Here is a 576,716-nt window from a genome sequence, read left to right on the forward strand (position 1 = left end):
GGGTAAGGGTTGATGTTCCTCCATGATTCCTGATTAATTTTATTATCAAAAAAGAAATAAAAAAATGGGTAAACTAGGCAAAAGGTTTACCAAGCAACTGTGAATTACAGAATACCTCCTGGTGAACCAAGAAGTATGAGCAGGCAATCTCCCTGAATGTTGTGTTTGGTGTATCACAGTGTACAAGGAGGCTAACTCGGTTACTTAAGGATGGATAGCAACCTAGTGTTGTCCTCCCATATATACCTGAAGATACGTGGAGGCCCAATCCGTATAAGCATTGTCTAATGCAAAAACGCACAGTGAGAGCATTCCCATATACTTTATGTATTGTAACACTACCATATATACCCGAAGGTACATGAACAAGCTACGATATACTCACGTACGTGGAATGGGGTATCACACTCAGGATGTATTGCAGACAAGTTAACGATAGCTGCTTTGTTTTATGACGTCAGAACACGTCTCTAGCTTAGAACCACTAAATGTTCTCGATAATGACAATGCTCCATTAGGTAAATTGATGTTAATTTTAAGTTGATATTGCTTAGGAATTTGCCTTTCAAGTTCACAGCGTGATGTATTTTCCTAGGAATGCAACTATCATGATAAGCATTCTTTCCATTCAATTTAACGATGAAAATCATAGCTACTTAGGTGTAGAGCAATTAGATTATTTCAATCAAAGAGCAAAGAGCACAATCTAATGAAATTTCCCTACACTATTCCTATGAGCACACACAAAATTTTTCAATGCAACATGCATGCATTTCTTTTCGATTTCCTTAATGTGAATATGAACAAAAGGAAATATGCACATACAATCAATCAATCTTTCATAAGAACGAAGACTTTTACGACAGTTCTAATTCGAAGGAAGAGAAGACTTTACGACACTTTATTTTGAATGAAGATTAATCAACGATATTCTAACTTTGACTATAGACTAATAATGACAAATAAAACATTAGGAAAAATTAATCAATCAAATCAAAGTTGGGTTAGACAAGGAGATAGAAACTTGTTCTCTGAGACAAAACATTCATTGATCAATCAACAAACAAACAAACAGATAAATTTGGAAAAAACACTTTCCAAAGGTGGGAAACTGACCCTAGGAGGATCAGCGCAACCCTGAATGGGAGATAGTGCGCTTCAGAGCACTGCCCCTAAGCCAAGGGTGCTCTGAATCGTATTGTGTCCCTCACAAGCCTGCACTGGTGGCAGTGAGCCATTTCAAGAGGCAATTTGACACAGTTTTGACCAATTTTTCAATGCAACGAGATGAATTACAATCTATGAACACAAATAAGGTCTGCAAGAATGTCCTAGGAGGTGGATAATCTACTAGGAAAGAGGATCTTCCCCAGCGGATTCGCCAATTTGTTTTGGAGAATTTGGTATCTACGGATAAATACTAATTCCCTAGAAATAGTTGTATCTAGAACAACAGTTTAAAGTGTTTTAGACTTTTCCTATAAGCAATAGATAAGATGAGAAGATGAGAAGACCTACTTTTAGTTATGCTTTCCTCTTGTCTCCCTTGAATCGATCATGTCGCTCCTTCCCGTACTTAATACACTTGAGAAGTACCTGTAAACACAACAGAAAACAAAGAATCAATCAAAGCACGTGATCTATTGAATATAATTGAAAGGAATCAAATACAATTCACACATATAAGCATTATGAAACAATAAAAACATATGGGAGAAATGTTCACACACTTTATTAAGTAGAAGAAGGAATTACAACCATTGGTGTCTGATTCAAAGCCATTCATCCAACTTGGATCCCATCCACTTCACATCAAAAGCATGAAAAACTTGTAGCATTAAAATACTTGCTTCAAAGCCAAATCTCATAGCAACATTATCTCCTTATAATTCAACATAATCCAGCCCCTGATCACTTAGATGAGTGGTCAATTTATGGGAAGATGAAGGAGGTTTTGTCATAAATGGTGGCATTGAATGGCCTTCCATACTTAGAATTAGTTCCATGGAGGAAGGGATGAGAGGATAGGATGCACCTTAACTCATTCCTCATCCATTTTCAGCTCATAGGAGTTGATAAGTGAGGACACCTTCTAGATGACTCCAAAAGATAAGAATATTCCCCAAACCCTATGTGAATTTCGCTCAATATTGCCCAACACAGGTGAAAGAAAGCCTAAGTGCTCTGCAAAGCACCCTGGTAATGGACTCAACTGCTCTGCAGCGCACCTTTACAAGGGCTTACCTGCGTTGGTCCCTCTAGAGGCTATTTCTGGATGTATTCATGTCATGAAACTGTCCAGGAAGGAGCCATTCAAAGGGGTGACTTGTTTAGGGCATGAAGCAACTAGAGATAGGGTTTGATGAGCCCTAAAACACTGATCTAGATGATGGGATTTGATGTGCCCAAATGGATCTGTAACAGCTACCCCCTAAAGCATGAATTTGTAAAAATGCCAATGCCGAATGAAATGCTTTACGATGTGATGAGGAGGTATCGAAGTGGAAAATGACCTGCATCAATTACAATACATATATCATGATATTTTATTTTACATGAATTTTTGAGGGAAGGCATACCCATGCTCAGCTTATAAACTTTCATTACATGTACATAAACAGTCGTCTACATATATAGACCCATGATCGCAATGACCATCAATGTAAAGCCATTATACATATGATTTATTACTCTTGAAATCGCAGCCCGAATGGATGAAACTAGATCCGAGGTCTTCTATCTCATTCAATCGTTTGCTCAAGTACAAGTCTAACCATGTGAATATGTGATCTGAAGTTGAACATGGGAAGACACCATCTGATTACCAGCCAATGATGTAAGTTGTTAACAGATGCGAGAGAAATCACCGATAATGATAATGATCCTCAAGGTACCACAGTACATTCTGCATGGTGTGAATGGATGATTTGATGTTGAACACCATACAAATTCTTTCAATCGAAGGCCATTGATGTCAACCTAGCTGGAAGAGACAAACCTACCATTGATGCATGCAAGCCTCAAGGTACTGGAAGGGTGTTTCGAAGTCAACTTCTTGGATAATGTGCTGATGTCGATTAGAAGTGACTCGTCGCAAGAGGGCCTTGATGTATCCCACATCAACGACACAAAATGAGTGTAGTGATTTTAGAGATGGAATTTGACTAACGACACAAGGTTCAAGAATGGCGGTCATGAAAATGAAGTTTTATGGTATTGCAAAGGATGAATTTTAACTGAATGACTTCTCTTGAACATATCGGCGACACTTAAATGAATTGGTAGCATTGACCCAAAACAAAGTGATGGATGGTATGATAGACCAATGGTATGATAACCATCAAGCTAATAACCCAACCCAGATAGTCACAATGATGGAGTGAAAGTGTCATGTTCAAGAGCAACCTGCTACCATAAAGTGGTTTTCCCCTTTTTCCCATTTTCCCCAGTCATTTCTGACCAGTACCTATTTATTTTTATCAAGCTTGAGGAGGATAACATATGCTTGTTGTATAATTTCACCATTCGGGCAAATCCATCGTTATTTTATGTTTTAACGAGTCTAGAGAAGGTGAAACTTGGTCTTGTCTAGATGGACAAGTTTGTCGCTATTTGATGTTTTAATGAGTTTAACGACAAAGATAACTTGGTCCTTTTCATGTTCAGAGAGAGTTTTAAAAGGTACAAAAAGAAAACTCCACAAGTTATTTTCTGTAAATTATTCTCTCAAGCCCGAAAAATCGTAAAATAATACAAGAGAGATAGCTGGAAAGGACAAGCGCTCGGCAATATTTTCACGTTTAGAGAGTCTGAAAAGAGCTTAAAGAGGACACCAAGGGGGTTCTTTTTTTATTTTTAACAGAGCTCGAAAAAGAGATAAAAGTGTGCTCTGTGGTCAAAGGTGAAATTTACAATCGAGCACGTCGAATTCTGTAAGTCAGTTGAAAAACCTGCTCAAAACACTACCAAATGGATTAAAAATACCTGTTTCATAGGCAAAAATAAGCAAATACTAATGTTTACTCAATTAATGAACATGAAATAAACATAAAACAAGTTTTTACCATGACATTTTTACCATTTGGAACTTACCATTCAGTTTTGTGCTCTGAGCTAGTTTTTACCGCAATTTTCATTAATTGATTGCGAGAGATTTTGTGGACCATTTCTCGAGTCGTCCAGACAAGGTAGGAGCTAAACCTCTCTACTTTCTTTTCAAGTCATTCTTTTGTCATTTCATGCAAGTTTTAGGGTTTTTTAGGGCCCCTGGGGTTTCATTTTTTCGCTCTGGGATCAACGCAAGCTTTCACATCGAAAACTGCGCTGAAGAGCACCCAAATAGAAGCCTACATGCTCTGCAGTGCACTGTCTCTGTGCTTGGTTGCGCTAGGCGAGTTTCCCAAGTTTGATTTCGCTATTTGCTCCAAACTTTCTCCTGTTTTTTTGAATGGAAAGGATCCTAATTAAGCTTATTATTATGTTTCAGGCTTTCATCAGATCAGAATGTCGATTACATGGCGAGAAAGAGAGCACGAAGAATAAGACATGGTTGCGCTAAACAATCCGGGTATAGTTGAGGCCCTCAAAAACTGTGGGTTACTGGAATACTTCAAGTTGTCCAGAATGAGGCAACAAATAGAACTACTAGAGTTCCTTGTTCATGCATGGGATATGACAGATCAGACTTTTCACATTAGGGACAAGATGGTCCCTATTACCATTGATGATATTTACTTTCTTACCGGACTGTCAAAAAAAGGTGCCCCCATCTCACTTTTTGGATTTGCCCATGGACGTGAATCGGTGAGAGATTACATGAGATAGTTTTGTCGGTCGGGTACACAGCCTAGCAAGGATGGGAAATAAACATAAGGGGTGTAGGTGATTTTCCTTTGAGAATGATCCTCTTCACAATCATAAAATTGGTTGGCAATGTGACACTACATCTGGCGAATAGATCTTATATGCAATATGCACTGGAGTGTCTAGAGCCAAAAGTTTTCAATTGGTGCGAGGTTGTGCTTTCCTCACTAAAAGAACAACTGACCAAGGTAAAAAGTCGTAAGATGAAGAATTTCTACTATGGTTTGATCTTAATCGCTTTTACCTTAAAGAGAATCCCATTGATGCAACCACAACATGTATCACTGGGTATAGCGGGTCCTAGAGATCCACGTATGTAGAGGTGGGTCGAATTGATGGCTCGACATGCGGGTCAGTCAACAATCATTTTTTCCACTGCATTTTTCAGTTGGCTTGAGCGACAACACCTTGTCATTGAGGAGCATCCATACTCAGGGATGGATTTCCGTGGAGATCCAGATTTGATTCTACCAGTTGGAGCACAATGGGGTGCTATGGGTAAGTTGTTTGACCAAAGTGTTTTTTGATTTTTCAAGTTTCTACATGTTTTTTGTGTTTTTAATGTTTCCAAGACTAAACTAAAATCATTCTTATGCATGCAGATGTGGGTATTGTTCGACCTGTGGGACACCAATAGGTTGCAGGTGGGCCAGCACGGAGAAACATTGGGAGAGCAGTTCTCCAGGACTTAGATTTGGCCGAGACCTTAGCAGAGTTGCAGGATCACATAGAGGGATTAACCCTTGGTATTCCAGATGTCCGGATCGAGGAGTTACCTATGAGGTTGCAGCGCCACACTATTGGTGTTCCTAGCTGCTGGGTGAGGCTTTTGTGCATGATAGCACAGGTTGTGACCTGTTACCATGAGCACCACTAGATATACTTATGATATTTTGCATGCATTTTGCGTTTTTTGGGTCAGATGACTAAGCGTGTCTTGGCACAAATTTTGTAAAAACTTTTAAAACACCTATCTATTTTACTTTCATAGTTTTCTAAGGTTATATGCAATCCTATTCAACTAATGATTTGAATTGAAAATATTACTTTTACATGTGTCGCAAATGTCTATTTAACACATAATTCGCTAGAGAATCAGTTAATGTGTTAAGATTTCTGGAAATATGTTGATATTGAATGTGTTCAAAATGTCTTTCCAAAATACGAACTCTAAGGAACATACAAAAAATTGTTGGATTTCGGACAGTATAAATGTTTGTTATTTGTATTACAATGAGTTGTGAGTCCAGCCTAACGATGATTCAACAAATGCCAAGTGAATGGAATCAAAGAGAAGTTCAATCAACGCACTATACTCAATGATGTTGTTAGTCGATCAACCGATACAAATCCCTTGAAAACTCACTAACTCGCCACTTGGAGCGAAAATAGCCCAAGACAAGTTCTGCGTACTACGACTAGCACCATCAGCGTAACAAACAAAAGGTTCTGAAGACTCCGACATCTTGCAGAAAATGCAAAGTGGATTACTAACCAGATAAAATCTCTAAAAGATACACACACACACACATGCAATGAAAGCATATATACAGTGAGTTTTACTACACTTAATCAAGCATAGTAACATTTGAGGTACAGCCCGTTTCGGGGTTGCGACAAAGGAATCCCATCAAAATCTACTAACTCATAGGCACCTTTTTCCAAAACACACTTAACAATATAAGGACCCATCCACATTGGTTCGAATTTCCCTGCTCCAAGTTTATCAGCTTCCTGATGGTAAAGCAAGACCAGGTCTCCTTCTAAGAAGATACGAGGCTTGACTTTTCTATCATATTGCGCCTTAATATGTTTCTTCTGTGCTTAGTTATCCAATGCGGCATCACGACGGGTTTCATCCATATGGATTAATTCAAAGAAACGCGCTTCTTCATTAGAAGTGTCGCATAACAGGTCAATCGTGAGTTTGAGCGATGAAATTTCGCATTGTATCAGTAAGATTGCTTCCAAACCATACACCAACTGAAAGGTTGTGAATCCAGTTGCATTTCTCACCGAGGTTCAATATGACCACAAGGTAGAGTAGAGGATTAAGTGCCAGTTTTGCTTATGAACCCCTATCATTCTCTGCAACATCCACTTCAGGACTTTTTTGATAGCCTCAACTTGTCCATTCGCTTGCAGGTAATAAGGGATAGAACTATCATGTGACACTCCTAACTTAGCAGTCAACTCAGCCATCATGTGATTGCGAAAATGCAACCCATGATATGTAACTATGGATTATGGTACACCAAACCGAGCAACCACATGGTTAAAAAAGAAAAGAGCAGTCGTTTCACCATTGTTGTTCAATGTTGGCATCACCTCGGCCCATTTGGTAAAATAGTCAACGGTGACTATAATATACCCATGCCCCCCGGCCGAGGTGGGGTTACATGTCATAATTTCAATGCCCCATTTGGCGAATGGGCCAACAGCAACAACTGGATGCAATGGTGCAGGTTGTAATATGGTTTTTCAGTCATATATCTGGCATGCGTGACAGCTTCTGACAGTAATAATACAATCTTTGAATATAGTTGGCCAGAAGTAACCAACACAAAGAATTCTCTGTGTGGTTGCATATCCAGATAAGTGTCCACCACAGGCACCTGAATGGAAATCATTCAATGCTTTCTCAGCTTCCTCATGCGTGAGGCACCTTTGTAAAATTGTATCGATACCACAACGGTAAAGAGTGTCGCCAATGATCAGATAATCTTTGGCTTGGTATCGAATACGTCGTTGTTGTGAGCGAGAGGTATCAGGCCGGAAAGTTTGGGTCTGGAGATAGATCAGTATATCTCCATACCATGCATCAAATGATGATATCAGAAATAGAGACTCATCCAAAATCGATGGTTCAAATGGTAAATCAATGGAGGTCGAGGGAAGGTTGCAAAGTAACTCTTCGAAAACTAGATATTTCTTTGATTTGGACTGGATGAATTCCAAATCAAATTCCTACAAAATAACTATCCATTTTGAGTATTTGCCCCCTAGCAATTGACGTGAAAAAATGTATGTCATAGGGTTGCAATCCAAAATGGCAGTTGTTTTTCGTAGCAGGATGTAATGGTGAAATCTTTGAACAGCTTGCACAGTTGCCAAAGCTAGTTTTTCGACATAAGAGTACTTACTTTTTGTATCGTTGAGATTACGGCTCAAATAATGAATTGGATGTTCAATCTCAGTTTTTTCCTAGACTAAAACCATGCCAATGGTTGTATCTACAGTGGCGAGATACAGGTAATAGTCATTTTGATCATTTGGAGAATACATTAATGAAGCTCTAATTAGGTTATCTTTAAGAGCATCAAAGGAAGCTTGCGCAACCTGATCCCAATGGAAGGGTATCTCCTTTTTCAAAAGACGTGTAAAACCTTTAGCCATCTCAGCGTAATTAGGAATGAACCTCCTCAGAAAGTTTGCTTTCCCTTGGAGTCTCTATAACTGTAAAATATTTGAAGGTGGAGGAAAATCAAGAATTGCCTAAACCTTTAATGGATCGAGTCGAATCCCCTCTCTAGACACTACAAATCTAAGAAATTGACTAGAACTAACACAAAACACAATTTGTGTGGATTGAGTCGTATCTTGTAGTATCGGTACTGTAAAATACCGCTCTCAAATGTTGCGAGTGATCAGTTCGCTTTCGTGAATGAGTAGGTAAATCATCAAGGTAACGTTGAACAATTTTCTTGATGTCATGGAAGGCATGGTTCATTGACCTCTGAAATGTGGCTCCTGCATTCTTCAAACTAAATGGGAGTTTCCTATAGGTGAATGTGCTCCATGTACAAATAAAAGTTGTTTTTGATTGGTCCTATGGGTGGATATTGATTTGATTGTAGCCAGAAAAACCATCCATGAATGAGAATATTTCGCATCTGGCACATTTGTCAATAATTTGGTTGATAAAAGGAGTAGGATAATTGTCCTTTGGACATGCCTGATTTACATCCCTATAATCGACGCACACTCGAATTGTCCCTTGTTTCTTCATGACATGAACAAGGTTGGAAACCCGGTCAGTAAGAGGTACAGGGCAAATGAAACCAGCCCGCAATAGTTTTTAACTTCTGCCTTAATTGCAGCGGCTTTCTTTGGACGAACAGGTCGAAGTCGTTGTCGAACTGGCTTGACATCAGGGTACATTTTAATTTCGTGTTCAACAATACTAGAGTCAATGCCTGGCATCTCCTCGTAAGACCATGCAAATATATCTCTAAATTCACGAAAGAGAGTACGGTAACTATCAAGTTCTGATGGAGAACAAGATTTGCTGACATGAATGTTCTCTACAACATTAGGCTTGGTCGAAATATTAATAGAAATCGTTTCTTCAATATTTGACAGGTTTTGCTCAGATTCTACTGTGTCTATGAAAAAAAGGAAATCAAAAATTGAAGGGTGGTTTAGTTCATTTGAATAATCTTCAATGTCATCTGGAAGATGGGAACGATGATGATAATCTTCCCAAGGTTCTTCTCCTATCATCATTGATTGGACGATTCCTTCATCCGTAGAATGTATACGTGAGAAACGATCCGAAGAAGTACCATATTCTAACTAACATTCTACCCATACAATTGGTGAATGCAGATTTGGGTTTTCCGTAGAAGCCCGAAAAATCGATTGTTATGCTAGTTCAATGGGGCTTAGCGGCATTACCTCAATATTACTATCAACTTCAAACTTGTTGGTAATCCTCCTTAAATCAGATGAGGTAGAGGAAATAATGTTGCGAGTCTCTACTCTTGCCACTTTCGCCAAATCAAATGGTGATGGTAGTATAAAAGTACCCATTAGGGAAGGATCTTTAAAGAGACCTACTCCAACACTTTTAAGAGACAGTGGGTGTCTGTGTACCAACGGAATGCTTCCCGTAGCCTGTGAACTATTGGCAAAGAAGGTAATTTGATCGATGGTTGTGATTCCACCCTTATGATGGAATGCAATAGTACAAAAGTACATGGAAACCACAGTAGCCATAGCATATACCCATGGCCTTCCCAGTAAAATGTTGTAATCGAGGGGTCCGTCAACTACCTCAACTTCAACAGTAACTGTTTTTCCCCCTAGTTCGATTTGTAGGTTACTCAAAATCCCACAAGGAGTATATGTTCTTCCGTCAAAATCTTTTAATGTGGTTGGTGATCATGACAACAACGGTGAACCAAGTGTTTTCCAGCAGCTCATTGACATAATGCAAGTAGATGCCCCCTCATCAATAATAGTTTGGTGAACATTCTTATTGAGATATTTTACTTGAATTAGGAAAGCTAATTGTGCTGGTAACTGTGGTGTATATCCTGCATGGTTAAAAACCACAAGATTGGAATCCGTAGGGTCTATTCCACCAATTGCTGACAGTAAAGCCTACTTCTGGGAGGGATAGTTTTGTAACACCTCGAGTGTCGACATAGCAGAAGGTGATTGAGCAAGATCTTCCACTATGTTATAGTTTTTATTTGCTCTAGCCCAAGGGTTAAATGTCGATTTGTGTACAACTCGCTTTGGTGGTTTTATTGTCAATTCTAGTACAATATGTGGAATATTTTCAGATGAAGTCAAAGTCAAAGGATTGGGTTGATCAGTGGCCTGATTATTCGACGATGACGGTGGATTTCCATAATCTTTGTTTCTCGTTGACACCAAAACTTCGTTTTGTGGCTTTGTGATGGATAACATGAGTACTTGGGATGTGGAAGCATGGTCTGTCGCAACCAAATGTGTCTCCAGGTTTGGAAATGGATCAGTCAACATTGCAGATGTGTTAGAAGTCTTTAAAAGTTTAGAGACCTCTGAGCGGTGTGGACAATCTCTTGTAAAATGCTCGTCATTATAGATTAGACATAGATAACGAGGTTTCCTTATCAAAGTAGAGGAATCAGATGATTTCTCTTGAGGGGAATTATCTTGTTTCTTCTTGTTTTTCCCCTTTTTCTTACCTCCTGGTTACTTTTGATTTTTTCCTTTGTCATATGACACGGCATTAACTTTGGAAGCAAGAGTGTTTTCCGATGAATTGGTAGTTTGATTGGTAAGGCCAAGAGTTTGACCAGATGGTCTTCTTGTCGTTTGCGTGCTTGAAGAACCAATCACACCATCGTCGCCATGAGAGTCCTTACTCGATTTTGGAGGAGGAGGAACAGTGAAATCTGGTCGGGGTGCATTAGTAATTTTTCCATAGAGCGTGTGGGATTGTGTGTAAATCAAATCCAAGTATTGGGCACGAGCAATTACTTGCTCTTCTGTGAAAAATCCACCTTTTGCCACATCCTCAGTGATTGATGGCAGCAAGGATTTTATGAACCACTCAGCTAAAAGTTGATCAGGAACATATGTCTTAACCATTCAACGACGACACCGCCACTCATGAATATGATCTGATATATGGATAGCAATAATCTGTTTAAAGTTGGTTAGGAGTTCCATTCAAGTCTCGTATATGATAGGTAACTGGAAATGGGTCAAAAATGTGGTGCCTAAAGTTGTAAAGTTGTTGAAAGAAGCTCTTGGTAACTCAATGTACCATTTAGCAGCTGAACCAGTAAGTGTTCTTTGGAAAAGACAAAGTCTAACCGAATCATCATTTAAGGAGTTTGATGAACACCACAAATGAAAGGTCATGACATGATTTGATGGGTCTTCTCCGGGATTTCCATTGAATTTCGGAATGTCAAAAGGTAACTTATGTGGAATCACCGACCACCAAGGTGCATATAAGATTGGATCATTAGTGAGCCGATTTAAATCTGGTAATTCTAAAGTTGCTACAAATGGCAACTGTCGATTCAGGTCAAGTTGAGCATAATCAAGATATGATGGAATTGCCTGAGAAATAGGTCTTTGCATACCAACATAGGGCATCTGCATTTGGTAACCTTGATAAGGTTGTTGTTGAACAAATCCGGCATAAGGTGGTTGTTGATAACCAGGTCAAATTTGTGGTTGTCCATAACCTGCAAAGCCTTATTAACCAGGACCTTGGTAAGCTTGATATTGTCCAAACCCAGGTTGAGCCTATTGGGCAAGGCCAAATTGGGGTTGGAATTGCTAGAATTAAGGTTGTTGAAATTGTGGCTTCCACGATTGTTGAATCAACTATTGTTGTTGTTGGTACAACTGTTGTTGATTTAACGATTATTGTTGCCCAACAATGAAAGGTTAGACAGGTTGTGACTAAACTATACCAGTGTAAGCTTGGGTCAGTCAGATAAGGGTATACTAACCTGAGGTTGTTGTTGAACCCCGGAAATAAGTGGTTGTTGTACAACAACCTGAGAAACTTGAACTTCTTGACCCGAAACTTATGGTTACGAGATAGAAGGACCAGTTTGTACCAGTTGAGATACGACAGTTTTAACTTGTGAATGTGGTACAGTAGTAACAACAGGTGTAGTAGAAATAGCTGACACAGTTTGTATTGGTTGTGTTGGATACACAAGCCTTGGTTGAAAAGGAATTGTTGGTTGCCACTGACAAACTCAAATTCCAAGTTTACTTGAATACTGCGGGATATTACCATATAATGGTCCTTCAGAATAGGAAGGATAAGGTGAATAAGCATATTGCTCTCCATATGGTGTAAATCCAGTATTTAATGGATACATAGGTCTTTGTTGACCAAACTGCCCAGTGCGATATTGGTATGCAGGATCAAACTGTTGAGTTCCCGTTAAATAAGAACCAGGTACAATTCCGGTTGAGGACATGGGTGATGACCATGGTGTAGAAGCAACCCCTAAGTGGGTTCCAGATAAAGATTAGTAACCAACTGGGATGGATGATTCACCATATAGGTGTGACTCAGGTGTGGTAGAAAACATCGAAGAAGTTGCAACAGAAGATTCTACCGCAGCTGCATCAGATGATACAATCTAGGATGTTGACGGTTGTTCAGCCATAGTTAACTGACCCAAAAGTTGTCCTAAAGAATCGACGGGTACTTGAAAATAAGCATGATCAAACGAAGTGGTAAAATGAGGAGTATGAGGGTAAAGATAAAGCCCAGCTCCAAAGTGGAATGGGGTTCCAGGTGTAGAATCTTCTTCCAATTCTTCCTCTATAGCAATTAAACTCGGTGGAAGAACTTCACCATCTGGTCCGTAAAAGATTTCTGGTGTTGATAAAGTTGAAGTTTCAGTAGTTACTGATGTTTGAGGGGTAATTGGTTGATCGTCTTTCAGTAAAGTAAAAACTTCTGAATGTTCAAATTTGAAGTCCAAATGTTTAGGTAAATGAACAAGAGTTTCAAAAAGAGGTTCCTAAACAACTTCAGGTTCAGATGTAACTTCTGTTTGAACTATGATAGGTTCTGGATTAACTTCTGGTTGAATTGATTCAAGTTTAGAAGTAATTTCTTGTTGAGAAACTTCAAGTTTAGGGTCAACTTGTTGTTGAACAATTTCGATTACTGTTTCACTAGGATCAGTGCTTATGTCCTCAGGTAATTGTGACTTCTCCTTCAGAAATGGATGTACCAGAAATGGTTGGAGTAACTGGAGTCTCACTACTTATCGGAATAGATGATTCAGGTAATTCAAATGAAGAACTAGGAGTTCTTGATGTACTTCACTCAGTTAGGCGAGACCGCTTTGACCGAATAGGTGTAGCTTCAAATAGCAAAAGTGGTTTGCTCACTGCTCTCTACGAATGACAGGGTAAGGGTTGATGTTCCTCCATGATTGTTGATTAATTTAATTATCAAAAAAGAAATAAACAAAAAGGGGTAAACTAGGCAAAAGGTTTACCAAGCAATTGTGAACTGCAGAATACCTCCTGGCGAACCAAGAAACACGAGCAGGCAATCTCCCTGAATGTTGTGTTCAGAGTATCACAATGTACAAGTCAGCTGACTCGATTACTTAAGGATGGATAGCAACCTAGTGTTGTCCTCCCATATATACCTGAATATACGTGGAGGCCCAATCCGTATAAGCATTGTCTAATGCAAAAACGCACAGTGAGAGCATTCCCATATACTTTATGTACTGTAATACCGCCCTATATACCCGAAGGTATGTGGACGAGCTACTATATACTCACGTACGTGGAATGAGGTATCACACTCAGGATGTATTGCAGACAAGTTAGCGACAACTGCTTTGTTTTGCGATGCCGGAACACATCTCTAGCCTAGAACCACTAAATGTTCTCGTTAATGATAATGCTCCATTAGGTAAATTGATATTAATTTTAAGTTTATCTTGCTTAGGAATTTTCCTTTCAAGTTCACCACGTGATGTATTCTGAATTCCTAGGAATGCAACTCTCATGATAAGCATTCTTTCCATTCAATTTAACGATGAAAATCCTAGCTACTTAGGGATAGAGAAATCAGATTTCTTTCGATCAAAGAGCAAAGAGCACAATCTAATGCAATTTCCCTACACTATTCCTATGATCACACACAAACATTTTCAATGCAACATGCATGTATTTCTTTTCGATTTCCTTAATGTGAATATGAACAAAAGGAAATATGCACATACAATCAATCAATCTTTCATAAGAACGAAGACTTTTACGACAATTCTAATTCGAAGGAAGAGAAGACTTTATAACACTTTCTTTCGAATGAATATTAATCAACTATATTCTAACTTTGACTATAGACTGATAATGACAAAGAAAACATTTAGAAACATTAATCAATCAAATCAAAGTTGGGCTAGACAAGGAGATAGAAACTTGTTCTCTGAGACATAACATTCATTGATCAATCAACAAACAAACAAATAGAGAAAAATTGGCAAAAACACTTTCCAAAGGTGGGAAACTGACCCTAGGAGGATTAGTGCAGCCCTCTGCAGTGCACTATGTCCCTCACAAGCCTGCGTTGGTGACAGTGAGCCATTTCAAGAGGCAATTTGACACAGTTTTGACCAATTTTTCAATGCAAAGAGCTGAATTACAATCTATGAACACAAATAAGGTCTGCAAGAATGTCCTAAGAGGTGGATAAGATACTAGGAAAGAGGATCTTCCCAAGTGTAGTCCCAATTTTTTTTGGAGAATTTGGTATCTACAGATAAATACTAATTACCTAGATAAGTAGTTGTATCTAGAACAACAGTTTAAAGTGTTTTAGACTTTTCCTATAAGCAATAGATAAGATGAGAAGATGAGAAGACCTACTTGTAGTTCTGCTTTCCTCTCGTCTCCCTTGTATCGATCCTATCGCTCCTTCCCGTACTTAATACGCTTGAGAAGTACTTGTAAACACAACAGAAAACAAAGAATCGATCAAAGCACACGATCTATTGAATATAAGTGAAAGGAATCATATACAATTCACACATATAAGCATTATGAAACAATACAAACATATGACAGAAAGGTTCAAACACTTTATTAAGTAGATGAAGGAATTACAACCATTGGTGTCTGATTCAAAGTCATTCCTCCAGCTTGGATCCCATCCACATCACATCAAAATCATGACAAACTTGTAGCATTACAATACTTGCTTCAAAGCCAAATCTCATAGCAACATTATCTCCTTACAATTCAACATAATCCAGCCCCTGATCACTTAGATGAGTGGTCAATTTATAGGAAGATGAAGGAGGTTTTGTCATAAATGGTGGCATTGAATGGCCTTCCATACTTAAAATTAGTTCCATGGAGGAAGGGATGAGAGGATAGGATGCACCTTAACTCATTCCTCATCCATTTTCAAGCTCATAGGAGTTGATAAGTGAGGGAACCTTCTAGATGACTCCAAAAGATAAGAATATTCCCCAAGCCCTATGTGAATTTCGCTCAATCTCGCCTAGTGCAGGTGAAAGCAAGCCTAATTGCTCTGTAGAGCACCTTGGCAGCGGACTCAACTGTTCTACAACGCACCTTTACAAGGGCTTACCTGCACTAGTCCCTCTAGAGGCTATTTTTGGATGTCTTCAAGTCATGAAACTGTCTGGGAAGGAGGCATTCAAAGGGGTGATTTGTTTAGGGCATGAAGCAACTAGAGTTAGGGTTTGATGAGCCCTAAAACACTGATCTGGATGATGGGATTTGATGTGCCCAAATGGATCTTTAACAGGTTGATTCAAGTTATACTATTCAAAAATCCAAAATTATTCAATATTATTCAATAGTCTCACACACAATAAACACAAGTAAAACACTAAAAATAGTGATTGAGTTGGGTGTTATGCCCTAAACTATCATAACTTGTTTTAGAGACAATACATCAATCCACACAAGCACATCATTAAGCATGGCAATTGAGTTGAGTCTTTTCTTAATGGAAACTGATAAATTATATTAGCATAAAAAGGGAAAATACAAAGAAAGTATAGATCAATTTGAATAGGGCCTAGAGGGCCATATGTTTCTTTCCATCCCTAACTGTAGCTTTTTATTTTCCCTTTTCTTCCCCCAATTACTAGCCCTATTGATCTTAGAGTTCAATATGTAAAGATTTTATAAAATAATACTCCAATTTTACAAAATTTAATAGCCACTGAAAAATTTTCAAACAGAAAGAAATTTAACCTACATTGGAACTAGCCGTCTCCTCCTCATCATCTAGAATTACTAGGGGATTATTCAGGTCAAGTCCAGTTGATGGGTGGCGGACTAAAATGGTTGAATATGGTGATGGTACTAATGTAATATATATTTGATTTTCCTTGAGTTTAATTTCTTCCATCATTCTCCATATAAAATCGATTTCATCATTGCCTTTGGATCAATTTCATGTGCTCTAACATGATCTGCATGGTTGAAGAGAGCGCCATGGTCTATCTGCACATTGAGGGTCATATATATTTCTTAGAGCTTCCATATCTCTTCATTTATGGCCTCCTTTCTTGTTGAACGTCCTCTTTTGAGATCATTTCTCACCATTATCCTGATAGCTTCAGGTCTACTCTAACTCCATAGTGTTGGTTTCCAACATGCTTACTTAAGGCCTTATGAAACCACCTAAATTTTAATTATGCCCCATCTTTCTCTACCATATAGTGACCAATAAAAGTGGAAAGGGGTCCTTGCATATTTATCCTTTCTCCACCAAACTAGGATTAAATGCCCCATCAATTAAAGTGAGTTTGAAGGAAGTGTTTTAGTGTTTGCATGGGTGAGGGACCTCATTCCTAGTCTTCCCATGATTTCCAATTTTAGCATTTTGATGTTGCACCATGTTTGATCCCTTGCTTCCCACGAATAATTTAATACCATTGCAAATCCCATCTCATAGGTATACATCCCCAACTTATTTGTACAACTTAAAGCAGATAGCAAGCACTTATTAAGGATGAGGCTACATGGATTCCTCCTCCACGTGACATGATCATCTTGTCACTTGTTGTTATGTCTCATCACTAAATAAACTCAACCAATCTACTTGTTAGGTCTTTCCTCATTGCTTCCTTATTATCATAGGTCAAAGCAGGTGGGTTGAGGTTCCAATTATTATCATGGAACCAGGCCGAAGGACATGGAAATGTCCACCCATAAGGTTTTTTTGCTACTCCTTGTTGCTTGGTTTGTGTGAGTATTTACTTTGGTGTTTAATATCTTAGGACATGGGATGCTTTGTCGTTTTTGAACGAGGTTAACCATAAAATGATCCTTTTATGGATTAGAAGAATTATAAGATCTGTTGGAATTGAATTCAGGTTCAAATGGCGGATGAGTCTCCTATTATAATTATTTTTTTGGTTGAGAGATTTAAATCTAAGTTTAATCCTGCCACAAGGCATACCACTAAACTTGATTTTTAGGTTGTTTTCGTATATTCCGTGTGAATTATTCTTCTATTATTCCTTCAGAGCTATATATTGCACCCCACCCCTCACATCTACCACCCATAGGATTAGATTTTGATGCTCTATCAAGGAAGATTACATAAAAAATTGTTCCTTCAACATCCCTTAAACTCTCTTTTTGAGAGGGCTAATTGTCATTGATTGTTCTTCAGAGTTTGTTTGGCTTCTTATCGTTCAACGTTGAATTGGTCTACCCATCTAATTTCTAAGGGATCGATCTCTTGGAACTTTTAGATACTAACCCCTTTTCTCCTTGGGTACTCTAGCAATAATTGTTTTTATTGTTCTACTACTATCTCAGGCCTTGTGGTGATTTCTTGAAACATTGATCTATTTCAAGTTAGCTAAATCTTCAAACAGATATATTTTGAGAGGGATAGATAGATTGTTTCTCTAGTTTTTGCTCATTTTCCATGTAAAAAGAATGATTTCCTTTTATTTACAAGCCCCCTTTAATATTGAATGAAATCCTCTAAAACTTCATTGAATATGATAACTATAATTGTAGATGCTCCTCCTATAAATAGGGTATTGTATACGAATTAAGCATGATTAATATTCTTAAATCCCTTTGTTATGAGAAGGCCCGAGAGATTGCCGAATATTATTTCTTTCTCCAATATTTTAGTGAGGGGTTATGACATTAGAATATATAGAAATATGGAAATAGGACAACCCTACCTAATACCCCTCGAGGCCTAGTAGAATCCAACTCACTTCCATTGACCAAAGGGGATATCCAAGGATAGCTTATACACATTTATATCCAACCTATTACCTTTGGGATGAAACCAAATATGGACATGACAGCTAACAGATTTTTGTGTCTAACTCTATCAAAAGTGTTAGCCATATCTAGTTTGATTACCATTACTTTTTCCCTTTTAGCTCTACTTAAATGTATAGTTTCCTACACTAGAATAATATTATCCAAAATTTGCCTCTTTTGGACAGATCCCCCTTGGTTTTTTGGGATAAATTTAGGTAGCAGAGATTGTATCCAATTTGCAATTATTTTAAATACAAGATTGTAAAATACATTGCACAAAGATATGGGTCAAAATCTGAATTTGTTAAAGGAGGATGGATTTGATTCTTTGGGAATCAGATCCAGAAATGAGGAGTTTATGTCTCCCCCAATTTTAGGCAATTTGTGAATATAGGAAATCATTATAATCAAGTTCACCTTAATCATATTCCAACATACCTTATAGAAATGAGTGGAGAAGTCATCTGGTCATGGGACCTTGTCCTCCCATATTTCATGAGGTTTAATAGGGAGCGGTATTCTTTCATTATCTTCTTGGTTGACTAACTTTGGGGATTTTTACAACATCTTCTCTTGTACCTCTTCTTCTTCTCCTAATTACTCTATGTATAAAGTTGCAAAGTCCCTAATGGCTTCTTCTCTAATTTTCTCATAAGTTGAGACTTCCCTTCCTTCCTGTGTGGATATAGTGACTTAACAGTGTTCCTCTACCATCCTTAGTTGGCTTGTTTATGGAAAAGCCTCATATTTCTATCTCTTACTTTAGGCCACTAACTCTTATATTTAAGCCTTTATATTTCTTCCTCTTAGTTTAATTTTCTTTGCGAGTTTTCAAAAATATTTTTTTCTTCCAGAAGGGATTCAAGAGAATGCCTAGAGTTCCATATTCCCTTGAAATTGTTCTAAATTTTGCTTTAGTGATGTTATCAGCTTGGCCTTCTCTTCCACTTTCTTTTTGGCCCATTTTTTAAAATCCTTATTAAGTTAGATCTTATACTTTTGTGATCCATATTGCAAATGAGAATGTCTTTCGGATTAATCACATCCTTACTAACTTTTTTTATCCTTTGTTCCCATGTATACAATAGAAATCCTTCAACCTATTGGTTTTATTCTTTTGAAACTATATAAAAGGATTTTGGATCTTGGTCCTAGATGGGATTATACCTTAACGATATTGTATTGTAATTCTCAATGTATTTGATGGATAAAGAAATTGGGCGATGATCTAAGCCTCCCCATGGAAATATTTGTGAGAGAGGGGAAACAACATTGTCTCAGAGATTTGTGTAGAAGAAAATGATCTAGCCTAGCCATAATATGCCTTGATCTGATATTCTTGTTGCTCCGAGTGTCTTTTCCTTTTTTGGCTTTGGGTCATAAAGATCGAGGGAGGAAATTAAGCCCTCCATTTTTTCACCCTGGAGCCTCCTTTCTTTTCCCAAGGGTGTTTTTGTGTTAAAGTACCTAACAAATATACTATTTGCTTTCCACTCTATTTTTTTAGATTCAAGAGTGAGTTTCAACATTCTAGATTATCCGGATAAGAGTTGGGCATGTGGATATTTATGAACTTGTATACTTTGTCAAATATAATATGAACCAATTTGATAGCTAACCAGTGGCTTGTATATTTTTGTTGGATGAACTAAAAATGGTTTAAGGACCAAATTATGCATATTCCTCTTAATGTTCTCCTTGAATTGATTGTTCTTTATCAACTTGTCTTCCATGCTTTCTTGCTTTTTTGGAGGATTACCTCTTCCTCCATTTTTGTCTATCAAAGTAGAATTATTTAGGATTTTATATATTGATTAAGTTTCTTACTATTTTCAACTTTTACTCACTCTCCAAATCTCTACAATTCCAAGAAATAACTTTCATTGTTTAATATTAGAGTTTGAGGCTCCCCTTATCTAAGGATTTTGAACTCCTTGGTTTCTGCTACTTTTTGTGTTCCTATTAAATATTCCTTCTATGGTATGTTTGGTACCCATTCCTTTATCTTTATCTTCTTGTGCTTCTCTTGTTTCTCTATTGGTTTTTCTTCCTAGATTCTTCATCGATCTGCTAGCTGTTGAATCTTTGATTACTTCTTATTCTTAAAATTCTTATGTTGATTCATTTTTTCAAAAGATTGATCCTGAAAAAGGAGGAAAAAGGAAGGATATCCATGAACAGCAGTCTTGATGTTTTTGAATCTGGATGGACTTATGGGTTGGGAAGGAACGAGTGAAACTTCTACTGAGTAAAGAGGGACAACTTCCAAAAGAGGCATTTTGTCCTTTTCTTCATTGGAAATAGAGGGTATTTCAATTTATTCCATATCATTCACTTGGGAGAGGGAATTATATCTATTTTTTGTGTGTGGTTGAGGGAATGGTATATTGGGTTCTTTGGATGGATGATTTTTCTTGGAGGAAAGGGAGTTATATGGAGGGGCAATGTTCGAGGGTTATAACTAAGCAAACAACATGAATTTTAAGGGGGGGGAGAGAACACATTTAATAAACTCATGAAAAACAATGTCCACATCAAACGAGATAGTACACATTTTTTTATGAAGGAGTCATACTTGATCAAACCCACCATAAAATATGCTTTTGATGGAAACTTGTCTAAACTAAGGGGGTGAATCAGTTTAGAACATTCATGGACATAAATTTATTTTCTTTTAAATTGATTAACTGAACTTTTAAATGAACAGCTTAACACATTATGAGCAACAAATTTAATATGTGAACAACAAGTAATAAGTAAACCATAAAATCACATCATCACATAACAACAACACATATGGACACCAAATATAAGTGGAAACCCATAAAGGGAGAAAACCATGAATTTTTTATTGTTGTGATGCAAAGGCAAGCTCATTCTCCCTTATTACATCTGATTTTTCCTGTAATCTCCAACCTACAGGAGGCTACTACCTCAATTTTTCTGCAAGCTACAACATCCAAGGAAGCTCCAACTCCCATAAGTTTTCTACATGCTACAACCCACAGGAGGCTCCTACCTCAACATGATCCAACCTATTACTTATCAAGATACAACTTCAAATGAGACTACAATCCCCTGATACAAAAAAGAAACAACGATGTGTTGGTTACCTGGTCTTTAAATCTGCATACCTCCATTTTTGTTCTTACTTATTCTTCTCCTCAAATCTACTTCACATCTGCTCTATATGTGTCAAGTAATAAACAACTCAAATCATCTCACATGGTCTTTATCTCTCTAAACATGTAGCCTTGCAACCTCACACGTTTTTATAAGCAATCTTTGGTGATTGTTGGTATTCCAAACTTGAATATGAAGTGAACGGTTTTGTCTCTTTACATTCCATCAATTCATTTCACACCTTTTCAAATTTTGAATATTAAAAAAAAATATGCTCCACCCAATATTATGATTTCCAACCACTTGTAATGATTAAATACACCAACATAATGCCAGCACCATGTAATATTATATGAATAACATAAGACCATATAACTGAGCATTCATTCCTCATGATCAACAATAACATTTTCCATTAATGCATCACAACTTCTTCATGTCACTTCTTCAAGTAAGTCAACTAAACCATCATATGCACATGATATATTTATGCACCATAACCAACTCAATATCATAGCAATATATGCAAGCACGTGCCTCTGACCCAAACAACATATTCAACAACCCTTTATCAACAATATAGTCTTGTTTCTTGAAATAACATATCCTCGTGGAGATCCTTCAAACGAGGTATTATGATAGCCAAACGAAGACTGTATGCAAAAGTTATGACCCCAGGAAGTTAGTTGTCCAACTTACCCCAATGCGGCTCAAATCCGTTAGCGCTTCATCTCCTAGGGCTAGGATTTCACACTTCCTCTTGATGACAAAAAGGCTCTGAGCCTCATTGTAACACAATTCATAAGGCATGAAGTCATCACATCTCTTCTCAAAGATAATCTACCATTGCTCGAGCTAGTTTATTTCCATCTGCATGTAAACAACTTGAGTATTTGTTATTAATGAATTGAAGTTTAGTTTTCACTATAGCTTTGTGTTTTTTTTTTAAATATATTTCATTTCATTCCTACACAAATCTAGATCGGTGGTATCAGAGAGGTCTGCTCTTTCTCTATTTTTTTTGCATGTCATAACCGAGGTTGGGTTATAAGTATTTAGGACTTGAATTGGTTGAACCCCTGCAAGGCCGGCCTCACTCAACCCAACAGCCTTCCATGCTGAAAGAAAAGAAAGACGAGGGAGCAGGAGATCCTTTCAAAATATTGCTTGAAGAATCCCTTGAGAGAAAAAGGAATAAATGGATAATTTTTAATTTTTTTTGGTAGCATCAAATTTGATCTAGCCATGAAAATTGGTGGAGAGGCTAAGGCACATAAGATCTCTAAAACCCATAAATAGTTTTGGAAAATTCCATCTTGTTGGAGAGATATTAAAATAATTAATATTTGTAATGGAGTTCCTAAGTCTAAACTTAGGAAAATTAAAGTATTAATGGGTATTAATATAAAATTGGGTGAGGAAAATCAGTCTTAAAAAAAATTATTTTTTGATCTAGCTTCGGCTCTCGCTCTGCAACCTGTGAGATCCGCATTCCACGGGATTTGAAGACTACACGTGCGCCCGCTCTCTGCGAATTCTGATCCCTGCGGGTGGGTCCGCCGAGGACTTTTCTTCTAGCTACGGTCGATGAGGGTTTGATCTGTTGGCCCTCCATGGAGGAGCCGACTCCCCCCCAGGGGTCTTCCTCCCCCCCTCCGCCTTCCACCGCTGAGGCCTTCAGATCCTTGCTGGCCTCTCTGCCCAAGAAGAAATTTGTGGAAGCTGCCAAGTTCGTGAAAAAGCTAGAAGATATCCCCAAGATCGCCCTTCCTCCTGAAGGTCCGATTCAAGTAGCATTATCTCTGGCGGATCGTGCTTTGGTTGGTTAGTTTATAGGTCTCTGGCCTTCCCCGAAATCAACAGAAAACTGGGTCGCTAGGAACTGGGCTTCGCTGATAAAGAACAAGGTAACCTCTTACTTCCTCGGAAGAGGATACTTCTTATTTGAATTTTCTGAAAAAGAGGACAAGGATCTCATCTCAGGAATGGCCCCTACTTCATGGGCCCTCAAGGGCTGTATTTAAATAAATGGATGCCAGACTTCGATCTGGCGGTGGATGTGCCTTCAGCGGTCCTGGTGTGGGTAAGGCTCCCCAATCTCCCTGTTCACTGCTGGAATTGGGACTCTTTGAACATATAGGAAATACTCTTGGGAAATTCATAGACAAGGCCAACAGCAAAGATCAGTACGACTGCGCCAGAATTTGTGTGGAGGTAGATTTGGAGGTCGGACTACCAGAAACAATCAAAATAATGGTAGGTCTTTGGACGCATGTTTAGAAATTGGACTATGAACAGTTGTCGTTCAAATGCCAGAAGTGTCACGTCTACAGACACTTCGCTAGAGACTGCCCGTCCAAAGGGGTAGAGGAAAAAGGGAAGGAAGAAGGATGGAATCAGGCAAAAATACCCAAAACTTCACTCAGGAAGAATGCAAATGCTAATGCTAGAGCCCCCCAAGCGGGACCTGCTCAGAAACCACCCATGGAAAGCCAAGGGAACAAATTTGAGATCCTTGGATCTGAAATTATGAATACGCAGCAGACAGAAATTCCGAAGGAGATCTCTCCATCTAAATCTAAAAGCTTACCAGTGAGTTCCAAAGGGAAGATGTCAGAAGAAGAAGAGGAAACCCAAGAGTCCAAGGAATTGGAGGAAGAAGGGGAAATAGGTGAATCACAGTCTACCCCCAAAAGATCTACAAGAGGGCGAATGTCAACAAAGGAAAAAAGAGACCAAGAAACATACAAAGACAAGCTTCAGGGCAACCAGCCAACGCTAGAGAAACTCCTAGCAAAAACCCCGAAAATGAAGAGGATCCAACCCAGAGCTCCAAAGGAGCTCATCACAGCAAAAGTAAATGATGAAGATAGTCTCCTGGAATTGTAGGGGAATGGGCTCCAAATCAAAGGAAGAAGCAATGAATAGTTTAATAAGACTGGAAGCCCCGGACATTCTTCTCATCCAGGAGACTAAATTGGAGGATTCAGCGTTCCTCCAAGCAAGCAAAAAAATTTGTAATAAAGACGGAGCGCAAGCAATCTCTGCCGATGGAGCATCGGGAGGAATTGGGTCGCTCTGGAATCCAAATAAGTTCTCTTTAATCTCTGAGTCCCTGAACACTCATTGGATTTTGTTAAAATTGCAGCACTTAGAATCTAAGGAAATTATTTGTGTGGTCAATGTATATGCTCCTAACAATGGAGGTGAGAAAAAAATATGTTGGGACTCCATCAAAAACTTGGCAGATCGAGAAAATCTGGAGAACATAATCATAGCCAGAGACCTCAACCTCACCCTCCTCTCATCAGAAAAAAGAGGAGGCAGTATTGTCAGGGATCCGGCAAGAGAATCAGTGGAAGACCTCATGCAAGATTGGGATCTGATAGAAATTAAGCTGACTATTGGAAAGTACACGTGGTCAAACAAGAGAGTTGGCCTGGGTCACATAGCAGTAAGACTTGACAGATTTTTGGTGCAAAACTCCTTCCTACTTCTTGGACTAGAAGCTAGATCGTGCATTCTGTTAGCGCTTGAGATTTCACCTCAGGCTGAGAAAGGTAAACCTCAAGGCTACATCAAACCATTTAGCCTCGTAGCTAGCCCTACGGGGCAGGAGAAGGCTCTCTTCGGTCAATCTCGGTAGATCTTCAAATGGATGAGATGACCAATAAGGTAACACTGATATTAGGCTAGTAAACTGATTATAAAGGTTGATTTGGGTTTTTTTGGGGTTTTTGGTGGCAAATTGAGGAGCTGCAATTTAGGGTGCGGGGATTTGACACAGTTTCTGCAGGGGGGTCTTTGGGGCGAGGTAGGAAACAGTATTGATGCCTTAACTTGAGATGGATGATCAGGAATGAAAGATGAGGAGCTAAAGAGAGCAAACAATGACTTTGAATTCCCTTTAGACAGTAGAAAACATGGAAATTAAACAAATTTAAAAGCAGAGCATGGCTAGCATGAATTCCTACTTTAACACTTCATTTGTTTAATGTGCAGCAGTAAAGAAAGGAAATGAATCACATAACAAAGCTTACAAGAACATTGAGAAACACACCATCAACACATGAGTCCACAAGAATCCCAAAGATGACTGCAAAACCCTGGTCTTCCTTAGCCAAAAATTGCAGAGATACAGTGAAATAATACAATGATAGCTTCTCCCTCAAGAGTCCAACCATGAAAATGAGCAAGAAAGTACATAATATAGATGATCTAACCTCTTTCCTGCCTCCATGGGTCGAGCTCACTATCCTAGGAGCTGTTTGAACCACTTCTAAACTAAGCACTAGAAAATAGGCAGTCAAAACAACTTGCCTCTATAAACTTGGAAACCAGTTCATACATTCAATTTTTACCCTTTACATAAATGAATCTTCTAGAAGTGTTAAACAAGAGTAAAATTATCTAAAAAGTGTCACAATTACATCCAAGAGGACCATCATTAACCTCAGAAAGTCAAACCAAGTCAAATTGTGCTTTTCCGAGCTGTTACAGTGAAATCTGGCAAAGTTTCCTCAACGGGTCGAGCACATTTCCTCAACAGGTCGCGCACATTGGGAGCTCTGTTTGGAGGCCTTCCCGGTGTCAGAATTGGGTGCAGGATAGCTCGTTGGAAAGATATCTGAGTCTAATTTCCAACCCAACTGGAATTTTTGAATTTGGAGGTCATTTGCCCAGTCAAAAGTCAATTCTCCCAAGACTGCTTCGAGGGTGAGACCCGTTGAGAAGCCAAAACCTGTAAATTTCCAAAAAATACCAAAATTACCCAAAATTCTCAAAAAAATTTGGGATTTGTGCTGTAGCTGATGCTAGTGAGTGCCATGATCTTTGAGGGATGCCTCAGCCAAGATACGGATTGGATTGGTCTTCTTCCTCCGCCTAAGAGCCTCGGACAACCTCCTTTGGAACACTTTCATCTTGGCTTTACATACATGCATTCTTGCCCAATAATGATTCTTCATGTTTCTCAATAGCTTTTTCTCTTGGTTGGCCTTAGCCAACAGCTTCTCCAAGTGTGCATTCTCCTGAATGAGCAGTGACTCTCGATCAGCAGGCAATAGGTCACCGGGCCTCCTTCTTTTCAAGATTCGGTCTCCTCGAATCCTCCATAGCTCATCAAGGACTTTCTCATATCTCCCCAACATTTGGAATCCCTGTAGCCTGTGCAATCACCTCGGGTGTCAAAGTGAAATCCACCCCGGCAAGGTTGACATGTCCTTCATGCAAGTGCAAGACAAAGAGGCGGGCCAACTCTCGGTGGTGTTGAATCCGAGAGATCCTCTCACAAAACTCATAACAGGACATGTACTGAAAGCAAGAAACTGCCAAAGGACAAGCTTGTAGACCTGCCAAAGAAGTAGGCTCCTCTCTCCTGTGATGGCCACCTTTTCCACCTCTATGTGGCCTCCTCTGTACCTGAACCTCTGAAGATGATGAATGGTCATCACTCTGCTCATATGTTTCAGTGTCTGACATGTTTGAGGAGCCATTTAAAATTTCATCCACTTGCACAATTCAACTTTTGCACACGAGAGCCATCAATCATGACAAACCACCAACTGAAGTGTAGAAGGCCTACCTCAAACAAATTTGATGATTTGGAGGAAGATTGAGCAAGTTTGTGGTCACTTGGCAGCTCACTGGCAAGTTTTTATGGAGAAATCCTCAATGGGTCGCGCCCCTCCCAACGGGTCGCGCACGTTGATTTTTTACACTGCAAGAGGGCTCTCAACGGGTCGCGCACCACCCAACGGGTCGCGCTTTTGCAGGAGGCTTTTGGAGGCCTTCCCGGCGTCAGAATTAGGCGCAGGATGGCTCGTTGGAAAGGTATTTGAGTCTAATTTCCAACCCAAGTATAATTTTTCAATTTGGAGTTGATTTGACCTGTCAAAAAGTAAATCTCCCAAGACTGTTCAAAAAGTGTCAAATGAGGTTGCCTGAAAGAAGAGTGTTGTTGCAGTCAACTTTTGAATGCCTTCCTCAACCCCAAATTGAGCTCATGATAGCTCATTGGAAAGATATTTGTGTCTAGATATCATTTTACCCATCAAGAAAATCATTTGGCCAACCCAGCTAGGAGAAAACTTGATTTTCCCAAGGTCACTTCAGAGGTGTCTTTGATTCTCCTGAGGCAACGGAATTCTTGACATTTCTCTCAAACCATGACACCTGTGCAAAACGTGAAGGAGGTTTTTCTTCTTTGGCATGTTAGGGACAAAAACCTCTCTCAGTTTTCCAAAATTCATCTTCTATTGCTCTGGAACATCATTTGAGTGCGACTTGTCCCGATGTGTGAAACAAGGAATTTTGTCGAAATGGAGCGAAATGAAGGGGATAGGGGGCTTCTAAATTCTTGGGGAAATTTTTGGGAGTAGGGAGGGATGTTAGGGAGCAGAGGAAAGTGGAATATCAGAGATTGAGTGAGGGGAAGGGGTCCAAAAGGGCAAAACACAGGCCCAACCTAGAAAATTGCCAGGTTGTAGCTAGAAACTAGGGTTTGTGCAAAAATGAGGAATTTGGCGGATATAAGGGATGGGAAGTGTTTAATAAGGTACTTTAAGGATAGGGGAAGGTGTATGAACATCAGGAAACAAGTTTTGCCGATGATTTGACCGTCCAAGAGAAATTACCTCCAAAACCCTAGGAGAGGGAAATGACATTACCTAGGCACAACTGAAGCATGAATAAGTTGTAAAAAGACTTATTAGACACTGAGATGATAATGAAAACCCTCTGAATGATGATAGGCTCAGCTGAATGATGACATGGAATGACATTTGGGCAAAGCCTAGACCTAATGCCTAGTGACCAAATTTTGCTTGAAGACTCACTGAAATGACAAAATTTGACCTTGACACTCTGAGACCACTTTGTAAGAGCACATTTGATCACTGGAGGAAGGCTGGAAAGACTGACACTAACATTGGCTCCAATGGGGATGGTAGCTCCTTGGAGGTGCCAAGAACCTTAGACCTTTGGGAGAGCAGACCAGTGCCTTCATCCATTGGGCAATGGAGTCAAAAACTCAAGTTGAATTGCATGAATGAAAAATGATGACTTGATAACACAAATTGACTCTCACTCAACTAAAAACTGACTCAACAATTAAACACAACCGACAAACTGAAAATGATGCTCAAAGTGGAGCTTATTCATCAAAACCTACTCTAACAGTTTCATTCATCACCTGATCAAGTGAAATGAAACAACCAATGTAACCAGGTAAGTATCTCATCTGCTGTTTGAAATCTCCGCAAGTTCTCACTTATGACTAACAAGAGAGAACTACTGAAAGGCAACTCCCATAACAACTTAGAAACAGATCCGTTGAATGAAATGAATTCTTTATCCACCTCCAAAAACACTGCATAAGGATCTTGAAATTCAAGCACACTGGAACTTAGCTCATCCAATGGATTACTTCTCGTTTCCTCATATGAATGCAAATTGTGATCTGAGCCTTGTGACGAGACCTCTGCTGAAAATGACAAAGAAACTGACTGCCGGATCAAATTCATATCAGCACATGTTTCAAGCTCACATGTGGTCAATGGAGAAAGACTTTGATTGCAAACCTCATCCAAAACATCAGCAATTGGATCATGAAAAACTTGAAAAGATTGCTGCAATCCCATTTCTATTGGTTCCATTGTGATTACATGATTGCCTACATGCTGCTCATCTTGTTCTTGAGAGATTTTACGAGAATTCTGCCTTATAAACTGAAATGCTTCGAAACAAAAGGGTATAGAATCTTCCTGCATCATAAAATCAGGTATTTCGGCTGCCACACCTTCATCTATAACCTACCCTTCAATTTCATTTGGTGGCTGCAAATCTGATGCTACAGGCTGCTCAAGAATTTTGTTATATGTCTCATCCTCAACATTAAATGATTTACTATGCAATCTACCCTTCAAAAACTGAATTGATTCAAAACAAAATGGAACAGAGTCACCTTGAATCATTAAATCATGTGTGTCCACTTCCAAGTCTTCAGCTGCAACTTGACAATCAATGGCTTTCGAGGGTTGCAAATCTGAATATGAGCAGTCTTGAACAAAATTTTCTTTGCTCTCAAGATGGTCCAAATCAAGACTTGTTGACATTTGATTTCTGATTGCATGGTAGTTATCTCTGATGAAATGAAATGAATCAAAGCAAAAAGGCAAAGATCCTTCACTTACTTCAAAATTTGCTGCACTTTCCTCGTCAATGTCATAGCTGATATGCATCATTTGATCATTGTACTCGAGCTGCTGTAAGTGAACCTCTTCCTCCCAAAAACTAGCTGCTGGTTCGTCTGCAAGATTAGCTTCTTTTTGAAGAACATAATCATCATCATACTGATCAAACCGAGGTAAATCATCATCAAACATACACATCATATCAATAGCTCTCTCTTCTGCACAATGATCTATAAAACAATCACTATGACAACTAGGATCAGAAACAAAATATTTTGGATCAGCAACTTGTTCTTCTTCAATCAGCGCGCCATGGGCTTGAACATCATAAGCATTCCTTGTGTTGATATTGTCCATCAGCTTTTCCACTGCACTTACCAAAATATCAAGCTTTACCTCTAGAGATGTCAATTTTTCCGGATCTATGATTTTCAACTCTTCTTCCTTCATCCTTGCATGTCGGATCAGAAGATGCGCCTCTACATTTACTGCACTGTTTTGCATCTCATGAAGTGTTGCAATATCTTTTTCTCTCAGCTGAAACTCCATCTCCGGATCAAAGGCACCCGGATAGTGCAAGAGAGCAGATCTAGGAGAAGGCCTTATATCAACTGGCATCGAATAATAAACTTGGTTAAATCTGGCTGAAAACTGTTGTACTATCTCCCCTGGCATTCTTTTCAGCTGGTTATATTCTTCTACAATCAAGAAAAGGTTCTGCCCGATCATCCACCTATCGAGAAAAACTTTGACGAACTACTGGAAATCTGAGATGCTTGCATCAGGCAGGGCTTTAAACCAACTCTTAACTTCAGCTTGCAAAGAAAGAGCAAAAAGCCTTATACTAACATCTTCTTCATCAACTTCAAAAAGATCTAGAAAATTCTCAAAATTCTGCACATGTTGCTCGGCATTGACATTCTTATATTCACCATCGAAACTCGGCAAGTATAGATCATAGTTTTTGGGGAAAGCATGGAGAACAGAAGGTAAAACAAGAGGTTTATACCGATCTGGAATTTTACAAGGTGTAGGGGTATGTACAGCAGGTATAGGTTCATCACAAAATTCGGAAAAAGGATCGTGATCAAGCTCAAAGGCATGCAAATCTTTGGTTTTCACAATCTTCAAAGGGAAAGAATCAGCTGCAGGCCGAGGATCTTTTCTCAAGCATAGTATACTTTGCAAAGCCTTCTTGACATTCTTGGGAAAAGAGAAGAAATAATTTATGACAAAGAACAAAATGTCTTGGATGAAATTCCAACTTGAATACCTGATCTGTGCATGTTGTCCTTTCATGTTTCTGCTGGTCGGGATCATCCTCCAGTGGAGTCTTTGGATCTGATCTTCAAAACTGATTTAGAGTCGCCAAGTGAATGATTTCAGCCTTTCAAGTGTCTGATCGTTGTCCACCATCAACAATCAGATCTGAACTTGATACATGTACTGGGGTAAAATGCAACTGAAGTGATGTATTCACAAGCTCACGGAGATTAACTAAAGCAGCGTTTATCTACTAACGCTGATGTAAAACAAGACCGTTTTCGAAGGCTACCTGGCGTAACTTCAGGCTCCGTCTAAGACTTATGAAACAAACACATCAATCAACAGACAAGTTTGTTCTCCCCAGTATGGTCGCCAGTATGTTAGCGCTTGAGATTTCACCTCAGGCTGAGAAAGGTAAACCTCAAGGCTACATCAAACCATTTAGCCTCGTAGCTAGCCCTACGGGGCAGGAGAAGGCTCTCTCCGATCAATCTCGGTAGATCTTCAAATGGATGAGATGACCAATAAGGTAACACTGATATTAGGCTAGTAAACTGATTATAAAGGTTGATTTGGGGTTTTTTGGGGTTTTTGGTGGCAAATTGAGGAGCTGCAATTTAGGGTGCAGGGATTTGACACAGTTTCTGCAGGGGGGTCTTTGGGGCGAGGTAGGAAACAGTATTGATGCCTTAACTTGAGATGGATGATCAGGAATGAAAGATGAGGAGCTAAAGAGAGCAAACAATGACTTTGAATTCCCTTTAGATAGTAGAAAACATGGAAATTAAACAAATTTAAAAGCAGAGCATGGCTAGCATGAATTCCTACTTTAACACTTCATTTGTTTAATGTGCAACAGTAAAGAAAGGAAATGAATCACATAACAAAGCTTACAAGAACATTGAGAAACACACCATCAACACATGAGTCCACAAGAATCCCAAAGATGACTGCAAAACCCTGGTCTTCCTTAGCCAAAAATTGCAGAGATACAGTGAAATAATACAATGATAGCTTCTCCCTCAAGAGTCCAACCATGAAAATGAGCAAGAAAGTACATAATATAGATGATCTAACCTCTTTCCCTACCTCCATGGGTCGAGCTCACTATCCTAGGAGCTGTTTGAACCACTTCTAAACTAAGCACTAGAAAATAGGCAGTCAAAACAACTTGCCTCTATAAACTTGGAAACCAGTTCATACATTCAATTTTTACCCTTTACATAAATGAATCTTCTAGAAGTGTTAAACAAGAGTAAAAGTATCTAAAAAGTGTCACAATTACATCCAAGAGGACCATCATTAACCTCAGAAAGTCAAACCAAGTCAAACTGTGCTTTTCCGAGCTGTTACAGTGAAATCTGGCAAAGTTTCCTCAACGGGTCGCGCACATTTCCTCAACGGGTCGCGCACATTGGGAGCTCTGTTTGGAGGCCTTCCCGGTGTCAGAATTGGGTGCAGGATAGCTCGTTGGAAAGGTCTCTGAGTCTACTTTCCAACCCAACTGGAATTTTTGAATTTGGAGGTCATTTGCCTAGTAAAAATTCAATTCTCCCAAGACTGCTTCGAGGGTGAGACCCGTTGAGAAGCCAAAACCTGTAAATTTCCAAAAAATACCAAAATTACCCAAAATTCTCAAAAAAATTTGGGATTTGTGCTGTAGCTGGTGCTAGTGAGTGCCATGATCTTTGAGGGATGCCTCAGCCAAGATACGGAGTGGATTGGTCTTCTTCCTCCGCCTAAGAGCCTCGGACAACCTCCTTTGGAACACTTTCATCTTGGCTTTACATACATGCATTCTTGCCCAATAGTGATTCTTCATGTTTCTCAATAGCTTTTTCTCTTGGTTGGCCTTAGCTAACAGCTTCTCCAAGTGTGCATTCTCCTGAATGAGCAGTGACTCTCGATCAGCAGGCAATAGGTCACCGGGCCTCCTTCTTTTCAAGATTCGGTCTCCTCGAATCCTCCATAGCTCATCAAGGACTTTCTCATATCTCCCCAACATTTGGAATCCCTGTAGCCTGTGCAATCACCTCGGGTGTCAAAGTGAAATCCACCCCGGCAAGGTTGACATGTCCTTCATGCAAGTGCAAGACAAAGAGGCGGGCCAACTCTCGGTGGTGTTGAATCCGAGAGATCCTCTCACAAAACTCATAACAGGACATGTACTGAAAGCAAGAAACTGCCAAAGGACAAGCTTGTAGACCTGCCAAAGAAGTAGGCTCCTCTCTCCTGTGATGGCCACCTTTTCCACCTCTATGTGGCCTCCTCTGTACCTGAACCTCTGAAGATGATGAATGGTCATCACTCTGCTCATATGTTTCAGTGTCTGACATGTTTGAGGAGCCATTTAAAATTTCATCCACTTGCACAATTCAACTTTTGCACACGAGAGCCATCAATCATGACAAACCACCAACTGAAGTGTAGAAGGCCTACCTCAAACAAATTTGATGATTTGGAGGAAGATTGAGCAAGTTTGTGGTCACTTGGCAGCTCACTGGCAAGTTTTTGTGGATAAATCCTCAACGGGTCGCGCCCCTCCCAACGGGTCGCGCACGTTGATTTTTTACACTGCAGGAGGGCTCTCAACGAGTCGCGCACCACCCAACGGGTCGCGCTTTTGCAGGAGGCTTTTGGAGGCCTTCCCGGCGTCGGAATCAGGCACAGGATAGCTCGTTGGAAAGGTATTTGAGTATAATTTCCAACCCAAGTAGAATTTTTCAATTTGGAGTTGATTTGACCTGTCGAAAATCAAATCTCCCAAGACTGGTCAAAAAGTGTCAAATGAGGCTGCCTGAAAGAAGAGTGTTGTTGCAGTCAACTTTTGAATGCCTTCCTCAACCCCAAATTGAGCTCATGATAGCTCATTGGAAAGATATTTGTGTCTAGTTATCATTTTACCCATCAATAAAATCATTTGGCCAACCAAGCTAGGAGAAAACTTGATTTTCCCATGGTCACTTCAGAGGTGTCTTTGATTCTCCTGAGGCAACGGAATTCTTGACATTTCTCTCAAACCATGACACCTGTGCAAAACGTGAAGGAGGTTTTTCTTCTTTGGCATGTTATGGACAAAAACCTCTCTCATTTTTCCAAAATTCATCTTCTATTGCTCTGGAACATCATTTGAGTGAAACTTTTCCCGATGTGTGAAACAAGGAATTTTGTCGAAATGGAGCGAAATGAAGGGGATAGGGGGCTTCTAAATTCTTGGGGAAATTTTTGGGAGTAGGGAGGGATGTTAGGGAGCAGATGAAAGTGGAATCTCAGAGATTGAGTGAGGGGAAGGGGTCCAAAAGGGCAAAACACAGGCCCAACCTAGAAAATTGCCAGGTTGTAGCTAGAAACTAGGGTTTGTGCAAAAATGAGGAATTTGGCGGATCTAAGGGATGGGAAGTGTTTAATAAGGTACTTTAAGGATAGGGGAAGGTGTATGAACATTAGGAAACAATTTTTGCCGATGATTTGACCGTCCAAGAGAAATTACCTCCAAAACCCTAGGAGAGGGAAATGACATTACCTAGGCACAACTGAAGCATGAATAAGTTGTAAAAAGACTTATTAGACACTGAGATGATAATGAAAACCCTCTGAATGATGATAGGCTCAGCTGAATGATGACATGGACTGACATTTGGGCAAAGCCTAGACCTAATGCCTAGTGACCAAATTTTGCTTGAAGACTCACTGAAATGACAAAATTGACCTTGACACTCTGAGACCACTTTGTAAGAGCACATTTGATCACTGGAGGAAGGCTGGAAAGACTGACACTAACACATTCTTCACAGCAGCATATCAAATCACAAGCCTATTAGCATAGAACTGCTGACTCCCAAGGATTTGGGGCCTATTCCATTCAGATTCAGCTCTCTCTGGATCAAAGAGACAGACTTCATGGATAAGGTCAATGACTACTAGAAAGACCCAGTCAAGGGATCCGCCTTCTTTGTTTGGGAGGAAAAACTCAGAAGAGTTAAAGTCATGCTAAAAAATTGGGCTAAGACCCTGCCCAACCCTACTGCGGAAAGGAAAAAAATTCAAATCGGTCTAGAAAGCCAGCATCTCCATCTTGAAACGGCTGAAATCACTAAAGAAGAGTTGGAAAAGGAGGCCAAGCTCCAGCAAAGTTTCCATAAGGCCTGCCTAGTAGAAGAGGAATATTGGAGGCTCAAGTCCAGAAGTCTTTGGCTCAAATCTGGCGACAGAAACTCCTCTTTCTTTCATAAACAAGCTCAAGCTAGGAAAGGACGTAATTCCATCACCGAAATAAAAGAAGAAAACTACGTTCTGAAGGACTTTGCAAGCATAAAAAAGGCAGCTTCAGAACATTTTGAGAAGTTGTACTGGGAAGACCTAGGAGCTGAGCAAAACGACAGCCTATTGGACGTTGTCCCTAGCCTCATCACCTCCAAGATGAACTAGGCTCTTGAAAGCAAAATCACGCAAAAGGAAGTCAAGGAGGCCCTTTTCACAATGGATCCCGACCAAGCTTTGGGACCAGATGGTTTCACACCTAGATTTCTACAAACCTGTTGGCAGATAGTTGAGAATGAGTTCCTCAAAATGATCCAGAAATCCCAGGACTGTCAAAAGATTGGAGGCTGCACAAATTCAACCTTTCTCGCCCTCATTCCCAAGGAGAAAGGAGCAAATTCTTTCAGCAGATTTCACCCAATTTCCTTATGCAATATTGGGTACAAAGTGATAACCAAAGTGATAGCTAATAGGTTGAAAAGAATTCTCCCAAAAATCATTCCGGATAATCAAGGTGGATTCATTCAGGGCAGGCAGCTGGTGGACAATTTCTTGTTGGTTCAAGAGGCGATCCATTCTAGCCTACACCGAAAGGAAAAAGGTATGGTTATTAAATTAGATCTAGCAAATGCCTTTGATCGTGTTAGACATAGGTTTTTGTTTGATGTGTTGCATAAACTGGAGTTCGGGCAAAACTTCATAAAGTGGATCAGAGCATGCATTTCGGAGCCTTGGATTGCCCTTGTGGTGAATGGTAGGGCCGTTGATTTCTTTAAAGCCTCTAGAGGGCTGAGGAGGGGGTGTCCCCTTTCACCCCTCCTATTCGTCCTCCAGGCTTCTGTCCTCAGCTTTTATCTAGATAAAAAGCAGCAAGATCAAGACATTGCTGGCCTGTGCATTGCAAGAGGGGTAAAATGCATCAACCACGCCCTCTTTGTTGATGATACATTACTGTTGGGGGCTGCTTCTCCGCATTCAGCTATTAAATTCAAAGAAGTTCTGGATGACTACTGTAAGGTCTCAAGAAGCATATTAAACAAGGGCAAATGCCATATATATTGTTGGAATATTCCTGCTTCAACTGCAAACTCCATAGCCAGATGCCTCGGATTTGCAGCCTCCATTACTTGGTCCTCATTTAAATATCTTGGTCTGCCAATCTTCCACAAGAGGGCCTTGAGCAAAGACTGGTCCCCTCAGCTAGACAAATTCAAAGCAAAAATGCAAGCCTGGGGATCCTCTTGGCTCAACATTGCCGGCAAATCAGTGCTCATTAAGGTAGTTCTCAGTAGTCTTCCGATATTCAAATTCTCTGTCCTCCTGGCACCTGTGGGAATCATCAAAAAGATGGAGGAATTAATCAGGCAGTTCTTCTGGAAAGGAGGCAAGCAAAATGATAAGAGAATTTCCCTAGTCAATTGGGAAATAGTCACCAAACCAATTTTTGAGGGAGGATTGAACTTCAAAGATCTCAGAGCTCAAAATCTAGCCATGGGAGCCAAATTGATTTGGAAAATCATTGCTCCTAATCCAGTTTGGGTACAGATAGAATTGTGGAAGAAATACTTCAAAGGAACGAGACTCAGATGCCTGGATCAGCCCAAAAATCTACTCAAAACTCCTTTCAGCATGTTCATCAACAGAATTGGCTCGCTGATAAGAAATTACTCTTACTGGATTCCAGGAAATGGTAAACGAATTCAGCTGTGGAATGACAGAATCTTGGATCGACCTCCGCTGGCAGAATCGAGAGACATTACTGAGCTAAAGCGTTGGATGTCTGAAGCAAACATCAACACCTTGTGGGACCTCTCGATTTGGAAGGATGATGCTTGGGCGGGTTGGAAACAGCTCCCTGTTCCTCCCGCCTTGCAGTCAGAGATGGCAACACTCAGCAAATACTTGCACGGGCTGGCTCCTATACATGCGCACAGGCAAGACGTGAGAGGTTGGGGAAAAAATCGGGCAGGCTACACAGTTTCTCAGGGATACACTAAATGTCTTGAACGACCCCACGTGCCTCCCAATCCTGCCCCCTGGGTAGGCATATGGAAATTCCCTTCAATTCCTAAAGTAGACCACTTCTGTTGGCTTCTCTGCCATCAAAAAATTCTCACTGATGACAGGCTTCAGAAAAGGGGCATCTATGGGCCTTCTAGATGCATGCTTTGCAAAGAAAACTCAGAATCCGCCTTCCACCTCATGATCGAGTGCAAGTTCGCAACCTCTATATGGCAGGAGCTTCCTGTTTCCTAGAAATATAAGTTCATCTTCCCTACCTCAGTTTCAGATCTGTTTGCGAGTTGGATGGCCAGATATCCAAGAACACTTCCAAAAAATAAGACAATCAAGACAGCGTGGAGTGCACTGCCTAAATTCATCAGTTGGCAAGTTTGGTTGGAAAGGAACAAGAGGATATTTCGGAACAAGGAACAGGACTATAGAATAGTTGCCAACTCAGTGAAAAGCCAGCTAGTCGAGTGGCTGGAAGACAAAGGATATGATTCAAATCTAAGTCAGCAGGACAGAGACTTGGGATCTGTCCTCAATTTCAACTTTCAAAAATCGAGAAGTTCTCCTCCAACCCTCAAAGAATGGAAAATTAGGAAAAAAGAAGAAGACTTTCATTCTTGGCTGTCCAATCAACCACTTCCCTCTCTCTTATTTGATGGGGTAGCAAAAGGGAATCCAGGAAAGGCTGGAGCTGGAGAGCACATCATTAATCCAGACGACACTTCTTCGCACAGTTTTGCTTGGGGATTAGGCCATTCCTCAAGCATACAAGCTGAGGTGTTGGCCCTCTTCCAAGGTATCAAACACCTCAAAGAGCTGGGAATTGAGGAGGCAAATGTCTTTGGAGACTCCCAGGTTATCATAAAAGCAGTGGCGACCAATTCCAATCCAGCGGATCTGCAACTAGCAAGGTTAATTACAAGGATCAAAAGCATGACAAAGTCCCTAAATCTGAATTACTTTCATGTTTTGAGAACAAATAATAAAGCAGCAGACATTGAGGCAAACAAGGCAGTCCACTTAGATGCCGGTACTATTCTCAAAGATAAGGAAATTCTTTGGGAACCAATCCCTTAAAGAGTCATGTTTTATTGCATTCTTCTGCACCAGTTCGTTTGTATCTTTCAGCTCGGAAAATTAGCAGCAGAAGTGCACTTTAACAATTGTAAAAAGAGGAATCTGATAAGAGTAGGCACTATTTTCCTCTTGTTGGAAAGGCATGTTGAAATGTGCTCCTCCTTTTGTAACCAAATGTGTGGCTTTTAGCCAATCAGTTAATGAAATCCCATAACCGCTCTTGTAAAATATATATATATATATATATATATATATATAATTGGGTGAGAAGGTTCTAAATGACGAGGATCATGACAAATATAATCTTAGCCATTTATTAGGGACTTAATCTCGGTCGTCGAAGACTCAATAGGAAAAGTATAAGAGGAGGCTTGAGGGTCAGTTGGAGATACACCAACACATACTCAGTATCTTAAGGAAAATCGATTCTCAAAGAGAAGGAGATCGATTTTAGAGGGAGAGTTGCAGAGTGGAGACATAGGGGGCATTAGTAGCAATCGGGGAGCTTAGAAGAAGTGACGTTGGGACTTTGAGAGACAGTGCAGAGGGAGATGCAGATCAGAGAGACGCGGGGATGACGCAAAGAGGGACCAGAGCCACGCAGAATGATGCAGGGCTGACGTAGTAGAGAAAGGAAGCTCTCTAGGGTGTTAGAAAGTCTCGGAGAAAAGTCTAAGGTGTTTTCTCCCAGTGTCTATGTAAATTTCTTTGTAAAAGTGATTCTTGTTGAAGATTAATAAAACCCTCCTCTGTTGCGTCAGTTTTCCCGCATTGGGTTTTTTCGGGGACAATTGTCCAAAAATAATTGTGTTGATGTGATTGATTCTTGTGCAAATATTTGTTTAAGTATAATGGTGTGATATCTACAGTACAATTTATTTTAATATTTTCTGAAGGGATTTCATAAATAACTTATTGGGGATAATAAGTAGGTGAAATAAATTAGCTGCTACAGTAATAGAATTTATGTTTAGAAATTTTCACATGGTATCAGAGCAAAGATTCGACGACAGGAAGGAAAATCAATTATGGGTTAAGAGCATGATGTAGAATCATCCACTCAAGGAGACTCGTGCAGATTTTCAATAGAATGCACAAGAGACAGAAATTATGATTATTCTATGTTGGCTTCCAGATTGGAAGAAGAAGTTGCCTGCGTAGCAAGCTCTACCTCCTCAAAGGTTTGGTATATAGATAGTAGAGCTTCCTGACATATGACAAGAATCCGAGAATGTTTTTCAGATTATCAAGAAGAAATAATGAATTTTCAGATCACCATGGGGAATAAGGAAAAATGTACTCCAGTAGGGAAAGGTACTATAGTTTTTCAAACAGAAACAGGAGAGCGATTCCGAGCTACCAATGTGCTGCATGTGCCAGGACTAGGGATGAACTTACTTTCCATATCTCAACTTCAAAACAAGGGCTATGACGTTTTCTTCATTAAGGATAAAGTATATGTCAAACATCCGAGTTGGAAAAACAAGGTCCAGATCATAATTAGAAGTAACAAGTTGTACAGGTTACAGCTAGAATCACCAACACTAATAGGTTGTAATGGAGACAATTATTTGAATGAATTATGGAACAGAAGGATGGGAAATTTGCACCATGGGGCTCTGAGAATTCTCAGAAAAAATGTAACAGGAGTTCTGGATCTTAGTACTGCACGAGATGATGTATGCAGTGGGTGTGCTCTGGGCAAGTATGCCAAAGCAGTGTTTCCAAGAAGTAACAATAGGGCCAAGAGTGTACTGGGATTGATACACTCAGACATCTGTGGACCGATGTCCACAAAATCTCTTAGTGGTGCCAAATACTTCGTCACCTTCATCGATGACCATTCCGGGAAGACTTGGATCTACTTTCTGAAAACCAAAGATGAGGTTTTCGTTCGATTCAAAGAGTTCAAGGCTCTAGTAGAGAATCTGACAGGAAAGAAGATAAAAGTGTTGCGCTCAGACAATGGTGGAGAGTATGTTGACAAGGACTTCACTGATTTTTGCGCTAGGGAGGGCATCAGAAGAGAGTGGACAGCTTCCTACAATCTTGAGCATAATGGAGTAGCAGAAAGGAAGAACGGGACTATTGTGGAAGCAGCTAGGGCAATGATGTATGATCAGGATATGCCAAATTTCCTGTGGGAAGAAGCATGCAACATGAAAGTCTATGTCCATAATAGAACTCCTCATAGGACATTGGGCAAGATTACTCCAAAGAAGGTCTTCACCGGGAAGACACTTGACGTTAGTCATTTCAGGATATTTGGGAGTTTAGCATATTGTCGTATACCCAAGGAGAAGAGGAAGAAGTTAGATCAAACTGTGGAGAAAGGATATCTTGTGGGATATAGCAAGAATGCTAAGGCATATAGAGCCTATCTTCTGGGGAGTAGGAAGGTAGTAGTTCGGCGAGATGTAAAGTTCATGGAGGATAGAGCTTTCAGAAAATCTCGAGAAATTCCTTCCGAGGAGCAGTCAAAAGATGAGTCATTGGTCAAAGAACTTCAACCAACGGAAGCTAGTACCATAAATTCTCTTTCACAATAGGAGGAATCACAGGAAGAGGAAGAGCTTACAGATGTGCCTACTACCATAGGAAGAATGAGTCGGGAACTCCGACAAATTCTACGAGATGCAGAATAATTCATTGGTGCACCCAGGAATAGTAAAAGGGAGCAAAGACAGCCAGACAGATACCAGGCCTTAATAGCTCAGGTTGGGGAACCCTCAAGTTTTCAAGAGGTCGTTCAGCATCAGGTATGGGTGGATGTGATGGTGGAGGAATACAACTCTATCATGGTGAATGATGTCTGGGATGTGGTGCCTGGGCCTTAGGACAGATCAGTGGTAGGTTCGAGATGGATCTACAAGATCAAATATGTTGCAAACGGCAGCATGGAGATATACAAAGCTAGGTTTGTGGCAAAGGGGTATGCTCAGAAAGAAGGAATAGACTAAGAAGAGACCTTCGCCCCAGTAGCCAGGTATACATCTATTAGAACTGTGATATCTCTTGCAGCATAGATGGGGTGGGAAATTCATCAAATGGATGTCAAGACGGCATTCTTGAATGGGGTAATAGAAGAGGAAGGGTACATTGAACAACCAGAAGGCTTTGAGACACATGAGAAGAAATCTCATGTATGTAAATTAAAGAAAGCCTTGTATGGGCTCAAATAGGCACCTAGAGCATGGTATGGTTGAATTGATGGCTACTTGCAGAAGATGGGGTTCGTCAAGAGTGATGCAGATCCCAATATTTACTATGTGGTTGTAGAGAATGAGCCTCTAGTCCTAGTATTATATGTGGATGATCTCTTCCTGACATGATCATCCAGGCTCATCAAGGACTGCAAGAAGAATCTAGCCACATAATTTGACATGAAGGATTTGGGACAAATGCATTATTTCCTGGGGTTGGAAGTTTGGTAGTAGAAGGGTGAGATATTCCTTAGACAAGGGAGATATGCTATAGAAATCCTGAAGAGATTCAGGATGCAGGACTGTAGACCTATGGCTACTCCAATGATCACCAACTGGAAGAAAATTGATGCATCAGAAGATAAAGATGTTGATCCCACCTTATACAGGCAACTCATAAGATCCCTAATGTATCTGGTCAATACCAGGACAGACATATGTTACGCTTTCAACACCCTCATTTAGTTCATGGTGGAGCCTAAGAGGGCACATTGGGCAACAGCCAAACATGTTCTCAGGTATATGCAAGGAACAGTCGAGCATGGACTATTGTACATCAGAGGCAATGACATCAGGCTAAGTGAGTTCACTGACACAAATTGGGTTGGAAGTTCAATAGATCGGAAAAGTACCACTGGGTATTATTTCAACATTGGATCGGGGATGACTTCCTAGTGTAGTAGGAAACAGAAATCCGTAGCTCTGAGCTTAGCTGAAGCAAAATATATGGCTGCTAGCACAACTTCGTGCGAAGCCATATGGCTTAGAAAATTGCTTGTGAACCTATTCAGTAGAAGGATGGATGTGACCAGGATCATGTGTGATAATCAGAGTTGCATCAAGCTCTCTGAGAATCCAGTATTTCATGATCAGTCAAAGCACATTGATATCAAGTGTCACTTTTTCAGAGACTGTGTGCAACGAGGAGCGGTACAGTTGAGCTACACTCCTACAGGAGAACAGGTGGTAGACATCCTCACCAAGACCCTAGGAAGAAAAAAGTTCATTTATTTCAAGGAGAAGATGGGGATGGTAAAGAATCCATTTCAGTAGCAAAAATGGATAAGTGTCAGGAGTTGCAGTGCAGCAGTTAGCAATGTTATGGGCAGCATGGGCAACATATGGAGAGGGAGTTGCAATACATATGTAGAAGTGGCAGTGGCAGTGTCATGGGCAACAATATAGAAAGCAACAGTGTAGATGGTGTGAGGCATTAGGCCAAGCATTAGCACAGGTACTAGTGTGGAAGGATCGGTGTGCTGTTTCAACGGTGGAGCATTACTAGAGCACATTCCTCGTTAAGAGGGAGTGTTCATTTGTGGTAGCATTGGATGTTCTCTAGCCATGAAAATTCGTGGAGAGGTTAAGACACATAAGATCTCCAAAACCCATAAATTGTTTTTGGAAATTCCATCTTGTTAGAGAGATAGTAAAATAATTAATATTTTTAATGGAGTTTCTAAGTCTAAACTTAGGAAAATTAAAATTTTAATGGGTATTAATATAAAACTGGGTGAGAAGGTTCTAAATAATGAGGATCAAGCCAAATCTAATATTAGCCATTGATTAGGGACTTAATCTCAACTGTTGAAGACTCAACAGGAAAAGTATAAGAGGAGGCTTGAGGGTCAGTTGGAGATACACCAGCAAATACTTGGTATCTCAAGGAAAATCGATTCTCAAAGAGAAGGAGGTTAATTTCAGAGGGAGAGTTGCAGAGTGGAAGAAGAGGAGGGATTAGCAACAAATAGTGAGCTCAAAAGAAGTAACGTGGGGACTCTAAGAGACACCGCAAAGGGAGACACAGATCAGAGAGACGCAGGGATGACACGGAGAGGGACCAGAGTTGCACAGAGCCACGTAGAATGACACAGGGCTGATGCAGTAGCGAAAGGAATCTCTCCAGGGTGTCAGAAAGTATTGGAGAAAAGTCTCAGTTGTTTTCACCCGCTGTATATGTAAATTTCTTTGTAAAAGCGATTGTTGCTAAAGATTAATAAAACCCTCCTTTGTTGCACTGGCTTTCTCGCATTGGTTTTTTCCGAGGATAATTGTCCAAAAATAATTGTGTTGGTGTGATTGATTCTTGTGCATATATTTGTTTCTGTATAATGGTGTGATATCTGCAATAGAATTTATTTTAATATTTACTGAAGGGATTTCATAAATAACTTATTGGGGATAATAAGTAGGTGAAATAAATCAGTTGTTGTAGTAATAGAATTTTTGTTTAGAAATTTTCACACTTTTCCCACATCCTTCAGCGAGTATTAGCGAGCGAAGCATATTCATCTGGCAGCCACCTTAGAGGTGCCACTCCATTTAAGGTACAAGTAAAATTTGACATTCATGTATTTGAAGGCCAGATAGATTCATATGCCATAGATAAATGGTTAAATCTGCTAGAAGGGTATCTTTTGATTCATGATTTTTCCAATAGGGAAAGATTATGTTTTCACTCCTCAAAGTCACCCCCCATGTCAAGGACTGGTGGGAAACCTACTGTGAGTAGAGGGACGAGAATGAACCCTCACTATTTTCATTCGCACCCACTTGGAATTCTTTCTAATATGTCGTCAAGGAACAATATTACCCTATTGGGAGGTACGAAGATAAGTACATAAAATTGACTACACTGCAGTAGGGAAGGGACCAAAACGTGTAAGAGGACAAAAATATTTTTCATACCCTTCGCACGAAGTTGGGTATCAAGGATTCTAAGTTAAATTTGGTACTCAAGTATCGTGGTTGTCTACACAAATACATCTAAGACGAGATGGAGTCATTGGACATCTCCTCGCTTGGTATCGCATACTGATATGTTGTCAAGATCAAGGAGAAATTTAAACATAAGAAGCAAGACTTTGTATCTCTGAGTCTGAAGCAAGGAAAAGGCACCCCCAAACCACACAACAAAGGGAAAATCCAAGGTGTGGTGACCCAGGACAACCCATCGAAGCCACAATAAAATAATAACACCACAAAGACGAAGGACATAGGGAAGTGGTGTGAGTTCCACAAGAGCCCCACTCAAAACACGAGTGAGAGTCACGCCAAGCAGTCACTATTGGCCAAGTTGAAGGCTTCAGAGTCAGATGTAGGGTCAGACTCCGTGTCAAAACCCAATGAAGGGAAAGACAAAGAGAAGTAGATTATTGATGCAAACCCTAGTGCCATTGTTGCCACCACCAAGCTCCAGAAGATTGAGTTCGAGGATCCATAGGAAGGAGAGCGTCTCTTCCACTCATAGATGTGGGTGAACGGGTCTCTGTTGCAATTCATTGTCGAAAGTGGGAGCCAAAATTACCTCATCTCAGTAGAGGTATTCAAGTGGTTGGGCCTACTGATCACACCAAATAGCAGCCATACACCATTAGGCAGCTCCACCAAGGACGAGATATCTAAGTCAAACAGTAGTGTTGCCTTCCCTACAGCATCAAGCCCTTCACGGATGAGGTACTGTGTGACGTTGCTCCTCTTGAATTTTGTGATGTATTATTAGGCCAACCATACTTGTGGAAGTGTCATGGTGTGTATGAGTCCAGAGCTCACACTGTTATTATTACTTTTGGAAATAAGTTATACCACCATCTCTTTTATCTCTACTAAGAATTACAGTAAGATCATCTCTGGGACTAGGAAAAAAAATTTCTTTCTAATCTACTCTCAAAGTAAGGGGAAGATTGTGACCACATCCATGGCCCCCGGGAAGGGTTCCCCCACATAGAAGAAGTAGGTTGATAAGGTCATGGAAGACTATAGGGACATTTTCTCCTCACCCACAAGGCTACCTTTGCACTGTCATGTTAAGCATTTGATCGATATAATTCCCAAACCACCTCTACTTAATAGGACGATATATTGTCGCTATATTTAGGCAAATGAATAAATAAAGCAACAAATCCATGAGTTGTTGCAAAAATGTCACATTTGACCAAGTTCCTCACCTTGTGGGATACCGATTGTACTTGTATACCTAGAGGCTCTGTATTGATTATCGGGCATTAAACAAAATCATTGTCAGCAATAGATATCCAATCCCACAAATTGATGACCTTCTTGACCAAATCAAGGGAGACAAGTATTTCAACAAGATTGATCTAAAGTTTGGATATCACCAGGTTCCAATAGAACATACAGATGTGTGGAAGACCGCCTTCAAATCCAAGGAGGGCCTTTTTGAGTGGTTGGTCGTGCCTTTTAGGTTGAAAAATGCCCATGCAAATTTTATGAGGTTGATGGATGACATCTTGTGGCCCTTCACTAACTCGTTTTTGGTTGTATATCTGGACGACACCCTCATCTTCAGCAAGAGTTCGAAAGAGCACCTGTAACACATTTGGCAGGTCCTTCAAACCCTGTGGTGGCACAAACTATGTGCAACCTTGGAGAAATTCACCTTTAACATGAACCAAGCACATTATTTGGGTTACATAATTAATGATCAAGGCATGCATGTGGATCTAGCTAAGATCCAAGTCATTTGGGATTGGCTAGCCCCAACCACTCTAACAAAGCTTCTCAACTTTTTGGGTCTTGCCAATTTTTATTAGAGGTTCATGTTGGGATTCTATCATATCACTTGGCCTTTGAGTTAGGTTACCAAGAGCAGAGAAAAAACAAAGTTTTCCTGGTCCGAGACCCAACGGCATTTGTTGAACTAAAGCAGTGCCTCTACTCCACACCTATACTCACATTGCCAAACTTGCAAAAACCATTTAAAATTGAGACAAACGTCTCGGACTATGATGTTGATGCAGTTCTCACCCAACAAGGGCATTCAGTGGCCTATCACAGTAAGACACTTTCAGATACAATTTGAAAATAAACCACCTATGATAAAGAGATGTATTCTATTATGCAAGCTTTCCAACAATGGAAACATTATATTATACAGAAGGAGAAGGTCATCCACACAAATCACCAACCTCTTTAGTTTACACAGACATAAGGGCAGTTGCAGAACGATCGACATCAGAAGTGGTCTACATATTTGCAACAATTCCACTTGAACCTTGAATACAAGAAGGGAAAAACTAATGATGTTGCAAATTTCCTTAGTCGGCCCACAATTGCAGCATTGACTATTGTTCGCAACTCTTGTGGCCAAGAGACCTCTAGATGGCTCCATTTGTACAAAAATGATTCAGAGTTAGCAATCGCATACCAGATGCTAGTGGATGGAAAACAGGTTCCAAATTTCCACCTCTAGGATGCTTTATTATGCTACCTAGGCCACCTTTGTGTTCTTTCAAACGAGGGTGCCAAGTTGATTTGGGAGGCGCACTACAGTCATGTCGCAGGACACTTTGGTGTGGAGAAAATTGTTGTCATACTACAAAAGTATTTTTATTGGCCAAAACTTTGATAGGATGTTGGAAAATATATCATATCATGTACTTCCTATGCATCACCAAGCCAACTAGGCCTATACACTCCTCTACCTACTCCCAACCAGCCCTTGGAACCCATCTCCAAGGACTATCTGTTGAGCCTACTTTCTCCCAAGCATGGTAATGATTGTATATTTGTGGTCGTGGACAAATTTTCTAAGATGGCTATATTATAGACCTGCAAGAAGAGTATCATAGCAGATGACATTGCCAAACTCTTCTTTGAATGAGTGTGGGTACATTTTGGGATCTCAAAGACCATTATATTAGATCGGGATAACAAGTTTCTAAACAAATTTTGGTCAAGCATCTAGACATTATTGGACACCCAACTCAACAAGTTAATTGCATTCCACCCCCAAACTGATGGTCATGCAGAGGTCGTCAACAGGATGATAGTGCACATGCTACACATGTACAACTCCAAGAATCCACGAACCAAGGATGAGAGCCTTCCCTATGTGTAGCACAATTATAACAGAGCTCTCCATAGCTCGATTGATTGTAGTCTCTTTCAAGTGAGCCTGGGATTTCAACCATTGTATCTCATTGATGTTGTCATGCCTCATGCGACTAACAGATAGAATTTGCACATGTATAGTCTAAGGATGATAAAAAAATAGGTTTATTGAACGCATCCAACACATTCACCAAGAGGTTCATGACATCCTGGTGAAATCCAATTCCAAGTACAAGCAACGACATGATCAGCATCGAATGTCACATAAGTTTCAAGTGGGCAAAAAATTTTGGTTTCATTTACAGAAAAACACCTTGTCAGAGCCCATCGGAATCTCTGACCACTCTGATATAGGCTTTATACCATCGCCAAGGATATGGAAGACAATGCTTTTGAGCTCAACATTCCCCCATTCATTGGTTTGCACCCAGTATTCAATGTGGACCATCTTCGACCATACTTTCAACCATTATTGGACACATCAAACATTGTCAAACAAATAACACCAATAGAGTTCAACCCAGTCTAGTTGGAACAAGCCACAACTGATCGAAACATGGACACACAAATAAATGGAACTCGCCAACAAAGGATCCAACTGTATTGGGTGGTCAAAGTTGGCAAACTCCTGGACTAGGGCAAATGGCTCACCAGGGACCAAGTTTAGTAGAAGTTTCCCCATCTCATGGAGGCACTCAACGCAATGGGGACCATTGCTTCCTAAGGGAGGAGCACTGATCCAAGTGGATATTGGTAGCTTCCTAAGGGAGGAGCACTGATCCAAGTGGATATTGGTGGCCACCTGCCTATTCCACTTGGGCCCCAACATTGTTTCCTTTCAATTTCCTTAATTTTAGAACATCTTCCTATTTTTGACAATTTTTCGGGTCTTAAACTTCTGGAGCCATTTTGAGGTCCTAAAAGACGTTTTCCTTATGGAGATCTTCAAAACGATGTATTATGATATCCAAACAAAGATATTATGCCAAAGTAACGACCCCTAGGAAGTTGACAGTGCAACTTACCCCAATGGGGCCCAACCATTGGTGCCTCATCTCCTAGGGTTAGGGTTTCACACTTCTTCTTGATGATAATAAGGCCTTTGAGCCTCATTATAACACAATTCAGAAGCCATGTAGTTGTCACATCTCTTCTCAAAGAAAAGCTACTACCGCCCGAGCTAGTTTACTTCCACTATGCATGTAAGCAATTTGAGTATTTGTTATTAATGAGTTGAAGTTGTTGTATCCATAGTGTTTTTGTTTAAGTTTGTGTTTCATTTCATTCCTACATCAATATAGATCAATAACTCAACTTTATTGAAGAATGAGTATTCTTCGGTGGGAAAGATTCTGACTAGAAATTAGGAAACAAAACCCTAATATATATAGTTCCACTCCGACGATCAACGCCGTAGTTTATAAAAGCATCTCAAAAATATAACATTAATGGCGTCAATGCATTAATGTATACAATGGCAAACGTAAGGCTTCATGAACCACAACGTTGCTCCATTAAGGTTGCTTCATTGTGAACGCTGCTCCATAATGAACTCTGCTCAACGCTCTCCAATGCATTAAGAACGCTGGATAGACACCATTAAGGACTTGGTATTAAGAACGCTGCATATATACCATAATGTTTGATATTATAGTACGTTAGATATACCATCAAGAACGTTGCATATACCATATGAACATAATGCATAATTAACGCTGCATGTTTAAGAATATGTAATGTTTAGTATATAGTAACGCTCTCCATAATGCATTGTGTGAACGGGAAAGAACGCATTATAATGCTCTCCATAATATATGAACACTCACCATAATTTATGAATATGTTTGGTATATGTGTATTCGCTCTCCATGTCTTGAACAACGTTCTCCAACAATCTGTAAAGCATTTAATGCTTGCGTTTGTAGAGCATTGAACGCTTGCATTTGTAAAGCATTTGTTTAGGTGTTGATTGAAATTTGTTGGGCTACGCCATGTATTTGTAAGAATGGATGGAAAATAGATGCGTTATCGACGCCATAAAGGAATCAAGCTTTCATTTATTAATTATACACATGCCACCAAATTATTTGTAATGCCAATGTAATAATGTTGTAATGTTGCCATCCATGTTGTGCACGTCAATGCACCCAATGTCTGGAGTGTCATATCATGTGAACATGTGACTGACTTAAAAAAAAAATACCACCCATTCAGAATGGCATCTAGTTGGGCAATAACGCACTGGCTGTGTAACTATTTTGTAATTCCCTGAGTTCAAAAGTGCGACTATCTCAGGTTTGTGTAACGTATGCTGGCACACATTCCTAATTGCAAAAACAATGAAAGAATAATAGAAATATACCCTACTATTGTAACACATATATGAATACAAATTTGAAATGCCAGGTATGTTTCTCATCATATTGCCATGAATGCCAAAGAAACCATATTTGTGCCTATGTTCTCTCTACTATACCTTGTAATATACTTCGACAGGTAAAACTTCCATAAAACTAAGGTTGATATTGATTTTGGCTCAGATCCGTTACTCCACAACTATGTTACAAAAATCTATACTCATCAACTTTGATCAACTTGGAGGACTGGAACTATGTAAAACAAGTTACTTGCTGGAGAAATGCACAGATTTGGGCTTGGCGGAAGGGTTGAACAAATGGACAAGTCCAATTAAAATTCGTCTTTGTTATTATCATGGGTTGAACTCGAGATTGAGATGGTTTCTGCTGAGAATAATGGTGTTGAAACACTAATATCAAAATAGTGGACCTCGTCTGCATAAAAAGGATACTCGTGATGAACATAGGTACCATATGAATAAGCCTCTACTAGACTTTCCTCATAGTCTGACTTAGGGATGGTGTAAGTATTAATTTATGGAATGATTTAGATAGATAGAGGTAGTATGCAGAATGCAGAAGAATGGATGCATACATACAGTGTTCGCAAATTCAACAATCATCACTATTCATGTGTTCGCTTCTTGATAACCAAGGCATGATCACTTAATGGATTTTGATCCAAAAGTATGGGTTTTGGGAGGAAAAATGTTTTTTTCGCAACCTCCAACGCCATTTTCATTGCACCCTTTAATATCATAAATTGTGCCACCTATATTGAAATGTCGTGGTTTTTTTTTTTTTTTTTTTTTTTTTTTTTCGGGTTCATCTTTTTCAATAATAAAGGTGAAGATGCTAGTATTGGAAGATTCTTACTTCTCTAAATGCCTAGGTTGTCATATAATAGAGCACTTTCAACAATTAAAAGCATAAACAATCTTCGTTTTGTTAATTATCACAATCATTTTCCCTTTTTGGGTGCTAGTGTGCGCACTGATTCTTCAACCATAGATTCCTGCCATTGGCTAGTCTTAAATATTAGATTTACTTGTTAATTTGAGAGTCCTTCATTTGGATGTGCATCTTTAGACCTTGTGAATTTAAATATAGAGCACATTTGAATGAAGATCTTGTAACCTTAATTCTTCAGAAAGCTTCTCGACCATTCAAATATGTACTTATCATGTTATTTGGGTGAACTTTGTAAGCTATTGTAATGTTGCAAATGAGATGTATTCTACCAATCTTAGAATAAATACTTTAACTTTCCTCATGAATACATTTTGTAGGTGGTACTTGTTGTGCTTTGGATTTGGATGTCTCTAATCCACTTTTTCAAGACATTCTAAGGGTTGATCTTTCCCTAAGATGTTGATTCTCTAATATGGTCCATATGATTTTTCATTGTTTTTATGAGCAACTCCCCCTGAGGCCATGATGACTTTATTTTGTCATTGAAGTCACAAGATCCTCATTTTTCTTTCTCTTTCACACTTTTATGGGATGCCTTCTTTTGTCTGCATTTATTTTTGACTCATTGTTTGGTCTGCTTAAGTGTCCTCATCTTCTATCTATACTTCTTTAGGGTACATGGGAGCTTGAAGTCTTTGGTCATGTGGTAAAGGTTTCCACACAAATAACATTTTATATGGCCAAGAAATGGAGCAAATGGTGTATGCCTTATTGAGTTATTTATAATATTATTTGCATACATTTTTCATGCAACTGCTTTATGTCCAAATCCATTGCACAAATAACAGTAACCATAAAAATGATTTGTGTACTTTGTTTGCTTTTGGGGACCTTCTTGTTTGTTGCATATTTTGTTGAATAGCCTTGATTTGGCTGCTCTTACATTCTATTGCTATATGTCCAAGTTAATTACAATGGAAGCATGAGACATATTTCCTCCACTAAAATCTTGTAGACTTTGCAACCTCATCTCTATGAGCAAACTGCATCCTTGCAACGTAGACTTTCTCTTTTTCATTCTCCTACTTCTAGTCCTGCTTCTCATTTTTAGAGTTGTTTTTGAATTACTACTCTTTTCTTCTGAGTCCTTCATGGATGCAATCTCCTCTTCTAACCTTCTATATAATGTTTTCTTTTTCTTCTAGCTAGGACAACCTCAACCTCTAATATTTCACACTATACATCTTTCTCCTTCATCTAACTATTCATCATCTCTTCTATTCTCGTTGCCTCTTCAAATTGTGTATTCAGATTAACAATTTACTAATGCCTTAGCCCATAAAAACATCTCAACAATATAACGTTAATGTCGACAATACATAAATTCTACCAATACATAAATTCTACCAATGCATTAATGTATACAATGGCAAAAGTAAGGCTCCATGAACCTCAATGTTGCTTCATTAAGGATGCTTCATTTTTAATGCTCTCCATGAATGAACACTACTCAACACTGCCCAACCTCAACTCTCTCCAAGCTCAACGCTCTCCACCAGATTAAGAACGTTGGATATACACCATTGAGGACGTTGGTATTAACAACACTGCATATATACCATAATGTTTGATAATATAGGACGCTGGATATACCATTAATAACGTTTCATATACCGTAAGAACGTAATTCATAATTAACGTTGCATATTTAAGAACTTAATGTAATGTTTTTGTATATATTAACGCTCTCCATAATGCATTGTATGAACTATAAAGAACGCATTGTAACGTTGTCCATATATGAACACCCTCCATAATATATGAACTTAATGCTCTCCATAATACATGAATTTGAACGCTCGTCATAATATATTGTAATGCTCTCCATAATATATGGATATGTTTGGTGTATATGTTTCATTTGTAATGCATTTGTTTAGTTGTTGATTAAAATCTGTTGGGCTACGCCATAAATGAATAAGTCTTTGCACCTGTAAAGCATGGATGGAAAACAAATGCTTTGTCGAATCCAGAAAGGAATGAAGCTTGCGCATATTAATTATACAAATGCAACCAGATTATTTGTAATGGAAATATAATAATGCTTCCATCCACGTTGTCCATACCAACGTACCCAATGTCTTGAGTGTCATATTATGTGAACATGTGAATGATTTAAAAAAAATACCACCTATTGAATGTAACAGCCTTCTCTCACATTTAATTATTTTAATAAGCTCTCTAGAGTAAATATGAGCTAAGTGTTATTATGACGTGACCCAACCTCCTAGTTCCAATTAAGGAAGTGGGGCCTATAAAATGACCACATACTAACATCTTACAACGACTACATGTCACTGAGAGGTTGAAAAACCACCCTAGGTGACCAAACCCTGAGATGGAACCATTTTCTCTGCATTGGGCCCACAACCGCAGCCACATCAAGGCATGCATGCGGTTATGAGGCTATAACCGCACTGATAAGCCTAGCTTCCAGCGGTTATGACCTAAAATCTTTAGTTTTGTGCATGCTGTCCAAGGATCTATGCCACCTTTTCAAGCCAACCTCCATATCACTGCCCATAATTGCCTCAGACTTTCCAAAATCATAATTAACATGACAACAAAGCTAAACATTCAATATTGAATCAGAAAGTTGACCTAGACTACCTAGAACACACTAAACATTTCGACAAACACATGGAAAACATGTAAGCTACAAGTGATGAATGCATATATGATCATATTAGTCTGATATTCGTCTAAGAATCACCAAGAAGGCTCTATGCCCTCTCCACATAGTTGCAACAACACTTATTAGTCCTTATATTCATCAACCAGTCAATAACTAAACAATTCATGACAAGAGCCACATATGGTAAACATCATCTAACCATCATATAACCAGAAAATAACTAACATAGAAACCATGGAAACTTAGCCATAATATCATTAATACAGTCACTACAAATATACATGAATCACAATAGAAGAATAACTCTTATTAACATATGAAAATACCAACCAAGTCAGACACTTCCACATACCACCCGACTATAAATTTGGTTGAACCAAATATCTCTTTCAGTCAATCACCCATGCGCCATATTCCAAGCATGAATGTGGGATTTCATTGAATAACCAAAACAAAACCAAACCAGCGGTTACAAGGGCCAAACCACCTCAACCCTCAACCATAGTGATTCCACTTCTATGGTCAAACATCACTAACATCAACAATATCGGTCTCCACCCAAGTTGTCGAGGGCTCCAGGAACTAGTAATTCAACCCACAGCCTTCTAGGGCTCTAGAGCATTTTTCCAACCCGACTCCAGGGACTAGTAACTCAACCCACCAAAGGATCCATAGAGTTTGCCCCAACCTAGGCTCCAAGACTAGTAACTCAACCCAAGTTGTTCCATGGCTTCCAGAGCATTTGTTCCAACCCATGGCCACATGGAACATGAGCACCAATCATAAAAGAACAAGTAGAAAAATGCACAACACCATGGCTATCCAAGAAATGGAAAGTCAAGGCTAAAACCATTGTCAATCTAGGAAAATCTCCATGCCAATGTCAACACATAATCATAGAATAACATGCATATACCATGCATTCAGAAAACAGCAAGGAAATCACACATGCAACCTCTTACTTGAAAAACAATCTAACTATAATTATTGATCCAATTGTTCCCTTGCACTTTCATGTTTTCCTTTTTCTTGTTTCTCCATATCCAAGTGAATACTAGGGTGCTCCAAGAACGCTCCAAGATTTCTCTGAGTGATCAAGAGTATGAGAGCTCCAAAACTAAACTAACAAAAGATTGTGAACTAATCCTCAGAAGCATGTTTATTATTGAGGCCTGTATTTTCTTCATTTCCCTCTATTTTTCCTATAATTTCCCTCTCATGCAAATTTGTGTCACTTCACCTTCAAGTTTTATCCTATTTTCCTTTATTTTCATAAATAAATGCCAATTAATTCCTTACCAATGCCTTTGCCAATTTCCATATCCATAAATTAATCAGAAGTGATACCCATCACTATGTTTTGCCCAACATTCAGCGTGGAATACGTGTCCCATGACTGGGTATTATTTTTATTTACATGGAAAATCAACTAGGGGTTGTTACATTAAGAATATTGTTAGGCATCTAGCTGGGAAATATCGCATTGGCTATGTAATTGTTCTTAATTCACTGAGTTCAAAGGTCTGACTATCTCAAGTTTGTGTAATTTATGTGGACACACTTATTCCTAAGTTCAAAAATAACGAAAGAATAATAATAATAATAATAATATACCTGACTATTGTAACACATATCTGAATATAAATCTGAAATGTCAAGTATGTTTCTCATAATATTGCCATGAATGCCAGAGAAACCATAAATGTGCCATGACTGCCAGAGAAACCTGCTTCCTTGATTGTGCCAATGTTCTCTCTACAAGACCTTGTAACATACTTCGACAGGTAACGCTTCCATACAGCTAAGGTTGATCTTGAATTTTGGCTCATATTCGTTACTCCACAGCTAAGCTACACAAATATATACTCATCAACTTTGATCAACATGGAGAACTAGAACTTTGTAAAACAAGTTATTTGCTAGAGAAATGCACAGATTTGGGCTTGGTGGAAGGATCGAATAAATGGAAAAGTCCAACTTGAATTCATATTTGTTATTATCATGGTTTGAACTTGAGATTGAGATGGTGCCTACTACTAATAAAGGTGTTGAAATAGCAATATCAAAATAGTGGACCTCGTCTGCATAAAAATGATACGCGTGATGAACAAAGGTAGCATAAGAATAAGCATCTACGAGACTTTCTTCATAGTCTAAGGATTGTGCAAGTATGAATTTATGGAATGATTTATATAGATAGAGGCAGTATGTTGAACACAGAAGAATGGATGCATATATACAATGTTTTAAAATTCAACAATCAACACAATTCATGTGTAGACTTCATGATAGTCAAGGAATGATCACATGATGGATTTCAATGCAAAAGTGTGGGTTTTGGGAGTTGACCAGAAAAACTTTTTTTTTCAACCAAGGGCATAAAATATAACTCGAAGATCAATCATGTCATGAAGTCAAATTTCAGTTCACCAATTCTCCTCCTTTTTCATCTTTATATGACTCAAAATCCATCTCCCTGCTCTTATCCTTATCTTTAGCTTGACTATTAGATTCATTGCGACCTCCAACACCATCTTTATTGCACCCTCTAATCTCATAAATTGGGCCACCTATTTCTTGTGAAAAGTTATGGTCTTTTTTGTTGTAGTTGTATTTATCACGTTCAACTTTTTTCCATAATAAAGGTGAAAAGATGCTAGTATTCGAAGATTCTTATTTCTCCAAATGCATAGGTTGTCATATAATGGAGCACTTTCAACAATTAAAGCATAAATAATCTTCCTTTTGTTAATCATCACAAACATTTACAAATACCCACTAATTTCACAATCATTTTCCCTTTTTGGGTGCTAGTGTGCATATTGATTCTTCAACAATAGATTCAATGTACTAAGTATTAGATTTACTTGTTCATTTGGCAATCCCTCATTTGGATGTGCATCTTTAGACATTGTGAATTTAAACATTGAGCACATTTGAATAAATATCTTGTGACCTTAATTCTTCACAAAGCTTCTCAACCATTCAAATTTGTACTTATTATGTTACTTGGGTGAACTCTATAATGTGTTGTAATGTTGCATATGAGATGTATTCTGCCAATATTAGAATAGATACTTTAATTTTTATTATGAATACATTTTGTAGGTGGTACTTGTTGTTCTTTGGATTAGGATGTCTTTAATCCACTTTTCCAAGACATTATAGGGGTTGATCTCCCCCTAGATGTTGGTCCTCTAATATTTTCATTGATACGATTTCTCATTGTTTTTATGAGAAGCTCCCCCTGAGGCCATGATGACTTTATTTTGTCATTGAAGTCACAGGCTCCCCAATTTTCTTTCTCTTCCACACTTTTGTGGGATGCCTTCTTTTGTCTGCATTTCTTTTTGACTCATTATTTTCTCTGCCTGCTATGTCCTTCATCTTTTGTCTAGACTTCCTTAGGGTACATGGCAGTCTTTGGCTACGTGGCCAAGGTTGCTACACAAATAGCATTTTAAATGGCGAAGAAATGGAGCAACCCTGTATGGATTCTTGAGTCATTTATACTATTCTTTACATACATTTTGCATTCAACTGCTTTATGTCTAAATCCATTGCACAAATAACAGTGACCATAAAAATTATGTATGTACATGGTAGATGATTTTCTTCTATGTTTGTTTGCTTGAGGGGACCTTCTCGTTTGTTGCATCTTTTGGTGAATAGTATTCATTTGGTTGCTATTAAATTCTACTGCTATATTTCCAAGTTCATTACAATGGAAGCATGAGACATATTTCCTCCTCTGAAATCTTGTAGACTTTGCAACCTCATCTCTTTGAGAAGATTGTGTCCTTACAGCGCAGACTTTATCTATTTCATTCTTCTGCTTGTGGTCCTACTGCTTGTTTTTATTTGTTTCCTTACTAATCATGTTGCGTGTACCTTCTTCTACAGGTCTTTTCAGGACTACTTTTGAGTTACTACTCTTTTCTTCTTAGTCCTTCATGGATACAATCTCCTCTTCTAGCCTTTTATATAGTGTTTTCTTTTCTTTTAGCTCACTTCTAGCTGAGACAATCTCAGCCTCTAATCTTTCACATTATACCTCTTTCTCCTTCAACTGACTATTCATCATCTCTTCTATTATCCTTGCCTCTTTAATTTGTGTATTCAAATTAACAATTTCCTCCTTGTACTCATGTTCTCTCTCATCACATATCTGCACAAGTTTCTTCATGTCTTTGTTTTCATTGTTCAGTTTATCTATTTCTACCAATGCTAAGTCAAGCCTAGGTTGATGTTCATTCGTCTTTTCTTCGTGAGAGTGATGTACATTCACACATGTAGAGGTTTCATTTAGCTAAACAGTTTCCTTTCGACGGGGTTTTTTCTTCTTCCTCTTCCTCTTTTACTTTTCTACAATGTTGTTACTAGTCTCTCCTTCATGCATGAGTTGTAATCTATCCCAGATTTATTTTTACAGAATTTTATTACTCTATCAAGATCCTTATTATGAATATTTTTATACATTGCACATTTTTCCTTAGAATTCCACAATTGTTCTTCAATATGGGGGAATAATCTTTACTGTAACCATCACATACAAGCTTCCATGCACCAGGTCCATAAGTTACCAATTCTAATTTTACCTTATCTATCCATTCATGAAAGTTTTCAGTGTTAAGCACAGGTGCATTTTGACAATCCATATACAACCATATCTACCTTCCAGTTGTTAGACTGTCACAAAAGGAACCTACTCTGGTACTAATTGATGGAAACTTGTCTAGACTAAGAGGGGGGGTGAATCAGTTTAGAACATTCATGGACGTAAATTTCTTTTCTTTTAAATTGATTAACCGAACTTTTAAATGAAAATCTTACCACATTATGAGCAACAGATCTAATATGTAAACAACAAGTAATAAGTAAGCCATAACATCACATCATCACATAGCATCAACACATATGGACACCAGATATAAGTGGAAACCCATAAAGGGAGAAAACAACAACTTTGTTATTGTTGTGATGTAAAGGCAAGCTCCTACTCCCTTCTTACATCTGATTTTATGTAGCCTCCAACCTACGAGAGGCTACTACCTCAATTTTTATGCAAGCTACAAAATGCAAGGAAGCTCCAACTCCCATAAATTTTTTGCATGCTACAACCCACATGAGGCTCCTACCTTAACAGGATCCAACCTGTTATTTATCAAGCTACAACTTGAAAGGAGACTACAATCCCCTAATACAAACAAGAAACAACAATGTGTTGGTTACTTCGTCTATAAATTGGCAAACCTCCATCTTTGATCCTGCTTTTTATTCTCCTCAAATTTGCTTCACTCCTGCTTTATATGTGCCAGGTAATAAACAACTCGAATCAGCTCACATACTCTATGTCTTTAACCATGTAGCCTTGCAACCTCAGACATTTTTATAAGCAAGATTTGGTGATTGTTTGTATTCCAAACTTGAATATGAAGTGAACCATTTTGACCCTTTGCATTCCATCAATTCGTTTCACATATTTTCAGATTTTGAATATTAAAAACGAAAATAAATGCTCCACCCAATACTATTTCCAACCATCTATAATGATTAAATACACCAACACAATGCCAACATCATGTAACAATATAGGAATAACATATGACCATATAACTGAGCATTCATTTCTCATTATCAATAACAATGTTTTCCATTAATGCATCATAATTTCTTCATGTCACTTCTTCAAGTAAGTTAACTAAACCATCATATGCACGCGATATATTTATGCACCATAACCAGCTCAATACCATAGAAATATATGCAAGCACATACCTCTAACCCAAGCAACATATTCATCAACCATTTATCAACAACATAGTCTTGTTACTTGAAATAACATATACTCACCAATCAGCAATGTAAACTTAGCATCACAATACCTTTTTTAAACAAGCATATTATTGTTACAAACATATTGCCATTGTTTTAGCATTACATCTTTGCCTTACATCACAACAATCTCTGCAACATTCTATCATGCACGTATTTTCCTTTGTCATAGCCTTACATGTCATGTCCTTTCCTGGCATCATGTCCTTGCCTTGTATTTACCTTGTGTAGTGCCCGCTCTAGTTGACTGACAATGATATGACACAAACATTTATTTAGCCATAAGGCCCACACATTATTCTTTGAGGACCTCAGGTTGAGGATCCGGGCACATGACACTATTATTTGTGATTGAGATATTCATGGTTGTGATGTTTATGAATGCTTTCCATTGATAGTATGATAGCATGAATGGTTATGTATCTTATCTATCGGTATTCTGATGATTGCAACATTTAATAGTTAAGTTTGCTCTCTAATTGAATTTATGATGATGAGGGTAGTAAAGAATATGTATGCTCTCTACTAGAAGCATGATGAAGATAAATTTGATGGATAGGTATATTTCTATTGATGTTACGATGTTGATAGCTTAATGAATATGTATGTTTCCATTGATGTTTAATGATGATAGCCTTGATGTATGTGTCCCCTATGTTTACCTACTTTCTTTAGTTCATGCTTACAAAGGACAATGATGTGAATGACTAGGAATTGTTAATGATGCTACTATGACAATGACTAACATTGAGAAACCTTGTTACTAATGATTAGTGAGTATGGAAAGAAACCATCAGAGGCACTTGCATATGACAAGTTGATGACACCTGGTTTGATGAAAATTCATATTATTTTATCTTTGAAAGTCTAAATCGATCTTGAAATCTACCATATATGTTTAACTATATTCTGATGATATGTTAATGGTTGTAGGCACAGATTAGTTTCTTGACCAAATGACTCACATATGGGTGATGGGGTTGTACAGGTGGATGGAACTACATGGGAGGGGTGGGACAGAGTCCCTGATCTCACCCACTATCACCCCCGTCGTGACTTGGGCTGGAAGGGTTGAAACACCTTCGCCTTGAAGATCACGATACCATGAGGGTAGGTCCCAAAGTTGGGTCGCTCATGAGGATTTTACCGAGGGGCGTGCATCAAGGCGAATTCCTTGATCCCCGACACCATTAGTCTCACTATAGCAGGCAACATAAGAGATGATAGTGGTCTATGACGTTGCACCTATACTTTCCCCTCATAGTCACTGAATGCTTGAAGGGAAAGTGGTGTGGCACCCTTGGAACTTTAGGGGAATTTCTTGAAGGGCACGACCAACTTGGCACCCTTGGCATCACAAATAAACTATTAGGTGTGGCACCCTTGGAACTTCAAGGGAAGTTCTTGAAGGGCACAACCAAACTTGGCACCCTTGGAACTTCAAGGGAAGTTCTTGAAGGGTAAATGATGTTAGAAACCAAGGTAATTAAATCAAAAATAAAACTTGGATTAAGAGTATCATAGGAAGAAATAAAATAGAGTACCTTTAAAAAAAAAAAAAAAACTCTACCCTTCCCATGTTGGAAAATACTAGGTAGATTATGTGGTTTATTTAGGTAGAAGGGGAAAGAGGGACATAATTGTAAGGACAAAAATTAATCCTAAACTAATTAAACCTAATTAAGAAAAGATGAAGGTGAATTAAAATAAGAATAATAATAATAATTTAGAGAAATGTAGAGAACCTCCATGTGGCAACAACCAACATAAGAATATCCATCTAAGAGATAACCTAAGTTAAATTAGGGAGTAGATAGGGGAGAAAATATTGACTCATTAATTGACTTCAAGTAATGAACACAAATTAAGGAATAAAAGGGGGGATAAAGAGACAACTAGGAGAAGAAATAGGAATCTTGTTGAGGTGAGGAAAATATTAGTTTTAAATAAAAAGTTAAGTAAACAATTTTGGGTGACCCTTGATGAGAGAGTGATACATGGGTAGATGAATAATCAAGCTATTGAATTAAAAAATAATAATAATAACAAAAAAAAAATAAAATAAAAATAAATAAAAAATTATGCATGACATGCCAAGTGTCACCTATGAGGACTCCTATAAAGAAGGGGCAAGCCATGGGAGAGGGGACTTTTGAGAACCCTATTGTTGGATGGATGAGATGATGTCAGAGCAGTGATTACGAAGCTATAGTGAGTTTGGTGAGGTAGAGGATTTTAGAGAGGGGACTCTTGAGCCAAGGTGTGCTCTCCTCTACCAGCTAGTGCTTTCCTCCATTGTACAACCCCATTGCAGCTCGGGGGTCCGAGGGGAAGAAGAGTACCCAAGGAGTAGGCTGGGAGGTTAACCGGTGGGTCTTCGCATTCGGATCAAGTACGTCATCATTCACTCGCGGAGGTGACCGGCAACAAGGGAATACCAGTAACAACAGAGCAAGCGGAGTCTCGCCTTCTGGTGAACGATACACATGTATTTCATTACTATTTGATCTTAGTTAAAAGTATGTAAATGTTATGATATGTTCCCTGAATTGAGTGTCAGGAATGTGTTAGACAGTGTTGAATAAATTTGAAATTTCAATGCGTTTCTCTTCTGGTTGTATTTGCTGTGATTTATTTTTATAAAAAATAAAATAAATAAAATAAAAATAAATAAATAAAATAATAATAATAAACAAATAATAATAATAATAATAATAAATAAATAAAATTATATATCTCTATTTAGTATGGAAGTGGACCTTACACCTTGCATCACAACAATATTTTTTTGTTGCTCCTTTTCCTTTGTTGCTCCTTTGTCATTGTAGTAGAAGCCATCAAATTTACAACATATCACGCACAATGCATTAATTCTAAAAGTCATACCTTGTTTTTCACAAATTGCTTTTAGTTGCATCTCCTCTCATACATATGGTTGCCACAAGAAGCATCTCTTCTGTCAATCATCATAATCATACAAGCATCATAACAATGCCTCTCTTTGTGACCTATCTTACTGCTCTTTTTCCATCAATGACAATAATGCCATCAATCTGCCCAGTTGGTATTGATGGAAATCATTGTGATCATACTTCTCATCACTCCTGCTTACCTACCTCTTTGACATCAATGGAAAGGGGATTTGTGGATAATGAAAATCAGTGAGAACACTCTAGTGTTTCATGGCAGCAAATTTATGTTCAACCTCTACAATATTGTTTCTTATGAGACATAGCTTTGCTTTTTTATTTCATATGTTCAAAACTTGATGGAACCAAAATTAGCTTGGCACCAGTTTCCCTTTGTAATTTGTTTCATAAATGCATCTCCATAAGAAAAACATACTTCTCATGCTCACCCAAAAGGAAATATAAACATACTTCCCATGCTCACCCAAAAGGAAATATAATATTATAATGATCATGTTAGATCTAAGACTTTTGTGATCCATATTGTAGATAAATGTCTTTCGGATTAATCACATTATTAGGATTTGGTCAACATTTCGAACCAACTAATGTGGTTCATCCTCTGGACAAGGTGAAAAAATAAATCAATCTTCAAGAATAAATAGCATAGATGCATCATTGCCCAGAGTTAGTTGTTGAAAAACTAGTCGTTAGTGATTATTTAAAAAGGTAAATAAAATATTCTTAATGAGCACTCATTATCTTTACTAATCATAATTCATATCCATAAGTAAAACATACTTCCCATGCTCGCCAATATATATATATATATATATATATATATATATATATATATATATATATATATATATATATTTATTTATTTATTTGGCGAGCATATATATATATATATATATATATATTAAAATGAGCACTTATTATCTCTCTTAATCACCTTCACTCACGGGGTTTCCTTGCATGTTTGATAATGTGTATACCTTGTATTAATTACCATTCCACAACCCTGAACTACAACTAAGAATTAATCTATCTCAGTTGATGGATTTTGATGCAAAAGTGTGGGTTTTGGGAGTTGACAAGAAAACTATTTTTTTTTCAACCAAGGGCATAAAATGTAACTCGAAGATCAATCATATCATGAAGTCAAATTCCAATTCTCTTTCTCCTCTTCATTTTCATCTCTATATGACTAATAATCCTTCTCCCTGCTCTTATCCACATCTTTAGCTCGACTACAAGATTCATCACAATCTCCAACACCATCTTTTTTGTGCCCTCTAATCTCAAAAATTGGTCCACATATTTCTTATGAAAAGTCATGTATTTTTTATTTTTTGTAGTGTATCTTGTTTAGATTTTTCCATAATAAAGGTGAAGATGCTAGTATTGGAAGATTCTTACTTCTCCCAATGCATAGGTTGTCATATAATGGAGCACTTTCAACGATTAAAGCAGAAACAATATTCTTTTTGTTAATCATCACAATCATTTCAAATACACCACTAATTTCACAATCATTTTCCCTTTTTGGGCATTAGTGTGCATACTAATTTTTCAACAATAGATTCAATGCCAATGCCATTGTCCAGTCCTAAAATACCAAGTATTATATTTACTTGTGTTGATAAATGTAACTAGTTTCGGTCTTCATAATTATTGTAGTCGTTTCAATATGTATCCCATGTAACAAACAAGAAAGGAAGAAACAAAAATGATTATTATAAAAGCACGAGTTCCATGCTCATTATTGATGGTCTTCTAGGTAATATCATGTTCTTCATTCTTCTAGGGTTTGTTAAGTTTTAGGATTTATTGTCATGAGTCAATGAAGTCAACATCATGTTTATAATACCCTTCCAGGCAATTTGTAATTGTAAAAAGAATTATTTTTGAGTCTAGAAAGTCCTAGAATCTCCAAATGTACAAGTCGGCCCTAGGATCCTCAAGTCAGCATAAAGGAGGGAATTAGACCCCTTGAGAAGGATATAAAGGGAAGCATCTCAACCTTATTTGGAATCACTCACTCATAAATCTTATCTATCAAGGACAGGGTATGATTTGTAGCTAGGAAGCTGGGAAAAGGAGAGAGAAGCTTTGGAAGAAGCTAAGAGGTTGAAATATCTTGTCTTTGGGCTTTATCTCTGTTACACGTGTGAAAATATGGAGTTGTTGGGTTGTAGTAGAAGACTGAAATTGTAAGTTCAAGTTGTTGGAGGAAAAAGTACAAAATCTATAGCTGGAAGAGGGAAAACCTTTGTTTATACCTCGTTAACCTTGGGATAGTTATCTTGCTCTAAGTAGGTCTCAGAAGGAGGTTGTATTATGGTTTCCAAGAAGCTGAAAAGATGAAGTAGTTGGGCCAAAGTTGTGTGTCAAATAGTAGTAGTTGGGAATTCAAGGTTGTTGTAGCTGGCAGGACGAAGTTGCAAGGAAGAAACAATTTTGTACAAAATCAAGGAAGGACTTGAGGAAAAGGGTTGACCTGGTACTGGGAGAAGGACTTGATCTAGAGATTGGGTCAATGTATCTCATTTGAAGAAAATTCTAAGAAGAGAAGAGTTTTTTGGTTTTCCCCTTGGAGGGGTTTTTCCCTAACTAAGAGCTTATATATGTGTCCTCTTTTGTTGTTATTGATTCTTGATATTGTTTGATGAAAATATCTAAGTAAAGAACATAAAGAAGATAACTAAGTATCACGGTTGAAGAAAATAAGTTATAGTTGTTTCCACTTTAAATTTTCTAACATGCTTCCAGAGCTAAGGTGAGCAAGGAAGGCAGCTGGAAGGACACTAGAAAGAATTGTTGATCAAGGGATAGGAAAATCACAAGGCCTAAAAGAAGAAGATTGTCTCTTGAAAGGATTTCGTCAAAGTCTTGTTGGTAGAAGACCCTTCTATTATAGTGTTTCTACATTGAAGAAGATCAAGAACTACATCAATCTCGCAAGAAGCATGTTGATCTCGCACAAGGAAATCTACTTTGAAGGCATCAATCTTGGAATATATTCGTGGAGGAATCCTAGGGAACATCTTTCAAGGGCATCAACAAGAAATATTTGAAAGGTATTGAATACATTAAGAAGGTTGGAAATATTATTCAAGTAAGTACTATAATATCTCATAATGGTTAAATCTTCAAGTAATGTAAGTTTTATCTGTAAGGAGAGAACCAAGCTCATTGGGGAAGTAAACTATCTAGCATGGAAGAAGAGGATTGTTTTGATACTCACAGAGAAAGATGTAAAGGGATATGTTACTGGAGAAATTATCGAACCTAGTGTTGACGATGTTGGATCCACCAACATTCAGGTGATCTCCCCGGTGTGAAGTACCAATTAGGCCTCACACAGTTTGGTGTAGGAGTCTCATCTAGTATAAAGGCCCGGTTGTCGAATTCTTAAATATTTTCCTTGGCTCTAACTGTCAGTAAGAGAGAGGGATGTAATGGTGTCTTCGAAAAGAAAGAAGGTGAGTGTTCAGTTGCAAATGTGTCAAGGTTCTTATACTGCGGAGAGGGGAGGAAAAGTGAGCCTCTAAGTTAGAGGTAATAGTACCACCCAAGGATAGACACACGTGAACTAGAAGGATCTGTCTAACATACATTGGAATAGTCCACATAGGATGCTACGATCATTACAATCAATAAATGAAGAAAGATATGTCTAATATCCTACAGAATAGTCCACAAGGATGGGATAGCAATAACAACCATTACAACACATTCTTAGTAAGATAAGTACTAAAATAATCAAAATAGTTCAACTATCTTATCACATGTGAAAGCAAGCATGAATTACAAACATCCGCAAAATAGTCTTACAAACTTTCATAATCCATGCATGAAGAACATGTTGGCCTTGAAGGATTTTGTTATTAAGTAAAAGTTCCAAGACACATGTTTACAATGTACATCACTAGCTCTAGTAGTGGAGCATTGGAGCCACTCCTTGCTCCTGAAAGAACTAGTTTATCTCTCTAATGCCTTGCAGGAGGAGCCAAGGTGAAATGTATTTTGTTCATACAATGAGGGAATATATATAACCATGGGTGACTCTTTGACTACCCTCATGATTTTTTGACTTCCTACGAATTTTCAACTTACATGACTCTTTACATTCAATGTGTGTCCTTTGGACTTCCACTTTACAATACATTTTGCATACACTATGACCACTCATTACATGACATTACATGACACTGCTGACATGGACTGCTTGATGACATGGAAATGTCAATTCACTTTTGTTGCTAAGTGTTGGATGTCTTCTTGAAGATGATTTCTCTTCACCTTTGCATGTCTTGGTGATTTGGAATCGTCAATGATCTCTAGTCTTGGATAATGCTCGCAAACTAGTGTCCCTTCGCTTTTTCTTGATCGATCAACTTGTAAGTTTATTTACAAGAGAATTTTTAAACATGCTTCCCTCCTTCTTACCAATCTCCATCATCTTTCCATGACATGATAGGGTACATGTTCCTACAATTCACTCATGATGAGATGACATCAATCCAGAAACCCCCTAGTCTAAGATGATGCATTCTGATCAACCAACTAAACCCAGAACAAGTGACAGGTTGGGAAGAGGGATTCAGTGACTGCATAGTGTGTAGTTCCAATAGCTGGAAAATATTGAGCTTTAAGACTGCGCGATGTGCAGCTCAGGCAGGTCTAACGGACAAAACTGCAAAGTTTCCGAAGGCAGTGGGAGAGGCTAAGGGAATGGACATTGGGAGAGCTAACTACGCAATTTCAGGAGTCAAGGGAGGTTGGACTCCTGCGCAATTCAAGGGATCAAGAGATGAGCTTGAGGATTGAGGATGTGAAGTGCGCAGTTTAAGTCGGGTCGGGGACATGATTACACAACTCCAGAGGTCAAGGTCGTGACTTGGAAACAGAAATTGCGCAGTGCAGCAGTCCTGGTGTTGTAGTGAAAACACACAACACCCCCATTTTATTCTATCATAATACACATGGGGACCCTTTTGGCATTGCATGTAGACTTTGAGTGTGATTGCTTCATTTCAATTCTAATTTGATTTTTATTTACACTTGTTTTTTCTTATAGTTTGCCTAAGTTTGATTAAGTTTGTTTGTTAATAAACTTTGTAAATAAGTTTTGTTTTTAACATCTTAATTAATTAGAATGATGAATAAATATCCCCTGAGACCAACATGTGTGCATAGGCTTTAAGCCTTAATCATTAAACAATGTGGTATATTGATTAAATATATATCAGAGCTTTTAGACATTAAAACTTTGATATCAAAAGAATCTTTTTGGAAATCTCTGATACCCAAAGTTCGATCCATCATATTAATGTGGCTCTTTTCAATAAACGTATATTATAAAGTGGCTAGGCCATAAAACATATGATAATCAATTGTCGGAGTAAAGGACCCACATTCCATGTCATTGTCTCTGCTCCCGCATATCGGAGGTAATGCATATCAGGGATTTCCTTTTGAGACACATTTAAAAAACTCTGATAACATCATTCGTCAATATTCCGATATGTCAATACACCTTGCCTCTCTGACTTCTGATAATCATATCCCTCTGATCTTCGATATTCTGATGGTCATGATCGTCGATACTCCGATATCCTCATATCTCTGATCTCTAATATTCCCAATCCTCCGACTCTCCGATAAACCCCTCCTATCCATATCAGAACTTCCTATCAGTTGTCACTCTTTTCAACCCTTGATATCAAATCTTCGATACAAGACCTCTGATATAATGGACCTGATAAAACTATTAAAGGGAGTTGAATGTGATATCGGATCCACTCCATATCGGAGCCACCCAATATCGCAACTATTTCGTTTTGTCTCATTTTAAAAGTTTTGATGAGCTTACCTCCGATACCACTCATCTCTTGCCACGTATAAGTAAAATCCACTTAATTAATTTAAAAAGGTCTCTTGGCATAAGTATAGTTTAACAAAATTTTTCTAGTTTAATCTATGTTTTTTCTATCTTAATTTTAAAAAGCCAACTATTTACCATTGATTTTGTTTTCTGTTTGACTTCTGATACAGGGTTGATTACGAAAACATATCAATCACCAATGCAATTCCTCCTGGTGGCAAAAATGAATTCTTAATTGGTAAATAGGTTGTTGAATCAGTTGAATAATGATTACATTTCCCGTGAATACTTCCTATCCATTCGAAACAAGCGGGATCATTCTTATCTACGCAAACCAAATTGGGAAATTTGTTCTATTGTGTTCATCTATGTTTGGCCAGAGTTCTAATTAAATTCATCTTTGTTGTAATTAACTATGTTGTTGAGAGATTTGGCGAAATTGTTATTATTTCTAAATCTTGTATAAATACTCGCCAGGAGATCCATGAGAGAGAGGTCGTGATCCACCACAGGGGATCTCTGCTATGATTTAATTTGTGCCTATGCACTATTGTTTAGCACAAAGAGAGTTATTGTGGAGATTGAAAGAGGGTTTCTAGCTCTGTTATAATTGCTTTGCACTATTGCGGGTAATTTTACTATGGGTTTAAGATGCTTGAGGACTGCACATTTGTAATGTAATTTTGGCACCGTTTAATGAATTTTCATTCTTGTGTACTATTACCAGAATGTTAAATTTTTATATTTTTGTCAAAGTTTTATAATTTCTTTTGATTTCCATTCTAATTAGTATGTTTCTTTGGTCTCTAACACTATTGTTGAGTCAATTTTGATATGTTGTTGAAGTCTTGTAGGAGCTATCTCCAAGAGCCAGAATGAGATCGAAATCATACTTAATTCATTGAATTGTATTTGTGGTGAATGATAACAATTTATTATTTATTTACTAGTGTGTTTTTCTTTTATGTTAATTAATTGAAATGAACTATTTCTTTTGATTAATACAAATTTTATAATGAATTATGTTTAATATGAATTTAGGCTTGTAGGTGGACTTACCTTAATAACTATTTATTAAATTAGATTCATTTACATAGTTTTTTTAACCTTTTATAAGTTTACAAACTATTTTGGAATTCATAATCAAATATTAATTCTGGATTCATTCATAAACCAGTCCTTCCCCTTGTTTTATTTAATTTGCTCTCAGATTGGGAGAGGGTTATCCCATTCTAGTTCAATATAGGTTTTCATGTTTCATATTAGTTTTGCATTACATCTTAGTTTGCATCAAGTCCTCTCTTAAAGAGGAAAATAAATCATTTAATTTCATTTTGATCAGCCTTTTTAAATCAATCAAACCTTTATGTCGATTTACTTCTTTAACTTACATCTTTAAAGATCAATATAAAGTAAATGTAACATAGTATGATGTGGATAGATTAACTCTTAGTTTAGGTTAGATTAGTTTTAGGTTAGTCTTAGATGATAGTGTAACTAGACCCATAACCAATTAGAACCACCATCTTCAATGGAAAAGGAGCTGCTTTAAGTTCCCGACCAGGTGGTCTCCCCTAATGTTGACGAAGGACATTTTTGCCGATCAACACCTGGGAGGCAAGACCTACGCATTGCGTGGTGCCAAGCAGCAAGGTCACAGATATAGGTTTGAGACTGCACAGTACGTAGCTTAGAAGAGGCTCGATGAAGCTAGGTTGCTCGATCGGGAAGTTTTTCTGAAAATGGTTAAGTGTTGGATCGGTGAGATCGGTGATGGACTTTGATTATGATCACACACTTAGAATACTTTGATGACACGACAACATAGATCATCTGAACACATGAACAAATCATTTCCCTTCATGCGACAGCTTTACGACAAGTGCGACACTTAAGATAGACTTTGGGACGATCGTGACGAAACTTGTGTGACAATGCTCATAATTGTGTGAATGAGTGCGACAGGTGTTTACATAGTTAGGAAAACTCATATACACAAATACAGACCCTTAAAACCATCATAATAGGCTTGTACACATTGCGCGACAACCAAACATGCCAAAAGACAACAGTTTACTCAACATGCAAAAGGGAACAAAACACTTCAAGAAAGCTCATGAAATAAGCTTCAATCTTTGTGACAACAATGTACAAGACCAAGGAAGGCTCTGAAATTGAGTGTAAGCCAAAATTTTCGAGGGTATTGTAGAAGCTACAACACCTGGGAAAGACAAGACACAAGAACTAGCAAGGTACAATAAAGGTGAAGTAAGAGGTCAAATTATCATAGTAGAATCAATCAAGGATTCTGTTGTTCCTTTTGTAGAAAATTTGAAGACTTCTAAGGCCATGTATGAAAGCTAGTAAATTTTTACTCTGTAAGTACAACAGGTCAAAATATGTCTTTGCAGGAAAAGCTATGTAAAATGAAGAAATCAAAGGATGAGGATATGACATCCTTCCTCATGAGAATATCTCAACTAAGAGACCATTTTCAAGGACTCGGGGAACCAATCATTGATTCTGAGGTGACCATATGTGTTCTAAATGCATTTCCACTAGAATGGAGAAACTTTGCAATAAGTATCTACTCCAAGAAAGATTCAACTCCATTCAATGGGTTGTGGGAACAATGCATACTAGAAGAATCAAGGATCAAGGTCAAGGATGACATTAGATCCGATAATCAAACTCAAGAATTCCTAGCCTAAGTTAAGAATATGAAGAAGGGGAAGTTTTGCAAGTCCAAGAAGAAAGATATGTCCAAGGTGCAATGCTTAAAGTGTCAAGAATCTATACATTATAAGAGGGATTGTCCAAATCAACAGAACAAAAAGAGAAAGGATAAGAATGAAGCTCATGTAGCCAAAGCAGTGTGAGAACTCGAGAAGAAGGCGAAGAAGGAATAAGTGAAGGATCTCTACTGTCAAAGAAGGTTCGCTAACTTCTAGGTTCTTTATGATTTTTATTTTTATTATGTTTTGCATAAGAATCATAGGATAGAAGCATATAACTATATCATGTTTATATGATTATGTTTCTTAATAAAGATCATCTAGGATATAGACCATTTTGCATAGTGTCCATCCAAATATTATTTAACTTTATGTTAGAGGTTGTCATGGATCATAATGATCCGAGAAGGACCATCATTTTGAAAGGCCCTTAGGAAAAGCACCATGACAAAGTAAGAAGACATTCTATGTAATGTGGAATGAATACTGGTAAAATAAATAGTATGTATTTTATGTAATGTGGAAACATGCTAGTAAAAAGGGATGACGGATTGCAACGGGTCAGGATATATAATTTTTGTGAAATATATGGATAGCTAGATGATTAGATGAAAGCATGGGAATGCATGTTGTAATATAATAGAATTTGACTTAACATATAATGTATAAAAGAAATTAGGACTCTAGAATATGTATATGATAAGTTTAACATCTGGAGTAATCTCTAAAAAGAAAAAGTTGTAACTTGGTAATCAAGTTTGATCCTTGGGCACTCTGATGAAAGATGGAAAGTTCAAGTGGAGATGGAGATGTTGATGATACGAGAAGGTCACCATGGAAAGGTAATTCTATTTCATTTTCGTTTGATTATCTGGTTAACATATTATTTTGGTACCATGTAGAATGGTGTGGGAATACATGATGACGGTTGAGGCAAAGTCAATTGTATGGATGAAAAGTATTGAGGGAAGCTCAATATTTGGCACCTAGAAATTATGAAATCAAGGTGTGTTCATCTTGGAAGGTAGCAGTGTGAGAAGATAATCTGAAGGTCAAGGAAGATCACTTTCATGAGGAAGCCACAATCAGATAGAAGTTTGGTAAGGCTCAATACAATGCCTTCATGTCAAAGATGGAAAGTGATGAGTAAGAAAAGTTGACATGTATCCTGTCACAAGAATGAAGAGTGGAGATGGTTCCATGATACCTAAAAAAGAAGCAGGTTCGATGCAAGAGATGAAATGGAAAGAGGGAGTCATATAACTATGTAGAATTGATACTTGATACTCTTATGAAGATAAGCTATAAGGCTTGTGATGCTCGCTTCCATTATTGGAAAGATGTCAAAAACCTCCTCTGGTTTTGAGAGGAAGTAAAAAGGAATATTTGTGAATTAGGAGAAAGGTTATATTCTCAATATTAAAGGAGAATAGGGATACCCTCTCGGTTTGAGAGGGGGTATTAGTTGTTATCACGTGTGCATTCTTCTCTTCAGGTGATGAAGAGAGAATGACGGAGGATTCAATGAGAATTTTTTGTTTCCTTTAAGGATAAACCATCCAAGAAAGGAAAGGGGATCAATGCTCCTTAAGGACTTGAATCCAATAGAGGTAGTAGTCTCGTGGACTAACACCCTTTGAGGATAGGACATGAATCCAAGAGAAGAGTGGTCGAAGAGGATCGATGTTCTTCGAGGACTCAGGTATGGAGATCCAAGATAAGAATAGTCATAAAAGGACATACCTTGTGGACATCCAGATGGGGTGTGTACCTTAGAGAGGTAGTGTGGTATCACACATAAAGCCTCCCAACGCAATTCTCTTGAATCAAATAAGAGCTTGTCCAGTTAGGCCTCGGGGACAGTGTTGGTCATAATGATGATGCTTACAGTATGGCTTATCAATCTAACTCTTCTTAATAACTCCTCAGTTTGAGATATGGTGTTGTACTGGTTGTACAATTATGAATACCACCCTAGTTAATAGGGAGTATTAAGAAATGTAACTAGTTTTGGTCTTCGTAATTGTTGTACTCATTTCAATGTTTATCCCATGTAACAAACAAGAAAAGAAGAAATAAAAATAGTTATTATCAAAGCATGGGTTTCATACTCATTATTGATGGTATTCTAGGTAAAAGCATGCTCTTCATGTTTCTATGGTTTTTTAGGTCTTAGGATTTATTGTCACAAGAAAAAGGAGTCAACATCATGTTTATAAGATCTTTCCAAGCAATTTGTAATTGCGAAAAGAATTATTTTTTAGTCTAGAAAGTCCTAAAATCTCCAAAAGTACAAGTCAACCCTAGGATCCTCAAGTCAACATAAAGGAGGGAATTTTACCCCTTGAGAAGGCTATAAAAGGAAGTAGCTCGACCTCATTTGGCATCACCCACTCACAAGTTCAATCTATCAAGGAAAGAGTTTGATTTGTGGTTGGGAAGCTGGGAAAAGGAGAGTGAAGTTCTGGAAGAAGTTGGGAGGTTGAAATATCTTGTCTTTGGGCTCTATCTCTCTCACAAGTGCTAAATTCTGGAGTTTTTGGGTTGCAGTAGAAGGTCGAAATTGCAGGTTCGAGTTGTTGGAGGACAAAGTGCATAATTTGTAGCTGGAAGAACAAAAACCCTTGTATAGACCTTATTGACCTTGGGAGAGCTATCTTTCTCTAAGTAGGTCTCAGAAGGAGGTTTTATTAGGGTTTCTAAGAAGCTACAAAGAGGAAGTAGTTGGGTTGAAGCTGCAGGTCAAGTAGTCGTAGCTGGGAAGTTAAAGTTGTTGTAGATGGAAGGACGAAGTTGCAAGGAAGAAACAGTTCGGTAAAAAATTAAGGAAGGACTTGAGGAAAATGGTTGACTTCTTACTGGAGAAGGAATTGATTTTGGGATTGGGTCAATTCATTTGAAGCAAAATTCAAATAATAGAAGAGTTTCCAGGTTTTCCCCTTGGAGGGATTTTGCCCTAGCTGATAGCCTATATCCTCTTTTGTTGTTATTGTTTCTTGATATTGTTTGATGAAAATATCTAACTAAAGAACATAAATAATATAACTAAGTTTTGCAAGCAAGTATCAAGGTTGAAGAAAATAAGTTATAATTGTTGCCACTTTACATTTTCTAACAACTTGTTCATCTGACATTCCCCTAGTTGGATGTGCATATTTAGACATTGTGAATTTAAATATTGAGCACATTTGAATGAAGATTTATGACCTTAATTCTTCACAAAGCTTCTCAACCATTCAAATATGTACTTATTATGTTACTTGGGTGAACTCTGTAAGATGTTGTAATATTGCTAATGAGATGTATTTTTCCAATCTTGGAATAGATACTTTAACTTTCTTGATGAATACATTTTGTAGGCGGTACTTATTGTTCTTTGGATTTAGATGTTTTTAATCCACTTTTCATGACATTCTAGGGGTTTCTCTCCCCTTAATATGTCGTTCCTCTAATATTTTCATTGATATGACTTTTCATTGTTTTTAGGAGAAGCTCCCCCTGATGCCATGATGAATTTATTTAGTCATTAAAGTCACAGGCTCCTTTTTCTTTCTCTTTCAAACTCTTTTGGGTTGCCTTCTTTTGTCTGCATTTCTTTTTGACTCGTCGTTTGGTCTGCTTGTAGTGTCCTTCATCTTGCATTTATAATTCTTTAGGGTACATGGGAGCTTGTAGTCTTTAGCCATGTGGCCAATGTTGCCACACAAATATCATTTAATATGGCCAAGAAATGGAACAAATGGTGTATGCCTTCTTGAGTCATTTCTACTATTCTTTACATACATTTTGCATTCAATTGCTTTATGTCCAAATCCGTTGCACAACTAACAGTAACCATAAAAATTATTTGTGTACTTGGCAGATGATTGTCTTCTCTTTTTTTTGCTTGAGGGGACCTTCTTGTTTATTGCATTTGTTGTTGTGTTATCACTTGTCATACCATCTTATAGTTGTGTCAAATGGCCCTATTTTTCATCCCTAGTACATGGAAGGATGGGTACAATATTTGTGTTCCAAAGGGAAAACAAAAAGGGAGAGCCTAAATCCTAAAGCCATAAAAGAGGGCTGAAATTTCGGACGTTGAAATCACGGGGAAGGCTGAAATATCAGAGGTTGAAATCAAAAGGAGGCTGAAATTGAAAAGGTGTCTAAATATAGGGAGATGATATCAAAATCACCAACAAGCAGCGTATCAGGATTCCAGGATATCGGAGGAAGGAACAAGGAGATCTCGACGATTTATTTTAAAACGGGCCCGAAAAGGCATATCAGAGCCTTAGCATTTCAGAACATGACATAGGAAGGGGAAGACATCAGAGTAGAATTGTATCGGAATATCGGAGTTTCGTAACTCTTTAAAATTTGAGATTATTTAAAAATCCCTGTGGTTGCTATGAAAAGGAAATACAAAGGAAATTGTTGAAAACCCAATGACCCAAGGGCCCCTTTCTCTCTCCTTTGAAGAAGACACATGGCAGCTCGTGATTGGCCTCGAGAAGCAAACATGGTTGATGACATCGGTCTAATGTAGCCATAAAGTGGACATGTGGCATTCAATTTTGGTATTTTTGAGGGCCTAATGGGGTAAATCTAGGTGACACGTGTCACCAGTACAAAGGCACCTGGGGATGATGACGTTAGTGTGACATCATTATGAAGGTTTTATTTTAATAGGATGGAGTTTTTGTAACTCTTGTCAAATTGTTTTATCAAAATTTTTGATCCGATGAATGGGGCCCTGACGTTAAGTGGCATTTGGTCATGAGGAATTAGAGGACCAAGGGCAAAGAAAGGGCGGAGCACCCAGGTGCTATGTAGAATATCGGAGGTCAGAGTTTTCAGAACCCCTTTGAAATGGAATTTTGAAAAGGTCTCGATGAGAATGGGTTCCTATGCCGACTGGCACATGGTCGTGAGAGATCCAAAGAACCTAGAGCGGAGAGAATATTTAGCACCTAAGTGCTATGAACCATATCAGGATGTGAATATCAAATCTCTTGTACAATTTATTTAAAAAAAAAAAAATAGTTCCAATGAGATGGGTTTTCGATTTGTTATTGGTGTTCGGTTTTGAGGACCCAAAGAACCAGGGGCGCAAACCAAGGTCGAGCACCCAAGTGCTATGGATCTCATTGGGAGAGGGAGACATCATAACTTTTTTTAATTTCAAATTCGAAGAACTTCCAATGAAAAGAGCTTTAATGTGTTGATGGTTCATGGTTGTGGAAAACTTAATGGAACCAAGGGAGGAAGAGAAAATACAAAGGGAGATAGGCCCCCAACAAGAGCCCGAAGGCTTTAGCACCCAAGTGCTGAGCCTACGGTCACAACACTCGGTCCTATAGGGGAGAAACAGTAAGGGGGCTAAGCAAAAAGGAGCTAGGGGCATTGGAACTTTTTGATTTCGTAACATCTATCTTAAATAGAGTTACGATGGACAAAGGCTCCAATACTACAGCCCCTAAGCGCTATACAAGTGGTCACAGGCGGTGGTTCTATGGTGTATGAGAAATAAGGAGCTCAGCACGGAGGGGGCTAAAGGCATTGGAACTTTCTATTTTTGTAACGTCATTTTAAATAAAGTTACGATGCACTTTCGCTCCGAAATTGCATTATGGAAATGTTAAGAGATGTATTGGGCTCTGATATTGTACCACATAGGTAATAAAGGGGTGGATGGGAAGGAAGCTATGCCATGGGGCACCTTCAATGCCACCACACCTAATCACAGCCAGCTCCAAGAGGAGAAATTAAATAGTTAGAGAAAGAAAGTGACATGCGAATTCGCTAGTAACCGGGGAGGGATATTGTTTCTCGATCAAATACAATCAGAGGAATTGGAATTAGAGATATTTTTATGTCCATCATAACACCTCACACTTCTCATGTTTTGTTATATTATAAATTTTTTGCATTTTCAAGGAGAGAATCAAATTTGTTTTGTAAGCAATAGGACATTCGCACGCTCAGACAGCTGGTAGTTCAGACAACTAGAGCATTAGGGTATTTTTTGTAGATGTTTTTCAATCTCTCCCTCCCTATATTAGGGAAGAGAAAACTCATTAGAAAGGTTTTGAAAGTATGTTCTCAGGGGCCCAAATTCTGTCTTTTTGGCAATTTTGAGTTCTGTTTTCATAGAGAGGTTCCAAATTTTGGTTCATTTACTTGTTCCTGAGGTGGTAAATGTTATACCAATTTCAATAGTGTTGAACCTGTGATATGGACTCCATTTTTTAAGATTAATGAAGAAGATATGGTGCTTTCAAACACAATAATATGTAGTATGTGTTCTTCCTTTGTATGTCATTTCATATGTGTTTCTCTTCATCGGAAATTGTGTAAGTTGTAGCTGTTGGATCCACTCATAGATCATGCATTTACTTATGTTATACTGTAGCAGATAGTACATGTGAGATTGCAGATTTACTATGTTATATTGTAGCAGAAATTACCTATGAAATATGAGTTGGAAACCTTAAAATGTGCTCCATAACTTCTACACTTCATTTATTTACCCTTTCATGATTCTGCTGGGATTTACTGCTTAGGATTTTGGGTCTGTCCAACCCTCTGTGCTTAATCCCTTCCTTATTTTTCTCCTTCCCATCTTTACTGCAACGACCAATTGAGCTACATTTACTGTGTGTAGGCCACCAGACTTGGAAATTATTCTTGGGATGATCTATATTGTTTATGTGTATGTTTGAATCTACCTTTGTGAAAGGTAATTGAATGAGATTTAAAATACTTTTTCATTTATCTCTTGAGAATCAATGAGTCATCATCAAGAGAGACTAAGATGTCCTAGCCATGGACCTCTACTCAACCCAGGGGTTCTCTCTAGGGGCTACAACATCTTCTAGAGTCATTGTTGGGGATGAATCAGAACATTTTCCCTGGGTACGACACTTGTACACCCCTTAGTTAGGTGAGTAAGAGGGGGTGCGGGTTGAAGATCTCTCACCTTGGTGAATTTAATGTTTAAATCTTATTTTGATCATCCTGGCTTTCAAAAGGCCCCATACTCACTCTGACACTTCTCAACAGAGAAATTCCACTGTATTTGACCTTGAAAAAATCATATCTAGAAGGGTTTGGAAAGAAATAACTCCTATCACTCCAGATATTGTGATCTCTTTTCCTGAAGTGTCCACTTCTAGCTCTCAAAAAGTTGTGATAAACTACTATGAGTCCTCTTCAAAAGTCTTGGATTATTTTGAATAATGTTTCTCTCTGTTTAGCTCATTTTCCTCAAGAGTCAAAACTATAGAGGCTTTTGTCAGTTCACCACCTTTCACATCCCAAATCCACCCAGAACCTGAAGAATATAAAAATATCCTCATAAGTAGTCTAACTCAGAGCATCACTAACTTCCCTTCTCAACTCCAGTTAACTACAATTCATACAGCTCCTCAGCAAGGTCCTATAGTAAATCTTCTACCACCTCCATTGCAAAATATGGTTGTCCCAAGTTTTCTACTCAATAGATATGCTCCACTCAACTTTCCACAACCTCTAAATGGGATGCCACAATATTACCTTAAACTCCTACCAAGGTTCACTGGAGAAGATGATATTTCAGCCCAAAAACATATAGAAAATTTTTGTGCATTCACTGAGAATTTGAATGTTGAACATTTAGATGTTGTCCTCAGACTCTTTGTTCAGGCTTTGGATGGAGAGGCCAAGAAATGGTTTAAGATCCTACCTAATGCTTCTATTAATACTTGGGAGGGGATGTAGAATTCTTTTATGCAAAAGTGGGGGGAGAAAAGATACCATTGGTATATCCTAACAAAGTTTAATGGAATGAAAAAAAAACATTACGAAGATGTCTCAGAATTCACAAGGAGATTTCATAAATTGTATAATAGCCTTCCTGTTGAAATTAAACACCCACAGGTTGCTGCTAAACTAGTTTTTGCTGGAGCCTTTGAACCAAAGTTTGGGTTTACCATCAAAGAAAGAAAGTCTCTTACTCTAGACCAAATCCAAACAGATCCCTTGGAAGATGAAGCAAATTTCACCTCTACTGGAAAATGGAAAGGGAAAGTGGAATATGGTGACAGGAGGAGAGGAAAGGAAGAAGCCAACTCTTTGATCCATGTAAAGGAAACTCGGGAACAACATTTAGAAGAGATGAACAAGTTGATAAGGAATTTTTCTAACAAATTGGTAAATCTGGAGTTGGAGAAGAAAAATCCCCCCTCGACAAAGTCAACCAACTGCTAACAGAAATTTTAATCCTCAATACAGAAGGGCACCTTTGTAGATCTTGCAAAGGGAGTGGAAGGATCAACGGGATCATATTTAGCCTCCTATGTACCTATAAGATGATCCTAAAGAGAATATTGAAGAAACCATAGAAGTTCAAGAAAATCAATTCTCTTCTCTCTCAAAGGGAGAAAATGAAATAGAAGCCAATGAAGGAGAAGGGGATGATTTAGAGGCCCCACTAGATGATGATGAGATAGAAAATTATTGTAAGTAGCTTTTTGTTACTTCATGCAAGCCCAGTTGCATAGGAAATATGATCTCAGGTCATCCAGGAAAGGTCCAGGGGGCAAGATCAGAATGAAGAAACTCTTCATCCAAGTTCCCCTAAGCCAGCAGATAAAGGGAAGAAACCACTCAACCTTGTCCCACCAACCAAGAAAGAATCCTCCCATCCCATTCCAAATGAGTCTAGAGCCTCCAAAATAGAGAAATTTCCCCCATCGATGAAGCCAATCTGCAATGAGGATAAAGCACCTATTGAATCTACTAAAATTTATAAGAATCCCTCTGCCTTTAGTCTCCAAAAAGAGTTAGATAAATTCAAGATAGTTGTCCCTTTGACTGAATTATTGAAACAACCCTAGTATAAAGCTCAAGTGTCTCAATTTATGAGTTCACCCACCACTACCCCCCTGCAAGATAGCCTTAACTTTCAAGAAGAGAAGCTTATGGTTGTGTTTGGACCCGATGTGGAGGAGAAAGACCCTTCCACTGCTCCATTCTATGTCACCTTGGTAATTCATGATCTGCTACTACATAATTGTATGCTTGACTTAGGGGCATCTCATAACTTAATGCTACTATCTATGATGGAATAGTTGGGACTGCAAATAACGAAACCATACAAAGACCTCTACTCCTTTGATTCCAAAAGAGTAAATTTCTTGGGAATGATCAAGGATATGGTGGTCAATTTCGGTCAAATCCCAACCAAAAGTGTGGTAATGGATATTGTAGTGGATGATATCCCTGCAAGATTTGGTATGCTTCTGTATAGGTCATGGGGAATGAAACTTGGGGGTTCCATCAGACTGGATTTAACCTATGCTACCATTCCTATGTTTGGTGGAGAAGAGCTCCAACTCTACGGGGAATCTATATTCGTGAAGACAGTTACAAGGGTAGATTGTTCGAACAATGCTCCTGTGTATGGTAAGGAGAAGGATTTTTCTTGTCTATTGTTGGAATAAGATGATAAAATCATGAGAGACACCCAGGTGGAATGTACAACTTAGCTGAGTAAACAATTATTAGGGCATGACAATGTATGGAAATTATATTTCAATGATTCTTATTCTAGAGAAGGAAATGGGGCGGGTGTGTTGTTGATGTCTCCAGAAGGTAGCTTGATGCCTCTCTCTTTCAAGCTGGAGTTTGAGGCCACAAACAATGTTTTCAAATATGAAGCTTTTTTGTTGCGTCTACAAGCTGCTAAAAACCTTAACCTTGGGTGCTTAACTATATTTGGGGATTCGGAGCTGGTCGTGAAGCAAGTAAAAGACCAATGTCAAACCAAGCATCCAAGGCTAAAGGCTTACCAAAATGAGGTGTGGAATTTGATTACGAAAATTTTCTTAACCTTCAATATTCAATTTTTACCCAAAAAAGAAATCGAATGGCTAACTCTTTGGAAATTACTGCTAGTAATTTTAATCCTCCTCAAAACCCCTTGCTCAAATATGAATTTGAAGTCAGGTACAATCCTTAAATACATGACAATATGAAGTACTCGCAGGTGTTTGAGGATGAGGAGAAAATCAAATGCTTTATGAAGGTTACTAGGGAGTTCTCAAACTCAATGGTTGATCAGGAGGATGAGGAGATAACAGATGAATAACAGGCTAAGTTTATGGAGGAGTCTATCACTAGTCATAAAATCTTGCAGCTAAAGGGAAATACCATCCCCAGAGGGTTGGTTCCATTGGAAGGGTTCTTAAACTTAAATGATGCAGCTACTAAGCCAATTGAATAACAACTTGAGGAATATGTGGAAGATTGTAATATTGGCACAAAAGACGGCCCTAGAATGACCAAGCTGGCTAAAGGAGTTCTTGAAGAATACAAACAGAGATATATGGACCTTTTTAAGCAATGTATGGATGTGTTTGCTTGGTCATATGATGACTTAAAAACTTTTGACACCGGTGTCATACAGTACAAAATTCCCTTAAAAAATGGAGTAAAGCCATATAAACAGAAGCTCGAGGGAATTAACCCTTTGTTACTTCCATCAATTGAAAAGGAGGTGAATAAATTGTTATAGGCTAAGATAATTGTGCCTTTAAGGTACTCTGATTGGGTAGCAAATTTGGTTCCTTTTAGGAAGAAGAATGGGGAAATAAGGTTGTACCTAGATTTCAGAAATTTGAATAAGGCCTCGCTGAAAGACAACTATCCTTTGCCTAAAATGGATTATATTATGTATAAAGTGGTATGGTTGGCCCATATTTCCATGATGGACGGTTTCTATGGATACAACCAAGTCGTTGTACACCCTAAGGATAAGAAGAAAACAACTTTTACTACACCATGGGGATCCTTTATGTATGCCAGAATGCCTTTTGACCTCATAAACGTTGGAGCTACTTTCCAAATAGCGATGGATATAGAATTTGTTGGAGAATGAGATAAATATGTAGTGATTTATCTGGATGACATAATTGTTTTTTTTTATTCAGACAAAGAGAACCTCAAGCATTTGTAGTTCACATTTGAAAAGTGCTAAGGTATGGTCTGTCCTTAAACCAAAAAAAATCTGAGTTTGCTTTAAGTGAAGGGAAGTTAATGGGACACATGTTAGCAAAGGAAGGAGTGAAGATTGATCCCAAAAGGGTGCAAGCTATTAACAATATTCCCTTACTAAGAAATAGGAAGGACATTCATTTTTTCTTGGGAAAGCTCAACTTTTTAAGAAGATTCATACCAAACTATGTTGAAATTGTCAAAGAGATCACAAAGATGTTGAAGAAGAATAGGGAAGTAAAGTGGACTATAGAAGCCAGGGAATCATCCTCCATAATTAAAAAATATTTTAGAGAACCTTGAGCCTTAGCTAGCCCATATTATCAAATGCCATTCCTCATTTTCTCTTTTGCCTCTCCTAACATCTTGGCAGTTGTTCTACTCGAGAAAAATAATGAAGGACGGGAACAACCAATTGCGTTCTTCAACCAAGTGTTGCAAGATGCATATATGAAGTATAATATATTAGAGAAACAAGCTTACATCTTGGTCAAAGCCCTAATGACCTTTTGAATTAATTTCCTACAATCCATTATAATAGCTTATGTTCCTATTGTCGTTTTGAAAGACATTCTCATGCAGGAGACAGTGAAGGTTAGAGGGGAAAGTGGATTGCCAAAATCCAAGAATACGATATGGAGATCAAACCCACGAAGTTGATCAAGGGGAAAGGATTGGCTAAAATTTTGTGTGAGGCTAACTACTAGGCTCTGGGTATAAATTTGTTGACATATAAGGAAGTAAAAGTGGAAGATCAAAGGAACAAAACAATATTGGGACCTCAATACAGAAAATCCAAATAAAGTACCTTGTCTCACAATGGTATAAGTATCTAGTCCATTATTTACTTTTTCTTAAATTTCCATTGAATTTTGACAAATTTAAATAGAGGTCATTAAGGCTACAAGCCCATAATTTTGTCATTTCAAACGACCATTTGTACTGGAAAGACCCGGTGGGGATTTTTCTTTTATGCCTGGTATAAGAAGTGATTCATAAGGTAATCAATCAATTTCATAACTGTCTATGGGGGAAATTACATATAGACAGCCACATCCAATAATATCCTTAAAACAAGTTTCTATTGGCCAAAGTTTCTTGGTGAGGTTCATGCTTCTGTCAGGTCTTGTAGAAAATGGCAGATTTTTGTTGAGGAGTAGAAGTTAGCACCCCTCCCCCTGATTCTTGTTTTTGTAGAGGATCCCTTCAGGTAGTGAGGGCTATACTTCATAGGAGAAATACATCCATCATCGAGCGGACAACACAAGTTTATTCTTACAACCATTGATTATTTCACAAAATGGGTGGAGACCATCCTAGCTAGAAATGCAATCGATGCAGTGATTAAGTTCATGGAGGAGAATATCCTTGCCAGATTCAGTTTCTACCAAAAGTATAACGTCATCATGGGTCACTCCACTACATACTATCCATAGGGAAATGGATTGGTTGAGTCTTTAGACAAAACTCTTGTGACAATTTTGAAGAGGACCATATCATAAAATAAAATAAAAAATTGGACTCACAGCTGAAGTTTGATTTATGGGCCAACAGAGTTACTACCAAGAGTTCAACTAGGAGGTCTCCTTTTGAATTGGTATATGGTAAGGCTGCAATTTTCCCTATCCAACTAGTCATCCCAGTGGATAAAATTCTACAAGATCTTGAGGAAGAGCAAAACTCTCTAACTAGGAGAATCAATCAGCTAGTAAAACATCGAGAATCTAGGGGGGGGGGTAACTCAGAATTTGATTAAATATCAGGAAAAGATGAAGGCACTTTTTAACAAAAAGGCAAGAGACAAATCCTTATAGCCAAGATATTTGGTACTCAAATAGGATGTTAGGAGAGAGGACAAAGGAAAACTTAGGAAGTTTGATCCCTTGTGCTTTGGACCTTTCAAGATATCTAAAGCAAAGGGAAACAACACTTTCCTACTGAAAAATTTGGATGGTGAGGTGCTTGAACTGCCTGTGAATGGGCAGTTTCTCAAGCTTTATTTCCAACATTAAAGAGGTCCATTTTCACCCACTGTATATACCGGTGAGCCATTGTACATACCAATAATGATTTAAGTTCTTAATGTTTCTAATTTTTCTTTTTATGTACTTGAATAAAATGACTCCATGCCCAATGGATAGAAGGCACTAATTTGTAGGTTCTCAATGTATTGTTTGCAATACATTATCCCCAGTTGGAGCCGATGTTGTAACCTGTCATACCATATCAAAGTTGTGTCAAATGGCCCTATTTCCCATGCCTAGTAAAGGGAAGGATGGGTGCAATCGTGGTGTTCCAAAGGGAAAACAAAAAATGAGAGCCTAAGTCCCAAAGCCATAAAAGAGGGTCGAAATTTCGAAGGTTCAAATCACAAGGAAGGCCAAAATATCGAAAGTTGAAACTGAAAGGAGGTCAAAATATCGGGAGTCGATATCAAAAGGACCAAAAAGTAGTGTATCAGTATTTCGGGACATCGAAGGAAGGAACAAAGAGATCTCGGCGGTTTATTTTAAAAGCGGGCCTGAAATGCATATCGAAGCCTTAGCATTTCGGAACCCGATATAGGAAGGAGAATACCTCAGAGCATAATGGTCTTGGAATATTGGAGTTTTGTAACTCTTTAAAAATTGAGATTCTTTAAATAACCCCGAGGTTGCCGAGAAAAGGAAATACAAAGGAAATCATTAAAAACCCAAGGACTCGAGGGCCCCTTTCTCTCTCCTCCAAAGAAGACACATGGTATCTAGTGATTGGCCCCGAGAAGCAGACATGGTTGATGACATCAATCTGACGTAGCCATACAATGGACAAGTGGCCTTCAGTTTTTTCATTTTTTAGGGCCTAATGGGGTAAATCTGGGTGACACATGTCACCACTACGGAGGCGCCATGTGGAGATGATGACGTCAACGTGAGATCATTTAGGAGGTCGGTTTTTTAGAGATGGACTTTTCGTAGCTCCTGTCAAATTATTTTTATCAAAAGTTTTGATCTGATGAAGGGGGCTCTGATGTTAAGTGGCATTTGGTCATGAGGACTCAGAGGACCAAGGGCATAGAAAGGGTGGAGCACCTAAGTGATATGTATAATATCAGAGGTCAAAGTTTTCATAACCCCTTTGAAATTGAATTTTGAAAAGGTCTCAATGAGAAGGGATTTTGCTGCAGACTAGCACATGGTCGTGAGAGATCCAAAGAACCCAGAGTGGAGAGAAGATTTAGCGCCTAGTTGTTATGAACCATATTGGGATGTGAATATCTAAACTCCTGTGCAATTCTTAAAAAAAACAAAAAAAAATCGATGAGAGGGGCTTCTGATGTGTTATTGGCATTTGGTATCGAGGGTCGAAAGAACCAAGGGCGCAGACCAAGGCCGAGCACCCAAGTGATATGGAGCTCATCGGGAGAGGGAGACATTGTAACTTTGTTTTAATTTCATATTCGAAGAACTTCCAATGAAAAGATATGTGATGTGTTGATGGCTCATGGTTGTGGGAGACTTAAAGGAACCAAGGGCAGAAGAAAAAATACAAATGGAGATAGGCCCTCAACAGGAGCCCAAAGGATTTAGCACCCAAGGGATGAGCCTATGGTCACAACATGTGGTCCTATAAGGGAGAAACAATAAGGGGGCTAAGCAAAAAGGAGCTAGGGGCATTATAACTTTTTTCATTTCGTAACGTTTATTTTAAATAAAGTTATGATGGACAAAGGCTCTGATACTGTAACCCCTGAGCGTTATACCAATTGTCACATGCTATGGTTCTATGGTATATGAGAAATAAGGAGCTAAGCAAAGAGGGGGCTAAAGGCATCAGAACTTGGTGTTTTCGTAACATCATTTAAATAAAGTTACAATGCGCTTCGACTCCAAAATTGCACGATGGAAATGTTAAGAGATGTATTGGGCTCTGATAGTGTACCACGGAGGTAATAAAGGGGTGGATGGGTTGGAAACTACGTCACGAGGCATCTTTAATGTCACCATTATTAATCAAGGCTAGCTCCAAGAGGAGAAATTAAATCGTTAGAGAAAGAAAGCGACAGATAATCTAACAGTAACCGTGGAGGGATACCATGGCCCAATCAAAGGCAATCAAAGGAATTGGCATTGGAGATATTTTGATGTGTCCATCATGGCACCTCACATTTCTCATGTTTTGTTATTTTGTAAATTTTTTGCGTTTTCAAGTAGAGAATCAGATATGGTTTATAATCATTAGGACATTCACACACTCAGATAGTTAAAGCATTAGGGGATTTTTTGTAATTGTTGTTCGAGCTCTCCTTCCCTATATAAGGGAAGAGAAAACTCATTAGAAAGGTTCTGAAATTCTGTTCTTAGGGGCCCGAATTCTATCTTTTCAGCAATTCCGAGTTCTATTTTCAGAGAGAGGTTCCAAGTTTTGGTTCAATTACTTGTTCCTGAGGTGGTAAATGTTATAGCAATTTCAACAGTGTTGAGCATGTGATATGGAATCCATTTTTGAAGATTAATGAAGAAAATCTGGTGATTCCAAGCATAGTAATGTGTAGTATGTGTTCTTCCTATGTATGTCATTTCATATGTGTTTCTCTTCATCAGAAATTGTGTAAGTTGTAGTTGTTGGATTCATTCATAGATCATGAATTTACTTATGTTATACTGTAGCAAACAGTACCTGTGATATTACACATTTACTATGTTATATTGTAGCAGAAAGTACCTATGAAATATGAGTTGGAAACCTTAAAATGCGCTCCATAATTTCTCCACTTCATTTCTTTATCCTTTAATGATTCTACTTACATTTACTGCTTAGGATTTTGGGTTTGTCCAACCCTTTATGCTGAATCCCTTCCTTATTTTTCTCCTTCCCATATTTACTGCAACGACCAATTGAGTTGCATTTACTGTGTGTAGGCCACCAGACTTGGACATTTATTCTTGGGATGATCCATATTGTTTATGTGTATATTTGAATCTACCTTTATGAAAGCTAATTGAAAAATATTTAAAATCATTTTTCATTTATCTCTTCAGCAACAATGAGCCATCTTTAATAGAGACTAAGATGTCCTAGGCACTGACCTCTCCTCAACCCAGGGGTTGTATCTAGGAGCTACAACATGCTAAATAGTCTCGATTTGGTTGCTCTTACATTCTACTACTATATGTCTGGGTTCATTACAATGGAAGCATGAGACATATTTTCTCCTTTGAAATCTTCCAGACTTTGTAACCTCATCTCTATGAGCAGACTTCGTTGCAACGTAGACTTTCTTTGTTTCATTCTTCTACTTCTGGTTCTGTTGCTCATTTTTAATTGTTTCATTATTAATCATGATGTCTGTACTATCTTCTACAAGTATTTTCAGGGCTGCGTTTGAGTTACTACTCTTTTCATATAAGTCCTTCATGGATATAATCTCCTCTTCTAGCCTTCTATACTTTGTTTTCTTTTCTTCTAGATCACTTCTAGCTTAGACAATCTCAACCTCTAATCTTTCACACTTTACCTGTTTCTCCTTTAGCCGACTATTCATCATCTCTTCTATTCTCCTTGCCTCTTCAAACTGTGTGTTCAAATTAATGATTTCTTCCTTGTACTTGTGTTCTATCTCATCTCATATTTGCACAAGTTTCTTCAGGTCTTTGTTTTCATTGTTCAGTCTATCTATTTTTTCCAATGCTGGGTCAATCCTAACTTGATGTTCATCTATCTTTTCTTCATGAGAGTCAAGTACATTCACACATGCAGAGGTTTCATTTAACTAAACAGATTCCTTTTGACATGGTTTTTTTTTCTTCCTCTTTTTCTTTTTTTTTGTATGTGCGGTTGCTACTAGTCACTTCTTCATGCATGAGCTGCAATATATCCTAGATTTATTTTGTAGAATCTAAATATATTACTATATCAAGATCCTTATTATGAAGATTGTTACACATTGCACATTTTTCCATAGCATTCCATTGTTGTTCTTCAATAGAGGGGGAACCATTTTTACTCTATCCATCACATACAATCTTCCATACACCAAGTCCATGAGCTATCAGTTTTGATTTTACCTTATATATCCATTCATGAAGGTTTTCATTACTAAGCACAGGTACATTTTGATAATCCATATACAACCAAATCTACCTTCCAACTATTAAACTGTCACAAAAGGAACTTGCTCTGAAACCAATTTATGGAAACTTGTCTAAACTAAGAGGGCGGGGGGGTGGGGGGAGGAATCAATTTAGAACATTCATGAGCATAAATTTCTTTTCTTTTAAACTAATTAACTGAATTTTTAAATGAAAAACTTAACACATTATGAGAAATAGCTCTAATATGTGAACAACAAGTAATAAGTAATCCATAACATCACATAATAGCAACACGAATGGACACCAGATATAAGTTGAAACCCGAGAAAATCATGACTTTGTTATTTTTGTGATGTAAAGGAAAACTCGTACTCTATTATTACATCTAAATTTCTATAGACTCCAACCTACAGGAGGCTACTACCTCAATTTTTTTGCAAGCTACAACATGCAAGGAAGCTCCAACTCCCATGAGTTTTCTGTAGGCTACAACCCACAAGAAGCTCCTATCTCAATAGGATCCAACCTATTATTAATCAAGCTACAACTAGAAAGGAGACTATAATCCCCTAATACAAATGAGAAACAATAATGTGTTGGTTACCTGGTCTATAAATATGCACATCTCCAATATTTGTTCTTGTTTCTTCTTCTCCTCGAATCTACTTCACTTCTTCTCTATTTGTACCAGATAATAAACAACTTAAATAAACTCACATACTCTCCAACTCTCTAACCATGTAGCCTTTCAACCTCACACTTGTTATAAGAAAGATTTGGTGACTGTTGGTATTCCAAAATTGAATATGGAGTGAATGGTTTTGCCTCTTTGCATTCCATCAATTCGTTTCACACCTTTTCATATTTTGAATATTAAAAGCAAAAATAAATGCTCCACCCAATATTATTTTCAGCCACCTGTAATGATTAAATACACCAACATAGTTCCAATATTGTAACATTATAGGAATAACATAAGACCATATAATTGAGAATTCATTCGTCGTGATCAACAACAACATTTTCCAATAATGCATCACAACTTCTTCATGTCACTTCTTCAAGTAAGTCAACTAAACCATCATATGCACACGATATCTTTCTGGACCATAACTAAATCGATACCATAGCAATATATGAAAGCACGTACCTTTGACCCAAGCAACATATTCAACAATATATACTCACCAATCAACAATTTAAACTTAGCATCTCAATACCTTTGTCAAACAAGCATATTACTGTTACCAACATATTTCCATTTTTTTAGCATTATGTCTTTGCCTTTACACCTTTGCCTTAAACATTTTCCTTGCATCACAACAATCTCTGCAACATTATGTCCTGCACATATTATCCTTTTCCATAGCCTTCCATCATATCTTTGCCTTTCCTTGTATCATGTCTTTGCCTTGCCTTTTCCTTACATCACAACATTCTTTTGTTGCTACTCCTTTGCCTTTATTGCTCTTTTGTTGCTCCTTTGCCATTGTAGTACAAGCCATCAACTCTGCAACATATCACAGACAAGCCATTAACTCTAACAGTCATACCTTGTTGTTCACAAACTATTCTCAGTTGCATCTCCTCTCATAAATATGGTGGAAACATGTTGCATCTCCTCTGTCAAGCATCGTAACATTGCCTCTCCTGGTGACCTATCTTGCTGCTATTTTTCCATCAATGACAATAATGCCATCAGATCCCAAAGAAACCAATTGGTCAATCTTGGCCTAAATAAGGAGCTTACTTATGATGGGTTGCATTAGAGGAACTAACGTTAGCCAAATTATTCGAGGTTTGAAGCATGTTCAAGGTGATAATAGTGAAAAACATAATAACAATCGCAGTGCATGGCAAAAAAAAAAAAAAATTCCTTAATTATTTGGTTGAATGGATGACCCATATAATATGTAGCAAATGTGACTATTTATATCATCATATTTCCCATGTATTGGACTTTATTAGTTGGATGTGTATGAAATTTTGAGTAAGGACTAACACACTCTTGTAGCATATACTATATTTTACTTCTTTAATGACAAAGATGAGAAATGTTGAGTGAATTGCATACTACTATGATACTAAAAATAACACACAAGAACAAATATGTTTGGAGATGGACATTGTGTTTAAACAGTAAGATTGAATGTGAGAAATGAACTAGAAAATGCTACAATAAAAATGCCATTTATGGTGGCTTGCATATCATCTGAATTTTGTTCATTCCAAGTAAGTTTATAGGTGAAAAGAGCTTCCAAGGGTGGGATTTTAGAGGGTGATAACACAAATAGCACAACCTAAAACAAGGTTGAACTAGTTTGATACTAAAATATGAATGTTGTAATTGCTGGAGACATCTTAGTGAGTAAGAAACAAGGATTGGACTTTGGGATATTTAGAGACAAGGCATATGGAGAATGTCTATCTTTATAGAAACCCCACCTTACATAATGCACCAAAGCACCCTAAGTCCTATTAAATGTACCTTCCCAAATCGTTTCATCCGTTGATCTATAAATACAATTAGGCTTCCAAAATCTATCAAGGTAATATGCATAAGAAAATATGGCTCTAAGATGGATGTTAGATTTTAAAATTTGTAAAAGTCCATCCATATCCTATAACCCATGTTTGCATTGTCAATTTTTTTACATTGAATGTGAGATAATAAATTATGCAATGAATAAGTCTTACAACATGATTTGACATACTTCACTATATTTGAATATAATTATTGTATTATATGGGGTTGGTGAGTGATGAGTAAGCTCTTGAAGATTTTGAATAGATGCAATTGACCAAAAAAGTAGCTAATGAGTTCACCTTTAGCTATGCATTTACTACTCATGATCATTTGGATGAGGTAAAACTCGTTCACCACCACATTGCTAAAATGAGTTTGAATCTAACTTATTTTTGGTAAGTTCCCTTATTTACACATACAACAAATGTTGTAACATTGACAATTCTTATTAGATGTTTGTGAGTCACTGTAATTATGATTGATTCCAATCTACTTCACCTCCCCATTTTTCATTTGATAATTAGATTTGTTTTGGAGTCTAAAAGATGATGGATGTCATACTAAGTGCAACAATAAACCATGTCATTTAAAGCTAGAATAATAACTTAAAAGAAAAAAATATTAGTTGGTAGAGTAGACAAGATCTATTACTGTTCCATGACATTACATGTCATGAAAATGAAAAAACTTGGGTTTTATCATATAATTAATATTTGATGGGTTCAATTTTGTGGTGATCTATCATTTGTTCATTGATTATGGCTTGTTAAGTCTAATAATAAGTTATAATGATGTTGTTTTCCTTCATTTTTGTCTACAAACCTAAATTTGGTGGGTTTGTTTCTATAATGTTGAGTTTGTACTAGTTCAAATGAAAAGACTTGTAATATCTCAATTTTGACCCTTTGGATGTTTTGGATTGAATTGTAAATAATTGCTTATAATAATATGAGTTATTCCATGTGATTTTGGATAAACTTAACCCATGCACAAATGATGTATATATCGTGTATTCATTCTTAGTGTAAATCTTGAGACTAGGTCCCAACTAGTTAATAAATAGGCATGTATTTTAAAAAATTATGCTTTCCATAGCCCATGAGGTATAATTTTACCTTCATCTTTTCATGATGTGTTTTTATGAAACCTCAACCACCAATCATTGAACAAAGCAAGTGGTTGGTGGGGAAGTCCACCATACATGGCTACGAGGGCATCATGGTTGAGTAGAGGTCATGAGGAATGTAAGAGACTCCATCCCCACAAGAATTTGAACCATCTCTTTTCCCATGCACTCTTTTTTTAATAAAATTTTAATTTACTATTCATAGGGGTTGATATCCATTCCTTGCATTCCCATAAGAGGCACGACCATTCGCATTTGAACTATTCTCCATACCTATGCACCTATAAAGTTCTAGAGCTACAATCTTAGTTCAAGGTCTATGATTCAAACATGTAAGTGACCAAATAGAGTTGTGGAAAAGAAGATTACAAACTTGTGAACAAATTTTCAAGGTTGTAGAGAACATATACTTGGGTCGATAAAAAACCATCCCCATTCCCTTAGATATTACTTCTCATTGAGTGATCAAGAGCTAATACATAGCTCCAGTGGGTTTTTTTTGGAGCAGAAAACATATTGGACTCCCTTTACACAAACTAAAGAAGAGTAGAGGGCAGATGATTCTTGATGGACTATTGAGTGTAGAAGGAAAATATATTCCTTATGTTGTGGTGGGTAGTGAAAGTGAGTGCCACGGTTGGTTGGATATAAGGTTTCTTAGAGTTCTATGGAAATTCTTTTCATTAAGCCTAAGAGAAAATAGGTTGGGTGAGTGACTTTTGGGTCTTGGAATAATTTATTTCTCCCTTATGGCCTCATAATCTTTCTTGGGGATGGCATCCATAGTGATTGCTTAAGGTTGGGTAGAAAAATATGCACAAGCAACTAGTTTCTTGTTGTAGTGGCTACAACCACCCTCCAAAATTTTGCCTATGCTTCATTTTGGAGCCTCCCTCCTGAAATCACATCATCCCATCTTACATTGACCTAGGTACTTGTGCTTTGTTTGAGATTTATCTTCTACTTAAGACTTGTTTTTTCTAACTTGCCTTTATGTCTAACCCACAAGTCGATCTCTTGAATTGGTTTCAACCCGGTTCCAGGTTTTCTTTAATGAATTGCACAATCCTTAAGGGTAACCAGCCTTACTCTCGGGAATTGCACAGTCCAAGTCAGCAGGGAGCCTTCAGCAATAGAATTGTGCACAGCTAGATGCCATCCAACCTTCAGTTGGAAACTGCACAGAGCATGAGAGGTAGCTAGGACCACTCAACCCAAAATTGCGCAGAAGATCTTCCCTCAGCAGCTCCCCGATGCATGAGCCAGTGAGTTGCCTAGTTCTCTCCGAAACTAAGCAATCTCTCCGAGAAATGCATGGCAACTTTCCCCGAAAAATAAAAAATCAAAAAGCAAAAACACATCCCTAGACAGTTGGAGGTGGCACTTGAGTTATTTTTGGAAATTGCCGCCAAGTGTTGCTTTTTCCTAGATTTTTGGCCTTCGCATCATAAATGCTAAATCAACCAAATCTGTTTAATGGACGTCCCCAGAGCTCATATGCACATTCTATCTTGGAGCTCTATCATTCTCGAGGAGATATATGAACCTTCGGCACAATTGTCACAGCTTTTCTCAGTAATTCTTGCTTTTCTAGTATGTTGTTGCTTTTTGTGTCGCTTTTGTTTGCATGGCTTGTGACAGTGTTTTTTTACCCATTTTATTGAATGACCACTGGCATTTATATTTTTTTTAGCTTGTAGAAGTGTTTTTAAAAGTTTTTCATTACCTTTCCCAAGTGTCGCATGCATTAGCCAGTTTTTGCGCTAACGGTCATCATTGCGGGGACTCTCTGCATATGCTTTATTGTTATTAAATTTGATAGATTCCTACACTCGTTTTGTTTGCATGCATCATCATTCACTCAGGTCTGCACCCACCATCACTTCCACCTTCAGATATGCTCGTTTTCATGATCCCATTGGACAAATCTGGGCTTCCTTGGCCCAGATCTTGCTCCTCCCTAGCATGCACTACACATTTCCGGATCTCAAGGCTCTACCTTGGGCCGGATCTTGCTCCTCCCTGGCATGCACTACACATTTCTGGATCTCAAGGCTCTACCTTGGCTCCAGGAATTGCGGAGAGGTTGCCAAGGCCTGTCTCCAACTGCACACTGCACATTTCCTGGAGCCAATGCCAACCCTTGACCACTGGGATTACGCAATGCGTAGTCTCAGCTGGCCTAAGACTATCTGAACTATGCATTGTGTAGTTCCAGTCAGCAGCAACTCTCCACTAGCAGCTGGGACTGTGCAATCCGCAGAACCAATCGGCAGTCAGTCACCTCTAAGAACCAGAATTGCGCAATTCTTCCCAGCAATTGCCCAGTTTGTTGTTTGGTCCGTTTTTGAAGTGCTTTTGGTTTCAAGCTAATATTGGCAAGCCATGAGTGTCCTCTCTATCTCTAGGTACAACAATTGTTGAGCAACTCTCTAACAGTTACAGGTAACATGGATTCCACGAGAGTTGCATCAAAGGATACTGTCGAGAGTAGCACTGGGGAAGTAGTTGAGCAGGTGTGAGTTTGAGAAGGGAATGAAGTTAACATGGCATAAAATCAAGGATATCTTTGCAGGGGACTTCAAGGAAGATCTAGAAGATCAACAGGTGTATGTCAATATCCATTGGTCATGCTTATATAAGGTTTCATGCAGGTACCCCGCCTTCCCTTGTGCGGACATCATCCACCGGATTGTCTCACACACAGACCCTGAGACCATGACATTGAGAAGTGCCAGTGGGACACGACTTTCTATCTTCAAGACGGAGAATTATCATCAGATGTATCACTTACCTCAAACAGTGAACCGCATGGATTCATTTTTCTATGCCACCCATAGCTTTGTAAACACCAAAGATATTATAAAGCATTAGGTGAAAGAGCCATCAAAGTTCAAATCAACACGCAATCATGTCTACAAGACGAAGTCACTCAGAAAGGCCTATCAGTTCTTAATTATCTTTGCATGTCGATTATACGATCAAGAGAGCACAAAGACCTTTCCGGAGAATTGGGTGGTTGTGTTGGACCAGTTGGTGAATGACAGAAGGTCATTCAACTGGTCAGATATGTTGGCTCATCAGTTGAAAGTCCATGTGACTAACTCCTGAAATCCGCCCAAGGATGAGCAAGAGAGATTCTACATGTTTGTGTATTTACTTGACGCAATATGTGCCCAACATCAGTTTCTTGGCATGGGTTGGACATGGAATCCACGAGAGAATGTCGTTAATATTTAATGTAAGTTTCTTTATGAATGCAGCTACAGAGGAGTTATGGCAAGGCTAGCTGACCATTTCAATACCTTAGTGTACAAGTTTGTCTTTGAGCAGGATTCACCTTGCATGTCCCATGAAGTGATGTAGGCAATACTTAACAATGCATATTGGTATGCCTCACCCAATGGCACCTTCATCATGATGTTTGACGGAGAGAAGCCTCTGCATTTTCTACCAAGGTATGACACAAACAAGTTGTTCATGAAAGAGGTCGCATATCACATCTCCATGGGGTTATCAGCAAGGCTACACAGGAGGAAGAAGGCACCATGGCCCACTCTTCCTTTGCAAATTGGATTGTACGAGATTAATAGCTTGAAATATGTAGATGTTGAAGCTAAGGAGATAGCGAAGTTTGAATTCGACACCAAAGATTACAATCTGTATGATCCCCCGAGATTTGCAAGAACCACTTTCTGAAGGTGTATTATCCATGGATCCATGGGGCATGTCATCGGGTAAAGGAGCACCCTTGGAGGTATTGTCACAACTACTCCAAGCCCAATGAACCAATCAGTATAGCCACAACATGGAAAGTTGCTTTGCATGCAGTAGCACCACAAGAAGTAACAACAACAATAGCAATAAGCAGCGAACTGGTGCAAGACAAGGGTAAGAGGAAGATTTATGAGAACCCAGAGGCTGAGAAAATCTACAAGTTCAAAGAAGATATTGTTATTGAGAAAGCATCTTTGGCAGCAGAGGCAAAGATGTAGCAACGCATAAACAGAGCAGAGCAAAGGAAGTGAGAAAAGCAAAGGTTGGAGGAAGCATAAAGGAATTTGCGAGAAATGGAGAAGGTGTTGAAAGAACAACATGATCTAAGAAGAAGAGAGAGGGAAGAGAAGCATAAACAAGAACAAGAAGAATGGAAAGGCATGATGACAAAGAAAATTGCACCCATACAGGCTGAGGAGTCAGAAAAACTAGTAGATCAAGAAGAGGGTGAGCAGATGCAGGACGGGAGCTTTCTCAACAGATTGAGCAAATGGTCGAAGCAAGGGACATGGAGTTGGGATAGGAGCCACAGGACCGAGATACCGACCTCATGCTGAGAGCATCTGAGGATGCCCCTCAGTCTCCACCACCTCCAGTATCAGAACTAGTCCTGAATGAGCAAGGAGAGGTTGTTCTCCTTGATGATGATCCAGTGATGGATGTGTACAATCTATCATTTGATGAGTTGCAACAGAAGATTGTACAAGTGTGGAGAAAGAATTTCATGGATGATCATGTGTCACCTGCATTTATGAATGAAAGAGTGATAGTGAAAAATGTCAGAAAGCATACAATCGCCATGGTCAATGCCACTATGGCTTCTGCAGGAGCCACAACTCAAATGTCAAGTTCTAGTTAGTAGAGAATGAATAGATGACAAAGAACTTGCAAGCAGTCAAGAAGAAGGTAGAACAATCCACAGGATCCGCAATGGCAGAGATGAGGAAAGTGATGCTTGCTGAAGTATCAACTCTTGAGGCCACCATACGTAAAATCTATGACGGATTTGTCACCATGCATAAGGTGGTTGTCCATCTATTTGGTTTCCAATGGTGAAGCAGTAAGATTTTCCAAACTCTCAGGGACATATACGCTGTTATTGCACATGTGAAATAATGGACAATGAAATACAAAGGAGCCCTGCTTCACTTGCTGAAGATATTGAAGTTGTATGCAAAGCTAGAAAAAGAAAAGTTCTGGATGCAAATCCAAAACTATTGGTAGCTCACCCCATTTGTTAGTAGCATACAAGCTTCATATGCATGGTTGTATAAGAGTTTGGATGTCATTGTGAAAATTCATAAGATCCCATCAACCGATTCCCTCACGGTAGCTAAGGAGAAGAACCATGTCCGACTAGAGATAGACATGTACATGGAGTAGCTAAGGCGAGAGGCCACCATCGGTTACTTGGGGCTAAGCGCAGAAAACATGCAGAATTACATTGGTGGTCTTGCCATAGTCAAGACCATGTTGCGCATGCTTCAGGATGAGTTGTACAAGGGTTCCAAGACCATATACCCAAAAGATATGGAGGCAAGAGTCCGCTATCAGAAAGAAACTATCAAGCAGTATGGGGACACCATAGCATAATACCAAGCTTGGTATCAATACGTCACCAAGAGTCATCAAGTGGATGTTGCCGAGTTGTTCTTTCCCCAAACTTTTAAGTCATAGTGTTTTGTCTTGTTATGATATCTCTAACCTATTTTGTCTCACATGGGTACATGCAGAAAATGTATATTATTTGTAAATATGTTGTAAGTTAAATTCCAAGTGTCACTAGTGGAATGTGAACAGTCGCTATGTAATGTAATGAGTTATTTGTAAAGAAGTTGAAGAGTCATGAGCGTAATTAAAGAGTCAAAGGGGAAATACAAGGGTCACCCCACCCTTTGTTATAAATAGAACCTCATAACTCTTAAACAGGTCTTTTGGGAGCCAAGCTTTTGCCTAGGCTTAGGCTTAGAGAAGGCTTGGGAGTATTGTGACGAGCCTTGGCTTCTCCACAACGTAGAGCGAGTATATTTCTTTGGAGGAGCAGGTGTTCTTGACTGTAATGTTCCACTATTGGGGCTAGTGGTTGTCAATGGTGTATTTATGGATGAAAATTTCACTTATAATAATAATAATTGAGCCAACATGTTTTCATGCATATGTTGTTATTGTATTTGGACTATTCTGGTTGGTCTAGCAATGTATGTTGTTTAACTTACGCATTTTCTTTTAAACTAGTTTGTATGAAATTGTATGAATCTTGTTGAATGTGCGTTGTTGGATTAACCTGTCACTTTGATTGGTGGACTATTCCGCATTGCAGCTTGTGATGTCATTATGCTCATGTGTTCCTTTTAGGTTGCATACTATTACAGGCTTCTAAGGGACACACTTTCTTTTCCCATCTGTGTGTTAGAACCCTTATGCATCTCACTTGACTCGTTTCAAGGTCACACACTTGCTTTCAACCAAAGTCATCATACTTATCTCTGCGTGTTGCCATGGTCAAGGTACTACATGACCACCCACTACTGGGACTCCTACTCCAAACAGTTTGAGGTCTAGTTGGGACTTCTTACGGAGATATCCCCTTGAATGTTGGCGGGTACAACAATGTCAACATTTCCTTAAGTCGTTATGTCAAAAGACAAGTGTTCCATCTCTATTATAAATTCCTAGTATAATTATGTTAATCTTACATGTTTCTTATAGATGAATTTCAGAATGGAATCACGTGATGTTTGCATGCTTGGGTTTGATTCATGAATTAGAGGTATGAATTTGTATTCAAAATACCTTAGAGATATTTGAAATTAAAGTTTGAACTTGAATGGTAACAATTGTGTTTTGTTGTATGTATCCTTGCATGTTGGCATGGCCAAATGACAAACGCCAACATGATGTTGAGTAAAATATTTCAAAGCTTGAAAGTTTTTCTATTTATAAGTTTGAGCCTTCTTTTGTTTAAGTCCAAAGTGTTCTTCCAATAAGGACTAAAACCCTAAAACTCTTATTGTCGAGTTTGAAGCATTGTATGTATTGTGCCTCCTAGACATAACCTCTAGGTTCAAAAGAAGGTCAGTGCCCAGCACATCTTAGTATCTCTGGTTCAATAAAATTAATATGAGGAAAATAATGTTTTATTCATTCACAATATTTTATTCCAAAGACTTAATGTCCAGTCATGGTGGCCTACACATAGAGAGTGAAATTTCTTTAATTGTTGCAGTATTGGTGAAATAAAGAATGCAAGAGAGAAATTCAGTGCAGAGGGCTAGTGATAGAATCATGTAAACTAAATTCCAATAGAATTATGAAAAGACAAATGAAATGAGATTAGAAACCATGGAGCGCATTTTAAGTCCTTCAATCTCACATATTACAGGTTCCATTTGTTATAGCATAACACAGGTAAAACTGACATACAAGACTGAGTTCCAACAGCTATAATTACATGATTTCTAAAAGGAAAGAAAGACATATGAAAATGATAAACAAAGACGAAATCACATACTCCACATAACATTGCTTGGAATCATCAAAACATCTTCATTAATTTTCAGGAACAACATGCATCTCATAAGCTCCAAAAATTGCAAAACTTGTAGGAAATAAAACCCCTGGAATGGAAAATCAAACCCTTACAACTGAGTCTCTCTTCCCTTTTAGAGTCTAAACAAAAATAGTTACAAAAATATCTTGAAGTGTTACAGTTGTCTAGGATACTTAGTTGTGCGAGTGTGCCAATGGCCTAGTTGTCCTAATTATTACATTACAGACATGATTCCTTCTTGAAAATAAAATATTTACAAAATTGCAAAATGATTGTGGTATGTCATGATTTCCAAATCATAAAAATCTTCAATGTTGGCTCACTTGATCTCTCAAAGTGGACCTATGCTCCACCATTCAGACTCGTGGTGGGTTAACCAATTGATCAAACCTTTTCCATAGGATTGGATCTGGTGTGGGAGTGTGAATAAGGGAATTGTTTTCCATCCTTAAACTCATGAGTTCAGTGTAATTTGGCCTGGACACGAACAAGGTCTTCACAAGCCAAAACAATTGGAAGTATCTCTGTAGATAATTCACTATGGTTCTACCCTTGAGAGTGGCAGTCTTTTCATGGGAGGAGTCCACATTGTTCTTGGCTTAAACTAGTAATTGTTCATACTACTTCCATGGCAACATATGTCCTTGGAAATCCAAATATCTAGGCAATCCTGCTCTAGTTCTTTAGTCAAATTTAATGTTGAATGTTGCAACCAATTTTTCCATCTCATTCATGCATTCTTCATCCCTATCCTTTACTTCCTTCATATGGATCAGTTTTGCAATTTCCATGATCACACCTGTCACGTCAATGATGTCTATTGCCCTCAACTCATCAGCTGAATTTTCATTAAGGAGCTTGATAAATTTTCAGTCATGTTGGCATTCTTAGCATCCTCCATCTTGGATGAGAAGATATAGAATTCAGTGGTCTTTACTGCAGCTTTCTACTCTGCAACTAATTTCCCATATCTTCTTTATTTCAAAGATTATATCATCGCAGATTAGTTTCCTAGCTTCAATGAGGGACATGTTCCCCTTCAACCTGTTCTTCAATCCTTTGATCTCATCTTGCGCCACCTGATACTTGTTTTTAATTTGATCCACAATTTCCTAGCTAGAATTGAGTTATTTCTCCTTATTTTCCAGCATGTACTTGGTGTTGTCTAAGTCACTAAGGATCTTCTTAAGCTCACTGTCTGACAGTTGCAGATCTATGACAGCCTTGGTTAGCTGCTCAATAAGGTTTTTTGGGTTGTCTGGCACAACCAAAGTGCGGATGTTGGAATCAATATTTTGTTGTACGTTTGATACCTTCATATTGAGTGTTACCGCCTCTTTGTTTGTTTCAATCAATTCCTTGGCTAAGATTTCCTTCTCATTTTCAACCTGAGCCAATTATTTGATTTGTACATGTTCAAAAATAGGCATTTTATATTGTTGTTCCAGTGATTGTATTTCTAACTTTGAGCCTTTGATGATATCATCTATGGCATACTTATCACTTAGATCCACCACCAGCTTAATAATTAGCTCCTTGTAGCCTTCATTTTAGAGATGGAGGGCTTTTGAGTTGGCTTTCTCTTGCTTTATCTTGGTAGCTACCTTCTCCAACATCTTCTCGGCCTTACTGATGGTCAAGGCTCCTTTTCTTAGCTCATTGTAAATCATCTCCCTTGCCTGCCTATGTAAATTGATTTTATCATGCAAGGGGACACTAGTCATGTCCAAACACAAGTCCACTATTCTAAATTGTGGCCCAGAGGGAAGGGATTGAACTGAAGTGTGATACAAGGAAAAATTCATCTTATTTCTTTTCAAGTCCATGGAAACCAGGAGTCTAGTCTGATATGGAATTGAATGGGAGGCCATATGTGACAAAATAATGTCCCCAGAATTGTTGTTCCTTTCCTCTTTAGTCGCCCTTCCTCCCATTTAGGGCTTTTTGTTGATGTGTTTCCAATTGAACCTAGGATTTCTACCTCAGTTGAATTGGAGGTGGCAGCTTCTTGGGGATCCTCTAATTGCACGTGGAAGTCTGATTGGTCTAGGTTCTCCTCGGTCAATTTTATCTCAATCTCCTCCTCTATTTTCTCTTGGAACTTTTATTTCTTGGTCGAGGATGCATCCTCCATCAAGGTGTCTCCTGCCTCATTAATATTCCTCTTATGATATTTTTCCATGGTGTTTGGTGTCTCAACTTACATCTTTGTATTGATGGGGCATGAATCAAGATTAGCCTTCCATTCTAATTATGGTTTATATTCATGTTCATATGCAGAGGCATTAATCTCTTTCATTCTATTAGAAATAACACCATGAGGATCATAATTCCACACCTCTACTATTTCAAAGTTCAACTCCTTTAACATAATTTCAACATGTTGAAAAGCTTGTATGGAGTTGTTGAAGGCTGGAAAATCTTTGCCCCAACATTGGGGAATACCACCCGATCGAGAACTTAAGACAACTCTATTTCTGTTGGAATTGGTGGCTCTCATTAGGTATAAAGAGACCAGTTTCCCGTTAAAGAAATATAAATGAATAATGGAAATGAAAGGAGAATAATGGAGTGATTTAAAACTAAAGATGATATCAATAAATAAACTTATTCTATGTATCTCTCGAGATGATATCTCTTTACATTTGATTCATAAAAAGATTTCACAAAGCATGCAGCAATATCATTAAACACTTTATGAAAAGAAAACGGATAAGATAAACTAAATTAATTAAATAGTTAATTAATTTAGTTGGTTAAAACTAATCACATATAAGATCTCATTATTTCATAGACAATCACAAATAATACAATCCTACACATCAATAGTGACAATGTCTCATTGTCTGCAAAGCATCCATATAATGAAACAACTTATAAGAAATTCACTATCTATCTCAATTAAACATAGCAGCAATATAAAGATAATAGTACCTCGTACATCAAGACTCTACTCATCAAAAATATAGCTTCCGGTTCAGCTTCTTCAATTAGATAACTTTGGAATAAACAGTAGTGCAAGTTTAAAGCTATCTATCAAAAATTCAAAACCCCTTTCTAAATACATGAGATGGGTTTAAATAGTCTATTAAGATTACAAAAATAGAAAAAATAAAAATAAAAATCTTCAGAAAAGATCCAACAAACTAAGCTAGGATAAAGCAAAGATAAGATAACATTCTATTGTAACAAGAAACTCATGAATGTGCTTCAAGCCGATTCTTCATTCGTTCTCTGAGTCCACATATGTCCATCATTGGCTTCAGTTGGGGGGGATGAATTGGTTGCATGTGCATCTGCCCCGTAAATACTGCATCACTGAGTGTTGGGAGGAGTTGAATTGTTGCATTAGAAAGACACCTCAACACAAGCCATTGACTATGTGGCTTTACTAAGAAATGCCAATAACTTTCGAGGTTTACTTTTGATAAACTTTGGATGTCTTCAACCTTCTTCTTTGATGTTTCCTGCCATGATTGCTTCAAATCTTTGACATATGGCAGGGTGTCCTTTAGGCATTCATATATTAGATTGGCCTGCAATAAAGTATCGGTGATATATTCAGTGAAATTAGAAGCAAGATTTATGGCCCTGTGATCTAAAATGGAGCACATTAGTAATGTTTTGAAAATTCCCCATTCAGAGTAAAACCCAAGATGCTTATCATTTTCTTATCAAGTGCTTAAGGATTTACCATTTTTGCTTAATTAACTGATTCCCATGAGAGTTTCTTATGTAAATGTTATAAATAATTTAACATAAAACATATGTTGAACAACAGCAAAATAACATCAAAATACAACACACAACACAAAGATTTGATGAGGAGTTCACCCCTCCTGGGCTACGTCTCCTTGGTCCAGCTTCCAATGCTTGGGTTGCTCTATTATGCTTAAAATTACAACAAAATTGTGTTTACAATGCTCAAATGCCTTTGAAACCTGTCTCAATGAGTTCAGAATACTCCAAAATGGCTATCTAGCCTCTTTTTGCATCCCATTTGGATAAGAACTGAAGAAGTTATGACTTCTCCTAGTTCTCCCACTATTTTTTCCACAAATTGTTCCAAAACCAACATAATCCCACAAATTCACTCCAAAATCTGCTAACTGAGTGAGAATTTGGTCATGCCATGGACCATACCTTGTTGGCAGTATCACAAATCACAATCGGTGAGTTTTGGTGAGCTAAAGGTCTTGTTAACATGGAGGAATGTTGCAATAGTGATATCGCGGACCCGACGGGAGTATAAACTATGGCTCATAACATCTTGCATCCAGGAATTTATCGCTCATTGCAATCGGCAATTGGCGCAGGAACATAATCAGCGGTATTGGCGGACTCGACGGCATATAAACTGCAACACATAAACGTATCACGTCTGGGTAGTCTATCGCAATCGGAACTTTATTGCTCATCGCAGTCGGTGTTAATCAGTGGTAACATAAATATTGGCGGGGTTTTGGTGTGATATGCGATTGTGATTATCACAAATCGCAACCCAACCTTCCAGGGCTAATTTCCGTAATACCTTTCTGCCTGCGACTACGATTTGCGAAATGCAGGGGCCAATGGTAGCCTGCAACTTGGCGCTTCCTCATTCGCTGAAGACCTTGTCACTTCATCCCAATCCTACCATGTAGACAAGTCAAACTTGAATCTTTGACTTGCTCTAACTTCTGCATATGAGCTTGGATTTGAGTGTCATTCACACCGTTGGATTCAGAATGGTGAGCTCTTCGATCGAAAGCTAAGTTTAATAAGGTTATGACACTTTTATTTTTGAGCATAAACTTGAGCACCTGATCACTCCTCCCCACCGGAAGCCTACTGGACCCCAAAATATTATATTCAGTTATTGAACAAATGAGGGTATTGTTCCCTCACCTTCCCTTCTTCAATCCATTTGGCCTTTGAAGGATTTGTACCTTTGAGACCCACTCGAAGATAATCAAAATTTCCCCTCTTTGATGACCTCATTCTTTTGTCAAGTATGGTGCCTTGCTGAAGCCCATCAAGAAATTTTGGAGAAAAATATTCATTTGATGGAATCTGTACTCTTTCTCCTTGATCTTCAATTAAAGAAGGCCCATAAAATCTCAAATTTTCAACATTAACAAAGGAATAAATTTACGTTTGTGAAGGCAAATCAAGCTTGAAAGCATTATTCCCAATCTTTTCCATAGTTTCAAATGGACCATAATGGATTGGTTTCAGATTTTTACCTTCACCTTGAAGCCTTTCCTTGCTAATGTATAGCCAAACTTCATCACCTACTTGAAACTGATGATCCACACTATGCTTATCATGCATTGTCTTATACTTGATTTGACTCTTTTCTAGTTCTTCTTGAACTATTTGGTGAATCAACTGAATTTTCTCAATGAATTTCTTTGCTCTGTCTATGTCACTATGTCCATCTATAGCTACATCTTTCTCAAAGATGAAATCCAAAGGTGATTTAGGCAAATAACCAAGACATGCCTCAAAAGGCGAAGTTAGAGTAGAAGAGTGTTTTGCTCAATTGTAAGCATGTTGAATATAATGCAACTGTTCATCCCACAACTTAGGATGTTTGCTGCAATATCCTCTTAGCAAATGAATAATTGTCTTGTTAACCACTTCAGTTTGACCATCTATTTGCGGATGGAAGGTTGTACTTTTCTTCAACTTGGTGTCCATCAAGTTCCATAAACTTGACCAAAAATTCCCAACAAATCGGGAATCACGATCACTTACAATAGAATTAGGTAATCCAAAATGAACCCATACATTTTGAAAGAAAAGTTGAGTAGTTTGTTCAGCGGTAATTTGTTTTTTACAAGGCATTAACATGCACATCTTGTTGAACCTATCCACAACTAAGTACAAATAATCATGACCTTTTCTTGATAAAGGAATACCTCCTACAAAATCCATAGAAACACTCTCCCATGGACGTGAAGGCACTAGAAGTGGTGTGCACAATCCTATTTTCTTATCACTAGGCTTACTGACTGCACACAATGAACAACCTCTGATAAAACATGACACACTTTCAAGCATATGAGGCCAGTAAAAATAACTTCAAAGATTTTCCATTGTTTTACTTACACCAAAATGTCCAACAATAAAATAAGTGTGAGCTTCCCTTGTCACATTTACTCTTTCTCCCTGTGGAACACAAAGTTTTCCCAAACGATACAACAAATTATCATGTACATGGTAGTCTAGTTCCTCAACTTGGTGGCCTTGACTCAAGTTTGAATCTACCTCTTGAAAGTCAGCATCATGTGCGTATTGTTCAACATAACTTTTAGGCAAAACAAAATTATTCTTGAGTAAATTGGCTACATTAACAACCAATCTAGAAAGCATATCAGCAACTATGTTATAAATACCTTTCTTGTACCTGATTACCAAGTGGAATTGTTGTAAGAATCCCATCCAACGAAAGTTCCTTGATTTCCGCAATTTTGTTTGATATTGCAAAGGTTGATGATCAGTGTGAATAATGGTTTCTTTTCCCATTAAATAATGCTTCCATTTCTTCACACTTTGCACCAATACATAAAGCTCTTTATCATATGTAGGATAGTTAATAACAACACCATTAAAAATCTCAGAATGAAATGAAATGGGATTACCATGCTGTAAAAGAACTGCACCCATGGCGTAGTCACTTACATCTGTTTGCATTTCAAATGGTTGTTTCAAATCCGGTAATGCTAAAACTAGGGCTGAAATTATCTTTTGTTTAAAAGCATCGAATGATTTTTGTTGCCCCCCCCCCCCCACTGGAAGACAACCTTCACACTGGTCAAAGCGGTAGTGGAGCTGCTATGGAAGAGAAATTGGATATGAACTTCCTCCATTATTGCGCTGCTCCCAGGAAACTCCTTACTTTTGTGACTGATTTGGGTATTGTCCAATTCAGAATGACCGAAACTTTAGAGGGGTCAATCCTCAGCTCACCTCCTCCAACTATGTGACCCAAATACATTAAGGAAGTTTCCCCGAATTCACATTTAGACATCTTCAGAAATAATTGTTCTTTTTTCAAGACATCCAACACTTTCCTCACATGCTTGACATGCTCTTCTCGTGATTTGTTGAATATCAAAATATCATCTAAATAGACAATTACAAACTCATCAAGAAAGGATCTTAAAACATCATTCATAACTCTCAGGAATGTAGCTAGAGAGTTGCAAAGACCGAAAGGCATAACCAGCCACTCAAACAATCCCTGTTTGGTTTTAAAAGCAGTCTTCCAAATATCCTCCTCAGCTATTCTAATTTTATGATATCCACTTCTCAACTCTAATTTAGTGAAAAAAAAAATGCATTCTTCAACTGATCTAGCAAATCATATATTATGGGCAGTGGGTGTCGATTCTTTATGGTAATTTTGTTCAAAGCTCAATAATATACACACATGCGCCAGGTTCCATCTTTCTTGGGTACCAAAACAATTTGTGAACCACATGGCAAAGTAGAGGGACAAATTACACCTTTATCTAACAATTCCTAGACTTGTTTCTTAATTTCTAAACTTTCCAGAATTGACGTTCGATACATACCGATGTTTGGGAGTGGACAGTTTTGTTGAAGCTGAATTTCATGCTGAATTCCCCTTTTTGGTGGCAATCCCTTTGGTTCTTGAAACATGTCTCCATATTCATTGACCACATCAACCAATTCATCTTTAAGCTCCACGTCATAGCTTGCAAAGGATTCATGCTCCGTGTCATTCTTCTACTTGATCATAAGGAGCACGAGATTCTTGCTGGAATTGAACAGTGGCTTCATTTGCCCTGCGCCTGCCAAACACAGATTAAGCTTCCTACAACGGGCTATCAGAATATACTCCACTCTGTCTTTGAACAAATGATATTTTTTCTCAAAGCTATGGAAAACGACTTTCCTGTCATACAGATATGGGCTTCCCAACACAATTCTAGAAATATCCAGTGGCACTATGTCTAATTCGACTTCATCAACAAAATTGGCAGTATTAGCAAACCTGAAAACGCATTTCTATTTGACATGAAGATTTGCATCCTTGGTTATCTAACCCAATGGATAGGTTTATGATAAGGCACGGTTTCCAGATTCAATTTCTTAACCAAATCTGTAGAAACTAAATTTTCCTGGGATCCACTGTCAAACAGTGTATCAATCTTGGTGTGTTTGGAAATAACTCGGATGTGGAACAACTCAATTCTGTTTTCCTCATTCAAAACGTTGTTGGAGTTATTTGTTGTGCTGGTGCTTGCCACGGCCTCCTCTTTGCTTATTTTTGCCATGACTTTTCCTTTAGTGACTGTGGCTGCAAGCTTTGTTTCATCACCTGAGTCAGAACCCAAGTCTTGTTGAACAGTAGCATTAGCATTGGTCTTATGTTTCCTTTTATTGTTAATTTCTTTGGTCATAATTCAAGATGAAGCTTCCAACAATGCACTTTCATCATGGCCCTCTTTGGAACAATTCTTGCACACGGGTTTCTCCCCTTATTTCTTAACAAAAGCATTTTTCTTCTACTTTCCTTTAAATTTCTTCCCTTTTTCACTACTCTCGAATGGCTTCTTCTTACCTTCTTCTTGTACATTTTTTCCTCTTGCGTCGAGATGTGTAGCTTGAACACAGACCTCATCAAGATTCATGGGATTAAACATAAGAATGTTATGTCAAAGATAGCTATGCAAAACCTCCTATATACTTCAGCAAAGTATCTTGTCAATGCAAGTCTACTCCTAGCATAAGAGCTCTTCTCCTAAACTCTTGAGTATACTCTTGCACATTTTGACCTTTTAACTGTCTGAAATTTTGCCAATTCATGATAGCTTTTTTCATATGGGCTAAAAGGCAGAATTGTCTTTTTATAGCAGTAATGAAATCAGACCAAGTAATACAGATCTTACCATCTTTTTTGATCTTGTCTTGAGTCCTTGCTTCCCACCAAATGAGTGTTTCACCCTCCATTCTCAATGAAGCCAACTAAATTTTTATATCATCCTCTTGAAGGTTTTGAATCCTACAATACACCTCCAATTGACAAATCCAATTATCCATCTTTTCTGCATTAACTTCTCCATTGTACATGGGCAACTCAAATTTAACATCAAGTTTTAGAAAAGGTGATTTACCAGTTCCTTTTGAAGAATGATAATGAGTATGAGTGAGGGTTGTATTAGTGGAAGATTTTGAAGATGCTTGTGAAGTAGAAGATGAAGAAGATGGTGGAAAGGGTGGAGGCTTGTTTCCATTCCCATTACCTCCTTCCGAAGAACCTTCTCCTTTAGGAGGTTTGGAACTTTCTCCTTGCAATCTGCTATTCCTTTCTTCATAGAGGACCTTCACCGTCTCTTTCATATCAAAGAAAGCCTTTCTTAAGGTTTTCTCATCTTTTGTCATGATAGGTTCTCCTTCATGAGACATGGTCTCTGAAAACTCAACTACAACTTGAGGCTGAACTGGTGTAAAAGACTTTGGCAACCTTTCTCTTCTTCCACTTGACCCAACTTCAGGGCTTCCAACCAACTTTCCTTCTCCTCTTTTGAGTTTTAACCTTGTTAGCATGACACAAAACTAGCAAACAATTAAGTCCTTGTTTTGCACAATAAAATCGAGTAAGCAAAGATCAGTGCTTTGATACCAACTTGATCTGAAATGGACCATATTAGTAATGCTATGCTAATTCCCCATTCAGAGTAAAACCCAATATGCTTATCATTTTCTTATCAAGTGCTTAAGAATTTACCATTTTTGCTTAATTAACTGATTCCCATGAGAGTTTCTTATGTAAATGTTATAAATAATTTAACATAAAACATATGTTGAACAACAGCAAAATAACAACAAAGAACATTAAAATACAATACACAACACAAAGATTTGATGAGGAGTTCACCCCTCCTAGGCTATGTCTCCTTGGTCCAGTGTCCAATGCTTGAGCCTCTCTATTATGCTCAAAATTACAACAAAAGTGTGTTTACAATGCTCAAATGCCTATGAAACCTGTCTCAATGAATTCAAAATACTCAAAAATGGCTATCTAGCCTCTTTTTGCATTCCATTTGGATAATAACTGAAGAATTTATGATTTCTCCTAGTTCTCCCACTATTTTTTCCACAAATTAATCCAAAACCAACATAATCCCACAAATTCGCTCCAAAATCCGCTAATTGAGCAAGAATTTGGCCGCGCCACGAGCCATAACCTGCCGGTCGTATCACAAATCGCAATCAGCGAGGTTTAGCGGGTTGAAAGTCTTGTTAACACGGTGGAATGTTGAGATAGTGATATCATGGACCCAACGGGAGTATAAATGGTGGCTCATAACATCTCACGTATGGGAACTTATCGCTCATCGCAATCGGCAATCGGCGCAGGAACATAATCAACGATATATGCAAACCCAATGGAATATAAACTGAAACACATAAACGTATCATGTCTGGGTAGTCTATCGCAAATGGAACTTTATCGCTCATTGCAATCATCATTAATCGGTGGTAACATAAATATCAATGGGGTTTTGGCGCTATATGCGATTGCGATTATCACAAATCGCAACCCAACTTGTCGGGGCCGATTTTCGTAATACCTTTTTGCCTGCGACTGTGATTTGTGAAATGTAAGGACCAATGGCAGTTTGCCACTTGGCACTTCTTCATTCGTTGAAGACCTTGCCACTTCATCCCAATCCTGCCATGTAGACAAGTTAAACTTGAATCTTTGACTTGCTCTAACTTTTGCATACGAGCTCGGATTTGAGTGGCATTTGCACCGTTGGATTCAGAATGACAAGCTCTTCGATATGAAGTTGAGTTTAACAAGATTCTGGCACTTCGATTTTTTAGCATAAACTTGAGCACTTGATCACCCTAATGATGACTAATTTTGCTTGATTCATTTTAATGTCCCAATCACCAAAAATGATATCCTTTTGAGATCCTGCAATTCGAGGAAGATCCACTGATCTTCCTTCAGCACTATCTTGCCAATTTATACGGTCAGAGATTTTCTCATCAATTTCTTAATAGAAATTCCTTAGATCAAACAATTGGTTAACCAAAGAATCACTCGTCTTACACAAATCATGAATTAAAGTTAACTTATGACAAAAGATAACCTATTGCTTAGCCAGGAGTGTATCGAATTCTCCTACTTCTTTTCGAACTTCATTTATTTATGGATTTAATTTCAACTGATTAATCTTTTGTTGTAGTTGTTGTAGTTGTTGTACCTGTGCATCTTTACCTTTGATTTCAAATTCAAATTGTAGTTTCAAGTCATTGAAACTTTTCTATAATTCGGAAACGTTTGCTTGCCATTGTTGCTCAATCACTTGCCTTTCATTATGGAGACTTTGTTTTAATTGAATAATCCTCTAGTCTTCGGAGAACCCACAGTAATAATGATATTCTGTCAACGTTTCAAATCCCAACAGGAATCCATCATCAAGACAATTTCTGAATGCTAATAGTAGAAGAGCTAAATGAGACGTTAAATAGTTATGAGATGATTTGATTTAATGATGAGATGAAGGTCGGCTTTTTAATAATTATTATTATTATTTTTTAACAAAGTTAGTTGTTGTATTAATAGCTGAAAAAAAGAGGCGAGTCAGGACTCCTGAGATACATTGAGTGTTGAGGGCAGCCTGGATCAATTGAGTTACAAAACAGATATCTCTCCTTGATCCTACTCCTACTTGTTCTATCTTTAAGGACTGCTAAACTACTGTAAACTCTTACATATTGGAGCAGCAAAAATTGACATTTGCAAAACATTTCTAATCTATGTTTATATGACTAATGTGCCTTGTAGTAGATTCCTACGTCTTTTCATCCCTTTCTACTTGCTTGGCGCTTGAGGAGCTTGCGGCTGCGTTGTTGCGTTTGTCCATCATGCATTTCAGGATCGTTATGGACTCTTCCGCATGGCTGCACCTGTTTGACAAATGATTGAACTGTTCATGAAGTGAAGAGACCCTGTGCAAGAAGAGATCAATTTCTGCTCGGTATTTGTCATTAATGATGCAGTTTTGATCACTGATTCTAGCCTCCAAAGTCCTCTGCTGGTTGTCTAAAATATGCTGCTGGGCTCTGATTTCTTCCATCTTAGCTTGCAGGTCCGCACAGTGCAAGCAATCCTCATTGCGAGCCATAGCTGATGCGGTGGATGGGGAGATTAGAGGGCAGATGGGAACGAAGAGAGGCTGCCAGAAGATTCGATTAACAACTCGGGAAGCAAAAATCTTCTAGGAAACAGAGGCGAAAGAGGAGAGTCGGATTACGACACAGCACAACAAAGACTTCCTGAGGACCTGGTAGTTCCACTTGTAGTCGGAGGTGGGGATGAGAGGGTCGCAGAGGGGAGCAATCAGGAGATAGATCCACCTGGAGACAGAGGCGGGGGAGAAAGAATCGCAGAGAGGAGCAGTCGGATAGAACCACCAGGAAACAGAGGCGGGGATGAGTGAATCACAGAGAGGAGTAATCTGGGGATAAAGCGCTGGAGTAAGGAGGTGGGAGTGAAGATATAGGGGGAGGCGGGAGAGGAGGGAGCCAGTCACAAGAAAAGTGAGGAAATCCTAAGAGAGGCACGGGAAGGTCAGAGAACTGTCCTGGATAGCCCGAGAAACTGGACTAAAAAGATAGAAACCGGCAGAGCTATTGAGATTGATAAGAGTTTTAAGAAGATCGAATCTATGCCATATCCCTATGCGGATTGCGATCTTGCTGAAGGCCTGGTAGGGCTGATTCCAATCGTTTCTGTCAGTGCTATCCGATTTGGTGCAGAATAGCTTGTTTCGAATCATGGCAGGGGCTGATGGATCTCCTCAGAGTTGCAACGCAGGCTACCTACTGGCCTTTCACACGCTCTGTTGGCATATCCGTCGGCCTGCTTGTTGAGATTACGAAGGATATGGTGGTACTGTAAATCGTCCATTGTCTGATGCAATAGTTGATTGCACCTGATCACTTGCTGGAGGAGGGTATTGGGCGATTCCTTCTGGTGAACCATGAGGTGGATGACAACAGAGGAATCCCCAAAGATCTTTGCTGATTTTATCCCCAGTTTGCTTAACTGAGTTAGTCCCTGAAACAGAGCTAACGCTTCAGCTCTGTTATTCGAGACCTTCCCTAGACCCCATTCGTAATGAAGGATGCGCTCCCCATTAGCGTTGATGATCAGTCCCCCTGCTCCGGCTGTACCTGGGTTCGATTTAGATGCCCCATCGAAAAAAAGACAGAAGCAGTTGCAATTTTGTATCCAGTTGGCGAACTCCTCCTCTTTTAATCTGACTTTCCAGGAGTTGGTTTCCAGCCTGCGTTGTTCATTCGCCATGCTACCTTTCTGTGCATTGTAATTTTTTTCCAAAATGTAACTTATAAAATCTCGCTCTTCCACACTATACGTTGTTGCATCTACCCTGCTTGTAGTTTTGATTGAAATAGTTTCCAGGGCGAGATTTTTGGCCTTGTTACAGATGATTCTTGTAGCTGAGCTCTTGTCTTGGAATATCTTCCGATTTCTTGCCAGCCAGATTCGCCATAGCAAGGTATAAGGGAGAGTGTTCCATACTCTCTTCACCAGGTTGCTTCTTTTTTCTTTCCAGGGGCAGCTTTTTCTCCAGATGTGAATTGCTTCAGCTATGGAATGCTGAGGATTCCAGGGTAAGTTACCAGTGAAAGACAGTCTTTTCCAACAATCAACTGCAAAGGGGCATTCTACAAAGAGATGGTGCATCGTTTCTTCAGCGTTGTAGCAGTTGGGACATCTAGATGGGCCGTTGATGCCTCTCTTTTTCAAGTTCTTTGCTGTTAAAATTTTTCCTTTCAGCAGAAGCCATATGAAAATTTTTATTTTTGGGAGCGCCTCAGACCTCCAAACTATTTTCCAATGGTTCCATAAAGTCATGGGAAAGGTGTTGTTGCAGAGATATTGGTGGCCTGCTTTGACTGTGTAATTTGTTCCAGTTGAGTCCCAACGAAACCCATCCCTCTCATTCTTTTTGATGGGAGCTTTACTGTGAAGGAGAGTCTGTAGATAGCATAGGCTAGGCTTTAATTCACTGGGTATTTCCGGAAAAGACCACCCTATCCAGATGTGGGAATGGGGATCCCAGCTGGAGATTTGATCCAGATGGTGTATACCCCTGTTGTTGAAGAAATTAATGATGGGTATGGCTTCTTCATGCATGTTTATAGGTTGTTGACCCAAGATTTTATCAGTTCCAATGTTGATGCTAGCTCCCCCCCAAGGAACTTTAGAAATATTTTGAATCATCAGAGGATGGCTTTTTGCATAGTCGCCAGATTTTAGAGGAGTCTTTGTTGGGAATATTGGAGTCAAGGAGTTGCTGCCTGGGGAAGTTTAGGTATTTGGTCTCCAGCACCCTTTTCCACCACGATGAGGGACTTGTTATGAACCTCCAAACAATTTTCCCACCAAAGGCAAGATTTAAGAACTTAAGCGACCTTATACCGAGACCTCCTCTATCTTGGGTTTGGATGACATGTTTCCAGCTGACTAAGTTAAACTTGATTTTGTCGTTCTTCTCTCCTTGCCAAAGGAAATGGCGTAGAACAACTTCCATTTTGCGGTGGAATGTAGCAGGAGCTTGGTGAAGAGAGAAACGATAAAGGGGGAGAGAGGTGATATCTGACTTGAGAAGAATAAGACGGCCTGTTGGGTTGAGCCACAGTGATCCCCATTGCAGCACCTTCCTCTTCACCTTGTCAATGATTCCATCCCAGGTTCCAGCCTTCAAAGGGCCTAGGCTCACAGGCATGCCCAGGTAAGAGAAATGGGTCCACTCCAGATTGCATGAGACACCAAATATATTTGCGATACTGTGAATAACCTGATTTGAAGTGTTCCATCCATATATACAGCTTTTAAGCTGATTGAACAAGCCTCCAGAGTACCCCATAAATTGGTCAAGGAGTTCCTTGAACCTCCTTGCTCTTGTGGTGGAATCTCCTCCAATTAACAAAGTATCATCAGCAAACTATGAATGATTCATGTTCTTGGCTCCATTCTCGAATTTGATTCCAGTTATGAGGCCCACTCTCCTGTTGTGGTCTAGAACTTGACTGAAGGATTCCGCCATGAGGATAAAGAGATAGGGGGAGAGGGGGCAGCCCTGTCTAAGACCCCGGGAAGATTGAAATGCTTCACCTGGTCTGCCATTGATCAGGGGGGAATTCCAGGGCCCAGAGATGCAAGCAGCTATAAGGTTAATGAAGGGCAACTCGAATCCCATCTTTTTAAGGACAACTATAAGGAAGGAGTGCCTAACTCTGTCAAAGGCATTGGCCAGGTCGAGCTTGAGGATGAACCATTTTTCCTTCCTGGTGAGGCTCAAATGTATGGCTTCTTGAACAAGAAGAATGGAGTCAGTGATTTGTCTATTAGGCAAGAAACCTCCTTGATTTTCAGATATCAAAGAGGGGAGGAGTGGTTTAAGGTGAGAGGCTAGAATTTTGGACAATTTTATAGGAAGAGTTGCAAAGGGAGATGGGTCGAAATCTGGAAAAGGAGGTAGGTCGGTTTTCTTTGGGGATGAGGGCAAGAAAGGTGGCATTGGTGAACCCACCTATTTTACCCTTTCTTTGCATCCATCGAATCATCTTGATCAGGTCCTTTTTTATAAGACCCCAGAACACCCTATAGAAGCAAATGGGGAATCCATAAGGCCCAGGCGCCTTATCAGGTTGCAGATTCCAAATCTCTCTTCTGATTTCCTCTTCTTCAATTTCCTTGTTTATACTGTCGTTCATCTCCTTAGTGATTCCTTTAGGCAAGTGTTGGAGAAAATCGGAGTAGTCCTCTTCACCTTTGGTTTCAGTTAAGAGGTCTTTATAATGCTCGGAGGCGGCCTTTCTAATGGTCTCTTGAGAGCTATGCAGATTTCCTTCATTATCCAAGATTGAGCTTACATTGTTCCTGAGCTTTCGAGCAGTGGCCTGTTTGTGAAAATAGGCTGTGTTTTTGTCTCCTCCTTGGAGCCATAGTTGTCTGGATTTTAAACGCCATTTGGTTTCTTCCTCCCCGTTTATGTGGCTTAGCTGTGTATAGAGTGTGCATTCTTGCTCCTTGTTTTGCTGAGATAAGCCTTGTTCTTTGATCCTTAATTGGACACTCTCTAAATCACTCTTGATTTTCTTTTTAGCCTCCTCTCGCTCCTGGCAATTCTCTTTGGCCCATTCCTTTATCAACTGTTTGGTTCTTTTTAATTTGGTTTCCCAGATGAAGCCTGGTGAACCTTCTACATGCTGGCTCCAAGCCTTCTGGACAATTTCTCTGACTATTGGAATCTAATTCCAAAGAGGGCTGTATTTAAATGGGATAGGTCCGAGGGAGCAATGGGTTTCCAGAGTGAGGGAAATAGGGTAGTGATCGGAAGCTGAGGTATTAAGGACATTGGCGTATCCAACAGAAAAGGAAGAGAGGTACGAGATATTGACTAGGAACCTGTCATCCATTATGTTGTCGATGTCGATCCTACGGTTACTCCAAGTGTACCTGCGATTTTTGGGGACAACATCAACTAATTCATGATCCTGAGTGATAGCCTCCAGTCGACCTCTGAAGGGATCTGGGGTGAAACTTCCTCCCCTTTTTCATTGGCATGCAAGACCAAGTTGAAGTCGCCTGCTACTATGATGTTTGAGTTTGGCTCCCCATCGATACTTGTCTTCAGGTCATCCCAGCAGATTTCCTTTTCTCTATAATGGTTGGGGACATAAACATTGTAAATAATTACTGTGTGGCTGCCTGTTCTGTTGTCCAAAGCGGTTCTGATCCAATTCTGGTGGAGATTTGTTGAAGTGCAATTCCATTTACTATTGTTCCAGATGGTGGCAATTCCTCCGGAGGCTCCTCTTGAGTCACTGATGCATCCTATATATTGTTTCTGCTGATCTATTATTCTTCTCATTTCATGCCGGTCTTGTTTTGTCTCCTGTATTAACATCATATCTGGCTTTTCATTGTGAATGAGGTCTCTCAGGGCAGCAACTTTGGAGGGGTGCCCTAAACCCCTACTATTCCAAGATGTGATTTTCATCATTAGGTATTGGGCATGCGGAGAGGTGCTCGCCTCTCTTGGTCTTTGTAGCTTGTCTCTTTCTCTTGATGCCCTAGAATGAAGGATTCTATGGGATTTTGTGTTCCCATGGCTATGTCTTTCTAGGCATTCTCATCCCTGTGTTGCTTAGCTGATTTCCTGCCAGGTTCTAGTTTTTTGTAAATGTCACTGGTTGTTCCATGTTCTTTCGAAGAGCTTCTAGTTATTCTTAATAGAGAGGGCTCAAGAGGGGCTTGTTATGAGATGATCTGGGAAGGGTGGGGATCAGAAGGCTCAGAGCGGGGATCTTCTGGGGGAGACTCAAGGGTAGAGAGGACAAGAAAGGGATTGGAAGAGGGTGGGAGGGGTGGATCAGGCAAAAGGGGGACAGATGGAGAGGGGAGGAAGAAGAAGGGCACAGAACAGAGGGTCCGGGGGTATTAGTCTCCAGGGGAGGCTTGGGTGGAGGAGCAGACTTCTTCTTTTTAACTGTTTCCCACTGACCTTTTTGCTCGTCACTCTCTGCATTAACAAGTTTAGTACATCTATTAGCAAAGTGTCCGTATTCGTGACATACCTTACATTTAAATGGTATCTGCTCGTAGTCCAGTTGCTGGACATGACTCCATTCGTCCACTTTCAGCTTTATTGCTTCAGGCAGTCCTTTGCCTAGATCCACTTCGACACAGATCCTTGCACAAGCTTGCATGTTGTCCTTCAGCTCGCTGTGATCGATATATTTGCCTACAGCGTTCCCTATGGCCCGAACTGACTCATCTCCCCACCGATTGAGAGGGAGGTGAGGGAGACGGACCCAAACCGGAACAGCACTAGGAACATCCAACTCACGGTCAAAATCTGGGGTCCATTTGTTGAGGTAGAGGCCCCTGGAGTCCATGAAGTACGGCCCGTTCCTGAATATTAAATCCTTATCCTCTTTGGATTCAAAATGGAATGTATAGTACCCTTTTCCACAAAACCTAATTGATATTTTCCCTTGGATTTTGTCTGACCAGTTTCGTTCAACCCATCTTTGAACTGTTCTTGGAGAGGGCCAAAGGCCTGTAAATTGTCCTATGAGACCTTTTTCGGCAAGAGATAATGCTGCCATGCAAGGTAGGGTTGGAGGCAGTTGAACTTCTTGAAAAACATCTAATTTCTTAACAAATTTCGAAAGTGCAGGTCTAGGGCGCTGAGGAGGGAGGGATTTCACTAGATCTGAAAAAGCTTTTTGTGGATCGATTTCCTCCCAAGGTGATTCCAGGAGGGCCATGGCGGGGGGCCAAGGCCCTGGTCGCCACGATGCCGGATGGGGGATGCTATCTCAGAGGGTGCGCGCAAGCTGTGGCGAGGGCGCACGCAGCGATTTTTCAGATGACTCTCGTCCAATCCTTAATAATTATCATTATTATGCACACTTTTAAAGTTTTTTATTGTAATTTTAAGTTTTTTTATTGTAATTTTTAATCATTTTTGAAGAGGTTCATAATAATTTAGAAATTAATTAATTAATTGGAAAATATTATAATAATAATTAAAAACTATTTCCATCTTTTTGGTGATGGACGGATTGCTAATGTGTCTAGGCTATATGCTATGTTCAGACTCATCTGGACTACATTCCTCTTATCATGTATGAAGGATTTATTATACACCTCATTATAATACAATACAGCTTTTGTTTCGGAAAAAAAGAGGATCAATTAGTTGATTAATAGATCTTCATAATTAAATATTAATTCTTAATATAAATATAAATAATTCTTAATATAAATAATTAATAGTAATAATTGATAATAGTAATCATTATTATAAATTTTTATTACTAACTAATTCTTATTATAAGTATTTAATTAGTTAGTTTAATTGATTGATTAATAGATCTTATAATTATTAAGTACTAGTTATTATTATAAATAATTAATAATAATTGTTACTAATAATAATGGTTATTATTATTATTATAAATAATTATTATAATCACTATAATTAAATATTAATTATTATAATGAATATCTAAGAGTACTAATATTGTTATAATTAATTTAGACTAATATTGTTTGATATTATTAGAAAAAATTAATGTTCTTACTAAAAGAAATTAATTAAAAAGAAATTATAATGATTAAATTTTTATTTTTATTTTTATTAATTCATAGTTAGTTAAATGATTTATTAATAGATCTTAATTATATTGGTTACTACTATTAATAATTAATAATAATTCTTCATAATAATAACAATAATACTTATTATTATTATAATAAAAATACTTCTTATTATTATTATTATAAATATTATAATTAAATACTAATTATTATTATCCATACTTAATAATAATGATAATTATTATTAAGAGTAATAATAATAATACAAATTTTTATGTTTATTTGTAAAATAAGATTAGAAGGATAGGAGAGGAAGATAGCTACCTACTATGTGTTATACTTGGGATGTATTGGTGGTCTTAATTTCTCTGATTAAGGGAAGCCAACTTCCACCGATCTCAATACCATTGTCCCTGTTGAGGTTCTGTGGATGGTTTATAATCTCAAGAGCATCCCTAGTCTTCCGCCTATGATGTTGTTCTTCCCTTGCGACAATTGAGGCGTTTTCCAAACAAACATGGTGCTTAGTTTTTGAGGAATGCTCTGTTAGGGCCGAAGTACGAGACCTTACATTCTTAATAGCAACTCCATGTTCTTTCAGTCTTGTCTACAAGGAACGACCTGTTTCACCAATGTAACTTTTTCCACATGAACCATTTATTTTATAAAATCCCTTGAGTTGATGTCTATCAATATTATCTTTGACAAACCTCATTCCTTGTTTAATGTTCCAGGTGCTGAGAATTGTGTGATTACGTCTTTCTTTCTCAGGATTTTAGCAATCTTATCTGTCACCCCTTGAATATAAGGTAGAAATACCCTACCACACTGAGGTTGGTCTTGAGCCTTAGGCTCCTGAGATAACACCCTTCTTTCAACCCTCTCTATAGCTCTTTTAATTTCTTTTTCTTTATAGCCTATACCCTTAAATACCGAAACTAAATGCTTCTTCTCTTCGTCCAGATGCTCAGAGTCAGAAATTCGAAGGGCTCTAATAGCCAGAGTGTTAAGAACACCAAACTTCTGGGATGGGTGATGGTGGGATTCAACGTGGAGGTAGCTTTCTGTGTGAGTTGACTTCCTGAATACCTTATGCCCTAAAGAGCCATCCTCCTTTCTGATGATAAGTACGTCTAAAAATGGGATGCTCATGTTTTCCTCCAGCTCCATAGTAAATTTTATTTCGGGAGAGATAGAGTTAAGGTGAATAAAAAACTTGTCAAGCTCTGTTTTACCATGAGTCCATTTTATATTGGTATCATCGACGAATCGCTTCCACCAAGCTGGCCTCAAAGGGTATGATTCAAGGGCTTTCTTTTCAAAGTATTCCATGTATAAGTTGGCCACAATTGGCGAGAGGGGTGATCCCATTGCCACCCCAGATGTCTGCTCATAATATCCTCCTTGGAAGGTGAAAATAGTTGATCACGAACAAATCTCAGCCAGTTTTGTAATTTCTAGATTAGTAACATTTTTTATTACCTGAATAGCTTCATCAAGGGGAATCTTGGTGAATAAGGATACTATGGCAAAACTTACCAAGATGTCTTCCTAATCCACCCTCTAATTTTTTATAAGATTCGCAAAATCATGGGAGTAGGACCAGGATGTCATCCTGGTCCACCCTCTGTAACACACCGTAGGTAGCTATCTTCCTCTCCTATCCTTCTAATCTTATTTTACAAATAAACATAAAAAAATTTATTATTATTATTACTCTTAATAAAAATTATTATTATTATTAAGTATGGATAATAATAATTAGTATTTAATTATAATATTTATAATAATAATAAGCATTATTATTATTATTATTGTTATTATTATTGTTACTTATTATTATGAAGAATTATTATTAATTATTTATAATAGTAAATAGTATAATTAAGATCTATTAAGCCGGTACTGATGCGGGAGCGGCTTGGCGGGACTAAGCGGGAGCAAACGGCGACGGTTCAGAGGATAGCAGAGACAGTTTCTGATGGAGGGTGGCAAAGGAGGGAGCTCGGCTCCCTCCTACAAGGACGCGGTATCCAACAAAGGCAAAACAATGGAATGTAACAACAAAGGCGTGGCTGGGGAAAAAAACAGCGATAATGCTAAGGGGACAGAGAGAACTAAGACCAAGACAAATAGCAGCATAAAGGATAAGGAGGAAGAAGACAAATATCTTGGGTCACGAGAACACAGGCAAAAGGGACCTTGCAAGCCTAAAGCTGCAATCACGCCAAGAGTAATATTAAATGACCCTGCTCTGCAAGCGCACAGAGAACACATGGGGAACTATGCCATTATTTGTAAATTCATGGGACTATGGCCCACTGAAAAAGCCTTGCAAATGTGGATCAAGTATCACTGGAAGCCCAAAGGAAGCATTGACCTACATCTTGGGTCAAAAGGATTCTTCATAGTGGTGTTCACAAACATAGAAGACAAAGACAGAATATTCGAAGGAGGACCCTACTTTTATGCAGCGGCTGGTCTCTATATGAGGCCTTGGAGGATGAACTTCGTCCCAGAGCAGGAGACCTTCACCTCGGTTCCAGTATGGGTAAGGCTATATTCCCTACCTCTTGATTATTGGCAAACGGAATCATTAGCAGCTATTGGTAATAAACTAGGACGTTTTGTCAAAGTTTCTGAAGCCACAAGAAGAAGGAAATATACTTCCTTTGCAAGAATATGTGTGGAGATGGATCTATCAGAAGCTCTTCCGGATGAAGTTATTCTAGAAGTTCATGATGAGGAATGGGTGCAAATCGTGGACTACGAGCATATCCCATTCAGATGTCGTAGATGCCATGAACATGGACATCTGCTCAGGGACTGCCCTCTCGGTAAAGTAGACAACAAAGAACACCTCAATACTTTGAAGGATACAGAGAGCTTTCAGAAAGTGGTAAGCAGAAGTAAAGGGGGGAAAAGGGGAATGAAGCAACAGCAGAACGAAAGGCAGAGGGTCAGCCAGAATAGGTTTCAAGTGCTGGATGAGAATGAGGATAACACGAAGGATGAACAAGCCCAGGAGAAAGATCCTAACGAAAAAGAAACGGAAGAAAATAGGAAACAATCTCAAGACATGGTATACCATAATGAGACTGTTATGAGTGAGACAGAAATGGAGATGGACCAGGAAATGACCCAAAGCGAACTAGATCTGGAAGATCATGAACTACAGGAAATCTTAGACAAGGAAAACCTGGATCTGGAAGGATTCTTGAGGCAGGGATCCAAGGAAGGAATAGAATCAATACCTCTAGAAGAATGCTCTAGAATACAACAGTTATTTTTATGGAAAACCCAGGAAAGAGGATTAGATAAAGGTAAAATTATTCACAAGTAGGAACACAAAGGGGTGAAAACTATGAAATCAACTCCAAGATTAGCAACTAGAAATCTAGGTAAAAAACGGGGCAGGAAAAAGCAAAATGAGCTCCTGATGGAGTGTGGAAAGCTAATGATAGATTCGGGTAAGATGAAAGACCTAACCAGTTACTCTTTCACAAATCTTTAATTATGAAGCTCATATCTTGGAATATTAGAGGTCTAGGCAGTAAAAGAAAACAAAGAATGTTAAGTCACAGAATGAAACAAGCATCACCAGATATCATCTTTATTCAAGAAACAAAATGTTCCATTCAAAAGTTAAAGCAAATCCATAGCAAATGGATGAACAGTTTTGAGTTTCTTGAAGTGAAAGCAGAAAACACAGCGGGAGGTATCCTCACTCTATGGAACCCCCAAAAAGTTAGTATTCTGGATGCGGAGGCATCAAGAAATTATCTATCTGTAATCATTCAACCAGTGGGAGTTGTGGACACTTTCCTCGCCACAAATGTCTATGGGCCGCAAAGAATAGATGAAAAACTAAGACTATTAAACTCCTTAGCACAACTCAAGAGTAGACATGTAGGAATACCTTGGGTCTTGGGAGGAGATTTTAATATGATCAAATCACTTTTGGAAAAAAAAGGAGGCACCAGACTACTAAATAAGGACTCAGATCTATTCCAAACCTTTACTGATGACATGAATCTGGTGGACTCGGCAATGCAGAATGGCCTATATACTTGGAACAATAAAAGAGGAGGTGAGGCTCAGGTCGCCTCCAAGTTAGACAGATTTCTGATCTCCGAGGAGCTTATGCTAGCAAATAGAGAAATAACAGCTAAGGTTCTCCCCTTTGGAGGTTCTGATCATTGGCCGATTCAATTAGAACTCGAGGGGTTTGATTCTCCCAAGAACAGACCCTTCAGGTTTGAGAATATCTGGCTCTCCCACCCAGATTTCACTAACAACGTTGAACAATGGTGGGCAGAAGATCTTCAAATCCAAGGCATGAATATGTTCATCCTACACAAAAGACTTCAACATATTAAATTCAGACTCAAAGAATGGAACAAGGAGGTTTTTGGCAACATTTTTGTGGAGAAAAAGGCAGTGGAAGCCAAACTACAGGAACTCAATCAAGCATTGATCACAATGGGTTTTGATAAGGACAAAAGTCAACTAGCTGACAAACACCATCAAGAATGGGAGAATTTATGCAAACAAGAAGAAATCTTTTGGAGACAAAAGTCTAGAATTCAATGGCTTAAGGAAGGGGATCGTAATACAAATTTTTTTCATAGATCCACCATAGCCAATAGGGCTCACAACAGAATCTCTGTGATTTTGAATGACAAAGGGCAGCTACAGACCTCTCACAAGAACATCGAAGAAGTGTTGGTTCAACATTTCAAAAGTATCACTAAGGAGAATAATCCAGACAGGGAGCAATACATCAGAGAAATTACAAATAACATCCCTAAGCTGGTGACTAGAGAGGACAATTTCAACTTGAACAAACCAGTCACTGAAGAGGAAGTTAGTGAGATTATCAAGGACATGCAAAATGGCAAAGCTCCAAGTCCAGATGGTTTCAATGTGGATTTTTTTAAGGCCTGCTAGAACATTGTCAAGCAAGACATCCTGAATGTTGTGGAGGATTCCAGAAGAAATAGGACTATTCTGAAAGCCCTCAACACCTCCTTCATCTCTTTGATCCCCAAACAGGATTTAGCCCTGATTGCTGATAAGTTTATGTTATGAAACCAGCTCAAGAAAAGATAGAAAAGATAGATCAACGCCTTAGAATTCAGCCTCTTCGAGGGGGCAACCTCCTTTACATTACTTAAATGAACAATTATTGGATGATACAAATGAAAAGACCTCATTTCTATATAGCATTCTAAGGGGTCATAACATATTCAGAGCCGACATAACAATAATAATGTAAGGGCACAATGTTTTAAATTCTCAAGGTCTTTGGACTTTTTGCCTGCACTGCTCTGCACGATTCGAGCTAGGTCTGAAACTGGTTGCTCGTTGCAGCGTTCTGGGCTGCCAGAGAGGTGCTCAGGCCCGGGCCTGAAGACGCTTGTTTGTTGCGCTGGTGGTGAGCGGTGCTTTGTGCTTCTACTCTGGCCCATATCGACTGTTGGTAACTCTTCTGCTCAGTCCAGGGGTGGGCTTTCCGCCCCCTCTTCTCTGCCTCCTCGTGCGGTGAGTTTTGATGGCTGCTCCAGTGTAACTTAGGCTTCTCTGCTTGGCTTGACCCGAGTGTGATCTTATCATGGATGCAGAAGGGGTGTCTGATCCCCCTCCTCTGCCTCCGGAGGTCCTGGCCTTCAAGTCGTTAGTGGCTTCCGGCCCAAAGCGTCCTCCTTCTGCGACTATGCAGAGGTTTGTAAAAAAGATGGACTTTATCCCATCAGTGGCTCTGCCCGAAGAAGATACTTGCAAAGTTGCCCTGAATCTGGCTGAAAGAGGCCTCATAGGCCAGTTCACAGGCCTTTAGCCTTCGCCAAAATCGGTAGAGGAGTGGACTCAAAGAAACTGGAAGCCTCTCATTAAAGAGGGTGTCAAAAGCTACTTCGTGGGTAAGGGATTCTTTGTTTTTGTATTCGAAAACCCTGACGACAAAGGATTAATTTTCAGAAATGGACCTTACTTCATGGGCCCCCAGGGCCTTTACCTAAACAAATGGTCGCCTGACTTTGACCCCACCCAGGAGATTCCTTCGGTTGTCCCGGTATGGGTCAGGCTTCCCCATTTTCCCCTCCACTGTTGGAATCACAAAACCCTACAGATCATAGGGAATGCCTTGGGAAAATACATAGATCAAGCTGCAAGGAAGGACCAGTATTCTTGCGCACGCATCTGCGTCGAAGTGGACCTGGAAGAAGGGCTACCGGAAGCCATCAAACTTACAGTAGTTGGGTGGACGTATGTACAAGAGCTGGACTACGAGCAGCTGTTGTTTAAATGCAGACACGTTCATGGTCATGGTCATTTTGCAAAGCACTTCAAGAAGAAGGCGGAGGAACAAGTGGACAAACAAAACGGGGATCAATGGATCCTAGTGCAGAAAAATGCAAATACAAAAAAAGGTACAGGAAAAGGCAATAAGAATGGAGAAAATAGCAGATCCAAAATAAACCAAGAGGTGGAAGTAAGTCCAAATGGGACAGAAAGTGAACAACAGATCCATCAAGTTAACCCAACAAAGGAGAATGAGGAGCAGGAAAATACTCCTCCTTCGCACAAAGAGGGAGCGGAAGCAACCCAGAGCGATTCCAACCAAGGCAGCCCCACCAACCTATCATATGCTGATATAGCAAGGAAAAAACCAATGGAGAGCTCAGATTCTTCAGAGGATGAAACCTACGAGCGTCCATCAAAAAAAGCAAGAAGGAAATCCTGAAAGGAAAAGAGGGAGGAGGAGGCAGAAAGACTCAAAACACAAGGAAGTCAGCCCACAATAGAAATGTCTATCGGGCGAAACACCAGGCCAAGGCCTTCCAAGGGAGGTCTCACCCATCAAAATAATAAATAATGAAGCTAGTCTCTTGGAACTGTAGAGGACTGGGGAATCCCTCCAAAATCGAGGTTGTTAAAGACCTTTTGAAAGTTGAACCCTCAGATATTCTCATGCTCCAAGAGACAAAAATAGAAGGGCAGGCCCTTCTAGAGGTCAGTAGATCAAAGTGGAATAAAAAAGCAGGCAAAGCAGTCAGTGCAAAGGGTACCTCCGGGGGCTTGGCAACCCTTTGGTCTGAAGATCTTTTCCATCTAAATAACTTCCAAGAAACCCAGCACTGGATCTTCACGGAATTGAAACACAAAGCAAGTAAGTTAACTATCTCTCTATTCAATCTTTATGTACCAGTTTCTTATACTGAAAAAAGAGAATGTTGGAACAGCCTCTCTGCCTTTTTAGATCTATCTTCCCCCATCAATATCATTATAGCAGGTGATCTAAATATCATAATGAAAGCAAAAGAGAAGACGGGGGGAATTGTCAGCAGGGATCCCATGCTGCACATGGTTGAGGAGCTCTCCCAAAGCTGGGATCTGTTGGATTTTAACCCAGTTCGGGGTATATATACCTGGTCCAATAACCGGATTGGTCCGGAACACATCTCTGCACGACTTGACCGCTTTCTGGTGCAAAGCTCCATAATGATGAATAAAACAATCATCATCACAAAAAATTTACCTAAACTTACATCTGACCATAAGCCAATTCAGCTCCTCCTGGAAGAAGAAGAAGATCTTGGACCCATCCCTTTTCGTTTCAGTCCCCTTTGGATTGAGAGAGAGGGTTTCTTAGACACGGTGAAAGAAGTTTGGTCCAAACCCATCAATGGATCAACTAGTTATGTTTGGGAGCAAAAGTTAAAAGCTACAAAACAAGCCTTGAAAGACTGGATCAAGAAACCAACCCATACTCCTCCTGAACAAAGAAAAGAGGCAGTTCATTCATTGCAAACCCTGCAAATCGACATCGAAAGTAAAGATATCACAGCAGAATTGTTGGAAACAGAAACACAAGTACAACGATCAGTATATCAGTCATTCTGAAAGGAGGAAGAATATTGGAGAATTAAATCTAGAAGTCTGTGGTTAAAGGCGGGGGATCGGAATACATCTTTCTTCCACAGGCAATATAGAGCAAGACTGTCAAGGAATTATATAGCAGAAATTAAAACAGCAGACGGTCAAGTCTGCAAAGGATACAATCAAGTCAAGGCAGCTGCTGAAGCTCACTTCCAGAACCTCTACAGTGCAGATGCTCAAAGTAATGATGAGGAAACTATTGCATTTCTTTCAAACATACCCAATCTCATCAGCCCTGAAGAAAATGCAATCCTCTGCAGACCCATAATAGAGAAGGAAATCATAAATGTTATATGGGCCATGGAGGCGGACAAGGCACCGGGGCCCGATGGATTCACAATACATTTCTTTGAAACATGTTGGCATATTATCAAGGCAGATCTGCAGAAAATGATAAGAGGATTTATGACAAAAGCCAAGATAGGTGGAGGAACCAACTCCACTTACCTAGCTTTAATCCCCAAAGACACCAATCCTTAAACTTTTTCCAGATTCAGACCTATTTCGCTGTGTAATGCGTCTTATAAAATTCTGGCCAAACTGTTAGCAAACATAATTAAGCCACTTTTAAAAAGGGTGATCTCCAACTCCCAAAGTGGTTTTGTGGAAGGTAGACATATTCTGGATAATGTAATCCAGGTCCAGGAGACAATCCACTCCAGCAGACAGCGGAAAGAGAAAGGAATGGTGATAAAATTAGACATGGCAAATGCGTTTGATAGAGTCAACCGCAATTTCCTTAGCAAAGTACTTCTCACATTTGGCTTCTCGCCCTTTTTTTTTCATCTCATCAAAGACTGCATTGACAATCCATGGATCGCTCCCCTTGTCAACGTCCGTCCAACAAATTTCTTCCAAGCCAAGAGAGGCATAAGGCAGGGATGCCCTCTCCCCCTATCTGTACATTATTATGGCAGACTCATTAAGCCGAAAGCTCAACGCAAAAAAAGTTGCAGGTATCTTACCGGGCCTCAAAACTTCAATAGGAGTTGAGCCTTCGAATCATGCACTTTTTGCAGATGATTCTCTCCTCCTAGGTGGAGCCTCCACTAGAATTGCTCGAGCATTTGACACTGTCCTCAGAAACTACTGCAGAGTCTCTGGAGCAGCAGTTAATGATAGCAAGAGTGAAGTTTTTAGTTGGAATATTGATCAGCAAGAACTTGCAGGCATAACTTCTATTCTTGGGTTCAAAGGACAAACAGTCTGGGATAGATTCAATTACCTTGGCCTGCCCATTATATCTGGAATCAATAAAAGAGCTTTATGGAGCGAAATAATCTCAAAAATGAAAACCAAGATTGCAGCTTGGGGGGGTTACTGGTTGACTAAGGGTGGCAAAGTTATCTTGATCAAATCGGTGTTGTCAGCGCTCCCAATCTTTCAGGCTGCTTTTCTTTTGGCTCCTCGAAATGTTATGGAGCAGATCTCCAAACTACTCAGAGATTTTTTGTGGCAAGGAGGGAAAGGCAATGAAAACAGAATACATCTAGTGAATTGGGATGTTGTAAAGAGAACGAAGGAGGAGGGGGGACTACAGATAAGAGATCCCCAGCTCGTTAACTTGGCCTTGGGAGGAAAAATCCTGTGGAAATTGATCCACGATCCCACTCACCCTGTCAGCATTACATTGCGGTCAAAGTATGGAGTCAGCAAAGATCTCAGCAACATAATACACATGCCCACAGCCAATAGCACGCAACTCTGGAGTTCGTGTTGTAAAAGCAGTAAACATTTCATAAAACAACTGTATCGAATCCCTGGAAGCGGCAAACACATCAATCTGTGGACGGACAGTATCATGAGGAATGCTCCCTTAGCAGATCATGCAGATATATCAGATCTAAGATCCTGGTTGGAACGAGCTGGAGTCAAAAGTCTCTATGAACTGTCGAAATGGAACCAGCGTGGGGAATGGGAGGGCTGGGATCTCCATGGAGTCCCGAACAGATTGAATTATCAACAATCTTTGTTGGAAGATCGATTAGAGGACGTTGCCCCTGTACATAGAGCCTCAAAAGATTGTTGGGGATGGGGTCAATCTGGCGTTTACTCCACAGATGCTGGCTATAGCGCTCTGCAGGGTTAAAGAAATAGTAATCATCCTCCGACTTTCTGGAAAAACGTTTGGGACTCATTTGCACACCAAAAGTAAATTTCTTTTGCTGGACCTTGGTTCATAACAAAATTCTCACGGGAGATAATCTGGAGAAACGAAATATAACAGGACCTCATAGGTGTGCTATGTGCAATAACAATTCAGAAACAGTCCAGCATCTATTTATGGATTGCAGTGTAGCAAAAGAAGTTTGGGGGCTCATATTAATGGACTTGCAGACTCCTGCCCCATCCTTTAACACTGTAGCAGATCTTTTTGCCTCTTGGAGGCATCATTACCCCCATCATATTCCCCAAAAATCATTCTGGAGCAGAATTTGGGCAGCGATACCCAAATACGTTTGCTGGCAGATTTGGTTGGCACGTAACCAGCAGATATTTAAAGAGGTGAGGTACACTCCGCTGCAAATAGCTACAAAATCTAAGGCCTTTCTGATGGAATCAGCCCAGCAGCAGTATATAAAAGAAGACTCTTTGCTTTTGCCAGAAGAAAAGATGTGGTTAGGCTCTCTAGTGCCTTATCCGAGCAGAAACTATCCTAAACCACAAAGTGACAAACAGGAATGGCGCTTAAGAGATAAAGAGGATTACTTTCAAAACTGGTGGAGGTCTCAAAAAATACCCACAGTCTTCTTTGATGGGGCATCTAAAGGGAATCCAGGGACAGCTGGAGCTGGGGGAGTCATCTACTCTCCGGACGGTTACTCTAAAGACATCTTCTATTGGGGATTAGGCCAGAAGTCCAACAATCAAGCAGAGCTTCTAGGGCTTCTCAAAGCCTGCCAAATTGCAAGAGACAAAGGTGTGAAAAAGCTGCAAGTCTTCGGAGATTCAGAGCTAATAATAAAAAATTTAAACATGGGGGATCGATTCAATAATCCTAGCCTCAACAAAACGTTGGAAAGATTGAAAAGAGTCCTCCAATACTTCGACAGCTGCAAATTTTATCATATACTCAGAAATTTAAACAGTGAAGCGGATCAAATGGCTAACAAAGGCAGTGATATCATGAAAGGGCTTATTTTTGTTAACAAAAATAGTTTTGTTCAAATGCCATGAATTTTGTAATAGAGGAAAAGAGGCAGAGTTTAGAAATCTGCATTGTATTTGGGGACAGTTCGAAAAAGTCCCATTTGCTTCGAGATAAATAAAAATCATATAAACGTTTCAGTTAAAAAAAAAATAATAATAATAATGTAAGGGCACAATAATAACAATAGTGGGCTTCTATGGGGCACAATAGTAACAATATGGGCACTACATGGGTACATCAATATAATAAGTGGGTTGTACTAATAACAATAAGGGGTTACACTAGTAATATAGGGGCCTAACATGCCCCTCTCCTTCAAAAAGCGTTGTCCTCAATGCTTGTGTAGTTCTTGATGCTTTTGTATAAAATTCTTGTCCTCCCATGTGGAATATTCAGCGGGTAAGTTCTTCCACTTGATGAGATACTCTGAAATTGATCGATTTCGTAGCAATCGGGTTCTTGTTTCTGTGACTGCTCCAGGTTCCAATATGATTTTTCCTTCCTCTTCAATTTCTGGAAATATTGTTTGAATTGGGATCTTTTGCGACTTTTGAATAAGTGGCCATACTTCTTCATCCTTCTTCCATTCATCCCTTGCTTCATTTATTCAATCTGGTTGGATAATAGAAATGGCGCACAACAATGCTTCCACATCCTCATTCTTTCTTGAGAGTGCATCTGCCACCACATTTTGCTTCCCTTTTTTGTAGATGATTTGAAATTCATAACCCAACATCTTTGTGACCCACTTTTGTTGCTCTTCAGAGGATAATCTTTGTTCTAAAAAGTATTTAAGGCTATCATGATCCGTTTTTACCTTGAAGTGTCTTCCCATTAGGTAGGGTCGCCATTTCTTAAGTGCATGGAGTATTGCCAACATTTCCTTCTCATAAATAGCTTTGTGTAAAAACTTTCCCTTGATTGGACGACTTTCAAAAGCAATGGGTCTTTCATCTTGCATTAAAATAGCACCAATTCCATTTCCTGAAGCATCACATTCCATAATAAAGGTTTTTGTGAAGTCCGGTGTAGCTAAGACAGGTGCTTGGCACATTGCCTCTTTAAGATGTTCGAAGGCCTTTGTTGCTTCTGCAGTCCATGAAATGCATCTTTCTTCAATAATGTTGTTAGAGGTGCTGTTATTCTCCCATAATTCTTAACAAACTTGCGATAATACCCGGTCAACCCGAGAAATCCTCGTAGATGCTTTATGGATGTGGGATTCTCCATTCCTTAATGGCTTTAATTTTGCTAGGGTCTACCTTAACTCCTTCATGAGATACAATATGACCCAGATATTCCACCTCTTGTACTCCCAAGAAACATTTGGATCTTTTTGCATATAATTGTTTTTCCTCCAATAGTTGTTGCACCCTGTCAACATGTTCAACATGATCCTTCCAAGACTTGCTGTAGATTAGTATATCATCAAAGAATACTAGCACAAATTTTCTAAGGAATGTTTTGAAAATTGAATTCATCAAACCTTGAAATGTTGAGGGTGCATTGGTAAGGCCAAAAGGCATGACCAAAAATTCATAATGGCCCTCATGAGTTCTAAATGTTGTTTTCGGAATGTCTTCAGTCTTCATTCTAATTTGATGATATCCTGAACGAAGATCCAACTTGGTGAAGTAAATTGATCCATGCAATTCATCCAGTAATTCATCAATGACAGGAATGGGAAACTTATCTTTAATAGTGAGCTTGTTGAGCTCCCTATAATCCGGACACATGCGCCATGATCCATCCTTCTTGTGCACCAATACTACTGGAGCAAAGAAAGAACTTTGACTCGGTTGAATTATACCAGCTTCTAGCATTTCTGCAACCATACGTTCAATTTCACTCTTTTGGGCATAGGGATATCTGTACGGCCTGATGTTTGGAGGAACACTTCCTGGAATCAGATGAATAGCATGATCATGATCACGAATAGGTGGGAGACCTTTGGGAGTCTCAAATACCTTGGAATGATTGTCCAAGACTATTTGGAGATCTGGAGAAATAGATGATTCCTATGTGGAAACATCTAGCGAACATAATTGTGCAATTACACTTTTTCGTTCCTTTTTTAGAAGCTTTGTCATACCATTAGAGCTGATTATCTTTCCTGGTTTCCCTGCAATACCCCTTAATTCAACTTCCTTTCCTTCCACATAAAATTTCATGAAAAGTTCTTGAAAATTAAAAGCTATTGTACCCAAGGATTGTAGCCATTGGACTCCTAATACAACATCAACACCTCCCATTGGAATGGAAAGCATTGGGCTAATCAATACATATTCTCCCATGGATAGCTTGATATTATGGCACTTTCCAGAGCAATTTATTGTTCCTCCATTTGCAACCATCACTTGACACTCTGGTGCTGGATATAAGAAGCAATTCAATTCTTTTGCTACCTTACAATGAATAAAATTGTGGGTACTTCCTAAATCAATCAACACTATTACCTTTTTCTTCTTGATTTGTCCTTCTATCTTGATGGTTTGAGGAGTGGTAATTCCCGCCAATGCATTACAAGATATGGTCAGATTTATTTTTTCTTCATCTAGGCTTTGTTCCTGGAGTATATCCTCTTCTTTTGACCTTTCTTGCTCCTTTTCTTCTTCCTCTTCACAATCTATGTAGAATAATTTCTTCTCAGCACACTTATGACCTTTAGTGTATTTGCTATCACAACTGTAACAAAGCCCTTTTGCTCTTTTTTCTTCCAATTGTTTGGTGTCAACCTTATAGGTTGTGGAAGACTAGCGGCAACAACACTTCCATCTTTATAGTTGCGAGTGTTATGCTTCCTGGTTGCCATAATTTTGCTTTCCATTTTTCTTGCTAACCTGAATGCCTTCTCTAATGAATCAGGTTCCCAAAGGCGAACATCATCTTGGATATTATCCTTTAAAGACCGTATGAACACATCAATCCTATGCTCCTCTGGAATATCTTTTACCCTTATGTTCAATTTTTTGGAACTCCTCAATGTGCTCCATTATTGAACCCTTTTGTTTGAGACTTATCAATTGGCTAAAAAAAATGTTGCTTTTTGTATCCTCATAATGTGCTATCAATTCTTCCGTAAAAATTGCCCAAGTGATAAATTGTTTACAAGAGCAAAGCCATTGATACCATACAAACTGATTTGGTTCCAAATATAAAGTTGCAAAACGTACCTTTTGTGTGTTTTGCACATTATTGAGATCGAAAAATTGCTCCATCTGTAATATCCATGTTGCGGGATCCTTGCCATCAAACTTCCTCATATCAATTTTTGGAATATGGTGGGTCTTTGATCCAACATTAGAGTCTATGGAATCATGATTAACATTTCTTTTGTTCTCATCATGAGTCTCCTTTACTACCCTTTCACCATTAGTGACCCTTTCTTGTAGCAACTTATTCATATTTATCTTTAATTCTTCCATGTCTGTCTTCAAATCTATCTTCAAATTGTCCATTTTAGCTTCCACATCATTCATCTTAGCTTCTACACCTTTCTTTAAACAATCCATCTTAGCTTCTACGCCTTTCTTTAAACCATCCATCTTAGATTCTGTTCCTTTTTGTGCAAGTGACACTTGTTGCACTTGGTCTCGTAATTTTGATATATCATGTTGCATTTCTTCCTCTTCTTCATGAGTCATGCTAAAGCTTTCAGGTCGCCTACTAGGTGTTTCCATTTTCTTTCCTCGAGGCATCAATTACCGATAATAATGCTTTACTATGCCCTTTTAATTCCTTCAAAATAATTTTTCAAACCAAGCTTAAGCAAACATTCAAAAAAATATACACACCTTTTTTTCACTTTGTAGGAGCTCAATATTGCCTCTTATGTATCTTTGTAATATCGAATCATCCAGTTCTAAAATTGAGACCTACGGTAGCCCTCTGTGTCCTCTTTCCAATGCCACCAGTCTGACCCCAATTGGATTCTCTAATGAAGAGTTATGCCAAATCTCCCACAGTGACCTGATTATAGACTAATTCAGTAGAGCGAACTTGTACAACGTGCCACGTGTCCCTGTTTTGACCTTTGCCTCTGAAAAATATATACAAGAAACTACAGTCCGTCCTCTTTCTGTACCTTCTTACGAAATTTCAATCTGATGCTCAGAGAGAAAGTTATGACGATTTTCCCCAGGTCACCTGTTTTGCATGTAATTCAAGATTCTGCAAAAGGACCAACTTCCTCAGATCATATCTCTGAAAATATAGTGCGAAAAGCTCTGAAATTCGGACCTGAGATTTCGCGCGATGTCTTCTCAAATGGGTTTGTTTTTTAGCTTCTGAAATGTCGCAGAAAAAAAAGTTATAGCGAAAATTCCACGATGACCTGTTTGGAGCAGCGAAACCCTAGAATCCAAAGCTCTGATACCAAATGTTATGAAACCAGCTCAAGAAAAGATAGAAAAGATAGATCAACGCCTTAGAATTCAGCCTCTTCGAGGGGGCAACCTCCTTTACATTACTTAAATGAACAATTCTTGGATGATACAAATGAAAATACCTCCTTTCTATATATAGTAGTCTAAGGGGTCATAACATATTCAGAGCCGACATAACAATAATAATGTAAGGGCACAATAATAACAATAATGGGCTTCTATGGGGCACAATAGTAACAATATGGGCACTACATGGGTACATCAATATAATAAGTGGGTTGTACTAATAACAATAAGGGGTTACACTAGTAATATAGGGGCCTAACAGTTTAGACCCATTTCCTTATGCAATGTGGTTTACAAGATTATATCCAAGATTTTGGCTAGCAGGCTCAGACCTCTTCTTCCTTCTTTAATCTCAGGTGAAAAATCTAGTTATGTGGAAGGAAGACAAATTCTTAATAATATCATTCTTGCACATGAGACAGTCCACACACTAACCAGTAAAAAACAGGTCGGTATGATCATGCAACTAGATATTGCCAAAGCTTATGACAAAGTCAACTGGAGCTACATCAAGAGGATCCTTGCTGCGTTTGGGTCATGGCTCTCGTAACATCTTCCAGCTTTTCTATTTTGGTGAATGGATCTCCCTCAGCTATCTTCACTCCTTCTAGAGGTCTCAGGCAGGGCGACCCACTCTCTCCCTTTCTTTTTATCCTCATGATGGAAGGATTGGGCAGAGCCATTAAGCAGGCTAAATTCTTGGGAAAAATTAAGGGACTTCAATTAACAGAAAATGGACAGACAATGACTCATCAACAATTTGTGGATGACACAATGCTACATGGAATTCCCACTGTCAAAGAAGCTTCAGAGTATAAACAAATCCTGAACATTTTTGCCTTGGCCACAGGTATGGAAGTAAATCTCTCCAAATCAATTTTTTTTCCTTGAATACTAACATTGAAATTCAGAGAAATATCTCAAGAATTACGGGCTTCCAAAGGGATTCCATCCCTTCAAAGTATTTCGGAATTCCCCTTATAGACAAGTCCCTGCACAAGAGCATTTGGGAACCGGTACTCAATAAGATGCAGGAAAAAGTTAAAAAATGGACCATCAGATCATTGAACCTGGCGGGCAGACTAATTCTGACAAAGGTTGTTCTACAGTCAATCCCGGTGTTCTTGTTATCAGCTCTCCCAGCCCCCAAATGGGTCTTACAACAATTCAGAAATATCCAGAGAGACTTCCTCTGGGGCAAGGAAGAAACAAGAAAGAAATGGGCACTTGTTTCTTGGGATAAAATCTGCAAACCTAAAAGTCATGGGGGACTAGGTTTAGACGATCAGGAAATCTTAAGTAATGTGCTAGGAGCCAAACTCTGGTGGAGATGGGTTAAAGAACCAGAAGCTCAATGGGCTAAAACCTGGAAAGAAAAATATGCAAGCTCTTGGCAAACTAATGATCTTATTAGAATGTCGGGAAACATAAAGGGCTCCTACATCTGGAATAAAGCCTGGGAAAACAGATGCCTAGTACAAGACCACAGTTTCTGGGAAATCAGAGCAGGGGATCTTGCTCTCTTTTGGGAGGACAAATGGCAACAAGAACCAATGCTGCTAAAAGAAGACTATAAAGAACTCAAGAAGGAAACAAATTCCCAGGGACTAATCAGAGTTAAAGATTTCTGGAGTCATACTTACAGCTCCGAGAAATTGGAGAAGAATAGACTGTAATGACGAAAGTCCCAAAAAAAAAAAAGCCGAGGAAATTATGAACATACTAAAACAAAGGAAAATCTTGGTTACAGAGGGGCAAGATCAATTAAGATGGGGCCTCAACAAAGAAGGCTCCTTTAATCTTAAGGAAGCTAAGAAGATTCTCATGAACCTGGATTCCAGAACTGCAATGAATTCTTGGCAACAACTCTGGAGCCAGCAAGGGTGGATGAAGATCAAGCTATTCATGTGGCTAGTTCACCATAAGAAAATCTTAACTTGGGACAACATTAGGAAAAAAGGTATTATTGGGCCCTCTAGATGTTAGCTATGTGAAGCTCAAGAGGAAACAATGGAGCACATTCTTAACAGTTGCACCTTTACCACCTGGTTGTGGGACTCTTTTGCAACCATTTTTCAACAGACAGATCAAGATAAAGAAAGCATCACAAACACCCTGTTCAAGTGGAGAAGGAACTTTTCGGAAAATGAGTTTCTCAATCTGGCCTGGGCCTTTACACCTAGCTTCATCATCTGGAATGTTTGGAAAGAAAGGAATAAAAGGATTTTCAGGGATGAAAAATCCAATCCTCTTCAACTGTTGGATCTGATCTTGAAGCAGATTAGAGAGACAGTGGGCACAACTGTTCGCAATCTTCCCAAAAACACGCCCATGATAAATGAGATGAGAACCCTCAGACAACTGGGAATGCAAGAAACCATTATCAATGGACTCAGAAGAAAAGAAGGAAATTTGGGAAAGGAAAAGGATTTTTGGCAGCCTCCGCTGAAAGGCTACTTGAAATGCAATATAGATGGGGCTTCGAAAGGCAACCCTGGAATAGCTGGTTATGGAGGGGTGTTAAGAGATGAGGATGGAATTATAAGCTTCATTTTCCACTGCCACTTAGGTAAAGCCACAAATAACATGGCTGAATTAATGGCCTTGGAACAATGCCTGGAACTACTGAAACAAACTCATAGCTCAAATGTCATCATAGAGGCAGACTCAGAAATCTCTATAAAAGTTGTTAGAAGAATCAGTTGTGGAGCAGCGCCGGAGAAGGTCTCAAAACATTGGAGACTAATTCAAGTGTACCAGAGAATACAGAAACATCTCCAAAGTCTAAGAACTGTTAGTTTCAGACATGTCAGTCGTGAAGCCAACAAACTAGCGGATACTCTTGCCAATCAAGGAGTGTTTAATACTGTAAACAGGTTTGAGATGAACTGGAAGGAAATGTCTCTAGGAAGAGTAAAAGCTCTTTGTGAGGAACAAGCAACAGAAGATAGAGAACTTTTCAAACATTGGGCCCGAAGGAAAGAAACTGTATGATGATGTCTAATCAAGTTCGATCACAGTTCTCTGGGAGGCTAGGGGAAGACGGACAGGTGCTAAGTTGTCTGGTTTCTACCTGGTGGAATGAGGCCAAGCCCCTTCCTCTTCAAATTGCTAATCAGGATCTACCCACGATCTTTGGGGGTCTCCGTTGCCGGTTCTGTAATGGGAGTGTCCGAGTTATGGCGGCTCTTGTTTCCCGGTGAAGTAGTTTCCCCTTCATTCCTGATCTGAAAATGGAATGTACTTGTTTAAGGGTGCAAGGTATCCATTTCCCATAATTTCAAATGTGAGCTATACACTCCAAGTGACCTCTGAAAATGTGAAAACTTCTTATTTCTTATACAGAGATAGACTGTAGGGGCATTCACCGAACATGTCACCTCTAAAGAGAGGATGAGTTCCAGAGGATACCTAGCCCTCTACAAGCTCTGCCTAAAGAAATAACAAAGTAAACACTTAGAAGTGATCGACATACACATACTTGAAGTTTGATGTCTTGCAGAATAAAAAAAAATAACTTTCTGCAGCTGAATAGGTGATTATGTGTGTATGCAAGTTATGTATATTTGTTGTTTAACACTTTATATCATTTTTTTTAATCATATCATCTTCAGCAAATAAAGACATCAAATGATGAAGCAGTTCACCCCTCCTGGGCTACATCTGCTGGACCAAGCCTTTCAAACTAGGCTTGTCCTCTTGTATTAAAAATGCTACAAAGGCTAATACAAGAATATGAGTGTCTCAAAAGAAAGATCTGACTGTAAATATAGAATCAGAAGATAGGAATTAGCTAAACATGCTCTTTCCCAAGCACTAAACAGTGAAATTGTACCTTATACAGTACTTTCCCCAATTGGCCCTTATGGACCTTTAAACTTGCATGGAGAATTTCGAGGTGAATATGACCTCAATTGGTTTTGTAACCTCTGCCATTAAACTCAGAAGGTCTAAAATAGTAGACATAGGCTTTTGAATCACCAAAAATGGATGAACATAGCCCCCAAACAGCTCAAGCACTGAAATGGCCCTAGTGGCCCTGAAAGGTTTCCTGAAGCTAAATAGTGAGAAGAATGCCTCAAAAGGAAAAAAGCGCTGTAGAAATGGATTCAGAATGCTAAAAATCTTCAGGAATGACCTTCGTTCCACATTCATTGGCTGCACAATTCCCAATGCAGCTCCCAAACTGATTTGGCCCTAGTGGCTCCTGCAACTTCCACGAAGAAAAAACACCTATAAACGACCTCAGATGATTGTGAAACCTATGCTAATGGCTTCAGAAGGTCGAAGAGACCCAAAATCAAAAAAAAAAATCGTCCAAAAAGGACTTTCCTAGCCAAAGTTATGGTTCATTGAAGATTTCCTCCAGTTTGGCCTAGAATCACTCCAGCTAACTATAGTGGAAGTTCAGTTAGCTCCGCCAATTATGGCGGGACCACCCAAATTTGGCGGTCCGCCAAGAATCCCGCCAACAAATCCTGACTTGACCGATGGATTTAACTGTTTGGTGTTAAAGCGCATGTGAACGCATTTATAACACTGGCAGTCTTTCTCGGATTGCGCGCCCAAAATTGTGGTTGACGGGCAGTCTAACCGTTGTTTAACCCGGACTTTGGGGACATGTGACCACCACGTATTATAACCGTTGAACGTTATTAGCGCCGGCGGTTTAGTGGATAGGCCTGTGGTCTTGTGCTGTGGTCTCATGAGTGGGGGTTGGCCCCCTTTGGAACCCGCTCCAACTACATTTAAACTTCATATCAAATATCTCTCGCCCATCGTTCAAGATCCACCGTTGTCGCCTAACAGTAAAGCGTTTGGTTTGGTGCCTAACAGGTTGCAGGTTCAATCCACCAAAATGCCAAACAAATTTTTGAAACACGCCATGCTGCTGACGTCACCTTGGGCTACGTGGTGGTCTCCGGGCCTGCCACGTGGCATCCTGCCATTCGCCACCCAAAACAGAATATTCTATGGAATTTTTTTTTGAAATAATTCAAAATTTCAATGTTATTGGGCAAATTTTCTTTTTAGCATAACTTTCTCATACGGCGACCGTTTTTCGAACCGTTCGTGGTGCCGGAATCAGGAGGACGAGCTCTGTCCAGCCGTTTAGGTTTGAACCAGTTCTGAGCACTTTCATTTTCGAGCATTTTACGCCACTTGGTCCTGAGCTCCTGATCAATTCCTCTTACCAATCGGAAAACCAAGAGAAGGTGCTTTACGGGTGATCGCGTTGATTTTGGATGGTAAGTGGTTTAGTTTTTTTGGCAGCGATCCCATTAGACTTCCACCACGTGGCCAACGCGGGGTTTTGAAACCACCCTCCATCGCGAGATAAGTTTCGCACATTTTAGGTGGTGCGATATTTCGGGGTGTCGTCCGATCTCTTGGGGATGTGTCTACCGTCAGATCTGTTGGTGCTTTTTTGGTGGGGCCACGGGTCTTGGCGGGCTTTTCGCTTGAGTGGCGGGGGTGTTTGTAAGCCTTAGATTTGGCTTTTGTTTTGTTTGAATCATCCTAAAGTATGTTGTGCACGATCTTGTTGTCTGATGTAGCGGGGTAAAGCTTTACTTTGGCATCATGCCCTTGGTTACCCTGTCGCCTCCGGGAGTTCAGGGTTTTGTATATTCTGTAAATTTTTTCTCGATATAATGAAATAGAAGGAACTACTCTTGCTTAAGCAAAAAAAATAATTAAGATCTATTAATTAATCGTTTAACTAACTATGAAAAATAAAATAAAATAAATCATTATAATTTCTTTTTAATTAATTAGTTAATTAATTTCTTTACTAAGAACATTAATTTTTTCTAATAATATCAAACAATATTAGTACTCTTAGATATTAATTATAATATTTAATATTTAATTATATTGATTATAATAATTATTTATATTAATAATAATAATCATTATTATTAGTAACAATTATTATTAATTATTTATAATAATAACTAGTACTTAATAATTATAAGATCTATTAATCAATTAATTAAACTAACTAATTAAGTACTTATAATAAGCATAAGTATTTAGTAATAAATATTTATAATAATGATTACTATTATTAATTATTTACATTAAGAATTATATATATATATATATTAAGAATTAGTATTTAATTATAAAGATCTATTAATCAACTAATTGATTCTCTTAGTAGTTAATAATAAATAGTTTTTAATTATTATTATAACATTTTCCAATTAATTAATTAATTTCTAAATTATTATTACCTCTTCAAAAATTATTAAAAATTACAATAAAAAACTTTAAAAGTGTGCATAATAATAATTATTATTAAAAAGTCGACTTCCATCTCATCCTTAAATCAAATCATCTCATAACTATTTAACCTCTCATTTAGCTCTTCTACTATCAGCATTCAGAAATTGTCCTGATGATGGATCCTTGTTGGGATTTGAAACGTTGAGAGAATATGGTTATTACTGTGGGTTCTCCAAAAACTAACTCAAAAGAAATGAACCACAGATGTCTAAAATCCAGAATCCTCTAGTCCTTTCCCTTCATAAGTAGTTGAGTTTCTGTTGCTTTATCAATAGTAGCACTAGCATAAGCTCCTGCAAACTATGAGAGTTTGTTTAATTCTTCGTCAAGGGGTATTTGGGCTCCTTTCTAGGGAACTTGAAAAGGAGTCTCGTTTGAAACTAATGCCTGTGTCTGTTACATATTTCTCTTCTTTCTTGACCTGCTCATAACTGCTTTGTGTTTTGGACTATAAAACACATCTAAAGGAGGGATTTCTTCAATTTTTAGAACTATCTCCAACATAGGAAATGTTGCGATGATTTCCAAATCTTCAGCAACAGTAGTTTTATCAGGAGCCTCAGTAGTGAACGAGGATGTCCCTTTATTTTGTGGAATCTGCACTGTTTATTTGTTGACTGTAGTGTTTACATTCAGAGTTTCTTCAATTGGTAGGACGCAATTAAATTCCTCCCAAACTTCATCCAATTTACTTTCTTCTTGAACTTTCTTTGTTTTTTCAACAACCAAAGTAGCTATCTTGGAGACTTGAGAAATAATTGGATCCTTTGATGAGGAGGCTGATGTACTTGAAACTTCAGGATTCTGTCAAGAATGTCTTAACAAAACTTCTAGCAAATGGGTTATTCTCCGACTACGATATTGATTGAACTCAATCAATTCTTGAAGTGTTAATTGATATGTTGTTAACTTTTCAACCATGGAATAGTCTGGAACTAGCTCAAATAAATCATCAAATTTATCAAGCTCGCTGCGAAATGCCTGATTATTGCTTGTGTTGTGACATCTTTTGCGACCTCGTGTGGATCGTATTCTCTGTTTGGGGTGGTTGGAAAACTTAAAGCTTTAATTTGGTCAATTTCAACAAGAGCATGTCTGAAATTTTCCAATGCATATATACCACAAGAAATAGGAAAAGAAGTCCAGGTAGTTTTCTTGGCATCTTTGAGTACTCTATTCAAACCATTCCCAACTGTTTGGTATGTAATTTCTCTGGCCAATAATTTATGAAGGACAAAAAGAGGCAAAGCATGAGGATGGGCAAGACTTCCAAACACTCGAATATAGGTAAATGACTCTTCCTCGAATCACCTTCCTAATGGCATTAAGTCATTGTTAGCTTCTGTAGAGATTCTAGTAGCTTTCCTGCCAAGGACCTCTTGGTGAATGGGGAGGATAATTTCATGTTTTTTTTTATAAAAATGAGAATGATACTTGGATTCCCACAAGATATCAAGGTAAACATGGATGGGGGTAGGGTATTGAATTTTCCATTACCATCCTATAGATGTAAAATCATAAGAAAAATAAATAACGTCCATGACATAGGCACTCATAAAGAAAGGTGGAGGAGTTTTAGTGTTAACATTGTGCTTTTGTCTGTCACTGCGAATTTGAGTAGTTAAATTATTAAAGAAATATTTGCCCAATCCATAATATAACCATCAGAAGCAGCCTTTATTAACGGTACCCATTCTTCTGAAAAATTTTGTGTATTAGGTAACCATATAAACATCACATCATAGGAGCGACATGAGAGAAAGGGCCAATAATAGAAGCTAATGAATACATACCCCTTTCCTCACGCTTGTGCTTTCTCGGGTCACTTCTCCATTCTTTGATATGATCTGTTGGGTTCTAATTCTCATGCATAAACTTCTGAACAAATTGAGTATCATACTTTTTCTGTGGTAGCGGCAAATGGTACATTTTCCTCAAATCCTCGGCCTTGAATGATCCTATGATTGTCTTCTTCAGAGTTATAAAAACTTTGTCTGTAATATCTAGATGGTCGATGACCCATCTCACCATATCAGTGTAGGGCAAGATTTTGGGACAGACAACAATTCTATGCAAAAATGAATTGGCCACATCATTCCATATAGCGCTAGCATTCGGAGTGGGAGCATCTGCAATAGCACTTTTCTTCTCAATCACCCTTGTGTTTTCATCCTCAAACAATTTGTATATGAGCTCCCAAGAGGATTACCCTGCATCTGGCGTGCATGTAGTATCTGTAAACAAAGGTGACATCTCGGCAACTTCTTTAGGAGGCGAAATTCTCTGTGACTGAATTACAGACTTCTTCTTTGCCTTGATAATCCTTGACATTTTCTTTAACTGTTGTTTATCGAAATTCACCTATTAAAAAACAAACAAGGATGAGTGGCAAGAACTCGTGAATGCAAATAGCTTTTTCAATTGAATGCGAGTTTTAATGATGAAATCCTTCTACATTACATCAAAATGATGACAAATCGTTAAAACCTTGAAACTATAAATCACACAGGGTGGCCATTTAATTTTTGAACGTTTGTTCATGTTGCTTTAACACCTGCCACTGTATCGACAATTCGCTTTTTGGCAAAACTTAATCAGTGTTTCGATATCGGGTGATATGAATAGAATCATGTGACATGTGAACTCCAATATCGCAATTCGTTCAATTGTTCGCAAATCAAGATGTGAGATGTTCGATATCGGAGTGCTAGGACTTGATCGAACGCGATATCGGCGATCGGCACTTAACAAAATGTGATATCGATGATGTGACTTGACAGAATGCAATATCGCTATCGACAAATCGCTTATGGTACTTACTTTGAAATCGTTGATGTCGATAAGTTGATTAGCGCTTCACGTGCGATTTTAGTGGGGCCAGTTTTTATAATATTTATGTTTATTTGTGTAAAAGGCCTTTTAAAACTTTGATAATGCTTTTCAAAGGTTTTATAATGGAAACATAGTTATCGGGGTTTTTTAGATTTGCATATTATTTCCTAAGAAACTATGGAAAGACTCTTAAGCCTAAACAAAATTTACATTTCACTATATATGCCTTTGAAAGAATTTTTGTTTTATTTATTAAAAGGTAAAAATATGAAACTTGTCCTATTTTATTAAAACAAAAAAGGATTCTTTCCTAAAAATTTAAAGGGTCTCAATTATTTATTCTTCTAAGTCTAAGGATAATGGGGGGTTGTTGAGTACTACAACAATTGGTGACACATTGGACAAAACAATTAATCTTTGTAATAATAAATAAGACATTGATCTTATTAAGAAATCTTAGAAAGTTTTAAAACGATTGAGATTTAGATTGATAAAAATAACTTTGAATTGAAACAACTTATTTTATTGTAAATATTCTCATAGCTTGTTATAGATAAAAATAGTTATTGTGTAAATCAGTCACTAATAGGTTTAAAAATTAAAGTAAAAACTATTTGAAGCTTAGCGTATAGAATAAACTTATTTGTCGTTGTTAGAGCCACTGCTGCCAGCAAGCGTTCATAGCCTCAACATGGTTACCATTTAACCAAAAATGAATGAGTATCCCATCCACTTCATAATAGCATTCTTAGAGGTAATGAATTTTTTTTCTTTTTTGAATTTTTTTTCTTTTATTTGTTCTACTCAAAAGCCATTATCCTGGTTTGGTGGCCAAATGATCATAATGCCGCTCACAAGTTGTAATAAAATTAAACAAGTCGGCTCACGATGAGGCCTCTTGTCTTACAGCCTTGTAACCATAAGTCATCATCTTGGTTTGGTTTGAAATAGTGATAATGTCAATGTTATTAGTTTCCTATGATCATGGTAAGTAGGCTCATGATGAGACTTCTTATCTTTTAAGATTTTTATATTTTTGAATTACACTATAAAAAATTTAAAATTAATGGATGGGGAGGTTCCATTTACTCCTTAAGGGTTTTGGATGACCATTTAACTAAAAGATGCTAAAGCTTCATACTAATTTCCACTTTGTAAAAATAGCTTTTCAAAACTGATTTACAAACAAACAGATTTTTTAAGAGTTCCAAGCTAAAAAATTTACAATAAAATGGTTATCACATTTCAAAGTTTTTAAATAGATACAATACCATATTTCAATTTATAATTTCGATTTCTGAATTCTATCTTGAGTAAGTTAACACCTTAATAATGGAGAGAAACTTCCAATGTAGACTTCAAAAGTGTACTACTTAACGTTATTTAAAACTAAAAACGTTATTTTGCCTATAAGATTATTTACATATTTTACAAAAGAACATTCGTTCTTTTTAAGAAAATTATTTTTCGAGAATAAGTTCATTAATAGGAAGAATATCCTTCCTCTCTTGTAAATCTTGCAAGATAAAAGTTGATGGACCTATCTTCTCAATAATCTAAAAGGGACTGAGCCAGAGTTTTTGAAATTTAGTATGTTTTCCTTTATCCTCATGCACTTTATCCCATTTCAAAACCAGGTCTCCAATTTCAAAAAATTGATCTTTGATTGAATTTCTATCAAATGAAGCTTTGACCAACTATTGATGGTGGGCATGGACCTGTTTTGCTTTATTCCTTTCTTCTCCCAATTTAAGGATTTGAGACATTTGCAATTGTAGAGCGAAAGAAGGCTTTTCTTCAATAAATTGTATTAGGGCTAATGAGGGAAGTGTTAAATTAAGAGGCAGGATAGCTTCTTTCCCATATACCAGATGAAAAGGGGAAGTACCTATTGAGGTCTTCTCAGTTATTCTATCAACCCATAAATCAAATACTAAAGCCTTGTGCCAATTCTTTTGATTTTGGTCAATGATTCGTTTAATAATTCTGATAAGGTTCTTAATAGTAGATTTTGCTAAACCATTACCTTGAGGGTAGTAATTTGCATAATACTTAACTTTAAATCCTCTTTTCAAAGCGAATTCAGTCATTGCATTTCTAGGAAAATAAGAAGAATTGTGAAAAAGAAGAGCATAAGGGACACCAAACGTGGTAATGAAAAATTGATCAATGAATTCAGTAATGCCCTCGAAATTGGCTAGCTTCAGAGGTATTGCCTCTACCCATTTTGTAAAGTAATATGTTGCAGTCAAAATGTATTTATGTTTTTTGGAAGAATGAGGAACAATCTCACCTATTATGTCCAGTGTCCATTGTTCGAAAAGTTGTTCGATATTGACTGGCCGCAAAGGCATAGATGGTTTCTTCTGTCTTCTTGAAGCAGTTTGATAAATTTTTCATCTTCTCACATACATGTGAGTGTCTTTGAACAGGGTTGGCCAGTAACATCTAGCATGTAGGATTTTGTGAGCAGTTGTATCTCCACTATAGTGCCCACCAGTTGGCTCATCATGAAGTTCCTATAAAACCTTTTCTGCTTCAACTTTTTCCGAACATCTTAATAAAACATAATCATATTTATTTCTAAACAAAACATCATTGATGAGTTGACATTGATTAGATTTCAATCTTAATGCCTTTTTTCTTTTATAATCAAGCTCGAATGGACCATAACCACCTTTTAAATAAAAGATTATGTTAGCATATTGAGATTCGGTATCAATGGGAAGTACCTATGTGATTTGATCAATATTACATGTACCTTCATCAACTGATGGATCATTCATTCTTGTGATCAATCTGCAAAAACCTTGACCTCTAAAAATTTTAGTAGGTTTGATTTCTAGGTCATATTCTTGCATGGAACTAATGCAACTAGCCCTTTTTCCTCATAATTCCTTTTGAATAAATAACTGCCTAACTGCTGAGAAAGGAACAATAACTTTAGTATGAGTTTTTAACAGAAAAGGTCTGAAGTATTTGATTGCTTTGTAGACTGTGAAGGCTTGTTTTTCTACTTCAAAATAATTTAATTCATCTCCCTGAAAATTTGAGCTGAAGAAATAAATGGGGGCTTCGATTTTATGTTCATTAGGTTGCGTTAAGACTATTGCATATGATAGGTCGGAGGCAAAAGTGTATAAAATGAACTGATCAGAAAAATTAGGAGTTCATAGCGAAGGAGCATCAATAACATCTTGTTTGATTGCTTTGAATGGTTCTCTTTCTTTTTCTCCCCATATAAAAAGGGGCTTTTTCTTGATGATAGTTTGTAATGGTAGGACGATTTAAGAAAACTCAGGAACGAATCTCTTGACAAAATTAATTTGGCCAAGAAAAAATTGCATTGATTTTTTGGTATGTGGTAAAGGAATTTATGAGATTATCTTAATTCTTTCTAGATTAATACAAATTTTATATTTGGATACAATAAAACCAAAGAATTTACTTTCACTAAGAAAAAAAAATGTTTTCTTGGGATTTAGAGAAATTCCATACCTTTTGCATCTTTCAAAGATTTATTTTAAGTCATGCAAATGATTACTTCTCTTCTTGGAATATATGGTAATATCATCTAGATATACCACAACAGTTTTATTGATTAAACCCCTGAAAGTGATGTCCATTGCTCTCTGGAATGTAGCTCCTATGTTCATCAATTCGAAAGGCATTTTTTGATATGCGTATGTTCCCCATTTTGTTCTGAACATGGTCTTTAATCTATCCTCTGGATGAACAAGGATTTGATTGTAACCTGAGAATCCATCTAGAAAAGACATTAGTTCAGAACCAGCAACTGATTGTAGGACTTGCTCCATTGGTGGGAGGGGAAAATTATCTTTTTGACATGCCTTATTTAAATTCCTAAAATCAATACAAATGTGAATATCACCATTCTTTTTCCTAACTGGTACAAGATTAGAAACCCATTTGGAATGTCTTACTAGAAAGATAATTTTGGCCTTTAGTAGCTTATTCAACTCACTTTTGATCTGAGTTTCCAAATTTGGATGAATCTTTCTAAGTTTTTGTTGAATGGGTTTGACATCAGGTATCATTGGGATAATGTGTTGGATGATAGAAGTATCATAAGTTTTAAGATCTTGATAATTCCAAGCAAAGATGTTTTTATATTTTTTTAACAGATGAATAAATGCATTTCTTTCTTCTAATGAGAGCCCAAGACCTAAGTTAATATTTTGAGGTTTGATATCAGATCCTAGGTTAATCAATTCAAATCTCAAAGTTGAACTTTGAAGTTTGCAGTTGCTGACCTTTTTAAATCTGTCTTTTAAATCATAAAGATCCTCAAGTTTAACTACAGGCTTTGGCAAAGCATTTTGTTCATTTGATTTATTCAATTGTCTATCATGTTCATCTTCATCAATTACTTGGTCAAAATAAGATTCTTCGGATGTTAAAAATATCAAGGATATCTTCATAATCATTAAACACTCGCCAATTGGTGATATTATCAGGAATGGAAGGGTGAAAAATAAACTCTATAGAAAATCTATCTGGACTAAAATATTCAGGTGGGATCAATATAGATGCAACATTGGCCAAAAGATCATCACTCGCATTCTGTAGCCTAGGTATTAGAGAAATATTAAAGCAATGAAATGTGAAGTAATATTTTGAATTAAGGACTGATAATGTCTAAGATTATTAGAAACACAATGAATACTATTTCTAACTTGTTTTATAACAGTTTCTGAATCAACAAAGACTTGCAAGTATTCAACATCAAGACTTATAGCTTTATGCAATCCTTGTACTAATGCTTCATATTTTACTTTATTATTAGTACATTCAAACTCTAATCTACATACCAGCATAGTTTTTTCACCACTAGGGTTTATCAATATACATCCAGCCCCTGCATCATCGTTAGATTTAGAACCATCAAAATAAACTGTCCAACATAAAGAATCATGCTTAATTACAAGTGTGTCTACAACATTAATACATTTAGTAAAATATGTTTGTGAATAATTTTCAACTTCAGATGAAACATAATTTGCTAAGAAAGGAGATCTCTGAGTTGCAAAACTTCCAAAGAACGATTGAGAAGAATAATTCCCAAGGATGTTGTTTGTGAAAACTATAGGCTCATTTTCTTCATCCAGATCAGTGTCCGAATATTTCATATGCTTTTCTCTATCCACCTAAATCTGATTTGGTTTCCCATTGTAAGGAAGCCATATATGTGACCAATCTGTGGCGAAATAACCATGCAATTTCTCAGACCAATCTCTGCTTAAAATAAGACCATAAAATTCAGGAATATCAGCAATCAAGATATCAAAAATCTGACATACCTTTGAATTTGAGGATAATCTTATTAAAATAGAGTTTAATTCTCCCAACGCCTTAACCTTTGTTATATCTAATTGAAAATTTTGGAGAACAGACTTCTTAGGTGTTATCTTCAGCTTAAGACAAACTGAATATGGCATAATATTTGACGATGCACCTGAGTCTACCAAACAATTGTGAATATTTTTATTAAAAATCTCAAAGGTTAAAAGAAAAGGAGTGTGGGAATCTGACCTGTATCCAATTAGAATTGCATCAAAAGCATCAATTTTATCTAGGGAATCACTTGGAGGGTTTCCTTTTCCAAGTGATGATTTTGCAATTGCCAAAGGAGATGTGAAAACATCATTTAATTATTTAAGCAATCAATTTTGTTGTTGCTTAAGCTTGCTCACCTCATACATGGAAATGTTAGCCTTGACTTTCTTCATATCTTCCACAATATTATACTCTATATCCTTATTAGAAACAACAAGAGTTTTATATGAAGAAGGGGAATTTCAAGAAGATGGAATGGATTCAAAAGATTTAGGAGGATATTTCTGTATTGTGCCTTATCTTTATTAATAGGATTAGTTGATATTTGTTTTTTATTCGAAGATGATGCATCAATCGATCTTTTACTCCTAGTTTCTATTGGTAGGGCTTCTCCTTCTTCTTCGTTTTATGATGTAATAAGAATAAAATCCCATAATCCATGTGCTTCAACCAGCTCTTCCTCTTCTGATTCTTCCACAGATAGGGTTGATTCTTCGTCTTCATCTTAATCACATTCAGCATTGGATATAATATTGGTTGGCTAAGATGATGAAGGTTGAGATTTCTTGAAAAGTCTAAAAGATTTTTTTGAAGATTCTGATACTTGTTTCTTGATTTCGACCATCTCATTTGACATCGTCTTAACGAATTTATGCAATCCTTCTAAATCAAAAGGGTCTTTAGAAGCTTTTTTTTTGCTTCCTCTTTAAAAGTTACTTTCTTTGACTTCCTTTCTTCAAGAATAGTTTTCTTCTCTAAGGCTAGAATTCTCTTTCAATAGGCAAAGCTTCTTTCATGTTTTTTGCTAAAGTATTGTTATTAATTCTGCCTACAAATACTGCAATATTAGAGGGAATCTCAAACATATACCATTATATTTGTACATCTTCACCAGGTTGTGAAGTGTCAATAATCTTATTAAGCAAATTATTGAACCTAGAATTAAAATCCTTGATTCTTTCATTTTAATTTGTTTTGAGATTGGAAAGATCGTTAATTAACATTGTTGTTATACGATCATCACCAAACTTTGTCAAAAAATTCTCCTGAAATGTATCCCAATTATTAATTGAGTCTGTTGGTAAAGAAAAGTACCAGGATCGAGTTGACCCTGCGAAATTATAGGGAAAAAGTCTACATACACAATCTTCTTCTGAGACCCCATTTAGGTTAATGTCCAGCATATAATTATCTAAATGTTCTTCAGTTAGGATCCCTTCATCAAGATTGAAAATGGATAACCATATTTCTGGATGTTTACGTAAAGGATGAATGGGTGCAGGCATGTTGATTGCACCTGGATTGGTCCATAGTCTGTTAGCCATTCTCGGAATTTGGGTACAAGAAGTTGTAATAATAGAAGAGACTGACTGAAAGAAGTAGCCCATGTGCTAGTGCTAGAACTGGTTGATTAAAGATGAGGGATATAAGTCGAAGGATTAGTCGAATGAGAGGAAGTTGATGATGAGGGACAAAATAGAGGTGTTTGTGGTGGAGAAGAAGATAAAATCTCAGTAGTAGATGATTCTGATTCATATTTTTTAGTCTTTCTTCAGTGAGAAGGTAAGGGAAACTCAAATAGAGTAACCCAAATTTTCAAAATTGAGACTGAGTCAAAATACGAGAATTTTGGAAAGATGAAGATACACTACTTTCAGATAACTCAGATTCTTGTGGCCTTTCTTCTGAAATAGAATTCCTTCTAATTTTTGAATTAAGGTATGAACTTTAGGTAACTCCTAAGAAGGAGGTTGATCAAATGACTTAGGGTGTGTGCTAGGAGATCTTATAGTTGTTTTTACAACTTCTGGTCTAGGAGTAGGAGATTTCGAATGAGATCTAGAAGTTGGGGGATATTTTGAGGGAGAATGACTCTTTTGATGAATTTTTAATTTGGGATTAAACCTTGTTGCCATTCATAGTCGGGGCCCTCCTTCTAGCACTAAAAATGTTGAAGGCTAGAAAATCTATGCCTCAACATCGGGGAATACCACCAGCTTGGGAACTTAAGACAACTTTGTTTCTGTTGGAATTGGTGGCTCCGACTGGGTATAAAGGGACCAGTTTCCCATTAAAGAAATATAAATGAATAGTGGAAATGAAATGAGAATAATGGAGTGATTTAAAAATAAAGATGATATTAATAAATAAACTTATTCTGTGTATCTCCTGGGATAATATCTCTTTCCATGTGATTCATAAAAAAGATTTCACAAAGCATGCAACAATATAGATCATTAAACACTTTATGAAAAGAAAACAGATAAGATAAACTAAATTAATTAGATTGTTAATTAATTTAGTTAGTTAAAACTAATCACATATAAGATCTCATTACTTCATTTACAATCACTACACATCAATAGTGACAATTTCTCATTGTTTGGAAAGCATCCGTATAATGAAACAACTTATAAGAAATTCACTATCTATCTCAATGAAACATAGCAACAATATAAAGATAGTAGTACTTGATACATCAAGACTCTACTCATGAAAAAGATAGCTTCCGGTTCATCTTCTTCAATTAGATATCTTTGGAATAAACAGTAGTTCAAGTTCAAAGTTGTCTATCAAAAATTAAGAACCCCTTTCTAAATACGTGAGATGGCTTTAAATAGTCAATTAATATTGTAAAAATAAAAATAAAGTCTTCAGAAAAGCTCCAACAAACTAATCTAGGATAAAGCAAAGATAAGATAGCATTTTGTTGTAACAAGAAACTCATGAATGTGCTTTAGGTTGATTCTTCATTTGTCCTCTGAGTCCACATATGTCTGTCATTGGATTCGGTTGGGGGGATCAATCGGTTACATGCACATCTGCCCCATAAATACTACATCACTGAGCGCTGGGAGGAGTTGAGTTGTTGCATTCGAAAGACACCTCAGCAGACTATGAGGCTTTACTAAGAAATGGCAATAACTTTTGAGGTTTACTTTTGATAAAAGTTGGATGTCTTCAACCTTCTTCTTTTTTATTGTCGTGATTGCTTCAGAGCTTTGACATCTAGTAGGGTGTCCTTTGGGAATTCCTGTATTAGATTGGCCTGCAATAAAGTAGCGATGATATATTCAGTGAAATTAGAAGCAAGATTTATGGCCCTAATGATGGCCATTTCTGCTTGCTTCATTTTAATGTCCCGGTCACCGAAAATGATATCCTTTTGAGATTCTTCAATTAGAGGAAGATTAGTTGATCTTCATTCAGCACTGTCATTCCAATTTACATGCTCAGAGGTTTTTCTCATCAATTTCTTCATAGAATGTCCTCAAATCGGACAAATGGTTAACCAAAGAATCACTGGTCTTACACAAATCATGAATTAAAGTTAATTTATGACAAAAGATAACCAGTTGCTTAGCTAGGAGTGTATCCAGTTCTCCTACTTCTTTTCAAACTTCATTTATTTATGGATTTACTTCCAACCAATTAATCTTTTGTTGTAGTTGTTGTATTTGTGCATCTTTATCTTTGATTTCAAATTCAAATTGTAGTTTCAAGCCATTGAAACTTTTTCTGCAATTTGGCAAGGTTTTCTTGCCATTGTTGCTCAATCACTTGCCTTTCATTCTAGAGACTTTGTTCTAATTGAATAATTCTCTGGTCCTTTCCCTTCATAGCAGTTGAATTTATGTTGCTTTATCAATAGTAGCACTAACATAAGCTCCTACAGACTGTGAGAGTCTATTTAATTCTTCCTCAGGGGGTATTTGGGCTCCTTTCCAGAGAACTTGAAAAGGAGTCTTGTTTGAAACTAATGCATGTGCATGTTCCAACTTTCTCTTCTTTCTTGACCTGCTCATAACTGCTTTGTGTTTTGGACTGTAAAACACATTTAAAGGAGGGATTTCTTCATTTTTTAGAACTATCTCCGACGTAGGAAATGCTGGGATGATTTCCAAACCTTTAGCAACAATAGTTTTATCAAGAACCTCAGCAGTGAACGATTTTTTCCCTTCAGTTTGTGGAATCTGCATTGTTTCTTTGTTGACTGTAGTGTTTACATCATGAGTCTCTTCAGTTGATAGGACGTGATTAAATTCCTCCCAAACTTCATCCAATTTATTTTCTTCTTGAACTTTCTTTGTTTGCTCAACAGTTGCAGTAGCTATCTTAGAGACTTGAGAAATAATTGGATCCTTTGATGAGGAGGCTGATGGATTTGAAACTTCAGGATTTTGTCCAGAATGTCTTAACAAAACTTCTGTCAAATGGGCTATTCTCTGACTACGATATTGATTGAACTCAATCAATTCTTGAGGTGTTAGTCGATCTACTGCTAACTTTTCAACCATGGAATAATCTGGAACAATCTCAAATAAATCATCAAATTTATCAGGCTCACTTGCGAATTGTGTGATTCTTGCTTATGTCGTGACATCTTTTACGACCCCATGTGGATCGTATTGTCTATTTGGGATGGTTGGAAAAATTAAAGCTTTAATTTGGTCAATTTCAACAAGAGCATGTATGGAATTTTCCAATGCATATATACCACAAGAAATAGGAAAAGAAGGCAAGGTAGTTTTCTTGGAATCTTTGAGAACTTTAGTCAAACCATTCCCAACAATTTGGTATGCAATTTCTCTAGCCAATAATTTATCAGGGATAAAAAGAAGCAAAACACGAGGATGGGGAAGACTACCAAACACTCAAATATAAGTAAATGACTCTTCCCGAACCACCTTCCTAATGGCATTAAGTCATTATTAGCTTTTGTAGAGACCCTGGGCGCTTTCCTGCCAAAGACCTCTTGGTGAATGGGGAGGATAATTTCATGAATTTTTTTATAAAAATGAAAATGATACTTGGATTCCCACAAGATATCAAGGTAAACATGGATGGGGGTCGGGTATTGAATTGTCCACTTCCATCTTATAGATGGAAAATCATAAGAAAAATAAATAGCATCCATGAAATAGGCACTCATAAAGAAAGAAAGAGGAGTTATATTGTTAACATTCCACTTTTGTCTGTAACTACGAATTTGAGTAGTTAAATTATTAGACAAAATATTTGCCATGTCCATGATATAACCATCAGAAGCAGCCTCTATTAACAGTACCCATTCTTCTGATAACTTTTGTGTATTAGGGTAACCATATAAATGGCACATCATAGCAACGGCATGAGAGAAAAGGCCAACAATAGAAGCTAATGAATACATACCCTTGTCCTCATGCTTGTGCTTGCTCGAGTCGCTTCTCCATTCTTTGATATGCTCTGTTGGGTTTTGATTCACATTCATAATCTTATGAACAATTTGAGTATCTGTTATGAAACCAGCTCAAGAAAAGATAGATCAACGCCTTAGAATTCAGCCTCTTCGAGGGGGCAACCTCCTTTACATTACATAAATGAACAATTCTTGGATGATACAAATGATAATACCTCCTTTCTATATATAGGAGTCTAAGGGGGCATAACATAATCAGAGCCGACATAACAATAATAATGTAAGGGCACAATAATAACAATAGTGGGCTTCTATGGGGCACAAGAGTAACAATATGGGCACTACATGGGTACATAAATATAATAAGGGGGTTGTACTAATAACAATAAGGGGTTACACTAGTAGTATAGGGGCCTAACATGTCCCTCTCCTTCAAAAAGCGTTGTCCTCAACGCTTGAGTAGTTCTTGATGCTTCTGTATAAAATTCTTGTCCTCCCATGTGGAATCTTCAGTAGGTAAGTTCTTCCACTTGATGAGATACTCTGAAATTGATCGATTTCGTAGCTGTCGGGTTCTTGTTTCTGTGACTACTCCAGGTTCCAATATGATTTTTCCTTCCTCTTCAATTTCTGGCAATATTGTTTGCATTGGAATCTTTTTCAACTTTTGAATAAGTGGCCATACTTCTTTGTCCTTCTTCCATTCATCCCTTGCTTCGTTTATCCAATCTGGTTGGATAATAGAAATAGCACAAAACAATGCTTCCACATCCTCATCCTTGAAGAGTCTTCCCATTCGGTAAGGTCGCCATTTGTTAAGTGCATGTAGTATTGCCCACATTTCCTTCTCATAAATAGTTTTATTTATATGTAGCAGCAAAAATACCCAATCACCTACATAAAAACATTTTTCACTATGTTGTTGATCTACCTGTTGTTTCATTTGATTTTGCACCAAAGTGGCGTTATCCTTTAAAAGTTGGAGAACTTGTTGTTGATGCTCGATGTGATCTTTCACTGCTTGAACCTTTTTCTTCTTGATATGTCCTTCTATCTTTAGAGTTTGAGGAGTGGTAATTTCTTCCAATCCTTTACAAGATATGGTCGGATTCATTTCTTGATGCTCGATGTGATCTTTCACTTCTTGAACATTTTTCTTCTTGATATGTCCTTCTAGCTTGATAGTTTGAGGAGTGGTAATTCCGACTAATGAATTACAAGATATGGTTGGATTCATTTCTTATTTCTTGATGTGATCTTTCACTTCTTTCATCTTTTTCTTCTTGATATGTCCTTCTATCTTGAGAGTTTGAGGAGTGGTCTTTCTTGCTAATAGTTTGCAAGATATGGTCTGATTCTTTTCTTCTTTATCTGGGGTTGAGTCCTGGCATATATCCTCTTCTTTTGATGTTTCTTGATCCTTTTCTTCCTCCTCTTCATACTCTATGTAAAATAATTTCTTCTCGGCACATTTATGACCTTTAGTGCATTTGCTATCACAATTGTAACAAAGCCCTTTTTCTCTTTTTTCTTCCAATTGTTGTGGTGTAACCCTTGTAGGTTCTGGAAGGCTTGGAGAAACAACACTTCCATCTTTATAGTTGTGAGGGGTAGACTTCCTTGTTGCCATAATTTTACTTTCCAATATGTCACAAAGCCCTTTTACTCTTTCCAATTGTTGTGGTGTTGCTCTAAAGAAGGTGTTGCTCTTTGTATCCTCATAATGTGCTATCATTTCCTCCGTAAGAATTGACCACGTAACAAGTTGTTTACGAGAACAAAGCCCTTTATACCATAAAAGTTGATCCGGTTCTAAATATGAAGATGCAATACATACCTTTTGTAACAGTGGTACACCATGTAGATCAAAATATTGCTCCATCTGAAGTATCCAATTTACTGGATCCTTGCCATCAAACTTCCTCATCTTGCTTTTTCTTGATTTTAGGATCTCGATCTTGTAACAAATATAACTCTATAATTTCAGATATTTAAGTTCTGAAATTGCTACCTGTAGTAGCCCTCTGTGTCCTCTTTCCAATGCCACCAGTCTGATCCAAATTGGATTCTCCAAGAAAGAGTTATGCACAATCTCCCAAGATGACCTGATTATAGACCTTTCCAGAAGAGCGAACTTGTATGAAGTGCCACGTATCAATTTTTTGACCTTCAGTTCTGAAAATGACATACAAGAAACTACAGTCCATCCTCTTTCTATACCTTCTTATGAAATTTCAATCTGATGCTCAGAAAGAAAGTTATGACGATTTTCCCCAGGTCACCTGTTTTGAATGTAATTCAGGAGTCTGCAAAAAGACCAACTTCCTCAGATCATATATCCACAAATATCGCGCGAAAAGCTCTGAAATTCGGACCCAAGGTTCAGCGCGATTTCTTCTCAAATGGGTTTTTTTTGCGACTTCTAAAATGTCACAGAAAAAAAAGTTATAGCGAAAATGCCACGATGACCTGTTTGGAGCAGCGAAACCCTAGAATCCAAAGCTCTAATACCAAATGTTATGAAACCAGCTCAAGAAAAGATAGAAAAGATAGATCAACGCCTTAGAATTCAACCTCTTCGAGGGGGCAACCTCCTTTACATTACATAAATGAACAATTCTTGGATGATACAAATGATAATACCTCCTTTCTATATATAGGAGTCTAAGGGGGCATAACATAATCAGAGCCGACATAACAATAATAATGTAAGGGCACAATAATAACAATAGTGGGCTTATATGGGGCACAAGAGTAACAATATGGGCACTACATGGGTACATCAATATAATAAGGGGGTTGTACTAATAACAATAAGGGGTTACACTAGTAGTATAGGGGCCTAACAGTATCATACTTTTTCTGTGGTAGCGACAAATGGTACATTTTCCTTACATCCTCAGCCTTGAATGATCCTATGATTATCTTCTTCGAAGTTATAAAAACTTTGTCTATAATATCCAAATGGTCAATGACCCATCTCACCATATCTGTGTAGGGCAATATTTTGGGACAGACAACATTTCTATGCAAAATTGAATTGGCCACATCATTTCATATAGCACCAGCATCCATAGCGGGAGCATCTACAGTAGCACTTTGCTTCCCAATCACCCTTGGGTTTTCATCCTCAAACAATTTGTATATGACCTCCAAAGAGGATGACCCTACGTCTCACGTGCATGTAGTATCCGTAAACAAAGGTGATATCTCGACAACTTCTTTAGGAGGCGAAATTATCTGTGGCTGAAATACAGACTTCTTCTTTGCCTTGATAATCCTTGACATTTCCTTTAACTATTATTTATCAGAATTCACGTATTAAAAAGCAAGCAAGGATGAGCGGAAAGAATTCGTGAATGCAAATAGTCTTTTCAATTGAATGCGAGTTTTAATGAAGAAATCCTTCTACATTACATCAAAATTATGACAAATCGTTTAAAACCTTGAAACTATAAATCACACAGGGTGGCCATTTAATTTTTGAAGTTTTTTCACGTGGCTTTGACACCTGTCATTGTATCGACAATTTTCTTTTCGGACAAACTCTATCAATGTTTCGATATCGGGTGATATGAATAGAACCATGCGACATGCGAACTCTAATATCACAATTTGTTCAATTGTTCACAAATCGGGATGCAAGATGTCTGATATCGGAGTGTCGAGACTTGACGAAACGCAATATCGGCTATCGACACTTAACATAATGCAATATCACTGATGTTACTTGGTAGAATGTGATATCGCTATTGAGAAATCGCTTATGGTACATACTTTGAAATCACCGATGCCGATAAGTCGATTAGCGCTTGACGTGCGGTCTTAGTGGGGCCAATTTTTTATAATATTTCCATTTATTTGTGTAAAAGGCCTTTTAAAACTTTGATAATGTTTTTCAAAGGTTTTATAATGGAAACATCGTTATCGAGGGTTTTTAGACTTGCATATTATTTCTTAAGAAACTATGGAAAGGCTCTTAAGCCTAAAGAAAAATTACATTTCGCTATATATGCCTTTGAAATAATTTTTTGCTTTATATATTAAAAGGTAAAAATATGAAACTTGTCCTATTTTATTAAAACAAGAAAGCATTATTTCCTAAAAATTTAAAGGGTCCCCATTATTTATTCTTCTAAGTCTAAGGATAATGGGGGGTTGTTGAGTACTACAACAACATTTCACAACAAAGGGACCTACAGTCATGGGAAACTTAAACATATAACCCTTTTTGGTAGGGAAAAAATGGATCTGGTCTGTATTTAGGCTCTACCTGATGAACTCCAAGGTAAAAATTCTCATGAGCATAAATACAGGAAGCTGGTAAGGAGGCAATTTGGATGCATATATCCTAATTTTGGTTTGGTATTCAAACAAGTGCCAGTCGCCCATCTTAGCATCCTTGCTGAGTTGAAGAATTTGTCTTTGTTGGGGCAATACTTTAGGAGGGGGAACTTTGTTGATAATCTTATAAGCAATGGCCATGAAAGTAGAGATAAATTGTGAAAACCCCTCAATGTTGGGCTTCTTCTTAAGAGAGTGGTCCCAGTGAACCACAAATTTCCTTTGTTCACGGGAGTCTACAATGCTAAGGCCTGGGTACTCAAATTATTCCACATGAGTGTGGAGGAACAAGTAAACAAATATGTAGTAATACCTGAAGTAGGAGGCAAGGTAATATTGATTGCACTAGAATTTGATGGCTTCAGTCAGAAAAGAGGGAATGTCAAGTATGACATCTGGTTTCATCATCTTTCGTAAGGTCCCTAAGGTTGCTTTGGAGACATTTGTTGTCTCATCCTCACCAAACATCAATAAGATAACAAACAAAATGGGATGAGCAGGCTCTGAAAACAAGGAAACGGGAAGGGTTTTTGAGTTGGCAGGAAATTATTGATTTGGGGCTAGAATTAGTTGGGAAAAGACTTGTTTCTCTCCAACTAAGAGCCCAATATAATCATAGATGAGTGTGGTCTCTATAAACTTCTCAAAATTTGTGTATTTCGGGTAAATGAAGGCATTGTGTATCAATTCTGGGGTGGTCTCTAGAATTTTCTCCCGAGTGGAGGAAATACAATCTTTAACATAGGTGGCCATAAGCCAGGATATGATTTATGGGAAATAGTATATCATTGGGGTAACTAGGTGGTACAATCCCGATTCAACAACTAGAAAGGGATCTCCCTTGTCCACGTAGTGGCTATATAAGTCAAAACGAAGGTATGATAGGTTCAGAGGGCAAAAGGAATCATCAATTTCCTCCTTTGTGTCCATGAAGGGTTATGTGTGGCCCGAGGGTTTTGGTTGTTGTCTTTTTAGGATTTTTGTAGTCCTTTAATTTAAGCATGGTGATAATTTGTGCAAGGACAAGGAGTCTGTGGATTACCTGGTAAGTGGAGGGAATTGGATGTTGAGGGCGCAAAGAGGCCCTTATGCTGGTTGACAGTTGGGCGGATGTAACTGCGAGCAGGAGTAGTGGCAAGACAAAAAATAATTTGAAATAAACAAATTTGAATTGCAACGGTTGATTCGCTAGGGCTTATAGGCAGGAAAAGGAAGAGGTGACATGGAGGACATGTGGCGGAGTGGGATTGGGTGAAAATCAAAGGAAGGTGGGTGTTGCATTTGATGATTTTGCACTTGTCTGCCATGCTTTCCTGGCAGTGGTTTGGATTGCTAACATAGTTCCCACGTTGGCCTGATAGGTGGCGGGCCCATTTATATTACTCCGTCAGGGTGCTTGGGCGGGCTTGGAGATAAGGCTCAACCCCCCGGTATTCCATCGGAGTCATTGATCTATGATGAGTGCTTTGTTGAATGTGACATTATGGAGGCAAGCGTTCGCTTAACAACGCACTTGTTACCCCGACGAAGCTCTTTCCCGAGTGAGGCCGCTTTGAGATGGACGGGGATCTGCCCAATAGCTAACCATTTTTTAACCATTTAACTTTTAAACCAGATGGAGGCTCACATTCCATCGCCTGTTGTTCTTTTTCTTATTTTTCTTTCTCCTTCATTTTTTATCGAGAGCCCCAAATACACAACCCTAATTTGGACCAAAATCTTCATGAACCAAAAAGATTTGCAACACAACAATTTTAGGAAAAAAAGAGGGGGTACAACATTGCCTCCTACTAGGGACAGTGCCTTGCTAGCAAGGCACTGGGAACCTGCATATTAGTGCCTTCAACTTGGGCATGGAGTCAAAACTATTTATGTACATATACTCAAAACTGAAAATAAAACAAAACACATTGGTATTTATAATGGTTCACCGATATTTACACTGTAGGTGGGCAAATGTCTTTAATGTTGAAATTAGTTCTTGAGTTACTTCCCATTTACAGGTAGCTCAAACACTTCACCATCTAGATTTTCCAGCAAGAATGTGTTTTTACCTTTCACTTCAACAATTTTGAAGGGTCCTAGCCACGAATGATCAAATTTTCCATGTTTGTCTTTGTCTTCTCTTCTAACATCCCATATAAGCACAATGTCACCTGGCTGGAAGATCATGTCCTTGGCCTTTTTGTCAAACAGAGACTTCATCTTGTCCTGGTACTTGATAAGATTCTGAGTCACCTACTCTCTGCTCTCCTATAATTCAACCAACTGGTTTATCCTCATGGTCAATGGATTAGGCTTCTCTTCTGCATCATGGATGAATTTTGCCATAGGAATGGCCAATTGGGTAGGAAAAAGCGGTGCAACTCCATACACCAACTCAAATGGAGACTTGCTAGTTGACCGCTTAGTGGTTACTCTATTAGCTCACAGTGCAAACCTAAATTGAGAATCCCAACTCCTTTGATTTTGTGTTATAATCTTCTTAAGAATTATGACTAGAATCTTGTTGATAATTCTACCAATCCATTTCTCTGTGGTAACAAGTAGGGGAATGCCTTGAGGTGATATTATAGTCCTAACAAAAGCTAATAAATTTGGCAGACTTAAACACTTGATCATTTTCAGTAATTATTTTTCTCGGACAACTAAATATGGCTAAAATGTTTTCCTCCATGAACTTGATGACAATTGTATCAAGTGCATTCATGGTAGGGACAACCTCTACCCACTTAGTGAAGTAGTTTGTTGTTGTAAGAATCCACTTATGTTGTCCACTGGATGTTGGGTGAATTTCTCCAATAAAATCTAGTCCCCATTGTCTAAATGGCTCTTCCACAAATACAGGAACTAAAGGTAAGGGTTCCAATTTCTGTTTTTCAGCAAAGATTTGGCACTCTTTGCAAGCTTTCACTCAATCATGCACATCACCAAATAGCTTGGGCCAATAGAAGCCAACCTTCAAAAAATTACGAGTTGTTGTTTTCCAGTTGTAGTTCCCTCCACAAATACAGCCATGGAACTCCTCTATTACCTTGGACACTTCCTCTTCAACCAAACAAAGTAGTAGGACTCCAACAGGGTCTTTCTAGTACAGCTAGCCATTAGAAATGACAAACTTATGTGCTTGCAACCTCAGTGATTTGTACCTAGTCCTGCCAATCTTAGTTGGGCATTTCAAAAACAACAAATAATGGACAATAGACTTGTACCAATCACGAATCAAATATTTCATTGTAATTTTTTATACTTCTCTCCTTTCACCCTCTTGCTTGTCAATCGCTTTTGGTTCTGAATTTTCAGCTAGCAGGTTTATACCTAATGCTTGGAAATTTGCATCTGACAAAATCTTAGCCAATCCCTAAATTTTTATCAATTTTGTGGGCTTCATGTCCATGTCATATTCTTGGATTTTGGCTATCCACTTTCCTATCTTACCTTCATTGTCTCCTTGTGTGAGAATGTCCTTAAAAGTTGTTGTAGGGACATAGACAATTAGTCTAGACTGCAAAATATAAGTCTGAAAAGTCTTTAAGGCTTTGAACAAAGCATAGGCCTGTTTTTTCAAGATGTCATATTTCAATTTTGCATCCCTCGGTACTTGGCTGAAAAATGTCAACAATTGTTCTTTCTCTTCATTTTTTTGCAGCAAGACGACTACAACAATTATAGGGGATGCAAAAGAAAAGATAAGAAATGGCTTTTGATAATTGGGGATAACCAAGACTAGACCCTCTCCAAAGGCCCTTTTAATTGTGGCAAATAATTCTCTTGCCTCTGGACTCCTTTTGACTTCTTTGTCCTATTTCATCATGTTTGTAATCTCCCTCACAATCTCAGCATAATTGGGCACAAACCTCCTCAAGAAGTTTATCCTCCCTAAGAAGACTTGTATCTCCTTTTTTTTTCTTCGTAAATGGATGGTATTGATTGCTTCTACCCTTTTGGGATCAATTTTCACTCCTTCTTTTGAGACTATAAGCCCCAACAGTTTGCCTTCTCTAAGGGCAAATTGAGACCTCTTTGGATTCAATGACAACCCAAATTTCCTGCCTTTTCAAATGTTTGCTTTAAATGTTGCATGTGTTCCTCATAAGACTTTGAGAAGACTATTATGTCACCCAGGTAAATGACTACAAACTTATCTTTCTCCCCAACAAAATCTATATCCATTTCCCTTTGAAAAGTGGCACTAACATTCATGAGGACAAAAGACATTCTGGCATACATGAATGTTCCCCAAGGTGTGGTGAAGAATGTCCTTTTTCTGATCCTCGGGGTCCAAATCAATTTGGTTGTATCCAAAGAACCCATTGATCATGGAAAATATTGATGACCCCACTACCTTCTGCAAAATATAATCCATCTTGGGAAATGGGTAATTTTATTTTAGAGAAACCCTATTTAAGTTTCTAAAATCCACACACAATCTGATCTCTCCATTTTTCTTCCTGACGGGGCCGTATTAGCAACCCAATCTGAATATCTCAAAGGTACAATGATCTTGGCTAAATCATCTTCCTCACTTATTTCTCTATCAGGGGAAGAAGAAGGGGATTGATTTGCCTGAGTTTTTGTTTGTAAGGTTTGATTCCTAGATTCAGAGGAATTTTATGTTGAAGAATACTAGCATCATAGACTTTCAGATCATTACAAGACCAATCAAAAACATCAACATACTATGTGAACAAGAATATATACCCCAGTTTGTATTCTTTTGGCATCCTTTGACTAGCTTAACCAATTTAGGTTGTTGCTTTGTGCCAATTTTTTAATTTTTTGTATCTTCCTCATACTCCTTCTTGGTTGGTTTAACTGCCACATCATTAGTATCAAACAATTTTTCCAACAGAACCAGTCCCTTTGGAATGATGTTTCCCTTTAATTGCAATTTTTTTTCCCATCTATAAATTCTTCCCAAGGCACTTGTTTTTCATATCCTTCAATTTCATCAACATATTCATCTTCCTGGTCAATCACAAAATTGGAAAATTCTCCTACCACCTCCATACACCTTTTAATCTGATCTTCGCCCTCAAACACCTGCCAATATTTTACATTATCTGGTATTGAAGGTCTGTACTTAACCTCAACTTCATATCTGAGCAGGGGATTTTGTGGTGGCTTGAAGGTGTTGGTTGTTGTTGCTAAGGAATCGACCATTATGTTTTGCTCTCTAGGTAGAAATTGAATTTTAAATGACAAGAATAAATTCTCAATCAGATCCCATACTTAATTTCTGTAAGATTTCAACCTTGGGTGCTTGGTTTGGCATTGCTTCCTAATTTGTTTATAATCAGTTCGAAATCTCCAAAAATTGTTAAACATTCAATTTTCAGATTTTTGGCAGCTTGTAGGCCCAACACCAATGCTTCATATTCAACAATGTTATTTGTAGTGTCAAATTCCAACTTATATGAGAGGGGGATGAGGTTACCTTCAGGGAATATCAACAACACTCCTGCTCCATTTCCTTCCCTAGAGTAGGCTCCATCAGAATATAACTTCCAAACACAACCAACTTTCATTTGCTTATTCACTTGTGAGGGAATATTGACTTAGGTATCCTCCATAAATTCCCCATCCACTTCCAACAACAAACATGAAAAATATTTTTCTTGGCCATGTATTAGAGAATTATTGGGATTATCTGCCTTAGTGACAACCTTTACAAATATTGATTCCCTGTACAACCTATTCTCCTCTCCACTAAACACTGGAATAGTGGCATATGTGAGATCAAGTTTGATGGATCCTCCAAGTTTCATTCCCCGTGATCTAGAAAGAAGCATTTCAAATCTTGCAGGAATGTCTGCAACCACAATATCCATTACCAAATTTTTCACAGGGATTTGAGCCAAATTAACCACCAAGTCCTTGATCATCCCAAGACATTTTACTCTTTTGGAATCAAAGGAATTCAAATCCTTATCAAGGGAAGGGCATCATATCAAGGGACACTTAAGGATCAAATCTCAAGGAAGGCATCAAAGCGAAGATCATCTTGAAGTCAAAGGAAGCATCATAACCCTAGATCATAGAAGTCTACAAAGAAGTATTGGGATCATCATCAAGATAGAGAAGGTCAAAACCCTATATCTACTCAAATTTAAGCGTTTTGAAGACTATTCATCCAAAGGAAGCTAGATTAAAAGGCGATGTCATCTCACTCTTTGTGGGATCAAGGATCATACTTGAAGAAAACTACCTTCATCAAGGAGAAGTTTTCTATCCTCTATATCATCAACAACATCAAGGAATCAACAAGAATAAGGAGCATCCTATCAAGTAAGTATATTTATGACCACATGTGAATCTTGCAAAATGTCTTTTTGCAAGGAAAGCAACAAATTGGTTGGGGCTTCAAACTATCATGCATGGAAGAAAAGGACATATCTGAATCTCATTGAAAATGAGGTTATGGAACATGTTAAAGGTTCTATCACTAAACCAATTATATGAAAGGGAAAGTTAGGGCTCGAAGGATTCTCATAGAATCCATCAAGGATCCCCTCATCCCATACATATCTAAACTTGAAACTTCAAAAGAAATCCATGACAAACTAGCAAAGTTGTATTCCCTAAGCATTGTTGGAGAAGTCATCTCATTAAGGAAAGAACCATATAAGTTGAAGATGTCATGGGAAGATGGAATAGCCTCATGCTTTATATATAAGATTTAGGATCAACTATGAGATCTGAGAGAAGTCATGTATGATAGAGAAATGACTACAATTGTATTAAATGCACTATCAAAGGAATGGGGTAAATTTACTTCGAGTATTTATGGGAAGGAAGGAGTTACTCCATTCCAGGATCTATGGTCATTTTGAAAGATTGAAGAATCTAGACTAAAGGCCAAATCTGATGTAGGAGCAGGTGAGCAAAATCAAGCTTGTGCTGCAATGACAAAAAGAAAGGGATGATTTGGAAAAGAAGAAGAACGTGGCTAAAATACAGTGCTATGGGTGTCAAGAATATGGGCATTATAGGAGATATTGTCCTAAGCTCAAGAAGGACAATAACAAAAGAGAAAGAGAAGAAGCCCACATCACCAAGGAAGTGGAGGAAGTTGAAAAGAAGGAATGCAAGAGGGAGGAAATAATAGATCTCCACTATTGAGATAGTCTTCCTCACATACGTTATTTTCAAGTTCCTAAGTCTTCTAAGATATGGCTATCATGATTCACTAAGTAAAATAATGGGATGCATCAAAGCATCGTAGAAGCATTGAAAGCAAGAGCTAGGGACATCATCGTAGATATCTATGGAAGTCAAGGATATAGTTCTTGGGAATCTCATTGAAAACACAAGTGGCAAGTTCATCTAGTATAAGGTTCATCATACGTCTATCAAATGGAAACATATGTTGATGGGGATACTTTAGATCCTCGATATTCTATGATGGAATCTTCATTGAAAGGTTCACCTATCATGGGTGGATGCAAGTGTTTCATCAAGAATTTCAGACGTGTGGAATTCATGGGATGATGGTATGATGACATAAAAAGTAGTTCAAGGGATTGAATCTCTTTTAATCAAGGAAGTTGTTGCAGGAAATCTCGATGACCCAAAGGAAAATGAGGTATGTATTCTTACAGACTATGTTGAAGAGTCATGTCATATGGTTTAACATGGACCAATGCTCTATCTTAAGAGCATGATCAAAAGTCAGGATCTCCTCCCTCAAAGGGATGCAAGAATGCATGGGTCACACATTCACTGGATGAAATCAACATAATATGTCCTCATATGAAGTATGAGGTGGCTGTCTACAATTGAGGAACTTTTATTGGAAGATCATGCGAATTAAATGTGTGAAGAAAGGAAGGAAGATATTGTGAAATATGCAACCATGGTAAAGCCAATCAACATTTGAAATACCAAGAAGATTTAACTAGGATATCTCCATGGAAGATATGAAGACTCTGATGAAGTTTGAAAAGGAAAGAGACCCTTGACTATATATATATATATATAGGACACTGATGCAAACTAGGAGATGTCGTGATGAAAGACCATCACAAAGGTAATGATGATTTTAATGTTCATTCCTTTATTTTTTACAAATACCTGGATGGGTTTATGCAGGGTTGCCACGGGAAGATCTATGGATGTCTTCCACCAATGCACGTGTAGTAGGATGAAATATCCTTAAGTAAACATGCCATGAAGAAAGCAACATGGCATGAAGAATGCCATATATGGACTGATGGATCACTTTTTTATGATGACATGGCTAACTCATGGATGAAAGTGATGGATGGTCGGTGCCCTATGTAGAAGTCCCAAACATGAAGACTCTTAGATAATGAAAAGAAATTCATGACAACGGGAAGAGGAGTTCTTTAAGCAGCTAGTTGTCCCATCATCCCCACCTGAGGAGCTTTTGTAAGTCCCTAATTAAGAGGGATCCTGGAAATAAGTTTCTTACTTGGAAGAAACTTGGAAATTCCTAAGCCAAGAGGGAGCTTAGGTACATTCCTTCCGTAGGAATGATTACATTCCTTTATTGGAATATATATTTCCTCCCTAATTAAGAGGGATAGATAGACACATTATTCTTGTATTCACTTGGGAAGATAGAATGGAGGATTGGGTGAGCATCTGGCATCCGATTCTCTTTGAGGATGTGTTAGGGCATCCAAGACAAGAGTAGTCATAAAGGACCAATATTCTGTGAGGACTGGGAATCCAAGATAAGAGTAGTCCTGGTGGAACACACCCTGGGAACCTAGGTGGGGTGTGTTCCGAGAGAGACAATGATGAGGGTGTCTATACATCATTGGTCTCGCCAACATTGTGCTCAGATCTCGTGGAGAGATAAAGTTGTTAGTCAAGGCCTTGTTATGTGACAATGCTGGTTGATATGATGCTAAACAAATAGGTTACGAGTCTGACTCTTCTTATGAGAAATTCTTCAGAATGAGAATGACCAAGTACCATTATGAATACCTCCCTATTTAAGAGGAAGTGTGGAAAAATGTAACTAGGTTCGGTCTTCATAATGGCATGTGGAAATATGATTTTATGTAATTGATGAAAAGAAGAAATATAAAATTATTATCAATGCTTATCTCATGGGTTCCATGAGCATGGAATTTTATTTTTAGTGATGGCTCCCATTGTGAGCCTTTAGGATTTATCATCTAATCATACAAGTCAATTTGAGTCTATGTCATGTATGAGGGACCCTTCTTGGGCATAGTATATTTGTATATGATTCAATGAAAATGTCAAGTAGCCCTCTAAGGCCAAGCACAAGCATTAACCTCAAGTTGGCTTCAAAGTGGAATTAATTATCTCCTCCAAATAGACATGTCAGCTCACCCTCTTCATGTCAACTTATTTAAGGAGGAAACAACTATAAATAGGGTTGGTCAGCATCACTTTTAAGACAATTTTTTGGTGGAATAGTGATCTGAAATAGAAGTGTGAAATGGTAAAAGGAGAAGACTCCCAACCTGCGAAGTAAAGAAGAAGAAGAACGAGGTTCTTAGGGTACTTTATGGGATTGTTTTAAGGGCAGAAAATCCCTATACGTGCTAGAAGTTTGTTACAACAGTAAAGGACGAAAAGAAGTCTATTGCAGCAGTGAAGGCCGAGGAGAGGAGAAGTTTGTTGTAGCAGTGGAAGCCAAGGAGAAGTGCAATCCTCCTAGGGATCTGAAGTGGAAGAAGGTCAAAGGTCTAAAGCAAAAGAAAGGCAAGGCTTAAGAATAATTCAAGGAGGAGGAAGGAGCAGAAGGTTGACTATCATTGACTAAGGATCTTGTGTCTTGGTCTTGGAATGACAGATAGGTCAAGGGTCTTTGTCTTGGTATTCTTCAATTGGAATCTCTATAAGAAGAATTTGTTCAGGTTTTCCTCTCAAAGAGTGAGAGGTTTTGGCCCTAGTTGATTGCCTATATTCTATGTCTCTTGTCTCTTTATGGTTTATGCATTGGCAATTGTTTGATGAAGAAGAACACTAATAACCTAAGTAAAAGAAGATCCCAATCTAAATAAGTAAAAAGCACTCACAAACAATTAGTAATAGAGGAGAAATCACTTAATCTATATGCCCTATATTTATCAACACCCATATCTTCTTTATTTCATAGATGATATCATCCCAGATTAGCTACCAATCTTCAACAAGGGACATGTTTCCCTTCAACCTGTTCTTCAGTCCTTTGATCTCATCTTGTGCCACTTGATACTTGCTTTTAACTTGATCCGCATTTTCCTGGGTGTACTTGAGTTGTTTCTCCTTATTTTCCAGCATGTACTTGGTGTTGTCTAAGTCAATATGGATGTTCTCACTCTCTGACAGTTGCAGATCTTTAATAGCCTTAGTTAGCTGCTCAATGGGGTTTCGTGGGTTGTCTAGCATAACCACAGTGCAGATGTGGGAATTGATCTTTTGTTGTAGCTCTGATACCTTCAACTTGACTTCTACCACCTCGTTGTTTGTTTCAATCAATTCATTGGGTAGGATTTCCTTCTCATTTCCAACCCGAGCCAACTCTTTGGTTTGAACATGTTCAACAACAGATATTTTAAGTTGTTGCCTCAATGACTGTATTTCTGACTGTGAGCCTTTAATGATAGCACCTATGGAAGACTTATCACTTGGATCCACCCCAACTTGATAATTAGCTCCTTGTAGCCTTCATTTTGGAGATGGAGGGCTCTTGAGTTAACCTTCTCCTCCTTTATCTTGGTAGTTGCCTTCTCCAACAGCTTCTTGGTCGTGCTGATGGTCAAGGCTCATTTGCTTAGATCATTGTAAATCATCTCCCTTTCTTGCCTGTGTAAATTGATTTTATTCTACAAGGGGACACTAGTAATGTCTGGAGACAATTCCACTGTTCTAAATTGTGTCCCAGAGTGAAGGGATTGAATTGGAGGGGGATACAAGGAAAATTTCATCTAGTTTCTTTCTACCTCCATGGAAACTGAGAGTCTCGTCTGATATGGCACTAAATGCGAGGCCAACTATGACAACATATCATCCCTAAATTTCTTTTTCCTTTCCTCTGTTAGCTGCCTTTCCTCCCATTTAAGGCCTGCTACTGATGTGCTTCCAATTGAACCTAGGATTGCTACCTTAGTTTAATTAGAAGTGGAAACTTGTTAGGGATCCTCTAATTACACCTAGAAGCATGGTTGGTCTAGGTTCTTCTCGGTCAATTGGACCTCATTCTCCTCCTATGTTTGCTCTTGAAGGTTTTCTTTCTTGGTCGAGGATGCATCCTCCATTAAGGTGTCTCCTGCATCATCAATATTCCTCTTCTAATATTTTTCCTTGGTGATTGTTATCTCGACTTTCATCTTTGTATTGATGGGCCATGAATCAAGATTAGCCTTCCATTCTATTAGAAATAATACCATGAGGATCATAATGCCACACTCTCCTATTTCAAAGTTCAATTCCTTTAACATAATTTCAACCTGCTGAAAAGCTTGTCTAGAGTTCACAACAAAGGGACCTATCGTCATGGGAAGCTTCAACATATAGCCCTTTTTGGCAGGGACAGAATGGATTTTCTCTTTATTGAGGATATGCCTGATAAAATCCAAGGCAAAAAATATCATGGGTATAAATTTAGGCAGCTAGTAAGCAAACAATTCAGACCCATATACCTTGATTTTGGTGTGGTCTTCAAACAAATACCAGTCACCCACCCTAGCATCCTTGCTAACTTGAAGAATCCGTCTCTATTGGGGCAAGACTTTGGGAGGGGGAACTTTGTTGATAATCTTATAAGTAGTGCCTAAGAATGTAGAGATAAAGTGTTAAAACCCCTCGTTGTTGGGCTTCTTCTTCAGAGAGTTGTCCAATCAACCATTGATTTCCTTTGCTTATGGGAGTCGACAATGCTGAGGCCTAGGTACTCAATTTTTCCACATGAGTATAGAGGAGTAGGTAAACAAATATGGAGTAATACCTGAAGTAGGAGGCCAAATAATATTGATTTCACTGGAATTTGATGGCTTCAACCAAAAAAGAGGGAATGGCAAGTACAACATGTGGTTTCGTCATCTTATGTAAGAGCCCTAAGGCTGATTTGGAGACATATTTTAGTCTCATCCTCACCAAAAAACAATAGGATAACAGACAAAATGGGTTGCACAAACTCTGAAAAGAAGGAAATGGGAAGGGTTTATGAGTTGGTAGGAAATTGTGCATTTGCAGTCGTAATTAATTGGCTGAGAGACCAATGTGATCATAGCAGAGTGTGTTCTCTTTAAATTTCTCGAAATTTGGGGATTTCAGGTAAATGAAGGCATTGTGTATCAATTCTAGGGTGACCTCCACAATTTTCTCCATAGTGGAAGAAATACAACAATTTTTCTCTTTGACATAGGTGGTCATAACCCAGGATACGAATTATGGGAAAGGGTATATCATTGGGTTAACTAGGTGGTACAATTCTGACTCAATGACTCGAAAGGGATCTTCCTTGTCTAGGTAGCGGTCATATAAGTCAAAACGAAGGTTTGATAGCTTTAGAGGGAAAAAGGAATAGTGAATTCCCCCCTCTATGTCCCTACAGGGTTTGGTGTGGATCGAGGGTTTTGGTTGTTGTGTTTTCAGGGTTTTTTTGAAATCCCTTCTTTAATTTAAGCATGGTGACAATTTGTGCAAGGATAGGGAGTTATCGATTGCTTGGTAAGCAGAGGGAATCAAGCACTAAGGGGGCACAAATTTCCTTACACTAGTTGATAGTTAGGCGAATGTAGCTGCGAACAAGCAGAGTGACAAAACACAAAACAATTTTAAATAATAAAAAAATTGAATCACAATGGTCGATTTACGAGGGCTTATAGGCAAGAAAAGGGTGACGTGGAGGGGACATGTGGCAGAGTCAGATTGGTTGGAAAGCAAGGGAAGGGGGGTGTTGCATTAGATGATTTCATGCTCGCCTAGCAGTGGTCCCGACTACTGACATAGTCCCCACGTTGGCCCGACAAGTGGCAGGCCCATCTGTATTACTCCAGCGGGGTGCTTGGATAGGCTTGGAGAAAAGGTTCGACCCCCTGGAGTCCATTGTAGTCATTGATCTATGATGAGCGCTTTGTTGACTCTGGCTATTTGGGGGAAAGTGTTGGCTTAATAATCGTGTTTGTTACCCCGTTGGAGCTCTTTTTGGGGTGAGGCCACTCCAGGATGGATGGGGATCCACCCAATAGCTAACCATTATTTAACCATTTAACTTTTAATATGGGGGGGGGGGGCTTTCACATTCCATCACATGTTGTGTTTTTTCTTATTTTTCCTTTCTCCTTCATTTTTCATCTAGAGTTCCAAATACACAACCCTCATTTGGACCAAAATCTTCATGAACCAAAAATTCTTATTTTTGAGCTCATGAACCAAATACCTCTGCAACACAACAATTTTAGGAAAAACAGAGGGGGTACAACAGTATAAATAAGTCTCAATGGCCCTTTTCTTTTGCATCAAGCACTTCTTTGAAAAGTGCTTGTTGAGTTAACTTTTGAAGTGACACGATGGCATTTTCCTTTACATCAAGCACATCATTGGAGAGCACATGAAGGGTTGTATTTTAAATAGGCCCAATGCCATTTTCCTTTGCATTAACACGTATTTGAAAGCGCCTGGTGGGTTTTCTTCCAAAGAAGATCAATGGTCATTTCCTTAGCACTTAACATGTCTTCCAAAAGTGCTCATGGGTTTGTCTTTAGAAGAGGTATGATGGTGCCTTCCTTTGCATTGGGCACATTTTTGAAAAACACTTGATGTGATAACATTCAAAAAGGTATAATGTCTCTTCCTTTTGTATTGTTAACATCTTCGAATTATTTAGTGGGTACCTTTTCAAGAGGCCCAACAACCTTCCTTTTGGATTAGGTACATTCTTCAAAGTGGTTAGTGTTTGATCCTTTGAATGAGTGCAATGGCCATCCTTTTGAATTGGGTAGAAAATTTAAAAGCAACCAATGGTTTATCCATTGAATAGGCCCAATGGTTCATTATTCAAATAGGGTCAATGACCTAATGTTGTGTATGAAGATCTTTTGAAATGACGCACAATAGTTGCAATAAGAGGATACATGTGGTCTATGACCAATGTATCAAAGACATATTAAAAGGAAATGCATTGAATTGAAATAAGAATTGCATTGTGGTTTTCTCTATAGAGTGTTGGTTAGAATGATAAAATCCATAAAACAGTACCTTTGATCCATGATGGGAACCTAATTTTTTATTTATAAGGAGTAAATTTGTGGAGAATTTCTCTTTAGTAGGCTATGAAGAATAGGGAACTCAAGTAGTGCTACTCTAAACACGCGTGCCAAACTCTTTCCAACCAATGAGAGATGTGTTTTAGAAAGGGAGTGAAGAATAAGGAGGTAAGATTTATTGTTTTGCCTTGGAAATAACCCTACAAAATTATATACCCTTACAGTTAGGTCCTGTAATACTAGTGTATTCCCTTATTATTATTGTCATTGTAGCCCCTTATTGTTATTGTTGTGCCCATGTTGTCCCCTTATTTTTATTATTGTGCCCTATAGAAGCCCACTATTATTATTGTTGTGCCCTTACATTATTATTGTTATGTCGACTCTTATTATATTGTGACCCCTTAGACTCTTATATATAGAAAGGAGGTCTTGTCATTTGTATCATCCAAGAATTGTTCATTTGTATAATGTAAGGGAGGTTGCATCCTCGAAGAGGCTGATTTTGAAGTCGTTTATCTATCTTTTCTTCTATTTTGTGAGCTGGTTGTATAACATTTGGTATGGTTTGAAGAACTTACCCGCTGAAGATTCCACATGGGAGGATGAAAATTTTATACAGAAGCATCCAAAACTACTTAGGCATTGAGGAAAACACTTTTTTGAAGTAGAGGGGCATTTTAGGTCCCTATACTACTAGTGTATCCCCTTATTGTCATTGTTAGTGTAGCCCCCTTATTGTTATTGTTATGCCCATGTAGTCCCCATATTGTTATTATTGTGCCCCGTAGAAGCCCGCTATTGTTATTGTTGTGCCCTTACAATATTATTGTTATATCGGCTCTGATTATATTGTGATCCCTTAGACTCCTATATATAGAAAGGAGGTATTGTCATTTGTATCATCCAAGAATTGTTCATTTGTGTAATGTAGAGGAGGTTGCCCCCTTGAAGAGGTTGATTTTGAATTCGTTTATCTATCTTTTCTTCTATTTTATGAGTTGGTTGCATAAAACTTGCATAGATGAATCATACAACATTCAAAACTGAGACATACATATGTTGTTGAGCTAAGTTGAGAAGGTAAGGAGGAGAGGTAAAAAATGCACATTCTGAGCAACTTTGGTTTAGTCTCCTTTTATGAATTGGAAAGGAAGGATATACATAATTATTTGGAAAGAAGTTTGGGTGAGAGAAAAAAAAACATGTGCTTGGGCATCAAAGAGATTTAGTCTAGTAGGCATGCTTCGACTCTAATGACATGTGAATGTAAATTTTGACTTAGAATGGGAATGGAAATATACATAAATCAATTCACATTCAATCTTTTCCCTAATTCATCTCACTTGAATGGAATAAATCCATGTGAACATATATAATCATGGGTTTTAAAAACTTTTTATATTAACAATGTAATAAAAGAATGCCAATGAAAACTAGTAGCTTTGTTTAATAAATTAAACTTGTTTGTTGATGCATCTGCATGCAGTAATTACAATTTGCATGTCATGATCTCCACGTGCTTCTAGGTATAAGAGGACAGTCTTTAATTGCTACAAATATAGCATCACAAGATGTTCCCAACTATGATACTAGTTGTATGATTACAAATATGATAGCGTTGGGGATTCTCACTAGAGGCATGCCAAAATTTCTCTAATAAATGTAATGTCATGGAATACAATCATTTTATCATGTTTATAGTATGGTTTAGTTAAGGAACCATTCAAATTCTCTGCAAAAATGCATTTGGCAGGCATAAGGGCATGGGAAACATGGAACATGGTAAGCAATTCCATGTTTTTGTGCTTAGAAATGGTTTTGGATCAAATTGTTTGTGGGGGCATCAATATTCTAATGTTTATGAAACGATAAAACATGGATTATGCCTACTAATTGTTAACAAAATGTTTAAGGTAGATTCGAGGATATTGAATATCACAACTTAAGGATGTGGCAACAATCATGAGATGATGAAGTTATTTTCTTAACTACCATGAATAGGTTTGAAAACCAATGATATTATCTCCGTCATTGTTCGTATATCATTATTAAACAAAATAATCAAATACCAAGGAACCATGGTTAAAAAATCATAAATACCCAATAATCACAACATTTTAGGAAACAACTTATCATTAAGGCATCTTGTTAAATAGTTGAAGTTCATCCACCAAAACCTTGCATTTGATATATATATATGTTAAAAAAAGTGTTTCCTTTGAATTTTTCTTCTCGAAACTAGTTTTAATGATGTAGTCATGGATGCATTTCATTTACTTTACAGATTCCACCTTAGCCAAACCTTATAAAAGAAAACTCCATCTTTCAACACCATATAAGAGCACAACATATATAGAAATATCCTTATCCATGTTTGGTTGGCTTATAAAATGAATTATCATTTCTAACACTTTCTTAACTTCAACTCATGCTAAGAATTGTAGTATAAGGTAGTTATACAAGCTCCAAAGGGTTTTCCAAAAATTTGGTGTGCCAAAATAGCAAGTTCATCCTATTATATATTCATTGCAGTATTCTTAAACACTGTTGCAAGCTCAAGGTCAAAATTCAAAGCAATGTAACAACCATGTGAAGCCTTGTAGGCATCCCAAACGTGGCATTATGTTGAGTCAAATTTTGTTATGGTCGAATCATGGTTGATCCTTTTGAGCTTAGTTCAAGTTCCTTTTTTCCTATATAGGATTAGAGGTCCTTAAGCGAGCTTATATGTGGACTTATGGTTTTAGAGGAACATTCCTTTTGTATGGGTGATCACTAGTGTAGGTGTTAGTCCAACCCATGTCAAGTGCACTTATTTATTTCCACGTGGTTACAAATCTATCGAGTTTGTATATGGCCCTGGTTTTGGTGTTGTATCCCTCAAATGTTTCTCAGATATAACAATCTTTAAATCAACAACATTTTCACACTTCCCAAGGCAAAGTGGTCTCGATAGTAAAAAAGTCAATATGGTCCCATATTACAGAGTTTAGTGAGAGGATGACATGCCACATGGAATTTTTCCATTTGGTTGAGGCATTCTCAAGTTATGATCGGTCAAAGGAAGTAAAAAAGGATGCACAACTTTCCAGGGGCATAACAACTAGAGCATTGCATCATGTGGACATACATTACATCCTACATTAGCTATTAACTGAGACAAACAAAACCAATGTCTTTGATTTATTTTTTTTTCAAGGGCATTGGAGATCAAAGTCTTGACCAATTTTTCGAGGGTTTGACCAAGCTTATGTGGCAATGCCTATGACCTTTTGGATGATTCAACATATGGCATGGTATTGTGTTGCAAATATCAACTACATAGTGTGGAATGCTTGGTCAAGTGGGCAGGGCATTAGAGATCTTGATGAGGCGGAAATTTAATTTGGAAATGTACAAAAAGTCAAGTTAATTAAAAAATAGTTGTTGGAAAGGTCAATATAGATATTGGAGGTTTCTTTTTCCAAGAATATGAGGATAAGGATAAAGAAATAGCCATTACAAGTTAAGGTAATTCATCTTAAACTCATGTAGTGAATTCGTAGGGATGATCACACTCTTTTCAAGACAAAGTCAAGCAATAATAGGAATGATGCGGCAAATTTTACCCCTAGTATTTAATTTTGTTTACTTTCAAACCCTTTCCCTATGGAGTGTTGAACTTTCTTGGTGGTGGCGAGGAAATTCAACCCACTATGTGGGTAAATCCAATGTATTAAAATATTATTTTATCACGAGTCGACAATCTCCTAATCAACTGTGGATGACAAGTCAAATATTATTATTATCGTGGAGGAGGAAAACTAGCCATTAACAATGAAACTTATAATTGGTAGCCTCTCCTCCCATCAGAGGTTGTTGACTGTGAGATATATTATCCTATTGCAATAAGAAACCATTATGCAAAATAATCTCTCTATTGTGTATTGTATTGATTCTTCTATGCTTTCTTTTCTTAGCTTTAGCCTTTAATTTATACTTAATAGACTAACCTGTAGGTATAAGTTTGATTATCAAATAATTGTTATAGTGATCCACTAAGGGGCATATGGTCACGTGGAAGGGGAGATTCTCATATTGGCCTTAAATACCATCAAGAATACACAATCTAATTGTTGGACAACCCCTCTAGGGAGAATATTCAACCAGAGTTGTGGGATATTGATGGCATTGTTACTGTAGCTATTAAGGCATCTCGAAGGAGTAGATCCTCCTAGTGGGATTAGATTTTCTTTGCAAATTATTTTAGGTTAGTTTGAGTGGTATAGTTTCACCCTCGACTCCTCATTCATTCTTAGTCTTCAAGGGAAAGTTGAAAAAAAGAGGGTTGTGATTGCAATCCTATAGAGTGGTAAGAAATAATAAATGTAAAATCTCCCTTCTCAACCATTTACTTACAAAAATTCCTAAAATAAATTTTCCTTTAAATTTTTTATTTTATGTTTTTCTCTCACTAACTTACTTTAGTTGTCACATCCTTTTAGCTAGTAAGCCTTTAGAGAAAACGTGCATAATTCAAAATCTTAACCAAGGGATAGATATATTTGGTTTTCCTTGAGTAGTTTTGCATATTTTAGACTAGTATGTCTTGTTTTTTGTGTAAGCACCAGTGGCTATTATAATTTTATGGATTATATATTTCACCAAAAAATTATTCAACGAAACATTATATATTAAGTGAGTTCCTAATTTTACATTGTATTAGCTCAAATCTATTTTATCAAATTCTATATTAAATGTGTAGCTTATAATTATTTATTTCAGCCCTTTAAATTATTATTAAAAGCTGAAATAAAGTTTTGGGTTATTTAGCCAAGGGTTTTTTATCCCAAGACCTCCAAAAGAGACTTTCTAGCTTGCTAGAAATTTAAATTTAGTGCAGGTCCAAGGCTTAAAGTTGGTTTTAATTGACCACTCCATGGTGTTTAGAACTTCCCACCCTTAGATCTAACATCTGGAAGTGTTCCAACACTTTTGGGTGACTTGTCAAGGGGTTTGCTTGTTGGTTTCTGGATTTTTGGAGAAATTTAAGACCTACTAAAATAGGGCAGCAAGCACTTTTACACATAAACCTCCCAACAAATTGTTAAAACTAAACAATACTTATATGTTTGGTTAGGACATTTTTAGTAGACCAAAATTGACTACTTATATGCCATATCTAATGAAATTTTTTTAGTCTTTTGTTTGATGTTAGAGAATTTTATTTGCATATTTGTAGCCTCGTTCAACGAGAAAACAAACACAATTGTGCAAAAATCCATTTTCCCACGTACTAAATTGCATAATTTTTTTTTTCTAGTTAGCAAAATTTAAGGTATACTAATTTTTATTATTTGTCTGCCAAATTTCATTAAGTTTTAGTGTTCTTTTAGGTTGGTTTAGTTAACTTTACAATGCAATTTTCTTCCATTTAAGCCAATAGAACAATAGTAAGAACTCCTCCCTTCAACCAATTAGAACCCATTACAAGGCATTGATCTTGTAGTGGGTTAGTTGAAGCATATCACAAGAAGCATACCTTAGCCTTGTGGTAGGTGTTGAGGCTTCAAGAATGGGGACCTAAGCTAAGGTGATTGCAGGCCTTTGTCCCATGTGTGCCAACCATAGTGGATTATGCGATATTTTGTAGTTTGTTAAACATAATGGAACACATCCTAGTGTGCAGATTACATGGATCTTCTCTAATATGGAAAATGATAACTATTTCTAATAAATTCTGATAATCCAACAAGGTTATTCAGAAATAACATTAAACAAATAAATTACGCCTGGAGGGCAACGCAATTGCTAAACATCGTGAAGATGAAGTATCATTTACCAAGAGATTCAAGGTTAAAATCCCATGAGTTATACATATCTGAAGAAGGGGCATATGTAGGCACCTAGGGGTTATAATGGTAGCGGTCGTAATTGATCCCATGTCATACAAGTGCGAAACCGACATAGTTGTTGACTCCTCCAGTATAAAATAAAATAAAATTAGGCAAATAAATTGTATCTCAAAACACACACACACACACACACACATAAGGGGAATATACATAATTTGGTCCTCTAGGGACAACTCAGACAATAAGGCTTGAAGTCGTTACTAGAAATACTCATTATGAGCTCAACATGTCACATGCAAGGATTGAACTCAAGTTGGGGAGGATAACAACATTTCTCCTAGCCACCCCAATCCAACAAGGTTATTTAGAACTTTAGCATTAAAAAAATGAAAACACCTTATCGTCCTTAATTTAAATAAAGCATGATTGTTCAGATTCTTAACTAATGACCCAATGAGCACATCTATGTCAAAGTTAGTAGTTAATTTTTTGTGTCATTTGACTTGTAGGACAAGCTGTTAAACCCTTTTAATGGTGGAGGGAAATAAAATTTGGAAGGTCAAACACCTTCCCTCACACATACTAAGGCTTTACACCTATGGAGGTTTAAACCTAACTATATATTTAAATGGTTCTATCTCCTATATCAACATCTTACTAGACTAACATATATTTCATTGGAAGAAGACCCAGTTCTAGGGTTTAAAAAAAGAAGTGACAGAGGTAAACAGGTAACCATGGAAGCGCAGGGAGGAGGGAGCTCCACTCCCTCCTACAATAATGTAGTTTCAAACAGAGGAAGGGCAGGGAAAAAGAACAAGCCTCCACACTCCTTGGAGGACACGACAAAAAATACTGAAACCCAAAAGGCGGAAAGCAGCGATACCCATGTAGAGCAAGGGACCCACGAGGAAGACTGACAGGAGGAGAAAGAAAAAGACAGAGGTCAGGGAACAAAGAATAGAACCAAGATGGGGCCCTGTAAACCCAAGACCAATACTAAACTGTGGGTAATATTGAATGATCTAGCTCTGTAAGAGCACAGGGATCATATGGCAAACTATGCTATAATATGCAAGTTTATGGGAATCTGGCCGACAGAGAAAGCGCTGTACACTTGGATAAAATACAACTGGAAACCAAAAGGGGAGTTAAATATACATCTTGGATCCAAAGGTTTCTTCACAGTGGTGTTCACGAACATGGAGGACAGAGATAGGATTTTTGAAGGAGGACCATACTTCTATGCGGCAGCTGGTCTATATATGCGGCCATGGACGATGAACTTTGTGCCGGAGCGAGAAACATTCACATTGGTACCGGTATGGATTAGACTCTACTCCTTACCTCTAGATTATTGGATACCAGGGTCTTTAAAAGCTATAGGCAATAAATTAGGTCATTCTAAAGATTTCAGAGGCAACACTACGAGGTAAGTATACCTCCTATGCTCGTATATGTGTGGAGATGGACCTATCAGGAGCTCTTCCGTATGAGGTCATTCTAGAAGTCTATGATGACGAATGGGTTCAGACAGTTGACTATGAGCATGTCCCGTTCAGAGGTCACAAATGTCATGAGCATGTACACCTATTCAGAGATTGCCCTCTTAATAAAAGGGAGGAACATATAAGCACCAGTAAAGAAAAAAAACCATACAGGTTTTACTAAAGTGGGAGGAAAAGGGAAAGCAGGGGGAAGGAAGATACAAAAGAATCCGAATGATAACAAAACAAGAAGTCACAATAGATTTGAGATCTTAGAAGAAAGAAAAGAAGATGAGGGCAATCAAAGGAAAACAGAGAATCATGCAGAAAGGGGGAAAGGACAAGAGACCAGCATGGAGTTCACACCGGAACAGAATGAACACACGACAGACCCACTGAGCACCATGGAAATAGAAAAATACCATGAAATGACTCAAAGTGAAAGTGGTACAAAGGACCAAGACTTACAGGAGATCTTGGAAAGGGAGAACCTAGAGCTAGAAAAGTTTCTAGAACAAGGAGAAAACATGGGAATAAACTCCATGCCATAGGAGGAAGTAGACAAGGTACAACAGATATTCCTTAACAAGTCACACCAAAAAGCTGAAGGATTCAAAAGAGGACATGACAACCAGGAAAACAAAGGGGCTTCCTCAATAGGATTAATAACGGGAAAATTGGCAAAAAACCCAGGCAAGAAGAGAGGAAGAAAGAGACAGAAATAATTGTTGCTAGAGTGTGGCAAACTCATGATTGACTCAGGAAGAATGAAAGACCTTTTTAGTTACTCCTTCAAAACCTCACCTCAATGAAGATCACAACTTGGAACATCAGAGGACTAGGGAGTAGAAGAAAACAGAGGAATCTAAGCAATAGGATCAAAGAGGAAAAACCTGACATAGTGTTTATACAAGAAACCAAATGCTCAGTGGAGAAGGTCAGAGAAAAACATAGAAAATGGCTAAATAGATATGAATATCTTGAGGTCAAGGCAAATAAATCTGCTGGTGGTATTCTCACTCTATGGGATCCTCGTAAATTTGGTATGCTTGATGCAGAGGCGTCCAGACACCACCTCTCCTTGATTGTCCAACCTGTAGGTGACAGGCAGTGTTACATGATCACCAATGTCATGGTCCTCAACCAGTGGAGGACAAACTTCGGCTCCTCACTACACTGGAAGATATGAAAAAGAGATACCAAGCTTTACCTTGGATTCTAGGGGGGGATTTTAACATGATAAAATCACTTATAGAGAAGAAAGGGGGAACTAGAACACTTGGTAGGGATTCAGTTGCCCTCCAGAACTTTCTCACCCATATGAAACTAGTTGATATGGACACTAGCAATGGTCTTTTCACTTGGAATAACAAAAGAGGTGACTCCACCCAAGTAGCCTCAAAATTAGAAGGATTTATTATCTCAACAGAACTTCTACTCATGGGGAGTGGCCTGACAGCGTTCATCCTTCCTTTTGGAGGCTCAAACCACTCGCCCATCCAATTGGAAGTTTCTCTAATTGGTAAACCAAGGAATAGCCCCTTCAAGTTTGAGAATGTTTGGCACACGCACTCAGATTTCTTCACAAACGTTGAAAAATGGTGGAAAGAAGAGTTACGCTTGCAAGGTACAAAGATGTTCCTTCTACATCATAGGCTCAAACACATTAAAGGCAGACTCAAAGAGTGGAATAAAAATGAATTTGGTAACATCTTCAAAGCTAAAGGAGAAGTGGAAAAGAAACTGAAGGAAATAAATCAAATTTTTATCACAGAAGGCTACACAGAGGAAAGGAAAGAGATAACAGAGTCACTTCAGCATGAATGGGAAAATAGATGTCTACAAGAGGAAATATTCTGGAGACAGAAATCTAGAGTCCAATGGATTAAGGAAGGGGAGCGAAACACCAAATTATTTCACAGATCCACCATAGCTCACAGAAACAACAACAGAATTGTGAAACTTACAGATCATCATGGTGTAGAAAGAAACACTCGTGAAGAGATGGAAGAGGTCCTAGTTCAGCATTTTCAGAGAATTGTTGAGGAAACTACAACATATAGATCACAGTTTACTGAAAAATTTACACAGTACATTCCTAAACTGGTCTCTAGAGAAGACAATTACAATCTCAACAGACCAGTGACAGAGGAAGAGCTTGAGGAAGTCATCACAGAGATGCACAATGGGAAAGCTCCAGGCCCGGATGGCTTCAATGTGGACTTTTTCAAGACATGCTGGAGGATTGTAAAGCATGATATTCTGGAGGTAGTAGAAGACTCACGTAAATCTAAAAAAGTCTTGAGGGCGCTCAATGAATCTTTCATAGCCTTAATCCCCAAATAGGAAAAGGCCACCTCTCCAGACAGATTTAGACCTATAGCATTATGCAATGTGGTGTACAAAATAATATCCAAAGTAATTGCCAACAGACTCAAACCTCTCCTCCCCACCCTGGTGTCTGAGGAGCAAACGGGCTATGTGGAAGGGAGACAAATTCTGGATAACATAATTCAAGTGCATGAAGTGGTTCATTCACTCATCACCAATAAGCAGGCAGGGATGATAATTCAGCTGGACATAGCGAAAGCCTATGATAAACTTAGTTGGACGTACATAAGAGTAGTACTAAAAGCATATGGCTTTGACTATAATTGGATTAAGTGGGTCATGGCTCTTGTTACCACTGCTAGCTGTTCAATTCTTCTCAATGGCTCTCCCTCAAAAACCTTCAAGCCTACAAGAGGTCTCAGGCAAGGTGATCCTCTTTCCCCTTTCCTTTTCATCTTAATGATGGAAGGGTTAGGTAGAGCAATCAGAACTGCTAAGGAGGAAGGAAGAATTCAAGGTCTGAGACTCACTCAAGGAGGGGACACGGTGACACATCAACAATTTGTGGATGACACTATGCTTCAAGGCACACCTACAGTCAAGGAAGCCAAAGCATTCAAGCTAATTCTGCATGAGTTTGCTATGGCAGCGGGTATTGATGTAAGTCTTACTAAATCAAAGATTTTCTTTTTCAATACTGATATTTCCATTCAAAGAAATCTATCCAGAATTTTGAGCTTTCAAAGAGATTCATTGCCCTCGAAGTATCTGGGAGTTCCCCTCACTAATAAACCATTGCACAAGAACATCTGGGAGCTTGTTTTAAATAAATTGAAAGACAAAATCAGCAGGTGGACAAACAGAGCCCTAACTCTAGCAGGAAGGTTGATTCTCACTAAGGTTATCCTCCAAACCATCCCTATCTATATGCAATTAGCCATTCCGGCACCAACTGGGGTCAGTATTCAAATAAGAAACACTCAAAGAGACTTTCTCTGGGGGAAAGGTGAAGAAAAGAAGAAATGGGCCCTGGTGGCATGGGAAAGGGTATGCAAACCTAAATCCCATGGAGGCTTGGGTCTACATGACCCAGAAATTCTAAACAAAGTTCTGGGAGCTAAAGTTTGGTGGAGATGGCTAAAGGAAATACAATCCCCCTGGGCAAAACTATGCAATGAATTGGCAGGACATGAACCTCATAAGAATGATAGGACAAGTAAAAGGTTCTCAAGTTTGGAACAGGGCCTGGGAGAACAGAGCCCTAGTTCAAAAACATAGTTTCTGGGAGATCAGAAGCGGAAATTTGGCCTGGTTCTGGGAGGACAATTGGCAGCAGGAGGGCAATCTCAGTAGTGAGGATTTAGCTAGTATCCAAACAAATACCATCAACAAAGGATTAAGGAGGGTTAGTGACTTTTGGGATCAATCAAGGAACAATGGAAAATGGAGAATTTGGAAACTTCCAGTTTACAATGAGATGAGCATGCTGAATACTTAAGCTGCAACCCTCAAAGGTCTTTTGGAAAAAAAGAAAATCTTAATCTCAACCTCGGATGATCAATTAAGATGGGAAAGAACAAGGCAGGTCTCTTCACCCTTAAAGATGCCAAAATAATAGCCACAGGGCTTAACCTTCCAAGCACTGACAAGACTTGGAAAGAACTCTGGGATAACCCTCATTGGATGAAGGTCAAACTGTTCAAGTGGTTGGTTCATCAGGGCAAGATTCTGACATGGGATAATCTAAGAAAAAGAGGCTTTGTTGGCCCCTCAAGATGTCACCTGTGTGGACAACAGGAAGAAACCACAAATCATCTCCTCAACAGATGCTCCTACACTGCCACACTATGGAACTGGGTTGGAGATGTCTTCGAGCAAACAAACAGGCACGAAGATGACATCATTGCTATGTTGAAAAACTGGCGGAATTTTTTTCAGATAATGATACAATAAGCTCAGCCTGAGCGTTAAATCCAGGGTTCTTAATCTGGAATGTATGGAAGGAGCGCAACAACAAGATTTTCAAAGACAAAATGGGCCCTGTGAGCAGCATCCTAAAGCTAATCCTCAAGCAACTTAAGGAGACTATCCACATCCTAGGGGGTGTTTCTACTGAAAAACCCATAGGACACAGAGAGGCTAGAATCTTGGAAAAGTTGGAGCTTCAGGTTCATCTCCCCCAGTGTCCTCTGCAGATCAACAAGAATACCTCAGAAGGTAAGGCTTTTTGGCAACCCCCTTCTCAAGGTTTTTTAAAATTTAACATAGATGGAGCCTCAAAAGGAAATCCCGGAGAAGCAGGTTATGGAGGGGTCATGAGAGATGAGGAGGGGGACATACAGGGCATTTTATACAGTTATCTAGGGAAGGCAACCAACAATATGGCTGAGCTCATGGCGATGGATCTATGCTCGGAAATATTTCTCAAACACAACATTCATAATGTCATCATTGAGGCTGACTCAGAGTTAGTAATTAATTTGGTCAAGCGAATAAGTGCAGGAGCAGCACCAGAGAAAATCTCAGGTCACTGGCGGCTTTTGCAAGTCTACCAAAGAATTCAATCACACCTAAGAATTCTAAGAACTCTTAGGTTTGTGCATGTTCGCAGGGAAGCCAACAAAGTGGCGGATTGGCTTGCCAATGAGGGGGTTAGAAGCAAGTTTACCGACATGTGCTGCTAGTGGGAGGAGGTAACGGATGACAGAATGAGAGATGAATGCTCAGCGTGGGCCCTCAGCGACAGACAACAATATCAAAATAAGCAACGAGACAATATTTCACTTCATGTCAATGAAGCATAAGTATTTCTCAAAGGCTGAGCACTATAAGTTCTCACAGGAATCCTGGACAAAGACAGTCATCGGGCCAGAGGATTTTTGCTCAAAAGGAAAAAACTATGAGGAAATGGGCTACCGTGAAGAAGGACATTCCATGCACGAGGTGACCCTTCCGGGCATGTCGTCCTCGCGTAACACATTGGAGGACAGAGGATCAGGGAACCAGAATCAAAAACTGCTTGAGAGAAACCACCCGCATCGGGCGCCCCTTGACCCGGAAGCGGTTTTCCCGGATGGTAAGCGATGCCACTTAGCAAAGCGATGCGTGGCAGGGGAAGAAGAGAGAATACTGCCCTCATTGTGAGTATTCCTCGGGCTTATCGGCAACGCGATGTTGATAGTGGCCGTCAGATCTGGAGGGGGGAGATCAACGGCCACAGTTTGTCGTGCAAGTTTGTGGGTCCGGAAGGTCAAAACTGCTTATGGTTTACCACCTTCATCGGGCGCCCTCAAAACAAAAGATGGTTTACATGGAAAGCCAGCGATGCCACTCAGTGAGCAGCACGTGGCAGGGGACGGGAAAGGAATACCACCCTCATCGCGTGGTATTTATCGTGCTTTTAAGCCGCGCGATATGGATACTAGCCGTAGGATCAGAGGGAGAAGATCGACGACCAGCGTTGGTCGAGCAGTTTAGGGGTTTTTCCGCGGGCTACTGCTCCGCGCGTTTTGGTTTTAGTCCGCCGGATAAAAAGGAGATAGATCAACGGTGGCTAACTTTGGGGTCCACGTGCATGCTTAAGGTTCTAGGGCTATCTTGGCCTTGGTTTTAGTTTGCCTATGGGCGGGTTTTTCGAGCACGTTGTGTATTTTTCCCTCTTCCTTTGTTGGGGTTTGCACCTTTGCATGCTTGTTGTAACCTTTGTAATTTATTTTCTTATCGAAGTCAATAGAAGGATCGTCTCTTGCTTAAGAAAAAAAAACATCTTACTAGACTAATATTATGTTTTTATTAATTATCTACTTTAATATGTTTGTATAGTAGTGAAAGTTGTGCACATTAGAGATAAAGAAGTTGAACAAAGATACATTGTAGGCTAGTATGTCAAGGTTGTTATATCGTAATGCTAGGATGCTACAAGCATTAACACACGACAATGAATTGACCAAGGGTCATTAGTCAACATTAGCATTTAGATCGTATGTGTGAAGATCATGAGTTCGATTAAAACAACACCTTTCCAAAATTTGGGCATTATGGGTATTATGCATCAAATGTACACTTGTACCTTGCTCACCCACTTGCATTTTCAACTCTTTCACATTCTTTGTTGTTTTGTTAGGTGATGATATGTTGGATTGAGTCTTTAGATATTTTTAGTAGACCAAAATTGATTACTTATATCCCATATCTAATTAAAATTTTGAGTCTTTTCCTTGATGTTAGAGGATTTTATTTGCATATTTGTAGCCCTGTTCAACAAGAAAATAAGCACAATTGTGCAGAAATCCATCTAACCAGGTACTAAATTGCATAATTAATTATTTTTCTAGTTAGCATAATTAAAGTATACTAATTTACATTATTTATTTGCCAAAAATCATTAAGTTTTAGTGTTCTTTTAGGTTGGTTTAGTTAACTTTACAATGCAAATTTGTACATTTAAGCCAATAGAACAATAGTAAGAACTCCTCCCTTCAACCAATTATACCCTATTATAAGGCATTAATCTTGCAGTGGGTTGGTTGAAGCATCTCACAAGAAGCCTCCCTTAGCCTTGTGGTAGGAGATGAGGCTTAAAGAATGGGGACCTAGGCTAAGGAGATTGTGGGCCTTTGTCCTATGTGTGCTAACCATAATGGATTATACAATATTATGTAGTTTGTTAAACATAATGGAACACATCCTACTGTGCAGATTACATGGATCTTCCCTAACATGGAAAATGAGAGCTATTTCTAATAAATTTTGATAATCCAATAGGGCTATTCAGAAATAACATTAAGCAAATAAATTACCCTTGGGGGGGCACATTACAATTGGCAAATGTCGTGAAGGTGAAGTGTTATTTACCAAGATATCCAAGGTTCAAATCCATTGACTTATCCACATCGGCAGATGGGGCATATGTAGGCACCAAGGGGTTATAGTGGTAGCGGTTAGAATCGATCCCATATCACGCGAGTACGAAACTAGCATAGTTGTCGATCCTCTAACAAAAAATAAAATAAAATTAAGCAAATAAACTATATCTCAAAACACACACACACACATGCATATAAGGGGAATATACATACTTTGGTCCTTGTGGGACAATTCAAACAATAAGGTTTGAAGTTGTTACAAGAAATAATCATTATGAGCTCAACATGTCACATGCAAGGATTGAACCTGGGTTGGGGAGGATAACAACATTTCTCCTAGCCACCCCAATTAAACCCAAACGACTACACACACATACACACATATAGAATTTCCACAATCCAACAAGATTAAATATTTAGAACTCTAGCATTAAAAAAATGAAATCATCTTATTGTCCTTAATTTAAATAAAGCATGATTGTTCAAATTCTTAAATAATGAGCACATCTATGTGAAAGTTAGTTATTAAGTTTTTTTTTTTTTTTTTGTCATTTGACTTGTAGGACATGGTGTTAAAGCCTTTTAATGGTGGAGGGAAATAAAATTTGGAAGGTCAAACACCTTCCCTGACACATACAAAGGCTCTACATCTACGGAGGTTTAAATGTGTATATATATATATATATATATATTGCTCTATCTTCTATATTAACATCCTACTAGACTAACATTATGTTTTAATTAATTATGTACTTTAATATGTTTGTATAGAAGTGAAATTTGTGCGCATTAGAGATAAAGAAGTCGAGCATTGATACATTGTAGGCTAGTATGTCGATGTTGTTATAATGTAATGCTAGGATGCTACAAGCATTAGCACATGGCAATGAATTGATATAGTGTGATTAGTTGACATTAACATTTAAATCGTACGTGTGAAGATCACGAGTTCAATTAAAACAACAAATTTCAAAACTTTGGGCATTATGGATATTATGCATCAAATGTACACTTGTACCTTGCTCACCCACTTGCATTTTCACCTCTTTCACATTCTTTGTTGTTTTGTTAGGCGATGATATGTTGGCTTGAGTATTTAGACATACTTGTCATTGTTCGAGGGAATCTATGCTCCATCACAACCAATATATTCTATGGCTCATCCCCTTTCTCTTCAATGTTTTCTCGTATTAACCATATGCCTTTAGATTCAGGCCAAGAGACTTGTCAAGTGCCTTGTCACATGGAGAACCACGTTTAGCTTATTTTCCTTATTCATCAAGATTTTGCAATCCATCTATCGCTATGGAATTGATCTTCCTCACTAATGAAGAGTTTCTTAAGGCCTTGACTGCCTTTGAATTGGATAGAACTATTGTCAAACTTATAGTCTCCACCCTTCTTAGTGATGTTGATAATTTCCAAGACTCTTTCCTTGCCACATCTAGTTTGGAACAATACATCTTAACCCCCCTTACCATAAGTGAGATTATTGATTTTGCCACAATTTAGGATGTTGTCAAATAATTTAAGGTTGAAAATACTTTCAAGGATTTAATAACAAGCATGGAATATGATAAGATTTTGTAGTTGTTGTTTTGTGGGTGCAAGGCCTTAGATTGGATTTCATTGTTATATTCCTAAACTAGCATATATGATTAAGTTTTCCCTCTATAAAAGTGCATTCTAGTGTTTTTCTACCTAAATGTGTCATAAGATTCCTCCTACTCTATGTTGGTGCTTCATCCCCTTCTACTTCTTTGCCTACATTTCCTACAATAGACCATTATTATGATGGGTTTCTCTAAATTAACACCTCCTTAGTGAATAATGCCCATATTGATAAATTTCCATATGGCAAAGAACATGTTGGGTCCCTATAATACTAGTGATTACCCCATTACTATTGTAGTTATACCCCCTATTTATATTGTTGTGCCCCTATTACCCCCATATTGTTATTTCTGTGCCCCATAGAATCCCTCTATTGTTATTTTTGTGGCTTTATATTATTATTGTTTGGTCGGCTGGATTATATTGTGACTCCTTAGACTCCTATATATAGAAAGGAGGTTTTGTCATTTGTATCATCCAAGAATTGTTCATTCATGTAATGTAAAGGAGGTTGCCCCCTCGAAGAGGCTGAATTCTAAGGCGTGGATCTCTCTTTTCTATCTTTTTGTGAGCTGGTTTCATAACATTTGGTATCAGAGCTTTGGATTCTAGGGTTTCGCTGCTCCAAACAGGTCATCGTGGCATTTTCGCTATAACTTTTTTTCTGTGACGTTTCAGAAGTCGCAAAAAAAACCCATTTGAGAAGAATTGGAGTTGAACCTTGGGTCCGAATTTCAGAGCTTTTCGCGCGATATTTTCGGAGATATGATCTGAGGAAGTTGGCCTTTTTGCAGACTCCTGAATTACATTCAAAACAGGTGACCTGGGGAAAATCGTCATAACTCTCTCTCTGAGGATCGGATTGAAATTTCGTAAAAAGGTACAGAAAGAGGACGGACTGTAGTTTCTTATATATGTGTTTCAGATTCAAAAGTTGAAACAGGGACTCGTGGCACGTCGTACAAATTCGCTCTACTGAACCAGTCTAAAAGCAAGTCACTGTGGGAGATTTCACATAACTCTTCCTTGGAGAATCCAATTTGGCTCAGACTTGTGGCATTGGAAAGAGGACGCAGAAGGCTACTGCAGGTAGCAATTTCAGAATTAGATGATCCGAAATTACAGACATACATCAGATTCAATATCAGGCTTCTACAAAGTAAAAAAAAGGTGTGTAGTTTTTATTTTTTATTTTTGCATAAGCTTGGTTTGAAGGAATTCAAAGGGCATAGTAAAGCATTATTATCGGTAACTGATGCCCCGAGGAAAGAAAATGCAAACACCTAGTAAGGGACCTGAAAGCTCTAGCATGACTCATGAAGAAGAGGAAGAAATGCAACATGATATATCAAAATTACAAGACCAAGTGAAACAACTGTCCCTTGCACAAAAGGGAACAGAATCTAAGATGGATGGTCTAAAGAAAGATGTAGAAGCTAAGATGGATGACTTGAAGATAGACTTGAAGACAGACTTGAAGACAGACATGGACGAATTGAAGATAAATATGAATAAGTTGCTACAAGAAATCGTCCCTAAGGGTGAAAGGGTACTAAATGAAACTCATGATGAGAATAAAAGAAATGTTAATCATGATTCCATAGACTCTAATGTTGGATCGAAGACTCACCATGTTCCAAAAATCGATGTGAGGAAGTTTGATGGCAAGGATCCCGCCACATGGATATTACAGATGGAGCAATTCTTCGATCTCAATAATGTGCAAAACACACAAAAGGTACGTATGGCAACTTTATATTTGGAACCAAATCAGTTTGTATGGTATCAATGGCTTTGTTCTCGTAAACAATTTATCACTTGGGCAATTTTTACGGAAGAATTGATAGCACATTATGAGGATACAAAAAGCAACACTTTTTTTAGCCAATTGATAAGTCTCAAACAAAAGGGTTCAATAATGGAGCACATTGAGGAGTTCCAAAAGTTGAACATAAGGGTAAAAGATATTCCAGAGGAGCATAGGATTGATGTGTTCATAGGGTCTTTAAAGGATAATATCCAACATGATGTGCGCCTTTGGGAACCTGATTCATTAGAGAAGGCATTCAGGTTAGCAAGAAAAATGGAAAGCAAAATTATGGCAACTAGGAAGCATACCGTTCACAACTATAAAGACGGAAGTTTTGTTGCCCATAGTCTTCCACAACCTACAAGGTTGACACCACAACAATTGGAAGAAAAAAGAGCAAAAGGGCTTTGTTACAATTGTGATAGCAAATACACAAAAGGTCATAAGTGTGCTGAGAAGAAATTATTCTACATAGATTGTGAAGAGGAAGAAGAAAAGGAGCAAGAAAGGTCAAAAGAAGAGGATATATTCCAGGAACAAAGCCTAGATGAAGAACAAATAAATCCGACCATATCTTGTAATGCATTGGCAGGAATTACCACTCCTCAAACCATCAAGATAGAAGGACAAATCAAGAAGAAAAAGGTAATAGTGTTGATTGATTCAGGAAGCACCCACAATTTTATTCATTGTAGGGTAGCAAAAGAATTGAATTGCTTCCTATATCCAGCACCAGAGTGTCAAGTGATGATTGCAAATGGAGGAACAATAAATTGTTCTGGAAAGTGCCATAATATCAAGCTATCCATGGGAGAATATGTATTGACTAGCCCAATGCTTTCCATTCCAATGGGAGGTGCTGATGTTGTACTAGGAGTCCAATGGCTACAATCCTTGGGTACAATAGCTTTTAATTTTCAAGAACTTTTCATGAAATTTTCTGTGGAAGGAAAGGAAGTTGAATTAAGGGGTATTGCAGGGAAACCAGGAAAGATAATCAGCTCTAATGGCATGACAAAGCTTCTAAAAAAGGAGCAAAGAGGTGTAATTGCACAATTATGTTCGCTAGATGTTTCCACATTGGAATCATCTATTTCTCCAGATCTCCAAAAAGTCCTGGACAATCATTCCAAGGTATTTGAGACTCCCAAAGGTCTCCCACCTATGCGTGATCATGATCATGCTATTCATCTGATTCCAGGAAGTGTTCCTCCAAACATCAGGCCGTACAGATATCCATATGTCCAAAAAAGTGAAATTGAACGTATGGTTGCAGAAATGCTAGAGGCTGGTATAATTCAACCGAGTCAAAGTTCTTTCTCAGCTCCAGTAGTATTGGTGCACAAGAAGGATGGATCATGGCGCATGTGTCCAGATTATAGGGAGCTCAACAAGCTCACTATTAAAGATAAGTTCCCCATTCCTGTTATTGATGAATTACTGGATGAATTGCATGGATCAATTTACTTCACCAAGTTGGATCTTCGTTCAGGATATCATCAAATTAGAATGAAGATTGAAGACATTCCGAAAACAGCATTTAGAACTCATGAGGGTCATTATGAATTTTTGGTCATGCCTTTTGGCCTTACCAATGCACCTTCAACATTTCAAGGTTTGATGAATTCAATTTTCAAACCATTCCTTAGAAAATTTGTGTTAGTATTTTTTGATGATATACTAATCTACAGCAAGTCTTGGAAGGATCATGTTGAACATGTTGACAGGGTGTTACAACTATTGGAGGAGAAACAATTATATGCAAAAAGATCCAAATGTTTCTTTGGAGTCCAGGAGGTGGAATATTTGGGTCATATTGTATCTCATGAAGGAGTTAAGGTAGACCCTAGCAAAATTAAAGCCATTAAGGAATGGAAAATCCCCACATCCATAAAGCATCTGCGAGGATTTCTTGGGTTGACAGGGTATTATCGCAAGTTTGTTAAGAATTATGGGAGAATAGCAGCACCTCTAACAACATTATTGAAGAAAGATTCATTTTCATGGACTTCGGAAGCAACAAAGGCCTTTGAACATCTTAAAGAGGCAATGTGCCAAGCACCGGTCTTAGCTACGCCGGACTTCACAAAAACCTTTATTGTGGAATGTGATGCTTCAGGAAATGGAATTGGTGCTGTTCTAATGCAAGATGAAAGACCCATTGCTTTTGAAAGTCGTCCAATCAAGGGAAAGTTTTTAAACAAAGCTATTTATGAGAAGGAAATGTTGGCAATACTCCATGCACTTAAGAAATGGCGACCCTACCTAATGGGAAGACACTTCAAGGTAAAAACGGATCATGATAGCCTTAAATACTTTTTAGAACAAAGATTATCCTCTGAAGAGCAACAAAAGTGGGTCACAAAGATGTTGGGTTATGACTTTGAAATCATCTACAAAAAAGGGAAGCAAAATGTGGTGGCAGATGCACTCTCAAGAAAGGATGAGGATGTGGAAGCATTGTTGTGTGCCATTTCTATTATCCAACCAGATTGGATAAACGAAGCAAGGGAGGAATGGAAGAATGACGAAGAAGTGTGGGCACTTATTCAAAAGCTACAACAAGATTCCAGTACTTCTGATACATTTAGCTGGCAAAATGATTCGTTATGGTACAAAGATCGCTTATACCTCTGTAAGAATTCCCAGCTAAAACAAAAGATTCTTATGGAATTGCACACTTCTCCCTTAGGAGGGCACTCAGGATTTTTAAAAACTTACCACAGGGTTAAGAAGGAATTTTTTTGGGATGGCCTTAAATCAGATATTCAAAAGTTTGTGGCAGAATGTTTGGTTTGCCAGCAAAATAAAGTTGAAACAATTAAGACACCAGGTCTATTACAACCTTTATCCATTCCAAGCCAACGTTGGGAGGAGGTTTCAATGGATTTTATCACAGGTTTACCCAAGTCTGAGGGAAAGAGTGTCATCATGGTGGTAGTTGACAGACTTACCAAGTATGCACACTTTTGTGCATTATCACATCCATTTAAAGCCAGTACAGTTTCTACTGCATTTATGGAAACAGTTCAAAAGCTACATGGAAACCCAAAGATTATTGTAAGTGACAGAGATCCCATTTTCACTGGAAATTTTTGGACAGAATTATTTTCTTGTCTTGGTACTCAGTTAGCTCATAGCTCATCTTATCATCCTCAATCTGATGGGCAAACTGAGATAGTAAACAAATGTTTGGAAGGATATCTTCGTTGCTTTGTATCTGATAAACAGACACAATGGGTCAAATGGTTGCCTCTAGCTGAATGGTGGTATAACACTTCCTTCCATACAGCAACAAAAATGACCCCATTTATGGCACTTTATGGGTATCAACCACCATCCATCACATCATATTTAAGAGAAAATTCTAAGGTTCAGGCAGTGGAACATCACATCGAACATCAACAACAAGTCCTCCAACTCTTAAAGGATAACCTCGTGTTGGCACAAAATAGAATGAAACAACAGGCAGATCAACATCGCAGTGAAAGAAGTTTTGATGTAGGTGATTGGGTATTCCTACGGCTACAACCATATAAGCAAATGTCCCTAAAGCAAGCTAAGAAGGATAATAAATTATCACCAAAGTATTATGGTCCGTACAAGGTGTTGGAAAAGATTGGTACTATGGCATACAAATTGGAGCTTCCTGCAGCTTCTCGATTGCACCCAGTTTTCCATGTTTCATGTTTAAAGAAGGTTATAGGTGACAAGCTCCCAATTCAAACAATATTGCCAGAACTTGACGAGGAAGGAAAAATTATATTGGAACCAGAAGCAATCACAGAAACAAGAACTCGACAGCTACGAAATCGATCAATTTCAGAGTATCTTATCAAGTGGAAGAACTTATCCGCTGAAGATTCCACATGGGAGGATGAGAATTTTATGCAGAAGTATCCAGAACTGCTCAAGCGTTGAGGACAACACTTTTTTGAAGGAGAGGGGCATGTTGGGTCCCTATAATACTAGTGATTACCCCATTACTATTGTAGTTATACCCCCTATTTATATTGTTGTGCCCCTATTACCCCCATATTGTTATTTCTGTGCCCCATAGAATCCCTCTATTGTTATTTTTGTGGCTTTATATTATTATTGTTTGGTCGGCTGGATTATATTGTGACTCCTTAGACTCCTATATATAGAAAGGAGGTTTTGTCATTTGTATCATCCAAGAATTGTTCATTCATGTAATGTAAAGGAGGTTGCCCCCTCGAAGAGGCTGAATTCTAAGGCGTGGATCTCTCTTTTCTATCTTTTTGTGAGCTGGTTTCATAACAGAACACTTGTAGCTTGAGATTGCAGTCTAAGCTTCATTCTCCACTCTTTGGAAATCCCATAGGGGCTCCCACCCCTTTATTTAGTTGTTTGTTGTTGCACATTATTTTCACTATATGCGTACAAACCATTTCCACTAGAGGGAAGGCATGGGCTTAAGTGCTCATTGAATGATATGTATCCATTGACTTACTTGCTTTTGACCACATGTTCCTTCGTGCACTTGGGAGACCATTTTCTTGCAACATGAACACCCACCTTCTCAAGTGATTCTTTCATTGTTTCTAGCCAAGATGAAAATATTCCAAAAATTTAATATTAAAGAACAAAAAATTAGGGGGGTTTGGGGCAGGGGAAAGAAAATAATTATTACAAGTATGAATTTTCCACTATGAGTAATGTTCCTTCAAATCTTTCTGGTAGTTGTTGAGGTTTCCCTTGGTTAGATCATGTTCTTGAATCACCAACGTGTGTCCTTCCACCTTGTTATTGTGGTCATTGAATTTTGTCAACCACGCTACTTTATTAAAATTGAGTTTTATCTATAGCTCACTCTCCCTTCTATCCCCATTTCGACCTTGGTTAAGTCATTATTGTAAGGTTTCTTTTTGTTAATTGTTGCTACCCAAATTGGCATCTGTATATGCTCAACATCAAATGAAGTCTTACATGACCCTCCCATGTTTGGTCAATATCTTGATTTGATAGTTTGTCTTAATCATTCATCAATATTCTTATTGCCATGCATTGGTTCAAGGGATTTGTCGTTGTCTTACTTCGAATGGACTATTGTCTATCAACCATGACATATTTACTTTGTGTCGTTGGTTTAGAGCCTACGTACGTTAGTGCCCACTTTTCTTATTGGAAAATTTCCTTTCATTTGGTGGTGGATTATGATAATTCATCCTTGATTGAATAGTACCTTTAGATGTTTAACATCAACCCATTTATTAACACCGTGAAAGATGGTATTAGTGCCTTGATACCCATTTTAATTATTGGTGGATCACCTTGCATTTACCAAGGGATTTGATAATTGGTTTTTTAACTAAATGTTTTTTGCTATGTTCAACTTCTACCCACTATCACATTATAGAGAATCATATTCAATGACATTAGTCTTTCTAATTATACCAAATACCATGGACAATATGCTTCCTTTTCACTAGTAATTGAGCTTTTATTTAGAAGCTCATTTCAAACAATGTTCAAGTCCCTTACATGTTTGAGATATTTGAAGCATTGGGCCTCTTCTTCTTCAATTCTACTCCCTTCACTTGGGGAATATTATTACCATTGATATTAAAGGATGTGATGATAATGCATTGATATATTGATGTAATTTTGCTCGGCCTTTCCATTGTTGAGCCACGAGCCATTTACATAATGTACTTGACTTGATTTAAGGATAAGCATGGGCGTGTCCAACTCATGAAAGAAAGGATGGCAATATGTCAGATAGGCTTTTTGGTGTTAGCAAGTAGTCTTCTTTTCCTCTCCTTAGCAAATGATTTCCTCCTTTGGCTCTTGAAAGTAATTTCAAATAAAGACAAACATAGTGCACTTAAGTTATGTAATGCTCTCAACCTCACACATTAGGAAACATTTGTTAGCATCAATATTTGGTTTATACTCATTGAACAATGTTATTCTCAAAATGCATCCCATGTGGTTTACTTAGTGTGAAAACAATGAAAATGTTCAAGAATTTTGATAATCAACATTCTTCAACTATGATAGTTTTTATATATTATTTAATACCTATATCCTATTGATTTTGACAAAATCAAACTTGATCTAATTGCATAATATATTTGACAATATTTGAGTAAACGGAGTATCAAACTACATGAATGTCCTAACACCAATGATGAAATAAAAAATTTCTTGTTCGAAAAATTTAGGACCACCAAGTGGACCAATCACAATGGGCGCAAACAAGCATATTACATCAAAGAGTTTAACCCAACTTGAGACCATGGTGAGAAAACATATTTAGGGGCAACTATTAAAGGAAAGAGAAGGTTGTTACTTGCACAACTGGGGGTGGGACCACATCACCTTAGATGTGAGACTAGTAGGTGGAGGGTACCCAAGGAAGTTTGAGAAGAGAGAACTTGCATATTCTGCAATAAGGGTGTAGTGGAGATGAAATGACACTTTGTCATGGAATGTGTAGCCTACGAGGATATTCACATTTAGTATGAAGTAGTCTAAAGGTCGACAACATGCACCATCTATTTGATGAGGATAAGGTCAATCAGATTGCTAACATTCTAATCAAAATCTATAGCACAAGATCCCACATCAAAAAAAATGTGAAAATGAATTAGTGCTATTATTCTCTTGGTCACTTAGACTATTCAACCTTATAGACCTCATTAAAATCAATCTAAATACTAATATAAATTATTCATATATATATTCCCCAATCTTCATTAACCCCAAAAATAAAATAAAAATAAATACATATATATTTATATTTTCTTTTTAATAATTATACATCATAACGACCATGGCGCCAAGAGCTGAAACTCGAAATCGATTCATGCGATGGAAAAGGGTTTCTTGTATATATATATATTTTTTACTTTTACCTATTATTTCCTGGCCCACCGATTTCGTACAGCAGGCCACGAATGAGCGGGAACCGCAGGAGGATCAGTGCTAGCTCATTCCAGTGATTGAAGGAGCGATTAAAAGGAGAGATTAAAGTTGCCTAAAATGATTTTTACTTGCAAATTTGGCAACAGTTGAGAGGGATGTCAAGATCGGGAAAGGCTCATCATGACCGAGTTAGCGGTATGTTAGACGATTCGGGTCAGTCCTTTGTGACATATTCATTTCACAGGTAGTGGAGCAATTCACAGCGACGTAGAAGTCTAGGCATTGAGATTTATCTCAAGTTGTTACCTGCTTCAACAACTGTTGCTTCTCGCCTAACAACAGGTACGGAATTTATTCGTATAACGATGTTTCATAGTGTGTTTGGATCCGTGGAAATGTAGTCAAATCATTGCGATGGTGAAGGATTACCAATTGTAGTGTAATACCCAATTCAATCCCAGGGTTCATGTTGTATTTTCAGACTGTGACAATTTGGCGGAATTCGGAGGGTTTACCTTCCTCGCTCGCTTCCATTTTCGCCATTTTCACATTGTTTGTTGTTTTGTTAGGTGGGATGGACTATAGTTCCTTCAGAAAATTGATGGAGGACCAGGAGACATTCAGCTTCTCTGACTCAGCTAGCAGTTTCACTAAATTGCTTCAAAATATGAGCTTGGATGGCCATCCTCAGTCTACTTCTAACCGTTCTCCAAAGCCTGGAAGTGAGCAATTTACTTCAGTATATTCATGCCCTAAACATTTGTGTTTCTCCTTAAGCCCAGACATCACCAATGAGACATAAGAAAGTAGATTTTCCATGTTTATTTTTTTATATTTGTTTTCTTTATGCCATTCCAATTCCATGAAAATGAAATCATGGCAGGTGTAGATTATTTTCTATCAATATTTGTATGGGCTGAAAGCTCTAAGCACGAATACTAACTATCAACACAACACAATCGAGCTGTCTTATGTAGGAATATTAAAAAATGCAAAACTAATCTCAGGTAACCCAGTCAACAATGACAAGTATGCCTCTAAGTCCAGGACTGAAGAAGTCGCACTAATGAGAAGTTCACTTGAGAATTTGTCTAAGGAAGCACATACTTGTTTGCTGAATCAGAGGTCCAGAGTGGCACAAAATCATCAGTGTGGCATGCACATCGTAGGGGACAACTTTGGTGTGGATCAGAGTGGCAAATTGGTATTGCGTTATGGATATGATAATATTCATAGGTGTATAGCTTGGGTTCTGTGACCCGGTCGCACAGTCAGCAAGTTTGGCTGCACTAACATTGTTGCGCAACCTTGAGGTGGACACTTTGCAGATACACATAATAAAACACAAGTTTATTGGTGCAGATGGATAACTCAGTCGCTTGCATGTGGAGAACCAATAATAACGACAGATGGACAACTTCGTAGCTTGCATGTGGAAAGTCAACAATAAAGACAAATGGTCTACCTCTATGTCTCTTCCTTTTCCGAAATTTTTGTACACTGTAATTTAGAGCATATGAACAGATGGGAATTGGAAAACTTAGTATTCCCTTAGTTGGATTATTTATACCTTGCCATAAGATTATACAGGTGTTGATGGATTATTTATACCTTTCCATAAGATTATACAGGTGTTGATGGATTATTTATACCTTGCCATAAGATTATATAGGGATTGATGGGATGGTTGTTGGCTCACTTTTTATTGTTGTAGCAAGCTTCGTGCTATTCATATCTTGCTGTACAATTCTATCCCATTAATGAAAAATTCAGAGTTAAGGTTGCTTTGCCCAAATTGTCATGCCATTATATGTTTGAGATATGACAAAACAAAACAAGACACATCACAAAACAATGGAAGCCCATTGGTGCAGATGAATAACTTAGTAGCGTACACGTGGAAAGCCATAAATCATTGTGTCACGTTGTGTTAGAGACAACACTGGCATGACACACGTCTGATATGAGTTGTATGCAGGACACGAGTCAAACTCATGTCGGACACCAGTCAAACTCGTGTTGGACACCAGTCACACATGTGTCACGATTTTTGAACACGTGTTCACGGAAAAGTGACCCCTGCATGCTTGAAAACCTGTTTCTGCCTTTGTAAGTTTGTATCACTTATTCAGCTGAGTTTTTGGAGCTGTGGGAGGATTTGGAGTGCAAGTAAGGAAGAGTAATGAGTGTTAGAGGAGATTCGAAGTGCTGGTAAGTGGATTTGCCATCCATATTTTAAAATTTTTGCTACAACAATCTGTTTTTCTTACGGCAATCTGTATGTTTTTCATATCACAAGCAGTCTATTGGAGGCTATGTTGTGATTAGAGATAGGGGGCTAAGAAGCCCTATTCTTGTTGGGGAACGTGCCCTCTTGTATGGCAGTTAGCCATCAGGATCATGTCTCAGGTTAATTCATCCTCTTGTTGTGAGAGGAATTGGAGCACATATGGGAATCTGTATAGTTTGAAAACCAAGCTTGAGCACTTTAACCATTAAGGTAGAGATAATGGTGTATGTGCACACCCTTTGTCTTATTTATAGGTAGATGGATGAGTGGTTGAAGGGAAAGACAAAGATGTGGGATGTGTTCCCTGATGATATGGGTTTGGACAATAGTGTTGAGTTGGCATTTACCAACTTGGATCTTAATGAACTAGTGCTAGAACCGGTCACTTTTGATGATGGTGATTCTCTTGAGGGGTCATCCTCCCCACCAATAGATGCAGAGATTAGATTGGATGTAGAGGATCATGGAGGAGAGAGCAGTGTCAGGGATGTTAATGACATGGGGAACTATTGACAATCATGAGCTATGAGATTCTTCCATCTTGATCTATGTTTCTAGTATCTACCTTGTTTTTTATTTGCCATTGGCATTCCCACTGATAGTAGTAGTGACTCAATGAATCAATATTGTGTAATAAATTTTGATTTTGATGACTTAATGAGAAAATTGCAGTTTATGGTTTTAATTTCTTTTGTTTTTGTCCATTTATCATCATTGTTGTAGTACTAGTTGTATATATGATTGAATTTGTATCACCATCATGTAAATATTTTAATTTCTAAATTGAATCTTTGTCTATATTTCATTTTTTACGTGAAATTCATTTTATATATATGATGTGTCTTGTTTTGGGGGTCGTCATGTCACTTGTTGGATACTCATTTTTGTGTCCTCCTTGTCCCATGTCATCGTGTTAGGTGACTTAAAAGAATATGAACAAATGGTAATTAAAACACTTCGTATTCCCTTTGTAGATTATTTATACCTTGCCCTACGACTGTAAAGGGTTTGATGAGTTATAATTGGCTCATTCTTTATTGTTGAATCAAACTTCATACTGTTCATGTCTCACTGTACCTTCTATCCAATTAATGAAAATGCAAAGTTGAGTTTGTTCTACCCAAATTTATTTCTACCCGAGTTAGCTTAAATATCCGACGCACCATAAATAATTAGTGATTGTGTATGTTATTCTGAGCTTGTGGTAGCTTGTTGTTATGGTTACACTAATTTTGTTAGTACTATCCTATTGTAGCATATTTAGGTTTTAGGGCATTGTTTTGCACATAGTTTTTGGAGTTTGTATATAGTTTATGGTAAAGATTTGTTCATGGACAAAGAACAAAATGGAGAACAATTTGCAATGTGCATTGAACTATTTGAAGTACGAGTCCCATTGGAAAAATTGCGACTATGGATGGACAATTGACCAATATTGCTCATTTGATGCAAGCTTCAACTTCCTTTATTCTAACATGACAGATTCATATTCAACAAGACTATTTGGAAGTAATCCAAACTTAAAATTGAGTCATGTAGGGGAAATTTTGTTGTTGAATTTAGATTCCTCTCAATTTGGAGATTCTCCCCAACGACACTCAGATGGACTTGATGATTAACTAAGTCAACTAGATTCTTATTATGTAGTGTATTAAAACACATACAAATACAAAGTCATTGCCTTTGCATAGATGCACGTGTGTAGAGAAGCTTTGCTATGATGGAAAAATTTTGTTGCCACTGATGTGCAACAATTTCAATATTGTCATCAAGGACAAATTTTGCTTGTTAATTCTTGGAAGGAACAACAACAATGATGGCAATTTTTGTGACAAAAAGTCCATTGAAATGGTAGATTCCCATATTAAAGAGTTCAATCTGTATCACTTGGCTTAGAGTGATGGATGATGAAGCGTTGTTTGTCATAAAGTTCTTGACACCTTTTATGCTTGCTGGTATAACTATGGACTCCAACTGTGATCCCTAGCTGGGTGGCCATGCCTACAAGCATCACTTGTTGAAGAGGAAATTAGGAATTTGTTTGTGTCCTCAGGGTTTTGTCCACAACCCACATCCTTAAGGTTTCAAGCAGGGTTTCATCTATAGCTTGCATCCTTAGGGTTTTTAGTGGAGTTTTCATCCACAACCCACGTCCTCAGGGCTTACATATAATCCTCAGCCTGTGTTGTCCTCATGTTTGCGTTTCCAAGGTTTATGTTTGCTCCTTAGGAAATTGCGAGGTAACTTACTAAATTTAGAAAGTTTAAACTCTCCTCAGAAACATAATTTTTACGTGCCCTCTCCTTAGCACGTCAACTCTTATCTCATCAGCTCGTCAACTCGTCAACCTGTGTCTTGTTCCTATGTTGTATCGAAAGCCCTCCGTCGAGCTCCCAATTGGCTCTTGTCTAGTTAAGTCTTTCAAGTTCTCAAGGCTTACTCCCTTATTTTTATTGGATTTATCTAGGGCAATGCTTAGAACAATTTTCTCACACATAATAATTATTAGCATTAGAATTTTACATCATTAAAACAATATTAAGAAAATTCATTATAAGCATGAAAGAGCAGTAGAAAAACATCAAGAAACCATGAGACAATAAGACAAGAGACAAAAAATTAGGCACAACCATGGAAAAACCCACAAGGGGAAACTCTTCGCTATGAGAGAGAGAGTTTCTAGATTCATCAATGCATCATAAATAACAAATAGTAGAATAATATCCAAACCAGTAACCAAAATCATGATCAAGTGCCATGTCAAAATCCAAGTTCCTGAAATTTCGGTCCTCCCTAGAATTTCGGCCTCCTCCTGAAATTTCGGACCTCCTGTAATTTCGTTGGATCAGAGATGCATGAGACAAAAATTGATGTGTCCAAATGAGGAGAAATGATCTCCTTTATATAACCTTCAATTGGGGGTCAAATGGGTGCCTCTTAGGGGCCCAACTGACCTAAACCATCATGAGGCCGACTTGAAATAAATTTGGAGGCAAATTTAAAAATTTAAATTTCCCATTTTTTTTCCAAAGATGAAAATACCAACCATGGCTACCATATTTTCCAACACTCCCTCTTAGCCACGGAGGTACTTTTGATTCTCTTTCAAGATCAATCTTCCCTACCAATCATAGTTCTCATAGCCCACGACCTAAGGAAGAGATCACAAATACAAATCTATCTCTCTCTCTCTCTTAGGATCAATCTCCTCGACCAATCATAGTTCTCATAGCCCCCAACCCAAGGAAGAGATCATCTGTATCATCAGAAGGAAAGATACATAGCATCCAACTCATCTCGATGCATCTCCTCGACCACAAGGTATCACAACACACAACCTAAGGGAGGAATTACCAAATCAATACAGCTCCCTGACCACAAGGTCTCACAACACTCGACCTATAGGTGGAATCATCAAATCGATACATCTCCTGGACCAGAAGGTCACACAACACACAACCTACAGGAGGAATAGTCAAATCAATACATCTCCCAGACCACAAGGTCTCATAGCACATAGCCTACGGGAGGTACAATCTTCCCGACCAATCCATTGGTCTCATAGCTGCAGCCTAAGGAAGATTTAGGATGCTATGTAATCAATGCTCCTTCAAGGGGATTCTCATTCATTCCAGTTTCTTCATGTAAACATCGACAACCAGCTCAATGTCAGAAATATAGCCATGGTGGATCTCAAACATTTAAGCAAACAACATTCGATTGTTCATCTAGCTTCAACCGAGGTTTCTCTCAAAAGCAAACATCAACAACTATCAACAGATAATCATAGACTTCAAAAGTGGCTTCTCACAGAAGGAATCATCAACAACCACAAAAGTGAATATCAATATCCATAGTCGAATCCAACAGATAATAAATGGCTTTTCTCAGACACCAACAAATCATAATCGAATCCGGTAAATAACAAGTGGCTTCTCACAGAAGTAGGCATCAACAACCATAGTAGAATCCAACAGACCATAATCGAATCCAATAGATAACAAGTGGCTTCAGCGGAAACAAACATCATCAGATAAATCAACGAACCAATCAGAGAATCAACCAAGTCAATATCAGAGTCTTGCAGCTTCTTCAAATCATTCATCAGGGAGATGTCGATGGACTTGCAGTCCATTGTGCCAAAGATATCACTAGGCTCATGCCTTTACAAAAGCAACTCCCTCTTACACAGAAATCCTCTACATAGCAGAAAAATCACAGGCTCATCTTTAGCATATTTAGATCAACATTGGTCTTTAAAAAACTTCTAGCCATCTTCGTTCTTCAATTAGGTTGATCTTGTTTGCTCCCTTTGAGTACAGATCCTATCACGAGTCTTCTTGTCACATTGTTCTTCCATCATTTCCAATGATTTGCCACACCTTGGCAGTCTTCATTATGTACTTGCAATCCTCACGAGGAGGCTATGGAAGAACAAGAACAACCAAGCAAGCCAAGAGACTCATAATGAAACAATCAAGATAATACTTATCTTTTGAGAGTGTGTCAACTCCCTCTTGATCTTAGCCTTCTTAGATCGAGTTAATCGCATCACATAATCAAGGAGTCCACGTCATCAAGGAATCCACATCATCATCAAAGAGTTCACATCATCATTAAGGAGTTTCTCATTATCAACAAAGAGTTCACAAAGTCCAAGTCATCAAGGAGTCCATATCATCATCATCATCATCAAGGAGTTTACATCATCAATGAGTCCACATCATCGTCATCAAGAAGTCTACATCATAAACGAGTCCACATCATCATCATCATCAAGGAGCCTACATTATTACCGAGTCCATATCTTCATCATCATCAAGGAGTCTATATCATCAACGAGTCCACATCATCATCATCATCATCATCAAGGAGTCTACATCATCAAGGAGTCTATGTTATCACCGAGTCCATATCTTCATCATCACATCATCACTGAGTCCATATCTTCATCCTCACATCATCACTGAGTCCATATCTTCATCATCATTAAGTAGTCTACATCATCACCAAGTCCATATTATCACCATCATCAAGGAATCTACATCATTAACGAGTCCATATCTTCATCATCATCAAGTAGTCCACATCGTTAAGGAATCATCATCATCATATCATCACGGAGTCCATGTCATCATCAAGAGGTTGACCTCATCCATATCATATTATCATCATGAAGTTGACCTTGTCCATATCATTATTGAGAAATTCGGTCAAGGAGTTCAATCCACATCATCATCAAGGAGTACACTTCATCACCATTAAGGAGTCCATATCATCAATAAGTCCATATCAACATCAAAGAGTTCACAAGGAATCCATCATCCACATCTTCACATCAACATCAACAAAGAGTTCACATCCACATTATCAAGGTGTTCACACCATCAACGAATTCATCATTAAGGAGTTCATCATCAATGAGTCCATATCATCAAGGAGTCCACATCATCATCAAGTCAACACCATTATCGTCAATATCAAATTATTATGGTTTCTTTTATCAATCAGACATGATGGTCCATACTATCAATGAGATAAACTTGTCCATGTTATTGTTAAAGAGTCAGCTTCGTCAAGAATGACAAATCATCAAGAGGCTCATATTATCCATATCATAATGGAGTATTCAATATCATCAACAAGAAATTATGGTTAGGTTCATTAGACTTAGATTTTCTTCTCCAAACCCAACCTAGTGTTTTACAAATCATAGATAGTCCAATGTCAGTATTAATTGAAACAACAAAAGAAACACAAGATACTTATCTTTTGAGATCAAGACAACTCCCTCTTGGTCTTGAGTCCTTTTAGAATCCAACTTGCAAATCAACCTCAACATCAAGATGTTAGATCTTTTAGCAATCAATTCATAAGCCCAACATTTTCTCAACCATTTATATCGAGGTAGGGTTAACAACTATCGGCAAGGGTTTGCAATTCGAACATCTAGGGTTATAACATCAAACCTTAATATCTTTTCAAGTATCCAAGGCCTCGAATTCTCAACATATGAATATGTCATTGTCTTCTTTCATCATGCTATCAATTTTATCTAGTGTTAATTCTTTCAATAACAACAAACAATCTTTGAGTCCATAAGCCCTAGGCTTCCTCCTTCAGTCCTTATGTCGTGATAGGGTTTACAATCTAAGAAACCCTTCTTGTCAAGTAGCAGAGATTTAGCAATGACTTCTATTCATAGTCACACCTTTCCATGGCTTTCCTTTCAAGGGCTTCTTTGCAAAATTCATGGCAAGGAATCAATTGATGTAAATGCTATATACTTCAATCAATTATGGTGGGAGATAATACCTCTACTTACAGAGTTATGAAAGAGACATAATTTATTAGAGATTTCTTACTGCCATCCAAGTTATTGTCATCAAGATCATAGCCATACAGAGGGTTACAGAACTATATTGACCACCATTCATCATGACACAAGGTCACTGTATATCACAAGTACTGTCACAACTGCCATAGAGGCACTGTCACTTCACATCGTCATACTGATATCATTTCTCATTACTACCATAAGAACAAGGTCACAATCTTATTAGGTCATTGCCATATCTAAGGTCACTCAAAACATATGCGAGTCACCACATAAAAGATGCAAGCCACCACAAATTATATACGAGTTACCATAGATTATATATATATATATATATATATATATATATATATCCATGAATAAGAGTCGATCATATAGAGATGATCTGTGGCCAATATAGAGATTGTTGTCTTTTTGCATGACAGAACTTAAAAACTTTGCATCAACAGAGATTGTCTTTGGACCATTACAGAGATTAGGACTTCATATCAACAAAGATTGTTCTTTGGATCAATAAAGATAGGAGACTTGTTGCATTACAAAGCTGTCCCCTCACATCATTCACATTACTATAGTCCTCTTTGCATCATGAAGATTAAGGTCATTGACAGAGGTTTGTGTTGTCACATCAGAGATGCTGGCCTTCTTCATATTAACAGAAAATACATCTTTAGCAATTATAGTCTTCGTCACAGGGATTAGGTTCTCTTCACATTACAGAGTTAGGTCATTTGTATGCCCAGAGTTTTGTCTAATCCACAGAGAATAAAAGCCATTAGTGAAATACAATACGAAACACAGAGAAATATACTATGAGCCATACTGAGATATACAAAGATTATTGCTGCTGGGTTTTTGTGATCTCGTCCATAGCATCTTCAGGTGAAATTTCAATCTATGATGGAGGACCCCTCACTGTTACCTCTGCCTAAGAATGAATTAACGCTCAATAACTGTTATAACATCTACGAGCATTTCTATAGCCCTACTAATATTGCCATGGAGCGCGACTTCGCATATTGGACATCCCAGGTCAAGAATTTGTTGTGAATGATGGAATTTCTTGAGGTAGAAAATGAACAACTCCATTCAGAAGAAATAGACCTCAAATAGTTGTTTTTTGAAATGAAAAAGCAAGAAAATATACACTTACAAAACCAATGGTTTACTCGCCGACACTGCACACAAAATTGTCGAACATTAAAAACATGCAAGGTGAGATGAGATCACAATCGGTCATTTTTAAATAGGAGACAAGAATGCAACAACAAACACTTAATTTCTGGGTTGGAGTGGTTCGGAGAAGGAAACAACCTGCCCTGTTCCCTATGGTTGAAGGGGTGGTAAAAGCGTAATCTTAGACTTCGTGGGCTCCCCCTCCTATGGTCTCATTAGATCCCCTACAAATAGTCACCTCTTTCCTTTACGACACTTTGGATTTGAAGGACCTCATCCTTAAACATGCATGGATGGGCCCCAATTCCATATTTTTTCTCTGCTTCCAGACAATACAAGACCGACTTAGAGCTCTTTTCGTAGGAGAAGATTGACTTCATTCCAACCCACACAGAGGATCTTCCTTGATGTTGACCTCACCAAATCCCTTCAAATGAAACTCATGTTGTCTAGGTACAGGGTCACTATTGTGAGGAAAGAAGGGAAGTGGGTAGTTATTTGAGATCTCATAGCCATCATTTATGATTCAACCCCTCCAAGATGTTCCTTCCCTTGGGCCAAGTGATGGTCTCATTTAGTTGGGGGATAGGTTAGGGGGAGCGAGGCCACCATCTACAATGGTTGCTGGAATTGTAATGTTGTGTTTTGATCCTCACTAGGCAGGCTTCGTGATGTGGTTAGATCTCGTGACCTCCTTTTCCTCACAGAGATGCACACAAGCCCCATGTAGATGCCACCTCTGATCCATGGGTACCACTGTGCATGGTCTTGTCAACAAAAGACTAGACCCAACATCGTCAAAGGTTTCAAGGGGTTGCTTGTCTTATACTAGATTCCTTCCGAAGTGGGGTTACTATGGCGTCATTAGATGAGCATGAGAGATTTTTGTGGATCTGGTTTTATTGGAACAACCCCCTTCGTTGAGATAGCTACATTGCAGTTTGCTACTCCCCCTAGCTTTGTTGCACTTTGTACTTCGTAAGGAGTCTGTGGGAGAACCTTTCCTTGACCTCTACATAGACATATGCCACTACTCCACTCTTGGGGAGGTCATTCTTCTAGGTGATTTCAACGCTTTCATTGAGAACCTACAAATATTCGTTCATGACATAGCTAAGGATGTACTTTGCCTCTTGGGGATAGAGCTAGAGTTTGTGAGTCTTCATTGGAGTTCAGAAGATAAAGATGGGCCCCTCATAGGGTACGGGAGACACCTTTTGTAACTAGGGTGAATCCCATTGCTTATTGATTTTGAACAGGTTCCCTTGTTCTTCAGGTTTAGGAAACTTTACTTGCTTCCCCCACAGTGGGGGTGCCATTGTGGTTGACTATGTCCTACCTGACTAGGATCTTCTCGCACATATCCAACACTTCTTAGTATCTCGCCTCCCTTTGGTAGGCGATGCTCTCCACACCTTCTCCCTCTCTACATCCCTCCTTCCCCCCACTCTTCCAGCAAACTTCACCACCCCCGGCACCACCTTCTTTTTTGATAGAGATTATGCTAACTCCTATACCACTTGCCTTAAGGAGCGTCTCCCCCATGTCCCACTTCAAGTCCCTAGATATAGCCATAGCCAAATATGATATACTTTGCATGGTCTTCATGGAAGCAACCCTTGACTCCTACCCCCATTCTACTCATTAACGCACCCATAACCCTAACATTGATTCCTGCCCAATGAACTATTGGTTCAACGCTGAACGTAAATCCCTCCACAGATAGCTTCGTCTCACCCTCACACACGATCCATCTTCTTCCACTCGCCTTTGCAAAACATATCGTAAACTTCGTCACTGCAAAAAGTGAACATTTCTCTCATGGAGGAGACAAGGACTTTGTGAGACCCTTCACCACTCTTTGAAAGCCTTATGACTTGCCCTTTTACTTGACACCATGCCATCCCGCTTGATCTCGACTCCCAATCTATGTTCTCCCACACAATCTCCATTTATGTGTTAGATTTCCTTAAAACCCAACAATTGATTTGTAATTTTATAAGTGTGCAACCGAAATTAAAAATAACTGTTGTTCTGGAAATTTAAATTACAAATACAGTGAGTTTTCTAACTATGGCATGCACAATGGAAATTAAATAAATGCTGAAGACAAACACATTCAACATATAAAACACAAGGTATACCTAAGAAACCCCAACTCCAGTGTCCAGGGAAAACCTGCAAACTGTGTGTATCTTTTATTATCTTTAGCAAGGTAATCTTCAGAAAATTACAACGTGGGAATACTTTACTTTTACAACAGAAAACAACTGAACAACTCCTAAGGTAAATTGAATCAACCCTTGTGTAATTCGTATCCTTAATGGCCGTGCAGGATGACTTATCTGCGCCCTGTATAAATTGTACGAACACACAACTTGACCCGCTTTTGTGCATTATTGTGCGCTGTATGATCATGCTAAAGCTACGATGAGTAAGAAGTTGTCCGACCTTCTTTTTTCCTCGCGTGAAATTTGTATCTATTGCAGCGACTAGAAATTATTCGTCTAATTGAAAATTTAATTATGCCGTTTTTTTTTTTTTTTTTTTTTTTTTTATTTTTATCCACAAGAGCGGCTATGGATTATATTATCTGGTTGGCCTAATTGCCAGAATTCTGATTACAATGGGAGTTGTCCAGGTCCAAATAGAACCGACCTCCTGAAGTATTGAAGGGTTTGTATTCATCTTCCAGCTCTTTTTAGGTTCTACAATAGAGGTGATTTCTGTAATTTGCCCAAGCTTGAAAATGCATACACACTGGTTAAGAATCAGGCAATAAAACATATCTGCTGAAAGGTTTAAGGTATTGGATCCCAAGTTTCTTCCCCGTCCATTATCAATGCTCCGGCGGAGAGAAGAATGGCCTTATTTGCTTCACGATCAGCTTCTTTATTATTTTCTCTTAGTACATGATAGTATTTTAGATTTTGGAACAACTTCCCCAAGCTTCTAATTCTTTGAATCTGCCTTGCTAATCTTAAATCCCGAGGGGCAGTATTGGTCACCATGAGCTTAATGATCACTTGAGAGTCCCCTAGAATGATTGCCTCCTTGATTTTCAGACCCAGTAGCAGTTTGAGACCTTGATAAAGGGCCAATGCTTCTGCTTGAATGCTGGAATTGAACCCCAACCCCCAGGCATAGCTATGGATGTGAGTGCCTTCCGTGCTATTAACCGTTCCTCCTGCCCCAGCCTTGCCAGGATTTCCTTTTGCTGCTCCATCGAAAAAGAGGGAATGAATCTTATGATTGGAGATCCAGTCTTGAAACTCTTCCTTATTTATCCCCCTTACTTGCCATTCCTCAGAAGGAATAATGTTTCTGATGGCTTGGCAGAATTGAAGATTTAAGGAAGACCCCCAAATAATGTCGAGTTGACTAAGATTCGAATCATCTTTGTGATTTTCTAGACATTCTTTTAGCTGGGTTTTTATTTTAGCCACCACCACCTTGGCATCGTGCTGAGTGTTTCTGAATATTCTGCTGTTCCGTTCTAGCCAAATTTGCCAACAGCAGATTTTGAGTAGAGAAGACCAGGCAGCGTTTATCACTTTGTTTTTAGAAGGGGGAGTTGGATATCTATTCTGCCAGTTAGCGAAGAGTTCGGATATGGAATCAGGCAGAATGAACCTCGGATTCCAATTCTCCATCAACGCTTTTTAGACCTGCTCTGAAAATTTGCATTTTAAAACTAAGTGGGAGACACATTCCTCCTTCTCTCTACACAACGAGCATCTAAACGGGCCATAGATGCCTCGCCTCTGCAGGTTCTCGTCGGTGAGTATTTTACCATGGTAGAGAAGCCAATTGAACATATCTATCTTGGGCAGCGATGGAGTGTTCCAAATGGTTTTCCACGGGGCCGGGTCTGGAGGAACATGCGGGACAACAGCAAGGTTCAGGTAGCCATTCGACATAGTGTAACCCGCCGCTAAGGAGCCCCAACCACGTCTGTCCCTCCTGCGCATGTGTGAAGGGGCAGCTCCATTTAACAAATCGTAGAGGAGGCTGACGTCCTGAAGAAGATCCGCCGGAGGGTCGAGGAAGTTCCAGCCCACCCAACGTGTCCCTTCCCACTTGGAGATGTCTCAGAGCGTGAGTTTGCCTGAGTTTGTAATCCAGTCACACAGTTTCTGCAAGGGATGACAGTCCCCAATCGGATCACGATCCATAATGCGATCTGACCAAATGTTGATTTTTTTCCCATTTCCTAGGATCCAATAGGCCTTGGAACGGATCAGAGGCACTGCTTTAGAGCTGAGTCTGGCAAATGGAGAGTTTCCTTGGGGAAGAGGCCCGTCCAGGCATCTTTGCCTCTCGCCTGTAAAGTATTTCCTCCATAGCGCTAGCTGAGCCCAGCCAGGCTTGGGCGCTATAATTTTCCAAAGTAACTTAGCTCCCATGGCAATGTTTTGAAGGGGAAGCTTCTTGAAGTTTAGGCCACCCTCCATCTGAGGTTTGAGGATTGTCTCCCAGTTGACCAGGGGGAATTTCCTTTCGTTTTGCTTACCACCCTTCCAAAAGAAGTTTCGAATGTGCTGGTCCGTTTGTTGAAGGATGCCGACAGGAGCTAGAAGCATAGAAAACTGGAATAAAGGGAGACTGCTGAGGACAGATTTGATAAGGACTGTCTTGCTTGCAATGTTTAACCAATTGTAGCCCCATGCCTCTAATTTTACCTTGAATTTTTCTAGCCGAGGTATCCAGTCCCTGCTATGGACGCGCTTGAGGAAGATAGGCATTCCTAAGTACTTAAATGAGGTCCAAACAGCAGAGGCAGCAAATCCTAAACATCTGGCAATGGAGTTGAGAATAGGGGTTGAGGTATTCCAGCTGTATATGTGACACTTTCCTTTATTAAGACAGCTTCCAGATATCGTGCCAAACTCATCCAGGGCCTCTTTGAATTTGGTGGCTGAGTGGATTGAAGCAGCCCCAAGAAGCAGTGTATCGTCTGCAAACAGGGCATGATTTATGTTCTGAACTCCTCTTGCTATGCAAATCCCTGGAATCTCTTGATCTTGCATTTTTTTGTTTAAGTGGAAGCTGAGAACTGAGGCTTGGATAACGAACAACAGAGGAGACAGGGGGCAGCCATGCCTTAATCCTCTTGTAGCCTTAAAGAAACCTGCAACTCTGCCATTGATTAAGGGGGCTATCCATGGCTCCGAGATGCAAGCCCGGGTCCATTTTATAAAGCCCTCTCCGAATCCAATTTTTTTTAAAACATTCAACAGAAAGCTATGCCTAACATGATCAAATGCATTTGCTAAATCCAGTTTAATGGCCATACCTCTTTCCTTACGCTGGTGACTTGATAGGATTGCCTCTTGAACTAGAATGAAGTTGTCCACCAACTGTCTTCCATGAATGAAGCCCCCTTGATTCTCAGGAATGATTTTAGGGAGGATGTGTTTCAGCCTGCTAGCCATGATTTTGGTGATCAGTTTGTATCCAATATTACAAAGAGAGATGGGGCGAAATCTGTTGAACGAATTGGCGCCCTTCTCCTTAGGAATGAGAGCAAGGAACGAGGAGTTTGTGCTTCCTCCAAATTTCTGGCAATCTTGCGATTTTTGTATCATTTTAAGCAGGTCTTTTCCCACAATGTGCCAGCAGGATTGAAGAAATCTGGTAGAGAAGCCATCAGGTCCTGGGGCTTTATCAGGGTCCATGGCGAAGAGAGCAGCTTTGACCTCATCCATGGTGACTTTAGCTTCCAACTGGGTGTTCATTTGAGCTGTGATTAAAGAGGGAACCCCGTCCAGCAGTCAAGAATTCTGGAGCCCATTCTCCTCTTCGCTGTACAGATTTTGAAAATGGCGAAAGGCTGCCTGCTTGATGTCTGTAAAATCTTTGTGAGTCACAACTTCCTCTTTGATTTCTGCTATGTAGTTGAAGCTTTTTCTGGCTTGAGACTGTTTGTGGAAATATGAGGTGTTTTTATCTCTTGCTTTGAGCCATAGGCAGCGAGATTTGATTCTCCAGGCTTCCTCTTCGTTTAGACAGGCTTTGTGATATTGCTGCTGAAGGTGGGCCTCTTTGTCAAGGATTTCTTTGGAGATATGGGCCTCTTCCAAGATCTGATGATGGGCATCTAGCATGCATTGGATCTTTTTCCTTTCAGAAGCTGGATTAGGAAGAGATTTGGCCCAGCTTTTTAAAGCAGATTTCACTCTTCTGAGTTTCCCTTCCCAGATATAGAATGGGGAGCCATTGATTGGTTGAGACCAACTTTGCATGACAATCTGTAGGAAGCTGGGTTCCTTGATCCAAAGGGGGCTGAATTTGAAGGGGATGGGGCCAAGATCCGTGAGGGTTCGGAGGATCAGCTTGATGGGATTATGGTCAGAGGTGCTACAGGGAAGGATATGCATGCTGGCATCTAAACCAAACTGAAGGAAGGAACTTTGCACAAAAAATCTATCTAGCCTTGCTGCAATATGCCCAGGCCCTATTCTTTTATTTGACCACGTGTACTTACCTGAGACAGGCTTAATATCTAGCAGGTCCCAGTCTTGGAGAAGATCTTTTGCCCATTCCCTCGCCGGGTCTCGCACAATGGTTCCTCCACGCTTTTCTGTAGAATGCAGCGTGAGATTTAGATCTCCTGCAATGATAATGTTTTCAAGAGTGCCCAGATCCGCATGGTTTCTTAATGAGTCCCAGCAAGATTTTTTTTCTCCAGCGCTGACTGGCACATAAACATTGAAGAGGCAAAAGATTTCTTTAGTAACTAAGTGTTGCATCTTCAACATCAACCAGTGGGTGGTTGAAGTTTCAGATATTAGCGAGAACATGCTATCATTCCATAGAGATCCCAGCCCTCTAGAGGCTCCTCGGGCTGAGACAGCAATTGCTTTGCTCTTATTCCATAGTTTTCTGCTTAGGAGGAGGAGGGTCGAATCCTCCATCTTTGTCTCTTGGAGGAGGAGTATGTCCGGGGCTTCTATTCTTATTAAATTTCTTATTGCCTCTTCTTTGATTTTGCTCCCCATACCCCTGCAGTTCCAGGAGATAATTTTCATTATTTACCTTTGCTTTGATGGGCTCCCTTGGAGCCTTGATGCTGGATTCTAGCCATCTTTGGTTTTTTTGCTAGCAGCTTCTCCAGAGTAGGTTGATTGCCCTGTAACTTGTCCTTGTATGTTTCATGCTCCCTTTTCTCCCGATCTGTCTTACGCCCTCTTGTAGATCTCCTTACAGCGGCTTGGGAGTCTCCTATTTCTCCTTCCTCCTCTTGAGTCTTCCGATTCATGCTCCTCTTCCTTGACACCTTCTGGGGTTCCTTTTGAGCTTTCTGCTAGACCTGAGTCTTTGGGGGGATTGGGCTGACCTCCTTTCTCTGGAGCGACTGATTTCTGGGCCTCAACTTCGTGGGCGTCCTTAGGTTGCGAACTGAGGGGATCAAATCTGTTTTCTAGGACAGTCTTAGACTGGGTCTGCTGGGCAGGGCCCTGATGAGGATTGCCATTAGAACCTCCCACCTTCTGAGCCTTGAGAGAATTTTTTGTTCGCTTAACTTGGTTCCAATTGTCCTCCTTCCCTTGCACAAATTCAATATTGGACGGGCAGTGTCTGGCGAAATGGCCATAAACATGGCATTTCCGACATTTAAAGGGCAACTGTTCGTAGTCTAGTTTTTGCATGTGTGTCCAGCTCCCAATCTTGATTTTAATGGCCTCTGGAAGCCCCTCCTCCAGATCTACCTCTACGCAGATCCTGGCGCAATCATATTGGTCCTTGTTGCTTGCCCGATCTATAAATTTCCCAAGGGCATTTCCTATATGCATCAATGAGTCCCAATTCCAGCAATGCACTGGAAGATTTGGCAGCCTGACCCACACTGGGACAGCTTTGGGCACATCCACTGCCGGATCAAAGTCCGGGGTCCATTTGTTCAGATACAGACCCTGCATGAAGTAGGGGCCGTTTCGAAAGATCAGGTCTTTGTTGTCCTTTGAGGTGAACTCGAAAAGGAAGAAACCTCTTCCCAGGAAGTAAGAAGTCACACTTTCTTGGATCAACGGTGCCCAGTTTCTTTTGACCCAGTTCTCTGTGGATTTGGGGGAAGGCCATAATCTGGTGAACTGGTCGACAAGAGCTCTCTCGGACAAGGACAATGCTACCTGGATCGGGGCTTCCGGAGGAAGGGAGATCTTTGGAATATCGTCCAGTTTCTTGACAAATTTTGCAGCTTCGACATTCTTCTTCTTAGGGAGACCTTCCAGGAGACGATTGAAGGCCTCAGCTGATGAGGACGGGGGGGGGAGAGGAGATCGCAGCCTGGGGAGTGCCCAGCACCTCCATGGCCTCAAGCAGCCTGCCTAGACCGATACGGGCCTGCTCAAGCCTTCAGAGAGCCTGCCGACCGCATGACAGACGGGAAACAAGCCTCCCTCAGAGCACAGAACGAAGCCACGCAGCCTGTGAGGCGCTCAGAAGGCAGAAGGGAAGGGCCGAGGGCGATCAGCAAAATCCGATCTGCAGAGGATATGGTTAATCGAATTGATCAATCATCCCAGAGCACAGCCTTATTTTAACTAACATTTTGGCATCATTGGTCTATTGTTATTCTTGGCTTATTGGCATATCTTAAGAAGCTTTGATAATTTTATCGTCTATCTTAAGCATTGACTAATTATGCAGTTTATTTGCTATGACAAAAAAACAAATAAAATCACAACTACAATTTTCACCATAAAAATACTGCGCAAAATAAAATACTGAAAACTGAGAAATTCTAGAACACACAAAAATTTTGACACAATTATTTTTGGACAATTGTCCTCGAATAAACTCAATGCCGGAAAATCGATGCAGTAGATGAGGGTTTATTATTATTCTTCAACAGTAATTCAGAGTACAATAGTTTAGATGCCCAATTGGTAATCTAATTTGAGGAAAATACTGGCAAAATTATCATGAGCATTTTCTCTCACCCCACGGCTAATTTTTGCCACCGAAATTATCTCGTCACCCTTTGCGCTGAGCCTCCTGCATCACCCTCTGCACATTGCTTACGCTGGCCCTATGAGAATTTCGGCTTGCCTTCCTTTGGCTCTTCGGCATGTCTCAAGTATTAGGTGATTTCTCTTCTTATGATAATTGCTTGTGAATGCTTTTTACTTTCTTAAATTAGGATCTTCTCTTTCTTAGATTATTAGTGTTCTTATTTATCATATAGCTACCAATGCATAAACCATAAAGAGACAAGAGACACAGAATATAGGCTATTAGCCAGGGCCAAAACCTCTCCCAGTTGAGAGGAAAACTCGAACAAATACTTCTTCTTATAGAGACCTCAATTGAAGAATACCAAGACCAAGACCCTTGACCTATTTGCCACTCCAAGACCAAGTCACAAATCTTCCTTGATGGGATCCTTCTTGCTTGAGTCAACAATAGTCAAACCTCTGCTTCTCCCTCCTTCTCGGCTACCCTTTAGAATTCGGTTTCCTCTTATCTGCTTGAGACCTGTACCTTACTTTAGCCTCCTTGGGAACCTTAGATGCAACACATGTGAGATATATATGGTGATCCAACCCCTTAATCTCCTTCGCTTGGCTTGAATGGTCTTCTCTTCCAACTTGGCTTCTTGAGTTCAACTTCTATTACAACGAAACAAACTTAAGCATTTTCTGTAGTAATAACAATCCTCTTCTTCATACGTGTGAGAGGAGATCAACCCTAAAACAGTCCCAAAAACAAATCTGATGACCTCGCTGCTCCTTTCCTTCACCTCACTGGTTATAGGGCTCCTATTTTATGACCTTCGCACTTCAGACTTTAGACTTCCTTCACCGAAATTCTCCATCTCAAATGAAAACCAAATATCCCTATTTATAGTTGTTGGAGCCTGTAATAAGCTGACTTGAAGAGGGTGAGCCGACATGTTTGTTGGAGTTTATCAATTCAATCTTTAAGCCGACTTGCAGAAATGGTCTTGTGCTTGTCTTTGAGGGCTTTTATACTTATTTAATGACTCATACAAATGTTTAAGAAGGGTCCTTCATACATGACATAGACTGAAATTGACTTTTATGACTAGATGACAAATCCTAAAGGCTCATAATGGGAGCCATCACTAAAAGTAAAATTCCTTGCTCATGAAACCCATGAGACGAGCATTACAATAATAATTTTATTTTTCTTCTTTACATGAATTACATAAAATCACAATTACACGTCATTATGAAGACTGAACCTAGTTACACTTTTCAACACTCCCTCTTAACTAGGGAGGTATTCATAATGGCACTTGGTCATTCTCAATCTGAAGAATTCTCATAAGAAGAATCCGAGTGGTAACCCATCTGTATAGCATCATATCAACCAACATTATCATATAGCAAGGACTTGACTAACGACTCTATCTCTCCATGAGATTTGAGCACAATGCTGGCGAGACCAATGATGTTTAAACACCCTCATCATTGTTTCTCTTCGAACATACCTCACCCGGGTTCTCAGGGTGTGTTCCATCAGGACTATTGTTATCTTGGATTCCCAATCCTCAAAGAATATCAGTCCTCTACGACTACTCTTGTCTTGGGTGCCCTAACACATCCTCAAAGAGCATCAAATGCCAGATGCTTACCCGATCCTCCTTTCCGTCTTCCCAAGTGAAGACAAGAATGACGTGTCTATCTCTCCCTCTTAATTAGGGAGGACATATCTATTCCAATAAAGGAATGTACTTATTCATGTTGGAATTTCTAAGTCTAATTATTAGAAATCCTTCATGTACTTTCTAATTTATTTATGCTTACTTGCTCTGTTTAATTAACAAGTTATTTACCATGTAAATACTGAAAATAAATACAAGTACATGCTCAACACATTATAGATCATCAATTGAAGGAAAAACAAGCACACAAGTGACACTGTTGTTTTTGGACTAATGTCCCCAGAAAAACCCAATGCGAGAAAATCGGTGCAGCTATTTGAGGGTTTTATTATCAAGCAGTTTCACAATACAATCTGGGTGCCAAACCGACTCATCCAACAGAGAATGATCTAGGCAGTAGTACCTCCCAGTCGGAGACAAATATTCTGGCTAAAACCCCGCATTAACAATCCCATTGCTCTTAGCTCCAATATGCCCCACGAAATCTCTAGCGTCTGCCTCTAGGGACTGTGTTAGCCTCTCTGGCCTAGTGTCGCTCCAACTTGCCCCGCGTTAGCCTTTGGAGGCACTGCGTCAGCCTCTAGAGCCTCTGTGTCACCCACGCTAGCTCTCTCTGGCACTGCGCAGCTCCTGGCTGCCTCTGCGTGGGCCCTGACTGGCTTTACGTGGCCTCTAGCTGACTCTGCGTCCCTCTCTCTCGGCTTCTGCGCTGATGCTCCCGACACTCTCTCTGCCTCTTTGCTTCTGTATGCACTGCCCCTCAGCTGCAACTCTGATCACTCCTTTGATTTCCTCAACAAGCCCTGCCCCAGAAAATCGAATTCTTGATCAACTCGATGTGTTCTCCAAGTGACTCTCAAGCCTCCTCTTATACTTTTCTCATTGACAATTCAATGGTTGAGATTAAGTCCCTAATCAACGACTAAGATTAACGCTAGCTTGATCCATGACTTTTGGACCCTTCTAACACAATTTTATATTAATTCACATTAATATTTTATTTTCCCTAAGTTTAGACTTAGGGACTCCATTAAAAATATTAATTATTTTAATATCTCCCAAACTGCTTAGAATCCGCCCAAACCATTTATGGGTATTGGAGATCTCATGTGCTTTAGCCTCTCCACCAATTTTCGTGAGTAGAGCGTATTCGATGCTACCCCAAATCAACACTCCCTCTTAGCGAGGACTGTGTTCTATTAATACTCTTCACTAAGCATCACCCTGATCATCCAACATCAGTCCTGGTGCTGATGCTAGGTCTTCTGCCTAACATCCTTTGTATTGCTGCATCATGTACTGCTACCCATGGCCCTGCCACTGCCATTGCTGCATCCGTACGACAACCCCTCTCATCATGCTGCATTGTGCTGCCCATAGCACTGCCACTGCTAACTGTTGCACTGCAACTCAGTTACTGAGAAGTAAGTAACTGATCTCCCAATTTTGACATCTCTGTCAAGCTAGAGACACCCATGATGTTGAAACTCCTTCGATCGCTGACAAGTGCTCCCTCTCTGACCTTTGCGTTGCTGCAACAACTCCATGCACCTCGCACTGCTGCCTCACGCTGTCCTGGGACTCCTGCACTGTAGCTCCCTCTATCGCTCCATTCGCATTCGTCTCTACTGACATCTGCCAGTACTGCTACTCCTCTTCGGGTTTCTCGTAGCAAGGTATAATCTAAGAGGCTGGGTACCTCAAGGATCCTGCCCCTCATCGCCTGTAGTCCGTCTGACTACAACTCGATGTCTCCCCACTTCCTCTCAAGTGGCGTGTGAGCACTCATGGCACAATCATCATTTGTCTCCACTTCCTTCTCCGCCCTTGCTGGCGCAGCCTTGGTCTCGGAAGCCTCTCCCTTGCTCTTCTTCCTTGGACACTGGCTCGCATAGTGATCCAGTTCCCCACAGTGGAAGCATTTGACCTTGGAGAGGTCCTTCTTCTCCTGTTTCTCCTGCTTTCCCTCAAATGCTAGGGCAACATCCTCCTCTTCCTCCTTCTTGATTTTGATGCCCTTGCCGCTGCTTCCCGCCTTGGTCAACCTTCTGATCTCTTCTTGGCGAAGAGCCGCCCATTGTTCCTCCCAATCTGGAAGGGTCGACTTGCCTAGTATGCTCCGGACAAACACCTTCCAGTCTTCTGAGACTGTGTTCAGGGCCGTCCTCACCATCAATTCTTGATTCGGCGTGGCCCCTATGGAAGTCAGCTGATCGCGGATCTCCTTCAATCGATCGAGGAAGGTGTTGTTCTGTTCTCCCTTCTGCATCTGGTATGATCGCCGCTGATTTTCTTGTAGCATCTTCCTTTGCATGGAAGTATGCTGATACAATTTTGTCAGGACCTCCCACATCGCAATTGCCATTTCCTTTTTGGCAATATGTGGTACTACATGGTCCTTGACCCCGTCAGGGATGATGCTCTTGGCCCTCGCCATTGCCTCCTCGACTTGTTGTTCTCAACCGGGTCAACTGGGATCGTTATCGTCTTCAAGGCAAAATTCTTGAGATGATTTCTGTCTAGAACATACAAGATTCTAGCCTTCCAGACTACGATGTTTGAGGCTTTGTCCAATCTGTCCTGGTCTCTTACCCCGTTCATTGCCATTTCGCTGCTCCTCTCCTTCCCTTCTCGAAGTTCTTGGTGTGACTCCCTTTGAGCCTCGATTTCCCTCCTGGAAAACCCCTCTGTCAATGTCAAGATGCCCCCACTCCGATTGTTAGTGCAGCTACACCACTGATCCGGATTTCTTGGCTAGAAATCCTCGATAGCAACTCCCTCCTCCTTGGTCTTTCCATGTTAGGTACTGTTTTTACCACAGTACCTCACCAATTTCACTCCGCAACTTACTCACAACCTCCTATGCTTCAGCAAACTGAAGGTTAGAGCTTCTAGGCTCTGCGCAATCCCAACACCTGCAAAATCCGCACCTCCTGGCCACAGGTGTCAATCCTTCCTAACTGAGAAAGATCACTGGGCATTGCGTAGGTCAGGATTGCTCCCTTCTGCCACTATGCTGATCCTCCTCCCGGCTCAAACTTGATGATGACGGAGGCACTGCGTCACCCCTTCCTTGCTGTTTTTCTGCTAGGAACAGCTTCTGTCACTCAGGACAGCTGTTTCTGCTGCTGTTGCCCTGCTTGGTTGATGCCCTTAGTTATCTTATGATCTATAACCACGCTCTGATACTATGTTGGAATTTCTGAGTCTAACCGTTAGAAATCTTTTATGTACTTTCTGATTTATTTCTGCCTACTTGTTTTGTTTAATTAACAAGTTATTTACCATGTAAATACTGATAATAAATACAAGTACATGCTCAACACATTACAGATTATCAATTGAAGGAAAAACAAGCACGCAAGTGACACCGTTGTTTTTGGACTAATGTCACCAGAAAAACCCAATGCGGGAAAACTGGTGCAACTATCTGAAAGTTTTATTATTAAGCAGTTTCAGAATACAATCTGGGTGCCAAACCGGCTCACCCAACAGAGAATGATCTCGGCAGTAGTACCTCCCAGTCGGAGACAGATATTCTGGCTAAAACCTCGGATAAACAATCCCACAACTCTTAGCTCCAATCTGCCCCACGAAATATCCAACATTTGCCTCTAGGGATTGCGTTAGCCTTTCTGGCCTAGCGTCACCCCAACTCACCTCGCGTCAGGCTTTGGAGGCACTGCGTTAGCCTCTAGAGCCTCTGCGTCACCCACATTGGCTCTCTCTAGTATTGTGCAACTCCTGGCTGCCTCTGCGTGGGCCTTGACTGGCTCTTCGTGGCCTCTAGTTGGCTCTTGTCCCTCTTCGGCTTCTGTGCTGTGTTGAAATTTGGTACCGGAGGACACGTGGTTCACTTAGGCCTTGATTTTTGGCCTACGGAAAAGTGTCCAAAAGAATTTAATTTTTCTCCTAAAGTAACTTTATAATTTTTATAAAGTTAAATCTAATTTAAAAGTGACTTTAAGTGATAAAGTTACTAAGTCTAATTTTAAAGTGACTTTTATAAAGTCAATGAAAAATTAGAAAGGAAAAGTGACTTTGGAAATAAATGACTAAGTGAGTCTTTATTAAAGTGGGGTGAATTAAAAAATAAAAAGTGAGATTTAAATGAGCATTTAATCTCAGCCTTAGATCTCAATCTATTTCAGCCATTGGATTTAGGGATCACCCAAAAGTCACTTGGATCACCCAAAAGTCACTTGGGGTTGGATTAAATGAGGAAAATGTCATTCTTTCTTTCATGAGCATATTGGGAGAAGGAGAGCAAGAGAGCAAGGGAGATTTCTGAGCAGGGAGGAGAAGAAGACAGTAGCTTGGCACACATTCCAAGGCAGTCGTTGAGCAGATTTGTACAACTGATTCAGCACATAGTGAAAGGCAAATTTTGGCACGATTTTCGAGGAGTGGTTTGCACAAAAATCGAGGAGCAGTTTGCTGGTTTTTTGCAAGCAAAACGAGGGCCGTACAACACATTTATTGTAGGCCATACAACGCATTTAATGTTGTTTGTACAGCTGCTTTTAATGTTGAAAGTGGGCACGAAAATCGAGGAGGCCGTACAACATTTATTGCTGTCCTGTTTGCTGTAATTTCCAGATTGCTGTGAGGCACGAGAAAAGAGATAAGTTGTAAATTTGCTTGCTGATTTTTTGCTGAATATTTTTCTCACTGTAAAAGGCAATTTTCAGAAATAAAGAAGAGCTCTCAAACTGGTTTTCCCCAAGAGTTGTAGGGGGTTTTTACAGGATCACATTGACCAAAAATCTCAGTGTTTAAATGTGTTTTAATGGCTGTTTATTACTGCTGATTTTTATTTCTGCAATTTCCAGCATTCTGTAAAATTTCCAGAATGTGTTTTCAACAAATTTATTTTTTTCAGCTTGTTAAATGTATGGTTATGGGAAATGGCATTTAACTATATGGGAGAAATAAGGAGAAACTGAAAACCGGGGTGGGAAATGATAAATTTCTACAAGGTATCAAAGCTCGAGTGCTGAAGGGCAGTTTGGGACAGCAAAAGGAAAAATTACAGTTGCTGATTTTTCACTCAGAAAATTTCAGCGGCTGATTTTTCACTCAGAAAATTTCAGCAAGCTGATTTTTTCATAAACAACAGTTTTATCTTTACTACAACAGTGCTATTTTTCAGTTTTAGGACAGCAGGATGTCATTGGGATTAAGGGTGGAGGATAGGCTGGATGGGCATACAAATTACAGCGTTTGGAAGGAGAGAATGCAGAGTATCTTTGAGGAGGCAGAAGTCTGGGATATCATGGTGCATACCACACAGAACCCTATTGTTGTGCCTACTGATGCTACTCAGTTGACAAGTTATAATAAAAAGAACAACAAGGGTAAGAGGCTGATTCTAGACGGAATCAAAGACCATTGCATTCTTCATGTGAGAGGAAAGAGCAATGCCCATGAGATGTGGACAACATTGTCCAATCTCTACCAGAATACCAATGAGAACCGGAAGATGGTCCTGAAGGAGAAGCTGAAGAACATTAAGATGGGTAATGATAGTGCAGCTGGATATCTCACAAATATTACTAATGTGAGAGATGAGTTGGCAGCGATTGGAGAGGCCACTCCACCCACTGAGTTGGTGCGGATTGCAGTGAATGGCCTCCCCTGTTCATGGTTGAACTTTGCTGATGGGGTTTGTGCACGTGAGACCTTTCCCACATGGGAGAGGTTTTGGGATGACTGCATTCAGATAGAGATCAGGAAAGGTCAGCGTGGGGCAGCCAAGCCAGTTGAGCAGGATGAGGATGTAACACTGGTGGCAGGAGGCAAGAAAGGCAAAGGGAAGAAGCAGGCTTCCACAAGTAGTGGTGGGGGCAAAGGCAAAGGTAAAGGTAAACAAGGGAACACACAGAAGGACTATTCCAAGGTGAAGTGTTGGAATTGTCAAAAGATGGGACACTATGCAGTTGTGTGTCCGGAGAAGAAGAAGAAGGGGAAGAACCAGGACGTGGCAGCTTCAGCAGAGATTGAGGACTTTGCAGGTCGTTTTGACCGGGAGTTTGCGTTCACTACGCGTGAGTCCTCTAGTGCAGGATCACCTGCCACACAGGTTCAGAGGGAGCATGCTTTTCTCTCGATTAGCGGAGCATCTTCAGGTATCTGGTATGTGGACAGTGGGGCTTCACGTCACATGACAGGAGTCTGTGAGTACTTCTCAGAGATTTTAGAGAGTGGCACTGATATAGAGGTAGTACTCGGTGATGAGAGAGTTGTTAGAGCAGTCGGGGTGGGGACACTGACATTTCAGAGGGAGTCCAAACCTCCCTTGAAAGTGTCAGATGTTCTTTATGTGTCAGGGATGAGGAAGAACCTCATATCCGTCTCAGCTTTGGAGGACAGAGGATATGAGGTATTGTTCAGGGGAGGACAGGTGTTGATGTATCCCAGGGGCACTCCAGCTGATTCAGCTAGAGTGATAGGTGTACGCCATGCAAAGGTGTACAAGTTTGCATTCCAGCCCCTTTTGGCATTGAGCAGTAGTACTGACAACAGAGCTAGCAGTTCTGAGCTGTGTGAGATTTGGCACCGCAGGATGGGACATATGTATCATGGAGCCTTGAGGACATTGCGGGAGATCACTACAGGTGTGCCAGATTTCGGTACTGATCACTTTGATACTTGCAGAGGTTGTGCGATGGGCAAGTTTGCCAAATCCCCTTTTCCCAGCAGTGACAACAGAGCAACTGGAATACTTGATTTGATTCATTCTGATGTGAGTGGTCGGATGTCTCATGTTTCCTTGATTGGATATGAGTACTATGTTTTATTCATTGATGATCACTCCAGGAGGACCTGGATTTATTTCTTGAAGACCAAGAGAGGTCTTCAAGCGGTTTCAGGAGTTCAGAGCTCTTGTGGAGACACAGACAGGTCGAAAGATCAAGTCCCTGAGGTCGGACAATGGATGAGAGTACACCCTTGGAGAGTTTGTTGACTATTGTGCGGATGCAGGCATTAGGAGGGAGTTCACTGTTCCTTACAATCCCCAACAGAACGGGGTTGCAGAGAGGAAGAACAGATCCATCATAGGGGCTGCCAAAGCCATGTTCCATGATCAGGGGTTGCCATTGTTCTTGTGGGCAGAGGCCTGCAACACAGCTGTTTACTTGCAGAACAGGAGTCCGCATCGTGCCTTTGGGCACATGACTCTGGAGGAGGCTTTCTCTGGGAAGAAGCCTGATATTGGTCATCTTCGTATCTTTGGATGCATTACATACTCCTACATACCCAAGGAGAAGAGGACCAAACTAGAGCCCACCGCAGAGAAGGGTATCTTTGTGGGCTACAGTGAGACCTCAAAGGCCTTTCGGATTTACATTCCTGCACAGAGGAGAGTTGTTGTCAGACGGGATGTGAAGTTCGAGGAGGATAGGGCCTTTAGGAGGTCATGGAAGTTAGAGTATCTGGATGAGCCAGACCCTCAGCAGCAGTTGAGTCAGTCGCAGGGATCCAGTGGGCAGGGATCAGGAGGATCAGGAGGTACATCTATGAGGATGTCAGGTCCGTCAGTGAGCAGTGGCTCACCGAGCCAGAGGGGTGGTGCTCCGGGCAGCATGCAGAGCAGTTCACTAGGGAGTCCACTAATGGACAGTTCACACGGTACCTCAGCTTCTACAGGTTCAGGTGCAGGCAGGAGGACAACATACAGACAGTCGGGAGTTCAGGCTACTGATGGTGATGAGGAGGAGGAGTTTCATTCTCCTATGGGAGAAGCATGCTCAGGGAAGAGAAAGCCCAAGTGGCTTCAGGACACCTTGAGAGATGCCACATCTGTTGCTGAGCCGAAGAGGCTGGTTAGAGAGAGTAGACCACCTGAGAGGTTTTGTAGCTATATGGCGATGGTTACCAACATCCTTGATTCTGAGCCTTCTAGCTACAAGGAGGCAGCTAGCCAGCAGGTCTGGAGAGAGGCCATGCAGGAGGAGTATTCTTCTATCATGAAGAATGATGTTTGGGAGGTGGTGTCGAGGCCTGAGGGCAAATCCGTGGTTACTTCCAGATGGCTTTACAAGGTAAATCATGCTGCAGATGGCAGCATTGAGAAATTCAAAGCAAGGTTTGTGGCTAGAGGGTTCTCCCAGGTAGAGGGAGTTGATTATGAGGAGACCTTCGCTCCCGTGGCTCGATATACTTCGATCCGCTCCATTATATTGATAGCAGCAGAGATGGGTTGGAAGATCCACCAGATGGATGTGAAGACTGCATTTCTCATTGGCTTCATACAGGAGGAGGTGTACATTGAGCAGCCACAGGGCTTTGAGGTGCATGGGAAGGAGTCCCATGTGTGCAGACTGAAGAAGGCCCTTTATGGCCTGAAGCAAGCTCCCAGAGCTTGGTACTCCAGGATAGATACATATTTGCAGGGGATGGGTTTCACAAAGAGTGAGGCAGATCCAAACCTTTACTTTATTGTGATTGGTGAGGAGCCTCTCATTCTGGTGCTCTATGTGGATGACTTGGTCATTACAGGTGCAGAGAGATTCATAGAGCACTGCAAGAGAGATCTTGCGACGGAGTTTGAGATGCAGGACATCGGCTTGATGCATTAATTTGGGCTTGGAGTTGTGGCAGGAGGAGGGGCATTTCTTCCTGGGGCAGGGGAAGTATATTGTGGACATCCTTAGCAGATTCCACATGGAGGATTGTAGACCCATGTCGACACCGATGATCACCAACTGGAAGAAGCTTCATGCTTCGGATTCCGAGTTGGTGGATCCCACATTGTACAGGCAGCTGATTGGTTCCTTGATGTGTTTGGTCAACACTAGACCAGATATTTGTTTTGCAGTCAACACGATGAGTCAGTTTATGTGTGAGCCTAGGAAGGTTCACTGGGTGGCTGCAAAACACATTTTGCGGTACTTGCAGGGGACAGTGGATTATGGTCTGGACTACAGGCAGGGAGATGGAGTGAGATTGGCAGGATACACTGATTTTGATTGGGCAAGTTGTGCTTCTGATAGGAAGAGCACTTCAGGGTGTTGTTTTGGGTTGGGTTTAGCAGTAGTGTCATGGTTCAGCCGGAAGCAGCAGTCAGTAGCACTGAGTTCAGCGGAAGCAGAGTATATGGCAGCCAGTCTAGCTAGTTGTGAGGCCATCTGGCTTCGCAAGATGTTGTTTGGCTTATTTGGTTAGCCGTTGAGACCTTCAGTGATTTATTGTGATAATCAGAGTTGCATTAAACTCATGGAGAATCCAGTATTTCATGACAGGTCAAAGCATATCGGGATCAGATATCATTTCATCAGAGACTATGTTCAGAAGGGAGCTGCGAAGCTTGAGTATATTTCCACTGATGAGCAGGTTGCAGATATTCTTACCAAAGCCTTACCACCGGGCAAGCATGTCTACTTCAGAGACAAGATGGGTGTGGTGAGGAACACCTTCCTCGGTAAGAGGGAGTGTTGAAATTTGGTACCGGAGGACAGGTGGTTCCCTTAGGCTTTGATCTTTGGCCTAGGGAAAAATGTCCAAAAGAATTTAATTTTTCTCCTAAAGTAACTTTATAATTTTTATAAAGTTAAATCTAATTTAAAAGTGACTTTAAGTGATAAAGTTACTAAGTCTAATTTTAAAGTGACTTTTATAAAGTCAATGAAAAATTAGAAAGGAAAAGTGACATTGGAAATAAATGACTAAGTGGGTCTTTATTAAAGTGGAGTGAATAAAAAAATAAAAAGTGAGATTTAAATGAGCATTTAATCTCAGCCTTAGATCTCAATCTATTTCAGACATTGGATTTAGGGATCACCCAAAAGTCACTTGGGGTTAGATTAAAGGAGGAAAAGGTCATTCTTTATTTCATGAGCAAATTGGGAGAAGGAGAGCAAGAGAGCAAGGGAGATTTTTGAGCAGGGAGGAGAAGGAGACAATAGCTTGGCACACATTCCAAGGCAGCAGTTGAGCAGATTTGTACCGCTGATTCAGCACACAGTGAAAGGCAGATTTTGGCACGATTTTCGAGGAGTGGTTTGCACAAAAATCGAGGAGCAGTTTGCTGGTTTTTTTGCACGCAAAATGAGGGCCATACAACACAATTATTGCAGGCCGTACAACGCATTTAATGTTGTCAGTACAACTGCATTTAATGCTAAAAGTGGGCACAAAAATTGAGGAGGCCGTACAACGTTTATTGCTGTCCTATTTGCTGTAATTTCCAGATTGCTGTGAGGCACGGGAAAAGAGATAAGTTGTAAATTTGCTTGCTGATTTTTTGCTGAATATTTTTCACTGTAAAAGGCAATTTTCAGAAATAAAGAAGAGTTTTCAAATTGGTTTTCCCCAAGAGTTGTAGGGGGTTTTTCCAGGGACACATTGACCAAAAATCTCAGTGTTTAAATGTGTTTTCATGGCTGTTTATTACTGCTGATTTTTATTTCTGCAATTTCCAGCATTCTGTAAAATTTCCAGAATTTGTGTTTTCAGCAAATTTATTTTTTTCAGCTTGTTAAATATATGGTTATGGGAAAGGGCATTTAACTATATGGAAGAAATAAGGAGAAACTGAAAACCGGGGTGGGAAATGAGAAATTTCTACATGCTGATGCTCTCGGTACCCTCTCTGCCTCTCTGCTTTTGTATTCACTGCCCCTCAGCTGCAACTTTGATCACTCCTTCGATTTCCTCAGCAAGCCCTGCCCCAGAAAATTGAATTCTTGATCAACTCGGTGTGTTTTCCAAGTGACCCTCAAGCCTCCTCTTATACTTTTCTCGTTGACAATTCGACAGTCGAGATTAAGTCCCTAATCAACGGCTAAGATTAATTCTGGCTTGATCCATGACTTTTGGACCCTTCTAACACAATTTTATATTAATTCACATTAATATTTTATTTTCCCCAAGTTTAGATTTAGGGACTCCATTAAAAATATTAATTATTTTAATATCTCCCAAACTGCTTAGAATCTTCCCAAACCATTTCTGAGTATTGGAGATCTCATGTGCTTTAGTCTCTCCACTAATTTTCGTGGCTAGAGCACATCCAATGCTACCCCAAATCAACACTTTCATTGAGCATCACCCTGATCATTCGACATTGGTCTTGGTGCTGATGCTAGGCCTGCTGCTTAACATTCTCTGTACTGCTGCATCATGTACTGCTACCCATGGCCCTGCCACTACCACTGCTGCATATGTACGACAACCCCTCTCATCATGCTGCATCATGCTGCCCATAGCACTGCCACTGCTAACTGTTGCACTGCAACTCAGTTACTGAGAAGTAAGTAACTGATCTCCCAACTCTGACATCTCTGTCAAGCTAGAGACACCCATGATACTGAAACTCCTTCGGTCGCTGACAAATGCTCCCTCTCTGACCTATGCCTTGCTGCAACAACTCCATGCACCTTGCACTGCTGCCTCACGTTGTCTTGGGACTCCTGCATTGTAGCTCCCTCTGTCGCTCCATCTGCATCCGTCTCTATTGACATCTGCCAGTACTGCTACTCCTCTTTGGGGCTCCCGTAGCAAGGTATAATCCAAGGGGCTAGGTACCTAGAGGATCCTGCCCCTCATCACCTGTAGTCCATCTGACTACAACTCCATGTCTCCCCACTTCCTCTCAAGTGGTGTGTGAGTACTCATGGCATAGTCATCATCTCTCTCCACTTCCTTCTCTGCCCTTGTTGGCACAGCCTTGGTCTCGGAAGCCTCTCCCTGGCTCTTCTTCCCCGGACACTGGCTCGCATAGTGATCCAGTTCCCCACATTGGAAGGATTTGACCTTGGAGAGGTCTTTCTTCTCCCGTTTCTCCTGCTTTCCCTTAGATTCTAGGGCAACATCCTCCTCTTCCTCCTCCTTGATTCTGACCCCCTTGCCGATGCTTCTCGCCTTGGTCAACCTTCTGATATCTTCTTGGTGAAGAACCGTCCACAGTTCCTCCCAATCTGGAAGGGTCAACCTGCCGAGTATGCTCTGGACAAACACCTCCTAGTCTTTTGAGACTGCGTTCAAGGCTGTCCTCACCATCAATTCTTGATCCGGCGTGGCCCCTATGGAAATTAGGTGATCTTGGATCTCCTTCAATCGACCGAGGAAGGTGTCGATCTGTTCTCCCTTCTGTATCTGGTATGATCGCAGCTGGTTTTCTAGTAGCATCTTCCTCTGCATTGAAGTATGCTGATACAACTTCGTCAGGGCCTCCCACATCGCAATTGCCGTTTCCTTTTCGACAATATGTGGTACTACATGGTCCTTGACCCCGTCAAGGATGATGCTCTTGGCCCTCGCCATTGCCTCCTCGTACTTGTTGTTCTCAACCGAGTCAACTGGGATCGCTATCGTCGTCAAGGCGAAGTGCTTGAGATGATTTCTTGTCTAGAACGGACAAGATTCTGGCCTTCTAGACTACAAAGTTTGAGGCTCCGTCCAGTTTGTCCTGGTCTCTTATCCCATTCACTGTGATTTTGCTGCTCCTCTACTTCCTTTCTGGAAGTTCTTGGTGTGACTCCCTCTGAGCCTCGATTTCCTTCATGGAAAACCCCTCTGCCAATGTTGAGATGCCCCCACTCTGATCGTTAGGGAAACTGCCCCATTGATCCGAATTTCTTGGCTAGAAATCCTTGGCAGCAACTCCCTCCTCCTTGGTCTTGCCCTGTTAGGCATTGTTCTGACCACAGTACCCCACCAGCTTCACTCTGCAACTTACCCACAACCTCCTATGCCTCAAAAAACTGAAGGTTAGAGCTTCTAGGCTCTGCGCAATCCTGACACTAGCAAAATCTGCACCTCTTGGCCATGGGCGCCAATCCTTCTTGACTGAGAAAGATGACCGGGCACTGCGTAGGTCAGGTTTGCTCCCTTCTGCCACTGTGCTGATCCTCCTCCCGACTCAAACTTGATGATGTAGGCACTGCATCACCCCTTCCTTGCCGTTTTTTTGCTAGGAACAATTTCTGTCACTCGGGACAGCTGTTTCTGTTGCTGCTGCTCTGCTCCGCTGATGCCCTTAGTTATCCTATGATCTGTAACCACGCTCTGATACCATGTTGGAATTTCTATGTCTAATTGTTAGAAATCCTTCATGTACATTCTGATTTATTTTTGCCTACTTGTTCTGTTTAATTAACAAGTTATTTACCATGTAAATACTGAAAATAAATACAAGTACATGCTCAACACATTACAGATCATCAACTGAAGGAAAAACAAGCACACAAGTGACACCGTTGTTTTTGGAGTAATGTCTGTGAAAAACCCAATGCGGGAAAACCGGTGCAGCTATCTGAGGGTTTTATTATTAAGCAGTTTCAGAATACAATCTGGGTGCCAAACTGGCTCATCCAACAGAGAATGATGTCGGCAGTACCTCCTAGTCGGAGACAGATATTCTGGCTAAAACCCCAGATGAACAATCTCACAGCTCTCCGCTCCAATTTGCCCCACGAAATCTCCAACGTCTGCCTCTAGGGACTGCGTCAGCCTCTCTGGCCCAGCGTCACCCCAACTCACCTTGGGTCAACCTCTGGAGGCACTACGTCAGCCTCTAGAGCCTCTGCATCACCCACGTTGGCTCTCTCTGGCACTGCGCAGCTCTTGGCTGCCTTTGTGTGGGCCCTGACTGGCTCTGTGTGGCGTCTAGCCAGCTCTGCGTCCCTCTCTCCCGGCTTCTGCGCTGATGCTCTTGGAACCCTCTCTGCCTCTCTGCTTCTGTATTCACTGCCCCTCAGCTGCAACTCTGATCACTCCTTTGATTTCCTCAGCAAGCCTTGCCCTAGGAAATTGAATTCTTGATCAACTCGATGTGTTCTCCAAGTGACTCTCAAGCCTCCTCTTATACTTTTCTCATTGATAATTCAATGGCCGAGATTAAGTCCCTAATCAACGACTAAGATTAACTCTGGCTTGATTTATGACTTTTGGACCCTTCTAACACAGTTTTATATTAATTCACATTAATATTTTATTTTCCCCAAGTTTAGACTTAGGGACTCCATTAAAAATATTAATTATTTTAATATCTCCCAAACTGCTTAGAATCTGCCCAAACCATTTATGGGTATTGGAGATCTCATGTGTTTTAGCCTCTCTCCCAATTTTCGTGGCTAGAGCACATCTGATGCTACCCCAAATCAACAATTCCCATAGAAGGAATGTACCTAAGCTTGCTCTTGTCTTAGGAATTTTGCTTCCAAGTTTCTACCAAGTAAGAAACTTGTTTCCAGGCTCCCTCTTAATTAGGGACCTTGTTAAATTTGGCAAGTAGGGCCAAACATCACTTTGGACAACTCTTATGAGGCAAGTGATATTTTTCTTGGATTCCTCTTTCCGAGAGGTGTAGGATTGATCTAAAGATCATCCCATTCTGACATGTATAAATGAAGTTATGAATTTATTTTGATTATGGACAAATTGTCAAGGTTGGCCAACCATCAAATTAGCCTCCTCCAACCTTCAACGTTGCATATAAATACAAGGTGCCTCCTCCTCATTTTGGCATCTCATCTCATTCATCTTTCTCTCTCTCATCTTGATTGGGTATGGATTTTTGGGCCTCTCTCTCTCCACACGTGCGAAAGGAAGACTGTTTTTTCTAGTTGTTGCGTTGACCAGATTTGACCGAAATTTTAGGAGGCTGACTTTGACCAATGTTGACCTTGTTTGACTTCGGTTTTGTGAGGGATACTTTTGTGTGGGCAGGCCACTATGGGCACAAAAATCGAGGCAGTTTGACCCTTGTGTTGACTAGCGCTGACTGCCCTAATTCAAGTTGTTGCGTTGACTTTTGTTGACCAGATTTGACTGGTTATTTTCACACTATTTTGGGTTGCGTTATCTTGCTGTTGGAGGCTGAGTTGACCAAGGTTGACGGAGATGTTTTGAAGGTCAATTTTAGACCTGTTGACCAACGTTGACTTTTTGGTTCGGGCTTTCTGCTTCTGCTGTTTTGACTGATTAGTTTGTGCAAGTGAATATTGTAAATTGTACTCTTTCTGCTGAGCTTTTGAAGAATTATAAGAAGAATTGATCAAGGGTTTCCCCACATTGAGGTTTGTCCCTGGCTAGTGCCATATCTTGTGTCCTCTTGTGTTGGCTTGTCTTCTACTGTTATTGTTTATGTTCTATCTGCATTTTACTATCATGTTGATGTGATTGCTATACTGGATATGATATTGGCCAAATGAAGAAAATTGAAGTAAAATTGCTCTAAGCATAGAACATACCATTGTTATTCTAAAATTAACATGGTATCAGAGGTGAGGTGAAGACAAAGCCCAAGCAAGAGTGAAGAGTAATCACTAGGAGGAGCAATCACTGATCAAGAACAAGTTTGAATGGCCTCCACATCCTACTTCAAGTATGATGATAAGCTTCATGATAAGTCTGATTATGATGAAGGGAAGATGCTTCGTTTGCAACAAGTTTGGTCACTATGCTAGGGAGTGTCCAAATAGAAGGGACACATCTCATGAAGATGATCACAATCATTCCATGGGCAACAACAACAATCAAAGGAATGACAGGTTCAACAACAAAGGGAAAATGAATGCTTCCACTACTCAACTTGGAAATGATTGAGCTTCTAAAAGAACAAGAAACTCCAGGTATGATGAGTCTAATGTTGTAAATTCTAAGCAAAAGGAATTTTATCTTATATTTGCCCTCTCTACTGCCTCTCCTCTTGATACTTTGGTAAATTGGTTGATTGATAGTGGTGCCTCAAGGCACTTCATCGGGTACAAGTAAGCTCTTTCAAATCTGATAGAGAATGATACAAATTTGGAAATTATCCTTGGAGACAATGCCACCTATCTTGTGAAGGGAGTTGGGAATGTTACTGTTCCATTGAATAAAGGTAACACTGTTCATCTTCAAGAAGTAATATATGTACCTAATCTAAAGTAGAATCTAGTGTCTATCTCGGTGATGGAAGACAAAGGATTCAAGGTGGCATTCATCGATGGAAAGGTACGTGTGTGGAAAAGAAATTTCAAAGAAGCATTTACTCTTGGATTCAAGGTTGACAGTTTATATCAAGTTGGAGGAAGTCTACTAGGAGCCATGTCTTGCGACACATCTCTTCAATCCAAACTATGGCACCAAAGGTTTGCTCATCTTCACTATAAGGCTCTACTCGATGCAAGGAAGAAGGTTACGGGTATGCCTGAATACAAAATAGAGCATGAAGGTGTATATTAGGGATGTGCCGAGGGAAAACATACAAGGGGACCATTCCCCTCAAGTGATAGCAAGACCACAGACATTTTGCAATTGGTTCATTTTGATCTATCTGGTATGTTGCCTGTGACATCATTAGGAGGATATTTATATTATGCTGTCTTTGTGGATGACTTCTCTCGCGAAACTTGGATATATTTCTTGAAGAAGAAGGACGAAATATTCTCATGGTTTTGTGCCTTCAAAGCTTTGGTGGAAAATCAAATAGGGAAGAAGATCAAGATATTGAGGACCGATAATGGAATCGAGTATGAGTCAAAAGAATTCTATGACTATTGCAGGGAAGCTAGCATTAAGAGGGAGACTACTACTGCATATACTCCTAAGCAAAATGGTGTCGCTAAAAGGAAGAATCGTTCCATTATAGAAGCCACTCGTGCCATGCTTCATGATCAAGGACTTCCAAAGTTCCTATGGGGAGAAGCTGGCAACACTGCTGTGTACGTTCAAAATCGATGCCCTCATCAAGCATTGGACTCCAAAATCTCGAAGAAGTTTTCACCGGTAAGAAACTTGATGTTTCTCATTTTAGAATTTTTGGTAGTCCCGTATACTTTCATGTGCCGAGAGAAAAGAGAAGTAAATTGGAGGCATTTAGGAAGAAAGAAACTTTTGTGGGCTACAGTGAAACTTCTAAGGCATATAGAATCTATGTGCTTGGTCAAAGAGAAGTAGAGTTGAGTCATGATGTCACCTTCGATGAGGATGCTTCCCTAAGGAAGATTAGCAACCTTCCTATTCCAAGGAAGGACAAAAGCAAATGCAGGAAATCAGGGAGATTCGCAAGATGAGCCGATCCCTGATGTTGAAGAACTGATGGATCCCATTGATCCTCCTCCTCATGAGCCCTCCTCCTCCAAAAGGAGACCCTCATGGTTGAGGGAAACTCTCGAAGATTGATCCGGATTTAAACAAGAACGCTACAAAATACAGAGATAACCATATACACAGAGATGCAGCGGAAATAATACTTCATTTCATTAATGTAAAATATTGAAATATGCTTACAAACAAAGATGGAAATAAACCAGTTAGGGCGATGGTAGCTCATCTCTGAGAAGAGATGTGGAGGCTACATTCCTCTGAACTGTGTTACAATGAGGCTGGAAGGCCTATTTATTGTTGAGAAACAATGGAAAACCCTTAACATCTAAAACCTAACCCTAGAAGATGAAACACCAAATTATGTGCCCCATTTTGGGTAAGTTGGTACATCAACTTGCCGGGGTTGTAACTTTGGCACTTGATCTTCGTTTGACGCGTACAATAGCTCGTTAGAAAGATCTATCTGAGCACTACAAATTTGGGAAAAGCAATGTCGGTCTATGGACCCATGTTGCTCCCAGTTTTCCCAAAAAATGTCGTTTAGGGCCTCAAAACGGCTCCGGAAGTTCATGACTCGAAAACTGCTAAAAATAGTAAATTGTGCGACAATTACGGAAACTGAAAAACTGAAAGAGACAGTTGTGGGGGTCCAAGGGGGATAGGTGGGTGGCCACCAACATCCACCTAGATCATTCCTCCCCCTTTAGGAAGCAATGGTCCCCATTGTGTTGAGTTCCTCCATCTGTTGAGCTTGGCCCTTGGTGAGCTATTCTGCAATCTTTGATGTGTCTAGTAATGGTGGGAAGCATGGTTGAGCACGTTCCACATTAAACACTTGGTGCAAGCGAAGGAATGGAGGAATGCTGGGCTCCAAAGCATTGTTTCCCACAACTTGGTAATGCTGTAAGGACCATGTCGGAGTGGTCTGAGTTTCTGATGCGCTCTTGTCAAGCATTCTTTTTGCAGATGCAACTAGACTTTGTCACCCACCTGAAACTTGTGTGGTACCCTTGTGGGTGAGGAGAAGTTGTTCATGTTTTCTGTCATGACCGTATCCCTTTGCTGTTGCTGCTGTGTGGAGGAACCCTTCGCGGGGGTCATGGATGTGGCTACGATCTTCCCTTTACTTTAGGAGCAAACCAGATAGAAAATGAATTTCCTAGTTTGGGAGACGATCGCGCTGCATTTCTTAGCAGACATCGAAGAGGTGGCAGTAGGTGGGGCTACCTCCGGTATCCTGTATAATGAATTACCCAAAGTAATAATAACAGCGTGAGGCTTTGACTCATACACAGCATGTCGCCTCCACAAGTATGGCTGGCCAAATAGTACATCACAAACATCCAGAGGTGCAACATCACACAATACCTCATCTGTGAAGGGCTTGATGCTGTAGGGAAGGCGGCATTGCTGGCGAACTTGGAGATCTCGTCCTTGGTAAAGCCACCCGATACTGTACGGCTGCGGGTGTCGTGTAATCGGTAGGCCCAACCGCTTCCTGACCTTTGCTGAAATGAGGTTCTTTTGGCTACCACTGTCGACAATGAATTGCAGCGGCGAACCCTTCACCCACATCTGTGAGTGGAAAAGACGCTCCCCCTCCTCTGGATCTTCGGGCTCATTCTTCTGGATCTTGGAGGTGTTAACAGTGACGCTGGCTCCGCATCAATGATATGCTTCCCTTTGCCATTCCCTTTGTCGGGTTCTGACTCAGGGTCGGAACATGCATCTTGATTCTAAGCCTTCAACTCGGCCATCAGTGACTGCTTGGTCCGACACTCACTTGTGTTGTGAGTGGGGCTCTTGTGGAACTCACACCACTTTCCTGTGTCTTTCTTCGACTTCGTGGTGTTGTTCTTTTCTTGCGGCTTCGACCGGTTTTTTTGGGTCACCTCGCCTGGGCTTTGTCCTTTGGTCTTCAGATTCGTCGATCCAAAGTCTCGCTTCTTCGGTTTGAACTTTTGTTCGATTTTGACAGTGTATCGGTATGCCGTGCCGAGCAAGGAGATGTTCAGGAACTCCATCTCTTCCTGGATGTATTTGTGTAGGCAGCCGCGGTATTTGAGTACCAAATGTAGCTCAGAGTCTTTGATACCCAACTGTGTGCGAAGGGTATGGAAAATGTTTGTGAACTTTGGCACATCTTGGTCCCTTCCCTGTTGCAATGTGGTCCACGTTATGTATTTGTCCTCATAGCTTTTGACAGGGTAGTACTGCTCCTTGATGGCATCCCCGAAGGAATTCCAAGTGGGTGCGGCTGAGAACAGTGACTCCGTACTTTCATCTTTCTGCTGGTAGTAGGTTTCCCACCAGTCCTTGACGTGGGGGGCTGCTTTGAGAAGAGCAAAAATAATCTTTTCTCGACTGGAAAAATCATGAACAGAAAAATACCCATCTAGCAGATTTAACCATTTATCTAAGGCATTTGCATCTATTTGACCCTCGAAGATGGGGATTTCAAAATTAACTTGTACCTTAAAGGGTGTGGCGTTTCTAGAGTAGCTATTGGAAGCCGATGCTTTGCCTCTGGGTAGCCACTGAAGGATTTGGGCAAAGCTGTCCATCATCGCGTTCCTTTGTCGCTCGAGGGCTTCTTCAAGCAAGATTTTGATAGAATCTCCTGCCCCCTCGTCTTTTTTTTTCGTCCGCCATGGGAGGTCGTCGGGATTTTCGAGGCTGATCTTGCAAAGGTTCAACCAGATCAAGCCCTAGCTCCTTGTATCTCGACCTCGTTGGGGACATGCAAAGAAAAACAGAGAAAAATCAGACCGCTCTGATACTAATGATCTGGATTTAAATAGGAACACAACAAAATACAGAGATAACCATATACACAGAGATGCAACGGAAATAATATTTCATTTCATTAATGTAAAACACTGAAATATGCTTACAAACAGAAATGGAAATAAACCAGCTAGCGCGATGGTAGCTTATCTCTGAGAAGAGATGTGGCGGTTACATGCCTCTAAACTGTGTTACAATGAGGCTGGAAGGCCTATTTATTGTTGAGAAACAATGGAAAACCCTTAACATCCCAAAACCTAACCCTAGAAATGAAACGCCAAATTGTGGGCCCGTTTTGGGTAAGTTGGTACATCAACTTCCCGGGGTCGTAACTTTGGCACTCGATCTTCGTTTGACGTGTACAATAGCTCGTTAGAAAGCTCTATCCGAGCACTACAAATTTGGGAAGAACAACATCGGTCCATGGACCCATGTTGCTCCCAATTTTCTTAAAAAACATCATTTAGGGCCTCAAAACAGCTCCGGAAGTTTAAGACTCGAAAAACTGCTAAAAATAGTAAATTGTGCTACAATTACGGAAACTGAAAAACTGAAAGAGATAGTTGTGGGGGTCCAAGGGGGACAGGTGGGTGGCCACCAACATCCACCTGGATCAAAGATGCTGAGAGACATGTTGCACTGAGGGCGACATTTCGTGAAAGCAAGAAGCCTAATAGGTCTCAAGGGCATTTAATTGCTATGAGCATCGTTATTCTATTTGAACCTTGCTCATTCAAAGAAGCCGTGAAGCAACAAGTATGGAAGGATGCTATGAACGAAGAGTACGAGTCAATTATGAAGAATGATGTCTGGGATGTGGTCCCTAGACCCCTGGACAAATCTGTTGTCACCTCTAAATGGGTCTACAAGATCAAGCATGGTGCTGATGGAAGTGCTGAAAAGTTCAAGGCCAGATTTGTTGCTCGAGGCTTCTCTCAAAAGGAAGGTGTAGATTATGATTAGATATTTGCACCCATTGCTCGCTACACCACCATTTGTTAGATTATAGCCTTTGTTGCCTCGCAAGGATGGAATCTACACCAGATGGATGTCAAGACTGCGTTCTTGCATTGTTCACTTAAGGAGGAAGTCTATGTGGAACAACCTGAGGGGTTTCAAGTTCAAGATCGTCAGACACATGTATGCAGGTTGAAGAAAGCCCTCTATGGGTTGAACAAGCACCCCGGGCTTGGGATGAGAGGATCGCTAACTATCTGATGTAGCTGGGATTTACAAGAAGTGAAGTTGATCCAAACTTTTACTTTAAGGTTGAGAATGATGGACCTCTCATCTTGGTACTCTATGTGGACGATTTGTTTTTGAAAGGTGTAGACCCTCTTATTCATCAATGTAAAAGACAGTTGGCTTCCGAATTCGATATGAAGGACCTAGGATTGATGCATCACTTCCTAGGGTTGGAGGTCTCGCAAAAGCCAGCGGAGATTTTCCTTTCTCAAGGAAAATATGTTGTGAAGCTACTTGAAAGATTTGGGATGGTGGACTGCAAGTTCGTGACTACTCTGATGGAATTTAACTTCAAGAAGTTATGCGGAAGTGTTGCCGGGCCCGATTTGGGAAATCCTTCTGAGTATCGTCAACTCGTGGGGGTCCTGATGTTCTTGGTGAACTCCCGTCGAGACAAATGTTTTGCAGTGAACACATTGAGTCGGTTTATGGTCGAGCCTCATCATATACATTGGATTTCTGCCAAGAATCTCTTGAGATATCTCTGGGGCACAATCACTTATGTACTGAGATACATTGCCGGAATGTGAGGCTTCATGGTTACTCTGATGCAGATTGGGCTGGTAGTGTGGTGGATTGCAAAAGCACATCAGGATGTTGCTTCTCTCTAGGTTCTGCTTCAATATCATGGATGAGCAGGAAGCAAAAGTCAGTTTCTTTAAGCACCGCTGAGGTTGAATACATTGCTGCTAGTTGGGCCTCCTGTGAAGTTGTCTGGTTGAGGAAGCTCTTTAGTGCGCTGTTTAGATATGTGTTGGATACCACTGCGATCTTCTGTGACAACCAGAGTGGGATTCGTCTTTCTGAGAATCCCGTGTTTCATGATCGCTCCAAGCATATTGATATCAGGTACCACTTTATCCAGGATATGGTACAGCGGGGAGCAATAAGGCTCCATCATATTGGGACCGATGAGCAAGTCGCTGATATTCTTGCAAAGCCCCTCGGGAAGGTCAAATTCTCAACCTTTCGTGAACGACTTGCAGTCGTGGAGAGACCCTTTTATGAGGGTCTTGTATGAAATGGATAGTGAGCTCTGGGAGCTTGGGGTACTTCTTGGAGCGATGAGTGACCATAGGGTGACTCACCCTCCCTTAGTAGTGCGCTATGTACAGGGTGATTGGTTCACCTTCCCTTGTGATACCCCATGGTGGCATATGCATAAGCTGAGTGGTTCGCCCTCCCCTATGGCATATGAGCAGGATGAATGGTTCACCTTCTCTTGCCGGCACATCCTACCCATGTAGTTCGGGACTCATGGGAAGTACCTTTCATCTGGCCAATGAGTAGGGAAATGAGGATAGGGACCATACTACTACCAATGGATGCATCGTGTACTACCATACTCCCTATGCTAGGATGTTGATATTGATCTAAGATCAATGGAAACTGACTACGGGTCAGTTAAGAGTGGTATGACACACTGTCTGTTGTTGGAGACTGAGTTCGGGTCAGTGGAGAATGGTATGATACATTCTCGATCATTTCTTCTTTCTTCATGGTTCAGCAAAGTAGAGCAGTGTAGTGACATGGATGGTACAAATTGTCAGACAGTTTGGTAGGTGATGTTCTCCCTACTTGAGAGGGAGTGTTAAATTTGGCAACTAGGGCCAAACATCACTTTGGACATCTCTTATGAGGCAATTGATATTTTTCATGGATTCCTCTTTCCGAGAGGTGTAGGATTGATCTGAAGATCATCCTATTCTGACATGTACAAATGAAGTTATGAATTTATTTTGATTATGGACAAATTGTCAAGGTCAGCCAGCCATCAAATTAGCCTCCTCCAACCTTCAACGTTGCATATAAACACAAGGTGCCTCCTCCTCATTTTGGCATCTCATCTCATTCATCTTGATTGGGTACGGCTTTTTGGGCCTCTCTCTCTCCACACGTGCGAAAGGAAGACTGTTTTTTTCTAGTTGATGTGTTGACCAGATTTGACTGAAATTTCAGGACGCTGAATTTGACTAGCATTGACCTTGTTTGACTTAGGTTTTGTGAGGGAGACTTCTATTTGGGTAGGCCGCTGTTGTGGGCACAAAAACTGAGGCAGTTTGACCCTTGTGTTGACTGCCCTAATTCAGGTTGTTGCGTTGATTTTTGTTGACTAGATTTGACTGGTTATTTTCAGATTGTTTTGGGCTGCATTATCTTGCTGTTGGAGGTCAGGTTGACCAAGGTTGATCAAGTTGTTTTGGATTTCAATTTCAGCCCTGTTGACCAACGTTGACTTTCTGGTTAGGGTTTTCTGTTTTTGATGTTTTGACTTATTAGTTTGGGCAAGTGAATATTGTAAATTGTACTCTCTCTCTCTGCTGAACTTTTGAAGAATTATAAGAAGAATTGATTAAGGGTTTCCCCACATTGGGGTTTGTCCCCGGCTGGTGCCATATCTTGTGTCCTCTTGTGTTGGCTTGTCTTTTACTGTTATTGTTTATGTTCTATCTGCATTTTACTGTCATGTTGATGTGATTGCTATACTGGATATGATATTGGCCTTATAAAGAAAATTGAAGTAAAATTGCTCTAAGCATAGAACATACCATTGTTATCCTAAAATTAACATGGTATCAGAGGTGACGTGAAGACAAAGTCCAAGCAAGAGTGAAGAGCAATCACTAAGAGGAGCAATCACTGATCAAGAACAAGTCTCAATGGCCTCCACATCCTACTTCAAGTCTGATGATAAGCTTCATGATAAGTCTGATTGTCATGATGGAAGACGTCTCTTGATTTGACTTTAGAAGAGCAAGATGTCATGGATTATGTGCAGGTGTTAATTTTAGGTATGTTTTATGCATAGAGCAATTTATTTCAATTTTCACAGTTAGCTCAATATCTTTTCTAGATTAGCAATCACATCAGCTTTAAAGTAAATTGCATATAGAACGTAAACATAGATCGCAGAAGACAAGCCAAGACAAGAGGACACAAGATGTGGCGCTAGTCAGGGACAAACCCCAGTGTGGGGAAACCCTTGATCAATACTTCTTATATGTTCTTCAATAGTTCAGCAGAGAGAGAGAATACATATACAACAGAAGTCAACATTTTGACTTATCTAAATAAGAGCATAGATCATCTCTAAGAAGATGATACATGAAGTAGCTGAACTTAGTTGAAGACATGCTGCTTCCACTGATTCTCCCAAGTGACTCCATCACCATGCTGCACCGATCATTGTGCTGCTCCTCATCATCATGCTGCACCTCACTGTGCTGCACCTATCATTGTGCTTCTCTTCATCATCATGCTGCACCTCACTTTGCTGCACCATGCTACACCCATCATCACCATGCTGCATCTCATCATGCTTCACTAATCATCACTGTACCCATCAATGTACTACATCATGTACTCGCTGTCCCATGTGCCATTTGCCGCACCATGTTGTCACACTGATTGTCCCAATGTTTAGCACTGGTGTACCTTGCTGCCACACATGCTGTCCCAATGTTTAGTACTGCTGTACCTTGCTGTCACACACGCTGTCTCAATGTTTGCTGCACCAAGCACCATTGCCTAGCTGTCCCCTTTACCATGCTCCAACAAGTACCATTGCCTAGCTGTCCCATTTTCCATGCTGTACTAAGCACCATTGCCTAGCTGTCCCATTTGGCATGCTGTACCTTGCTGCTGTCCTAATGAGTTTGCAGCACCATTCTAATGCTGCTATCCCATTGTAGCCTTGCTGTACCATGTCATAGCTTGCTGTCCTATTGCTTTCTCCACCAAGTATCATAGCCTTGCTGTCCCATTTGCTTTCTCCACCAAGTGACCTTGCTGCCCCATGTATCTAGCTGCCAACACACCATACAAACGTTGCTCCAAACAGTTTATATACTGTTGTTCGTGATTGTTCTGATTAGGGCACTAGGGCAGCCCTAAATTCCACACACAGTCCTTGAACAACCCTCTGGAAAATTGCGGCACACCCTTAAGAGACCTCTCCTTTGCTATGCTGCTGCCTAGGGTCAATATCAGCCCTTAATCTGCCCCTATGCAAGCCTTGCTGTGGTGCTAAGGCTTGTGACCTAGCACACAACAATCCTGTAGCCTTAGGTCCCTCAAAACAGTGCCTAAACCAACAATGTTTAGCCCTTAAGGGCTTGGCCTAGCACACCGCATACTTGGTCTCTATTACAACAACTCGAACCCCAAAACAGTCCTCTTATTCCACGCTGTTCCAGCCTCCTTATGCTGTGGCTAGGGCATGTTATAACCCTCCTTGACTGCGGCTAGGTATAGCTCGTTTAGGGCCTCCTCTATAGCGTTATTTCTCCATCCTAGGACTGTGGCTAGGCTCCTTTAGGCAGCGTATAGAAGTAGGGTCTCTTCTCTTGAATTGCTGCTAGATCATCCTCCTTAGGATTGCGTTAGGGCATCCTCCTTAGGACTGCGTTAGGGCTTGTACAGGGCAGCGTGTAGGCCTCCTTTCCTCTTGCGTCTTAGGGCTACTTCCTCCTAGATTTCTCTCACACTAAAACCCAAGACAAGTGGAGAGAAATCAAGAGAGAAGTGTGTGTGAAATGACTCTCAAGTCATCTCCTTTTATACTAAAACATTGAGCACATGTGGGTGTTATTTAGTTGTTGGCCGACCTTGACGAATTGTCTTATAATACAAATAAATTCATAACTCCATGAATACTTATTGGAGTCTAATGATCTTTAGATTAATCCTACACCTCTCGATGAGAGGGATCCAATAAAAATATCCGCTGCCATAAATAAGATGACCCACATGGAGTTTGGCCCTAGTTGCCAATTTTAATAGCAGAGAAAGATTCTGGAACCATATATAACACATGAAGACACCAGATATAAGTGGAAACCCATAAAGGGAGAGAACCATGAATTTTTGGTTGAAGTTATGTGAAGGGAAGCTCCTACTCCCTTATTACATCAGATTTTTTGTAGGTTCCAAGCTATACGGGGCTGCTACCTCAATTCTTCTACAAGCTTCAATTTGCAAGGAAGCTCCAACTCCCACAATTTTTTTGCAGGCTACAACCCATAAGAAGCTCCTACCTCAACAGGCTATAACTTGTTCTTTATTAAGCTACAACTTGAAAGGAGACTACAATCCCCCAATCAAATTACAAATTAGATTTGCTAGTTACCTTGTCTTTGTTTTTGTTCTGAAATTATTTGTTGTCCTCTTTTCTGCTACTTATCAAGGCCACTCCTAGGGTTTCTCTCAAACCCTAGCTTCTATTTGCAAAAACAAAGGCTTCCTAGGGTTTCCTCCAAACCCTAGCATTCTTTTAGGTCTCTGCCATCTTCATCTTTTATACTTGTTTCTATGTGTGAAAGGACACATCCATTAGGGGGAGCCGACTTGTAACTTAGAGGGAAATCACAAATTCAAGTATAATTTCTAGATGCTTTGATGATTACTTGCCCAAGTAATTTTGTCACATAAAATAGGAGTGCCATATTAATAATAATATTTCTTTACACAATTTCAAATTTTCTCTTTTGGGGCACAATGGGCTTCATTTGGGGTCTTTGGGAAATTCGTTCCATAGCTGCCCCAATTTTCAATAGTATGGAGTTAACACCAAGCATTATTTACCACCCACAAACTGATGGGAAAACAAAGATAGTCAACAAATGGCTAGAGGGTTGTCTTAGAAACTATGTATTTGACCAACAAAAAGAATGGGTAAAGTGGTTGCACCTGGGAGAACACTGTTATAACACCACTTTCCACATGTCTATTGGAATGATGCCCTTCAAAGCACTGTATGGTTACGATGCCCCAACTTTTGCAGATCGAATATTTCGAGATAGTCGGGCCCCTTTAGGTAAAGATTGGGTTCAAGAGAGCCAAGACATTCTACGGGTCCTCAAGGATAACTTGCAGATGGATTAGAACCAACAAAAGGTCTACGCAGATAGGCATAGGATGGAGCATAGCTTTGAGGGAGGGATGTGGTGTACATTCATCTATAGCCCTACCGATAGTCATTGCTCAAAAGGAAGGTGGCAAAAAAGCTGAAGCCTAGATTCTATGGGCCATACATGATTGTGAGACGAGTTGGGTAGGTGGCCTATGAGGTAGAGCTTCGAGAAGGGTGTAAAATTCACAACGTCTTCCATGTCTCTTGCCTCAAAAAGGATCTGGGGCAACACGTAGTTCTATTGAGCTTCCACCCTTGGATGAGGAAGGGGAATTGGTCTTGGTTTCAAAGGAAATTCATGAGACAAGGGAACAAAAGGCGAGGAGTAGGACTGTGAAGGAGTATCTGGTGAAGTGGAAGGATTTTCTTGTTGAAGATGCCACTTGGAAATGTGAACAAGTGCTCAAACATTCGAAGTTGAAGTTGCTTGAGGACATGCAATCTTGGGTGGGGAGGACAGTAATGTCCCCAATCGCTTAGGAGGCATATGTGGGAATTACGCCAATGTAATTAAGTTCTCGTATGTTAAGGTGGGGAAAAATTGTCTAAGGAAACATGATTCTCTTAGAAAAAACATTACAAATGCTAAAGTGATAAAAATAGGGACATGTCTTAGGCTAATGAAAAATCACTTTTAATTTATAAAGTGAAAAAACCACTAAAGTGACTTTGTAAAATAAAAAGGTGAAAATGTGGCAAAAGTGACAAACAGGTTACAGAAAGGGACAATGAAGAGTTTCTCCTCATTTTAGTCTTTTGCCACTTAAGATTTTTTTTTTGGAGAGCTCTTGGAGAAGAGTCTAGGGTTTTGCAAACCCTACTTGCAGATTGTTAGTTTCGGTGTTTGAGACCATACACCCTAGCTATTTGGAGAGTGGAATCATTCAGATTTCACCGTTGTGCTTAAATGGAGAAGAGGATTTGTGGAAGATAATGGAGGTGACAGTTTTATTGTGTATCCTATATATCTTCTTTGAGGTGGAAATTTCAAGCCAAATTTGGGGCCAATATTACTGCTGAAGAGAGGCCAAATTTGCTACTATTGGAGGGCCAAAGTTTACTTCATCTATTGTTGGTTGAGTTCCTTCAAAAAGGGAGGTCGAGTCAGTCTTTGTTTACTGGCTGTGTGATTGATATAAAGGTTGAACTGAATAGGTTGAGTTACTTGGTATAGAAGGGCTGAGATCTGCTGATTTTCTTGGTGAATAGAGCTGCTGTGTAATCCATTGTTATGGGCTGAGTTTCCTTGTCATTCTGGCCGAGAGGTTTTGCTGATTTGGGCTGAGTTCCTTTCACATCTGAAGACTGAGTTGCTGCTGCGAAGAGACCCATCCCTTGGATCAAATTTATCTTGGAAAGGACCAACGTATTGCTACTGAAGGAGGACGAGATCCTCTCCATTATTATCAGTCCAAGATGTTGAGTGTTTGTGTGCCATTTTCTGTGGTCAAGATCGTGGGAGACTGTGGGATTATTGTGGTGGAAAGAGGGGAAATTGAGCCACTGTAATGACCAGGTTCCTCTTAATTTTGTGCACTGTATTCTTGATTAAATGACTGTGTAGTGCTTGCATCCATTGCTGATATATATTTCTGAGTTATTTATAATGGAGAAACAATGTCGTAATTGCTGTAAAATTCATATTTCAGTGAGAAATGTTGTGTTGGGTTCCATGTGAGTATCATACCTTGAACTGGGTTGTATATATAAGCATTTATGTGGCTGTGTGTGTTTATTTTTGTCTAATAAAACCAAGAAGTACACCTACAACATACTGTCTACAAACTATTTGACAATATATCACAATGATCAAACTGAAGAAACCCAGAGGTTTCGTGGATTTTCCAAGGTATTCCTGAAGGGGTATCCTATAGTGGTATGAGAGCATGGTCTTGGATAGCTGTTGGGCTTGAAGAGCAAACTTTGACTGAGATTTGATGTATCACGAGGAACAACGTTTTAACAGTATCACTTATAGGAGTTACCAGGTTAGGGAGACCACTCCTTTTGTGTGAAGAAGAAGAAGGAACACCTGACAAGGGGAAAGGAGGAGAAGCACCCTCTGAGAAAGAGAAGACAATCGTGGGGGATAAGTAAAATTTAGGAGTTTAACAGCTTGTTGAGTGTCTTGAATGACTTGGCCAGAGGCCAAAAGGAGATGGTGGAGTTGATGAAAAACTTGGGCAGCAAAGGGGGTTCCTACAGAACTCCAATGGGGGAGCATCATAATAAGGATCCCAATAATGGTGAGGGGTCTAATAGTGGAGAGGGTAGCCATGCACGCACAACCGTACCCACCATGCCACAATTTTGCAATGAGACAGCAACTGAACAAGTGGAGTAGAATAACCAGGAAATTCCCTACAACATACTGTCTACAAACTATTTGACAATATACCACAATGATCAAATTAAAGAAACTCAAAGGTTTTGTGGATTTTCCAAGGTATTCCTGAAGGGGTATCCTACAGTGGTATCAGAGTGTGGCCTTGGACTATGAAACTTCCACGAATTGCAATAACCGAAAATTAATCTCCTGACTTATGCAGTTTATTTGTCTTTAGAAATTATTATGACAAATAATGATTAATTCACTACTGTAATCTACACAAATAAATTCAAGGGCTGAAAAAATAATGCACACACAAAATTATGGACACCAAGATTTTTGGACAATAGTTCTTGGAAAAACCCAAATGTGGGGAAAACCAGTGCAATAGATGAGGGTTTATATTATTATTCTTTAGCAATTTGAGAAATACAACTACTTGCTTGATACTGGCAAAGCTCCAGTATACAATTTCTCCACTGTAAAAAATAGTCTAGAAACACAAAGTTCCCTCTGCGAAAACAACTTTGCCTCTCCTCAACAATTCGCACCTCCTCCTGGCAACTCATGCTATTGGCTAGAAATGCGCACTGGTTGCTCTAGAAATTCGCACTGCCTTTGAGAAAATTAATTTGCTAGCAAATCAACCTCCAGTGACTCATCTGATCCACTCGCTCTGCCTCCGACAATGTCTCCAACAACTAGCTACTGAATCGAGCTCCTCTGTCAATCGCACTAGTGAAATGGAAATTCACACCACTAATTTCGACCTCCTTCTCTGTAGATAAAATCAACCTGCTTCCTTCCATTGGAAACTGGATCACTGTGGAAATTCCTCTCTGGAATTTTCCTCCCAAATCTCTGTTGATACCCTGCTGTTGGTGTCTCCCTCTGCTTCAACTGCACCCTTGTTGAATCATTGCAACTGGGCAAGTAAAACTGCTCAAGTGTGTCTCTCTAAACCCCATCAACTTGTTCGTATAATCTCTCGTTGAGCAATCAACGACCATGATCTAATCACAATCGATGGCTAAGATCATCTTGACCCTATCAAGGGACTTTTCCAAAAGTCTCTAGAGCGAAATCGATTTTCCTCCATTAATTTGATTTAATTAACCAATTTTAGTTTACAATGGTATGTTCTATGCTTGCAACAATTACTTCAATGTCCTTTAGTTAGCTCAATGAAAATTTCCAATAGCAATCACATTAATCATCACATTGACATTAACTGTAGATAGAACATGAACAATAAGAGCATAAGACAAGCCAAGACAAGAGAACACTAGAATTTGGCGAATGTCAGGGAAAAACCCCAAGATGGGGAAAACCCTTTGATCTATTCTTCTTATTATAAATATCAAATGTTTAGTAGAGAGAGTGTTAAAATTGGCAACTAGGGTCAATTTCCACCTTAGGACAACTCATATGATGGTGATAATTATTGCATTGGATTCTTCTTTTCGAGAGGTCCAATTTTGATATAAAGATCATCTCATTCGGACAAGTAGAAGTGGAACTTTGAATTTATTCTCTCTCATGTACAAATTGTCAAGGTCAGCCTAAGTCAAATGTAGGCTCAAAAAGCCCAATGGATATGTCTACTCACCCTCAACGAATTGTAAAAATAGGAGTGATCTCTCTCCTCCTTTGGACGTCATTAATCACATCATTCTTCTCTCTCTTCTCTTGATTGGTTCGTACAGCATGGGCAGTCTCTCTCTCTCTCTCTCTCTCTCTCTCTCCCATGTGTGGCATAAAAGGAGGACGAAAATTTCAGAAGTGCAAGCCGAAATTTCAGAGAAACAGACCAATGGTGACTAGGGCTCATTTGACCATCTTTGACTTCGGTTTTCAAAGTAGAATTTCGATTTTCCTTGGCCGAGTTGTTGGGCACAAAAACCGAGGTGTTTTGGGCAGTTTGACCAACGTTGACCTCAACATTGACTTCAGATTTGACTGCAAAAAATTACATTGGTATTTCTCTCTCCTTTGACTGAGCTGTTTTGGGTTGACTCTGACCTCTTATTCAGGTTGAGTTTGACTTGGGTTGGCTGCGCTACATTAAGGACGTGTTGCTGCTATTTTAACCAATGTTGACTTTCTGGTTAGGCTTGAAGTTTGACTGTAGATTTGTCAGGCCGTATTGGGCAAGTAAATTTGATATTTGTGCTCTCTCTCTACTGAAATATTGAATAATAATAAGAAGATTTGATCAAAGGGTTTTCCCCACATTGGGGTTTTTCCTTGGCATCCGCCAAATCTTGTGTCCTCTTGTCTTGGCTTGCCTTCAATACATGTTTTTATGTTCTATCTGCATTTACTATTAATGTGATTAAGTTAAAGTGATTGTTACTGGAAATAATTGGAAATTGTCATTGGGCTGCTAAATTGAAGTAAATTGTGCTAAAGCATAGAACATACCATTGTTATCTAAAATAACATGATATCAGAGCTCAAGTGAAGACAAAGCCCAAGCAAGAGTGAGAAAAAGCAATCACTAAGGGAAGTTGTTAGATTAAAACTTGAAACTAGTCCCAATAATGACTACATCTTACTTCAAATCCGAGGACAAGCTTAAGAACAAATCTGATTATCATGCATGGAAGATGTCTCTAGGTTTGACTTTGGAAGAAAATGATGCCATGGATTATGTCAAAGGAAGAGTAGCGAAGCCTCTTTCAAATGCATCTGTAGTTGCACAAACAAAGTACAAGAAAGGTGAGGTTAAAGCTAAGAAAATTATTGTTGATTCTATTCACAAGCCTTTGGTTGCCTATATTTCTGATTTGGAAACATCTAAGGAGATGTATGACAAGCTAGTTGGGATGTTCAAAGTAAATAATGTAAATCAAGTACTCTTTCTCAAGAACAAGTAGAAAGAAATCAAGATGGATAGAGGAGAATCCATTCAATCCTACTTCACGAGGATTACCGAAATCAAGAATGATCTCCTATCTATTGGAGAAGTCATTGGTGACAGGGAGCTCACTCTTATTGCACTTGGAGGCCTTACAATAGAATGGGATGTGTTTAATACTACCATCCTCAACAATGACAAGATTCTGGGATTTGATGATTTATTGGCTAGATGCACTCAAGAAGAAATAAGGATGATGGAAAGAGACAAGTCCTCAAATGGAAACAATCCTACTGCCTTCTCCGCTCATCTTAAAAGGAAGAACAATGCTGGTCCAAGAAACAAGGTCAAGGGTATAAGCCAGGATTCAAAGAAGGAAGAAAAGGAAGATGCTTCAATTGCAACAGGTTTGGCCACTTTGTTAGAGAGTGTCCTCACAAGAAGGATACTCCAAGAGATGATGACAACAGGTTCAACAACAAAGGAAAGAGGAATGCTCCCGCTGCTCAAAATGGAAATGGTCGTCCTCCTAAGAAGTCGAGAAAGTCCAGGTATGAAGAAGTTAATGTTGTAAAGCAAAAATAATTTTATCTTATTTTTTCCCTCACCACTGCCTCTCCTCCAAATACATTGGATCATTGGTTGATTGATAGTGGTGCCTCAAGGCACTTCATTGGGTACAAAGAGGCTCTCTCAAACTTGATTGAAAAGAAGACAAATATGGAGATTATACTTGGGGATAATGCCACTTATCCTGTGAAAGGAATTGGGACTGTTACTCTTCACTTAAATCAAGGTCAAACCCTTCATTTACAAGAAGTGTTGTATGTACCGAATCTGAAAAAGAACTTGGTCTCTATTTTTGTGATGGAAGATAAAGGTTTCAAGGTGACATTCATTGATGGAAAGTTTCGTGTTTGTCAAAGGAACCCAAGAGATGCATTCACTCTTGGATTCAGGGTTGAAGGTCTCTATCAGGTTGGAGGAAGTCCATTAGGAGCAATGACTTGCGATACTTCTCTTCAATTCAAATTATGGCACCGAAGATTTGCTCACCTTCATTACAAAGCCTTACCTGATGTAAGGAAGATGGTCACAGGTATGCTCGAATTCAACTTAGCTCATGAAGGTGTTTGTCAGGGTTGTGCAACTGAAAAACATTCAAGGGGACCATTCCCCTCAAGTCAAAGTCAAACTAACCATATTCTTCAATTGGTCCATTCTAATTTATCAGGTATGTTGCCCGTGACATCTTTGGGTGGATATTTGTACTATGCAATTTTTTTGGATGACTTCTCTCACAAAACATGGATCTATTTCTTAAAGAAGAAGGACGAGGTGTTCAAATGGTTCCGCTCTTTCAAAGCCTTGGTTGAGAATCAAACATGGAAGAAGATCAAAATATTGAGGACCGATAATGGGACCGAATATGAGTCAAATGAATTCAATGACTATTGTAGAGAAGCTAACATTAAGAGGGAGACCACTACTACATATACTGTTAAAATTGGCAACTAGGGCCAAACTCCATGTGGGTCATCTTATTTATGGCAATTGATATTTTTCTTGGATTCTTCTCATCGAGAGGTGTAGGATTGATCTAAAGATCATACGATTCCGATAAATATTTATGGAGATATGAATTTATTTGTGTTATGGGACAATTCGTCAAGGTCGGCCAGCAACCAAATTGCCCCCACTTATGCTCAACGTTTTAGTATAAATAGAGGTGCCTTGAAAGTCATTTGGACACACACTCTTCTTGTGATCTCTTCCTCTCCACTTGTCTTTGGGTTTTGGTGGGAGGGGAGATCCTAAGCGTATATGCTGCCCTAAGAAGAAGATGCCCTAGCTCTATGCTGCCATAGAGAAGCTTAACGCTGGCATGGAGAAGCCCTAACCGTTGGCCTAATGATGCCCTAACTACAACGTTGTCATGAAAAGAGAACCCTCTTCGCTGTCAAGGAAGGAGCTATGTCCTAAAGGGTCTGCCCTAGCCTAGACGTTGTTGACAAGTGTGCAATGTCCTCAAAGGGACAACTCTGAAATTAAGACAACCTAGCTGCAGGAAGAGAGGGGTCTTGGACAACATGGAGGAAAGGGACCGAAGTCTGCTACAGGAGGCCGAAGTTGAGACAAGTGCAGATTGTTTGAGGGCTGGAATCTTGATGTTTCAAGCGCTGAGAGAGCAGGTTACTAGGCTGAGTCTTAGCAGGGCAGTACGCTATTGTTCTGAGATTATTTGGTCACATTTTGCGGAGGCAGAAGCTACAGGAAGGTTGTTGTGTTAGGCCGCAGGCCATAGCACACAATTAGGGACTGTGTGAGGGCTGTCAAGGATGGACCCCTATGAAGGCAACGTGGCATGGGAGGAAGCCTTTCGAGATGGGCCGCAGTCCTTATGGAGTTGGTTTGTTGACTGTGGGGTATGTTTAGGGCTGTGTGAGTGCCCTAACCAAGTCTGTAGCAAACAACAGTATGCAAATATAAATGACAACATTATTGCTAATCTAGCGTGGGCAGATTTGAGGGCTATCTTGAGCCCATACATTCAGCTTGGAGGAGGAGCATCTCTCCTTGCCTAGTCCGCAGTTTTTGGAGGGTTGTTCAAGGACTATTCAGAGGAGTTTAGGGCTACAACAGTATGCCCAAGTGCCCTAACCAGAACAGTCAGGAACGACAAAGTGTCAAGTTGATTTGGAGCAGTGATAGAGGTGATTTGATATTGACCAAATTTAGATCTGATTCGGAGTAGCCTGTGGGAGCCACGTGTTGGGTTAACATGGAGTGTTGAATACCTGAAAAGGGGTGCAACAACATGGTATATTGTAGCAACATGGTGCTTTGATACTGCATGGTGTTAGAGATAGCTGTGAGTAGTGCAACATAGTGCACAATGATGAGGTACAACTCTGTGATGGTGCGACATGGTGCAGCACAATGATGATGTACATGGTATGATGTGTGCAGCATAGTAATGAGGTCCAGCATGATGATTGGGTGCAACATAGATAGGTACAGCTAGGTGATGGAATCACCTGTGTCCAGATCAACTATCTCATGTGACATCTTCTTAGAGAAGATCTCTGCTCTTATTTAGATAAGTCAAAGTGTTGACTTCTGATGTATATGTACTATCTCTCTCTCTGTTGAACTTTTGAAGAACATATAAAAATAATTGATCAAGGGTTTCCCCACATTGGGGTTTGTCCTTGGCTGGCGCCACAGCTTGTGTCCTCTTGTCTTGACTTGTTTTTTGCGATTTATGTTTATGTTCTATCTGCATTTTACTATCATGCTAAATGTGATTGCTAATCTGGACTTGATATTGAACTAATATGGAAAATTGAAGTAAATTTGCTATCAGCATAGAACATACCTAAAATTAACATATACTCCTGAGCAAAATGGTGTTGCCAAAAGAAAGAATCGAACTATCATAGAAGCCACCCGTGCCATGCTTCATGACCAAGGTCTACCGAAGTTCTTATGGGGAGAAGCTGCCAACACCACTGTGTATGTTCAAAATAGATGCCCATATCAACCATCAGACTTCAAAACAACCGAAGAAGTTTTCATCAGTAAGAAACCTGATGTTTCTCATTTTAGAATTTTTGGTTGTCCCGTATATTTTCATCTGCCGAAAGAGAAAAGAAACAAGCTAGATGCATCTGGGACGAAGGGAACGTTTGTGGGCTACAGTGAAACTTCGAAGGCATATAGAGTCTATGTGCTTGGTCAAAGGGAAGTGGAAATAAGTCATGATGTCACTTTCAATGAAGATTCTTCCCTTAGGAAAGTCTGAGATCTTCCTATCCCTAGGAAGGACAATGATGATGATGATGATGCAGGAAAGCAGGATGAACCTTTGTGTGATGACCCGATGCCCAATATGGAAGGCCTGATGGATCCCCTTCATCCACCTCCTAGTGAGCCCTCTACTTCAAGAAAAAGACCTTTGTGGTTGAAAGATGGTCTTGAAGATGCTGCGAAACACATTGCACCGAGGGGGACATTTTGTGAAAGCAAGAAGCCGAACAGGTACCAAGGGTACTTAGTTGCCATGAGTACCATTGTACATTCTTGAGCCTTGTACATTCGAAGAAGCCGTGAAACACCAAGTTTGGAAGGATGCGATGAACGAGGAATATGAGTCGATCATGAAGAATGATGTCTGGGATGAGGTTCCTAGACCCAAGGACAAGTCAATGGTCACTTAAAATGGCTCTACAAGATGAAACTTGGATTTGATGGGAGTGTTGAAAAGTTCAAGGCCAGATTCATTGCTCGAGGCTTCTCTTAAAAGGAAGGAGTAGACTATGATGAGATATTTGCATCGGTTGCCCGATATAACACCATTTGTTCGATCATAGCCCTTGCTACCTCGCAAGGTTGGAGCCTACACCAGATGGATGTCAAAACTTCTTTCTTGCATGGCTCGCTTAAAGAGGAAGTCTATGTAGAACAACCCGAGGGGTTCGAAGTTCAAGATTGTAAGTCACATGTATGCAGGTTGAAGAAAGCCCTCTATGGGTTGAAGCAAGCCCCTAGGGCTTGGTATGAGAGGATTGATAACTATCTTATGAAGCTGGGATTTACAAAGAGTGATGCTGACCCGAACCTATACTTCAAGGTTGAAAAGGACAAGCCTCTCATTCTGGTCCTTTATGTGGATGATCTCTTTCTGATTGGTGATGACTCTCTCATTCATCAATGCAAGAGGGAGTTGCTTTCGAGTTCGAGATGAAGGATCTAGGATTGATGCACTACTTCCTAGGATTGGAGGTCTGGCAAGAGCCGGGTGAGATTTTCCTTTCTCAAGGAAAATACATTGTGAAGCTACTTGAGAGATGTGGGATGGTGGACTGCAAGTCCGTATCGACTCCGATGAAACTCAATTCAAGAAGTTATGTGGAAGTGTTGTTGGGCCCGGATTAGCGAACCTTTCCGAGTAGCGTCAACTTGTGGGAGCCCTGATGTTCTTGGTCAACTCCCGTCCTGACATATGCCTCACTGTGAACACGTTGAGTCAATTTATGGCCGAGCCTCACCATAGTCATTGGATTGTTGCTAAAAATCTCTTGAGATATCTCCGGGGCACAATCCACTATGGTTTGAGATACACTGCCAGGAATATGAGGCTACATGGATATACAGATGCTGATTGGGCTGACAGTGTGATGGATTGTAAGAGCACATGTAGGTGTTGCTTCTCATTAGGGTTTGCTTCAATATCTTGGATGAGCAAGAAGTAGAAATCGGTTGCTTTAAGCACCATCGAGGTTGAATACATTGCTGCGAGTATGGCCTATTGTGAAGCTGTTTGGTTGAGGAAGCTCTTCAGTGAGCTATTTGACCACGTGCTAGATACCACTGTGATCTTCTACAACAACCAGAGTGGGATTCGCCTTTCAGAGAATCCCTTGTTCCATGACCGCTCCAAGCACATTGATATCGGGTACCACTTTATCTAGGATATGGTACAATGGGGAGCAATAAGGCTCCAACACATCAAGACGGATGAGCAGGTCGCAAACATTCTCACAAAGCCCTTGGGGAAGGTCAAATTCTTAACCTTCCGAGAGAGACTTGGAGTTGTGGAAAAACCCTCCTATGAGGGGCCCATATGAGTTGGACACTCAGCTCTGGGAGCTCTTGGGGGCTTGGGGTACTTCTTGGAGCTATGAGCGACCATAGGGTGAGTGGTTCACCTTCCCCTAGTGGTGCGCTATGTATAGGGTGAGTGGTTCACCTTCCCCTGTGATACCCCATGATGGTTGACATGTGTGTAGGGTGAGTGGTTCACTTTCCCCTGTGATACCCCATGATGGTTGACATGTGTGTAGGGTGAGTGGTTCACCTTCCCCTACGATTGCGGACACTTGTATGTAGGGTGAGTGGTTCACCTTCCCCTACGATTGCGGACACATGTATGTAGGGTGAGTGGTTCACCTTCCCCTACGATTGTCATATGCATAGGATGAGTGGTTCACCTTCTCCTATGGCATATGAGCAGGATGAGTGGTTCACCTTCTCCTGCCGATGCCCCAACACATATCCTACCCATGGAGTCTGGGACTCATGGGAAGTACCTCTCATTTGGCCAATGAGTTGGGAAAAGTGGTTAAGGACCATAACACCACTGATGGACGCATCGTGTATTGCTGTACTCCCTATGACTAGGATACATGGTGTTCAACAACTTGATCTGGGATCAAGGATTGACTTTTGTCAGTGGAGAGTGGTAAGGTCTTGTGACTCACTCTCGATCACTTCTTCATTATTACTTCATGGTTCAACAGAGCAGTGATGTCAGAGATGGTACATGATGACAGCATGGTATGATGATAGCAGATGGATTGGCAGGTGAAATTCTCCCTAGTTGAGAGGGAGCATTAAAATTGGCAACTAGGGCCAAATTCCACCTTAAGATAACACATATGATGGAGGTGATTATTGCATTGGATTCCTCTTTTCAAGAAGTCCAATTTTGATATAAAGATCATCTCATTCAGACAAGAAGAAGTGGAATTTTGAATTTATTCTCTCTCATGTACAGATTGTCAAGGTTGACCTTAGTCAAATGTCGGCTCAAGAAGCCCAATGGATGTGTCTCCTCACCCTCAATGAATTGTATAAATAGGAGTGACCTATCTCGTCATTTGGACATCACTCATCACATCATTCTTCTTTCTCTTCTCTTGATTGGTTCGTACAGCTTGGGCCATCTCTCTCTCTCTCTCCCATGTGTGACACAAAAGGAGGATGAAAATTTCAAAAGTGCAGGCCGAAATTTCAAAGAAACAGACCAACGTTGACCAGGGCTCATTTGACCATCTTTGACTTCAGTTTTCAGGGCAAAGTTTTGATTTTCCTTGGCTGAGTTGTTGGGCACAAAAATTGAGGTGTTTTGGGCTGTTTGACCAGCGTTGACCTCAACATTGAGTTCAGAATTGACCGCAGAAAATTATAGTAGTATTTCTCTCTCCTTTGACCGAGTTTGACCGAGCTGTTTTGGGTTGACTTTGACCTCCTGTTCAGGCCAAGTTTGACTTGGGTTGATCGAGATGTAGTAAGGACATGTCGCTGCTATTTTGACCAGCGTTGACTTTCTGGTTAGGGTTGAAGTTTGACTGCAATTGACTGTAGATTTGTCAAGGCTATTTTGGTTAAGTAAATTTGATATTTGTACTCTCTCTCTTTACCGAACTATTGAATAATAATAAGGAGATTTGATCAAAGGTTTTTCTCCACATTGGGGTTTTTTCCTTGGTATCCGCCAAATCTTGTTTCTTCTTGTCTTGTCTTGTCTTCTATACATGTTTTTACGTTCTATCTGCATTTACTATCAATGTGATTAAGTTAATGTGATTGCTACTGGAAATAAGTGGAAATTGTCATTGGGTTGCTAAAAGAACATTGAAGTAAATTGTGCTAAAGCATAGAACATACCATTGTTATTTAAAATTAACAGAGAGAGAGTACCATAAAGTCAAAATTGACTTGCCAAATCATTTTCCAAAAATAGGCCAGTCAAATTTGCAATCTGTCCTTAGTCAATAGCAGTGAATCAACAGTTGTGTGTGCCCTAACCAGTCAATGGTCAAGGGTCAAAACAATCCCTTAGCAGCGCAGTCAAAGGTTGTCTAACTCGGCCTCCTTAGTTGGTCAAACATCAGTCAAAACAATCCACTTTTGAGCAGTCAAATCTGGTCAATGCTTAGCAGAAGCCTGCGGTCAAAGTCTGTAATTGGTTTGCGGTCAAAGTGCCCACACTGTGACTGCTTCGAGACTATATGTAATGCAGGTAGTTGGACAGGTGTAAAGATTCCAAGCAACACTAAAAGAATCCCATGTTGTGGTAGTGAAAAGGATCTTCAGATATCTTAAGGGAATAATAGATTTTGGCATATGGTATTTGAAAGGGAATGAACTAACTTTGACAACATACACAGATGCAGATTGGGCAGGCAATATTGATGATCGTAAAAGCACCAGTGGATCAACCTCCTATCTGTGTGATTGTCTCGTATCATGGTTGAGCAAGAAGCAATCCTCAATCTCCTTGTCCACGATGGAAGCAAAACATATGGCAACAACAAATGTACTTAGGTTCTTTGGATGAAGCAAATTCTACAGGATCTCCCAGTGAAGTTTGATGAGCTCATTCTGATATTCTGTGACAACACCAATGCCATAAGTCTCTCCAAAAATCTTGTCATGCATTCAAAAACAAAACACATTCCTATTGAATACCACTTTCTTTGGGAAAGGGTTGTAGAGAAGAATATCAAGCTATAATACATTGGGACAAAGGAGCAAATAGATGATATCTTCACCAAACCTCTACCTCGAGAGATCTTTGAGTATCTTCAGCAAAAGCTTGGGATTCTACCTGGTTCACATTGATATGTATTCCATCAAGCCAAGCAGACATGAGGAGAAAGGCATGTTGCAGGAAAAGAGATGAAGCTATCTTGTTACGGGGAGTCACCCTTTGCCATTGGTGTCAAATGGGGAGAGAAATCAGGGGAGGGAGATCAGAGGCATGGAGTCAGGGGCAGCAGCAATTGTAGGGGGAGTACGTGTTGTCATCAATGCCAAAGGGGGAGATTGTTGGAATTTGGTTGTCATTGATGTCAACCCAAGCAATAGCTAAAAGAAGCCCTGATTTCGTTGAGGAAATTGGTTAGGAAGATCAGTATGTTTGGGTTCAGGAGCATCTCATTTTATTGTCCTCCTCGTGCTGTTTCCAACAGTAGGTGGCACGCCTCAAAACTCCTCATGTTTGAGGAGATATGCCCGATCAAAGTTAGTGCCCTGAAAGTGTGGTCAAGGTCCCCAATTTGAATGTTGTAAGGCAATTTAATAATTGTTCAAAATTTTGGTTTGTTGACTCTTCAAAGATGTCCATAATATTACAATATTTTGGATAATTTCTATGGGCCTTTGAGTTGCCCAAGACAACCTTCCTTTATCATCATTAAATCAGCCTCAAAGGGAAATGAAATTTTGGCTCCAAGTATTTGTTTTGAAAATTAAAATTAATTTTTTTTAATGAGGTCAGCTCCATGATGTTGGCCAGGTCGGCCCCTCCAGAAGTCCCCTTGATTACTATCAATAGGGACTCATCTGCCCTCAAAAACATAGCAGCCTTGTGTTGTCACACTGAGCTGAAGGAAGAGGTCAAATTTGGAGGGCGTTTTTGGCTTTAATTTGTCTCTTGGCTCTGGTTTCTTGTTGGGTTTCTGTGGCAAAATTGGTTTGGTGTCTGAGGCCTTGTTGGCCCTCCAAGGTCACACATCTGAGGTTTTTTCTGTGGTTTTTTGGCTACCTCAATTGCCAAATTTTGGCCCCCTCTGAGGCTATACATCACTGTCTGAGGCGCAGGTCCTGAGGCCTAAATTTCGGCCCTAGAACAGAAGCAATTTTGGTGCAAGCTGAGGCATCTATCTGAGGCAACTTCGCTTGTCTTTTTGAGGCCTAATTCAACCCTATCTGAAACAAGTTTGTTGGTATCTATGAGATTTCATTGAGGTCTAATCTGAACTTTATTTGAAGCCATGTTTCTGAGATAAAGGTACAGGTCCTGTAACACATTTTTGGCCCTAGGATAGAAGTAAAATCTGAGGTTTTCGGCCCTCTGTGGTAGGGCAAATTTGAGCCTTAATTAATGAACTTGTGGGCATTGCGGATCAACGTTGTGCCTTATCTTTTCTGAGGCGTTTTGTAGGTTCTATCATTTCAGTCATATATTTTTTGTGGTTCAGTTCTGTGGTCTTTAAAGCACTGGTTAAGGTATCTTTTGATGATAAATTGCTATCTCTCTAGGGCGAATCAGAGGTCTCATCTCAACCTTTCCTCTGTGGTTATTCAAGCGCAAATTTGAGCATTAAAGTTTGGTTTATATGGTGTCTTCCTTCACTGGACAGAAGCAGATCAGAGATCAACATTGAAGTTCTAATTTGGCACTTCTTGAGACAGAGATCTGGAGCAATTGGTGGTGGTTGAGTAGATCGGTTTTGTGTCTGAGTCAAAGCCCTGTTTAAGCGTTTTCAGTGACAGGCCTTCTGCATTGTTTATGAGGCTATTTTGAAGCATTCTTTGGCAAACTCTTTATGACAAATTTTGTACTGTACTAGACCTAAGACTATTGATCAGAAAGCTAAATTGTGACATCATATTTGAAGCTTGTTTCAGTTGACATCAATGGACTGTTTCAAGGATGTGTTAGGGCTTACTCCAGAAAGGGTTTTTGGAATCTTCTTGAAGTTTGATCAAGGCCCCTTTATGTAACACTATTTCAAGATGTTTGCACAAGGATAAAGGCTGCCAGTATAGAACTTGTTGAACTAAAGCAGAGGTGTAGTTGGTTGAAGTCACTTGTGACATTTTCAGACATTGAGATCAGAGACACCTCTGTGATAGAAGGATACATGACAAAAGATCACTCTGGGGCATCTTCAGTTACAGCAGTGGTGCACCCTACATCAGCAGACTTGAGGTATGAAACTTGTGTGATTTGATTGAAGGCATTTTCAAGTATTGCAATCAGAGAAGTGAAAGTTGACAATACACAAGGGTGTTGCTAGGGCAAGTTGGAGCTGATAAAACTAGGGTGTTGGAGCTGGTAAAACCAGGGTGTAGGAGCATCCTTTCAAGAGTTGGAGCTTCCTAATAAATTGAATGCTTTTCTAGAGTAGTAGGAAGTTGGAGCTTCCTTTTTAGTTGGCGCTGAGAAACGTTGTACTTATAAATTATATTAGAAAAGCTTTTAGTGGTTTCTGCTCTTGTGATGTGTTGATGATTTATGATTGATTTGATGTTAATGTTCCGAAATTTAATAATTAACTAATTGTAAGTGAAATACTGATTCACCCCCCTCTCAGTATTTCCAACAATTACCGGGAGAGAGATATAACCCTATCTTGCACTTTGTTCTTTGAAGGCCATTGCTTTGGCTACCTCCTCAGGTTGTGCTCATTGATGGTTCACAGTGACATCTCAACTCCTTCGATCGATGGCCAACTCCCCAAAGTGCCTTCCTCCATTTAGTTTCTCCCTTGACAGACCAACACATCCCTTATTGACTTGGTAGACACTGAATCAGACTATGATAGAGGATATCTACAAATTATACATTCACATCACTTGGACATCCCCCTCAATGAGCCTTGACTCGGATATGTCCTTCTACCCAAAGCATTCTTTGGAGCTGTAGGATGGCCTCATCATTCGCCCCCTTATATTGCAAGCACTCACTCAGGGTCTCACTAGGGCGGCTTTGAGTTGGGTCCCATTGACTTTGGGTGGAGACCGATCACCATATACCACGATCTGATAGGGTTTGCCAATTGTGCCACCTACAAGAGCCAAAGACCGAGATGCACCTCATTTTTTGGTGCCTCATATACTATGAGATTAGTGGACAATATCATTTGCCTATATAGAGAGTCTAGAGGATCCCTCTCTACCTTCTTTTGGTATTCTGACTAGAGATGCCCAACCCTCTTCATCAGGGAGATATTTGGACATAGATCTCAAATCCTACATACCCCACTTCACTCGGGGATGATTCGAACGATCACATCATACTTTTAGGTTGATCTGGCTGATCAAAGCAAAGAGTGACGAGCTGAGTTGCAGGGTATTTCAAATGGTAGAGTAGTGAGACCTCGGGTCTCCCCACAACCCTCTCTTTTGGGAGGCCAACCGATATCCTTGAAATCGTTGCAGAGGTGTTGAACAACACATCAGTTCGTTCATGTCCAAAGTGTCAGAGGGTTTTACTAAATGATTCCTGAACAAGGGCCCCTCCACCCAACATGTTCCTCCCAAGCCCTAGTAGACCAACCAGAGACTTATCCCGAGCTTCTTTCCTTTGGTCTTGGATGTTAGGAGTATCCCTCGCTCCTGCACACCCACAGGGTCATGCAACTAGACTCCTTGTTGGATCTAGAGGTCTTCGATAGGCACTCTTGGCATCATCGACCTCTAGTCCTAGACTTATTCACTTTGCCTTCTATATGATCCAGCTATATACATGTTTATGAGGCTGTTCTATTATTGTATCCTTCTTTACTTCATTTTATCCTAGATTTAGCTTTGGCATTTTCTAAAAGTTGCATTTGCACTCCCACATTGTACTTGTACTAGTTGTATCCTAAAAGTTGCATTTGCACTCCTGCATTGTACATGTACTAGTTGTATCCTTCTATCCCATTGACTTATTTATGGTCATTCGTTGGACATTAATTAAATTATGTTATCTTATTTTCCAAGGAAAGTTGTTCTCCAAGCAAGCTACCCCTCTTCATGTGTATTATGAAGAATGTCATCATGTACATAAGGTCTAGCAATTAATGAGCAAGCTACCTCATATGTGTATGTCAATCACAAAACAACCAAGGGTCATCCATACACCATGCACCCCATATCACATGAAGCACCCCCAAGCTTGGTGTAAACACTTACCGAGTAACCCTGAAAGCTAATTGTTTGTGCATTCATTTCTGAATAAAAAATCAAACGGACTAGGTTGGGTGATTTGGGTAGATTAGGTTTGATCGAATATTTTTTTTTCATTAAATTTGTCAAATCTTAGCTCAAAAATATTATTGACCTATTCAGTCAAAGCAGTAATTGCAATTCACTGACAAATATCCAAACAACTGGATGGTTTTGTTTGTGTTTACTATGTGAAGCTTGAGTGGGCCTAATGGTTAAGAACATGCGTTTTTTTTGTAAGAGGTCACAGGTTCAAATCCAGAGGGGGATAGAGTGTGTACACCTCCGTAGACTTTAACAGTCAAATTGCTGCACGGAGGTGGGTCCCTTGTCGCACAAACAAGGGATTTCAGACACCAATTTGGTGTCTGGCTTGGCCGTGATCTTAAAAATAGAATGATGATTATTATTATTTATTATGCAAATAAGGAATACTCAAGGAAACCAGTTCAGTTATACAATGCCAAAATGCTTTTTGTGTCCTTATGTGCTTTTGCGTGTACTAACTGCATTTAGAAGAATCTGAAGGTTAAATTCATCTCTGAAAAAGGAATATGTGGCTGTGTGGTTTATATGGTCTAAAAGAATGTGTTGTATATACTGAAGAGGTTATGGGTTTTTGTATGAGTTATGAAAAGAGATAAGTTGAATCCTTGAAGGTATGTTCTTATCTGTTCCTTTGGTTCCACGCAGACCATGTTGGGGTTTCCAAGCATCTCACAGAGGGTGTTTCCTACCCTGCAACTCCCCGGTGGAATATTGAAAGGCCATTTCTTACTGGTCAATTTAGTCTGGTACAATGGATGTTTCCATATAAACTGATTTGCAATTAGTAAATTGATTTCCACATTTTGCTATCCTTATTGACCTGGTCAAATAGTAGAGTCACTTGTATTGATTATCTTTTACTTTTGTGCAATAAAGGATATCAAAGCAACCCAACAACGCACATCAAATAAGGGAAGCACTATAGATACATTCAAGTAAGTTTACTTTACTATAAATTTGCAAACATGGTTTCAAGGTGGCCCAACACCATTCATTAATGACTTGTAATATTTATTTATCAAAAACATAATTCTATTAGTTTTGAATCTTGATTGTGATCTTCTAAATAATTGCGAAGTAGAAATTTAATATGATAAATGATATTGTGCGAGAATCAATTTAAGTACATATATATTCTCAGATATTTTCATGAGACTCAGTTTTCTCGTATTGGAAGTTAACAATGCTATTATAGGGAATTTATTAAAAAGGATTTGAAACCATGCCGTGGATTTAATGAATCTATATCTGATTAATCTTGCTCACTCAATTTTCTTACTTTTACTGTTCTGGTTTTGTTATCTAGTAATGGGGATACAGACAGAGCCATTGGAACTTTTGCTCCATCTGTTCAGGTAAATATATCTCTTAAGTTGAATTATCACATAGTTTGAAGGTCAATGAAACATAAATATCATTGCCTGTTCTCCATCTTGTTTATTTATTTGGATAAACTATATAGAATGTATGTTGAAAAACATCCCACATTAACTAGAAACTTTGACAAAAAGGTATGGAAACATAAATAGAAGAAAAAAAGGCAAACACTAAGTAAATTTCCTAAACTTAACAGGTCAGAGGAAAATTTTAGGCTAGGAACCAATATGCTTTTGAAAGCTACAATAAATTTTGGCTTGCCTCTTTGACTTAGATTGCTAATTTGCTGTAGAAATATGGGGTCAACATAAAATGTCGATAACTTGTCCAACCTCGTGGAATAAAACTCCTGATAAATGACAGTCTGTCTTGGCCTCCACCTTAAAAGGGTTTAGGGGCTGAGTCACACATGTATATGAATTCCACCTAGACTGGTGTTATCAAATACTGTTTTGTCCATTGGAGGGAGTGTTTCCAGAAGTATCAGGGGTATTGATGGCTACATTACCCAGAACGAGTTGTGTTAACAAATAGAAGTTTTCATCCACAAATTTTGTTCTGCAATACTAGTGTAAGTACATCGCGGGAGTGCAAAAGCATCTCCTGTTGCTACACTATCAACAACAAAAAAAGAGTGAAGTACACAGCTAAAAGAAGAATAAAATGAGTGCATAAGTAAAGTCATAATAAGATTATGTCAAAGAATATTGGAGCTAGAAGCCAAGGCTGAAAGAGGAGGGGGAGAATAAGGCTTCTCATTTGAGTCATCAATCACCGTGAAGGGGTTGATGCATTATTGGATAATGTTGTTGTAGAAATTTTAGCCCTAGGTGACTGCTGTCCTTATGATCTCATTTAAATGAATAAATTGTTGAATTTAGTTAGCACAAATTAATTTCAGACCATAGCATCAATCACACAGTAACAGGAAAAATAAATAGCGTAAGCATAAAACAGTTTCATTCAAAATCACCTTTTCATTCCTTATTCAAAGCTTACAAGATAACATCCACAGTCTGCTGAAAAACCAAGAGTCACACGGATCTCAAAATCACCCCGAGCAAGGTGTATGGCCTGCCTGAGAGAAGGTATGTCCCGATGAGCAAAAAAACATCAGCAAACTTCTATATGGCCCTGCTGTACATCTGTACAGCTCCTGTACGTCCTGTTGTACAGCTTGTACAGACTATATGGATGTGTACGGCTATATAGTTGTGCTGTATGGACTGTATGAATTTGCGGCCATATGGCTTCCTGTATGGCCTGCTGTACAATCTGCAGCTGCATAATTGCCTGTACAGCAGGCTCCTCTTCCTGAGTTGCCCTGCTTTCTGTCTGTCTCTGTCTCTCTCAGGTGCTGCCTCTATTTGTTAAAAGTTGTGTCTGAATGAAACCTTAATCTACAAAACCCTAATCTCTCCATGATATCTATAGTTGAGATTAATCCTAGTCTAAGTCATGAATGCATTAAATGCACTTTATTAGACTCAGTAGCTAAATATAAGACTTTTCACTTTTCCTAAAGTGAAATACAAAATAGAGTTACGTTTTGAAGTATCTCGAACTACTTCTAGCACATTCACACTTATCTTGTGTAGAAGTCTTTGTCCGATCTATATTTCTTAGCAGTTGTCTGGACTCTGGAGAGTACCCAGGGTTGAGTGGGCTTGGCTGTGAAATCATGGGAGGATCCCTAGATCGAAGAGATCCATTACAATTAACAATCAAGGTCAAGAGGAAGAATCTCCAAGTGAAGGATTGTCTACTCAATGGAGCTTAGAGAGTAGTGTTTTGTGTAGAGGGAGTTTGGCTTTGGAACATACTAGAGCTGATCACCTTGCTGGTCTGTTGGTGATTGTTCTCAATTTGGGATATGAGCTCCTAAGAAGTCTCATTAAAGATGGTCTACCTGTCCGCAAAGGTGGGACTTGTTAGAAATTCGGAAAGGCAGAAAGATTTTCTTATATTGATAATTACGTGTGATGTTATTGTGTTCTTATTAACTTCTTTATGTTTTTTCTTTATCTTCTTCTCATCAAGCAATTATTGAAGAAAAACATGAAGATCATGGACACCAGATGTAGGCACTCAGCCAGGGCTAAAACCCCTATATAGGGGGTAAACCCAGTCAAAGAACTCTTCCTTCAGTAATTCAAAATGAGATGGACCAAGACCTTAGAACAATAGACCTTCCTCTTCCACCAAGTCAGCCTTCCAAAATGATTCAACAAACTTCAGTAGTCTCTTTTTGTCCAGCAGTTCCAACCCAGCATCAATCCAGAAATTCGACTTCCCAGCGTCAGAACTTTGACCCCCAGCAACAGAACTTCAGCCCAACAACAGAAAAAAGTTTTGACACTTCCAACAGCTTAGTAGCGTCAGACAAGAGAGAGAGAGAGAGAGAGAGAGAGAGAGAGAGAGAGAGAATTTTGACTTCTTATGCTTGAGAGGGACCTCCTTCTTCTTCGCTAGCCCTTTCCTTTTCTTTCCTTGAAATTCACACTTTTTCTGGCCCCAAAAGTTGCAGATCAAACTTGATGAGTGAGAGTCACAAATGTGGTCGAGTTGCTGCCTTTATATAGTAGTTTCTGCCCCTCAGTTTAGGTCGACTTGTCTAGTTTGAGGCTGACTTGGTGGAGGAGGCCTAGAAGACCTAATTTACATGAAAATAAATTTCTTTCTTGACAAATAAATCCCAAGAAGGGTTTTTTACATTATGACATGGACAAGGACACTTGACAAAAACCCTAAAAGCCTGCAATGGAGGCTTTGACCTATAAACAGTTGACCCCAGCATGAAACCCATGATTAAATAAGTCAATTTCTTTAATAATAAAATTTCTTTTTCTTTCTTTTGATAAATACATTCCATCATGACTTAAGTACAATTATGAAGACCAACACTAGTTACATTCTTCAATAAGACTGGGGGTTTTGAGAGGAAATTTAAGGTGTCATCGATCTGATAACCAAAGGGGCATAGGCCTCCACTTGAACTTGTTTCCTCAAGCAGACATGATAATAGGGAAGAAAGAGTGATCCTTTTGAAATATTCTAGCAGGGGAGGTCCATGTAGGGACTATATTCTATGTCTACAAATTTCCCTTTGTAAAAAAGATAAACATCTTTGATCTAGATAGCAGAAGAATATGGAGAGGGAGCCACTTGAATCATGATAAAGGCGGTGAACCTTCTCTTGATCTCATAACATATAGGTCATTGAAGACAATGTGCTCCTTCGACTTGGTCTCTTAAAAAGTTGGCAAGTCCTATTCGGGCAAGAAGGTGGTGATTAATCTCAACTCGGAAGAGATGTTGGAACTAGTCAAGGGGGATCTTAAGGGTGTGCATCCGATGTTTGCACATAACATAGGTCTAACAATAAGGTTGTCTCTCAATTATATGAAGTGCTCAAAATATAAAGCCATCTGGGGCCAAGATCCATAGGAGATGTGATCCAAGTGACTTGGATAATATATATACTTCCTATAAATCTCGTCTTTGATCCCTTGGTTCAGGTCCTATTTAGAAAAAAAGAGGTAACCTGGAGCGTTTAGAGAGTACCTACAAGGGGAAAGCAATCAAGAGAGATGGCCATTGTTTAAAGTAACTTGGAGTTCTTAAAATACCAACAACACATCTGATCAGGTGGCAATGCAGAGGCAAGAGTCTTGGAAGATTATAGTACTAGGTAGGGGTATTAATCCATACTAGGAGTGGAGTCTCCAAGACTCCAAACTCTATTGTAACATACACAAAATATGTATAAGTACATGTTGACACATTACAATAATATAAATTATAAAATAAATAAACACTCAATAACAATTAATAACCAAAGTTCATGATCGTCCATGCTAGTGTCCAATATGTATATATATACCTAGTGATGAAACACATGTAACATCAATCAATCATTCATATATAACATTTATGTATTTATCCATATGAATTTCAACCTTTTGTGATTCTTATGTTCAATATTTTCTAGTTGATGAACAATTTTTCATTACAGTGGTATTAAAGCTACTCTTGGGTAGTGTTCTCAGAATTGGACTGGAGCTGGCTGGTTCGACTGGTTTGGGGGTCACACTAATATGGTTCAAGGTCTAGAACCGGAAATGTCCAGTTTAGTACTGAACCAACTGATTTTGTACAATTTGGCCAAAAAAAGAATTTTTGAGTGGGGCAACCTAAAGTTTCATTTTCATTATTTTACTTGAATTTTTAACATTACCATGAAATGACTCAAAGATGTTTGAGAGTGGTTCCAACCTCATTGGATTTCATATGGAGAAAGTAGAATTTTAGTTCTCACTCAAAATCTAGCAGACTTGACAGTTTTTCAGGATTTTAGGATTGGGGGGATTGTAACGTTTTCATTGGATTTTGTCATGTATGAGGGTATGAAACTAGTATTTAATCAAGAGCACCAAGCCTTCTATGTTCCTTGGTCCTAGATGTTAGTGGCATTGGTTGTCGAACTCCTCTATCATGACCCTACTAAAAATGTACCCATCACACAAACAAAAACTTGACTTGACATGCTACATTTTTTCTATGTTATTTAAATGCTTAGAGGATGATATTGATGATGAAGATCCCAATATAGGCAATGATTTTGATGATGTTGGTATTTGTTGTAGCATGAATTTTTTGGATGCTAGAGGCCATCTAGAGCATGTTTGTTGATGTATTTTTGGTTCAGAGGTGGATTGCAATCAATGCTAGTTAGGCAACGAGGAGCAAAGGAAAAGGTTTGAGCAGTAGGAGTGAGGATTCAACCTCACAACCAAAGAAGGACTTGAATAAGGTCAAGTGTTTTGCTTGCATATGATGGGACATTATGCTTCACAATGTCCAAAGAGGAACACGGGCAGAATGGGTACACAATCAACTGTAGTTGTGTTGGCAGAAGCTTAGGAAGAGTTTTCTAGGAAGTTTGAAACTGAGTTCACGCTTGTTTCCTGCCTTTCCTCAGGCACCTTACCAGTTGGTGTGTGCCTACTAGACAGTGGAGCCACATGACACATGATAGGGGCACGAGCGTTGTTTGAGTGCCTAACCGAGTGGGACTCAGAGTTCCACGTGAAGTTTGGTGTTGATACCAAACATGCAGTGAAGGGGGTTGGAATAATGATATTCTAGCTAGAGTCAAGAAGCAAGTTGGAAGTGAAGGAGATGCTACATGTGCAGTTTGCTGTCAATATCAATAATAGAGAAGAAGGACTTTTGTCTAACATTCTAGGATGGAAAGGGACTAATTAATTATTAGACCCATGGGATCTAATTGTGACGAGGTCCACATCACTAGAGTTAGAGAGAGAAACTTGTATAGGCTATAGGGCCAACCTATTTGAGCATTGGGAAGACTTTGAGCAGTGATAGCGAAGAGGGAACAAGTAGTTTCGAAGGTTGAGTAGTTCAAAGGGAGTTAGCCTTCAGGTTTAGGTGGGGGGGGAGCGGGTAGCAGATCCTTTCTAGTCTGTCAAGAAGGTCTCTTGGTATGAGATGACCTTACAAGATGTTTAGGAGTAGGAGGCTTCTAGGAACAAGTCCAAGGGGAGTAGGCCTTCGAGGATGATTCTGAACCAGGTGGCACGGAAGGCTTCTAGTTAAGAGGGAGTAGTGGTAGCAGATGCATTTTTAGGAACAAAGCCAGTTCCAGAGGGTAGAAGTAACTCCCTTGCTAAGAGAGATTGTTGATGTTTGTAGCTCCGACAATTACTTCTACATAGGCCAAAGTGTCTAAGCACGTAGAAGTCGCCCATAGCCTCGTTAGGACACTTGCTCAAGTGTGAGCAAGTTACTATTGTAATTTAGCCTAAGTCTAACTTAGGAAAAACACATAATTAATCATGTTGAATATTGAGCTAAGGAAGCTTAGGAAAAGTAAAGTAATTTACTTTAGTGATTATGTTTTAATCTCAACTGTTGATATCAAGTCAGGCAAGATCTAATCTCGATTGTCAATCACTTTGGAGATTAGGATTATGGATTTATCTCAGTGTAAATTTATAAAATCAAAGGCCGAGGAGAGGAGAAAGACACACCATACAATGACACTAGCCATTGGGAGAGGGATTTTCTCAAGTGAAGAGTGTGATACTCGAGTGCGCTGGGTCCGAGTAAGTGCTGAAGTGTAGCATCGGAGTCGCAGATCAACCAAGGAGATTGAGGACAGATCTATGTCTTGATCTGCTGGATCAGATCCAGGGTATGCTGTAACTCTAATTTTCGTCAGTTAGGCCATCATCCTAGGACAGGATCCCAAGTAGGTTCTGAGTTATTAATGAAGAACTGTTGATTGGGCAGAATCTATTTTGTCACTTGTGATTGAATTGGGTGTAATTTTTTCTTCCGTTAATTGTGTTAAGAACCTAGTTGTGCATTCATTTAGTAGATCTGTAATTTGCTAGGTTAATAGAATGCTGGGTGTTAAGTTCAGGAAAATTTAACACAATCCAAAAGAAACATTAATGAAATGGATCCTATTTCCCAAATAATAGAAGTCAACATATAGCTTGAAGAGCATTTTGTTGTATGGATAAACTGAAATGGTTTAAATTTTAACTGATACCCCATTGCCATACCTTTCAAGTTATATCAGTTATCAATTTTATCATTTCAAAAGATGCACATGTACATACACCTCTTTTCTGTGATTTTACAGATCCTCCTTTACATTGAACTTGTACATTTGTGATGATGACCCACGCAAACACAACACCCTAGCTTGAAGCCTTCTCTTGGGCAGGGTTTGCTCTTTCAGAATTCTATTCTGTTTGGATGCTTGTGGTTCTACTTAAAATTTCTGTAAATGTAATTTATAGAGTAAATAAAGGTGCACATATTGAGTGCTTGTTCCTTAAGGTTTTGACATTCCCATGATAAAATATTCTAGCTTTACTAGAAAGCCTGAAATTTGGTGGTAGATTCTATTTTATTATCGTCTTTTACTATTTGCTGTAATAAAACAGTTTTATAGACAAAACTAATCCCAATTACACATTACAAGACAGAGTGATCAGGTGGCATAGGATCGTGTCAATTAGCATGGTTCTATCCCTAAACCTTATCAGATTGAGTGTCACTGTTATTTGGTTGCTTGGTAAATTTAATGCTCAATATTTATACAATTGATTATTAACTTAGTTCATAATAAATTATTAATTATGCTTCAGTATGAAAGGAAAAGATATTGCTTTACAACAGCTATGCTACAGAATTTGGATCATGTTAGGGTTGCTTCTCTATTACCATGTGAGAACATAGAATGATATTCCTATATTTGATAACTTCCATATTTTTGAATCAACCTAATTATTTTTAGCTGCAAATTTTGCTCATTTCAAATTGAATATTGAATTGAAACTTGCAGGAACTCTTTGTCATTGATGATTTGCTGTTTACCATGGTTGGTATCGAAGGGAGGTATATATGGATGAAAAGGGGGAGGGCAAAGGAAAATGGTATTACTTTTCAAGTTGATGCATCGATGGACTTAGCATTGCAGGTCAGAGGAAAGAGTTATCATTTACATAGACAATGAAACCTGTTCAGAGGTAACATCAAAGCCATATATTGTCTACTCAATGATAAAGAATCATCATATTTTATGCAGGAATTAGCCAAGCGAATATTGCCTTTGTGCGAGAACTATATTATAATTAATCTATATGTAGAGTCAAGGTCGCACTTCAAGCATGGGTTGGTCAATCATGCATTTGCTGCTGCACTGAGAGCTATTTTACAAGTAAGTGTACACTAGCATTTTTCTTAGTTCCTCTTTGGGTAAAGATTATCCTAGAAAATGGGACATTTGTTGGTGTCAAAGTTTTTTGCTTTTTCATATTGCATTTTATAGGGGGATGGCTGATTTATCTTTGGATGGTTTTCGTAATTTTATGCATGGTGAGATTGTTAGACATTGCAACGTTTATTTTATGTATACAAGAGCAGTGTTGTAATGTAATGAAGTGAGAAATAAGTCACATGTAATAAATGACATTTAAGCTAATGTTGTTTTAAGATAAGGTGAGCAGTTCCTATCAAGAATAACAAAACTTGCTTAATATATAAACAACACTCTTATATGCCATTTCTAAGGACAATGATATAAAATACATATTTCTCTTTCCCTCTCGTTTGTATCTTTACATATTCTCCATATTTTAGTTTAACATGATTTTGGAATTGGGCAGCTCAGAGACGTGGCAAGACAAATTTTGGCATAGACATTTGGAGAAAGAGTTGTATACAAAAGAAAAATGAGAATTTGGTTAAATTGCAGAAGAGAAGGCACATAGAGTTTATAGATCAAAATTCAAATCGTTAGAAAAAGGGGTTCTCGCATTAGAAGTAACTGGTGGCTCAAGAATCTGGCGACATCACCCCAATTCCAAGACACATGAAGGAAATTTGAACCACCAGCAAAGAAGACATTTCAAATTTAACCAGTGACTGTTTTCACTGGTGATAGAGACTGGTGGCTACCCTCTTATGCCCTATGGAAAATTCAAGCCTAAACCGAGCTGGTGGTAGTTAGAATGGTGGCTTTGATAATGTGAAATTGTGAATTAAGAATACTGAATGCCGATGGCATCAACTTGGTGGCTGTAAAGTTTAGATGCTAAGATAATTTGTCACCATGTATTAAGAATGTTGAACGACCATAGCATCAATTTGGGGGCTGCATAATTTAAGTGCTGAGAGTTTGAAGTTGTAATAACCAATTGCAGATAGTGACTGTAATAGATAAGATTTAATCCCAGTTCAACCCTGATCCTTAGTGAATCAACAGAATGTCCTCAGTGATTTGAATTGGTGAACATAGGCTACAATAGAATGACAATAAATTGAATTGGTAACAGAATGACCCCACCCAATGTTAATTTTTTTGAAGTAGAACAACAGTAAATTGAATTGTTAATAGAATGGCTTTACATGGCATTGACATTTTGAAGTTACATAAATTTAATTCTTGAAGATACAAAAAGGGAGTTTCAAGTTCTCTGAAATTTGAATTTTGTTAAATTGTAAACTCTATTTTTCAAGCACATCAACTAGCAAAACCTTGCTAGAAAAAGTGCTCTCCATGAGTGATATGTTTTTGTTTTGTATTTGAGTAATAAGTATATTTTTTTTGTAGTTATAGGAAACTTTTAGGAGGTATAAACATATATGACCAACATGAATAACTTCATGAAACTGGAAACCACAAATTGACTAGGAAAAATTACTTGGCTTGGAAATAAAAAGTGAAACAAGCTTTGATGATCTTTGGGATATAGTCACCGGGAAAATTCCAAAACTAAGGAAGTAAAAGATCTCCACTATGATTGAGATAGTGTTCCTCACCTAGTTCTTTTCAAGTTTTCTGTTATAAGATATGCCCATCATAAGTCTCCAAGGAGTATAATAGGATGCATCATAGAAGCATTGAAAACAAGAGCTCGTGGCATCATCATAGAAAAGCATGAAAGATAGCTGGAATAAAAGTCTATGGCAGTCACCAATGAAAGGATATAGCTCTTGGTAACCTCATTAGAAGCATAAATGGTACTTGTGGAAAAAAAAGTCATCTAGTACAAAGCTCATCATACATCAATGAAACATCTGCTGGATGAGGATACCCAAGATCCTATGTTGGAATCTTCATCAGAAGGTTCACCAATCAAAAGGAAGCAAGTGTTTCATCAAGAATTCCAACTTGTAGGAATTCATGGAAGGATGGTATGATGTCAAAAGAAGTGAAGCAGATCAAGGAATTGAAGATCTTTCAATCAAGGAAGTTGCTGAAGGAAGTCTAGATGACCTAAAGGAAAATGAGGTATGTATGCTTGTATTTGATAATGTAGAGTCATGTCATATGGTTGCAAGTAACATGGGTAAATGCTCTATCTCGAGAGCATGATCAAAAGAAAGGATCTCCTCCTTTGAAAGGATGCAGGAAGGCATGGGTCACACATCGACTAGATGAAATCAACATAATATGTCCTCATATGAAATATGAGGTGGTTGACGAAAATTGGAGGAACTTTGATTGGAAGTTCCTGGAAAAGAAATGTGTGAAGAAAGAAAGGAAGAGATCATGAAATATGAAACTATGGAAGAGGCGATCAACATCCAAGAACTGAAAGATTTGACTATGATATCTCCATGAAAGATATGAAGACTCTGATGAAGTCTAAAAAAGAAAGAGACCCTTGACAGTATATATCTTTTGGAGATGTGTCAATATGTATGTTGATAGTTGATGCAAACAGAAAGATGTCATGATGAAAGACCATCACAAAGGTAATTTTGATTTAATGTTCATTTCTTATTTTTGAATGATATCTGGATGGGATTATGCAAGGTTTCTAAGGGAAAAACTGTGGAAATCTTCTACAATTGACAATCATGTGGCAGGATGAAAGGTCCTTAAGGAAACATGATATGAAGAAGGCAACATGGCATGAAGGAAGGCCATATATGGACTAATGGATCACTTTCCAATGAAAGAAATGATGACATGACTCATGGATGAAAGTGATGGATGTTCTATGCCCTACGAAGAAGTCCCAAAAGATGTAGACTCTATGACAAAGAAGAAATTCATGACATCAAGGAAGGAGTTCTATAAGTAGCTGGTTGTCCCATGATCTCCACTTGAAGCATTGCTGAAAGCAAGTCCCTGGTCAAGAGGGAGCTTGGTCAAGTCGCTAATTAAGAGGGTGCTTGGGTACATTCCTTCAGTGGAGTGGGTGTGTCCTCCCTAAGTTGAGAGGGAGAGATAGACACATCATTCTTGTCTTCACTTGGGAAGATAGAATGGAGGATTGGGTAAACATTTGGCATCCGAGGATGAGTTAGGGCATCCAAGATAAGAGTAGTTGTAGAGGACCGATATTCTTTAAGGACTGGGAATCCAAGATAAGAATAGTCTTGGTGGAACATACTCTGAGAGAACCCGGGTAGGGTATGTTCCGAGAGTGACAATGATGAGGGTGTCTATAAATCATTGGTCTCGCCAACATTGTGCTCTAATTTTGTGGAGAGATAGAGCTGTTAGTCAATGCCTTTCTATGTGACAATGCTGGATGATATGATGCTATACAAATGGGTTGCCAATCTGACTCTTGTTATGGGAATTCTTTAGATTGATAATGTCCAAGTACCTTGAATGGATTATGAATACCTCCCTAGTTAAGAGGGAGTGTTGAAAAGTGTAACTAGGTTTGGTCTTCATAATGACATGTGTAATCATGATTTTATGTAAATGGTGTAAAGAAGAAAATAAAAATTATTTTTTAATGCTTAAGTCATGGGTTTCATGCTCAAGGAATTTTTATTTTATAGTTAAGGCTCCCATTGTGAGCCTCTAGGATTGGTCATCATGTCATAAAGTCTATTGAGTCAATGTCAAAGCTTGAAGACCCATTTGGGCATGTAATTCATTGTAAAAGAAAATTTGTTAACCCTCCAAGACCATGTCACAAGCTCTCCTTGAAGTCGGCCTAAGGATGATTCTAGAAAGGCATGTCGGCCTTGTCACAAGTAGAAGTCGATTCATTTTGATGGACATATCACTATATATAGGGCAACTCGGCCTCACTATGGACATTCACTCGACCAAGCAAGAAAGAGAGAAATAGAAGTGCGAAGATCTCAAGAAGAGTCCTATCACCAAGCGAAGAAAGGAAGATCATCACCAAGATTTTTTTTCTAATTTGTTTTTGGGCTAACACCTCCACACGTGCGAGGATCTAGTGTTGTCTACTGCAGGAAGGACCGAGATATCACAGTCATATTGAGAGGGCAGATTTAGGGAGAAAACAAGGTGATTCTCAAGCTGAGTTGAAGGAGAAAGAGTCTTCATCTAAAGCGAAGGGAATCAAGGTGTTATTCTCTCTTACATGCCACATCTAGAGTTTCTGAAGTAGGGCCGAGAGTTGCAGATTTGAACCAAGGGACCGAAATCTGAAAGATAGTCGAGATAGTGGGAGAAGGAGGAAGTTTGACCATCGTTGACTCAAGGAAGAAATCAAACTAAGAAGGCTTGTGACTTGGTCTTGGAGAGGTTGTTGTGTCAAGGGTCTTGGTCTTGGTATTCGTCAATTGAAGTCTCTATAAGAAGAAGAATTCATTTGGGTTTTCCTCTCAAGTTGGAGAGGTTTTGGCCCTGGCTAGTCACCGACATTCTGTGTCTCTTGTCTCTTTATTGTTTATGTTTTGATAACTGTTTGATGAAGAAGACCACTATAATAATCTAAGCAAAGAGAAGATCCTAATCTAAAGAAGTAAAAATCATTCACAAGCAGTTATCATCAAAGAGAAATCACCTAATCCTAATGCCCTAGATTTCTCAACAAGAACTTTTGTCCACATATTTTGATGGTCCACCATGGATTGAGGAAGGATCTAACTTCTACAATTTTATATTATTTCTTCTTGTCATGGAGTTAGTTAGCAAAAATGATTTTTTATTGTATGAGAGAAGAGGCTCTCTCTATAGAGAGGAGCTTTCTCTCCATTGTAATGGTTGTTGAGATTTTTGGTATTGAGGAGCTCTCGCCTTGGATTTCATTTGTTAATCACATGCTTGGAGTCTTATGGAAGATTGAAGCTATATTTTCATTTTATATGAGGCTTTCACTGTGCACATATTTTTCACGTGCTAATTTTTGTATTAGGAAATCCTTATAGCATGTTATGAATGCCTTGTAATGAACAATACTTCGTTTGGACATAGTAATGTGAGGGTGTTATCCCTCTTATTGTTAATTGTTGTGTTAACTGTTCATGTAATAAACCCAAATTTTGCTAGTTTAACATAACCACACTTTTATGACAATGCTTGAGTTTGGAACTTCTAGCTTGCCAAGGTTATAAAAAATCAGTGAACTAACTCTGATTTGTGGCATGCATAGCAGCCCCTATTGCCTTACATTTTTGTGCAATTGATATCTTTGATCTATGGTTCCTTGATTCAATTTGTCTAGGGTGTGAATAGGCACTTGGTCTTGGGGTTGTTGAAATATGTAACTAGTTTCGGTCTTCATATGTACTCTTGATTCTTGTATATTATAAAATGAAAAGAAAAATTTTTATTATTACTTTTTGTAGCACGAGTTTCATGCTCAAGGTCAATTTATTTTAGGTCAAGGCACCCATTGAGTGCTTCTAGGTTTTGTCATTGAGTCATGAAGTCAAAGATTCATTGTCATATGTAAAAGTGTAATATTCCTAATGGAAAATTAACAACGATAAACAAAACAATAATAGCACATGCACACAAAATTTCACACATAAGTAAACACCCATAATTTCTCCAAAAACTGCGCCAAGCTAAGCCATTTTATTATAAATCAATGGGGGTACAATATAAGCATCGAGTGAATGCACCTGGGCTTGCAAAAGCAAGCTAGACAAATCCTAGGTGAAGAAAACAAGTGCTCGGATGCTGGAAGAATCTCCCCCTTAATGTTCTGCATTGGCCCTGGAAAACTACACTGCTAGATGGCAAGAATTTGCTATTTTTCCCTCCTCTAGTGCTCAGAAAATTCCGAGAAATTAATCTCGGCCTCTCCTCAAATAACCCACCAAAACCCAGAAAGGGTTTGGCCTAATTCCGACCCCCGAAATTACCCCCAATTTCCACGTGCTCCTCCACTAGCTGGGTAATTCAACCCACCTGGAAATGACATTGCCCAAATCCTCCAAAATGATAGCAAAGACCAGCAAAACTCCCCTTCGGATGCCTCATCAATTCTCGTCTTAGTTCAACTTCCAAGTACCTATCCTCCTGGCTCTCACGTGTGGCACAAAAAATACCTCTGCGCAGGCCTACGCAGTCCCTGGAAATGTATCAATGCCACCACAAAACTCCCACATAAATGTGCTCGACTATCATGTTGAAGAATGTAACTAGTGTCGGTCTTCATAATTGTATTTGAGTCATGATGTAATTTATTTATCAAAACAAAGAAAAAGAAATTTTATTATTAAAGAAATTGACTTATTAAAGCATATGTATCATGCTTGGGTCATTTGTTTATAGGTCAAAGCCTCCATTGCCGGCTTCTAGGTTTTATGTCAAGTGTCCTTGCCCATGTCATAATGTAAAGAACCCTTATTGGGATTTATTTGTCAAGAAAGAAAATTATTTTAATGTAAGTTAGGTCTAGGCCTCCTCCACCAAGTCGGCCTCAAACTGGACAAGTCAACCTAAACTGGGCAGCAGAATCACTATATAGAGACAGCAACTCAACCTCTTTTGTCACTCGCTCACAGCAAGTTCGATCTGCAGTTTTTGGGCTAAGGAAAAGTGTGAATTTCAAGAGAAGAAGAAGAAAAAGGATAACGAAGAAGGAGGTCTCTCACAAGCATAAGAAGTCAAAATTCTCTCTCTTTCTCTCACATGTGTGCAGCTGCTGGAGGCACCGAAATTTTGCAGTTGTTGGGAAGGTCGAAATTTTGAAGCTACTGGTGAAGCTGGAGCCGAAATTTCTGGGTTGATGGTAGGTTGAAGCTGTTAGACAAGAAGAGACTACTGAAGTGTGCTAAAACATATTGGAAAGCTAACTTGGTGGAGGAGGAAGGTCTGTTGGTCTATATCATTTGAATTACTGAAGGAATAATTCTTGATTGGGTTTTCCCATATATAGGGGTTTTGCCCTGGCTGTGTGCCAACATCTGGTGTCCTTGATCTTTGTGTTTTGGTTTTGGTAATTGCTTGATGAACTAAGATAAAAGAAGAACATAAGAAAGATAATAATAATTCAAAGAAATCACAAGTAATTATCAACAAGAGAAAATCTTCTACCTTTCTGATTTTCTAACACATCACTTCGAATCCTCAACAAAAGATGGTCCAAGTCTCTCTTGGAAAGCCCCACATAATTGCTTCTCCACAAGCTGCTCCCCCAGGTAGTGTGTATTTCCCTACTACGCCCAGACTGTTGCAATAATCCCACATAATGCCTGAGCAAACACACGAAACAACTCCCAAATGGTGTAGATACTCCTCCTTGGGCTGGCAGTTAAAGTCCACCGAAGGCAGGGTGAGATTCTCACCTGAAAATCTCGTGTGCTGAACAACACTTGCATACTTGACTCAACAGCTCAAGCATGCTAGGTAAGTTTTGTTGTCAGAGGTTCAAAAGCCCCAAAATGATGCATTCTCCTCCTATTTATCCTTGAGCTCCCCCTTTCTCCATATGGGCCCCATGCATCGATCTCCTATTGAATTCACCCTCCAAAAGTACGATTTGCCCCAAGGGGTGTGTATTCCCCTTTGGGGTGGCCCCCACCATCCACTACGATTTCGATTTTCCCCTCTTCTCCTATGTTGGGGCCCTCCTTAGCCAATATAATTCATATGGGGTCCTCCCAACCCACTTATCCTAAGTTAAGCACCCAAAATATCAAAATTGACATAACTTAGACAAAATTGCAAAATTGGTGTAGCTACTCGGTGAAGTTAATTAGAGGGGACATCACAAAAAGACCCCATTGGGCAGCTTGTAACATGTCAAAAGAATTGTTTTTGAGTCCAAAGTGTCAAGATACGTCTCCAAGGCCAAGTTGGCCTGGCAGTGGAGAAATCAGCCTAATTAGGGTAGTTTGAACTCCTAGAAGGGCTATAAATAAGAGACCATTCGACCTCATTTGCTCACTCACTCATTCACTCATAAATCAAGCGAAGGACAAGAAGAAAAAAGCAAGCGAAGGACTAGAAGGAAGATGAATTTTTGGGTTTTTGCACTCTCTCCCACACGTGCGAAGGAAGGCTAGGGTTTATGCTGAAATTTTCAAGTTGCAAGGAAAGGGCCGAAGTTGGTATAAGATAAGTCAATTTGGTCTCCTACAAGTCCTAGAAGAAGAAGCAACCCAAGCGAAGGAAGGAGGAAGCCTCAGAAGTCCTAATTTCTCCCACACGTGTGACAGTTGCAGTGATTGCAGGGACCGAAAATTTCAGACCTGCAGTGAGGGCCGAAAATTTGAAGCTCGGGGTTGAAGTTCTGCAATTGGAAGAGATTTGACTTGGTAAGAAGCAACACATCATCCAGAAGGTTTGACTTGGTCTTGGAAGGGTCTTGGTCTTGGTCTAGAGGTCTTGGAATTTGTCATTTGAAGAATCTATAAGAAGACAAGAGATTTTGCGGGTTTTCCTCTCTAAGAGAGGTTTTGGCCTTCGCTAGCAGCCTACATCTTGTGTCCTTGTGTACTATTGATCTTCATGTTTTGGTAGCTGTTTGATAATAAGAACAACATAATAATAAGAGAAGAAGAAGCTAATAATCAAGAAAAGTAAAAGAACATTACACACAGTTATCAAGTCTAAGAGAAATCACTTCAATTGTAGCCCTATTGATTTCTCAACAGGGGTTCCTACCTTCATCTTTCCTTCTCACACAACTCATTTTTCTTTGACCTTAAGGGGATTGAAACCTCATGACATTTTGTTACTTCTTTGACCTTTTGTCCATTATCAACCCTCACGATGAGGTCATTGGTGGGGTACACAAAAAGGTTTAGTTGTTTAGCAGCAACTATGTTTATATAATTTTGAGTACTGACAAAATCTACAAATATTGTGATATTTCTATCTTTTATGACTCCTTTAAGATTCAATGTCCTAGGTTTTGGTTGCCCTATCATGGTTGTTGGCAAAATTGTAAGGTTGCTTTCTTTTTTTTTTTCTCAAATATTGGATCCTCTCCTTTTTGAGATGTGTGGTGGAATGTATTTTGCAGTCGGTGGTTGTAAATGTTCTTTTGGAGTACTCATCTTTCCTTGAAGTTTGTTGTCTTCATTTCTATTTGGCTAGGTGCATGGGATTGAAGCTAATGATGCTTTTTGTTGTGCTTCATCATGGTCTAAGTTTGGATTGTATGTTATAGTGATTTCATCATCTGTCTTTTGTACTTCCACTTGCCTTCCATCCATTATTTTATGGTAGCGGAATGACATGTCTTCACATTTATGCTATGTTGCATCGGCTTTGAGGACGGGGGGACGAGTTTCTAGGACGGTTAGAGCGCACACTCAAATTTTCAGGAGACGATAGGTTAGGGATGACAATTATATCTATATATATATATATATATATATATATATATATATATATATATATATATATATATATATATATATATATTCACAATTTGAATATGCTCTAAACATGAATGATAAGTCGAACAATGAAATAAACACTAACTAGTTAAGAAATCTGAAATTCATCTTAGTGATTACAAAACTAAAAACTCAATTGGCAAATGATGAATTGTCTAATAACTTAGTGGGTTAAGATTATATATTCGAAGGAAACACATAGAGGATAGTCCAAAATAATACATATTGTGAGTGCCAAATGGAAAATGCATCATAATAACACAATGGAGTCCCTGATTCAATGGGCATACTATCATGAAGGCTAAAACGACTCATAAAATTAGATCCTCTACATTAATGTTGTCCAAAAGTGCATGAACTTGACTTCCTTCTCTCTCATCATCATCAATGCCCTGCAACTACAACTCAATGCCATCTAATGGTACATTTACCAATCCATCTTGGAGAGATGGATCATCCACCTCATCATCAATTTGGGAAGGATCCTCAATGTTGGTCCTTGTAAATACTCTGGTGCTTTCTGTGTAAGAAGGCGATGACTGCTGTTCACATAAACTAGTTTTTTTGCTCTCTTAGAGGTAAGGCTATTCCTCTTAATAGAGTGGATAAAACAATATGTGGCCCAATTCCTTTTGGCAACTGAGGAACTAGCGACCTGAGATAGTAAATGCATAGCTAGAGTGCATATTTCTGGAGCTTTGCCCCCATACATCCTCCATCGTCCACTAGGACTTTTCTGTGCCATACCCATCAAATCTTGCTTTGCAACATTAAAGAATTTGGGGCTATTGAGCATTGCAAATTCAAGAAATTGTTCTCAAATTATGGTTGCTTGCTCTTGTGTATATATCTTTTGTATGGCATCAATAAACCCTTGTTTCACTTCAAAATCATCTATTGGTGCAACTCTACCTTCCCTTTCCATATACCTTTTTGGATTAAATGCATAAGCGACCATATGAAGAGGTGTGTTCAACCTGTTCCATCTCTTTTCTATCAACTTTTGAATTTCCTTAAAAAATTCCAAAGAGGGGTCCCTCTAACGTATGATGGACTTGACATGTCCGATCATGTTGTCAGTTGACTCACATATTTCCCCAAGGTTAGGGGAATATGAATCTGCATACCTTATTAAATCCACTATTGAAAAGATGAAAGAGACAATGTATTTCACATCAAGCCACCATTCATCATTCAAAAGTATTTGTCTTATCTTCTTTTCCTGATTTGTTTTTGATTACCCTAATGTCGACCACTCAGAACTGATAACAATGGCCTTTAAGGCTTGTTGCACCTCTTGCATACGATCAAAAACAATAAAATAGGTAGCATACCTTGTATCTGGTGGTTTTAAGAACTTTGTTTCTGCATAATTCCATAAATAGCCAGAGAGGCATGCTGGTTGCAAATGAACAATTGTGCCTGTCTTGCATCCAAAATAATGTGGGTGATCCTAGAAATTTTTCCAATGTCTTTGAGTGCATTATTCAAAGCATGCACACAAGAAGGAGTCCAAAATAGATGCTTATTCCTGCTTTGAATCATTCACCCCACTAACCTACAAACTGGCACAACATCCGTGATAACTTGAACTATCTTTGTACGACCAATCTCTTCAATTGCATCCTTGAATACCTCAAATTGGAAAGCTGCATCCTTCATCTTTCCAGTACAATCAATTTCCTTTAAGAAATAGGGCCCACTTGGAGAGGTGACAATGATGTTCAACAAAGGCCTTTGTTGAATATTTGTCCAACCATGATTGAACATCCATAAAGAACACATGATTTCATAAGGTCTTCCATCAAACCTTGCATCTTTGAGACCCCTTTAGCTAACAAGGTTCCCTCATTTTATTATAACCAGGGGGCTGAAATGATGGGCCAACAACAATGACTTTCCTCATCATCTCTTTGTAGAGAGGAGAACGGGTGGCATTACATGATATTTCATTAGTAAATAATGTTGGAATTTCCACGCACCCTAGGTTTGGTCTATTACTTGACCAAGCACATAAACACACTAGAGATGCTCAACTATGAAGCACTTTGCACAATGGAATATAACAACGAAGAAATCAATAATAATACATAGGAAATAAACGTTTCTCATTAGTCCATCAATAAGAAAACCTTAGGGCTCCTGTACTAGGGATCATGGCCCTTTACAAATCGTGATACAAAGCTATAATATACAATATACAATTCTTTCCTTCGAGTAGGTACAACTAAGGTTGAGGCCTAGTCCATCAAGTCCTCATCTGCCCACAAATATAAATACAAATGGTTGTTCTTTGCCTACAAATCACAAGTAACACAATCAACAAGATCTAACTTACTTGGGCTTGCTCTGTTTAGTCCATGATACCCTAAACCTTGCTATCCTTGTTGTAGCCACCTTCCTTCATTGCTACAAACTTCTTTTCATTCACAGTCTGCTCCTTTAGGCCACTTTCTAGCTTTTGTTTAGCAGTGCACTGCTCCCTTTGGCCACTGCCCATAGAATCCACTAATCAACCCTTAATACACAACTTGTTTCTTGCTTTCCTTGCTACCATCTTGCTCCTTTTAGGTTTAGATCAACCTTTACTAAACAAACCAACCTCTCTCCTTGCTAAGCCCTACTCATGCCCTCGGTCAGTTGTTCTAGACTCACAGTCCCTTAGAACAAGCTCTTGGCCTTGTCTAACCAACCGTTATAGCCTCTTCTAGGTCACGATTGTCTTGTTGTATGGCTCAACCTACCTTCAACAATTGTCAGCGTTATCTGAACTATCCACAACTCTCCAAGAAATTCCCTTTCACAGATTTTAGAAACCTTCCTAATTGTGCGGCCCTATGGCCCTTGGCCAAGCCCGCGACTGCCCTCTCCATAAATCAGACCCTTAGACCTTGTTCACTTGACAGAGCCCTAACTCGACCTTCATCTCGCTTAGCTATGATTTCACCTTAGCTAACTTGTACACATCTCTTTGTTGGTTCCTTAACTCGACCTCTTCATGCTAGCTGTGGCTCCTCCTAGGCATATATTCGCACAAATGTAGTCCATCACACTTATGATTAGGCATCTCCTTTGGCCTATATTTATACTTGTCCATGGGGTGTGAAACTCCAAGGGTCATGTCCCTTGGCCTTGTTTCCCACCATTTTGTGGGTGATATCCCTAGGAGAAATTTTTTCTCCAAGATGGTCCTCAGCCAACAGCCAACAGCCCCTTGCAACCACCAACTGGTTCATTGTGCCATTTCTCCACCACTTGAGCCAACCATGTGGTCCCTCACCCATCTGCCATGATCGTATGGTTGAAGGTGGGCCTCCCTAACCTAAAGGTATGCCTTGTCATATGGTAGTCGAGTATTGTAGTTTGCTTATCATGGACACTTATGGGCATGGATTAATGGGGGGATTCTACAGAGAGAGTAGGCTAGGTCTGTGCTCTTGTCCCTTAGACCCGTTTTGGATGTTAACCTTGGATTTTAGTCCTGTGGGATCTCTTTTACCGACCATTTGGCTTTAGGGATGGTATTTAATGGGAAAATCTGATTTTGGTTGCATGGTCCCACTCCCTCATCCGCATATATTACCCCATTTCCACTCATTATTACCCCATTCATCATTTCTTCCACTCGGGTCCACATTCCTCCACTGGGTCCACATAGAGTTAGCTCTCCCCTTCCCCTTGCCCACACCTTGGGTCGGGCTTGGAATGATGCCTCAAAGGTTGGTGCAACTAAAAAGAAAGGTAAAAGCATAATTGGTGACATTCAATAGGAGAATGTACCACAAAATGCAAAAGATGGTCGGGACAAACACATTTAGCATGTGGGCAAAAGCCAATACATGAGCTCTACCCCTTCATCCTGGCCATCACCTTGGTTCCTACAGGTTCTATGAGCCTCCTTTATCATATAGGAACCCATGATTGTCCCAACCCCTGGTGGGCAATGAACCGCCTTACCTTAAAAGGGGGTATCCATTGCTCTACATCTCACACATCATGCTCTTACCCCTTGAGTCCCGAGCAATTAACTAAAGAAAAATCATAAAAAGAAAAAGGCATATAAAGAAGGGTAAATAAATCAATGTCAGGGCACCTCATGTACCACAATTGCTGCCTCCTATACATTATATACCCAAGTGTGGGCTTCCCTTTTATTAGCTACCCTTGTACCCCAGCATGTGGGCCAGGGCTGCCCCTTCTCATCCCTACTCCATTCACCTCTTTATGACATACCACCACCTTTTAAAGGATGTACTTTGGACACATTATCCCTTTAGAAATAGAAACCACCTAATAGGATACTTAGTTAACCCCATTTGGAGTTTGGAGACATTAGAACATCTTGAAGCCATTATGGAAGGGCAGGCCATTACGAAGTCCCCACCTGTGGTCCATGGTTTGTAAGCTCTTTTACTCGATTTATTTGATGACTTGTTGTACTGAAAGGCTAGGGGACGCATTGGATCTTATGTAAGATTGCAGATGATCTCCATCTTGGGATTGGTCTCCCTATACGGGGTCCTAACCCTCAAGAGGGCTACATTGGCACATGTAGGGTGTGCGTTGAGAGCCATGGTTCTCCACAATAGTAGACAACATTCCATTGATCCCCGAGGATGTTTTGAGATTGCTCGAGATTCACCTATTGGATAAGGAAGATGCACTTGTTTCACCTTTTCTACCCAACCAGCCCTATAGATGCACCATGCACTTGGCAGCTGACCCAGGACTTGTAGGATGATGTCGCATCACTTGCACCATCATCGGAGCCCTTACAGATGATCTATAGGCATCTTTGACTCATTTGGAGACCCATGAGGTTATTTTTGTGCCTCCACACCCATTGAGAGCACCACAGGTTTATTGTTTGGAGAACAAGGGGCCACCCCCTTGTCCTTCACTTTTGAGGGTCCTATTCTTCATTATGGCACCTATGGACCTCATCAGGCCTCTTGGAGGACCGTACGACATGTATTATTTATCATTTGACCTCTTAAGAGGCTTATTATTTAATTTGTGAGCTAGTTTGGTGGGCAGTACACACTTTTTAATGCTATTCTTTTTTTACTTTTGTCATATGCATTGAATGGGATTTTCGCTATAATAGGGCTAATTGCTGCATTGCATAATTGCAAATTTGTGGAATTATTGTTTCTATATAGCATCTCTCAATGTTTGGGCCATGTATGTGAATGAAATCTCCTAGGGATAATTCCATTAGGGAATTTATCTTGATAAGCCATCTCTTTTACCAAGCAAAGTATAAAAGATTTGAAGTCTCTTCCTCTTGCCCTAAAGGTTAAGTGAAGAAGTTTTTAAGGCCTCCTTGACCGAAATACAAGGTCCTTTCTCATCATTCTCTTAGACTTCATTCTCCCCAAGGATTAAGGCACTGATTGTCCAATAGGTGGTCACTCAACGAATAGCTTTCTTCACCTTTCCCTCTCTCTTCTAGGTCTAGCCAAGTTGTGTCACCTAGGGCATCATTTTCCTGACAAAATAGCCCAAGAAAAAGTTCGGTCTCATAGTGTCTCTTGCGCTGGTGTGTCCTCAAGGCCTCCTTCAATTTTGAAGTCATTCTGACGGTGGAGTTGTGAGATAATCCGAGCCCTAGCTCTGAGATCAAACTTTGCCCTAATGTTCCCAAGGCTAGTGTCCCATAGGATCAATTTGACACCTTTAAGTGAAAATTCTTGCTTTTATCCTTTCCCCCTCCTTGTCTGGGTTAAGAGCATCATTGGTTGCTAGATTTTTACTCCTTAACCCAGGTTGGGCCCACTTGGTCTCGTGTGGTCCCACACTTTTGAAAAGTCAAATCTGCAAGAACCATTCGCAAAGTCAAGTCCAATAAGGATTTTAGGATTGGGAAATCCCTTCATAAGGCATATTCCTCTAACCTAACCCTCATATCCTCACCTCCTTATCCTAGAAATCTTTGTGCCTTGCTTAACAAGCAAGAAAGCTCTATTCTTAAACCCCTTCTAGGAAAAGGATTATAAAGGTCACTCCACATCCATTGGTTGATTCATCCTTCACAAGTATTTTCTATATACAAAGTCTTCTCCCATTGGTGAAAGTCCATAAAGAGTAGGGAGTCTTAGCTGAGGTGACAGTGGGCTAAGCCTCCATCGTTTCCCTTTGATCTAGCAGTTGCCCTTTAGGAGTCCCTTTTATGCTCCCTACTAGTTTGAGTGGTAACATGCCTTGTTGGCGAACCTAAGACTACATGACTCACAATTAAATTAAATTAATTTTCTTGGTTTTAAGCCCACTCCTTTGGGTCAAACCCCCCAAACTTGGGTACCTTGCCTAACAAACTCCTTTTTGTGGGATTCCTCCACTTGGAAATACCTCCCGAACAACCCAAATTTCAACACTCCTTAGTGAGGAAGGTATTTCCATATCCTTCTCGTAGAAATCTCTGTTGATTTTTCATGATTTTCTAATATGATAATTACTTCCAATGCTTTCTTCATTAATGCATCTTATGTCACATACATCATTAAGCAATTATACATAGAATATCTTCAACAGTAAAACAATAATGGCAGTAGGATCACGAAGAGACAACCAAACACAAGACACAATTTTTTGTCTGGGTAAAACCCTAATTAGGGAAAAACCTAGCAACCTTTTCTTAGGGGAAATTGTTCAATTCAAAAGTACAATTTGAGAACAACCTAGAAGTTCCTAGGGCTTAACCAACCCTTCTTCCATGAGCAACAAACTCTCAAGGTTTGGGTCCAACGTTTACATCATTTTGAAGATACGAGTCCTCTTTCTAGGGCTTTTGGCCCTTCCACTGAGACATAGTATTTTGTTAACTCATCCTTCGTTTTGCCTTAGACATAAGCTCATCCTTCGTTCTTCCTCAGACATAAAATCATCCTTCATTCTGCCTCAGAAGTCCTCCTCTTTGCCACATGTGAACAGAAACAAATTGTAGACAAAGATGATCCAAATTGGTTCCAAGAGGAAGAGGATGAATGGTAATATATAGTGAATGAATGAGATTGAATTAGTGTGACATTAGGGCTGGCTGACTTGAACTTTTTGGAGGCAAAATAAGAACTTAATTCTCAAAAATTTAGTTTTCCCTCTTTTAGATTTGACTTGAATAGTTTAGAACTAAATTCAATTTTCCTCTTTGAATACCGATCACAACTACCAAAATAAAACACTCCCTCTTAGCTAGGGAGGTATTCACTTTGACTTCTTCAAATGTTCTCATTTTTGAAAAATTTCTCCATCCCAAGAACAGTTTAAATGAGCTAACTATGTTGATGTATCCATTGTTGAAAAGTGTAACTAGGTTCGGTCTTCATAATGACATGTGATTTTATGTAATTGATGTAAAGAAGAAAATAAAATTATTTTTGTAGTACTTGAATCATGGGTTTCGTGATCAAGGAATTTTATTTTAGTTAATGTTTTGTCATCAAGTCATAAAAGTCAAATAGAGTCATGTCATGTATGAAGGACCCTTCTTGGGCATGTTACATTTTCGTATGAGTCATTAAATGAATAAGACGGCCCTCCAAGACTAAGCAAAAGCATCTCCTTCAAGTCAACTTATTTTGATGAGCAAACCACTATAAATAGGGCAGCTCAGCTTCATTTCAGAGACAAATTTTCAGTGAAGAAGAGGTTTGAAACAAGGAGTGTGAAAAGGTCAAAGAAGATAGTCTTATAGCTAGCAAAGAGAAGGGAAGGAAGAGCGAAGTCTTTAGCACTATTTTTGGTTCTGTTTTGGGCTGAATCACTCCACACGTGCCAAGTATAGTCACTGTCTATTGCAGAGGAAACCGAAGTACTACGGTCCCTCTTTGTAGGTCAAGTCAAGAAGAAGTCTAAAGAATATCTCAAGTCGAGTTGTCAAAGAAGAATCCTCTACCTAAAGTGAAGGAAATCAAGGTACAAGAGAAGGTCATTTACATGTGCAAGGGCTTCTAAATTAGGGCCAAGAAGTTGCAGGTCTAAAGCAGAGAAAGAGGAAGTCGAGACTTAAGAGGTAGCGAGGCAGAAGGAAGAAGCAGGCAATTTGACTTTCGTTGACTTAAGGAAGAAAGAGGAAGCTTTGTTTCTTGGTCTTGGAGTGGCAAATAGGTCAAGGGTCTTGGTCTTGGTATTCGTCAATTGAGGTCTCTACAAGAAGAAGAGTTCGTTTGGGGTTTCCTCTCAAGTCGGAGAGGTTTTGGCCATGACTGATAACCTATGTAATGTGTCTCTTTGTTGTTTATGCATTGGTAGCTGTTTGATGAAGAAGAATACTATAATAATTTAGTAAAAAGTGAAGATCCTAATCTAAAGAAGTAAAATACATTCACAAGCAGTTATCATTAGAAGAGAAATCACCCAATTGCTATGCCCTAGATTTCTCAACATCCATTCACTTCATGTTCTATACTAGAACCAAGTGGAAAGCATCCCGCATCAGCATCATGCAAAGAAATTTAGTTACCCACTAGACATATCCCCTTTGCAAATGGATCTAGTCACCCACGACCCATTAGCTAGACGGGCACCCCCTGACATAAGACTACTCCTTGGGTCACCGACCCACCAAGTCATCACATGGAACCTTGTTAGGTACCCCCTAACAAATGGAGAACCCATGGGCCCATTTACCATTCCCACATGTCATCACATGCTATTGAATGGCAAATGACTTGCCCGATGCTACAAGGCACTCACTCAACCCACTAGCCAAATAACCATTGGCAGTATGGTCAGGTAACCCTTGACGAGGGGAGCTCTCTAGGCCTTGATTCTTACTGGGCCAATCTCCCTAGCCACATTACATGGCCCTTAGTCAATACCCATGACCTGTCAATATCTAGACCTAGGGAGGACCTCTGCCCCTTGATGCTACAACATCAACACCCCCTTTAATCAAGGGAAGCATTCTCAACCACTCCAAGCTTGTCCTGGAAGTATACAAACTTCATCTTGTGATAGAGGCTTTGTGAGAATGTTAGCAACCTGCTCATCCATAGAAATGCATAGTAGTCTCACTGCTCCCTTCTATACCATGTTCCAAATGTGGTGGTACCATGACCTCGATGTGCTTCGACCTGTCATCATGGTATTCCTGCACTTGATCAAACAATCTTGCGAGTAGCTTTTGAAGCCACACTGCTTCTCAACTTGCCAAACTAGCTGCAATATACTTGGCCTCTGCAGTCCTAAGTGCGTCAGATGTCTTCTTCCTGCCCAAGCAAAATTCAAAGTGAATCATCATCTTGATGTGCTCTTCCACTCTTCAACACTCTTTGCCCAATTTGGATCTGTATATCCCTGCAGTTGTACTTCACCAATTGAGACATATCTCAATTCATATCCAACTGTACCATGCAGATACCTTACCACTTCTTGTACCGCATGCCTCGGCTCAACCGTAAACTGACCAACTTCCTTTACTGGATCCACTACCACAACGACTTTCCGGTCATCCTGGCAATCTTGGTTGCTCCCTCTGCCACTCAGCTTCTTCAGATTAGTTACCATGAGAGTGACCATGGAATCGCTGTCCATCATCCCAAATCTTTGGCATCGTAACAATATACTTCCTTTTGACCAAGGAAGATCTCACCCAAATTCTGCCACACTTCCAATCCCAAGAAGTAATGTGTCTAACCAATATCCTTCATCTCGAACTCAGAGATCAACTTCCTTTGGCTTGACTGCTCCCTCTATCACTAAAGCAAATCTTCCTGCCACTGTTGCTCCCTCTGTCACGTGAGTCCATCGGAAACAAGTCATATAATTCGAGAATGCCACGCCCAAGGTCTGTTCAAAGCTTTCTTTAATTTGTAGACATGATATTCCCTCTCATGTACCTCAAGGTCCAAAGGTTTTTCCATGTACACTTCCTCCTCAATTAGTTCATCAAGGAAAGCGGTCTCCGCATCCACCTAATGTAATTTTCAACACATAATAGAAGTAATAGAAATGATCATTCTTATAGAAGTGTACTTGACCACTGGAGCAAATGTCTCCTCATAGTCCTCTCCCTCTTTTTGGGAGAATCTTCGAATCTCACTTTGTACTTCTCTATGTTGCCATCTACCTCATACTTGACCTTGTAGATCTACTAACTTCAGGTCTTGACATCACTCTTCATGATGACATCCTCCAAACTTATTGCCTTGCCTGCTCCCTCTTGTTGATTTCTGTAGAATTGAATGTGCTCTTGCCTTGAGATTTCATAGAGAGGCTAAGAAACATGCATTCTCCAATACCCAGAAATCGTTTGGGAAATTCTACCTAGAGATGATTTAATTAAAATAATTAACTTTTTAAAATGGTTCCCTGAGTCTAAACTTAGGAAATCTGGTTAACTAAAGGATATTAATTAAATCAGGTGTAAATCTTCTAGAAAAAGACGAGGATCGACTCCTAGTTAATCTTAGCCCTTGATTATGTTTTAATCTTGGTTGTTGGAGCTCCAACGAGAGATTATAAGGAGTTCGATGGGCGCTTGGAGAAAACATCGAATGAGAGATCAAAGATCAAATTTCTCAAGAGTAGTAGCGTTGAGTCGCCGGAGTGAGATCGAGTGATCTTCTTGTAGGGAGGGGCAGGGATAGTAGTCTGGAGGAGAGTTTTCCAGATCTGGAGAGTGCAAAGCAGAGAGGGCATAGGGCAGTTAAGTGAGGCAGTGTAGAGCTTCAGAGGGAGTTCAAAATCCAGCTAGGAGAGTCGAGATCCAGTGCCAGAAGTCGGGGTGTGAGACTGAAGCGCTGAAAGGTCAAATTTCTAGACAACAGGAGATCAATAGATAAGGTGATGCAGAGCCCAGCCAGTGTGTCGCAGATCTGTGTAGGATTGACACAGAAGTTGCGCAGAGGTAGTGTGGGGCCAGTGAGCTAGCCACTGATTAGCATTGGATCTCCCGAATTAGTGTGAGATTTTTCTCACTAGCTCTTTGCCAACATTTCTCTATATCAGATAGCCAGTTTGGGCATCCAACAATTTGTACTCATATTTACTACTGCATAATAATTAAAACCCTCAGTCGCTGCACCGGTTTTCCCACATTGGGTTTTTTTGGGGACATTGTCCAAAAACAACTGTGTAGATATGTGTGTGTGTGTTTATTTCTTTCCTGTGCCGTATTTATTTTCCGTAGTATTTATTTTGTGTAGGTTGCAGTGTATGTATTTCAATATTTGCTGTAGAAAATTGCAAGTAATTTGTTCAAGTAATTAACAAATAGGAGAAATATCATCAGTTTGTTGCAGTAGGAATCAGGTAATCGATTTTTCACATGGTATCAGAGCACAGATCGTGAGCAGAAGAGCTCAGTTGCAGAAGGAAGAGGGAATTCAAAATTACTGTAGAGGCAATGATTTGAAACCCTGGAAGCAGCACAGTCCTTGGGCTAGGAAGGTCGAAGTTTTGAGGAGAAATCAATTTCTCTTAGTGAGTCGACAGAGAAATTCGATCTCCAGATCGAAGCTTTCTAGAGGCAGAAGGGAGCAACATATTTTCATTGTAGAGCAGATCTTCAACTGGGACGCAGATATTTTGCAGCAGTTGCTGGTAGAATAGCGTCAGAAGGAGAGAATAACACATACTGAGGGAATTTCTTCCTTAAAGGATTTCTAGCCAAGGAGTTCGAATTTTCCAAGCAGAGCAACGATAGTTGTGTGCGAGATTTCTCACTCCAAAAGGGAGTGCGAATAGCTGGGCAGCAATTGTGCAGAGGAGAAGAGGGAGTAGTTCGAATTTTTAGGAGAAATGGCATCAACTGGGTTGAGAGATCAAGATCGGTTGGATGGAGCCTCCAACTATGTGATCTGGAAGGCTAGGATCTCCTGCCTTCTAGATGAGCATGATATCAAAACTTATGTTTATAGTGTGGTAGTTGTACCTGTCGATGCAGATCCGTTCAAGAACTACAAGGCTGAGATGGCGAAGACTAAGAGGATCATTCTTGACGGGGTTCGAGATCATGTAGTATCCCATAGCCGGCAAGGATATTGCCCAACCGATGTGGGAAGCCTTAGCTACTCTATACAAAGGATCTTCCGAGCAGCGGAGGATGTACTTAGCGGAGAAATTCAGATGCACGAGGATGTAGAAAAGGGATTGAGTAGACCCCTTCCTAAAGAGGCTTCAGGATGTCCGGGACCAGCTGGCTTCAGTAGGGATAGCGCCCTAGCACTCAAAGTTTATACGATTAGCGCTGAATAGCGTTTCAGAAGATTGGCAAGTTTTCGGCCAAAGCATCTTGGGAAGAGAAAAACTACCAGATTGGGAACGTGTATGGGCTGATCTGCAGTAGGAGGAAATGAGACGTGATCTGGTGAAGGCCACTATCAGTGGCAATAGCAGCAGTGGGGCGAAAGCAGTGAAGGAAGAGGAGGATGTGGCCCTTGCATCAAAGGGGCAACAGGAGCAACGCAAAAGAAAGAAGGATATTTTGAAGATCAAGTGCTTCAGGTGTGGCGAGTTGGGCCACTACAACACTCAGTGTCCTTTTAGAAAGAAGGACAAGGAGGATAAGCAGTATCAGCACGCTGCATCCACTGAGATCGACAGTCTGTCCTCCAAACTAGAGGAAGAGTTTGCCATGATTGCCGAGAAGCCTCCAAGGGTGAGGTGGGGTGATCTAGAGTTGTAGTGCTAGAGAGCTATAGGATGGGCAGGATCCTTGAGGAGTCCAACTCTTGGATCAAGACCTTGCTACAGGAGCCCATAGTCAGCAGTAGCAGGATGGACCAGTGTCAGTTGGTACAGTCAGGTGCTAGAGTGACAAATGCAGTAGCTAGCAGCGATCGGATTCTGAGTAGTGCAAAGCAGAGTTGGTATCGGTGCAGTAAGCATAGTGCAGAGTCGGCATCAGCACAGTGGCTTAAGTGACAGCGTAGAGGCTAGCAACAGTTAGAACTCGGACGACGAATGCAGCATACTGAACACAGTTGGTTCAGTATTTTGGATGCTTTTCTGTTGCAGATGTTGCAATTGCAGCAACAACAGATGGAGAGGGAGTTGCAGTGAAGATGCAGTGTTGGCAGCAGTTCAGCAGGGCCAACAACAACACAAATGCAACTCATATTAGAGTTGCGCAGTAGTTGGTGGGCAGTAGAGCCAGACATCAGCAGTGCAACAAGAGATGGTGCAGAGACAGAGTGATTCTTCAGTAGGTTGTAACATTAGAGCACATTCCTCGCTAAGAGGGAGTGTTGATTTCTGTAGCATCCGATGTGCTCTTGCCTCGAGATTTTCCAGAGAGGTTAAGACACTTTCATTCTCCAATACCCAGAAATCGTTTGGTAAAATTCCACCTAGAGTTGATTTAATTAAAATAATTAACTTTTTAAAATGGTTCCCTAAGTCTAAACTTAGGAAATTTGGTTAATTAAAGGGTATTAATTAAATCAGGTGTGAATCTTCTAGAAGAAGACGAGGATCAACTCCCAATTAATCTTAGCCCTTGATTATGTTTTAATCTTGGCCGTTGGAGCTCCAACGAGAGATTATAAGGAGTTCGATGGGCACTTGGAGAACACATCGAATGAGAGATCAGAGATTGAATTTCTCAAGAGTAGCAGCGTTGAGTTACCGGAATGAGATCAAGTGATCTTCTTGTAGTGAGGGGTAGGGATAGTAGTCCGGAGGAGAGTTTTCCAGATTCAGAGAGTGCAAAGCAGAGAGGGCATAGAGCACTTCAGTGAGGCAACAAAGAGCTTCAGAGGGAGTTCGAAATCTAGCTGGGAGAGTCGAGATCTAGTGCCAGAAGATGGGGTGTTAGATCGGAGGGCTAGAATGTCGAATTTCTAGACAATAGGAGATTAGTATAGAAGGTGACGCAAATTTGCGTAGGATTGACGTAGAAGCTGCACGGAGGCAGCGTGGGGCCAACCAACCAACCCCTGATCAGTATCGGATCTCTCAAATCATTGTGAGATTTTTCTCACTAACTCTTTGCCAACATTTCTCTGTATCAGATAGCCAGTTTGGGCATCCAACTATTTGTACTCAGATTTACTACTGCATAATAATTAAAACCCTTAGCTGTTGCACCAATTTTCCCACATTGGGTTTTTCCGGGAACATTGTCCAAAAACAACTATGTAGATGTGCGTGTGTTTATTTCTCTCTTGGGCTGTATTTAGTTTTCGCAGTATTTATTTTGTGTAGGTTGCAATGTATGTATTTTGATATTTGTTGTAGAAAACTGCAAATAATTTGTTTAAGTAATTAACAAATAGTAGAAATATCATCTGTTTGTTGCAGTAGGAATCGGGTAACCAATTTTTCACACCTCTAAACTAGGAGCTCTTTTGATCATCATGCACAATTCTAGATGTTAGTACAATTTCTCCCTCTTGAACACAAATCACTCTCGGAGCTTCCAAATGATTCGAATTGCTTCCAGAGCCTTGGCAACCTTCATAATGTGCGTGCAACACTCATTAGGAGGTCATGGAAGAAACAATTACAATCAAGCAAAAGATACAAAGACAAGAGGCTTACAAAAAATCAAGGAATAAAGGTATAAGGTACTTATCTTTTGATCTGAGGATTGTGGGATATTTGTCTACTCCCTTTCGATCCTTGCTTTCTGTAGAAATTATAGAAATCCTTTTGCAAACTCATCATCCTCGTCCTCATCATTAATGCATGTTGCGTGCCTTCCCTTCCTTGCATGAGTTATGGTTTCTTCATTCCGCGAAATCATCGATCTAGATCTAGTTCTAGAGTTTTATACACAAACCCTTACTAGACTTTTCCAGGGTTTACAACTTCATTGACTCCCTTTGTTTCAAATTCCAAGTAATAGATCTCACCATAAGGGCATCCTCACATATCTTTTGATCACAGTCAACCAGCCACGGTGCTTGGTCACTCCACTGTCAATGCTGCCATTGCAATTCTCAACATCTTTGCAACTCTCGTGTTGAAATAGTGTAACTAGGTTTGGTCTTCATAATGTTGATGTAATTTTGTGTCAAGAATATTTTTATATTATTACTTGAGACATGGAGTTTCTTGGTCTAGTTTTGGCTCCAATTGAGAGCCTTAGATGAGTCATGTAAAATGAAGAAAATACATGTATTTGATATAAGTCATAAATCCTTCTAGATCATCAAGGAAATACTCCAACATGTACCCACGGAATTGATGCAAAGAATCTGCTTGAAAGAATTCTGGAAACCACTTATTACGTCGGCCTAATTAAAGGGATCACGTTGGCCTAGAGATGAGGAAGCAAGCCTACTTATAGGCAGCGTTGATGCCTCCTCCCAGCACATTCATTCTCATTCGAATAGTGAAGTGAAAGGGTTGAAGAGAAGGGTAGCCGCAGTCAATGAGGAAGTCTGTTCCCTCATCCGAGCTCATCATCAAAGCCTGTTCTCTCATGCGGCATTCCGATCTGGTCTAGGGTATCACGTTATATGAGCATATCGTTGTGTTAGAGGTTAGATCTAGCCGTTGTTTGAAGGAGGAAGGCATTGCCGTAGAGATCGAAGTCATCGAAGGGCTAGAAGAGCCCTAACTCTCCTAGTATGTGTGCCTACATTCTGAAGCGAAGGGTGTTGTTCTCGCTGCTCTAGAACAGTCAATCATTTGTCATCACAAGATCTCAGATCAAGCAAAATTCAAAAGGTTATGACATATATGATGGGTCTACAAGAAGTGCGAAGGTAAGAAGAGGCTAGATGAGCCTGACCGAGACCATAATTGTTGACTGTCATACCCTTGTTGCAGACCTGCTATGCTGTCCAGAATTGCAGACAGAGACAAAGTGTTTGGGTACATGTTTGGAGGTATTGTCCTTTGATGTTGAAGGTATTGTTAAGTTAAAGTTTGGGTCTTGGAATTCCTCAATAGTTTTGATAGCTGGTTGATGATGATAACACATTAACGATAAGTAACAGAATCTAAGGAAATAATATCACAAGTAGTTATCATAGTTAAGAGAAAGTGTTTGGGTACATGTTTGGAGGTATTGTCCTTTGATGTTGAAGGTATTGTTAAGTTAAAGTTTGGGTCTTGGAATTCCTCAATAAAGATTCTATAAGAAAGAGTTCAAAGGGTTTTTCCTCTCACGTTTTGGAGAGGTTTTTGCCCTGGCTTGGTGCCAATCTCTTGTGTACTTGTGCATTTTTGATCTTCTTGTTTTGATAGCTGGTTGATGATGATAACACATACTAACGATAAGAAACAAAATCTAAGGAAATAATATCACAAGTAGTTATCATAGTTAAGAGAAAGTGAATATTTAAATTTCCCTTAATTTCTCAACATCTCGCATCTCTTTGGACAATTCCACACCAAGTACATATAATGTTCTCTGCACAAGTGCATACATCGACCTTTTTTCACTGCTAATTGCATTTTATTCATTATGCTTTGTTTTTTGTACACAAATCACACATATAGGTTTATGCACTACACTTTATCTGGCCTCTAATCGCACTGTTATTCTCCATAGAGCTGACAGTTACAATCACATCATATTACATACTGTGCATACATATGTACCAACAAGCTTACCATATTTGCATTGTCACACGAACTGCACTACAGGGGTATGAATTCGATCCATACAACAATTCACACTACATATAGGGAGCTATTTGAATAAATGAATGCATTGGCTTCTAATCACAGTGTCTAACAACATATCAAAAAACTAATTGTGACTGGATCATTTGATGAATGCGAAATAAAACATACTAGTGCGACGAACACTCTATCGGTCCTCAGCTCTACCCACTTGGCGATGTGGAGGTTCTATGTCCTTCGTAGGTTTTGATATTGGTCATAGACATTTCCCAACGATCATGCAAATAGTTCATTATGATATCACTTAATCACTCACCTCCACTTGACTTCATTGCACCACACAAACTAAGCCCTGATTGCTCATTAGATTGGGTATATTGTCATTTCTAGATCACGCCTCAGAATCAACAAAATAGAGACACAACACATTGCATTAGGATCGTGGTTTAAGAGTCGTGCTAGTGTAGTCCACGAGAAGTGTTGAGCTAGATCAATACCTATGCACATCAAATCATAACCAATGATGGTAATATGTCTTCATCGTTTCTTGAGAAGTTGATATTCGATTCATCAGATTGCTCTGAATCGAGACATTGCGTATTCACATACCACATAGCCGGATCAAAGCGCATTTACACTAAAAAAATTTTAAGATCAAGGAAACAATCTCCAGAATGATCCAAACATTTGCTCTGAGCTATTAATTACCATATGTGATTGACTAGACCGTTGATTTTATCGCAGTTATATCAAACCCTGATGTAACAAGAGTCACAAACCTTCTACAAACTTGCATCCAAACTATATCAAGGTAGAACCATAACAACCACAAACCTTCTTGTCCCCTTTGTCCTCCTCCAAGGAACAAATAGAAACTCAATTCTTCCTTAAGCTGTAGATAGATCACAAACTAAGATAACGTATCTTGGGTGGCTCAACTTATTTCTAGGGAAAAATCCTTTTCACAATACAAAGATTAGTTTACTGCAAATCCTTCTTGAGGATCTCGGCAACTTGAAACAAGTTGGCTTAAAATTTTCTCGACTTGGTTGCTCTTCAATCCGCTCTGATACCATGTTGATTTTCATGATTCCCTATTCTGATAATTACTTCCAATGATTTCTTCATTAACGCATCTTATGTCACATACATCATTAAGCAATTATACATAGAAAATCTTCAACAATAAAACAATAATGACAGTGGGATCATGAAGAGGCAGCCAAACACAAAACACAAATTTTACCCTAGGAAAACCCTAACTAAGGAAAAACCCAACACCCTTTTCTTTGGAGAAACTGTTGAATTCAAAAGTACAATCTTAGAACAACCTAGAAGTTCCTGGGCTTAATGAACCCTTCTTCCATGAACAACAAATTCTCAAGGTTTAGGTCCAATCTTTACATCAATCTGAAGATATAAGTCCTCTTTCTAGTGCTTTGGCCCTTCCACAGAAACAAAGTATTTCGTCCTTCAAATTCTACCATAGAACATACATAAACTCGTCCTTCATTTTTCCTTTGACATAAGCTCATCCTTCATTCTTCCTAAAACTCATCCTTCATTCTGCCTTAGAAGTACTCCTCTTTGCTACGTGTGAATAGGAAAAAATAGAAGATGAAGATGATCCAAATTGGATCCAAGAGGAAGAGGACGAATGTTAATATATAGTGAATGAATGAGCTCGAATTGGTGTGATTTTAGGGTTGGCCAACTTGAATTTTTTAGAGGCAAAAAAATGATTTTCAAAAATTTAAGTTTCCCTCTTTTGGAGCCGACCTAAGTAATTTAGAATTAAATTTAAGCTTCCTCTTTGAATACCGACAACTACCAAAATTCAACAATCTCCAGCTCCATGAATTTCCTTGCATGCCTGTGACATCCTTGCATGAGCCATGACTTTCCCTTGCATGGCCATGATTGTCCTCGCATGTGCCACATCTTCTTTGTGCTTGATCAAGACTTATCTTGCATGGTGCATGACTGTCCTCGCATGTACCATGACTTTTCCTTGTGTGATCCATGATTGTCCTCTCATGGTCTACAACTATCCTTGCACCCCCACAACTGTCCTCACATGGTTTGTGATTGTCCTTGCATGGGATAAAAACTCCACTCTCTCTCTTGAACGTGAAGGTTTAACTTCCAATGGGTGGTTGACTTTCCTTCACTGTCTCCCTCTGAAGCTAGACTCCCTTTGAGCGTACACAACCTCTCTTCAATTGAACTTGTGTCTTTTCAAGGTCAGTCCTAAGTTGCAGTTGAACACTAGGCCTAGTCCACTCCAGACCACCACAACTCAACTCTACAGGTGTTCTCATCCTCTTGGGTCAAACACCATATGTGCACATGGCTCCACTATCGGATGTACAACTCCGCAACCCAATGAAGATACTATCTCACAATCAACTTGCCATACACACGAAGCTACCACGTCCATGACAAAGCACTCCCTACCAAGGCACTTGAGCAGTCTCAACTTACTTTAACAAGTCATCAGAAGTCCATCAATGGTGTTGACAATCCACCACTCAACATACTGTTGTGCACCGAGTTCTCCACCAATCCACCTAAACTCCCACCCTATCTTGTCGCCAAACTAGTCAAGACCGCATCTCCATGTTCTCTGCTGAATCTTCGGCTCCATGTCTAGCCAACTCACTTGGCAACATTGCTTCTTCTTGAACCAGTCTCACAACTCCCTCCTGGAGCTGAGACCTGTGCACATTCTGATCTAGCTGCCCTTCAAAGTAGCTTTGATAACATGCTGGTATTTCCATGCACCCTAGGTTTGGTCTATGACTTGACCAAGCACATAAACACATTGGAAATGCTCAACTATGAAGCACTTTGCACAATGGAATATAACAATAGAGAAATCAATAATAGTACATAAGAAATATGGCCCAAATCATGTTTCTCGTTAGTCCATTAATAAGAAAACCTTAGGGCTCCCGTACTAGGGATCATGGCCCTTTACAAACCCTGATACAACGCTGTAATACACAATATACAAGTCTTCTTTGACGAGATACCACTAAAGCTAAGGCCTAGTCCATCAAGTCCTCATCTGCCCACAAATACAATATACAAATGGTTGTCCTTTGCCTACAAATCACAATTAGTACAATCAACAAGATCTGACTTACTTGGGTTTGCTCCTTTTAGTCCATAGTACACTACAAACTTGTTGTCCTTGCTGTAGCTGCCTTTGTTTGCTGCTACAAAATTCTTTTCATCCACAATTTGCTTCTTTAAGCCACTATCTAGTTGTTGTTCACCAATGCATTGCTTGCTTTAGCCAATGTACATACCAACCACTAATCAACCCTTAATACACAACTCCTTGCTTGCTATCCTTGCTATCAACCTGCTCATTTTGTTGGAAAGTGTAACTAGGTTCGGTCTTCATTAAATGTATTTGAGTCATCTTGTAATGTACTTGTCAAAAGAATAAAGAAAAGAATTATTATTATTATTATTATTATGACTTATTAAAGCATGGGTTTTATGCTTGGGTCATCATGTTTTAGGTCAAGGTCCAAATTGAGGACTTTTAGGATTTATTCTGGGTTAATAGAGTCATTGTACTTTACAGAGACTCTTCTTGGGCTTTTGAATCATGTAAAAAGGTTAAGTATTGAGTCAAATATGAATTATGTTGCCTCCACACTAAGTCGGCCTTAAGATGATCAAGTCGGCCTCAAAGAGGTCTATTCAACCTCACCAAAGGACTATAAATGGAGCAGTTTGAATTCGATTGTAAGCACTCTCTCAACAAGCAAGTTCGATATCTCTTGAAGCTGGAAAAAGTGTGAATAAAAGGATGGAAGAAAAGGTAGTGCGAGTTGGTCTAGGAGAAGGAAAGGAGGAAGATCGAAATTTTGGTGCATCTATCTCTCTCTCTTGTGCCCTGGTTTGGAAGATCGAAGTTCTCTTGTTGATGTCGTAGCCAGTTGCCGTATGTTGCTACTGCCAGATCAAAGTATAGGTCGAAGTTATTGGTGTTGGGTGCTGCTGCCTCAGGAAGTTGTATTGGGCCAAAATCGAAGTTCCTATGTGAAGATCAAAGTCTTTCAGTGAAGATCGAAGTCTCCAAAGCAAGGTCGAAGTTGTTGGGTTGAAGAAAGTGCTGCTACTGCTGCTGTTGCCAGGTCAAGTAGGATCATCTGCAAGAGAAGAGGAAGGCTGACTTGGTGTGGAGGAAAGTTTGTGTCAAGGTCTAGAGTCTTGAATATCTTCGGAAAACTATTGCAGGAAGAATTACTAACTGGGTTTTCCCCTATTGAGGGGTTTTGCCCTGGCTGTGAGCCTATATCTAGTGTCCATTATTTTATGTGCTATTGCTTTGGTAATTGCTTGATGAACTAAAAGAAAGAAGATATAAAGAAACCTAATAAGAAGTTAAGAACATCACAAGTAATTATCAAGTATAAGAAAATCTTTATGCCTTTCTGATTTTCTAACATGGTATCAAAGCTTTGGTGAAGAAAGAAGAAAAAGGCAGTGTCAAGCACTTGATCAAGGAATCATTCAAAAGGATTATTCAAGGGAAGAAGTCTACTATCTTCAAAGACAATGTCTAACACAATCAAGGGAGAGAACAAACTTGAAGGAGCCTCAAACTACAGGTCTTGGAAGAAGATGATTGACCTCATCTTTGAAAAGAACAAGGTTCTAGACTTGGTCAAAGGAAAAGTAAAGAAGTCTACAGATGACTCCAGTGATTCTGATAAAGTGAAGTTCAGAGAATCAGAATTAGTTTCCATGACCCTAATGGTAGAAGGAATAAAGGACAACCTTGTTCTATTTATAACCAACATTAATCATGCTCAAGAAATGTATGAGGCCCTGTCAAAGTTATTCACTATTAAGAACATTGGTCAAGTAGCAAGCTTGAAGAATGAACTAAGGACCACAAAGATGACTAAAGAAGACACAATGACCTCCTTCTTTATGAAGATAACAAGAATCAGAGATGATCTTTTGGCCATTGATGAAATTGTTCTAGACAAAGAACTCATGATCACTGCTCTATTAGGATTGTCACCTACTTGGGGTGCATTTGCTGCAGGTCTTAACAATTGGAAGGAAGCTCCCACTTTTGAAGAACTATGGACTGCCTACAGTCAAGAAGAATTAAGGATCTCTCTAGTTGCCAATCCTGAAGGAGTTTCAAATGCCTACACTGCTAAACACAAGGGAAATAAATCGAAAGGACCAAGGAAGAAAGTAGATATGTCCAAGGTAGAATGCTATCAATGTCATAAGAATGGTCACTACAACAGTGATTGTCCTGACAATCCAAAGAATAAGAAGAGAGATAGAGATCATGCTAACATTGCTGAAGAAGAAGATCCAAAGAAAGCCAAATGCAAAGTATCCCTCAAAGCTTTGGAGGGAGCCCCCAACATCTCCAAAAGATAAGTATCTCATTTCCTTTCAGTTTTTGGTTTCATGTACTTATTTAAGTTTTGATTATATTAAATACTAATCACCATTCTCCCTCTATTATCTTGATTAGGAAAACATTTTCTATATCCTCAGGGAATATGGAAGAGAGCCACCCAAGGCAAGGTTTGTCAAGAAACAAAGGTATGCCTGAAACTACAAAACATTGATTTCTTTGTATTAAATGTTTATTCATTTGACAATCTATTATTAACATTGTTATGTATAGCTATATTGAATCATAATGATTCTTGTTTTGGGTGATTCATCACTTGATAAATCTACCCCACTCATTCTTAATTTATTTTATAGAACCCTAGACATGTTCTCTGGAAAAACCTAACCTAAGGGTATGCTAATGTTAATGTCTGAAACCCTAAACAACTTAGGATTATTGAGAAAATCTATTTGAAGTTTTATTGATGATGTCATGTTTGGGATTTTGGTATGATCAGGAAAACCTAACTTGTTAGGGTTGAATGATAAAGTCTAAAATCTCGAACCTTTGAAGTATTGGTAATTTTGGGTTTGCTATGTTCTTATATTGAAACCCTAACTCATTAGGGTTTGGTGGAATGTGTAAGCAAGACCCTTATAATGTCTTAGAAATGATTTCCTTGGAATGTGTGTTTTTCTGATCAAACCCTAGTCTAATCAAGTTTGTTGTATGTCTAACTCTTATTGATATTTGTGAAGTTGGGTTTGACTAACACATGATATGAAATGCCTATGCATGATGATGAAGTCCTAGATGTATGAGTTGACCTGTTTATCGGTGATCATGAATCCTAGGGTTTGGAACTAAGCCCTAGTCAAAGTTTTGTTTCTCTAGGATGATAATATTTGTGAAATTCTAGGGTTTTGGAGTTAAACCTTAGTAGAAGTGAAAATATCTGATGTATGATGACAATGTGATAATTTGAGATTTGTGTAAGATTGTTGAAATCTGAGTTTTAGTTGTGATTGATGTTTGATTGAAAAATCTAGGGTTTGCAACTAACCCTAGTGGAAGTTGGTCATGTTGATGACTAAGCTGTGATTGGTTTTGATTGATTAATTCTCATGTATGAAATCTAGGATTTATATGAAACCCTAGTGGGAAGTCTAACATATGAATTTTGAAAGTTGTTAGATGCTTTGTAGATCTATATTTGTTTGAATTATTTCTAGGGTTTGCTATATGTTGTAGTAGGGTATGTCATACCTTTGGAAGAAACATTGAAACCCTAGATGTAATGAAAGTTGTTATGAAGTAGTCTAGGGTTTATGACAAAGTCCCTAGCAAGATGTTGAAGAGTATGTGTCTCTTGTTTGTAATTAAGTTTGGGTATCTGATATATATAAGGTTGAAATGATTTCGTAATTTTGATATGGATAACTTCATGCTTCTATAGATTTGGTTGTACTTGCTATCTAAGTTGTGCAAGTACACAATCTTCAATATGGTGAAGATGTTCGTTGATGTGATAAGCATGATGTGGATGATGAAAAATTTGATGAAATGGTTGGAAGCCCAAAAGATTCTTTGATGTCGAAGTAAAGAAGTTGATCTCCCTGGGTTAAGAGGGACCTTGAATAAGAAAGATCTCCCTGAGATTAATGGGGAGCCTGGATAAAGGGGAGCTCCCTGGTTGAGAGGGAGGGCATAGCATAGTTTTGATTGGAGAATGCTTTTTGAAAGATATGTTGCTATATATAAAGTAGGAAAGAAAAGCATATGACTAAGGAATCTTCTGTTAAAGATTCGATTGATAATTCTACTATGTTGAGGAGCAACATCTGTTGTCTGAAAGACCCTGAAGGTTTGTATTTGATTATGTACATGTGAAAGTATATTATTGATTGGGGTTGTGTTTGTACAGGTGAATCTCTCGAAGGTTTTGATAGCATGCTGGTTACCAATCAGGATGATTGGGAGAGATTGGTTATCCTTGATTTGCTGGATCAAGGAGTGTTGAGGCTTTGTGAGTGAAGCATTGCCCGGGAGGACATTTGGCCGACACATTGTGTTGATGTCTAGGTCCTGAAGTTGGAAAGGTGGTGTTGATTATAGAGCTCTGTTTTTGGATACACACCTAGATCCCTGGGTTGATGGTTAGTAAGTAAGCCTGATGATTCTTAGAGAGGTTGAAAGTCTGAGTCCATCTTAGTCCCACATAGATAGATTGCCCTGGTCAAGAATCTAGTCGATGGCGTTGCGATGCCTAAACTGTTGAAAGACCAATGGATAGATTGCCCTAGTCAAAAATCTAGTCCATGGCATTGAGGTGCCTAAAATTCTTCCTGGTTCATATAGTTGAGATCTTCCTTGTACTTGTATATGATGAATACCTCCCTAGTTAAGGGGGAGTGTTGGAAAATGTAACTAGGTTTGTTCTTCATTAAATGTATTTGGGTCATCTTGTAATGTACTTGTCAAAAGAATAAAGAAAAAAATTATTATTATTATTATTATGACTTATTAAAGCATAGGTTTCATGCTTGGGTCATCATGTTTTAGGTCAAAGTCCCCATTGAGGACTTCTAGGATTTATTCTGAGTTAATAGAGTCATTGTACTTTTAAAGATACCCTTCTTGGGCCTTTGAATCTATTAAACACACACATGGCAAAGACAAATAGGAAAGATAAAACATGAGAGTTCAATTTTATTAACAAAACATATACATTTATAGTACATGGTTTGACCGTTGGGTTTCACATCCCAAGGTCTCTTGGACTTCCTTTTGTCTATTCGACTTCCACACTAACCCATTGAGGATTAGGTGTCCAACATTCCCCCCCTTAATCCGAAGGGTTATGTATGAGTCCAAGAAGAGAGCTGTAATACAAAATGTGAAAAAAATGCATCGCAACACTAGGCTGAATGTGCTTTCTGAAATGTTGGTATAAAGGGCGATGGTTTAAGGATGACCACCAACACTGGAACGCTTAGTGCAGTTCCCGGAACTCTTCTAAGTCTGGGATGAAGCTCAAGTCTTCTGCTAGAGAAAGTGCTCTTGATGTTTTGAAGAGGGAAACCTTCAACCATGAAAGGGAGGTTTCACCCGCATAAAAGGGAGAACTTCAACTTGAAAAGGGAAGTCTCAACTTGTGATGGTTTAAGGATGACCAACAACTGTGGAATGCTTAATGCAATTCCTGGAGGTCTTCCAAAACTAGCAAGAAGCTGAAGTCTTCTGCTAGAGGAAGTGTCCCCAATTTTGTTCCTAGAATTTTTCCGAAACTGGCAAGAAGCTGAAGTCTTTTGCTAGAGGAAGTATCCTAGATTCTTTGAAGAGGCATTACCAAATAAAGGCATGCTCAGGGGCATCTTTGTCTCTGGCTACAACTCTGAAACTGGTGTGACAGGTTGTGGCTCAAGCTCGCTTGATGTGGCTTTGAAGCTTGTAGATGACCATCATTTCCCCCCCTGTCAGATACAAGGTGAAATGATGGAGAAAACTCAACTGCAAGACTGTTCAATACTCTGGAACAAGTCTGGGCATATGACTGAAATATTTTCTTGGTTGTTGATGCCCATTGCCAAGAAGCGATCCATCCAAGATGAATCTTTGTTCTTGCAGGAGGTTTGTTTCTGAAGCATCTGTTTGAAGAATGAGTGGTTTTATGACAGTGCTTACATGGATGAAGATCAAAATAGTGATCTTTCAGATGGCCAACTCGGTCATAGTGTTGGCATTTCACAATCTGTTGTTGTTGTTGTTGTGGAAGAGGGGCAAAATCTGGAACAGCTGAAGGTGAACTGTCATGAAGAACAGGTGAAGATGAATTGTCCTCAAGAAATCCAGCACTTTGAAATTGGATTGGTTTGGAGTAGTCTGTAATATGAAAGGACACGTCCTTGTCATATCCAAGACTAGTTCTGTGCTTGTTATGGACAAGCTCTTCCCAAGGTCTGATGATGGGCTTGGGGAGTGCAAACTGAACTTTTGCATCTGCATGTAACCTTGCTGCTTTATGGGAGTTTGTTTCAATCCTTTGAACAGAAACAGGTTCAGAATGACTCCTCTGTTTTAATTCTTCTTGCTGTCGCTGAGATTCGAGCTGCAAAAAATCAATTTTCTCTTGTGCATTTTGTAGACAGACTTGAATGTCTGTGAGAGAAACTTTGCTGACTTTTAATGTATCATGAGTAGTAAACAATATCAGAGTTTTGAGAAACTCTAATACTTCATTGATTCTGACCATTTTCTCCAATGTTAAAGTTACACTTTAAACCAACTATGAACCAATGTCACTACAAGGTATTCTCAAAGTTTGTTCTCCCAGAAAACTACAACAATCAAGTGATGTTATTCCTTGAGGAATGAACCGAAAGAAAGATTTTAACTCTACAATTATTCTACAAATCCACACACAACGATGGTTGGTTGCATTCATATACAAGGAAAGTATATTGTGCATTCCCAAACAATGAGACTCAAACGCTACAACAAATAAAATACTTGTTTCTCCATTATGAATACTCAAAAATATATATCAGCAAGGATGCAAGCTTTACACAGTCATCTATTCAAGAAATACAGTGCGCAAATTGAAAAGGAACCTGACCCAACCACTTGTATAACAAATTCAACTTCTAGAGAGTCTGCTACAACCCTAGGATTGCCTGCTATGCCAAGGGAATGATAGTAAACTTCATAAATTTGTCAACTGTTAAGTCTGCACCAGAACTTGATAAATTTCGTCCCACTGATTTGAAGGTTTAATAATAGCAATCAGCAGCCCATTCATCTGAGAATTATCTTCATGAAGAATTGTCCCCGCATTAGAGTTGAACTCGCCCCTTTTTTTTTATATATATAGGAGACAATCTGGGTGCTATTCTTTTCGCAGCAACTTCTCTGGAATCACAACTTAAAGCTATTGCCTCCACCCATGTGCAAGTTGAGGATTTGAAAAAGAGGCCTTTCACGCGGCCATCAATTCTTTTCGATCCACTGAAGCAACAGACGTTAGTTTGGAAAGCGTTTATGATATTGCTCTCAGAGGGCTTGATGAACTCTCCACAATTGAGAGATCCTTTGTTTGTTCAATTTAGAAAGCCTATAGATAGACCAGGAGCTTCAGAATAGAGAATACAATGCAAAACTAGATAAATTTATTGCCACATTCTTGCATTTAGTGTCTGGATATTTGCTTCTTTGTAACCTTGCTCACAAGATGCCAGAGTACTTGATTCGACGATACTAGATATATGCATACAATGTAGATGATGAAGTGCTCACTCTTGAAACCCTTAACCATTCAACGCATTCAGATTACTTGCATTGTATTGTTGCACACTTATCACAAAACCAGGTTATCACAGGTTCAGAGGATGGGACAGTTTGCTCCCAATCCGTAGGTGTTCATGTTGTTGTGGGGACGCCAGGTAGAGTCTATGACATGCTGCGGTGTCGTGCCTTGCGTCCTGATTCAATCACAATGTTTGTGCTCGATGAAGGAGATGAAATGCTATCACGTGGGTTTAAGGACCAGATATATGATATCTTTCAATTGCTACCTTCAAATCTCCAAGTCGGTGTTTTCTCGGCTACCATGCCTCCTGAAGCTTTGAAGATTACTAGGAAGTTCATGAATAATCCAGTCAGAATTCTTGTCAAAAGAGATGAGCTTACCAAATCAAATGCAAGCACGGGAACTGAGACCAGGATACATCTGGTACCATGTTGAAAACCTCAATGATTATATATATGCATCCGCGGTCCTCAAAAATGGCTAATGCACAGTCAATTTTACCAATACCAAATGTGGCCCTTTAAAATTTCAACGCAAAATACTAGGAGTCATGCATGGAGATCACACATTGTTTTGTATTCCTTTGACCTTCAAATCTTTAAAGAATGATTCAGCTCAGGTTTAGGTTCATTGCAAAAGTAGCAATGATCGATTCATAATTCATAAAATTCATGAACAATGCAACAATGATCAGTGTTTCACTCTCTGTTCCAATGTCAATTCAATCCAATGACAATTGTTTTCCCTTCAACCAATGTAGGAACCTAGCATTCGAGTCAATCTATCGGCTTCACTGCAATGTGGTGTACTACTCGGGCTTGAACTAAGTCATTGAAACAAAACAACTAGCACATTGCAAACTTCAACAAATTTTAAACATACCATCTTTGTCCGGTGTTCAATTTAATGTAGTCTGCGATTACCGCAGTTCTAAGAGCGACCAACACGAGTTCATCGTTCATATTCAACTCCTTCGATCTTAGTGAATATTAAGAGCCCACAAGAATTTTCTATCTGCCTGCAACGAGCCTCCACCATTGTATCAATTGCTGCCTTGTAATGTTGCTTTGGTGAATATCAACAGTCCTCAACACAGAAAATAGTGAACGGTGAGGAGATAGAGCACTCAATGCACAACGCAGGGAATCAAAGACATATTTTCAGAGGTCGAATCAGCGAATTTCTAATATAGACAATATCCGCACACAACCAAAGAGTTAGTCGCTCCAGTGTTCGAATCACATAGCGAAAATCCTCCCTTAGATGCTCGTCTTCTTGATGGATTCCACTAGCTTCCGCTGCGTTGTTTCCAAAGCCAGCTTTTGCTCCGACTGAGAAGACCAATCAATTTTGATCTGGCGTACTCCCTGGATGGGGGAGATTATGGAGCGTATGGCGACGTTCAAACAGTGCCTATGGCAGCGTATGAGAGCAGAGGTGAGAGGGAGCGCTGTATGACAACATTCACACAGTGCGGCAGTTATTCAACGTTCAATGTAGGCCATACATTATGCTAGAGGCCATTGTTGTGGGGAAGGGAGAGAGCAGCGTATGCGTGTTGCAAAAAAGCTGCAATGGAACGCTATGCCAGAGGTGAATTAACTTATGCAATATCACCAAATATGCACTCATCGCACCATACTATGTCAATGATGTCAGTTTCTGCAATATGGGCAGAACATAGGCAGAATAGGCAAATAGGCAGAAAAGGGAGTTACAAGGGCAGGAATGCTAAAAATAGGGCTGGAGAAATGACAAAGGTTGCAACTAGAATTTAGCTGAGAAAATATTCATGAAATGCATAAGTGATGGCAGAAATGACCTGCACATAAAGGCCATAAAACAAATGGCTCAAATTAATTATGCAGGGTAGGAATACGCCTGCTCTGATACCATGTTAAACACACACATGGCAAAGACAAATAGGAAAGATAAAACATGAGAGTTCAAATTTATTAACAAAACATATACATTTATAGTATATGGTTTGACTGTTGGGTTTCACATCCCAAGGTCTCTTGGACATCCTTTTGTCTATTCGGCTTCCACATTAATCCATTGAGGATTAGGTGTCCAACAAAATCATGTAAAAAGGTTAAGTATTGAGTCAAATATGAATTTTGTTGCCTCCACACCAAGTTGGCCTTAAGATGATCAAGACGGTCTCAAAGAGGGCTATTCGACCTCACCAAAGGACCATAAATGGAGCAGTTCGAATTCCATTTGAAGCACTCTCTCAACAAGCAAGTTCGATATCTCTTGACATTGGAAAAAGTGCAAAATAAGAGGAAGGACGAAAAGGAAGTGCGAGTTTGGTCTAGGAGAAAGAAAGGAGGAAGATTGAAATTTTGGTGCATCTATCTCTCTCCCTCGTGCCTTGGTTTGGAAGATCGAAGTTCTGTTGTTGATGCTGTAGCCAGTTGCCATATGTTGCTGTTGCTAGATCAAAGTATAGGTCGAAGTTGTTGGTGATGGATGCTGTTGCCTCAGGAAGTTGTATTGGGCCAAAAAATCTAAGTTCGTATGTGAAGATCGAAGTCTCCAAAGCAAGGTCGAAGTTGTTGGGTTGAAGAAAGTGCTGGTACTGTTGCTGCTGCTAGGTCAAGTACGGTCATCTGCAAGAGAAGAGGAAGGTTTACTTGGTGTGGAGGAAAGTTTGTGTCAAGGTCTAGAGTCTTGAATATCTCCGAAAAACTATTGAAGGAAGAATCACTGACTGGGTTTTCCCCTAGAGAGGGGTTTTGCCCTGGCTGTGAGCCTATATCTGGTGTCCATTGTTTTATGTGCTATTGCTTTTGGTAATTGCTTGATGAACTAAAAGAAAGAAGATATAAAGAAACCTAATAAGAAGTTAAGAACATCACAAGTAATATTGAAGGATAAGAAAATCTTTCGCCTTTCTGATTTTCTAACACCTTTCTCTCCTTACTAAGCCCTCTTCATGCCCTCAGTTAGTAATTCTAGACGAATTGTCCCCTACAACAACCCCTTGGCCCTGTCTAACTAGCCTGTCATGTCCCCAATTTTGTGCATGCTAAAATCACTAGGGAGTTTTGCTAATTTTTGATAATATTAAAAAAGGGGAAAATATTATTTTGTGAGAGAGAGCAAAAATTATTATTTTAATGGAATGGCCGCAAAATAATATTTTATTGAAGGAAGCGAGGCAAAATATCATTTTAATGGATATTGGTGGCAAATCATTATTTTATTAAAATGGAGGAAAAAGTCACTTAGTGGAAAATGGCCCCCACCAATAAAATAATAATTAAAAAGGGAGTCTAGAAGCATGGGGAGAAATTATAAAAGGAGGATGGACTCATTTGTACTAGTCTTGATTGCACTAGAAAAATCAACATGAACCACATGAAACTCATAACACAAGTGAATGACGAATGCAAAACTCAGAGACGCTAACTCTGTGCGAGGAGGTGAACGCCGAAGGGAACTTAAGAGCAATGGTTGGGGATGCCAAGTAAAACAAGAGACAAGATTTGTGAGAAATTTGGCCACTGAGCAAAACAGAGCAATGAACAAGAGAATGAGTCCTGTATGGTTTAAATGGCACATAAAAGGATTTATTTTTTATTTTTTTATTCCTTGGTGTTTGTGTGGGTCAAGGGACAGTCAAATGTCCCTGATTTTTTCCCTGTATGACAAAAACATAATGTAAAGTTCCCCCATTCGAGCAAGGGACAGACTGGGAATGCCTTAGACGTCCTTGAGTCCTTGATGATGTCCCTTGTCATTCTAGAACGTTTCCTGTGCGTTTTAAATTTCTCAGAACATGAAGACATTGGGAACGGGGGGTTTTTCAAGGGGGATGCGTCCCCCATGCAAGATAGGATTTATGCCCCGGTGTTCATTTTTTCTGACACTTACAACAATTATTTTCTTTCATTTTTGTTCTCGTTGATTCACTACTAAATGTATCCGAGTCCTTGACTTCGTAGATATATAAATTCTTATTGTGGCTTCTATGCCCTGACGACCATTTGTCTCCACAATATCTACATTTGTTTATTCCCTTCTTATCTGAGTCCTATTGCTGGTTTTCGTCTTCCTTGGTGAATGATTGTTGTTAGATGGTGAGTCCCTAGACAATCACAAAGTCTAAGACCCACATAGACATGAGTTGTAAACCTTATCTTTGATGAGGTGTTTGTCATGATCTATTGATGAGTTGTCAGTGAGATCTAGATCTAGAATGGTTTTTTAATATATTATAAATTCATATTTGAGATCATTGTAATAGTATGAGAATGGCTTAAGGCCTTTTCGGCCACTTTGCTTGTCTTGTCTTGCTCATGTCAATTCTCAACATGGTATTAGAGCCATGGCGAATGCGGTTGATAATATTAGAGCGATGGGGAAGGAAGGTTAAGGTTGATAATATTAGTGGCAGATTCTTCCTACTGTCAATGCATTCTTTTTTGCATATTCATCTCTTAGAATCAAGCTATTTGAATTGTAAAGGAAGTTGAACTTGTTCTTTTGTTCAATTAATTTTGTTGCATGTCTAGCGTCCTCAACTATTTCAGGGTCCCATAGCTTTATTTCACTACAAATGTAATCCTTCAATCCGTAGATGTACATTTTTAGCAATTGCTCATTTGTGAATCTGTTTTGCCCTTTGCTAAGTTACCAGGATTCAGATACAAATACAAATTCAGATCTGGGTAAATATCCGTCAGTGTTTTGAAAGGTTAGGATCCGGATACACGAAGGAAACTATAACTATATTTTTTACAATTTAAAAAAAGTTATAAATTTTCTAATGTACAATTTATATATATTTGTAAAATGTAATACATATATGAAACAACTAATATATTGTATTAATAAACTTAAAATTAATATTTATTTATAAGTATTAATAATAAGTATTCATACAAATTAAATAGATTATAATTAATGGAAAATGTAATATTTTTTTTTTTTTGTAAATCATGCTAATTCTATTATAGTACAAAAAAGATTACAGAGAGAGTTACATCCGCCACAAAGAGTTGGCTACATGAACAGTTTGACATTTTGAGACTGAAACTGAGCCGGAGAAAAAGAGGGACTATGAAACTGTTCGCTGACCCCAAGCTAGAACCAACAGAGAACTAGACCTAGGTGCTATACTTCCACTCCCTGCCGAGGCGAGGGAGGAGTTTACAGACCTTGCATATCCCACATTCAAAAAACCCGACATGACAGACACAGACATTATAATCGACATACAAAAAACTGAGTGGTGCGACCCGAAAACTATCACAGACTGACTCCCATTATTTACTGTAGCTGCTACTTCGACATCCTGAGACTGAACAAAGTTTTTCCATAACACACAGAACGACCATGCAACGTGCCTAGGCATCCACGGAGGTGGATGGTTGCTTCTCCACCACTGGACAGGCATATGGATTGGTTGCTCCTCCACCACTGTACAGGCATATGGGTCTGAAGCACTCGAGTCTGTGTATGGCGCGTCGTCCTTCGCAGGCTCGCTTGTTCCCGCTCTATTCCCCGCCACCGCACCCGAGGCTTCCGCAGGCTGTAATCGCGGACCCTGAACAGGCGAGGGTGGTCGAGGCTCTGCTGGGGCTTCTGGTCTATCTGCATGGTCGCATTTTTCAATGCGCACTGAAACATAGTAGATTGTGTTGTCCAGAGCACACGGGAACCTGAAGCGGGTTGATGGGTGCGAACCAAACGGACACATCGCGGCTCTTCCCCGCCCTCTGCCTCTTCCGCGCCCTCTTCGAGCTCCTGGTGAGCTAATCTCCTCCGACGGGGAGTCGAAGGATGCCGAGGAACGTGGCGATGAAGCCCGACCTCTGGCACCGCCTCTTGAACCTCCCCGCCTGCAAGCGCCACGTAACCTCTCACGCGGCATCCTGTAATCAACAAATAACCAATTCTGCCCAGAGGCCGCGAGTGCTTTGCGCCACCGAGGATTCTAAACCCGTGCAACAACTTATACAACAGATGAGAAACAGGTAATGGAACACGAATTCGAATAGCAATGCTTACCACACAGGTCGAAAGCCGAGCCTTTTCAGGAGCTGCACGGGGTAAATTGCTCCCAGAGAGCTGAGCAGACCAGAACCAGGTATGACCAAAGCACCGAAGGGCCAAATCTCTAACAAGGGCGCAGAGGCACTGAAACACCGCGACACTCAGAGCTTCTGGAGGTCGAAGGCGCTCAGAGACATTGCTTAAAAAGAGCAGAATGACACTCAATACACTGAACCATAACATAGAGCCGTAAATTCTCTGACAATCCAGGGTTGAGACCAGGGCCTCCGTAGCCGAGGGCCGAGGTCTGAGTCTTGGCTCATGCACCCACGGTGCAGTCATCCAAGAGCCGAACGCACCATTCACAATTGAGACCATACAGAGCTTCCAACAGACAATGGCGCTTCCCGCACCTTCCAACGGAACACCTCTCATCGGCAAACCAAGGCGAACGACCAATATACCTCTGCAACCAGCTGTTCTCCCCCTACCATTAATGCTCGCGTAACTGTTGGCCGGACCGAGGTGATGGCTTCTCGAGGCTTCGGTCCATTTGGCTGGAGCTTAATAAGGCTGCCTCCTCATTCATTGCGCTAATTAACACCCGCAGCCGGGGTGGAAAATGTAATATTAACTATTAAAAAAATTATAATTATAATAAATTACCTATTATAAAGTTATAAACATTATTTAATTATTATAAATTAAATTAAAGGGACACAAACTATTTAGATTCCTTTATAAAGTGAATTGTATTAGGGATTTAATACAATAAAGTATCTGAGACCCAACACTTGAGCGCTGGGAATTTAAAATTCACAAAAGTGTTTTGTCGGCAGAATAAGTTTATGTTGGGTCTGCTGAGCTAATAATCACGTTACTCACCATTGGGTTTTTCAATAATATGTCAAATGTCCCAACACACATTTATTAATATGCCTGCACATGGTGTGACCGACTGTGCGACCAACACACTTTCCTTTTCCATTTTACACTCTTCGTTTAAACCATAGGAGAATACATTTTTTGTAGGTCTTGCTTATTACGAAGGGTCCATTCTTCAAAAGTGGGTCATGACGTCAAATGCTCTGATACACATTTATTAATAGGGCTGCTGTTATGAATAAAATATTCATAAAAACATTAATTAAATAATAATGTTAATAATAAATTAAACAATTTAATTAATTAATGGCCCATTAATTATGAAAGGGCAAAGGTCAAAAGATGTGACCACTCACCTTCATGGCTAGTCAATGCCTATATATAGGCACACTGCCACGAAGGATTGTATCCCCATTCATATTTTATCAATAATACAACTACTTACTTACACTACTACACAGTCTACACATAATTACATTTTTGTACTGGCACTTTTGTCTTCTATAGTGGTATCTGAGCCACATTTTTGTCCGTTCTTGTTCATGAATGACGGCTCACACAATTGTTCTCTGTCTTTGTGCCCCTATTCTCTCCGTTGTCCTCATTTTCCCTGCCAATGAGCCCACCGTCAAACCTTGTGTTCCCATCATTTCTCCTCCCCAGTGATTTTTTCCCCATGCTATCCGCTACCTTCTCCACCTTCTCGACCAGGCTCTCTCCACCTTCCTTGTTGAGCTTGCCTGTCTGATCATCCCCTACCATCGCTGTTTCTGCCAGCTCATTCTTCCCGACTGCAGCGTTGTATCTCCATTGACACTATCCGCTGGCTATCACTGACTATCGACAACACCCTGTTCCCAGCCCTACTATCCTCTATCGTTACTTTTACTCATTAAGCATCTCAATAAACACCATTCCTCTCGGGCTACCTAAAAACCTGTCGGCCACCTGTACTGTTCCCCTGAACCATTGTTTCTATTGCCAAACCGTTGTTCAGTTGCCAAACCATTGTTCTGTTGCCAAACCGTTGTTCTGTTGAATGACACACCACTTCACGACCTCCCATTGATTATTACAACGTCGTTCTGACCGAGCCACCACAAAGCCCTTGCAATGCTTAACTATTCTTGATGTTGAACCATTCTTGTTCGCCAACCTATCTGCTCTGACAACCTATAGTCACTTGCTCCTTAGTCAACCCGACGGACAACCTCAGCTGTCAGCGTGCCTGTTCGCCAAACACACAACCTCTGTCCTCTGTCGCCATCGTGCTGTTACCCATAATTGTTCTCTCATTGTTGTTTCGTTCTTTTCCCTCACGCTCAGTAAAAAATTATAATTATAACTATATATATAAGCTTATTAATTACATAAAATTATAACTAAATAAGTTTATTAATTACATAATTATATAATTTAATTAATTATATAGTTTTTACTTATAATTAATTAATAGTTATATATATATATATATATAACTTATTGGCTATTATATATAACTAAATATAAAAAAGATAGAAGGGTGGGTTCCACCAAGAAAAATGGCAAAATGGTGAATAATGAAGAACTACAAGCCGACATTAGTCGTTGTAGGGATGACCTAAATGGCGTGCGATATCGTCCTGGGAATTTAGAAAAAGTGCAAACATAATTTAATGAGGGCCAAAAGAAGTTAATGTTAATGATGGAAAAAATATTTCTAAGAGACGACAAGTTTGAGGAAACCACCAAAAGACTTGACGACCATAATGAACGACTTAATCAATTAATGGAGAAAGTGGACATGCTAACAATCCAAGTTATTCAAGGACCAAAATCTAGCTCGCAAAGTAGGATTGTGCATGAACTTGCTGATCCACCTGAGATATGTTTTTCAGGTAGCCAATATTACACTTAATTCCCAAAAAGAGACTACCAACAGATTAAAAAGGAGTTACCCAAATATGATGGTAAAGACCATCGAGGTGCTATTGTATGGGTTAATAAAATGGAAGCCATTTTTGAATTGAACCCGCTAATAGGTGAATGAGAGAGAATCATGACCACTTCTAACAATTTGGAAGTTGAGGCATATGATTGGTTCGTATGGTAGTCTGGCAAATGTGACTACCGTTCCTTTCTCTCGAAGAACTTTGTGGATGCTTTGCTAAAAAGGTTTTATTAATTTAAATATTATTTTTCAAAAACTAGCCATTTAATTTAGCCGTTACCTATCAATATTTTTTAATAATTAAATAAATTAATAAACTAATATCATTATTTAAATATTATTTTTCAAAAACTAGCAGTTTAATATAGCCGTTACTTAATAATATTTGTTTTTAATATATTAATAAATTAATATCATAATTTAAATATTATTGTTCAAATATAGCCGTTACTTGAAATTATGTCTCTACATTGCTCTCTATTTAAGCCTTTGCCACGGTCTGCCTCTTCATCTGGTCCTAATGACGAACCAGACTTGTTGTTTCGAAACGCGTCAGCGAAAAATTTCTCTTATGTGATTTCTACCGAAAGACTTTGCTTAAGAATATGATGTCTACGAAAATTTGTTCATCTCAAGCAAAAAGGTTTTGTAAGCGAATACACTCACGAATGGGAAGTATTAGCTACAAGACAAAGAGGATTTATTGATGAACAACTACTCAAAACGTATAGATGTGGACTCAAGGAGTATATCTGTGCAAGATTGAAATTATACAAACCTAAAACTATCGAAGAAGCTAGACATGTGACAAAGCTTATTGAAAAAAACATAAATTCAAAATGTCATCATTCAAGGAAGACAAAGACCAACAACAATGCTCATGTAAAAGGTAGTCAAATAAATGTAGGTATTGTGGAGACAAATGGACATCAGGACACAGATGCCTTAACAAGAAATTGTATACTTATGAAGTTGAGAAAGAGTTAGACACTTCAAGTAATGAGTCAGAGAAAAAGATAAAAAAGAAAAATAATTGTTGCAAGTGTGGAGAAAACTGGGTGCCGGGACATAAATGTGAAGACACGTCCTTACGCTACTATAAAATAGTAGATGGGAAGCAAGTTGAAGTACAAGAACGTGATGAAGAAATCGTTGTCACACACAGTGAAGATTCAGATCCTGAGGAACCATCATTAGTTGCAATCTCATGTGTCCAACAAAATCTGGGCGAAGAAAGCATTCTTCAAAAGGTAGAAAAAAAGGCACTACAAAATATGCTCCACCACACGTTCAGAAGCAGAGAAACCAGTCTCCAAGATGAAAGAACATTAAGCCTACTACTCTACCAACAAACATGACAAGGAGATTATGCCCTAAAACCTTGAAGCTTAAAGGGCTCATAAGAGGCAAAAATGTCAATATACTTGTAGATTCTGGTAGTACTCACAATTGTATAAACCTTGATCTTGCTAAACAATTTGATCTTTGTATACGCCCAATCAAGAACTTGAGCATGACTGTCGCTATTGGGCAAAAAATTGAAAATATAGGAGAATGTCATAAGGTTTCAATACAGATACAAGAACTAGAGCCACAAACAAATTTATTTTCTCTACCACTCAAGGAAATGGATATAGTGCTAGGTGCAAAATGGTTAATATAATTAGGAAGCTATATTACAAACATTGATGAACAATTCATGGAGTTTAACTGGCAAGGATGACATTATAAATTATATGGTGTTAACGTTTCCAAGGAAGGTGCAAATACACGAGGACTTCACCAACTCAAAAGGCACAAACAAAGTCAAAATAAAAGATGTCATTCCATAGTAGCGTGTTCAACTAGAGGAAACCTCACCAACTCAAAAGGCACAAACAAAGTCAAAATAAAAGATGTCATTCCATAGTAGCGTGTTCAACTAGAGGAAACCCTTCTTTTTATGCTTTGAGAACAAAGCATCTCTAAAGGGGTTGGCAATGCTATGAATAAAATATTCATAAAAAACATTAATTAGATAATAATATTAAGAATAAATTAAACAATTTAATTAACTAATGGCCCATTAATTATGAAAGTTGCAAAGGTCAAAAGATGTGACTACTCACCTTCGTGGCTAGTCAATGCCTCTATGGAACACCGCCATGAAGGCTTGTATCGCCATTCAAATTTTATCAATAATACAATTACTTACACTACTACACAGCGTACGCATAATTACATTTGCGTACTGGCACTTCTGTCTTATATAGTTGCACATGTTGTTACCTGATTGGTTCGATCGACACACCTTCATTTGCAGAATATTTAATCAAGCTGACGCCATAGAACACACATGATTTTGTAGGTCTTGCTTACTACGAAGGGTCCATTCTTTTCGAAAGCAACTCTTCAAGTGCACAAAGCGAATCCTGGTGGATTCCGATCCGAATCCGTATCCGATTCAGGGATACACGGATCCAACTACCCATCCCCATCGATCTGGTAACATAGGCCCTCTGGCAAGAACTTTCCATTTGTGCCTATAGTCATTCATGTTTCCCTTATATATAAGAAACAAATTTATCGTACAGGTCATCATCTTCCTCGTCATGGAACCTTTTTAATAGGGCAACTGTGAAGTTTTGCCAAATGAAAAAAATGAGTGTCACATTTTCTGGTCCACCATAGAAACTAATCATGAGCTTCCTCTTCTAAGTTATTGGAGGTTGTAATTATTTCTTATCTTTCACTCAATGGGGGGTTTGAGTAAAAAATTCCTTCCATTTTGTTGATCCAGATGACTGCTCTTCAATGGTATTTGCCATCATATTTTGGTAACTCCTTTTAATTCATTGATAATCTCTGTCTGGAACTCTTGTGTGATGCTTATTACCTGAAAAAATTACTTCAAGTGCTGCCTGATGTCCTAGGTCATTTGTATATTGTGATTCTTGACTTGAAATTGGTTTCCGGTAAACTAAGGATTTTGCCATTAATGTTTCTACCCTTTCAGTTAGTTGGTCAATTATTTCACCTTGGAAGTTAAGTATCCTTGTCATTTCGTCCTTCTTTTCATTTCTCATTGTCAATGTGGTTTTCCATCGATTGTCGACATCCTCTATCAACTTGTCAACTCAATCTTCTTTTTCTATTAATTTATTGATTTTATCGGTTATTTCTTTTTGTCCTTCTCCCAACTCTCTCTGCACCTTTTCAATGCTACTGAGACAATATCTTATGCTATTAATCTCATCACTATATTGGTTGACTTCGGCATGTAATTTGTTGTTGCTAACCATCTTGGCTTTGGTATTTTTGTTTGTGCTCCCCACTTCTATTTTATATATATATATACACACACATATAATTCTTTAAGGATTTAAAATATTTTTATAAATTGAACTTTATAATATTTACTAAATTACATATTTATAAAGTTTAAGTGACTCTTTCAAATTTTTTTCTCTATTATAAATTATTTAAATTTTTTTAAAAAGTCGTCCTATACGGTTTTGTTCATGCAAACCTTGTTGGATGGTCGATTTAATGGCTGAGTATACAATATGGAAAAGTATGGCAATGGTTTGTATAGTGTGGTGGCATCTATAGCGTCGAGTGGAGTGGTGGCAGCAACATACGCAAGCATGAGATTTATACAGTGTGACAAACAGTGTGAGACAGGGGATAGTGTGGAACATGGACAATATAGCGGCAATGGCGGAGCATATGGTGGCAACTATTTGAATATTTGTTCAATGGTGATGGCGTAGGGAGTTATGATGATCACAGGGATGCATGATGGCCATAAATTTGGCCACTAATAGGTGGAACGAATGGCTATGGCACAAAATTGTATGGATGATGAGTGAGGCTGTATGGCTGAACCGAAGTGGCTTTGATACCTGTTACCCACCATTTTGCAGGTGATATCCGTATATATATATATATATATATATTTTTTTTTTTTGGTTCTTCTAGTTCTTTTGTCCTGGAAGATGGTCCTCAGCCGGCAACCAACAACCCTTTGCAGCCACCAACTAGCACGTTGTGCCACTTTTCCGCCACCTGAGCCAACCATGTGGTCCCTCACCCATCTGTCATGGTCGTATGTTTGAAGGTGGGCCTCCCAAACCTAAAGGTATCCCTTATCATTTGGTAATTGAGTGTTGTGGTCTACTTATCATGGAAACTTTTGGGCATGGATTAACGGGGGGGTTCCGCGGAAAGAATGGGCTAGGTCTCTGTTCTTGTCCCCTAGACCTCTTTGGGATGTTAACCCTGGACCCTAGTCCCGTGGGATCTCTTTCACTAACCTTTGGGCTTTAGGGATGGTACCTCAAGGGAAACCTTGATTTTGGTTGCGTGGTCCCACTCCCTCATCCACATATATCACTCCCCTTCCACTCATTATAACCCCATTCATCATTCCTCCCACTTGGGTCCACATTCCTCCACTGGGTCCACATAGGGTTAACCTTCCTCTTCCCCTTGCCCACACCCTGGGTCGGGCTTGGAACATGTTTATTTGGGGTAGCATCAGATGTCTTCTAGCCATGAAAATTGGTGGAGAGGCTAAAGCGCATGAGATCTCCAAGACCCAGAAATGGTTTGGGCAGATTCTACCCGGTTAAGGAGATATTAAAATAATTAATATTTTTAATGGAGTTCCTATGTCTAAATTTAGGAAAAATAAAATATTAATGGGTATTAATATAAAACTGGGTTAGAAGGTTCTAAATGACATGGATCAAGCCAAATCTAATCTTAACCGTTGATTAGAGATGTAATCTTGGCCGTTGAAGGACCAATAGGAAAAGTATAAGAGGAGGCTTGAGGGTCAGTTGGAGAATATACCAGAGTGATCACTCATTTGATTTTCTCGAGCGGGTTTGCTAAGAGAAATCGAATCAGTGATTAGTTGCAGCGAGGGGCAGTGAGTACGAGACAAAGAGGAAGAGAGTGTCGGAAGGCCAGCACAGAGGCAGAGAGGCAGACGCAGAAGCTAGAGGGAGCCACGCAGAGGCTAGCAGTGACAACACAAAGGCCAGGACGGCCAACATCATCCATGCAGAAGCTGTTGGAGTGACGCAGAGAGCTAGAGAGGCTGCACAGTGCCTCAGAGGGCTGACGCAGAGGGTTTTGAGGTTGACGCAGAGGCCAGGAGGGCTGATGCAGTGCTTTAGTTGTGCTGGAGAGGGTTTCGTGGGGCAAATTTTTTGAATATCTGCTTCCAAATAGAGAGGTATTACTACCAAATTATTTTCTCTGTCGGGTGAGCCGATTTGGCACCCAGTTGTACTTAGATAGATTGCATAATAAAATAACCCTCAAAATTGCTGCACCAGTTTTCCCAAGTTGGGTTTTTTCGGGGATGAGTTGTCCAAAAATAACGATGTCACTTGTATGTTTGATATTTTTTTCCGTTGTTTCTCTGTAGATGGTGGAGACTATATTGTGTTTATTTCGATATTTATATGTTTAAATAACTTGTTCGTAATTAACAAGTAGGAGAAATAAACCAGAGAATACAGATAAAATTTATAACGGGTAATACTTAGAAATATCAACAGAATGATGCCCCAGAGGTTGATGCAGCTGAAAATAAAAGTGAAAGCATAATTGGCGACATTCAACAAGAAGATGTACAACAAAATGCAAAAGATGGTTGGGACAAACACATTTAGCATGTGGGAAAAAGCCAATACATGAGCTCTACCCTATTATCATGGCCATCACCCTGGTTCCTATAGGGCCTAGATGAGCCTCCTTTATCATATAGGAACTCATGAATGTCCCAACCCCTGGTGGGCGTTGAACAGCTCTACCCTAAGGGGGTATCCACTGCTATACCTTACACATCATGCTCTTATCCCTTGTGCCCCGAGCAATTAATTAAAAAAAAATCATAAAAGGCAAAAGGCATATTAAGAAGGGTGGAAAATCAAGGCCGGGTTACCTCATGTACCACAATTGCTCTCTCTTATACATTATATACTCACGTGTTGGCTTCCCTTTTGCTAGCTACCCTAATACCCCAGCATGTGGCCCAGGGTTGCCAGTTTTCATTCCCTACTCCATTCATCTCTTTATCACATGCCACTACCCTTTGAAGGATGTACCTTGGACATACTATCCTCTTTAAAGGTAGAAACCACCTAATAGGATACTTGGTTAACCCCATTTGGAGTTTGGAGACATTAGCACATGCCAAAGCCCACTATGGAAGGGCATGCCATTATGAAGTGCCCACCTGTTGTCCATGGTTTGTAAGCTCTTTAACTTGATTTCCTTTGATGACTTGTTGTACTGGAAGGCTAGGGGACACATTGGATCTTATGCAGGATTGTAGATGGTCTCCATTTTGGGTTTGGTCTCCGTAATCGGGGTCCTAACCCTCAAGAGGGCTACACTGGCACATGTAGGGTGTGTTTTGAGAGCCATGGACCTCAACAATAGTAAACAACACTCCATGGATCCCTAGAGATGTTCAAAGATTGCTCAAGATTCACCTATTGGACGAGAAAGATGCACGTGGTTCGCCATGCCCAACAGCCCCACAATTGTAACATACACTTGGCACATGTGCCAGGACTTGTATGCTGATGTGGCATCACTTACACCATCATCTGAACCCTTACAAATGGCCTACAAGCATCTTCGACCTACCTGGAGACCCATGAGGTTACTTGTGTGCCCTCACACCCATTGGGAGCACCACAAGGTTATTATTTAGAGAACAAGGGGCCAACCCTTTGTCCACTACTTTTGGGAGTCCTATTCATCATTGTGGCACTTATGGACTTCATCAGGCTTCTAAGAAGGCCCAACGACATGTATTATTGATCATTCGACCTCTTGATAGACTTGTTTTTTTGTTTATGAGCTAGTTTGGTGGGCTTGTCACCAAAATTTAGTTGTTTTGCACATTATTTTATTTTAGGGGCTAATGTAGGCTTAAGTAGCTAAATCAAACTCATTAGAAGTGATGAGGATTCATTTACGGATCATCACTTGGATTTGGAACTAGTATCTCTTTAGAGTTTTTCGCTCTCCTTCTTGGAGGACGATTTTTTGGAGCATGGAACGAATTTTGATGTTTGAATAATTTTCATATGTCTTGGAGCTTCTTGATGGCAAGTTTTTGGATGGTTGGATATATTCTTATACACGTAAGTACATTTTAACGCTATTCTTTCTTTCTAATTTTGTTAGATACATTGTTGCTGGGATTTCGCTGTAGTAGGGCTTATTTGCTACATCTCTAATGCGAAGTTGTGGAAATTTTGTTTCTGGATAGTGAATGCTTCATGTTAATGAATGATTATTCCTAGGGATGTTTCATTGTTGAAATTCATCTTGACACGCCATTTATCTTGAAAAACGAAGTATAAAGTCTTTGAAGCTGCATTTGTTGTTGCCCTAGTCTTGAGCGAAGTTGTCTTTGAGGCCTCCTTGACCTAGAAAATTCAAAGGTCCATAGTCATAATTCTACTTGATTCCAATCTCCCCAAAGGATTAGGCACTGGTCCACCCAAAGGTGATCACCTTAAACCTATTTTCCTTCTCCCCCTTCCTCTTCTCTAGGTCTAGTCCTCTAGGTCACCTGCGACATCAATTATCTCACGATCTAGCCAACCAAATACTTCGATTTTTGGTCCACAACTGTGCTGGTGTGTCCTCAAGAAGCCCTCCAAATTTCATGAGATTCCGACGGTGGGATCTTGAGATATCACAAGCCCTAGCTTGAAGGCCAATTCTTTCCCTTAGTTTCCCTTAGGCTAGAAACTTCACTGGGATCCTTGCATTGCCTTTCATTGAAAATTCATTCCTTGATCCCTTACCCCTCCCTAATTAGGTCAAGCATATCATTGGTTGCTAAATCCTATCCCCTTGACCGAACCTCGGGTCCACCCAAAGGTGATCACCTTAAACCCTTTTTTCCTTCTCCCATTTCCTCTTCTCTAGGTCTAGTCCTCTAGGTCATCTAGGGCATTAATTATCTCATGATCTAGCCATCCAAATACTTCGATTTTAGGTCCACAACTACGCTAGTGTGTCCTCAAAAGCCCTACAAATTCCATGAGATTTCGACAGTGGGATCTTGAGATATCACAAGCTCTAGTTCGAAGACCAACTCTTGCCCTTAGTTTCCCTTAGGCTAGAAACCTCACTGGGATCCTTGCATGCCTTTCATAAAAATTCATTCCTTGATCCCTTTCCCCTCCCTAATTAGGTCAAACATATCATTGGTTGCTAAATCCTATCCCCTTAACCGAACCTTGGGTTGTTAAATTTGGCAACTAGGGCCAAACTCCATGTGGGTCATCTTATTTATGGCAGTCGATATTTTTCTTGGATCCCTCTCATCAAGCAGTGTAGGATTGATCTAAAGATCATCTGATTCCGTTAAGTATTTACTATTCATGGAGATATGAATTTATTTGTGTTATTGGACAAATTATCAAGGTCGGCTAGCAACCAAATAAACCCCACAAGTGCTTAACGTTTTAGTATAAAAGGAGATGAGTCATTTCTCACACTCACTTCACTCATGATCTCTCTCCACTTGTTTCAGGTTTGGTGGTTAGAGAGATCTAGAGGGAGAAGCCCCAGATGCTGAACCTAAGATGCCCTAGTTGCAGTCTTATGAGGAGATCATCTTGCAGGTAAGAGGAGATCTATACGCTACCATAGAGGAGACTAATTCGCTGCCCTAATGAGATCTAGACATAGTCATGGAGGATCATGGAAGAGTCTTATACGCAGCCCTAATCACAGTCATGCAAGAAGACCATCTAGCCGCAGTCTTGAAGAAGATCTGGCCGCAGATCCAAGAAGCTCTAGCCGCAGTCAGTTCTAATATGCAGTTACAAGAGGCCATTATCTGCAGCTAGAAGAGCCCTAATCTGCAGCAGAAGGAAGGCCTTAATCCGTAGCTAGAGGAGGCCCTAATCCGCATTCAAGAAGACGACAAGACGTGAGGAATGATAGGATTGTTTTGGGTTAGTTTCTTCCTCTACAGAGGTCCGAGTTGAGGGGAAAGGAAGCCACAACTCATAGAAGGATTCTAGGGTCACTTAAGGGCTGACTTTAGAGCCGCAGAGTACTGAAGTCTTAACATAGCCACAGGTCATTTTGGGCAGCTGTAAAAGGAGGCCGAGACTTTATTTTAGGCAGCTGTTCAACTCAACAAGAATAAAACGAAAGGCCGCAACAATTTAAAGGAAGATTGGGCATGTTTGAGTGGGCTGAAGATGATTGTCATCTTGCCCTAACCAGACCTTAAATTGCAGCAGAGATATATCAATCAAGGGGAAGATGCATGTTGCATCTATGTTGAGTTTGTGCTAGGTGGAAGATTGTCCATGCGTGGACAGAAGTTTATGCAGCCTGTGGGAGCAAGTGACAACAAGCTACAGTCTTGGGTGTAGGATCTAGATGACTAATGCAGTCATGGATGGAGCATAGATCCACATTATAGAGGACAGTTTAGGATGTCCTTCTCAGAGGTTTGATGTCTCGGATGAGGTACAGTTAGGTACCTCTGCTAAATCATATCTACAAGTTACAACTAGCTGCTTTGCTAGGCTGCAAGCCATAGCAAGCAGCTAAGGCTGTTCCATGACTGTGTTGCAGTATGCAGCATGTAGATGACAACATGTTGGGTGCAGCATAGTAATGAAGTGCTGCATAGTGATGATGAGATACATCATGATGAGATGCAGGATGATAAGATGCAGCATGATGAGATGCAGCATGATGTAGGATGCAGCATGATGAGATGTAGCTTGATGTTGGATGCAACATGGTGATGGATGCAACAAGGTGATGGAATTACCTTGGAAGAATGTTTGCCTTCATCTGAATTCAGAACTGCAGTCCATGTCCTCAGATCTGCAACCTCATCTTCATGGTGAAGATCTCTACTCTTATTTTGTCAAGTCAAAGTGTTGACTTCTGATGTACATGTACTATCTCTCTTTGCTGAACTATTGAAGAATATAAGAAGAATTGACCAAGGGTTCCCCACATTGGGGTTTGTCCCTGGCTGGCGCCACATCTTGTGTCCTTTTGTCTTGGCTTGTCTTCTGCGATTTATGTTTATGTTCTATCTGCAGTTTACTTTAACGCTGATGTGATTGCTAATCTGGAAAGATATGTGAAAATTGAAATAAATTGCTCTAAGCATAGAACATATCTAAAATTAACACCACTTGGTCCTTTGTGGTCCCATGCACTATCAAGGTTAATTCCTCAAAGATCACCTGGAGCCCAAGTTTTCACAAGAATTCTAGGGCTTAGGGATCTCCTTTATAAGACACGTACTCAAAATCTAACCCTAGAAATTTTACCCAAGCCTTTCCTAGAGAGCCTTCCATCTTGTCTTTCAAGAAAAGCAAGCCACATATTTGAGCCTCTCTTGTGAATAGGCTTCTAGGATCACCCCTGGCCTTTCATTGGTCCATCCATTTCGTGATCCTTATCATAATGGGTCTCCTCCCATCGGTGAAAGTCCATAAAGAGTAGGGATCCTTAGCCAAGGTGACAGTGGGCTATCGCTCCATTATTTCCCTTATCCTAGTAGTAACCCTTCAATGATCCCATTTTAGGACCCTTGCTAGTTTGAATGGTAACATTTTGGCGCCGTTGTCGGGGACCCGAAACGCGTGTTTTGTTCCCCATATGACATATTGACATAACATTATTGGTGACTCCATTGGAAGAACGAAGCCCTAGTTCTTCATTGAATTTTAAGGTCAATGCTTGTAGGGTGAAGCAAGCATTTTTCTAGGCATATTTAAATTCACCTTGGCGACTCCTACATATTTTTCATGTATATCTGAAGTAGGTTGTTTTTCTTTGATAAATTTCCCGCTTTGGACATTGCTAGCATCCTGGGGCACCCTAATCATGTTACGATAAGGATGGTACATGGGGTGCTCGTGTTTGATGGTGATCCACTCTTCGCAATTGACCACGTAGAGAGATTTAATGCACATGCTTCAAGAAAGGAGGTTGTTCACCAAGATGTCCTTATGTCGTTGTTCATGGGATCTCTCGGTGGTCATAGCTCATGGCTGCATGATCATGAACCTAAGAGCATCTCATCTATTGAGGAGTTTGTTGATGGCTTTCTTAGACATTTTCAAGTATGCCCCACATTAAGCATCCAAGAGGAAGCCTTCATTGACCATCATCAAGACATTGAGAATCTAAGTAATGAGCAAGAAGACGAGTCCTCCTCGGGTCCACATGATGAAAATGATGATTTTGAGAACACATGTGTTGGGAAGGATGAAGTTGAGACTAACCTTACCTTTCTCAAGGATATTACTCCTAATGACTCTCCTTTTGAGAACCTTGAGGAAGGTGATCCCATTTGCCCCTTAGAAGATGATATTGGAGATTACTTCCATATTGAAAAGGAGAAATGGGAAATTGTTGGTCCTCAATTTGATTGTGCTCCCATTTACGACATCGACAAGGAGGATGAGGCTGAAATTGGTCCTCGCTTTCTCTCGGGTATTATTTATGATAACATATCCAATGATGCCCTTGGGAAGGAGAAATTTTATTTTACTTTGCATAAGGAGGGGCAGTTGGAAGTGATCAATTCTCCTGTTAGGAAAGGCCCAATCTATGATACTAAGGAAATCGATAAGGCTCCTCCTCATGATTTTATATTCAAATCACTTGAGCCTTTAGATTATGATTTTGGGGAAGAGAAACCTATTGGATATAACACTCCACCCTCCCCTTTGCCTTCTTCTCTTGTTCATCATTTTGAGAGTGATTCCCGCACTTGTTCTCATATGATCTCAAGTGACCTTGATCCCTTTCCCCTTTCTGAGTATAGTGTCAAGGAAGAACCCCTCATTGAATATTCTTTATCTCCTTAGGCGCCCCCTCAGGATCATGATCAATCTATAACCTCCCCTTTCCAGTGTGATCATCATGGGCAACCTACTTGTGTTTCTCCATCTCATCAGTCTCTTGTTCCTACTAATCATAACCCTGTAGAGGCCATAAAATATGACATAAATGATAAGGACCATCATATGCCCGAGGTTTCCATCCATCAAAAGTTTATGTGCCTCATCATTGACATCTCTATATTTTGGTTAGAAGAGAGGACCTCATGGACTAGATTACATCCTTTTCTTACCTTTTCTCACATGATCATCCATGTGTGGGCATTCTATGTTCCTACCTCCCATCGACCTTATCATCCATATGGTTCTGTCCACATTCGCTTTGGCATTTGCTGCATGAGTAAGCATTATAGGCTGGCATACTTATATTGATTTGATGATATGTTGGTTGTGTGAAAATTCGGTGATCCGAATTCCTAGCGCAATAACTGATTAAATTTCTCCTACTCGTTAATTTCCGAATCAAGTTATTTACAGTGTTACATAGTAAACATCGAAATAAAATCTACTGCAACCTTCACAATATAAAATACTGCGGAAACAAAACACTGTACAGGAGAGAAATAAACACACACACAATTACACCGTTGTTTTTGGACCAATGTCCCTGGAAAAACCCAACTTAGGAAAATTGGTGCAACAACTGAGGGTTTTATTATTATGCAGTAGGAATCTGAGTACAAATCATTAGATGCCCAAACTGGCAATCTGAGAGGACATTGAGTGTTGTAGTGGCCAAAGTTCACCATACCTGAAGCACTTGATCTTGGAAATGTCCTTGTTCCTCTTGTTGCCCCTTAAACGCGAGGGCCACATCTTCCTCTTCCTTTACTTGCTTCGTCCCACTGCTGCTACTAGCACCACTGATGGTGCTCTTCACCAGATCTCGTCTCATCTCTTGTTGCTGCAGATCAGCCCACATACATTCCCAATTTGGCAGTTTTTCTCTGTCCAAGATACTCTAGACAAAAACTTGCCATTCTTCGGAAACGCTATTTAGAGCTAATCGTACAAACTCTGTAGGTTGGGGCGCTGACCCTATTGAAGCTAGTTGATCTCAGACATCTTGAGGCATAGTAAGGAAGGGGTCTATACACTCCCCTTTCTGCATCCTCTTGCATCTTAGCTTCTCTCAAGATACATCTTCCGCTACTCGGAAGATCCTTCGTACAGTGTAGCTAGTGCCTCCCAAATCTGCTAGGCAATATCTTTGCTAGCTATGTGAGATACCACAGGATATCGAACCCCATTGAGAATCAACCTCTTAGCTCTCGCCATCTCCTTCTTGTACTTATTAAGCGGATCTGCATTTACAGGTACAACTACCACACTATCGATCATGCTCATCTAGAAGGCAGGGAATTCTAGCCTTCCAGATCACATAGTTGGAGGCTCCATCCAACCGATCTTGATCTCTCAACCCAGCTAATGCCATCTCTTTGAAAAAGTCGAATTCCTCCTCTTCTCCTCTGCGCAGCTGCTGCCCAGCTATTCACACTCCCTTCTGGAGTGAGAAATCCCACACACAGCTATTGCTGCTCTGCTAGGAAAAGTCAAACTTCTTGGCTAGAAGTCCCCTGAGGAAAGAATTCCCTCTATGTGTGCTCTTCCTTCCTCTTGATGCTATTTGCACTAGCAAACTGCTGCAAAATCCCAACTGAAGATCTGCTCTTCAAGGAAACTGTTGCTACTCCCTCTGCCTCTGGTACTTTTCAATCTGGAAAATTTTGTTCTCTGTCGACCCACTCATAGAAGTAAAATTCCCACGAAAAACTGACCCTTCTGGCTAAGGAAATATGTTGCCCTTGAGGGTTTCAATTTGCTACCTACGCAGAAATTAGAACTGCCTTCTTCCATTTGCGCTGAGCTCTCCGACTTACGATCTATGCTCTAATACCATGTGAAAATTTGGTGATTTGAATTCCTACCGCAACAACTGATTAAATTTCTCGTACTTGTTAATTTCTGAATCAAGTTATTTACAGTGTGTTACACAACAAACATCAAAATAAAATCTATTGCAGCCTTCACAATATAAAATACCGCAGAAACAAAATAGTAAATACTGCATAGGAGAGAAATAAACACACACACAATTACATCGTTGTTTTTGGACCAATGTGCCTAGAAAAACCCAACTTGGGAAAACCGATATAGCAGCTGAGGATTTTATTATTATGAAATAGTAATCTGAGTATAAATCATTAGATGCCCAAACTGGCAATCTGATATAGAGAATAAACTGGCAAAGAGGCAGTGAGAAATATTCTCACACTGTCACTTGCGATTTGAATCTGATCCAAGCTATGAATGGCTAGCCCCACGCTGACTCTGTGCAGTCTCTGCGTTAGCCTACGCAGATCTGCGTCTCAGCTTCTAGAAACTGCGTCAGCCTTCCAGTTGATCTTTTGTCGATTGGAACTTCGACCCTTTGGCCTTCCAGTTTCGCACCCCGACTTCAGGCTCTAGATCTCGACTGCTCCCAGCAAAAATACAGACTCCCTCTGAAGCATTGTGCTGCCTCCATGAACCTCTCGATGCCTTCTCTGCATTGCACTCTCCGGAACCGGAAAAATTCCCTACTACTATCCCTGCCCTTCACTGCGAGAAGATCACTCGATCTCTCTCTGGCAACACAGTGTTGCTACTCTTGAGAAATTCGATCTCTAGATCTCACTATCTTGGTGTGTTTTCCAAGTGCTCATCAAACTCCTTATAATCTCTCGTTGGAGCACCAACGACCAAGACTAAAACATACTCATGGGCTAAGATTAACTGGGAGTTGATCCTCGTCTTCTTCTAGAAGATTCACACCAGATTTAATTAATACCCTTTAATTAATCATATTTCCTAAGTTTAGACTTAGGAATACATTAAAAATGATTAATTATTTTAATTAAACCATCTCTAGGTGGAATTTTCTCAAACGATTTATGGGTCTTGGAGAATACATGCGTCCTAGTCTCTCTGCAAAATCTCGAGGCTAGAGCACATTCGATGCTACAAAAATCAACAGGTTGCACTTGCTTTATGATTACACTTAGTATTAGTTTTGTACCATATGCATGTTAGGGTAGGATGCATTGCATACTGATTTTCTCATTAGAACTAATGTCATATGATATTTCTCATGATAGATTAGTTGCATTTAGATTTAAAACTACATTTGAAAGTTTATTTTTATGAGTTGATTTTATGGGTCTAATCCAAGCATGAACGATCATGAGACGTTGCAAAAGCATGCTGCCCTGTGTTTTTCATCTATGTGCAGGTAACGAGTTTGCAGTGTACCAAGAGATTGCTGGTGTTCTCGTGACCTCCCATTCGTGTAGCTTCACCCATTGTTCAATAGATCACGTCCCAGTTGGAGCCAGATGTTAACCACCATTTTGTGGGTGATATCCCTAGATTTTTTTCGAGAAGATGGTCCTCAATCGACAACCAACATCCCCTTGTAGCCACCAACTAGCTTGTGGTGCCACTTCTCTGCCACTTGAGCGAGCCATGTGGTCCCTCACCCATCTATCATGGCCGTATGTTTGAAGGTGGGCCTCCCAAACCTAAAGGTATGCCTTGTCATTTGGTAATTGAGTATTGTAGTTTACTTATCATGGAAACTCTTGGGCATGGATTAACAGGGGGATTCGACGGAAAGAGTGGGCTAGCTCTGTGTTCTTGTCCCCTAGACCTCTTTTGGATGTTAACCTTGGACCCTAGTCCCGTGGGATCTCTTTTACTGACCTTTGGGCTTTAGGGATGGTACTTCATGGGAAACCTTGATTTTGGTTGCGTGGTCCCGCTCCCTCATCCACATATATCACTCCCCTTCACTCATTATAACCTCATTCATCATTCCTCCCACCTGGGTCCACATTCCTCCACTGGGTCCACATAGGGTTAGCCTTCCCCTTCCCCTTGACCACACCCTAGGCCGGGCTTGGAATGATGCAGTTGAAAAGAAAAGTAAAAGCATAATTGGCCACATTCATCAGGAAAATATACCACAAAATGCAAAAGATGGTCTTGACAAACACATTTAGCACATGGGCGAAAGCCATACATGAGATTTACCCCATTATCATGGCCATCACCCTGGTTGCTATAGGCCCTAGATGAGCCTCCTTTATCATTCAGGAATCCATGATTGTCCCAATCCCTGGTGGGCAATGAACCACATCAAGCTTCATCAGGCTTCTTAGAAGGCCCAACAACATGTTTTATTGATCATTGTTGTGAGGCTTATTCTTTTGTTTATAAGCTAGTTTGGTGGGCTTGTCACCAAAACTTAGTTGTTTTGCACATTATTTTATTATAGGGGCTAATGTAGGCCTAAGTAGCTAAATCAAACTCATTAGAAGTGTATAAGTAGAAGTGATGAGTATTCATTTTAGGATCATCACTTGGATTTGGAACTAGTATCTCTTTAGAGATTTTCACTATCCTTCCCTGAGGACGAATTTTTGGATCATGGAATGAATTTTGATGTTTGGATAATTTTCATATGTCTTGGAGCTTCTTGATGGCAAGCTTTTGGTTAGTTGGATATATTCTTATACATGTAAGTACATTTTAATGCTATTCTTTCTTTCTAATTTTATGACATACATTGTTGTTGGGATTTTGCTATACTAGGGCTTATGCAAAGTTGTGGAAATTTTATTTCTGGATAGTGAATGGTTCATGTATAATGAATGAATATTCCTAGGGATGTTTCATTGCTGAAAGTCATATTGACAAGCCTTTTATCTTGCAAAACAAAGTATAAAGTTTTTGAAGCTACATTTGCTGCTGCCTTAGTGCCAAGCAAAGTTGTCTTTGAGGCCTCCTTGACCTAGAAAATTCAAAGGTCCATAGCCATAATTCTACTTGACTCCAATCTCCCCAAAGGATTAGGCACTGGTCCACCCAAAGGTGATCACCTTAAACCTATTTTCCTTCTCCCCCTTCCTCTTCTCTAGGTCTAGTCCTCTAGGTCACCTGCGACATCAATTATCTCACGATCTAGCCAACCAAATACTTCGATTTTTGGTCCACAACTGTGCTGGTGTGTCCTCAAGAAGCCCTCCAAATTTCATGAGATTCCGACGGTGGGATCTTGAGATATTGCAAGCCCTAGCTTGAAGGCCAATTCTTTCCCTTAGTTTCCCTTAGGCTAGAAACTTCACTGGGATCCTTGCATTGCCTTTCATTGAAAATTCATTCCTTGATCCCTTTCCCCTCCCTAATTAGGTCAAGCATATCATTGGTTGCTAAATCCTATCCCCTTGACCGAACCTCGGGTCCACTTGGTCCTGTGTGGTCCCATGCACTATCAAGGTTAATTCTTCAAAGATCACTTGGAATCCAAGTTTCCAAAAGAATTCTAGGGCTTAGGGATCTCCTTTATAAGACACATACTCAAAACCTAGCCCTAGAAATTTTCCCCATGCCCTTCTAGAGAAGCCACATATTTGAGCCTGTCTTGTGAATAGGCTTCCAGGATCACCCCTCACCCTATGATTGGTCCATCCATTTCGTGATCCTCATCCTAGGTGGTCTTCTCCCATCGGCGAAAGTCCGTAAAGAGTAGGAAGCCTTAGCCGAGGTGACAGTGGACTATCGCTCCATTGTTGCCCTTAGCTTAGTCGTAACCAGTGTTCCACGGGGGCTCGCTCCCCCCCCTAGGGGTCTAGTTTCCTAGCTCCCCTGCGCTCCGGGGACTTGGGGACGAGAAGGGGTCGTTTCCCCATGCTCCCAAAAAACAAGGTACGCAGGGGGATGTTTCCTTGTGTTGAGGGGTCGTTTCTGAAAAGGGGGTCGTGGGGGGTCGAAGGGGGACAAGGGGGGATGTGGGCGGTCGAGGGGCCCAATTTTATTAAATAAACTTTTGTTTATAATTAAAATTTAACATTTTTTTTAATACTTTAGGGTTTCAATTCGTTTTTTTATAAATGTAATTCATTATTCGCCTTGGCCCCTCACTCCATTTGCAAGACGTTCCTAGTTCCTCTGCAGCAAAGAGGAATTGGTCCACATTTAGCTTCATCCACTCTATCAAGAGGAACAAGCTTACCTCTAAAAGAGCGGAGAAGTTAGTTGCTGTGCACAGTGCCCTACGTCTTGAGCATAGGAAGACACCTGAGTATTTGAAGGGACCAGCAGCACGATGGGATGTTGATCTAGAGGATGATGCACAGGTAGATATGGAGGAGAGACTTGATGAGAGACAAATGGGGTTGGTTGGTGTGCCACTTAGCATGTTTGAGAATGCTAGTGATTCAAATTTAGATGGTGATATGGTTGATCCTGATTTATTCATGCAGCGGTTGGATGCAGAGACTAGCGGGGCATTACCTTGAGGCTTGAGAAAAATTATGCTCGTTTATCTTTTGATATGTTGATGTTATTATGTTATTCTGACTCTATAAAATTTTGACTCTTGATGTATCAGACTTGACTTTTATAATTTTATGTCAATATTCACTGTTCAGTATTCAATGTTCATAGTAGGAAGTGGAACATCAATATGGTTTAAACTTTAATCATAATGTATGATGTATGATTATAAATTAGAATTTTAAATTTATATGATATTAAATAATGATATTCATATCAATGATCACGCTTTGCAGCTTTTCAATTCAAACCCAATTGTCATAGTGGACTCAATTTATAAAAATATATCTTATATTTATAAGTTTTTAAGACCCTGACGTCCCGCCATGTTTCCTAAAAATTGGTGGGGAGCTTTTGCATAGGCCGCTCCCGCGTATCCTCGCTCCCTCGCCCCCTCGTTCTGGAGCCTTGGTGGAACATTGATAGTAGCCCTTCAATGATCCCCTTTTAAGACCCTTGCTAGTTTGAGCAGTAACAATACCAATGTAACAAACGATCCCAGTTTGTATGTGTGTAGGCATAATTAGTATAGTAAAAATATATTGATCAATAGATTGTAAGAATGATGATTATTACAAATTACAATGGGAGGCCCTGTTATAAATACCCATGCAGGGTGCCTTTTCCCTAACAGTCTTTCTAAGAAGACACATCTGTCACTATCTAATTGACTATATCATTTATTAAGTTTATAACAAGTGGTAGGAGTATCGTCCATGGGGCATAGAATAGACAGTGACAAGGTGTTCTGTTAAGACACTCCTTGGTGAAAAGGTCACTGGTTCAAAATCTTGTGGGCAAAATTCCAACCATGCTAAGGGTTGATGTGGCCCATGCCGGGTGCAATCCGTGGGTGATTTTGATGGGGTAGATACCTCTAGGTCGTGGCTACAAAAGCCATAGGTTGGGCGTGCCAGTCATCTTAGGACTTGCATTACCTAACAAACAAAAAAAACAAGTGGCAGGAGTATCAATGCTACCTGGTCATTCAGAAAAATTGAAACCCTTTTAACTGCATCTGAATTGAAAGTTATTTACATGCATCATTATTCTCCCTCTTGATCTGATGAAATCGGGTGCTGTTCGAGAATCACAAATTTAATCAATAGTAGTAGGGAATGCAAGGTGTATATCTAAAGCATCACAATCATTTATAATTTTCCCTTGACACATCGTTGTGAGTATCTTTGTTTGAGTATTATGAAAGACTCATGTTACAACTGGTCTACTGCATCTGCTATTCATATTTTGAGTATTATGAAAGACTCATGTTACAACTGGTCTACTGCATCAGCTATTCATATTATAACACTTGATTTCCAATGGGGCCTTGGTTGACTGGTGAGATTGATGGAGTATTAAGCCACCCATGAGGGTTTTTTTTCTCGCTGTGGTTTTTCCCACCTGAATGGAGTGATGAGGTTGGGCTCATGTCCTGTGTGAATTTGGCAGAATACATCCCTTTGACTTGGCAGCTAGACTGAAGAAAGATCTTGTTATGTTGTGCAGCCCCTTATCTTGGGGCGTGTTTCTTCAAGCAACTTCCCAAAAAAATATCTATAACACATGATCAGATCATAGAAAAAACATGTGTCTTAGAATTTCATCAAATTTTGGAGAGATTTACTATTCTTTTAATGGTTTCTATTGGATTGAGGAAATAATTTTTTTGAATTAAATAGACAAGAAGAATTTTTCTGGAATGAAGGATTCCAACTTTTTCTGCGAGATGAAATGGTAGGATATCTCTCAGTTTGCTTAGAAGGTGCGCGTACCACATCTCTGCAGCATTGCCTACTTTCCATTAGTATTTTTGCAGTTTGAACAATTGTCTCATCTATAGTTGCAGTTACAATTTTGCTTGTGATGTTTTTGCATAAAGCTTGTCACTTTCCATTTGTCTGGAGTATTGGCTCCTTTTTCTGTTTCTTAGGATAATTGTTCTGCATTAAGACAAATGATTTGTCTGCCCTTTGAAGTTTGATAGAGATTCTTTTTTAGTTCTGTTTTATGGATTTCTTGTTCTTATTGAATGGACATGTTTAGAACCTCAAGTATTGCTGAAAATTTGAGGGTTATAAATTCTTTCTAACAAGAGAAATCTTTTTTACAGGACTACCATGCAATGGTGGCACAGCTAGAACATCAATTTAGGTTAGGAAGATTGTCCCTGCAAGGACTGTGGTTTTTTTGCCAGGTAATGTATTTTCAGAGACATCAGAGATTTCTTCAATTTCACTTGAAGATGCTAAAAATTTACTGAATATTTTGAAAGGCTTACATTGTTGAAATTTTATCTGCAGCCAATGATGGGTGCAATGCAAGCTCTAACTGTAGTCGTACAAAAAGCTTCTATGAATAATCTATCAGGATCCGCAATTTTAAACCTCTTACAGAGTCAGGTAATCAGCTTTAGTTTTTGCCTGACATATCCGTTAAAGAAAAGTTTGACTTTCTAATATTCCATATTTGCACCTGAGTGTTGTTAGTGCATAGCATTTCGATATTCATTTTAGGTAAAAGAAACTTGGCTTTTGTTGTTGTTGTTGTATTTATACATTTTCAGTTTATGTACCTTGCTTTCATGGGCAATCGATGGGACTTAAGAACCAAGTAAAATGATTCACTTTTCTATATGACATTAAGTTTAGTGAAATTTTTAGGACATCGTTATGTTGTGAACTCTTATCCAAGTCTGGTGAAAACATCTATGTATACAACATTATGCTATGAACTCACTGTTGAGAAAAATGGTACCAGGGAAGTGTTTCCTAGGCATTTTTCCTTTTGGCCTAGGGAGACATTTTAATCACCTTTTGTTTAAGTGACATTATGAGATTATTAATGTCAAGGGGGAGCTAAAGTATTTTTTATGTGGAGTTGAACCATGTATTTTATTCTTACAATTATTAAAGTCACATGTGTCTAAAAGTGACTTTATGGGCAGAGTACTAAAGTTCACTTTATAATATTAAAGTGATTTATGTTTTATAAGTTACTTTATGGGACAAGTGACCATGGTACAAAATAATTAAAAAGTACTAGGGAGGCTAATTAATGAAAAGGGGGAACACATGAGGAGGGGTCAAGTAGGGGACAAATCTCCACCCTTGATCTAAATGGTTTGAGATTGAATCTAAATGGTAAGAGACAAAAGGGAAAAAGGAAGGATTATTATTATTATTATTATTCTCAAAGGAAGGAGGAGAGCATATGATGAGCAAGGAGAAAGGAGGAGAAGCTTTGGAAATCTATAGGAGAGATTAAGAGCCTTCTACACTAGCAGTTCGAATTCTCTCTAAGGGCCGAGTTCAAGACTAGAGAAGGACTCAAATCTGTTTAGGGCAAGCACTGTTATTGGTGGCATACGTTTTAGGTCTCTCAGCCAGCATACACACAGCATTAACAGCCAGTGTATAGGCATCAAATCTGTGATATTCCCACTTAGCATTATTGCTAAGTGAAATATCAATTTTGGTAAATTTTGTCTTAATTCATGTTTGCACTTAGGAAATGTGGGTTTAGAGGCCCCACATTGATTTTTGATTAAAAGCAAGCCCCAAACATTAGAGGTGGAAGAGAATATCGAGCCACTAGTGGAGCGTGGGGGCCACCCATGGAGAATTGCGGCCCACATGGAGAATACACATGCCTTGGAAGGAAATTCGGTGGGAGGAAATCGAGCTGGGCCCACATGAGCACGTTGGAGGCACTTTGACAAAAAAGAAGGAAAGGCTCTCATTTGGTCATTCATTCATCTTTCAGAAAACTTGTCTTTGACAGAGCACGCTTGAGCTGAAGACAAGTCTACAAGTGTTGTTTAGCACATGAGTGTTTTCGAGCGGAAACCTCAACCCTTGCTTTGGTGGACTTTGAGTGCCAGCCCAAGGAGGGAGTTCCATCATTTTCAAATTGTTCCAGCAGTGGGAGTGTGAGTTTGTGGGGAGGAGTCACTAGCAGCAGCGCAGGGACTGCGCAGTGCTTGGAGGAGGCACACTTGGGAGTTGAGGAGTGAAGGGAGTTTGGGCCTGAGATTTGAGGAGGATCCCGGGAAAGTATTTGCTTGGAGATTGCAACTATTTTTGGGGCCATTTGCAGCAGGATTGATAGGTGGGTCGAATTTCCCAGCAGTAGAGCCATAGAGGGAAAAGAGGGCCGAAATTCCAAGGTCAACCATAGGCCAATTCCTTCGTGGGTTATTCTAGGTATTTGGTGGAGAGGTCGGGGTTAATTTCCCAGAATTTTATGAGCACCGAAGGAGGCCTTAACAGCAGATTTCACACCCAACAACGTATTTCTGGGCAGTTCAACCCAAAGGCAGGAGATAGAGCAACAACATACCTGAAAGGGACTTCTTATTGTTCATTTGGGCTTAGCTAGCTTGCCTTGAGAAAACCCAGGTGCAATTTTTCTAGTACCTCATTGTACCCTCTTCATATTCTAATAAAATGGCTCAGCAACGTAGTTTTTGGTGCACATTCATGGTCTTATTCATGTGTTTAATTTTTGTGGCTTTTTGTCTGTGTATGCTTTGTTATGCTGTAAAAATTCCCTAGGAATATTACATGATCTCACCACACAATCAGCTCCAAGAGGCCAAGATTCTCGGGCTAGGAAAGCACAAATTTTGGGCTAGTTAAATCTCCACAGCGATAAATTCGGGTAGGCTTTAATGTTTTGTTTCTGAGTGTGTTTTATCTCAGACTTTGTGTGAGAACAACCATCGAATTGCCTGTGTGAGAGCCGAGCTGATAGACTAAGTTTCTGAGTGAAGGGGAGTCTGTTCAGAGATTCAAACACCTGTATACAGTGAGCTGATAGGAGGTCAATTTCTTAATTGGAATGAGAGGATTGTGAGAAGGAAAAATCAGCACAAGAATTACAGTGAAAGGAGCCTCTGAGAAGCAACTAAAGGGAAGAGATAAGTCATACTCTTGTATTTTTTATTGTAAAAGTTCCTTAAAGAAGCAAAAATAAAGCATCCTTTCAGAACTGGTTTTCCCGAAGAGGCAGTGGGATTGTTCCAGGGTCAAGTTTGACCAAAAATTAATTGTCACTGTGTATTTTTAATGTGGTTGTGCTGGCTCATTTAATTTTTATATCAGCTGAAAAGTATAATGGTAGAGGTAGCTAGTAAATGGTTCAAATAAATTGCATTTGAAATTTTTATATCAAATCTACTAGATTTGGAACTGTGGGTAGCAATCTTATGCAAAAACTTGAAACCTGAGAAGGCTGCCAGGAAACTAAATTTTCTACATGGTATCAGAGCTTCTGAAACTCTAGATCTGAGAAAGGACCCTTTAGATACGAGGAGAAATTAGCTGATATAATAACCAACAAGCAAATCTTTTGCTAGAACAGTGTGAAGCCAACCTAAAACCATATTCAGAAACCCGAAGGACTGTTGGTTGAGGGAGGAGGCTGACTAGTGACAGATCTGAATTTTTCGTGTTTGTTGAAGGGTAATGGTGATTGGTATAAGGGTGGAGTACAGACTGGTAGGAGCAGAAAATTTTGGCCTCTGGAAGGAGAGGATGACACTTTTGTTTGAGGAGTTGGAGGTATGCGACATTGTGGAGAGTCCTGTGCAACCTCCTACATATCCTATTCAGTTGAGTGTGTTTAACAAGCAGAACATAAAAGCGAAGAGAATTATTCTCGATGCCATCAGAGACCACCTATTCCCTCATGTGACCGGGATGAGATTTGCCTACGAGATGTGGGAGTCTCTTGTCACATTACACTAGAGTTCCAATGAAAATAGGAAAATGGTGTTGAGGCAGAAGCTAAGAATCACCGAGACGACCAAGACCAACAGTGTGACCTCATACCTCACCAAGGTCTCACAAGTGAAGGATGAGTTGGTTGCCATGGGAGAGGCTATTCTTGAGGACCAGTTGGTCAAGATTGCACTAGATGGTCAGAGAAATGGGATGGATTCATACATGGCATTTGTGCCAGAGAGCACTTTCCAGATTGGAGGAGGATGTGGGATGATTTCATCTAGGAGGAGACCAGCATGAGTGCTAAGGCGGGCAACCAAAACGGCGGGGGAGGCGAGGAGGAGAATCTCTGGCTGATTTCTGGGCGTTGATCGAACTTGTTTAACCAGCGTTGATTGTGACAGTTTGATCGAAAATTTTGAGGAAGTTGCAGGGCCAAAATTCGGTCTCTTGGACCGCAGTTGACCAGGGGCAACAGAGGCCGAAATTTGGTTTGTTGACCAGATTTTCCTTGCTAATCAGAATTTTGATTTTCTATCTCCTTCGACTAGATTTCATTTGGAAAGTGGTATGGTTATTTTGACTATGTTTGACTAGGAATTCAAATATACAAATTGATTGAATTGGACAATTTCTCCGAAGAAAAAATTATTAGGTTTTTCCCTTGGTTTAGTGTTTTCCCAGTGTAAATTTCATGTCTCTTGTGCATCTTTATTCTCTACTGCCCTATTGCACTTATGGTTGAAATTTTCTGAAGTGTAATTGCTTTATGACCGGAAATGTACATAGAAGTAATTGTATCATTGGAAGTAATTATCTGGTAGTAAATTTGTGCTTGTTTTAATTGCACTATAAAACTTCAATATGGTATCAAAGTTTTGGTGTAGGAAAGGGCATTGAGATCTCTTTTAGGAGACCTACTTTTGCAATCTGATTATTGGCCAAATCTATGATCATGGGTTCCTACTCTAAGATAGAGAACAAGCTGGAAGGTGCTACAAACTTCACGGCTTGAAAGAAAATGATTGATCTTATTCTTGCAAAGAATAATGCCTTGGATTATGTGAAGAGCAATGTGACTGAACCTAAAAACAATGAAGGAAAGGCAAGATTCAAGAAGAATGAGATCACAACCATGAGGATCATTGTTGAGTCCATCAAAGATCACTTGATCCCATATATTTCAGATTTGGAAACTCCAAAAGTTTTGTACAACGCTTCAGTAGGATTGTACTCCATCAATAACATTGGTTAGAAAATGAGTTTGAAGAATCAACTTCGTGATGTTCGAATGACAAAGGATGATACTGTGGCTTCTTATTTCATAAGGATCTCCCAATTGAGAGATCAACTTAAAGCTATTTAAGAACCAATTTCTGATGCAGAGCTTGTAACTACAACACTCAATGGTTTGCCTTTTTCATGGGATTCATTTGCAACCAACATTTGTGGAAGAAAGGATGTTCCAAGTTTTGATGAATTATGGGCTTGTTGCACTCAAGAAAAATCTAGACTTGTATCAAGAGGGAGGATTCAAAGACCTCAAAATGGCGATCAAGCATTTGTAGCTCAATCTAGGAATGGCAGAGGAAACATGGATTTTGGAAGGTTTCAAAGGAATACAGGAAGAAGGCCCGCTCTAGGAAGAAGACCTCCTCCCTCTCAAGGAAGGAAGGATATGTCAAGAGTGAAATGTTTTTGTTGTCAAAAATATGGTCACTTTCAAGACAAGTGCCCTGAAAGAATCAATAACAGGAAGAGAAGGGGCAAGCAACATTCCTCAGCTGTTGATATTGATGATAACCAAGCACATATGAAGAATCGAAAGAATGATGATAATAATTTTTTCTTTTGTGTTGCTCTTGCAGGTTCTATTGCTAATAGCAATGATGTTTGGCTAGTAGATAGTGGTGCTTCCAGCCATATGACGGGAAGTTGTGAAAACCTCACAGAGTTGGTGGAAAAGAAGACTACACAAAAGGTGGAGCTTGGTGATGATGGCAAATATGCAGTCAAAGGCATTGGTTCTATATCCTTTCACCTGGAATCACGAGGTAACATTTTCTTAAATGATATTCTCCTTGGATGATCAATTCAAACGTTGATACATAATGACACTGATCTTTGTGAATTATGTTATCGAAGATATGCACACATTCACTACAAAGCCTTGCCTAGAATGAAAGAAATTATTACAGGTTTGCTAGAAATCAAGGTTGAACATGAAGGAGTCTACAAAGGATGTGCACTTGGGAAGAATACCCAAGGACCATTTCTGTGCAATGATAGTAGGTTCAAAGGACTTTTAGATCTTATAGATTTTGTTGTGTGTGGACCCATGTTTGTAAAGTCCTTAGGTGGTTTTTTGTACTATGTAACTTTCATTGATGATTTATTCCAAAAGACATGGATTTACTTCTTGAAGACTAAGGATGAAGTCTTTGATAGGTTTTAGGAATTCAAGGCTCAAGTGGAAAATTTTACAAGAAGAAGAATCAAAATTCTAAGGTCTGATAATGGTGGAGAATATACCTCCAAGGAACTTATTTCCTTTTGTAGGGATGCTAAAACTAAGAGGGAGTTGATTGTCCCCTACAACCATCAACAGAATGGGATTGCTGAGAGAAAGAACAGAACCATCATGGAAGCGCTGAAATCTATGATATGTGATCAAGACCTACCTTTGTGTTTATGGGGAGAAGCCTCCAAGGCAACTATTTGTGTCCAAAACAGAATTACTCACTGAGTTTTGGGAAATAAGACTCGTGAAGAAGTCTTCACAAGTGAGAAGCTAGATGTTAGACAGTTGAGGAACTTTGGTTGTCTTGTCTATGTTCATGTGCCCAAGGCAAAGAGGACCAAGCTGGAACCTTTTGGGAAGAAGGGAATATTTGTTGGATATAGTGAGACATTGAAGGCCTACAAAATTTATGTTCTAGGACAACGAACAATTGAGATTAGCAGGGATGTTAATTTGATGAGGATGTTTCCTTTTGGAAGTTCAAAGAATCAACCTTGGATACTAATGTTATGGAGCAAGAAGCTCCCAAGGATGTGGGTTCAGGATGTGTGGAACAAGGACCTATGGATCATCCTCAAGATCAACTAGTAGAGCCCGAAGGATGAAATGAACCTATGGACCCACCAATGGTCATTGTACTTGAAACCATGAAAAGACCAACATGGCTTGAAAGAACATTACAGTAAGCATAGGGACATGTAGCTCCCCGTGAGACTTTCTGTTGTTTTTCCACGATATTGGAGTCTAGGATAGAATCTTAAATCACTGATGCTACCAATCCAAGTATCACAACAAGACTATGTTACATAGTGGAACAATATACAACAGTAAATCTACTAGTGCACAAAATATACACAACATTTTACAAATTTATACAACAACCCAACTTCGTTATATTAATCAAATTGATAATACAATAGTCTAGGGCTCCCGTACCAGGGATAATGGCCCTCATACATCCATTGATACAAGACAACAACAACTAGGGCTTGGTGTTAGTCTTTTGACAACCAATCTACCCTGAACAAAGTACATTGATTGCCTAGCTGATGTAGAGCTCCTCACAGCTGCCTTGGTCATACCTTGTACACATCTGCTCGGTCCTTCGACTCCCGATTTGCAGCAACACAACTCTGCCTTTATTAATGAACCAACTCCATTAGGTCACTGAACTTGGCTCCACTTGCTCTCTTGTTGACTCTTAGTCCTTCAACGCATCAACACATCGAGACTCCTATTGAGTTGTTCACAACTCCGTTTATGAGCAACTCTTAATCTCCCATTGCTGCTGCCCAACTCTTTTGGGACTTTCTTCCCACTAGTGATTTATTGTGCTGCTCGATGAAGACACACTTAGGGCCGGAGGGCTTCCCACTATCACTGTCAAATGTTCTTCTCCAACAATGAACTTAGGGCATGAAGGACTGCCCAATTTCTGCTGTAGATGTCCTTTTCCACAAGGCAAGTATAGGGCTACAAATTGCTCCTGGATGATCAAACCTTTGAGCTCTTCTTCTGCCACTTGTAACAATCCCTTAGTCGTTCAAGAGACTTGTTCCTTAGGGCTTGAAGCAAGTCTCTACAATCCTTTGCAAGTTGTTCTTTAAGATGCTCCAACAATGCTACATATCTTGAATATTTCTTAACATGTTTGGATTTCTTGAAAGTGTTGAGATTTGTAGCTTGGGAGGTACTCCAAGCCCCAAGGTTTGGGGTTTGGAGGTTGGAGTGCCACAAAAGTGCTTTGTGGGCTTGGAACCCAAACTTGGGGTTTTGTACCCAAAGGTTTGGGGCCAAAACCATATGGAGATTTTTACATGTGATGATTTGAGATTATAGAGGACCCTTAGACGAGCAAGGAGCAACAAGAATCATCCAAATCGAAGGTCTAGAAGTTGAGATATGAATTTTTGAAGTTATGTGTGGGAAAAAGTGGCACAAGAAGAAGGCTTGGCTTAGCTTAAGGATGGCCCTAGATGGGTTAGATGTTGCCCTAGAGAAAGGTATAAATATAAGGTCATGTGGAGGTCATTTAAGAATCATCCAAGTGCAATCCAACATCAAAGATACCTCTGAATTGATCAGCAAGATTCTGAGGTTAGCGAAGCAGCAAAAGAGGATGAGTTTTGGGAGGAGTCTTTCTTCGTTGGTGTAGATTTGCTTGTTGGAGAGGGTTGCTGGTTTGGGAGTTAAGTTGGTGTAATTTTGTGCTATTTTAGTGGTGTTTGTTGTTTGGGGCGCAGAGGTAAGGTATTTGCAGCAACATTGAGGAGGAGGATTTGAGAGTGTCGAGAGGCCTAGAAGGGACCTCCTACCCAAGCCGCAGTCATCTCAAGGAGGTTGCAGCCTAAACAAACCCTCCATCCATGAGTTTAGGGCAGATTTATATTGTTGTTGTGACATGAGTGTTGTAGGGTGTTGCGAGGAGGTTCACCAAGCCCTAGGATAGTGTTTTGATGCCTAGAAGTGGACAACAAAGCGCCCAGTTGAAGAAGTAACCATAGATTTGGAGCAGGGATTTAGGGTTGTTGATGTACCCTAGCCAGAATGCTAGATGCACGGATCCCGAGGAAAGAGGACAATAGTAGTATGTTGTAGATGACTTATTAATGGTTGGTTGCTAGTGGATGTGGAGGTCTAGGTTGGACAGTTTGGTTGGTTTTGTAGTGGACGCTCGTGCACTGTTGGAGGGTAGCGTGAGAGTGGACCAAGTTGGCCCTAAGTGCAATGACCTAAGAAGGACTTTAATGTTGACTTGAAGCATGCAGTTGATGGCATCACAGACAAGTATAAAGCAAGATTCATGGCTAGAGGGTTCTCCTAGAAAGAGGGAGAGGATTATGAAGACACATTTGCTCCAGTTGCCAGGTACACTTCCATTAGATCTATTATTGCTATTGCTTCTATTGAAGGTTGGAAATTACATCAAATGGATGTCAAAACTGCTTTCCTCAATGGAGTGATTGAGGAGGAAGTGTACATAGAACAACCTCAAGGGTTTGAGGTTCATGAGAGGTAGAGTCATGTTTGCAAATTGAAGAAAACTTTGCACTGACTCAAGCAGGCACCTTGGGCTTCGTACTCTCTGATTGATGGATATTTGATGAGTCTTGGTTTTACTAAAAGCGATGTGGGTTTCCTAACATGTCTCCATGTTGTTGATATTTCTAGGGCACAAGCTAGAATAATTTTCTTCAATAGATAACTACTTCTAATCATTAGTTAGCATTAGTTCCACATAACATTCATTCAATATCATTAAGAGGTTATACAAAAGAAAGTATCAACCAATAAACATGAAAGAGTAGTAGAAAGTAACAATGCGACAAGAGACACAAAAATTAGGCTTGAGGCCAGGGCAAAACCCACAAGGGGAAACCCAAAAAAGTTTTTCCTTATGAGAGAGAGAGAGTTCAATTCATCAATACATTTAGAAAACCAAACACATAATAGCTGACCAAAAACAAGTGCCAAGTCTGGTGAGATTTTCGACCCCTTCCTTCCTTTCTTCGCTAGAATCGAGCTCATCATGAGATAGATCGATATCCAAATGAGAAGAAGTGGTCTTCAAAGGGGGGTCGAATGGGTGCCTCTTAGGGGCCCAACCGACTTGAAGAATAGGAGGCTGACTTGATTAATTTAGGAGGCAAATATTATTTCAAAATTTTCCATTTCTTTTCGTTAATTTTAGATAACAATGGTATGTTCTATGCTTGCAATAATTACTTCAATGTCCTTTTATTATCCCAATGATAAATTCCACTGTAATTTCCATAGCAATCACATTAACCATTCACATTGACAGTAACTTTAGATAGAACATAAAAAATAAAAAGCAGAAGACAAGCCAAGACAAGAGAACACCAAAATTTTAGCTAATGCCAGGGACAAACCCCACAAGGGGGAAACCCTTAATCTTTCTTCTTATCAAATATCAATTGTTCAACAGAGAGAATCCAATAATGTACTATGATGAAGTCAAAGTCAAAGTTGAATTGACAATAAAGTGATCCAATACACTGTCCAAAACAACCCTGTCAAAACAACACTATTTTGCTTCCAGTCAACAACAGTCAAATAGCTCTAACCAGAGTGTCAACGGTGGTCAACGCAGAAGCAAACAATCCACTTGGAGCTCGGTCAAACCGAGTCAAATTCGGTCTTCCTTGCTGGTCAAAGTCAGCCCAAAACAACCAACAAATTTGTAGTCAAACTCGGTCAGCGTGAAGTCGGTCTTGTGGTCAACGCAGGTCAAACAACCCAGAATTCCTTGGTTCCTGTGCCAATTAACACGACATGGTCAAACATAAATATTCCTCCAAAAATCGTAGGCAAAATAGGTCAAAGGAGACTCTGTCAATGCTGGTCAAGATTAGTTGAAACAAAAAGTCAACGCCTAGCCGAACTGCCTCCTAAAATTTGCACGTGTGAGAGAAATAGGCCGCTTGCAACTTGTACGACCCAATTTGATGAGGAGAGACTTGAGAGAAGATATGATGAGTTGTGATCATGCCAAATGAGGTTTGAGCTCACTCTTATTTATATGACTCAATGTGGGTCAAAAGACGTGTCTTGGGCTTCATGAGCCTACATGATGGTGTCGCCGACCTTGACAATGGGCTTCACTTCAAAAACATATTTATTTCAGTGAACCTTTGGTCAATTTTGGTCCTCTCGAAAATAGGAATTCAATGCAATAGTTATCTCCATCAATGATTTGTTCAAAGTGGAATTTGGCCCTAATTGCACAATTTAACACTTTTCAAGATGAAAGTACGCACAATGGCTACCATATTTCCAACACAAGTGACCACTTGTTGAGTTGGTGACCCTAGGACTAGTGGGTGACTAGTTCCTCTACTGGATGTTGATGCTTTCAATCTTTCAACCTTTTCTTGGAATGGATAAATTTTATTCATCATATGTACATCTGTGAGAGTGAAGAAGAAATACCTCCTTGGCTAAGAGGGAGTGTTAAAAATATGTAGTTGGGGTCGGTAATTTTGTCAACAAAGTCAAAGAAAAATGAATTATTATTTTATTGTTCATGTAGGCTCCAAAACTATCAGGTCGCCCCGACCAGTTGAAGTGGTTTGACCCTTGGTCAAAACCCACATGATAAGACATATATATTGACGAATTGACCTCCTCATTTGGCATCTCATTTCATTACACAAATTTCGATCTGCTTGAGAAGAAGATTTATGTTCACACGTGCAAAGGAGGAAGAAGACTTTGACCAACAAGGGAGGAAGAAGACTTTGACCAATGAAGTTTGACTTTTGTTGGACCATTGTTGACTTGGCATTTTCCGAGTTGCTTTGACCGAACCTTTGACTAGTTACTAGGGTGAGTATTCTTGAATCTTTGACTCCACCATTGGCTGAATCTTTAGCTGATTTCTGGGCATTGATTGGACCGTTGATTGAATCTTTAGCTCATTTTGGGCATTCACTGAACCTATTTGACCAGTGTTGACTATAACAATTTCACTGAATATTTGAGGAAGTTGCAGGGCCAAAATTTGGCCTCTTGGCTATAGAAACTAGGAGCAATAGAAGCCAAAATTCAGTGTGTTGACCATATTTGACTTGTTAATCAAAATTCTGATTTTCTCTCTCCTTTGACTGAATTTGAGTTGGAAAGTGCTATGGTTATTTTGACAATATTTGATTTGGAATTCTGATGTATAAATTGATTGAATTGAACAATTACTCTTAAGAAAAGGTTGTTGGGGTTTTCCCATGGTTTTGGGTTTTCCTAGTGCACAAAATATACACAACTTTTTACAAATTTTCAACCCAAGCTCATTATATTAATCCAACTGATATAATACAACGGTCTAGAGCTCCCGTACCATGGATAATGGCCCTTATACATCCACTAATACAAGATATACAACAACTAGGGCTTAGTGTCGGTAATTTCGACAACCAGTCTACCTTGAACAAGATACTCTGACTGTCTAGTTGATGTAGAGCTCCTCACAACTGCCTTGGTTGTACCCTGTACACATTTGTCGAGTCCTTTGACTCCCGATCTGAAACAACTGCCTCTATCAATGCTCCAAGTCCATCTGACCACTGAATCTCGACAATCCAATCTTCTCTCTCGTTGATCGTTTTTCGATCAATGCATGAACATATCAAGACTCCTCTTGAGTTATTCTCAACTTCGTTTGTGAACAATTCTCAACTACCCACTGCTGCTTCTTATCTACTTAGGGACTTCAACCCACAACATTCTTCTCGTGCTTCTCCAATGAAGACTAACATAGGGCACGAAGGGCTGCCACTTATCATTGCAATATGTCCTTCTCCCACAATGAACATGGGCTAGGAGAACTGCCCTTCTTCTGCTGTAGATGTCCTTCTCCACAAGGCAAGTCTAGGGCTACTCAAACTACTCTTGGTTGATCAAACCTATGAGCTCTTCTTCTGGCTGATCAATACCTTAGTCCTTCAAGAGACTGGTTTCTTCGGTCTTGAAGTAAGACTCTACAATCCTCCCAAGTTGTTCTTTAGGCCGCTTCAACTCTGCTACTCCTAGCAGGCCTAAAGTCCTTCTTAGGACACTACACTTAGGGCTCCAAACTTGGACCCTCTCACGCTGCCCTCCACCAGACCATGAGGTGTCCAATACAAGTGCAATACTTGTGTCCTCTCCTAGGACTTCATCCACTAGCATCCGCTCATCATCAAGAGACCATCCGCAACCATACTGTTGCTGCCCTCTTGCCTAGGATTCTGTGTACGTTGCTGTAGCTTCCTATCACTAGTTAGGGCACCCAACAACCCTCCAAGATCTGCTACAACAATCATCCAATCATTGTGTTTCCTCTCACACTGGTCTGCCCTTACGTGCTGTCCACTGTAGACTCCACAAACACTATTTTGGCCCTTGTAAACTCCATACAAGGCACCCTACAAGTGGTTGTCCATGACAACAAGACAAACTGCCCTCAAAACCAAGGAAGGAAACTATGTTTGAGTTGCGACCTCCTAGAGATGATTGCGGCTGGGTTGGATGAGCCTTCCTAGCCCCTTTGCTCTCCCAAACAGTGCTCCACAAGTTGCTGTAGCATCAACTACCCCCGTGGCCCAAATAGAATACCATACCACTGTAAAACATTCACAGAACAACCCGTTACCTTATTTGTGATCTGCGGCTGACTCTCAAGGGAACTCACACTTCATTTTAGGAGTTAAACTACCCTAAACCACCTCCCATGCGTCTTGCAATATGGCTCAAAGCTACGACTCTTATGCTCAGAAATCTGCACCCTAAAACAAACCAAAATCATGTGCTGCTTGCCCTTGCGTCCTGCCTCTAGATTGCTGTTAGTTTTTGTAGCATCAGATGTGTTCTAGCCACGAAATTTTGTGGAGAGGCTAGAATACAGGAGGTCTCCAAAACCCAAAAATCATTTATGGAAATTCTGCTTAGAAATGACTTAATTAGATTATTAGCCAGTTTTTAAATATTTCCTAAGTCTAAACCTAGGGAATATGGTTAATTAATCATAATTATTTATTAAATATTTCGTAAGTCTAAACTTAGGGAATATGGTTAATTAATCATAATTATTTAATTCAAGGCGTGAATGATCTAGAAACTCACACGGACCGACTTCAAGTTAATCTTAGCCATTGATTAAGATTTAATTCTAGCCATTGGAGTCCCAACAGAGGATTATAAGAAGAAGTCGATGGGCACTTGGAGAAGACACTTGGAGAGTTTGATTTCACTGACAGATCGATTTCCAGAGTAGCAACTGTTAGTTGCCAGAGAGAGAGTCAGAGAGATCAAAGCAGTGTGAGGGGCAGGGACAGTGATCCAAAGGAAAGATTTTCCTGATCTGGAAAGGCAACATCAAGAGGGCCGAGTTATCTCAAAGAGGCAACGCTGAGGGACAACGTAGTTGCTTCAACCAGGTAGTTTGATTTGGAGGAAGGAAAAATCATTCTCAGTTCTAGAGGTCGGGAAGAAGTCGCAGAGGGCCGAAGAGACGATTTCCTTAGCATCCAAAGGCAAAACGACTTCATTAGAGCTTACTCTGAGGCAAGCCGTATAGTTAGCTACGTAGAGCTCTAGGAGGCTGTGTTTTGGTAGGCAGAGCTGTGCCAAAGATTTCTTGTGGGAGAAGGGTAATTCCCTTCAGTATTTTGCCCATATTTTCTTGCTGTTTGGATTGCCAGTTGGGCATCCATAGATGTACTTAGATTTCACTGCTACATAATAAAATAAAACCCTCACTGCTGCACTGGTTTTCCCAAGTTGGGTTTTCCCGGGGACATTAGTCCAAAAATAACTGTCTTATTTTATGTGTGTGTGCTAGCATTTCTTCCAGTGTTTATTCTTTCGCAATTTTATTTGTGTAGGTTACAGTGTTAGTTATTTAGTATTTGCTGTAGGAAACAATAAATAAATTGTTAAATTTAATTAACAATTAGGAGAATAATTTCCATTTGCTGCAAAAGGGGTTCCGGTTGTGGAATTTTCACATGGTATCAGAGCACAGTTGATCAGCCAGAGAGCTCAGTAGCAAAGAAAAAAGGAGTTTCGTTGTTCAGTGTGGGTAGTAGATCAAAACCCCATAGGCAGTGCAGTCACTTTGCCGAGAGACCAAGTTACTTGAGGAGATTTGTTTTTTCCGAGTGGGACAAAAAAAAGCGATCTCTCTAGATCAAGTGACTCCAGAGGCAAAGGGAGAAACCCAGTATTTTTGCAGAGCAAATCTCTAGCTAGACGTAGTAGTTTTACAATAGTTTGCTAGAGCAGAGCTAGCATCGAGTGGAAGGAAGAAGAGCACATGCTTTGGGAAAATTTTCCTCATGGAACTTCTAATCTCAAGAAGTTCGATTTTCCTTGCAGAGCAACAATCGTTGTGAACAAAGTTTCTCACTCCAGAAGGGAGTGCGAATAGCTGAGCAACAACTGAGCAGAAGGGAAGAGGAGATTTTCGACATTTGTTGAGATGGCCACTGCTGGACTTTGTGATCGGGACAGGTTGGATGGAGCTTCCAACTATGTCATTTGGAAGGCAAGGATGTCCTTTCTTCTAGATGAATATGGCCTGAAGCCATATATTGATGCAGTGGTAGCAGTGCCCCAGGATGTAGATCAACTAAAGGAGTACAAAAAGGAGATGGCGCGGGCAAAGAGATTGATCCTAGATGGTGTCCGGGATCATGTTGTATCACATATAGCAGCCAAGGGAATGACCAAAGAGATGTGGGATACACTTTCCATGTTGTACCAGGGAACTTTCGAGCAGCGAAAGATGTACTTAGAGGAGAAGTTGAGGCTCATCTGGATGCAGAAGGGGGAAGGCATAGACTCTTTTCTCACCAGGATTCAGGAGGTCCAGGACTATGTGTTAGCTATTGGGGCAGTGCTTCAACCCACAGAGCTAGTGTGATTGGCACTAAACAGTGTCTCCGAGGAGTGGCAAGTATTCGTCCAAAGTATTTTGGGCAGAGATACCTTGCCAAGGTGGGACAGGATGTGGGCCGATTTGCAGCAGGAGGAGTTGAGACGAGCTCTATTGAAGAGCTCCATCAGTGGCAACAACAACAGATTGAAGCAGGTGAAGGAGGAGGAGAGTGTGGCCTTCGCATTTAAGGGTCCCAGTTAGGGATAGGGGGAGCAAAGAAAGAGGAAGAAGGACCTGTCTAAGGTCAAGTGCTTCAGGTGTGGCGAGTTTGGCCACTATAGTACCGAGTGTCCTCTCAGAAAGAAGGACAAGGAGGAGAAGCAGGACCAACAAGCAACTTCAGCAGAGATCGATAAGCTATCCTCCAAGCTGGAGGAAGACTTCGCTATGATTGCTGATATACCCCTAGGAGTGAGGTGGGGGGATTTGGTTTTGTAGCCCCAGAGCGCTACAAATGGGCAAGATCCTTGAGGAGTCCACCTCTTGGATCATTACCTGGCTACAGGGGCCCACAATATTCAGTAGCAGGATGGATTAGTGGCAGTTGATGCAGTCAGATGCCAGAGTGATAGTTGCAGAGCACAGTGCAGAGTTGGTAGCAGTGCAATTGGCATAGTGTAGAGTTAGCAACAATGCAGATTCTTCAGTGACAGTGCAGATACTAGCAACAACCAGAGGCTTGGGTGACAAATGCATTATACTGATCACAGTTGATTCAGTATTTAGGATGCTTCTTAGTTGCAATTGTTGCAGCTGCATCAACAACAAATGAGAGGGAGTTGCAGTGCAGATGTAGTGTTGGGAGCAGTTCAACATGTCAACAATAGCACAGATGCAACGGATATCAGAGTTGTGCATTGGTTGGTAGGCAACAACAGCCAGACATCAACAGCGTGATAGGACATGATGCAGAAACAGGGTGCTGCTACAGGATGTGCAGTAGAGCACTAGAACACATTCCTAGCTAAGAGGGAGTGTTAGTTTTTGTAGCATCAGATGTGTTCTAGTCATGAAATTTTGTGGAGAGGCTAGAATACAGGAGGTCTCCAAAACCCATAAATCGTTTCTGGAAATTCCGTTTGAAACGACTTAATTAGATTATTAGCCAGTTTTTAAATATTTCCCAAGTCTAAACTTAGGGAATATGGTTAATTAATCAGAATTAATTTATTCAAGCGGTGAATGATTTAGAAACTCACACGAATCGACTTTAAGTTAATCCTAGCCATCGATTAAGATTTAATCTTGGCCGTTTGAGTCCCAACAAAGGATTATAAGAAGTCGATGGGTACTTGGAGAAGACACTTAGAGAGTTCGATTTCACTGACATATCGATTTCGAGAGTAGCAACAATTAGTTGACGGAGAGAGAGTCAGAGAGATCGAAGCAGTGTGAGGGGCAGGGATAGTGATACGAAGGAAAGCTTTTCCAGATCCGGAAAGGCGATAGCAAGAGGGACGAGTCATCCCAGAGAGGCAGCTCTGAGGGACAACGCAATTGCTTCAACCAGGCAGTTTGATTTGGAGGAAGGAAAAATCGTTCTCAGTTCCAGAGGATGGGAAGAAGTCCCAGAGGGTTGGAGAGACGATTTCCTTAGCATCCAAAGGCAGAATGACTTCATAAGAGCCCAGTTCGAGGCAAGCCGTCCAGCCAGCTATGTAGAGGCTGACATAATGCTCCAGGAGGCCGAGTTTTGGTAGGCAGAGCCATGCCAGAGATTGCTTGTGGGAGAAGGGTAATTCCCTCAAGTATTTTGCCTAGATTTTCTTGTTGTTTGGATTGCCAGTTGGGCATCCATAGATGTACACAGATTTCACTGACGCATAATAAAATAAAACCCTCACTGCTGCACTAGTTTTCCCAAGTTGGGTTTTTCTGGGGACATTAGTCCAAAAATAACTGTGTTATTTTATGTGTGTGTGTGCTAACATTTATTCGAGCTTTATTCTTCCGTAGTTTTATTTGTGTAGGTTACAATTTGAGTTATTCTGTATTTGTTGTCGGAAACAATAAATAAATTGTTAAATTTAATTAACAATTAGGACAATAATTTCCAATCTTTACTGCAATAGGATTTCAGTTTGGAATTTTCACACTTGCTGCCAATTTCATAGATGAATTATGATGTTAGATGCCCATAAGATGATCATTTATGCTTCACACATGAGTTTAATTTATATTAAGTCATGTGGCTTCCTTAGTGGGCTTGTCCAGCTATCATAAGGCCTATGATGACCCTACCCCACCTCAAACATGAGCCACAAACCCACACTCTAACTTCAAAAATTCATATCTTCACTTCTACAACTTGGATTCAAGTTATTTTAATTACGTTTGGTTAGTCTCAGAGTCCTCTATCAGCTCAAATCATCACATGTAGAAATCTCCTCATTTATTCACACCCATATGCTCGGGTGAAAATCCCACAGGCTTGAGTTTCACGCCCATAAGTGCTTTTGTGGCTCTCCAACCTACAAATCCCAAACCCCAAACCTAGGGCTCGAAGTACCTCCCAAGCTACAAATTTCAACACTCCCTCTTAGTGAGGAACGTACTTCCAACGCGAGGAAGTCTCCATCAATATCACCGACAACACTAGCCCATCTAGTGTCCATTACTGCAACACACTCTTTAGAATTTTTGGAGAAAATGTAACTAGGTTCGGTCTTCATAAATGTAATTTTGATATTTGTACTTATTCAAAAAAAGATAAATTATTTTTGTATTATTTGTCAATGAGTTTCTTGCTCATTAAAAACAGGCTAAGCACATTTTGAAGTGCTTCTAGAGAGTAAAAGTCAAAATGTAATTATGAAAAGACCCTTTGAGGGCATGTTACATCATGTAAGTCATCATACAAGTTCAAGGAAATAACTCCAAGCATGGTCAAATCCTCTCCTGGCTCCAACGAAGTCTACAAGCAGCAAAAACGATGAATAAATGTTGAAATATAATGCAACTACAAGTCGGCTTTAGGGATAGTCATGTCGCCTTCAAGGAGGAAGGACAAACCTCTATAAATAGAGGTTGTCCACTCCTCATTTGACACACTCGCATCTCTGAAATCCGCAAGGAAGAAGAAGGCTTAAAGGACAAAGAAAAGGTGAGAAAAGGGGCTACAAGGACAACGTTACACGAAGGAAGAACAGTGAAGTTAAGGGGCTGCTTTCTAGGGTTTCTGCAGCCACATGTGTGAAGGAGCAAGGGACAGACTACGGCTAGATCAGCAACAAAAGTGTAGTGACATATCATTTATGGTTTTGGCTAGAAACTAGGCTAATAAAGGTCTCCTACTCCAGCGTTGAAGGCAACCTCATAAGCGAAGGAAAAAGAGACATAACGGAGGAAGAAGAGGACTATTTCTAGGGCTAGAAATAGTCACACATGCGAGAAGCAGGAAGGGCTTGACAACAGTTTAGGGCAACAACATAAGAAGCCTAATTCAGATGTGCAATTAGGTCTACAAGGTATCCCAAGGTCAACAAAGAAGGTCCTCCTTATAGCAAAGAAGAGGAGCCCTAATATTCTAGGGTTTCCTAACCTAGAGGACAAAGTGCTGGAAGACAAAGTGCCGAAAGATGTGCTGGAAGTGACAGTGCAGAAAGAGGAAGGATTTGACTCATGCTTGGAGGAGATCTTAGTCAAGGGTCTAGGGTTTGGTAGTTGTTCAAATAAGAAGCTTCAATAAGAGAAAACTTACAAAGGGTTTCCCTCTCAAGAGTGGAGAGGGTTTGTCCTTGGCAGAGAGCCAAATTTTGTGTTCTTGTTATTTTGTTTTGGTAGCAGTTTGATGAAGCACACACATATGCACTAATAAGAACAAGAAGAAGTATAAGCTAACTAAGGAAAAGTAAAAAAACTTCACAAATTGTTATCAAGTCTCGAAGAATCACCACAACACTACTTTGCCCTAGATTCTGTAACAAGAATGAACCCTGCAATCTCGGTAGTGCCTCTGCCTCATCTCATCTGAACTTGAAGACCTCAGACCTCCATAGGGCTGTTCCCTTTGAGGCCAAACTACCTCTGAGTCTACATGATCTCCACTGGCTCAATCTGCCACTGATCCCATGTTCTAGAAGGTCAGTTCGAGCTACGGTCGAACATGTAACATCATCTCTGCAACCCAATCTTGCAACCACTCATCCTCCTGCATCAAACACCACTCTTGCAAATCCCTCCAATCTGGATATGCAACATCACGATCCGAAGAAGACACTAGCTTGCCAATCTATAGTCCATCACATGAAGCGATCTTGATCATACCAATCTCGTCCATGCCAAAGCAATCCTTGCGCTGTCCCAATGATCCAAGACAAGACATAGGAAGTCTATGATCTGCAAACCACCACACAACATATTGAAGTGCACCAAGTTCACCACCGATCCACCAAAATTCTCTGCCCATCTCACCATGTAGGCTATCGAGACCACATCTCCATGTCTTCAATCGAACCCTCTACTCCATGACCTAGACGATATCAACTCCCTCTGAGTTGCTTCGTAGTGCACACTTTGATTCACTGGCCGTTTAAAGTAGCTATGATACCATGTTGTTTTTCCATGATATTGGTCTCTAGGATAGAATCTTAAATCATTGACGCTACCAAACCAAGTATCACAACAAGTTTACTTTGCACAATGAAATATAAGCAATAGTAAATCTACTAGCGCACAAAATATACTCAACTTTATACAAATTTTTAACCCAACTTTGTTATAGTAATCCAACTGATATAATACAACGGTCTAGGGCTCCCGTACCATGGATAATGGCCCTCATACATCCACTGATACAAGATATACAACAACTAGGGCTTGGTGTCGGTCACTTCGACAACCAATCTAACTTGAACAATATACTCTGACCGTCTAGCTGATGTAGAGCTCCTCACTGGTGCCTTGGTCGTACCCTGTACACATCTGCTCGGTCCTTCGGCTCTCGATCTAAAGCAGTTGCCTCTATTAATGCTCCAAGTCCATCTGACCACTGAATCTCGGCTATCCAACATGCTCTCTCGTTGATTGTTTGTCCATCAACACATCAAGACATCGAGACTCCTGTTGAGTTGTTCACAACTCCGTTTGTGAAGAACCCTCAACTGCCCACTGTTGCTCCTCGAACTTCAACCCACTATAGTCTTCTTGCGCTTCTCCAATGAAGACTAACACAGGGCACAGAGGATTGCAATTTATCACTGCAAGATGTCCTTCTCCCACAATGAACACGGGCTAGGAGGACTGTCCTTCTTCTGCTGTAGATGTCCTTCTCCACAAGGCAAGTCTAGGGCTACTCAAACTGATCCTGGCTAATCAAACCTATGAGCTCTTCTTTTGCCACTTCTAACAATCCCTTATTTCTTCAAGAGACTTGTTTCTTCGGGGTTGAAGCAAGCCTCTACAATCCTCCCAAGTTGTTCTTTTGGCTACTTCAAGTCTGCCACTCCTTGCAGGCCTAAAGTCCTTCTTAGGGCACTGCACTTAGGGCTCCAAACTTGGACCCTCTCGCACTACCCTCCACTAGACCATGAGGTGTCCAATACAAGTCTAATACATGTGTCCTCTCTAAGGAAACCATCCACTAGCATCCGCTCATCACCAAGAGACCATCTGCAACCATATTGCTGCTACCCTCTTTCCTAGGATTTTGTGCACACCGCTGTAGCTTCCTATCACTGGTTAGGGCACGCAACAACCCTCCAATATTTGCTACAACAATCCTCCAACCATTGTGTTTCCTCTCCCACTGGTCCACCGTTACTTGTTGTTCACTCTAGACTCCAAAACACTGTTTTGGCCCTTGTAAACTCCACACAAGGCACCCTACAAGTGGTTGTCCATGACAACAAGACAAACTGCCCTCAAAACCAAGGAAGGAGACTCTGTTTGAGCTACAACGTCCTAGAGATGAGTGCAACTGGGTTGGTTGAGCCTTCCTAGCTCCCTTGCTCTCCCAAACAGTTAGCTACCCTTGCAACCCAAACATAATACCATACCACTGTAAAACATGCACAGAACAACCCCTTAACTTATCTCTGATCTGCAACTGACTCTCAAGGGAATTCACGCATCATTTCAGGAGATAAACTGCCCTAAAACATCTCCCATGCGTCCTGCAAGATGACTCAGAGTTATGACTCTTATGCTCAGAAATCCATATCCTAAAATAATCCCAAAATCATTTGCTGCTTGCCTTGTATCCTTCCTCTAGCTTGCTGCCAATTTCAAAGATGAATTATGATGTTAGATGCCCATAGGATGATCATTTATGCCTCACACTTGAGTCTAATTTATACTAACTCATGTGCTTCCTTAGTGGGCTTGTCCTGCTGTCATAAGCCCTATTATGACTCTAGCTGACCTAAAACAAACCCAAAATCATTTGCTGCTTGCCCTTGCGTCCTGCCTCTAGCTTGTTTCCAATTTCAGAGATGAATTATGATGTTAGATGCCCATAGGATGATCATTGATGCCTAACACATGAGTCTAATTTATACTAACTCATGTGTCTTCCTTAGTGTGCTTGTCTAACTTTGATTGATTTTCCTTACGTCCGGTTACTCTCGGAGTCCTTTATCAATTCAAATCATCACATGTAAAAATCTCCTCATGGATTAACACCCATATGCTCGGGTGCAAAGTCCACAGGCTTGGGTTTCATACCTACAAGTGCTTTTGTGGTGCTCCAACCTCCAAGGCCCGAACCTAATGTTGGAGTACCTCCCAAGCTACAAATCTCAACAATGCTTGTTTTAATTGCACAATAAAACTTCAACAGACACCAACATCCTATGGCAACAACGTCTTTGTTACACCAATTGAGGATCTTTGTGACATATGAGTTGATGGAATATATCTAGTGACCTTCCTTAAATTGGATCTCCCAGTGGTGTTTGTGGAAGGTGTATAATGGGAAAACGTCATTAGGAGTTGTTTCCTAAGGAGAAATGGAGATGAGCTTCTTATCCTATTGCACTTATTCATAGTCATTTTTGTGGGCCTGTTGTTGCATCTTCTTTTGGGTGAGCTTTGTTGATATATCTAGGGTAGAATAGTAGATAGGGTTCTTTAATTGATTTCTCTTTAACTTTGACACTTTCTTGTGATATTAAATTAGTGCATCATTATTATTATAGTGTTTAGTCAATCATCAAGACAAATGCCAAAAAGAAGGTCACAATGCAAATAAGGAACACCAAAAATAGGCCCCAAGCCAGGGAAAAACCCACAAGGGGAAAACTTAGAAACTCCTCGTATAGAATCAATTCAATGAAGACCTCCAAGACCTTGACCCAAGACCAACCACCAAAAGGTAAGCCAACCACCCACCAATCAGTTCTCTGCAATTTTGGTTCTGAGGAAACCCTAGTTTCCTCTAAGGAACTTGCACGTGTGACCTTGTAGAGATGCCAAAACAAAATTTTCGCTCCTTTTCTTTGCTGCTTCTTTCTAGTTATTTCGCTCATCTTTCTTACTCTAGATCAGATCATAAACTTGTTGCTTGATGTATTTGGTGGACTTTTAGACTCATCTTTACAAAAATATAATTTTTCTTTTCTTGTTTCTTGAGCCACAAGTGGCCTATTACATCACAACTTTGACCTTTTGACATGACTCAACAAATCCTAAAGCACACAATGGGTGCTTGACCCATAATGGGCAAGAAACATAAATAATTTTCTTTTTACAAAAGTATATTTCTTTTTCTTTGTCCTTTTGAGAAATACAACAATAATCAAGTTATGACTCATATACAATTATGAAGACCGACACTAGTTACATTTCAACACTCCCACTTAACTAGTGAGGTATTCATAATTGACCAAAGGTACAAGGACAATGCTTTTGTTGAATTATTCTCATAAGAAGAGTCAGATTGGTAAGCCGTCTTGAGCATCAACATTATTGTCAATATACAACAAACATTGTCAACATAGCAAGCCCTTGAATAATAAGCTCTATCTCTCAATAGATTAAATCACAATGCTTGGAGGCTTTACGTGGGACACGACACTACCTCTCAAGGCACATACCTCATCTGGATGTTCACAAGGTATGTCCTTCTAGGACTATTCTTTTCTTGGATTCCCAATCCTCAAAGAATATTGTTCCTCTTCGACGACTCTTGCCTTCAATACCCTGTCGGATCCTCAAAGAGTGTTAGTCACTAGACTACTTCCTATCTTGGATTTCAAATCCTTAAGGAGTATTAGTCTTAGATGCTTACCCAATCATCCAAACCCCATTCTCTCCTCATGGCCTTCACTAAGACTTACGACTGTTAGTCCTGGTCTAGTGCATGACGCATGAAGCAAAGGACTATATCCGTCACTCCCTCTCAACCAGGGTGGAGCTCCCTCTCAACTAGGGATAAGTGTCCATCATTAGCTACTTTATCTCCAAGATCAAGACAATGGATCTCAGGGCTTTATCATCACACGTGCGAGCTTTGACCTTTCTGTATATCACAAAACCCACTTTATAAACAACTTCATTATGAAGACAGGGTACATCATCACTTTCCATGTCATCAACCTTCATCAATTGCATCTTAATGAACCAATCATCATAGAGCTTCGAACATGCCTCCTTCTGATATTTGTCAACGTGGTTTACATCAACTTCTTGGACCAAATGCCTAAGGCATCAACCCAATTCATGGAGTTGAGTCATCAACATGTCACGTCTGTCATATATTCTTCCTGAGACGAATCTTCTTCATGTAGCAGGATCATGCTGAATTATCAAAATATCATGTCATTGTTGAGAAATCTAGGGCATTAGTATTAGTTGATTTCTCTACACTTAGTGACTGCTTGTGAATGCTTTTTACTTGTTTAGATTAGGATCTTCTTTACGTTAGATTCTTAGTGTTCTTCATCAAACAATAACCAATGCATGAACATAAATAGACAAGAGACACAGTATATAGGCTATAAGCTAGGGCCAAAACCTCTCACTCTTTGAGAGGAAAACCTGCACAAATTCTTCTTATGGAGATTCCAATTGACGAATACCAAGACCAAGACCCTTGACCTAGCAGCCTCTCCAAGATCAAGGCACAAGTCCTCTTGACAATCACTCTTCTTTCGTTTCGACCTTCTTCTTCAGATCTTTCATCGTCATTGTCATCATGTAGTTATATCAAACTGAGTTTACTGTAATACTCCTCTTCCTCCAGCGGTAGAACCGAACCCATATTTCTGAGATAGTACCGAGACCTTATTTAACACAATATTACGAAGGGATGGTCACATAGTAGTGATCCTCTTCCTAAGTGTTTCTTTGCTGTATATACCGAATCACTGTGGCATAATATTGAGCTGTAGCTTCTTAATGATCTTTATGATGCGAAACTGTGACTTCTACAAGGACACCAAACTGTGGTCTATACAAAGACCATTGTCCCTTGCTGCCACTGTGATCATAAGAGGGATCTGAATTCCCTTGCTATTGATTAACTATAGAGAGATCCCTGTTGTTCCTTCTCCATCTAAGTTTCTTACGAACTTGCCTTCGAAAATCTCAGACATTCGAGCTTACTGTTCTGTGAAATCTCAGAGATATGCGAAGTCTGAACTATGCTAATGCGAGGAGCCTAGCCTCCTATATATAGTAATTCATCCATATAATTATGAGCCAACTTGACCATCGAATAGATGTGTCTCCTTGAGTGAGCCGACATGAGCCATTATTTTATCTTGTAGGCTGACATAGGAAGAGGAGGACTGTGCTTGTCTTTGGAGGGCTATTTGCTAGAATACATTTGACATATCTTTATACATGACATTGATCTTTTCTCAAATCCTAAGGCTCTCAGTGGGAGCCATCTAAAAATAAACTTCTTGCTCATGAAACCCACGAAGTAAGGCATTACAAAATAATTTTATTTTCTTTACATCATTTGCAAAATCACAATTACAATGTCATTATGAACACTGAAAATAGTTAAATGTTACCAGTGTTCCACGGGGACGTGTCCCCCATGGTGGGGGACGCGCTTCCTTGCTTCCCCATGCTCCCAGGATGGGGAAACTCCTGGGGAAATGTTTCCCCATGTCCCCTTTTTGGGGAAACTCAGGGAAACTCTGGGGGGACATTTTTTTGGTGACGAAAAGCGTCCCCCATGTCCCCCCTAATATTTTTGCTAATAACAATTAAAAACATAAAAAATTACAAAAATTACAAATTTTAATATAATTAAAAAAATGAAAATAAAAACTAAAGGATAAGTTAAAACTTCAAAACATAATCATTCACATTTCCCATTAATCATACAATTTTACCTTGTTGCCAGACATTTTCCTTCTACTGTTGCTCGACATTTTACCTTGCCGCCTAAGATTTTCCCGTTGCCTTCATTCAACATTTTCCATCTGCAATTTGCTGTGATTCAGATTTACCATCGACCGGGGACCTGAAACAGTTGGAGTTGCGATTTTCATTTTGTGACTTGGAGTTGCCGAATTGGAGCTACAATTTTCATTTTGTGACTTGGAACCACCGAATTGGAGTTGCGATTTATTATTTAATACTTTTTGAGAAATTTACTAGTATTTCATTGCTTTCTATGTTTACTTTTTGTTTAGTATTATATGGCTATTTTAGGCTTCAGCATAATGCCATTGTCATATGATGAATTTTACTTTCGACATGCATTGTGTAATTTCAATTGTCAAATGATTCATTTAATTTAGATATACCTTGCATAATATTAATGCCCATTGCCAATGATGGATTTAGATGGATCATTGCACAATGTCAAATGATGGATTCAATTTAGTAATTTACTTTTAGATTTACAATTTTACATTGATGATTGCAAAAATGCTAAATGATAATTATGATTCATAATAGTCTAATATGAAATGATGATCATATTTAGATGTACATTTGATAATTATTAAGATTTACTATTTACTAACTTAGTTATTGACATATTGTTGAGATTTTATTTTTTATTTTTATATATTAAATTTTTAATAATTTAATAATTTTTATGACTTTGACGTCCCCCTGTTTCCCTGAAATTTCCCTAAATTTTAGGGTTGCTTATATATGTCCCCCTTGTGTGTATCCCTGCTCCCATGTTTTCCCATCCCAAAAACTCGGTGGAACATTGCATTTTACAACACTCCCTCTTAAGTAGGGAGGTATTTATAATGGTACTTGGTCATTCTCAATCTGAAGAATTTCTCATAAGAAGAATCGGATTGGTAACCTATTTGTTTAACATCATATCGACCATAATTGATACATAGCTAGGCCTTGACGAACAACTCTATCTCTCCACAAGATCTGAGCTCAATGCTGGCGAGACCAATGATTTATAAACACTCTCATCATTGTCTCTCTTAGAACATACCCTACCCAGGTACTCAGGATATGTCCCAAGAGGACTATTCTTATCTTAGACTCCCCAACCCTCAAAGAATATTGGTCCTCCACGACTACTCTTCTATTGGATGCCCTATCTCATCCTCAAAGAGTATCAGGTACCAAATGATTACCCAATACTCTCATTTTGTGTTCCCAATTGAAGACCATAATGATATGTCTTTCTATCCCTCTCAATTAGGGAGGACATATCTAATCCATTGAAGGAATTTTCTCATTCTTATACATGGAATGTACCTAAGCTCCCTCTTGGCTTAGGAATTTCCAAGTTTCTTCCAAGTTAGAAACTTTCCAGGCTGCCTCTCAAAATAGGGACCTTCAGCAACTCCTCAGGTGGAGATGATGGGACAACTCGCTGCTTGAAGAACTCCTTTCTTCAATGTCACAAATTTCTTCTTTGTTGTGGAGTGTTTGTCTTTTGGGGAGATCTTCATAGGGCACAGACCATCCATCACTTTCATCAGTCATGTCATCATTTCTTTCATCAGAAAGTGATCGAGTGGTCTTCATTTGGCATTGCTTCATGTTTTGCTACCTTCATCAAGCTTTTATTTCCGGAAGGTTCTTGCATCCTTCTACAAGGTTCTTTATGGAAGACATTCATAGTTTGTCCCTTTGGTAGCCCTGCATAAGCTCATCCAGATACTTGTTAAAAAATAAGAAATGAACACTTAAATCAAAATTACCTTTGTGATGCTCTTTCATCATGACATCTTCTAGTTTGCATCAACATCCTGCATACATGTTGACATATCTCCCAAAGATATCCATTGTCAAGGGTCTCCATCTTTTCTAGACTTCCATTAGAGTCTTCATATCTTTCAGGGAGATTTCCTAGTCAAATATTCTTGGTCTTCCGGATATTGATAGCCTTTAGCATGGTTGCATATTTCACGATTTCTTCCTTCCTTTCTTTACACCTTTCATTTAAGGAACTTCCAATCAGAGTTCCTCAATTGTAGTCAACCGCCTCATACTTCATATGAAGATATATTATGTTGATTTCATCTATTGTGACTCATGCCTTCCGACATTCTTTCATAGGAGGAGATTCCTTTCCTTTGATCATGCTTCTCAAAATAGAGCATTGATCCAAGTTACCTGCAACCATACAACATGACTTTATAAAATCGAGTACAAGCATACATACCTCATTTACCTTTAGGTCATCTAGGATTCTTTTAGCTGCTTCCTTGATTGACAAGATCTTCAACCCCTTGATCTGCTTCATCTCTTATGTCATCATACCATTATCCCATGAATTCCACAAGTTGGAGTTCTTGATGAAACACTTGCTTCCATTCTAGATCGTTGAATCCTCTGATGAGAATTCCATCGGAGAAACTTGAGAATCTCACATATCCTTATTCAGCAGATTTTTCCCTTTTGACTGATGTATGATGAGACTTGTCCTGGATGACTTCTTCCTTTGATCTTTCAATGAGGTCACCAAGAGCTATATCTTTCAAAGTTGATTACCATAGATTTTGTTTCATCGGTCCTTCATGTTTCCCTATGGCGATTTCACGAGCTCTTGCTTCTAATGCTTCACTTCCTTCTTTCAGCTTCCTCCACTTCTTCGGTGAAATGGACTTCGTCTCTATCCTTCTTGTTATTGCCCTTGAACTTAGGACAATCTTTCCTGTAGGAATCTTAGCTATGTTTTCCTTTCCTTTTGACAAATGTCTGAATACTTTTGCCCTCAACCTGTCTTCTTATATCTTGCATAGAAACCACTAGTTGTTGAATGGGATAGCCTTCTTATCCTCATAGACATTGTTACCTTGTTCATCAATTAGTGTATTTAGAACAATGATGATTATCTCTCCGAGATCTTGCAATTGAGATTTATGAAGATAACCCTTTATCCTTTAATACCTTCAATTTGTGTAGATCAGATCTACGTGATGTGATCTTCTTTATCGCAACTTCAGAGAATAGTTCTATCATATACTATCTCTTCGATATCTCCAATATATTAGAATAATACTATTTAGTGTTTAATGCTCATTCTCATTAGCTGTTGCTATTTTTATCTTTTTAGCAGTTTCTTAGATGAAACTGGTTGTTTCTATTTCCTAGTAGAAACTTGATGTTTCTATTACTGTAAATATCTCTGTATTATTATTTGAGCTTCATTTTGCTCATCAATTAATTCATTCAATTTGGAAATCCATATGCGTGTTTCGCACTGTTTTATGGTATCAGAGTTGGGTTTGCTCTCTAGAAGTCTGAAATCTGTATTTTTTTTGGGCGTAGCATTATCTGACAATTTTAACAGACTTTGGTGTTGGAATCGATCTAGTCTTTGCATGTCGTTTTCTCGAGGACGTTTTTTTTGCAGATTCTTTCCTATTGATCGACGCCCAGAAGCACCATTTTAAAGCCGTCCTCACGCGATTTGCAACTCAATCGAACAGTTTTACTCGAGGCTTCTGGAGGACCCGTTTTCTTTTTTTAGCAGTGAGTAAGGGCGAGGATCTACTGTTGACAAGTGACCTTTGTAATCTGCGTTGAATCCCGCTGATATAATTTGGCGGCTGCACGAGTGCCGAACTCGCGTGGCGTTTAATTTGTTAACCTGATTCACAGACCCTCGCAGGATTCAATTTGGGACAATTTGACTGAGTAGACCCACAAAGGCGGAAGTTTGGTCGATTTTCAGTGGTCCTCGTCTCGTCAAGAAAAGCCATTTGCAGTTTGCATCATTTGGTTCGCCTGACGACTCTGAAGATTTCCTGACGTCATCATAAATGTAACCAATGTCACCTGTGTGGAGCCCGCTTTCTTCATTGACTGTTCATCGCTGAAGGATCTGCCAGTTTCCGGCTTGATTGTGAGTTCTGGACGATTGTTCTGCCGACGCACGGGGAAAGGATTTTTTTTGCGAAGGCTAGATTCATTACGGCACACCGGGCCTGCCTTTGATTATGCTGTAGCTCTGCAAGTTTTTTTTGAAACACGCTCTCCTCCCAGCACACGCAACCTTCTGGTGAACATCACGACGAGTGCTCAGCGTCAAGCAGTCACCTATCGTGGCAGCGTTCTCAAGAGATCCTGGTGGGCCACGTATTTTTGGGGGACAGTTCTGGTATGTTATATAACTTGTTTTTTGCATAGAGAAGTCATTGTGGAGACCATGAATTGCTGGTAAACTGGCCGTATCAATTCATCAGTATATATATTTTCTTTTAATTCTTCAAAAAATACAGATTTTTTTTTTTTTTTTCTCTTTCTGGTTCTGGGCATACAAATATTCTCCAAGTTTCATCCTGCCTAAGCCTCTCAGAGCGATTTCTGCATTAAAATTTCAGCAGATCTGCATTCGTGCCGGATTTCTTTGGTGTTTTGTGTCTTGGGAAACATGCAGATGGCTTCGCTAACCAATCTGATGCTGGAAGGTAGTCAACGCTTTAATGGCACCAACTATAACATCTGGAAACAAAGAATGTTGACCATTTTTGAATATAGGCGTCTTGACCAGCATGTTTTGGCCAAAGAGATCCGTCCTGGTACATCTGGTACCGATCAAGATAAGTTTGATGATCGAAATCGAGAGGCTGTTATGCTTCTCAAAATTTCTGTCACTGATGATCAGTTACCGCAGATTCCTTCAAGCAAAACCGCTACTTAAATTTGGCAACATCTGAAGGAATTGCACGAGACATCCGGCAAGAGCAGAGCTTTCTTTCTCAAGAATCAGATGTTCTCCATCATGATGGACGAACATATGTCTTTACAGGAACATCTTAACAGGATTAAAGACATTCGAGATCAGCTCGAAGCCATTGGTCGGACCATGGAGGAAGAAGATATGGTAGTCATCACTCTGAACAGTCTACCGAAATCTTATGAACACTTCATAGAAACACTCAACATTACCACCGCAAATGTTGATCTGAAGTTTACAGAGTTATGCACCAAACTCCTGCAGCAGGATCGTTGGAAACAACAATTTGGTAGTGGTGCTTCATCAGTGTCCTCGGAAAATGCTTTTGCTGCCAAATATCAGTCCTCTCAGTCCTTTCAGCAGAAAGGTTCTTCTCAACCTTTTGATCCTGCTAGGAAGAAAAGTGTGCAGTGTAATTACTGTTACAAGTTTGGCCACATGAAGAAAGATTGCCGACAGAGGATTGCTTCTGAACAGAAGAAACAGGGAGGGCCCCATCAGACAACGAATGTTGCAGAACATTCCGAGCAAACAGAATCTTGCTTTTACGCCTTTATGGCTAAAAGGTCTTCAGATCCTGTCCCATCTTCTGCCTGGTACATTGACTCTGGTGCATCACGCCATTTCTCTCACAGGCGTGACTGGTTTATTGACTTCTCACTTTTTAGTGATTCCGTGGTATTTGGCGGAGGTGAAAAGTACATAGTGGTTGGCAGAGGTACAGTTCAGATCCAGTCTGGTGGGCACACACTCATCTTCTTGAATGTGTACTATGTTCCTGGTATGGAAATTAATCTGCTGTCTGTTAGCCAGATTATGAGGAACTCTCCTCAGCTTGATATAGCGTTCAGTGCACAAGTGTTCTATTATCAACAAGGAGACTAGTCTTACGGTCGCTGTTGGCCTAGAGGATCATGGTCTATACAGGCTTCTTGACACTGGTGATTCTCCAGAAGTGGCTCTAGCAGCGCGTGTTTCTCCCATCAGCACTCTGTGGCATCAGCAATATGGGCATCTAAACATGCAGTATCTCTCTCAGCTCTTTCGGGAGGGACTTGTGTCAGGGTTACCTGATATTCAGTCTCAGCAGTTGGGCGTATGCGACGCCTGTCAAGCTGGCAAGCAACATCGGTCTTCATTCAAGAATGGAGAATCTTGGCGCGCATCTAAGGTACTCCATTTAATTCATGCTGATATTTGTGGTCCTATGAATACATCTTCTATCACTGCTTGCAAATATTTTTTGCTTATTGTAGATGATTTCAGTAGAAAGATGTGGGTGTATTTTCTAAAATATAAATCTGATGCATTTAGTACCTTTCAGAAGTTTAAAACCTTAGTTGAAAAAGAGTCTGGCTGTAAATCATGACTCTTAGGACAGATAACGCGGGGGAATTTTGTTCTTCTGCTTTTTCCAACTTCTGTGATACTCATGGCATCAAATGCCAGTTAACTACACCCTACACTCCTCAGCAGAACAATGTTGTCGAACGCCGCAACCGCACGGTTGTTGAAATGGCTCGTTCCATGTTACAACACAGGAGTGTTCCGAACAAATTCTGGGCTGAAGCAATATTTACTGCTGTTTATCTTCTTAACCAATCACCCACTCAGGCTGTTAAGGGGAAGACTCCCGAAGAGGTTTGGTCTGGCTATAAGGCTAAGATCAGTCACCTCAAAGTATTTGGCTCAGTTGCATATGTTTGGATTCCAGCTGCTAAGCGCTCTAAGTTGGATTCCAAAAGCCAGAAACTCATGATGACATGGTACAGTGATCATCACAAGGCCTATAGGCTGATAGATATAGCCACTGGTCGTCTTAGCTTCAGTCGGGATGTAGTATTTGATGAAGACAGAGGATTCTTTCAGTCTTCTCCTTCTGAGCAGTGTTCTGAGGATCAGCCTCACAGTGTTCTTCTTCCGGTAGGTCCACCTGATGGGAGGGATGATGTAGCATCAGTGTTTGATAATACACTACCTGAGCTTCCTCCGGAAAATAACCCTCCTCTTGCTGCCCCTATTGTTCTTGAGCCTTCTCCACCTCCTCCTGATATTGGTTCCTCTACTCTTCGGCCTAAATGGTGGACTAAAACCATTGGTGATCTCCGGGACGATGAGCTCCTTGAAGGTAGAACTTCTAGACATAATACTGCTATATGAGGGAACCTTTCATAAGAATCCCTTTCCATGTATTCAGAGGAGACCTTTTCATTGATATGTTCAATGACTTCATCTTCTTCGAAGACTATGTCTATCCTCCTTTTTCCATGCAAGGAATTTCGATGACCCATCCAATTTATAGATCTCCTTGCAAAATGAAGTCATTTTACTTGATTATAGAATGATAGATACTTACTTGACAAGTGAAGATGAAATATTCAACTTGATCACTTTAATGATGGTTGAAGAAGATGTATTAGTGCTCCCTTTTGGATGATCTTCTTCCAAATGAAGAACCCTTCTTCAGTGAGAGGAGATTGCTCCTTTTATAATGACAATGCCTTTAGATCTAGCTCTCTTGATTATCTTCTCCTTCCTCCTTTTGGTTCTTCTTACGCATTGAGATCATTTCCTTTCTGAGCATAATATGATAGCAATGAACTGTTGACACACTTGAGATGGCACTATATTACTGTCTTGACACCAAACTGTCCTTTCTGCAGCATTAGCAAGACACTGTAATACTTCTCTTAATGGCAGCTCCTTCACATTACCAAACTGTGGCTTCTATACATCATCTAGCCGAAATTATAGAGAGACATATCAGAACTTCTTTCACTGTGGAGATCTGAACTTTACCCTAAACAAACCCTCGCTTTCACTTCTGTTTAGTCCGAACTGTATACTGTGATATGACATCCGAAACTATCCATCAACACAAAGATCTGAACTGCTGTGTGACTGTGCTAGGAGTCTGAATTCATCACTGTCCTCTCCAAGATGATGTAATCTTCAACTTTAAAGTACTTCGAGCTACCTTGCTTTGTAGATAACTTGATGAGGATCTTTGTGGTCTTTTTATGATGACTATAGGATCCAAAACTTTTGCTGTTGTAGACTGCCTCTTCGATCTAGGGTTTGATTCTTCAATGTAGATCTTGATCTTTTGCTTTGATAACCTTCAACTTGCTTTGATGCCTTTCTTGAAACTCGATCCTTGAGTGTCTCTTTGATTAGATGCCCTTCCTTTGACTTTAACACCTTAGCTCTGATACCATGTTGAGAAATCTAGGGCATTAGTATTAGTTGATTTCTCTTCACTTTGTGACTGCTTGTGAATGCTTTTTACTTGTTTAGATTAGGATCTTCTTTACGTTAGGTTCTTAGTGTTCTTCTTCATCAAACAGTAACCAATGCATGAACATAAATAGACAAGAGACATAGTATGTAGGCTATAAGCCAGGGCCAAAAACTCTCACTCTTTGAGAGGAAAACCCGCACAAATTCTTCTTATAGAGATTCCAATTGATGAATACCAAGACCAAGACCCTTGACCTAGTAGCCTCTCCAAGATCAAGACACAAGTCCTCTTGACAGTCACTCTTCTTTCGTTTTGACCTTCTTCTTCAGATCTTTCATCATCACTGTCATCATGTAGTTATATCAAACTGAGTTTACTGTAATACTCCTCTTCCTCCAGCAGCAGAACCGAACCCTTATTTCTGAGATAGTACCGAGACCTTATTTAACACAATATTACGAAGGGCTGGTCACATACTAGTGATCCTCTTCCTAAGTTCTTCTTCGCTGTATATATCGAATCACTGTGGCATAATATTGAGCTGTAGCTTCTTAATGATCTTTATGATGCGGAACTGTGACTTCTACAAGGATACCGAACTGTGGTCTATACAAAGACCATTCTCCCTTGCTTCCACCATGATCATAAGATCGATCCAAATTCCCTTGCTATTGATTAACTATAGAGAGATCCTTGCTGTCCCTTCTCCATCTGAGTTTCTTACGAACTTGCCTTCGAAAATCTTAGACATCCGAGCTTACTGTTCTGCGAAATCTCAGAGATATGCGAAGTCTGAACTGTGCTAATGCGAGGAGCCTAGCCTCCTATATAATTCGTCCATATAATTGTGAGCCAACTTGAGCACCGAATAGATGTGTTTCCTTGAGTGAGCCGACACGAGCCATTATTTTATCTTGTAGGCTGACATAGGAAGAGGAGGACTGTGCTTGTCTTTGAAGGGCTATTTGCTAGAATACATTTGACATATCTTTATACATGACATTGATCTTTTGACAAATCCTAAGGCTCTCAGTGGGAGCCATTTAAAAATAAACTTCTTGCTCATGAAACCCATGAAGTAAGGCATTACCAAATAATTTATTTTCTTTACATCATTTACAAAATCACAGTTACAATGTCATTATGAAGACCAAACCTAGTTACATTTTACAACTGTCATTGTCTTCATCAACATCATGGTTCTTCCTTCAATCATCATCATCAGAGTTTTTAGCAGAACATCAACTTCATCGAATTCCATACCTCAGCCAATCATCTAGCTTTTTTCTAAACTGTTCCTCATCTCCAAGATGAGATCTATCATGCTGAAACTGAACCAACAAGCTTCTAAGAAGCCTGCTCTAAAACAGAGAGAGTAGACAATTACATTGATATCATCATGGTCGTTTTTCCCAAGATGAAGAAATCACTCCATGACATCACTAAGGGGGATCCTTAAATGATCCTTTCACATCATTATTCAGCTTGCAACATAATTTCAGTACCTGCTAGATGACTGCCAAAACATATAAATGAAATCTTCAAATGCTACATGCTACAAACCATGATGCCATGCATTCTACCAATGCAGCTACATGCCCTACTCTAACTGTACATATATCATCAAGATGGAGTAGCTTCAGAAGAAGAGATCCCCAAGATCTTCTTCCTTCGAGTTCTTCTTCTCAGGTTCCTTGACTTCTTCAGTTGCATGTGCTCCATCTTTCCTTTTTGTACCTTTCTTTTGATTAGATTCCTTTGAGAGTTTCAGGCAATCCCTTCTGAAGTGACCAAGCTCATTACATTCGAAGCATCTTATATTTGACATATCATGCTTCTTCTTTGGATGACGAGACCTTCCAAATTTTCCTTTACTCAATGTCTTCATTCTTGCTGCATATGCTTGAGATTTTCCAAGAGGATCAGTTTCCTCCTTGGCCTTCAATTGGGATTCTTCCATTACACATTGAGACCAAAGTTCATCGAAGTTGGAAGTCTCCTTTCTCGAATATATGCTGGTCACAAACGAATTCCACTCTGGAGGCAGAGCATTGAGAACACATGTTGTCATTTCTGAATCAGAAATTGTCTCACCAAGGGCATGCAATTGATCTCTTAATTGAGACATCTTCACAAGATGGGTTGCAATGTCTTCTTCAAATGATATCCTTATCTTGTACAATCTGCTTCTCAAGGCAATTTTCTGACCTGAGGTGCTCACTGAGTACAACTTGTTCAATCTGTCATAGATGTCCTTGGCCTTGTTTAGCTCTGCCACAAATGGTATTAGATGATCTTTGATTGATTCAAACAAGATCCTTTGAGCTCTTATCTCATTCTTGAAATACTTGTTCCATTCATTGGCATCCTTCTTATTTGGTTCTGTAACATTGCCTTTTACATAATCCATGACATCATTCTCAAGGAGAATAAGGTCAATCCTCTTCTTCCACCCTTGGTAGTTAGAGGTTCCATCGAGCTTGTTGCTCTCCTTGCAGAATGAAGACATATTGGATGCTTTAGACATAAAATTGAAAGATCAATACTTACTTGAGGTAAGGCTACCTTTAAACTGCTTCTTCTTCAAATTGCTTCAGGATGCTACTGCTCTTCTGCTTACAAATTTGTGATGCACAGGTCCCAAAGAACTGACTGCTATAGATGCAACGATATCCCTTTCCCAAGATGTGACAATTTGTTAAAGTCTTCTATTATTAGGACGTTGGCAAACTTTGAAGACTTCAATGATAGGCTGTCACCAACAAAACTTTTCTTGCACTGATTCCAAGGAGATATCCTTGTTGACACTTTCAATGACAAGAGAGAAGGTTCCAAGGTTGGCTCGCTGTTGTTTAGGCTCAGACTGAGTATATATATGCTCAAAATAGTGGTTCTCAATCTCATCCCTGTAGAACTTTCACAACTTCGTGGATCCTATACCACAAGTTCTTGTCTTCTATGTCACTCCACAGGTCTGCGAATTATGTCTTGAACAAGGTGACTGTAGCTTGATGATTACCCTTCCAGGATAGGCCTAATGTGCCTCCAATCAATTTGATCTAGGTCTCTTTCATGCACAAAATTAAAGTAGGAATCTCAGTTCCCTTTTCTTGGTGGTTGAGGCTTCAATTTCACATCCTTTGAAATGCACTTATGCTCAGAATAAGAGAAGGTCTCGGCTCCTTCCTTTCAAGATAATTGCAGCCTTCCAATTAGGCTTGTTACCCACCATCTGTGGGTAGTGTATATAGGAGAAATTTTTTCTCTTAGGTGGTCCTCAGCGGACAGTCAAAAGCCCCTTGCAGCCACCAGACAGCTCAATGTGCCATCGTCTTTGCCATCTAAGCCAGCTATGTGGTCCCTCGACCACTTGTCATGAATGTATGTTTGATGGTGGGCATCTCGACCCCAAAGGTATGGCTTTTCATTAGTATAATTGAGTAATTTTCCTTACTTGTCATGGACACTTTTGGGCATGGATTGGTAGGGGGATTCGACGGAAAGAGTTGGTTAGGTTTTTATTTGTCTCTACTGTCCGATTTTGTGGTTACCCTTGTATCTTAGTCCTGTGGGATCTCCTTTACTGACCATTGGCTTTAGGGTTGGCACTACATGGGAAATCCTGATTTTGGTTGTGTGGTCTCGCTTCCTGATACCACCTACATCACTCCCCTTCCACTCATTTTAACCCCATTCATCTATTTTCCCATCTAGGTCCACATGTGTCCACTGGGTACACATAGGGTTAGCCTCCCCCTCCCCTTGCCAACGCTTTGGGTCGGGCCTGGAATGATGCCCCAAAGGTTGATGCAGCCAAAAAGAAAACAAAAGGCATAATTTGGCTACTTTGAATAGAAAATGTACTACAAAATGTGAAAGATGGCTGGGACATACAAATTTAACACGTGGGCAAAAGCCAAACATGAGCTCTACCCCGTATCCATGGCCATCACCCTAGTTCCTATGGGCCCTAGATGAGCCCCCTCTATCATTAAGGAACCCATGACTGTCGCAAACCCTGGTGGGGGATGAATCGACCCACCTTAAGGGGGTATCCACTGCTACATATTGCACATCATGCTCTCTTTCCCTGGAGCCTCGAGTAGTTGTTAAGAAAAATGAATGAAAGGAAAAAGTCATATGAAGAAGGGTGCAAAAACAAAGGCCGGGGCAACTCATGTACCACGATTTATTCCCTCCTACACTCACATACCCAAGTGTTGGCTTCTCTTATTGTAGCTACTTGTGAACCATGACATATGGTCTGGATGATTTCCCCTGATCCCCACCTTGATCCATTATTATATCATTGCCACTCACCATTTGAGGAATGTACAATGGACATGTCACCCCCTTTAGGGGTTGAAACCACCTAATAGGGTCCTTGGTTACCCCCTATTGAGCTTGGAGACACTTGTACATGCCAAAGCCCACTATGGAAGGGCATGCCACCATGAAATGCCCTAGTGATTCCATGACTTGTAAGCTCTTTTACTTGATTATTCTAATGATTTGTTGTATTGGAGGGCAAGGGGGACGCATTGGATCTTATGCAAGATTGTAGGTGGATCTCCATTTGGGGCTTGGTCTCCTTATATGGGGTCGTAGCCCTCCAAAGGGCCACATTGGCACTTGTAGGTTGAGCATTGAGAGCCCTGGCCCTCTAACATAACAAAGATTACTTCATGGATCCCCAACAACGCTTATGGATTTCTCATATTCCACCTTTTGGATGAGGATGATGCACCTGTTTCACCATGCCCGGCCGGCTCCACACTTGCACCTTACACTTGCAGATGTTCTAGGGTCCAAAGGATCTCTCCTGTTGTAGAGGGAGGGTCTATGTCATCATTCTAGCCCTTGCAAATGGTTTACAGGCATCTTCAATCTATTTGGAGATCCATGAGGATGTATGGAATGAACAAAGTTCGTTCTTCAAGTTAAATATTCCAGAAGACTTGGAATAAGTAGATCTCCATTGAGATACAAGACTATATATTAAATGTATGAGTAAGAATGATATTACAAATGAGAGTGAGGGGCCTGCTTATATACTAGGTAGGTGTCTCTTCATGGGAAGTCATGTCCCATTTAGACATGCCTCTTCAACACTAATTACTAATTAACTAATTATTATTACAATTATCATCATTATTTATATTTAATATATTTTATTCATAACATTGCCTTCCTCTTCAAAAAGATTTGTCCTCAAATCTTGTTGATGCAAAAGGCTTGATCTCTTTTTCGATTTCGAATATCTTCTCGTCTTGACATTGTCATCTTCGTTGATACAAGTTGATATGATCTTCTAAGTGAGAAACAAAACTGTCGCACTGCGAAGGAATCAAACCATCCTAGATTAATCTTCTGTGGAATATTTTGATCACTGGAATTTTTTAGCGAATTGCTATCATAGTACTGGATTGAGGTTACATAAAAATTCTTTAGAACATCAGTTTGTTGTTCCTGTTTTGAATGGTCCCGATACGTATCTTGGTTGAGTTGTCTACTCTCATGATTCGGATGTCGATAGGGAACTTTTTTGGTTTGACTTTCCCTTATTAGCTGTGGAAATTTTTTGATATCCTTTTGGTACTAGGGTTGTTGAATTAGGTACATAATCTTCGTTTGGAATTTTCATCATTTGGATTGTAACATGTGAGTGTGTTTTGCCTTCAACTGATTGATCCTCTTCTTGAGTTCTGCTATTGACTGGTTCGGTATTTGTTTCTTTATCTTCAACTAGGCATGTTGCGACTGGCAACTTCGATACTTCCTGTTGAATACAATGTTATAACTTGTATTTTAATGACTTATTGTCCTTCTTAAGCTTTTTAATTTGTGTTAGTAATTTTTTGCTATGATCCTTAAGTCGCAAGGCTTCTTCATTTCTATCAGTAGTGATTTTGTCAATTTCATTTGGCATATTTTGTAATACTTTTTTACCTTTTTGAAAAATTACTTTTGAAATATCTTGGATATCTTTTGTTGTTATTGAATTTGGCTTCACGGTGACATCCTGTAGTATTATTTTTTCCGTTTTGTAAGAAAATGTCAAAAACTTATTTCTTGTATGCAAGATGAAGGAACCAAGGGTTTCCATCCAGGGTGAACCTAAAATAATGTCACCTTGATTGTTCCATAGGGTTTGAACTGAGAATTGTGATACGAATGTATAATCTCCAACGTTTAATTGTAAATTGGTTATGTCATATATTTTGTTGTTAAAACAATCAAAATTATCAAATATATTTGACTCGAGAATCACTAATTGGTTTGTGATTTTAGGTTTTATATAATTTTTATTTTTGGCTGGCAAGCTAGCGACAGTGACATCTTTTCCTGCAATAGACCCTTTAATTCTAAATAGCACCGAGGCATAGTTATATGTAGTTTCTGGAAATCTTCCTTCCTTCAATTCTAAATTAGACTCGAATTTATGTTTATCAAAATGAGATTTAACCCTTTTCTAATCTTTATAATAAAATATTATTATTTTCTCCTTTTTTTTGTCATAAACCTTCAAAAGTTTAGTCAATTGTTTGTGCAACCCATATCATCAATAGGACACATACTTGTGCTGCAATAGGTGTGACTCCTTTTGAGAAACAGTATGGCAATTGAAAACAAACCTTTTATTTCGCATTATAGAATTTTGGATCTAGTACGTGGGCCCATGCTCATAATGAAAGGCAAACTCATTGACATGTTCTAGATTCCATGATCTGGCCACTTACATGGTGGTTGAATACAAAGAGGCTATTTTTTGATGAGGTTCCTAGTCATGGTTTTCTAAGATCTTTCAGATTAATTTTTTTAGAAGATTCTTTAGATGGATTTTAGCAAGCTTCCACAAATCATGCTTCTTCCCATCACCGTTCATTTCCTCTTCTAGATGTTTCCCACCATGTTCTAATTGCTCCATTTGATTTGCTTTATGATGTTGGTCCTCTTCCTACTTCTATGACTACTTCAAGTACTCCTACAATATCTACGTAAACTCCTATGGTTGATGTGGACCCATTGATGACTAATCCAATCTTTCTAATGTAGATGTCTCGTAACTTTTTCAAGAAACTCTTGTCATTTGCTCATCCAATCTTGATGTTGTAGATGATGATGCTCTTGTCAGTTGTTCATTTAGTGCTCATGTTGCCGATGATTTGTCATCTATTCAGGATGCTCTTGATAAATTGACTCCATTACTTAGAGATGATGGTCACACTTTGCATGATTTCCCTACACTAGTTACTCTTCCTTTGGATAGGTCAAAGCCTATATCTAAGTTGTCATTCATTACTATTGTCACCGTAGAGTTGCTTGATGGTCCATCTGGTTGCTATTAGGATAAATAATCTACACCTCATTCCCTTTTTGCCTAGTTGAATATTTTCTAGACAAATTTGATGTAGTTGAGTTCCTTGCTATCGCATTTGAGCACTATCAGGAGTGTTCTCCATCACATGCCATTTCATAGGTTTTTGATGTCCTTGCCAAACTATAACATCTAACACATCCCACATTGAAATCTCTCTAGAGCTTAGTTTCGGTTGTTGATAATCTTGATGGGCATTTTGTAGTGTGACATGGAGGATGATGGCCCTCTTCTCAACCTTAAGAGAGTGAAGTAATGACTTCTCTGCACCCCCCCTGTTCAACTTAAAAGGGGTGTTAGTGTTATTGATGTAATGTATACATGTGACCATGGGCCATTCATAATTTCATATGTATTGTTTATGTATTTCTAATTCTGGCTAAGGCCATCCTAGCAAACTGGATCTGTTGGCTCAAATTTCAGTAATCCTCAACTCTCATTTGTATCATCTCATCTTCTGACCTTCTGGATCTCTCTTATAATGTGTTTATGAATCTATTGTGATCTTCTTTTATGTGTACTTTGCATTTCTTGTGTAGTGTGCTTGTACTTGGGCATCTATCTCTCTCTCCCTTCCTCTAGTGCACCAATGTTATCTCTCTCTAGCGTACTTGGTGATTGAGTTACTGTGGAATTTGGGTTTGGTTTGGTTCCATTCAATTCCCTGTTTTCATTTGTGAATCTCAACGTAAGTCACCGGATTGGTTTCGTTATCAATGCTTGAAAATAAGCACCTTGTAATGGATAAGTTATACAGGGTAGTATTCAGTAAAGACTGGGTAGCTAGGAGAAAAAGCATTTGGAGAGTACTTGATTCAAAGCGAGAGGCTGGGCTTCTAAGAACAAGTTCTTTAGAAAAGAAACTACGTCTTTGGAAATCTTTTGGAACGGCTAATCTTTCTCTCTTTTTTTTTTGTAAATGCAAGGCAGCAGCCATGGCAGGTGACAATGCTGAAGTTCTTTAGAAAAGAGGCTATCTCTTTATGGATTTGTCTAAGAAGGCTAATCTTTTTTCTTTTTAAATGCAAGGCAGCAGCTATGGCTGGTGACAATGCTGCAAGGTCCTTACTCGAGAAACTCACACAACATGCATGTGCTCCATACCTTGGCATCTTAGAAAGGTACTTTGCGGACGGTGGACCTCAAGCATAGTCCACGGCACATAGCAATTTCATTTTAATCTTTCTATTTGGTCTTTGTAGAAATGCATTTTTGAATATTTGTTTGCATTGAAGAAAGATGACATAAATTTCGCAGACAAATAATTTTTTGTGTAACACAGGTGGGTGTACGAGGGAGTAATTGATGATCCATACTGGGAATTTTTCATTGCCGAGAATAAGACTCTGCAAAAGGTAGAAAATTTTGAAATTATATTTTTAAAACTATGCTTGTGTTGGTCAGATTGGTTCTAAATATTGCACTCTCATTTATTCTTGATAGGAGAGTCTCACTCAGGATTATAATGCTAAATATTGGCAACAACGTTACAGCCTCAAGCCTGGTATCCCAAGTTTTCTTACAAATGCAGCAGAAGCAATTTTGACAACTGGAAAATATTTGAATGTTTTGCGAGAATGTGGTCATCATGTTCAGGTGTGATCCTGGAAACTCTGATGTTTGCTAGGCTTCTAGCATAAATCTCTTTCAGACAAACCTTCACTGAAATCTTAGTTTAACTTTGCCTATGTGCTTACAGGTTCCCTTTGCAGAAAATGCAAAATTGACAAATTCAGGACAGAACCGTCCCTATCTAGAATGCGTCAACATAGCCTACAACTTTGCCAGTGCAGAGCTTTTAAATCTTATCACTCAAAAGGTAAGAGAAGTTTCAAGAATTAGGAACATTAAGTGCCTTCTGTATATTTTAGTAACTATTTAATAATGCTAACTGGGCATTTCTCAATCTGATGATTGCTTATTGGTGATACAGTATGATCTTAATTCTCGACTGCGATCTATGAAGCATTACTTTCTCCTCGACCAGGTAGGATTTTGTTCAAAAATTTCTTTTCATTTTTGATTGACATTATCACTGATACTGCAGTGAACTCAAAACTCACATGAGACCAGTCAATTTACAAATCTTCTGAACAAAATAAATCATAATGTCGGCAATTGCAAGAGTCCTCATGTTTCTGCTCATTCTTTGGTCTCAGTGTTAGATGTCTCTAAATGATTCTGTTTATAATAATATTTGCTTATTGAGAGAAATTCACCAGGTTAGTGATACCATCCTTGAAGTTGTAATGGCTGAAGTCTCTAAATTTTTTGTGAGAAAGCTTTGCCTAATGTGCATCTTGTGTAATCATATAACTTGCAGTGTTGTGGGTTATGACATTCCATCTTAACTTTTGTTGAGTTGCAAATTTGAAAAGACTACCTTTTCCAGTCTATGCCTGCTCTGTTTCATTTTACTCAGATAGTGTGAGCTTGTACAGTCTTATGCTTTCGTTTACATTTTCTTTCAATGGTTATCTGACCTTCCAGTGGTCTTGGTCTTTGTGGTAATGTCTATGTTTTGGCTGACATTTGGGGATGGGGGATGTCTTATGGGGAGAACTAGAGAAACTCCTTCCAAATTTTAGGGGATGACACAGGTGGTGGCAATAGGTGTCACCAACCCCCAAATATAGGGTACCATCCAAATATAGAAGAATGTTAAAAATAATGATTTAATCACCCTCATCCAACCCTCACTTTGTTGATGATTCTATCCTCTCTGTTGGGCTTTGGATGTTTTCTGCACCGCAGCTGGGGCAGTAGTGAGTGATCCTATGTTTAACATTTTGTTAATCGGTAATGATGTGAAACTAGATTGGCCCAGTCTCTTATGTTAGTTTATATTGTTATGTTTTAGCTATGTCATATGACACGAATACACGGGACATGGAGGACACGAAAATACGAGTATCTGAGGCGTGACACAGTGACCCCCCGAAACATGACACAGAGGACCTGTTATATGTTATATATTAAAAAATATAACAAATTAGTGAGTTACACATGAAATATGAAATATATAAAAGATTTACATGATGTGATACAAATTCAATCATACTATTAATGCATATAACCAAGATACTAAAGTTTGCTGCTTACTGAACCAAGATATCATCTCTGATCCGAAGCTGAAGAAACACCTTGAGGTGCTTTTCCTATCTTTTGCACAGTGTTGTGGGGGAGCCCCCCCCCCCCCCCCTTCGAACCCGCTCCCGAAGCGCGCTTCGGGCGGGAGCGGCTCGGGAGGGCGCTCCCAAAATCGCTCCCGGACGGGAGCGATTTTCGGGAGCGCGCTCCTGTAAAAAAATTTATGCTCCCTGGTCTGTTAGGGAGCGACTCAGGGAGCGATCGCTCCCGCGCTCCCGGAGCGATTTTTAATGCCCGGGAGCGATCGGGGAGCGATCGCTCCCTGATCGCTCCCGGGCATTAAAAAACGCTCCGGGAGCGAATCGAGCCGGGCCGGGAGCGGTTCGGCGGAAAAAAAATCCGCCGGACCCGAAAAAATTAAAAATTTTAGAATTTTTATTTTTGTTTTATAAGGCCAATGGGCCAAAAAAACATTCATTATCACTTCATTGAGCAAGTTTGGAGCTGGAGCAAGAGCATTGGAGCGAAGAGCAAGTGCTGAGGAGCGAGGAGCAACTGCCAAGGAGCGAGGAGCAAGCCTGCAGAGGTAAGTAACTTAGTAATCTAGTTAGTTTAGCTGGTTAGGTAGTTAATTTAGTTGATTTAATTTAGTTGTTTGAGTTTAACTGTTTAAAAATCATGTATTTAAATTAAATTAATTAATCCCAATAAATTAAATTAATTTGCAGATTCAAGACTCAAAACCCTACAAACATCAAACACCATGGACCTGGGAATATTTATTGGCATTTTCCTCTTCCTGGTCCCTTTTATGGTTATTATGGTGGTGGAGAGTAGGAAACGGAGGGGGCCTGAAATTGAAGAGGTGGATGAAGAAGCCGGAGGAAGTCAAATGGGTGAAAACCCCAGTGAGGAGGAGGTGGAGGAGGGTGAACATGACCCTCAAAAAACTAAACAAGACCAAACTCCATTGTGGAAATATGTTCACAGGGCTGAAACAGGGAGAGGGGGTGGAACCACTAAATTTCATTGCCCCCATTGCAACACTGATTACACAGGTTCATACACCCGTGCTAGAAGACACCTCTGCGGGAAAAGGCCATGGGATGGAGAGAAACAAATAGGAATCAAAACTTGTGCAGCGGTGTCAAGAGCAGATAGAGCCAAATACATAAAGGAAGAGGAGAACGCCCAATACAGAACAAAAAGATCAAGGGGTTTCTTTGAACCAAGCTCACAATCACAAAAAACTCCTTCAGCATCCTCCCAAGACAGTGGATATGGACATGGAGGCACAGGGTCATCATCTTTAAGGCGTAGAACCATATCAGATTTCCTTGATGAGGGGTGTAGGAATGATGTGGATTCAAAAGTTTACAGGTTCCTCTATGCATGTGGGATACCATTCAATGTTCTACGCTCACCTTATTGGCACGAAATGGTTTCTGCCATAAATGATGCCCCTAAAGGATACAAGAGCCCTGGGTATGACAAGGCAAGAACTGTTGGCCTTGATCATGAAAAAGCAAAAATATCACATTCTTTGAATAAAATGACAAGTTCTTGGACTGACAATGGGGTGTCCATTGTATCTGATGGATGGACAAATGTAAAAGGCAAGCCATTGATAAGTGTTCTTGCTGTGTCTGTTAGTGGTCCCATCTTTCTAGCTGCACATGATTACTCAGACAAGTTCAAGACCGCTATCAACATTGCAGAAGCATTACTTGAAACAATTGAGCGTATTGGCCCATACAATGTCATCCAAGTCATCACTGATAATGCTCCTAATTGTAAGGCAGCGGGAGCAATTATTGAGGATAAATACCCGAACATATTTTGGTCTGGATGTTTGGTTCACACATTGAACCTTCTGTTGCATGATATTGTCAAAAACAAAAATGAACAATACCAATGGATTGGTGATTTGTACAAGAAAGGAAAACAAATGATAAAATTTATTACAAATCATAGCAATACCCATGGCCTTTTCCGCAGTCACTCGAGATTGGAGTTGCTGAAGATTGCGAGGACTAGATTTGGTAGCTATTACCTCACCTTCAGGCGCCTTTTGAAGGTAAGAGAGGCATTAGCTAGCATGGTATCAAGTCCACATTGGCAGGTGTTAAAGGGAAGGGCTACAAATGTAGCTGACATGGCAGGTTTTGAAACGGTGGAGGAGGCCGCTCTTGATGGGCAGTTTTGGACAACTGTGAGACAGGTATTGGATTTCACCAAGCCAATTTATCACATGATTCGGTTTGCAGATATAGACAAACCAGTGATTGGCGAGGTGTATGAGCAAATGGATACCATGTTGGGGGAAATAAAAGACATTGTTCATAATAGAGATCCCAACTTGTACAAACTGATTCATGATTGTGTGTGTGAACGGTGAATAGGCTTAACCTTCCACTACATTGCTTGGCGTATATCCTTACGCCAAAATACTACTCTACATCTTGGTTGGGCCAACCTGCAGCAGGGGGTGGGGTTAGGACCAAACCCCATTTAGATCAAGAGGTAACTAAAGGATATCTGGAAGCATTAGAAAAGTTGGTGCCTGACAGGGAGGAATGTGCAGCTGTGCGCCTTGAAATAGGCAGATACTTCAGTGGCATTGGTTTGTATGGTAACTTCCATGCAATGGACGACAAAGATAAATTTGATTCTCTCACATGGTGGGAAACATATGGCGGCCACGGACTTTTGCCAAAATTGGCAAAAAAAGTTCTTTCACAGGTTGTAAATTCTTCTTCTGCAGAGAGGTGTTGGAGCACCTACAGTTATATACATAATGTGAAAAGAAACAGACTCAACGAAAACCAAGCAGAAAGCTTGGTTTATGTGCACTACAACTTGAGGTTGTTGAGCCATTACTGTGATCGGGCTAATGAAGATCCCACATATAAAATTTGGGACAATCACCCTGAGGACGACAATTTGGAGGATGGCATTGTACATATTGAAGAACTAGAAGAGGAGCTTGTAAGGGATGAAAATGAAGCAGCTGCAGCAGCCATGCCACCTCCACCTCCACCATCCAGTAGCAGTGCTCGAGGCCCGAGTCTTGTTCCATTGCTGTCGCCACCTCCATCGACACCCTCGCGTGGAGGTTCTAGTTCTAGTCGTCGGTCTGTGCGGGAGACTCCTAGAAGACCACCACAACCTGCTTATACCCCTGGAGACTCTCGTGGCAAGGGCCACATGTAGATTTACAGTTTACTTGTCTTTTTTAGTTTCTATTAGACTTTAGTTTTCATAACTGTTGAGTTTTGAGTCCTTGACTCTTGACTCTTGACTCTTTCATATCATTATGATATTTTTTGTAAACATTATATCACTGTGACAATGAAAATTTGAAGTTTGAAGTTGGGCCTTGGCAATTATAACTCATTGGTAATGATTGTGAATTATGAATATGATGCTTTGTGAAAGACTAAAGTTGTTTCATTTCATCTCATTATGCATTTTTCATTTTATAAATTTTTAACATTTCATATCATGTTAACAGTTAGAAGTTAGGACTTAGAAATATCTTCGATATTACTTCTTGTAATGGTTAAACTTGGCTTACAAGTACAACTTTGGTGATCAATGATGATAAATGTTATTGAATTTTCAATTCTGAAAGCTTGAAGTTGAAACTTTAATATTGAATTTGATGAATCATGATTTATAAGACTCAATATGTTGCAGTCGTAATATGTATTTTACTAACTTGTGGACATGGTTGATGACGATTATAATTTCTAGATGATTGATGTGATATGGTTCAATGATCAATTTATGTTTTTTTATGTTTTTTATGTCTATTTCATCATTCTACATGTTTTTGTTGACATATATGTATCAAAAATTAAAAAATATAAAAAATATATATATTTTTAAAAAATCGCTCCCGGATTCGCTCCCAAACTGGGAGCTTCTGAAAATGGTCGCTCCCGCTCCCGTTTTCGCTCCCGCTCCCCGCTCCCGCTCCCGCTCCCGCTCCCGCTCCCGCTCCCAAGTAACATTGCTTTTGCACTACTTGCCCAATTTGAGTCTATATATCCCTGTAGCTTCACTTGATCACCTCCAAGAGACCTTAGACCATACATCATTGTACTCTCAACTACTTGTGCACTTAAGGTTGTGGAGGCGGCGTAGTGGTAAAGTCGACCTCGTCATGACGGACTGGTCTTGTGTTCGATCCCGAGCAAGGTTGTAGCATGTCGTGCGAGTAGTAACCGAACCGAGCCAAGCCCACTACCTTTCATACAGTGATATGGGGTTTAGCGGTCAGTTTCGTTGGGTGAAACCCACGAGATGAGGGTTCAAATCTCATTGAGTATATATCTGACCTGTTGTGTCTTGGCTAGAAGAGTAGGCGATCCCGTAGAGGACGTCTCAGCGCTTGTTGAGGCATAAGTTTCCTGCTATTGTGCAGCTTGCAGGTTGTTGTATGTAGCCTAGGTTTATAGTGGCAGCGAGTTAGATTTGATCCTAGGTCTGTTCAGGATAACTCTCACTAGTTACCGATTATCCTAGATTCAAAAAAAAAAAAAACTACCTGTGCACTTTATTTACTGATACCCAACACAGTTGCTTTGGCTCCATCATGAACTAGCTCAAGGTGTTCACCACAAAGCACATACATTTGGCCTTGTGTTGACCAAATACATCAAGTAGCCAATCAACTGTTTGTACAACATGGGTGTTAATTCTCCAGTGTTCTATGCTTGACACAATCACTGCCAAGAACAAAAGAGACACAGTAGTTTGGTCAAGGACCAGGGAAAAGCCCCACAAGGGGGGAAACCCTTTCCAAATTCTTCTTCTATTAGATTGTCATCAAATTTTCAATAGAGAGATACAATGTCCAAGTGCATCAACAATGAGTCAAAGGTCAAAGTCTTGACTATCCAAATCAGCTTTTCAGTACCTCAAAGATGAGCCCCAAAACTCAAATATGGTCAAAAGTCAAATTTGCAATTTCTGGTCAAAGTCAACAGAAGCCAACACTGCCCTAATCAGTCAACAGTCAATGGTCAAAGTTGCTCCAAAAAGTTTGGTCAAGGCATCAGAAATTTCGGCTTCCTTCCTTCAGTCAAAATTGGTCAAAACAGTCCCAAAACTCTGCCCATAAAATTCTGGTCAAAGTAAAACTTTGACCTGCGGAAACCCTAGCTCAGAAATGCAGTCAATGCTGGTCAAAGATGCCCAGAAAACCTCGGTCAAACAAGCAATCAAATCGTCCTTCCAAATAGATACAAAAACCCATCAATGAAGGTAAAACCAAGTCCAAAGTTCCAAACACCAAAGTCAACGCTGGTCAAAGGTTCTGTTTACTGCTCAAACTAGCAAGGGTCCTAGGAGGGGATCCTAAAAGGACAACTACTAGGTCAAGGGAAATGATGGAGTGATAGCCCACTATCACCTCAGCGAAGGCTCCTTGCTCTTTATGGACTTCCACCGATGGGAGGAGACCTAGTATAATAGAAGGAATCACTAGATGGATAGATCAATGAATAGATAAGGAGTGATTCTTAAGGTCTATTCATAAGAGAGACCCAATTGTATGGTTTGCTTGCTTGAGAAGCAAGGTGTAAGGCTCTCTAAGAAGGGCCTGCTGAAGAATTTAGGGCAATTTTGTGTAGAGTGATTTTTCGAGACTAGATAACAAATTGTGAAGTATTTTTACAATTTGTCTTTGTTAACTTAATCTTCTCCTTCTCTTATTAATACATGTGTGTGTGCTTCATCAAACTACTATCAAAACATAAAACAAGAACACAAGATGTTGGCTCTCTACCAGGGCCAAAACCTCTCTTCTCTCGAGAGGAAAACCCTTCAGTAAGTTTTCTCTTATTGAAGCTTCTTACTTGATCAATGCCAAACCCTACACACTTGACTAGAAGATTCTCCAAGCACAAGTCAAGTCCTTCCTTTTCTCTACACTATGTCTCCTAGTCACTTTGTCCACTTGCTTCCTGCACTTCGATACCCAACACTTCGTTCTTTCTTCCACTGTTAGTAGTCCTTCTAAAAGAGACACTTATCTTTTGTACTTAGTGAGATCCTTCACCTAAGGATACTCCTTCCTTCTCTTGACCAACAAAGTTTGTTCTTGATGTATAGTTGTAGGCTTTGTGCGACAACACTGTAGCCCTAATTCCCACACGTGTGAGAGTTCTTGTTGATGTTATATGGCTCCTCTTTTCTTCGCTTGAATAGGAGGCCTAGTAGGCCTAGTTTGTAGCCCAAACGATGAGAGATGAACAACTTTGATGTTGCTGCTGTAGTGACTGCAGACAACCCTCCTTTTCCTTGCACATGTGATTGCAATTCACCCTAAAATAGTCCTTTATACTTTGATTATATCTCCTCCTTCGCTGCACTAGAGGCTTCTTTAAACTCGACTTTTCCACCTTTTTTTTGACTTCACTAGCTCGCTGATTTTAGAGGTGATTGCGTTATCTTTGGAGGAGTGGACAACCTCTATATATAGAGGATTGTCCCTCCTTTAGGCCGACTTGATTTCCTTTGCTTCAATGGATGCTTTTAATGGTGCCATTTCTTCTTTCGATGGTGTCTTTGCTAGGAGGAGACTTGACTTTGCTTGGAGGTGACTTCTTTGACTCTTATACATAATGTAACATACTTTTAAGGGCTTTAACATAATTCTTTTGACTCTTTGACTCACCCATAGCACTTTAACATGTGCTAGACCTACTTTAATGAACAAGAAACTCATTGACATATAGTATAAAAATAATATTTCTTTTCTTGAATAAATAAAAATATCAAAAGTACATTTATGAGACCGAACCTAGTTACATTTCCTTCAATAGGGCCAAGGGAGTTTCAAGGCATAGAGTTTGCAAATGAGACTTATGAAGGAGGAACCTAGTCCTAGAAACCCTTGTGAAAACTTGGTTTCCAAATGGTCTTTGTAAAATTATCTTCCAAAAGTTGTGGGACCACACGGGACCAAGTGGACCCAAAGTTAGGTCAAGTAGGTGGAGTTGGTCAATCTGGGGTGTGCTTAACCTAATTGAAGGGGAGAAAGGGATCAAAGGATAAATTCTCAGTGATTTTAATGCAATGATCCCTATGAGGTCATTAGCCAATGGGAAACCAAGGGAAAGAATTGATCTCAGATCTAGGGCTTGGAATATCTCGAGATCACATCGTCGGAATTGCCTCAAATTTGGAGGGCTTGTAGGAGACACAACAACGCGGTAGAGGGCAAGAGATCAAATGTTTTTGATTGGTGAGTTGTGAGAAAAACGATGCCTTAGGTCACCTATGGAGGCTAGGCCTAGAAAGAAAGAGAGAAGGGTGAGAAAAATATGCTTTTAGTTTTAGGTGATCACCTATGGAGGATCAATGCCCAATCCTTTGGGAGAAATGGAGTCAAGGATGATTCCAATGCTTTAGATTATTTCATTTAGTTAAGGAGGCCTCTAGAACAATTTTGCATGGCAATTAGGGCATGGGGCAATTGCTTCAAGGTCTTTATACTTAAATATGAAATATATGATGACTTATCAAGATAAAATTTCGACAAAATATCTCTAGGACATTCACTCATTTATACATGGCCCATGACATGATGCAACACTATAAAAAGACAAATTTCCACAATTTCGCATAAGAAAAGCAGTAAATTTAGCCAAGTATAGTGAAAATCCCCAACAACATGCATGTGGCATAAGAAAATGATAAATAGCATTAAAAGAGAACTTATATGTAAGAAAAAGTATATCCAATCATCATTATATGCCAATAGTGAAGCTCCAAGACAAAAATGAAGAGATCTAGACATCAAAATTCATCCATTCATCCAATTTCGTCCTCTAAAAAGAATAACGAAAATCTCACAAGAGAGAATCATCCAATCCAAGTTATGATGATCAAAATGATTCATCACACTTGTATTTATAAATTTCCTAATGAATTCGATTTAGCTAATTAGGCCTAATTTAGCTCCTCAAATAAAATAATGTGCATAATAACAAAACTTTTGGTGACAAGCCCACCAAATAGCTCAATAATGTAAAGATAAGCCTCTCAAGAGGGTCGAATGATCAACAAAGTGAGTCGTTGGGCCTTTGAGGAGGCCCGATGAAGTCCAAGGGGTACCATAATGAAGAAATGGACTCTAAACATAGTGGACAGGGGGCATCTTGTAGTCTCTAGGGTACATCCTCTTTGTAGGTAACGTCTTGACTTCAATATGCAATGTTATAGGCTTTGGAGGGAGAGGAGGTCATTGTCAATGTTGGATACATCCCAAGGTTAATGCTCATCATAAAGTGGTCAATGTATTCAATATGGTTCCTTGAAGGGTTCTCAAGTGGGGTTGGACGTCCTCTCTAAAGTTCTAGAGAAGTTTCAAACAATCCCTCAAGGGATGATAACTGTGCTAGGGAGAAAGAATATGAAATATATCCTCAAATTAATAGAGATTATCATGCAAAAGGCACAAATGTACTTCATGCAAATATCATCTTTAATTGTCCTCCTAGCTTAGGGTATGTAAACAAGTTACTATGCTTAAATATGGGAGGGTTATCTAGACGTTTTATTAGGTGCTTCCATCCCTAAAGGGAGGAATAGTTCTTTGGCCGAATCAATAGGTGCAAGTGGTTAATGATATGGTGGGGGTTTTCTTCGTGGAGGATGCCACTATCCTTGTGTTGGCTATGAAATTCCATCATTCTTGAGGGTTATAATGTGAAGAGGGAGCAATCTTGGGACTTGAGTTATCCCTTAGCCTATTTTTACCACCCCTCTGATGCGTCTTTTTCTTCATTGATTTTCTTTTTCTTGCAAAGCTTGGGTTACATGCTTTCATTTATTCATTATCTACCCGATAAAGATGAAGCAATTTATTGTTCATTAGGGTTGGGATATCAAAGTTACTTTTATTTTGATTAAAAGTGTTTGATGGTTTTCTTCTGAAAGGGTTTCCACCTAAAAATATCTTGTGTACTGTCTTTGATGTTGTGCATTGTTGAATGGTGTTGCTGATTTATGTTTTGATCTAATGCTAATGATACTTAATGCTCTGTGAAGTTAAAATTAACTAATTGAAGTGAAATATTGATTCACTCCCCTCTCAGCATTTCGAACAATTGGCATCAAAGCAGGTTCCTCTAGTTGCAACCTAATAGTTGGAAGGCAGATCTTAGAAGAGCAATGACGGGAAAGTCAAGGAAGCACACATCCAAATGATCAAAGGAAGTCTCTGGTATTTCAATATTCTCAAAATCTGTTGTAGTTAATGAAGAGAATCAAGTTGGTCCAACTCTTGAGTTTGATGAAACTGAATATGAAATATGGGAATCAAGAATGGAAGGGTATTTGAAGGCTCTTGGATATGATGTATGGCATTTTGCTTTTTCTGGAACCGACGAATAAAGAAGATAGAATTTAGAAGCCATGAATGCCATTTTAGGTTCTTTGCCAGATTCTCTGAAAGCTAAAGTGGATTAATGCTCATCAACCAAAAGCCTTTGAAAGAAGCTACAAAATATCTACTCAAAGAACCATGTAGGTCAAGATGAAGACGATGATGATGATGATGATTGTGATTCAAATAAAGTAGAAGAAGAAGAAGCAAAAGTCGACATGGAAAGAAAATGGATCAGTGCTTTAAGTGATCTTAGAAAAACAGAGAAGGAAAATCGTATACTTGAAGGAGAAGTTGCTCTCTTTAGACTTCGAGTGGAGTAAGGAGAAAAGAAAGAGAAAAACTTGACAAGTCAATTAGAGGAATCTGTTCAGAAGTATGAGGCAAAAGTTAGTCAAAAGAAAATGGAAGTTGTTGCAACTCTAAATGAAATAAATAGGCTCAAGGAATGGCAAAAGAAGCAATTGCAAGATGTCGAAAGAAAAAATCATGTTATTAATGAGAAGGATCAAGAAATTGCTTGCTTAAAGACGAAGGCAAAAGAAGTAGGTGAATCTCCATGCAATGACGGCACAAGCTCCAAGCCCACGCAAAGCAAGGTTGAAGAGAAGCGTGCTAGCAAAAATCCAACAAAGGCCAAATCGAAGTGAACGACAAAAGAAGGTTGAAACCGTTGCTGCTCTAAGAAGTCTTGCCGAGGTTATCAAGGACAAGGAACAACAAAGGATTGTACCTCCTCCAAGGAAGAATGTCTTCAGAAGATCAACAACATCAAGGAAAGCCATTTCATCTAGGTACCCTAGTATATTTTTTGGGTATTGTTATTCATGTACTAACTTTGGGCATAAGGCTAGGGATTGCAAGGATTATGACAAGGATGATTATCAAGGCAACTATCAAAACCCTAGAAGCAAACTTACAGGATCACAAGGCAAATATCAAAATGACTTCATCAACAAAAAGTATATGTTAGTTGCTCCGTCCTTCAGGTATCATATAGAATGCTTCAAATGCCATGACTATGGACATATAGTTTGTGATTATAGATACATGATGGGATTTTCCATGAAGGAGAACTCTAATATCCAATACAAGAAGATTTGGTGAAGAAATCAAAAGCAAGAAGATCAGGTGAATGAAGAAATCTCAACAGTCACTCTCTTAGGATTTTTGAAGTTGCAAGGCCATGATGAATCTACAAGTACAATGGAAGATGTTAAGGTTCAGGATGATCCGGCTACAGAGCCGGTTCATACATCGTTGTGAACAATCTAGCTTGAAGACTCCCTGTCCCGTGAATGTTGAAGAGGGGGAGTGTGAGTAGCAGTGGTTGCAAATTTGAAGATCTATTCTTTGGCAGTTTGATTTTGGATGACAGATGGCAGATGTGAACAAGTCGTCAAAGCAGTAATCAAGATTGTGGGCAGATTAGTCAACTTTGTGTTGAGTGGATTAGTAGATTTGGAAAGCAAAGGATAGTTTTCAAGATTGATGAGTTGCAGGACTCGTTTTTTTCATATAGGTAAATCTTTTCCAGTAATGCATATTGGCAGGTGGAATAAGCTATGGCAAACCATGAGAGGCATAACATGTTAAGGGGAGAGAAACAATGATTGTAGGAAGACAAAAGGAGATATTTTGTTAGGGGGGTCACCCTTTGCCATTGATGTCAAAGGGGGAGAGAATTCAGGAAAGGAAGATCAAAAGCATGGAGACAGGGGAACAATAATCGTAGGGGGAGTATGTGTGTTGCCATCATTGACAACGGGGGAGATTGTTGAATGGTGTTGTCATTGATGCCAACATTGGTCAAGAAGTCCTAGAAGGATAATGCCGTCATGATGCCCCGCCTTTGATGAAGAATTTGGATGGGAAAATCTATATTTTTTCTCTCAAGACCATCTTTATTTGATTCTCCTCATCATGCCGATTCTGATGGTATTTGGCATGCCTCATAACTCCTCACGATTTAGGAGATATTCCTGGTCGATGTTTGTGTCCCATTCTATGGTCAGGAAGCCCCAATATTGAATATTGAAAGACAACTTGATGGCACGATAAGTATTGATTGGTTATTTTATCTGCCCTCTAAATGTGGATTATTCTGGCTCCAATTAGCTTCGTTTTTTGATCAGAGGACGACCTAAAATAATATTTCTATGCCTATGAAAGATTTGTCAAAGTCAGCCTCAAAGGGTCATTAAGAATTGGCTCCATAATTTGAAAATTTAAAAAGCTCAAATTGCAATTTTTGTCGAGTCGGCCTCAAGATTTTATGGGCTTGTTGGCCCCTCTAGGAACCTCCTCCATCTATATATATGAACTCAGATTTCTCCTTGTGTGTGCATCAAATTATTCTCATCTATTTGTCTAATCTTAGCAGGCTAGAGTAGTCGCGCAGATCTCTGAGTTGAGCCAAGTTTGTCTGGGTTTATTTGATTTTTTGTGGGCACTGTTTTCACTGGAGTGCATACATCTCATGAGTTCTTTGGCTCTATTTGGAGAAGGCATATCTGGGCTTATATTCTGATTTCGTTCATGATCTATTTGGCTATTATGCTTGACTCGTGTGAAGTAGTCTGAGGCATCTCAGACCTTTTCTTATATGGCTGTGGAAGCTTATCTCGTCCTCGCCTAGGGCTTGTCCTGAAGCAAAGCGATTATTCTTGAGCAATAGGTTGAAGTTTTTAGGGGCTTCTGGGTCTAAATTATTATTTTGGGCTTGGTTTTCATGGTTGTTCTGAGTCCCTGTTTGGCTCTATTTGGTATAGTTCAATTCTTGAGGAGCAGGTTGAAGTTTTTAAGGGCTTCTAGGTCTAAATTATTATTTTGGTGTTGGTTTGCATGTTTGTTTTGAGTCCCTGCTTGGCTCTATTTAGCATAGTTCACCATACTTTTTGAAGAGTCTCTTTGCTGGCCAAAAGGCCTACTCTCCACTTGTTGATGTGGCCATTTGTAGATTCCTATGAAGTTTGTTCAAAGATTATTCTTGAATCTCTATGACTAGGGTAGAGTTGAGTCTCTTCAGCCCTATTAAAGAAGTTTCCTAAGGTTGTCTTGAAGCATGCTTTTGTAACTGTTCAGTGAAAGAGGTTAGGGCACAATGAAAAGGAGAATAGGTTTTTGAGATCAATTTCCATTATATGATGATTTGGGCAAATTGAAAGATATGAAACGATATGTCTTTAAGTGTTCGTGATGTGTCTTTATATCTAATAGTTGTTAATTGATTTGGTGCGATTGAGCAAGTAATCAGTGCGTGAATTTGGTAAGCAGGGAAAATTAGAATTAAAATTAGTGCATGAGGTTTTAAAAGAGGTCGATTAGACTCTAAGCATTGTTGATTAGTGGTTGTCATTGATGTCAACCCAAGCAGCACCAGGGGCTACCCCGATCTTGCATGGGCATTTTGACTTGACAACTCATATTATTTTGCGTCAAAGATCTTCTTGATGGATTCTACTTGTCGAGATGTTTCCGTTGATATATGATACGCCTCCTAGTTCTTCTCGGTTTGAGAGTTATTTGTGTTTGAAGTCAGAAACCCCATTAGGGGGCTAAAACCCCAGGGGTTGAGACATCACCTTATTCCCCAACGATTGTCAAGATATGACATAGAGATTCTCACCGTAATCTCACCACGTATAAGTTGAATATATTGAAAATCCAAAGGCAGTGAACCAATCATTGACTTAATACACTCATGTGTCACCTACAACCACACCAAAAAGGGTTAGTGTACAAATTCCTTAGAGCTTAAACAAACAATTTATCAATAACTATTAAATTTAATTTATTTTATTATAAAATAAATAGAAAATTAGAATGTGTCCCTCTCCAAAACACTATAACACATTCTAAACATATTATGAATTACTCCATACATATTTTAAAATATTTAACATTATTAAGCCCCTCCTTAACACCTAACGGTCAAATGATAAATATTGTTACATAAGTATGTGGTGTCTCCTACAATCAAGGATCCCCATCCAACGTTTATATGAGATCCTTAAGCTATATATTAAGAGTGTCATGAACCTTCTAAAACATACATGTGATGAGATCTTAACGAAGTATCCAAAGATTCTTAATTTTGTGATCACCCTACGGAGGAAATCAATGCAAAATCTTTACGTAAAGGGTTTGGTTCTTGTTTTGCTTTAATTTCAGGTTTGAGACCGAGAAATATCCAAGAGAGAATATTTGAACTTCGGCCATTTTGCTGTAGCATCTATACAAGAACACGAAGATTTTGTAGATCATCTACCGGATTCATCGCATTAGGTTTCTTGTTGATTGACATTTACCAGCAATGGTGGTTCATCTTCAGGATGTGAAAGAGTTTTGAGAGACTGGTCTTATTATTCAGTTTAATATATAGATGTATGAGATGCATTGCCGACAGATATTAGGATTTATTAAATTATTATTGAATTATTCTATTTGTTTTAATTATAATTTAATTATTCTATTATGTTTGTTAGTTTAATTATATTTAAGATATTAGGGATTAAAATTATTATTGAATTATTATTTTATTAGGGTCATAGTTGTATTAATTTATATCCTCTCATTTATGTTTTATTGTAATTGTTTTACTTTGTATTTTATTAATTTTAATTATATTTATTTTAATTCTATGTTGCAATTATTTATTAAGGCTAATACATATTACCCAAACCTTCCAATGTATTTGTTGCTTCTTCAACATGATGAAAGTATGCAGCAATATCTTCATCTTCCCTCATTTTGAGTTGCTCAAATTTTGCCCTGAAAATTTGAAGTTTTGCTTCTTTCACCTTTGAGTCACCTGCATATATATTTTCAAGCTTGCCCCATACCTCTTTAGCAGTTTTGCAACTCAATACCTTAAGATAAACAGATTCAATAAGCCCATTGATAATAAGATCTTTAGCCTTTGCATCATATACCATATTTTTCTTACCTTGTTCATCTTGGGTTGGTGTGAAGCCTTTGTCAACGATTTCCCATACTTCGTATCCTTGCGCTAGCAAATGAACCTACATTCTTCCACTCCAAAGTGCATAGTTATTTCCATTGAACAAAGGAACTATATTCTTAGTATACTCCATGATCTCCTTCCAATTGTTAGACTGTTATTGAAGGAACCAAGCTCTGATACCAATTGTTGGAAATACTGGGGGGGGGGTGAATCAGTATTTCTTGAATTAGCACTTTTTAAATCTTTCAGAGCATTAGTTAATCTTCAATTATTATTAATGTTTATGCAGTAAAAACAACGAACAATAGAACACAGTAGGCACAAGAATTTTAGGTGGAAAACCCTCTCCAAGTCAAAAACCACTAAACGCTTTTTTAATAAATTCTTTCATCTCCAGCCCCAACTAAAATGAAAGTTACAACGTCCTAGAATTCTAGAAAAGCATTCTTCTCCAGCTCCCACTGGAAGGATGCCCCAATGCCTTGGTTTCTTCAGTAGTCAACTGAATGGATGCCCCAACATCCTAGACCAACCTACCATCCTGAAGTGTTCACAGGCTCCAACCTGTAGGCAACTTCATGCACCTGCCTAGCACCTCCTGCCACCCTATAATGACAGAATGTAAATACAAAAGTGTGGACTCTCGTACTAGGGACAATGATCCACGTTACGATGATATTACAATGGTTTTCTTTGACTAACTGACACACTAGGACCTAAACCCTTGTCCCGACAAACTAATAACCCTTGTCCTGGCAAACTAAGAACCCTTGTCCCAACAACAAACCAAAGCCTTTTTCCCAAAACAAATTCGCTGCCTTTAACTCTAGGCAACGACACAAATTCCTTACAAATACAGGCTCCCTTACAAGGGATACTGACCCATTTACAATGACGTATAATGTTTGATAAATACATCGACTCTTGGACAAACTACTTACAAGACTTACAATGTTTATACAATGACTTCTTTAATGACCTGTAATCTTCGTGTTTTGTCTTTGAGGTTTTTGCGAACTTCATAATTGTGTAGATCATCTTCCGGATTCATCGCATTAGGTTTCTTGTTGATCGACATTTTGAACTAGTGACGATGGTTCATCTTCAGGATGTGAAAGATTTTTGAAAGATGGGTCTTATTATTCAATTTAATATATAGATGTATGAGATGCATTGCCAACAAATATTAGGATTTATTAAATTATTATTGAATTATTCTATTTGTTTTAGTTATAATTTAATTATTCTATTATGTTTCTTATTTTAATTATATTTAAGATATTAGGGATTAAAATTATTATTGAATTATTATTTTATTAGGGTCATAGTTGTATTAATTTATATCCTCTCATTTATGTTTTATTGTAATTGTTTTACTTTGTATTTTATTAATTTTAATTATATGTTGCAATTATTTATTAAGGCTAATACATATTACTGAGAAGTAACTGATCTTCCCAACTATTGACATCCTTGTCAGGCTAGAAGCCTCCTGATGCTGAAGCTCCCTCTGTTGCTATCCTGTGCTCCCTTTACTGCCTTCACACTACTGCAACCACCTCTGTGCCTCTTGCACTGTTGCAACCACCTCTGTGCCTTGTTGCATTGCTGCAACTATCTCTGTGCCTCTCGCACTGCTGCAACCCCCACTGCGTTGCCTCAGATCACTGCACTCTAGCACTACCTTGTCGCTCCATCCGCATCTTGCTTCTACCGACATTCGTCATCTTGCTACTGTCTCTTGGGGCTCCCGTAGCCGGATATGATCCAAGAGTTTGGGTACCTCAAGGATCTTGCCCCACATCTTCTGTAGTCCTCCTGACTACAGCTCGATGTCACCCCACCTCTTCTCTAGAGGTGCATGAGCACTCATGGCACAGTCGTCATCTGTCTCGACTTCTTTCTCTGCCTTAGTCGGAGTTGCCTTGGAGTCAGAAGCCTCTCCCTTATTCTTCTTCCTGGGACACTAGGTTGCATAATGACCTAGCTCCCCACAATGGAAGCACTTTATCTTGGAGATGTCCTTCTTCTTTCTCTTCCCCTGCTGTCCCACAGATGCCAGAGCTGCATCCTCCTCCTCCTCTTTCTTGATTTGACCTCCTTTGCTGCTACTTCCCACCTTGGTCAGTTGTCTGATCTCTTCTTGGCGAAGAGCTGCCCACATCTCTTCCCATCTTGGAAGATTAGCTCTGCCCAAAATGCTTTGGACAAATGTCTCCCAGTCCTCAGAGACTACATTCAGAGTGGTCCTCACCATGAACTCCTAATCCGGCGTGGCCCCTATAGAAGTAAGTTGGTCTCGAATCTCCTGCAACTTGCTGAGGTATAGATCTATTTGCTCCCCCTGCTGCATTTGATATGACCGTAGTTGATTTTCTAGTAGCATCTTCCTCTGCACAGAAGTGCCCTCATATAATGTCGTCAAGGTATCCCACATTTCCTTTGCCGTGTTCTTCCCGGCAATATGTTGATGTACATGATCCTTGACCCCATCAAGGATTATGCATTTTGCCTTGGCCATTGCATCCTCATACCTTTCATTTTTAGTCGGGTCAACTGGGATAGCCACAATTCTCAAGGCGAAGCCCTTGATGCGATGTCTATCCAGAACAGACAGGATCCGGGCCTTCCAGATGACAAAGTTGGAGGCCCCATTCAACCTGTCCCGATCCCTCAGTCCGTTCATTGCCATCTCTGCTCTTCTCTTGGACCCCCTCTGAGTCTCGACTTTCCTCCTGGAAGTTATCTCCTAAACTCCCTCTGAGTCTCGATTTCCCTCTTGGAAATCCTCCTGCCAACTGTTGAACTGCTCCTGTACGATCCTCTTTGCACCTGCAACATGGATCTGGATTTCTTGGCTAGAAATCCCTCAAGGCAGCGGCTCCCTCTACCTTGGTTCTATCTCGTTAGGTATTGTTCTGCTCGGTAGCAAAAACACCCAACTAGTTTCCCAATCCACAATTTGCCCACAGTTCCATAGGCTCCAATAGCTGAAGAAACTAAGCCTCTTAGCTCTGCGCAATCCCAGCAAGGCTGAATCGCTCCTCTGGCCAACTGTGTCAAGCCTACCTGACTGAGTAGGATGACGTGGCTCTTCGTGAGCCTCTTCTGCCTCTCTCTGCCTCTGCGCTGGCCCTCTATCTGGCTCGAAATGATGATGCAGGCCCTCTGCGTCACTCCTTCACTGCTGCCTTCTGCTTAGGAACAACTCTGTCTCTCGGGACAACTGTTTCTACTGCAAATTTTTTGATTTAGCTGGTGCCTTCAGCTCTCCTGTGATCTGCAACGCTTTGATACCATGTTGAAATTTCTAAGTTTAACACAGAAATTCTTCCTGCATTATCTGGTTTATTTCACCTACTTGTTTATTTCTTAACAAGTTATTTAACCATATAAATACTGAAAATAAACACAAATGCAGTCTCAACCATCTATAGATCATCAACTGAAAATAACAGACAAACACACAAGGGACACCGTTATTTTTGGACAATCGTCCCCGGAAAAACCCAACTTGGGAAAACCAGTGTAGTAGTTCTGAGGGTTTTATTATTAAGCAACTTTCTTGAGTACAACTAGGGTGCCAAACTGGCTCACCCAACAGAGATATCTATCTGGTAGTAATACCTCTCTTCGGAAGCAGATATTTAGCAAGTCTGCTCCACGAAAATCTCTCCAATGCTTCTCTGAGGCTCTACATCAGCCCTCTTGGCCTCTGTGTCACTCTGAAAGCCCCTGCGTGAGGCTTCTGTTGCTCTGTGCTGGCTCTTTGGCCTTCTGCGTCACCCACGCAGGCCCTGCTAGCTTCTGCGCAATCACTCTGACCCTTTGCGTGGCTCTTGCTGGCTCCGCATAGCCTCCTCTGCCTCTGCGTTGGTCCTTCGTCACTATCTTTGCCTCTCTGCTATGCACTCACTGCCCCTCATTGCAGCTTAGATCACTTGTTTGAATTTTCTCAGCGAACTCCGCTCCAGAAAATCGAACTGACTGATCAATCTTGGTGTGTCTCCAACTGACCCTCAAGTCTCCTCTTATACTTTTCCTGTTGAGTCTTCAACAGCCGAGATTAAATCTCTAATCAACAGCTAAGATTAGATTTAGCTTGATCCATGTCTTTTAGAACATTCTCACCCAGTTTTATATTAATACCTATTAATATTTTAATTTTCCTAAGTTTAGGCTTAGTAACTCCATTAAAAATATTAATTATTTTAATATCTTTCTAACCGGGTGGAATTTCCCTAAATCATTTTTGGGTCTTGGAGATCTCATGTGCTTTAGTTTCTCTACCAATTTTCATGGCTAGAGCAGATCCGATGCTACCCCAAATGAACAGTATCAAGGCTTTATGAAGGGCCGTGATCCCTAGTACAAGATCCCTAATGATTTTTTATTAATGGACTAATCAAGGTCGATATTTGGGTGTACAAAATCTGTGTACTTAATTGTTTTCAATGCTATTATATTTCTGCTTCACAAAGTGTTGTTAATGTTGTGTATATTCAGTGTGTCTATGCTCTAGTTTAGACATGATTTGAGGTACAAGGAAAATTCAACACTAACTCCTCACGATTGAGGAGGAATGAATTTTTTAGTTTATATATTATTTCCCCAAAAGTCAGGTCGGCCCACAAAAATAATTTAAAGAGTCACACCCTTTTGAAAAGATGCACCCCTTCATTCCAAAGAGCTCTATATATAGGCAGGCATTCAGGTACTTTGCTTGAGTAACAATTTGGATCTGTTAAAAAGAAGCGTAGGATAAAAGGATTTGTAAGGTTCATAGCTCATGAACTAGAAGTCAAGAAGAGTTGATTTGAAGTGATTTTCTTGGGAACATTTTTTGTACATGTTTAAGGGTTTTTAGGCTTGTTTTTAGACTGCTTTGAGGACTGTCTTGTGGGGTTGATTTCTTGAGAGGAGAATGACAGCCTTAGAACAACTTGGATTGGAGTATTTCATCATTATATTGCTGGTTGAGTTGTTTCTCTTGAAGGGCACAACTTTTAAGAGCAAGGCAGATCCATATTGGAGGTGAAAGAGGAGTGGCTGAGCCCTCTTTAGGATTGGCAGCAAGCTGTTACAAGGCTGCACCTTGGACAACAGGCAACCACACCCATATTCGGAGCAGATTGAGCCCTTTTAACGGAAATTTCAGTTATTGGAAGAAGGCAACATCACCTGGGTTGAGGGCACCTATACTGAACAAGGCTGCTTGGAAGCAGGAGCGGATGTGGTAGTGGGGAGCGACAATTTTCAGAAGCTTCCAGGGTTGGGTGCAATTTTGGGGGCGTTTTTTATATAATATATATTTTTATATTTTTTGATGCATATATGTCAGAAAAAACATGTAGAATGACGAATTAGTTATAAAAAACATAAAAGCATGGATTAAACCATATAACAACAATCATCTAGTAGTTGTAATCTTCATTAACCATAGGTCCACAAGTTACAACATCTCGATTCATAGGTCTTGTTTCAGTCGCCTTTGGATCCCAGTCCTTGATGTTAATTTGGCAGCTCAGTGACAAATTCCAATCATGGGATTAGATTCTTCTTTTCGAGAGGACAAACTTTGACCTTTGAAGCAGTGGATTTGGACATGAGAAAGTGTATTTTTGAAGTGAAGTCCACAGTTGCACAAATAGTCAAGGTCTGCCTAAGGACAAATTGCCCCTCCAAAGTTGCATATAAATACAAGTGACCTCAAGCTCATTTGAACAACAAAACACGTCATTGCATCTTCTCTCTCTCAATTTGCTTGGTTCCTACAAGTCTGAGGCAACTTTCTCTCTCTCGCACGTCCGCGATCTCTTGGCATCTTTGACTGCAGTGTTGACCTTTCTTTTTGGAAGTCTTTGACAAGTATTGACATGGGTGTTTTTGGAATGGTTTGACTTTTTCCTTTGGAGGGAAATTCTATTTCTGCAGGATGCATTAATTGGCACATAAACCGAGAAATTCTGGGCAGTTTGATTGGAGTTGACCTCAGGAACAATTGCAGATTTTGACCTTTGGAGGAGAGTTTGACTTCAATTTTTCTGGGGTATTTATGTCTCTCTAGTCCACATCTTTTGGCACAAAAACCGAGGCATTTGGAGCTATTTGACTGCTGTTGACCACAGGTTTGACTGCAGAAAAAGTTCAGATTTTTGACTAAGTTTGACTAGACTTTTGTTGACTGTTTTGGGCTGATTTTTACCAGCATTGGAGGCCAAATTTATGGGCTATTGACTGAGCTGTTAGAGGCAGGTTTTGACCCGACTTTGACTGGTTAGGGCATGTTGACTGCTGTTGACTAGGATTGCAGATTATAACATTTGACCAGATTTGACTTTGGAGGATCATCTTTGATTGGTTATGGTTTGTCTCTATTGATAGTCAAAGTTTGACTTTGACCCATTGTTGAAATTGGACTATTGTACTCTCTGCTGAACATTTTATGACATTCTAATAGAAGAATTACAAAGGGTATTCCCACTTGTGGGGTTTTTCCATGGTCTTTGTCCAAATCGGTGTCTCTTGTTGATGTATTGATTGTCTCCTATTTGTCGTTGCATTTATTGTTCTGTCTTCACTAACTGTTGACGATGGAAGTATTAATCACTGTTTAAAAGATTGCTAATTGAAAAATTGAATTTGGGCTAAAGTAATTGATACAACACAGAGCAATGTAAAAATTAACATGGTATCAGAGCTAAGGTGAAGGAAAAGCCCAAAGGAGACAAGAGTTGAAGCAATCATCTTTGGAAAGTTGAAGGAGCCTATCTAATCAAGTCAAGATGTCTACCTCTTACTTCAAGGAAAATGAGAAGCTAGGTGACTCATCTAACTTTGCTGCATGGAAGATTAGGTTGGAAATCATATCAAGGACAATGATGTTTTAGAGTACATACAAGGAAAAGTTCTTGAGCCCCCAGAAAGTGCTCCCGCCATCGCTAAGAACAAGTACAAGAAAGGTGAGTTAAAAGCAAAGAAATGATAGCTGATGGTTTAAAAGATCATTTACTTGATTATGTTGGAAATCTGAAAAAGTCTTAAGGAAATGTATGATTAGCTAGCTGGCATGTATGAAGTCAACAATTTGAATGAAATCATCACTTTGAAAGATCAACTAAAACACATGAAGATGAATAAAGGAGAGACTGTGCAATCTTACATTATGAGGATATCTCATCTTAGAGATCAATTGCAGAGAGTTGGGGAAACTGTGCCTCATAAGGACTTGGTGGTGGTAACCCTTAGAGGTCTCCCTTCTATTTGGGAAACTTTCATTAACACCATAAGCAATAACAACATTTTACCGTCATTTTATGAACTTTTTGGAAGGTCACTCAAGAAGCATCCAAGATGATTTCAAGAGGGAGAATTCATAAGCATGGAGAAGAAGAGCCAGTTGCATTTGTTACTCGAGATAAGAAGTAAAAGGGAAAAGGAAGGACATTTGGTTTGAATAGGCCTTCTCCTGAGTCAAAGGACTCTAATAGAGGATCAAGGGATATTGAATGTTACAATTGTCACAAGCATGGTCACTATGCTCGTCACTGTTCGAAAAGGAAAGATGCTCCAAGATTCGATCGAAGCTACAATAACAACAAGTACCATGATAGCAGAAGAAGCAATGATGGAAGAAGAAGTGGTGATAGAAGAAGGCGAGATGATAGAAGAGGGAGAGACGATCGAAGAAGAAGAGATACTCCGAATGATCGTGAAGACAGTGTTCGTACTCAAAATAATTCAAGAAACTCCAGGTATGAAATTAACATATCTACTTGTTAATCTGAATACATTCTTATTTTAGCCTTTTCTAGTTCTTCTCCTCCAGATTCATACAATAGCTGGCTGGTAGATAGTGGGTCTTCTAGACACCTCACAGAGTATAAGGAAGCCCTCAAATTTGGTTGAGAGGGAGACGAGTTTGAAGATTATTCTTGGGGACTGTTGTCGCACAAAGTGTCTAGGCAGCACGACAATGTTCAGAGTAAGGGCTGTCATTCTTAATCCTTACTCACTCCGTTTAGACTCTCTCCTAGGCAAGTCAAGAGGGGTAGTCCCTAAGGTAAATGGATGAGAAAGCCTGTGGATCATGGGATCTAGGAGATTTTAATGATGGATAACATGATGAATCTAAATGATTAACTCAGATTGATAGATTAAATGGCAACGTAAACAAGACACGACCACAAGATAGAAACAATTATAGACCAGTGCCTTCGATATTTGAATTAACCATCAATAAAACGAGCTATCCAGAACAAATTCAATATGTAACGAAAAGTGACAATAATCCATATAAATGCCAACATTGTCGCATGCAAAAGAATCCCAGATCTAAATTTGATTAACTTTTTTACAACAGCCAAATATGATTTAAAAAAATTATCACACTTTGACCATAGGAAAAACATAAAAAATGCATTTAATAACCAAATGATACTAAGGAACTTTAGGTAAATTTTTTTTAATTATTCCTTAGGAACTTAATAAAAATAAAAAAATTTTAATGGGCCATAGGCCACATTAAAAATTCCACAGTTTAAGCGAAAAACCCCTTAAAAAAATCATTTTAGATTTTTTTAATCTTTTAGAAATTTTTATGATTTTTTAATTTTGAAAATTTTAAATTTTTAGGATTTTTTTAAATGTTAAAGTTTTTTATTTTATTTTTATTTTGTATGTTATGATTTTTAGGATTTATAATTTTTAGATTTTTTTTAATTTTTTTGAAAACAAATCAAATTCGAAAAAAATCATATCAAAATAAAACCACAAGTCGAAAAGTAAAAAAAAATGAATTTGAAACAATAAAATCAAAGCTAAAACATAACCAAAACAAAAATTCAAATGAAAACGCATAGCCTAACCTAAGCCTAAGATCGAATGAAATCTAATTTTTTTTATATATATGCCAACCCTAACTAAACACATACATAAAAGTAAAATAAGAAAAAGAATGAATGCATATTGATGTTTGTAGTGTAGGTGTGCAGGTCAACGAAGAGAAGACTTCGATCGCAGAGAAGGGATGGATGCGCGGAAAGGGTTAGACTGCGTGAGGGTTTGGACGGACCTCAAGGCAACAATAGGAGCATCGATGAATAAAGCAGAGAATGAGGGCAACAATGCAAGGGAGAAGATGGCTGCGGGAGAGGAGACTATGTGCAACAGCTGATGGAGAATCTGGAGCAATGGGCAGCGTGAGGAGCTGAGGCTTGAGGGAGCAGCAGATTGTAGGTCAAGGAAGGGAGACGTTGTACAATGAATGGATGTTAGAGTTTCGATTTAGGATTTAACAGTGAGAGGGGCAAGGAGGGCTGCGAATGCAGCGATGAGTGAAGGAAAAGGAGCAGTCAAGGGATTGCAGATATGGCTACCAATGAGGGTTTGAGGATTTGGAGAGAAAAAATTTCAAAAATTTACAGCAAACTCAGAAACCCCCAAACAACAGACAGGGGAGAGGGTAGAAAAAAAATTCGAATTTGCACAATGAAACCCCAAAACCAGGCAGAAATCGGACAAATGGTAGCCCAAAAACCCCTTAAATCCACCACAACTTCTTTAAGATTTTTCCAGAAATCTTAATTTAAAAATTTGAATCAACCTGCTTCAGAGTTAACCTTGAAAACTTCACGAAATTTTCAGATCTGAATTTAAATTTAAACCTTTGGACCTCAGAATCTGGACATAATCCCTGCCAAAATGATGTTGATAAAACCCAGAAATCTAGATCTTACCCTCCAGGGCCTAGATCTAGACTTTGTAGAACTTTCAGCTTCAGATCTGTAGTTGCAATACAACCAAAAAAACACCCAAACGATATACACAATGACCCAAAAAAACACTAAAACCTTGAAAACCAAAGTCAGAAAACTAAAATTAATTACAGATCTATGTACATAAATGGCAGAGCTATCAGATCTAGAGAGTGTAAGTTTGACTCCGCTCCCAAATCTGATAATTTGAGGCTCTGAACAACTAGATCTAACTATTTGGCACAAAAAAAAAATTAAGTTTTTTGAATTTTTAAAGGAGGTACTGAGCTCAAAACCCTCATGCATCACCCATAAAAATATCTTATGATAAGCCAAGGATCAAATTCAAATTGGGCTCTTCAGAAAACACGGATCGGGAGTTGGCTGGTTCAGCCGAGAACTTCCCCAAACGCCCAATGATCTAATAATCAAGGATTTTCCTGCAAAACTCAATTCAGCCATCAACATAGAGCGAGAAACCAATAATAAAATTAAGATCTAATAGAGATACCTACTATTAAATTCAAAAATTAAATTATCATTCAAACCCCAACGACTGAGCAAGATACTGTTAGGATATTCCGACACATAGGATATAGTTAAGTTCAACTTGGTCTAGTATAGAGTTAGGTTAGAGTTAGGTAAAGTGTGTTTCTTTACCGTTGTACATTTTGTAACTTACAATCCGACGGTCACGATATGTAGTGATCCGACGGTTCACTCTCACCTCGGTATTACCGACACTTGATCCGTGGCTTGACACCCGATTGGTCCATGAGTTCTATTTAAAGCGCATGGAGGGTCATTGTTCGGGTAATCCGTGCATGAGAGAAGCTTATGTAAATTTTCATTCTTTGATTAATAAATTGCCTGTAGTACCCACGTTCGGACAGGCCGTGGACTGTTTCCCTCCTTGCACTCTGAGGGTTTTAACCACGTCAAAAATACTGGTGTATTGATTTGAGATCTGGTTGTGAGCGGTGTCCTTTTGGTATTCTTTCTGTGGAACTTACCCTGTAAATTCCTACAGATACCTGTACCCAAATTGCTCTTCAGAAGCTATTATTAATGGCAAAAAAGAAATTATGCACGAAAATAACACATCTTACAACATTTCCATGAAGAGTAACATCAGCAGAAATTTAACTCCAAAGTCTTTCTTTATTGTTCATAAAAAGATTACAAGAGAGAGGTCTTCGCTTAGTACGCGATCAAAAGATCGGATCTGTTCAATTGACCACTGACCTCCTATTTAAAGATAAATCTCCCAACGGCTAGTTTGAGTGATCCTTGTCAAAGTGATCTCGACCGTTGATGAGGATCAAAATTTCTTTTAATCTCATTCGTCAAAATTTTAAATATTGAGGAAATTTCGAATTTTTCAATTAAATGCATTTTAATAAATTCAAAAATTAAAATTTTGCATTAATTTCCTCAAAATTTTGACTTTGACTTAACCTTAGGGATCAAAGGCCTAAAATTTAGCAAAATAATCAATTTACCTTAGTCCCTGGGGCTTTTAAAATTTGAATTCTAGGGACCCACGAATTTTGCCTTCGGAAAATTTAAATTTACCTAGGACCTATAATTAATTAAATTTCTAGCTAAGGATTCTAATTAATTTTGTTCAGAAAATTTAATTAATTAACCTATGAAGGGATAAATTATTTTTCCAACTTTCAAGACACTTTACATTATGATTTTTAGATTTTTACATCTCAAGGGGGGAAACCCATTTGCAAAAGACCCTTACAGACTACCCAGTTCTGCGACACAAATATAATCTAGTAGATCAAGCAATTTGTAATAAAATAACCTAACCAAATAGTTAGGATTATTCCCAAATCACTTTTACATAGACTCGATCTAGAACACTAGGATTCCCCTAAGATCCAGTGACAAAATCCATTCCGGCTTTGGGGTAAGGCTGAATGAAAACTCTGCCGACCATCCGAGAATGGATCGGTGAGACAAAAAACCTCCCAGAACATAGATTGTCACCAAAAAAGTAGGTTTACCTAGGTGATTACATACACGACATGAATCTGCTAAGATTATTTACATTATACACATGCAGACTCGATTTACATTATAAGATGATCCTCAGGTTGATGATGATAGCTGGATGGCAGGAACACATCAATCAGGTGCTATCCCTTTTGCGAAAAAAGGGGGGTGTACTGCTATGGGTCGTTGACACATAGTGGTCAACAGGGACAACACCACATATCCAATGAAGGCCTTTGGTATTGTCAAATTTAATTTGGACTATGGAAAATCCGTTATTCTTCATGGAGTGATGTATGTTCTGAAACTAAAGAAGAACTTGATATCTATTTCTGCCTTGGAAGACAAAGGAATGAGAGTAGCCTTCATTAATGGAAAGGTCCTTTCCTGGCCAAAGGCATCCCGAACGAAAGATGCCTTTATCTTGGGATTTAGAATGGGAGGACTATATAGTCTCTGGAAGACCTCTTCTAGCAATGGTCCTTGACACTTATCATCAATGTAGCCTATGGCACCGAAATAAAGAGAAGTCTAGGGGACCATTCTCCGCTATCAGGACCAAGATTGATGATAATTCCGAACAAAATGAAGTAGCTGTGAGAGAATAGGTTTGGAAGGGTACTATGGCCGAAGAATCAATTATTAAGGATGATGTATGTGTTGAAAAATGTGTAACTAGGTTCGGTCTTCATAAGTATGAAATGTATTCTTGTAAATATAAATGAAAAGAAGTTATTATTATTATTGGAGCATGGGTTTCATGCTCAAGTTCTTTTATTTTATAGGTCAAGCACCCATTGAGTGCTTCTAGGGTTTGTCTTAGGTATAAGAGTCATTGTCATATATTGAAGACCCTATGGGCACATTGTAAATAGCAAAGAAAAAATTATTTTGTCTTTAAAGTGTCAAAATACCTCCAAGATCAAGTCGGATTAATGAGCTGTCAAGTCAGCCTACATGAAGAGCCACATCCACCCTTGAAGAAGGCTATATATAAAGGAACTCGTCCTCCACTTGGATCACTCACTCACTCAGTGTTGATAATATCGGTATCGGGAAAATATCGGCGAGGGTCCAGAAAATATCTTATCGGCAATATCAGCAAAAATATCGGCAAAATATCGGCAAATATCGGCAAGCATAAAAAATATTTTTTCCAAATTTTTAAATATAGCTGATATTTTGCCGATATTTTCAAAATATCGCGATATTTTGCCGATATTTTCCGATATTTGCCGATATTTTGAAAATATCACGATATTATCAAAACAGAAAATATCGCGATATTTTCTCGGCGATATATCGTTTTGCCGAAAATATCGCGATATTTTCGAATATCGCCGATATTATCAACAGTGCACTCACTCATGTCTTATGCGAAGAAGCAGAAGCAGAAGAAGTCGAAGAAGGAAGTACAAAGAAGAGGAAGTTGAAGAAGTCGAAGTGTTTCTGGGCCTTATCTATCTCTCTTGGGAAGATCGAAGTTAGGGTTTTTGCGTTGGGATCTCTTGTGGTTCAATTTTGGAAGCAAAAGAGAAGGGAAGGCAAGCAAAGGTCTCTTAGGGCATCTTAGTAGCCCTAAGACTCAAGACAAGGCAAGCGAAGTCAAGAGGAAGGCTATTAGAGGGAGATTGAAGTCTCCTAGAGAAGCAACAACAATTGCAACAGTTGCTAGGGAGCAGAATTTCGGATCTACTGGGAGGTCGAAGATATTGCAGCAGAACGCTGTGGTAGACTTGATCTTGGAGGGTATTTGTTTAAGTCTCTAGGTCATGGTATTCGTCAATTGAAATATCTAAGCAAAGAAGAGATTTACGGATTTTCCCCTCAAGAGGAGAGGTTTTGGCCCTGGCTTACAACCTTTATATTGTGTCACTATTCTTACTGCTTTGGTAGTTGTTTGATGTATTGCGCATTGGCATAATAACAAACAAAGCTAATAAATAAAAGATAACACAAACAATTATCATGTTAAGAGAATTAACATATTCGTTGCCCTATTGAATTCTCAACATGGTATCAGAGGATTGGTTCTCTAAGGGCATCATGAAGATCTCTTCTACAATGAAGAAGGTCATCAAGAAAATTGCAAGCCAACTTAAGAAAGGTATCAAGGAAGCATGGAGTTTCTTATTCTCTTCAAAGAAAGCATCAACCAATGAAAGGGATGAAGGTCTCTTCTCGGCTCTCTCTGGTACATTCCAAGACAAAGACATTTGGGTAATTGATAGTGGTGCATCAAGGCACATCGCTGGGCACTCCAACCGATTGAAGAACTTATCAAAGGGAAAATTTGCTTACTCTGTGGAACTTGGAGACAAAAAAAGCTATCCCGTGAAGGACATTGGATCAACTTCCGTAAAACTCGAAGATGGAAGCAAAATCCACCTCAAAAACATTATATTTGTTCCAGGTTTGCACAAAAAACTACTTTCTATTTCAATTTTAGAAGATAAAGGAGATAGAGTAGCCTTCATTGATGGCAAAGTAGTTGTTTGGAGAAAAGACTCAAGCTTAGATCAATCTAAAGTTATTGGTATCTGAGAAGGAAGGCTTTACAGATTAATATCTCCTATAAACCAAGCCCTAGTTCACACTGAGATTAGTCCATGTGAACTTTGGCATCGAAGGTTTCGTCATCTACATTTCAAAATACTTCCAACTTTAAGTTCCATAGTAGATGGAATTCCGAATCTAAAGGAAGATCATGAAGGTGTCTGCAAGGGATGTGCTTTGGGCAAGAATACCAAGAGACCATTTGGAAGCAGTGCTTCGCGGTCGAAAGAAATTTTGGATCTCATTCACTCTGATGTGTGTGTCCCAATGACTCCAAAATCACTTGGAGGCCATATATACTATGTCACATTTATAGATGATCATTCAAGAAAGACCTGGGTTTACTTAATGAAACCCAAGGATGAAGTATTTACAAAATTTCAAGAATTCAAGGCTGAAGTGGAGAATCTTACAGAAAGAAGAATCAAGATACTAAGATTTGATAATGGAGGAGAATATACATCCAAAGAGATTACAACATTTTGTAAGGAGTCTGGGATTAAGAGGGAGTTGATAGTCCCATACAATCCTAAACTAAAAGAAGTCGTAGAAAGAAAGAATAGATCTAATGAAGAAAGTGTAAAAGCAATGTTACACGATCAAGATCTACCTAAGTTTCTGTGGGGAGAGGCAACAAAGACAATGGTCGACATTCAAAATCGATGTCCTCACAGATATCTAGATAACAAGACTCTTGAAGAAGTGTTCACTGGAAAGAAGCCATTTGTAGATCATCTCTGGATCTTTGGATGTCCTGTGTATATTCATATACCAAAGGACAAAAGAAAGTAGCTGGATCCTTCCGGTATGAATGGTTTCTCTCAACTTGAAGGCATCAACTATGAAGAAACATTTGCTCCAACAACAAGATATACAACGATTCGATCATTAGTCTCTCTGGCAGCATCGATGGGATGGAACTTCCACCAAATGGATGTCAAGACTGCATTTTTGAATGGCACCATAGATGAAGAAGTCTATATAGAACAACCCTTGGGATTTGAAGTCAAATATAGGAAGGCATATGTTTGCAGATTGAAGAAAGCATTATATGGCCTCAAGCAAGCACCAAGGGCATGATGATTTTCTCTTGACAAGTGTAGAAGGTCGAATTGAAGAATGTAGGAAGCAATTGGCAACATAATTTGACATGAAGGATCTCGGGCATATGCATTACTATTTGGGACTAGAAGTTTGGCAAGGACCAAATGAAATCTATTTGGGTCAAGGAAAGTATGTGAATAGATTCTAAAGAAATTCAACATGATGGAATGTAAACCTATGACAACTCCGATGATCACAAACTTGAAGAGACTAAGGAGTTCCAAATCAAGCCCTGTGGATCCTTCCAGGTATAGACAACTTGTTGGCTCATTGATGTACTTGGTGAATACTCGACCAGACATATGTTTTGCAGTAAATGTACTCAGTCAATTCCAAGTGGAGCCAAAGCATGATCATTGGATAGCAGCAAAGCATATCTGTGAGGAACCACAACTACTGTTTGAAATATGATAGAAGGAATGATGACCAATTGATTGGATATACAGATTCCAACTGGGGAGGCAGTGAACAGGATGGAAGAAACACTACAGGAGGGTGTTTCAGTTTAGGATCCTCCATGGTCTCATGGATGAGCATAAAGCAAGACACCGTTTCTTTGAGTAGTGTTGAGGCTGAATATGTTGCAGCATGTGAAGTAAGCAGAGAAGCAGTATGGTTAAGAAAGTTGTTATCTGACTTGTTCGAAGGATCGATGAACCCTACAATGATACTTTGTGATAATACCAGTTGTATTCGTTTGTATAAGAATCCAGTGTTTCATGGAAAAACAAAGCACATCAACAACAAGTATCACTATATTCGAGAGCTAATACAAAATGGTGTGCTGCAGCTACGGTATATCTCCACTGATGAACAGGTAGTTGACATATTAACGAAATCACTTCCGAACAAAAAGCTTCTATACTTAACGGACAAGCTTGGTTTGGTTGATTTGACCTCCCTAATTGAGAGGGAGAGATAGACACTACATTCTTGTCTTCACTTGGGAAGAAAGAATGGAGGATTGGGTAACCATCTGGCATTCAATACTCTTTGAGAATGTGGTAGGGCATTCAAGATAAGAGTAGTTGTGGACTGATATTCTTTGAGGATTAGCTACCCAAGACAAGAATAGTCCAATGTAAGGTCATACTCAGTGAACACCTGGGTGGAGTATGTACCTTGGGGGACAATGATGATGGTGTCTATATATCATTGGTCTCGCTAACATTGTGCTCTGATCCTGTGGAGAGATAGAGCTGCTAGTCAAGGCCTTGCTATGTGACAATGTTGGTTAATATGATGCTAGACAGATGGGTTACCAATTTGACTCTTCTTATGAGATATCTTCAGATTTAGAATGACCATGTACTTCTTATGAATACCTCCCCAGTTAAGAGGGAGTGTTGAAAAATGTGTAACTAGGTTCGGTCTTCATTAGTATGAAATGTATTCTTGTAAATATAAAATGAAAAGAAGTTATTGGGGCATGGGTTTCGTGCTCAAGTTCTTTTATTTTATAGGTCAAGTACCCATTGAGTGCTTCTAGGGTTTGTCCTAGGTATAAGAGTCATTGTCATGTATTGAAGACCTTATGGGCACATTGTAAATTGCAAAGAAAAAATTATTTTGTCTTTAAAGTGTCAAAATACTTCCAAGATCAAGTCGGCCTAATGACCTGTCAAGTCGGCCTACATGAAGAGCCACGTCCACCCTTGAAGAAGGCTATATATAAAGGAAATCGTCCTCCACTTGGATCACTCACTCATCTCTTATGCGGAGAAGCAGAAGAAGAAGAAGTCGAAGAAGGAAGTACGAAGAAGAGGAAGTTGAAGAAGTCGAAGTGTTTCTGGGCCTTATCTATCTCTCTTGGGAAGATCGAAGTTAGGGTTTCTGTGCTGGGATCTCTTGCGGTTTGATTTTGGAAGCAGGAGAGAAGGGAAGGCAAGCGAAGGTCTCTTAGGGCATCCTAGTAGCCCTAAGACTCAAGACAAGCAAGCGAAGTCAAGAGGAAGGCTATTAGAGGGAGATCGAAGTCTCCTAGAGAAGCAACAACAGTTGCAGTAGTTGCTGGGGAGCAGAATTTCGGATCTATTGGGAGGTCGAAGATATTGCAGCAAAAGGCCGTGGTAGACTTGGTCTTGGAGGGTATTTGTCTGAGTCTCTAGATCATGGTATTCGTCAATTGAAAGATCTAAGCAAAGAAGATATTTATGGTTTTTCCCCTCAAGAGGAGGGGTTTTGGCCTTGGCTTACAACCTATTTACTATGTCACTGTTCTTACTATTTTGGTAGTTGTTTGATGTATTTCACATTGGCATTATAACGAACAAAGCTAATACGTGAAAGATAACACAAATAGTTATCATGTTAAGAGAATTAACATATTCATGCCCTATTGAATTCTCAATACTAAATAGTATGGGATGGTGCACCTTTAAAATGGCTATACAGGTTGAAGTATGAAGTGGATGGAAGCGTTGAAAGGTTCAAGGACGAAGTATGTGTTGCACAACCTCAGGGGTTTGATATACAGGACATGCAGTCTCACATTTGCAGATTGAAGAAAGCATTATGTGGTGTGATCAACTCCCCGCTCCTAGTATGCCCGAATTGACAGTTAGCTGGTGAAGCTTGGACTCACAAGAAGTAGTGCCGATTTGAACCTCCATTTCAAATTGGTCCAAGGTATGGCTTTGATTTTGGTTTTATACTTTGACGATCTATTCTTGATAGGTAGTGAGGCTCCAATGATCAAGCGCAAGAAGGATTGTGGTATGAGATATACTTCTGGAGATATGAGATTATATGGATGCACCGATGATTATTGGGTTGAGAGACTTCGTCATACTTTCGAATGATAAGCAAATTGCAGAGCAACATGGATTGATGAATGTGACCCACCTAAGTAAGGGTACAGGCTGATCGAGGACACCGAGCTATGCTCTTCCCCCCTGTTTGAGCTTCCAGGGCGAGGAATTGAGCGTTAGAGCTCCTAGGGTTGAGGGACCTCTGGATTTGCCAGAGTATACCCTAGTTGGCATCTGTCTTTCCCACTCATCTGGCCAATGGGTGCTGGCTGCTTGAGTTAGGCGCGATCCTTACCACTAATGGTAAATGGCATCCCTCTCAAGCTAGAGATGCAAGTGTTCTACCACTGACTCTTGAGGGTCAAGTTGGGAAGATCAACAGATAATAGGATAGGTATGATCCTTACCATTTATGGTAAGTGGTATCCCTCCTATTACTGAAATGCAGTAGGATAGGCGCGATTCTTACCTTATAAGGTAAGTGGCATCCCTCTTATTGTCTGTAGGTTTCCCGGGTTGTAGCAGTGGCTCCCTGTTGGCAGAGGTTTCTTGGGTCATAGTAGTGGCTCTTCGCTGGCAGATGTTTCTTGGGTCGTAGCATTGGCTCCCTGGTGTCAAAGATTCCCCGGTAACAACATTGGTTCCACGTTGGAAGTTATTCTAGGTGGTTGCAGTGGCTCCCTAATGGATAGAGGGTGGTAGCTGAAGCTCCCCTATGATTCTTCTTCTTTAGATTTGAGAATGTTTCAGCAGATAGAGTTGAGCAGAGATGGGACATGATATGATGACAGGATACTTGTGATGATTACATGATGCAGTTGGAATTTCTCCCTAGCTGAGAGGGAGTGTTAATTTGGAAGCTCGGTGACAAATTCCAATCATGGGACTAGATTCCTCTTTTTGAGAGGACCAATTTTGACCTTTGAAGCACTTGATTTAGACATGGGAAAGTGGATTTTTGTAGTGAAGCCCACAGTTGCACAAACAGTCAATGTCGGCCAAAAAACAAATTGCCCCTCCAAAGTTGCATATAAATTCAAGCGACCTCATGCTCATTTGAACAACACAATACATCATTTCATATTCTCTCTCTCAATTTGATCGGTTCGGACAGGTTTGTGGCAACCTTCTCTCTCTCAAAAGTACGAGGACCCTTGGCATCTTTCACTGCACCGTTGACTTTTCTGTTTGGAAGTCTTTGACCATCATTGTCTTGGGTGTTTTTGGCATGGTTTGACTTCGTCCATTGGAAGAAAATTCTGTTTATGTAGGCTGCATTAATTGGCACATAAATCGAGAAATTTTGGGTGGTTTGACTATAGTTGACTGCAAGAAAAATTGCATACTTTGTCCAGTGTTGACTTTGACCTTTGGAGGAGAGTTTGACTTCGATTTTTCTGGGGTATTTGTCTCTCTAGGCCGCATCTTTTGGCACAAAAACCAAGGCATTTGGAGCTATTTGACTGATGTTGACCGCAAAGAAAAGTGCAGATTTTTGACTAAGTTTGACTAGACTTTTGTTGACTTTTTTGGGCTGATTTTTACCAGCATTGGAGTCTGAATTTATGGGCTGTTGACCAAGCTATTGGAGGCAAATTTTGACCATTAACTTTGATTGGTTAGGACATGTTGACTGCTGTTGATTGTTGACTAGAATTGTAGATTATAACAGTTGACTAGATTTGGCTTTGGAGGATGATCTTTGATTGGTTATGGTTTTTCTCTATTTACAGTCAAAGTTTGACTGACTCATTGTTGAAATTGGACTATTGTACTCTTTGCTGAACATTTTATGACAATCTAAAAGATGAAGAATTACAAAGGGTTTTCCCCCTTGTGGGGTTTCTCCCTGGTCTTTGACCAAACTGATGTCTCTTGTTGATGTATTGATTGCCTCCTATTTGCTGTTGCATTTACTGTTCTATCTTCAAACACTATTGATGAATGGAAGTATTAATTACTGTTTAAAAGATTGCTATTGAAGAATTATATTTGGGCTGAAGTAATTGATGCAACATAGAGCAATGTAAAAATTAACATGGTATTTGAGCTAAGGTGAAGGACAAAATCCAAAAGATACAAGAGTTGAAGCAATCATCTTTGGAAAGTTGAAGGAGCATATCTAATCAAGTCATGATGTCTGCCTCTTACTTCAAGGAAAATGAGAAGCTAGGTGACTCATCTAACTTTGCTGCATGGAAGATCAGGTTGGAAATCATATTGGATGATAATGATGTTTTGGAGTACATATAAGGAAAAGTTTCGAGTCCCCGGAAAGTGTTCCCGCCGCTTCCAAGAACAAGTACAAGAAAGGTGAGTTAAAAGCAAAGAAAATTATAGCTATGTTGGAAATCTGAAAAAATCTTAAGGAATTGTATGATAAGCTAGCTAGCATGTATGAAGTCAACAATTTGATTGAAATCATCACCTTGAAAGATCAACTGAAAGACATGAAGATGAATAAAGGAGAGACTGTGCAATCTTACATTATGAGGATGTCTCGTCTTAGAGATCAATTGCAGAGAGTTGGGGAAACCGTGCCTGACAGGGACTTGGTGGTGGTAACCCTTAGAGGTTTGCCTCCTATTCAGTAAACCTTCATTAACAACATAAGCGATAGCAACATTTTCTCATCATTTGATGAAATTGTTAGAAAGCTCACTCAAGAAGAATCCAAGATGATTTCAAGAGGGAGAATTCGTAATCTTGGAGAAGAAGAGCCCACTAGATTTGTTACTCGAGATAAGAAGAAAAAGGGAGAAGGAAGGACATCTAGTTCGATTAGGCCCTCTCCTGAGTCAAAGGACTCTAATAGAAGATCAAGGGATATTGAATGTTACAATTGTCACAAGCATTGTCACTATGCCCATGACTATCCGAAAAGGAAAGATGCTCCAAGATCCGATCAAAGCTACAACAACGACATATACGATGATAGAAGAAGAAGCAATGATGGAAGAAGTGATGATAGAAGAAGGCGAGATGATAGAAGAGGGAGAGACAATCGAAGAAGAAGAGATACTCCAGATGATTGCGAAGAGAGTCCTCGTCCTCAAAATAAGTCAAGAAACTCTAGGTATGAAAGTAATGTAGCTACTAGTCAATTTGAATACCTTCTTATTTCAACCATTTCTTGTCCTTCTCCTCCAGATTCATACAATAGCTCGTTGGTGGATAGTGAGGCTTCTATCCTCACTGGGTATAAGGAAGTCCTCTCAAATTTGGTTGAGAGGGAGACAAGTTTGAAGATTATTCACCACATATCCAATGAAGGGCTTTGGTACTGTCAAATTAAATTTGGACTATGGAAAATCTGTTATTCTTCATGTAGTGATGTATGTTCTAGAACTAAAGAAGAACCTGATATCTATTTTTGCCTTGGAAGACAAAGGAATGAGAGTAGCCTTCATCAACGGAAAGGTCCTATTCCGGCCGAAGGGATCTCGAATGAAAGATGCCTTTATCTTGGGATCTAGAATGGGAGGCCTATATAGAGTCTCTGGAAGATCTCTTCTAGCAATGGTCCTCGACACGTTCATCAAAGTAAGCTATGACACTGAAATAAATAGAAGTCTAGTGGACTATTCCCTTCTATCAAGATAAAGACCGATGATAATTTTGAATAGAAGAAGTAGCTGTGAGAGAACAAGTTTGGAAGGCTACTATGGCAGAAGAATGAATTATGAAGGATGATGTATGGGATGGTGCAACATCAGAATGGCTATATAGGATGAAGTATGAAGCAGATGGAGGCGTTGAAAGGTTCAAGGAAGAAGTATGTGTTGCACAACCTCAGGGGTTTGATGTACAGGACAGGAAGAGTCACATTTGCAGATTGAAGAAAGCATTATGTGGTGTGAAACAAGCTCCCCACTCCTGGTATGCTCGAATTGACAGTTACTCGGTGAAGCTTGGACTCACAAGAAGCATCGCTGATCTGAACCTCCATTTCAAACTAGTCCAAGGTATGACTTTGAGTTTGGTTTTATACACTGATGATCTATTGCTGACAGTTAGTGAGCCTCCGTTGATCAAGTGTAAGAAGGATTGTGGTCTGAGATATACTTCCGGAGATATGAGATTGTATGGATGCATCGATAATGATTGGGTTGAGATACTTCGTCAAACTTTCGAATGATAAGCAGATTGCAGAGCAACATGGATTGATGAATATGACCCACCTAAGTAAGGGTACAGGCTGATCAAGGACATCGAGCTATGCTCTTCCCCCTTGTTTGAGCTCCCAGGGTGAGGAATTGAGCCTTAGAGCTCCTGGGGTTGAGGGACCTCTGGATTTGCCAGAGTATACCCTAGTTGGCATTTGTCTTTCCCACCCATCTGGCCAATGGGTGCTGGCTGCTTGAGTTAGGCGCGATCCTTACCACTTATGGTAAGTGGCATCCTACTCAAGCTAGAGATGCAAGTGTTCTACCACTGACTCTTGAGGGTCAAGTTGGGAAGATCAACAGATAATAGGATAGGTGCGATCCTTACCATTTATGGTAAGTGGTATCCCTCCTATTACTGAAATGTAGTAAGAATCAGGATAGGCGCGATTCTTACCTTATAAGGTAAGTAGCATCCCTCTTATTGTCTGTAGGTTTCTTGGGTTGTAGCAGTGGCTCCCTATTCGCAGAGGTTTCTCTGGTCATAGCAGTAGCTTCTTGCTGGCAAAGGTTTCCCGGGTCGTAGTGTTCGCTCCCTGTTGGTAGAGATTCCCTGGTAGCAACATTGATTCCCCACTGGAAGTTATTCTGGGTGGTAGCAGTGGCTCCCCGATGGATAGAGGGTGGTAGCTGAAGCTCCCCTGTGATTCTTCTTCTTTAGATTCAAGAATGTTTCAGCTGATTGAGTTGAGCAGAGATGGGACATGATATGATGACAGGATACTTTCGATGATTACATGATGCAGTTGGAATTTCTCCCTAGTTGAGAGGGAGTGTTAATTTGGCAGCTCAATGACAAATTCAAATCATGGGACTGGATTCCTCTTTTCGAGAGGACCAATTTTGACCTTTGAAGCACTTGATTCGGACATGGGAAGGTAGATTTTTGAATTGAAGCCCCACAGTGCAACAAATAGTCAAGGTCGGCCTAAGGACAAACTGCCCAAAGTTGCATATAAATAAAGTGACCTTAAGCTCATTTGAACAACACAACCCATCATTTCATCTTCTCTCTCTCAATATGATTGGTTCGTACATGTCTGAGGCAGCCTTCTTTCTCTCATACGTGCAAGGTCTCTTGGCATCTTTGACTACAATGTTGACTTTTCTGTTTGGAAGTCTTTGACTAGCATTGACTTGGGTGTTTTTGGCATGGTTTGACTTCATCCATTGGAGGAAAATTCTGTTTCTGCAGGCCGCATTAATTGGCACATAAATCGAGAAATTCTGGGCAGTTTGATTGGAGTTGACTGTAGGAAAAATTGCAGACTTTCATTAGTGTTGACTTTGAACTTTGGCGGAGGGTTTGACTTTGATTTTTCTGGGGTATTTCTGTTTCTCTAGGCGCATCTTTTGGCACAAAAACTGAGGCATTTGGAGCTATTTGACTGGTGTTGACCGTGGGTTTGACCGCAGAGAAAAGTGCAATTTTTTACTAAGTTTGACCAGACATTTGTTGACTGTTTTGGGCTGATTTTTACCAGCATTGGAGGCCGAATTTATGGGCTGTTGACCGAGCTATTAGAGGCAAATTTTGACCATTTAGTTTGACTGGTTAGGGCTTGTTGACTGCTATTGACTGTTGACCAGAATTGCAGATTATAACAGTTGACCAGATTTGACTTTTGAGGATCATTTTGATTAGTTATGGTTTGTCTCTATTGATAGTCAAAATGTGACTTTGACTCGTTGTTGAAATTGGGCTTGTTGTCGCGCAGATTGGCACGACAACGCTCGGACCGGGGGCTGTCACTCTGATCCCCGATCCCTCCGTTTAAGCCCGTCTCTCGCGGCTAAGGGGGGTAGACCCTGCGAGATAGTGAAGACCAACTGCCAAACAGTTGGGTGGGAGACACGATACAAGATATGATAAGCACTAGATGGATTTAGAGATTTAATTGACCAGTGCCTTGTGGAGTCAATGTTTAAATGATTACTTTTTAAATGATAAAGAAACATGGACCATGAACAGCAACCATCTATCATCAGCTAAATCATGTGACCAAAACGATATCCGGCAACTGAAAGCTTTGAAGAGATAAATGCCTTAAACCACCATGAGCATCATGAATTATTAACCAGACATTGGATTTCGTGTTTCGACTTGAAAATTTTAGATCTCAGCATGAAAGATATATCGCGAAAGCAACAGAAACTGGCAAAATTATTTTCCACAAAATTTTAATATTTTTTCAAAATTTTTTAAATCTTTTTCAATTTTTTATTTTTTTCAATATTATAAAAATGAAAATTAAAAATCTAAAATAATTAAAATTCTAAAACTAGATTAATTTAAAACTAAACTATATAAAAAATATAAAACAAAACCTAAACCTTTTTATTTTTTTATTTTCATAATATATATTTTAAAAGAAAAAATCAAAACAAATCTAAATTAAAATAAAATGAAAACTCAAAAATTTAAAATCTAAATATAACAAAAATCTAAAGCATATCTAAAACAAACTATATGAATTTTCGATTTTTATGAATTAAAATGAAACTATTCAAACGGCACATATGAAAACCTAAACTAAACCAAAAATAAATTAAAATCTATTTACAATCGCTAACCCATTTATTTCATTTGTATGAATCTACCCTAAGATTAAAAAAGGAACAAAGTAAAACTCATAAAAAAAAACGATGAGAGTCCGAAACTATACGATAATCATGAAATATATGATAAGTAAATCCAAACGCATGAAGATCGAAAGCTTTGAACGATATTGCAGAGAAAACCTAGCCGTAAAATCGGAAATGAGAACCGACGCCACAAAGAAACCCGTGACTGCGCAGAATGACTAGAGCCAACATCGACTTAACTGGAAAACGCTGATACTCAGCCACCGGAGGAAATACGTGACCTGGAGACTATCGACGTTTGGAAATGGCAGATAAACTGAGCCGCAGATCAAATCGAAATTAGCTGCCGGCGTGAGTAGGGTTTGATGCCCACGCGAATGCCCTTTTCACACCAAAAAAAATGCGATTTCTGCAATGTATATGACGTGGATCTCCTTGGATGCGGATTTGAGAAAGGGAACAGGCTTTAAATATGCACGGATCGCGGCTCAGACAACCCCAGCACATGCTTCTGATTGAACCGATGCCTCCAAATTCACAACTGGATTCTTCAATACTATTTCATGCCAAATACATCGACGTTTTTTCTTGCACAGTCGTTTTCAAAGGATCTGTTCACGCAGTAACTGGAACGATAAACCTCAGCTGATGAAGCGATTTGCCCAGGAAAACCACAGCGTATGCTTTCGGTTTCGGAATGATGCATGCTACGGCTTCGATAGCTGAGGGCTTTCCACTGTTCTTGATTTCATGTAATGCAAGTAATATTGACGATCAAGTTCCAGGAATGCTCTTCGACAGCTGACTCAAAAAATTGCTCTTGATAAAAACCCTGTAGCTGAAACACAAAAATACAAAACCCTAATGAAGACTGAAGAAAGCAAAACTTTTGAAATTTGAAACCCTAGATATAACAAAAAAAAAATTACAGATATGGCCCCTTGACAGCCTGATTCAGCAAATGATAACAGAAATATTTAGAATATCATGTAATCTTGAACTTCACTGTGAACAGAAAGAAAATCTCTCAATGTAAAACAGAAAAGAAACTTTGAATGATTAACCCAGGGAACAATCAGCTGGGCTCTGCACAGAAAAGCCAGTGGGAGTCGGCTGGTTCAGCCTAGAACTTCCCCAAACGCCCACCTGTACCCTTTACCTAAAGATCTCCTGCACACCTCAAGCAAACATCAGTAAAGAGGGCAAGAAATGCTGCTAGATTTCAAGGAATAATGGAGATACCTGCCATTATTCCAGAAACCCTACAACATTCAAACCCTAGCACGTGAGCAAGATACCTGTACTCACAATACTCTGAAAACCAGCTACTATTTACTGCTGAAAACTGAAATATGCAGAAAAAAAAAAAAAAAAAAACAAACATCTCACAGCAATTCCAGAGAGTAACACCAGCCAGTTTTGAACCCCAAAGTCTTCTTTTATTAATCAGAAATCAGTTTACAAGAGAGCTTTCAGTACAGACTCACAGATCAGATGAGATGAAATGACCCCCTAAGACCCTATATAAAGGAAATGATCCTAACGGCTAGTTCGAGTGATCCATGTAGAAATGATCTCGACCGTTGATGAAGATCAAGACATCTCTTGATCTCATCCGTCGATTTATTAACTTAAAATATTATTATTTTATTAGTTAGGGTTTTTGCTTCGTTTTTTTAATTTTTTATTATTTTTTTATTCATTTTTAAAATGGATCACTGAACTAAGCCTTTTGGAAACATCACCTAGGACCTAGGACTTAGGACTCATGAGGGGATTTAAAACATTTCTCGACCCTCAGGACACATTACATCATGACTTTTACAAAATTACATCTTAAGGGACAAACCCATTTAATACAGACCCTCACAAAACACCCAGTTCTGCGACACAACTATAATCTAGCAGATTTAACACACTAGGATTTTCCTAAAGTTCTAATGACAAATTCCATCCCGGCTTTGGGGTCAGGTTTGAAGGAAAACTCTGCCGATCCATGGATTGGTGAGACGAAAAACCTTCCGGGACATAGATTATCATAGAAAATTAGGTCCACCTAGGCAGCTTTACATACATGACTCTGATCTGCTTAGATTATTTACAACTTATACATGCAGACTGGGTTTACAACAAAAATGATCAAGCTGCTGATGATGGCAGGATGGCACGGACATGCTGATCAGGTGCTGCTTCTTTCTGTCAAGAAAAACGGGGTGCACTGCATGGGTAGTTGACCAGTAGAGGTCAACATCTGGCTCTACTTGGGGACACGTTGCTGCTTGCAGGAATGTGAGAATCCAGAATCTGCATCCATACAACACAAAAATAAGTAGCGTCCATCCATAAATCAGCGTATACATTAAGCACAGGAAAGAAAAAAGCTCTTCATTTATTAACTATCTAAAGCAGAAATGAAAATGCGGAAAAAATAAGGAGTAGGGTTAGAAATACGCTACAAAGGATGCCCTACGGCATCAGATGTGTTCAATATAGTGCATACTGAGCATTTGCCTGCTTTCAGGCAAATCTGTCGGCTGCTTGTCGGATGTGCCATGTCCAATTTTGCATATGGTAGGACTCTTTCCTATCCGAAAATCAAGCTGCTCACGGCCGTCTGATGCATCAAATCTTCGTCTAATCTTCTTCCTCTTGCGCTTCTTCTTTCTGGCAGGATGAATTACTGATGATCTGGAACTTTCTGTTTCGAAACTGTCAGATGAAGTGTGTAAGTTATGCATGCTAAGTCTTTTTGTGTCTTGCATCTGATTTTTATCGTTTTTAAGCTTATCTGGATCACCTTCAATTATCCACTTAATGACCTCCTCATAGTAAGATGGAACTTGTTGCGGCAAATGAGAAGGCTCCTGGTTTCTCTTATCATCTGACCATTGTTGAATCTTTTGAACTTGTATTCTAATGGCATCCATTTGACTAGAGCATTCATCCCTTATAGCGCTGATTTGCATGGCATGGTTTTCTTGCATGTGTTTTATTACCTTATCATTCTTTTCCTCTATGTCCATCAAGCAATGTTGCATGAAATTTATCTCTTCTTTATGATTCGCTTGCATGTCAGCCAACTGATTGTTATGATTGAATGTCATAGAGTCAATTTCCCTATCATGATCAGCTTTCATGGTCACCATATTTTCCTCTAAGACTGACATCTTGCTTTGCATGCTTCTAATTTCTGTTTCATATTTAATTTTCATGGCCTCAATTTCCTTAGCATGCTGATTTTGCGTGTCCTCAATCTCCTTATTACGTTTTTCCAGATGGGTGCGTAAAGTTTTAACATCATTGATAAGATTAGTTTGATTGCTTTCCATGTTTCTTACCAGCATCATTAGATCTTGTATAATTTGCTTTTGCTCCTCCTTTTCATTGTCATTTGTCCCCGATTTTTCACTATCATGAACTTGATCTGCAATAGTTCCGGCTGATGACATATTCTGATCTTGAACTCTTTCTTCAACAGCTTGACCTTTAATATGATTACTTTCTTCTTTTTGCACAATTTTAGAGGTAGAAGGCAAGCTGTTTGGACTATTATATCTATCTTTAAAAGCATCGAGAATGTCTTGTAAAGAAGTGAAAAAATCATTAGGAAAATTATTAAACCATTTCAAGGCATCACCCTCTAAAGAATGGACAAATAGACGCATCTTGAAATCTTCATGATTATATTGAGGAAATCTACAATATAAGATTTTTACACAAGTAAACATGTTTAAATGATGTTTAACAGCGACCGGATCATCACCCGAGAACTTAAATAATTTAGAAATGGCCTCTTTCGGAAGATCATGGAAATTATTAGTAAAATGACATGGTTTACATGAATAATCCATGATGAACAACAGGGGATGAAATGGATGATAGAAAGAGATTTCTGCTCAAGAAAATTAAGAGATGAGAGAAGTGGAGTCGCCACTTGAACAACGAATCTGATTCTAGGATCCAAAAAGTAAACACAAGCAGATATGAGGAAAGCTTCTTGTCTGGGAAAAATGAGAAAAATGGAGTCGCCACCCAAACAAGAAACAAAACCGAAGAGATGCTGCTGATATGTGATGAAAAGATGCCAAAATATTTGAATCTGCCAGCTCAAATGAGAGATGAGAAGATGAGAAGCTGAATGTCGATGAAACCCCAAGAACAGAAAAACTCTGTCCCCGGCAACGGCGCCAAAAAATGTTGTCGCGCAGATTGGCACGACAACGCTCGGACCGGGGGCTGTCACTCTGATCCCCGATCCCTCCGTTTAAGCCCGTCTCCCGCGGCTAAGGGGGGTAGACCCTGCGAGATAGTGAAGACCAACTGCCAAACAGTTGGGTGGGAGACACGATACACGATATGATAAGCACTAGATGGATTTAGAGATTTAATTGACCAGTGCCTTGTGGAGTCAATGTTTAAATGATTACTTTTTAAATGATAAAGAAACATGGACCATGAACAGCAACCATCTATCATCAGCTAAATCATGTGACCAAAACGATATCCGGCAACTGAAAGCTTTGAAGAGATAAATGCCTTAAACCACCATGAGCATCATGAATTATTAACCAGACATTGGATTTCGTGTTTCGACTTGAAAATTTCAGATCTCAGCATGAAAGATATATCGCGAAAGCAACTGAAACTGGCAAAATGATTTTCCACAAAATTTTAATATTTTTTCAAAATTTTTTAAATCTTTTTCAATTTTTTATTTTTTTCAATATTATAAAAATGAAAATTAAAAATCTAAAATAATTAAAATTCTAAAACTAGATTAATTTAAAACTAAAAAATATAAAACAAAAGCTAAACCTTTTTATTTTTATTTTTTATTTTCATAATATATATTTTAAAAGAAAAAATCAAAACAAATCTAAATTAAAATAAAATGAAAACTCAAAAATTTAAAATCTAAATCTAAATATAACAAAAATCTAAAGCATATCTAAAACAAACTATATGAATTTTCGATTTTTATGAATTAAAATGAAACTATTCAAACGGCACATATGAAAACCTAAACTAAACTAAAAATAAATTAAAATCTATTTACAATCGCTAACCCATTTATTTCATTTGTATGAATCTACCCTAAGATTAAAAAAGGAACAAAGTAAAACTCATAAAAAAAAACGATGAGAGTCCGAAACTATACGATAATCATGAAATATATGATAAGTAAATCCAAACGCATGAAGATCGAAAGCTTTGAACGATATTGCAGAGAAAACCTAGCCGTAAAATCGGAAATGAGAACCGACGCCACAGAGAAACCCGTGACTGCGCAGAATGACTAGAGCCAACATCGACTTACCTGGAAAACGCTGATACTCAGCCACCGGAGGAAATACGTGACCTGGAGACTATCGACGTTTGGAAATGGCAGATAAACTGAGCCGCAGATCAAATCGAAATTAGCTGCCGGCGTGAGTAGGGTTTGATGCCCACGCGAATGCCCTTTTCACACCAAAAAAAATGCGATTTCTGCAATGTATATGACGTGGATCTCCTTGGATGCGGATTTGAGAAAGGGAACAGGCTTTAAATATGCACGGATCGCGGCTCAGACAACCCCAGCACATGCTTCTGATTGAACCGATGCCTCCAAATTCACAACTGGATTCTTCAATACTATTTCATGCCAAATACATCGACGTTTTTTCTTGCACAGTCGTTTTCAAAGGATCTGTTCACGCAGTAATTGGAACGATAAACCTCAGCTGATGAAGCGATTTGTCCAGGAAAACCACAGCGTATGCTTTCGGTTTCGGAATGATGCATGCTACGGCTTCGATAGCTGAGGGATTTCCACTGTTCTTGATTTCATGTAATGCAAGTAATATTGACGATCAGGTTCCAGGAATGCTCTTCGACAGCTGACTCAAAAAATTGCTCTTGATAAAAACCCTGTAGCTGAAAACACAAAAATACAAAATCCTAATGAAGACTGAAGAAAGCAAAACTTTTGAAATTTGAAACCCTAGATCTAACAAAAAAAAAATTACAGATATGGCCCCTTGACAGCCTGATTCAGCAAATGATAACAAAAATATTTAGAATATCATGTAATCTTGAACTTCACTGTGAACAGAAAGAAAATCTCTCAATGTAAAACAGAAAAGAAACTTTGAATGATTAACCCAGGGAACAATCAGCTGGGCTCTGCACAGAAAAGCCAGTGGGAGTCGGCTGGTTCAGCCTAGAACTTCCCCAAATGCCCACCTGTACCCTTTACCTAAAGATCTCCTGCACACCTCAAGCAAACATCAGTAAAGAGGGCAAGAAATGCTGCTAGATTTCAAGGAATAATGGAGATACCTGCCATTATTCCAGAAACCCTACAACATTCAAACCCTAGCACGTGAGCAAGATACCTGTACTCACAATACTCTGAAAACCAGCTACTATTTACTGCTGAAAACTGAAATATGCAGAAAAAAAAAACAAACATCTCACAGCAATTCCAGAGAGTAACACCAGCCAGTTTTGAACCCCAAAGTCTTCTTTTATTAATCAGAAATCAGTTTACAAGAGAGCTTTCAGTACAGACTCACAGATGAGATGAGATGAAATGACCCCCTAAGACCCTATATAAAGGAAATGATCCTAACGGCTAGTTCGAGTGATCCATGTAGAAATGATCTCGACCGTTGATGAGGATCAAGACATCTCTTGATCTCATCCGTCGATTTATTAACTTAAAATATTATTATTTTATTAGTTAGGGTTTTTGCTTCGTTTTTTTAATTTTTTATTATTTTTTTATTCATTTTTAAAATGGATCACTGAACTAAGCCTTTCGGAAACATCACCTAGGACCTAGGACTTAGGACTCATGAGGGGATTTAAAACATTTCTCGACCCTCAGGACACATTACATCATGACTTTTACAAAATTACATCTTAAGGGACAAACCCATTTAATACAGACCCTCACAAAACACCCAGTTCTGCGACACAACTATAATCTAGCAGATTTAACACACTAGGATTTTCCTAAAGTTCTAATGACAAATTCCATCCCGGCTTTGGGGTCAGGTTTGAAGGAAAACTCTGCCGATCCATGGATCGGTGAGACGAAAAACCTTCCGGGACATAGATTATCGTAGAAAATTAGGTCCACCTAGGCAGCTTTACATACATGACTCTGATTTGCTTAGATTATTTACAACTTATACATGCAGACTGGGTTTACAACAAAAATGATCAAGCTGCTGATGATGGCAGGATGGCATGGACATGCTGATCAGGTGCTGCTTCTTTCTGTCAAGAAAAACGGGGTGCACTGCATGGGTAGTTGACCAGTAGAGGTCAACAGGGCTATTGTACTCTTTGCTAAGCATTTTATGACAATGTAATAGAAGAAGAATTACAAAGGGTTTTCCCCCTTGTGGGGTTTTTCCTTAGTCTTTGACCAAACCGGTGTCTCTTGTTGATTGTCTCCTATTTGTCATTGCGTTTATTGTTCTATCTTCAATCGTTGTTGATGAATGTAAGTACTAATAACTGTTGAAAAGATTGCTAATCGAAGAATTGAATTTGGGCTAAAGTAATTAATACAACATAGATCAGTGTAAAAATTAACACTTGATGTGGGGGTGTGGGGGGGGCTTGTCCCCCCACTATTGTTGCAGGTGGATTTTGAGAAAATTGCCTTGTAAAATATTGTAATTTTGTAGTCAAGGTTGACTGTTCATTAGGCGGAAGATCTGACGGTAGAAGTTATGTTAGTTTAAGGTTTTTTGCCCTCGAAGGCAGCCTTCTGTTTGTATGAGGGAATTGTATTGTGTCTGGGTATTATTCTATATCTATTGCTATGTTTTGCTAGCACTTGATCACAAGTTTTGACTCAGAAAATCTTATTTTCATCACATGGCATAATATTGTAGAGATGCTTTCTTACACAAGTATATGAACTAGTGTAGGTTGTTTTACAATGGGAGCATGTAAAATTTGTTGTTCCAACCCTTTTCCTTCTCATTAGCTTTGTTGCATGCTTTTACAAGGGTGTTGAACAACATAGTGGATTTTTTTTTTGGAAGAAAAACAAGGGAGTGAATTTTTTTTGTAGGAGCGCACTTCTGAAAATCGTTCCCAACGGGAGCGATTCGGGAATGTGATCTCGGGGTCACTCCCTGAGCGTTTATGTTTGGAGCATGCTTTAGGAGTGGGGGCGGGAAAGGGGGGGGGAGTGCTCCCCCGCAACACTGATTTTGAAGGTCTTTTGGAGTATGTTTTGGCGGAATGTTAAGGTTTGATCTATAACAACAGTGGACAACAGGTACTGCTGTAGCTCTTTCTCTTTTGCAGTGTATGTGAGAGGGTCAATATTTGTGGTACAAGAGTCCTTATTTCTCTTTATTAAAGCAAGAGTGGTATGGTGGAGCAAGGCAAGGGTGTTGTAGCGTCCTTTAGGTTGAAGACTCTAAATTAGGGTGTTGGTGCCTCCTTCCAGTAGGTGTTGGTAAACTAAGGAGTCGTTGCCTCCTTCAAGTTTGTACTTGGAAATATTGAAACTATTTAAGATAAGTTTCACGCATAAATTAATGTGTTGTTGATAAGTATTGTGTACATGTTGTCTTTGAAGTTTTAAACAATTGTCAAAAGTTCCTAGTATTGATTCATCCCCCCTCTCAATATTGGTGATATTTCCAATAGTTTTGGCCCTCTACTCAGCATTAAGGGGGGAACAGGGTTGCGGGGGAGCGGCTCTCCCCACTTCGAATTGCTCCTGGAGCGTGCTCAAAGTAGGAGCGAATTAGGAGTGACTTGGGAGTGCGCTTTCGAAATTCTCTCCTGTCGCGCTCCCGCAAAAAAAAAATTCACTCCTTGGCTTTTTCACAAATGTTTTGTCACAAAGATGTTCCAAACACATTTTTTTCAAAGAAACAAGATTTTTTGAGTAGGGCAGCCAAATATTCAAGCTTATGGCCCTAGTATTGATATGTAATTCATGGTAATGTTAAATTCTTAAAGTAAGATTGACATTCTCCTTCGTCTTTCATTTTCATCTCTTTACTTAAATTTTTAACATTACCATGAAATGACTTGGGATGCCTGCTTACGCATCCTCCGCCGGAACATAAAGCACCTGGACTTGAACAAAGAGAATGGGGCCTGAAAAAGCTTTCCGCGCATAACGTACCTCTCCTCTCCCTCTCCTCTCCCTATGGTCGAGTACCTAAAGGTCCTTAACAGTCGAGTACCTAAAGGTCCTTATGGTCGAGCACCCTCCTCTTGTAGTGTCGATACCGAGCACATCCAACATGTGTATGGTGATATCATCCCAGAAACTGGTAGATCCTGTGCCTACCTCAATAGGTGCATCATCATCTCAACCATCAGGAATGCCCATTTGAGAGTTGTTCCGACCAAGGATAATTTTAGGGGCGAATGTTCACCCTTTGGCGAAATTAAGGGGTTTTAAATTTTTAGTGGGCGAATATTTTGTATCATAGTACATTTTCAAATCACCTCAAATAGCCCACCTTATTTTAAGGGAGAGGGTAAAAAAGGTAAATTTAGCCTTTGAAATTAGGACTTACAACCTTCCATTCGCCCATTTTCAAGAATAGGTTTTATTTAAGTGAATCCATTCGCCCATTTTCAAGAATAGGTTTTATTTAAGTGAATCTTATGGGCCAAATACCATATTTATAAAAGAGGTATGGTAAATTAATAAAAATATAAATAAATGAGAGGTATGATAAATAAATAAAACATTTTTTATATTTACTCCATAAGTCACCTTATATACATGTAAGGGTGTAAAAAAATAAAAATATAAGTAAAGTGGAGGTATGGTAAATAAATAAAACGTCTTTTTATACTTACTCAAAAGGTATGGTAAATAAATAAAAATATAAATAAACTAGACGTATCGTAAATAAATAAAACCTCTTTTTATATTTAGTCCATAACCCTCGTTCTATTTATGAAGGCTCAAGAAAGAGGTTTTATTTAAGTGAATCCTATGGGCCAAATACCATATTTGTAAAAGAGGTATGGTAAATTAATAAAAATATAAATAAACGAGAGGTATGGTAAACAAATAAAACATTTTTTTATATTTACTCCATAAGTCACCTTATATTTACGAACACTCAAAAAATGGGTTATATTTAGGTGAAACCTATGGCCAAAATACTATGGGACAAATACCATGGACTAGATTGTTATTAATACCATGCAAAAAGCCATTATTAACCCTAATATTAGAATTAATAAAAATAAAAATGGCACATGGTATTGACCCGCGGTATTCACCAAAATGGCACATGGTATTGACCCATGGTATTCACCTGGAATGTAGCCTATTTAAATGGGGGAATTAAACCAGCATGTAGCCTATGCTAAGATTCACTAGGACTTTACAAAGTTTTATTATTTAGTGAAAGACTCCCCAAGATCTTACAAGATTTTATAATTAAGTAAAATATTCGCCATCCCTGGTGAGAGATTCGCCAAAAAATTATATATACATATTATTTTATTGATAAAATCGCCTTCCATTTTTCCTATATACCATGGAGATTCGCCCATTTATTATATTTATAAATTTAGGGGGGGTTCTTAAAATTTTCCCTGGTTCCGACCTCATTGGATTTCATATGGAGAAAGTAGAATTTTAGATCTCACTCAAAATCCAGTAGACTTATCAGTTTTTCAAGATTTTAGGATTGGGGGATTGCAATGTTTCCATTGGATTCTGTCATGTACTAGGGTATGAGACTCGTATTTTGTCAAGAGCACCAAGCCCTCTATGTACCTTCATGTTAGTGACATTGGTTGTTGAACTCCTCTATCATGACCCTACTAAAAATGTACCCATCGCTCAAACAAAATATTGACTTGACATGCTACATTTTTTCTATCTTATGTTAATTGCTTAGAGGGTGATATTAATGACAAAGATCCCAATATAGGTAATGATTTTGATGATATGTAGCTATTTGTTGTAGCATGATTTTTTTGGATGCTAGAGGCCATCTAGAGCCTATTTGTTGATGTATTTTCAGTTCAGAGATGGATTACACTCGATGCTATTTTGGTTATGTGCACCCTTACATGCTATATAAATGAGAGCTTGTTACTTGTGGATGTGGTTGATGAAGATTATAACTTCTAGATTATTGATGTTATATGGTGTAATCCATGTTTTTATGCTTTTTATATCTAATTCATCATTCTACATGCTTTTGTTGACATATATGCATCAAAATATATAAAAATATATATTATATAAAAATTCACTCCCGATTTGCTCCCAAACCGGGAGCTTTTGAAAATGTCGCTCCCCTCTCCCGCTTCCGCTCCTGCTCCCTGCTTCTGCTCCCACTTACAAGTAACCTTGGGAGGAAGTAAATTGTGTAATATTATATTGGACTTCTCCCCATGGTCCCCTGCTTAGCTCAATGGGGGTTGTTGGAGTTATTGGTGTAATCTATACGTGTGGCCATGATCCATTCATATGTATGATTAATCATTATGTACTTGTAATTAAGGATAAGGTCATATTTAACTTCATTTATTTTACACTAGGTTTATGGTTAAGGTCAACCAAGTCAAACTTGGTATGTAGGATCAATAACCCTCTTGTGGTATGTGCTCTTGTTTTGGGGTCCATAACAGCCTGTTGGGTGCCCTTGTGTGTTTCTGTTTTCTGCACTTGTGCTTGGCCTTTGCCCTCTCTCCAGTGTACCAGATCTATCTCTAGAACAACTGCGAGGAGGCTATTTCAGAATTTGTGTGAGATATGGTTCCATTGATTCGCCTATTGACCCTTGTAAATCTGATCATATAAGTTTCTTAAAACTCATGGATTTGCATTTTATTATATTCCTTGATTGAATTTCCTTTTCTTTTTTCTACCTTATACCCATTCTTGGTAAATTTTTCTGCCATTTGTTGAAAAACTACCCTGGCTCTTTGGGTTTGTATGATGAACAGTGTGTATTATTGATTGTAGGGTGATTTCCTAGTTCACTTTATGGATATAGCTCGAGATGAGCTAATTAAGAAGCCAGCTACAATATCAGTGGAGAAATTACAGGTATATCATTTTACTTTTTCTAGTTTTAGTCAATTATTACTTGGGCTTTGCAGCACATGTACTGTTATTACTCTTACTAGAATTTTGTGTTCTTGGTGATGTTTTTCTGCCCTTGTTGTAATGAATTTTTCAGAACTGTTATGTCTCTTTTATTTTCTCTGGTTTATATACTTTTGTACCAGTCATTACTGGATCTTGCTTTGCGAACTTCTGTTGCTGTATCAGATCCCTGTCATGAGGACCTTACCTGTTGTGTGGTAAGAAAGTCGCATTCTCAGTATTAAATTTTATTGTAATGATTTGCAAGCTGAAAAGGATATAATGTGAATTTTTTTTCTAAAGTTTTATATATCTGATGCAGGAGAGAACATCATTGCCAGCTCAACTGGATGTCCTTAAAAAAATGGGTAATAGCATGTCAGACCTATACACTCCAACAGATTCTTTAGAAGGTGACAAATCCAATTCTGAGAATTTTATTCAATCAGCTCCAGTAAACATTACTGGTTTGGAGACTTTCACCCTCAATTACAAGGTATATTACTATATTAGCTTCGGAGTTTATAACTTGGGCCTTTTCAGAGACTTTCATTTTCTTCCCAAGAAAAAAATCTGTAATTTTGTTTATAATAAACAAAATTATGTTGTCATATGCTCCTGTCATTCAAAGAAATGCTTAACAGCCATTTACTGCAAAATGCTCGTCATATTTTCCTATCACTGCACATATAACAGCAGGCTGTTTCTTTTCCCAAAAAATTGCATAAACAGTTATATATATCATCAAACTATTTCTTTTCTAAATTACATAAACAGTTACATTGCTAAAACTGTAAAGCTGTGATCAGTCTTCATTTAAGCACACGTGTTTCATTATATCCAAGGTCCATGTATTAAGTATATAGAGTGGCCATTCTGTAGTATGGAAGTGAACCAGGTCACTCGTTCCAATACCAATCCAATTTTTGAAAGGCCGTCCACTATGCTGTTCCTGTCCCAAAGAGATATATGAGACAAAGATATATGTGACGTGTGAAAGTTGACATCTGCAATTGCATATCATCATAAAGGGCCTGTAAGGTGAAATTTATCATTTGAGCTTCCGTTTTAATCTATTTGATGACCAAGACATAGTCACTAAAAATTTGAATTTGTTGGAGCCCATGTTCTTCGGCCAGCTGAAGAAGTAATTTAAGTGCCATCAGTTTACAGAAGTTATTAGTTTCCTGGTCAATACTTGCTTAATGAATATATGGTGGACCGAAGAGAGATATAAAATTCTTCCTGCACCTCCTTTGGGAGGATTACCTTGCAAAGCTCCCTCAAAGTATGCCAAGGGAAGAGCCCTTGTTTCTTGCCTCTTCTCTGATTATCATGTTTGGATTGTTTTTGCCCTCCTGTGGGTAAGCATTCAAGATATCGAGAGACTAAATCACACATTTGAGAGGGAGGGTCTCCTTTCCTTCAATTAAGTTCAGAATCCTAGCTAGTCACACTCCTCAAGCTATGTTGAGGGGAAGGGAGTTGATCTTCTTGGTGTCCTTTTTGGAATACCAAGATCTGAAGGCTTGATTTATATCTACCTCCCATGCATTTTCAGTCGGAAACTTTTATACACTTTCTTTAGCTGGTTATTGATTTTTTTCTGCTTGGATGTTATCCCTATATAGGTGCAATGGCCATTGTCTCTAGTTCTATCAAGAAAGGCTCTTACTAAATACCAGCTTATTTTCCGCCTTCTTTTCCACTGCAAACATGTGGAACGACAACTTTGTGGAACATGGCAAACCCATCAGGTGTGCTTTTTCAGAGAACCAATAACTATTTTATGTTATTTTCTAGTTAAAATTGTAGTTTTCTTTCTGATTTTTATTTTCCTCGATTGACAATCATCCTAGTTGGTATATGTACATTCCTCAGAGTACACGTAGTCTCAACTTACTGGGAACAGCAATTTCTGGATCGTATGTGCTTTGCCAAAAAATGCTGCATTTTATGCAAAGTCTGGTGCATTATCTTACATTTGAGGTATGATTCAAAATGTGCATATCTGTTTGAAGTCAAGTGCTCATGGTCTGGACAGACTTTATTTTGACTTTGATATAAATGATCAACTAGAATCGTTAAATTTGTCTGTTTCTAATCATCTCTATTTAATTTTATACAATTTGAACAGGTTCTTGAGCCCAATTGGCATGTTATGTATGAGAGGGTACAGACTACCAAGAGCATAGATGAGGTTCAAAGCATATGCCTGATTGGCTCTTTGGATGCTATTGTTGATATATCCGATGAGTTATTGTGGACATAGCCCATGAGTTATCTGTTTAGGGTCTAAGCAGCAGCATCTGAATTAGATATCATTATTTACTTTGAAGATAAGTTTGCCAATATTTATATGATAGTGTCTTTCAGGTGATGCAGCACCACGATTATTTTCTTGATAAATGCCTCAAGGAATGCCTTCTTCTCTGGCCAGAAATTTTACAGGTCTGTAAGCATGGTTCCTCTAGAGATGCTTGATCATTTTGTGGTTGTTTTACTTCTTACAGTGTCACTGCATCAACACTTTTCGGATATATTTTTGTCCTTTTTGAGACATTCAAGTGTACGGTTTTGATATTTCCCATGTCTTCTGTTAATCTCTGGATGAAAATACCTTCTAAAGATCCAGATTAAAGATTGAGAGAACTAAACATTTGGATCTGTGAAGCATCTGAGGATCATCAATGCAAAGAAAACCCGAAAAGTTATAGAAACTAAATAGAGAACAATATGTTCAACCATCCACATAATACCATAACACTTGGAGTTGAGTATGCTAAAGAATTGGAAAAGGTTCTATAGAATTCTTTGTTACATCACTACTTTCATTTAATGCCCTACAAGACTACTTTTGATAATGGGACAGAATTGTTGGATGTCGTATAAAAATCACAGGCACAAATCTGAGAGAGACACACTAACGACATATCTGAAATAAGAGATAGCTGCCCATAATGTGAAGATTTCAGAATTTGAGAAGATGTATGCAAGCCTTGAGACCCAGAACTTGGACTGATGTATTCAGATATGCAGTATATATCCTTAATGTTAGAGCAGTCTCCTTCGTTTGTGGAGAAACCCAGATACTCCAAAATGAAATAACAGGCTTAAAAACCAAGCAAGCTGAAATCATGAGCCAGGAAGAGAACTTTAAACAGGAGACAATAACACAAAAAATCTTTCCAAAGATAAATTGAACAACAAAATTTACAGGCACAGGTTTTCAAAGGGAAGAAAAACCCCCGACTGTGTAGCTTGCAGTGCAAAGTGACGTTTGAGGAGGAAAGACACAGGCACACCAAGGAATTTAGTCTAAGAATTTGTGGCCTCCCCTCCTCTTCCAATCCTTGACAGGTTCACCAATCTTTCATCCATGACACATCACACTAGAAGAATATCTTCCTTTGGGGGTGTGGGTGACAGCCCTCTCTTATCAAATGTTTTTGGTCTTGTGATTATTGCCACCATGCTCTCAGAGCCAAGAAAGATCTGATCGTGTTTCCTAATACGATATTTATAGACAAGTATCTCACCCAACTCCGTAATCTTGTGGCAGCTATTTGGAACTTTCTGTTGAAGTTTGTAGCTCAGGCAGGTACTTCTGCGCAAGGTTGCGGGGGAGCGCCCCCACCCCACCAATCCTCGTATCCACTCCTGAAGCATGCTCTAAGTGGGAGTGCATTGGGAGTGACCCCGGGAGCGTGCTACTGAAATTTGCTCCCTGCAGGAGTGAATTTTGGGAGCGCGCTCCCTAAATAAAATTGTACTCCCTGCCAATTTGTGAGCAATAGAGGGAGCTATTGAAGATTGGAAACACAATTTGTTGAGTGGGGCAGCCTCGTATTCAAGTCTATGGCCCTAGTATTGATATGCAAGTCATGGTAATGTTAAATTCTTAAAGTAAATCCTTTTACTTAAATTTATAACATTACCATGAAATAACATAGGATGTTTGAAAGTGGTTCCGACCTCACTGGATTTCATATGGAGAAAGTAGAATTTTAGGTCTCACTCAAAATCCAACAGACTTATCAGTTTTTCAGGATTTCAGGATTGGAGGGATTACAATGTTTCCATTGGATTTTGTCATGTACTAGGGTATGGAGCGCGTATATAATCAAGAACACCAAGCCCTCTATTTACCTTGATGTTAGTGACATTGGTTGTTGAGCTCCTCTATATGACCCTACTAAAAATGTACCCATCACTCAAACAAAATCTTGACTTTACATGCTATGTTTTTACTATCTTATGTTAATGCTTAGAGGGTGATATTAATGACAAGATCCCAAGATAGGCAATGATTTTGATGATATGTAGGTATTTGTTGTAGCATGTTTTTTTTGGATGCTAGAGGCTATTTGCTGATGTATGTTCGGTTCAGAGATGGATTGAACTTGATGCTATTTTGGTTATGTGCACCCTTACATGCTATATTAATGAGAACTTGTAATTTGTGGACCTGTGGTTGATGAAGATTATAACTACTAGCTGAATGATGTTATATGGTTTAATCCATGTTTTTATGTTTTTTATCACTAATTCATCATTTTACATGCTTTTGTTGACATATATGCATCAAAATATACAAAAATATATATTATATAAAAGTCACTCCCAAAATCGTTCCCAACCCTGAAGCTTTTGAAAATGTTGCTCCTCGTTCCCGCTCCCAAGTAGCCTAGCTTCAGCATAGGCCTTGTGTCTAGGCGTGTAGAAGTTGCCCACATCTCCTTAGAGCACTCGCTCTAGGTTGTGATCACATCAGTCTCAGGTTTGAAGATCACATGGATGGTTTGTCCAACTACAATATCTAGAAAGAGAAGATTGCATTGGTGTTAGAGGAGAATGAGATCTAGGAGTTTGTAGCACAAACTGAGATCCCTCCCATAGATGCAACACTTTTTGCTTCCCATAGACACAAAGACGCAAAAAGCGAGAGGATTATCTTGGATGGAGTGAAGGACCATATTATTCCTCATATATCTGAGAAGAAAACCACCAGAGAAATGTGGGAAGCATTGACCAAGTTATACCAAAGCAACAACCAAAATCAGAAAATGGTGCTAGGAGGGAAACTCAGTATAGCACCAAGATGTCCAAAAATGAAACAGTTTCTTCTTATCACACAAGAATATCTCAAGTACGAGATGAGATTGTTGTGGTAAGGAAAAAAGTGACCGACTCGGAACTAGTAAGGACAACTCTGAACAGGTTCACAAATTAGTGGGGTACCTTTGTTCAAGGAGTTGTGGCACGCGAGAATATCCCAACCTGGGATTGGTTGTGGGATGATGTTACCAAGGAGGAGATTTGTGAAGAGGCTCTTCATGGCAACTAAGCAAAAGGTGAAAAGGATGAGGAGAACATTGCTCTTTCAAACTTAAAGTCATCAAAGAAAGGCAAATGAGTCTGCCAAACTAAACAAAGTAGAGGGAGGATCCTCTCAAGATGGAAAGAAGAAGGATATGAGCAAAGTCAAGTGCTTTGCATATCACAAGCTAGGACATTATGTGAGCCAGTGTCCAAACAAAAAGAAAGACAAAGGGAAAGCACAAGTTGCAGCATTAGCCGAGATTGAAGGTTTTGCATCAAAGTATGAAGAGGAGTGCTCATTAGTGGTTGCTTGCATTTCTAGCACTAGTGCTAGAAGTGCTCGATTTGTGGACAATGATGCATGGTTCTTATATAGTGGCACATCTTGATCTTGCCATATGTCGAGAATGAGGGGGGTGTTCCTTAGTGTTTCAGAGACGGATTTAGACATACAAGTGAGAGTTGGTATGAGTACCATACATGTAGTGAAAGGGTTTCAAACAATGTTATTCCAACTAGAATCAAGAGGATGTCTGTGTTGAAAAATGTGTAACTAGGTTCGGTCTTCATTAGTATGAAATGTACTCTTGTATATATAAAATGAAAAAGAAATTATTATTATTATTGGAGCATGGGTTTCATGCTCAAGTTCTTTTATTTTATAGGTCAAACACCCATTGAGTGCTTCTAGGGTTTGTCTTGACTCTTAGGTATAAGATTCATTGTCATATATGGAAGACCCTATGGGCACATTGTAAATTGTAAAAGAAAATTTATTTTGTCTTGAAAATGTCGAAATACCTCCAACATCAAGTCGGCCTATATGAGCTATCAAGTCGGCCTAAGAGGAACTCGTCCTCCCTTTGGAACATTCACTCACTCATCTCTCATATGAAGGAGGCAACAGAAAGACGAAGAAAGAAGTGCGAAGAAGTCAAAGTGTTTTGGGTCTATCTACTTTCTTTTGGAAATGCGAAGTTAGGGTTTCTTCACTGGGGAAGTCTAGAAGTTCAATTTTGGAAGCAGCAAGAGCTAGAGGGCAAGCGAAGGTCTCTTAGGGTTTCCTACTAGCCCTAAGACTCAAATCAAGGCAAGTGAGGTCAAGGGAAGAGCAGCAAGAAGGAGATCGAAGTCTCCTATTGAAGCAACAACAATTGCAGTAGTTGCTGGGGCAAAATTTCGGATTTATTGGGGAGGTCGAAGATATTGCAGCAGGAGGTCGAGGAAGACTTGATCTTGGAGGGTACTTGTCTGAGTCTAGGTCATGGTATTCGTCAATTGAAAGATCTAAAAGATAAGAAGAGATTTTACGGGTTTTCCCCTCAAGAGGAGGGGTTTTGGCCCTGACTTGGAGCCTACATATTGTGTCATTGTTCTTACTGTTTTTGTAGCTATTTGATGTTTTGCATATTGAACTAACAAAGATAAAAGCTAATAAGTAAAAAGCTAACACAAGCTGGTATCAAGAAAAGAGAATTAACATATATATTGCCCTACTGAATTCTCAACATTCTGGAGGTGGCAGAGGTGTTATATGTCTTAGAGCTCAAGATGAACTTGCTCTCAATCTCAGCTCTGGAGGATGCATGGTATGATGATAAGTTCTAGAAAGGACAAGCATTCATACATGCAGAGGGAGCTACCCAAGACATAGCAATTAGGCTTGGTGTCATGAATTGTAAGTCGTACAACTTGCAAGGCCAACATATATGTAGATCCAAGGGGATCTTGGATCAGTGACAAAGATTGAGCAAGAGGTTCTAAAGACTGAGTTGATACTGGGGACTCGGCGCTCTAATCTGGAAGATGGGAAGGATGCCTCTTCTGGATTTGTTAGGACCAGTTGGTATGAGCTAACATTGATGGATGCTCAAGAGCATTGTTGGAAGGAACAGGTCTTCAGATCAGATTCTGAAATAGGTAGTAGGGAAGTCTTCTAGTTCAGATGTAGCAACTACAATTAGTAGATGGCGTGGTGAGATTGGAGAGAGATCTAGGTGGAGGAGGTTCTTCCAAAAGTACCTCCCTAGCTAAGAGGGAGTGTCGAAGTTTGTAGCTCGGGCAAGTACTTCTGCTGCTTGCACAGGTCTTGTGTCTAGTCATGCAAAAGTTTCCCACATTTCCTTACAACACTTTCTCTAGGTTGAGCAAGTTGCTAATGTAAATTAGCTTAAGTCTAACTTAGGAAAAAACACATTTTAATATGTTGGCTTATTGAGCTAATAAAACTTAGGTGGCAACTCTAAATGTTGTGGTGGCTTGATATGAAGAAGTCAGGTAACAACTCTACAAGAATCCAATGGTTGAAATATACAAATTTGATGGATCTATAGGAATTGTGTGATAGCTCTAAGGTGTTTGGAAACTCTATAGGAATAAGATAACTGCTTTAAATGATATGCTCGACTCGATCAACATAATTCAGTGGTGGCTAGATTCATAGGAATTAGGTAGTTGATCTAGATGATTTGGGTAGCTTGATAAAAAAGAATCAGGTGATGACTTGATCAACTTCATTGGGTAGTGGCTAGATCTATGGGAATTGGTTGGTTGAATGCACAATAGATCTCCATGGCCAACAACCGGGTGATGGCTAGATCTCCAAGAAGAAGAAGTAGATGTTGTATTGAAGGAAAAACAGAAGTAGAAATTCCATGTCCATTAGAAGAATAGTTATATGAAGGAGGATCAAGATTGGTGTTGTACTTTTTCATTATTGCTTCTAAGGCTTCCTTCTTCTTGAAACATTTAGACGCCCAATTGATGAAATCAAAGCCTGCAACAAAATAAACACACATATGAGTCAAGGAACACCATCGGTATATGCTCTGGAAACCCCCATCATTCTTGTGTATTACATTTTGATGTACAAATGGTCCCTTATATAAAGATAGCTGTCTGTTACCCACCAAAAAATGGGTAACCCATGCGATACTTTTCTCCTCTTTGGACAACCAGCTAGCTAGTAGCCCTATTGATCAACACATGACATGATGCCATAGATCCTCCACATATTGCTCCAGTCAGATTTCTCTCTTCTATTCAGTATTCCTTCTTGAAGGAAGGTGGGTCATCCATCGACAGGTATTTAACCATTTTGTAATCATGTGCTTCTACTTAATGCTCTTGGGCATAGTAATATGAATCACAGGGTGGTCAAGATGATTGACTTATCTTGACTATATCCTTGTTCCCTTACTTCACCCGGGAGGAGTCTTTGACTCTAGTCCATTGGGACCTCTTGTGAGGCCTTACGGTTTTAGGAAGGGCACTATTAGGGAGGCTTTGATTGAACTAGCATGTCCATGGTATTCCATGATTACTTCTTTCCATCTTTCCCATTATTCCATCTCAATTCTTCGAGCTGGTGGTCATTGGTCTTGGGGAATGTCACTGTCTCATTCTCATCCTTGAGTCCAGGTTAGAAAACTTTTCTTGGAGGTTGATGTAGCTAAAAAAAGGTTAAAAGCCGCAATGAAAGGAAAGGATAAAATGCAAAATCTGGTTGGGACATCTAATTAACGCATGGAAAAAAGCCCAACATGAGCTATGCACCCCTCATTAGTCGTCACTTGGTTCCTTGAGCACATGATGCTCCATCTGTAAAAGGGAACCCTTGTATTGTCCCAACCTTGATGAGCAATAAACTACCTCATCATTAAGGTGTATTAAATGCTTAATCTTGAAAAAAAAGTAAGCCTGGGCTCTTGAGTTATGCATCCAAATCAAATAATTATCATAAGAAGTAAAAGGCACACTAGAGGGGTGGAAAAAATAGGTTGAGGAAAGGGTTAGCTCATACCTCCATGATTTCTCCCTCCTTACATCTATACACTCAAGATGTTGGACCACCATTAACTATTCACTTGGGTATGGCACCTTGCTGTGAAGTCATGGCTACTTCGTTACCACCAAATTCACATGCACCTATGGATTGATGGGCTAACATGGGACTTGTTACTTCTGCTTGGGGGCTAGAAACACTTAATGGGGTTATCCCTCTAACCATCCCTAACATGAGGAGGGAACACTTATATGTGACTTGGCCTAGTTACATATTTGAAGGTGATCTTTGTGCCCCTAACATTAAGTATGGTCCAGGATGATGCATCCATGGTTTTTGTCATCTAATGATTGTTGATTTTCACTTTGTTGAGAAATGTAACTAGTATCGATCTTCATAATTGTTTTCTAGCTCATGACATGATGTAACTTTTATCATTATGTATTTGTCAAAAAAAAAGAAAACGAAAATTATTGTAAAAGAAAATTATTTATAAGCATGGGTTTCATGCGTCATTTATATTTTGTTCTAGGTTAAAGCATCCATTGCGTGCTTCTAGGGTTTATGTCATATGTCACAGTCCTCATTAAGTAACCCTTCTTGGGCTTTTTATATCAAGAAAGAAATTTGTAATTGAGTCAAAAATGTATTTTCTGCCTTCTCTACCAGGTCAGCCTCAAGAGAAGACAAGTCGGCCTCATTAAGAGAATTCAACCACACAGAAGGACTATATATAGAAGTGTAACTCAACCTATTTGAGTATCCATCCAACAGGAAGTTCGATTTGCAATTTGAAGTGGTGTGAAGAGGCTAGAAAGGAGGAAGAAACGAAAGCGAAGGAAGATGAAACATTTGTCAAGCTAAAAGAGCCGAATTTCTCTCTTGTTGTCCCCCATGTGCGAGTTTCTAGGTGCAGGGAGGGGCCAAAATTGCAGGTTTGCAGTAAGGCTAAAATTCTGATGTAGTAGGGGCCGAAATTCATGGTTGATGTAGTATTGGAGAAGGCTGACTATTGTTGATTAGAAGCTGATTGGGAGGACTATCTTGGGAGGCTGACTTGGTGGATTGGAGGTCTCTGTTTTGGTCAAAGGGTCTTGGTTGTCTCATTTGATGTGGTTCTAAAGAAAGAGAAGATAATTTTTGGGTTTTCCCCTAGAAGAGGGGTTTTGCCTTGGTTGAGAGCTTACATACTATGTCACTTATTTTGATCTTCATGCATTTGGTTTTGATAGTTTCTTGATGATAAGAAGATAAAAGAAGATACAAAAGAAGCTAATAAGAATTCAAATAGATCACAAGTAATTATCTAGAAAAGAAAATCTTTCTATCTTTCTGATTTTCTAACATGGTATCAGAGCTAAGGTGAAGAAGAAGGAAAAAGGCAGCTTGAAGATCAAAAGCTCTCTACATTTTAAGTAAGGATTCAAGAAAAGTTTTTAAGGAAAATCGTAAGGATAAGTGAAGTCTTATCTATTGAGCCTTTTGAAGGACTCCATTTGCTAAGGAAGTATTGAGAGATCTTATAGAAGTCTTGAAAGAAGAAGAAAGCTACAAGGATATCTAGAGAGTAGCATTGACAAGTTTACCTATGGCCTTATCAATGAAATCTGAAAATAAGCTTCAAGGAGCTTATAACTTTAGAGCATGGAAAACATGGATGGACCTCATCCTTGCAAGGAATAAGGTATTGGAATTAGTACAAGGAAAAGTCAAAGAACCTACAGATGATGCTGGAAAGGAGAAGTACAAAGAAAATGACATTATAGTCATGAACCTAATTGCGGATGGAGTTAAGTACAACCTAATTCCCTACATTTACATGCTAGATACTTCAAAGAAAATGTACATTTCTCTCTCCAATTTATTTACAATCAATAATATTGGACAAGTGGAAAGCTTAAAGAATGAACTTCGAACTGTCAAAATGACCAAAGATGATACAATGTCCTCTTACTTTGTAAGAATTGCTTGTATAAGAGATTAACTACAAGCAGTTGATGAAATAGTCCTTGAAAAGGAACTTGTGATTGCTGCCCTTCTAAGACTACCAAAATCTTGGAACGCCTTTACAACTGGAATTAATAGTTGGAAAAATTCTCCATCCTTCGAAGAAATGTGGTCTGCGTATATTCAAGAAGAAGCTTGTCTTTCCTTGATAGGAGGTAAGCAAGAAGATGAAGAAAATACCTCAAATGCCTACTATGCTCATTTTAAGAAGAAAGGAGGAAATAAGAAGTTTAAAGGGTTAAAGAAAAATCATGGGAAGATTGGCCTTTCTAAAATAGAATGTTATGATTGTCACAAGATGGGACATTATAAGAATCAATGCCTTGATAATCCTAAGAAAATGAAGAGAGAAAGAGACTAAGCTATTGTTGCCACTAATAATAAATCTCCAAAGAAGAACAAAAATGAAGACTCTGAAGTCAAAGACTTATTCTATTAAGTCTTTTAGGGATGCTATCCCTTATATATATCCTTTGTTTATAGTATAGGTTATCGTTTTAGAGAGTTTCTTTTGTGATTGTCTCTAGTATTAGTCTTTCTTTTGATTCCTAGGGTTTAGAGACCTAATATGCTTTGTTAAGAAAGTTCTTAAGTTGTCTAGATAAAGTTGAAGGAGTTCGTCTCAAAGACTAGATTGATGTAAGATTAAGAGGGAGCTTCCCACCTTTTCACAAAAGATAGTATTCCTTATTTCTTTCATGATTTTGTTGATTTCCTCTACACATATTTAGCTTTATTTTTGATGATTGATTATATTCCTTTCCTTGTGTTTTTCTTTGGAAAAAGGATTGTAGATGTATTCTAAAGAAGAAAGGATTATGGTTAGAGTTAGAGGGAGCCTCCAAAAGGAAGATTTGAAAAGCCTTGTTGCATAGAAAGCCCTTCAAGATTTTTAAAGAGAGGGACTCAAGGTATGTATAAGGTTACAAGTTTGTAACATATCTCCATCATATAATAAGGTACGATCATTTTGTCCTTAAAAGTTATTTTGTATTAATGACTCATATCTAGGGTTTTGCTATAGAATCATAAAGATTATAATAGGATGATTGATGTCTAGATCAAATCAACCCTTATCATATTGTCTTTTGGTATTTGTTTATTTTGATAAAGCCCTAGTCTTTGATATTTAGGGTTTGTTGATATCTAGGGCATACGATAAAAACCCTAGCTTTTAGGGTTTGATGATACTATCTAGGGTTTATGCTAAGATTATAGGACTTGAAAGAGAAACCCTAGATGCTTGCGTTATGGTTGAAACCAGTGTTGTTAAAATCGCGATAAAATCGCGATTTTATCGAAAAAGCGCGATTTTTTCATTTACCCGATTCAAATCGCGATTTTTATGCATAAAAATCGCCACTTTTTTTTATAACGATTTTTATCGAAAAAATCGCGAGTTTTTGAAAATATCGCGATTTTTTCGAAAAAATCGCGATTTTTTGGGTAAAAATCGCAGGGCACGGGGGCAGCGCTCTTTTTATATGCAAAATCGATTTTTATTATGTCATTTTGCTGTTTGCGCGCGGAGGAGGAGGAGAAGAGGTGAGGGAGAGGAGCTGAAGGGTTTCCGTCGGATTTGGGAGCGAATCGAAGCGTTTTTAAGAGGAATCCAAGCCTAGATCACCAATTTGTCCATAAAAGAGGTATGTAGATTAATTTTTTTTGGTTTTGCTTCTATAAAAACTTTGGTTTTCATTGTTTTTAAAGAATTTTTTGAAATTTTTCATTGATTTGGGATGGGTAATTTGTTATGACTATGAGAACCAATTTGTTATTTTTATTTTCTCATTTTTTTTAAACATTGTTTATTTTTTTTGAATTTTCATTGTTTTTTGGCATTTGGTTGGGTAACTTGGGTTTAGAAATTGGGATTTTGGAAATAATTAGCTTGTAATTTTGCAAATGCTAAATTGTAATTTGTATTATCATTTATGTAATCCTAAATTCCTATTTCCTAATCCTTATTTTTCCATAGGTTTGCAAATTCAAAATTCAAAAACAAACATGCCAAGGAAATTGGATCCTTTCTGGGAATATGGTGACCCTAAAACTCCGAATGATAGACAAAACTTGTATTGCAAGTTGTGTGGAAAGGAAATATTCGGGGGGGTGTACAGGTTGAAGTTCCACCTTGCACAAATCCCTGGACGTGATGTGGGGCCCTGTCTAAAGACAAATGCTGAAATTATCCAAAAAGCCATGAGAGCATTGGGAGAATTAGAGCACACTAGAGACGCCAAAGAAGAACTCAAAAGGCAACTAAAAAGGTCAGCTGACGGAAGTGGGCCAAGTGGCACAGGTTCTACTGCAGCGTCAGTCAATCCGGTAGCTGCATCATCATATTTTGTTCCTCGAACCACACCTGGTTCACAACCAACTATTGGTTCAATGCTAAAAAGAACTGAAAAAGAAAAAGCTGACAAGTTGATGACAAAATTTCTCCTCTGGAGTGATATTCCTTTCAGCATTATAAGGAATAATCCATTTTTCCAACCTACTGTTGATGCTATTGCCAGTGTTGGCCCGGGGTACAAACTCCCTTCTCTTCATGATTTCAGAGGCCGGCTTCTTCAAGATGAAAAGCGTGACTGCACCCAAAGATTGGAGGATTTTAGGGCATCATGGGCACAAACAGGATGCACTGTTATGTCAGATGGTTGGACTGACCAAAAGGGGAGAACCCTTATAAACTTCTTGGTTAGTTGTCCCAAGGGGACTATGTTTATCAAATCTGTTGATGCAACTCATCAAATCAAAGATGCAAGAACTTTATGTGATTTGCTGGATGTGTTTATTTTGGAGGTGGGTGCAGAAAATGTCGTCCAAGTCATAACGGACAATGCTGCAAATTATGTTGCTGCTGGTAGAATGCTTATGGACAGGCATCCTGCTTTATTTTGGACACCTTGTGCTGCCCATTGTATTGATTTGATGTTAGAGGACATTGGGAAAATTCCCTTTGTCAAAGAGGTTGTTGACTCATCAAAAAGCATCACAAAATTTATTTACAATCACACATCTGTGCTTAGCTTGATGAGAAGATTCACCAACAACAAAGAGTTGGTGCACCCCGCCATTACACGGTTTGCGACGAGTTTCATATCTCTTCAATCCCTCGTGAATTCTATGTGGGATTTGAAGAGAATGTTTCTTTCAGAGGAGTGGCGTGCTTCGTCAATGAGCCGCAAACCAGAAGCAGAGGCCGTCTGCAGACTAGTTTCATACCAGGAAGACTTCTGGGCGGGAGTGCAGGAGGTGTGCGCTGTTACAGAACCTTTGGTAAAGGTTCTTCGGTTGGTTGATGGTGAGAAGCCCGCAATGGGCTATTTGTATGAAGCCATGGACAGGGCCAAAGAAGCCATTCGGTCCTACTATGATGACAAGGGAGATGATGGGTTCCAGAGACAACTCCTTCTATGGAAGGTCATTGATGAGCGATGGAACAACACACTCCATCGTCCAATTCATGCTGCGGGGCTTTTCCTGAACCCTGCATTTTCTTATGCATGTGGGTTTAATTTTGATGTTGAGGTCGTGGAAGGATTATTAACCTGTGTCCAGAAGATGGTGAGATCTTCAGAAGAACGTATGGAGATCTCTAGACAAATTGAGCAATATAAGTTGTCAGGTGGCACATTTGGCTTTGAGATGGCTGTCATTGATAGGACGGTTAAAATGCCAGGTATTTTTTAGTTTGTACTTTGTAACTTTGTTTCAAATTTCATTGTTTCTTCAAATTCCATTTTTTTCTTATGTTTATTTAAAATTTTATTTGTAATTTTGTTGTAGACGCATGGTGGAAGATGTATGGTGGCAGAGTACCCCTTTTGCAAAATCTTGCCGTACGCATCCTCAGCCAAACATGCAGCTCCTCGGGATGTGAGCGCAATTGGAGTGTATTTGAAAAAATACACAACAAGAAGCGCAATAGGTTAACACTTAAACATTTAAAATATTGCAAATTTCCAAATAAATTTTTGAATTCATTAAAGTTTTAAACAATATTTTTTTTATAATATTAATTATTAATTATTAATTTATTATTTCATGAACTTTGTACAGGTTGGAGTCCCATAGACTTAATGACATGGTCTATGTCTACTACAATCTTCGATTGTGGGTGAAACAACTAGAGAAGACACCTGATACGGAAGCCATCTCATTGGATGGGATTGACACCACTGCTGAATGGAGGGTTGAGACCGAGAGGCCTCTCATGGATCCCACTGAGGATTGGTTAGTGCAGGATGAGGGGGAGGAGGAGGAGGAGGAGGAGGAGGAGGAGCAGGAGCAGGAGCAGGAGCAGGAGGAGGAGGAGTTGGAGGAGCAGGAGGAGGAGGTGACACCGCCTACCCGGGCTACCCGGGCTACCACTACCAGAGGACGTGGTCTCCGTCCACCTCGGCCTCCTGTAGCTGCTACTACTAGTTCTTCAGCTTCTAGAGCACGTCAGACTCCACTGCCATTTCCACCACCACAGGCACCAGCTTCTACATCTAGAGGGAAAGAGAAAGTTGTGCCATTTTCTCGCAAGAGGGGCAGAGGAAATCAATAGGATTAGACTTTCATTTTATTGTATATGACATTATGACATGATGAGATACATTATCATATTTTTTGTTGATATTTTGAGGCTGAGTTGGACTTGGGACTCAGGACTTACTATTCAGGACATGATTCAATGTTATGTGTGATTTTAGCGCTAGAAATGATATTAAACATCTTATATATTAGTTTTTTTATCATATTTATGTGTCAATGTATTTATTTTATGTTGTAGATGGTTTAGATATTAAAAAAATTGAAAAAAAATGAATATTTTTGTGCCAAACGATTTTTTCCCGCTTTTTTCCGATTTTTTCCCGATTTTAACGATTTTTTCCGCTTTTTTCCCGGCGCCGATTAAATCCCGATCGCGATGTGTGCAACACTGGTTGAAACACTAACATGGTTTATTTGTTGAAGATTTAACATTGAAGCTTTGATGTTAATATCTAAAGTTTGTGACAAAACCCTAGCAAAGGTTGTTGTAAGAATCTAGGGCATGAAAGTGAGACCCTAGCTGATTGCTTCCACTATGATTATGATCCTATCTAGGTTTAGGTTTTGAATGTCTAAAGTTTAATTTCTTATTCAAAGTTTTGATAACCCTAGATGCTCTCCTTGTGCTAACATGATAACTCTGGATTGATAAAGTTAATTTCATGCTCTCATACATATATATTTGTGTGCTTGGTTGTACTTGTTAATGAGATTTGCAGGTACATAGTTTTCAAGAGATTATAAAGAGATATGCCTACAACATTCTTGATGATGACTTTATGATAATGTTGAGCATGATGGAAAGATGAAGCTATAAGAATCCTGGTGACATGGAAGTTTACATGATGACTTTGTTTCCATATGAAGATAAAAGGAATGATGTTTTGGAAGGTCAAAGTTCTCTAATAACATGATGAAGCAAAAGAAAGATCCTGTGTAGCTGGAAAAATAAAGTTGTTGATGATGGGCTTATCCCTAGTTGAGAAGGAGCTTGGATGAAGGAAAGTGTATATTCTCCATAATTGAAAAGAAGGCCATGATGTATAGTAAAGACTATGAAGAAAGAATAAGATCGGAGAATGGCTAAAGCACTGTTGATGGTTACACTTGTTTGATGAAGTTGTTTTTGACAAGTGTTGAGGCTGAGTTTGGTGTTGTTTAAGAAGTTGGAGAAGGAAGTTTCCATGAAGATTTGTTTGGATACTATGATGAACTAAGCAACATCAGAATGATTGAGGACCCTAGAGATTGTACTAGCATATTGATAAAAACCAATATATTGGAAGTCATTGGGTTCGTGAAGCTACAATATGTTCAGATGAATGAACAAGTAGTTGATGTGTCGATCTCTCCTTGAGAAGTTTGTGTATTTTAGAAGCATGATTAGATTGGTGGATATCTTTGGTTTGGTTGAGAGGGAGAGATGAGTACCATAAGTTGCCCGTATGATGGTATTTGGGAGGACATCTTGCCCTGGTTGGTGTTGAGATCTCATGTTATAGTTTGGCCTTGATGATGTCTAGATCCCAGTGTGGGAGGGTATCTTGGTCTTGTGGAGCTCTGTTTTAGTGTTTGACCTTGATGATACCTGGATCCCTAAGGGTTGGTGTCTTGGCATGAAGGCCTAGATGGTATCTATATTCTATTGGATTGATACCAGGGCTGTTGCCTGATGGTATCTATAGTGGAAAATTGCCTTGATGACTCTTTAGTCCCTGTTAATGTCTTAGATTCTTGTATTAGTGTCTTGGAAATGACACTTGGATGCTTGAGTTGTTGGATCCTTGAAATAGTGTCTTGACAATTAGATCTTTGACTTGATACCTAGGCAGTTTTGGTATCCCCTAGCATTGTGTATGTTGTACTCTTCTTGGAACATTTCAAATTGAGGTCAACCTCGTACCAATTGAACAATTATGAATACCTCCCTAGTTAAGAGGGAGTGTTAAGAAATGTACCTAGTATCGGTCTTCATAATTGTTGTCTAGCCCATGACATGATGTAACTTTTATGTATTTGTCAAAAGAAAGAAAACAAATTATTGTAAAAGAAAATTATTTATTCTTCATTTATCTTTTGTTCTAGGTCAAAGTACCCATTGCATGCTTCTAGGGTTTATGTCATATGTCATAGTCCTTGTCATTAAGTAATAGACTCTTCTTGGGCTTTTTATGTCAAGAAAGAAATTTGTAATTAAGTCAAAAATGTATTTTGTGCCGCCTCCACCAAGTCGGCCTCAAGACAAGACAAGTTGACCTCATTAAGATAATTCGACCACACAGAAGGACTATATATAGAAGTGCAACTCGACCTATTTGAATATCCATCCAACAAGAAGTTTGATCTGCGATTTGAAGTGGTGCAAAGAGGCTAGAAAGGAGGAAGAAACCAAAGCGAAGGAGAAGAAACATTTGTCAAACTAAAAGAGCCGAATTTCTCTCTTGTTCTCCCACACATGCAAGTTTCTGGGTTGCAGGAAGGGGCCGGAATTGTAGCTTTGCAGTAAGGCCAAAATTTTGATGTAACAGGGTCGAAATTCATTGTTGATGCAGTATTGGAGAAGGTTGACTATTGTTGATTAGAAGCTGATTGGGAGGACTATCTTGGGAGGATGACTTGGTGTATTGGAGGTGGTCTTTGTCTTGGTTGTATCATTTGATTTGGTTCCAAAGAAAGAGGATAATTTTTGGGTTTTCCCCTAGAAGAGGGGTTTTACCTTGGCTGAGAGGCGACATCTTGTGTCACTTGTTGTTTTGATCTTCATGCATTTGGTTTTAATAGTTGCTTGATGATAAGAAGGTAAAAGAAGATATAAAAGAAGCTAATAAGAATTCAAATATATCACAAGTAATTATCTAGATAAGAAAATATTTTTGCCTTTATGATTTTCTAACACACTTGATCTTGAGAGGTTTGATCAGGTGGTTCTCATCACATCAACAAAGGCTTATTGAGGTGATTGCCCCACCTTCTTAGTAGAGCAGCAGAGGCTGTATTATTCATTGCACACATACACACACAAAGAGAGAGAGAGAGAGAGAGAGAGAGAGAGAGAGAGAGAGAGAGAGAGAGAGAGATTGATCTTGATGATGCAACATTGCCTATCCAGAGGAGAGCTTTGTGCTATTTACTAACCCCACATGATGTTTGGCACCCTAAGATTGAGCCCATGGAGCTTGGTGTTGGAGGTATTGATGATGTGTCCAGTGGACCTTGGATGCCCCCAAGCCGGCCTTGACACAGTTTAATGGGAATCTCTTGTTCCAAAGCTTGGATGATGATTGTCATCCTTGCGATGATGGGAAAGGGCTTGCACAAAGAGAGAGAGAGAGAGAAATTGATCTTGATGATGCAACGTTGCCTATCTAGAGGAGAGCTTTGTGCTATTTACTGACCCCACATGATGCATGGCACCCCGGGATTGAGCCAATGGAGCTTGGCATTGGAGGTATTGATGATGTGTCCAGTGGACCCTAGATGCACCCAAGTTGGTCTTGACACAGTTTGATGGAAATATCTTGTTCCAAAGCTTGGATGATGATGGTCATCCTTGTGATGACGAGGAAGGGCTTGCACATCACCATGGAGCCCCTACGCTTGTGTTATAGAATGCCACGCCACGCCTCTTGCTACTTTGAGGGTGACGTAGGGCATAAAGTCACTTTGTGTTAATTTTCTAGGGCACAAGCTAGAAACAAATTTTCTTCAATTGTAACCACTTCCAATTATTAGTTAGTGTTAGTTTCATATAAAACATTCAATATCATTAACCAGTTGTAAAAAAGAAAAATTCAGCCATAAAACATGAAAAGGGCAATAACAGTGACCATGAAACAATGAGACAAGAGACACAAAATATAGTCATGAAGCCAGGGCAAAACCCACAAGGGGAAAACCCAAAAATCTTTCTTTATGCTAGAGAGAGAGTTCAATTGTCCATCAATACATCAGAAGAAACAATCATCAAGAAAATAACCAAACTAGTAATCAACAATAAATGCCAAGTCCTCCTTCTTCTCCTTCTAATTTCGACCCTCCTTCATCCTTTCTTCTTCGTTGGAACAAAGATCATCTCTTGAGAAAAGTCGATGATCCAAATGAGAGAGATGCTCTCTCTCAATATATTTAAAATGGGATCGAATGGGTGCCTTTAAAGAGGCCTAGCCAACTTGTACAAAAAGGAAGTTGGCTTGTTGTATTTAGGAGGCAAAAATTTAAATTTAAATTTTTCTTTTTCCTTCACATGAAAATAACGACCATGGCTACCATATTTCCAACCCTCCATCTTAGCTAGGGAGGTACTTTTCATTCTCTCTCTCAAGATCAATCTCCCCAATCAATCCATAGGTCTCTTAGCCCATAACTTGAGGGAGAGATTATAAGTACAAGTCTCTCTCTCAGTCAAGATCAATCTCCCCAACCAATCCATAGGTCTCCCGACACATAGCCTAAGTGAGATATTATCAGTCTCATCATAAGGAAAGATACATAACATCCAACACATCCCACAAGTCACCACTCCATGCATCCAAGTTAGTGCCCTACTGACTAGTGGGATCAATTAATGAGGCCAAACCAATCATATGCACAGGGTAAATCTCCCCGACCATAAACAAGGTCTCTCGGTCCACAGCCTAAAGGAGGAATCCTTATCTCAATCATATACATAGGGTACATCTGCCCCACCACAAGGTCTCTCGACCCATAGCTTAAGTGAGCAATCCCTATCTCAATCTCAAACCACAAACAAGGTCCATTGACAAATTTTTTTATGCTTCAAGATATGCCGAGATCAATTTTACTTCACGTTCTCAAAAGAAATTACTGTTAGCAATTATATACCTTGTGTTCCAAGCATTGAACCTTAGACTTCTAGCTTTGCTATGTATGCTTGCATGGAGACAAATTTATGCTTATTCTACAATACTTCATCCTTGCCATTAAAAGTGTTAGCCCTTCTTCTTAGACAAGAAAATCTAGTAGTCATAATAGATCTATGTGGATCATGAAAACAACTCAAACAGAGATATTAGCCCAAATCCTTCTTTTATGTATAGTGCCTTCCTCAACTCAAAGATACATAAAGGATGACTTTATTGGCATGTTTTTGAGACAATGATATTTTTCACAGTGAAACAGGAATCGGCGATTCTCCCGATTAATCGCGATTCTCAGTCGGATCGGCTGGCAAACGATCAGTGTCGAATCTTCCCGAGTCAAATCGCGTTGACCGCGTTTGACTCGTGGTCAACGCGATTTTGACTCGCGCGTCGCGTTTTTTTCCCGAGTCCCGCCAAAAAATTTATCGGGTTCCGGTTCCTGTTTGCGTGATTTATGGTGTTATCGGTTCCGGTTTCTGTTTGTGTGATTTATGGCTGCCGGCGTCCATTCTCCCGCGTCCAGACTCCATACGCGTCCATTCTCCCGCGTCCAGACTCCATACGCCCGCGTCCAGAAAGTTCAGAAAGTTGCTGTTGCAGTTGTGACTCGAAGCTGAAGCCGCACAATCGAGTCGTCGACAGTCCCGTCGCAGCCGCAGAGCCTCGAAGCTGAAGCCGCACAGTCGAGTCGTCGACAGTCCCGCGCAGGTTGGGACGAGATGTTTGTTATTTTGGTTAACACTCCTACCCACTATATAGTATTGCGGCTTGCCTGCATATAAAACGTCCTTTACTTGATATTAGAATATAGTTTAAGCAGTCAATTTTGTTTTCTCATGAGCTGTGTTTGATACCACTTTCTCCAGACTCCCAGTTTCATACATTTTATGGAATTATACGTCCACTCCCATCAGAAACGTATGTTTTGGAGCTTATAAGTTTGTCACCTATACTGAGAGCAAAAGTTAAGTGAAGTCATCAACACATGACGTGCATACATAATAGGTATGCTTATCAAGCACTTTGGAATCATTTTTCCAAGGACTCTGCAGATGAAACTGAATTCCAAGCTTATGTTACCTTGGTAAACAAAACAAAACAAAAAATGTACTCAATCCCACCTAGATAGGAAAGGCCAAGATGATTTATCATGTATCTGACTATTCCGTCCTGGATACCAGCAAATAAAGCAAGATTCACAGAATTGAAACCAGACCATCAGAGAATGTTCAATCGCCTCATTCCGTTAGTCCACCGAATCTCGATATGATTCAATTTTTAAGTTAAATATTTGCTGTGTAAGATGAAAGAACTTTAGAGTCATATACACACATACAGCTGAGATTTGCACCTTGAATCTTTTGATCCTTCTCGAATCTCAACACAGATTTTGTAACAAAGATTATCTTTATCAGCCCTTGTTTCCATTTTAACTTGCAGATGTCAATGCCCTTAAGTAGACTACCCAGACTATGAATTTTAGACTTCTAATGTGAAGTTCAAGGTTTCTTCTGTTCATTGTTACACTTGGGTCACAAAGGAGACCTCAATTCATCCAGCATAAGCATTAGTCCTTGCCTCATACAATAACTGACCTTTGAAGATTTTACAGACTTCTGAATTAGGGCTTGATCAAAAGGAAATCATCGTACCTTAGTCACTACTCAAAAGAGTTTCCAGATTTGTCTCAGGTCACATGATTTGATTCAGTGATTTGGTATTTGTATTAAGCCTTGGAGCAGACCTCAAAGGACTAGCATTAGACACAGTAAACACTATTGTAGGTCAGAGCATAGAATTTTTCGTTTCAAGCAATGCCATGAAATTCAGAGTCCAGACATAGTGTTGATAGCATATTTTTAAATTTCTAGCATATTTTAAATTTTTGGATAATTTTTAAATTTGATTTTTTGTTGTCTTTCACAGGAGCCACAAATTAAATAGAAGCCAGACTCCAAATCTTAACAGAAGCCACAAATTAAACACAAGTTCAAAGCAACAACAATGTCGAGAGAGCGGGACTTTGCTTGGGCTTATTGTGACAAGATTCCCGGAAAATCCTTGCTCCTTTGTAAATTTTGCAAAAAGGAATGCAGTGGAGGCATTTATAGATTCAAGTTCCACCTTGCAAAAATCCCTGGCCATGATATAGGTATTTGTGGCACCATTGACGAGAATGTCCAATACCAAGCAGCGTTGGCCCTTGATATGTTAGAGCAGCATAATGCCAAGAAAGCAAAGCAAAATGCTGAAATAGGAAATGTTGGAGTTGATACTTTTTCTGCCACTAGCCCCATGTCACCTCAATCTGTTGAATCCTCAATGCCGTTCCCAAGTTTTCCACACATGCCTCCAAGGCCAAGTCAAACTCAAAGCCATGCCAGTCCTTCAACTCCTTCCTTCAACACTGGAGGTGGAAACATAAACACCTTTTTTGCTCCCCGCACAAAACCTGGTTCCCAACCTACCTTGGATGGCACTGGTTGGAAAAAAAATATCCATAGTCAGGCAAGGAAGGCCATTGCTAACTTTTGGTACTATTCTGACATACCTTTCCACTGTGCCAGAAGTCCTTATTGGCAAGCTATGATTGATGCAATTGCTACTGCAGGTCCAGGGTTCAAAGCCCCTACATCAGAGAGCCTTAGGACAGATATGTTGTTAGAGAGTGTTGAAGATGTCATGCTTGTGCTAGCTGAGTTTCGTTCATCATGGGTAGAAACAGGGTGCACCATCATGAGTGATGGATGGACAGATCAGAGGAATAGAACTTTAATAAATTTCCTTGTATCTTGTCCCGCAGGCACAATGTTTCTCAAGTCAGTGGATGCTTCAGATAAGGTTAAGACTGCCCAACTTATCTGTGAAATGATGGAGGAAGTCGTTCAAGAAGTGGGAGAAGAAAATGTTGTACAAATTGTCACCGATAATGCAGCGAATTATATGGCTGCTGGTAGACTTTTTGAGATGAGGCACCCCACTATTTTTTGGACCTCTTGTGCTGCCCATTGCATAGATTTAATGCTTGAGGACATTGGTAAGCTTCATTGGATACATGAGGTTGTGGAGAAGGCAAAATCCATAACCAAATACCTATACAACCACACTATTGTCCTAAACACTATGAGAATATACACTGAAGGTAAAGAAATTGTTCGACCTGCAGTGACTAGATTTGCAACAAATTTCATATCTTTGCAATCTGTGGTTGAGCAAAAGATAAATCTGAAGAGGATGTTCTTGGGACCTGAGTGGATGGGATCTAAACATTCCAAGACCCCTGAAGGCATCGAAATTGCTGCACTTGTGTTTAATGATGGCTTCTGGAAAGATGCTGAAGAGATTATTGCTGTGACGGAGTCCCTTGTTAGAGTTCTCAGGTACTTTTAGTCTTTTAACTTTTTCATTTTTTAAATTTCATTTCAAGCTTCTTTTTATTTACAATGTTTCATATTTCTTTAAATTTGAATGCTTGAACTTTCAGGATGGTTGATGGTGACAAACCCGCTATGGGTTACATTTATGAGGCGATGGATCTCGCAAAGGAGGCCATCAAAAGAAGATATGGGGATGATGAGACAAAGTATATGCCTCTTTGGGACATTATAGATGCACGTTGGGATAGGCAATTGCATTCCCCCTTACATGCTGCTGGGTACTTCTTAAACCCACAATATTTTTATGATAAGAGCAAATTTAATGAGGATGGGGAGGTTGGCAGAGGACTTATGACATGCTTGGAAAGGTGCTTCCCTGATCTAGAACAACAAAGTCGTGTCTTTTCCCAACTACAAGATTATAGGGCACCATCTAAATTGTTTGCCTATACCAGTGCTATAAGACAAAGGTCAAAGATGTTGCCAGGTACCCAGCTTGAAGACTTCATCAATTCATTAAATTTGTTTAAACTTTATTTTGTATGTTAAATGTTTTATTAAATTTTCTTTTCTTTTTAAGTTTTTACTATTTACTAATTTGGTACTTCTAGTCTTCTACTCACAAACCCTTACCACTTGCTAGGTCTTTGGTGGCAAAACTTTGGTAGTGATACACCAGATTTGAAGAGATTTGCCATTCGAATCTTAAACCAAGCATGCAGTGCTTCAGGTTGTGAACGCAACTGGAGCATGTTTGAGAAAATACATTCTAAGAAGCGCAACCGATTGACACAAAAGCGCTTGAATGACCTTGTATTTGTCCATTACAATCTACGACTTCGCAACAAACAAATACAAGGTGAGATTCGAGAGCTTGAATTTGAAGGTTTCATAATCTAGTTCGTACTTTAAAAGTTTAAAGTTCAAACTTCAAAGTGAAATTTTAATTCACATTTCAATGTCTCATGATAATGAGAGGTATTGATCATTCACCAATCGACCTTGAAGAGTTAGATTTGCAAGCTACAAATGCGGCAGAATGGGTTCAATTAGATGAGCCTCCTCTTTTCAGCCTTCATGACTTGGAGAACTTTGAGAGTCAAGCAAGCAAAGGAGCGGGAGGAATCGCTTCTAGTTCTCACTCTTAAGAGTCTTAGACTCTTAGTTGCTGATTTTTTTTTGATTAGTATGCAGTTTTTAACTTTTTTGTAAACTTTTAGAAGCATATGCTTCTAAGGACTCAAGACTCAGTGCTTTGGATCATGTGTGGACTCATAACATATATGAGATACTTATTTATTCATGATATTTTGGACATCTATTGATATTATGCATTGTTTGGACATACCTTTACCCAATATTAATGAAAAATGGTTTTTTTAATTCAATATATGTATATATTTTTATTTAATGAATTTGCCGATTTTTTCCCGATTTTTTCCCGATCCGATTAAAACTTTCGCTCTTTTGCCTCGCCGATTTATTGCCGATTCCGTGTCTGGTAACATTGATTTTTCAAACTTCCTTGGGCTGCTTGTTGATTTGGGGTAGCATTGGATGTGCTCTAGCCACGTAATTTGGTGGAGAGGTTGGGGCACATGAGATCTCCAATACCTAGAAAGGGTTTGGGCAGATTCTAAATAGTTCAGGAGATATTAAAATAATTAATATTTTTAATGGAGTCCCTAAGTCTAAACTTAGGGAAAATAAAATATTAATGTGGATTAATATGAAACTGTGTTAGAATGGTCCAAAAGACATGGATCAAGCCAGATCTAATCTTAGCTGTTGATTAGGGACTTAATTTCGACCGTTGATACGTCAACAGGAAAAGTATAAGAGGAGGCTTGAGGGTCACTTGGAGAACACACCAGAGTGATCAGTCATTCTATTCTCTAGAGCGGGGTTTGCTAAGAGAGATAGAATTAGTGATTGGGAGATGCAGCTGAGGGGCATTTGAGTACAGAGAGACAGAGAGGCAGAGATAGTGCGGGGAGAGCAGTGCAGTAGTTGAGGAGAGTGACGCAAAGCCAGTCAGGGCTCACGCAGGGCCACGCAGAGGCAGCCATGAGCTGCACAGAGCCTTAGAGTGGCCAGCGTTGTTGATGCAGAGGGCCAGAGGGCTGACGTAGGGCCTCCTAAGGCTGACATAGACCCATCCGGGGTGACGCAGGGCCAAAGCTGGGCAGAGAGGGGCTGACGCAGTCCAGAGAGAGACTGATGCTGGGGTTTCTGGGGCAGATTGGTGCTGAGTAGTTGTCAGAAGGATTATTTGGGGTTTCATCTAGGAGATTTGTCAGAAACTGAGAGGTATTACTACCGAGGAAATTCTTTGTTGGGTAGGCCAGTTTTGGCACCCAGATTGTACTTTGATATTGCTTAATAAGAAAACCCTCAGATAGCTGCACTAGTTTTCCCACATGGGGTTTTTCCAGGGACATTAGTCCAAAAATAATGGTGTCATATGGTGTGATTGTTTTTGTTTCCTTTAGTTGCTGATTTGTAATATGTTGAGCATGCACTAGTGTTTATTTTCAGTATTTACATTGTAAATAACTTGTTAAGTAAAATAACAAGTAGGTAGGAATAAATCAGATAAAGTGCATGGAGGGTTTCTAATTAAGTAAACTTAGAAACTTCAACATGGTATCAGAGCGTGATTGTAGATCATAGGAGAACTAAGGACATCAGCTGAGCAGAGCAATAACAGCGGAAAACAACTGCCCCGAGGTGACAAAAGCTTTTTCTAGTAGAGCAACAACAGAGGAAGGGTGACACAGTGCCTGCATCATCAAGGGTGAGCCGAGAAGAGGCAGCGCAGAAGCTGAGAAAGGCAAAGAGAACCTCATGCAGAGCCATGCAGTAGCTGGGAGGGCTGACGCAGTTGGCTGAGGAGGCCAGGTTGCTGGTGCTGGGATTACGCAGAGCCTAGGAGCCCTCACCTTCAGGTTGCTGGGGTTTAGAAGGCTGTGGGTATATTGCAGAGTGGAGCTGATGAGGTACTGTAGTCAGAATAACATCTAACAGAGCAAGGCCAAGAGGAGCTGTTACCGAGGGTTTCTTGTAGAGGATCCTGGATCAGTGGTGCGGTTGCACAAGACGATCAGAGTAGGGGCATTTTGATAGCGGCAGAAGGATTTCCAAGATGGAAATCAGGACTCAGAGGGAGTCCAGAAGAGAACTTCCAGATGGGAAGTAGAGACTCAGAGGAGTCGAACAGAGAACTTCCAGGAGGGAAGTAGAGGAGCATCATGGCACTACATGGAGTAAGAGACCAAGATAGATTGGACGGAGCATCGAACTTCGCAGTCTGGAAGGCCAAAATCTTATCCGTACTTGACGGAAATCGTGTCAAGAACTTTGCGTTGAAGGTAATAGTTATCTCAGTCGACCCCAATGATAATGACAAGTACGAGGAGGCAATGCCGAGGGCCAAGAGCATCATCCTTGATGGGGTCAAGCATCACGTAGTACCACACATAGCCAAGAAGGAAACGACATTTGAGATGTGGGAGGCTCTCAAGATGTTGTACCAGCATACTTTTGTGCAAAGAAGAATGCTGCTTGAGAATCAGTTGAGGTCGTATTAGATGAAGAAGGGAGAACCAATTGACACCTTCCTCGAAGGACTGAATGAGATTCGAGATTAGTTGACTGCTATAGAAGCGACATTGTATCAAGAGCTGATGGTGAGGACAACCTTGAATGCTGTCTCAGAAGACTGGGAGGTATTTGTCCAGAGCATACTGGGCATAGGGACTCTCCCACCTTGGGAAGAGATGTGGGCAACTCTTCACTCGGAAGAGATCAGACGACAGTCGAAGATGGGTAGCAGCAGCAAGGGGATCAAAATCAAGCAGGAAGAGGAAGATGTTGCCCTAGCATCTGAGGGAAAGCAGGAAAAACGGAAGAAGAAAGATCTCTCCAAGTTCAAGTGCTTCCACTGTGGGGAGCTGGGTCATTATTTGACCCAATGTCCAAGTAAGAGGAGTAAGGGAGAGTCTTTCGAGACTAAGGCAACGCCAGCATGGGCAGAGAAGGAAGTTTTGACAGACGATGACTGTGCCATGAGTGCACATGCGCCACTTGAGAAGAAGTGGGGAGAGATTGAACTATAGTTAGGCGGATTACAGGCGATGAGGGGCAGGTTCCTCGAGGTATCCAACCTCTTGGACTAGACCTTGCTACGGGAGCTGCGAAGAGGAGTAGGAGGACTGGCTAATGTGGGTAGAGACGGATGCGGATGAAGCGGTAGAGAGAGCTACAGTGCAGGACTCTCGAGATAGCGTGAGGCTAGTAAGCTGCAGCAGTGCGAGAGGCATAGAAGTGTTGCACTAGTGCAAGATGGCATAGAGAGGTGTGCAACGATGCGAGATGCAGGTCAGAGAGGGAGCACTTGTTAGCAGTAGAGGGAGCTTCAGCATCAGTGGGTGTCTCTAGCCCAACAAAGAGGCCAGATTGGGAGATCAGTTACTTCTCAGTAATTGATTTGCAGTGGTGGGCAACACGATGCAGCATGATGAGAGGAGGTGCAGTGCTGGGAGAAAGGACCAGCAACAACACATGCAGAGGGAGCTTTCGTACAGATGTAGCAGTGGCAGTGGCAGAACCATGGATAGCAGTATGGGATGCAGCAGTGCAGAGGATGTTGGGCAGGAAGGCCTAACATTAGCACAGGTACCGATGCCGGATGATCAGAGTAATACTTAGTGAGGAGTATTGCTAGAGCACAGTCCTCGCTAGGAGGGAGTGTTGATTTGGGGTAGCATCAGATGTGCTCTAGCCATGAAATTTGGTGGAGAGGTTGGGGCACATCAAATCTCCAATACCTAGAAAGGGTTTGGGCAGATTCTAAATAGTTCAGGAGATATTAAAATAATTAATATTTTTAATGGAGTCCCTAAGTCTAAACTTAGGGAAAATAAAATATTAATGTGGATTAATATGAAACAGTGTTAGAATGGTCCAAAAGACATGAATCAAGCCAAATTTAATCTTAGCCGTTGATTAGGGACTTAATCTCGGCCGTTGATATGTCAACAGGAAAAGTTTAAGAGGAGGCTTGAGGGTCACTTGGAGAACACACCAGAGTGATCAGTCATTCTATTCTCTAGAGCGAGGTTTGCTAAGAGAGATAGAAGTAGTGATTGGGAGATGCAGCTGAGGGGCATTAGAGTACAGAGAGACAGAGAGGCAGAGATAGTGCCGGGAGAGCAGTGCAGTAGCCAGGGAGAGTGACGCAGAGCCAGCCAGGGCTCACGCAGGGCCACGCAGAGGCAGCCGGGAGCTGCGCAGAGCCTCAGAGAGGCCAGCGTTGCTGACGCAAAGGGCCTCCTAAGGCTGACGCAGACCCATCCGGGGTGACGCAGGGCTAGCGCTGGGTAGAGAGGGGTTGACACAGTCTAGAGAGAGGCTGACGCTGGGGTTTCTGGGGCAGATTGGTGTTGAGTAGCTGCCGAAAGGATTATTCGGGGTTTCAACAAGGAGATTTGTCAGAAACTGAGAGGTATTACTGCCAAGGAAATTCTCTGTTGGGTAGGCCAGTTTCGGCACCCAGATTGTACTCTGATATTGCTTAATAAGAAAACCCTCAGATAGCTGCACCGGTTTTCCCACATTGGGTTTTTCCGGGGACATTAGTCCAAAAATAATGGTGTCATATGGTGTGATTGTTTCTGTTTCCTTTAGTTGTTGATCTGTAATATGTTGAGCATGCACTAGTGTTTATTTTCCGTATTTACATTGTAAATAACTTATTAAGTAAAATAACAAGTAGGTAGGAATAAATCAAATAAAGTGCATGGAGGGTTTCTAACTAAGTAAACTTAGAAACTTCAACATGGTATCAGAGCGTGATTGCAAATCACAGGAGAACTAAGGACATCAGCTGAGCGGAGCAATAGTAGCGGAAAACAGCTGTCCCGAGGTGACGAAAGTTGTTTCTAGCAGAGCAACAACAGATGAATGGTGACGCAGTGCTTGCGTCATCAAGGGTGAGCTGGGAAGAGTTAGCGTAGAGGCTAAGAAGGGTAAAGAGAGCCTCACGCAGAGCCACGCAGTAGCTGGGAGGGCTGACGCAGTTGGTTGAGGAGGCCGGGTTACTAGTGCCGGGATTGTGTAGAGCCTAGGAGCTCTCACCTTCAAGTTGCTGGGGTTTAGAAGGCTGTGGGTATATTGCAGAGTGGAGCTGGTGAGGTACTGTAGTCAGAATAACACCTGACAGAGCAAGGCCAAGAGGCGCTGCTACCGAGGGTTTCTAGCCGAGGAACCTGGATCAGTGGTGCGGTTGCACAAGACGATTAGAGTAGGGGACATCTCGATAGCGGCAGAAGTATTTACAGGAGGGAAATTAGGACCCAGAGGGAGTCCAAAAGAGAACTTCCAGACGGGAAGTAGAGACTTAGAGGAGTCGAACAGAGAACTTCCAGGAGGGAAGTAGAGGAGCATCATGGCATTACACGGAGTAAGAGACCAGGATAGATTGGACGGAGCATCGAACTTCGAAGTCTGGAAGGTCAGAATCTTATCCGTACTTGATAGAAATCATGTCAAGAAGTTCGCCTTGAAGGTAATAGCTATCCCAGTCGACCCCAATGATAACGACAAGTACGAGGAGGCAATGCCGAGGGCTAAGAGCATCATCCTTGACGGGGTCAAGGATCATATAGTACCACACATAACCAAGAAGGAAACGACATTTGAGATGTGGGAGGCTCTCAAGAAGTTGTACAAGCATACTTTTGTGCAGAGAAAAATGCTGCTTGAGAATCAGTTGAGGTCGTATCAGATGAAGAAGGGAGAACCGATTGACACCGTTCTCGGAGGACTGAATGAGATTTGAGATCAGTTGACTGTTATAGAAGCGACACCGGATCAAGAGCTGATGGTGAGGACAACCCTGAATGCTGTCTCAGAAGACTGGGAGGTATTTGTCCAGAGTATACTGGGTAGAGGGACTCTCCCACCTTGGGACGAGATGTGGGTAGCTCTTCGCCAGGAAGAGATCAGACGACAGCCGAAGATGGGTAGCAGCAGCAAGGGGATCAAAGTCAAGCAGGAGGAGGAAGATGTTGCCCTAGCATCTGAGGGAAGGTAGGAAAAGCGAAAGAAGAAAGATCTCTCCAAGATCAAGTGCTTCCACTGTGGGGAGCTGGGTCATTATGCGACCCAGTGTCCAAGGAAGAGGAGTTAGGGAGAGTCTTCTGAGACTAAGGCAGCACCAACACGGGCGGAGAAGGAAGTTTTGACAGACGATGATTGTCCCATGAGTGCACATGTGCCACTTGAGAAGAAGTGGGGAGACATCGAGTTGTAGTCAAGCAGACTACAGGCGATGAGGGGCAGGATCCTCGAGGTAGCTAGCCTCTTGGATTAGACCTTGCTACGGGAGCCCCGAAGAGGAGTAGGAGGACTGGCTAATGTGGGTAGAGACGGATGCAGATGAAGCGGTAGAGAGAGCGACAGTGCAGGACTCTCAAGGTAGCACGAGGCTAGCAGGTTGTAGCAGTGCGAGAGGCACAGGAGTGTTGCACTAGTGTAGGATGGCACAGAGAGGTGTGCAACGGTGCGAGATGCAGGGAGTTGTTGCAGCAGTGCAGAGGTTAGAGAGGGAGCACTTATTAGCGGTAAAGGGAGCTTCAGCATCAGTGGATGCCTCTAGCCCAACAAAGAGGTCAGATTGGGAGATCAATTACTTACTTTTCAGTAACTGAGTTGCAGTGCAGCAGTGGGCAGCACGATGTCGCATGATGAGAGGAGGTGCAGTGCGGATAAAGTGCTGGGAGAAAGGACCAGCAACAACATGGATGCAGAGGGAGCTGTCGTACAGATGTAGCAGTGGCAGTGGCAGAACCATGGGTAGCAGTACGGGATGCAGCAGTGCAGAGGATGTTGGGCAGGAAAGCCTAGCATCAACACAGGTACTGATGCCGGATGATCAGAGTAATACTTAGTGAGGAGTATTGCTAGAGCACAGTCCTCGCTAAGAGGGAGTGTTGATTTGGGGTAGCATCGAATGTTCTCTAGCCACGAAATTTGGTGTAGAGGTTGGGACATATCAGATCTCCAATACCTAGAAAGGGTTTGGGCAGATTCTAAACAGTTCAGGAGATATTAAAATAATTAATATTTTTAATGGAGTAAGTCTAAACTTAGGGAAAATAAAATATTAATGTGGATTAATATGAAACTGTGTTAGAATGGTCCAAAAGACATGGATCAAGCCAGATCTAATCATAGCCGTTGATTAGGGACTTAATGTTGGCCGTTGATATGTCAACAGGAAAAGTTTAAGAGGAGGCTTGAGGGTCACTTGGAGAACACACTAGAGTGATCAGTCACTTTATTCTCTAGAGCAAGGTTTGCTAAGGGAGATAGAATTAGTGATCGAGAGATGCAGCTGAGGGGAATTTGAGTACAGAGAGACAGAGAGGCAGAGATAGTGGTGGGAGAGCAACGTAGTAGCCGGTGAGAGTGACGCAAAGCCAGCCAAGGCTCACACAGGGCCATGCAGAGGTAGCCGTGAGCTACACAGATCCTCAGAGAGGCCAGCGTTGCTTACGCAGAGGGCCAAAGGGTTGACGTAGGGCCTCCTAAGGCTGACGCAGACCCATTCGGGGTGATGCAGGGACAACGCTGGGCAAAGAAGGGCTGACGCAGTCCAGAGAGAGGCTGACGCTGGGGTTTCTGAGGCAGATTGGTGCTAAGTAGCTGCCGGAAGGATTATCTGTGGTTTCAGCCAGGAGACTTGTTAGAAACTAAGAGGTATTACAACCAAGGAAATTCTCTGTTGGGTAGGCCAATTTCGGCACCCAAATTGTACTCTGATATTGTTTAATAAGAAAACCCTCAGATAGTCGCATCGATTTTCCCACATTGGGTTTTTGCGGGGACATTAGTCCAAAAATAATCATGTCATATGGTGTGATTGTTTCTATTTCCTTTAGTTGCTGATCTGTAATATGTTGAGCATGCACTGGTGTTTATTTTCAGTATTTACATTGTAAATAACTTGTTAAGTAAAATAACAAGTAGGTAGGAATAAATCAGATAAAGTGCATGGAGGGTTTCTAACTAAGTAAACTTAGAAACTTCAACACTGATTCCTTTAAAGGTGACATCAGTTCGACTTCTTAATAACTTTAAGGACTTGGCTTCTTCAATCATTGTAACAATTGTTCTTTAAAAGTTTTGCACTGGGATTTTAATGAGGCTTCTTAGTCACAGAGACAAACTCTGAGACATCTTTGGCAGACTGAGGTCTTTCGACCTATAGACTAACACCTTAGTCCTCTTTAGATATATTTGATATTTACAACAGTAAAAGTGGATCATAGCCTTTTGTTCTGACCATATGAATCTCGACTTAAAAGGAAAAGGTATTATAAGGAGATTTCGGCCTTGTTTCTTCCATATGAGGATTTCGACTCATTGTAATGGATCCTGAGGGCTTTTCGGCCTTCTGTCACAAAGTCTGAGGCTTCCTCAGCCTATTGGAACATAGCGTGGTTTAGGTCAAGGGAAGGGGAAGAATCTCCCCATTGGCGATGCCCCTCCTCTCGCAATACAAGGATGCACAATATATGGGTGAGTTGTTGATTAAAGTTATTGAAGATGTAGGTGTTGATTCTTGTGTGCAAATCATTACAGATAATGCACCTGTTTGCAAGGTTGCTGGCATGATTGTGGAAGCTAAATATCCAGAAGTGTTTTGGAGACCTTGCATTGTCCATTCATTGAACTTAGCATTGAAATCTATTGCTTCTAATTTGCTTTGGATTGGTAACGTTATTGAGGATGCACAACATATCCGTAACTTTGTACAAAACCATATAAATGCCCTCACTATCTACAAGGAGTACAACAATCTATCATTGTTGAAGATTGCGGATACATGGTTTGCCTCTTCATTCATCATGTTGAAGAGGTTGAGGGAGGTAAATGTCGCTCTTGGGGCCATGGTTATTTCAGAGTTTTGGTCTCTTTGGAGAAAGACAGATCAAATAGCCTCTAAAAGAGTGAAGGACATAGTGTTAGATGATGCTTGGTGGGAGAGAGTAGATCTAGTTATTCAGATCATGGACCCTATCATTTCCTTGCTTCGATTTGTAAATATAGACCAACCCATCCAAGGAGAGGTTTATGAGGGATGGGATTCCATGATTGACTCTTTGAGGAGCATTATTTTACAGAGCGAGTGCCCCGAGTGTGAGACATCATCTGAGGCCTTCTTCACCACTATACAGGATATTCTTGTCAGCAGATGGGGCAAGAATTGCACACCTTTACATTGTTTGGCTCACTCATTGAACCTAAAATACTACAACCATGAGTGGCTGAATGGTGGACCTTCCCGAAGATTCCCTCCTCACATGGATGGTGAAATCTCACAGGGGAGGAAAGATGCATTTAGACGACTTTTTCAGGATCGAGCATCCCTTTATGAGGTGGAGGATGCCTTTGCAGAGTTTGCCACTGGCACTGGTCGATTTGCAGGATATGATCTGATTAGAGACAGGGGGACTAAGAAGCCCTATTCTTGGTGGGCAAATCATGGGGCAACAAGCCCTCCTCTAGAACAGTTAGCCACGAGGCTCCTCTCTCAGGGGACTTCATCCTCTTGTTGCGAGAGGAATTGGAGCACATATGGGAATTTGTATAGTGTCAAGAAGAGTAGGCTTGAGCAATCCAGGGCAGAGACAATGGTGTATGTGCACACCAACCTTCGTCTTATTTACAGGCAAAGGGAAGAGCGGTTGAAGGGAAAGACAAAGATGTGGGGTGTCTTTCCTGATGATATGGGTCTGGACATAAGTGTTGAGTTGGCATTGGCCAATATGGATCTCAATGATCCATTGCTAGACCCTGTAAGATTCAATGATGGTGATACTGTAGAGGGTTCATCCTCCACACCAGCAGATGCAAAGATGACTTTCGATACGAAGGAGGAGGATGTAGCAGAGGAGAGTAGTGGTACTAGTGACCATGATGATTAGGAGAGTGATGCTGATTTTGATGATGACTATGAGGATTGATGACTCATGAGTCATGCGCTACCTACTGTCTTGAGGCTTGTATACTTGTAGTTGTTTTGTATTTTCTATTTGATATTTCTATTTTCCATTGGCATTGCACTACTTATGTAACACATTTTGATTATGATGACTTAATGAGAAAACTACAGTTGTTAGTATCTTTATCTTACTATCTTGTCTTTCTCCTATTGGATCATTGATGAATTGAACTTACATGTAGATGAAGATCTGAATTTGTATCATGATTGAGAATTTGTGTAGGAAATATCTAATTTTGAATCTATAATAATAATAATAATAATAATAATATGTAATGTATCCGAACGTGTCTTGTTCTCGGGTCAACGTGTCCGTATCCAACACTCGAATCCCCGTATCTGTTGAATCCCGAATCCACGTGTCAGGGGACTTAGGTGCTCACCCTTTTTGGAACATTCTCAAGGTGTAGTGAAGCCCTTTAGAACACCAAAGCACCTGGGATGTGTGTTTCAAAGGCAGGAACGAGATACTGTGCTACATAGCCTGCATCATATCTGGAGTTCGACCCATGACTGATAGATTTGATTCATAATTCATTTGTTGGACATATATTGAAAGACAGTTTTTGTTCACAGTAAAGGCAACATGGCTAATAATCTTTCATATTTCATACTAGGAAGTGTGACAATCTGACTTGTCTCATGAACAGTTATTACATCTCATGTATAGCAATTGACTTACTGCTGACTAGTTTATAGTGCACAAATCTGATCTTCATAGCATGTTGTTTTCAATTTGTTATGCAATTGATTGGTCACTTTATTAATGGTTGATTCCATTTGCAGTTAACTTTCAAGCCTAGTCATCAATCCACATTGGAAATTGAGGTCTTTGACTCGTCAAAAAGACTTTCTATTACTGGCAATTGGTTTTTGCCACTGAGAATAGAAACCATGAGTGTGGAGCAATTAGACCATCTAGGTAATGTCTTCTGCTAGCATCTTTCTCTTCCTTGAGACATCGGGAATTTACCTTGAAGCAGCCAGTGATCTTGATGTCACAACTAAAGCTCCTTTCATTAAATTGTCAACAACTTGACATTCTGGTTGCTATAGGCAATGCCCAATCTACTTTATATGATCTTTATGCATACAGCGAAATGGCATCAGATATATGGAGATAATATAAAAGAGTAATGGTTGATCTTTAAGTATGTGTGGAAACATTTAGGTACAGCATTTATTCTCACTACGAACGCAGACAATCAATATTCAAAATTATATATAAAACCAAACTCTGCATCTGGCGCCATTATGTCAAAATGAAAATAAAAAAAGATCACCAGAGTTCCCAAAATTTCATCCTTGATAATTGTAAGATTTGTATTATATAGTTGCATTACACTATGGTGATGCATATATTATTTTGCTAGATTTGTGTTACATAATTGAGTTACACTATTGTGATGCATACAATCTTTTGCTAGATTCCTAATATGTGACTTCCTATTTTATTGGGGGGAGCTGGTGAGATGCATTACAATTATGCATCCATTATTATTGTCGAGGATCATCACGTTAAACATATTGAAGTTCTGGAGATCGAAGCCTTTCTTTTCTGTTGATTTCAAATGGATTGTCACCTTCAGTGTATTATTCTGATATGCTGTATGATATTGTTTACTTCATCCTGATTGATAATTTTTATTTGTTCATCTGCAGAAAGTGGAGAAGCTGAAATCCATATGTTTACAGTATTCAGCAGCAATACAATGGTTGATTCCATCAATGTCCGTTTCAGATTCAGTTGTTCCTAATGTCAATTCCTCAGACGGTGTTGTACTCAAAGAAATATCAAACAAAGGAGCAAACAAAACAAGATCAAGGCACAGGGCCCAGACCATACGGGCATGGAAATCGACAGATGATGCAACGTTTAAGGCTACCCTTGGGTAAGGAAATCACAAATTCTGATATAGATGAATCCACAATACTTCTTTCTTCAAGGAATCTGGATGATGTGGAATAAGCAATTTTAACATAGAGGTAATCTAAGATTGCATGTGCTTTCGTAGATTCTTTATGACCTTGAGACACTGAATCAAAAGCTACGTATTTTGAATATCCATCAAGGCATATGATACAGTTGCACTGATATGCATGTCAATCTTGCTAATACAGCTATACTATAATCTTGTAATTATTTACAATGTACTTTACAGAAGCGAAAAAAGTGTTTCTATGAAATGGTTGAAATACAATCCATCATTCTATTATTCAACACACATATGCTTATAGAACAGATTGAAGAGCAGAGTAAAAGATTACTCTAGTATTTGAGTCTGGAAAAATTTTGTCAGCAAACATTGAGTTTACAGTAACAAAAGAAAACAGGAAATTTAAAAAGTGAGGGGATTTCCTATTTATATAATATTTTTGTTTACCCATACACATGGACCACTTTTCTTATAGGGCAATTATATACAGAGAGTGTGAGCAACTATGCTGAACCGCTAGTTAGACGTGTTAAATAATAAATCATAAGACTTCAGATTATTTTTGTGTTGAAAAGCCTAGAATCTAATTCAGATGCCATTTTGATGTTTATATCTGACAGCAAATACGAGGAGGAATTCACTGAGGAGATGAAGAGTTTAATCATTTTCTTAAGCAGTTGTTCACAGGCTGAGCCATACTTAGCTCACTTAGCTCAAGGGCTACAAGGTCTTGGAAAGGATCTGTAAACTTTCCACTTCTGTACCTGAATTATGTTAACGTCTCATTCTTCATTTCCAAAGTGTTATTTCAGACTTCATAGAAATAGCAGTAATGCAGTTGCAATTTTTTGCCAATGCATTTTCCTTTTATTCTTATTATTTCTAGTAGCTAATGAGTTATGCGGTTCCATTATGTGATGAAAGGGCAGTTACCATAATTTTTTTATAGCTGGTAAACTCAGTTTCCCTGTGATTAACAACATGACCTTTTTTTGAAAGTATTTGTTCAACTGATGCTAAGTTGCACGAAATGGGGAAACGGGTAGGAGTTTCTGAAACAGGCATAGATCCGAAATGCGACGCCCCCAGATTTTGGAAACGGGGAAACACGATCTATATATATATATATATATATCTAGGACATTTAAGAAATGTTATGTGCAATCATAAAGCATACATGATACATTATAATTTATTACATTTAATGTTTAAAGTTTAAACATATGATTAAATTTACATCACATTTACTAATGAATGATCACATAATAAAAATAGCAATATCAGAATATCCAAAATCAACTTTTCTTATATATCCCAATCTCAAAATCAGCGTTTATTATATATATGAGGCTGCAAGTACAATAAAGACTATGAGGCTGCAAGAACTATAAAGGCAAAAGACTAATCCTCATCATCATAATCCTCATCGAAAATAGAAGCAAAAACATGCTCAACAGTGGGTGGTGGTGCTGAAGAAGATGATGGGCCAATTCCATTTCCAGGCTGGACCTCAATATTCAGGGCAGCCAGAGAGAGATCCAAATCAGGACTTTCTGGATCCACATTCCATTCTTTAGAAGGACCACTGTTGTATTCTGGACCCCTACAAGATGCAAGGCAAATTTTGGAGTGCACATAAACAAGATCCTCTGCCTTCTATGAGCCCAACCTATTGCGCTTCACAGAATGAATAAGACCATAGGTGCTTCAATTCCTTTCTGCTGATGAAGAGCTTGCCACTTGTGAAAGAACACGAATGACAAGGTTTTGCAAATGTACACCATTTGCTCCATGACAAATCCACCACCTAACTGGATTCATGGTGCTTCTCTCCTCCGAAGCTGATATATCTACATAATCATCTAATGCTGGAACAAAACTGGCAAATTCTTCCTTTACCTTCTTGTGTAGATGAGATGAAAATATTCTTATAAGGGATCTTTTCACCCCATTAGCCACCTCTCTATCCTTATGGGGGTGCCTTCCTCCTCCCATTGCTTTGAACAATAAGCTCCTCATCATAAAATTTGGGGTTCAAGGCATGTGCTAAAGTGTGCAATGGAGTGTTGAAATTGTTCCACCTATCAACAATGATTTTCTTGACTAAATCAACAAAATGATCATCAACAAACAAAAGTTGTGGAGACTTTTGTGAAATGATTTCCATAGTTTTCTCAACAATGGAATCCATGCCATCATATACCTCTTAAGAAATGTTGGTCAGTGTCAGCGTTTTGAAGAAGCTAAAATGCAAGGGTTTTGAACTTTAGCAGGAAATCTATCTTGCTCCATCAATCCTCATCTAGGCACAATCTACGCACCATATATCCCCACTTTGAATTTGCTTGTCTCCACTCAACCCAAAGTTGACTCATCACCATAGAAACTAATGCATGCTTAACCTCAACATGGCGGCGCAACATCAACAAGTTTGAGGCATATCTTGTCTCAACAACTTTTAACAACTCCAATTTAGAGTACTCTTGAAATATTCCCTGAGGTTGGGGGTGGTTGGTGATGAATTTAACAATCTCCCTTGCTTTCCCTGTGATTTCCTTTATCCATGGAACTTTGTTGTCGATCTCCTCTAAGATCAAATTTAGATTATGGACAATGCAGGGTGTCCAAAAGACGTGGTCATACCTCCCCTCAATAATTAAACCTGCAACTTTGCAAATTGGTGCATTATCCGTGATAACTTGCACCACCCTGTTAGGCTCTATTTGTTCAATAAATTTTATAATAACATTAGCAATGAACTGTGAATCTTTTACCTCTCCTGAGCACTCTTCCGCCTTTATAAACATTGCTCCTTTGGGGGAAGTGGCAATGATATTTATCAATTGTCTGCTACTTGTATCTGTCCATCCATCTGAGACTATGGTAATCCCAAAGCTAATCAAGGAAGAACGAATTGGTGATAAGATATCCTCCATAAGCTTCTTCTCATTTTTGAGAAGCTGTGTTTTGACTTTCTCATAGTTGGGCCCCTTGTACCCTTGAGGAGCTTTGTTAATTACCCTTATCATATCTTGCCAGTAAGGAGAGCGAACAACATTGAATGGGATACCACATGCATAGATGCACCTAGCCACTCTGGAATTAGTTTCTTCTCTCGCTTGCACATTCACCAATTTAGCAATTATGCTATCCTGAACTGAAGGGGATGCCCCTCTAGTATTTTTGAATGCTGGTTGTTCATGTTGTTGAGTGGCACTAGCTCTCCTCTTCCTTGCTTCAACTACAATCCTTGGCTCAATGTTAGATGGAGCTTGAGGAGTAGCTTGACTAAGTTCATCATGCCTTCTCTTAATTCCATCCACCTCATCTTGCTCTCTTGATATGCTGTCCTTGCCAATGGGTCTATTGTTTTTGTGCAATCTACAATCCCTTGTGCGACTTCATGCAAAAGATGTGCCTTCACTCTTGGGTAGGAGCCCTTGTACGAATTATTGCAAACATTACATCGTCATTCCCATGAGCCACCACCTCCACTTTTGAAGCTTCTGAACATGCCTCCAAAGAGGATAATATTCAGCCCTTGGGTTGGACCCGAGGCTTGAACTTGCAGTTGCACCTTGGTTGGAAGCCATTGATGCAAAAAATAAAATAAAAAAAACAAATTTGTAAAGAAAAAACGTTTTTCATATTTTTGGAAGCATAAACCCTCAAAAAATTGAAGAAATAGTAGGAAAAACTAAGAAAATGAATGCTTCTTACCCAAATTAATTTTCTCTATCTGAAGCTACCCCAAAATGCCATAAAAGATGAGAAATATGGCTGTAGCTGAGCCAAAATCCAAAACTGTCGTAGTAGGAAACTCTGCACTCCAAATTTGTTGCTGAAATCTCTCTCTTGCTGCTAAAATCTCTCTCTTGCTGTTGAAATCTCCTTTGCTCACTGTTGAAAATGCCCTAGCTGAAACCACTTCTCTCTTCCACTTTTCTCCTTTGCTAAAATCGTTTGTCTCCAAGAGAAACAACTTGCTCAATTGTGTGATGAGAGAATGAGGCGTGAGCCTTTTTTATAACTTGAAAGAGGCATCTAGAAGCATACAAAAGATATTTTAGTTGCCCAATAAAAAATTAGAAGCGAAAAAAAAGAAAAAGAAAACGACAATTGTTAAGTGGAAATTCTGCGATATGACCTAGAAACTCGTTTCTGGACGTACTAGCCACGTTTCCCAAGCGTGAAACATGCTAGTATAGCCGGAAACGAGTTTCCAGGCCGTGCGGTATGAGTTTTCTCGTTTCCGTTTCGTTTTCGGCCGAAAACTGATCCCTGGGCAACGTTTCCTGCAACCTAGAACTGATGGCTCGAGAAAACAACTGGATTTACAAAATATGCACCATTGTTCTAATAATGGCCTTTCTATTTAAATTATTTACACCAGTGAAAAGTATATAAAAAACATCCTAACATATTACAGATCTGTAACTGGTCTTAATATTTTTATTCATGATGGATCAAATGGGTAAAATTCTATTTGCAACAGTTTTTAGAGTTATTGGAGATGGATAGTTGGGCCATCATTCATGAAAACAACTTATTCCTAATATCAATTCTTTATCCTCTGACTTATAATCACATTCAGAGGGCCAATATTGGCGCCACCTTAACTCAAAAATGATATTTTACACCTTGGGATGGCCTTGTATTTAATACTTGGGCTCTTTTGTATATGATTTTCTAGACTTGATATCAAGGATATCTTTCAACTTTACATTTAGGATTGTAGTCGTGCATAGGATAATATTTTTCAACCTAAAATGACCTGTAGCACATTGACAAGGATTTTGTTGTGATTTACAAGGGTCGGCAAAAGAATTAACGGAACCAAATCTCACCCAAATTCCGAATTAATCTCATTGCAAGGCTACTAGAGAGGGATAGGTCTAGTGCACTAGAAACAATGCAGCACACAAGTACCAAAAACGAACGCACAGGTGCATCGAAGAAAAATTTGCCAATGATGAGAAAAATGCCAAAATGAAGTGTCTTCAAGTTTATAACCCTTAGTATCTCATATCAAGAAAATCACAAGATGCAATGTTACAAATGAGAGCTTGAGTTTTGCATATATACTCAACTCAAATGAGGCATCCCTTCGATAGGGTGTTATGGGTCCACAAAACAAGCGTATGTTGTGTTTTTTTGCATCGGATGTGTTCTAGCCACGAAACTTTGTGGAGATACTAGAATACATGTCTGCAAAACCCAGAAATCGTTTATGGAAATTCCACCTAGAGATGACTTAATTAAAATAATTAATCTTTTTTAATGGTGCCTAAGTCTAAACTTAGGAAAACTGATTAATTAAGTCATGTTGAGAATCTTCTAGAAGAAGACATGGATCGAGTTCTAGTAAATCTTAGCCATCGATTATGTTTTAATCTTGGCCGTTGATGTCTCAATGAGAGATTATAAGAAGAAATTCGATTTGAGTTGGAGAGCACACTTGAGAGATAATTATTTCGATTTTGCTAGGAAATCGAACTCCAGAGTAGCAGCAGTCAGTTGCTAGAGGTGGTTCAGTGAAGTCGAAGCAGTGAGAGAGGGGCAGGGATAGTAAGGTTGGAGGGAGATTTTCCTGTCCGGTGAGTGCATAGTAGAGAGGCAGTGAGTGCCATAGAGAGGCAACATAGAAATTTAGAGGGAGATCCATATTTTGCAAGGAGAAGTCGAAATTCAGTGCCAAAAGCCAGAGTGGGAGTTCGGAGGCCAGGAGGATCAATTTTCTAGATAACCGCTGGTTAGTTAGCGAGAGAGATGCTGGTCCGAGTTGTGGGACACAGATTTGCGTAGATTGACGCAAACGAAGCGCAGAGGCAACAAGGGGTAGCTCATCTTGAGCCAAGGTCAATATTGGATCACTGGTGGGAGTGAGATTTTTCTCATTAGATCTCATGTCAAGTATATCTCTGTATGGAAAGCTAGATTTGAGCTTCCATAGATTTGTACTCAGATTTACTACTGCATAATAATTTAACCTTCAGTTGTTGCATCAGTTTTCCCAAGTTGGGGTTTTCCGGAGACATTGGACCAAAAATAACAATGTTATTTATGTGTGTGTGATTCTATTCTTCCAACATTATTTTTCTTCCACAATATTGTATTTGTGAAGGTTGTAGTGTTTTAGCTTTGATATTTACCATAGAATGTAGTAAATAATTTGTTCAAGTTATTTAATAAATAGAAGAAACTCAATGAGTTGCTGCAATATGATTCGGGGTTTTCAAATTTTGACATGGTATCAGGGCACAAATTGTAAGCCAGAGAGCTCAGTAGCAGAAGGGAAGAGAATTTCAAATCTCTGTAGAGGCAACAATTTGAAACCCTCTAGAGGCAGCGTAGTCCTTGGGCCTGGAGGGTCAATTTTTGAGGAATAATTATTCCTTTGAGGGAGTTGATAGAGAAATTAGATTTTCTAGATCGAAGATTACTAGAGGCAGAGGGAGTAGCAACAATTTCCTTGCAAAGCAGATCTTCAGTTGGGACACAATTATTTTGTAGCAGTTTGCTAGTGCAAAATAACATTAGGAGGAAGGAAGAGTGTGACACTGAGGGAATTCTTTTCTCAGGGGACTTCTAGCCCAGAAGTTCGAATTTTCCTAGCAGAGCAGTAGTAGTTATGAACAAATTTGTCCACTCCAGCATGGAGTGCGAAAATCCAGTCAGAAATTGCGCAAAGGAGAAGAGGAGGAATTCAACATTTTTGCAAAAATGGCATCAATAGGGTTGAGATATCACGATCGATTGGAGGGAGCCTCCAACTATGTGATCTGGAAGGTAAGAATTTCCTGTCTTCTAGATGAGTACGATCTCAAAGCTTATATAAATGGCGTGGTAGCTGTACCCGTAGATGTAGATCCGCTTAAGGCCTATAAGGAGGAGATGGCGAAGGCAATAGGCTGATTCTCGATGGGGTTTGAGATCATGTGGTGTCTCACATAGCTGGCAAAGACATTGCTCAACAGATGTGGGAAGCACCTGCTATGCTATACGAGGGATCTTCCGAGCAACGAAAGATGTAACTTGAGGAGAAACTGAGATGCACGAGGATGCAGAAAGGGGAGCATATGGACCCATTACTTACTAGGCTTCAGGATATTCAAGATCATCTGTCTGTAATAGGGTCAGCACCTCAACCTACTGTGTTGGTGCGGTTTTCTCTAAACAACGTTTTCGAAGAGTAGCGAGTCTTCATCTAGAGTACTCTGGGCAAAGAAAAGTTGCCAGACTGGGATCGTATGTGGACTGATCTGTAGCAAGAGGAGATGAGGCGAGATTTGTCGAAGACCACCATCACTAGCAACAACAACAACAGTGGGATGAAGCAGGTAAAGGAAGAGGAGGATGTGGCCCTCGCATTAAAGGGGCAACAAGAGCAGCAGAGGAGGAAGAAGGACATTTTCCAAGGTAAAGTGCTTCAAATGTGGTGAGCTTGGCCACTACAACACTCAATGTCCTCTCAGAAAGAAGGACAAGGAGGAGAAGCAGGATTAGCAGGCTGCATTCGTAGAGATTGATAGGCTATCCTCTAGATTGGAGGAAGAGTTTGCCATGATCACTGATATACCTCCAAGAGTGAGGTGGGGTGATTTGGTTTTGAAGCCCCAAAGAGCTACAACATGGGCAAGATTCTTGAGGAGGTCCACCTCATGAATCAATACCTTGCTACAAGAGCCCATATCATGTAGTAGCAGGATGAATTAGTGGAAGTTGATGCAGTGAAATGCCAGAGTGACAGATGCAGTAGCTAGTAGCGGTTAGATACTGGGCAACTCAGAGTTGGCAATAGTGCAAATGGCACAAAGCAGAGTAAGCAACAACGCAAAAGCTTCAGTGGCAGTGTAGGGTCTAGCTGCAGTTAGGACTCAGGTGACAAAGACATCATACTGACCATAGTTGATTCAATATTTTGGATGCTTTTTCGTCGCAACAACAACAAATGGAGAGGGAGTTACAATGTAGATGTAGTGTTGAAGAAGTTCAGCAGGGCCAGTAGCAACACGGATGCAACGTTTATCACAGTTGCACTGTAGTTGGTGGGAAGTAGTAGTGAGACATCAACAACGTAATAGGAGGCGCTGCTTAAGTGGGTTGCAACACTAGAACACATTCCTCGCTAAGAGGGATTGTTGTTTTTTGTAGCATCGGATATGTTCTAGACACGAAACTTTGTGGAGAGGCTAGAATACATGTATTCTCCAAAACCCAGAAATCGTTTCTGGAAATTCGACCTAGAGATGACTTAATTAAAATAATTAATCTTTTTTTAATGGTGCCTAAGTCTAAACATAGGAAAATAGATTAATTAAAGGGTATTAACTAAGTCATGGTGAGAATCTTCTAGCAGAAGACATGGATCGAGTTCTAGTTAATCTTAGCCATCGATTATGTTTTAATCTTGGCCATTGATATCTCAACGAGAGTTATAAGAAGAAATTCGATGGGGGTTGGAGAACACACTTGAGAGATAAGGAATTCGATTTTGCTGGGAAATCGAACTCCAGAGTAGCAGCAGTCAGTTGCCGGAGGTGATTCAGTGAAGTCGAAGCAGTGAGAGAGGGGCATGGATAGTAAGGCCGGAGGAATATTTTCCAGTCTAGTGAGTGCATAACAGAGAGGCAATGAGTTCCATAGAGACGCAGTGCAGAGCTTCAGAGGGAGATTTGTATTTTGCTGAGGAGAAGTCAAAATTCAGTGCTAGAAGCCAGGGTGGGAGTCCAAAGGCCAAGACGATCGATTTTCTAGATAACAACTGATTAGTTAGCGAGAGAGATGCTGGTCCGAGTTGTGGGATGTAGATCTGCGTAGGCTGACACAGAGGCAACAAGGGGCAACTCATCTTGAGCCAAGGTCAATGTCGGATCACCAATGGGAGTGAGATTTTTCTCACTAGGTCTCTTGTTAGTTATTTATTTGTATGGAAAGTTAGATTTGAGCTTCCATAGATTTGTACTCAGATTTACTACTGCATAATAATAAAACCCTCAGTTGCTGCACTCGTTTTCCCAAGTTGGGTTTTTCTAGGGACATTGGTCCAGAAATAACAATGTTATTTATGTGTGCGTGATTCTATTCTTCCAACATTATTTTTCTTTTGTAATATTGTGTTTGTGAAGGCTGCAGTGTATTATTTTCAATATTTATCGTAGAATGCAGTAAATAATTTGTTCAAGTTATTTAACAAGTAAAAGAAACTTAATCAACTGCTGCGATAAGATTTAGGGTTTTCGAATTTTCACAAGCACACATCCAATGAGTGATATGAGCCTAGATATCAAGTTTGACTAGGTTGGCCTTAACCATAAACCTAGTATACAATATAAATGGAATGAAAGTTGACCTTAGCTATAATTACAAGCACACACTGATAAATATCAATGGGTTGTGGGGCTAAAGGGGTTAGCTCAATTTGCTGTCAAAGCCTAGATATCGAGTTTGACTAGGTTGGCCTTAAGCATAAACCTAGTATACAATAAATGAAATAAAGGTTGACCTTAGTCATAATTACAAGCACACACTAATACATGTGAATGGGTTTGTGGGGCTAATGGAGTTACCTCAATTTGTTGTCATTGATGTTGTTGTTCCCTATAAGAAGGTGCCTAGTTTGAATTGTTGAATTTTGTAGCTATGGTCAGTGTTCATAATATTTCATTTGTACTTGTAATGATGCAGTGTGTATTATATTTGTAAAAGAAAACGATTTATTTGATTTTATATTTGAAAGAAAAATTATGAAAGGCATATTCTTCATGACCCTTGCAAAAGAAAAAAATGAACTCTTAATTTTGTATATTTGCCTCCATAAGAGACCAAGTCGACCCTCCAAGTGACAAGTCACACTGCCCATAAGAAATACCCTTTCACATGTTTAGAAGACTATAAATATTCCTATTTGTCTACCTCTAAGGACACACTTAAGATCATCTCATATATCTTTGTTTTGTAAGAAGAAGACAAGAAGTTAAGGACGAAGATTAGAAGGAAGATGCTTGCTCTAGCAATCAAAGTGTTCGAATTCTGTACAAGTTTCTGAGGTATATCTCACTGTGACAGTATGAAATTACCGTGGAAGAGTGCGAAGTTTTGAGGTACAAAACTCTGTGGCATCATGCGAATTTGAGGCTGAGATAGATGACAAGTTTCGACCCTCTTGAGACCTTGTTTTTATGTGGTATATCTCTATTGCATAGTGCACATTTTGAGGCAGAGTTGCAGGACATTTTCATCCCTCTTGGAGACCTTGTTGCAAAGCTTCTATGGACAAAATTGTGGAGGGTTGACTTGGTCCTTGGTGGATGGTCATCCTCCTGATCAGTTGACTTTGATGTATCTCTTACTGCATTAATTCTCTAAGGAAAAGGTTGGCTAGGTTTTTCTCCAATTATGGGTCTTTCCTGGGCAAAATATTATTGTCTCTTTGTGCATTGCGATCTCTATTGCTCTAGTGTTGGAAATTCAATTACAATGATAAATTTATAATCATGATAGTTACTTGTGAAGATATTTAGTGTTCTTTATAGCCTTTATTATTCATCAAGAAATTATCAATTTAACCATTAAAATAAAAGACAATAGAGATCATAGTGCACAAGAGACAAGGGACACCAGAGATTAGGCTAGTGACTAGGCCAAAACACATAAAGGGAAAAGCCAACAATCCTTTCCTTATAGAATCTTAGTCAACAAGAGAAATCCGAGTCTAGTAGAAACAAGTCACTCAAGTGCCAAGTCAACCCACCATTAAACAACAATAGTCCACATGAAGATTATTACAGGTTCGTCCACAAGATGCCATATGCTTGTCCATGAGTTTGCGAAATAAATGTCATTCGTATGCCTAAACGTTCGACCACATAAACTCTATTTGTATGCTTCAGAGGTAACTTTCCTTTTGCCATAGAAACACGTCATGTCTTGTCTCAGAATCACTTCATATCCTGCCTCAGAAACTCCTTATATTTTGCCTTAGATTCATGTCATATTTTCCCTTAGAAACTTGTTATGTTTTGCCTTAGAACCACGTCATATCTTGCCTTAAAAACTTATCTTCTTTTTACCTCAAAACTTGCAAATATACCTTATGAGATGTGAATTGTCCTTACCTCAGATCAGATCGAAATTGTATTGTTGATGGAGGCGAATTGGCTCTATTGATAATTGTTCGTTCATTTGAAGGGATGCGTCCCTTGGGCAGGATGACTTGTCTTTTGGAGGGTCGACTTGGTCAACTTGGAGACACTAAAATATGCCTTTTTAAAATTCAACTTTCTTTCTTTTAAATGTCGAAATGGAACATGATACAAATAATTTTTCTTTTGACTCTGGTATTGAGATCATGCTTGACAAAATATAATAAATATATCAATAATAAAATACATTTATGAAGATATAACCTAGTTACAACTTCAGCACTCCCTCTTAACTAGGGAGATATTCATAATGACTAATCAAGATATTCTCAAGTTGAAGACTTCTATTAGAAAGGATCCAGATTGATAAGCATCATTAATGATAACATCATCATAGCCAATATTGTCAAATTACCAAGGCCTTGACAAGTAAGCTCTATCTCTCCAATAGATCAGAACACAATGCTAAGAGGCATTCAATAGGACACCACACTTCCTCTCCGAGGCACATACTCCACCTAGGTTCACTAGAGTATGCCCTCCATAGGACCATTTCCTACTTGTCACAAGAAAATGTCAGTCCACCAGACCATTCTTTAATCAAGTCCATGTACTTGACTTACGACTGTTAGTCCTGGCCACAATACATGACTCAATAATGTCTGTCCAAGATGCTTATCCAATCCATCATTCTACCTATCCGTGTCCATGTACTTGACTTACGACTATTAGTCCTAGCCACAATACATGACATGAGGAGAACTAGGTGTCCAACCTCACTCCCTCTCAATCCGGGAGGAGAAATTCACAAGCCCAAGCTTGTCTTGGAAGTACTCATACTTCCCTTACATCAACTCCTTGTTCAATTGTGGAGATATGTTGTAGCTTCCCGAATCCTATCTACATCACATCTTGAATCATAATGTGCTTTGACCTTTCATGAGAGACCAAGTTTTCTGTCAAACTTCATACAACTTATTATGCTTGAATCTAGCATGCCATCAAATGGTTCATTAAACATCTTTCAGAGCCAAACTTCTTCATAGCTAACTACGCAGACTATCATATCTTCTTCTTCTGCAGTGCTCAATGTAACATAATCCTACTTCATACTCTTATAAGAAACCGTACCAGATCGCAAGCATAAACAACTACCAATAGTACCTTTTCTCATCATTAGCACTTCCATCCTACTAATCGAATCAAAGACATGATAGAACCAATCCACTTCCATTATCCAAATTCCAAGAGGATCTTGATCGCATGCTTCCCTTGGCTAAGGAAGTTTTACCATGTTTCTGTCAAACCTCAAGTCTTAAGTAGCAGTGTATTGATCTGTTGAAGAATCAAGGGCAATTAGGTGTAGTGTGATTCTTCTTGAATTGATAACAATTTATCTAGACTTTCTATTTTTTCTTGCTAGCTTAATCTTCTTCTTCTTCTTCTTATTAATGCATGCGTGTGTACTTCATCAAACTGCTACCAAAAACATAAGAATAAGAACGCAAGATGTTGGCTCTCTGCCAAGGCCAAAACCTCTCTTCTCTTGAGAGGAAAACCCTTTAGTAAGTTTGTCTTATTGAAGCTTCTTATTGATCAATACCAAACCCTAGACCCTTGACAAGAATATCCTCCCAACACAAGTCAAGTCCTTCCTCCGTTCTACACTTTGTTCCCCGACACTTCCTTCTTCTGGAACTTCATTTCCTGACACTTTGTCCTCCTTCCAACTATTGTTAGATCTTGTTGCACTTGCTCTACAAGAGATACCTTTGATGAGACCCTTTCCTTATGGTGATCCCTTCTCTTCACGAACCAACGAACTTCTATGCCTATAATGGGAGGGCTATTATAACAACAGAGACAACCTTCTTCTCTTTGCATGTGTGATTATTAAAGGCTTTAGAATAACCCTATTACGTTCGCTCTTCTTCCTTGCTTCTTCGCTCGAGTGGGAAGCCCTTTAGGCCTATGTTCTTAGGCCTATGTTGGAAATACTGAGAGGGGGGTGAATCAATATTCCTTAACAATTAGCACTTTTAAATCTTTTTAGAGCATTAGATAATCTTCAATTATTATTAACGTTTATGCAATGATAACAGTAAATAAAATAACACAGTAGGCACAATAATTTTAGGTGGAAAACCCCCTCCGGGTAAAAAACCACCGAACACTTTTATAATAAATTCTTTAATCTTCAGCCCCAACTGAAATGAAAACAACAACTTCCTAGAATTCTAGAAAAACATTCTTCTCCAACTCCCACTAGAAGGACGCCCCAACGCCTTGGTTTCCTCAGTAATCAATTGAATGAATGCCCCAACACCCTAGCGAGCCACAACTCGCCCTAGCACCACCCTACCACTTTGAAGTGTTCACAAGCCCCAACTTGTAGGTGACTTCATACACCTGCCTAGCACCTCCCTGCAACCCTATGATCACTGAAATAAGACAAGACTGTGGATTCCCAAACCAAGGACAACAATCCATGATACACTAAGATGTACAATGATTTTAATGTACTTGACCAAATACCCAATCACTCTATGACCTGCAACCCAACCATGACATCATCCCAATAGAGACTCCTATACCTCCCAATAATACCTTTTCGACTCTAGGCAGATTGACTCTTCTACAATAATGACTCTTTCAATGATGACACTTTTACAAATGACTCTTTTACAATTTTACAATGATGACTCTTGGCCTTGACACTTCTTCACAATATACAGATGGTTGTCATGCCTTTAAAGGATGTCCTGCTGCAATGCTTCCTTTGATTTGATAATTCTGCTCTTGAATTCTTGCTTGAAGTTGTACTTGAATCTTCTTCTATCTACATGCAAAATTTGCCCTGCGAAACCAATCCCAAAGCAAAACAAAATACCCTTCAACTTACCTCTGCCTATAAAACACATGTAAGTGCATAATAATGAATAAATACAAATTAAAATTACAATGCGTACCTGAAGTGTGCTTGTCACTTTTGTTGTTGACTTGTTGCAGCAATAGACAAAGACTCCCACTCTTGATATGGGCCTAGACTTTATGCAAGACTATATCCAAAACTGACCTAAAGACTGATGACGAACCCTAGACTTGTGATGGACCAAGTTCTAAGTACAACAACAGAGACCATTCTATCAACTATGAAAAGACAAGTAACATGCATGTACAACATCATATAGATTTAGTAGACTTGGTGTAGCATCAAATGTGTAGTATCAAGAATAGGACATCCAAAATGTGGTATCAGAACTAATTGTGACATATAGAGACATAGAGATATAACCGAGACCCTGTATTTACGTATGTTGTCTTGCAAAAACATATGTCAGAGATGATACTCATATTTCAAATGTAAACACTAATCATACATACCTTGCTGTAGGAGACTTACCCTTGAGTGCTGATGTGTGGTCTTTACTGTAGTGATCCTTGAATGCATGCTTTTTCTTGCCATCTATGAGCTCGATATTGAATATGTTGTATCTATGTAATTTCGGATCTCCAAGGTCTGAAATTTCGTCCCGTGCTAGCCCCTTGAGTCCTCTTTCAATCTCCACATGTCTGATCAAGATTAGATTCTTCAAGAAAAAGTTATGCCCAATCTCCCACGATGACCTGATTATAGATTGGTTCACTAGAGCGAATTTGTACAAAGTGCCACGTGTCACTGTTGCGACCTTCGACCCTGAAAACGCTACTCAACAAACTACAGTCCGTCCTATTTTTGTGACTATTTATGAAATTTGAATCCAATGTTCAGAGAGAAAGTTATGACAATTTTCCCAACATCACCTGTTTGACATGGAATTCTGGAGCTTGCAAAAAGCCTAACTTCCTCAGATCATATCTCTAAAAATATAGCGAACCAAGATCTGAGATTTGGTCATGTGGTTCATCAAGATTTCGGCTCAAATGGGTTTTAATTTCAGCTTTTGAACCTTCGCAGAAAAAAAGTTACAACAAGAATTTCACGATGACCTGTTTGAAGCCACAAAATCCCCACTAGAGGAGGATATGAGGGTCATTATTTATATGAATGTCTTGAGTTGAGAGGGTCCTCAACAAGTGAACGTTGGAGGGGTTTTAGGAGAATTTTTATTATTATTATTAATTATTGACTATTCAATGACCACAACCAATTATGAGTGCCATGCCACAACCACATAGGGTTTTAGCCCACTAACTGGGTTTACTAACTTCAAACATGAATATCTCTCAAATCGTGAAGAATTACTTGGCGTACCATATAGCAATGGAAACATCTCGATGAGTAGAATACATCTAGAAGATCCTTTACTTAGAATAGAGTAAGTTGTTAAGTCAAAATGCCCATGCAAGATCGGGGTAGCCCCTGGTGCTGCTTGGATTGACATCAATGACAATCACTGATCAACAATCTCCTCCTTTGGCATTGATGGCAACACAAGTATTGCCCCTGCGATCATGACACCTTTTCCTATTGCCTTCTCTCCCCCTTTGTTATCAATGGTAAAGGTTAACTCCCCTTGAAAAACAACCATCTTGCAGACTTGTATGCACCTCCACTCCCCATTTCTACTCGAGTAGATAAGAGAAAGAGTCTAATGAAAACTTGGGAGAATCCCAAGCTTTTGGCGAAGATACTAAAATGCTTCATGAGGTAATGGTTTGGTAAAGATGTCAACAATTTGTTCCTTTGTGCCAACATATTCAAGCTTGATTTTTTTTTCAATGACTTGCTCTCTAACGAAATGATATTTAATCGGAATGTGCTTCGTTTTGGAATGCATCATAGGATTCTTGGAGATACTGATGGCATTGGTGTTATCGAAAAGATGGGAATAGGCTCATCGAACTTGACTTGAAGATCGTGGAAGGTTTGCTTCATCCAAAGAACTTGAGTACAACACGCTGCTTCCGCGATGTATTTTGCTTCTACTGTGGATAACGAGATTGAAGATTGCTTTTTATTTAACCATGAGACAAGGCAACCACCTAGATAGAACTTTGCTCCACTGGTATTCTTACGATCATCGACACTTCCTGCCCAATTTGCATCTGTATAAGCTTGGATGACCAGATCATTTCCTTTGGGATACTATAGACCATATTTCGTTGTGACCTTAAAGTATCGAAGAATTATTTTGACGACAATGATATGAGATTCTTTTGGTGCTGCTTGGAATCATGTTACTTGTCCAACTACCTGCATCACATCTAGTAGGGAGATTGTCACATATAGGAGACTACCAATCATGGATCTATACAACCTTTGGTCCACATTCATTAACGAATCTTCTTGTGACCTGTTACCATTGGGGTAAGGATAGGCTTGCAATCTTCCATCTTGAATTTCTTGAGCATTTCCTTGATGTAGTTGATTTGATATATGAATATTCCTTTATCCTGCTGAGATATCTCGATAATCGTTAGATTGTCTTGATCCACTTTCACATAGAGATTGCTTGTCAACGCTTCCTTTCTTGAATATGTAATACTTCAACTATTCTTCTCCCCCTGAACATGTAATGAAACTACCATATTGTTCAAACTACTTGTCTGTCAATCGTAGACTTGTGTCATATACTGTTGCATAGACTCCTCATCTTCAAATTTCTAGGATTCGATAAGCTAAATTGTTCAAAATAGTGTGTCATTTAATGGACCATCTTGAATTGAGTCATTAACCAAAGTAGCCGCTGATTCCTCACAATTCATTACGAATCGTGAAAACATAACTGTTGGGACCTTATTGCCTTCTTGCTTTTCTTGCTCATCTTGTACTTGTTCATCCTGTACCTGTTTTCCTTTCCAAATCTTCTTATTCTCATCGTCAAGCTTTTCATTCATGGTTGATTCCATCTTGTACCTGCAGTTACGAGCTATGTGTCCATAGTTATGACATTTGTAACATTCAATGTTATTCATAGAAGATTTCGTTTGGTGTTTATCTCGTGATCCTGCAAATTTGCTTCTAGGGTTTTGCCGATATTAGTTGTACTTGTCTGGAACTTCACAATCCCTAACCATATGCCTAAAATTGTTACATTTGTAACATTCAACATTGTCTCTCAAATGATCAAATTTGTTGATATTATGCTGAGTTCTGGAATATCCATTTTTGAAGGATCTCTTGGAATTATATTCATTCCAAACATACATGCGACATTCTGCAGCTCTATGTCCAAACCTTCCACATGAATAACAATGACCATAAAAGATAGGTTGGTACCTGGGAGGAAATCTTTTTCAAGGAATTGTCTTCCAAGATTCTTTCTGCGAGTCTTGATCTCTTGATCTAGCTGGGGGATCTACCCTTTTTGCATATCCATCTTCTTTAGTTGTTATAGAAGGACTTGACTCTTTTTCGTATTTTTCTTTGTAACCAAGACCAGTATTGTCATTGTATGATTACTGGTTGCAGATGAGTTCGTCCAAAGCCTTTGAACTATTTGCGTAGTCTTGAAGATTTTTTCCACTTTTTACTTCCTTTCGCAGAGAAACTATTTCAGCTTCTAATGCTTCTCTATTCTTGTTGCTTTCCTTTACTTCTTTCTTGAGTGATTCTTCAATTCGTTTGTATTCTTCAACCTTGATTTTAAGATTGAGGACTTTTTCTCTTTCTGTCTTCAAGAGTGTTGACATGCTTCTTCTTCATCTCCTTCTTCGTCAGGTGCCTCTTTCTTATTGTGCTTGGCCATAAACAATACTCTTCCGTTGAATTCTTCTTCGTTATCACTGTCTTTTTTGGATGAGGAACTATCTTCTTTGGTGAAGAAATTTTCCTTAAACCATTTCTTCTTGCGTTGCTTGTTGAACTTCCTAGGACATTTCTTTCCATTCGTAACAACTTCATTTTGTGAGGACATTTTGCTGCAAAATGCCTAACCTCACCACAGTCAAAACATATTAATGGAAGTTTACCTTTGAATTTTCCTGTAGATGTTCTCATTTTCTGCGTGAAGTAGGTGAATTCTTTATCTGAAAGTTCTTCCTCTTCTTCCTTTTCTTCATCCTTACAATTGCAAGTTTTTGCTTTCTGAGTCTGCTCTCCTTACCATTCTTCTTGGATGCGGAAAATGTTGTTTCTAAGTGACATGTGCCATCCTCTTCCTCCATCCTCATTTCATGTGCCGTAAGAATATCATGCAATTCATCTATGCTGAGATTGGTCAGATTCGATCTATCTTCCAAGACAAATACCTTAGGGTTAAATCTTGTTGGCAAGGTTCTGAGGATCTTTCAGACAACAAATTTCGTTTCAACAGGTTCTCCCAAACCTTCCAATGTATTTGTTGTTTCATCAACACGCTGAAAGTATGCAACAATATCTTTATCTTCCTTCATTTTGAGTTGCTCAAATTTTTCCCTGAAAATTTGAAGTTTTGCTTCTTTCACCTTTGAGTCACCTACATATATATTTTCAAGCTTGCCCCATACCTCTTTAGTAGTTTTGCAACTCAATACCTTAAGATAAACAGATTCGATAAGCCCACTGATAATAAGATCCTTAGCCTTTGCATCATATACCTTGTTTTTCTTACCTTGTTCATCCTGGGTCAGTGTGAAGCCTTTGTCAATGATTTCCCATACTTCGTATCCTTGCGCCAGCAAATGAACCCGTATTCTTCCACTCCAAAGTGCGTAGTTATTTCCATTGAACAAAGGAACTCTGTTCTTAGTATACTCCATCATCTCCTTCTAGTTGTTAGACTGCTATTGAAGGAACCAAGCTCTGATACCAATTGTTGGAAATACTAAGAGGGAGGGTGAATCAATATTCCTTAGCAATTAGCACTTTTAAATATTTTCAGAGCATCAGTTAATCTTCAATTATTATTAATGTTTATGCAATAATAATAGTAAATAAAATAACACAGTAGGCAAAAGAATTTTAGGTGGAAAACCCCCTCCGGGTCAAAAACCACTGAACGCTTTTCTAATAAATTCTTTAATCTTCAGCCCCAACTGAAATGAAAGCAACAACTTCCTAGAATTCTAGAAAAGCATTCTTCTCTAGCTCCCACTAGAAGGACACCCCAACGCCTTGGTTTCTTCAGTAATCAACTGAATGGATGCCCCAACACCCTAGCGAGCCACAACTCGCCCTAGCACCACCCTACCACCCTGAAGTGTTCATAGGCCCCAACTTGTAGGCGACTTCATACACCTGCCTAGCACCTCCCTGCCACCCTATAATGATTGAAATAAGACAAGACTGTGGATTCCCAAACCAAGGACAACAATCCACGATACAATAAGATGTACAATGATTTTAATGTACTTGACCAAATACCCAATCACTCTATGACCTGCAACCCAACCATGACATCATCCCAACAAAGACTCCTATACCTCCCAATAATGCCTTTTCGACTCTAGGCGGATTGACTCTTTTACAATAATGACTCTTCCAATGATGACACTTTTACAAATGGCTCTTTTACAACTTTACAATGATGACTCTTGTCCTTGACACTTCTTCACAATATACAGATGGCTGTCATGTTTTCAAAGGATGTCCCGCTGCAATGCTTCATTTGATTTGATACTTCTGCTCTTGAATTCTTGCTTGAAGTTGTACTTGAATCTTCTTCTACTTGCATGCAAAATTTGTCTGATGAAACCAATCCCAAAACAGAACAAAACAAAATACCCTTCAACTTACCTCTGCTTGGAAAACACATGTAAGTGCATAATAATGAATAAATACAAATTAAAATTACAATGCATACCGGAAGTGTGCTTGTCACTTTTGTTGTTGACTTGTTGCAATAGTAGACAAAGACTCCCACTCTTGATATAGGCCTGGACTGTATGCAAGACTATATCCAAAAATGACCTAAAGATATATACAATAAATACTGATGATAGACCCTAGACTTGTGATGGACCAAGTTCTAAGTACAACAACATAGACCATTCTATCAACTATGAAAAGACAAGTAACATGAACATACAACATCATATAGATTTATTAGACTTGGTGTAGCATCAAGAATATGTAGCATCAAATGTGTAGTATCAAGAATAGGACATCCGAAACGTGGTATCAAAACTAACTGTGACATACAGAGACATATAGATATAATCGAGACCCTGTATGTACTTACGTTGTTGTGCAAAAACATATGTCAGAGATGATACTCATATTTCAAATGTAAACGCTAATCATACATACCTTGCTGTAGGAGACTTACCCTTGAGTGTTGATGTGTGGTCCTTACTGCAGTGATCCTTGAATGCATGCTTTTTCTTGCTTTCTAGGAGCTCGATATTGAATCTGTTGTATCTATGTAAGTTCAGATCTCCAGGGTCTGAAATTTCGTCCTGTGGTATTCCTCTGAGTCTTCTTTCAAATCCCACAGGTCTGATCAAGATTGGATTCTTCAAGAAAGAGTTATGCCCAATCTCCCACGATGACCTGATTATAGACTCGTTCAATAGAACAAACTTGTACGAAGTGCCATGTGTCACTGTTGCGACCTTCGACCCTAAAAACACTACTCAACAAACTACAATCCGTCCTCTTTCTGTGACTATTTACGAAATTTGAATCCAATGCTTAGAGAGAAAGTTATGATGATTTTCCCAACGTCACCTGTTTGACATGGAATTCAGGAGCCTGCAAAAAACCTAACTTCCTCAGATCATATCTCTGAAAATATAGTGAACCAAGATTTGAAATTTGGTCACGTGGTTCATCAATATTTTGGCTCAAATAGGTTTTAATTTCAGCTTTTGAAGCTTCACAGAAAAAAAAAGTTATAGCGAAAATTCCATGATGACTTGTTTGAAGCCACAAAATCTCCACTAGAGGAGGATATGAGGGTCATTATGTATATGAATGTTTTGAGTTAAGAGGGTCCTCAACAAGTGAACGTTGGAGGGATTTTAGGAACAATTTTTTTATTATTAATTATTGACTATTCAATGACCACAACCAATTATGAGTGCCATGCCACAACCCCATAGGATTTTAACCCACTAACTGGGGTTACTAACTTCAAACATGAATATCTCTCAAACCGTGAAGAATTACTTGGCATGCCATATATCAATGAATCATCTCGATGAGTAAAATACATTTAGAGGATCCTTGACTTAGAATAGAGTAAGTTGTCAAGTCAAAATGCCCATGCAAGATCGGGGTAGCCCTTGGTGCTGCTTCGATTGACATCAATGACAACCAGTGATGAACAATTATAACATCAGAGACATCCTCCTCCTCTTCGCACATGTGACTGTAATAGGCTTTAGAACAACCCCATTACCTTCACTCTTCTTCCTTGCTTCTTCGCTTGAGTGGGAAGCCCTTTAGGCCTATGTTCTTAGCCCAAATGATGAACTTTGTGTGATTGTGATAGAGGGCTGCTATGACAACAGAGAGACCCTCTCCTTCTTCGCACATGTGACTGTCTTTTAGCCTTAGAACAGACTTCCAAGGCTCAATATTTCTTCCTGCTTCTTCACTGCACTTGGAGACCCTTTCTTCATCCTTCTTCACCCTTTTTCTGCTTCCTTCCTTCATTGATTTCAGAGGTGATTGCTTGATGTTATGATGGAGTGAACAACCTCTATATATAGAGGACTGCCCCTCCTTTTAGGCCGACTAGAAGGCCGACTTGACATATATAGCTTAGACCGCTTCTTTGGTGGTGTCACATGCTTGGAGACTTGACTTTGCTTGGAGGGATATTCTTTGACTCTTATACAAACATATACATGGTGCAACATGCTCTTAAGGTCTTCAACATTTTCTTTGACTATTTGGCTCACCTATAACACTTTAACATGTGCTAGACCTATTTCAATGAGCAAGAAACTCATTGAGACATATTATAATAATATTCCTTTTCTTGAATAATACAAATATCAAAAGTACATTTATGAAGACCGAAACCTAGTTACATTTCCTTCAACATGATCCAAGGCTCTTCATGTCGAGTTCTACTCCTGACTTCCTTTGTAGACAACATCTTTCCTCAGACTCAAGAGTCCTATTGTCAGAATACAAATCATTGAACTCATTCTTGCTCTTAATCAATTAATCTCTAGACATGAGGTCTTCAATCATGACATACTCTCAAAATCCATGGACAATTCTTCCAATTGAGATAAATGTCTTATCATGATCATCTCCCTCTTACTGGGAGAACCTTCTTGTTTCGATGTTGCTATCTAGTGCATGCTATATCTCGACTTCTCAATAAAATCATATTTCAAACTGCCCTCTCTTTTTGCATTCATGTCTTTTATGATTAAGGAAAGTTCTCGTGCTTTGGTACATTCTTACAATTCCTTCATCTGTTGTCAGAACTTAGGCAAGTCTTATCATTGACCCACAAACTTTATTAGGAGGCCATGGAAGAACAAATACAATTAAGCAAAGTACATAAACATGAGAATATCCCAAGATAAAGACAAGAGTAACAATAGTAATCAAAGAAAGGAGATGTAGTGTACTTATTTTCTTGATAAAATTCAAGTCCCTCTTGATCTTGGATCTTTTGTAATTTTCACCGTCCTTGTCCTTGGCATCAACATGATGTCATATCCTTCTTTTAAAAGCTAGGGTTTCTTCTTTTAGGGAAAACGATCAACCCTTGGGTTTTATCCTTAGGGATTTTCTTATTTGAACCTTAGCTAGGGTTTACAAAATCCTATACGCCTCGTTATCCAAAACCTTCAAAACCTGCCATATTCCATATTTGCGAGTTCTACAAGCACACTAAATTGTTAGTTACAAACCGTAGATTTGGCATTAACATACCTTCTATTCATGAGAAGGAGTTCATCATTGAATGTCTTACCTACAAAACTTAGCCTTCATGTACAAGTAAAGAATCTGAATACTAACACATCGATTATGTTATTACCCTCAAGGGAGGGGACACAACCTCTTATACACTATACCTATGTAGATAATTTTATAATATGTTAATATCTTTCAAAGCATCACAAGTTCATTAGCTTACTCTTCACGTTATTGTTGGAAATACTAACAGGGGGATGAATCAATATTTCTCTTCAATTAGTATTTTTAACTTCACAGAGCATTAATTATCATTAAGATTAGATCACCATAATTTAATATCACACGAACAATAAACAACATTCAACAATACACAAACATCAAGACAATAGACAACATATTTTTAGGTGGAAACCCTTCCGGGAGAAAAATCTCCGAATGCTTCTTAATATTTCTCTTCAATAAAATGTACATCAATATTTTTAGCTCTAACTGAGGGAGACTCTAACCCCCTGGTTTGCAGGCTCGAACATGAAGGATACTCCAACACCCTGTTTAACAACTGCAACCAGAAGGACCCTCCAATGCCCTAGTTTACAGGCTTGAACCTGAAGGATGCTCTAACACCCTGTTTACCAGCAACAACCGGAAGCATGCTCTATGCAGGCTCCAACATGCCCTAGCACACCCTGCCACCCTAATCACCGATAGACTGTTGGAAAATGTAACTAGTTTCGTTCTTTATAATTGTTATTGTATTCATTTCAATATGTATATCTTGTGTAATAAACAAAAGAAGAAAGAACAATTATTATTTTAAAGCATGGGTTTCATGCTTCTTATTGATGGTCTTCTAGGTAAAAGCATGTTCTTCATGCTTCTAGGGTTTGTTAGGTCATAAGATCTATTGCTATGAGTCAAGTGAGTTAACATCATGATTATAAGACCGTTCTAGGCAAGATGTACCTTGTAAAAGAATTTATTTTGAGTATAGATGGTCTTGAAAACCTCCAAAGTACAAGTTGGCCTAAAGGAGGGAATTCGACCTCTTGGAAAGGCTATAAATACAGGCATATTCGACCTCATTAGTCATTCATTCGATCCCTCTCATAAGAAGTTTGATTTGAAGCTTGGAGCAAGAAGAAAATAAGAGCGAAGGAATAGAAGGCAAGAAGAATCTAAGGAGAAGAAATAAAGTTTGTTTTTGGGCTCCATATTTGTCACACATCTGAAAATTGAGGTTTTTGCAGCTTCAAGGAAGGCTGAAATCGCGAGTCTGCACCACAAGAGATCAAGTTGTTGGAAGAGCGAATATTCTGATTTGAGTTCGTTAACCTTGGGAAATATTATCTTGCTCAAAGGATGATCTCTTGAAGAACTGTCTTGTGCCAAAATTAGGGTTTGTGAAACAACTACATGGTCCAAGTTGCAAGGTCAAAGTTGCGGATCAAAGTTGTCGCTGAAAGCTGACTGATACATGATTGAGCCTTATTGATCTAATCCTATTGGAAGGTTTTCTTGAAGGGTTGACTTGATACTTGGAGTAGGACTTGGTCTATGGTTTGGGTCTTGATTGTCTCATTTGAAGCAGATTCTATAAGAAGAGGAGATTTTTTGGGTTTTCCCCTTGGAGGGGTTTTTCCCTGACTTGGAGCCTAATTTCCATGTTCATTGTCTTTATTATTTCGATCTTGATAATTGTTTGAAGAAATAAAATCTTGTTGGGAAATCCAAGGAGCTGGCAGTTAAACAATTTACCTTATTAATGACATTAACTTGTGATGTTTTCATTATTAGTGTTGGATCTCTTAATTATCTGATATTATCATCAAGATTAATGCCAAGCAACAAATAGAAGAGAACACAAGATATAGGCACGTTGCCAGGGAAAAAACCCCTCGAGGGGAAAGCCCATTCACAAATTCTTCCTTCAGTAGGTTCAAGATGAGACGACCAAGACCCTTGCAACTTAGACTCGAGACTACCTCCATCCATCAAGTCAACCTCGTCTTTCTTCTTCATACTTTGATCCTTGCAATGACACTGAACTTATCACTGTAATAACAATAATATAGCACTGAGTTTACATCACTGAGGTATTCACTATGGTAGCAATGAGATAGAATCAAAGTACATCACTGTAATATCATCGAAGTGTGATCACTGTAGTAGCACTAAAACCAAGGTAGCACCAAAACTGTGATAGAAATAGCATCGAGTCACTATGATATATAACCGAACTGTCTCCACTGCAATCCGCATTCTATATTCCGAGAATGTCATGAAATTATCTCTGAGATCACTGAGAGTGTTCCACTAAGATCACCCAAACTTCCCAACAACCTTCTCTAAGATCTGAGCTAGTAATCTTACGTCATATCACTGAAACTTGTTTATGAAATGCGAACTTGTGTTATCTCATTATGTGAAGATCCAGTGCTTGTATATATAGTAGTTGTCCAATATAATTGAGCCGACATGAGCATTTGAGTAGATGTGTATATATAGGTCGACATGTGATCTCTTTGACGAAGCCGACTTAATATAGAGATTCTTTCAACAACAAGGATACTTTGATGGATGGAGGGGTCTTCACGAATGGGCTTTGACAATAACCTAAAGCCTATAATGGAGGCTTGAACTATACATTTGACCCAATCATGAAACCCATGCTTTAGCAAGTCAATTAAATCAATAATAAAAATTCTTTTCTTTATTCTTTTGACAAGTACATTACAAGATGACTCAAATACATTAAATGAAAACCAAACCTAGTTACATTCTCCAACACTCCTCCTTAACTAGGGATGTATTCATATTTGCATATAATCAAAGAGGTACATGGAAGATCTCAAAACACATCATCTATGAAGAATTTTAGGCACCACAATGCCATGGACTAGATTCTTGACCAGGGAAATCCATCCATTGGTCTCTCAACAATTTAGGCACCGCAATGCCACATACTAGATTCCTTACCAAGGCAATCTATCTGGGTGGGACTAAGATGGACTCAAGCTTTCAGCCTCTCTAGGTACGATCAGGTCTACGTCCTAACCATCAACCCAGAGATCCAGGTTTGTGTCAAAGCTCAATGAACAATGCCACCCTTCCAACTTCGGGACCTAGACATCAACACAAAGTGCCGACCAGATGTCCTCCCAGGCAATGCTTCACTCACAAAGCCTCAACACTCCTTGATCCAACATATCAAAGACAACAAATCTCTCCCAATCAACCTGATCGGTAACCAATATGCTATCAAAACCTTCGAGAGATTTTCCTGTACAAACACAACCCCAATCAATAATATACTTTCACATGTACATAATCAACTACAAACATCCGGAAACTTCAAAAAAATTTGATGTTGCTTCTCAACTTTTCATAATAGGACTATCAATCGAATCTTTGATAGAAGATTCTTCAATCATACACTTTTCCTTTCCTACTTCATATGTAGCAACATATTTTTCAATCAGATCCTACTTACCTTCTTTCTGCAACACCTCAAAATGCATTCTCCAATCTCCTTCTTTCACTCACGGCCTTCACTAAAACTTACGACTATTAGTCCTGGTCTAGTGCATGACACATGAAGTAGAGAATCGTATCTGTCACTCCCTCTTAAATAGAGATGATCTAATTATTCCTGTACAAGGAATATTCTCAACCATCCTCTTATCCTAGGGAGATTCCATCCAGACTGCCTCTTAACTTAGGAAGTTCTACTTCTTCTTTACGACATCGGAGAATCTTTCATGGCTTCCATCATTCTTATCGGAGTTATTCATATATCATGCTTACCACATCAATTTTACTTACAAGCATCTTCACCAACTTGAAGATGATGTACCTGCACAACTTAGATAGCAAGTACAACCAAAATTATAGAAGCATGAAGTCAGCCATATCAAAATTTTATAACAACAAAAGCATTTAGACTTTATAATCAACAAGAGACTATACTTCAACTTCTTGTAAAGGTTTAGTTACAAACCCTAAATCAGTTTCATAGCTCATCAAGATTTCAAACTCATTATATCTAAGGTTTCAATATTCTTTCAATGACAAGTTCCCTTATATAGCAAACCCTAGAAACAAATCAAATGAATGAATCTAACAACTTTCAGAATTCATATGTTAGACTCCTCACTAAGATTTCATACATGAACTTTCAAAAATCAAAACAATCACAACTTAATCAACATCATGACTAGCGTCTACTAGGGTTTGATGTAAACCCTAGATTTCCATCTTCAAATTCTTAGAAATCACTATATAGATTCATAAATTCCAGACGGTTATACATACTAGAGAATTTAACTACTACTAGGGTTTAGCTACTAAACCCTAGATTTTCCAAACATCATCCTAGACCATCAAACTTTGACTAGGGTTTGTTTCCAAACCCTAGGACTCATGACCATTAACACTTAGGTTAACACATATATCTAGTCCTGGCTTCCTTTTAGTGTTTTCTCACACTTCTTATTGAAATTTAGATGCTTGGAGAGATGCTCATCAAGTGAGGCCGAGTCCTCCTCTATATAGTAGTCTATCCATGCAAAATAAGTTGACTTGTGCTAGTGTGTAGGCCGACATCCTCTTCTAGAATGATCTCCATTTCCATTTGAAGGCCGACTTGATGGAGTACTTGTGAGAAGGTCTTGGAGGGTTTATGACTCAAATAAATTCTCTTTTAAAATATGTAACATGTCCAAATGAGTCTTTAATACATGACAATGACTCAATTGACTTTATGACCAATCCTAAAAGATCCCAATCAGAGCTTCAACTATAAAAATAAAATTCCTTGACCATGAAACCCATGACTCAAGCATAACATAATTTTTCTTTTCTTTACATCAATTACATAAAATCATGATTACACATGTCATTATGAACACTGAACCTACTTACATATTTCAACAGATAAACAAAGCATATTCTGGCTGGCTTTGTCTGGGCATCATATGCTTCCTATAAATATTTGTTGATCTCGTCTAACCTCTTTGATGGCCCATAATTGAGCAACTATGTATCTGGCAATTGTTCAACAATGCAAAACTATAGTAGTGTGTATGTTCTTATAGCAAAGCGGATAGGCTTGTGCCACAATACAAGCCAACATTTTACCGTGCCATGGATGTAAGTTTTCCAAAACAAAGAAAACATACCATAATTAGAAAATACATACAAACAAATAAAATAGAGTAACTATATACTTTTTGTGTGTTGAAAAAAAATATAATCTACATCGACAATTCTCAATATATGACAACAATTCACGCCTCAATCTCATTTTTTATAAGTTGAATAACTTGAAGAACCAAATACTATAACCTAATCATTAAGTTTGAAAATTATTTTTCATGTGATGTATACAAACTTAACAAGCAATGTATTGTCCTAGTGAAAACAATGACACAACATGTTAGTTTGACTCGTAGGACTTGACATATTAATAAAACAATTACATGACCTTGACTCCTAATTGTTGATGCGGTCTATTGACTAGTATTCTAATCTCAACAAACCTACTATATCATACAACTTGTTAAGACCTTAGTTTTGTCTTATACATATGCTCGTTATTGTAATATAACAAGTTTACAAACAACACCTTGGTTGACATAGTGAGCATGCTATGATAAGATGTTTGAATTTTACACTTTATGACAATGATACATTACTATTGACTTGACAATTTGACTTATTGTACAATGACCTTGATATATTAAACTTGATATACAAACAATGACTTCAAGGCTACTGCTAACTTAACATAGTGACCTTATGAGTTGTAAAAGTAGTTTCTATATATATATATATATATATATATATATATATATGCACACATGACAACGTCTTGGACAGTGGTACATTGACATGGTCTTGTGTTAATGTGAAAACCCTAGTGCATGAAGCAACACCACCTTTGGAATATGTTGTAATATAGAATATTGATCTATGCAAATATGAATTGATAGACCTAACATTGATGCCTTGCCATGTCAAGTACTATTATGAGTTGCTTGCTTTGACTTAACTCGTTTGACTGTAACATTGCCAAGTAATGTAATGGGACAATAATTGAAATAATCCCACTTTGTAAAATATGTGAGTTGAATACCTCCACCTTGGGAATAATGGGAGTAAGGGGATGTAGTCCTTATTTCATAGTTATGATATAAGACATGCATTAGTTGTGCGTAATCCTTACTCCCCCAACACTGATCCTTCCAAATTCTACTTAAACTAGTACATATGTTAGTGGAGTTGTTGATATTAATTCACTTAAAAATGACCCACTTTTGGTGTGAAAATTAATATATTATTATTTAATTTGGCAATTAGGAAGAATATTTATTTGGAAATATCCAAAAGGTGACACATAGGGATGTTGAGAAATCCTTTGTTAAAAATTACATTGAAAAAAAGGAAAGGATGCCACATAGGTGGTTAATAATGACTAATTTTAGGAAATTAGAATTTTTTTTTTTAGTTGTGAGGGGTTAGATTGCTAGACTTATATACTTTACATATAGATGAGATCTCCATGAGATTTTTTTGGATGGGGAAATAACATTATATAGAAATACTATTGAAATTCTATTAAAGCATAGTGAAGTTTGAGTCACTATGTTAGTTAGCTCTAGAAGGAGATTGAGTAATTCAAAACTAAACTCCCTTGTCAAAGGATTGAAGATACAATAGGTGAGAAAAACAACATACTAAAACATATTCTATTGTTGGTTTTATTCAAGTTCTTATTGATCCCGCATAACTTAGTGTTCTTAGGGAAAAATGTTTTCCTTGAGTGTGGTCAGCTAGCCCAATAAGTCGACCCCACAAGAGGGCATTTGAACCCCAAACAATGTAAACTTTGAAATGTGAATTGATATTGTTACCCGTTTCGTAGAGATAGCAAAAATGTGACCTGATTTTGAAAAGGGGCGATGCATAACACACACAATTTTTTTAGAGCATAGTTTTTGGCACTTTAATTTTTTCTATGTACATTATGTTTTAGAATGTTAGTGATTTGCATGCTGATTTAAAAAAGTGGTGATTTTGCATCATGCCCTTTTTTTAAAAGACTTATTTTTTGATTTTAAATTTTCTAATGTATGAAATGTAAATAATTATTTTCTAAATTTAACGATTTTTGACACTTTAAATATTTTAATGTATTAAGTGTGAATATTTTTTTTTAAATGTTACATTTTTTTACACTTTAAAATCTATTATGTCAATTTTTTTTGACATAAAAAACAAATATAAAAATATATATAAAAAAGACAAAAAACACAAAAAATGTAAAAAAAATGGAAATATCTTGTAAACCATAAAAGAATTTGGAAAAAAATAAATTTAAAGAAACTGTAAAATTAATTAAGTAAAAATAGAAAATTTTTAAAAAACATTAACAATTTTTTTTAAAAACAAACTAGATTTAAAAAAAATTAGAAAATTAACCAAAAAAAATAAAAAACTACTCAAATAAAGATTAAAAACATTTAAAAAAAACTAAAAAAATAAAAATATATTCAAATAAAAAAAACCAAAAAACATTTAAATTTTTTAAAAATATAAGTATTTTCAAAGTTAAAAAAAAATAAAATAAAAAACATTAATTTTTTTTTTTTTTTTTTTAAATTTTATATTAAAAAATATAAAATTTAGATTTAAATTTTTGTTAACATGGTTAAAAAAAATATTTTATTTTAAAAACAAAAAAATAAATAAAAAATATTATATGTTTAAAAAAATTATATGCATTTTGTTTTATTTATTTTTAATAAATTTTTTTTTTTTTTAATGGGCAAATCTTGCAGCCGCGCTGCCTATGGCGTAGGCAGGCAGTGGCAGGGCGTTTACCAGAATCACCCAGCCACCACCCGGTTGCCCGTAGGGGCGCGGCCCTGGGCAACGTGGCTGCCATCGCTCGATTACTTGTGGGGCGCGACCCTGGGTGGCATGGCTGCAAGAGTTGCCCATTTAAAAATAAAAATAAAAATTGATATTAAAAAAATGAAACAAATATTTTATTAAAAAAAATCCCTATAATTTTTTGAAATAAATAATATTTATTTTTAATTTTTTTTTAAATGTTTTTTTTTGTTTTTAATTTTTTTAAATGCTTTCTTTTTGTTTTTGATTTTTTTTAAATGTTTTTTTGTTTTTAATTTTTTTTAACCATGTCAAAAAAAAATTAAATTGAAATTTTAAATTCTTTAATATATATATATATATATATATATATATATATTTTTTAAATAAAAAATATGTATTTTTTTCCTTAATTTTAAATGTTTTTGTTTTGTTTTGTTTTATTTTTTAAGTGTTCCACGGGGACTCCCCCCCCTAAGGGTCTAGTTTCCTCGCTCCCCCGCTCTCCGGGGATTTGGGGACGAGTAGGGGACGTTTCCCCGTGCTCCCAAAATGGAGGAAACTCAGGGGGACGTGCCAGGGAAACGTTTCCCTTCCCTGAGGGGGCATTTCCGAAAAGGGGGACGTGGGGGGATGTGGGGGAGCGTGGGGGGACGAGGGGGGGCGAATAGGGACGTGGGGGGATGAGGGAGGACGTGGCACACCTTTAATGCATTAAAAACCATTTTAATTAACTAAACGTTGAACTTAATCTTTAATTAAGAGTTAATTAACGTTTAGGGTTTTGGAAAATCGTTGTTTCATGTTATAAAAACGACACCCTGAACCATGAACAACACACTCACAGCCTTTGCAAGTTCGCTAAGCGCTCCACTCATAGCGTTGGATTTCACTGTTCAGATTTTAATAAACAGTGCCTGTATCATTATTGATTGTATTAGGAATTGTATAGAAAAGGTAAATTACCTTAAAAATGTTAGTGAATTAATACAATTTGTTGAAAGTGCAAGCTAGGAAAACCAAGACGTTGAATTGGTTGAATATGGGCTCTCCCCGTTCATGGTGATAGTAGGTTTAGGAAAAGAGCCTACTGTCACATGTTCTGAAAAGTGGATCTGACTATTTTAGTAGTTTGTTTCCAGGAACCAATTAACCACAAGTATGGGTCAAAAATCTGACTTGTAAAAACTTAAAAGACTGCCTCCTTGACTACCATGCGTTGTGTTGATGAGACCTGACTGAAATATAATATTGTTGATATAATAAGACCTGATTAAAATACAGAATGTTAATATTCCACCAGCCACCCAACTACTTTCCTATATGATTTCTCAAAATTTTGCCCTGACATCTAATTTTGATCCCATGAGAACTTAAAGGGTTCAAAATATACATTCGCTCAAAGAAAGAAACCAGCAAGATCTGTAAAATGGAAACTAACTAAGCAGTCTAACAACATGAAAAGAATAAAGTAACTTCCACTTACGTGTCTATCATTTTTGCATGAGATTGCCGATGGAAAAATCTATGGCACAAGGTTATGGTTGTCGCAATGGTTACCTAGGAACTGAATAAACAATAGATAGTCAACCTATTACTATATTAGGCCTATGGTCTTTACCTGTGGAAAATGCATCTAGGTTCCGTTTAGTCCAATTTCCAAAAATGTTTTCTTTTAGACTTTTTCGCTAGGTTGTCAGTGTCTAAAACAGAATTGTGAAGGTATATCAGACCTATAGGCTAGTCCTATGGAAGCATTGCCAAATAGGCTATTCGTATATTAATATCATCAATTGAAAATCTACGGCCTGCCTAACTAATATGTCAAGAACTTAGAAGTCTAGTTTCTCAAAATAATTATACATAATCCACTATAGTTCTGAGTTCTCTCTATGTTCAAGTTTTCTTCTAAGAAGGACAATTCTCTTTTTGTTTAAGTTTTCTTCTAAGAAGGATTGTGTAAATTTTCAAATTCATTGCTTTCTTGCTCCAGGAATTCATATCAATGATCGTGCTTTGCAGCTTTTCAATTCAAACCAAATTGTCATAGTGGACTCAATTAATAAATTATATTTTATATTTATAAATTTTTAAGACTTTGACGCTCCCTCACGTTTCCTAAAAAATGGTAGGGAGCTTTTGCATAGCCCGCTCCCGCGCCCCCTCGCTCCCTCGCCCCCTTGTCCCGGAACCTTGGTGGAACATTGGTTTTTTTTTGTTTATTTATTTATTTTGTTTTTAAATTTTTTTAAATGTTTTTTTTTTTAAATGTTGTTTGTTTGTTTTTTTTTTTTTTTTTTTTTTATAATAATTTCAATATATATATGTTTTAAATTTTTATTTTAATAGTTTTTTTTTGTTTTTGTTAATTTTTTAATTTTTTTGTTAATCTAGTTTGTTTTAATTTTTTTTAGTTTTTGTATATGCTTTTTAAAATTTTCTATTTTTACTTAATTTTATAGTTTTTTTAAATTTTGTTTTGTTTTTTGTTTTTTTTTTTTCCCAAATATTTTCCATGGTTTCCTAGATAAAAAAGAAAATGTATTTTTTTTTTTGCAAATATGTTTTCCTTATATATATATATATATATATATATATATATTTTTTTTTTTTTTTTTTTTAATTCTTATCTTTTATAGGTTAATTTTGTTTTTTTTTTGTTTTGTTTTAACATTTTTATGATTGATTTTTTTTGGTTATTTTTAAATTTTTTTTTATATGTTTAGTTTTTAATATATATTTTTATTTAAGTTTTGCAATTTTTTTTTTAACTTTTTTTGTTGTTTTTTCATTGTTTTACTTTTTGTTTTTGTTTTTAATTTTATGTTTTCATTATTCTTTTGAAATTGTAATGTTTTCCATGTCATGATAAAATCTTTTATACCATTATTTGAAAATGTTGAAAATTTACCCTAGAAAAGAAAAAGTGTTATTCCAGCATCAACACTTTTCATTTTGAGGGTGTTTTTTGCACATAAAAATTCGGTTTTATTGACATTTTTTAAAAATGTTGAAAAATGACCCTAAAAAAATGCCATCATTCCAGTATCAACACTTTTCATTTTCAGAGTGTTTTTTGCACAATTTTTGCACAAAAAATTCGTTTTCACTGCCATTTTTAAAACAAGTTCAAAATTGACCCTAAAAAAAACCATCATTTCAGTATACACACTTTTCGTTTTTAGCACTGTTTTTCATGTTTTTTCTGGGTTTTTTGGCCAGAGTTCCCGTTTCAAAGTTTACATTGTTCCCAACAAAAGACTATATAAATGATGTTGAAGAATGTAACTAGAGTCAATTTTCATAATTGTGTTTGAGTCATAAGAAAGACTACATCTTATGCACCTACATCTTGTGTTTTTATGGGGAAAACCCTTGCAAATTCTTCTACTTCTTAGATCATCATCAAATGTTTCAACAAAAGAGTACAATGTGCTCAATACATAAACTTGCAGCTGAGATTTACAAGACAAAAGAAGATTGCAGAACTACAGAAAAACAAAGAGGAACCCTTTATCCATCAAACTACTAAAGCCAATTGAAGGCCACTATCAAACCCTAAATCAAAACCCTGGACACTCCTAACAAGACAAACTACCAACGATTGAAACTTCCTGGTCACTCCCTTAGCCAGTTTGTGCGAGCGTCTGTGTCTGGCCCGGACGCTCCCTGGAACACTATATGCATGCGTCTGGGGATAAACACACACATAACTGCTCCAAACCCCCAGTCGCTCCCTTCTGGCTACTGTGCAAGCGACTGGGACTTCCCAAACACACCCTTGACCACTCTACGTGTGCGTCTAGGGGCCAAACTGCACGATCTACTTCAGAAACCCCAGACGCTCACTTCAGGCTTTCGTGCGAGTGTCTGAGACTTCTTAGATCCACCTTTTACCACTCTGTGCATGTGTCCAAGGATGAAAATACTCAGTTATGTGTGTGCATCTGAGAAACAGAAACTTTAGATCCATGCGAGCTTCAACCCTGTAGTTTCAGACCCTTGTGCGAACATCTTCCGTTAGATATGTGCGAACCGATACACTAGAAGAGAAGAGAATATGGCTTGATAAATGTGTCCAAATGAGCTTGAGGACTCTTCTATTTATAGGCTTCCATGAGGGTCCACTTGCTGTTGAGGCTGACCGGCACAATTGTACATGTGCTTAGGGCCGACCTATTCCAATATACATGAGTGGATAAAATAAATTCAAAAACCAACTTATGCTTGTCCAAATGACGTGATCTTTAGGTCGATTTTTGTCCTCTCAAAAAGAGTAATCTATTGCAATTATTATCTTCATAATATGAGCTGTCCAAAGTGGAAATTGATTGCAGTTACATAATTATATCTTTCCCTCTCAACTAGGGAGAATTCCACCTGCCAATATCTGTCCATCGATCAATATGCCATTCAAGTGTCATCATGTATCGTCACTGATCATATATGTCATGTAGTTGTCATGCCATGACCATCTAAAGTATCTCATCATCACAAATCATTAATGTACATCTCAATCTATCCCTTTCTTATTCCTGCTTTCTCTTGATTATTTCTGCTCACATGCTGAACATTCTCGAATCTAAAAGAAGACGAATTTGTCATTAGAGGGGAGCTCAATCTACCACCCTCTATCCATCAGGCTATTATTCGAAAACTTTACCAGTGGGCTACTACTTGGGGATATCAACAGGGAGTTGAATCTGTGATCTATGTCATCATCGGAGAGCATACCATCAAGGGAGCATATCACAACCTGGAACCACATCGGGGAGCTTAATATCAACCCGAAATCTAATGGGGGAGCTATACATCTACAACCCCATATCGAGCAATAAGATATACAAATACGCAGGGGAGCACATCTCGACCTTGAGATCACATCTGGGAGCTCAATCTCAACCTGGAACTGCATAGGGTTATCTCAACCCGTCCTATTGCCTACTAATCTTCCCATCGACGAACTTGAATAATCGTGTGGTAAAACACCTACATCATAATCGACTTAGGTTGTACACCCCAAGTACACTCTCAACCCGTTGGCCAAATGGGGAGCAGTATTCTCGACATGCCTTTTTTGTGGGTATGATGCCAATTGGGGTATACTCCGTGAAAACCAGACAGGGGAGCAACATTCTTCGACCCTATGAAGACAGGGGAGCAAAATTCTCCAACCCTATGAAGATAGGGAGGCAACATCCCCAACCCTATGGGTAACAGATAGGGGTCATACCTTATTGTCCAGAGTTCCCTCAACCCCAGGAGCCCTCTATCTCAATTCCTCACCTTGGGAGCTCAAACAGGGAGGAAGAGTTGGCTCAGTGTTTACGATCAACGCTGCTCTCATCATACTCAAATCTGGTATCTGCTTGTCTCAATAACAATTGTTTCTTTTTCATAGAGGACATCTAATCAAATATCATGTTAGATCTTAAATAATCATATAAATCACAAAAGAATACCATAATCATCCTCCCTCTTAAGGAGGTGTCAATCACAAGCCTAAGCTTGTCTTGAACAACTACATTGTCTTAATATATGAGAGTATCTCGGTCCCAACTATAAATATGGTATTTTCTTCCGAGCGGATCCCACTCTTTGTCATTGCAATGTATGCATTTCATATCCATATCATGCTCAGAAACCTCTCTAAGGAGCTTGAAGCATAAAAACTGATACTAAAGCAAGAAAACTGATAGCTTGGACACTTGAATGTAAAAATACACACAGGCATTTGTAAATAATAATTTATTAATATATCTAAAATGTATAAGTGATAGTGAAAGTTACAATGAGGCCTTGCTTTTATACCTAAGCAGGTGACCTTTCATGATTAGGCATGTCTTTTAGACACGTCTTTCCACTTAAATAATGACTATTTAACATAATCAATATTTAATTATTTAATATTTATATTAATTTTATATATCTCACTTGTTATGAATTATATTGATAACATAGCCCTTCCATTCGAAAGCTTTGTCTTCAAAGCTTTAATGTTGTCGATTTTCTTCACTTAGTGTCTGTCGTCTCGATGTATATAATCTGGTCATCGTTTCGTCATATAGCTCATCAATAATATTCCCTAGATTTTTTTTAGTTATATATATATATATAAGTTATATATATATAATATAATTATAATTATATAATTTTTTATATAACTTACGATCATGTTGATGCCTCTAAAATCTTAGCACCAACATCGGGGATAACCCCCCGGTCCAGGCCTTAGTACAACTCCTTTTCCGTTTGGTGTGGTGGCTTCGACTGGATATTGTGGGACCAGTTTCCCATGAAATGAATGGTTTGATGGATGATTGGTTTATAATGTATAATAAGGATGATAAGTGTTTTAATCCTATAACTCAGACATATACAAATATACTTATCTAAACCCGGGTAATGTATTAACAATGCGATTTCTGATTATTTCTAACAGATAAATAATCATATAGACGAATTATTAATCGATAGAAAGATGCATTCATGGATAATGATTACTTTGTTTAAGAAATTAAACAAATTAATTATTAATAAAACATATTGCATTCATAACAATGTATATCGCTGACATATATCTTTGAAATATAACAATTCTAAACCTTCAGAAATGACATGATAAAGAATTATTTGAACAACATACATATATCAACAATAGCAACTTTTAAAGGGAATGCTTCATCACATAAGGAAACAAGACAAAAGAACAGAGATAAAAATACCGCATGCATTTGAGTCTTTTCGATGTAAATAACATTCCAATTCCACTTTCTTATTTGAGAAAACCTTCCAGGAAATACAAAAGTGCAGGTCTTGAAAAAGTTTCTTCACAAAATTGTAGAACCTTGATCCACTACTGATAAAAAATATTCAGAAGTACAAAAGTGCAACTTCTCAAGTCAAATCTTATACAAGTTGAGGACCCTTTCTTCAAAGACATGAAAGGGTTTAAATAATAAAATAAAAAAACTAACTGTCAATAAAAATCGCTTTGAGCTGTTGAAACTGCAAACATGAAAATCTTGGATTTGATTTATAAAAATAACAGTGCAATAACCTTTTTATTGATTCATTGTATCTACTTCTTCTCTAGTGCTTGCAACTAACAAATAGAGAGCATTTGCTGAATTTCCAGAGGGTGGCTCAGCCTAGAATGCAGTTGAGCTGTGTACGTAGCATCTGAAAGTTCGGGAACCATGAGATTGACAACGTCGGTAAGGCATTTGGTGGCCATCTGCTGACTGTGTGGCTTTACTAGGAGAAACCAAAACGCATCCCAAGTCAGGGTTTGCACTTTGTTGATTTGTTCTTGTCTGCTTGCCAAATCTTGTTTTCATTGATCTTCCAGTGCTTTTGCTTGTGGGAGATTTCCTGGAGAGCAATCGGAGATCAAGTTAGTTAGATACAAGCTGTCATTTACCAACTCGATCACACTGTTCCTTGTAGCCCTGGCTCTGGAAGTAGCCCTTTCGACCTTAATTAACTGTGAATCCCACTCCGAAAACAAGATTTCTTTGTGCAATTCTTGGATTTTCAGCAAATTGGCAGCCATGCCTTCTTCTGAACTTTGCCAAGAGAGAAATTTTGTTACCTTATCATCTGCATTTTCAAATTCTAGCCTGTTCAATGAGTGATGCAGTGATAGTGCACAATGGGTCAATTAATGATATCTTATGGCAAAGGATATTTAGTTGCCGAGATAAGGCTTTAGTCATTTCCAGGGCTTCCTTTTTGAATTCATCAACCTTCGGATAACCCTTGAAACTTTCTAATTGTAATTGCAGTTGTGCAATTTGTTCTTCTTTAATTTTCTTCTCCTGCTGAATTGTTGCTTGAAGCTTGCCGAGTTCTTGAGACAACTTTTGTTGTTTCTAAAGAGCTTGCTGATCGATCTTTTGCTTCTCCAGACTTAGCTGTTCTTTTAGTTGCTCATTCTGTTGTTTTTGCTCTGCTAGCTGTTGCTCAAGCTGTCCGATCTTCTGCTGTTCCAATGCTGTTTTCTCTTCAAGTTGGGTGATCCTTAGATCCTTTTCCTTGATTAGTTGGCTAACTTCAGAAGCTTTGTCCATTGTAGCGGCTGTATAGGCACCTGCATACTGAGACAACTTTGTTAAATCCTCAGAAGGGTTGACTTCTGAGTCTTTCCATACCACATTCATTAGTTCAGCTTGAGGAGTTGAGAGTGTTCCCTGGTCAATTTTCCTCCTTTTCCTTTGTCTTTTGACCATAGCCCTATGCTTTGGACTGTAAAATACATCTAGGGGTGGTATTTCCTCTACCTTCAATATAATTTCTTCAGAAGGATTCTCTGGAATTATTTCAATGACCTGTTGGGTGTTGATTGTGCCGACTGCCCCTTCAATTGTAGTATTAGTTGCAATATGCTCTTGTGTTGCAGTTGATTCTGGTGTAACGATGTTTTGGGAGTCATTCTCGTTCTTGATCATTTGATCGAACTGCTCCCATTCCTTGAGTAAGCTGGAATCAATATTTACATCGGTATCTAGGAGCTCGCCAGTCTTTTCATTTCTTTGCTCCTTTTCGGTACTCTTCTCCTTTTTAGGAATCTTCTCAGTAGTTTGTTCTTCACTGTGGCCTTCTTGCTGCACCATAGGGGTAGTGGCCAATAAATCTAGACACAGTGTTTGTAACCTCTGTGCCCTGAACTGCATAAATTTATCTCTCCCCCCTTCTTCTAATTTTGATCTTTGCTAGATGTTTTACCCGTGAAAATAACTCAGCCGAAGTGAACAAGTCATCAAATTCATTTGTCTCATGTTCAAATTTGGCAAGTTTCACCTAACCGGTGAAGTTGTAAGCCACTACTCTTGGATCATACTGTCTTTTAGGAATGACTGCTAACTTCAGAATTTTTATCTTCTCCGTTTCTTTCTTTGCATGTTTGAAATCATGCAGTGTGTAGGTACCACAGTGGAGGGGAAATGGAGGCCACATTTGTTTCTTGGACTCTTTGAGGTTCCTTGACATTCCTGTTTTTGTTATCTGGTAAGCTATTACTCTGGCCAATAGCTTGTCAGGAATGTAGAAGGGGAGAACATGTGGATCTGTGGTACTGCCAAAAATTCTGACATAGGTGAACATTTCTTCACCAAACCAACTGCCGATTGATGTTAGGTCAATGCTGGCCTCATCGGATAACTGAGTAGTAGGTTTGTTGAATATGGCCTGGTGGACGGGTAAAACAAAACCATGGCAAATTCTATATATATGATCTTTATAATGGGCCTTCCACAGATACTTATGATAAATGTGAATAGGGGTTGGGTCTTGAGGCGTCCATTTCCAACCTAGAATGGGTTAATCAGAATTGAAACAGATGGTATCCATGATGTATGCGCTCATATAGAATGGGGGTATTGTTCAGGTAGTTACAAACCTATTTCTTCTATAATCAAGAATTTGGTTGGCCATTTTATCTCATAAAATGGTTGCCCAATCCATTATATAAGAGTTGATTGCCGCTTCCATTAAAGGCAACATTTCTATGGAAAACCTAGTTGAATCAGAGACTCCAAAAAGTCTACATATCATAGCACCAGCGTAGCAATAGGGAGATGCTAAGGAGTCTACGGATTACATACCAGTGGATTCATGGTTATGCTTGCTTGGGAAATGCCTCCATTGCTTGATAGGGTTTGACTCTACATCATTCTCCTTAGCGAAAGCTTCTAAAAATGCTTTGCTGTAATGTTTCTGGGGGTCTGGCAAATGATACATCTTCTTGATATCTTATGCTCTGAATGTCCCAAACATCCTTCCATCCACTGTATAGAATGCTTTGTCGGTTATGTTGATACTTTCTATAACCCATCTCACTAGGTCATTGTATGGTAATACTTTCACATGGGTTGCTATTGTGTGGAGGAAGGAGCTGGCTAAATCGTAAAGAGTATTTTCTGATTTATCAGTTGAACCCGCTGTTGCTCCTTCTTCTTCAACTTCGCTTGGATCCTCGTCTTCGAGTAAATTATATATAGCCTCCCATGAAGTCTTGTCGAGGCTTGCACAGGTAGTGTCAATTATTAGTATCAACTTTTCTTGTTCATCTTTTGCTATGACGGGGGCCTTTGATTTCCGGGCTCTCTTAGACATTTTTGTTGGGCTGATGATTTTGGATTCGCTTTGCAAAATGAAATAGAAGGACGTAATGGTGGAAAAAACTTTGTTCAAAGCTAATACGCAGCGCACAGGAGTAACAATAATTAAGCACAATAGATGCTACGGATCTATGATATATTAAGGCACCATGGGTTAAATCTTTGAAAGATTCAACCATAACTGCTTCTTAATGATTTCCCCATAACTTCCAATGTGAAACTTTAATGCCATGATGATATGTCGCATCGCAAATTTATAATGGTCCTTTATAGTATGGGTATCGTGACTTCTCGATCAGCGATTAGCGATAATCACATATCGCAGATCGGGAGTTACAAGTGCCGTGCTTAAATGGTTCCATTGCATGGTTGCGATTGCGATCAGTGGTGAGATGACATGGGGAGGCGACATGCATTAAGCTTAATAAATCGTTTAAATTTTCTTTATAATTGATTTATAACTTTCAGCCACACATGTTCGTGATATTTCGTGTTTTGCCTTATATCAAAAGTGCGCTTTATGATAATAAAATCACATCGGAAGATTGCGAAGGAGCCTTTTTGGAATGCGTCTTATGATTTTAGCGATGCACGATTGTGATCAGCTAATCACATCAGAGGTTTTCTATGGAAGACTTGGAGCGATTTGTTGATGAGTAGCGATATGCGATTTTCCGATAGAGTTATCGCATCGAAGGATTTCAAATGGAACACTTTAAATCCATTAATAAAGTATGTTTGCGATGCGATATATTCTTTTTATAATTACTTACGTTCGATAAAGCTTTATGATAAGGTTTTATCATAATTCAAATCGGTTCAGACCTTATCAAGAAGACTTTCATGGGTTTGATAGATTTGCAAATTGCGATTGTGATTTAACCTACCCTAAAACCAAAATTTTAAATGACTTATTATAAAATTTATTTTTCAAACATTTTATTGATTTTACTAATATTCCAAAGGGTACCCATTTCTATTAAAGCTTTTTATGAAAAAATTTGAAATGGGGAGGGTTGATGTATAGCGCAACAATTGACGATTCATTGGGAGAAACAGTTATCTCTTAAAAATAATGCAATATCTAAAACTTCCTGAGTTTGGAAACAATTGAGGATAAAGAAAACCATCTAAGAATAGCTAAACAAAAATGAACTCTGAATGAAATGACAATTTTTTGAAATTTCTTTTACAATCCCTTAAAAATAAAAACATTTTGGTTTCTTCAAGTTTTGATTGGTTGATAAAGATAAAGTGATAAAGATAAAGTAGGGGGCTCTTCCAACTTAGCTTTTAAATTTACTCTTTTGTCACAGGTAGTGTTCAATCATTAGTCATTCATTGTCCCATCCATCTAAGAGTATAACTTCTGAAAGATAAATCCATAAAGATATGTTTATGTATATATTTCTCGATTTTATATTCTTTTAATTTTTTAAGATAAAAAGCTATTGTCCTAGTTTGGGAGCCAGCTAATGACAATGCCATTCACTAGTTACTTTTTGATCATTAGTCATTCATTGTCCCATCCATCTAAGAGTATAACTTCTGAAAGATAAATCCATAAAGATATGTTTATATATATATTTCTCGATTTTATATTCTTTTAATTTTTTAAGATAAAAAGCTATTGTCCTGGTTTGGGAACCAGCTAATGACAATGCCATTCACTAGTTATAATTGAATTGAACAAGCTGGCTCGTGATGAAACCCCTTGTCTTATGATAATAAGTCATTACCCTGTTTTGATATGCAGTATTGGTAATGTCAGTTTAATTAGTTCCCAATGATCATGGTAAACAGGCTCGTGATGAGACCTTTTATATTTTATATCAGACATATTTTAGAATTACACTCTGAAAAATCATAAACTTAGTAGATGGAGTGAATGACTTTCTCCTTAAGAGTTTATGGATGACAATTTTAGAGTTATGGATGCTAAGCTTGGAAAAGTCTTTACTTTTTATGAATAACCTGTCTTAACTTGATAAAACTTAGAATGATTTATAGTGTTTTCAAGGTTTTGGAAGACTTTGCCAACTTTAAAGAGGTCTTTAGAGTTTAGTGTTTTAAGTAACTTTCCAAAAATGTAATCATTTCCTTAAAAGTTTCTAGCATTTGAAAGCAAGTATTCACAATATTCTCTCAAAGAGCTTTGCAACAGTAAAAGGCTAATGGAAGACTATTTACAACTTTATTTTCTATAATAAACAAACTTGCATAAAGAATATTTACATGTAAGAAGTGGTTACCTTCTTAAGAAAATAATTTCTTTAAGATAAGCCCATTCACAAGAAGAGAATCTTTCTTTCCTGATAAATCTTGCAGTATGAATGTTGATGAGCCTATCTTTTCAATGATTTGAAATGGTCCAAGCCACATCTTTTGAAATTTGGTATGTTTACCTTTATCTTCATGTGCTTTGTCCCATTTCAACACGAGATCACCAATTTGCAATGTTTTTGAACCGGTAGAACTTGCACCAAAAGAAGATTTAATGACTTGTTGATATTTAGCATGAGTGATTTTGGCCTTCTTTCTTTCTTGCTCCAATTTGAGGATTTGATCAAATCTTAATTGAATAGAGGAAGAAGGATTTTCTTCAATAAATTGTACTAGGGCTAGAGATGGGAGTGCTAAGTTTGAAGGTATTACAACTTCTTTCCCATACACTAAGTTAAAAAGAGAAGTACCTATTGAGGCCTTTTGAGTTATGCGATCTGCCCATAATGCAAATATTAAATATTTCTGCCAATTCTTTTGATTTTGATTAATAGTTCTTTTAATAATCTTAATGAGATTCTTATTAGTTGATTCTGCCAAACCATTACCTTGGGGATAGTAATTTGCAAAATATTTTAATTTAGAACCTCTCTTAAGAGAAAATTCAACTATACTACTCCTAGAAAAATAAGATGCATTATAAAAAATAAGGGCATTAGGTACACCAAACCTGGTAATGATGAATTGATCAATGAATTCCATGATTGCATCAGAGTTAGCTACCTTTAATGGAATTGCTTCTACCCACTTTGTGAAGTAGTCCGTGGCTGTGAGGATGTATTGGTGTTACTTGGAAGAATGTGGAACAATTTATCCTATGATTTCAAGCCCCCACTGTTCAAATGGTTGCTCAATGTTTACTGGTTGGTTTACTGGGTGTAAAGGAAATGCTGGTTTCCTTTGTCTTCCACTAACAGTGACATATCTTGCATTTCCTGACATAATCATGGGAATCTTTAAACAAAGTGGGCCAATAATATCCAACATGTATGATTTTGTGAGCTGTAGTATCTCCTCCAAAATGTCCACCTGTTGGACCATCATGTAATTCCTGCAAAACCTTTTGTGTTTCAGTTTTTTCTAAGCATCATAATAAAATTGAATCATAATATCTTCTAAATAACACATCATCAATGATTTTGAAGTGTTTTGCTTTTAATCTTAAGGCACATTTGTTTTGGAATTGAAATTAGAGAGAGCATATCCATTTTTCAAGTAAAAGATCAGATCAACATATTAAGATTCAGAATTTATGATACTTATCTCATTCACTTGAAGAGTCTTATCTGAATCTTCATTTTTTGGAATATTAGAAGCTCTTGCTAATAACCTGCAAAAACCTTGCCCTCTCACAATTTTCGCTGGTCTAATATCAATATCATACTCCTGTAAATCTGTTACCCAATTAGCTCTCTTTTCTCCTATGACCCTTTGCACTAGCAATTGCCTCACTGTAGAGAATGGGACTATTACTTTTGTGTGTGTTTTTAGGAGAAATGGTTTAAAGTGTTTGATAGATTTAAATACAACAAAAACTTGTTTTTCAACTTCAGAATAGTTGAGTTCAGCACTCTGCAAATTGGAACTAAAGAAAGATATAGGTGCTTCTACTTGCTAATCATTGATATGTGTTAAAACAACAACTAAGATGTTTCAGTGGCCAAAGTATACAAAATTAAATGATTAGAAAAATTGGGAGTATTCAATGCAGGAGTATTAATAATTGTCTGTTTGATTGAGTCAAAGGCTTCTTTTTCCTTACGTCCCCATTTGAAAATTTAATTTTTCTTAATCATAGTTTGTAAAGGTAAGATTATATGAGAAAAATCAGGAACAAATCTTTTTACAAAATTTATCTGTCCTAAAAATGATTGCATTGATTTCTTGTTATGTGGCAAAGAAATATCAGAAATCTTTTTTATCCTGTCAGGATCAATATACATGCCATCTTGGGATACAATAAACCCTAAGAGTTTGCCTTCATTTAGAGCAAAGAATGATTTCCTGGGATTTAGAGAAATCCCATACCTTTTACATCGCTCAAAGATCCGTTTTAAATCATGTAGATGATTGGCCCTTTTCTTGGAAAAAACAGTTATGTCGTCTAAATAGACAACAACTGACCTATTGATCAAACCTTTGAAGGCTATATCCATGGCTCATTGGAAAGTAGCTCCAGCATTTATTAAGCCAAAAGGCATTTCTGATAAGCATATGTTCCCCATTTAGTTCTGAATGTAGTTTTTAGTCTATCATCTGGATGCACCGGTATCTGATTGTGTCCTGAAAAACCATCAAGAAAGGACATTAACTCTGAACCAGTTATTGATTGAAGTATCTGTTCCATTGTTGGTAATGGGAAATTATCTTTTTGACATGCTTTATTGAGATTTCTAAAATCTATGCAATCCTAATATCACCATTATTTTTTCTTTCAAGTACCAAGTTTGAAACCTATTTAGAATGTCTAACCAAGAAAATTATCTTAGCTTTCAGAAGTTTATTCAACTCTGCTTTGATTTGACTTTCCAAATTTGGGTGAATTTTCCTTAACTTTTGATTTGAAATGAGATCTAAGACAATTATTAGGGTATTACAGACTCATGTGCATGGATATGCCTATGTTATTTTATGCAATGGATCAATAAGATTGCGAAATACATAGATAATGAAGCAGTTAAAGAACTTAATAGACAACACACATAAACCCACAGTTTAATAAGGAGTTCACCCGACACTCCTGGGCGACGTCTTCTGGTCGAGCCTTCAATGGTGACCTCTTTATTATGTCTTCAAAAATAGAGTTTTACAAAAGTATGAGCTCAATTTGAGTCTCAACACACAATAGTTACAATAGCAAGAGTTTTTCTTGAACCCCTCAAGCCTCTTTGAGTACACAAACTCCCTCTATCACTCTCTCTCCCTGTCTTTGCTCTGTCTCAGCACTGTCTATCTGTTTTATGTCAATTTGTGACTTTAAAGTCAATTGGTACTGCCTATTCGTTTCCTCTTCTTTGGCCCTCTGGCTTCCCGACCTCTTTCCGCTCAGATTCTCCTCTGAGCATTAGTAATCATTGCTAAACGCTTTCAGGGATGGTGGTCACCTGTTCTGTAACAGAATGGGTCATCGGGCCTTTGAAATCCAAGAATTGGTCGTTTTATGTGTACATAGAGAAACGCTGCAAAACAGTGAAAATCCACCAAAACACTGTTCACCAGACTCCAAATTTTCATAATTCTGCACTATATCCTTATCGGGTTTGCCTTCATATTGCCATCGCATCTCTACCATTGATCTGGGAAATCCAGATCCAACGACTGTGGTTTATTTCGGGCGGGCCTTTTGTACGGGGGTTAACTGCCCGATAAGGGTGGTTTTCTCTTTCCTCAGCCTGGACACGTGGTAGCCAATGTATGGGCTCAGGCAGAGCCCGGCCCAAACCACTTATTGCCTTGGGTCATCCTGAAATCCTGCCTATTTCATGATTTCTCTTGGTTTTCGTTTATTTACGAAAACACAACTTTACATAGAAAAAGCCCTTTCTTATGGATCTCAAAATATATCCAATATCGCCTGTAGCCTTGTCGGGTCTGACTTATCGCATCGCATATATGTACATGGCCTCACTCCTCTATGTAGCTCTGATGCGACTTGTCGCAATTGCATATTGCATGAGCCCCAAGTCGTTGGTAAGCACTCCCATGTGTTTCTCTAATGCGATATCGCGAGTCAACCCGGGACGTTGATCTGCGCGCTTGATCGACGGTCCCTGTTGACTGTGCTAATCGTTGTCGCATTGTTTTAAGTGGCAGTCTCTGATAGCCTCCCAATGGCCTTCGCCGATTGCGATTCGCTGATCGGATCTGGATTATTGATCAGTCAGATTCGACAAATCCTGTGCATTTTTCATTTTGACCGCCGATAACCCTGTTTTTCCATGGGTTCGCTATGTTTTTGCCTCTCGATAATGTTATTCGAATTTTTTCCAAAATTCTTCTTTTGCCACAGTTTTGAATACTTGAAGACTTAGAGGGTTTTCTAGGATCCATTTGGATCACCGTTCCCACTGAAAAGGATTTTGGACCACCAAAAGTTGGTTTTTAAGCACCAATCAAGTGAGGATACAATTTCCTCACTTGTCCAATCTCTATCCATCTTGCACTGCTTGGCTTTGAACCTTTGAGTCCAACTCTCAGGTACTCAACATCCCCACTGCGCATAGTTCTCACCTTCCTGTCCAAAATTATATCTTCCTACAACTCATTGAGATATTCAAGCAACAGATTATCAATAGAAGGCAACTAACTTTGCTCTTCGAGATCTTCAATCAATGAAGGTTCAAACAGTCTCAAGTTCTCTGCATTAACTACTGAATAGATGTGCATGTAAGCTGGAAAATCAAGGCGAAAAAAGTTTTCACCAATTTTCTCAAGTATCTTGAACGGCCCATACCTTATTGGCTTCAGCTTCTTCCCTTCACCTTGCATTCTGTCTTTGTTGATGTACAGCTAGACTTGATGACCAACTTGGAAGCTATGCTCAATTCGATGCTTATCTTGCCTTGCCTTGTACTTGGCCTGGCTTCTCTCCAGCTGTTCCTGCATTGCTTGGTGAATTTCTTGTATCTATTCAATGAACTTGGTTGCTTTGTCCACATTACTGTGTCCATCAACTGTAATATCTTTAATAAAGACAAAATCCAAGGGAGACCTTGGTGTAAAACCAAAACAAGTCTCAAAAGGAGATCTTTGTGTAGAAGAATGTTTAGCACAGTTGTAAGCATGTTGCACATAACACAAGTGTTCATCCCAAAGCTTGGGATGCTTGCTGTAATAACCCCTGAGCAACTGGATCACTGTCCTATTGACCACTTCTGTTTGGCCATCTGTTTGTGGATGAAATGCTATGCTCTTCTTCAGTCTGGTGTCCATAAATTCCCACAGACTTGACCAAAACTTCCCAACAAATCGAGAATCTCAATCAGATACAATGGAAGTGGGTAACCCAAAATGAACCCATACATGTTGAAAGAACAACTTTGCTGTTTGTTCAATTGTAATCTGCTTGTTACAAGGTATTAAAATACACATTTTGCTGAACCTGTCCATAATAACATATAAATAATCATGACCTTTTCTAGATTTTGGCAGTCCTCCAACAAAGTCCATGGAAACACTTTCCCAAGGATGAGAAAGAACTGGAAGTGGAGTGTACAAGCCTAGTTTTCTATTGCTGGGCTTGATTTTAGCACACATGGTACACTCTTTAATATATCTAGAAATTGTTTCATGCATTCTTGGCGAATAACAAAATCTTTGCAGCTGTACAATTGTTTTACTTACACCAAAATGCCCTGATATTAGAGAAGTGTGTGCTTCTTGGATTATGTTAACTCTTTCAGTTCGAGGAATGCATAACTTTTCCAAATGGTACAAGAGTTGGTCCTTAACATGATAATCCAATTCTTCTACTTGTTTGCCATGACTTAAAGTTGCATATACATCTTTAAAATCTACATCTTGAGCATATTGTTCAATGCAACTTTCATGAAATACTGAGTTATGCTTAAGTATAGTAGATGCATTTATGATTGGTCTAGATAACATATCTGCAACTTTATTGTATATGCATTTCTTATATATGATGACAAGATGAAACTATTGTAGAAATCCCATCCACCTATAGTGTCTTGATTGCTGCAATTTAGTTTGTGAGTGCAAATATTGAACTGGTTGATGATCAGTATGTATAACTGTTTTCTTTGCCCAATAGGTAATGTTTCCACTTTTTCACACTCTGTACTAATGCATACAATTTTTTATCATATGTGGGATAATTAACTACTGCTGAATTAAATGTCTCAGAATGATAACATATGGGTTTACTGTATTGCATCAACACTGCTCCCATGGTATAGTCACTGGCATCTGTTTCAATCTCAAATGGTTTTTGAAGATCTGGCAATGCTAGTACAAGTGTCGTTTCGTTTATTTCAAGGTGTCAAAATCTTTCTACTGTTTGCCTCCCCACTGAAACACCTTGTTCAATCCTGTCAAAGCATGTGAGAGAGCTGCAATCAAGAAAACGTTAGCAATAAACTTTCTTCAATATTATGCTGCTCCTAGGAAGCTTCTAACTTCTGTAGCAGATTTGGGTTTTAGCCAGTTCCCAATGACTTTAACCTTAGAGGGATCTATCTTCAATTCACCACCGCGTACAATATGACCCAAATAATTCAAAGATGTTTTGCCAAATTCACATTTTGATAACTTCACATAGAGATTTTCTTTTTTCAAAACATCTAGAGTATGCTTTACATGCTTCAAATGTTCTTCCCATGTTTTACTGAAAACAAGAATGTCATCTAAATATCCAATTACAAAATCATCAATAAAAGGCCTGAGTACATCATTCATAATTCTCATGAAAGTGGCAGGAGCATTAGTTAAACCAAAAGACATAACTAGCCATTCATACAACCCTTGCTTTGTTTTGAAAGAAGTCTTCCATGCATCTTGTTTTGCTACTCTGACTTGATGGTGGTCACTACGCAAGTCCAACTTGGAAAAGTAAACAACTTCTTTCAACTGATCTAATAGATCATCAATGCGAGGAAGGGGATAACGATTCTTGATCGTTATTTTATTCAGTGCTCTGTAATCAATGCACATCCTCCACGAACCATCTTTCTTTCTCACCAACACGATTGGAGATCTACATGGTGATGTGCTTGGCCTTATGAACCCTTTCTCGAGTAGCTCCTGTACCTGCTTCTTGATTTCTGCATTCTCTAAAGCGGATAACTTGTACATTCCGATGTTAGGTAATGGAGAATCTTGCTGCAAATGAATATCATGTATAATTTCCCTTTTGGCTAGCAGACCTTTAGGTTCTTGAAATAAGGTATCATATTCTGAAACAACTTTTTCTAAATCAGCTTTCTATTTAGCATCACAACCATCAAATACATTGGTTTTATCAAGGGTCTTTTCCTTTCCAACCATTAGTAAAAATTGCTTGCATGAGTTTACAATTCTTTTCATTTGCCCTGAGTTAATGAGAATGTTATTATTTTTAAGCTGATGAGCTCTTACAATATATTCTATTCCATATTTTGTGAGTTGATACTTATTTTCAGCTCTATAGAAAATGGCTTTTTTATCATACAAGTAAGGACTTCCTAGCACAATACCACATATATCCAAGGGAACTATATCTAACTCAACCTCATCTACAAATGTTGACCCAAATGCAAACCTAAGTTTACATTGTTTAGTCACTTGTAGCTTTGCTTTATCACATACCCAACCTAATGGATATGGCTTCTTGTGAGGTGTGGTTAGTAGTCCCAACTTCTTTACAATTGCTTCAGAAATCAAGTTTATTTGTGAACCACTATCAAATAAAGTATCAACAGATTGTGCAAAATTACTAGTAGATGCTTCAGAATTTTTACCTTTTATACTTGTAGCTGTGACTGTTGTTTCTCACCTGAGTCTGACCCCGAATCATTTTGAATAGCTGCAACAGTCTTCTTCTTGCCATCGAACTTCTTGGGTTTAAGCTCTGGATGCAAAGACCAGCAGTGTTCATCATCGTGTACACGCTTTTTGCAGTGAGTGCATGAAGGTTTGTCTTTCTGTACAATGTTTGCCTTCCTCTCTTTCCATTTCTACTTCTTCTTTTCCTTATTCTTGCTTGCAGTGGGTTTTGATGATCCCCCAATCTCTGGGTTCACATTCTTGCCTTTAGTCTCTAGATGTGTAGACTGAACAAATACCTCATCTATGCTAGTAGGGTTAAACATGAGAATGGTGTGTCTCAAATAGCTATGTAGACCACCTATATACTTCAACAAAGTTTTAGGTGAGTTTAAAGAAATGCCTAGAATTAAAGCTCTTTTTCTAAATTCCTGGGTATAGCTTTGTACACTTTGCCCCTTTAATTGGCGAAGAGTTTGCCAACTCATCATTGCTTGCTGCATATAAGCTAGTGGATAGGATTTTTTTTTAATGGCAGAAAGAAATTCACTCTAGGTAGAAAGAATTTCACCATGCTTCTTCAAATCAGCTTGTGTCATGCCTTCCCACCAGACTAGGGCAGTTCCTCCAAGGTGAAGGCTGGCCAGCTGAATCTTTCTCCTTTCTGAATCGATGTTTTGCACTCTGCAATACACATCAATCTGTCTAATTCAGTTATCTAGCTTTTCTACATTTAATTCTCCATTATATATTGGCAAATCAAATTTTACATCTAATTTAATCAAAGGGATAGAAGGAGGTGCTGATAGATGATTCTCTTTTCCTTTCCCTTTGCCTTCTGAATGGCCATCTAGAAGAAGTTCCTCCGTTCCCTTGTCTTGTTTGGAGGTTGAAGTATCTTCACTTCGACCTTTCTTAAATTCTCGATATATCTCTTCTACCATGGCTCTCATGGTCATGAAACTGTCCATGAACTGAGAGTCTGATTCCAAGGGAGTTTCTTTTGCCATTTCCCTCTTAGGATAGACTCTTCCTATTTCTGGGTTAGCTTCAACTAGTTCTCCTTCTCCTAATTTGAGCTTTGACCTAGTTAGCATTCAACAATTCAACACAAGCTCGTATAACCTTAGCAACCTAAAGCTCTAATACCACTTGATCTGAAAAGAGATCTAAGACAATTATTAAGGTATTATAGACTCATGTGCATGGATATGCCTATGATATTTTATGCAATGGATCGATAAGATTGCGAAATACATTGACAATGAAGTAGTTAAAGAACATAATAGAGAACACGCATAAACACATAGTTTAATAAAGAGTTCACCCAACACTCTTGGGCTACGTTTCCTGGTCCAGCCTTCAATGGTGACCTCTCTATTATGTCTTCAAAAAAAGAGTTACGAAAGTATGAGCTCAATTTGAGTTTCAACACACAACAATTACAACAACAAGAGTTTTGATTGAACCCCTCAAGCCTCTCTGAGTACACAGACTCCCTCTATCACTCTTTGTCCCTGTCTTTGCTCTATCTCAGTACTGCCTGTCTGTTTTCTGTCAATCTGTGGTTTTAAAGCCAATCGACGCTGCCTGTTCGTTTCCTCTTCTCGAGCTCTCTGGCTTTCCGACCTCTGTCCGCTCAGATTCCCCTCTGAGCGTTAGCAATCATTGCTAAACACTTTCAGGATGGTGGCCACCTGTTCTATAACGGAATGGGTCATCAGGCCTTTGAAATCCAAGAATTGGTCGTTTTCTGTTTACACATAGAAACACTGCAAAACTGTGAAAATCCACTAAAACACTGTTCACCAGACTTCAAATTTTCATAATTCTGCACTATATCCTTATTGGGTTCGCCTTTATATCACCATCGCATCTCCACCGTTGATTTGGGAAATCCAGATCCAACGACTGTGGTTTATTTTGGGCGGCCCTTTCGTACAGGGGTTAACCACCCGATAAGGGTGGTTTTCTCTTTCCTCAGTCTGGACACGTGGCAACCAATGTATGGGCTCAGGCAGAGCCCGGCCCAAACCACTTACCGCCTTAGGTCCTCCCGAAATCCTGCATGTTTCGTGATTTCTCTTGGTTTTCGTTTATTTACGAAAACACAACTTTACATAGAAAAAGCCCTTTCTTACGGATCCCAAAATATATCCAATATCGCCTGTAGCCTTGTCGGGTCCGGTGTATCGCATCGCATATGTGTATATGGCCCCGCTCCTCTATGTAGCTCCGATGCGACTTGTCGCAATTGCATATCGCATGAGCCTCGGGTCGTTGGTAAGCACTCCCATGTGTTTCTCCGACGCGATATCGCGAGTCAACCCGGGCCGTCGATCTGCGCGCTTGATTGACGGTCCCTGTTGACTGTGCTAATCATTGTCGCATTATTTTAAGTGGCAGTCTCCGATAGCCTCCTAATGGTATTGCGATTCACCGATTGGATCTGGACCATTGTTCGGTCATATCCGAAGGCTCCTGTGCATTGTTCCTTTTGACCGCCGATAAGCCTGTTTTTCCATGGTTTCGCTATGTTTTTGCCTCCCGATAGTGCTATTCGACTTTTTTCTGAAATTATTCTTTTGCCACAGTTTTGAATACTTGAAGACTTAGAGGGTTTTCTAGGATCCATTTGGATCAACTTTTGTTGTACAGGTTTCTCATTAGAAATCATTGGAATTGTGTGTTGAATGATAGAAGTATCATAAGTTTTCAGATCTTCGTAATTCCAAGAAAAAACATTTTTGTACTTGTTTAATAATCTGATGAAAGCAAATCTTTCTTCTGATGTGAGTTCAAGCCCTAGATTGACATTTTGTGGTTTGGCTTCAGTGCCAAGGTTTACTAATTCAAACTTTAAAGTAGAACTTTGAAGTTTTGCATTAGTGACCTTTTTGAATCTATCTTTGATGTCATAGAGATCCTCTAGCTTGACCACTGATTTAGGAATAGAATTCTCATTTAGTCTTTGTTTTAGCTAAAAATCATGATCGCTTTCATCAATAATCTGATCATCATAAGATTTTTCAGAAGTCAAGAAGTTTAAAATGTCTTCATCATGATTAAATACTCGCCAATTGGTGACATTGTCTGGGACAGATGGTCAAAAGATTAATTCAATTGAAAACCTATCTGGACTATAATATTTGGATGGAAAGAGCTCAGAAGCAACATTAGCCAATAAATCAGTGGCTACATTCTGAAATCTAGGAATAGGAGAAATATTAAATGCTAGAAAATGAGTTATGAGATCTTGAACAAGGGATTGATAATGTTTGAGATGACCTGAGAGACAATTAATAGTGTTCCTTGTTTGATGACAATTTCAGAATCACCAAATACTTTCAAATATTGAATATTCAGGACTATTGCTTTATAAGGCCCTTGGATCAATGCCTCATATTCTGTAGTGTTATTGGTACACTCAAATTCTAGTCTGCATGATAGCATAGTTTTTTGCCCTTCAGGAATAACTAAGATACACCCTGCGCCTGCATCGTCATTGGATTTTGATCCATCAAAATATAAAGACCAAAATAAAGGCTTATGTACTAATTTATTTACAAGTTCATCGACAATACTAACACATGTTGAGGTATTAGTATGATTTTTTTTTTCAATTTGTGATATGATACTATTAACAGGAAAAGGCGTGTTGGGTCCCAATAATACTAGTGATTACCCCATTACTATTGTAGTTGTATCCCTTATTAATATTGTTGTGCTCCATTTGTCTCCATATTGTTATCACTGTGCCCCATAGAATCCCTCTATTGTTATTTTTGTGGCTTTATATTAATATTGTTAGGTCAGCTGGGTTATATTATGACTCCTTAGACTCCTATATATAGAAAGGAGGTTTTGTTATTTGAATCATCCAAGAATTGTTCATTTATGTAATGTAAAGGAGGTTGCCCCCTCAAAGAGGCTGAATTTTAAGGCGTTGATCTATCTTTTATATCTTTTTTCTTGAGCTGGTTTCATAACATTTGGTATCAGAGCTTTGGATTCTAGGGTTTCGCTGTTCCAAATAGGTCATCGTGGCATTTTCGCTATAACTTTTTTCTGTGACATTTCAGAAGCTAAAAAAAACCCATTTGAGAAGAAATCGCTCTGAATTTCGGGTTCGAATTTTAGAGCTTTTCGCGTTATATTTGCGGAGATATCATTTGAGGAAGTTGGTATTTTTGCAGACCCTTGAATTACATTCCAAAAAGGTGACCTGGGTAAGATCGCCATAACTTTCTCTCTGAGCATCAGATTGAAATTTCGTAAGAAGGTACAGAAATAGGACGGACTATAGTTTCTTGTATATATTTTTTAGAGCCAAAGGTCGAAACAGTGACTCGTGGCACATCATACAAGTTCGTTCTATTGAACTAGTCTATAATTAGGTCATTGTGGGAGATTTCGCATAACTCTTCCTTGGAGAATCCAATTTGGATCACACTGGTGCCACTGGAAAGAGGACACAGAGGGCTACTACAGGTCACAATTTCAAAACTGGATGATCCAAAAGTACAGAGATATATTAGAGGCAATATCGAGCTCCTACAAAGTGAAAAAAAAGGTGTGTAGATTTTTTTTAAATTTTTGCTTAAGCTTGGTTTGAAAATTTATTTTGAAAGAATTCAAAGGGCATAGTAGATCATTATTATCGGTAACTGATGCCCCGAGGAAAGAAAATGCAAACACCTAGTAAGCAACCTGAAAGCTCTAGCATGACTCATGAAGAAGAGGAAGAAATACTACATGATATATCAAAATTACAAGACCAAGTGCAACAAATGTCACTCTCACAAAAACTAATAGAAGTTAAGATAAAGGGCGTGGAAGCTAAGATGGACGATTTGAAGATAGACTTGAAGACAGATTTGAAGAGATACATGGCAGATTTGAAGACAGATTTGACAAATTTTCTACAAGAAATATTTACTAATGGTGAAAAGGTAGTAAAGGAAACTCATGATGCGAACAAAAAAAATGTTAATCATGATTTCATAGACTCTAATGTGGGATTGAAGACCCACCATATTCCAAAAATTGATATGAGGAAGTTTGATGGCAAGGATCCCGCAACATGGATATTACAGATAGAGCAATTTTTCAATCTCAATAATGTGAAAAACACACAAAAGGTACGTATTGCAACTTTATATTTGGAACCAAATCAGTTTGTATGGTATCAATGGCTTTGCTCTTGTAAACAAATTATCACTTGGGCAATTTTTACAGAAGAATTGACAGCACATTATGAGGATACAAAAACCAACACTTTTTTTAGCCAATTGATAAGTCTCAAACAAAATGGTTCAATAATGGAGCACATTGAGGAGTTCCAAAAATTGAACATAAGGGTAAAAAATATTCCATAGGAGCATAGCATTGATGTGTTCATAGGGACTTTAAAGAATAATATCCAACGTGATGTTCGCCTTTGGGAATCTGATTCATTAGAGAAGACATTCAGGTTAACAAGAAAAATGGAAAGCAAAATTATGTCAACCAGGAAGCATACCACTCACAAGTATAAAGATGGAAGTGTTGTTGCCCCTAGTCTTTCACAACCTATAAGGTTGACAACACAACAATTGGAAGAAAAAGAGCAAAATGGCTTTGTTACAGTTGTGATAGAAAATACACTAAAGGTCATAAGTGTGCTGAGAAGAAATTATTCTACATAGATTGTGAATATGAAGAAGAAAAGGAGCAAGAAAGGTTAAAAGAAGAGGATATACTCCAGGAACAAAGCCTAGATAAAGAAGAAACGAATCCGACCATATCTTGTAATGCATTGGCGGGAATTACCACTCCTCAAACCATCAATATAGAAGGACAAATCAAGAAGAAAAAGGTAATAGTGTTGATTGATTCAGGAAGTACCCACAATTTTATTCATTGTAAGGTGGCAAAAGAATTGAATTGCTTCTTATATCTAGCACCAGAGTGTTAAGTGATGGTTGCAAATGGAGGAACAATAAATTGCTTTGGAAAGTGCCATAATATCAAGCTATCTATGGGAGAATATGTATTGACTAGCCCGCTGCTTTCCATTCCAATGGGAGGTGCTGATGTTGTACTAGGAGTCCAGTGGCTACAATAGCTTTTAATTTTCAAGAACTTTTCATGAAATTTTCTGTGGAAGGAAAGGAAGTTGAATTAAGGGGTATTGCAGGGAAACCGGGAAAGATAATCAGTTCTAATGGTATGACAAAGCTTCTAAAAAAAGAACAAAGAGGTGTAATTGCACAATTATGTTCGCTAGATGTTTCCACATTGAAATCATCTATTTCTCCAGATCTCCAAAAAGTCATAATCTAAGGTATTCTCCCAAAGGTCTCCCACCTATTCGTGATCATGATCATGCTATTCATCTGATTCCAGGAAGTGTTCCTCCAAACATCAGGTTGTACAGATATCCCTATGCTAAAAGAGTGAAATTGGTATGGTTGTAGAAATGCTAGAGGCTGGTATAATTCAACCGAGTCAAAGTTCTTTCTCTACTCCAGTAGTATTGGTGCACAAGAAGGATGGATCATGGCGCATGTGTCCGGATTATAGGGGAACTCAACAAGCTCACTATTAAAGATAAGTTTCCCATTCCTGTCATTGATGAATTACTGGATGAATTGCATGGATCAATTTACTTCACCAAGTTGGATCTTCGTTCAGGATATCATCAAATCAGTATGAAGACTGAAGACATTCCGAAAACAACATTTAGAACTCATGAGGGTCATTATGAATTTTTGGTCATGCCTTTTGACCTTACCAATGCACTTTCAACATTTCAAGGTTTGATGAATTCCATTTTCAAACCATTCGTTAGAAAATTTGTGTTAGTATTTTTTGATGATATACTAATCTATAGCAAGTCTTGGAAGGATCATGTTGAACATGTTGACAGAGTGCTGCAACTATTGGAGGAGAAACAATTATATGCAAAAAGATCCAAATGTTTATTTGGAGTACAAGAGGTGGAATATCTGGGTCATATTGTATCTCATGAAGGAGTTAAGGTAGACCCTAACAAAATTAAAGCCATTAAGGAATGGAAAATCCCCACATCCATAAAGCATCTGTGAGGATTTCTCGAGTTGACAGGGTATTATCGCAAGTTTGTTAAGAATTATGGGAGAATAGCAGCACCTCTAACAACATTATTGAAGAAAGATGCATTTTCATGGACTCCAGAAGCAACAAAGGCCTTCGAACATCTTAAAGAGGCAATGTGGTAAGCATTGGTCTTAGCTACAACGGACTTGAAAAAAACCTTTATTGTGGAATGTGATGCTTTAGGAAATGGAATTGGTGCTGTTTTAATGCAAGATGAAAGACCCATTGCTTTTGAAAGTCGTCCAATCAAGGGAAAGTTTTTACACAAAGCTATTTATGAGAAGGAAATGTTGGCAATACTCCATGCACTTAAGAAATGGCGACCCTACCTAATGGAAAAACACTTCAAGGTAAAAACGGATCATGATAGCCTTAAATACTTTTTAGAACAAAGATTATCCTCTAAAGAGCAACAAAAGTGGGTCACAAAGATGTTGGGTTATGACTTTGAAATCATCTACAAAAAAGGGAAGCAAAATGTGGTGGCAGATGCACTCTCAAGAAAGGATGAGGATGTGGAAGCATTGTTGTGTGCCATTTCTATTATCCAACCAGATTGGATAAACGAAGCAAGGGAGGAATGGAAGAATGACGAAGAAGTGTGGGCACTTATTCGAAAGTTACAAGAAGATTCCAGTACATCTAATACATTTAGCTGGAAAAATGATTCGTTATGGTACAAAGATCGCTTATACCTATGTAAGGATTCCCAGCTAAAACAAAAGATTCTTATGGAATTGCACACTTCTCCCTTAGGAGGGCACTCAGGATTTTTAAAAACTTACCACAGGGTTAAGAAGGAATTTTTTTGGGATGGCCTTAAATCAGATATTCAAGAGTTTGTGGCGGAATGTTTGGTTTGTCAACAAAATAAAGTTGAAACAATTAAGACACCGGGTCTATTACAACCTTTATCCATTCCAAGCCAACATTGGGAGGAGGTTTCAATGGATTTTATCACAGGTTTACCCAAGTCTGAGGGAAAAAGTGTCATCATGGTGGTAGTTGACAGACTTACCAAGTATGCACACTTTTGTGCATTATCACATCCATTTAAAGCCAGTACAGTTTCTACTGCATTTATGGAAACAATTCGAAAGCTACATGGAAACCCAAAGATTATTGTAAGTGACGGAGATCCCATTTTCACTAGAAATTTTTGGACAAATTTATTTTCTTGTCTTGGTACTCAGTTAGCTCATAGCTCATCTTATCATCCTCAATCTGATGGGCAAACTGAGATAGTAAACAAATGTTTGGAAGGATATCTTCGCTGCTTTGTATCTGATAAACAGACACAATGGGTCAAATGGTTGCCTCTCGCTGAATGGTGGTATAACACTTCCTTCCATACAACAACAAAAATGACACCATTTATGGCACTTTATGGATATCAGCCACCATCCATCACATCATATTTAAGAGAAAATTCTAAGGTTCAACAAGAAGTCCTCCAACTCTTAAAGGATAACCTCGTGTTGGCACAGAATAGAATGAAACAACAGGCAAATAAACAGCGCAGCGAAAGAAGTTTTGATGTAGGTGATTGGGTATTCCTACGGCTACAACCATATAAGTAAATGTCCCTCAAGCAAGCTAAGAAGGATAATAAATTATCACCAAAGTATTATGGTCCGTACAAGGTGTTGCAAAAGATTGGTACTATGGCATACAAATTGGAGCTTCCTGCAACTTCTTGATTGCACCCAGTTTTCCATGTTTCATGTTTAAAGAAGGTTATAGGCGACAAGCTCCCAGTTCAAACAATATTGCCAGAACTTGACCAGGAAGGAAAAATTATATTGGAACCAGAAGCAGTCACAGAAACAAGAACTCGACAGCTACGAAATCGATCAATTTCGGAGTATCTTATCAAGTGGAAGAACTTATCCACTGAAGATTCCACATGGGAGGATGAGAATTTTATACAGAAGCATCCAGAACTACTCAAGCGTTGAGGACAACACTTTTTTGAAGGAGAGGGGCATGTTGGGTCCTTATAATACTAGTGATTACCCCATTACTATTGCAGTTGTATCCCTTATTAATATTGTTGTGCTCCAATTGTCCCCATATTGTTATTACTGTGCCCCATAGAATCCTCTATTGTTATTTTTGTGGCTTTATATTATTATTGTTAGGTCGACTGGGTTATATTGTGACTCCTTAGACTCCTATATATAGAAAGGAGGTTTTGTCATTTGAATCATCCAAGAATTTTTCATTTATGTAATGTAAAGGAGGTTGCCCCCTCGAAGAGCCTGAATTCTAAGGCGTTGATCTATCTTTTCTATTTTTTTCTTGAGCTGGTTTCATAACAAGGCGTTTGTTGAGCATTCAAATTTCCAAATAATGACTCAGCTGAGTAAATTCCAAAAATGTTGTTATTGAATGCTACAGGTTGGTTTTCTTGTTCAAACTCAGTTACTGTATGAGTCATGTGTTTTTCGCTATCTATTTTGATTTGATTAGTTTTCCCTTTATAGGGAAGCCACATGTGAGACCAATTAGTGGAAATGTAACCATGGAGATTCTCAGACCAATCCCTACTTAGAATTAAACCATAGAACTCAGGGATGTCAGCAATCAATATATCAATCCTTTGAACTACTCTGGGATCAACTGATAGTCTAATTGTGATTGAATTAATCTCTCCTAAAACTTGAACCTTAGTTCGATCGAATTGAACAATATGGACTGCAGATTTCTGGGGCTCAATGTTTAATTTAGAGCAAACTGAGGCTGGCATTATATTTGATGAAGCCCCTGAATCTATCAGGTAGTTATGCATATTTCTATTATAGATCTCATAAGTCAAGAGAAAAGGAGGAGTATGAGAATTAGACCTATCTCCGATCAAAACAACATCAGTATCATCTACTTTATCCGATGGTGGTTTACCTGATCCTTTAGCTGCCTTGGATAATACACCAGTTGGAAGAGGAGAAGAAGGTATTGCATTTAACTCTTTAAGTAACATTTTCTGTTGGTTTTTAGCTTGCTAAGTTCGTGTAAAGAAATATTTTCTCATGTCTTCTTCATGTCCTCCACAATGTTGTAATCCATAGAGTCAGAGACTACTAATGTTTTAAATGATGAGGGTGGATTAGAGGATGATGGTTGATTTTGGGTAGGCATAACTGGAGTTTTCTTCATGGGAGCTTTGTGTTTAGTGACATGGCTTGAATTATTCTTCTTTGAATTTGTTTGAACAGGCTCTACTGCACTTTTACTTTTGGTATTTACTGGGAGAGCTTCCTGTTCACTTTCATTGTCAGAATTGGGCAAGATAAAGTCCCACATCCCATGACATTCAACTGTTTCCTCTGATGATAAAACTGTGTCTTCATCTTCATCATCATCTTGATCTTATTCTGCATTAGATATAGCATTAGGTGGTTTTGGTTCAGTTGACTGATTTCTTCTAAAGTTTTTAAATGGTTTTTTAGTAGAAGTTTCAGCTACCTGCTTTTTTATTTCCACCATTCATTATACATTGTTTTCAGAATTTTTTGTAAACCTTCCATGTCATATGGGTCTTTAACTGCTTTCTTTTTTGAATCATCTTTGAAAGTAACATTTTTTGATTTTCTCTCTTCAAGAGCGTTTTTATTTTCCAAAGCAATGATATGTTTTTCGACATCAATCGCTTCCTTCATATTTTCTACTAATGTGGGTTTGGCAACCCTATCAACGAAAATGGCTATGTTTGAAGGTAAAGTAGAGATATAGCATTCGCTTCGGACTTCTTCATTAAGCTTGGATGTTGCAGGAATTTTATTCAACAATTTATTAAATCGGGAGTTGAAGTCTTTGATGGGTTCTTTTGATTCAGATTTCAGATTGGAGGGGTCATTAATCAAAGTCGCTGTGGACTTATCATCCCCAAACTTGGTTAAAAATTGCTCCTGAAAAGCATCCCAACTATTGATAGATACTGGTGGTAATGAAAAATACCACAATCCAGCTACCCCTTGTAGAGTGTATGGAAAAATCCTAACAACAACATCTTCTTCTGTTACCCCATTCAAGTTTATTGACAACATGAAATTGTTTATATGTTCTTCAGTGAATATGCCAATGTCTGGATTAAATTTTGGTAACCATTTTTCAGGATGAGTTGGTAATTGACTCATGGGTCCAGGTATAGCGACAACTCCTGGATTTGTCCATGGTCTTGGTTGAGGTTGATTATGTGCGATTGTTGAACTAACAATGGAAGAGGGTGAAGAGGCAGTTGAAAGTGATTGGGTAGAGGATGTTTGAGAACCTGTACCCTTATGGACTATGATCTTGAGTTGAGGGATGGATGGATGAATTTGCAATTGTTTAGATGGAATGGATGATGATGAAGATAGAGTCTCATTTTCAGACTCTAAAGGTGTCTTCCTAGCTCTTTTTCTACTTGGCAGAGGAAATTCAGTGGGTGGAATACCAAGCTTTTCACTTCGGGATCTTATAAGAGGTTGGGATGGAATATATTGCGAAGTCACACTGCCTTGGGATAACTTAGACTGTTCTTGGGATATTGAAAACCCTTGGGAGTTTATGAATCAAGGTCTAAACTTCAGGGGGTTCAAGAGAAGAATTGTCAGGTGTGTTTAAGTTTTCAGTAGTGGGTGTTGTGTTTTCCTTTTCAACTTCTCGCTTAGAAATAAGAGATTTAGAATGCGAAGGAGAAGTTGGAGGAGATTGTGAGGGGGTTTTACTCTTATAATGGCCTATGGGTTTGGATTTGCTCGCCATTCATAGCTTAGGACCTCCTTCTAGCGCCAAAAATGTTGATGCCTCTAAAAGCTTAGCACCAACATCGGGGATAACCACCCAATCTGGACCTTAGTACAACTCCTTTTTCGTTTGGTGTGGTGGCTTCGACTGGATATTGTGGGACCAGTTTCCCATGAAATGAATGGTTTGATGGATGATTGGTTTATAATGTATAATAAGGATGATAAATGTTTTAATCCTATAACTCATAGATATACAAATATACTTATCTAAACCTGGGTAATGTATTAACAATGCGATTTTTGCTTATTTCTAACAGATAAATAATCATATAGAAGAATTATTAATCGATATAAAGATGCATTCATGTATAATGATTACTTTGTTCAAGAAATTAAACAAATTAATTATTAATAAAACATATCGCATTCATAACAATGCATATCGTTGACATATATCCTTGAAATATAACAATTCTAAACCTTCAGAAATGACACGATAAAGAATTATTTGAACAACATACATATAGCAACAATAGCAACTTTTAAAGGGAATGCTTCATCACATAAGGAAACAAGACAAAAGAAAAGAGATAAAAATACCACATGCATTTGAGTCTTTCCAATGTAAATAACATTCTGATTCCACTTTCTTATTTGAGAAAACCTTCCAGGAAATACAAAAGTGCAAATGTTTCTTCACAAAATTGTAAAACCTTGATCCACTACTGATAAAAAATATTCAGAGGTACAAAAGTGCAACTTCTCAAGTCAAATCTTATACAAGTTGAGGACCCTTTCTTCAAAGACGTGAAAGGGTTTAAATAATAAAATAAAAAAACTAACTGTTAATAAAAATCGCTTTGAGCTGTTGAAACTGCAAACATGAAAATCTAGGATTTGATTTATAAAAATAACAGTGCGATAGCCTTTTAACTGATTCATTGTATCTACTTATTCTCTTGCACTTGCAGCTGACAAATTGAGAGCATTTGCTGAAATTCAGGAGGGTGACTCAGCCTAGAATGCAGTTGAGCTGTGTACGTAGCATTTGAAAGTTCGGGAACCATGAGATTGACAGCGTTAGAAAGGCATTTGGTTGCCATCTGCTGACTGTGCGGCTTTACTAGGAAAAACCAAAATGCATCCCAAGTCAGGTTTTGCACTTTGTCGATTTGTTCTTCTCTGCTGGCCAAATCTTGTTTCCATTGATCTTCTAGTGCTTTTGCTTGTGGGAGCTTTCCTGGAGAGCAATCAGAGATCAAGTTAGTTAGATACAAGCTGTCATTTACCAACTCGATCACGCTGTTCCTTGTAGCCCTGGCTCTGGAAGTAGCTCTTTCGGCCTTAATTAACTGTGATTCCCACTCCGAAAACAAGATTTCTTTGTGCGATTCTTGGATTTTCGGCAGATTAACAGCCATGCCTTCTTCTAAACTTTGCCAAGAGAGAAATTTTGTTACCTTATCATCTGCATTTTCAAATTCTAGCCTGGTATCAATTGCCTGTTCAATGAGTGATGCAGTGATAGTGCACAATGGGTCAACTAATGATATCTTATGGCAAAGGATATTTAGTTGCCGAGATAAGGCTTTAGTCATTTCCAAGGCTTCCTTTTTGAATTCATCAACCTTCGGATAACCCTTGAAACTTTCTAACTATAATTGCAACTGTGCAATTTTTTCTTCTTTAGTTTTCTTCTCCTGCTGAATTGCCGCTTGAAGCTTGTCAAGTTCTTGAGACAACTTTTGTTGTTTGTGAAGAGCTTGCTGATCAATCTTTTGCTTCTTCAGACTTAGTTCTTCTTTTAGTTTCTCATTCTACTATTTTTGCTCTGATAGCTGTTGCTCAATCTGTCCAATCTTCCGCTGTTCCAATGCCATTTGCTCTTCAAGTTGGGTGATCCTTAGATCCTTTTCATTGATCAGTTGGCCAACTTCGGAAGCTTTGTCCATTGTAGCGGCTATATAGGCACTTGCATACTAAGACAACTTTGTTAAATCCTCAGGAATGTTGACTTTTGAGTCTTTCCATACCACATTCATTAGTTCAGGTTGAGGAGTTGAGAGTGTTCCCTGGTCAATTTCCCTCCTTTTTTTTGTTTTTTGACCACAACCCTATGCTTTGGACTGTAAAATACATCCAGGGGTGGTATTTCCTCTACCTTCAATACAATTTCTTCAGAAGGATTCTCTGGAATTATTTCAAGGTCTTGTTGGGTGTTGACTGTGTCGACTACCCCTTCAATTGTAGTATTAGTAGCAATATGCTCTTGTGTTGCTATCGATTATGGTGTAATGATGTTTTGGGAGTCATTTTGGTTCTTTATCATTTGATCGAACTGCTCCCATTCCTTGAGTAAGATGGAATAAATATTTACACTGGTATCTAGGAACTCGCTAGTATTTTCATTTGTTTGCTCCTTTTTGGGACTCTTCTCCTTTTCCGGACTCTTCTCCTTTTCAAGAATCTTCTCAGTGGTTTTTTCTTCACTGTGGCCTTCTTGCTGCACCATAGGGGTAGTGGCCAATAAATCTAGAGGCAGTGTTTGTAACCTCTGTGCCCTGAACTACATAAATTTATCTCTCCCCCCTACTCCTAATTTGATCTTTGCTAAATGTTTTACCCGTGAAAATAACTCAGCCGAAGTGAACAAGTCATCAAATTCATCTGTCTCATGTTCAAATTTTGCAAGTTTCACTTGACTGGTGAAGTTGTAAGCCACTGCTCTTGGATCATACTGTCTTTTAGGAATGATTGCTAACTTCATAATTTTTATCTTCTCCGTTTCTTTCTTTGCATGTTTGAAATCATGCAGTGTGTAGGTACCATAGTAGAGGGGAAATGGAGGCCACATTTGTTTCTTGGACTCTTTGAGGTTCCTTGACATTCCTGTTTCTGTTATCTGGTAAGCTATTACTCTGGCCAATAGCTTATCATGAATGTACAGGGGGAGAACATGTGGATCTGTGGTGCTGCTAAAAAGTCTGACATAGGTGAACATTTCTTCACCAAACCAATTGCCGATTGATGTCAGGTCAATGTTGGCCTCATCAGATAACCGAAGAGCAGGTTTGTTGAATATGGCCTGATGGACGGGTAAAACAAAACCATGGCAAATTCTATATATATATGATCTTTATAATGGGCCTTCCATAGATACTTATGATAAATGTGAATAGGGGTTGGGTCTTGAGGCGTCCATTTCCAACCTAGAATGGGTTAATCAGAATTGAAACAGATGGTATCCATGATGTATGCGCTCATATAGAATGGGGGTATTGTTCTTGTAGTTACAAACCTATTTCTTCTATAATCAAGGATTTGGTTGGCCATTTTATCTGATAAAATGGTTGCCCAATCCATTATATAAGAGTTGATTGCCGCTTCCATTAAAGGCACCATTTCTATGGAAAACCTAGCTGAATCAGAGACTCCAAAAAATCTACATATCATAGCACCAACATAGAAATAGGGAGATGCTAAGGAGTATACAGAGTACATACCACTAGATTCATGGTTATGCTTGCTTGGGAAATGCCTCCATTGCCTGATAGGGTCTGACTCTACATCATTCTCCTTAGCGAAGCTTCTAAAAATATTTTGTTGTAATGTTTCTGGGGGTTCGACAAATGATACATCTTCTTGATATCTTCTGCTCTAAATGTCTCGAGCATCCTTCCATTGGTTGTATAGAATGCTCTGTCGGTTATGTTGATATTGTTGGAAATACGGGGGGGGGGGGGGGGGGCAGGGGGAATCAATATTTCATTTTCCGCTATTTTTTTACCAGTTAAAACAATTATATTCAGAACATAAGATGAACAACAAGTATCAATGCTTTTATTAATATAATCTTTGCAATAAATAAGATACAATACATAAGTGGTTGCAATCAGTTCCGAAGCACCAACTTGGACTTTTGTGAGGCTCCAACCTCAAGAGCTCCAACTCGGCTTCGCCAAGGCAACAATCTTGAACTTAGGTGAACCAACTCCCAAGGACTTCAATCCTTCTAGTTCCTGAGACACCAGTCCCAAGGACACCTATCCTTTCTACTTGTGAGGCACCAATCCCAAGGACTCCAATACTTCTTACTTCTAAGGCATCAGCCCCAAGGAATCTAACCCTTCTTACGTCTGAGGCACCAACCCCAAGGGTTCCAACCCAATCTTGTCAAGGCATGTTTGATAGTAATGTTCGGCTCTCAAAACTCTTCTTTACTGAGTTTTGTCTGTTTACAGCTTCACTCTAGTCTCCATGCTACAACATCAATGACAACTAGTCTTCTTATGAAGGAGTCTTTACAACTCTTCATACTGTCCACACAAAGTCTCCAATAGATGACCTCTGATAATGTCTCCACACAGCTTTAGTGAGTCTACTATTAGCTGCACTAAGCTCTACATAAGAGCCACCTTTCTGTTAAAGCATATTGTCACAGTGAATACTTTAGCATGACTGCTTCCCTGCTGACTACTTCTGCCCTTCGATTGTCTCCTGTCCTGTTGGTCCTTCGACCCTTTTTCTATTATGTTGGACCCCTGCTCCTGCCTCTGTTTCCTCCAGCGTTTTCAACAATGTTCAACATGCCTTTGTTCTCTATTTCTCCTACTTTATCTTCTTGATGCCTCTATCCGACGATTTCCTCTTTCCGCTGTCTCTTTGGCTTCCTCGTCGGTCGTTGTAGTTTCCTCTGCCTCGCTTGATCCTCGGTTGCTATGGCTTCCTCTGCACTGGCTTGCTTCTTTGGCTTCCCGATCCTTTGGCTTCCTTTGTCTATTCGAGTTTACCAATGCTCATAGTACATGTTCATTCATAAGAGAGGACTGAAATACATAGAGCAAAAACATGTTCCATGTTAAACCGTAACATCGCTCCTTTTTTAATAATCATAGACATACACAGGACTTTACAGTTTAACAGAGAGACTGCACCAATTAGGATGACCCTACCTGCCACATCACCATTGCAATCACAGTGGGCATCATTCAGGTCTCCTGAACTATCGGACCGTTATCATAAGCCTTTTGGCCTAAAAACCCTTGCAACACAATTATTTGAATTACAGAGGAAATATATGAAAATCTAACTTAAACGTTAAAGGGCGGACTTCAAATACATTTTACCCGCATCTATTCCTGTATCGGATCCGCTACATATATCGCAATCGACAGTCGCAGGTTCCCAATGGCCAATGGTTGATTCACCAGCAGATGCGACATGATATTAAAGCAAAACACAATGTTGCATCGGGTCGCAACATTCATTGCAATCGGTGCTTGCAGGAGAACATCCCTTTGGGTATTGCACTATGCGAGTACCGATAGGGCAGATGCGATATAACATACAACCTTCCATAACGTGGCGAGGCTTAAGGCCTGCATACATAACGATATATATGAAATACACTTAAACCCGCTTTGAAGCACTTACCCAGACTTCACCTGTTTATATAATCGGACATATATGTCGTCGGGCCCGCACATATATATCGTAATCGGGGGTTTGGGGTGATGGCACATAACCGAACTGCCGATTATCATATCGCCACTATATATATGTCGCTGTCGGGGGTTTGGGGTGATGGCACATAACCGAACCGCCGATTATCATATCGCCCATATATATATATATATATATATATATATATATAAATTATATATATATATATATATATATATATACGCCTCCGATAGTGTATATTGATATACCTATGTTTTCCGCCTCCGATAGTGCAAATTTCCTTTATGTATCGGTTTTCGATATATATATGAATTCTGCCTCCGATGGTGTATTATGATGTATATGTACACTCTGCCTCGAATAGTGTATATTGTGCACATATATATAAACTCTGCCTCCGATAGTGTAAATTCCTATATATATGTGTTTGTGCCTCCGATAGTGTATTTGCATATACATATATTATATACAGCTCCGCTCCTTTTAACTCTTTCGCTCTTCTTTATGCTCCGCTCCTTTAACTCTTCTTCATATATGTATTCCGCTCTTCTTTGGCTGGCATACATTATTCCTGATAAGACTCTTTGGCATGTATTACTCCTAATAAGACTCCTCCTGAGCTCTAATAGCGTTGTTTTCTCCTCCGATAGCTCTGTTTTCCTCTCTGCTTCCTCCAATAGCTTTGTTTTGCTCTCTGCTTCCTCCGATAGCTCTGTTTTGCTCTCTGCTTCCTTTGATAGCTCTGTTTGCTCCTCTTGCTCCAATGTGTTTCCTCTGGCTTGACAATGTCTTTCAAAGACCTCCTCTGATACCTTCATACCTTGATGGCTTCTGCCTTTTCTGATATGCCTCTCTTGTTCTGATATTATGCAATATGCCTCTCTTGCTCTGATATTCTACAATAGCTTTGATATGCCTCCTTTGTTAACCCTCCGTTAACAAACTCTTGCTTATGGCTTGGCTATCCTGATGGCCTTGCTCTTGTCTCTTCATGGATCTGCTCTGCTTCCCCTTGGCTTCATATCATCATCTAGTATCTAGAATATTGCCATATTGACATCAATGACAACCTGGGTCAACAATCTCCCCCTTTTTTATTGATGGCAATATTATTCTTCTCTCCCCCTTTGACATCAATGGCAAAGGAGTGCTCTGGGACCCCCCCCCCATGAAACTGTTTCTGTTCTTCATGAATAGTAGGTCTTCATGGGTTTGTGACTCCCCCTGTCATAGTGCTCTTCTTTTTACTCAAGATAGAAGGATTGATGCTTTATCATCAATTAGCACATTATTCCCTCTTCATGTCTCAGAACTACTTTATCATGGCTTCAACAAAACTTAAGGATGCTCTACTTTAATGCTTTCAATCAGATTGCAAATAGCCATACACCAAGTGTCCAAGTCCAAGTTTTTATGCTTCAATCCGTGTTGTTATCTCCATAGTCAGAATTGAGAGGCCTTCATAATCCGAATCAAGAGAAACTGCCATTGAATTTTTTTTTTCTTGCCATCTTTCTTCAGGTCCGAGTTCCTTTGTGTTTCTGTGCTTCTCCTTAAGTCACTGCCATCCAGTATTCAACATCATTGCATTTGGATGAAATGGTGAGAGGTTGTGCCTCACTGTTGCTGTATTTTATAGGTGACCAGTATTAGTCTTAAGTTATATTTGATTGCATGACACTCTCCTTTTTGTGAGCCATCTTTGCCTTGTTTTCTTGTACATATCTCAGCAAGTTATTTCCCTAGCAGATTTAGATATCCAATATGTGACTGTCTTTTAAATTCATTCTGTTGGTTTGCATATTCTTGCAATGCTTCAGTTTTGTTATATGCTACCAGTTGCTCTTACTTCAAACTCCATTCCAGATGTATCTGTTTGTTTGAAGATTGCATCTATTAGTGTCCATAATTTATCTGTTCTCACATTAAATCCCTGAGTCAAGACATTTAACATCTGTAATATCAGCACCATAGTTATTTGCCCTATTTCTCTAGCATTAGATGCCATTCTTTGTTGTTCCAAATCAGTGTTGCAGGGGAGCGGTGCCCCCCCCGATCTCGCTCCCAATTCGCACTCGGGGTGGGAGCGACTCGGGAGCGCGCTCCCTAAATTTTTTTTCGCTCCCTGCCTTTTTGGGAGTGTTTTTCCTTTTTTTTTGTAGTAATGTTTGAAATGAAATGTTTTTTAAAGAAACAAATAATGTTTGAGTGGGTTAGCGTAATGATCAAGTCTAGGCCCTAGTATTGATATGCTATTCATGGTAATGTTAAATTCTTAAAGTAAAAGTGACATTCTCCTTAATCTTCATTTTCATCGTTTTACTTAAATTTTTAACATTACCATGAAATGACTCAGGATGTTTGAGAGTGGTTTCGGCCTCATTGGATTTCATATGGAGAAAGTAGAATTTTAGATTTCATTCAAAATCCAGTAGACTTATCAGTGTCTCAGGATTTCAGGATTGGGGGATTGCAATGTTTCCATTGAATTTTGTCATGTATTAGGGTATGGAACTCGTATTTAATCAAGAGCACCAATCCCTCTGTGTACCTTGATGTTAGTGACATTGGTTGTCGAACTCCTCTATCATGACCCTCCTAAAAATGTACGCATCACTCAAACAAAATCTTGACTTGACATGCTATGCTTGTTCTATCTTATGTTAATGCTTAGAGGGTGATATTAATGAAAAAGATCCCTATACAGATACATAGGTAATGACAAAGATACCTCTGGATATTAATGCTTATAGGGTGATATTAATGACAAAGATCATGATTTTCCAACAAGACTAAAAAATTAGACATTTCTCGTGGTGGCAAGAGGCCCAAGCATAAGAAATAGATAATAGATTTACTTCTCTTTTCTAGTTTCTAGTAGCTTTTATAGCTATTGACTCTTTCATATTTATTATGATATTTTTTTAAACAATATATGACAATTTAAGTTTGAAGTTGGCAATTATAACTCATTAGTAATGAATTATGAATATGATGCTTCATGAAAGTTGAAAGTTGTTTCATTTCATTTCATTTAATAACATTTCATTTCATGTTAGATATTATTTGTTGTAATGGTTACACTGAGCTTACAAGTACAACTTTGGTGATCAATGATGATAAATGTTATATATTGAGCTTTGAAAGCTTGAAACTTTAAGATTGATGAATCACGAGACTCAATATATTGTATGTTACTATGTTACTAACTTGTGGACATGGTTGATGAAGATTATAACTTCTAGATGATTGTTGTTATATGGTTCAATCTATGTTTTTTTTTTGTGTTTTTTATATCTAATTCATTATTCTACATGTTTTTTTTGACATATATGTATCAAAATATAAAAAATATAAAAAAATATATATATTATATAAAAAATGCTTTGGGATTCGCTCCCAAATCGGGAGCTTCTGAAAATGTCGCTCCCGCTTTTTGCTTTCGCTCCCACTCCCAAGTAACACTACTTAGAGATTAAGTGGAAAGCATCTTTAACAACAGCCCAAAGAATGGTTACATGATCATGTTTTTCAATGGAGTACTCCTGAGAAATGATCTTCAACAAAGAATGATTGTCAATATAGCTCAACAAGGATTTCATAAGGACCCTTTCACTAATAGCTTCTACAATAATGATCAAGAATCACAGGCTCCCCCTAACTGCATGCATCATCTCTTTTGGCAGAGTCTTCTCATCAAATGTTTAGATTGTCAAAATTCAGGCCAATGACATATGCTGTTGGCTGGAGAGTTCAAGGGACTTTTAGATTGTATTTGCTTCCTTCTCCATACTTGTGTAACTTTCTTATTTTGCATGGTTCTAGCTTGTGTAAGAGCCCAAGTTAAGTTACAATCACGTGCTATATGACCAATGTTATGACACTTGAAGCATTCTACGTTGTTCATGAATAAGAATTCATGCTTTCTTCCTGCAAAATTGTTTCTTGGAGATTGTTGGGGACCATAATATCTATCTCTATGAGATGCTTTACAGTCTTTTGCCATGTGACCAAAGTTTGTGCAAGAATAACAATAACCAAAAAATAAACTTTGGTACCTGGGAGATGGATATTTCCTTGATGTACTTCTGAAGCCTTTCTGCATTGAGATCCTTTGATAATAACCATTGCCTCTCGCATCTTTGACATCATCTACATTTCTTTTTGGCGCAGGATTTCTTCTATTGTAGCCTTGATTTTTCTCCTTGCCTTTGCTGGAACTGGGAGCATCACCATTTCTTTGTGGCTTCTTCACATCCCTTTTGTTTGAAGCATTTTCATTCTTGTTTGAGGATTCACCTGCATACTCGAGACTTGATTTATCAAATGGACATCTGTGATAGCTGAGCATGTCATCCAAGGCCTGAGAGCTCTTCAAGATTTTGTTCATCCCTTCAAACCTTTTTCTGAGGAAGACAATCTCTTCTTCCAATCTTTCACATTCATTATTCTTTTTAGCAAGTTGTTTCTCAGTTTCTTCCTTGATACGAGTAGCTTCATCTACTTCTATTTTAAGGGAGATGATATCTGACTTCATTTTGAAGATTTATTCATTCTTTGCTTGACTGCTCTCCATTTCTTCCTTGATCCTTGTAGATTTACATGTTTCAGCTTTGAGAAGCTTAATGTTAGATTTTAATTTGAAGATTCCTTCATCCTTTACTTTTAGTTGACAGATCATGGTGTTTCTTTCCTTTCCTGCTTCATCAACCTGTCCTTCTATGACTTCCAATGCTTCCATGGTCTTTTCAGCTCCTTGTGCTTGTTTCCTTGCTTCTTGTAGTTGAGATTTGAGAGAGGAAACCTCTACCTTGTACTGACCAATCTCTTCTTCAAGTTTGTTCAAGCTCTTGTGCCTTTGTTCAAGTTGACTTGACAATGCATCTTCTCGTTTCTTTGCTTTATCCAATTGATTTGTCATGGATATGACTTCTTCATGATGCTTTCTTTTTCTTTGATGAAATTCCTTCTTAAGATTAACAAGCTCTTCATCCCTTTCTTGTACTTGAAGCTTAACAAGATCAACTGTATCCCTTGTTTGATCTTGGTCACCAGCTAGTGCTATCTTCTCAAGTTCCTCATTTTCCTTTTTCAAATTGTTAATCTCTTCCATGGCAGCCATAAGTTGAGCGATGCGATCTTCTACAAAATCTTTTTCATTCTCTTCATCTTCTAGGTCTACTTTGGCCTTGATGTCATCATTCTCATTTTCAGCTTCTATGATGGGTTCTGGACTTCCTTCTTGATTTCCGTCATCTTCTTGACTGATGGTCATGGTCAATGCTCCTTTTGAGTGAAGGTCATGAAGTTTGTCCCACATACCCTTTGTTGATGAATATTTTCCTAGATTTTTCTTTATAGAATCAGGTAGTCCATTCAAGATTGCCTTCATTGCTTTTGCATTGTAGTCCTTGGATTCTCTATCCATCCTGCTATCATCAATAACTGATTTCTAGATTTCAATGCCTTGAGTGTGTAAGAAATTCCTCATTCTTGCTTCCCATATATTAAAGTTCCCATTGAACCATGAAGCGTCCTCAAATTGATTGTCTTCTATCTTAGTAGTAGAGCGAGACACATCCTTGGGAGGATTGAAGACTTTCTTCCTTGAATTTTCCATTTGTGTTCTAAAGATCAACCTTCAAGTTGTTAGGCTTTGAGAGAAGGTACTGGCTCTGATAGAAATTGTTGGAAATATTGAGAGGGGAGGGTGAATCAATATCTCATTTTTAACTATTATTTTACCAGTTAAAACATTTATATTCAGAACACAAGATGAACAACAAGTATCAATGCTTTTATTAATATAATCTTTGCAATAAAATAGATACAATATATAAGTGGTTGCAATTAGTTCCCAAGCACCAATTTGGACTTTTGTGAGGCCCCAACTTGTAGAGCTCCAACTCTATTTCGCCAAGGAAAAAATCTTGGAATTAGGTGCACCAACTCCCAAGGACTTCAATCCTTCCAGTTCCTGAGACACCAGTCCCAAGGACACCTATCCTTCCTACTTTTGAGGCACCAATCCCAAGGACTCCAATCCTTCTTATTTCTGAGGCATCGGACCCAAGGACTCCAATCCTTCTTACTTCTGAGGCACCAACCCCAAGGGTTCCAAACCAATCTTGTCAAGGCATGTTTGATAGTAATGTTTTGCTCTCAGAACTCTTCTTTACTGAGTTCTGTCTGTTTACAGCTTCACTGTAGTCTCCATGCTACAACATCAATGACAACCAGTCTTCTTATGAAGGAGTCTTTACAAATATTCATACTGTCCACACAGAGTCTCCAATAGATGACCTCTGATAATGTCTCCACACAGCTTTAGTGAGTCTACTATTAGCTGCACTAAGCTTTGCATAAGAACCACCTTTTTGTTAAAGCATATTGTCATAGTGAATACTTTAGCATGACTGCTTCCCTGCTGACTACTTCTGCCCTTCGACTGTCTCCTATTCTGTTGGTCCTTCGACCCTTTTTCTGTTCTATTGGACCCCTGCTCCTGCCTCTGTTTCCTCTAGCCTTTTCAACAACGTTCAACATGCCTTTGTTCTCTGTTTCTCCTATTTTATCTTCTTGATGCCTTTATCTGACGTTTTCCTCTTCCCGTTGGCTCTTTGGCTTCCTCCTTGGTCACTATAGTTTCCTCTGCCTTGCTTGATCCTTGGTTGCTGTGGCTTCCTTTGCACTGGCTTGCTTCTTTGGCTTCCCGATCCTTTGGCTTTCTTTGTCTATTGAGGCTTACCAATGCTTACAGGACATGTTCATTCATAAGAGAGGACTGAAATACACAGAGCAAAAACATGTTCCATGTTAAACTGTAACAACGCTCCTTTTAAAATAATCATAGAAATACACAGTTATTTACAGTTTAATGGAGAGACTGTACCAATCAGGACGACCCTTGGCTGCCACGTGACCATCACAATCATAGTCAGCATTGTTCAGGCCTCCCGAAATATCGTAACCGTTATCATAAGCCTTTTGGCCTAAAAACCCTGTTCAGGCCTCTGACTTAAACGCTAAAGGGCGGACTTCAAATACATTTTACCCGCATCTATTCCGGTATCAGATCTGCTACATATATCGCAATCGAAAATTGCAGGTTCCCGATGGCCGATGGCCGATTCACCAGCGGATGCGACATGATGTTAAAGCAAAACGCAATGCTGCATTGGATCCGCAACATTCATCGCAATCGGCACTTGCAGGAGGACAACCCTTTGGGTATTGCACTATGCGAGTACCGATAGGGCGGATGCGATATAACATAAAACATTCCATAATGTTGTCGTCGAGTCCGCAACGTATCGCAGTTGTATGATCTACATATATATATCGCAATTCGCATGGTTTAACGTGGCGAGGCTTAAGGCCCACATCCATAATGATATATATGAAATACACTTAAACTCGCTTTGAAGCACTTACCCAGACTTCACCTGTTTATATACCCGAACATATATGTCGTCGGGTCCATACATATATATTGCAATCGGGGGTTTGGAGTGATGGCACATAACCGAACCGCCGATTATCATATTGCCGCTATATATATATGTCGCTATCAGGGGTTTGGGGTGATGGCACATAACCGAACCGCCGATTATTATATCACCGATATATATATATATATATATATATATATATATATATATACGCCTCCGATGGTGTATATTGATATACCTGTGTTTTTCGCCTCCGATAGTGCAAATTGCCTTTATGTATAGGTTTTTGATATATATATGAATTCCGCCTCCGATAGTGTATTCTGATGTATATGTACACTCTACCTCTGATAGTGTAAATGCCTATATATATGTGTTTGTGCCTCCGATATTGTATTTTCATATACATATATTATATATAGCTCCACTGCTTTTAACTCTTCCGCTCTTCTTTATGCTCAGCTCCTTTAACTCTTCTTCATATATGTATTCCGCTCTTCTTTGGTTGGCATACATTATTCCCGATGTGACTCTTTGGCATGTATTACTCTCGATAAGACTCCTCCTAAGCTCTAATAGCACTGTTTTCTCCTCCGATAGCTTTGTTTTGCTCTCTGCTTCCTCCAATATCTCTGTTTTGCTCTTTGCTTCCTCTGATAGCTCTGTTTGCTCCTCTTGCTCCAATGTGGTTCCTCTGGCTTGGCAATGTCTTTCAAAGACTTCCTTTGATACCTTCATACCTTGATGGCTTCTACCTTTTCCGATATGCCTCTCTTGCTCTAATATTCTGAAATAGCTTTGACATACCTCCTTTGTTAACTCCTCTGTTAACAAACTCTTGCTCATGGCTTGGCTATCCTGATGGCCTTGCTCCTGTCTCTTCATGGATCTGCTCTGCTTTCCCTTGGCTTCATATCATCATCTAGTATCTAGAATATTGCCACATTGACATCAATGACAACCTAGGTCAACATATACTTTCTATAACCCATCTCACTTGGTCATTATATGGTAATACTTTCGCATAGGCTGTTATTCTGTGGAGGAAGGAGCTGGCTAAATCGTAAAGAGTATTTTCTGATTTATCAGTTGAACTAGCGGTTGCTCCTTCTTCTTCAACTTCGCTTGGATTCTCGACTTCGAGTAAATTATATATACCCTCCCATGAAGTCTTGCACAGGTTGTGTCAGCTATCAGTACCAACTTTGTTGCTTCATCTTTTGCTACGATGAGGGCCTTTTCTTTTCGGGCTCTCTTAGAAATTTTTGCTGGGCCGATGACTTCGGATTCGCTCTGCAAAACGAAACAGAAGGACATAACAGTGGAAAAAACTTTGTTCAAATCTAATACGCAACGCACAGGAGTAACAACAATTAAGCACAATAGATGCTACAGATCTATGATATATTAAGCCACCATGGGTGAAATCTTTGAAAGATTCAACCATAACTGCTTCTTAGTGATTTCCTCGTAACTTACAATGTGAAACTTTAATGCGATGATGATATGTCGCATCACAAATTTATAACAGTCCTTTATATTATGGGTATCGTGACTTCCCAATCAGCGATTAGCGATAATCACATATCGCAGATCGGGAGTTACAAGTGCCGTGCTTAAATGGTTCCATTGCATGGTTGCGATTGCGATCAGTGGTGAGCTGGCATGGGGAGGCGACATGCTTTAAAATTAATAAATTGGTTAAATTTTCTTTATAATTGATTTATAACTTTCATCGGCACATGTTCGTGATAATTCGTATTTTGCCTTATATCAAAAGAACACTTTATGATAATAAAATCACATCGGGAGATTGCGAAGGAGCCTTTTTGGAACACGTCTTATGATTTTAGCGATGCGCGATTGCAATCAGCTAATCACATTGAAGGTTTTCTATGGAAGACTTGGAGCGATTTGTTGATGAGTAGCGATATGCGATTTTCCGATTGAGTTATCGCATCGGAGGATTTCAATGGAACACTTTAGATCCATTAATAAAGGATGTGTGCAATGTGATATATTCTTTTTATAATTGTTTACGTTCGATAAAGCTTTATGATAAGGTTTTATTATAATTCAAATCAGATTAGACCTTATCAAGAGGACTTTCATGGGTTTGATAGATTTGCAAATTGCGATTGCGATTTAACCTACCCTAAAAGAAAAATTTTAAATGACTTATTATAAAATTTAATTTTCAAACATTTTATTGATTTTACTAATATTCTAAAGGGTACCCATTTCTTATTAAAGCTTTTTATGAAAAAATTTGAAATGGGGAGGGTAGTTGTATATCACAACAGGTCATAATGTAGTGAATCAAATGACCAAAAGGGACGACAAAATGAAATGTTTCAGCGTTGAATAATTGGGGACCCACAGATGGACAGAGGATATTTTTTATTCATGAAGTTATAATTCGCATTGCCATCGATGACATGATTTACATTAGAGTTTGGTACGCTCCAACCTTGATGTGGCATTTGCTACTGCTGTAGATTCCAAACCTGGTTAACCTCGAAGGACAGATTATCAAAACCTTGCGGAGGTAAGTTCCCAAAACAACACCTGTTGCAAATATTTCCTTCAACTTCCAATTGTCAATAAGTGGAGATGGTTTAACATGGTCCTTGGATATTGTCATGATTGTGCCATCATTAAGAATAGCAATGATCAGAACCATAAAAACAGAGAAATTAAATTCCCATATTAGGGTGATCAACAAGAAGCCAAGCACAATACGTATTGTGATAGATACAACATATATCGTGTAATTTTTCATTCTTTGAAAAATTTAACGACTGGTAATGACAACGTGGATAATGACACTTAGCCCTGGTTTCGTAAGTACAATGTCTGAGTCACTTCTTGCGGCATCCATGACATCAACAATTGCAATTCCAATGTCTGCCTTCTTCAAAGCCAGGGCATCGTTAACTCCATCCCTAGTCATTCCACATACGTATTTCATCTCTTGAAGCTGCTTCATGATCTCGTATTTGTGCTCTGGAAATACTCTAGCAAATCCATCAGCGTTCACAATCAGCTCATCGACGGGAATTGTTTCAAGATTGGGATCCTTGTGATGTCCAAGCAAAGAAGAAGATGGGTACATATTCACACCCATGCCCAGTCTTCACCCCGTCTCTTTCACAATTGCTAGCTGGTCACCTGTGATCATCTTGACATTGACACCAAGGTCAAGAGCTCGTTGAATAGTTTCTGCACTGTCATGGCGAGGTGGGTCGAATAAAGATAATAAACCAACAAATTGCCATGGACCTCCTAGACTTTCCTTTCTCTTCTTGGGGACTTCTTGTCTGGCCACAACGAGGGATTGAAGTCCACGTTTTGAAAAATTATCAATAACTGAGTGTACCTTATTTCTCAAATCTATGGTGCTGTTGCAAATTTCAAGGATATTTGAATCTCTAGCTTGTCTCTCTTCTTCAACGATATATAGTTTTTGTTTCCTACTAGTTTCGCCCACATCTTCTTCAATATTTTTCTTCCTTTTCCTAGTGTTTTCTTCTAAATTTTCAACGCTTTGTTTCTCTTCTTCTTGATCCGTTTTTTCTTCTAAATCTCCAATGCTTTGTTTGACCTCCGCCACAACTGCAGCATCTTCGACCTTACCTCCTAAAATTTTGGCTTGAGAATCTTCTGCAACATTCTCATCTTCAATATTATAATCATCTTGATCTATATCAGCTTCATCGGAATCATTATCTTGATTTAGATCATCATCATTCACATCAAGATCAACTTTATTTGAATCCTCATCTTGATCTGTATAAGTTTCATCAGAATCATTATCTAGATCATTTTCCTTTCGAGCTTCTTTAACTTCTGCAAATGATTTTTCTAAACACTGAAATGCTTCTTGAATTTTACTATATTGGTCAACACATGCAGGATGTGAACGTAATGGCACATTGTGTGGCGAACAATGTTCAAAGACTCACATCATTATATTGTGCACCATGGCTCTGATTCCACTGAAGCATAAAAACTGATACTGAAGCAAGAAAACTGATAGCTTGTAGACTTGAATGTAAAAATACATACAGGTATTTGTAAATAATCATTTATTAATTTTTTTAAATGTATAAGTGATAATGAAAGTTACAATGAGGCCCTGCTTTTATACCTAAGCAGGTAACCTTTCATGATTAGACATGTCTTTTAGACATGCCTTTCCACTTAACTAATGATTGTTTAACATAATCAATATTTAATTATTTAATATTTATATTAATTTTATTTATCTCACTTGTTATGAATTATGTTCATAACAAAGCTTCTTCATCTTGCCTCACAGTTATCCATGCTAGCAACATCGTACTCAACCTCGATCGTGTTATGGACCTCTCATCCAAGATATCGTGGTAGGTCTCATATTAAAGCAGCATCCAAATGTGCCCACCAACAATAATCTCAAATATCAACAATACATCCATGCAGTCACATATCATATAAAGAACATCTTAGATCAAGAATTGATCATCTTATGTAGATATCTCAAAGGATGCTCGATGGAAACTCAGTTTAAATGAAGCAACTCAATCATGAACTTATTCAGGTTCTGTACACATCATATATATGGATGGATGTTAAAAAATGGAACATCAATGCTTCGATCAATTGTGCGATGCCATGTCAAGTTCAATGGCATCTTGAACTTCAAATCAGAGTGTCCAAGGATTTGCATTTCCATTCTTCAAAAACGTTTTTCAATAGCTTTGCAATATATAATTTCTTTCGCAAATTCCAGAAATTGATTCATCATGCCTTGATACATCATTTTGAGCTTCAGAATCCATCTCCTTCTTACTTAGATCATCACAGGCTCATCACTTGTCATCAGTGTATAAAACCAAAACCATAATTTAAATCAAAGCCATACCTTGGAACTCATCATCCTGACTTCATCAGATAACTGTCAAATATGTACATATCTAGATCGGGGAGGTTGCTGCATGCAATTCTATTTACAGACATAATGCGTTACTAAGCCAACATAATCAGCGTTACATAAATCAATGTTGGACCATCACATCAAAGTTTAGAAGTCAAAACAAAACTAATATCAAAGTCATCAATATCACAATATCAATTATTTCATCTAGGTGGCAGGGAGAGCTCATATCAAGTCTTGACTTCATTTATTATCATGCCAACAAATTTGTCATCTATCATGCATACCAATCCAAACTTCATGAAGTCATTCTCATAATCATAATACAAGTCATTTCTGTCACTAGGTGCAAATGTATACACCAAGGATAAGTCATGCAGGTTCCATCTTCATACTGAATCACAACTATCAATACTTCAACCATTGTGCTAGGAACAAGGAGGCCAATACAAAACCATTTTTTCGAATACCCATATAAGTCATTGGAAGGTCACTATGCTCACACAGCATTGACATCAATGCAAATCAATAATCGTCAAATCAAATCATTAGTCATCAGGTCAAATCCAAATTTGCTATCATATAGAGATCTATAATCCAAAACATATTTCAATCATGAAGTCAAAGTTCTAAGTCATTGTCAAGCATCATGTCAAAAATCAAAACACTACTCATCTATATCAATAATCCAAATCATGCCAAACTCTTGTAGCACAAACTTCAAACATAATGACATATCTATATGTATGTCCCGATCACTTGCAAACACAAGTTCAGTCTTCATGTTCATATTATGGTAAACATTCAAGCTTTTCTTGATTTCAAATATTTCTGTTATCTGCAACACATTTGTAGTACTGGCATCCTCTAGGTGAACATCTGATTTCATGCACAAGACTTCAATTTTCTATGTTTTGCAGGCATATTCGTACCCATAGGCCTTCCTCAGTGTGAATGGGACCCACAGTCGCATTATTCAAGACATTCTATGAGTGACTGTGGTCGAATCAACCCAGAACTTATCTCAGGGCCTTGGATGCACTTTTGAGCTTGTATTTGTGCAACTGGGAGGCTATAGTCACACCTGTAAGCTTGCTTTTATGCGATTGAGGCTTAGAGCAAGGGAAAACTCTCTTTCTACAGATCAAAACTTTGTTGTAGATCATCAATGTCAGATATATGTCCATTCATGCCCATAAACCATATTTCAACAACAAAGTATACATATAATGCAAATGACAATAGGATCAGGGATCTGAATTGGAATCCACTTCAGTCATCTTCATTCATGCCATCAACATGTCTAAAATGCATCAACATATTTGTTATATCAGAAAGTCAAACATATATCCATCATGGTCATGAGCATCATGACATCAATATTTCATCAAGGGTTAGACTCAAAGCAACAAACAAATGTAACATCATATCTCGAAGATCATGAACATAATAACACTTTCTATCAAGTCACTCCATCAAGTTAGGGCATTCAGTTTTACCATATGCCATCAAGACATGACCACAGGTAGTAAGAGATCTAGAATATCAATCTCATAGTTATACCTCTATCATCATGGTTACCATGCTTATCATTATCAATAGGATCAAGTTAGGTCATTCAATAAAACTTTACCAAAACATCAAGAGTGTCAACCCTTTTTCCATACTTTCATCATGCTCATCACAAGCATTATCAATACCATTGTATATAAAAATCAATGAGGTAACCTTCTATGTGAAACCCATCATGTCTTATGCATGTCAAGTATTAAGAGTATCATCTACTAGAGTCAAGGTGCTAGCCTTATTTATAGGATCAAGATATCCAACAGATAGATGTTAGCCAAACATCAAGTATATCAATGTATCAACATTAGGTAGCCTCATAGAATTCAAGAATATCAAAATGTTCAACACCAGGTGCACCATTTCATCATAGGAAACATAAATCCAAGACACTTTCACATGCATGGACCATTAGAGAAATATACATTCTCATCATACCTTAGGGCTTACCTAGCCATCCAATGTTAAAAATGAAATATACCATGCATACCTTGTGGTTTTCAAATACCTGTGCATATTTTCATTAGATATAGGCAACTTGTGTCACCTGTTCATGTAGTGCCTCTTTACCTTTTCCAGTTCTAGCCATACTCCCTGCATTTCAAATTATCATCAAGAAGGATCCACCCATCACATCTCATCAAGGATGTTAGAAGCATCCATATTCTCAAATACATATGCAGGAAGTATAAACAATAATCATAATAATCAAATCCTAAACAAAAGTAAGAGGCATCATAAGTCAATAAATACCTATCTTTGATGAGAGGTGATCCTCTCCCTCTTGAACCAATGATCACCATCCATAGTCCACATAACAATGTTACCTTTAATCAACCAACCAGGCCTACTAGGGATTATCCCATCTAGGGCTTCATCAAATCTTTCACAAGTGCTTGAGCATCTTCACATTGACCATACTAGGTTTCATATCTCATATCATTTCCATAAACTAGGGTTTCTCTCAAACCCTAACCCTAATAACCAAGTTTCCTAGGGTTTTCTTCAAACCCTAGAATTCTTTTAGGTCTCCACCATCCTCTTCTTGCTTCCATCAAAGGTGTCATCATCAAGGTGATCTCCATGACTTTTCTTCAACCCAACTCTGATACCATGTTAATTTTTCTGAGGGCTATATTGTTCTTTGCTTAGATAATTGCATTTCTTCATTAACACATTAAGTTCACCCCATATCATCATTACATTATTCATATTTACATCATTATTCATCAACATATGAAACTATGTAGAAAGAACAACATCATTATCATCAATGCAACGGAACATAAAGGAACAATAGAAGAAAAGCATGCACACATAGAGACACCAAGATTGGTTTGGGACTAGGGCAAAACCCAGTATGGGGAAAACTGTATGCATTTATAGGTTAAGTTCCTCAGATAGAACACCAAAGGACACTGCTCACAAATAGGTCACAGATCAATACACCAGTATTCTTGATGTGGTTAAAACCCTCAAAGAGGTAAACAATGCATGGCCTGAGCCAATGCAACTACTTCAGGCAATTTATTAATGTAAAAGAAAGAAATTTTACATAAGCTTCTCTCATGAGCGATCACCTTACAAATGACCCTCCATGCTCTTTAAATAGAGATCATGGACCAATTAGGTGTTAAGCCATAGATCAAGTGTCGCTAATACCAAGGAGAGAATAAACCGTCAGATCACTTCATGTCTAGAAAATATCATGACCATCAGATTGTAAGTTACATAAGTACATAGTAAAGAAACACACTTTACCTAACTCTACACTAGACCAAGTTATACTTAACTATTTCCTATCTATCGGGATATCCTAATATCCCCCCTTAAGAGCAACTTGGGAGAGGATTGAAGGATGTACAAATATCACACAATAGGAGAAGGAAGGAGGCATTAGTGCCTATCCCTCCTTAGTGACAACTTTTTGAACTCCCAACATAAATCGAAGTTTAGTAAACTTTGCCTCTGTGAGAGCCTTTGTAAAGATGTCTGCAACTTGATCATCAGTTGAACAATATTGCACTTCACGAACATGGTCATGAATGAGATTTTTGATGAAGTGCATGTGTAGTTCAATGTGTTTGTTGTGGTGTTGTTGGATTGGATATTTGCATAGTTGAATGGCACTTTGATTATCACACCAAAGTGTAGTTGGATGTTGTTGCTGAAAGCCAAACTCTTACAGGATGTGACGAGGGCTTCCTTACTAGATTCTACGACACCATGATACTTTACTTCTGATAAAGAAAGAGAAACGACACTTTGTTTCTTGCAAGCCCATGTAATAGGTCCAAAACCAAGAGTGAAGATATAACCTGCAGTAGACTTCCGATCATCAGGGTCACCAGCCCAATCAGAATTAGTGAAACCAACCAATAGAGGAGATGCTTCTGCACTGTAATGAATTCCAAATTGAATTGTACCTCAAACATAATGAAATATTCTTTTAGCTGCTTTCCAATGACTTTCATGTGGTTTTTGCATAAACCGAGCAATAAAGCCAACAACAAAGGAAAGGTCAAGACGAGTATGGGTCAGATACAAAAGTTTTCCTACAAGCTGACAGTATAAGGTAGCATCAACTTCAGGGGAAGTACAAGTGACTGAAAGTTTGGCACCAGATTGGAAGGGAGAAGGGGTTGGATTACAATCTTCCATGTGAAAGTGGCGTAGAAGATCACATACATACTTGGACTGGGAAATGGAAATATCTTCCTTGGATTGCAAGACTTGAAGACCAAGAAAATATTGCAAGTGTCCTAAGTCTGTCATTTCAAATTGCTTTTTAAGGCTAGACTTCAAATGGTTTATAAGGTTGGGATCACTACCAGTAAGGATAAGATCATGAACATAAAGAACAAGAATGATAAGAGACTTACCCACCTTCTTGGTGTAGACAGTATTGTTAGAATGACACCTAGAAAAGCCAGTATTTAAAAGAAAGCTATCCATTTTGGCATACCAAGCCCGAGGGGCTTGCTTGAGACCATAAAGGGATTTCTTAAGCCGACATACAAGGCTGGAGTCTATTTGAATAAAGCCATGAGGTTGTTCCATATAGGTTTCTTCATGAAAGTCCCCATGTAAGAAGGCAGACTTAACATCCATTTGATGGACTTCCCATTTGAAAGAGGCAATAAGGGAAAGAAAAAGGAAAATAGAGTTCATTTTGACAACAAGGGAGAAGGTTTCAATATAGTCAATGCCTTTAACTTGTGAAAATCTCTTAGTAGCAAGACGGGCTTTATGTTTATCAACTTTTCCATCTGGTCCAAACTTGGTTCTGTAAACCCATTTGCATCTAACAAGTTCTCGTCCCTTTGGAAGAGGAACAAGATCCCATGTATCATTTTCCAATAATGAACGATATTCTTCATTCATAGTTGTGTCCCAATTTGGATGGCCTGAAGCTTCTGCAAAGGTGTCAGGATCATAATTTGCTGAAGCTTGAGTCAGTGAAGAAGAGGCTCTATCGAAATGAGAACGTGTACGTCGCTGATCTGTAGGATCACTTGCAACATCCTAAGTAGCACAGACCCATTTTGAAAGCTGAGGAGCTGAAGGAGGATCCCGATAAAGTGGGGGAGGATTGTCATCTTTGTTGTCATCATATGAAGAAGAAATATTTTCAGAAGTAGAAGGGATAGAGAGAGGTGGCACATAGGCTGAACTAGGCTCTTAGGCCGATATATTTTCATCAAAATTTACATCTCTTCTAATGATAACATTTTTGGACTTAGGTGGAAGAAGTCTATATCCTTTGAAATCTTTAGAATATCCAACAAAAATACATTTTTCACTCTTAGGTTCTAAGGCTTTATGTTTCTCATCGGGAATATGGGCCCATGCTTCACTTCCAAAAACATGAAAGTGACTTACATTTGGTTTAATTGAGCTCCATGCTTCTTCTGGAGTGATATTCTTTAAAACCTTAGTAGGCATGCGATTTACTATGTAATTTGCACAGTTAATTGCTTCTGCCCAAAAATTAAGACTAAGTCCTTTAGATTGAAGTAAACAATTAGCCATTTCCTTGAAGGTGTGATTCTTCCTTTAAACTACGCCATTTTGTTGTGGAGTATATGGAGCAATATGTTGCATTTGAATTCCATGCTCAGTGCAAAAGCTGATGAATTTGTTGTTAACATATTCTCCGCCCTTGTCAGCTCTTAGCTTAAGAATTTGATGTCCAGATTGTTTCTCAACAAAGGCCTTAAAGGCCAAGAACATGTTAAATACTTCACTCTTGAGTTTTAAGAAGTATACCCAAGTGCATCTGGAGAAATCATCAATGAAAGTTAAGAAATACTTGTAGCCAGAGAATGAAACAACTGGAAGTAGACCACATAAATTACTATGCACAAGTTGTAAAAGGGCTGAGGCGTGCCAAGAGGCATGTTTTTTAAAACTATCCCGATGATGTTTTCTGAGTACACATCTAGAACAAACACCATCTTTGCAAGATACCATAGGAAGACCTGTCACCATATTTTCTTTACATAGATTTTGAAGGGAGCGATAGTTTAAGTGACCAAATCACTCATGCCAAAGTTTGCTCACTTCATCATTATGAGCAACAAATACCAAGGGAAGAGTTGATGACCCAAAGTTGTTAAACTTATAAAACCTTGTAGAATCATCAACAATGCTAGTAGCTAAAATTTGTCTAGGATCTCTTGGGTCCTTAATTACAACATCATGAGGTGAAATTTCAATGATTTTACCTTCACCTTAATGAGTTATCTAATATACAGATAAAAGGTTGCAGGATAAGGTTGGAACACATAATACATCATTAAATTGACCATTGTCTAGATGAATAGTTCCAGTCCCTACAACACTAAGAAATCTATCATCACCGACATATATATTTTTGGTGTTACAATCATTTAAAGAAGAAAACATGGCTTTGTTTTTGGCCATGTGATAAGAAGCTCCAGAATCAATGAGCCACTCATGAGAATGAGAAGAAGAAGATACATTTAGTGCATAACCAGACCAAGATGCTTGACAACCAAATGCAAAAAGTGCTATTCCTGACGATGAAGTTGAAGTTGAAGAGTGCTCCAAATGGATGTTATGCTTCTTCATTCCTTCTTCCAAGGATTCCATCTTCTTAAAGCATTTGGATTTTAAGTGGCCATCTTGATTACAAAAGTTACAATGTCTATCTGTCTTCTTCCTCTGTTTTTATTTGCCTTATCATTTCGTTGAATTGATTTTTCATTTTGAGATTGAAAGTGCTTAGGACTCTTGGTTGGTTTAGGACCATTCCTTTGAGGATGCCACTGGGCGGTTAAGGCTTTCTTAGAAGAGTTTCCAAGATTAAGAAGACCAAGATGTAAGAGTTTTTCTTGTTTTTTTATTAAAGAATCACAAAAGGCATCAAAAGGGGGAATTGTAGGCTTGTCCTTGAGAAATAAAGGCTTCTCTAGTAGAATGGAAGTAGGAAACAAACACAGAGTAGGCTGGTCTTAACTTAGTAAGAATGGAATAGATAAGGCTACCATCTTCTTTCTTAACCTTAACACCTTCCAAGAGAAGTCTAAGGGTCTTGAACTTGGACAAAAAATCTTCAATGGAAGAAAAATTATTGGGGTCCAACATAAGCAACTCATTTTCATGTTGATGGGCTCTAATTTCATTTTTAATCCCAAAAAATTTATTGAGCTGTTTCATTGCTTCATCAGGGGTATTAAGTTCTGTGATAGGCTTCCATGATGTTGAGGCCGACCTGTCCAATTGTACATGTGCTTCGGGACGACCTATTCCAATATACATGAGTGGATAAAATAAATTCAAAACCAACTTCTGCTTGTCGAATAAGGTGATATTTAGGTCGATTTTGGTCCTTTCGAAAAGAGGAATCTATTGCAATTATTATCTTCATCATATGAGTTGTCCAAAGTGTAATTTGTTCGCAGTTGCATAATTTTAACAAAAGGAACACTAACATAATCAACATATAATTTGACAAGGAAATTTCAAGAGAAGAGAAATGAATTGAAGAATCTAACTCACATAATGCCCTAGATTTCTCATCAAGGTATCATATATAGGGCTTTGAATACAGGGTAGAAAGAAGATCATTTTGGAATCATTTCATCTCAAGGTAAAGGACTACTCTAAACCGAATTTGTGAGGCTAAAGGCTCAATTATCCTAGGCACATACACTAGCACAAATAACAGAGATATTTTCTGTTCTAGAGGACCGAAAGGATAATTTGGTAACCTAGGAAGAACAATGAAGGTCCTAGTCTAATCTCCATTAAAAGAATCTGATTATGTGGAAAATCAACTCTCTCTAGATCGAACTTCTTGGGCTATAGATCGAAGTTCTGAGCACACTTGACATGCTCTGAAATCACTCCAAAAGATCTGAATTATGTGTTGTTTTGGAAATTCAAGTTTTGTGTTGTTTCAAGAGGACTGAAACACATTCTATGCATAAAAGAAACTCAAGGTCAAGACTTCTAAACTGATTTATCACTCTCCTTCATGTCATCATCTTGGATCAAGTATTTCGTTGATATTACAATAGTATGTCACATCAAATTTGGTGGCAAAGACCCTTTTTTCTAGGCATATATATACACAATACTATTTTTAAGACTATAAGAGGTGACATCACTCACCATAGAACCACCTTCTAAGCATAAGTATATTAAAAGGTTTCAATCATAGGAACTGAGATTTCCCACATTATTTCTGAGCATAAAGGAGACCGAGAGCGAAGACTCATTAGGCCTATCATCTAGCTACAATCACCTTAGAAGATAAAATTTGTAGTATAAGTTCTATGTAGAGTTGCAATGTCAAGATTGGTATATATGTATACACAACTCAAGCCTATACAAGTCAGTGAGCCAAGAAAAGCTACAAGTCTCTCTCTTGAAGATCTCTACAAAAACGTTTTCATGAAAGCAACCAATATCTTAAGACATGTACACCAAATAACCAAATAGGAAGGATTTCTACAGTTAGAATTTTTGGCATGTCATTAAAAAAAGTCACTATACCCCTTGAAGGCAATTTTTCTGATCATGACATGCAGGAGCAGGCCTAACAACAATCTCCATGATCATAAGATAAAAAGATACAGTCTCTAAGAAGGAACTATCTCCTTTGTTCGATGATGGTAAAATTCAAGTTCTATAGCAGTAAAGACATGCTAACGAAGAATACCTCTTACAGTGACCTTCATGAAGTCCAATTCTAATCAGTGGTGAATAAGACATGCATATTTATATAAAATAAGAAGAAATCACCATGGAAAAAATAATTAGAAGGATCAAAGTTTACAAGCAAGTGATGTAGATCATGTAAACGTTATGAGGAAGTCTCTCTAGCATCTTTGGCACCAAGACATCATCTATCTTAGGTAAGTACTGCCTTTATCTTTTATGTTTTGGTTATCCAACAACTTGTCTACAGTTTGGAAAGGAAAACAAGCTCAACGAAACAAACAAAGGCAAAAGTATGCATTTATAAGATATGTTTGATCAAGGTTTGAGTCATCCTAGGGTTTAGCAAATTTAATAATGGTAGTTGTTATCCAACAGCGTAAAACCCTAGGTAACTCATGAAGAACCCTAGTCATAGGGTTTGTAAAAGATATTTTGATTTCCAAAGTTTGTGATTGGAAACTTTATTTTCGTAGGAAACCCTAGATTGACTTCACAATTTTTGGTATCATATAGTTTGCTTTGTTGTACTTGTCATTAAGTATTGTAGGTATAAATTGTGATTCATGAGGGAAATTACTCCAAGGAAAATCCCTACAAGGTTTGTAAAAGGAGAAACTCCGAGTATGTCTATTTGCAAAAACTTATTTATTAAAATTATTTTAAAATTTTCCTTGTATTACTAACTATTTAATGTTTAGGATTTTGAATTGTAAAATATTTTTGTGAAGAAGATCAACCACTAGATTGAATCTACCTCTGTCATATCTCTTGTCATTTGTTCATTTTTGTGGAAACCCTAATTTTTAGGGTTCGCTATAAAACTCTAACTTGTTATTCTTAGAATTTATTGTCGATAATATTGAAACCCTAGGCTACTTAGGGCTTGTAAGTCTGACAATACTTAGGTTTTTTGGTAATACTTTCGTAAAACACTAATCTTTTAGGGTTGTCATAAAACACTAAACGTTTAGGGTTTGGTGAATTATTGAAACCCTAGTCAAAATTGCTAAGTTTTAATGTTTGTATCCATGTAGAAGATTAGTATGAATGAAACCCTATATGTAAACTTTCTAGTTCTGGGTTTGTAATAAAGTGTCAGAAACCCTATCAGAAGATCTCCAGTTGGATATGAAATATTATTCAATTTTAAACTATGAAAGTTTGACTACTTATGATTGATACTCTCTTCATGTTGATATGGTAACCTTGTATTGATCTCATATTCCTGTCGATCTTCATAATTTGAGTCATAAGAAAGAAAATAATATTATTTTTATTAACTTATTAAAGCATGGGTTTCATGCTTGGGTCAATGGTCAATAGGTCAAGCCTCCATTGTAGGCTTCTAATATTTTGTTGAGTCGAAGTCAAAGTCATTCTTTTAAGAGACCATTCTTGAGATCCTTAAGGTCAAGAAAGGAAAAATGTTTTTTTTTTTTGTGTTAAAATTGGCAACTAGGGCCAAACTCCATGTGGGTCATCTTATTTATGGCAGCTGATATTTTTATTCGATCCCTCTCATCGAGAGGTGTAGGATTGATCTAAAGATCATCCGATTCTGATAAGTATCTATGGAGTTATGAATTTATATGTGTTATAAGACAAATTTTCAAGTCGGCCAACAACTTGTGTAGGCTCAAGAAGCCCAATAGTCATGTCTATTCATCATCTACGTTTTAGTATAAATATAGAGGACTTGAAGTCATTTGAAAACACTCATACTCTTCATGTGTGGTCTCCTCCTCTCCACGTCTTTGGGTTTTGGTGAAGGAGAGACACAATGAAGATACGCTGGCCTACAAGTGATGCCCTAGCCGCAGTAAGCCGCAGGCTTATGAATAAGCCCTAGCTGCAGTCACAAAAGAGGCATAAAAGGAGCCTTACCACAGGTCCTATTTACAGCCTTGTATCCGTAGACAAAGAAGGCTTCTATATGCTTCATAAAGGAGAACAAACCGACCTAATCTATCCATTGTTATGGAGTACCTTATCCGCTGTACAAGAGGCCCTTACACGCAGTCAAGGAGGAGCCCTAATACGATGCCCTAACTGCTGTTGTAATTGAAACACAGTCACAAAGGATAGATCATATCCTAACACTGACTAGGAGGATCTATCCTACCCTAGCCACAGTAAACAAAGAGATCTAGCAGATGTCTAAACGCAGTCTCCTAGCTGTGACACTTAAGGTTAAGGCTGCAATCCATGAGGGCATATACGTAGCAAGAAGGGACACTCCGGTGCCCTAGACGCAGTCAAGAAACAGTTCATGAAGGGATCTAAGCTATAGTTAAGGAGGGTGCTATAGGCAGCTCAAGGTGGCTCCAAACAACAACATTTAAATATGCACTAGGATGCAGTCATTAAAGGCCTCAATCCACAGTTGAGGAGGACTATTCGAGGTAGGCTGTTTTCAGGAGAAAAGTAGTTGGTTGCTGTCCTGAAAGAAGCCTTGCACAGTCATCTAGCCACTTGTTGTAAGTAACAGCATGGTCATGTTTTGGTATAATATGCTAGGCATAAGTATCCAATGAAGAGAAGCTATGGGGTTGTTGTTTGAAGGTTGAATGAGACCTGTTGGAAGAATAGATTGCTACAACCAGCTGCTTTGCTAGGCTGCAAGCCATAGCAAGCAGCTAAGGCTGTTCCATGGGAATAATGCAGCATGCAGGTGGCAGTATGGATTAGGAGGGGCTCTCCTATATGGTCTGCAGCCCTTGAAGGAACTCAGTTACCTAATAGCTTGGGAGCAGCAGTGATGAGAACAACTCAGTGATGATGAGTGCAGCAAAGTGCAGCACAGTGATGATGAATGGTATGATGAATGCAACATACTATGATAGGTGAAGCAGTCACCTTGGAGAATCAGTTGAAGCAATATGTCTTCAACTGATCTCATGCAGATATCAAAAGTCAAAGTGTTGACTTCTATTGTAAATGTACTATCTCTCTCTCTCTTTCTCTGCTGAACTTTGAAGAACATAAAAGAAGAATTGATCAAGGGTTTCCCCACATTGGGGTTTGTCCCTAGCTGGTGCCACATCTCGTGTTCTCTTGTCTTGGCTTGTCTTCTGCGATTTATGTTTATGTTCTATCTGCAGTTTACTTTAATGCTGATGAGATTTCTAACTATGAAAATTGAAATAAATTTCTCTAAGCATAGAACATACCTAAATTTAACATGGTATTAGAGCTGAGGTGAAGACAATGGCCAAGCAAGAGTGAAAGAGCAATCACCAAATACAGTTGGGACAGGACAAAAGGATCAATGGGATCATCATCCCTCTTCTCATTCACTAAGGGTGAAGTCGAAGCAGAGAATATCATCAGAATGACATAGTGGAATATGGCCTACCTAAAGATCACTTCATTGGAAGACCAGATCTCAGGGTGAAAGGAAAGGCAAATAACTAGTTCGGCCATTATGCGAAGGAGTGTGCATATAGAAGGGACACATCACTTAATGAAGACAGGGACATCTTCAATGATCAAAGGAATGACACGTAATGCAGGTCATCAAGGAAATGGCCGACTCTTCACAGAAAGCAAGGAACCCCAGGCACTTCATCAGATAGAAAGATGCACTCTCTAATTTGGTAGAGATGGAAACAATCGTGGGATTATACTTGGAGCCAATGCCACCTATCCCTGAAAGGGTGCAGGGAATGTTATCTGTTGACGGGAAAAGTGTCTACTCAGAACGCCCCTATCCCACTAAGGTGTGACAGTACCTTAGCAACAAACAAGGAAAACTATTTTCGTATTCTTCTTTATGAACTGTAAACGAAGAGGAATAGGATGAACCAACCTGTGTCTTGCGCTAGTCCTTTGATCCAATCTCTCTCCTCTTTGACAGCTTCCAGCTACCTGCTCCCTTACTTGCCCGGCTTCACCAAGTTCCTGCAAGATCACAGAAGAGGAAAACTACACAAAGACATGGATTTACATTCATAAACAGCTTAGGATCAGATTTAAGCTAAACATGCAAATATAACAAAAACATCATTGATACACAAGCATGTAGGAGAAACTCAAATAATTTTATTGATATCACAAGAAGGTCCAGGAGGAGTTACAACCGATGATTCCTGATCCAGCATCAACCCCCCAGCAAAGGAATCCCCTCTTCACCTCCAACAAAGGATAAATCACCCAATGCACTGATCTCTATCTCAAAACCAACAGCAATTCTCTGCAAAGTACAAAATTCCAGCCTCTGGATCTCTGGGATGAGGGATCCATATATAGATGTATGCAAAGAGGATGAGTCAGCTTATGATTTGACTTGTGGCCTCTCTCTGTCAGTTCTTGCTTCCACTTGGAGATTGAGAGCCTCTTACTCATCCTTGGTCGAACTCAGTGAGGCAAGTGTCATTGGGGAAGATTCTGGAAGCTTCCATTGTCTGTCCACCTCGCGGAATGACACTGCCATTTGTCATTTCCCGCTCAGCGCACCTTGGTAGTGCATTTAGGTGCGTTGCAACGCACCTAGCTAGTGTACTGGGGTGCTATGCAACGCAGCTAGCTAGTGGAGCAGCTGAAATGATCCTGATTTGACTGATTCTGAGCAGTTTCTGGTGGAGAACTTCTGGGAGAAGCTGTAATTGGTTGACCTTGTTCCTCTAGGGGTAGGAACAACACTTTTAGGGACTTAGGATCCCTTGGATTATGGACATTTCATGCTTAGAGCTGTAAAGCATAAAAATGTCTATAACAGTTGCCCCCTAAAGTATGAGGCCGTTTATCAGGTGAAATGCTTTATTAGGAGGATCCGAAGTTCTTTCAATGCTGGGAGGAGACCTGTAATAAGATACAATACAATACATTATCTTCATACTGTTTTCATGATCTAGCTGAGGCGGGCATTCCCATGCTCAACTTTATAAACTCATTTTTATGTACATAGGACAGACAATCGTCTGATGGTAAACTAATGATTCTGATGAAGTCATCATCCTTTTGGTAGGATGACTATCTGTGCTGCAATGCTGTACATGTCAATGTTTTTATTTTTCCTGAATATATATCGCAACCCGGATGGATGAAACTAGATCCGGGGTCTTCAATCTCGTCCGATCTTCACTCGAAGTACAAGTCGATCCATGTGAGAAATGCTTTGAAGTCGAACATGGAAAGACATCGCTTGATTACCATTCGATGATGTAAACTGTTAACAAGCGCGAGAGGAATCACCGATAATGATGATGACCCTCAAGGTACTGCAGTACAATTCACGTGGTGTGAATAAAGGACTTGGCATCGAACACCACGCAAAATCTTTCGGTCGAAGGTCATTGATGTATACCTGTCGCCGGAAGTGAGAAACTTGCCATTGAGGCATGCAAGCTTCAAAGTACTGAATGGGGTGTTCCTAGATTAACTTCTTGGATAATGAGCTGATGTCGACAAGAAGCGATCCGTCAAAGGAGGGCCTTGATGAATCCCACATCAATGACGCGGAACGGAGCAAATGATTTTGATGGAGGTGAAAACGATCTGATGATATATGGTTCAGGATGGCGGTCATGAAGGAATGAAGTATAATGTATGGTAGTGGATGGGACACGGGTGACTTCTCTGGATGACTTCTCTTGAACATGTCGGTGACACTTATGTGATGGATTGGTAGCATTTAGCCCAAATGTGGATGGCATGGCGTGACCATGGTGATGTGACCGGTGAATGAAACAACCCAACCCGACTCAGGCACGGAGTGGAAGTGTCATGTTCAAGAGCGACTTGCTACCAATAAAGATTCTTTGAGTTTCTTCCCAATTTTTCCCCAGTCATTGCTGACCAGTACCTCTTTATTTTTGTCAAGCTTGAGGAGGATAACATATGCTTGTTCTATAATTTGCCCTTCAGGCAAACCCATCGCTATGTTTTAACGAGCCTAGCGATAGTGAAACTCGTTGTCGTCTAAAGACAAGTTTGTCGCTATTAATCTTTTTAACGAGTTTAACGACAAAGATAACTCGGTCCTTTTCATTTTTAGAGAGTCTGAAAAGGTATGTAAAGGTAACTCCAAAATTCCTTTTTCGTCATCTAATCCCTTAAGTCCGAAAAAGTATAAAACAATACAGAAGGGATGAATTTTCGATAGTTTTAACGAGCCGAACAAAACAAGCGCTCGATCTTTTTGTTCAATAATCCCTCAGGTCCAAAAAGATTAAAATGTAGAGGAGGGATAACACTTCTGGTCACTTTAACGAGCTGGAAGGCCAAAACTCGGCAATCTTTTCATATTTTGCGAGTCAGTTGAAAAGAGCTTAAAGAAGACTCGTCTTCTGAGGAACGAGTGATAAAATGGGTAGCAGCTGATTCCAGGTTATGGTTGGAATTTTCCAATCACGACAGTGTCACAAGGATGGCTAGTGAAATCACTCTTCGCAGCTGTTCCTCAAAATGGGTAAACAATCAAATGGAGGTGAATGATCGGCCAATGGAAAAGTGGAGGTGACGGTGCAAACACGACCAAGGCTTTAATGGCTGAAATCTTCATTCACGGTGGTTATTTACCGGGGAATAGTTCATTTTTTAATGAGCTTAAACACGGGTGGAAACATTTGCTCGGTCTGGGTTTATTTTTTAACGAGCTTGAACCTCGCGGTAACACTGCTCGATGCGGGTTTATTTTTTAACGAGCTTGAACCCTGCAGTAACACTGCTCGTGATAAGTTTGTATGCCCTCAGCATAATAACGCAAATCGAGGTGCATGCCCCCCAAGCTTCATTGCATTCAACTTGGTGGTTGGAATGAAAGTTTACGTTTGAGATTTGGAAAGGGGATTGTTTCATTTTTTGATGAGGTTGACACAGTAAAAGAACTGTCCTCATGACTCCTTGTTTCATTTTTTAACGAGGTTGACACGAGATAAGAACCGTCCTCGGAGTCCAATCCATTAGATATAGAAGGTTTCATATTCCACTGTGGCCACTTCCGCCAGATTACTCGGAGGCGGTAAGGCAAAAGTACCCATTAAGGCAGGGTCTTTTAGGAGACCTACTCCGATATTTTGGAGCGAATGATTGCTTCCATGGATCATTGGAATGCTTCCAGTAACTTGAGAACCATTGGGGAGGAAGTTTTGCTGATCGACGATTGTAATCCCTCCTTGAAAGGGAAATGCAATCTTTCTGAAATAGGTCGACACAACAGCTGCCATGGCATATATCCATGGTCTTCCTAGTAGGATGTTGTAATCAAGATTCCCATCTATGACTTCAACATCTATTTCTACTGTTTTCCCTCCTAGTTCAACTTTCAAGTTATTTAGGATACCATATGGGGTATATGTCCTTCCGTCGAATGCTTTTAACGTCGTCGCAGACCGCGACAAGGTTGGAGATCCTAAAGTTTTCCAGCAACTCATCGACATAATACATGTAGATGCCCCCTCATCAATAATTGTTCGATGAACAGTTTTGTTGAGGGCTTTCACTTGAATAAGGAAAGCTAGTTGAGCTGGTAACTGAGGGTCATATCCTTTATGATTAAAGGCCACAAGATTGGAATCCATTGGGTCAATCCCACCTATTGCTGATAATAAAGCTTGCTCTTGGGAGAGGAAATTCTGCGGTACCTCAAGTGTCGACATAGCGGACGACGATTGGGCCAGGTCCTCTATTATATTATATTTCTGTGCTATTTTTGCACGAGGATTAAATGTCGATTTGTGCACTACTCCCTTTGGCGACTTTATCATTTGTTCAGGAATGATGGGTGGCACAACTTTGGTCAAAGTTGTTGTCGAACTACTAGGTTGTTCATTAGCCTTGTTATTCGACACCTGTGGATTCCCGTAATCTTTATTCCTTGCCAAAGCATCATTTTGCTGCTTTGAGATAGACAACATAAGCACTTGGGATCGGGAAGCATTTTGATTAGCAACCAGTTTGGTTCCCGAGCTTGGAAACGAATCCGTCAATACTGCTGAGGTTTTTGAACTCTTAAAGAGTTTCTTAACTTCAACTTTATGTGGACAATCTCTCGTCCGATGATCCTCATCGCATATATGACACCCCGCAGGGGGTTTCCTTTGCCCAGAAGGGTTTGTAGAAGGCTTTTCAGGAGATGACTCATCCTGCTTCCTTTTTCTCCCTTTCTTTTTCTTCTTGCCCCCTGGTTGCTTAAGTTGTTTGCCCTTGTCAGTCGACACGGCATTTACTTCCAAGGCAAGAAGTTCCTCATTTGCATTTTGACTAGAAATCTTACAGGCCTTTTTAGATGTAGCCTTTGTCGATTTCGTGTCTGTCGCGCCAATCACGCCATCGATGGCATGAGAGTCATTGTTTGATTTAGGAGGAGGAGGAACTGAGAATTCCGGTCTAGGGGCGTCAGGTATTTTATCGTAGAGCATGCTGGACTGAGTGTAAATCAAATCCAAATATTGCGCACGAGCGATAACTTGCTCTTCTGTGATGACTCCCCCTTTTGCCACATCTTCCGTGATGGAAGGTAGTAATGACTTGATAAACCATTCAGCTAATAGCTGATCGGGAACGTACTTTTTTACCATCCTACGACGGCGTCGCCACTCATGTATATGATCAGATATGTGAGTGGCCGTTGTCTGTTTGAAGTTGGTAAGAAGTTTGGTTCCCGTTTCGTACCTTATCGGTAACTGAAAATGGGTTAAAAAGGTTGTGGCTAGGGTACTGAAGTTGTCGTATGAAGCTCTAGGCAATTCGATATACCATTTTGCTGCCGGACCAGTTAACGTCCTCTGAAAAAGGCGAAGCCTAATCGAATCATCATTTAGGGTGTTTGATGAACACCACAGATGAAATGTCATCACATGATTCGACGGGTCTTCACCCGGATTTCCATTAAATTTAGGAATATCTGACGGAAGTTTATGGGGAATTGCTGGCCACCAAGGGGCATAAGCAATTGGATCATTCGTCAGCCGGTTTAGATCTGGTAATTCTAGAGTTGCTACAAAGGGCAACTGTTGATTCAGGTTAGGCGAAGCATACTCAGGATAAGATGGAATCGCCTGAGCAGTGGGTCTTTGCATACCAGCATAATGTATTTGATGCTGGCAACTTTGACAAGGTTGATGGGCATAACCATTATAGTATGGTTGTTGATAACCGCTTTGGAAATGCAGTTGCCCATTACTTACAAAGACTTGTTGCTCAGGTCCTTGATATGATTGCTGGAATCGCGGTTGTTGAGATTGAACCAGTCCTGGTTGTTGGACCATTTGCTGTTGTCCAATACTAGATGATTGATCAAGATGAGTAGTCATAGTACTTGTTTGAGCCTGAGTCGCTCCAGATAAGGAGTCACTAACCTGAGGTTGTGATTGAGTCGTTGAGACAAGAGGCTGTTGTATTGCAACCTGAGAAACTTGGGGTTGACATACAACAGGTAGCTCTTGTACTTGCGACGCAGTCACCATTGTTATAGACAATTTTGTGCCTTGCAGCAACAAGCATGAATTGTCAATAATCCAAGGGATCCAAAGTTCCCTAAACATGATGTTCCTACCCCTAGAGGAACAAGGTCAGCAAACCAACAGCTCTTAGATCAGTTCTCCACCTGAAAACACTCAAAACAAGCAATCCTGAAATCAAAGCAGGTGCTCCACTGGGTTTCTGCGCTGAAACACAACTGCTCCATGGTGTACCTGTGTTGCAAAGCAGGCAGAACAAAGCCCACCTGCGTTGGGCGAGTTTGGACATGTGGCAGAGTGAGTCATAGCTTTGGAATCTTCCAAAATTGACACTTGTATCAGGTATTTCGCCTTGTGATGAGTCAGAGGCTTTGTTTCTCCAAGTGGAAGCAAGGTTCACCAAGTGGACTCAAGAACTGAAGATCAACTAAAGATTAACTGAAGAGAGAGAGGACACAAGGCAGCTACACATCAGTTGCAAGCTGACTCATCCTTTCTCAATTCATCTATATATTGAGCTCTCTCCTATGAGCTCAGGAGGCTGAAATTTTGTGCAAAGTAATGATATGCTGTTGGTTTCATTCTTGAGTTATTGGGTGATTGTTTGAGAGAGGTGAAGAAGAGCAATTCTTTCTGCTGGGAGGTGTTGCTGGGTTGGAGCCTGCAATGGTTGTAATCCTCTCAGAACCTTTATTTCTTCATTAATAAAAGCTATTGAGGTTCTTCTATGTGCTCTTGTTCCAATTATGTATTGTGATGATTGCATGTTTGGTTTACACTAATCCATGAACCAGTTATGATTGCATGCCTCTTGTAGTTTCCTTCTTTGTCATTGTGCAGGATCTCATTGTAGCTGGGCGAGCAGAAGGACAAAGAGCTAGGAGCAAGTGGCCAAAGAGGAGAGTTTGGATTCGACATTAAGCGCAAGGCAACGGTTAGTGTTTTCTCCATCCTCTTTTGCTTTCATAAAGAAGTAAATCTTCAGTAGTTTGTTTTACAGTTGTTGCTAAGGAACTGTCACCCTTAGAGTGGGTTAGGGTCATCCGAGTCGGATACTTTTCCCTACAACAAACTGGCGACTCCACTGGGGATCGTATCCATTTGATTGTGTTTGTAGTATCTTTGCTATTCATTTCCTGAACAAAAGAGTACCGAATCGAAAAGCTTTTGACTATATCAAAAGCGAAGTAGAGGGGCAGCTACTCTTGCTCATTTTCTGAGCAGATTCATGATTTGAAGAGCTGATCTACAAAGATCCTTGTAAGCTCTTAGTGATAGCTTTGCACCTTCTAAATCATCCCTTTGAGTATGCTTGACTGAATGCTTCTGATTTGAGCAAAAACCGTGCATTTTTGAGAAAATTATGACCTGGAGACTGTGAAAACGCAATTCTCGTTTTCCAAAGCAGGTAGTACACAGGCTACCTGCTTTGCAACGCAGGTCCCGAACTGACTACCTGCGTTGAGAGCCAGTTTGACTGTGCAGAGCCTGCGTTGACCCAAATTTTCTTAGTGCATTTGGGGTTTCCTCTTTTCTCTTGCCTGTTTTCACTTAGTTTTGCTGCTAAGTGTCAGTCTTGTACCTGTTTTGAAACCAATATTACTTGCCATCATTCCGCCTCTGTTATATAACGAAATTGTACTTGTTCTTTGTATTTCTTGCTCATTTACAATTTCCCATAACGAAAAGTAAACTAGTCATGCTTTTGGCCTCTTAGATCTGAACCTGTGTTAGGCGTTTTGCTGGTCTAAAGAGTTAGCTTGTTTGCTGTCCATAGCTGATTAGTCATTTTACTTTCGTTAGTTTGGTTTGATTTCATGTATTTCCAGTGATTAAGCAAGTGAATCTTAAGGTGTCTTTTGATTTTGGACAAGCTTGTTTACTTTCGCTTTAAATCGAAATCAAAGTTATATAACCACTTTCTTTTTGTATCCATCCACATTAAGAAAGGGAAAAGAAAATACATGCATTGTGCATTTTGCATTTGACTGTGTGCTTGACGATTTAGAAAAATTTGCATTTTAGTGTGTGCTCTATGATCTGTGTGAAAAGATTTGCCTTTCTTTTCCCTCAGTAGTTAAGGTTTTCAAAGTTGAAAGATTGAAAAGTTTGCTTCTCATCTTAGACTGCATTCAGGAATTTGTTATATACATCTCGTGGTGATCCTTAAAGGCAAACTGATAAGCAAGATCAACATTAAAATAAATCCAATTTACATAACAACGCTTTGTAACATAACGCAAACACATAGAGGTCTAGGTAGAGACGTGTTCTGGCGTCGTTAAACATAGTGACTGTCGATCTCTACGAAGGTGGGTGATTCCTCCTGAGAGTCGGTGGCACTAATACGGACTTGTGCTCCCACGTACCGTCGCGTATATATTGGGAGACCCCTATAGGCAATTATCCTTTATCCATAGGAAGCCGTGTCGACCGCCCTACTGATCGCGATGCAGTGAACACAGCATTCACGAAGATCGACCACCCGTACCGTAAAACGTATTCTGTGGTTTCGCGAAAAGTTTGGCACACCCTCTGCCTAGAACTCCAGAGCAGTTTCTTTTGGCTTTTTTCAAACTCTATAACTGAAAAAGTCCATCCGAGCATTTGTCACTTCGGGCTCGTTAAAACATCGAAGGCGACTAGAGTCATCTTTAGCTTTTTCTCGACTCTTAAAACATGAAAAAGCAAGTTTGTGTCTAAAAGCGTCGTTAATAAAATTTATTTTAAGCGGAACAAAATCACCTGTTATTCCCACGTTGATCTTTCAGTTGAAAAGTATGGAGCCCACCAACCAAGGAGGCAACCTTGGCGGAAGTCCAAATCCCTTCTCCTCTTGGGGAGATGTTGGTGCGCCTCATATGGCAACATTGTCACTTCCAGGATTGACAATTGGCCTACCTGTATGGCTCTTTTCAACTAATGTAGTCCAGATCGCCACTAATCCTGAGCAGTCGAATCAACAATCAGACCAGTCTAGGACTACCCACCAGCCTTCCACTTCTTACAATACTTCCTCTGATCCTTCATCTTCGCGAGGTAGAACTGGCAAAAGTCAGCCTCCCAAGGAGAAGAAGGAAAGGAAGAAGAGAGAAAAGAAGCAGAAGGAGCCTATGGCGAAGGCGACTGGGGCAAGCAAAAGACAGCTGACAAAAACCCACACACTGCACCGACCGGGCCTAAATCGCCATGTGTCATTTGCGAAGGGGCCCACTTCCATCGTGATTGTCCTTGTATTCCTCGGATACTAAGGGACTGGTCCCCAAGATTGCACAATCCGGTAGCATCAACCTCTGGCAGTCATGTTGATTGCAGTCCGTCAACTAGCGAGAGTGAAGGACGAAGAGGGAGACCAAGATCACCCTGTATATTGTGTGAAGGCGAGCATGCCATCCAAAAATGTCCATTCTTAGATGAGGCAAAGAGAGTTTTGGAAGATCGTCCGGTTTCGCCGTTACGACTTCCTCCTGGATACCAAAAACTCGCGCCTAATCCCTCGATAGTTGAAAATCCAGCTGACCCGCCCAAGTGGTCAGCTGAAGTGTCGGTCATTGAGAATGAACCTACTGAATCCAGACCAGACGAAAGTCTAAAGGTCGAAACGGCAGTTGACCCGGTTCTTCCTTCAGAGGTTTCATCGTCCAATGACTCCGTCATTGAAGATCCATCTTCGAATGACACCCTCACTGAAGAGGATAAGGATGACACCGTCCATATTCTTTTCATCAACACAGACTCTGATGAGCATCAGGGCAATGCGCCCATTCCTTTATCGCAGGAAGGAACATCGTCAGGGTCGTATCCGGCCGTATATTCGGTCCCACCACCAAGCAACCTAGTTGTATCCTTTGATTGGAATCAACTAGGCAGACCCCGGTTACCAGCCAGTATCCCATTCAGAATCATAGTCCAAATCTACAGAATGGTGATGGCTGGAACTATCATTGATGAAGGGGCATCTGTGAGTATCCTTTCCTCTGTTGCTTGGAAAGCACTGGGTTGCCCGGCGCTTTTGCCTGAGATGAGAAATCTATCAGGTTTTGATAAAGGAACCAGTCACCCGTTAGGGATTCTCCCCAATGTTCCGCTTACATTGAAAGGGAAGTCAGTTCGCATGAACATCATGGTCGTCCAGGGACCCTTGGCATATAACTTACTCCTTGGACGAGACTATATATATTGCATGGAGGCAATAGTGTCCTCACTCTTTAGAGTCATGTGTTTTCCGCACGAAGGAAGAATGGTCCAGCTCGTAGACCAACTTTCATTTCCAGGATCACGCATTGCAAATAGTCAAATACCATCCCTTAACGGTTTATTCACTCAAGGAATGCCACCGCCTCCGGTTCTACTCCCCGATGAATGCGAGTAATTCGGAAAGAAAGAACTGGAACCCAGGGGGCATGCACCCTGGCTTGCCTTGGGCAGAGAAAACCTTGGGTATAAAGTTAATTTCCGCAGAAGAATGGACTAGTCCGTACCCCGTCCGGCAGTGGAAGAGAGGGTTGTTCTAGGGTAAAATTCTTTTGTCAAAGTTATGTGAGCGAAGCGGTCGCTCCCTTTGTCTAAAGAAGTGGGCTCTCCTAAGGAGGGGGTCTATTTGTGGCAGCAAGAAGCCACCATCTTTGAATGTCAAGCCTCACCCATTAAAACAAGCTGTTTTGAAGGATAAGTAGGGGCAGTCTTCAAAGAAAGAGATGAAATTGCTGCAACAAGTGGTCACCATCCTTAGCAACCTAATGATAGACATCGCCGAAAAGAGAGTTTAGTTTGCGGCAGCAAACAAAACCATTTTTCGGATAATAAGTAAGAGATGGCAGAATCTCGAAATTATACTTTATACCTGGGGGCATGCAAACCTTTTGGAGTGCAAGCATGGGACGACTATTTATTTTTTAAATTTTTAGGTCCTTCTAACCCGTTAAACTCGTAGGATTAGCCGTTTCTAGCTTGCATAAAGAAAGGATGAAGGGCAAAAGTTAAAACCTGCCAATTTGGAGTAATTAGTGAGGTATCGCTCCTTAAATAAGATTACCTCACCTAAAGCATTCCTTGTATTAAGACTGGTATAAATCGAGCAGTTTTAGCAATGTTCATGCTCGTTAAAAAAATAAACGCAAGAATCGAGTAGTTTTTGTGCAGAAGTTCATGCTCGTTAAAAAATAAACGTAGATTGTGAGCAATCTTTCCCTAGCAGTTCAAGCTCACGCATAAAAAATGAACCGGTAAACAATCTCGAGAAATGTAACCTTTGAAAGCCATATTAAAAGCCCTTGGTCGTGTTTTATATGCCATCACCTCCATCCGTTCATTTGGCCAATCGTTCACCTCCATATGTTTGTTTACCCATTTTGAGGAACAGCTGCGTAGAGTGATTTCACTTAGCCATCCTTGTGACACTGCCGTGATTGGAGAATTCCAACCTGTACCTGGAATCTGCTGCTATCCCTGTTCATCACTCGTTCCTCAAAAGACGAGTCTTCTTTGAGCTCTTTTCACTGACTTGTAAAATATGAAAAGTTTGCCGAGTTTTGGCCTTCCAGCTCGTTAAAGCGACCGGAAAGCTATCCCTCCTCTAGATTTTAATCTTTTTGGACCTGAGGGATTATTGCACAAAAAGATCGAGCGCTTGTTTGTTCGGCTCGTTAAAGCAACCGAAAATTCATCCCTTCTGTATTATTTTAAACTTTTTCGGACTTAAGGGATTAGATGACGAAAAAGGAATTTTGGAGTTAACTTTTCGTGCCTTTTCAGACTCTCTAAAAATGAAAAGGGCCGAGTTTTCCTTGTCGTTAGACTCGTTAAAATGATTAAATAGCGACAAACTTGTCTTTAGACGAGAACGAGTTTCCCTATCGCTAGGCTCGTTAAAACATAGCGATGGGCTTGCCCGAAGGGCAGGTTATAGAACAAGCATATGTTATCCTCCTCAAGCTTGACAAAAATAAAGAGGTACTGGTCAGCAATGACTGGGGAAAAATTGGGAGAACCTCACAGTATTAATGGTAGCAAGTCGCTCTTGAACATGACACTTTGTCCTCCGTCCGCTTCAGGTTGGGTTGTTTCATTCACCGATCGCAGAATCATGGTCCTCGCCACACCATCCATAATTGGGGTAATGCTACCAATCCATCACATCAGTGTCGTTATATGTTCAAGAGATGTGGTTCTGTAAAGAGTCAACCCTGTTCCACCCACTGCCATACATTATCCTTCATCCACTTCATGACCGCCACCCTGAATCATACATCACAGTTTGTTTTCACCTCATCATTATCACTAGCTCCGTTCCGTGTCACTGATGTGGGATTCACTAAGGCCCTCCTTTGATGGATCGCTCCTTGTCGACATCAGCTCATTATCCAAGGAGTTGATCTAGGAACACCCCCCTCAGTACTTTGAAGCTTGCATGCCTCAATGGCAAGTTTCTCACTTCCGGCGACAGGTATACATCAATGACGTTCGACCAGAAGATTTTGCATGGTGGTCGACGCCAAGTCCTTTATTCCCACCATGTAGATTGTACTGCCGTACCTTGAGGGTCATCATCCTTATCGGTGATTCCTCTCGCGCTTGTTAACGGTTTACATTATTAACCGGTAATCAAGCGATGTCTTTCCATGTTCGACTTCAAGAAATTCTCACGTGGATCGACTTGTACATCGAGTGAAGATCGGAAGAGATTGAAGACCCCGGATCTAGTTTCATCCATCCGGGCTGCGATATATATTCAGGACATAAAGACATTTGATATGTACATCATTGCAACAGATGATTATCCTTCTCAAAAGATGATAAATTCGGCAGAGAATTATCAGTGAAGGATGATAAATTCGGCAGAGAATTATCAGTCTAGCATCAGACGATCGTCTGTTCTATGTACCAGAATGTATTTATAAAGCTGAGCATGGGAATGCCCGCCTCAGCTAGATCATGAAAAATGTATGAAAAATAATGTATTGTATTGTATCTTATTGCAGGACACTTCTCAGCAGATTGAATGAACTTCGGATCCTCTCAATAAAACATTTCACCCGATAAACGACCTCATACTTTAGGGGGCATCTGTTATAGACAATTTTGTGCCTTGCAGCAACAAGCATGAATTGTCAATAATCCAAGGGATCCAAAGTTCCCTAAACATGATGTTCCTACCCCTAGAGGAACAAGGTCAGCAAACCAACAGCTCTCAGATCAGTTCTCCACCTGAAAACACTCAAAACAAGCAATCCTGAAATCAAAGCAGGTGCTCCACTGGGTTTCTGCGCTGAAACACAACTGCTCCATGGTGTACCTGCGTTGCAAAGCAGGCAGAACAAAGCCCACCTGCGTTGGGCGAGTTTGGACATGTGGCAGAGTGAGTCATAGCTTTGGAATCTTCCAAAATTGACACTTGGATCAGGTATTTCGCCTTGTGATGAGTCAGAGGCTTTGTTTCTCCAAGTGGAAGCAAGGTTCACCAAGTGGACTCAAGAACTGAAGATCAACTAAAGATTAACTGAAGAGAGAGAGGACACAAGGCAGCTACACATCAGTTGCAAGCTGACTCATCCTTTCTCAATTCATCTATATATTGAGCTCTCTCCTATGAGCTCAGGAGGCTGGAATTTTGTGCAAAGTAATGATATGCTGTTGGTTTCATTCTTGAGTTATTGGGTGATTGTTTGAGAGAGGTGAAGAAGAGCAATTCTTTCTGCTGGGAGGTGTTGCTGGGTTGGAGCCTGCAATGGTTGTAATCCTCTCAGAACCTTTATTTCTTCATTAATAAAAGCTATTGAGGTTCTTCTATGTGCTCTTGTTCCAATTATGCATTGTGATGATTGCATGTTTGGTTTACACTAATCCATGAACCAGTTATGATTGCATGCCTCTTGTAGTTTCCTTCTTTGTCATTGTGCAGGATCTCATTGTAGCTGGGCGAGCAGAAGGACAAAGAGCTAGGAGCAAGTGGCCAAAGAGGAGAGTTTGGATTCGACATTAAGCGCAAGGCAACGGTTAGTGTTTTCTCCATCCTCTTTTGCTTTCATAAAGAAGTAAATCTTCAGTAGTTTGTTTTACAGTTGTTGCTAAGGAACTGTCACCCTTAGAGTGGGTTAGGGTCATCCGAGTCGGATACTTTTCCCTACAACAACCATAGCAGGTATAGTGGGAATATTCGACACAGGGTGGACTGGTTGCGTTGAATATACAACCCTTGGTTGTTGAGGTAGTATTGGTACCCAACCGCTGGATGTAATTCCAGTTTGACCTGAACTTTGTTGTAAACTCTCATATGGTTGTTCTCTGGGAGGGAACAATGAAAAGGCATACTGCCCTCCATATGGTGGAAATCCAGTACTTAAAGGGTAGATTGGCCTTTGAAGACACATTGGATCAACTTGTTGAGTTTCAACATAAGAAATACCAGATGATAATCCGGATGAAGAAATAGGAACTAACCATGTCATCGAAGCAGTCCCTGATTGGACTCCGGCTTGTTGTTGATAACTTGCCGGGACAGATGGTATACCATTGAACATCGTTGGAGTAGTAGTAGGAGGCTGTGCCACTGCTGTATCGGACGACATAGTCCTGGATGTCGACAGTTGTTCAGACATATCTAGTCTATCCAAAATATTTTCTAGCGATTCTACAAGAACTTGCGATGAAGGGAGACTAACTTCGAAGAC

The 576,716-nt window shown here is 39.1% G+C and overlaps 3 protein-coding genes across 4 annotated transcripts; all 3 read left to right on the top strand.

Moving 5' to 3' along the window:
• Nucleotides 1–196,739: 196,739 nt before the first annotated feature.
• On the top strand, nucleotides 196,740–470,415 carry LOC149229731 (Spc97 / Spc98 family of spindle pole body (SBP) component). 2 transcript variants are annotated; one of them, XM_089378718.1, is made up of 23 exons: nucleotides 196,740–197,128; nucleotides 197,356–197,508; nucleotides 262,592–262,692; nucleotides 262,823–262,881; nucleotides 263,253–263,301; nucleotides 270,705–270,839; nucleotides 270,948–271,079; nucleotides 336,884–336,967; nucleotides 337,074–337,172; nucleotides 379,169–379,260; nucleotides 379,422–379,494; nucleotides 379,583–379,735; nucleotides 379,839–379,958; nucleotides 380,073–380,126; nucleotides 432,491–432,574; nucleotides 432,757–432,831; nucleotides 432,936–433,109; nucleotides 434,245–434,370; nucleotides 434,495–434,602; nucleotides 434,751–434,813; nucleotides 434,990–435,064; nucleotides 468,386–468,521; nucleotides 469,262–469,450. In XM_089378718.1, the coding sequence occupies exons 2-23, from the start codon at nucleotides 197,361–197,363 to the stop codon at nucleotides 469,354–469,356; spliced, it is 2,235 nt and encodes a 744-aa protein (XP_089234844.1). In that variant the 5' UTR covers nucleotides 196,740–197,128; nucleotides 197,356–197,360; the 3' UTR covers nucleotides 469,357–469,450. The 2 variants fall into 2 exon arrangements, with proteins under 2 accessions (XP_089234844.1, XP_089234843.1); XM_089378717.1 differs by lacking the exon at nucleotides 468,386–468,521 and adding an exon at nucleotides 470,157–470,415 and having other exon boundaries at nucleotides 196,745–197,128; nucleotides 469,262–469,491.
• LOC149229732 (uncharacterized) lies at nucleotides 447,455–448,462 on the top strand. The gene is made up of 2 exons (XM_089375899.1): nucleotides 447,455–447,660; nucleotides 447,792–448,462. Exons 1-2 carry the CDS (start codon nucleotides 447,533–447,535, stop codon nucleotides 448,282–448,284), a joined length of 621 nt encoding a protein of 206 aa, XP_089232025.1. The 5' UTR covers nucleotides 447,455–447,532; the 3' UTR covers nucleotides 448,285–448,462.
• LOC149229733 (uncharacterized) lies at nucleotides 455,156–457,077 on the top strand. Its single transcript, XM_089376876.1, has 3 exons — nucleotides 455,156–455,222; nucleotides 455,304–456,531; nucleotides 456,636–457,077. Exons 1-3 carry the CDS (start codon nucleotides 455,156–455,158, stop codon nucleotides 457,075–457,077), a joined length of 1,737 nt encoding a protein of 578 aa, XP_089233002.1.
• Nucleotides 470,416–576,716: the final 106,301 nt, after the last annotated feature.

This window comes from Pinus tabuliformis, chromosome J (genome assembly GCF_031772625.1).
Source record: "Pinus tabuliformis cultivar Carrire ecotype Pingquan chromosome J, CPIR1, whole genome shotgun sequence".
Lineage (NCBI taxonomy): Eukaryota > Viridiplantae > Streptophyta > Pinopsida > Pinales > Pinaceae > Pinus > Pinus tabuliformis.

Coding starts and splice junctions, on each gene's coding strand:
- LOC149229731 (XM_089378717.1), top strand. CDS start 197,361: ATGGACTATAGTTCCTTCAGAAAATTGATGGAGGACCAGGAGACATTC. Junction 434,371..434,494: donor GAACATGGCAAACCCATCAG/GTGTGCTTTTTC, acceptor TACATTCCTCAG/AGTACACGTAGTCTCAACTT. Junction 469,492..470,156: donor ACGTTTAAGGCTACCCTTGG/GTAAGGAAATCA, acceptor TATATCTGACAG/CAAATACGAGGAGGAATTCA.
- LOC149229732 (XM_089375899.1), top strand. CDS start 447,533: ATGTATGGTGGCAGAGTACCCCTTTTGCAAAATCTTGCCGTACGCATC. Junction 447,661..447,791: donor CACAACAAGAAGCGCAATAG/GTTAACACTTAA, acceptor AACTTTGTACAG/GTTGGAGTCCCATAGACTTA.
- LOC149229733 (XM_089376876.1), top strand. CDS start 455,156: ATGTCGAGAGAGCGGGACTTTGCTTGGGCTTATTGTGACAAGATTCCC. Junction 455,223..455,303: donor CGGAAAATCCTTGCTCCTTT/GTAAATTTTGCA, acceptor GCCATGATATAG/GTATTTGTGGCACCATTGAC. Junction 456,532..456,635: donor TCCCTTGTTAGAGTTCTCAG/GTACTTTTAGTC, acceptor TTGAACTTTCAG/GATGGTTGATGGTGACAAAC.